This window comes from Hyaena hyaena, unplaced genomic scaffold (assembly GCF_003009895.1).
Source record: "Hyaena hyaena isolate Hyena2069 unplaced genomic scaffold, ASM300989v1 scaffold_334, whole genome shotgun sequence".
Classification (NCBI taxonomy): Eukaryota; Metazoa; Chordata; class Mammalia; order Carnivora; family Hyaenidae; genus Hyaena; species Hyaena hyaena.
This window is the reverse complement of record NW_024080967.1, coordinates 1,177,477-1,744,973: the sequence shown is the minus strand read 5'-3', so window position 1 is coordinate 1,744,973 and position 567,497 is coordinate 1,177,477. Positions and strand designations below refer to the sequence as shown.

Genomic DNA, 567,497 nt, shown 5'->3' with positions numbered 1-567,497 from the left:
TTTCCCTTTCAGACCCTACCTCTGTTTCTTGACCCTAAGTATTAGATTACTTCCCTTCTAATATTTTGCTTTTGGTATTTGACCTTGGATTGACCCTAACTCTAATTCCCCAGGCTTTGGGAGATCAAAGCTTCTTGCCATGAGAGTGCTTCCCATGTTGTGGTTCTCAAACCTGGTTGCCCATTTGGATCACCTGGAGAATTTGAAAAAATAAAATAGCGTCTCTGGGCCCCAGTCCAGACTTAACAAATCATTGTTTGGAAAGTGAGGGATAGGAAGCTGTATCTTTTTAGGTTGCTCAAGAGTGTCTGGTAGGGAGCCAGATTTGAGAATCAAAGATTTTTATGATTACTACAAGCTAGATTAACTGATATTTTTAACTGAATCAACAAGATCAACATCATGTATATGTAATTTAAGTATCTCTTAAGGAAAAAAAATCCATTTTCTTAGCTTGCCTAAAATGCAAATTTAGTGATGACCTTTTCACCTTTTAGTTACATATCTTAAGTGTAAACATGCTATACACTTGTCTAATAAAAATATCCCAACTTGTTTATAAAATCCAAGCAGAGGACAGAAATATGCTTCAGAAGATTTTCTCTCTAAAGGAATGTGGATTTTCTTTTTACTCTTTTCTTTCTTTTTTTTCCCTGTGACTTGGTAACTTAATTAAACTTTAATACTTAATTTCCTGAGTCTATAATCTTCTGAAGGTTGTTAATAAAAAGATTGATGAAAGGTGTCCCCTCCCTAACTTGAACTTTTTTTCCAGAATAGAAACACAGTGGTTTTGGATGAGTTGACTTCAAAATTAGTAGATGGGAGGCCAGGATTAGGTTTCTAACATTTTTATAGTAACTTAAAAACAGGTTTCACTTTTTAGTTTCTAATAATAAGTTTGATACTTGGGGTAATATATAACAGTGCTTATGATGATATTACTAATTTGGCTGTAGAATTCAATCAAGCTCATCCTTAGGCAAAATTGTGAGGAGAAGGAACTTGGTCTTCACCTAGCCTATCTCCTCAGGCCCCTTTGCTTTGGTTGGACATAGTGCTGAATATATCTCATTAGTTTAGTTATATTAGTTTCCTAGGACTATCATAACCAATGACCACAAACTTAATGGCATCAAAGAGGAGAAATCTATTTTCTCACAGTTCTGGAAGCTGTAACTCTGAAATCAAGGTGCCAGCAAGGTTAGTTCTGAGGGAGAATCTGTTCCGTGACTCTCTCTCCTACCCTCTTGTAGTTGTGGGCAATTCTTGGCATTCTGTGGCTTCCAGCTGTATCCCTCCATCTCTCCTTCTGTTTTCAGTTGACATTCTGATTTCAGTTGAAATCTCCAGATTTCTCTCTTCATATAAAGATGCCAACCATTGGATTAGGGCCCACCCTGATCCAGTATGGTCTCATCTTAACTTGATGACATCTGCAGAGCCCCTATTTCCAAATAAGATCAGAGTCACAGATTCTAGGTGCATACAAATCTTAGAAGAGCATTATGCAACCCCATGTTCTTCTCCTTTTAAAACCTTCTCATTTTAAAACCTGTGTATGCTCCACTCGCACTAATGAAGATATGATTGAAACGCTCCTTAAGCATGCCTTCAGAAAACATTTATGTGAATAACATACAACAATGTAGATGAATCTCAGATGCATTGTGTTCAGTGAAAAGAACCCAGATTCCAAAGGCTGTGTGACTCCATTTACATGACATTCTGGAAAAAGTGAAACTCTGGAGGCAGAGAACAGGTCAGTAGTGACCAGGCGTTAAGAATAGGGAGTCTGACTATGTAAGAACAGCATGAGGTAACCCTTAGAGACAAAGGAACTAATAGCAGTGACCCAAATCTAGGCATTTGTCAAAACTCAAAGAACTGTACAGCAAATAAGTTTTACTGTATGGACATCTTTTTAAACTTTTTGAAAAATGCAGTTATGAAAGGATCATGGGCATTGGATAGATCTGTGATCATATTCTAACTCCATTTATTATTACTTGTGAGACCTTGGACAAGTAATGCAACATTTTGAGGACAAGTGTCCTCGTCCATAAAAGGAGGACAACACCCCTCATTCAGGATTCTTTCAAACGTAAGTGATAGACACTCAATTCAAATAAACCAAAGGGGGAAAAAAGGAATTTATCGGCTCCGATAATGAGATCTGCAAGATGGACTTGAAATAGGGATTTAAATAATGTTCCCAGGGAACACTCTCTCTCCATCTGTTGATTCTGCTTCTATCTGTGCATAGTCTTCATTCTCAGGCAGGCTAATCTCCTCGTGGCAGGAATCATAGGTGCCGACAGTTTACACCCTCCAGGTGAGTGGTCCAAAAGGAACAGAGACTCTTTCTGACATTTACCAAATCTCATTAACGACTCAGATTATCCCCAGGAGTTTAGTGTATTTTCTGCAGCCATCTTGGGCCTCCTGTCTACTCCCTGGATCACTAGAAGGTGGCAAATACACTGTGATAAAAATGGGGGACCAGGACCATATGCAGTGAAGAAGGGCTATCCAGGTGCTACTAGCAGGAGAGTGTTGGACTGGCAAAGAGCATTCTGTGCTCCACTTCTTCCTGCAGTTCTATACAATTTATACAAATTTAAAAAGACGATAGAGTTATAAATCCCCAACAAATCTTAAGTCTCCTCTCCTACTATTACTTTCAACAGGTAAGTGCCATTTTGCATTTAGGGCTTCTAAAACTCCTAGTTCAGGGGGTGCCTACCTATCTGCTTATACCTAGCAGAGCTTAGCATCCACGTCAACCCAAAATTAGTTCCTCCCTGATCAGGTAGAGCTGACTTAGCTGAACTGAATGCAATATCAGAATGTAAAACAATGGATAAAAAGCCTGTTGTCACTGACACCTTCCTTTTACTACATTTTAAGTGTACACTGTTCCCAGTGACGAGGGTGAAGGGACACCATGGTCCAGCAATCGCACCTGCACTATTTTCATTATTTCTTTTTTTTAAATATTTTTATTTATTTCTAGGAGAGAGAGAGAGAGAGAGACAGTGTGAGCAGGGGAGAGTCAGAGAGAGAGGGAGATACAGACTCTGAAATAGGCTCCAGGCTCTGAGCTGGCAGTCAGCACAGGGGCTCGAACCCACGAACCGAGAGATCATGACCTAAGCGAAAGTCGGACGCTTAACTGACTAAGCCACCCAGGCGCCCCTATTTTCATTATTTCTAAGAAAGGATGTGTATATCTGGGCATAGTACAAATTTCCCGGGATTTCAGAACTTAATTGGACAAGTTTATCCACATAGGCAAACATTTCAATTAATCAGTGGAAAGGGGCATGCCATAATAAAGTAGTAAAGACACACACACCCTTTTAAGTGAACTATATTGAATATTTATTGCCATAATAATGCTACAGAAATACAACCACAGCACTTCAGTGGCAGATAACAATAAATATTAATTGCACACACATCTGGGTCACCAGTGGGTCAGGTATGTGGCTTTACTAATATGAACTGGGCTTCCTCACGTGCCTGATAGGCAGCTGTCAGCTGTTAGACACTGCCTGTCAATGGGGTCTTTAGTAGTTGTCTCTGCCCTCCCTTTGCCCTCATCCTTCAATAGTCTGGCATGAGGGAGACTAGTCAGAGAGGGAACAGTAGAAAAAATCCAGGGGAGAAAGGATGATGGCCTGAAATCCTCCTGTGGTGGAAAAAAAATAAAGTGGACAGACTTTAAGGGTATTTAATAGACCCAATAAAGAGAACTCATGATTTGAGTGGGTATGGTGAGTAGAAGAAATGAAAACAGTTAATTAAGCATCATTTGCTGGTTTCAAGTTTAGCTAATTTTCTGAGAAATTAACCAATGTTTTCAAATGGCTTCAGAAACGGTTTTGAGTGCTTTTAAATATTTGCACTGGGTTTTCATAACAATAGTATTTATATTGTGCTTATACTGTTCACACCAATGACTAGAAAGAGTAAAAAAATATCTCGAGGAGGACAACCAAATGCATAATAGTCTGAAGTAAGGTAAAAATCTGAGGTGTCCTCATAAGATAGCAATGATTTGCTTAAGGAAACAAATCAGATTGTTCAAAAGTTTCTCTTAAGGTTTTGTGGTTTACAAATGATGAGACTTCGGAACCCTTTTAAGAACATGGTCATATAGATATTTTTTGATAAGATAAATCACCTTTCCCCTCCTCACTTAATCCGCCATGTCCAAAAATATTGACCGATTTTACTGCTTACAAGTTTGCCATTGCCAGAGTCAAATACTGGGAAGGCAACTGCTGGTACCGGGTGATTTGAGAATTGCTAGAAGGACCATCTGTTGGACAGATTTTAAATTTTTATATTATTATCTCTCTTGGCCTTGTGTCCTTTAAACTCAAGGAAAGCACAGCTGAAACCTGATAAATCGACCAAAAAAATCACAAATGATCCAGGTTGACTATAATTATTATTAAAATGTTATCTAAATATTTCCAACATAAAAATAGTTCTAAATTTCTCATCCTTATAACTCATACCAAGACAAGCTTAAAAGACAAAGCTACAAATTTGAAATCTTGAAATTAATAATTGATTTCACATGGTCATGGATGCTGTTTTGCCAAAATTAATTTGCTGCTCGCAGCCCTGTAGCAAATGACTGAATTCTCTATCATTTCTCAATCCTAATTACTATGAAACCTTTTGGTAAGTGGTGCTGACATCTGGCCATCACTTAGAGCACACTCATCATTTACCATTAAGTGCACGTCTGTTTATTTCTTATTAGCCAGCGACAAGATAATAGTGCTACTTGGCACCAATACAATTATACATACAAACTCCAGGACTAAAATGATAGGAAAAATGAAGCTCTTCAGTGGTCATTCAGAAGATCAGAGTATGCTTACATTATTTTTGAAGATAGCATCCAAAGATAGTTATCAAACGATCAAAAGTTTGCAATTGTCCTTGAGAATTCTCAGAATGTGTAAGATGCAGATTCTTTGAATAGACTCAAGATTGAGAAATAGTACCTTAAGAGTTGAGAGTCAAGGGGGCACCTGTGTGGCTCTTGATCTCAGCGTCATGAGTTCAAGCCCTGCAATGGCCTCTGCACTTGGAATGAAGCCTAAAAAATTAAAAATAAAAATAAAGAGTCTTGAGAGAGTTAAACACAAATGTTATGCTATACAGTACATATTTTTACACCTTCATTCAAAATAATTTGAGAAATTTACAGCTTTGAAGAAATATAAAGACAATCCTCTTTGGCTAGAGTTAAGGGGTTAGTTAGGAAATGGTCATACCTAAAGCATTTGTAGTGATGAGAGGAAGCTTTGAAGGGTAGTTGAAGGCACTAGGTAACACTCCAAACTGCCTGTCATACAGGAGAAAGAATAAATGATTAAAAGGGGTATAATGAAAGATATAGAGCATAATTCGAGTAGTTAAATTTTGTTTGTGACATTCATAAATATTATAGACACAGTTATATTCTATTCAATTCAGCTATTCTCCTGTGGAATTAAAGTCCTCAGGACAGGAAACAGGCAGATTTCTAATATAAACAGTTTCAGTTTCCAGAGATTGTTTACACTGCTAACTGAGGCAAACCCGTTCTCAAAGAAGATTTACTGATTGGCATTTTTGGCATATGAGACACTATCGATTCTGCAAATACATGACTTTCTCTGATTTGAGTGGAAATGCCTATTTTTTCTTTAAATAATTCTATTATGGAATGTATATTTTATTTTATTTTTTTTTAATTTTTTTTTAATGTTTTTATTTATTTCTAGGAGAGAGAGAGGGAGACAGCATGAGCAGGGGAGGGTCAGAGAGAGAGGGAGTCACAGACTCTGAAACAGGCTCCAGGCTCTGAGCTGGCAGTCAGCACAGAGCCCGACGCGGGGCTCGAACCCACGAACCGCGAGATCATGACCTAAGCGAAAGTCGGACGCTTAACCGACTAAGCCACCCAGGCGCCCCGGAATGTATGTTTTAGAAATGGCTAATTTGGTGTGTAATGGAATATTCTGAGCAATTCAGTTTGGGTGAGATTTCACTATTTGAAAAATCTTGGGAAATACAGTAGCTCTTTGAAGAAAACAATTTACTAGGAGTCTTAAACCATAAATTTGAATGTCAGATCTAGTGATGTTGAGTAAGCTACCTGATTCCTATGGGTTTAAGTTCTGTTCACTGTAATAGAAACATATATCATCAAGAATATTTCCATATCACCCCAAATATGTTTTTGGTTCTAACAGTTGTGTGCTAAGTCCTAACTGACAAATAAACTTCTTCTGTACTTCAATTGCAGAATGGAAGAAAAATACACCATATTTTTATAATACTGTTTTTATATCCCAGTCTCTGAAAAGAAAAATCATTCTGGTCTTTCTTATTGCAACCCCCCCTGAAAAGAACCTATCCCCAGGACTTTACAATGAATTTATTGTTCTGTTTATTTAGCATAATCAAACACTCCTTAGCCAGGGAAATGGTCCCTCAAGGCGACTGCAGAACTATACAAAAATCTTGGTTCGTTAATGATCAAATAAAGAATGTGACCTTTCTAAGTCCCTTAAATATTTTCTTAGTAAGAACCCGTGTGGGTTTTTTGTCTTGCATTTTTTTTCTTCCTTGTGCTCTTTTACTTCATTTTTTCCTTTTTTTAAACTTCTAATTAATCTCACTATGTTTATACCAGGGATGACTCTTAAAGACAAGCAATACCTGCATGGTTAGATCTCCTTTTCTTCCCATGACATGGTCTGTTGTCTGGCATTCAGAAAAGCTCAGTGGCAATGCTAGAGAGGCATAAAATGCCATGTGGGTGGACAAACCCAGACTCAAAAAGGTGCTTCAGACTTCTATCCTCAGGATAGCAACAAGCTCTCCCATCTGCAGCCTGACCCATCTGCTGCTACATCAGATTCTCTGGGTTCCTGACCAGCTAATCCTTTTTTGCTCATTCTTTAGAATCTGCTATGGAAAATGTCATCTTGTCGATCATTCCTCTGATTGCTTTCATTTATTTACCAGAGTCTCCTGATAATACTTCTAAAGAATTTAGGGTTCTGGAAAGTTCCTTTGGGGGGGGGGTCTATAATTGCAAATTGTTATTTATGTATACAGCCACTTAAAAGAAAACTAAACTGCAGAAAATCCTGCAATTGCTATTTATACAAGAAATTTTAAAAGGTGTAAGATTCGACTATTCTGGCTTATGAGAAGTAGATCCATAAAATCAGAGTGTTACGGAACCTGGTCTGGATCGCCCGGCGTTAAGAGCCAAGCGGCACTCGGAGATCTTGGAAGGCGGGAGATTTATTTTACACCAGTGGGCTCAGAGGAGATCAGTCTCCAGAGATTTGAGCCCAGAGCCTAAGCAGAGGACACACTGTATAGTTGGTTACTTCCGCATTCCATATTAGTAGTAATTTGCCGCGCAGGTGTGTGTGCATGGCACGCCGGGTAGGAAGAAGAACCCGGAAGAGAAGTCTGCCGTCGGGGACTGGAATTTCCCTATCAGTCCTGTGGGCCATCTTATAACAGATTTTTCCCTATTAAGAGGAAGGGAAGGAGGTAAGTAATGGAAACCATATACTGTAATTTTTTTAAAAAAATATTTATTTAAATTCAAGGTAGTTAACATACAATGTAATATTGGTTTCAGGAGTAGAACCCAGTGGTTCATCACTTAGGTACAACACCTAGTGGTGGTCTCAACAATTGCCCTCCTTAATTCCGACCACCCATTTAGCCCATCCCTCCACCTGCCTCCCCTCCAGCAACACTCAGTTTGTTCTTTGTATTTGAATCTCTTGCGGTTTGCCTCCCTTTCTGTTCTCATCTTATTTTTCCTTTCCTTCCCCTATATTCATTTGTTGTGTTTCTCAAATTCCACATATGAGCAAAATCGTGTATTTGTCTTTCTCTGATTTATTTTACTTAGCATGTTACATGTTAGTTCCATCCACATTGTTGCAAACGTCAAGATTTCATTTTTGATCACTGAATAGAACTCCAGTGTGTGTGTGTTTGTGTGTGTGTGTGTGTGTGCGCCACATCTTCTGTATCCATTCATCAGTTCATCGACATTTGGCATCTTTCCATAATTTGGCTGTTGATGATAGTGCTGCTATAAACATAGGGGTGCATGTTCCACTTCAAATCAGCATTTTTGTATCCTTTGGATAGATACCTAGTAGTGCAATTGCTGGGTAGTTCTATTTCTAATTTTTTGAGGAACCTCCATACTGTTTCCCAGAATGGCTGTACCAGTTTGTCTTCCCACCAACAGTATAAAAGGGATCCCCTTTCTCCACATCCTTGCCAACATTTGTTGGGAAACTGTATATTTCTCATGAGCTGAAAGGCATCTGGTGACACACTTGAATATTGTAATTTAGGCCCTTTTAAAACCATTAAAATATATTTTTTAATTAATTATTTAGAGTCTACCAGATTTGGTTTGATTGGATTGGACTTTTAGTCATTATCTCTGAGAAGTTGATTCAAAAGCCTCAGAACAGATATGAAAAAAAATTACATCTCTTTGAACTTACATGGTAAATTTCTGTTTATCTTCTTCCACAACCAGTAGTATGCAGGAAACGAACAATTATAGACCACATATAATATTGTAGCTCATTAGATAATTTCCAGTGCATAATCTCTTAGGTTTTAAAATTGATATTGCTTTAGAAAATAATGTCATTCCCTTTGATAACTATATTAGCTTTCTGTGGATGCCATAAGAAATTTTCACATGGGGCTCCTGGGTGACTCGGTTAAGCCTCCAACTTCGGCTCAGGTCATGATCTCATGGTTCATGAGTTCGAGCCCCACATCGGGCTCTGTGCTGGTTGCCAGTTCAGAGCCTGGAGCCTGTTTCGGATTCTGTATCTCTCTCTCTCTCACCCTCCCCTGCTCATGCTCTCTCTCTCTCTCACACACTCTTTCCCTCTCTCTCTTTTTCTCTCTCTCTCAGAAATAAATAAAAACATTTAAAAAAATTTAAAAAATAAAAAAAAATTACCACAAGCCTGGGGGGTTAAAAGACTAAAAATTTATTCTCTCACAGTTCTAGAAGCCAGAAGTTCAGTATCACTGACCTGAAATCATGGTGCTGTGAGGGCTATTCACTCTCTGGCAGCTCTAAGAGAGATTTGCTTCTTTCCTTTCCAATTTTTAGTACCTGATAGTGTTCTTTGGATTTTGTCCATATCATTTCAGTCTCTGGCTCTATGGCCACATTACCTTTTCCTCTTCTGTGTGTAGTCAAATCTCCTTCCAACTCTGTCTCATACGGACATATGTGATTGTACTGAGATCCCACTCTAATAATCCAGGATAATTTCCCCAATTTAAAATCCTTAACTACATCTGTAAAGTCTTTGCCATGCAAAGTAACATTTACAAATGCAAATTTGGATTAAAAACATTAGGATTTGATATCTCTGGGGGCCATTATTCAGCCTTCTACAAAAAGCATCTGTTCTTCAATTTTCACTTCTCTTCCTGGAGTGATGATTTCAATAATAAATCCCCATAAACAATTTGAATTTAATACATTAACACTTCATGTTCATATTTGGGGAAACAAAACATTTAAAATGTTATACCATACTACAAATTATTTGGTAACTTTTTAAACTGTTTTGAAAAGATGTTTCCTAGCAATGTGGTTTTGCAAAATTGTTTATTAACATTTATTTCACTCCCAAATCAATATATTTGCCACCTGAGTTTCCCCAGGTAATCAGCCTCAAGGACTTTTTGATTCCCACTTTCTTTCTTAGTTCTCCTGAACATAAGTGAAATATAGTACAAAACTTTACCCTTTGTTAAGTGACTATTTAATGGAACAATTTCATTTATAATCTACTTAAACATTAAGTAAGTAGATTATAAATCTGAGAATATCCTAGATACCATCAGTCTGAAAATCCATTCCTATCACCTGGTACCACTGATAATTTATCTCTGGAACTGGCATGCAAGTTTGTGATCCTTCTTCTGTTGCTATGAAGTAACTGGTGGTTACTTCCCTGGTTCACAGGACTGGTTATAGGCAGAGAGGCTTGAATACGTCTATGACTGGAATGGCAACATTGTTTCTGAGCCAGAATCAGATATGCAGAAAAATCTAGCTGTCCTGAGAGATGAAGCTATCATATGAGAAAAAAATTAAGGATCTTACAGAAATGAAGGAGGAAAAAAAGCACCACGCTATCCCCATAAAAAATCTGAAAATTGGGGCACCTGGATGGCTCAGTGGGTTAAACATCTGATGTCAGTGCAGGTCATGAGCACACAGTTTCTGGACTGACAGAAAAAGGTGCTCTCAAACTAAGAACATTGTCCACAAAATAACAATGGGAGGGGCGCCTGGGTGGCTCAGTCGGTTAAGCATCCGACTTCGGCTCAGGTCAGATCTCACAGTTCGTGAGTTGGAGCCCCGCATCAGGCTCTGTGCTGACAGCTCAGAGCCTGGAGCCTGTTTCACATCCTGTGTCTCCCTCTCTCTCTGACCCTACCTTGCTCATGCTGTCTCTTTCTCTCTCTCTCAGAAATAAGTGGGGCGCCTGGGTGGCTTAGTCGGTTAAGCGTCCGACTTTCGCTTAGGTCATGATCTCGCAGTTCGTGGGTTCGAGCCCCGCGTCGGGCTCTGTGCTGACTGCCAGCTCAGAGCCTGGAGCCTGTTTCAGTCTGTGACTCCCTCTCTCTCTGACCCTCCCCTACTCACGCTGTCTCTCTCTCTCTCCTAGAAATAAATAAAACATTAAAAAAAAAAAAAGAAAAAAGTAAAACATTAAAAGACATTTAACAAAAAACAGGAATGGGAAAAAGTAAGCCACATACACACAAAACTACTTTATAGAATGGAAAAAAGACATCAAAATACTCTGCTGTTGAAAATGTACCCCATTCCCCCAAAAAACATGGAACTGGTGAAAATGGAACACTCCAAACAATTCTATATCCTCAGACAGCTATTTTTTTTTTTAAATACTGTTTATTTTTGAGAGAGAGAAAGAGGTAACACATGTGGGCAGGGAAGGGGCAAGGGGCAGAGAGAGCTGAAGGCACAGAATCCAACGCAGGCTCCAGGCTCTGAGCTGTCAGCACAGAGGCCAATGAGGGGCTCGAACCCACGGACTGTGAGATGGTGACTTGAGCTGAAGTCAGACATTTAAGCAACTGAGCCACCCAGGTGCCCCTCTCAGACAGCTATTTAAGGTATAAAAAGCACCTTCAGTTAGAAAACAAAACTAGAGAAGATGTGGGGAAAAAAAAAAAGAAATGAAATAAGAATTGATTGAACTTGTCAAGGAAACAGAAGAAAATGACAAAAGTCATATCATAAGTGAAGAATAAATTACAAGATGGGGTCAAGGTAGACTAGAGTCTAATAAAAATGATTAATAATGTAAAGGTAATTGAAGGAATGCAGAAAAATAACCAGGAACATGCAAATGTCATGAAGAAAAAAAATAAAGGGCATCAGAAAGAAAGCAGTGTCAGAGAAAAAGTTGAATATAAAAGAATATTCAACATACATACAACTGGTGTCTCTGAAGAAGAAAATTAAAACAACATAATAGGACTAATATGTAAAGCTATAACACAAAGTTTTCAGAAATAAAGAAAATCTAAATCTCCACATTGAAAACACACAAAGAGCACATGGTACTAGGAATGACCAACTCCAAGACATAATCTGGTAAAAATACTAAACTTTATAGGTGAAGGAAACAATCCTCAGCAGTTTCTATTATGATATTAACTTACAAAGAGAAGAGAATTGGACTAGCAGCAAGCTTCTCTAAACAACATACAAAGTAAGGCAACAGCTGCATTTCAACTTATATAAAAAAGAAAATACTTTCACTATTATTTAGATTAAATATTTCTAACTTGTGTTGTGATTTTTTGAACCATGAGTTTGTTCAACTTCCAATTTTTAAAGACTTTTCAAATATTTTTAAATTAATTTTATTATTGCAGTGGTTTCTGTATGATTTCAATCTTGTTAAGTTTATTGAGACATGCGGTCCATCTCGGAGAATATCCCCTGTGCTCTTGACATAGATTTGTGTTCTGCTGTTTTGGTACAAAGTGCTCTAAAAATGTCACAGAACAAGTTGATTGATAGTGTTGTTCTGGCCTTCTACCTTCCTATCAATGTTCTTTCTTGCTCTATGATTTACTGAGAAAGAAAAGTTGAAATTCTCAATTTTAATAATGAATTTATATACTTCTTTCAATTCTTACCATTTTTGTTTGTATATTTTGAAGCTCAGTTATTGGGTGCATACAGTTAGGATTGTTGTATATTTTTGATGATTCAGTCCTTTCAGTTTTATAAAATATCCCTCAATATCTCTGGGAACATTTCTTATTTAAAGTTTATGTTGTCTCATACTTAAGGTAGCCACTTCAGTTTTCTTATGATTAGTGTTTGCATAGGATACTTTCTTGAATTATTTTATTTATTTTTACTAATTTGCATCTTCATATTTAATGTGCAATTTCTATACACAAAATATAGTTGCTACAGTTCCTCTATTAGACCTTCCCACCACTGTTTTCATCTCTACTTTTGCTTACTGAAATCTTCACATGAGTCAGATAATTTTGTTCTTGCAATTCATAAAAATGAGTAACAGGATTATCTGACCTCCATCTCTTTTGAGTTTCTGGCCACAGGCTGAAAGAATGTCCTAACAAGAACATATGCTCTTTTGTTCAGTTTTCAACTATAACAGCTTAGAATAAGGTTTGTCTCTTTCTTGTACATATTCCCTGAAAAACCCAAAAGGCAGCCAACACTTAGCTTCATTCTGTGCTTTTCCTACGCGGTAACATAAAGGTTATTAGCAGGCACTTTAATGGTGCTACAGGCGACAGTTTAATGAGCTGCTTTGTTAAAGCCTAGCTAGTTGCTCAGTTTTCTCATTTAGGATTTTCCAATTCAGTTTCCCAAAATAAGATTAGCTTCAGCCACAGGCCTCATTGGTTTAAACGATATAGAATATATTCTTTCTCTCGAAAAGTCCGGAGGTTGGTGGAGGAGGGCTTGTCTGGCAATTTTTGTTCCACAGTGTTCAAGAATTTAGGCTCCATCCAGCTCATCAGTGTGCTATCCCCAAGGTGTGGCCCTTGAATCCTAGGCCCAGGAGGATTCCAGGCCATAGAATGGATACAGGAGCAAAGAGGTCCATGGCATCTTCCAGCTGTTTTTAATGAAGCTTCCTGAACTCTACCAGATGATGGAAATTCATCTTCTTCCTAGGGAATCCAGTAAATGTCTTTTTTCCTTCGAGGACCAGGTACCCTAAAATGAAGGCCAAGGCTTTGCTGTTTTATCTTTACCTTTTTTTTTTTAATGTTTTATTTATTTCTGAGAGAGAGAGAGAGAGACAGCGTGGGCAGGGGAGGGTCACAGAGAGAGGGAGACACAGAATCCAAAGCAGGCTCCAGGCTCTGAGCTGGCTGTCAGCACAGAGCCCGACGCGGGGCTCGAACCCATGAACAGTGAGATCATGACCTGAGCCGAAGTTAGACGCTTAACCGACCGAGCCACCCAGGTGCCCCTATCTTTACCTTTTATTACCTTAACCACGCCCAAAACTGGCCTGCATGTAAAGTTTGTTTGGCCTGCATTGTTTAACTTTTTAACTAATTGTCAATTAATTTCATGTAAAATATTGGATGTAAGTCTTTTCTTGAAAATGTGATAGGTCTGGAAAAAAGGGTCATATGGCTACATGGAAACAATCAGCTGGAATAGAAAACAGCCTACCTTTCTGAAGGAGATCCGTACTGTGCAGGTAGTAAGGTTGCTATCACCCCATATTCTTAACTACTAACCAGTTTTCTACCCCTGGAGGCATTTGTTGATACTACCCCTGTCTTACACACATCCCCAGGGCTTCCTTTTACTTCATATCTGTACTAAGGAAAGCTACTGTGTAAAGATCTTGACTTACTATAAGCAACTGTAAACACAAAAGCTGATTATAATTTAGTTTTAATATACCAAAAATTGTCTACCCTTTTACTAAAACAGATTATTTCCAAAATTTTATTACATATAATCTTGTATGTGCTTTTATATACATATTCTTTATTTTATATATTCTGTTATATAACACACACACACACACACACACACACACACACACACACAGTAGTTACCTCATATGGTGTGTCATTAAAATTCAATTAGATAACCCAAGTAGGGCACTTAGGACAGTGTCTGAACATATAGTAAATGCTAAATAAAGGAAAGTCTGAATGATAGGATCTCAGAGTATAGACACTATGACATCTCCAGATATCTATGGAGGAATAATTATATTTAATTATTTCTAAGCTGTACATTTTTTCATAACTTAACATCTCTAAGATGGAGTCTCACAGTCATGGTTGGACAGGGGTATTGTTAAAGTAGATGACTTTGTCTGAGCATGTGAGAACTTGGCTGTGATGTTAATATTGTCCTCACTACAGTTAAATAATGAACAAGGTTGGCACTACACATGTTTGGTTTAATCACATTTAAAATATCTTGACTATACATGAACTGGTGTTTATTTAAAATTTGTTTTGCATGCAAAAAGACATTAAAGCAGCAGTGCATAAATTTTATATTAGTGTAGTTAATATTCATTGTTGAAATCATTGTAAGCACCGAAATTTGATGAATGGGTACAAGCAGCATGGAGGAAAATATCTGAGACTGAAAAGTGCTCCATCAATTACCCTCTTTATAGCCCTGAGACTCAAGAACACTGAGAACTTGGAGTCAAAAGTGATTTACAAGAGGGTTCTGAGTCAAAGGTAGTTCATAAAATAAAGATGATTTAAGTACATCTTAGTCAATTTGTTCCACTATGTTTTTCTTTTTAAGTGCAAGAGTGAAATATGACAATAAATATATTTGTAAGTACATGTCAAGGAGCTCATATACAAAATTCTAAGTGGAAAGGAAGCATTAGCTGTGTATATAGTGCCTTTTAAAAAGTGATACATTCAGTAATGTTGTATCTTGTATAGATGGCATCTTAGACTGATGAAATCTAGAAATGGACAATTTCCTTAGTTTTTAGGTCCTGAGATTCAGAGTCCAAGAAAAGCACTGAGTAGCCTTATTTAAGTCACATGCTAGTTCTTTGCCTTTGAAGAAGGTAAGTACTTCGGTAGTTTCAATAATATTTAATCCAATAAAGATGAGGTAGATTCCCAAAGAAATATCAGAAATTTATTTATATTATTTCTATTTAATAATATGAATTATTAATATTTATAACTAAGATACTGGCAAGATGTTTAAGATACCTGGAGCAATATAAATTAACCAACAGTTCCGAGAATATTAATTTCCCAGACTTCATCAACCCTTGATGTTACCAAACTTTTCTCAATCTGATGAAATCAGAAAGATAATTCACACTTGGTTTTTTTTTAATGTTTTATTTATTTCTAGGAGAGAGAGAGAGAGACAGTGGGAGCAGGGGAAGGCCAGAGAGAGAGAGGGAGTCACAGACTGAAACAGGCTCCAGGCTCTGAGCTGGCAGTCAGCTCACAGCCCGACGCGGGGCTCGAACCCACGAACCGCGAGATCATGACTTAACCGACTAAGCCGCCCAGGCGCCCCAATTCACATTTGTTTTAATTCGCATTCCCCTGCTTCACAGTTAAGGTAAGCATCCTTTACATGTTGTTGGCGATTTGTATGTTCTCTTTGCAGATGGCCTGCTAAAATATTTGCCTATTTTTCTGTTGTGATTTTGTCATTTTGTTATAGACATGATGAAATATTCTGGCTGTTTTCTGTTGTTACATATATATTTTAGTTTATTATTTTATTTTTAACTTTGTTTGTATGATGCTTTTTCATACAGATAATTGCGATTTTGTTATTAACCAGCATATAGATCTCCTAACCTGTAAAGTAAAGGCAGTTAAGCACAGTAGCATAAGTCCTTCTGAAAGCAGCCAGTATAATTAGGCTTAGCGCAGCTACAGAAATGGAGACAGACATTCCAATATGCAGAGGAGATAATTAGCTGGCCTAAGAGTCGGAGATCCCACCTAAAACTTCAGCAGAGAAGCAGGTCCCTTCTAAGACTGTCTCCAGCTCCTTCCTCCCTTATTCCTTTTTGGAGGTAATAATTCACAGAAGACATCCTCCACCAGGTCACTCTTGTTCCTTGGGGACCCTAAAACTTTAAGAACACGTGAATCCCATCAAGCCTCCAGTATTAGGTTAAACAATCCATATGTATTTGCGGACACCCTTGTCTAACACTGACTTTGTGATTTCCATGACATCTTTGGAAAAAGAAGATCATAAATACGTGGGACACTGGCTTTTAAGAAATCTCATTGTTTTTTCTTTTGGTGCTAAATTTTTGCCTTAGCAATAAACTGATAATTATATAAATGTAATATGTATCCCAAGTAACATTTATTAAATACTCAAAAACACTAACAGAGATCAAAATGTGTACATAAAACTTTGCAATTTAGAAAATAAGATCTATAATCATTCAAATATTTTGACCCAATAATTGAAAATACTAATTTTTAATTACAGCCTAGTTTTATTTTTTATTTTTTAAATTGGTTTGTTTAATCTATAAACAACCTTAAGACACAGAAAAAAATTCTTAACTTCAGAAATATGGCTTAGAAAGCTTTATTCCTATTTATACAGCATAAAACTGTTGTCTTTATCCTTTAAGCTTCAAGATAATGATCTGTTGTCAAGCACATATTATAAAACTTGGAAAAATTATGGAACCAAATACTTGAAATGATGCAGAAGACAGGGAATCATTCAGAACCGGAATGTATAAAGCATTGCCACTTGTGATATCAATCCCATCACAAGGTCATGGGATGTTTGCAGCAAACACTTCCAAGTTCACACAATAATCCATTTTAAGCACTGTTGAATATGATTTGTGTGTGGTACTGGAAATCACAAATAACTATTATTTTTGAAAAGCAATTAATAGAAATCAGTGGTATTAAATGGGTGTCAACAGAGTAACTCATTAATGTAAATGTTTTTCCCCAGTGATGGGGAGAGGTGTTGATTATTCTTAGGAAGGGGAAATCAAATTAAGTAAACTCTAATATCTAGAGCCTTGACATTTTGCTTATAAGCAAGAGATATTTTAAACTAATCCATGAGATTGGTTGGCTCAATTCCAGTATTAGCTTAGATCCTGGGTTACTGAAGAGAAAAGTTTGTCCTAAGAAGTCATACTCCTTGGTACTACAAGTTAGTTGATGTAAGTACCATTTAAAGTCCCAGAAATGGAAAAATTAAACCAATATATCTAAGAATGAATATCCAAGATGTCCAATAAATATTTTTGGAAGTTTTGTAAACTGTCTCATAACAAATCTAAATGGTTTTGCATTATGCTGAATTGGAACTTACGTGATTCTTTGTTGTTCGACTATAAATTAAATATATGGCCAATACTTGTACATTCAAAGACTAAGATTTTGAAGATTAGTCCAGACCCTTGTTAGAAAGAGTCCAGAGCTCTATCTACAATGACATCATTATTTGGAAATTGACTTTAACTCCTACTCAAAATAAGTCATTTTTTATATTTGTTCTACATTCTTAAATTAGCTAAATCCCCAGATAATGCGTAATTCATCTTGCTTTTTTGAAATGGTGATTTTAAAAAATGACCTAAAGACATAAAGATAAATAATACAAATGTTTTGGAGAAGTATCTCAAAAAAAACTTTCTTCCTGGAATACATTAGCTTTAGACTAACTAGCACTGTCCTTTAGAATACTCTGAGGCAATGGAAATGTTCTATATCTGCACTCTACAAAAGGGTACCCATTAGTCATTGAGTCATTGAGCACTTGAAATGCAGCCAGTGCAAGGAGAAACTGAATTTTAAGTTGTTTTTAATTTTTTATAAGGGAGACAGCATGCAAGCCAAGCAGGGGAGAGGGGCAGAGGGAGGGAGAAGGAGAATCTTAAGCAGGCTCCAAGCTCAGTATGGAGCCTGACATGGGGCTCAATCACATGATCATGGGATCATGACCTGAGCCAAAATCAAGAATTGGTGCTCAACTGACTGAGCCACCCGGGCACCCCAAGTTTCATTTAATTTAAATTTAAATTTAAATAGTCTCATGTGACTAGGGGCTACTATGTTAGACATCACAGCCCTAAGCTGTAGACTCCCTATTCAAATAGCCAGAGGGCCACTAATTATTTGGTAATTATGAAAATGGGGAAACAATGAAACTAACTGAAGCAACTCCACTCCTCTGAGTCAGAATGAATTAAATTACCCAAAATGGACTAGCTCATTATTTTACGTCTTACCTCTGGATGTTTTTGGTTTCAAACATTCTAATGAATAATTCAGTCTCATTATTTAATGAGATAAACTACTGGTCTACAAAACTGATTATATTCACTTCTTACATTCCCAAACGAAAAAATATGTTATTCATCTTAGAGGTGTTTATTTATAGCATTACCACCATTGCCATGGTGACTATAGACATGGCTAGTCATGAGTCTGGTTGGGAGAGGAGTTTCCCAGAGGTACTTTCAGACATTTGCTTACTATTATGCAATTGTTTGTTAATATAAAATAAATAGAAAACACTTTCATAATTTGTACTATGTTACCCTTAAATACAGTAACTCACATATGTTTATTTGATCATAAAATTTGCATGCTTAAAAATATCAAAGCCATTCAGCATTAAAAAAAAGTTTCAGGGAACCTGGGTGGCTGAGTCAGTTAAGCATCCAACTTTGGCTCAGGTCACAATCTCACAGCTCATGAGTTCGAGCCCCACATCAGGCTTTGTGCTGATAGCTTGGAGCCTGGAACCTACCTGAGTTTCTGGGTCCCCCTCTCTCTCTGCCCCTCCCCTTCTCGTGCTCTGTTTCTCTCTCAAAAATAACTAAACATTAAAAAATGTTTCTAAAATTAAAAAAAAGAAAAACGATTCCATCACCTAGCAATAATCATTATTAAATTTCAGTGAGCTTAATTCCAGATATTTCCTTATTCATACATAAGCATGGCAGTATAGACATCTCAATTGAAATCAAATTAATAATATTAAAATGGAGCTGTACTTGCTTCTTTTATTTTCAAAATTATTACCTGCTTTTATTTTAATTTTTTTAAAGCTGAATTGGAGAAAAGGTAACTAAATGGATTGTTGAAGTTTTTGTAATTATTTCTTCATCAAAAGAGACACCATGACCTAAAATATCTTTCTAAACTATATTTTAAATGGTCATGAAAACTTAAAGGTGTTCTAACATTTTTATTTATTTAAAAATTTTTAATGCTTATTTATTTATTTTTGAAAGAGAGAGACACAGAGAGAGGGAGAGAGACAGACAGACAAACAGACAGACCAAAGCAGGCTTCAGGCTCTGAGCTGTCAGCACAGAGCCCAACACAGGACTCCAACCCACAAACCATGAGATCATGACCTGAGGCGAAGTCAGGCACTGAGACACTCAGGCGCCCCTTGGTGTTCTATCATTTTTTAAACTAAATAGCTCAGTGGCAGGCAGTAGTGAGTGCTTATTTAAAAAAATTTTTTTTAAATGTTTATTTATTTATTTTTGAGGAAGAGTGCAATTGGGGGAGGGACAGAGACACAGAATCCAAAGCAGGCTCCAGGCTCTGAGCTGTCAGCGCAGATCCCAGCAGGGGCTACAACCCAGGCACCATGAGATCATGACTTGAGCTGAAGTTGATCGCATATCCGACTGAACCACCCAGGCCTTAAGTAAGTGTTTATTTAAAGTTGAGAAAGTGGGGCACCTGGGTGGCCCAGTCAGCTAAGGGTCCACCTCTAGATTTCGGCTTAGATCATGATCTCACAGTTTATGAGTTGGAGCCCCGAACTGGGCTCTGTGCTGATGGTGTGGAGCCTGCTTGGGGATTCTCTTTCTCCCTCTCTTTCTGCCCCTTTCCTGTTCACTCTCTCTCTCTCAAAAATAAATAAATTAATTTAAAAAAAGTTTTTAAAGGTGAGGAAGTGAACATTCAGATCATTTCTCCTACCTCTGGCCCCCTGTTTTCCACAGAGATAAACATGTTATATGTTTGTGGGTTTTGTTTGTTTTTGTTTTTATTATGTTATGAAGATTTATATCACTTATACTCTATTCTGTATTCAATTCCTAATAACCTCTTCCTCCCCCCAAACTCCATACAGGCAACACCCAGCTCTCCAGAAGCTGAAAGGCTGCACTTCCCACAGTCGTGTCTGTCTTGGCTACAGGCAACTCTAGAATTACAATTGCGCAGCCCATGAAACTTGGAGGCATTCTGGGCCCTCTTTTTCTCCTTCAGCCCACATCCAGGCTATAAACAAATCCTGACGGCTCTACCACCTAAACATGTCCACACCCTGCCCACCTTCACCACCATCACTCTTGAACATGTCATCGTAAGCCTCACCTCACCTGGACCCTTGCAATAATGGCCTCCTAACCATCTCTTCGTTTTGCCCTTGTGCCCCTGAGGCACCTCTCAACCCAGCAACAGGAATGATCCTTTTATGGAAACAACACAGTTCTGTGAACTCTTTGATGGAAATTCTTAAAAATTTTAGCAGTGGCCTTCAAGGCCTTACACAATCTCACCCTCTGATTCACTTCACCTCCTCTCTTACTTCACTGTAGCTGCAATGGCCTCCTCACATCAGCCGGACACCCGACTCATGGCTCTTCTCTGATGTTTCCTCTGTCTGCGATCACTTTGCTTAAGATCTCTGCGTGGCTCACTTCCTCTCACTGTGCAGCCTTTCCTTCGATGCCACCCTCTCAAGGTGGCCTTTCCTGCTACCCTATTTAAATGTTAACTCTTGCTCCAAACATTCTCTCTACCATCTCCTGGTTATTTTCTCCACAGCACTTATCACCAGTGACATATTGCACATTTCCTTTATTTGGTTTATTGTCTTCTTTTCCCTTCCTCATCAGAATGTAAACTCCAAAGCATAGAGAAATTTGCCTGCTTTTTCACTGTTTTTACTTTTAATACAAATCTAGAACAGTACCTGTCACATAGGTCCTTGATATTTGTTTAAAAAAATAATAAGTGAATAATTGCTGTTAATTTGTGTTTTTGTCAATGGCTATTTATACCTTTTCTCTTTATACAAATTCATTGATCAACCCCAACAGTCTTGCTTCTGGTTTCTTGAGCTCTTTATTGTGAATTGTTTGATGTCTGGTTAGATTTTATATTTGTTTTCTATCACTGTGTAACCTCAAACTTAGCTGCCCAACAGAAGCAACTCATTTATTGAGTCTGGCAAGAAAGACTGGCACAGCATGACCAGGTTCTGAGCCCACGGTGTCACAGGGCTGGAATAAAGACATCGGACATGTCGAGGCCTCGTCTGGAGGTTCTGAACCTTTCTCCAAGCCATTCCGGTTGTTGGCTGGATTCACATACGTATAGTTGTAGGACGTAGGTCCCTGTTCACTCCCTGAACATCAGCTGGACACCACTAGCAGCAACTAGCGGTCACTTTCCTTCCTTGCCACATGGCCCCTCCATCTTCAAGCCAGCAATATAGCAACAAATTCTTTTCTGCTACAAATCTCTGGCTTTTTTATTCTGCAGTCCTTTTGAGAAAATGCTCTGTTTTCAGAGGTTCATGTGATTAGGTCTGGCCTACTTGGATAACTTCCCCATTTTAAGATCAACTGATTTGGAAACTTAATTATGTCTGCCAAAGCTCTTCCCAGCAGTACCCACTCTGCTGGTTAATTGAATAACTGGGAGCAGGTGTGTGCATAGCAGAGGCCGGGGACCCTGGGAGCCATCTTAGAACCCCGCCTCCCACAGGTTTCAATAATAAGTTAAGATTCTTTTCCTCTCACAAGAAGGATTTGGAAGACATGTATCCCTGAATTGCTGCAAGCTTGAGAAACTTGTCTCATAACTGGGGAAACAATGACTAATTTACAACTTTTTTTTAACCAGAAAGCTGTAGACATCTCCCTTCTGTTTCCTGTTTTTAGGTTATAACACTGCTTTTTGCTACCAGTTCCCCAATTCCCAATCATCACTTCATTTGCTAGATTTAATCTTTTAGTCACTGAGTTTTCTTTCAAGAAGGAATGGATCACGAATGCTATATTCCTTGAGGTTTTAAATTTTTTATGAGTTTATTTATTGATTTTGAGAGAGAGACAGAGACAGCATGAGTGGTGGTGGAGGGGCAGAAGGAGAGGGAGAGAGAGAATCCCAAGTCAAGCTCTGTGCTCAAAGTCATGAAACCGTGAGATCGTGACTTGAGCTGAAAACAAGAGTTGGAAGCTTAACTGACTGAGCCACCCAGGCACCCCATCCTTGAGGTTTTAAAGCCTCCTTCCTCATTGAATGGAAAAATGTCTGGACATAATATTCTTTCCTTCGAAACTAGGTAAACATTGTTATCTTCTTGTATGACTACCACTGGGGAGCAGCTCGGTCTCCTTTTTTATGGTGACTTGGCTTTTCCACTTAGAAGCCTGACAAATAATTTATCTTTGAGATTCAAATTTAGTCACACACACCGCGATATTTCCATCTTTTATATACATTTTTAAGAAATTAACTCAGCTCTTTTATCAAACAATTTTTCAACTGTATTTTACTTTAGGTATTTTCTTCTTAAAAAAAAACAATTATCATTCAGAGGCCTATTTGTCTACTTTTGTTTTCAAGACCTTAAGTTTTTCCCTAGGTTATTAATTGGATTTTTTATGTTTTCCTTTTCTCAAATGCAGGATGAAGCCCTAAAAAAACTGAGCCCGAGTGATAGTTCTATGTTTCTGCTAGTACAAGGCAATGGTAAGTCTGAATTTCTGCACCTCAGTGTTTTTCATTGGGTTTCCTCTAGGCTGCCTACTTTCCTCCTGATTCTGCTTCAAATTGTACAGTATAAGGAAAAATTCTCAGTTTTCGGAGAGACTTCTGATACCACATTTGAGGGGTGACAATGTATGTAAGTTTAGAAACTCCACTAAGTCATGGGAGAGCATTTTGTTTCCTTTTACTACATTTTTAAAAATGATGGTAAATTGTGTCCTTCTACTAGGGAGGCTTTTTTCTAATATTTATGTTTTGTTTGTTGCTCTGTTTTTTTTTTTTTTGTGGTTTTTTTTTTGCTTTTTGTTTTTTTATCTTTATTATAATGTGTAAGGCATGAAGGATAATTCAAATAGCACTTACAACTTATTAATTTATTGCCATGTGATTAATTCCCCCCAAAACAGACGATTTGCAGCCACCAGAAGTGCTCTTCCTCCTTGTTTGGATCACTACTCCCTGCTCCTCAAAAAGGATAACCAGTATCCTGACTCCTAACACAAAAGTTTATCCTGGCCTGCTTTCAAACATTGTATGAGTAAAATAATAGTGTAGGTACTTCTCTGATTTCTTTCAGACAACATAACGTTTCATAGCAACATAAAACAACATAACATTTGTGAAATTCACCTTCTCGGTGCATATAGGTATATTTGATTTGACTCCATAGAACATTCTATAGTATGTGTTTGAGTGGGCCATCGTTTAGCCGTGCTACTCTTTCTAAGCAAGGAAATGGTTTCCAGTTTTGGTCCACTACAAATAATACACTTGTAGATATTATTGGACATGGCCCTTTGTACAAGTTTTCACACATTTTTGTGTGTGAAAACTCATTTCACTTAGGAGTAGAACAAGTCACATGATATGCATATGCTCAACTTCATAAACAATGCCACATGGTTTTCCAATGTGGTTTTACCAACTTATACTCCCACCTACAATGTATGAAAACTGCTGTTTTCCCACATGCTTTGCCAATGCATAGATTTGCAAGGCTTTTTGTTTCTAGCCATCTGGTGTGTCGTGAACCTATTTGCAGATTTAATTTTTATTTTCCTGATTTGGAGGGAATGATGTTGGACGTTGTTCTAAATCATCTGCTGTCAATGAGGCATCACTACCAAGATATTATCTGCATCACAGTGAAGCCAGAGATTACATTTCCAAGAACTTTCTGTATGTTTGATTCTGGATGCAAGTCTGACATTGAGAGGCAGTTCTAAGAAGGGAAGGAAAGGACATATTTTCTAGAAGAGGTGGTAGCCATCCTGACAGATATGTATTGACACCAATCTCTTCATTGGTTCTCGAGCACTACTTGCTTTACCAATGCGGCCTAAGAGATAGGTGCTGGGAGCTTCTCTGAGCTTTACTCCCGAGATGCGTACATGTTTGTAGGAGTTTCTAATTCTCTATAAGAAAGCCCTTCATACCTAAGATACATAACGTGGCTTCTGTTTTCTTATGCAGAGCCTTGATGGTTGCCAATGACCTTTCACATGTATATTCATCTTTGAGATTCTTTTGTGAAGTGTTTGTTCAAACCCCTTACCTATTTTCCCCATGCTGGGCTCTCTCTGCTTACTATTAATTGACAGGAAAGTTTTATATATTTTTTAAGTTTATTTATTTATTTTGTGACAGAGAGAAATCACAAGCTGGGGTGGGGCAGACAGAGAGGGAGAGAGAGAGAGAGAGAGAGAGAGAGAGAGAGAATCCCAAGCAGGCTCCACACTGTCTATGCTGAGCCCAGTGCAGGGATTGAACCCATGAATCATGAGATCACGATGTGAGCCGAAGTCAGATGTTTAACCGACTCAGCACCCAGGTGCCCTATATTATTTTTAGATGATGTTATAGATGATGTAAATACCTCTCCTACTCCATAGCTTGCTTTTTCACTCTCTCACATGGTGTTTTTTGATAAAAAGTACTGAACTGAATTTTGAAATAGTTTAACAAATTTAGGATTATGCTTTTAAGTTTTATTTAAAAAATGATGTTCTATCAATAGTTATGAAGATATTTTCCTATGTTATTTTTATCTGTGTTTTTTCCTATCACATTTATGTCTAAAATCTAAAAAATCTATCTGGAAAAAATTGTTCTTAATAAGATATAATGAAGAAGTCACTTCTCTCCCCACCTCCCATATAGCCATGCAACTGACTCAAACCTCTTTATAAAGAAAGACAATTCTTGGGGCACATGTATGCCTCAATTGATTAAGCATCTGACTTATGATTTCAGCTTGGGTCATGATTTTGCAGTTAGGGGATTTGAGTCCTGCATTGGGCTCTGAACGAATAGCTCTGCTTGGGATTTTCCCTCTCCCTCTTTCTCTGCCCTCCCCTGCTCTCCCTCCCTCTCTCTCTCTCTCTCTCTCAAAAATAAATAAACAAACATTTTAAAAAAAGGCCATTCTTGGTGCACTTGGGTGACTCAGTTGGTTAAGCATCCGATTTCGGCTCAGGTCATGATGTCACCATTCATGGGTTCGAGCCCTGCAACCGGCTCTGTGCTGACAGCTAGCTCAGAACCTGGAGCCTGCTTCTGATTCTGTATCTCCCTCTCTCTCTGACCCTCCCCTGCTCTCTCTCTCTCTCAGAAATAAATAAAATATTAAAAAATATATAAATAAATAACAGAAAAGATCATTCTTTCTCTACAGTGCTAACTTTTGCATAAATCAAGTGTCTATAACTATGTGGGTCTCTTTCTGGGTTGTCTATTCTATTTTTTTATCTATTTGTCTATTCTGCAGTCATGTTTTTCCAGAAGCCTTTCCTGAGTCCCTTAAGAAGGGCTAAGGACTCCCTTCTTTGGGCTATAGATACTGTAAAAATCCTCTGTAATTACTTACTCTATAGTCTTAAAATTATTTAGGCATTATTCCCATCTCCCTAATAAGAGAAAAGAGGTCCATAATAATCATCATTAATAACAAACACTTAGGGGCGCCTGGGTGGCTTAGTCGGTTAAGCGTCTGACGGTCGCTCAGGTCATGATCTCGCAGTTCGTGGGTTCGAGCCCCGTGTCTGGCTCTGTGCTGACTGCCAGCTCAGAGCCTGGAGCCTATTTCAGAGTCTGTGTCTCCCTCTCTCTCTGACCCTCTCCTGCTCATGCTGTCTCTCTCTTTCTCCTAGAAATAAATAAAAAATACATATATATTAAAAAAAAAACACTTAGGGCAAATGCCTCTTTTATATGCTTATTTATAGAAAGAGGGAGTTGACATTTTAGTCTGGCATATTAGTTTACACTACTTTTCTCTAAGTCATTTCTGTAGACTTTTTGATATTATGAAGGACTCAAGGACACATTTTAGGGCAGCATTAAAAATAGATTGGGGATTCTATAGAGAAACAGCTCTGCCCCGATGCGCTGGTGATCTTATGTGACTTCATATATGCTCTGTGGCCAACCTTGACCATAGTCTAATCCAACTTTTGCTAGAGAGTCCTGTGGCTCCTTTTGGAGCAAGGACAGGTAAGTTTTGTAAGAAGTTGCCATGAGGCAGTTTCTTATCCCAGTGTTGTGGAAGGGTGCCACAAATCTGATTCCCATCTATCTCCCTAGTTTCAGCTGAGCATAGGACTTTCCACTCGCCTCATCCTTTGGAGTATAGCTTCAGGCTTCTATGTAAGTAGTAGTGGTCTAGAGGCTGCTCCTCAAAGACAAGGTGACCCATTACCTATGTCATCTGTCATCTGACCCTTCTGGTCTAGGTATACAATGTGGGGAGGTAGCACCATGCTGATCTTACTTTGCTTTCGCATAAGTTGTAAGCTGAATCTGTTTGAGATTGTTGACTCCTTACTGGCCAAATCCATGGAAAGGTGGCAAGAGAACCTAGTGACTGCAGTAGTCATACTTGTGGTCCTGTTACCATCGTGCTGCTGTTTTGGGATTGCTTGACCACTTGATAGATTCTTAAAATGTCAGCTGGTTAGCAAACTCCACTGCAAACAGAAATACTTAAAAATATACTGTTATTGGAGCACCTGGGTGGCTCAGTCAGTTAAGCATCCAACTTAGGCTCAGGTCCTGATCTCACAGTTCGTGGGTTCGAGCCCCACGTCGGGCTCTGTGCTGACTGCCAGCTCAGAGCCTGGAGCCTGTTTCAGTCTGTGACTCCCTCTCTCTCTGACCTTCCCCTGTTCATGCTGTCTCTCTCACTCAGAAATAAATAAAAAAACATTAAAAAAATATGCTGTTAAAGATTGAAAACTCATCAATAACATTTAAAAAAAAAACCTACAATCTGTTGAAATAGAAGCCATAAAATTAAACAATAGAAAGGATGGGCACCAACATGCATCAGGTTCACTTATAGGGAAAGTCATGCTTCATATCTCCTTCACTGCACGGTTTCTGTTCCATACACATGAGATCTGTGCCAGGTTCTTTTCTATCAGGACATTGGCAGGCTGTGTTTCCTCTTCCTGCTCAGCTCACCATCCTGCCCTCACCTGACAATCACACATATATTCATCACATGTTTAGCTCCTTTTCACCCTTCAGTCCTCAGTTTAAATGTCATTCATCCAGAGAATCATCCTCTGACCTAGTATCTATATAACACTCAGTTTTCTAAAGGTACTTAATATTTTCCCTTCACATACTTAACACAGCTTACCTTTAAAGATAGAAGCGAAAGCCAGAGAAACAGAAAACAGGATGTTGATTATTCATGTTTATCTCCCTAGACTGTGAGGTTCTTGAACACAGAGATCATAGATTTATTTATTTGTTTGTTTGGTCTTTGTTACCACTGTATTTCCACTCACTAGTTCTGTCCCTTGCAAATAGAGGAACTTAATAAATATCTGTTGAATTAAAAAAATGAAGGAGTGATAAACTAGAAAGTGACCCACAACCTTCGTTTTCTTGAGCGCTGTTATTAAGAGCTTGATTTCTCTCTTCCTTTAAACTTTCCCTTTCCTTCCTATATCTAGTCAAGGGTTTAACATCCTAAAAGGATTTGACAAAAAGCATGTGATTGGGTGGAGTGGTTGGGACCTAGTTGAAGGTTTGGTGGACAAAAGTGATGTCATTGAATGGAGACAGGTTAGAAGGAAGGATATTGCTGATGTCACATGCAACTTTGAAAACAGAATCCTCAAAAGTAAATTATGCAGGTAGAGTAGACATCAGAAAAATTTGAAATATTTGAAATGAGTGGGTTCATATCAAGGTAACAGGCTAAAGAATTACAATATGTTTCCATTGTCAGTGTCTCATATCTGAATTAGATACCGGTTTGGAGGGTTGGAGCTATACACATCAAGAAGCAATATATCTGAGATGCTGTGATCATCACCTAAGGGGTAAAAGAGTCCACATCAACCAAATGAACAGAGCAAATGACCAACTGTAGTTGTTTGCCTATATCATGTTCTTTAGAGTTCTCTATGAAGTCAAATGGAGCTAAAAAAAAAAAAAACAGACACATAATAACCTTGCAGTATTGTAGCACAAGTAAGAAGGACCGGTATCCTAAAGAGTCGGAGTAATACCAGTGCTGTTTTTTTTAAGCCTTTTTAATGTTTATTTAGTTTTGAGAGAGAAAGAGAAAGAAGGGGGGGGTGGGGAGAGAGAGAGAAAGAGAGAGAGAGAGAGAGCGCATGAGCATGGGAGGGGCAGAGACAGAGGGAGGCACAAAATCCGAAGCAGGCTCCAGGCTCTGAGCTGTCAGCACAGAGCCCAACATGGAGCTTAAACTTGTGAACCCCAAGATCATGACCTGAGGGAAGTCTAGATGCTTAACTGACTGAGCCACCCAGGTGCTCTCAGAGTAATACCAGTGTTTTTAAGCCAGGTGAAAATTTTAGGAAGTTGACATCTGAATCTGATTAAAAAAAAAGACCCTGACCAAGGAGAAGAAACCATTATAAATGGGAATAGGTGCACAGGTTACAGATAAAAGAATATAGATATGATAGATATAACTGGGGTGAATGAAAATTTATAAACAAAACAATTAACTAAAAAACCAAGTAATAATGAAAATCAGTGGCCAGAAAACAGAGGAGAAGCTCTCCAGGTGGCAGAAGAAAAAGGTGAAAGTACTAAGACACAACACAAGGGAGAGATAATGGTGAGTGAACTCAAGTATTATAGTTCTTCCTGAAGAGGCTACATGAACTATTAGAAAAGAATCTAAAATCTACCTTGTTAAATTTCTAAAGGCAATCTTCCTTCAGAAAAGGTAATATAAATCATTGAAAGGAAAAATGTTATCTTGAGATATATGGTTGGAAGGAAAACAATATGTGGCACAGAAGCTTCCCATAACAAATTTATTTTTGGGGGGCCTGGGTGGCTCACTTGGTTAAATATCTGACTCTTGACTTTGACTCAGGTCATGATCTCACAGTTCATGGGTTCAAGCTCCTTGTCAGGCTCTGTGCCGATGGCACAGAGTCTGCTTGGGATTCTCTCTCTCCCTTTCCCTCTGTCCCTGCCCCTCTCACACACATTCTCTCTCTCTCTCTCAAAATAAATAAATGAACATTTTAAAAATAAAGTGTTTTTATTAAAGCATGAAAGTAGAGAAGAATAGACTCATGTAGTGGATACCAGAGGGTCCAAAGGAAAAAAAATAAGACAGTGGACCTAACTAACTCAGGTGACAGGATCTCACACCAGGAGAATTTACTAATATGTGGGTTTCAAACATACCTTTTTAAAAAATGCATTCTACTCTTGATCATCTGCCTATAAAACTTAAATTGACCTTCTCTCCCCTTGCCTATATAAAGGCTATTTAATGAACATGCTAAAAAAAGATGTTTTAAATACTCCAGATGTAGTTTGGCAGAATTAAGGAAATGAAAGCAGTCCAGCATAAGAAAAATAAGTAAGGATAGAAAAATGGAAAATCATCTTATAAGAAATTATAGAAATATTGCAGATTGTATCTTTAAAGAAACAAAATTTTAAACTGCATTCTGAACGCTTTCAAAGGAGATTTGCTAATAATTAATTTGATAAGCCTCTCTTTAATTTAAAAAATGAATTATGGCAGTTTGTGTAAGAGTTTAAGTAAATAAATTATAGAAAACAATTAAAGGATAAAGGGATAAAGATAGCTGTTCTGTAGCTTCACCCACAAAATTGCAGTAATGTGCCCAGCTTAATCTATTTAGTAACATAGATTCACTTTATTATGTTTTAAAAGTAAGTCATGTCAGTTCATTGACTATAAATCTTGAGGTAGTTTTCCTGACAAAAAAATTGGAAATTAGAGAATGATATGATCTTACCACCCAATAGAACAACTAAAATTATTTGGTTATAATCCCATCTAAGAATTTTTCATACATTACTTCACTTGTTTGCAATTATTATGTGCATGGAATTTCATGTTTTGTCATTTTATATTGAACATCATATACTGAACTTCATGTTGTAACATCGTCTTCCTAATTCTTTTGTTACATAATATTCCATTGAATAGACATGTTATAGTTTTCTCTTCCATTTTTCTTCATTTGAACATTCAAGTTGCATCCTACATAGAACATGCACATCACTTTTATTTTGTTTATTATTTCTTAAAATGGTTTTCATATATATTATGATCATGTCAAGATATATTAAATATCAGTCTTTATCTATGTTGCCCAATTAAGCTAAAGCATGGATTTGCTCCTATGGCTGTAGAACAGTTATAAGCTTTACACTTATTACTGAATTTTTAAAATGTTTCTAATTTGAAAGATAATGTTTCATGATTTAAAAAATATGTTTGAAAATCAACAAAAATGAAAATTTGCCATATGTGTATTTATTGGTTTTATTACATTATAACATTTGCTTATATTTATTTAAAATTTGATAGCTAGGAGTTAGAACACAACCAATTACACTACCTAAATGTAGCATTGGCTTAGCAGAGGTGACAAGGACCTAGCTGTTGGAGTTTGGAAACCTGGTAACTCTTATTAAGAAATGGCAAAACATTTGATCAAAACATTGTCTACTGTACTTTGGAAGGTGGATCAAGTGCCAGCTTTAGGTAAATAAGAGGGGTAAAAAATCACAATGTGGCTGTGTGCTGGTTACTTCCTGACAGTTCCAGTAAACACTTTTGTCAAAAAAATTTCTATAGTAAACTCACATTAGTGTATACTAGTCTGCAAGCAGAGACAAAAGGTGATGCATCTCTGTTGAGAAAGATATGGCCTAGGGCATGCAAATGACTCAGAATCCAGGAATTTGAAATCATGTTGCCTAAAAAAGTCAATGACATCTATGCCCAAGTGAAGCCGTGAGGCACCAGAACCCCACCTTCCGAATTGTGAGCCTGCCAAAACAGACAGGATTCAGAGGGCGACCTATGACTTCCACTCATTATATCAGAGTTGGTGGGGTACGGCGAAGAGAAGAAGGGCTAGTAACCAAAATACCATGGTCTTTGTCTAAATAAGAAATTTAGCATGGCTACCACCATCTTAGTTCAGGCTCCTATAACAAGTACTGTAGACTGGGAGGGCTATAAACAACAGAAATCTAGTTCTCACAGTTCTGGAAGCTGGCAGTCCAAGATCAAGATGGCCCTCCCTCTTCAGGGTTGCAGACTACTGCCTTCTCATTGTATCCTCACAAGGCAAGAGCAGAGAGAGGATGTGGGGTCTTGCAAGACCCGTGCAGGGCACTAGTCCTACTCATGAGGGTTCTACCTTTCTTCTCTAATCCTAAATTTCTACTCTCGGAGGCCATGCCCTATCATGACCCCACATTGGAAGGTAAGGTTTCAACATATTAATCTTGGGGAGACACAGACATTTAGACTATAACATTCCACCCCTGGATGCCCCAAACTCATGTTCTTCTTACATGCAAATACACCCCATCCCAATAACTCCGAAAGTTTTAAGTCATTCCAGCATCAACTCTAAAGTTCAAAATTTCATTTAAATTAGACAAGGATGAAACTCAAGGCACATTCATCCTGAGGCAAAATTGCCCTCCAGCTGTGAACCCTTAACACCAAACAAGTTACATTTTTTTCCAAAATACAATGGTGAAACAGGCATAGGATAGATATTCCCATTCCAAGGAGGAGAAACAAGAAAGCAGGCAGGGGTGACAGTTCCCAGGCAAGCCCCAAACCTAGCAGGGAAGCTGTATTTGACCATAAGTCTCATCTTGGGCTCAATGTTGTGCCTTACAGGCCCGCTGGGGTGGCTGTCCAGTCCTGGCAGCTCTGAACCCCCAGACCTCTGTAAGCTGGCCCAGCGCCTGAAGCTTATTGACAGCAAAGCGATAGTCTCCCTATTTTGAAACCACAGAGGCAGCCCTGATGGTCTCTGAATTGCCTTCAGAGTCATTCTTTCATTGTCTTGAAGACTAGTGCCAGTTCTGAGGCAAATAGCTCTATGAACTTGTCCTGTGAAATCCAAGAAGTCTTTCCTACACTCCAGTCTCCTTCCTCTTGAGCTGAAATCAGCAATTTCCTGCTACAGTGACTGATTAAGTCCATTGTCCCCAAGCATACTCATCTCCTTATCAAATAGCCGCTTGGCCACACCTTTAGTGTTCTTTTCTGAACATGCTTTCTCATTTTTGGCAATATGCGTAAGCTGAGAATTACCCAGATCTTTTAGTTCTGCTTTCTTCTTGCTTAACAATCCCATATGTAAGCCATGTCTCTCTCCTTGCATCTTACTGTAAGTAGTCAGAAGCCAAACTGCACCTGCAACACTTTTAGAAATGTCTTCATCCAAATATCATCGCTCACAAGTGCTACCCTCCAGAAAACACTGGAACATGACCACAATTCAGCCATGTTATTCACCACTTTATAAAAAGGATCATCTTTCCAGTTTCCAGTTTCCAATAAACTGTTCCTCATGTCTGTCTAAGATCTCATGAGCATGGCTCTACTGTCCACATATCTGCCAATATTCTGTTCAGATTACTTGGAGATTCTCTAAGATGGAGGTGTCTCTGCAGCTCTCCTCTTCTCTTTGTGCATCTCCTCCAGAATCTACCTTATAGCTTTGTTCATGGCAATGCAAGCTTTTTCTAGCACACACCTCAGAATTCTCCCAACTTCTGCCCATCACTCAGTTCCAAAGCCACTCCCACATATTTAGGCATTTGTTACAAGAGCATCCCCACTTGTGGGTACCAATTTCTGTCTTAGTTCAGGCTGCTCTAACAAAGCGCCATAGACTGCATGGCTTATAAATAGCAAAAATGTACTTCTCACCATTCGAGAGGCTGGGAGTCCCAGACCAGGGTTCCTGTATGCCCACGTCCTGGTGAGAGCCATCTTCAGGGCTTCAAACTGCTGACTTCTCATGGTACCCTCACATGGAGAGAGCACACAGGGGCCCAAGCTCACTCATGAACCTGGAGGGCATTAATCCTACTCAGGAGCGCTACACCACCTCTTATAATCCTAATTACCTCACGAAGGCCCCCACCTCCTAATACCATCATAAGATGGACAGAACGTCAACATGAATTTTGGGGAGACACATTCTTTCCATAACACCCTCCCACACAAAACTGACCAGAATGTATTCTAAATTTCTTTAAATAGCATAGAGTATGCTACCTTGCCCAAGCCTACCTTATCCCTGGCATCAGTCCCTGCTCTTTCTCCATTCTCTACTCTTCCACAGAAGCATGAGATTCCTATTTCTCAGAGTGTGTAGCCTTTATGACAGCCCATTTAGTTTTAGAGAGAATTCATGTGACTGTCACTCCCCTTCTCCTTCTGTCTGATTGAACTTCTGCTCATCTTGGCATCCATAGGAACATCTCACACGGTGTCATAAATAAATAAAAGTGTTTTAAGATTGAATTGAATTGAGACAAATCATCAGAGATGTGTGCCCTGATGGTTCATGACCATAGAGAGGGCACTTTTGTCCAAGTGGGATTGCTTCATGATATTTTCCCTATTCAGTTAGGACTGAATACATATTTTTATTAGATAATGTATATCCAGACACAGAATGAGTAAGAACAAAGGGAAAGACCCCTCCTCTCTCTCTCTCTGTCTCTGTCTCTCTGTCTCTGTCTCTGTCTCTCTCTCTCTCTCACACACACACACAACACTTAACACCTATTATTACATAAAACAGGTTAGCTGAGTGTAAACATGCCCCAGACTCCACTACCAAAAATTATTGAAAAGTCACTTGAACTAAAACCTGGTTAATAACTGGCTTATTGTTCTGCTTGCCCCTGCATCCAATGTTTCTTATTTTTCCCATAATTTTTTTATTCCAAGGTGTTGCCAAGACAGCATGAGTGAATCTGAGAAAGGCCCCTTCCCTCAGAGTAACACCACATCTGTCAGGAAATGTTCTTGTAAGCAAATGGACAGCAGAGCATAAAATGCTCAGAATTACAAATTTATATCTTGCAGGTATATATCCATTCCCTGTCTTAAAATGACATTGTGCCTTTTACAGGACAGCAAGCCAAATGCGATCATATCCACAAAGCAACTGGCTGAAGAGCATGTGGAATGCTGAGCAAATAGTAAACAAAAATGTAAATGAAACTGGGCATTCTGCCTAGAAAACAGAATCTGTTTGCAAACAACAGAGATTCAAGCCAAATCTTAGACCCGTTCAGAGGCCATTCAACTGTGTTTCTCTCTAAGCATAGAGCCAAAGAGAAAATAGGTGAATTTTCTATTAATTCACAAAGGGAAGGTATAAGGTGTAAAGATCATAAATCTGCCTTAGGAAAGACTGTACAAAAGGAAGAAGATTCAACCAGGCTCCATCCCTCAGTTGACAGGCAGACATGTCAGCATAGGAATAACTACCAACCCCCCACGGCAATCCTGAGGAATCATTTCATAGTTGAGCACCATATTTTAGAGTTTCTTTTGGTTCATCAAAGGCTACTTTTTTTAATCAGTGTTAGACCTCAAAGGCTAGAATTGGTATTAAATTACTTGTATCTTATGTCAGATTCTGTAATTGGACAAGCCACTTTCTACTGGTCCCATTTGTATTCATTTTTACTTTTTAAATTTAATTCTAGACCTATTTTTAAAACAAAGTTAACCGTTTCACAAAGTCATAAGTATGAAATACTCTGTCAATATCAGATGTTCTTGTTATAGTTACTAAGGGAGAGAAAGTGCATTTCAGACAGCGTAATTCTCAATCAGGCTGCAGATCTCAGTGTAGCAGTAGGAAGTAGCCAGGTCAGAGATGTTGGCTGGTTCCATAAACATTACAGGTCTTTTTAATGCTTCCACTAGTCTGTAACTATTGTTTATTTCAGAATAACCATCTCTTCCTTTGATGCTTCTCAAACTTGATTATTCACCGGCAGCTAATACCTTTCTATAATTATTATCTGAAAATTAGGGCAAACAATCTTTTGCATGATTTAAGGTCCCATGGCCTCACTTTCTCTCCATTCTGATCCACCATGTCAAAATCTCTCTGTTTCCATGTAACAGCTGAACATTCTACAGAAATTCATTGTAAGAAGAATGCCAACATCTTTTATTATCTACCCCCACTCAAAGAATCTAAACTTATGTTCCATTAAGTTCTAGTCAGAGCTATCTCTTCCATTTCTGGAGAACATGCAGATCTACTTCTTCTCCAAGCTCAGTCTCTTTCTTTTCCTGAAATTTCTTTCTTCTCTTCTCCCCCTTTATCCTTTTAGCCCACTCATCAAGAGCAGGACTTCTAAAATGTCTGCCAACTTTTGTAGCCTGTTTGATCCTGTGAATTCATTTCGCCCTTTCCAATTGTAGCATGCCACTTAACTCTTGGTTACATTTTGTCATGTATATTTTATATTTAAAGATGGCCCAATTAGATTATAATTGGGCATATGGAATTTTGTTTTTCCCAGACATCATGGATGCCTCAGAATGCAACCTGACTGATGTATTAACTGATTGGAAATGAATGTGGAAAGTGATTGAGAGTCTAAAAACACAACAGAGCCACTTCTTTTTTTTTTTTTAATTTTTAAGGTTTTATTTATTTCTGAGAGAGAGAGAGAGAGAGACAGCATGAGCAGGGGAGGGTCAGAGAGAGAAAGAGATACAGAATCTGAAGCAGGCTCCAGGCTCTGAGTTAGCTGTCAGCACAGAGTCCGATACGGGGCTCAAACTCACAAACTGTGAGATCATGATCTGAGCCGAAGTTGGATGCTTAACTGACTGAGCCACCCAGGTGCCCCACAACAGAGCCACTTCGGTTGAACATTCAACTTCACAGACTTTCCAAGTATCTCTCTTGACAAAAGCCTGTGAGATCTAGGATCATACCCCCAAAACTACAATGACTATTGCTGGAGATAAAGAAACTTTACTTGAATCAAATTTTCTAGGCTTAAGCCACCACTGTAAAGGAAAGAATTGAGCTTAACAAATTGTCCTTTTTGAGTTTTATGATAGAATGTCCAATAAATTCCCTTTGAAAATTAAGATATGATTTAAATATATTAGTGATCCTTAGATTAAGTGTATTAGTGATCCATGGCTCTAAACTCAGAAGTGTGGCTTCCTGAAATTCAAACTATCCATCTGTCAGTAAACTATGTGGTATGTGCACAGTATGCATTATTTATATTTAGGATTTAGATTTTTCAGGACTGAAAACAAGTCATACCACACCTAGAAAGGGTGTGAACATAGAACACAACACCCACGGAAAGGTCTGTGTCTCAGTAATATTTTTGATCAGAAGTTGTTTCTATAGTTACAGTACTATTACCCTTATCATGTACAGTGGAATAAGCCACTTTTTGTTACTTGGTTGCTGAAATATGAAATTCCTATAAAGCCAAATGATATCTTTAAGAAGAAAGCAGCCATGTCTACTCTGCTTTTTCTGTTAATGAGAAAGACTTGTTGCCTTAAAGTTTCATGTGATCTATTCTTTGGGAAAGTGATATGGCTGGGTCTATTCTCAGAAATTATCCCTTGTAAAGAGCTTGATTTGAGGGATTCTGTTTATTATTCATATTTTATTTTGCCTATTAAGTAAAATAATAATGTGCTTCGAAAAAATGAATCCATTCTGCAATTATGCAGAGTACTACTTATGACATTATATTTACCACTTCTTTCAAAAACAAATGTAGGCCTAGTTTCTATGGGGAAATCTACAGAGGAGATGAAGAATAGGGGCAGGAGTGTCACACTGTTCCTTCTGACAGTTTCCAGCTTTACAGCCCTAATCTGATCTATTTTAAAGGGCTGTGGCATGAAGTCAGATGAAAAAGATTTAACATGCAGCTGAAATGTTGCATGCCTTATGGCTTTAAAACTGGGGAATTCCTTTCTCAGATAAAATAATCTGAGCAGCAGTCTGGAACAGTGCATCAGCACAGGCTTCAGCACAGGACACGTGAAGGTTTGCAAAATCTAGGCTTCGGGGTGCCTGGGCGTCTCAGTCAGTTAGTTAAATGTCCAATTCTTGCTTTTGGCTCAGGTCATGATCTCACAGTTTGTGAGTTTGAGCCCTGCATCAGACTCTGCACTGAAGGCATGGAGCCTTCTTGGAATACTCTCTCTCTGCCCATCCCCACTGCTCATGCATTCTCTCTCTCTCTCTCTCTCTCTCTCTCTCTCTCTCTCTCTCTCTCCCTCTCTCCCTCCCCCCCCCCAAAAAAAAATGCTAGGTTGGAGGTTGGGTGAAGGAAAAGACAAGATGGTAAAAGAGAGGGAGGAGGACACCAGAGGGTGCGGTCTCCCTGCAGCACCCCATTTCCTGGCAAGAAGCTCCACTACGGAAGCCAGAAGCTTAATCAAGACCTAAAGTAAATGGAACAGCAAACAGTCTACAGGATTAGAGCTTCCACAGTTGTTGCTTCCTACAAAGAGCTTCTCTCACCATTTGAGAAACAAAAGCACATTTATATCCATCAACTTCCATTACTCAAATCTCCCTACATTGTGTCTATTAGCTAACATGTACAGATTGAATATGATGGGTGTGAATATCCGTAAGTGGCTGCAAAGCTTAATTAACAGCAGTGATATAACATAAGGTAACACTAATTTGATCTGATCCACCTGTCCATGCCAGCAACTACAAAATAAAGGCCATTTTACAGTCCCTGCACCTGGATTCTGTATTAAACTTCAGGTGGACTTTTATATAAATTTCACTTTAATCGAATACCAGAGCCATGAAATGGAGACTCCCTGAATCCACTGTGGGGACTCAGGTGAGTTAGAAGCTTTGATATGATAGTTACAGTTATATATTATCACAAGAAGCTTAGAGCTGTTATCTTCCCATGTTTACTCTCCAGTTAGTCATTGTAAAATTTAGTGTTCACATAACTTTCCCAAAGGAATCAATTTCTCTGTGTGGCATTGTGATAGTCATGGCACCATGAAAAAAGTAGTGGTAATTGTAGCTGTGATTTATGGATCTGGGTGAGCCCTATGATATACATGTCATTAATTGAACTGGAAGAAATCCAGATTAGTCAAATTCTCATCTTTCTATCTCTACACAAACATTCTGAATCTGGACCTGCCAGGAACGTTATTTAATAGCACATTAGATACTTCATGTCCTGAAATGCTCAAAAGTCTGTCAGCACTTTCTGCTGAAACCTTTGAATGTCCCTATCAACTTTTGTTCTTTCCTTTTACGTTGTTTTTCTGTGTCTCTCCTTCTTTCTCTCTCACACACAGCACAAAGCCTGATACTTCTTGTCTCAGCTTGCAGTACCTTTGTTTTTATAAATTTGATTGCTCAGGAAAGTTTGGGACCTGTGACCGTATTTACTTTTTGTTGTTAAAAAAAAAGTTGGAAGAAAGTTCTCCTCCACACTTTATCTTCCCTACTGGGCTCAATTTCCCTTTCTCAATTTCTTTTTTTTATTATTAAAATTTTTTTTTTTACAATTTATTTATCTTTGAGAGACAGAGAAAGACAGAGCATGAGTGGGGCAGGGGCAGAGAGAGGAGATACAGAACCCGAAACAGGCTCCAGGCTCTGAGCAAGCATTCAGCACAGAGCCTGACATGAGGCTCGAACCCACAAACCTTGAGATCGTGTCCTGAGCCAAAGTCGCATGCTCAACTGACTGAGCCACTCAGTCGCCCCTCCCAATTTCTTTTAACTTGAAAGGGAGAAGAAAGTATGATTTATCCAGTCCCTACTATGGGGTGGGCACTGTCTTAGGTTCTTTTATGTACTTGTCTTGTGCAATCCACATAACTGCTCCAGAAAATGTACTCCCTTTAGTCTTTTCAAACACCCGTGTCAAGTAAGTCTTCTAGATCAAGGCCTTCTTTACATAGACCAGCCTAAATAGGAACTGCTCCTGTCATTGCAGTCCCTTTTCCTATTGTTCTTCTTGGCACTTATTATCACCAATCGCATTATATAGATTTTGTTTGATCATTTTGTCCCCCTTGCTATCACACAAACATCATGAGAATAACCATTTTCTTCCCTTTTTTTTTTTTTCTACCATGTCTTCTTGCTTAGGACGGTAACTGACACATGATAGATGCAAATAACTATCCATTAGAATGAATGATTAGATAAGTGATTGATCTAGGGGTAAAGAGTCAAGACTGTAGTCCTAATGTCTGGGCTCAGCATCCCAGAGAGATAATATAAGGTAGCTGTCAAGTATGTGGTCTGGGAGTCAGGCTGTTTGGGACCCCAGCTTTCCCATTCATTGGCTATGTGACCTTGGACAAGGTACTTAATTTGCCAGGCCTCCAGATTTCTCATCTGAAAGATGGGAATAATAACAACCAATTCATAGGATTGTGTGAGATTTGAATTAGAAAATACGATGTGCTTAGAAAAGTACCTAGCATTCCATGTTAACGATTATCATCAATCCCAATTCACAGATGAAGAAACTGAGGTTCAGAAAAGTCATACATCCTATTTGGTGGGAAAAGTGGACTTACAACAGAGCCTCCTCTAATGCCACAGACAATTTTTAGTAGATAATTATTTTCTCTCAATTGCATTTCTTCTCTTCTTCTTCCTTTTCCTTATAATTTTAATAACATGATTATTAAAAATAGTGATTGGATATGGACTATTGCTTAGATGTGAACACTATAGGTTTTAAATAAAATGCACTTCTCTCTTTGAGGAAAACATCATGGGAAAAGATAGGGTGTAGAAATATACACTTGGATGTATAAATGGAATAAAAATTTGTAATCCCATTTTCCTCTAAAATCATTGAATACTGAGTTTTCTACCTACAGAGACAGCTTTGAATTGCTTATTTAAAAAATGCTTGATCATAAAATGTTATGCTATAAGAGTACCACAAATATAGATTCTTTGATTGCTAATTTTACAAATTTCATCTTTATCCTTTTTTAGCTTTGTAGATTGTTTAAGTGTATGGTATGATCTACCTTTCAATCTAATCTGTCATTTCTCTGACTCCTATAGCAGTTTTTCACCCACTTTCCCTCCCCCCCTCTTTTGTTCAGACAATGTCCTTTCTTCAGAAATGTACTGGGAAGTTCAGTAGAGAATATCTAAATGGAGTTATTCTGGCTGAAATAGATTGAGCATTGCAGAGTCCCCTGCCTGTCTCTACCCGCTCCTTCCACCCCGCCAACAAGCCTCTGAAACACGGTGAAGACTCGGGGTAAGATTTTCAGAAATAAAATTAAAGAAATATAGTGAAGGCTAATTACTTATATAGTAACTTCTACTTAGAGGAGATTTTAAAGAGCAAACTACCATTTAAACTGATGGCTTTAGAAGCTTCAGATACGCTTCAAATCAGAATTAATTTTCTCTTTGCTTGATTTATTACCATCATTTGCCTTTTTAAAGAAATAGTGATTTCTAATTTATTCCAATTATTAAAGCCATATCTCAAAACTCATCGCTGTCTTCTCACTTACCTTTAAAATGTGATCAGCAATGAGGAAGATGTGGTAACACGGGTTGATTCTCACCGTACTGTACATCCACCTCTTTCTTCCACCTTCCAGTGTCCCCTGCTCCAGTCCAAGTTTCAAGCACAAGCATGTGACCAGGCTGTGTAAGAGGCCCTGGGGGAAGGTGCTGGAGCTGAGAGCAGATGTACTCGGAAACTATTCTGGTCTCAGGGCACCAAGGAAGTTAGGACAGGAGATCTGCCAACCTCAGCCCACCTCCCCCCACACACACACATATACCTGCACACATGCACACACACATGCACCCACAAGAGAGACAGTCCTGGAGCAACTTCCATGGACAAGAAGAGAGGAGGCCTTGGGGTGAAGTGACTTCCAGAGCCTTAGGGTACCCAAGTGATACAGTAAGGGCCCCCAGCCAGGCCAGTCCTCAGCAAGGACTGCTGAGTGACAGACAGAGTCACTCAGATGGGGGATTCTGCACCCTAGAAAAATGATTACATGTGAGAGTATATGTAGTTAAGAATTCTTTCCCCGACAGAGAGGGCATGAAAACCTTAGGTGCTGCCTCTAATGATGACTAAACAATCATCTTGTAGTTTCAATAGCATGGAAGTTTATTTAAAGCAGGTCAGAAAATTTAATTTTGTTTCTTTCTCTCTTTTCTCTCTCTTTCTTTTTCCATACCATTTGTCCTCTAAAGTGTATCTCTGCTACAAATAATTTAGAAATATTTCTGGTGAGTATAGGATAACGTATAAAGTCATAGAATCACTATGTTGTACACCTGAAACTAATGTAACATTAGGTTCCAAGTATACTTCACTAAAATAATTATTTAAATAATAATTAAATTAAATAATTATTTAAATAATTAAAAGTATTTCTTTTCATTTGGGTTTTTTTTCTGATAATCTCTAAATATACAAAAGTTATTTCATGTGTTTTGGATGTATTTTATTTTGTTGTCTGAAAATTGGATATTAACTTGATGTGTTTGTCTAATAGTATTTTCAAGTAGAACAGAGAGTCATCAAAGACTGATATTGAGGATAGTGATGGGGTCATTGGCCCTTACTACATACCATATATAAGTGAATATTTTCAATTTCCTTTGGTGAATAGAGTCTCTGAAATTTGTCTAATTTCCAACTTGATATTTGATTTATAGTATTAACTTGTTAGCAAAGACTGTTTTTTTAAGTTAAATGCTGGGGTGCTCGGATGGCTCAGTCAGTTGAACATCCCACTTTGGCTTGGGTCATGATCTCACAGTTTGTGGGTTCAAGCCCCGTGTTGGGCTCTGAGCTGTCAGTACAGAGCTTGGATACTGATTCAGATTCTGTGTCTCCTTCTCTTCTGCCCCTTCCCTGATCACACTCTGTGTCATTAAAATTAAAATATCAAAACAATGTTTTTTAAAAAATTTTTTTCAAGGAGTAAAATTCAGAGGCTTGTTAAAATCTAGTCCAGTTACAATCAAAAGCTAAATTATTATAAAAAACAAAAAAGAAGCAAAAAGTATGATAAATTATTATAAATTATATGGAAGTTCTGTTTTGTTTATATTGCTGAGATTTGAACACTCCAAAAGGCATTGTGTAGCATTGATAACAACAATTTTAATTTTATAAAACAGAAATGAGAAAAGACAAACACAATGGAATATATCCATATATTTTTGGAAACACTTCATTTTTATTAATAAATTAATTTATTAATAAAATTAAATTAAAGCATAAAATATCTTATGCTTTAATAAAGGGCACAATCCTCTCCATGTCCTCAGATATAGGCTTAATGACTGGTGTTTGTGGATGAGGGAGGTGATAATAAACAATGGGGAAAACATAATAAATAATCTGTATACTTTGGTTTAAAAGAATTAAATTCGCTGTAATCACTACCTGTATGGGCAGTTATAACTACAAATCTCATGAGGTGACCAGTAGAGACAATGCTATTCCATACAGATCTCACTTAGATTTGGATTAGAGCTGATTAATAGCTTTTTACTCTTTTTAACAAAACCAGTTTCATTTGCTGCTTGGTTTCACTTCGGGTCCTTCAGCGGCCACCTCATCCATCATAAAGCCTGGGTTGCTTGTGGGATAGCAGTTTCCCAAAGCTGTAATATGACACACCATATGAAACTTCCTTCTCTATGTTCTTAAGGAATGTGTGTGGGTCCATTCCCCTTACTTAGAGTTGCTGTATACCAACTGTACCCTATGAGCTATTCTCTTAATAAATATAGCATTATTACAATTAAAACAGTGCCTGACAGATGTTGGATACTTAATATGCCCAGCACAATGCTCATAATCTTAGTCTCCCTAACTTATTCCCAGTTTACAGATATTGAAACGGAGAGATATGGTCATTTTTCCACTGTTCTTTTTTTTTTTTTTTTTTGAATTTTTTAATGTTTATTTGAGAGAGACAGAGACAGAGCATGAGCAGCGGAGGGGTAGAGAGAGGGGGAGACAGAGTTCAAAGCAGTTCCAGGCTCTGAGCTGTAAGCACAGAGCCTGATGTGGGGCTTGAATCCACAGAGTATGAGATCATGACCTGAGCCAAAGTTGGATGCTCAATAAACTGAGCCATACAAGTGCCCCTTCCATTGTTAATATTAGCTAATCAATGTCAAAAATGGGATTCAAATCTAGATCTGGTTCTTTTTTAAACATAATTTATTTATTTGTTTTGAGAAAGAGAGTGAGTGAGAGCATGAGCAGGGGAGGGGTAGAGAAAGGGAGAGAGATAATCCCAAGCAGATTCTGTGCTGTCAGAGCAGAGTCCAACATGGGGCTCAAATCCCGGAAACATGAGTAGATCTGGTTCTAAAGTCTGTTCTTTTACATCTTGACGATATGTTGCCTCTGTATACCCAGACTGCATCATTGTATAAGTTCATTTACTCCTTTGTTTAACAAAATTATTAAGTATCTAATGTAAGATGTTGGGATATAAAGATGCATAGAACAGAGTGTCTAGCCTCTTGGGCTTTCCCATATGGTGAGAGAGAGAGGAAAAAATGTTAAATGGGTAGGGAGAAAAACACTAGATAGATAGATAGATAGATAGATAGATAGATAGACAGACAAGATGTATATATATATATACGTATACATATGTATATGTATATATGTATACATATGTACATATATATTCATACATATATGAAGGTGATATTGGAATTGACTCCTGAAGAATGAATTGGTATTGGGATATAATAAAAGTATGTTGACTTTGAGGAAGAACATCAAAGTTAGACTACAAAGGTGGCAAAGATTGAGAGGTAGACAATGTCATACCATTCTAGTATGAAAGAATTATATTCTAGATGTAGATATAAGGTAAACATAGGAGTATTTTAAGCAGAGAATTTCCAGAAGGTTGTATTTTTATAAAGATTACTATAAAGTGTGTCAGAGAATACTCATCCTTGAAGCCTAACTGAATTCTGGATCTCAATTTTGGTAATCCCCTTTGCTTCTAGAAAGAAATAGTAATTAAAAAAAAATAATTATCATTAAAAAGGCCCTCTGGCATTTGTATTTTCTTTGATCATACTTCTTCTTGTAGAGCTGGGTAGAAAGTTAAAAGAAACTGAAAAAGCAGCAAGCTTCTGAACAAAAAGGCATCAGTAGAATATTCATAAGTGAGTTCTAAGAAGTACTGGGATTGCAATGAGATAAACTGGGTTTAGATTCTGCCTCCACTCCTTAGGAGAGTTCTTTATTCTTTGTAAAGATTGAGATGTTTTTCTCTACATATCTCACAGAAATAATATGAGCTTTAAATGATAATATCCATGAAAGCACTTTGTGAATTATGAAAGTGTGTGCAGGCTCAGGTGTGGGCCTCAGCTCCCAGTGTGTGCAGAAGTTTGAGGTGAAGGCCTCCTGTTTGCCTCAAGGGGAGAGCCTTGAGGTTTTAGTGTGGTTTATGGTATGGTGATCATCTTGCTTCACCTTGACCAGAAACTAGGCAAAGTAAGAATCACTACTCTTGTGAGTGTCATGATCAGGGAAATATCTCCTTAGTGATGGTGAAACAAGTTACTCAGATAAGAAAGAACTCACAAAGTAGTCTGGCAAGGGATGTCCTACCCACCTTTTCCCCCCATTATGTATGGCTGTAAGTCGTCTTCTGACAATCGGGGCGTCCAATTGTGGGATGTCAATGTGATCCAAAAGATTTTTTAATATAAAGCTTTGCCTTTGGGGGTTCATGGGTGGCTCAGTTGGTTAAGCGGCTGACTTCAGCTCAGGTCATTATCTCATGGTTCGTGGGTTTGAGCCCCGCGTTGGGCTCTCTACTGACAACTCAGAGCCTGGAGCCTGCTTCGGATTCTGTCTCTCTCTCTCTGTCTCTCTCTCTGCCCCTCCCCTGCTCACACGCTGTCTCTCCATCTCTCTCAAAAATAAATTCACATTAAAAAATTAAAAAAGAAGAAAAGCTTTGCTTTTGAAACTTCTTTCCCTTTTGAATATGGCAGAGCAGAGCACAGTCGTATTTATAATCTATACGGCAGTTACTATACTACATCATTTCAATGTATTTGGAGCTATGAATTTCATCTTCTGTGTTAATGACTGAATTGTGTAGCCCCAATTTACATATTGAAGCCTTAAGCCCCAATGTGACTATATTTAGAAAAAAGGTCTTTAATGGAGTAATTGAGGTTAAATTGGGTCATAAAGATAGAGCCCTAATCTGGGTGAACTCTTATTCTTATAACAACAGGAAGAGGCACCAGAGATCCTTCTCTCTCTCTGTCTGCATGTGCCCAGAGAAAGGCCATGTGAGGACACAAGAAGTCAGCTGGTTTTGTACCCAGAATCTCATATCCCAATTCTCAGCCCTACCAGACGATTTTTTCCTTGGCTCTATTAATCAATCTACTTGTATATCTTTCAAAGAAATTACACTCTTCTTTGCATGTACTACCTATTTCCTAGAATACCTTTACCATCATATTTTTTAGCCAGATGCTAGCCATCCTTCAAACCTTAACACATATATCTGTGTCTTTGGGACTCTTTTCTTCATCTACCTGCCTAATCAAGTCAACTCTCCACTGTGTATCTATTATACCTAAAATATACCTCTATTGAAGCCTGATTATGTTTTGCTGTAGTTGAGCATGATTTCACTCATTTCCAGTAAGCTCTCCACACGGAGTAAAGGGTAAGCTTTCCAAGGATTCCCATCTCAGCAGTTAGCACCTACCCTTTTACTAGGTGCTCAGTAAATGTTTTTTGATCCACAGAGTGAGTTACAAGAAAGAGATATAAGGAATTAAAGTTAAAAAGCAATGAAGGGAAAGCATATGAAAAGGAAAAGAGGTAGCCTCAGTTGAGAGTAGTTTGATCCCAAAAGCACTAATTATGGAAAATTAGAAGAATGGAAATTTGAATGTGTGCATATGATAAACCCTTTGCAGTGATTAAGCAATCACACATAAAACTTTATATTAGCACAACATATACAAAAGGATATACCATTTGGCACCCAGAAAGACCTCAATATGTATTGGTTTTTTAAAAAAAGAAAGGATAAATATTTAACATGTAATTGGATCAAAAGTGACAGAATGGACAGCAGAGTACAGGGTACAGAAGATTTGAAAATATGGAGGATAAATTTAAGAGAAATAGATAAAGCAATAATGATAGAAAGTTTCTGATACTCCATATGATGAATTTTCAAATAATGACTCTCAATGATGGACTTCTTAGACATTATAAGATTAACATTCAGTCTTCTGAGTGATTGTTTATTTCACTCATCTTTAATAATAATACTAACTTAAATTTGAAGAGATTTCTATTTTGTAAAGGGCATTCATATGCATAGATCTATAATTGTACAATAATTATGTGAGACCCTTAAGGCAGTTAATACTTCCATTTTACAAATGAGGAAGCAGGGGATAGAGTAAATCATTTGCACACTAGTACTTTCCAGTCCATGTCGGAGCCAGTATAGATCCCTGGATCATGGCAGCGACCCATTTATTTTGCAGATAAAAGCAGCTTCAGCTTCAGGTAGATATACCTTGACAAGCTCTAAGTTAAAGACATCTAATCAGATTTACCCAGCTCATATCATCCAGCCAAGTACATTTCAAACTAACCCAAATCATGTGCATTTATTTTTTATATCATGTGCTTTTAAAATGTCAGAATTTTTAATTTATCTTTGTTCTGTATATTTAGATTGATAATATTGCATTTCATAACTTTGTCCCAGGGAGAGTAATTTGCACAAATCCTCCTGACAAGGTTTTTTGACAATTGCCCATTTAAGAAAGTGAGGTAATCCTGTTTTTTTTCCTGGCTCCCTAGCTGAATCAAGACAATAAGGAAGAATTTGCAAATAAAATAAAATATGTCACGTGTCATTCACAGGTTTGAGCCCTGCATTGGGCTCTGGGCTGACAGCTGGGAGCCTGGAGCCCACTTCAGATTCTGTGTCTCCCTCTTTCTCTGCCCTTCCCCTGCCTGTGTGTGCTCTTGCTCTCTCTCTCTCTCTCTCTATATATATATGTATATAAATAATAAACTTAGAAAATATGTCATGTGTCATTTCTCACTGACGTGGCTTCAGTTTCAAGGCTCTTTCCTGTCGCTGTCAGTACCTGTCTTTTTAAGGAGGAGATTCAGGCAAAGAAATCAGTATGCTCACCTGGTCACATACCACACATTTGTGCCTCCACCACTCTAATCCCATCCAGCTACTCACATAAATCTCAGAGTGGAATTTCTTCTTCTCATTAACTACCACTATTATCTCTTTAAATATTCGAAGAAACTCCTTGCTGATTATTCAAAATGCCCAAAACATGCCTACATATAACAAAGGAGATAATTCTACATCTAATATTTTATTTTATTAAAAGGTTTATTTTAGGGATATTTCATTCAAAAGTCACTACAAAAAATGGAAGCAGTGTTCTTCAAGTTTGGGAGAAAATGTAGACTTCCTTGATGATGGAGAAACAAGAAAGTAATTTGAAAACACCTCAAAGGGCTTTTGTGAAAGTTAATGAGCTAGTGTTTATAAAACATGATGGGAATCAGCCTTGAAAGGAACATTGCAAGCAAAATGTTTTAATATTATCACATATTCTCATATTACAAAGATTGAAAATTACAGGTTGAAGGGTGTGCCGTGGAAAATTTACTGCTCAGTTTAAAGAGTTCTCAATTAATCCTCCACCACTTGGAGTCCACACTCAAGGTGCCTAGCATGATTCAGACAGAATGCTGTTAGACCAATGAGAGAACAAGTTTCCCCTTCTACTTTGCTTGTTTTTGTCTTTTGGACCAAATAATCTCTAAATATTTGAGAGAAAGCAAACTATTTTAATGTTTTGCCACCGACCAGCATCATCAAAGCAGAAATATTTGTAAATATTGAGACTCCCATGAGAAGAAATTATATTTATTAAACTTGACTACTTTGGCTTCTACAACTTAATTTCTGATTTCCTGATTCAAGATGACAATGCACCACAGAAATTTATCACACTGTATAACTTTCTAACTATAATCACTGTAAAGTTTCAGCCAGGATTATACTTAGCAAAGCTTTGCCAAAGAGAGATGCAGAATTAAAATGATTTCTAATTAAAATGCAGTTTGAGGGAGGCCTTGGATGGCTTAGTCTGTTAAGTGTCCAACTTCAGCTCAGGTCTTGATCTCACAGTTTGTGGGTTTGAGCCTCACGTTAGGCTCTGTGCTGACAACTCAGAGCCTGGAGCCTGCTTCAGATTCTGTGCCTCCCTCTCTCTGCCCTCTCTTGCTCGCTCGCTCTCTCTCTCTCAAAAATAAATAAACATTAAAAAAGAAAATAAAATAAAATGTAGTTTGACTCAATTAATCAAGAGAAAATTTGCAAAGTAGAAGGAAGAAAGGAGAGGAGAGAGAAGAGTTGACATTTTCTGCCTCTTTAATGTGTATTTTGCTTTCCAATCCCTTTTCTCACAGATAAGGCAATTTATTAAGTGGTGAATGCTATGCTTTTGTCTACCCTTATCCCTTTCTTCAGGGAACTGTCTTTTCTGTCTCCCATATGTTCTTGGAGGGACTGTCAATCATGAGGGCCCACCCATTCCTAGAGATGTATGTAAGACTAGCATTCACCTGTAGTTCACTGCTCCTCAGGATATAGTGATGAGTATAAGGGCAGGCATGTGACTTAGAGTCTTTCTCAAAACTGAGAGGGAGGATCTCAACTCACTTTGAGTTATGATAGATAAGAATACAAGATAGAGGGTGCAGCATTCCTCTTTCTATTCACATAGAAAAAGCTGCCTGAAATTTAATCCCATAGAACAACCTACACAGTATTGCTTGAGTCTGTTTCTAACTCTGCTTGAACTTCCCAGTTACATGGGTCACTTGGTTTCTTTTTCTTTTTAATTGGGGTAAATTTTGTTGAGTTTCTTGTAACCCAAAAGATGTAGCTAATAAAACTTTTAGATGAATTTTTCTCAATCCTCTCAAAAACTGATTTTACAGAGGAAAGGCTCAGAGAGGTTGAGCAAATTATCCCATTTCACATCTAAGAAGTGTAACAGCCAGATTCAAATCCACATAGTCTGACGAGGGTTCCTGTAAACACAGTGTCAAATCCATTAAAAGATTGGACCATGTGGACCTGGTGTTCATAAAGATCACCTGCTTTTTCCTTTTTCCTTGATTTTTCTTTTTTAATATGTTCAATTATTTAGTTAGCATGTCTTTCTTTTTATTCTAATGTATCATTAAAGTTCAGATGGTTCAGTTTGTCCCTTGTCAGTAGCAAAAACTCACCTTCAGCAGCTATGAGAGCACTGTTGCATATATAATTTGATAATTTAGAACTATTTCCACTGAAAAGAACACATAAAATGACTTATAATTTTTAATTTATATTTCTGATAATTTTTTTGCTCAGCTATTTGGGGGAGATGTTAAAAGAGAATTACTAGGCAGGAAAAGATTCTCATGTCCCCAGTATGCCACTTTCTTCCTTCAGTAAATCTAGCTTATTCTTTCTCTCTTCAGCTCATCTAGTCTCTGTTCCAATGTCATGGTCCCCAAATCTTTTCATGCCTAAGTCAAAAAGTTTCTTTTTCTCAGCCTCTTTTATATTTCCTCTTTGGCTGTACTGTTCCATTCATTGCTACCAAACTTATGTGGAATTTAATTTTCTGCCTGCATACTTGCTCTGCCACATGTGAAGAAATTGTACCAACTAGAGACTTTCCCTCTGCCCAGCCACGGACATGCAAAAATTATGACAATATGTTTAGTTGGGAAGACAGGCATGTTAACAAAATTCTGTTGTGAAGTCACTGGTCTTATGATATAGGTATAGATAACTTACAAAGGGGGCCAAGATATAGGAGGAACTAACACAAATAAGGCCAAGTGAGAATGTTAGAAATCAGTCAACAAGGACAGAAAAAGGCTGTAGAGACATAGTTAGAGAGGAAGCAGTGGTATCAAACACAAGCAAGGCAGACAAATAAAACAACAGGCAAAAGGGCACCTGGATGGCTTAGTTGGTTGAGGGTTTAACTCTTGATTTCAGCTCAGGTCATGATCTCATAGCCTGATCATGGGCTCAAGCCCTGTGAAGGGCTCCAAGCTGAATATCGAGTCTGCTTAAGATTCTCTCTCCTTCTCTCTCTGCAATTGCCCCCTCTTATGCTCACGTGCTGTCTTTCTTAAAAACACACTCACACACACACAAACAAAAAATAAGCACAAAGACATGAGGCATGAAGATATTTCATGGTAACAAAGATAGTTTTGAAGTGTCTACTGAGTTCATAATGAACCCTTTAACAACTCCCTCCCTTGATAGTTCTACACATATAGCTGGTTACCCAGAAGCCATGTTTATGCAATATGTCTATAAGTGTACTTCTAATTATGGGTCACTAGACCAAAGTGCTTACTTGATTCAAACTGAATGAATAAGCATCCCATCCACCAACTTAGAATTTGACTTAAAAGAGAAAGAGACAGGGGCACCTGGGTGGCTCAGTCAGTTAAGCATCTGACTTTGGCTCAGGTCACGATCTCATGCTTTGTAGGTTCAAGCCCCACATTAGGCTCTGTGCTGACAGCTCAGACCCTGGAGCCTGCTTCAGATTCTGTCTCTGTCTCTCTCTGCCCCTTCCCTGCTTGAACTCTGTCTCTCTCAAATATAAATAAAACATTAAATTAAAAAAAAAAAGGAAGAGAAATAGAATAAGATTTCTAGCCTTGGAACTATACTTGGGAGTTTCTGTAGTGCACCTGCCATGAGGAAGAAAGAAGAAAAGAAAGCCATGAAAAGAACAATGGATCATACTGAACAGGAGTCCTGATCCATTCATTCAAATATCAAGCATTGTGAAGGTTCAGAGATCTCAAAGGTAAGAAATAAAACTGCAGGCTGGTTTCATGAAACCAACATCCTAATGCAAAGGATAAATAACAAAAACAAATAAGAAGACATCAAAAAGTGATGAGGCTATTAGTACAATAAATCAAAGGGATGTGGTAAAGAATGTCTTGGGGTAATATGGATTAGGGGTTCAGAGAAGGCCTCTATAAGGAAATAATAGCTATCCTCAGATCTTAGTGACAAGAAAAACTGGTGAAGCCATGGGGAGGAAACTTTCAAGCTGAACTGGAAGGAGGAAATAAATTTAGCATGTCAAAGACACAGAGAGGTCAAAGAGATTGGAGCTTAATGAGAGAAGGGAAAAATAAATAGTAAGAGGTGACCTAGAGAAGGAAGCAGAGGCCAGGTGAAGTAGGATCTTTATGTCAGGTTGTTTTATTTTAAATTCAATCATAAGCCACTAAAGTTTATTAAATTAGTCAGTGATATTCTCTGATTTAAGTATTGAAGAATCACTTTCACTTGCAATATAGATTGTAGTGAGAAAAGGGGGAAGCAAGGAAACCAGGTCACAGATAACCTGAAATAGCTCACAGTAGAGAAGACAGAAACTTTTCCTGAGAGGCTGGTAATAATGTTGATGTAAGAAATGAAACATTTGGAGACAGAGAAAAGGTGTGCTAATACATTGGGGAGAGATGAGGGAGGAAAAAGAGAAGGCAAGAATGATTTACTTTTTTTATTTTTTAATAGTTTATTGTCAAGCTGGTTTCCATATAACACCCAGTGCTCATCCCCACAAGTGCCCTCTCCATGCCCATCACCCCCCTTTCCCTTCCCCCCCACCCCATCTGCCCTCAGTTTGCTCTTGGCATTCAAGAGTCTCTCATGGTTTGCCTCCCTCCCTCTCCCCAACTATTTTTCCCCTTCTTCTCCCCCATGGTCCTCCGTTAAGTTCCTCCTAATCCTCCTATACGTGCAAACATATGGTAGCTGTCCTTCTCTGCCTGACTTATTTCGCTCAGCATAACACCCTCAAGGTCCATCCATGTTGCTACACATGGCCAGATTCCATTCTTTCTCATTGCCATGTAGTATTCCATCATATAGATAAACCCCATCTTCTTGATCCGTTCGTCCGTTGATGGACACTTAGGGTCTTTCCATGTTTTGACTATTGTTGAGAGTGCTGCTATGAACATTGGGGTCCATGTGCCCCTATGCATCAGCACTCCTGTATCCCTTGGGTAAATTCCTAGTAGTGCTATTGCTGGGTCATAGGGGAGTTCTATTGTTAATTTTTTGAGGAATCTCCACTCTGTTTTCCAGAGGGACTGCACCAGTTTGCATTCCCACCAACAGTGTAGGAGGGTGCCCATTTCTCCACATCCTCGCTAGCATCTAGAATCCTCTGATTTGCTTTTAGCCACTCTGACTGGCATGAGGTGGTATCTCAGTGTGGTTTTGATTTGTATTTCCCTGATGAGGAGGGATGCTGAGCATCGTTTCATGTGTCTGTTGGCCATCTGGATGTCCTCTTTGGAGAAGTGTCTGCTCATGTCTAAGAAAGAATGATTTCTAGATTTCAGGCTTGAGCAATTAAATAGATGAAGGGTGCATTTTTCTGAGATGGGTGTGACTTAGAAAAACAAGTGTGGGGCTCAGTGGGGGTGAATTCATAGTTCTGTTTTGACTATTCTGAACTTGAGATGCCTATTGGACATCCAGGTGTATATGTCACGTGGGGAGTTGATTATTTGCGTCTATAGTCAAGGAGAGCAATCTGGAGTGAAGATACAAATTTGATGTTAGAGGAGAGGCAAGATGGCGGAGAAATAGAGAGCTCTGTGCATTTCGCTCACCCCCATCTCTCAGAGAAGGCCTGAAGTCATAGGACACTGATCCACAGGAGTTTGGGGGAAAAAAGAGACAGAGTACACTGGGATGGCAACTTCATAAGGCTGCCTCAAGAAAGAAGCCAAAGTACACATGGTGGAGAGTCCCAAATACCACTTTGAGTAGGGAAATAAAATAACCAAACAACAAGAGAGACCAAGAGACGACATTAAAAGAACACTTCCTGAATGGACAGGCCCTAGACAGTCAATGAGTCTTCTTTAATATAGCAGTACTCTCAGGTGCAGAGTGCATAACAAGCTTTTAAACCTAACAAGAGACAGAAATCTAGCCAAAATGACAAAATGGAAGAATTCTCCTCTAAACAAATTCCAGGAAAAAATGACAGCTAAAGAGCTGCTTAACACAGATATAAGCAACATAACTGAACAAGAATTTAGAACAGTAGTCATAAAATTAATCGCTGGAATTGAAAAAAGCATGGAAGACATCAGGGAAGCTACCGCTACAAAGACTATGGAGCTTACAAATAGTTGTGATGAATTTTAAAATGCTATAAATGAGGCGCATAATAAAACAGAGGCGTCCAATGCATGGATTGAAAAGGCAGAGAGGAGAATAGGTGAATTAGAAAACACAATTATAGAAAAAAGGAACTCGAGAAAAAGAGAGACAAACTGATCCAGGAGCATGAAAGGAGAATTCGAGAGCTGAGTGATACAAACAAACGGAACAATATCTGTATGATAGGAATACCAGAAGAGGAGGAGAGAAGGAAAGATGCCAAAGGAGTCCTTGAACGACCTATAGCTGAAAACTTCCCTAATCTGGGGAAGGAAACAGACATTGAAATCCAAGAGGCACAGAGAACTCCCCTCAGGCATAACTTGAATCCATCTTCTGCACAACATATCATAGTGAAACTGGCAAAATATAAGGACAAAGAGAGAATTCTGAAAGCAGCTAGGGATAAAAGAGTCCTAACATACAAAAGGAGACCTATCAGAGTAGTTACAGACCTATCTACTGAAACTTGGCAGGCCAGACAGGAATGGCAGGAAATCTTCAATGTCATGAACAGAAAAAAATATGCAGTCAAGACTCGTCTATCCAGCAAGTCTGTCATTCAGAATAGATGGAGAGATAAAGGTCTTCCCCAATAAACAAGAATTGAAAGAATTCATCACTAAACCAGCCCTGCAAAAAATCCTAAGGGGGACTGTATGAGGGAAACGTTGCAAGGAATGCAAGATACCAGAGACACCATCACAAGCGTGAATCCTACAAAGAACACAATGACTCTAAACCCATACACTTCAATAATATTACTGAATGTAAATGGACTAAATGCTCCAATCAAAAGGCATAGCATATCAGAATGGGAAAAAAATCCATCTATTTGCTGTTTGCAAGAGACTCATTTTCGACCTGAGGACATTTTCAGATTGAAAGTAAAGGGATGGATAACTATCTGTCATGCTACTGGAAGTCTAAAGAAAGCCGGAGTAGCCATACTTACATCAGACAAACTGGACTTTAAAGGCAGTAACAAGGGATGAAGAAGGGCATTATATAATAATTACAGGGTCTGTCCATCAGGAAGAGCTAACAGTTATAAATGTCTACACACCAAATTCAGGAGCACCCCAATATATAAAACAATCACACACAGACACAATCTTATGGATAAGAATGTGCTAATAGCAGGGGACTTTAATACTCCACAGATAGCAATGGATAGATCAACTAGACAGAAAATCACTAAAGAAACAATGGACTTGAATGATACATTGGACCAGATGGATTTGACAGATATATTTAGAACTCTACATCCTGAGGCCATGGAATTCACTTTCTTCTCAAGTGCGCATGGCACATTCTCCAATATAGATCACTTACTGGGACATAAAGTAGCCCTTAATAAATATAAAAGAATTGAGATCATACCATGCACACTTTCAGACCACAATGCTATGAAACTTGAAATCAATCACAGGAAAAAGTCTGGAAAACCTCCAAAAACATGGAGGTTAAAGAACACCCTACTAAAGAATGAATGGGCCAATCAGGAAATTGGAGAAGAATTTTTAAAAAAATATTGAAACAATTGAAAACTATCCAAACTCTTTGGGATTCAGCAAGGGCAGTCCTAAGAGGAAAGTACATTGCACTCCACGCATATTTCAAGAAACTAGAAAAAGCACAAGTACAAAATCTAACGGCACAGCTAAAGGAACTAGAAGCCAAACAAGAGCACCACAACCCAACAGAAGAAGAGAAATAATAAAAATCAGGGCATAAATAAACAATATAGAATCCAAAAAAACAGTAAAGCAGATCAATGAAACCAAGAGTTGTTTTTTTGAAAAAATAAACAAAATTGACAAGCCTCTAGTCAGGCTTCTCAAAAAGAAAAGAGAGAGCGCCCAAATAGACAAAGTCTTGAATGAAAATGGATTTATTACAACCAATTCATCAGAAATACAAGCAATCATCAGGGAATACTATGAGAAATTATATGCCAACAAATTGGAGAACTTAGAAGAAATGGACCAATTCCTAAACACACACACTACCAAAATTCACATGGGATGAGATAGAATATCTCAACGGACCCATAACTAGTGAAGAAATTAAATCAGTTATTAAAAATCTCCCAACAAATAAGAGCCCTGAGCCAGATGGCTTCCTTGAGGATTTCTACCAGACATTTAAATCAGAGTTAATACCCATTCTTCTCAAGCTGTTCCAAAAAAAGAGAAATCAAAGGAAAACTTCCGGACTTATTCTAAAAAGCCAGCATCACTTTGATTCCAAGCCAGACAGAGACACAACAAAAAAGGAGAACTACAGGCCAATATCCTTGATGAATACAGATGCAAAAATCCTCAAGATACTTGCAAATCGAATTGAATATCACATAAAAAGAATTATCCACCATGATCAAGTGGGATTCATTCCTGGGTTATAGGGCTAGTTCAATATTCACAAATCAATCAGTGTGATACATCACATCAATAAAAGAAAAGATAAAACCCATATGATCCTGTTGATAGTTGCAGAAAAAGCATTTGACAAAATACAGCATCCCTTCTTAATAAAGATTCTCGAGAAAGTCGGGATAGAAGGAACTTACTTAAACATCATAAAAGCCATCTATGAGAAGCCCTCAGCTAACATCATCCTCACTGGGGCAAAACTGAGAGCTCTCCCCCTGAAATCAGGGACACAACAGGGATGTTCACTCTCACCACTGTTGTATAACATAGTGCTGGAAGTCCTAGCATCAGCAATCAGACAACAAAATGAAATATAAGGTATCAGAATTTGCAATGATGAAGTCAAACTTTCACTTTTTGCAGATGACATTATACTCTACATAGAAAACCCAACAGACTCCACCAGAAGCCTACTAGAACTGATCCATGAGTTCAGCAAAATTGCTGGGTACAAAAATCAATGTACAGAAATTGGCTGCATTTTTATACACCAATAATGAAGCAACAGAAGGAGAAATCAAGAAACTGATCCTATTCACAATTGCACACACAAAAAAAAAACCACATAAAATATCTAGGAATAAACCTAACCAAAGATATGAGATCTGTATGATGAAAACTATAGAAAACTTATGAAGGAAATTGAAGAAGACACAAAGAAATGGAAAAACATTCCATGCTCATGGGTCAGAAGAATAAATATTGTTAAAATGTCATTACTACCCAATCAAAATTGTACTGGCATTCTTCTCAAAGCTAGAACAAACTATCCTAAAATTCGTATGGAACCACAAAAGACTCCGAATAGCCAAAACAATCCTGAAGAAGAAAACTAAAATTGGAGGCATTTTAGCTTCTACTACAAAGCTGTAATCATCAAAACAGTATGTTACTGGCACAAAAACAGACACATAGACCAATGGAACAGAATAGAAAACTTGGAATTAGACCCACAAATGTATGCCCAACTAATCTTTGACAAAACAGGAAAGAGTATCCAATGGAAAAAAGACAGCCTTTTTAACAGATGGTGCTGGGAGAACTGGACAGCAACATCCAAAAGAATAAGACTAGACCACTTCCTTACACCATACACAAAAATAAACTCAAAATGGATGAAGGACGTGAATGTGAGACAGGAAACTATCAAAACACTAGAGGAGAAAGCAGGAAACAACCTCCTTGACCTCAACCACAGCAATTTCTTACTTAATATATCCTCAAAGGCAAGGGAATCAAGAGCAAAAATGAACCCTTGGGATCTCATCAAGATAAAGAGCTTCTGCACAGCAAAGGAAACAATCAATAAAACTAATAGGCTACACATGGCCAGATTTCATTGTTTCTCATTGCCATGTAGTATTCCATGGTATAGATAAACCACATCTTCTTGATCCATTCATCTGTTGATGGACACTTAGGCTCTTTCCATGTTTTAGCTATTGTGGAGAGTGCTGCTATGAACATTGGGGTACATGTGCTCCTATGCCTCAGCATTTCTGTATCCCTTGGGTAAATTCCTAGCAGTGCTATTGCTGGGTCATAAGGGAGTTCTATTGTTAGTTTCCTGAGGAACCTCCACACTGTTTTCCAGAGGGGCTGTACCAGTTTACATTCCCACCAACAGTGTAGGAGGGTGCCCGTTTCTCCACATCCTCGCCAGCATCTAGAGTTCTCTGATTTGCTCATTTTAGCCACTCTGACTGGCGTGAGGTGGTATCTCACTGTGGTTTTGATTTGTATTTCCCTGATGAGGAGGGATGCTGAGCATCGTTACAAGCGGGAGAAGAAGGGGGGAAATAGTGGTGGAAAGGGAGAGAGGCAAACCATGAGAGACTCTTGAATGCTGACAAAAACTGAGGACTGATGGATGTGGGGGGGAGGGGGGGATGGGCATGGAGGAGGGCACTTTGGGGATGAGCACTGAGTGTTATGTAGAAACTAATTTGACAATAAACTATTTGTAAAAAAAAAAATAAAAAAAAAAAACTAATAGGCAACTGAAGGAATGGGAAAAGATAGTTGCAAATGACATATCAGATAAAGGGCTAGTATCCAAAATCTATAAGGAACTCACCAAACTCCACACCCAAAAAACAAATAATCCAGTGAAGAAATGGGCAGAAGACATGAACAGACACTTCTCCAAAGAGGACATCCAGATGGCCAACAGACACATGAAACAATGCTCAGCGCCCCACATCATCAGGGAAATACAAATCGAAACCACACTGAGATACCACCTCACGCCAGTCAGAGTGGCTAAAATAAACAAATCAGGAGACTAGATGCTGGCGAGGATGTGGAGAAACGGGCACCCTCCTACACTGTTGGTGGGAATGTAAACTGGTGCAGCTCCTCTGGAACACAGTATGGAAATTCTTCAAAAAATTAACAATAGAACTCCCCTATGACCTAGCAATAGCACTACTAAGAATTTACCCGAGGAATACAGAAGTGCTAATGCATAGGAGCACATGTACCCCAATGTTCATAGCAGCACTCTCAACAATAGTCAAAACATGGAAAGACCCTAAGTGTCCATCAACAGACGAATGGATCAAGAAGATGTGGTTTATCTATATGATGGAATACTACATGGCAATGAGAAAGAATGAAATCTGGCCATGTGTAGCAACATGGATGGAACTTGAGTGTTTTATGCTGAGCAAAATAAGTCAGGCAGAGAAAGACAGAAACCATATGTTTTCACTTATAAGTGGGTCAGGAGAAACTTAACAGAGGACCATGGGGGAGGAGAAGGAGAAAAAATAGTTGGGGAGAGGGAGGGAGGCAAACCATGAGAGACTCTTGAATGTTGAGAACAAACTGAGGGCTGATGGGGGTGGGGGATAGGGGACATGGGGTGATGGTAATGGAGGAGGGCACTTGTGGGGATGAGCACTGGGTGTTATATGGAATCCAACTTGACAATCAACTATGAAAGAAAAATAAATGAAATAAAAATAAAGAAATTTGATGTTAATCATTGTATAGATGTGTACTAAGTCCTGAGCTGCAAGATATTACCTAGACAAAAGCATAGATAGAAACAGAAGTCCTGGGCATTTGGAGATTAGGACAAGGAGAAAAAAGTCAGAAAAAAAAAAACCATAAAGAAAGACAGTATGGTAGAAGAAAAACACTAGAATGTGGCATTTCAGAAGATAAGAGAAGAAAAGGTTTCAAGGAGGAGGAATAATTTAACAGTGTTGAATAGTTTGGGAAGTTGAGCCAGATAAGGACACACGTATAAACACTGGGTTTGGAAAGGAAGGAGACTTTGATATATTGGTGACAGAAACAGAAACCCTATGGGAGCAAGTTCAGACAAAAATAAGACATGATTTGGTGGAGGAATTAAATTGGTATAGATCTTTCAAGATTCTGTTGTGAAGAAGACCAGAAATAGGCTGGAAGAGCTTCAGGAGCAAATTCCTACAATGCATGCACCAAGGAGAATGAAGAAGTGAAATAGTAAAGACCGTGAAATGGATGATGCAGGAGAGAGAGGAGATAGTCATAGGAGTGAGGTTCTTGAGGCAGTGGCTAGACAGTAGTGGGGAGGGAAAGAGGGAAGGTGTGGCCCTGCACTGGGTAGGGCACCTCATCTATGGTAGCAGGATAACCTGCTGCTCTAGAAGCTAGGAGAGTGGTAAATTTGTGGGTATGAAGTTGTGGGAGTTACTGCCTAGTTCTGTTTTCTCCTTGGGGACATTAGCCAAGAATAAGGAAGGAAGGCAGAGCGTTGGAGCTCTAGGAAAGGGAGGTAGTTTGAAATCATTGTTGCAGAGAATAGGAGAGCAAACATTGCGGGTAGTATGTAGGTTTCCTGGCCAAAGTGGAGTCCTTGCTTAAGTCTTGTGGTCACAGGTATAAGGTAAGACCCGTTAGTATAGTTGTTTTTTTTTTTTTTTTCCAGAAATATTTATTTGCTCAAGTATTGATAGGGAAAGGGCTGGGATTTACCAGAATTGGAGGCTTCTTAAGCAGGAATTGAAGGAAGGAGGAAGATGCACAATAGTTAAGGCTTTTGTTTTTTTTGTTTTTGTTTTAAGAAAATGATTTTAATTACAGACTATGAATTCTAAGGTATATAACCATAGTAATGAGAATTAGAGGGATATAGTTGATACAGGAAAAAAAACAGTGAAGATTTGGAGGTCTCAGCAAGGGCAAAGAGTTGCTGGAGTAGGAGATCTAGAATAAGTAAGCTAAATGGGCGGGAGGTGGTAGTTAGAGTCTGAAGATTGATATAGAAATCCTGGCAGCATAATGAATTTTTGATGATTTTTTTTAATGTTTTATTTATTTCTAGGAGAGAGAGAGATAGTGTGAGCAGGGGAGGGTCAGAAAGAGAGGGAGTCACAGACCGAAACAGGCTCCAGGCTCTGAGCTGGCAGTCAGCACAGAGCCCGACGCGGGGCTCGAACCCTCGAACCGCGAGATCATGACCCAAGCGAAAGTCGAACGCTTAACCGACTAAGCCACCCAGGCGCCCCTATAGATGCTTTAAAAGATAGATTATCCACTCCCCACCTCTGCTCTAAGCCCACAGAATCAAGAGGGTGTTTTGTGACTGCAGGCAAACATTCCATTATCACCACGTTGGGGTCATTCCTCCCACTGAGAAACATTTGCCCCCCACCTACTATGTGACAGACTACGTTCGGCCCTAGGACACAGCCCCATAGGTCGCAGTGCCTGCCATCAAGACATTCTTGTGAAAATCCTAACCTATACGTGGTATTCAAAGCAAAATCAGGGCTGAGGACCACATTTTTATTTATTTATTTATTTATTTATTTATTTATTTATTTATTTATTTAAATGTTTTATTTATTTCTAGGAGGGAGAGAGAGAGAGAGATAGCGTGAACAGGGGAGGGTCAGAGAGAGAGGGAGTCACAGACTCTGAAACAGGCTCCAGGCTCTGAGCTGGCAGTCAGCCCAGAGCCCGACGCGGGGCTCGAACCTACAAACCGCGAGATCATGACCTAAGCGGAAGTAGGAGGCTTAACCGACTAAGCCACCCAGGAGCCCCTGAGGACCACATTTTTAAATGAAGAAATATCCAATGTGAAAGTTCTGGAAAGAGCAAGTAAATATATCAATGTTAAAATGTCTCAATTTGATAATTAGAAGATATTTAGGGTTTTGACAGATAAAGAGTAAAAATACTAGTTGTTTTTGAATCACACACTTTGCAAATAGTATGAAATTAAAAAATCCGAAAGAATATATGCACAAATATATATATATATATATATATTTTTTTTTTGAAGTTCCAAAGAGTAAAACACAGATATAAAGCAGAAGGCAATTACTTAGATAATATGGATAAAATATTCTTGGATTAGGTAAGAGACTGTCTTCAGTGTAATCATGTAATATCGACTATGAGCACTTGCAATTCTAATTTAAGATCTGTTGGATAGTTTAAATAGTTGGTATGTTTTGTGGGTGAATTGTGTGGCCTCAAAAGATATGTTGAAATCCTGACACCAGGTACCTGTAAATGTGACCTTATTTGCAAATATAGGGTTGTTACAGATGTAATCAATTAAGATGGGATCATCCTGTGTCAGGCTGAGTCCTAAATCCAATAACTGGTTACTTTGTAAGAAAAGAGAAGCTGAGGGGCACCTGGGTGGCACAGTTGGTTAAGCATCCAACTCTTGATTTCAGTTCAGGTCATGATCTCAAGGTTTTTAAGATTGAGCCCCATGTCGGGCTCTGTACTGACAGCATGGAACCTGCTTGGGATTCTCTATCTCCCTCTCTCTCTCTCTGCCCCTCCTCTGTTTGCCCACTCTCTATCATCCTCAAAAATAAATGGATGAACTTAAAACAAAAATAAAATAGAGGGGTGCATGGGTGGTACAGTAGGTTAATTGTTTGGCTCAGATCATGACCTCATGGTTAGTGAGTTCGAGCCCCATGTGGGGTTCTGTGCTGACACCTGGGAGCCTGGGGCCTGCTTCAGATTCTGTGTCTCCCTCCCTCTCTCTGTCCCTTCCCTACTTGCACTCTCTCTCCCTCAGAAAATAAGTGAACACCAAAAACATTTTCTTAAATAATTAAAATAAAGAGAAATTTAGATACTACACACCCAGAGGCCAAAGATCACGTGGCCATGGAGCAAGAAAGCTGAGTGACAGCTACAAGCCACAGTACTCCAAGGATGAACTTGCCACCAAAAGCTAGGAATAAGTGAGGCAAAATTCTTCTCTAGAGACTTCAGAGGGAGCACAGCCCTGATGACAGGACCTCCAGCCTCCAAAACTCAGAGAATAAATTTCAGTGCTTAAAGCCACACACTTTGTGGTACTTAGTTACAACAGCCATAGGAAACCCATACAGTATATAAGGTTTTCACAGATGACCGGATCTTTCTCATTCATGGATAAAGAAGGCCAAATGCAGGATGCCTGAGTGGCTCAGTCAGTTAAGCGTCTGACTTTGGCTCAAGTCATGATTTCACAGTTTATGAGTTTGAGCCCTGCATCAGGCTCTGTGCTGACGGCTCAGAGCCTGGAGTCTGCTTCAGATTCTGGGTGTGTGTCTCTCTCTCTGCCCCTCCCTGCTCACGCTTCTCTCTCTCTCGTTCTCTCTCAAAAATAAATATTAAAAAAATAAATAAAAAAGAAGGCCAAATGCATGAATTCCGTTAAAACAGACAAACAAAATACATACAATTACAAGCAAAGCATAAATGGCATCATGAGACCCTCCACAGAAACATCTAGAGGAGCTACACTAAAGGCTTCTATGAGTTCCAGGACAAAACATTGATTTTACATTTGGCAGCAATTTGATACTAGCTCTGAAATCATAAAAGAAATTTATATCTTAAAATTGTATTATTTTGATTTATGTTAAAAAGAGAGGAACTAACATTTATAGTTCCTATGATCTGCCAAGCCCAGTGAAAGTCACTTTATTTTTAGCATGTAATCGAATCCTTGCAGTGACTCTGAAACAGAAATGTAGCATGTTCATTTTCCAAATAAGGAGATGATGAAGGAGTTGCCTAAATTACAAACTGAGCTGCCTGAGATCACACAGTAGCAAGTAGCAGGACTAGAATTTGAACCTACATCTAAGGGCAGATCCAGGTTTGGTGGCGCCTATGGTGTACACAGTGTGTAGGGATGGGGAAAACAAAATTATGAAACAAAATGTCTGCTTTAGGCCAGTAAGGGGCCCTAAAATTTAGGCAATGTTTGGTCAGTGTTCCTGTCTGGGTGCCTCTGATTTCCAGGCATTTTCTTCCAGGCATTTGATAAGTAATAAAAGCTCATTATAGAAAAATTAGAAAATACAATTAATTACTTTTTAAATCACTCAAAGTTCTACCACCCAGAGTTGACTACTGTTAGCTACAAATTTTTATATATCCTCCGAGAGATCTTTCTGCACATATGCTTTTATGGTCTGATTTTCTTTCTACTTAATATATTACTGACATTTAAAATGTAAACCAGACATAAAATCACAATGCCCCCCTCCTGTTCATAACCATCTAATGGCTTCCATATTCTTTGGTATTACATCCATTTGTATCCAAATAACATAAGTTCTTCATTTAAAAAATGAAATACTGCTAGAAAAGTTATAATTAATAACAGAAGCCCCCTGTCACAGCATTATCAAATCCCACACCCTAAATAGAATGTTTTTAAATTCTTTAATCTTTCTTCTTACATTTCCTTTGAAGTTTAAATAAGATATTTATACAAACTCCCTCTCAGATAATATCTACTGGCCTTATAAGGAATAGATGAATTTCATGTTTTTACATTCTCCTTGCCCGATTTTCTCTCCTTTCCCTCTCCTAACTTTTTAGCTTAGCTTGATATTCAGGATTTAACTTCTTAAAATTATGTTCATGTTATTTACTGTGGAGCCAGGAGACACAGCTTTTCTCTCTTATGTACCAGCACCTTTTCTTCTGGAGTTCATAATTATCTTTGGTTATTTTTGTTATTCCCTTCTAATCAATTCAGAAATTCTCCAATAGAACTCTAAACCGCCTAAACACTACATTCTGCATGGTGCCACAATACATAATCTTCCAGCCTCTGTCTGTTGTCGTTTTTTTAAATAAAGATATTCCTTCTGGAGTCCCGCATACACCCCTGCTCTATAGACCTGCAGCCCAGCGGCTGCTCTGGGACCTCCGTGGTCTTCGGTCTTCTCTCCAAGGCCAATGGTTCTGGCTCCTTTATCAACATCCAAGTGGTTCTCTGTTCACTCCCTGATCTTGGTGGGACACATCCTACAGTGGCTTCCAAAGCATGTGTATATGAAAGACCAAGTATCTGAGAACCTCAACAGTCCAAAAAGTCTCCATCCTACCTCCATATTCATGTATAGAATTCCAGCTGGGAAATCATTTTCCCTCAGAGTTTTGAAAGCATTCTTCTGTGATCTTTAAGCTTCTAGTATTGTGGGGAGTCCAGTGCTATGCTAATTCACAAGCCTGTCTCGGTTACCAATTTTTATTCCCTCTCTGGAAGCTTTTAGAGTCACTGGTTTTTTTTTTCACCTCCCTTAGTTTCCTTAAGTTCCTAATTGTATGCCTGATGTCATTGTTCAGTGTTTTACGTTGTTTTTCACTCATTGAACTTTCATAGTTATCTCCTGGCTCACACTTTCCCATCCTAAGAAATTTGCTTATATTATTTCTTTCATAGGAGTTTCTCTTCTCTGTTTCCTCTTTCTGGAGCTCTTTTTATTTTATTTTATTTTTTAATGTTTTATTTATTTCTGAGAGAGAGAGAGAGAGAGAGAGAGAGAGAGAGACAGTGTGATCACAAGAGGGTCAGAGAGAGAGGGAGACACAGAATCTGAAGACAGACTCCAAGCTGTGAGCTAGCTGTCAGCACAGAGCCTGACGCGGGGCTCGAACCCACGAACTGTGAGATCATGACCTCGGGTGAGGTCGGACGCTTAACCGACTGAGCCACCCAGGTGCCCCTACCTTTTGATAAATTTTATTTTATTTTATTTTATTTTATTTTATTATTTTATTTTATTTTATTTTATTTTATTTTATTTTATTATAATTTTTTGTTTTTTCTTTTTTGAGAGAAAGACAGAGAGAATGAAAGAGAGAGAGAGAGTACATGTGCATGAGAGCAGGGAAGTGGGAGAGACAATCCCAGCCAAGATCCACACCCAGCACTGTGCTGTGGGGGAGCCCATGACTCTGAGATCATGACCTTAAACCATTGAAACCCCCAGATACACCTATTTTTTTTTTAAATTAAAGCTGTGGAACTTCCTGATTTAGTATCTCATTGCTTTCTTCTCTCCAACCATTTTTTCCCACATGTCTTTTCCATGTTTGTCCCATTTCTTGTTCTTTCTGATTTTGTCTGCTTTATTTGCCAATGCTTTATACTGACAATTTATTTCTGATATTCTGTTTTTAACAAAGTTCATGCTTGTTTCTGCATGTTCCGTTCCCTCTTCAAGCCTCTCTTTTAGGCATTATGCTCTTGTTTCAAGTACACAAAGTATTTTCTTATTTTTCTGGGAATATTATCTATAGTAAGTAGTTTTCTTCTGCCACTTAATTGTTCCTGTTTCTTCTAATATTCTCTTTTTCTGCTTGTTTTGCTTTCTGAATTTCATATGAAAAAATCTTCACAAATGTCTAAAAGTCCTTCTCTACTCAACATTTAAGTGGTGGGCACTAAAATGTTAATTGAGAGTCTTGTGTGTATGGAGATGAAACTAATCAATGGATAGATTTCTCCAGAAGTGATTGGGCTGTGACCTGGCTGTTACCACCATATGCTGGGAGAGTCAGGAGGTAAGCAGGTATAGTAGTGTGTATGTTGAACTGCACTCTTCTTAAAACTTCACCATTATTGTTCAACTTTTGCTCGGTTTGATTCAGTACAAGATGGATCTCAGATGTGCCTTGAGATAGTGATTTCCTAGGCCCTTGAAATGGCCAGATGAAGCCTGAGTAGGGCCATGGTGGAATAACCATAATTTCCAGTAGGCCCAACAGTCTTGGTTTACACCAGCTGCTCCAGTGTAATCAAGTAGTACCCCTTTTTTTATTTTAAATGTGTCCTGGTTTAGATATATGATCACCAGCCTCTCACTTATAGGAGGGGCAAAGAACCTTTCTCAGTGTCTTGCAAGGGTGGGCTGTGTTCCCTTCAATTATTAGGTAACAGGCATGATGAGCAAATCTGGTCTTAGAAGATTTATTGGGTTGCATCTCTTCCCCTTGAGGCGTCCTCCAGCAACCAGGTGCAGAATATCCCCCTGACCATCAGAGACAAGAATCCTAGGGAGCTGATAATGGAGGTTTTATTCTGGTAAAAAGTAGGGAATAAGGATGCTAAGTAGGAGTCCAGAATATAGCCTGACTTTTTATTTCCATTTATCAAATCCTTTACCTGTTGTTTATTTACTTGTATGTGTGTAAGTATGTACTATGCCTTTGCAGTCCTTTCTAGCTAGCTACGGAGAGACAGCTCTAGCACTGTATACATGTTCTAGAAATTAGAGCTTCATCATTTTCTGGAAATAATTTGCATGACAAAGCTAAATTAGAAATCAGCTTTGCTCAAAGTATTATATGTAACTCTAACATTTCATTTTAAATTTTTTAATTTTTTTTTATTTATTTATGAGAGAGAGAGACAACGTGAGCAGAGGAGGGTCAGAGAGAGAGGGAGACACAGAATCCGAAACAGGCTCAAGGCTCTGAGCTGGCTGCCAGCACAGAGTCCGACGTGGGTTTGAACTCTTGAACTGTGAGATCATGACCTGAGCCAAAGTCGGATGCTTAACCGACTGAGCCACCCAGACACCCCTAACATTTCATTTTAGAACAAGGTTAGCAAGAAGAATGAATAATATGCGACTGCCTGTAGCAATATTATAGCAAAACAAACCCATGATACCCTAAGCTCTTTTCAACATTGAAGAGCCACTCTATTCTGACAAATGAGATTAGTCTTCCCTCATACTACCTCATGGTATGAAAGACATTATCAGAATCTGCATTGTTAGCTTACATGATGCTGAATGGCCAGTTTACTGTTGTTCACATTTAGCATTCAACTTTACTTTTTAATAGGAGAGAAAATAATTCTAATTTTTTGAAGATTTTTTTCTCTGTTATGACACATCAAAATAATCACCAAAGCAGTATTTGCAAATGTCATTTTTAAGAGAATATGATTGCTGTATGAGTGCTTTCAGAATGTTCTAGATAACATGCAAACTCTCTTTTTATTTCACTATCCAAATTTTCCAAAGATTGGTGATGCTTTCCAGCCAACACATATCTTTGTTTTCTTTTCTCAAATGGTACCAATGACTTACTTCTTGCCGATCCAATGTTATCTCCTATCTCACTCAGGCTGCCCTGATACTGGCATTCACTACTACCTAGTGTCTAATATGAATAATTGTCTTGCATCTCTCAATATAGCACTTTACACATGACTCCATCTTTCGTTCTTTGTTTCTGCTTCTAAATCCAGTTCAAGTTTCCTCATGTTCATGATTTCAGCTGCCACTTGAGTGCCAATGGCTGCAAAATGCATGATTATCTATATTATGTTTCAATGGATTAAGCTTCTGCGTTCTAAACAATTGGCAGGATATACACTTGCCTTTTTATGTGCCTTTTCAGCTACGTGTATATGCAAATCAGTTTTCTTTTTTTAAAATGCTTATTTATTGTTGAAATAGAGGGGGAGAGAGAGAGAGTGCGTGTGTGTGTGTGTGTGTGTGTGTGTGTGTGTGTGTATGTGAGGGGGGAGGAGCAGAGAGAGAGGGAGACACAGAATGTGAAGCAGGCTCCAGGCTCTGAGCTGTCAACACAGAGATTGATGCAGGGCTCAACTCACCACTGTGAGATCATGACTTCAGCTGAAGTCAGATGCCCAACTGACTGAGCCACTCAGGCCTCCATTATTTTCTGATCATTCCAAATCACCTAGTTCTTATCCTCAGATTTCCTATAGCATTTCATTGTTAGCCATTGAGCTTTTGCTCTTTTGTCTTAAATCTGCTCATACTGTAAATTCATGGGTAGTGAAAATTGTATCCTCTATTATTATATCCCCTTGAGTGCCCTTTGCTGGGCATTGGGTAGGTACTCATTAAATACTCATTGAAAACTTTTTAATCATATTGGTGGGATTTTCCCCATACTTTGGATTCAATTCAAACATCATTTAATACATATCCTTTCTTAGAAAAAAAATTACAAACAAGACTTTTTAATCTGGTTACTGGCCTTTAATTATGCTAACTGCCACTATTAAGTTGCATGACTGAGCCAAGGAAAATACTGACTGTTGGTTATTTTCTGACTTGTGATTGATGAAATGTTATTAAGTAATGTTAGGTCATATTCTTTGTCAGAATGTGACTTGTTATTTGGCAGCTGCACCATCAATTAGCAATACTGCTGATAACCTCTATTTTATATAGCAAGCAATTTGTTTTTCCATACAAGCTGGGAGAAGGAGAGAAGGAAATGATAGTCACTCATTGCCACAAGTCATCTGTAGTAAGAATGCTAGATTTAAAAAAAAAATTGTCAAAGCTTTTAAAGAGAAATCTTTAAAATATCTATGTGGTTAACTACATTTTTAGGCATGCACACACGGCCATCTTGGTGGGGTTTCTGATCTATCATTAAGTATTAATTTATTTTTATTGCCAGCTTTTAATCTAGCTATTTGATGCTTCATTTCTTACCTAAAACTTTTGGATTGGAGTCACATATCCATGTCGCAATATCAGGGTTCCAGGAGCATTCATGTTGCCAAACCAGAGTTGCTAACTTAGCTTCTTTCCCTCCCTTTTCTGAAATACATTCTACTGAAGTAAATTCAGACCTCAGTGCTTTTATCTCCAGTCTTAAAAAGGGAAAGAAGTATTTATTTAATGTCTACTATGTGCCAAGTAATGTGGTGGGTACTTCTCATAAATTAATAAATGAAAAACATAGGCCCTGAACTACTTAAACCCAAACAGTATGTAACTCATTAGCTGCCAATATGCTTTTTAACCTTCAGCCTTGTTCATCCCAAGGTTTAATTTCCAATTATTGCTCTTTCACTAACACATAGTTTTCCCTCTATACATGATTGGTATCACTAGGGCATACGTTCAATAATAACTTTTATCAGCATGCATTAGTAAAAGGCCATACTCTGTAATTTTGATTAACTAATACTACATTGGCATAAAGAAACTCAAAAAATCTAAGAGAAAAGCTATTTGGATTGCTCTAAGTAACTTATAATTAACATGCAATCAATAAAAAGAATAATCAAGTTTGGAATTAGACTATCAAAATCATCTGCATTAGTGGCAAAAGTTCCGTACTGTTTTTCCTCTAAAAATGAGAAGTTTAGATATTTTCCACTTGCCCAACATCTTTTTTTATATTTTCCAAAACTGTCAGTTTGTGTGGGGACATATAAATGCAATATGGATTTCTAGAGTAGAAAGAACATATCCCAAGTTTCAAAAATAAACATATTTATAGAAGTATGCAGGAAGAGGAAAGAGCTTTTTTAATGGAAACTGTAGCATATTGGATAAATAGTAAATTCCAAAAACTTTTATCTAAAGAGTCACTGTTATTAAAATTCCTAAACTAATTGATAAGAAAATAGAACGTTAAGGCTTAAAGTCAGATTTATAACATCTAAGATGCTGCTATCATTGATTTAATACTTTCCACATGTGTTAACACATTTTAGAGATACATTATTATCATTAGCCTTTACTTCTTAACACACAAATAGCCAAATAATAAATATTAACCAACTGTTCTAAGAGTCACTTCTGTCAGTAGCCCCCTTTTGCGATGCCTATAGATGCATGTGCATTGTTATTGGTGATCCAGGCATAGATCCAGGGCACATTCATATGTGAATTTACAAAATGTAATGCCGTCCATAAGGAGTAATGAGTGTAAAGTGCAATAAAAACCAAGGCATTCCATGTAATTTGAAAACAAAGTGCATTTTTCTGAATTACTTCTATACTCAAATCCTCAAAGTTGAACTACGTTAAATGACTATTTGAGAGCTACAGTGGAAAAATAGACCCAGGCAATAACATTTAAGAATGATAGGGACATGTTTTAATGCATTCATTTTCAAATAAGTTCTTTATACCAATACACCTGTATTTTGCTTAATGGTTTTAATTTGTTCCTGAAAACTTTTCTGCTGGTGAAAAGTTATTAAATGAAAAAGCATTCTCATTATTCTAATAGGAAACACTTGCAGATATGCCATCCCACACAAGATACCCAAACAGTTTTTATAGATAATATAATGTAGCAATTGAATGAAAACAGATTTATGTAAATTATAAAAAATTCAAAGGTAAATAATACATTTTGTGCATAAAAGTTAATTGAGGTTTATTTTACTCATCAAAGAATTCTTGGTAGTGGTAGAAGGTTGGTGGAATACATGGAAGAGGGTTGCAAAGGAGTCATCGTTTGGAAGGCGAGAAAAACTCAACTGACTTCTAGGCAGGTCTTCAATATCGGTCCCATGTGCTTGATAATAACCCCAGGCTAAGCATGAAGGCCTTCTGAAATATATGGAAATAGCATAAAAACAGAATAACAAGTTGTAGAAGATAGTCTTTCTTCATCTCTTCATCTCTCTCACTGGTGTACATCCACAGAGCAAAACATTGACATACAATCCAAATTTGTTCCAAATGACAGTCTTTGTTTTGTGTTAAATGGAGAACATAATATATTATGATATATTTAGTGTAGGTTTGAGAGAAAAAGAAAAAGTATATATGGAATCATTATCTAAAAGGTGTTATAACTTTTCAAGAGCCATTTAAAAAAGATGAACTTAACAGCCTTATGTGGAATAAGTATATAATTTTGCTATAATCAGAAGAAGCATACAGCAATTCAGATGAGAGGTGATGGGGCTCAAATCACACTGGTAACTGTGGCAGTAATGAGAAATGACTGATTATGAATATATTTTATGTTATATACAACAGGATTTCTGGAGAATTTTACATGGAGAGAGAGAGAGAGAGAGATTGACCAAGACTATACAGTTTTAAGATTGCCTCAGTGGTTCCGTTGTTTAAGTGTCTGACTCTTGAGTTCAGCTCAGGTCATGATCTCATGGTTCATGACTTCAAACCCTGTATCGGGCTCCAGGCTGACAGTGCAAATTCTCTCTCTCTCTCCCTCACACACACAAATAAACAGATAATCTTAAAAAAAAAAGACTATATGGTTTTTAGCCTGAGCAACTTGAAGGATGACATTGAAGGTTGGGAGTAGAACAGATTTAGGAGAGAAAACAAGGAATTCAGTTCTGATATGAGTTTGAAATATCCATTAGATATCCAATTAGAAGTGTTAGGGGTTGAGAGAGAGACAGCCTGGAGATGTAAATGTGGTAGTCTTTGGCAGCTTCACAGACCTGGGGCACTCCACCACTGATATCAGGAAGAAGAGAAGGAACAAATGTAGGAGATTGAGAGTATGACTATCACGGAAGAAAGATTAGTGGGTTAGTGTATACTCCTGGGAGGAAAGAGAAAGAAAGAGAGAGAGAGAGAGGAGAGAGAAGAAAGGAGAGAGAGAGAGAGAGAAGGAAGGAAGAAGAAAGGAAAGAGAAAGAGAAGGAAGGGCAGGGCAGGGTAGGGAAGGGAAGGGAAGGGGAAGGGAAGGGAAAGGAAGAAAGAGAAAGAAAGAAAGAAAGAAAAGAAAGAAAGGAAGGAAGGAAGGAAGGAAGGAAGGAAGGAAGGAAGGAAAGAAAGAAAGGAAAGAAAGAAAGGAAAGAAAGAAAGAAAGAAAGAAAGAAAGAAAGAAAGAAAGAAAGAAAGAAAGAAAGAAAGAAAGAAAGAAAGAAAAAGGAAGAAAGGGGAACATGATCCAGAGTCAAATGCTGCTGATAGGCCAAAAAAAAAAAAAAAGAAAGATGAGGAATGAGACTTGATCTTTGGATTTACCAACATGGGGGTCTTTAATGACCTTTAAAAGAACAGTTTATATGGAGATTAACAAAGGCTTATTAATTTATCTTCTTGTGCGATAAGTTCAGTCTGTTCTTCTGGAGTATGATGTGTTAGCCTAATTATTTCAAATAGAATAAGAAAGATCCTCATTTAAATAATTTCAGATACCAAATTTTACTGCTTTAGCACCAATACTTTTTTAAAAGAATTTAATTTTTATTTATTTTTGAAGGAGAGAGAGACAGAGCATGAGTAGGGGAGGAACAGAGAGAGAGGTAGACACAGAATCCAAAGCACACTCTAGGCTCCAAACTGTCAGCAAAAAATCTGATGCGGGGCTTGAACTCATGAGCAATGAGATCATGACCTGAGCCAAAGCTGGACACTCAACCAACTGAGCCACCCAGGTGCCCCCTAGCACCAATACTTAAATACAAAATTTTCTCTATTTCAACTAATCATTGTGCATCTCCATATCCATTCTTACTTTTTAATATATAAAATTAAAGGAGGTACATTTATCTTACCCTCAGATGTTTTATAACACAATGAGATATTTCTTAATAATGAACAGTATAGAATCAGACAGGTTTAGTTTCAAATCCCAACCTCAGCCCTCTTCAAGAGCTCATGTTGGGGCGCCTGGGTGACTCAGTCGGTTAAGCATCAGACTTTGGCTCAGGTCATGATCTCATATTTAGTGGGTTCGAGTGAGCATCAGGCTCCGTGTTGACAGCTCAGAGTGTGGAGCCTGTTTCGGATATTGTGTCTCCCTCTCTCTCTGCCCCTCCCTTGCTCATGCCCTGTCTCTGTCTCAAAAATAAACTATATATTTTTTAAAAAGCTCATATTATATTGCCAATATGTGAGTGTAAAATACTGGTAGTTCATGTGACCTGATGATCAGTTTTCTCATCTGGAATAAGTGAGAAAAGTGTATATTAAGATATTTAGCACAATGCTAGCATCTAACAAATGAAAATGTTAATATTATAACTTCCCTAAAGCCTTTTAGCAACTAGTAATGATAACAATACATTCCATTATAAAATAGTTTTTAAAGTAATAAAACACAATTAAAAAATAAAATTCAGATTTTTCTTGTATCGACCTTAGCATACAGAAAGCTTAGCATAGTTATAGAAACATTTAATATTAGAAAATGAATTTACCAAAATGTTTTACCTAGCTCTTTCTCATGATTAATACTTTACACATTTAAAGTTATTTGTATTTGGGGTGCCTGAGTGGCTCAGTAATTTGGGTATCCAACTCTTGATTTCCACTCAGGTTATGATCTCATGGTTTGTGAGATTGAGCCTCATGTCAGGCTCCAGACTGAGCAAGGAGCCTGCTTAGGATTACCTCTCTCCCTCTCTCTCTGCCTCCCTCTCAAAATAAATAAATAAACATTAAAAAAAACAGTTATCTCTATTTAATTTCACTCCAAAGGCATTTTTAAATTATTTAGTAAATAAATGAAAGCTCCTATTTATAAGCCTCACTTTCTCATTGTTTAATTTCTTCAAGTAGACTTCTACAGTTTTCTTCACTCTGTGATTTTATATCTGATAGGCATTTGAAATTTTATTTTCTCCTATATGACATATTATGGACACTGGGTTGATTTTCTTGGTTTTAAGAAACGCTGTTGCCTCCCTTAACAAATTTTATGATTTTTTTTTATCTTGCACTGTTTATTTTACTAAGCTGTGTTGCTGACAAAAATAGTACAAGCTGATCTATAAAGCATCAGCAGGTTATACAGATTTGACAGGAGTGATGAGGTGTGTGGTAGTCCTAATATAATTATACAATGCACTAGAAGACTTTCTGTAAAGGGCCTATAGATAGTAAATAGTTTAGGCCTTTGGTCAGTCCAGACAGTCTCTGTTGTCATTGCAAAACTAGCCATAGATAAAACATAAACAAATGAGCAGAGCTTTATTCCAATAAAACTTTATTTATAATATTGGTGGCTGGTCAGAAAGGGTTTTAGGCCATGATTTGCCAACTCTTCTCTAGAGAATCAGATTTTTTTTTTTTTTTTTTTTACAAAAGACCTCATGGTCTTGGGATCGAGCCCCACATTGGGCTTTTCCCTGGCAACATGGAACCTGTTTGGGATTCTCCCTCTCTCTCCCCTCCCCCACTCTAACTTATTCTCTCTCTCTCTCTCTCTCAAAATAAATAAATAAACATTTTAAAAAATCTAGTTGTTTTTTTTTTTACAAATAGTTTATTGTCAAATTAGTTTCCACATAACACCCAGTGCTCATCCCCACAAGTGCCCTCCTCCATGCCCATTCCCCCTCCCCCCCACATCTGTCAGCCCTCAGTTTTTGTCAGCATTCAAGAGTCTCTCATGGTTTGCCTCTCCCCCTTTCCCCCACCATTTCCCCCCTTCTTCTTCCCCTTGTTCCTCAGTTAAGTTCCTCCTAATCCTCCTATATGTGCAAACATATGATATTTGTCCTTCTCTGCCTGACTTATTTCGCTCAGCATAACACCCTCAAGGTCCATCCATGTTGCTACACATGGCCAGATTTCACTGTTTCTCATTGCCATGTAGTATTCCATGGTATAGATAAACCACATCTTCTTGATCCATTCGTCCGTTGATGGACACTTAGGCTCTTTCCATGTTTTAGCTATTGTGGAGAGTGCTGCTATGAACCTTGGGGTACATGTGCTCCTATGCCTCAGCATTTCTGTATCCCTTGGGTAAATCCCTAGCAGTGCTATTGCTGGGTCATAGGGGAGTTCTATTGTTAGTTTCCTGAGGAACCTCCACACTGTTTTCTAGAGGGGCTGTACCCGTTTACATTCCCACCAACAGTGTAGGAGGGTGCCCGTTTCTCCACATCCTCGCCAGCATCTCGAGTTCTCTGATTTGCTCATTTTAGCCACTCTGACTGGCGTGAGGTGGCATCTCAGTGTGGTTTTGATTTGTATTTCCCTGATGAGGAGGGATGCTGAGCATCATTTCATGTGTCTGTTGGCCATCTGGATGTCCTCTTTGCAGAAGTGTCTGTTCATATCTTCTGCCCATTTCTTCACTGGAGAATCAGATTTTTAGCTGTGCTATGACTTTCACATTAGACCGGGCCACTTTAGTGGCACATACTCTTTAACATTAATAGGTTCAGAACTAGAAGAAGAACACAGAAGTTCATTCAATCATATCCTCAAAGTTCATGCTGTAGATGACCTCATGAGTGTGACGCTCTCTTATTAAAAGGTATTTTGAATTCTTCAGAAACTAATTTGGATATAATTTAAGAAATCTGTAGAGAGCAATATTTAGAGCTGTACTTCACTATAACAGATACGTTTTGGCTTATATCCTTATAAATTAGTATCTTTTGTTTTCAAGTTTATTTTAAACAGAAAATGCCTGTTTGTTTGTTTTATCAACTCAAGAGATATGTATGGAGTGAAAGGTGACATGCAGAATTTTTAAATTATTGAAATGTGATTTATTTAGTGATGTTTGCAAGGTGATTAAAAACAGAATTTTAAAATGGAATTTCAGAAATGGAGAAAATTAATGACTGTTTAAAGATAAATTAGTCTATTAAAACATGAGGAGCAATGACTCCATTTATTTATTTATTATTATTTATTTATTTTACTTCTAAGCAAAAAAATAATTATTTCTTTTTTAATTTTTAAATATAATTTATTGTCAAATTGGCTAACATACAGAGTGTAAAGTGTGCTCTTGGTTTTTGGCGTAGACTCCCATGGTTCATCACTTACATAAAACATCCAGTGCTCATCCCAAAATGTGCCCATCACTCATTTCTCCCCCTTTCCCACTCCCCCATCTACCCTGAGTTTCTTCTCTGTATTTGAGTCTCTCTCTCTCTTTTTAATGTTTAATGTTTATCTACTTTTGAGAGAGAGGGAGTTAGAAAGAGAGATGCATGAGCAAGATAGGGACAGAGAGAGAGGGAGACACAGAATCTAAAGCAGGTTCCTGGCTCTGAGCTGTCAGCACAGAGCCTGATGTGAGGCTTGAACTCACGGACTATGAGATCATGTCCTGAGCCAAAGTTGGACACTTAACTGACTGAGCCACCCAGGCTCTTCTTAAAAGACTCTTAAGGTTTGCCTCCCTCCCTCACTGTTTGCAACTATTTTTTTCCCCTTCCCTTCCACCATGGTCTTCTGTTAAGTTTCTCAGGATCCACATATGAGTGAAAACATATGATATCTATCCTTCTCTGACTAACTTATTTCACTCAGCATAATACCTTCCAGTTCCATCCACGTTGTTGCAATTAGTAATGACTCCTTTTAAAAAGTAAACAGAATTAGTGTGGTCAGATATAGCAGGTGGAAAAAGGTGCAAAACCTGTAGATCACAGGCAGAGAAAGGAAGGTTCATACTGGATGTGGAGAATAAAGCAAAGGAATGTATTTTCAAATAGACAGTGATATTGATATTTTGCTTTTGTCATCATCAGTTATAGAAATTTAAGTGCATTTTAATGCAAACACAGGTTATTGATTAGTGTGCACATCAGAATAATCTATTTGAGAAAAATAAGGAAGTAAGATCTCCCTTTGAAAGGTTCTTTGTTGTAAATCTACTTCAGACAGTGTTTTTAGATTAGGCTCTAAACTCAGACTGCCCACTGCCAATCATAATAAATGCAGAACAATTAAATTTGGGAAATTTTATGAGTCAATGGGCTAAAGAAAAATAAAACTATACTATTAAAACCATTCTAGTGGATTATTATGTATGTATTATTATCATACATTCTGAATGCTAAGATATGGAAACTATGTTTATCCAAAAAGGCATAAATGCATTTTTAAATTTAATTTATTTTTATTTTGAGAGAGAGACAGAGAGAGTGAGCAGGGGAGGGACAGAGAAGGAGGGAGAGAGAAAATCCCAAGCAAGCCCCATGCTGTCAGTGTGGAACCCAATGCAGGGCTTGAACCCACAAACCATGAGATCATGACTTCAACCAAAAACCAAAAGTAGAACATTTAACCAACTGAGCCACACAGAGCATGAACCCGTGAAATGTGAGATCATGACCTGAGCTGAAACCAAGAGTCAGACATTTACCAACTGAGTCCCTGAGGTACCCCCAAAATACATATTTTATGTGACTATTTAACCAATTTCTTTCTTTGATAAATTTCCATACTCTATTAAGATTTTGAAAAAACTAAGGAAACAATTTGGGGAAGTGCATATGCACAATTTATCAATTGAGTAAGACCTACGGAGACTTAGACACCAAAATTCATCAGAGACCAGGCTTTACATACAAATAGGAACAGAATTTTTCAGAAAACCAAGAGTTAATTTTCCTTTAACAATTTGCTATGTATTATTAAATAAAGTGAGATTACTCCTAGCTAGCAAGGAATGCTGATGTGAAGTTTAGTCACATATATTTGTGTGATTGTTATTTTATTACACATTATTTTCCTTTTCAAATTATATGTTTAAAATTTAGATAATGTCTTGCAACTTTCTCAAGACTGCTGCTAACAAACATTACCAGCAGCTGTTCTAGAGATATGTGCCTATCAGGGATACAACTGACTATATAAGGTAATACAGTAAGTGTGGAGTCAAGGAGGTGCCAATGGTGGCATTTATTGGATTAATGGATGACAGCTAAAAATGGAGGTGGAGAAAGACATAAGTGGAAGTTAAATAAAAGATGAAAGACTATGGAAAAGATAGGGTTCCATCCAAGACTGCTTCATTGTCTTTTACCCTTTGTTCCTATTTACCTACATCAGTGAGTATGCAGACAGGAGGATTACCCCAAATAAGTAGAGGCGTTAGAGTTGAGGGTTAAGATGAAGAACAAAAGAAGCAATAAATTTTATAAGCTATATTAGTGATCCAAATCCTACCTACACAACCCTATCATTTAAAAGTGGATGGAAAACCAATCCCTCTACTAAAATGCTGCTTATGAATTTCATTTATTCATTCAACAAATATTTGTAAAGCATCTACTATGTGTCAGATATTATTTTGGGCATCAGAGCTACAACAATGAGCAAAACTAGACAAAAATCTCCACCTTCATGCAGATTCTTACAGCATGAGTTAAATTAAGGAAATGCATATTTTGTGCAACAAAAGATTTTTTAAAGGTAAAGACCCTCATAGACCAAAACACAAATATTTTATTCAAAAAGCTATCCTTTTTATTTACTTTCTACATGAAGCTGAATTTCTATAGGAAGATTAAGAATGTCTGGCAGGAGAATCACAGGTAACTTGTTTCAGAATTAATCCTAGTGATCCAGTTTATTTCCTCACTGACATTTTCTATCCTATTTCCTACATAGTACTGACATTAGAGAGACACCTGGATATTTGTATTCAGACATGCCTGAGGAAGAGGTTTTTTTTTTTTTTCAATAATTATGGTGGAGTAAAAAAAAAAATAAGGTTTTAATCATCCAGTTGACATTTTGTAGGGTCCATGGGTATTATAAAGTTAATTGAAAATATAGCTATTTTGTGTTTAATCTCAACTTTGAAAAGATATTTAAGAAGCAAAAGGCAACAATTCTTGTGTCAACTTTTTCAAAACTTAGAAGAAGAAAAGCTAAATAATTTAAATGTAGGAAAAAGCCATAGTAATCCTCAAACTAGTTACCAAGTTTCATATTCTAGCTTGCAACTTTAGATAGTTCATTTGAAAGTCTGAGACTCAGTTTTTTCATCAGTACAGTAGTGATAAAGGTGCCTGTTCTTCCTCCACGAGTTGATGTGAGAGGAGATCAAAGACCTAAAAGATGTGAATGTGTTTTATAAACACTAAAGTCCCAGAGAAATAAGAAGAATCATTGTTCTCAGTGTATAAAATACTATTGAGTATAATGTAATGAGAGCAACTTACTCATTTCAAGTCAGGTATTAAATGTTTTTCTTTTCTAAGTTTTTTCACTTGCTCATTTCTTATTTCTAATGTGACCCCTGTGTAGACAGAAGAAGAAAAAATAATAACAAAATGAGGTCAAATTAATGTTTGTCGTTCAGGCATATTTATTGATTTTAACTTCCATTTCGAATTCACTTTTAAGAAGACATGGCGGGCCATTTTCCCTGAGTTTCAGGAAGACATCTTGTGCCGATGTCAAGCAGTAACACTTATCAGAATTCTCTTCACAGATCTTTTAGGATGCTTGGGTTGGCTTGGCTTTGGGGTGAGCCAACTGCATTTTAATGGAATGATATTTAAACTTCATTTCAAAGCCCTAATTCTGAGAATTAAAGTAAATACTCTGGAAACCCTCTGATGTACTTTCTTCTTTTTTTTTCTCCCTCACTTTTCTTTCTTTGTACTTATTGCTGTGTGTTAACACTTCATACTTCACTTTTCCCTCCTGTGAATGATATTAGATGAACAGTAAGAACCTTTTTTTTATTCTTACAGATATAATTTTTCAAAATTAATTATAATTAAATAGATTCCCTGGAAGGTATGAAATCCAATCATTTACAACAGAAAGCTACTAAACAAAAATCCTCTTGTCCTTGAATAGTTTTCTGTTCACACTTGAGGAGTCTCTGGCAATCCACAGTTTTAACAAATTGGCCATTCTCCTGAAATTTCACTTTAAGAAAATTTACTGAGTAACAATAATGGTGGCTTTAGTGTTTAACGTCTCAAACCTTTGTTTTTGTTAGCAATTTAACATCTTGGAAACAATATGAGATCGATGTTAGTTGAGGAAAATCTTTAAGCTTTCCTTCATATTCTATTTTCTGTACCTCTAAAAAAAACGGCCAGCTTTTTCTTTTTCTGAGATGTGTTGTTAACTCAACAAAATTACGAGGTAAAGTTACTCTTCAGTGCAGCCCTAACTCTCCAAAAGGAACCTCAGTCTCTCCTTGTGGTGTCTGTTCCATTTTGTTCAGAGAATCCAATTGGTTAGGCCAACTTCCTGAGTATGAATCCTGCTCTGTGCCAGCAGAGTAATCTTGTCCATCTGTAAGATGGGATTAATAATAAAACCTGCCTGTCACAATTGCCATAAAGACTAAATGATTTAATGAGTGTAAAGCACTTAGGAACAGCCTTGCACAGGGTAAGTGTCACCACCCATTATCATAAGTAAGTGTTAGTACGAGGGCCTTCAAACTGAGGCAGACAGAACTCCTTCTTCATTACTCTCCAGCTGGCCAGCCCTCCCCAGAGGCACCCACTCCATGCTTCTAAGTTCCCTGTACCATGTGTTATTTTGCCAGAGACCTGATAGGCAATGACTAATACTAAAGTGATTGCCCAAGGATAAAAATGATTGATAAAAGCCAGCTTGGAAAGAATGAGAGCCAAAGAAACCCGGGTTTAAATCCCAGGTTGCCGCTTAAGAGCTCTATGATTTGAGGTCAATTATCCTCTTTTAAATGTAATGCCTTCAACTAAAAAATGAAGATAAGAAAAGGGTTGTTATCACATACCGGGAATCCTATGGATTCCATCACAGAAGCTGAACCACCTTAAGGGACTAACACATTTATTATGGTGATTAGACCTTGTGTAATTGGTTGGACAGTCTGTTCAAGTGTGTTACTCCTGTATCTGGAGTTGTGCCTAAAGTGGGCAAGGCCAGCAGCAAAGCGAAGATGGATGTGAAGTGTAGAGAGCAAGGACAAGCTGCAGCCTATGGAGATGAGCTGGGGTCTGTGAGGCCACACTGGGCCCTGCTTCTGTCTTTCACTGGCACGTGTATCCATGTCTCACGATCTCTAAGCCTCCAGCTTTGAAGATGTTGCGTGGACGCTGCCATGGAGCACACACAAAACCAGCCCCAAACTGGAGACGCCCGTGGAATGTCCAGTTAGAGCTGCAGGAGCTGTTGACCTTGTTGTTGTGAACAAGCTGAGGCAGCAGATTCAGGAAACCATGTGATCAGCATCTGAGCCTACATGAAACTTCTCAGCGTAAATATGGCTGCCTTCCAAAGTTTGCACAAGTTGCACTCGTGATCTATCCTAATCCAAACCCATGCAGAGAAAAGAATTCTCAAAACATTAATCCAGCTTAGCTAAATTGACACCCTATAAAGCTACCACACTGGTGTGACAGTGTCAAAGTCATATATACTCTATCTTAGAGGTGCATAAGATTATAGCTCCTCCATGTTCTACAACAGACCTCTCTTGCTCCTGAGCCTGGACTCCACTGTGCTAAAAGGAGGAAGGACGTAAGCTTATCAATTAAAAGTACCTCTTTCGGTTTAGACTGTCTTTCTCTGGAGAGAGGGGTGCACAGAATCAGTGTCTTTTAGGTAAATGCTTAGCATTTAAGAGCTTCTTCATCAATCCATCCTCAACTAGAGCTTGTTCCCTTCCCTCTTTCTTCTAAGATGGCCCCTCTCTATATAGAGACCAAGTTGATAAGACCAAGTGAAAATAGAGCAGGGTGTAGGCCTCAGATTCACAGATAACCCCAGGGTATTCTGCTGGTACCTGCCGCTGAAATCTGAGTGTGTGGAACCTGTGGCCGAATTTTAGCACAGTGAAGGCCTTGTAGGGAAACCAACTCATTCTGTCTTTTTCTCCTTTTTTTTCAACGTTGTCCCAGTTTTAAAACTGAAAGCGCTCAGTCCCAGGCAAACCTGACTGATTGGTCCCCCTCAGGCATGCTGTTCCTCCCCCTTGCTCAGCTCTTTTTAGTGCTACATATAGTCATCACTGTTCCTTCTTGGTCCAACTCACCCCATATTTGGGCCGTCTGCCGTATAGTCTCTATTTCAGTTCAGGTCACCTCTCCCTCCTCCCTGACAACCATTATTATGTCTCTGCTCATCTAACTTTCTGTAACCTCCTACTTGGAGCACCTGACAGCTTCTAAATCTATTTCACACTGCATAGATGCACAGGAAAAATAGGGAGATTATGTTGCTCTTTCAAGCCCTGAGCATTTATAAGGAAGTTTGAAAATGTTCCCACTCAGTTTTTTCCTTAGATGACAAAGTTTGCCTTAGATTATAAACCATATGGTAGGGCTTAAATGATGGGAGTCATATTTAGATTGCGACAAAATTAATTAATATTTGTAAGGATCTTGCTTCTTTACAAATATGACTTTTTGCTTCTCTTTTCTGGGACATTTACTGGAGAGTTATGCTATTGCTGTAATGACAGAAAACAAAAACAAAAACAAGAAAGTGACAAATGTATAAAAGTCCTTGGATTACCTGTTTGATAAGAAACACTTTTTGATAAGGGAGGCCTCTATAATAGTTTTTTTTTAATTACAATACATGCAAAACTACACGCTTTGCTAATGTATGACCATACCTCTTTGAGACTGTTTGGCTGTGGTCAAGCCCAGAGTTGGAGGGTCATCAGAGATGATGTAAGAGGTCCACATCAACCATCATAAAAGAGAGAAAAAGTGTATTTTAGTAATAGCTTGCCCTTTTATGTCATTTTTCCCATTATAGTGTCCACATTTTTTATCACGACTAGTAATAAGAAATTTGTTACTAGTATTAGTAAACTAATATTTACAAAAAGAGAACAATTAACCAAACACTTTACATATATTCTAACTCATGTGATAACCCTCTCCTAAACCTCTGTGTTACATGTGAACTAACTAAGGCACGTGGAAGTAAAATGATATGCTCCAGGGCACACTTCAGGAGATGGCTGAACCATGATTCAAAAATAGGTGGTATAGGGATTGAATGCTGTTTGAACCTTGTTTGAAAAAAAGGGTTTTTGTAGAGGTACTGAAATTAAGGATCTTGAGATGAGGGGAGGTGGGGGGGATGGGCTAAATGAGTGATGGGTATTAAGGAGGGCTCTTGTGACAAGGACTGGGTGATATATGTAAGTGATGGATCACTGGATTATACTCCTGAAATACTCATATATTTCGAATAAATGATTTTCATAGCACCACACACAAAAAAAGAATGACCTTGAGATGAGATTATCTGGATTATCCAGGTGGGCCCTAATTCCAACGACAAGTGTCCATACATGAGGAACACAGAGGAGAGAAAGATAAGAGGAAGAGGCAACGTGACCACAGAGACAGAAGTGATGCAGGCACAGCCCAGGATTGCCTGAAGTTGCCAGATGCAGGAAGAGGCAAGGGAGAAATCTTTCCTAGAGGTTTCGGGGGGAGATGGTCCTGCCCACACTTTGATCTGAACTTCTGGGCTCCAGAATAGTGAGAGAATAAATTTCTGTTGTAAATCATCCAGTTTATGGTAGTTTCCCGGGACAGACCTAGGACACTAATGTGGTCTGGCTCTACAGTCTGTTTTCTCACTCCTTGAGCTCTATATACTGAATCTAAACACCTACCACACTTGCCCAGGACATTTGCTTCTCCCTTCTCCACAATCACTGTTGCAAACATTCTCCTGTCTCCTCAAACTGGTATATACCTGCATTCTTCCTTGTCCTTACTCTCATTGGATTATATTGCTGAATATTTTATTCAGAAAACATGCCATCAAGAGGTAACTGGGTGGCTCAGTCTGTTAAGCATCCAACTCTTGATTTTGGCTCAGGTAAGTCTCAAGGTTTAGTTGGTGAGATCAAGCCTCAAATTGGGCTTTGCGCTGATAGCATGAAGCTTATTTGGAATTCTCGCTCTCCCTCTCTCTCTCTCTCTCTCTCTGCCTCTCCTCTGCTTGCACGCAGTCTCTCTCTCCCAAAATAAATAAATATACATTAAAAAAAAGAAAATCAAATAGAAGCCCCTTTATTGTTCCATTTCTAAATTCACCAATTTGTGTTGTTCCACATTATTGAAATTTTTCCTTTGTTATTTGAAGAACTCTCTACTTCTACCCAAGCACTTGTACTCTTGATGTTTTCTTCTTTACCTTACCAAATTCTTTTTTTTTTAATTTTTAATGTTTTATTTATTTCTGAGAGAGAGACAGCATGAGCAGGGGGAAAGTCAGAGAGAGACAGGGAGATACAGAATCTGAAACAGGCTCCAGGCTCTGAGCTAGCTGTCAGCACAGAGCCTGATGTGTGCTTGAACCCACGAACCTGAAATCATGAACTGAGGCAAAGTTGCATGATTAACCAACTGAGCCACCCAGGCGCCCCAACCTTACCAAATTCTTTATTATGTATTAGTTATCTATTAGTGTGTAGCAAATTACTCCCCAACCTAATAGTTTAACAGCATACACTTATTATCTCACAGTTTCTGTGCATTGGATACCCAGGCATGTGCCAATTGGGTCTCTACTTCAGGGTCTTTCCCAAAGCTGTAACCAAGGCATTACCCAGAGTTGAGGGCTCATCTGATGACTCCAATGGGAAAGGATGTGTTTCCAAGGTCACTTTTTCCAAGATCCTGCGATAGGCAGGAATGAGTTCCTTTAGGGCTTGTCAGACTACAAGACTCAGATCCTTGCTTACTCTTGGAAGGAATCCATCTTCAGACCCCTGCCACATGGATTTCCCCACTATGGCACTTGCTCTATCAAAGTCAGAGAGAGAGAGTCTGCTAGCAAAACAGAAGTCACAATGTTTTTTAACGTAATCATGTAAATGACAATGCATCACCTTGGTCCCATTCTATTGCTTAGAAGCAATTCTCTAGGCCAGCCAACAGTCAAGGGCATGAATACACACTCCTTCATGCTTTATTTTTCCTACATTATCACATTCTCTGTCTCTAAAGGATGATACTAATTGGTATGCAAACATGCTTTAGATTATCTAATTTTGAGGGGCACCAGGGTGGCTCAGTTGGTTAAGCTCCCAACTCTTGATTTCAGCTCTGGGCATGATTTCATGAAACATGTGATCAAGCCCTGCATTGGGCTTCCTGTTGAGCACAGGAGCCTGCTTGGGATTCTGTCCCTCCCTCTCTCTCTGCCCCTCCCACATTCTCTCATGCTCTCTCTCTCTCTCTCCCTCTCTCTTTCAAAATTAATAAACATTAAAAAAGATCTAATCTAAGATCTAACTTTGAAGCAAAACCTATGAATCCATATACCCTTCCATTGACCACCCAATTTACCATCTTAAAATTTTATAGTTATCACCCTTTTTATATTGTTTAACAAAATTTAGCCTATTCCAGTATAATGAGATGTTCTTCTCTTTTTTTCCTATGATCATTATTTTATCGTTTACATATAGAACACCTATCTTTTACCTTTTGAACACTTTTATGCTTAAAACATTGTGTATTGTATGAGATAGGGATTATTATATTTTTCCATATTCCTAACAAAGTGACCCAGAATGATCTAAAAAAAAGACCACCCTTTTGCACTGTAAAGTAGTATAAACTATGTGATAAATCATGCGACCATATATGTGTAGGTTGATTAGATTCTTTTTATTGTATAGTCTACATAAAACTTTGAATAAAAAATAAACATAAAAATGATTCTTATATCCTCAAAGAAGGTAATATTTTCTCACAACAAGGAATATGAAATCCACTAATGAACACACAGACATGTGATAGAGAGACAAACCTTCACACATACAAATACACACAGGTATCTGGATATCTATACTCTCTAGATCACAAATTAACCTTTGTTAACTATTAAGTAAATATTGTTCCTTGTTGCTCCTTTATTTAGCATGTCTTTGATTTAGTGAAGTTAACCTTTTGTTTATTCCTTAATTGTTTGTTTGTCTTTCTTGTAAATGTTCTTTGCTCATTTCTTTGTTGGGATTTAAATATTTGTCCTAGACATATAATCTGCATACTTATTACCTACTTTTACTTTTATTTTATTGTTAATATCCAGAAATTTTAAGAGTAATGTAGCCAAATCTACCATAATTTTCCTCTAGTTTCTTCAGGTTGATTTCTAGAAATTTCAATATTTAATCATTTAATAATTGTGGGGCTTATCCATGCAAATGGAGACTGGTCAAAATTGAAATGGATTTTGCTCCAAATATGTAAGTGATTTTTCTAACATCATTTCCTGAATGCACACATACCTTGGAGATATTGAGGGTTTGGTTCCAGACCACTGCAATAAAGTGAATATCATGATAAAGCAAGTCAAATAAATTTTTTTTTATTTCCTAGTGCATATAAAAGTTATGTTTACAATATACTGTAGTCTATTAAGTTTGCAATAGCATCGTGTCTAAAAACTGATGTGCATACTTTAATTAAAAATACTTTATTGCAAAAAATATGAATCATCATCTGAGCTTTCAGCAAGGCATAATCACTGACCTCAGATCACCATAACAAATATAAAATAATGAAAAAGTTTGAAATATGGGAGAATTATCAAAATGTGACACAGAAACATGGAGTGAGTACATGCTGTTGGAAAAATGGCACCAATAAACTTGCTCGATGCAGGATTGCCACAAACCTGCAATTAATAGAAAACATACTATCTGTGAAGCACAGTTAAATCAGGTATGACTATAATCTATTCTTTCCCAATATCTGTGCTGGATACTAGGGCTAGATAACTTAGAAAGTCTTGGGTCAGGCTGAAGTCTTGCAGTATCTGTATGGAAGCCAATTCTCTACCTTGTCAATCCTATCTCCTTTCACTCTTCCCCCCAAATTCTCCAGGTTCTGCCCTTCAGCTTGGAAGCTTAGGATACCTCCACAGCCCAGAGTGATGTTCTGTATGTCTGTGTTCTGTCTTTCTCTCTCATCTTCTCTTAATGCTTTATGGATGCCTTTTATTCAGCTATACTACCCATAATAGGAAAATTAACAAAGAGAAATAATGTATATAATTTTTGTGCATCACCACAAGTATGCACACATGAACACACTCTACCTTTTATTATTTAGGAGCTCTCTCTGGCTATGAAAAATAGGATTGATAAATAGTTGTAGAAACAATCCTCTTATAGCAAATGTTCAGCTGACTTAAGAGAGGACAAAGTTAGGTAGAGAGCCAATTTGCTTTTCCTGGTTTTAATTTAAGTATGGATTAAATCAATCAATTTAATACCTAAATGTCTCTATAGTCATTATATGAATCTACTGTAAGTAGGTATAATTAATGCAGTCATCTTTGGGAAATACACTTTGAGATATGCAGGCATGCAAATTGAATTAGAACTACTATGAAAAGATTAAAAGAGAAGTTGTTAAATGGATATGCATGAAGTAAGGCCTCCCTGTGGTGTTTTCTTTCCGTTTTCCTCCCCTCCCATCTCTTCTCCTCCCCTCCTCTTCCCTCTCCGTATTCCCCTTCCTTTAATTTCTTCTCTCTCATACTTCACTTCTGTTTTCATTGGAATCATAGAACTGAATTAATCATAATCTTTGGTTCATGATACACCATCATCATTAATCTGTGCAATTCCCTTCTTTGGTTTTCTTTTGTCCTCCTCCTCCTTCTTGTTTTTGTTTTTCTTGTTTTTATTCCCAGTTCCCACTGCCATTTCTTTCCTTCCTTAGTCACCTGCTCTAGTGCATTTAACATTTTTTAGAAATATATAGTGTTTTTGGATATATGTGTATCCTTGAAAAATGTGTGTAGTTATTTTGTGAATGTATCTGGTTTTAATTTATAAAAAGTGGTATTCTGCTATAGATATACTTATGGTTATTTTTTTGACATTTATTTATTTTTGAGAGACAGAGCACAAGCTGAAGAGGGGCAGAGAGAGAAGAAGACAACACAGAATCTGAAGCAGGTTCCAGGCTCTGGGGTGTCAGCACAGAGAGCTCAAAATGGGACTTGAACCCAAATTGTGAGATCATGACCTGAACCCAAGTCGGAGGCTTAACCAACTGAGCCACCCAGGTGCTCCTTTTATGGTTATTTCTTTAACTCAATATGTGGCTTTGCACTCAGCTGTATGCTATAGGTATATGTAGATCATTGCTTTTGGCCAGTGCATAGTCCATAAACTACTTTTTCTTCTTTTTTTCTTAATGCTTTGTATTTATGTATTTATTTATGTATGTATTTATGTAGGTATTATTTATTTATTTATTTATTTATAACAGAAAGAAGGGGCAGAGAGAGACAGAGAGAGAGAGAGAGGGAGAGGGAGAGACAGAGAGAGAGTATCCTAAGCAGACTTTGAACTCTCAGAGCGGAGCTTGACATGGGGCTTGAACCCAGGAACCACAAGATCATGCCCTGGGCTGAAACCAAGAGTCAGAGGCTTAACTGCCTGAGCTACCCAGACAGCCCAGCCCATAAACTATTTCTACCCCACTTTTTCATTTCTCTCCTGGAGACGATCACCTAGGTTTCCCAGAACTCCCTGGTCCCCAGACAAAGCTGCACCATACCTGCAGTACCAACTTGTGAAAAGGGCTCCCAGGAGAGGTTTTCCAGGGCATAAGTGCTGCCAGATTGTTCTCCAGATTTGTTGGCTTGTATTTCTTAGTGTTTTGGCAAGATGCACATAAATTTGAAAATCTGGTAATGCGCCAACATTCAAGGGCAGGTTGAATTTTATAAGTGAGAAAAGTCAAAAAGGAATCTAATGTTTAAGGCTCTTCTAAAAACAATGCTCTTTTAGATTAACTGAAAAACAGCATTTTTGAGAAATGATGCATTCAGCATATAGTTTTATCTACATTTATTGATTTGGGTCAGATTTTAGGAACAACATTTTGCATGAATTATGTTTCATAGCATTTTAACAGGGATTATATATGGTATAATATGATTTATAGAATAACCAAAAATTTATTACTGTTACAGTTTACATTTACAAATCCTCTAACATAAATTAAGTTTCCCCAGAGAAAATTAAAAGAGCTGACATTTATTAAATACCTCCTGTGTGTCAGAGAAATAAGCACAATTTTATTATTCTTCATACAATCATTGTGTAATATTCAGTATTTTGCTTTTATTTTATTTTTTTAAATGTTTTATTTATTTCTAGGAGAGAGAGAGACAGCGTGAGCAGGAGAGGGTCAGAGAGAGAGGGAGTCACAGACTGAAACAGGCTCCAGGCTCTGAGCTGGCAGTCAGCACAGAGCCCGACGCGGGGCTCGAACCCACGAACACGAGATCATGACCTAAGCGAAAGTCGGAGGCTCAACCGACTAAGCCGCCCAGGCGCCCCTGTTCCTTTTAGAGGTACAGAAATTAATATTCTGAAAGGTTAAATCATTTCCCACAAAATTGCATAGCTGGTATATATAAAGGAGCTAAGATTCAATTCAAGGACTATTTTAATTACAAAGTCTTAATCTTCACCAGGGACTTTTAAAAAAATGGCATAGTAGATAGCATAAAGACAGTTAGTTTGGTTTAGTGGTTAAGAACAGAGTCTGTAAGGGGCACCTTGGTGGATCAATCAGTTAGGGGCTGGCTATTGATTTTGGCTCAGGTCATGATCTCCTGGATCCTTGGTTGGAGCCCTGTTTTGGGCTCTACACTGACAGTCAGGAGTCTGCTTGAGATGGTCTCGCTAACCCGCCCCCAGCCTCTCCCCTGCTCACACTTGTGCAGTCTCTCTTACCACCCCCCTTCTCAAAATAAATAAACTTAAAAAAAAAAAAAAAAGAAAGAACAGAGCCTCTAATCCTGGTGTCCAAGTATAAATCTCAGTGTTGCCATTTACAAACTCCAAAACCTAGAGCAAGTCACTCAAACTCTCTAGGTCTCAGTTTCCTTATTTGTAAAACAGAGATGATGAGAATAATGATACCTACCCTCTAGAGTTGTTTTGACTTGTAAATGACTGATATATTTAAAGCTTAGGACAGCTTCTGGAACACACTAAGCAGTCAGTTATTTATAATCTGTTCTTTTTCCAAAGAGGTTCAGATATTTATGTCAGAACCCTGTTCACCCAGGGGAAGCTGACACATCTCCTGCTCCAGGGTCCTCATCAGTCTGTGTCAATCAGTGTAATGACATGACCTTTTCTGGTGACTAGTTCTGGAATGCTCAAACGGGCAACCATAGATAATAAGACTCAAAATTTTGGGCAGGGGAGGGGAGCAGTGGGGAGGTTGGGGAGATGGATTCTGGAGAAGCTCTATGCTTGCTTTTTTGTGAAAAACTACTTCCTTGACCACTCAGCATATATAAGGAAGCACAGAACACTGAAAGTTACTGGCACTCACCCTTCAGCCATGAGGAGAACCAGTCTTAGAAGCCAGCCAGGGTCGTAAAAGGGCACAACCTGAGTCAGGGCATCCTGAAGCCACTGGATGAACCAAAGGCTAACCCAGCTCTAGACTCCAACTTACTTTTTATAAAAGTTTTAAAATTTTTATTTATTTATTTTTTGAGAGAGAGACAGAGACAAAGAGGCAGAGACAGAGATGGAGAAGGGCAGAGAGAGAGAGAGAGAGAGAGAGAAGGACAGAGAATCCCAAGCAGGTTGCACAGCTGTCAATGCAGAGCTTGACGTGGGGCTTGAACTCATGAACTGTGAGATCATGACCTATAGACTCCAATCTATTGCTTAGACCAGCATGAGTTAAATTTTTGGTGGGTTGGGCTGTTGATAATTATATTCATGTGTCTGTAAGCAGATCATGACTAAATGTTATCCCTTTTTCTAGCTCTGAGATTTTAGTGATTGGGTGAGTGAACTACTTTGTTTTTTTCTGAGTTTCTTGAGGGAGAATTTAGTTGCCACAGGAAAATCAGGTTTAGTTGGAATGACAGATGCTAAAGCGTTTTCCTAGGAAAGTTTGAATGTATGAGAAAGATTCTTGGAAACAGAAGAGGATTATACAGGAGGGCACTGTGAGAGCAGCTAAAAATAGGGTTAAAAAGATAAGCAAGGATGATCAATTTTTTTTTTTTAAAGAAATTAACTGAGTCAGAAAAGATTGAGGGAAAACAGTGAATCCAAAGGGCTTATAACATGGATGGTGATTATGGATCTGATGGGAGCAAGCAACATGGAGCTAGGAGGTGGGCAAGAAGTCCACGGGTGGAATTAATCAACCTCTCTATTACAATCAGAACCTTGGTGTGCAGTTGTGGGAAGACACTGCAAATGAATACTTTAATCATAACCTTAACTAAACTATGAACCAAAATTGCACATAATTTAAACTATCATATTTATTTAACATTAAAGAAACATTTGCTGAATACATTGTGAATACAACATTGTGTAGAGAATTGTTCACAAAAAATACACATATCACAGGTGCCTGGGTGGCTCAGTTGGTTGAGTGTCTGACTTCGACTCAGGTCATGATCTCACGGTTCATGGGTTCAAGCCCCGTGCTGTGCTCTGTGCTGACAGCTAGCTCAGAGCCTGGAGGCTGTTTCGGATTCTGTATCTTCCTCTCCCTCTGACCCTCCCCTGCTCATGCTGTCTCTCTCTCTCTCAAGTAAATAAAACATTAAAAACCATTTTAAAAAATACACATATCGAATAAAGGCAAATGATACTACAAAATTGGTGAGCAAGATTTGCAACATAGATGAGAGGTTGCTCTTGGGGATTTCTATAATCCAGATAGAAAATTCCAGAAGGAAGAAAACTTACTTAGCTCACGTTCAAAGTTGCTTTCAGTGGTACATTCTTCTCTCTAGGCATATAACAAGAAATACATATTTATTAAATAGGTATGGTAGAATATACACAAAACAAAGACCCATTTCTGCTCTTCTCACAACAAGACAGTGACAATTGATGACCTATGTTATAAAGTCCTCTTACAAAGAATAACATATGTTCTTCTTTCCTCAACTTTCAAAGATAGATGAATATAAACAGAATTTAACAATATTATACAGGCTGATAAAAAGTAGAATTCTTAATATATATAGACTCATATATTACAAAAAATCTCTAATATTATGATAAAAATGTGAAGAATAATCCTAGGAAGAAATACCTGTGGTCAATAAACATTCAATTCCACTGGTAAACAAAGAAGTGCAAATTAAAATAAGAAAATGATGAGATTTCTTTTTCTTATTTTGGAGTGAGGACATTCAGTGTGGTGGAACATGTACTCACACACTGCTTTCTATCGATAATTGATAAAATATTTCTGGAGTGCAATAATGAGGGCAAAAACATACACTACTAACTACGCTTCAAGGTTCTATATTTATTAACTCAACCTCACAACAACCCAGTGAGGTAGGACTAATCGTTACTCTCATTTTACAGATGATAAGAAAGTTAGTGAGGAAAAGTTAACTAAATTTGTCAAGACTACATAATCAGTTGGTGGTAATGCTGGGGTTTACTTTACACTGACTGATAAAGAATAAGGTACCCTGAATTTGGAAGCTTGGAATTTAAACTTGCTTCATATATTATGCTGTAGTATATGATCATATTTATTGTATTATAAATGGTTACTAAAGGATTCAAAACATACTACAGATATTTTGACCAATAATTTGTTGGCTTTCACAACCCACAAGTTGATTTAACAAACTTACCGTGTGCAAAATTTTGTTTAAATCTCTTGAATTTTTGAGAAACATCCAGAAGATAGTAAAATCATGTAAAATCTTCACTGAAGTAAACAGGAAATAAGGTTTCAACCAAAATGCATAGTGATTGGTTTATTAAGCCAGGAGTCAAGAAATTGAGGCAATTGTTCTATCATACAGAAAACTCAGCTATTTGATATCAGTTACATAGACAAAATGATCTAAAAATACAACCCTATCAGCATTTCAAGGAATAATTCATAAGGTCGATATTCTCATTTATATCAATTATTCAAAGACTTCTGATGAATATGAGGCTAGAATTTTCCTTAGAGAAAAGCAGACAACAAAATGGTAGCCTTTACACAACAGAATTGAAATAAACATAATTTATAGCTTCTATTCACATATCAACTTTGATAGTACTTTTTATCCTAAATTGATTCTGTAGTAGATAAGGGGAAAACAAGTTCTTACAGTATAGTATTTAGGAGAGCTCTTTAATGAGACAGATTTTGGTTTCATTCCAGGTTCTGCCACTTTCAATTTGTGTAAACTTGGGCAAATTGTGGGGGTAATAATAGTATCTACCCAAGACAATCATTGGAGAGTTGAGTAAGATTGTATGTGTAAAGAGTATACTGCTCTACCTATCACATAGTGAAGAGCTATTACACATCATCTATTATGGTTGTTATTGATACCTTCACTGATTGATATCAGTCAATGACTGATCCACAGAAATATAGCACAAAATCAAGCTTAATGAAATACAGGATTTAATATGACTTCCTGTACAAAGCATCTCTCACAACAGGCCTCTCAAACAGAATAATAAAGTTACCCTAAGTAATGTCTCAGGGACTTTAGAACACCAGTCCATAGGTGATTTGGAAGTTGTCGTAACTTTTAACTTACTCTCTCACCTTAACTTGGTTTTCTTCAAGGTCTTCCTTGTGCTTTGTCTGATAATTCATTCCTACAGAGACTGTATAATTACTATAAAGCACTTAGTGTATTTTGGTGTACATAAAAGTTATATTTGTATTTTTCTTAAAAATGACATTTGGTATTGTCATAATAACCTTTCTAACTCTTCATTTTGCCAGAAAATCATTGAAAAGCAAAATAATAGCAAATAACTCCTAATGGATTACATGCCAATAAACAGGGATTATTAAGGATTGACATTGCTCTGGGTTTAACTGTGTATTTTCCCAAGAGTAAAACTCATCACCAAAAGGGTCCTTCTCTGGCATAATATGTTATCAGTTTATCTTGTAAAAATCTTGGTTTAGTAAGCTTTCAAATACAGTTGACCCTTGAACAACATGGGTTTGAATTGCATGGGTCCACTTATATGTGGACTTTTTACAGGACTGTAAGTGTATTTTCCATTCTTTATGATTTTCTTAATATTTTCTTTCCTCTAGCTTACTTACTGTAAGAATACCACATATTAAATCTGTGTTAATTGAGACTCCCTCTCTCCCTGACCCTCCCCTGCTCACGCTGTCTCTCTCTCTCCTAAAAATAAATAAAAACATTTAAAAAAAATAAAATAAAATAAAAGGTTGGGGCGCCTGGGTGGCTTAGTCGGTTAAGCGTCCGACTTTCGCTTGGGTCATGATCTCGCGGTTCGTGGGTTCGAGCCCCGCGTCGGGCTCTGTGCTGACTGCCAGTTCGGAGCCTGGAGCCTGCTTCAGTCTGTGACTCCCTCTCTCCCTGACCCTCCCCTGCTCACGCTGTCTCTCTCTCTCCTAAAAATAAATAAAAACATTTAAAAAAAATAAAATAAATCTGTGTTAATTGACTGTTTATGTTGTTGGTAATGTTTCCTGTCAACAGTAGGCTATTAGTATTAAGTTATTGAGGGGTCAAAAGTTACATGTGGCCTTTCAGCTGTGTGGGGGTTGGAGCCCCTAACTCCTCTGTTGTTTAAGGGTCACCTTAGCATCTTTTACGATCTTTATCAATTTCAGAAATTTTAGGAGCAGCTGGGTGGCTCAGTCAGTTAAGCATCCATCTTCAGCTCAGATCATGATCTCAACAGTTCATAGGTTCAAGACCCGCATGGGACTGTGCTGACAGCTCAGAGCCTAAAGCCTGCTTTGGATTCTGTGTCTTCCTCTCTGCCCCTCCCCTGCTCATGCTCTGTCTTTGAAAAAGAAATAAAAACATTATTTTTTTTAATTTCAGAATTTTTAAATATTCTCAAGTTTATCTTGTTATTATTTCATGCTTTATGAACAAATTTATTTATGCTACTAGTTTCAGTTCTGATCCTACATTATGACACAAAGGATATTGTGATAAGAACAAAAATGAATGTTAACTTCAGTTAAACAGATAAATGTATTCCACTGACACTATTTTGACCTGAACTAGCTGGGCATTTTTGCCTCTTCTACCAGAGTAATCTTATAATCTAATTTATAGCTTAAATTTAGGTCACTTTGGAAAAATGCATAAGATTAAGGTTATAATACTAATTCATGAAAAATGACCCGGATTCAGGGAAAAAAATATATAAATGATGAGATTTCAAGTTCTTATAATAGAAGATTTAAAAATTATTCTCAGGTAAAAAGCCCCAATTTATGCTACATGAACATGTATGAAATAATAAATTATGCAAAAATTTCTTTGGATTTCTTCAAAATTTCCCCAACTTTCTTCCTGATTCTATGATTCTTACAAAGACAAGAGACAACATGAATAAATTACAAATGAGTTTCTATAAAGTATTATCTATGCATGGGGTGGGAAAAATTATCTCTTTCTCCTTTTTAACCTCTCCAATCATCATTTCTGAGTCTTGGAATATAGTATTTCAATGTTAGATCTGTTAGCATTTGACAGGCAGTAGCTTTCAGATTCCCTATCATCTTGGAAGTAGGCATGGCTCAGAGCTAGGTTGGAACCTTGCCTCCTCTCCCTGGAAACACCCAGAGGCATACTCTCATTTCCTTATTGCAAGGAATTGGCCCAAGCCAATAGCAAGTTAATTTCTTATCTGTTTTCATGAATATGTAACAGTGGATTGAAGCAAAAACTTGTTCCTACATTGAAAATATCAAATACTGACTACTTATTGACATTTTGAGTTCTGCGATGGTCCTTGGCTTGGAGATGAACTAAGATTATTAATTGTCTTTCCCTTCTCTCTTGGTAGGCACATATTCTCAGGTCCAGTCTGAATCAAAGGCAACAGGCCTGGCCTGGCTCCAACTTGCAGGACAGCTAGAGGCTGGTCTTGCCCAACAAGAAGGATGACAGTGTCTGGCTTCCAACTTTTCCTCATATTGCTATTCAGCCTGCAACTTTCACTAACCAGAGATTCTTAAAAGGAACTATCATCAGTGAAAACAAGGATATGCCCAAGCTAATGATGCAGGGTGCTAATTTGTCTCATCTGCCAAAAGACATGTAAATGTTACTAGATCTGTTTTTGCTGAAATATTTGGGCATATTTCAAACTTATTCCAAGTGCTTTTTTTTTTTTCTGATCTAAGCCAATTACCTAAATCCATGTACCTAGCTATCACAATTTTCCAAGATATCGCAATTTTCTAATATATAGAATACCCCCTTTATAGTCTGGGAAGTGTAATCATACTCTTTGGCTCAAGCACTATCACAAATTTATCATGCACAACATTTTCAGACGGGGAGAGTCCATGAGGTTCACTTGGGTGTGACCATTCCCTTAGTGTTTGACTCCTGTAATGGTTTTCCTTGTACTTTGCTATTTTAAAAGTGCTGAAGTTTGCAGTTCCTCGTGTAAAGGATTTTCCTAAGCTCCCTTCTGGCCTACTTCATTACTTGGCCTCACTTTGCATGTTCTAATTTTTGAACTTATTATTCTCTGTGGACAGGGTTTTTGACATCCATCTTCTCTTTAACAATCAAAATGTTATACATTCTGAAATTGCTCATACCATAATCTGTTCATGTTCCTTACTTTTGCTACAAGAGTTGCATGGGTAGACCAAGGACATCATAATACTGTTTATTTCATTCTTTTCAGGTAATTGCAAGTCTCATTTTCTTAATACCTCAATAGGACTTTTTTAGATTCCATCTTTTTACCCTTTGTAAAATGTTCTCACTGCCATTATGTTTATTGTGAAACAATAAATGTCAAGCCATAGCTATAAAGTCATAGCTATCAGTCGTAGCCTTTTCAATAACTAACAAAGGATGGAACTGATTCTTCCTGCCTAGAATTGTTTGAGTAAATTCTGTAACATTCTGCTTCACATGGTCTATACAATTTACAAGAATATGTTCATGGTGTTAATGTTAAATTGTTTCTTTTTTTATTCAGAAATTTACTGTGTGTTTATTTACTTGGCAAAAGATAGGCCAGAGGGGAGGGAGAAATTTGGAGCATTGTGGCAAATGTTATTATATCTGCATGTATAAAATGTGAAACACAGCCTCTTATTTTTAAAACACGTTTAAAAGCCTATCAAACACCTGGCAAGCCACTCCGGGATCCTCACTCATTCTTGAGCTGCTCTAATAAAATCTCACCTTTCAACCAGAAAGAAGGCTCAGAAGGTTCTCAGTAGCCTCCATGATTAGCCTTTGCTAATTCTTCAGTTAGCACCAAGGATTTAAAGCACAAAACCTGGAGTTTTTTTCATGTGTTTCAACGATACCTTTGATGGTACACAAAAGTACACAGCTTTCAGGAAACAACACTCAGCTGGCAGTGAGGAATCATCAATGATTAATTTAGGAGGCCCATCCCTAGCATGTGGAAGTAGCTTCAGGATAATGGCAATGAGTAGTCTGTATCCAGGCGATGGGTTGCTTTGCAGTCCTGATGTTCAGAAGGTGGTGAAAGAAGCTGAGGGAGGAGGGCTTGGAGGAGCCCCTTACCGCATGGTTTGGGGGGTGGGGAAAGGGCTGACAGAATACAGACTTTGATCTCTTGCTACATACATAGTGTTAATCTAAACTGTATACTCAGGGTAAATAAGATATGATTTGTTATTTCACTGCTTTCCTTCATAATGCTTTTCCTTTAATTCTCCTTTCCAGGTGCCCAAATGATCACATTCCCATTCCCGGTGGTAAAATACCTGTGAATTAGAAGATGGATGGTGTGGTGATTGAGCCCGGAGTCAGGCTGCCGAGTAACAGTATCCTGGCCTTCTCACACGGTAGGAGGCCTTGAATGGCCCTGAAAGTTCTAGGAGGGAGGTGTCTTAGGGCGAGCACCTGGCCGTTGCCCCATCTTCGCTGTCAGTCATCACCCCGCCTCGCTACACTCACCTTATTTCTGGATCCTGATTTGAGAAGCCTGGCTCCTGTAGGCACTTGAGAGTGCTTTCCTAAGGTCTCGGCTACTTAGCTGGTGATTTTGTAGTTGGCTGATATGAAAGAACGGAAGTGCATGTATTTCAAACACATTACTGAAGATCCACTGGATGCGGGGCGATGAGAATCCAGCGGAACACCGATGGACAAAAATCCGGCTCTCCGAGAGTTTACATTCTGGTGGAATTAGAAGTTGTTCCTCAGCATCTGCGCTGTGCTCATTATCAGCTCTGCCTGAGGACTGCTTGAAGTTCGCCGTTCAGGCAAAGGAAGCACAGCTTTCCCAAGGGCCATTGTAAGCGGGCCTCAGCTCTCTGCGGACAAAATGTGAAAGAATATAAATTGCAGAGCCTTGAACGCGGCGGGGTAGGGGTGGGGTGTCACTTGAGGTGGCGTCTATTAGAGTCAATACGGCGGAGTCAGGGGACCGTGGCAGAGCCTGAAAACTTCAAGCCAAACAAACTCAGGGATCACAACCCCCCGCCCCCCCCACCCCCCCTGTTCTCCTCCTCCCCTCCGGGGAGCCACGGCCACCGCCACGGGAAAGCCGTCCCAGGGGTAGGCCGGGGGAGACAGGGGGCTTGGAGAAAGTGGACTGGGACTCGCTCCCCCTGCTCCCCCTCCCGGTCATGGGCTTTGCCCTGGAGCGCTTCGCCGAAGCGGTGGACCCGGATTTCGAGTGCAAGCTGTGCGGCCAGGTGCTGGAGGAGCCCCTCTGCACACCGTGCGGACACGTCTTCTGCGCCAGCTGCCTCCTGCCCTGGGTGGTGCGGCGGCGCCGGTGCCCGCTGCAGTGCCAGCCCCTGGCGCCCGGCAAGCTGTGCCGGGTGCTGCCTCTGCGCAGCCTCGTCCAGAAGCTGCGCGTCCAGTGCGACTACCGCGCCCGCGGCTGCGCCCGCGCGGTCCCGCTGCAAGAGCTGGCTGCGCACGTGGAGCGCTGCGACTTCGGCCCTGCCCGCCGCCGCCGGCGGGGCTGCGTCTCGGGGCCCGGCGGCCGCGGCGGCGGGGACGTGCCCGCGCGGGGGGGCTGCGCCGCGGCGCCGGGGCCGGGCCGGGGCGGGGGCGCGCGCGGGGGGCCGCCGGGCGTCCGCGGCGGCGGCGGCGGCGGCGGCGGGCGGGGGCCCCGGCCGCGAGTCCTCGCCTGGAGGCGGCGCGAGAAGGCGCTGCTGGCGCAGCTCTGGGCGCTGCAGGGCGAGGTGCAGCTCACGGCCCGCAGGTACCGGGAGAAGTTCGCCCAGTACATGGCTCACGTCCGCAACTTCGCCGGAGACCTGGGCGGCGGCCACGGCCGGGTAAGCGCAGAGGGGTCGGGCACCTGGGGCACGACTGGGGTGGACGGGGGACCGCTGCTTTCCGGTACTTGGGATTCCTTTGGAAGGTGACATCCTTAACTTACCACGCGGTGGGAAGCATCCACCCGCCCTGACCGTACTCCACTGTTCGTACCTTTTGGATGTTAGTATTGCATTTGAGGATGTCTCCCTTCCACTTCTGTTAGGATTGGAACGAGTTAAACAGATTCAATTCCAACTTTTCATAGAGAAGGAGGAATTAGGAAAACTTGTTTTCCCACCCTGACCCTGTCTCCTTTATCTTTCACTCTCCTGCCCTACCTTCTCTGCCATTTTGGGGGAGACCTCTGGCCAGTTCCTAAAGCCAATCAGAAAAGGAAAGCCAGGAAGTCCTCACTTCTCAGACCCTGCCTCCGCTCTCCTGGTGCCGCAGCATCTCTGCGGCCTTGTTAGTTGCACACCTTTAGCCCTGAATGATTTCGTTTCCCTGCCAAGCTGCCTGCATCGCTTCTACTCAGTGCAGGGACTCTCGGGGATGTGAGAAACCAGGAAAACCTCGAGTTGGGAGATGGAGCGATGGGATTTCTTAGATCTACAGTGTTTTCATTACCCCGACCTTCCCTAAAGAATCCTTGCCTTCCTGAGGATTTCATCATTAGTGGAGTGTGTGTGTGCGTGTGTGTGTGTGTGTGTGTGTGGCTTGGGGGACCAAATCTGAGAGCAGCCACATCCATCTGCGGCCAGACTAGCTTTGTGAGCTGTGGGCAGCGGCTGTTTGCCTTCTTTGTCGAAGCTGCCTGCCCCGAACTGTGCTGGGGGACTGCCCGCTTTCAGACTGAATAAACAAGCCTCTTTGCAGCACCCCGTGTGAAGAGGCTTGTTTATAAAGCTGTTACTTCTCTTCTGGAGGACTTCTGCAGTGTTTGACATTGTTGGTCGCTGCCATGGTGAGCAGGGATTTAGCAGGACTTGCTCTCCATTCAAGGAGCTGTTTTCATTCTGCAGCGTCCCAGGGAGGAGCAACACGGGATCATTCCCATTTGGGACTGCTTTGCACTGCCTCCAACCCAGGCATGGAGTTGAGAAGCTTTTGCCCTCGAACCTAAAAAAGATAACTGAAGTGTTAGGGGGCAAAATGTTGCCACTCTGATAAAGCGAGGCACACTGGTTCTCAAAAGACTGGATGCTATCCCTGATTTCTTTCTGTATCCTATTAATATCCAGGTAAATTTACAAAATGGGAAGATCCAGAGAGAAGCACAGGAATGGGCTCTGTGTTATAAGGTCATGTTTCAAGGTCGTAGGGAAGCAATGGCCGATAGAGCCACAACTAGAATCATATGACAGAGAAGTCCATGCAACAAGTCGAGCTATGATTCTAAGAAGTGAGGAAAAACTGCCCATGATTTGCAGACTATCAGAAATCTGCTGTATGCGTCTCAGAAATGTTTTCCCACTGCCGGTAGGGGCTGCTGTGTGCACTGCCTCTGAAACGCTCCTGGGAAGCAGTGGTGATGGTGCTTATGGAATTTTACATTTTGGAAGTAATTGCCAAATATGTAATTTCGTAGGACAGTTAATAGTACCCATAGCCATGAATAAACCTTACCTAATCTGGGCACTTTCTCACCCTGTATTTAAACAGGTTGTAGATATAATTCCCGTTTGTTTTAGTACTATTTGGCTTCCAGAAAAAGAAATACATACTATTTTACTTAATACAAATTCTCTCTTCAAAATTCTTCAGGAATTATGCAAAACCAATTAAGAATGCTATTTAAAATCAGAATTACTGTAATTTAGACCCTGCAATACAATAAAATCCAGATAGCACTGTTAAAATAATTTTATCATATTATCATTATCATTAGTTGCTCACTAATACTTAAATCCCTCAAGACTTTCCAAACTGAAATTTTTACATAAAATTATTCTGAGATTCTTTATTACACTCTAAAAAAATGAGGATACTTGTAGGGTCACCAGAAATCTGTTTTAAATTACAGTGAAGTCAGAATTAGATGCTGCATTAGGATAAGAGATAGATTGATGTGTGAAAAGACAAAGTCCCTTAGATCTTTTTGAAAGTAGCTACTTTTCTCACAAGCACTTTTTTAAAAATAGATACTTTCAAAGTACATTTAGGAAGAAATTAACCTTCTCCCAAATTCAACCATCCTTAATTTTAAGATTTTCTTCTTCTCAAATAGTCACTTATTTACAATTTTTTAAAGGCTTGTTGTAGTATTTATTTATTTATTTATTTTTACCTAGTTATTTCATCCCGTTTCTTGTAGGATGGAGAACATAAGCCGCTCACCATTATGTTAGAAAGAGAAAATGACACATTGGGATTCAATATTATCGGAGGTCGACCAAATCAGGTAACCTACCTTGTTAATGCATAACTCCCTCTTTGCTCATAAAATAATAAAAGACAGCTTTCACTTGTGGATTTTGAATGAGGAAAACAAGTGATTTAATCTTCTAAATCGTGGTTATGATCATGTATCAGATCCCTTAATGCAAATATTCCAGTACATAACTATATTTTTTGAGAAAACAAAACAAAAAACCCAACAGGTAACACACTTGTTCCTCTTTGCTACTTTTAATAAAATCACAGTAGGGTTCTCATTTTATTTACATTGTGTAGCCCATTGGTAAACTTCTTAAACGCATTTCATAATAACGTGTATAGACAATGTATATTTGAAAATATGAGGCAACTGGAGAGACTGATTATGCCTTCTATTAAGTCAACCTGCTCAGTTTTCAGATGCTAACACAGACCAAGCAGTTTATAATGCATGTTAAACAGATGAACAGTTAAAATAAGTTGAAATAAGGGATCATTGTTTTCACAGGCATATAAGCAATATCATGTTAAAGAAAGATAGTTGATTCGAGATATTTTTGGCTCCCCAAATCGTATCCTTTATTTAACTGAATGAGTAATATTTTCTATGTTGATGCCAATGGTTTTCAAAATACGTGACTTAAAAACTTAAACCAGATATTGTAGTTGCAAAGTTCTTTTATATCCTCCAAATACTACATTAACTTAATTTTCACTGTAACTAGAAAAAGGTGGTGATGTTTAAAAAGATGCATGTTCTTTAATTTTCTTAATAAACTGCCATGAAATTTTTGCATCATGCATTACAGATGTTGTCTAAGGAAACTCCCTTAGTTGTTGGCCATATGCTATGTTTAGGTCAGGATGGCAATGACCTATTTCCTTCTTACTGTTTAGTATTTCAAAAATTAGCAACGAATGACTGCTGTGTTTCTGTTTCTAGAACAGTCCCCCGTTATTATGAAAAGATAGAAGTCTTTTCATCATATCATTTTTCTTCCCCTAAGGAATATCCTTATAAAATGCAAGTTAGGTGTGTGACATTTAAATGACATTGGCCTTTTTTAAGAGGCTCTTCAAATTCATGTTAAGGAGAAATAATTAAGGAGAAATAATTTTATTTAAACTGCCATGAAGTAAATTGACGTTTAAAATGCTTATTATAGTATGTTGGGCATTTTACCTAGAGAAGTTCTGCAATATAATTGTTTTTTCGTGACTGGCTAAAAGGTCCTGTTTGTATTATATTGGTTATATGGTTGAGATTTAACTAATCATTAGGCTCATTGCCCCTGGAAATGTGTAACGATTAGCTTTGAATGGGTTCTCTTGCAGTTAGAGTTGATCTTTTGGGATTTCACACTTGAGCAAGCTCCTAGTCTGCCCTGTGAATAGCTAAGGTATGAGCTGTATTTCCAAATCTGTCACATCACGAGGCTCAATTAAATTTTCAAAACTATGACCACATCTCAAATCAGTTACATAGTGAGACTGGATATGTTTTTTGTTTTCCTGTAGCCCTTTATAATTACTATATCTCTCTAGAAGTAAGATGTTTTATGAATAATACCTAGGAACCAGTCAATATCACCTTGTACATACCCTTTCCTCATAGCTTTTTATGTATACCCAAAAACATGAAGTAAATGGATAATCTTGTCAGAGATGCTGGACTCATTCATTAAAGCTGCCATCTTGATTAATGACTATTTGGTATTAAGTAAGTTAAAATTCAGTGCCAAATCCCCAGCTAAGAGAGAGAATTGGATGTTTAGTGAGGTTTGGCAATGTTATATTTACTAAATTGACCTTTATCCAACTTAAGATTTTGTTTATATCTTTCTTACTGATAATGGTTATATTTTTACATAGAATAATAAGGAAGAAACATCAAAGGAAGGGATTTATGTTTCAAAAATTTTGGAAAATGGACCTGCTGACAGAGCAGATGGCCTGGAGATTCATGACAAAATCATTGAGGTAAGACAATAATAAAACACGAATAAGAGCCATGGAAGAAATATTTGGCCGTCTTAAATTTCCAAACATACTGTTTTACCTTGATGTGGAACTTATTAGAGTATTTGTCTATCTAGAGTATATATCTAATCTATATCAATTGTTAGATATTGAGATAAAAGAATAAATTACCTGAAGTTTCCAAATGTGCTAATGAGTATTTTTGCTTTAATACATTGCTCTCCTGGTGAAATATGAAAAAAGTTGTATGATTATTAAGGGATTAATTTTGTATGACATTTCAAAAAATGATACATTTCTGCTAAAGAACATTTTTGATGAGGAAATATTACTGTTTTGAGCTTCTGATTATATGTTACATGGAGAGTTTAGAATTATTTATACAATACCTTTTACCATTTCTCAGTTTAATATGGTTATCTTGTTCATGTAGTTTTCCATAGGGGAAAAATCTGATTTTCTTTCTTCTATTGCAAAAACCTGGTGGGAACTCTTTATTTTTCTCAAATGTGCATTGTAGCTCTATTGTAATATTTGGGGTTGGGGTCAATTATATAAGTTAGTGAAATTTGGGCTGGGATAGTGGAGTTTTGGGTCATTTCCATTTACCACCAAAGTGATTTTGAAATATTAACTGATTGAGATAATAGTATTTGGTATTACTGTAAATGATTAGATTACTTTTATCAGTGGAATTATTTCCAATGTATTAGTAAAGGCATAAATAGAAATTTGGAAGGTTTGACTCCACTACTTTGGAAATACTCTGTTTATTCTAAGTTTTATCATCCCTAGTGCTGTCTTTCTGAATATCTATATAAACTGGATGGAGATGGTTCTTTTTCTCTATTAAGCTTTTAAAAAGCTTTTAGATATTAACTCATCATCTGTGCATTAAAAAGGTTGAATTTTCAGTACTTTGACTTTGGATAAGAGTAAGAATGAAGAAGACATGGTAATTTTTCTGTGTCAGGAAAGAACTCATAACATCTAGAAATGAGCTGACTAGGTATTTTGGGGAAGAGAACGGAAATGCTTTTGGCTGAAAAGCTGGGTTTTATCTGGAGAGGTCTTTTGTATTAAAATTCTCTTCTTCCAGCTGTGTAGCCAAGAAAGCACAAACCTGCTTTCACTGATGGCTGTCCAGTGTCTTGAAAATTTGCCTCATGGAAATATTTACATGCTGCAATTTGTAAAGTTAGAAACTTTTTATTTCTACTCAGGTTCGTGCAATATGATTTAAAGGGTAACATAACTTAGACAACAAAAAAATTGTCCTTGTTACTTTCTGCCTTATCTCTAAAGCATTTTGGTTTTTCCAGTTAAATGAAAATGAATGTGTACATTTGATACTGTCAGAAAGGCTAATAGAACTGAATACCTATATTCAATTAGCATACACACTCACATATATATTCAACAGAAATGTAATGGGGCTTTAAAAAACATTTTTTTTTTAGCTAGGTAATAATGTTAGGTATGCCTCATTAATGTTGTATTAAAAAGGAGAAGAATTTATTTTTTAAGTTATATAGTACTTCTCTTAAACATTCATTTTTTTTAACGTGAAGAGGTAATTTTATAAAAACTGTGGCTGATAAATGAAGTGCATGTAGATATCTAATACTGTTACTAATATATCTCAGAATAACCATATTTAAATCATATAAAGAGCAAAGAGATCAACCATGTAAGTCTAAATTAAAATTTATAACTAGCTGCAGTATTATTATTTCACCTTGATGAGCTTGAAATTTGCACCAATGACAGAAATTTATCAGTGCCTCTTTTATGCCAGGGTACATTGTAATAGACATATTTTTGTTATAGTTCCATAATATGTTCATGTGAACACATTCGCAGTGAAAAATTAGATGATATACGTATTTTTGGAATGTTGCCTGTTAAATAGTGTGAAATATTTTAAAAGGAACACTATTAGAAATATATCTCTAGTATTTAGTGGGTCAGTGATGCCATCAACTTTTAAAGTGAATAGATATTTGTGACTTTATATATATTTATGTACACATGTACATATGTATATGCATATCAAGTAGCATGCTTGATCTTATACATATGTGTGTAAAAGACCTTATATAATAATAATTTAGACATATTTAATTCCTGTCAATTATTTTAGTTCATCTGCCATTATGGTATCAGTAAAGTTTACACATTTTATAGTAATGGGAAACTAATATGAAATACATGATTAATTTAAAGAGTGCAGAGACAGAAAACAGATTTTAAAATCAAGTAATGTATTTTCCAATTTTTGTGCTCAGTGATTTATTTATTGAACTAGTTTGATGCAATGTTTTTTTTCCAGTTTTTGAATTTGAAATGGTTATGCTGGTTGATACCATACAACAAATAAATTTGTTACCAGTAGAAAGTACACAGTAGTTAAGATATTATGAAACTACCCATATAAGCTAACTGCCGCAATCACATGACTAAATGATTTGAATTTAGTGATGTGACTGAAATAAAAAATAGAAACTGTTAGACTTTTCTTTACTTATAGTCAAGATATACTATAAATACTTTGTCTAAATGCTTAAAGCACACATCACAGTAGGCTTATGAATTATTTTTATAAAGTAACAAAACTTTCTTTAAATCATTTATTTGGAGGAGAAAGTAGATATGTTAAAGGTCTGGTTCTGTTGATGATTAAAGAGATTTTACAAATTCTAATAAAAATATTAAATACAACAATTTTTCAAAGTTTCTCAAAAGCCAACCACTCTAAAAGTATTATTTTTTAAATAGTCTCCACTCCACTAAAGCTGATCAAATTCAAGAATCATAAAAAAAAGGATAGTCATAAAGTAAATCCATGTCATAGTTTTCAGTAGTGCAAAGAAAATTCTTTTGGAGTCAGTCTCTTGAGCAATTATGTTTAGTAATTTCTAGATGTTTACACATCCGTATTTGTTAAAAGATGTATAGTGTAGATTCAAAAAAAGAAATCTGTTGTGATGTTGGAGTTACAGTATTGGGTGTCAGAGTATCTCCGAAGACTGAAAAGACAGAAGACATTGTTAAAGGCATTTTGAAACATGGCAGAAATTCACATAAACCAAGAATTCACCAGAGGATATATCCAAATAAAAGCATCATTTGCATGCTGTTTTATACCCTTTCAAGACTCAAAAGAGCCATAGAAGACTCTTAATACTATCCAAGGGTTGGGTACAATTCTGTAAGAGGACAGTACCATTACTATGATTATCATCATGTTAGGATGCCTGCAGGGTGTGTGGGAGCTGAGAATCAAAGTTCACTGCAGCTGTCAGCAATTACTCCTCTGTTATTATTTTGGTGCACTGATGGCAGGCAGTACAACCTTAACCCCAGAGTGGGAAAGTCAATAGAAGGGTGGGGAGTCATTCATGGCTCTTTGTTCCCACTTTCTTCTCCCCGCCCCTCCCCCCAGCTCCTAGCCAATGCTGGGTGACAGGAAAGTCCACCCTTTTCTTAGCTTCTGGAGACCAGGGGGAAGGGGTGGAGATCTGTGAATTCTATGGGAAGAAGAGTGTGGAGCAGAAAGCAGAGTTTTCTGTAATGTATATATTAAAGTCTTCTATTTAGTTTGAGATTCATAATGAAATGCAGCATTTCGTATACTTTAAAAACAGTTCTCACATTGAACAGTGTCAGGTAACCCTTTCTAGAAAGTGCTGAATGTAGTATTAGCAGAAAGAACTTTACAAATGCAATGTCTCCACAAGAACTTTACTATTCCAGACTGCCAACTACACTGTCTTTATTTCTGTAATGGTATATCTTTTGCATTCTCCAGCACCGCACTGCTAGAGTAAAAATTTTTGATGATTATTGTGTCGATTTGCATTAAGTCTCTGCACAGTTCACTTACAGGTGCTAGCACAGAAAATGTAAATGCAGATCAGAGCTAAACATTTAGGAATGCTGTTGCCTCCTACAGCGTGCTACCTCTTTGTGTGCCTGACGGCACAGTGCACCTTACTGCCTAATAAAGCAGCTATGCTAATTTGCGTATGCTTAGGAAGCCTTTACAAGTTTTGTAGGTCACTTGTAAATCTGGTGGGGAATTAATTTTTTGATAAATTGCTATTTAATTTGAACACATCACTGAACTCTTTAGTAGCATATTATTATTATCATCCCCACATTTTTAAAAGTGTTTTTTAATTGTTTAACATTGACTGTCTGAAAGGAGAAAGAACTGAAAGCAATCATGTTAGTGCAGGTAAAGAATTACATTGTATGAGATTTGTAATCATGGTTAAATGCTACTTAAATTGGCTGCTGTTATACCATGATATACTTGATTATATAATTGTATATTTTAACATATGGTGAAAAATACTGTGTGGTAGTGGGAAAAGCATGAATCCTGGAGTCAAGGAGATCTCGCTAGAATTCCTGTCCTGCCTCTTTAAACCTTGAGCAAGCCAATTGTACCTCAGTTTCCATGCCATTCATGGTTACTGTGTACACAAAATGTGCTCGGCACAAGGCAGGTTCTTAGAACACACTATTATGAGGCTGATGTCTCTCGGCTTATGCAAGTAGTTTGTTCTCCAGAACACAGAGACAATAGGTGTGGAGATATTTTCCTTTCTTGGAGAATTCAGGGCACCTCCTTGCAATTTTCAGTCCTTTCCATTTTTATAGACACCACAGTTTAGATGAGTAAATGTAGGAAGCTGTAGCTCATACAACTTCATATATGAAAAACTTCATACATGAAAATCACCTATTCATATGGACACTCAGATGCAAGAAGGGCTGTGGGGGAAACTTTGTAACTATGCACTTATGATTTAATTCAATCATTCAACAAGTATTTATTAATTGCCTTCCAGGCAGCATCTCAGTATTATGGAAATAAGAGCCGTAAGAACCATTCTCTGCCTCAAGAAGCTTGTGGTAAGGAGGTCCCATTTTCTGCCTGTACAAGGCAAAGCAGGCCTTCATGGGAAGTTTCACCTTCAACATTTATGGTCTTGAATGGACATCACCATCTGATCTTAGCAGAATGACACTGCAGGTTTATCCTAGTTTCCCTGTTCTCCTAGGAGTAGTACAGTGCATTTTAAGAAGTCACAACATAGGGTTAGTAAAGTAATAGAATCTGTGAATGTAAGACAGCGATGTAGTTTCATGAAGGGGCCTGGGATTTGAATTGGGAATCTGGCCTTGAATTTATACTGGATTGCCTTGCAAAGATTTTCAACCTTTCTTATTCTCCGTTTCTTTCCTATAACTATGAGGATAAAAATAACTAGTAACTCAGATCTTCTGTCTAGATAATCATAGAGTGTTTTGCCATTCTACTAAAGTTCCATTATTAGTTAAGTATTGTTTTGGGGCGCCTGGATAGCTTACCCACTTAAGCATTCAACTCTTGATTTTGGCTCAGGTCATGATCTCACAGTTCTTGAAATCGAGCCCTGCATCAAGCTTTGTGCTGACAGTCCAGGCCTGCTGGGGATTCGCTCTCTCCCTCTCTTTGACCCTCTCCTCTCTCGTGCTCGCTCGCTTGCTCTCTCTCTCAAAATAAATAAACAGACTTTAAAAAATAAGTGTAGTTTTAACTTACAAAGAAAAGCCCGGAAATGTCTTTACACCATCAATCTTTAATGTGTTAAGCACTGTCTTATCTATTTTAAATTTATAAGGTATGAACTAGAGTTTGAAGGTATGAACTAGAGTTTGATTTTTTTTTTTTAGTGCTAAGCTTCTGAGTAAGGAAACAGACAAACCACACATGACTGTGCAGTTTGCACACTGTATATTTGCACATGGTAGAAAGAAAGTCAGAAGGTCTGACTGTGGTTTTCATTCTCCTCCTCATTCTGTACTATGAAAAAACTCATCAGAGCACCTGTAACCTTATATTTTTATGAAGGTATAATCACATACATACAATGTTATATTAGTTTCAGGTGTAAAACATGATTCAGTATTTATGTACATTACAGTATGATCCACCCAGCAAATCTAGTTGACAACATTGCCGTACATGGTTACAGAATTTTTTTTCTCTTATGATGAGAACTTTTGAGATCTATTCTCTTAGCAACTTTCAAATATATAATACAGTATTATTATCCATAGTCACCATGCAGTTCATTACATCCCCATTTCTTATTTATTTTATAATTGGAATTTTGTACTTTTGACTCCTTTCAACCATTTTGCCAACCCCTTATCCCCCACCTCTGGCAACCACCAATCTGTTCCCTGTATCTGTGAGCTTGTTTCATTTGTTTTTGAGAATTCTGCGGTATTTGTCTTGCTCTGTCTCATTCATTTCTTTTGGCATAATGCCCTCAAAGCCCATCCATATTGTCACAGATAGCAAGAATTCATTTTTTTCATCGATGAATAATATTCCATTGTTTGTGTGCCTGTGAAATATATGCAATTTTTTTTTATCCATTCATCCACTGAGGGACGCTTGTGTTGTTTCTATATCTTGGCTCTTGTAAACAATGCTGTAGTGAACTTGGAGGTGCATGTATGTTTTTGAGTTAGTTTTTTCATTTTCTTCAGATAAATAACCAGAAGTGGAATTGATGGATCATATAGTAGTTCTATTTTTATATTTTTGAGGAATGTTTGTATGGTTTTCTACAGTAGCTGCAGCAGCAAGTTACATTCTCATCATCAGTGCACAAAGGCTTCCCTTTCTCCACCTCACCAGGATGTGATATCTCTTGTCTTTCTGATAATAGCCATTCTGACAGGTGTGAAGTGAGATCTCATTGTGAATTTAATTTGCATTTTCCTGATGATGAGTGATATTGAGCATTTTAAATGTACTTTTTGGCCATTTGTATGTCTTCTTTGGAAAATCTAAAAGGCCTAATTCAGATCACCTGCCCATTTTTAATCAGAATTTTTGTTGTTATTGAGTTGTAGGAGTTCTTAATATATTTTGGATACTAACTTCTTACAGATAAAGGATTTGCAAATATTTTCTCCCATTCCGTAGGTTGCCTTTTAATTTTGCTGATGGTGTTTCTTCTGCTGTGCAGAAGCTTTTTGGTTTGCTCTCGTCCCACTTGCTTATTTTTGCTTTTGTTGCTATTACTTTTATTGTCATATCCAAAATATTACTGTCAAGACCAATGTCATCAAAATTACCACCTGTATTTTCTTCAGAGTATTATGGTTCCAGGTCTTATGTTCCAGCTTTTAACGCACTCTCTGTTAATTTTTGTGTGTGGTATAAGAAAGGGGTCCAATTTCATACTCTTGCATATGGCTGTCCAGTTTTCCAAACATGGCTTATTGTTTGTTACCATTAGTGCCATTCTTGGAACTTTTCTCTTAAATTAATTGACCATATACACATGGGTTTATTTCTAGGCTCCATTGATCTGTGTCTGTTTTTATGCCAGTACCACAAACTGTTTTGCTTACTACAGCTTTGTAATGTAGTTTGAAATCAGGGAGTGTGATGCCTGCAGCCTTGTTCCTCTTTTCAAGATTTCTTTCACTATTCAGGGTCTTCTGTGGTTCCATACACATCTTAGCATTGATTTTTGTATTTCGGTGAAAAATGCCATTGGAATTTTGATAAAGACTACATTGAATCTGTGTATTGCTTTGTGTAGTGTGGACAATTTAAAAACATTAATTCTTTTGGGGCGCCTGGGTGGCTTAGTCGGTTGAGCGTCCGACTTTCGCTTAGGTCATGATCTCGCGGTTCTTGGGTTCGAGCCCCGCGTCGGGCTCTGTGCTGACTGCCAGCTCTGAGCCTGGAGCCTGTTTCAGTCTGTGACTCCCTCTCTCTCTGACCCTCCCCTGCTCACACTGTCTCTCTCTCTCTCTCCTAGAAATAAATAAAACATTAAAAAAAAAAGATTTAAAAAAAATAAATAAAAACATTAATTCTTTCAATTCCTGAGTACAGCATATCTTTCCATTTATTTGTATCTTCAGTTTTTTTTTTTTTATTAATGTCTTATAGTTTTCATTGTATAGCTCTTCTACTTCCTTGGTTTATTCCTAGATATTTTATTCTTTCTGATGCAATTGTAAGTGGGATTGTTTGCTTAATTTCTTTTTCTGACAGTTTGCTATAAGTATATAGAAACACAACAGATTTCTCTATATTGATTTCGTATCCTGCAACCTTATTCATTCATTAATTCTAACAGTAATCTTAAGGGTTTTCTATATATAATATTGTGCCATTTGCAAATAGTGACAGTGGTATTTCTTTTTAATTTGGATGTTTTTAATTCTTTTTCTTGCCTCATTGCTCTGGCTAGGACTTCCAATGCTATATTGAATAAAAGTGGCAAAAATGGGTATTCTGCCTTGTTCCTGAGCTTAGAGGAAAAAGCTTTCAGCTTTTTCCACTGAGTGTGATATAACCTATAGATTGTCATACATGATCTTTATTTGTTGAGGTATGTTTTCTCTGTACCCACTTTGTTGAGAGTTTTCATGAGTAGATGTTGAATTTTATCACTTTCTCTACATGTATCAAGATGATCCTGATACCTATCCTCCATTTTGTTAATGCGGTATATCACATTGATTAATATGAATTGAACTGTCCTTGCACTCCTAGAATAAATCCCATTTTATCATGGGGTGTGATCCTTTTACTGTATTATTGGTTCAGGTTGCTAATCTCTTATAGAGGGTTTGGCATCTATTTTTATCAGAAATATTGGCCTATAATTTTTTTTTGGAAGAGTTTGTGAAGGATTAGTAGGTATTAATTCTTATCTGAATATTTGATAGAAGTCACCAGTGAAACTGTGTGCTTCTGGGTTTTTGTTTGTTGGCAGGTTTTTTGTTACTGATTCAATCTCCTTCCTGGTAATTAGCTTATTCAGTTTTTCTATTTATTCATGATTCTGTTTTGGAAGTATGTTTTTAGGATTTATCCCTTTTTTTAGATTATCCAATTTGTTGATGTATAATTGTTCATAACAGTTTCATAATCCTTTGTATTTCTATCATTTGTAATGATTTCTGTTTCATTTCTGATTTTGTTTTTTTAATTTTTAAAAATGTGTTTAATGTTTTTATTTATATTGTGAGAGAGTGAACAGGGGAGGGGAAGAGAGAAAGGGAGACACAGAATGCAAAGCAGGCTCCAACTCTGAGCTGTCAGCACAGAACCCAATGCAGGGCTCAAACTCACAAACCTTGAGACCATGACCTAAGCCACAGCCAGATGCTTAACCGACTAAGCCACCCAGGCACCCCTAATTTTATTTATTTGGTTCCTCCCTCTTTTTGTCATGGTGAATCTACCTAAAGCTTTCCCATATTTTAGTTTATTTATTTTGAAAAAGAGATGGGCGAGAACAGGTGTGCATGTGTGTGTGAGCAGGAGAGAGAGAGAGGAGAGACAGAGAATCCCAAAAGGATCCACCGTGCCAACACAGATCCCAGTGCAGGGCTCCAACTTAGAAACAGTGAGATTATGACCTGAGCCGTAATCAAGAGTCAGACGCTTAACCAACTGACCCACCCAGGTACTCCCAAGGTTTGTCAATTTTGTCTTTTCAAGGAATCAGCTCTTGGTTTCATTGACCTTTTCTACTGTCATTTTGAATTCTATTTCATCCATTTCTGCTCTGATCTTTAATTCCTTCCTTCTACTAACTTCGGGCTTTGTTCTTTTTCTTGTTTTTTGAGATGGAAAGTTAAGTTGTTTATATGAGATTTTTCTTGTTTCTTAAAGTAGATATCCTATGAACTTCCCTCTTAGGATTCCTTTTGCTGCATTTCATAAGTTTTGTTATGTTGTATTTACTCTTTCATTTGTCTCAATGTATTGTTCAGTTTCTCTTGATTTCTTCATTGACCCACTGGTAATTCAGTACCATGCTGCTTAATCTCTACATATTTTTAAATTTTCTAGTTTTTTCTTTTAATTGATTTCTAGTTTCATACTGCTGTGGTTGGAAAGATACTTGAGGACTTCAATCTTATTAAAAAAATTAAGACTTGTTCTGTGGCCTGACATATGTCTCATGTACATTTAAGAAGAATTTGTGTTCCGTTGCTTTTGGATGGAATGCCCCATATATATGTTAAGTTCATCTGTTCTAGTCTGTCATTTTAGGCCAATGTTTTCTTATTGATTTGCTGTCTAAATGATCTATCCTTTGCTGTTAGTGGGGTAGTAGAGTCCCCTGTTATTATTGCATGGCTGTTTACTTCTCCTTTTAGGTCTCTTAATATTTGCTTTACATATTTAATATTTACATGCTCTTTGTTAGGTAAATAAATATTTATAAATGTTACATGTTCTGGTTGGATTAACCCCTTTATCATTATGTGAAACCCTTCTTTGCCTTTATCTCAGTCTTTGTTTTTAAAGTCTATTTTGTCTAAGTATAGCTGCCCTAGCTTTCTTGTTTTGATTTGGTTTGGTTTCCATTTGCATAGAATATCTTTTCTATTACTTCACTTTGAATCTGTGTGTGTCCTTACATCTGAACAGTTTCTTGTAGGCAGCATATAGATAAGCCTTGTTTTTTGTTTTGTTTTGTTTTTTGTTTTTAATCCATTCAGCCACTCTGTATCTTTTGATTGGAGAATTTAGTTTATTTACATTTAAAGTAATTATAGATAAGTATATACTTATTGCCATTTTGTTTATTTTTTTCTGGCTGTTTTTGTAGTCCCTCTGCTTTTCTTTTCTTTCTCTCTTGGTTTTTCTTTTGTGGTTTGATGACTTACTTTAGTGGTACACTTATGACCTTTTGTGTTTCTAAAGTAGGTTTTTACTTGTGACCAGGAAGCTTATATATAACAACTTATAACAGTGTATTTCAGGTTGATAACAGCTTAAGTCTAAGTGCATTATAAAGCTCTACATTTTATCCTCCACCACGTTTAATGTTTTATATATCATATTCTGCATCTTATTATCTGTGTATGTCTTAAAAAATTACTGTAATTATACTTTTACTACATTGTCTTTTTAGCTTTATACTGGCTATATAAGTGATTCATCCACTAGCTTTACTATATATTTACCTTTACTGATGAGATTTGTATTCTTATATGTTTTCTTGTTGCTAATTGGCACCCTTTCTTTTCAGCTTAAAGAAGTCCCTTTAACATTTCATTTGTTAGGCCAGTTTAGTGGTGATAAACTCCTTTAGTTTTTGCTAGCCTGGATAATTCATCTATCCTTCAATTTTGAACAGTAATTCTGTTGGGTAGAGCATTCTTGCCTGAAGGGTTTTTTGCTTTATTTTTTTCCTCTAGCACTTTAAATATATTATTCCACTGCCCTCTGGCCTGCAATATTTCTGCTGAAAAATCTGCTCATATTCTAATGGGGGTTTCCATGTACATAACCAATTCTACTTGTACTGCTCTTAGGATTCTCTCTTTATCTTTAACTTTTGAGATTTTAATTGTAATGTGTCTTGGTAGAGATCTCTTTTGGTTTCTCTGGACTTCCTGGATCTGGAAGTCTGTCTCATTCTCCAGGTTAGGGCTGTTTCCCGCCATTCTTTCCTCAAATAACTTTGCTGCCTCTTTCTCTCTTCTCTCCCTGGGACCCATGTTGACCCCTCTTGATATTGTCCTGTAAACCTGGTTAGCTGTTCTCACTTGGTTTCCAATCTTTTTTTCTTTTTGCTGCTCTGATTGGGCGACTTCTACTGTCCTGTCTGCCCTCTTCACTGATCTTTTTTTCTCATCTAGTCTGCTGTTGAACATCTCTGATAACTTTTCAGTTCAGTATTCTTCTGCTCCGTAACTTTTGTTTGGTACTTTTTTTACATTTTTTGTCTCTTTGTTGAAGTTTCCCCTGTGTTCATCGATTTTTTTTCACATGTTTGGTCATCTTTAGAACCATTACTTTGAACTCTTTATTACGTAAATTATTTATCTCTGTTTTGTTGGTTTTTTGGGGGGAGGGGGGATTTTATTTTATCCTTTTTTGGAATATATTCCTCTGTTTCTTCATTTTCTTTGAGTATACATATTGGTTTTTATGTGTTAGATGAAACAACCACTCCTGTCTTGAAGAGGTGTCTTTGTGTTGGAGATGAAACTTGTTAGTCAACTTTGCCCTGGCTCTTGGTTGGGTCTTGAACCTTTGTGATTATCCAAATAAGCTGTTTTGTTTTTAATAGCTCTCAGTAGCTTAGTGTGTGCCAAGCCCTGTCAGTGTTCAAAGGGGAGGATCTCAGCACCTAGATTCAGGCTGATTGGAAGCCAGGCCCACAGGCAGCAGCTTTTTAAGTATGTAAGTATGTATGGTCCTATAGTACCACCAGAGTAAATGCCGCTGGCCACTGGAGCAGGTGATCTGGAGGTGTATTCTGGTGGCAGTTGCAAAAATCAGACCTCTAGATGAGTTGGAAATTCCTCTCTGGGAGATACTGGTGAGTGTAGTGAGGCAAATGGAGAGTGCAGATACGGACTCCTCCAACCTCCATTCCCTGAGAGCACCTCCATAGCCTCCAGATGTATGCCAAATTTAATCCTAAAGCCAAAGCTGGAGGACGGAAACATAGGCCTCTTTCTCAGAAAGGCTGTTGGTGTATTTTAGTAAGCTGTGTGTGCAGTGCTCTGGAGTGGCAGTCTGCCAAGAATCGCCTCTCCAATTGTTTTAGCCCCAAGGGACTCAAGCCTCCAAAGTTAGGCCATCACCCTGGGGGCGCCTCGGTGGCTCAGTCAGTTAAGTGTCTGACTCTATTTTGACTTCAAGTCATGATCTCTTGGTTCATGAGTTTGAGCCCCTCATTGGGCTCTGCACTGACAGTGCTGAGCCTAGTTGGGAATCTCTTTTTCCCTCTCTCTCTGCCCATCCCCCACTCTCAATCTCACACTCATTGTCTCTCTCTTTAAAAATAAATAAACTTTAAAAACAAGGATGGCAGCCACAAAAAACAAGTCACAAGACATAAATACCAGGGCACCAAGTGTATGTGGAATGTGGAAGCTTCCTTTTGGGAATATGGCAGAAGGAGAGTGCAAAGCTGGGATCCTCTGGGAAAAGAAAAAAAAAAAAAAAGGAAAAAGAAGATGAAAGAGAGAAAAGAAAGAAGAAAAAAGGGAAAAATTTTAAAAAAGAGAAAGAAATATGATGCCTGCCATTTTCAGCAAGGCAGAGGGCTAGTGTGGAAGTTGACACCTGTCAGTTGCAGCTTAAAAATGGCAGTGCCCATCCCCCCCCAACCTAAGGAAGAGAAAAGGGCAGTACCTGCTGACTTGAGTGAGGCAGAGGGGGCACAGGAAGTTGGGACCCACCAGCCTCTATCCCGGGGAGTATCCCAGCATGCCCCTATCCCTCAGACCAATACTTTGAAATTAGCAACTGAGTCTCACATAAAGTCTGCGCACTTTGCAGGGTGCCGGGATGATTCAGTCACTTAAGTGTCTGATTCTTGATTTTAGCTCAAGTCATGATCTCATAGTCATGGGATTGAACCCTGCAATGGACTCTGCACTGAGTGTGGAGCCTACTTAAAATTCTCCTTCTCTCCCTCTGCCCCTCTCCCCTGCTTGTGTTCTCTCTCTATTTCTCTGTGTGTGTGTCTCTCTCTCTCAAAAAAAAAAAAAAAAAAAAAAGTCTGGGCACTTTTCAAAGGGCTGCTTGTATGTGGTGCCCTGGGGTATGTGTCTGCACATTAGCCCTTCAAGATTCATTTCTCAGTTTGCCATAGATTTCTGGGCCTCATGGGCACAAGCCCCATTGGTCTTCAAAGCCAGATGTTTGAGGAATTTGTCTCTCAGTCTTAAAAGTTGGAGTGTCCAGTATAGGGTACAAATGCCTTGCTCCCCAAGAAGAAGCTTAGGGTTTTGAGTCCTCTTCTGATTCTAGGTCAGTGCACCGACGTGTGAGCTAGTGATTATGGTGAGATTGTTTTTCAACATTTCCTATCTGCTTTCATGTCATTTTCCTGTCCTTTGTCCAATGTGAAGAGGTCAAGACCAGTTTTAGTTTATTTCACAGGAAATTACTCCATATGTATCTGTAGATTCAGTGTGTCTGTGAGTTCAGGATCTTTCTACATTGCCATCCTGAACCAGAACCTCCCTGTAACATTAAAATGAGATCTACACTTGATCTGAAGTAAAATTTCAAAGTGGGCCACATCTCAGTCTTTTGCCCTTCTTTTCCCCCTCAGTCATCCTGGTCTTCTGGCATCTTCTTTCTCATAGTATTGTTTCTTTGCGGCATTTGTCTTTTAGAAGGAAAAAAAAAACTTTTTTTTTTTTTTTTTAAAGAGATAGAATAAGTGTGCTTGTGGGGAAGAGAGAAGACAGAAAAGGGTACAGGAGAGAGAGGGAGGGATGAAGGGAGGGACTTAAGCAGGCTCCACACTGAGCATAGCCTGATCCCACAACTGTGGGATCATGACCTGAGCTGAAATCAAGAGTCTGTTCTCACCCGACTCTGCAACCCAGGCACCCCTAGAAAGAATGACTTTAAATTCACTTATACCAATAAATATTTGAATGATAAAAATTTGCCCCACTCACGGTATCTGATCTCTGGCCAGATGTAATGCCTTAATGATTCTCAAGTTTTTGCCATTTTCACCTTGAGCATGGTAGCTTTTCGAGTGAACTTTCCCTCTCCCAGTCCATAGTATTTGCAGTCAGCTTGACTACTCCTGTCAGGTTGGTCATTGTTTTACTCCTTTATTTAAGGTCCTTGATTAGTATTCTGTTGGCAGTAGGATAAAATCCAAATTTATTAGTGAAGCAAAATGGACTATGAAAACCTTTACTTTTTAGCTTTTGGTTTTAGACCATCCACTACGCAGTCACATGAAACTCTTCCTCTTTCTTATTCCTTCTTTTCTTTTTATCTGGTATTTTCTCCCCTCCCCTCCATCTTCTGTAGCTGGCGAGTTCCGCCACTCCCTAAAGCCCTTCACAGCCCACTTGTGGACTTCTCTGTTACCACTGTGTTTCTATACCTCTCACTTATATAACATTTTTCATGTGCTCTGCTGTGTATTCTTTCTTGTTCTTTTCTCACAAATGCATGGATTTCTTTAAAAAGTGTTTTAGGATTTGGGAGTGCCTGGGTGGCTCGGTCAGTTGAGCATCGGACTTTGGCTCAGGTTATGATCTCATGTTCATGGGTTCAAGCCTCACATCTGGCTTTGCACTGGCAGCATGGAGCCTGCTTCAGATTCTCTGTCTCCCTCATTCTCTGCCCTCCCTCCCACTAGCTTGTGCTCTCTCTCAAAAATAACATTAAAATAATAATAAATAAAATTTAAAAAGTAAAAAGCAGTTTAGGATTTTATTGAACTTAATACCTTCAACACCTTTCCTGCTCTCAGCATTGTGCCTGGAAAACTGGGCATTCTGTTAATTTTCTTTGAATAATGGAAGAAATGAATGGATGGATCTTGAGCTCAAAACTTCAGATATTATAGTCTAGATGCAAGGGTTTTTCAGGTGCCAGGTGGGCAGTCCCTGAAGGCTATTCATGTTACATCCTATTCCTTCTCTTTGTGTCTGTATCATAAGGTTAATCGGAAGTTGACTTTCTAAGAATTAGTGTTAGCAGACTGAAACAATTGTATTTCTCTAGACTCTTCTATTCTGTAAATAAGAAAAAAAACAAGTCTCCAACAAAATGTTTCAAGTCCATTTTATATAAATGCTTGAATTGGATCTGAGGATGTATGTTTGCCTTCACTCTAACAGAGATTTTTCATTATTGAACTTGAAGAACACAGTAAAGCTGACTGTATTCACATGCTTGCCTGCAAAGCAGATTTGCAGAAAATGGTACTGGCCTGAACATGGAATGGCACAAAAACATGATTAACCACAGAGGAACTGAAAAGATGAAAGCTGTTTTCAATGTCTCCAAGCCTTGTAAATGGTTTGGTGAAAAGATAGAAGCTTCCTAGAGCACTGGAGAGTGGCTGGGGAGACCCTTTGAAGTTCTTATGGTGAGAGCTGCTTGGAATAATTAACAGTGACCCCAGCTGTGAGGCATTTGGTGGAAGCTTAAGAAACAACTCACTGAGCTTGTGCTTGGCACTTTCAGAGGCAAGTTTTAAAAAGTTGAGCTTTCATAGCATACATACCGTTAGTTCACTAGTAAATTCTTTTTTTTTTTTCTTTACAGACATGAATAGAAATTTCTCCATTCTTTTCTAAAATGTTGTTCTTCCCAATGCCTTGAGAAAACATCACAAGGGCACCTGGGTTGCTGCTTGTGTGAGCAGCTGACTCTTAATTTTAGCTCAGGTCATGATCTCACAGTTGTGGGATGGATCACTTTTTTGGGCTCTTTACTGGGTGTAGATCCTGCTTGAGATGCCCTCTCGCCCTCTCGCCCTCTCGCCCTCTCGCCCTCTCGCCCTCTCGCCCTCTCGCCCTCTCGCCCTCTCGCCCTCTCGCCCCCCCACCCCATCTCTTCCTCATTTGCACTCACTCTTTCTCTAAAAAGATAAAAGGAAAAGCATCACAAAGAAAAGAGTAACTGACATGTGTTGGATAGATTTGGTACCTGGTCCCTTTAATCCTATGAATTATTGTAGCCACATCACACTCCAAAGGCTTTATGGACAGTGTCTTTAATCATCTTCTCTTTCTTAAGCAGCCAACAGTGTTATTAAGAAGAAGCTTATCACTCCTTTTGATAGTCAGCATTTCAGAGGCAATATATTGTTATCTTCAAATAAAAAATGCCCCAAGAATATATATCATTCAGTATATGTTTAAAATAATTTTACTGTTTGTTTATTTGTGAGAGAGAGAAGGGGAGGGGCAGAGAGAGGGAGACCTAGAAGCCCAAGTGGGCTCCACACCAGCAGTACAGATCCTAATGCGGGGCTTGAACTCAAGAACCTCAAGATCGTGACCTGAACCAAAATCAAGAGTCTGAGGCTTAACCAACTGAGCCAACCAGGCACTCCTATGTTAAAAATATTGTAAAGAACTCTATGTTGCTGTAAAAGGTATAGGGAATAAAACTTTAACTCCTTAAATTAGATGAGCATCTGGCTATGCTGCTAACTTTAGGGAAATGATTTGTTTCATACTATAGACTAGGATAAAATTTAGCACTGAGTAAGCTGGAAAAATATGTAATGTTAAACTATTTTTTTTAGTATTTTTATGTAAAATTAAGTGATTTGATATTTTGCTCACATAATGTATGACAATGAAGTAAAAGAAACAATAAATTTACCTTATGAAATCATATGTAGAAAAGAAATTACTTGTTAATATAAATGTGTTCCTCGTATAAAAACGAATCAATTTTCTACTGTTTCTATATGTTAGATTTTTTTTTAAGATTACACATATGTGATACCATGCTGTATTTTTGTTGTCTGACTTATTTCACTTAGCGTAATGCCCATGAGGTTCATCCATTGTTGTTAGAAATGGCAGGATTTCTTTCTTTCTCGTGGCTGAATAAGTATTCCATATGCCGCCTCTTCTTTAGCCAGTCATCTATTGGTAGACACTTAGACTGTTTCTGTATCTTAGCTATTGTGAATAATGCTGCCAGAAGTGCAGATATCTCCTCAGTATCCTGCTTTCAGTTTTAGGAGGGTGCATATATACCCAGAAGTAACACTGTTGGATCGTATGTTCATTTTTTAGGAAACTTCCATATTTTCCATAGTGACTATGCCAATTAGCATTCCCACCAGCAGTACACAAGAGTTCCATTTTGTTCCACTTGCTGCCTTTATCTTATTAGTAAATAGCTACTCTAACAGGTATGAGGTGATATTTCACTGTGGTTTTGATTTCTCTTTTCCTGATAATTAGTGATATTGAACACCTTTTCATGTGCCTGTTGGCCATTTGGATATTTTCTTTTGAAAAAAAAAAAAAGTCTATTTAGTTCCTCTGTCCATGTTTAAATCAGGTTATTTATTTTTTGCTTTTGAGTTGTCTAAGTTTTTTGTGTATTTTGGATATTAATGTTTTCCATATATATGATTCATAAATATATTCTCCCATGCCATAGTTTGCCTTTGATTTTGTTAATGATTTTCTTTCTCTGTAGAAGCTCCTCAGTTCAATATAATTCTACTTCTTGATTTTTGCTTTTGTTTTCTTTGCTTTCAATATCAAATTTAAACAAGTCACTGCCAAGACTGATGTCAAAGAGCTTATCCCGTATGTTTTTTTCTAGGAGTTTTATGATTTCAGGTATTAAATTCAAGGCTTTGATCCATTTTAAGTTGATCTTTGTGAGTGCTTTAAGATAGAGGTCTGGTTTTATTCTCTTGCATGTGGCTGCCTAGTTTTACCAACATTATTTATTGAAAAGGCTGTCATTTTTACATTGTGCACTCCTGGCTCCTTTGTCATAAGTCAATTGATTGTATGTATATGGATTTATCTCTGGAATTTTCTTGTATTGATCTGTGTATCTGTTTATGCCAATACCATACTGTTTTATTACTACAGCTTTGTCATATAATTAGTTTGATATCAGGAAGTGTGATGCGTCGTCTTTCTCAGGATTGTTTTGGTTTTTCAGAGATCTTTTATGGCTATATACAAATTTGAGAATTGATTTTTGAAGTTCTGTGCAAAAAGGCCATTAGAATTTAGATAGGGATTGCATTGAAGTGATACATTTCTTTGAGTAGTGTGGACATTTTAATAATATTTATTCTAAGTCATAAAAGCACGAATTATCTTACCATTTATGTCTTCTTCAATTTATTTTATCAATGTCTTACAGTTTTGAGTGTATATATATTTCACCTCCTTTAAATTTATTCCCAAGAATTTTATTTTTATTATTCTTGATGCAACTGTACATAGTATTGTTTTCCTTTAATGTTTTTAAAAAAAAATTTTTAATGTTTTATTTATTTCTGAGAGAGACAGCATGAGCAGGGGAGGGTCAGAGAGAGAGGGAGACACAGAATCTGAAACAGTCTCCAGGCTCTGAGCTAACTCTCAGCACAGAGCCTGATGCGGGGCTCAAACCCACGAACTGTAAGATCATGACCTGAGCAGATGTGGGTCGCTTAACCGACTGAGCCACCCAGGCACCCCAATGTTGGTTTTTTGTTTTGTTTTGTTTTGTTTTCTTTGAGAGAGACAGAGACAGAGAGAGACAGAGAGCATGAGTGGGGGAGGGACAGAGAGAGAGGGAGACACAGAATATGAAGCACTCTCTAGGCTCTGAGCTATCAGCCCAGAGCCTGACACAGGGCTTGAACCCATGAACCACGAGATCATGACCTGAGCTTATGAACTTAAGTCAGACACTTAACCGACTGAGCCACCCAGGCACCTCAGTAGGGTTGTTTTAATTTATCTTTCTAATAGTTCACTGTGTGTAGAGATGCATATGATATATGTACATTGATTGGAGGTGCTAGAAATTGGGAGAGATTGACCAAAGGATATAAACTCAAATCTGTAAGATGGTTAAGGTATGAGGATATAATCTAAAACATGATAACTATAGTTGATAACATTGTGTTTGATAATTGAAATTTACTAAGGGAGTAGAACTAAAATGTTCTCACCAAAATAAACAAACAAATAAGTGAGGTGATGGATATGCTAATTAAGTAGATGAGAGGACTTTTTTTCACACTGTCTGTGCATGTGAAGTCACCACAGTGCATACTTGAAATATCTTAAAATTTTATTTGTCACTTACACTTGAATAAATCTGAATAAAAGATTGTCAGTTTACCACCCACACAATTTACTTAAATAAAAAAAATACACAGTCAAAGGACAATAGGTTTTTGTTGCTGGAGGTAAAAAGATCTTTTGGTGATTATAGATGCCTCAACAACTTATAGTCAATACAGGAGTAGGTGTGCATGAATCAAGACAAAACGAAACAAACCCATGATGCATAACTGGTGTCTGTGTTTCACCAAACAGACTTCCCTGTATTATGATGGCCTTCAGCCCTGAGAATGAAATGGTACTTGAAAGGGTCTTTAAAGGAAAGATGAGAGATAGATTAAAAGGGAAGAGTGGATGGAACAAGGGCTTTCCTTATTTAGGAAGAATGCCATGAGCCAAGAGGCGAGGCAGAACTGACTGTGTCTTGCGTGGCAGCCATTTGTGCTGATTATTTAATGACAAAATAATTGCCAATACATATGAATACAATCAAACACTGTTTAGATGCCTATAGGCATTAACTCATTTCATCCTCACAAACCTCTCTAGGTTTGGTATTATAGGTACTAGTAGAATCCCCATTTTACTGATAGAAAACAGAGGCACAGGGATATCTAGTAATTTGCCAATGTCACAGAATAAGAGTTCCTAGTCTGTGCTCTTGACCTCCTCCTGATACTACCTGTCATGAAGAGTTGCATAGGTGATTCAAGGTTGATAATCTATAAGTCAGCTAAAGTCAGATTTTGATCCTATTAACTGAAGGCATTGTATGTTTGGCTGAGGAGTTTAATTTTTATAGTATAAGGAGGTGAGTAGTCAGTGATCATGTGTGAGCAGGAGAATGACATGGGTAAAGCGATGATTAAAAGATTAATCAAGAAAATAGATTTCACTGGAATGTGCAAACAAATTAAAAAGTGATGGTACTTGAGACAGGAACACTAGTGGGTGATGAGCACAGTTGTTCATATATGAGGTAACGAGGGCCTGTACCAAATAAAATAGAAAACTGCCAGAAGGTAGTGACAGCCTAGTCACTTTCCCCCTTGTCTTCACTTTCCCACAATATGTTCATCTTAAATCAAGAATGGTGCTCAGTGCTTAATTTTAAATAAATTTTTATAGGAGAGTCACAAATCACAGGTGCCTAGAGTAATGAATGATCAGAGTGAAGTCATCCATGCAGCCAGCGTCCACATGGAGAAACAGATCATTACAAGCACCCCAGGGGTCTCCAGGTTTCCCCTGTTCCATCTAACTTTCTTCCAAGTTTTACCTATTTTTGAGTTTTGTATAAATATAATTAGGCAGTAGGTCTTCTTTACAATATGGCTTCTTTTATGTAACATTAAGTTGATATAACTCACTGATATTGTTGCAACGCATTGTAGTTTGTTCATTTTCATAGCTGTGCGGACTTCACTGTATGACTATCCCACAATTTCGTTGTCGCTTTTACTATCCGTGGAACTGCTAGTTCTGTGTTATTACAATAACAGTCCTCTGCACGTTACTGTATGGATCTTTTGGTGAATATATGCATGCATTTCTGATACACACACACATGCGCGCGCACATGTGCACCAGGAGTACATTTTGTACACTGCAGAATCATAGGATATGTACATGTTCAACTTTAGTAATTACTGCCAAACAGTTTTGTTAAGATGGCTGCAGCAATTTACATTCTTACCACTGTAAAAATGACTCCACACTGTTCCATGTTTCCAGTGACCCCACACACTTGCAAAGTAGTGTGTGTCATTTTAAATTTAAGGTGACAGTGAAGTGGTGTATGCATAATTCCTTGATGTCTAATGAAGTTAGACAGCTTTGTGTGTTTCTTGTCCATTTCAGTATCCTTTTCTGTTCACTCCATGGTGGATGCAAAGATGCTACCTTTCTCTGTACCATCAACACCTAGCATGCTGCCTGACAGACAGTGGACACTCAGTTGTTTGTTGAAAGAATACACACATACAAGACTATAAGGATAATGCAAATCTGGCATCCTATTAAAACCCTATGCTTCAGGGGCGCCTGGGTGGCTCAGTGAGTTAAGTGTCCGACTTCAGCTCAGGTCATGATCTTGCTGTTCGTGGGTTTGAGCCCTGCATCGGGTTCCATGCTGACAGCTGAGAGCCTGGAGCCTGTTTCAGACTTGAGTCTCCCTCTCCCTCTGCCCCTCCCCTGCTCGTGCTCTGTCTCTTTCTGTCTCAAAAATAAACTATAAAACTTTTTTCTAAAAAACCCTGTGCTTCACATAGATGAAGTGTGCAATAAGTATGTATTAGATGGATGTTAAAAAGTTTTCCTAAATTTCCTTTAAACATGTAGCTGTCACAAAGCAATTATACTCTTCCAGTCTTAACCAGTTTTCTCTAGAGCAAAAAGTAAGTAGTTTGGTATTTCTTTTGACATTAACACACTTGGTCATATTGGCATGCTCACTTTTTAACATTACTTTTTTGGTACGGCCAGTCTTAAAGTGTCACAGAGATTAATATGGCCTAGATACACTGTGTTACAGAGCCTTTCGCCTTACTGAATGTGTGGGTGTTATTTTTTCAGAGGCATAATTCTTTCCAACAGATAAGAATGATCAAAGGAAAAGTCTTCTTTTCTTCTTACCTGAACTTTCAATTAGAAGTTTCTTTTTATAAGCCAGAACTTTTTAATGTGTTATCTCCTCATTGAGAGATACAATTTTTCTTTGGATCTAAGTTAGAAGTCTAGTAATACCAGATCCTACTGATTCAGAACTGGGTCATTGAGGCATACTAAGGCAGCCCTAAGATAAAAGTAGATTCCCAGGCTACGCATAGTAAGAAAGAATCTTAGAGCCGAAGGAATTGGTTGGCTGAAAATTCTTATGCAAGTACACAATTGAAAAATGATTTTCACATACAAGTAAAATATTCTGAGTACTCTAGCAATATTTTACACGATTAAATATTTCGTAATGTGGAATCATGAGCTATCAAATAAATTATCTGTTACTAATACATATATGTCTGATACAGAAAGAACTCATAAAATATATTTTATCACATGTATAAATTAGGTACCAAATAGCTGTTTATATTCATCATAAGAATGAGGACAACAATGATTATAAAGACCAATAGTAACTCTTATATTTATAGAGTGTACTGTATGCCAAACATTCTTCTAGGAGTTATATATAATAAATATATTACTGTAATTAAAGGATGTTAGTGAATAACATCCACTATAATTTGATAAGGTGCTGTTTCATCATAATCAACTTTATCCCTGTCCAGTGAGAAAATGTAGGTCAGTTTATCTGGAGGAATAATAGCTGTGAACAAACGTACAATGGAGACCTGTGTAGTTAATGGTTCCAACAACTCTTTAAGCCAAAAGTAAAGTTCAAATTAATTATAGTATTAATCAAGTTTACTGTTTAATAAAAAGTCAAGGAAATACAGTGTTCATTATGTCTTTTCTTGCAGCATTTAGAGTTTATAATAAATTTCATTGTTAAAAGATCCTGAAATCCTTAGTGGAGGCAGGTTAGAGGTAGTTTTGTCCTGAGCTCTGAATTTCCTGTCTTTTGTCAGTTTTAAGCTTTCTGGGTCCACTTTCTCCTTTATTCTCAGGATGTAACTGGTAAATCCTAGGATTCATAATGTACCGGAAATGTCTAACCTGCTAAAGTGAGGTTTTAAGTGTAAGCTTTACGATAGACACTCAAGGGAAGATTTTAAATCCCATTCGAGGAATAACTTGAAGGAGAAAGCTTTCGGCTTTGAGAGTATGATTACTAGAATTTTAATATTCCTGATGTCTCTCCATATTCAACTTTTTCACTAAAGAAATTTCCATCCCAATTTATATAGTTTCCACCAATTGTTTTCCTAAGAAATTTGTACTATACATGCCAGTAATACTTGTGTCATTTTAGGGATTTAGCTTCTGATTTTTGTCACGTATTTAACCAGAAGCAGCTGATGCAGCCTGATCTCTTAGGAAGATCACAACTTAATGTACTCGCTTACATCCTTACCATGTTCAGATTAATTCTTGACAAGGGGTGGCTTTGTAATAAAAAAAAAAATCTAAAAGGATATATATATAAATATATATATATATATTTAATAAAGTCTGAACCTCGAACCTGTAGGAAGCATCCTCTGTAGTTCTTTTCCCTCCTTAAAAAGAATTTGTTAGTAATATGCTTATTCTTTATTCTCTGGAGAAAGGCCATATAGGAAAGAAAGTGAAGATGTTAATTTTTACAAATATTTTTTCTTGTTCTTTGTGGAGGTGGTTTTTGTTTTTGTTTTTTGTTTTTGTTTTAAGAATATTAGGGCGAGGGCACCTGGGTTATTCTGTGGCTTGAGCATCCGACTCTTGATTTTGGCTCAGGTCATGATCCTAGAGTTGTGAGATTGAGCCCCACATCAGGCTCTATGCTGAGCATGTACCCTGCTTGAGATTCTCTCTCTCTCTCTCTCTCTCTCCCCCCCCTTTCTCTCTCTCTCTCCTCCCCCGCCCTGCCGCCCTTTCTCACTGTCATTCTCTCTTGCTCTCTAATGTAAGCTTAAAAAAAATTTTTTTTCAGGCAAAAAAAAAAAAAAGATTTTTCAGAAGGTTTATATTAAAAGATAATTAATTATTTGCCTTCACTTATGCATGTTCTAGGACTTTTGGGAGTGTGCAGGTTAAGTTATATGAGATTAAGAAGCTGCATAAATGTTGTGACTTTTGTGCATGTGTATTTGTGCATGCATGTGTGTGTGTGTTTGTGTGTTTCCTCTCTTTGCCAAGTCTGCAAGTAATGTGTCAGCATCTTGATATATTATAAGGATCATTTTTTATCTTTCTTTTGGAAAGAGCTTCTGGGATACAAATGAGTGGCTAGAGTTCATGAACCATAAGGAGTGGTTTATTTTGAGTGGAAATGAACTAAAGAATAAAAACCAACATTTACTTTATTAGGTTTCTAAAGGATCATTTGGATATAGAAGAAGACATCTTAAAATTAGACATCACTTTATCAACAAGTGCAATATCACTAGCAAATTTTCTATTGGAAACATTTAGGAAACAATATGAGTATTATTCACAGTATTGTATCTTTTAGAAGGGAAGTGTTAAAATATACTTAAGATTTTACAACATTCTTAAAAATGGAATAAAAGCATCATACTTGCTATCTGGCTTATTTTCAGCAACTGGTGATGTTTCTAAAATATAAAACCATAAAAAATGTTTTAAATGGTTTTATTTGTGCACAGATGTTATCAAATGAAACTGTTGTATAATAATTGTCATTTAAAGTTCTTTTTTTTTGAGAGATTATCTTGGAAATTCTGAAAGCCAGGTATAAAGTGAACTTACACAGTGTTCGGAATATAAGCCTGGCTTACCTTGTTCTTTGTGTAATTCCTGGTATTGATTGGCACGTACGGATTTTGCTGGAGGTTTAAAGTCCCAGGATTGCTGAAATCGTTTGTAAGTCTTCTAATGCTTTTTTCAAAAGAAACTAAAGTCCAAAAATAGCTAACTTATTTTCATTCCAAAATGTTAAAACCGATTTCTATTTATTTATAGCTCCTCTTTTCTGTGTCAAGCATTGTTCAGATGTAATCTCTAAAGCATTGTTAGTTTTGTAGATTAATTATGTCTGTATATTGTATAGGAATCTGTCCAGGAATACAAATAATTCATAAATTTAAAAAGGTCAAAATCTAATAGTTTATTCCCTCAGCAAAAACATGTAATTGGAGATGATATGTCATTGTTATCAGTCCCAGTCGCCAGAGTGATCATGCAAGGGCACTTTGCAACGGTCAGGGGTCGCCTGGGTGGCTCAGTTGGCTGAACACTTCTGCTCAGGTCATGATATCACACTTTGTGAGTTCAAGCCCTGCCTCAGGCTCACTGCTATCAGCATGGAACCCTCTTTGGATCCTGTGTCCCCACCTCTCTGTCTCTGACCCTCCCCCGCTCATACGCTCTGTACTTCTCAAAAATAGACAAACATTAAAAAAAAAAAAGAAAAAGAAAAGAATTGTCAGTATCCCTTTTCTCCATGAGGTGAAAAAAAGAGTCATAGATTGTGGAGAGATTCCTGGATTCCAGATTAGGATTTTAATCTTCAGAAGCCAGCCAGGTCCTGGGATTGTTCTTAGAAGACAATTTCAGATCCTATTAGGAGAAAATCTGCTGTAGAATATAAGGGAAAGTTCTTCTCTCTTTTGTTTTGGCTTATTTCTATTTCTTTTTCTTACAAATCCTTTTGGACAGCTCTGTTTTCTCTACTCTTGCCTACATTGTTGAAGAACCTTTTCTCAAAGGTGCTAATGTAATACCATTAGCATGAGAAGTGCTAATCACTTAAACAGAAAGATATAATCTTAATCAGAAAACCATTATCCTGAAACTGCAACCCTAACAAAATTAAAAGAGATGCAGGAGGAAGGTCACCTGTAGATACCGTGTTGATTTGATAATCACCCATGTAGGCGGTGGCGCAGAAGCCTGGATGTGCAAAAATACATTTGAATTCAGTGAGCTGTCTGAAGATCAATTTGGGCAGAGTAGAAGCCACTTATTTCAGCCCAAATCAAAATAAAAACCTAGTTTCAGAGTTAGAGTTTTTAACAAGATCAGAAACCTATAACAATGACATTAGCTGTTTTTTTACTTCTAGATGTTTTTCTGTCAAGGTTTCTATTTAAAATTTTTTTTAATGTTTATTTATTGATGAGACAGAGAAAGCAGGGGAGGGACAGAGAGAGGGACAGAGGATCTGAAGTGGGCTCTGTGCTGACAGCAGAGGCCTGAAGTGGGGCTCAAACTCATGAACCATGAGATCATGACCTGAGCCGAAGTCAGACGCTTACCTTACTGCTATCAGCATGGAACCCTCTTTGGATCCTGTGTCCCCACCTCTCTGTCTCTGACCCTCCCCCGGTTTCTCTTTTTATTGGTCCTTTTATATACTTCATATATGTCCTTTCATATATGATTCCTAAATTACATGTATACGTCTAAGTTAAAGGAAACTTAATTTGTATTTTTTTTTCTATTTTCTGGCATATTACTGCACTGTAGACTAAAATAAATCTTTAACTGGGCACTGTGTCAGTCAGCCTAATGGTGAGAGAAGCCCAATCTGGTGTTAATTCAGTCTTGCTTTATACTAGTACATGTTCCACAATCTTTGTGGGCTTTCACTAGATTATACAGTTGTTACGGGAACATAAACTCCCGTTGAGATGTTTAAGCATTTGTTTTGCCAAGAATAAAATATTGTTATCATATAGACATTATGATATCAACACAGTATTTTTCTTCTACCTGTTTTTAGTGATTTTGCTTTTTTTGTTTTGTTTCCTTTTTGGTAACCTAGCAATTTCTTACTTACCTAGAAAGCTTTTGTCTAGGTGGGTAGATTTTTTTCCCTAGAATTATTATTTATTTAATGTCATTCTAAGCGTAGTATCTGTAAATATGGAAAGATTGACCATCTCATTTTATTTTTGATGTGTTTCATGTAAGAATAATTGTCTGAAATCAAAGCAATACTTTCCGCAACAGAGTATATATTCTCTAATTCTCTTTTTAAGAAATATTCATTTTCTCATTAATTCAATAGCCGTGAACCTAGCTTCTCCTATAAGCCAGAACTGTGGTAGGTACTAATTTTACTGCACCTAAGGAACTGTAATTATGGTGAAATTACAAATTAAGAAGATAAAAAATTAACAATTGGCCAATGTGTGAAAGAAAAGTTGTAGGTGTTGCTTGAAGAAATGATGGGGGTGAGGTGAAGGTGGTTTAATTTGGAAGATTAGGAAAGTCTTCTGTGAAGAATGTTATTTCTAGAATAACTTGAAACATGAATAGTCATTAGTTAGGCAGAGATCTGGGGACAGAGTTTGTTAAACAGATGGGTATTTGCAAGAGCTCTGAGATGGAAAAGGCTTGGTGTATTCTAGGTATGAAAGGAAAGCTGAGTAGAAGAATGGTTCTCTAGTTTGGAGAAAGGTTTGGAATCTTTTGAAGGGACTAAGTCACGGAGTACCTCACAAGCAGGGTGACCTACATCTGGATTGCTGTGGGCAGCCTTGTTGATCTGACAGAATGATTGATAATGCCCCAACTATCAAAAGTGCTTCAGCCTGATATTCAATTACATAGTCATTCTGCTTATGAATTAGAGTTGTTGTTGTTTTTTTCTGAGGAAAAATAGGAACCTATTAAAGTATTTAAGCAGTAAGGTGACAGGATCAAAGCATTTTAAGAAAATTATTTTGGCTGCAAAGTTGTGAGGAATCAAGGTGGAGATAGGAGGCCAGGTAGTCAGTGGTGGTCAGATGCTAGATGCCAGTGGTTTGAGTTAAGGATTTAGCAGTGGAGGCTAAATTCATCTACCCAACATATATTTCAAGGGCACACTCAGGAGGCTCATAAGCAAAAAGTCTAGCCATAACACTACCTTTCTTCATTTCAGTAGAAATTTACAAAGGCATGCAATACCTACATGAAATTACATTATAATTGACATTTTGATAACAGTTAAGGCATTCTCTTTTATCACTATCCTATCTCCTGATTAACCCCTAGCAAGCTTTTGGAAAGCATTTTTTGCCAATAGTTGATGTAGGAAAATAGTGCAGGGCATTGGTCTGGAGCCTGGCTCTGGAGTCACTTGGCCTGGGTTGGAATTTTAGCTCTGCCATCTGCTGGTAATAGGATGGGAGAGTCACTGACCATCTATGGATTCTCGTTTCTAATATGAACATAACAGTGCCTATCTAACAGAGTTGTTATCAAAATTAAATGAGCTAATATTTATAAAAAAGCTGGGAGAGTTTCCAGACACATAGTTATCCTTGCATAATTTTTTTAAAAAAAATTTAAGAATGGATTGCTGCGTGATTTATAGTGCAGTTTGATCAGACAGTTAGAGTGATAATTTTTGGTCTAAATATGTAATATGGCCTGATTATGTTACTATCTGTTAAAACTGATTAAGTCCCTTAAATAAAATAATAAATGATTATCTAGCTCTGAACTTGACTAAAATCCTGGCAGGAATAAATATGGAAAAGATTAAAGAAAGGGTTTTCTCTTTAAAAGAAAAATGTTGTAGGCTTAATTTCTTCAGGCTATTTAGAGTGGTTTTCCATCTAAGTCCAAAATTAGAGCTATATTTATAGAATGTTAGAGTGAAAAGCTATTCTAGATGACTTTTTTAAAAAACACGTTCTTTTGTGGTAGAGATGTAGAAATTATAGAAAAATAGTTACTTGGCTTTTAAAAAAATGTTAACTGTTTATATTTGAGAGAGAGAGACCGAGCAAGCAAGCGCAAGCAGGGGAGGAGAAGAGAGGGAGGCAGAGAATCCCAAGCAGGCTCCGCACTGTCAGTACAGAGGCTGATGGGGGTTTGAACTCACGAACTGTGAGATCATGACCTGAGCCAAAAGCCAACAGTCAGACACTTAGCTGACTGAACCACCGAGGCACTCCAGGTTACTTAGCTTTTTGAGAGGGGAAAAAAAAAAAAAAATGCCTGAAAGGCTTTAAATGTTAAAGGCAGAGTTTTATAGCTTGTAAAACTTAATACTCTCACTTTCTAGATGGTTCTCAGTACTTTAAAAAGCTGTGTGATGTGTTTGTGAAATTAAAGAGACTCATGGGAGATGTATGTACTCTTCCAGGATGGAAAAACGGCCTTCAGATACAGGTAACTAGAGACACAGCAGACTATCTTCTGTGATATGGAGAATGATGGCCCTGCTTCCCTGACCAAAATGTTCCCTTCTTACCTATTACATGGCTTGAATTTCTTCCATTAACGATGCATTTCAAATCTTGACGATTGCTTTCTGCTAAGTAATCTTTTCGTAAAATGAACATTACTGGGCCATCTGAATCTTAGACTATATTGTGTAAGGATTTCTAGAAAGGGTTCCCTTTTTTTTTTTTAATGTTTATTTTTGAGAGAGGGAGAGTAAGTGAGAGCGATCGAGCACATGCACAAGTGGGTAGGGGAAGAGGGTAGGAAAGAGGGAGTATCCCAAGCATGCGCTGTGCCACCACTACAGACCCCCACACAGGGCTCAAACTCGCAAATGGCAAGGCCATGGCCTGAGCAGAAATCAAGAGTCAGACACTTAAGCTACTGAGCTACCCAGGAGCCCCTCTAGGAAGGATTTCTAAAATTATAGCATAGAAATCACTCTGTTGGGTTCTTGAGGAACCCAATAAAAATGCAGATTTCAGAGCCCAGCCCCAGATCTACTGAACTAATCTCTGAGCTATAGACTTCTCCAGTCTTATATTTTTCTCTATTTAACAATCTTTAGAAGCCCTAGATCTGTGTCATAGGCTCGTTAACTTAGACTTCTGTATGCTAAAGTTTGAGAACCACTCATGCCAGTGGTTAATTCATGGAAATGAGTGATAGAAAAGCATTGAGGGAGCAAAGGATTACCCGTGCCTCCTTGATTTTGCTATTTGAATGCCATGTGAATCGCACATTTATTATCACCAGTGCTGTTTAGAAAGCTTGTAATAAACAAAAACTGTACGCTCCTATTTCTACTCTTAGAATATTAAAACAGGTTAAATCAATTCAGTTTTATTTGCACAGTTCAAAGACTGTGTGCCTGATAGTCTTTGGAGTCTCAACTGATTTGCCTGCCATGGTGATAATATAAATACATTAGGGAATTCCCTTCGCAGATACTTTACTTAATTTGAAGTATAACTTGCAGATTTTCCACCTGAGGCAAAGACTATCTCGAGTTATCATTGTGCCTCTCAGCCTAATTTCATTATTTCCCACCATTCTCCCATAATACAATGCTTGGAGTCTGCAACTTACCTTCTTCGAGCCATCCTTGATTTTGAACAAGCTTCATAAACAGCCTCTCTTTTTTTAAGTGTCTCACCAAATTTAACACCCTGCTCTCTGAAATCTCATGCTGCTATGAGGATGTAATTAGATAATTTACATGAAAGCATTCTACCAACTGTAAAATACTATATGAATATAAACTACTATTACGGGTTAAGGATCTGAAAATCCCTGTTACTCCTTCTGGTCCCACTGCAGTCATTCCTTCCATCATTTCTCTGTCAGGATTGTGGTCTCAGTTATCTTGGGGTAATGAATCAGGGTGATGCTGGCCTCATGAAATAAGTTTGGAAGTGTCGCCTCCTTTTTTCAGAAAAGTCTGAAAAAGATTGGTATTAAAACTTCTTTGAGTGTTTGGTAGAATTCACCAGTGAAACCATCCTGGTCTTTTGTTTCGTAGGCGATTTTGATTGCTTATTCAGTCTCTTTACAAGTAATAAGTCTGTTCATGTTCTATTTCTTCATAACTCAGTCTTGGAAGGTTGTTTTCTAGGAATTTGCCCATATCTTCTAGGTGGTAAAATTCATTGCCGTAACATGTTCAATTTTTTTAAATGAAATTTTATCTCTGGTACTAATCGGTAAGATCCATTTCCATAAGGGCTAAATCTAGGTTAATTAGGTACAACCAATAATTTTTAATCATCTAAAAATGCAAAGTTTTGTTCTGGACATATAGGAGAAGCAATGAGAAATTAAAATGTAGTTCTTAAAATTGTAGAGATTTTCTAAGAGGAAACAAGACGAAATACAAACAGCCATAATGTAAGTTACTATATAATCAGTGCCATGACTGAAATAGAAAGGGATACAGGAGTGCTAATGCATAGGGACACATGTACCCCAGTGTTTATATCACTGCTTTCAACAATAGCCAAATTATGGAAAGAGCCTAAATGTCCATCAACTGATTTGGATAAAAAAGATGTGATAGCAGATAAAAGTTGGGATCCTTACTACAAGGTTGGGGGGGGAGGGGAAGATGTGGTTTATATGTGCAATGGAATACTGTTTGGCAATGAGAAAGAATGAAATTATGCCTTTTGCAGCAATGGGGATGGAACTGGAAGGTATTATGCTGAGTGAAATAAGTCAGTCTGAGAAGGACAGATATCATCTGTTTTCACTCATTTATGGATCTTGGGAAACTTAACAGAAGACCATGGGGGAAGGGAAGGGGAAAAATACTTACAAACAGAAAGGAGGGAAGCAAACCATAAGAAACTCTTAAATACGAGAAGAAACTGAGGGTGGATGAGGGGGTGGGGGAGAGGGGAAAATGGGTGATGGGCATTGAGGAGGGCACTTGTTGGGATGAGCACTCGTTATTGGATGTAAGCCAATTAGACAATAAATTATATTCATAAAAGTAAAGAAAGTGTTGGGGTGGGAGTTTTTATGGGGAAAAATAAAAGACATAGTTTAAAGGACTCAAAGATGACTTTGTAAGGACCTTGAAAGATGGCTGGTAGTTCAGAAGCTTGTCTAAAAATGTTATACTTGAATACAAGGGAGAAATCGTTTAAGTTTAGCTGCAAAATTTTGGGATTTGAAACCAGAAAAAACTTTGAGTATATTTTTCATTTGTCATTTTTTATTTAGAAAAATACACATCACTAGATCTAAAAACCTACCTATTCAGAATATTATACTTATGTTCTACCTTCCATTGGATTTTTCTATAGTATTCAATAATTAATTATTCAGGACCTGTTGATCTCTTGTGCTCTATTTGTAATTCCTCTCACAGCACAGAACAAGGTATATGTCAGGTTTTTTTTTTCTTTAGGAAATACGGCATCATCAAGCATTAAATTTTTACAAACATCACTGAGTCAACATGTTAAGTTTAAATTGATGCCCTTTTCTTACAAAAATATTTTTATTTATTTATCTAAGGAGAGGGAGAGGCAAAGAGAGTGCAGGAGAGAGAGAGAGAGAATCCCAAGCAGGTTCCGCACCGTCAGCTCGACGTGTGGCTCAGTCCCATGAACTGTGAGATCATGACCTGAGCCAAAATCAGGAGTCAGACACGTAACTGACTGAGCCACCTATGTGCCCCAAGGTCTTTTATTTTTAAGGGAGTCACCTGCCTTACTAACATTCATAGTAAATGATTTGCATAGAAGAGCCCTATTTGTATAGAAATCTGTATTTGTCTCATGAGAAAATCAACTCCCAGACATTATACCCTTCTCAAGGCAAACAGGTTAGTTTCTGTTTCTTCCTTCCCTGTGCCACAAATGATTCTTTCATTTTCATTTCTCACTTACCTTGAGAAAACTTGTAGTTCTGAAGCTAGTTTAAGCAGCAGATGAGGCAGAAGTGTTCCTGTGCCTCGACTTCCAGGTTAGGCACAAGTGGCTCCGGGAGTAGAGGTCACTGACTCAAATCAGAGCAGCTGACCCAATCATATTTTGTCTTTATTTAAAGTCCACACAGAGTGGGGCCCCTGGGTGGCTCAGCTGGGTAAGTGTCTGACTTCTGCTCAGGTCATGATCTCGTGGTTCATGAGTTCAAGCCCCGCATCTGGCTCTGTGCTGACAGCTCAGAGCCTGGAGCCTGCTTCACATTCTGTGTCTCCCTCTCTCTCTGCTCCTCCCCTGCTCCTGCTCCTTCTCACTCTCTTTCTCAAAAATAAATAAACATTAAAAAAAAAAAAAGTCCACAGAGAGGTCCAGAGCCTCTCAGCTGGGGCCTGCTTCATGAACATGCATCTGTGCACACGAGTCCTGGGCATAGAGGGTCCTGTACTTCTTTCCATGCTCATCTATACCATCTTGGGATTCTTGATAATTTTGGAGCAAGGAGTCTCCTCTCGGCCCCATGTCCTGTTGTGGATCCAGCAGATTATGTCGCCAGTCCTACTCTAAGACTTCCATCCCTTATCATGATGTCATCTCAAAACAGGAGGAAAATCCCAAACAAGTGCTGTCATTTTCTTAAGTTTATTTATTTATTTTGAAAGAGGAAGAGAATCCCAAACAGGCTCTGTGCTGTCAGCATGGAACCAATGTGGGGTTTGAACTCATAAACCATGAGATCATGACCTAAGCCAAAATCAAGAGACAGACACTTAACTAGCTGAGCCACCCAGGCACCCCAGTGCTGTCATATTTTTAATGTGAGGGGGGAAAATAGCAGATTTTCAGAGATCTAATCAGTTGGAAAACCAGATTTCCCCTAGAATGTTATAATTGAAAGAAAAGTTTACATTTGAAATAGTCAAGGAAGATACAGGTAGGTTTGGTTTATAAAAATCAGTTCAGCAAGTAATTCTGGCAGCCTGAAGGAAAACTATTCTGTGTATAAAACACAGACCATTTCCTCAGCTTTACTCCAGGGTCCCTCCTCTCCTGTTTGCTTGCTTCTCTTCAATGACACACGCAGACGCTCCCAGCCTAGGCATCCTTAGCGTGTGCTGCCAGTGAGGTAGACAATGCTGTGTATTGAGACTGTTCCCAGTTTTCTGAGTTCCTCTCCATGCCCCCAGGACCCTTCTAAATCCCACCCATAACTTCAGTGAAGAAATAATGATGGGAGACCCCAAGGTTCTCATTACAACTGCCCACAGACTACTGCGTTCCCAGCCTTGATGAAAAAGGACTTGGAAAAGTCAGGTAGCAAAAGAGCTGAAACACGGTGAAGATGAATCCCTTCCCCAAATCAAAACTTTGGATAGGACCGATTTTTAGAAACTGCCATACCTTCCCACAATTCAGTTTGCCTCTGTCTGTCATAATGAACCTAATGAAAAGATTGTCTGTTTTCAAAAAAAAAAAAAAAAAAAAAAAAAAANAAAAAAAAAAAAAAAAAAAAAAAAAAAACGTTCCTGTGTCTGAATTGTAGGGATAATTAAAGTGTATTTTCTTTTTGTGTATTTTAAGACTGTGTGCTGCTCTCCTCCCTCACTGCTTCATTTGATTTGCATTGCAATGAACGCTTTTACCCTTAGCCTGGGGAGGGCAGGATAAAGCCGAAGGGGTGCTTACAGAAATATATTCTCAGACAATAACATGTCAGAGGCTGAAGAACAGGACTATTTCTGAGCAGATCTTATCGCTGATTTTGGAAATATTAAAGGTGAAAAAGTTTGTTCTGTACTGTAAGTCTGCTTTGGTTATAGGTATGACACCCACTTCTGATTCATGCCTTGCATTCCTGCACATAAGTTTCAGCATATTTTTAAAGGGCTAGAAAACCCCTTACAATATAAAAATGTGATAATCTTTTACACATTTGGTAGTAATGGTAGTTGGAAGCAGGAAGTGACCCCTTAAGGAAGACTCTCAAATAATTTGGTCGCATCTGCTGAAATAAAATAACATAAAATAAATTTACTTTGATCGTGCATCGGAGCTCATTTCCAGCAAATAGCTATCACTTATAAAGGTTGAATTAATGTTCAAATATTCTCCATCCACTACTTCTCCCACATTTTAATTTAATTTCTATTCCTCTAAGGCAAGCTCAAATATTTGGCTAAAAGCAAATAAACATTAAATTAACTGTAGAAGTATTTCTAAAACCTTAAGCAGGTGTCCAGGAATAATAATATTCTGATGGGTGGAAATCAGGAATTCAACATATATTTACAGAGGCTGCTGTGTGCAAAGACATAGCCCTTGTCTCTCAGGAGTTGAGGCTGTCAGAGTTGTAGCACTGGGCCTTAAATGCTGTGCTGGAACCCGAGACAGGATGTAAGCATGCCCTACTTCTAGCTGCATGGTGGAAAGGAACCGGAGAAGACTAAGGATGGTCCCTGGAGTATGTGACCTCCGACCTGTATTTTGATGACTGATTAGGAGTTTGGTCAAGGATGGAGATGGGGAGTGACAAGGAGAAGAAAAGTAGGCATATCAGATTTATTCCAAATATTATCTTGTATAGATATTTTACTATTAGAGTAGAGATCAAGGAGAAGGTATCTAGTGATAAGCTCTAGAAGTTGAAAGTGGACATTCTTAACACTGGGAGTAAGCACAACTTCTTTGCTAATGAACTGTAGCTTTGACAATGTCCTTGATAATCTGAATGTAAATGGTGAAAAAATTTTTAATTTTTTAACTTTTATTTATTTTTGAGAGACAGAGTATGAGCAGGGGAGGGACAGAGAGAGGGGGAGTCACAGAATTCAAAGCAGGCTTCAGGCTCTGAGCTGTCAGCACAGCGCCTGATGCAGGGCTTGAACCCACGAACAGTGAGATCATGACCTGAGCTGAAGCTGGCTGCTTAACCGACTGAACCACCCAGGTGCCCCTAAATGGTGAAAATTCTTAAAAGAAATTGGATTATATGTTGGGTGAGGTATTAAAGCTGCTAACTGACAAACCTGAACTTGCCTTGAGGAGTGACAGAGTTTACTGTTTATAAGGCTTTCAGTAGTATTTCATGAGTATACTAGTCAAGAACTGACTTTGACATCATAAGAAATTACCTGTGGATGTTAGCTGGTTTTGCAGAAAGTGGAATCTTTTTCTTTAAATGAATATTTTAGAGGAATATCATACTTTCCAAATATTGTATTAGAAATCCCATGTATTTCAGCACATTTTTAGATACTGTGGCTTGCTACTAATATAACCTACAACATTGGTTGGGAAAATTTTAGAGATTCTGTGTCCATTTGGCTTGGAGACCTTTCTGGGTTTGTTCTCACAGAGAAGATAAATCAGTGTGGGTGCTTTCTGTAAAGGCTGCAAATGCACAGTAGACTCCTAAGGGTCAGTGGCAGACTGGTAATAAAGGAGAGCCGAGAAGCCAAGCTCCAACAGTGCATGAGGGTGTTTATCTGTTTTGTTTGTTTTCCTATGTGAAATCTGTATGAGTTTGCTCAGGCTGCCATAACAAAATACCACAGACTGAGTGGTTTAAACAACAGATTTTCTCTTCTCACAGCTCTGGAGACTAGATGTCCTTATCAAGATGTGGGCAGGGTTGGTTTTTTCTGAGGGTCTTTCCTCTTGGCTTATAAATCACCATCATCTTTCCGTGTTTTCATGTGGTCTTTAATCCGGGTGTGTTTGTGTGCTGATCTCCTAGAGGGACACCAATCACATTGAATAAGAGTCCACCTAATAACCTCATTTATCTCTCTAAAGTCTCTATCTCTAAATACATTCATACTCTGAGATGCTGTGGCTCAGGACTTCAGCATATGAATTTGCTGGGAACACATAAGCAAATAAAGAATCCTCAATGCTTAGAGCAAGTATATGATGTATAGCAGCACTCGGTAAATGAATAAATGCTTGGAAGAACAAATAAATAGAATCTGATGTCAAAAGCTGACTTGGATCGTGTGTACAACTACGGCCAGGAAATAGATGGTACTTTGGCAGTCAGTTCTATGGTCCCCAGAGGTAAGAGAATGGAATGTGGAGGAGGTCATAGAAGAGATTAGGCTGTTCAGAAAGAAGCTGGGCATAAGTCAAGCAGGTCTATTCATAGTAGTGATGTCTCAGTCTTGATACTAAATGTATTTTCAATGACTAAAATTGTAATTTGGAAGGAAACCAAATACTGTAGAGAAAAGCATCTGCTTACCCAGAGGTCCCATCTTCCTACATACTCTGCCTGGAACCTAATTATAGCTGAGGTGATGTTGTGCATTTCCACATTGTTTTCTTTGTGTGCACACTAGAAGACCACATTTCTCCATTGCCCTGGCATATAGGTGGACTATATGACTCAGTTCTAGCCAAGAAAATACAAATGAAATTAATGCTACTTTGAGACCTGGCTGTAAAGCATCTATGCCATCTATGGCTGCAGAGCATCTATGTCATTGTGTGCATGCTCACTGCCTGTCTGTCTGTCTCTTCCTTTCACCTGCTTGCATGCCAGAAATCAATAATAGCAAAAACGGTGAACCCCATATTGCAAGGAGCTCAGATTCCAGAGTCACTGCTTGGAGAAGAGCAGGAGGGATTTGGGGCAGAGTACACCACTTCAGACTTCACATGATCAAGAAACGAACCAGGGTAATGTTAAGCCACTGAGATTTGAGTGTTGTTTCTTACAGCATTTACTCATCTTCATACAGAAATTTGTCCTTTGAAATGATGTTTTACTATAACATAAACATATTGCATCAACTTAGTGTTAAGGAGACATAGTAAGGAAGCTGATCACCAAAGCTGAGAGATGGTCATTCCTATTATTCAGAGGCAAGACGTTGGGTGATACATTCATTTGGAGGCAGAAAATATATCATTAGTTCTGAGGAAAGAAGTGGAAAAATAGAACTTTATTAGTCTGTGTTGGTTCTTAGGAGGTGTGTTTGGCAAAAACCTATCACAAGAAAGATGTGAACTAGGGAAAGGATTTCTGGTTTGAGGCAAAAATGAAAAGGAATGAAGAAGGTGTAGAAATTCAAGGCTCTACAGGTTTGGAACAGTCAGCTGATTCTAGATCTCAAGCAATTAGAAATCAAATTACTATAACTTGGAGAAAAATCAGATTAAGAGTTTGTGTACGGCCTTCCCACACACGTGTGATAGCCTTTTGTTGGCTTCAAGCAAGATAAATTGTGAGAACGTAGCACAGGGACGGAATGCAGAGAGAGTTGGGCTGCTAATTTTCCTTACATAACTGACTACATGGTCCCCAAAAGAGAATATGCATGTAGACCTACTTACCCTCAGGCAAAGGAAATACTGGACCAGGAGAGCCTCTCAGAAGTTGAAAGCGGGGTTGTGGAGAACAGAAGGGAAGAGAGTTTCTTCCAAAGAATGGAATCAGAGGGGTGCCTGGGTGGCTTATTGGGTTAAGTGTCTGGCTTCACCTCAGGTCATGACATCACGGCTTGTGGGTTGGAGCCCTGCATCATGCTCTGTGCTGACAGCTTGGAGCTTGGAGCTTGCTTGCTTCAGATTCTGTCTCCCTTTCTCTCTGCCCCTCCCCTGCGCTCTCTTTCTCTCTTTATTTCTCTCTCTCAAAAACAAACATTAAAAATATAAAAAAAACCACAAAGAACAGAATCAGAACCAAAAAAAACCAACCAACCAACCAACCAAAGACCTTTCTGGATGTAGAGTGTACAATTGTAGAGAAAAACATTATTTAACATAAAATCAACTATATCATTCATATCACTAAACATCAGTGGTGGTGGTGGAATGATGATTTGATAGGATTAAGACAGCACTTCTAAGAGAAATGCTGTAAAAGGAATTGGAAGCACGAGTGGCTCACAAATAATTCCTTTATTTTTATTTTTTTTTTTACAAATAGTTTATTGTCAAATTAGTTTCCACATAACACCCAGTGCTCATCCCCACAAGTGCCCTCCTCCGTGCCCATCCCCCCTCCGCCCTACATCCATCAGTTCTCAGTTTCTGTCAGCATTCAAGAGTCTCTCATGGTTTGCCTCTCTCCCTTTCCCCCACCATTTCCCCCCTTCTTCTCCCGGTTGGTCCTCTGTTAAGTTCCTCCTAATCCTCCTATACGTGCAAACATATGATATTTGTCCTTCTCTGCCTGACACAAATAATCCCTTTAAATAGTGATGGCTCTGGTGATGGGTTTGCTTCTCTGTGTGTGACTGAAGCTCAGTGAGTGCTGTGCTGCCCTTTCCCCATGGAGCATGCAGTCTACCATGTCGTCAGCCATAAGCCACATGCATCGTACATCATGCGCCACGTGGTATTTTTTTTACCAGAAATAGTCATTTCACCTGCTCATCATTGCTTACTAGTATGTTGTTGTGCTTGCGCCAATATTAGGATGCCCTTTGGGCATTTTTCCCCATCCACGTTGCTTACCTAGAATGCTTATGGCAGCCATGATGTGCGGTTTGAGAAAGAATGGGTTGGTTCTGTATTGTAGATCATACAGGGATGAGTGTTTATATTGGTTTATATTAAATTCCATCAGGTTTTGGTGATAGAATTTATCTGAAAAGTAACAGAATATTTATAACTCCTATAGAAATATTGTGAACTGGATTTTTATAGTAAGTAGCTTATTTTTTAAAGTTTATTTTTAGAGAAAGATTGAGAGAGAGAAAGAAAGTGTGCACATACAAGCTGGGGTGGGGTGGGCAGAGAGAAAGTGCGAAACTGAGGATCCAAAGCAGGTTCTGTCCTGACAGCAGAGAGTGTGATGCGAGTGACTTGAACTCACTGAACCCTGATATCATGACCTAAGTAGAAATCTGAAGCTCAACCAGCAGAGACACCCAGGCACCCCTCTTGGATTGAGTCTAAAATATCTCTACTATATGTCTTTAGGTATTTTTGCTTATTTGTTTCTTTGTTTTTGTTTTTGCTTTGGTTGTTGTTTTGTTGTTTTTTAATAGATTCCTAGCTTGGCTATAACTACTCAGCTTTAGTAGCTCATTTTTGGTAACCAAATTACAGTTTTGAGATTCCAGTTTTGCTCTATTATAAAGAATAGATAAGGCTTTCACAATATATAGATATTGCAGTGTTTATTCATATCTTCTCAGTGTTTACTAACCAATACCATGAAGAAACCTATAGTTCAGTCTTGATGGGTTCATTTGTATCCAGAGTAATGCCATCAATATTTATGCTGTAATAACAAAATTACTTATGTGATAGCTTATGTATGCGTATGTGGAAAAAAAAGTTAGCATTAAGGGTCAGGGTCTTTTTAATATTCTCAAAATCACTTCCTTCCCTTTCTCTCTCTGTTACTCTCTGTCTTTCTCTGCCTCTGTCTTACTCTGTCTCTCTGCATGTGTGTGCTAAATGCAACCAGATATACAGGAGACACTGAGATGAATAACATTAACCTCTTCTTCTCTAAAAGCTCACCCTCTAGTAATAGAATATGATACATTACCAGTACTCCATTTATTTTAAAATGTTTTTATTTTTTTACATTTATTTATTTTTGAGAGACAGAGTAAGACTATGAGTGGGGGAGAGGCAGAGAGAGAAGGAGACACAGAATCCAAAACAGGCCCCAAGCTCTGAGCAAGCATTCAGCACAGACCCCGACGTGGGGCTCGAACCCACGAACCGTGAAATCATGACCTGAGCAAAAGTCGGATGCTCAACCTACTGAGCCACTCAGGCGCCCCTCCATTTATTTTTTAAAAAGTGTAAAAGTTCCAAGTCAAAGTCCTTTTTGTTGCTAAAGTAAATGTTAAAAATAAAATAATATTGATGCTGGGGGTTGTTAAGCAATTAGATGTAGAGATGGTCAGTTAGGACAATGAGCCAAAGTAATGTTTAAGCCTTTATTCATTTACTGCAACAGTGCAAGCAAGAGGCAAAAAAGAGCTGCTTGCTCCATAGTGTCCCCTTTGTCCCCATGGAATGGCACCGGGAGTCAGATGGGTACAGCACAAATAAGGAGAATTTCTCACTGTTGAGGAGACTCCTGTGTCTTCATGGATGTGTGGGTCCAGGGCTGGGAGACGGGGAAGGCTAGGAGTGCAAAGGTACTGAGTCAAAATGGAAAAAGTACCTTAGCCACACCTCTGAATGGAAGTGCCTGGGCTAAGAATGCAGATTTCCGTATGAACTTGGCTGGCCCAGGAGGTGGTGAGAGAAAGACTGAGACCTTCAGAGCAACTCTCTCCAGAAAACTACTAGTTCTGATGTGGCTCCCCCCAGGAGACCTGACATGCAAATCTTTGCAATTGCTTGTGGTTACTTAAGTGAAAGATGTGGAAGTGACACGCAGGATTTTGGCTTAGAGCTAAGTTCTCAGGAGCTCATTATGTGCCAGACATTGTGGCATTAAATTCCCATCACAGCACATGAGTGTGGGCTGATTATTTACCCATTTTACAGGTGGGTAACGTGATTTTCAGAAAAATTATGTTACCCAGTACTGTGCTATTTTGTCACCTAGAGTGTGCCAGGTCGTACTTCACCTATTTACATATTAATAACATTAGTTTGCTTACAGTCTTCAGGGTTTCTTGTATTAAATAGCAATGTCAAGACTAATGGGTCACTTATTTGCTGGGGTGAGGTGATGGGTGAACTCTTCCCATGCATGGACACTTGATAAAATTATAGGTTCAGATGGTTTTAGGAAGTGACCAAGTGGTTGTGCTTCTAGTGGGTTAAGAAATAAAGGAAAGGAAATGTCAAGAGAATTTCTGTTCCTAGAAGCACAGAAGCATAGAATTTTATGGTCATGGAGATCATCCTAATTTTATACTGTGGGTGAAGAGAATGTAAGTCGGTTTCTGAGAGCAGTCCACCTAATTAAAAGCAGAGATGGGACAAGAGAGTAGAATTCCTGATCTGCCGTTCAGTTCACATTTTGTCAAAGAACAACTGCAATTGGGTGGCTTTTGTTGTTACTCCACTTGCACAGATGTGAGGAGTTAACTGACACGTGGAGACCAGAAACTTGATCAGAATTTGAACCTGGACACACCATCTCTAGCTCTAATTATTTCAACCACTCCACAGTAATACCTTAATACTGCTCCTATAGTGTTAGAAAATGGAGACCATGTTTTGTTAGCATAATTCAGGAGACTCGGTCTGAAAAATAACACTGTAATCCTGAAAGAAAACAGTCGCAACAAAGCTTGCTTACCTATGCGATCATTGTGACTGTTGATTGCTCCCTTTTCCAGTATGTAAAAAAGTTATTATTTTGAGGGAAAATAATATAAATTGTGTGTAGTTATTTTATTGAGAAATAGTACACTAATCTTTGAGCTTACATGGTCAGTCTGCTGAATTTTCACTGCAATAATTTACAGAGATATTTACCTTTTTAAGTTTGAAAGCTAAATAAAGATGGTTGTGATTTCAGTCTATAAATAGGAAGAATAACATCTTAATGGTGGAAGCTCTGGGTGGTTGTGCAATAAATTAAAGAGGAAGAAAGCTAATAAATAAAAAAATAATAAATAAACCCTGAAAGCAATGATGTGTAAAATATTTTGGGGTTCAGATTTGGGCCTATGTAATTCATTTTATATTGTGATTCTTTTTCTGATACCATATACATTATGTTTAAGCAAAACATTTTTAATTATGGAAAGTTATAATTAAATACTTTATATTCAGATGCTTTTGCAATAGTTTTGCAGTTCAGCTAAAAGAACCACCAATTTCTTTAAGTTTATTTATTATTTTGAGAGAGAGAGAGAGAGAGAGAGAGAATGAGAATCCCAAGCAGGCTCCATACTGTTAGCACAGAGCTTGATGTGGGGCTCGAACTCATGAACTGTGAGACCATGACCTGAACCAGAACCAAGAGTTGAACACTTAACCAGCTGGGCCACTCAGTGCCCCAAACCACAAATTTAAAAAATATCTAGTTTCCCTGGCTCTTCTTTCTCGATGAACATGAGTGATTCCTTGCTGTGAGGTATTGAGAGACAACTGAGTAGGGTGGTGAGGGACCTAGAGACTTCACCCCTTACCTCCCAGTTGGGAGTCAGCCCAAACCCTTGGCATTTCCCTCCTCCTGCCAGCTTGCTGTGTATATTAAGTATAAGAACTATTAAGGAATTCTAGGATTTGGCATCTCAGAATTTCATTTGCCTCATGCTTTCTCCTACCCTTCTGGGCGATAGCAGGGCCAGGCACTTATGGAATAGGTAACTCTTGTGAACAGCACATTCTTGCCTTCACTTTAATCTCTACTTTATTCTCTGGTCCTCAGTTTACCTGTTCTGGGTCTCTTTCTCTTAGGACAGGGTTAAATGCTACCTTAAACTGCTTGAGCTGATAGTTTGACATAATGTTTCTTAACATGAAGACTGAAATCTTTTGAAAAATGCTGTATGCTGTAACCTGTTACATATGTTATAACACAAAGACCTTTCCATGGCCCATTCACTCATCAGCCTCCTCAAGGTTCTTGGTGAGCATGTGCTGGACAACCTTTAATTATATGTGTCTGCCCCAGGCACTCCCTGCCCTCTTCACCTACTGTTTCTCTCCAAAGCTCTAGAACCTTCTACCACACTGCACAGTGTTCTTACCTGTTTCTTTTCTGTCTTCTCCCTACTAGATCAAAAGTTCCATGAGGGTATATTTTTTGTTTTATTTATTTATTTATTTATTTATTTATTTATTTATTTAATGTCCACTGCTAAGAACTCCAGAGCCTGGAATAGAGCCTGATACTTAGTAACTGTTTGATAAATTTTATTGAAGTAGCAGTGAATTATGGGGGCCCATGACTTTCATTACATTTCAAAAAGGTAACTTTGTTCAGTTAAGTGGTAGTCGGTAGTCAAAAGTAATTCTGATTTAGTCCAAGTTGTGTTCTGTTTATCTCAGGTCAGAGCCAGGATCCCAAGTGATCCTGAATAATTCCATTGCTTTTTCTTGTTTTGCCAGGGTTACTCTGTAATTTGCAAATGTGAGCTGCAGACTGGGATATCCAAGTCATCAGGAACTATAGTGTGAATATATATATATATATATATATATTATATATATTCACACACATATATATATAGAGCATCTATATATAGAGCATCTATATATATAGAGCATCTATAGAGAGAGCATCTATATATAGAGCATCTATATATATAGAGCATCTATAGAGAGAGCATCTATATATATACAGCATCTATAGAGAGAGCATCTATATATATATAGCATCTATAGAGAGAGCATCTATATATATATAGCATCTATAGAGAGAGCATCTATATATATATAGCATATAGAGAGAGAGCATCTATATATATATAGCATATATAGAGAGAGCATCTATATATACAGAGCATCTATATATACAGAGCATCTATATATAGCATCTATATATACATAGCATATATATATATATACATAGCATATATATATACCATATATGTGTGTGTATATATATATATATATATGCTATAAGATATGTGCTGGGTGGTGTTTAATGAACTATGTTCTTCTTCCCCTATGTGTAAAATATGATAATGAGAAACAAAAGGTCCAGAAGTAGAGATAGAAAGGAAAAGCAAAAATCATGCCTTAAACAAAAAAGTTATGTCTTAAACAAGCAAACAAAAATCTGTACACACATACATATACATATGACATACGACAGTTGGGTCTATATATTATACACTTAAAAGACACTTTGAGGGAAGATCTTTACTAGTACTGTTTTTTTTTTTTTTACTAGTGTTATTCTGATGGCTGATTAAACTATAAGAGAAAACATCTTTGATATTTTCCATGATATAAATTAAAAAAATATGAGGAAAGAGTCATCTAGATTGAACTAATTTGGAACTAAAAAGATTGAACTCTATATTTACTTATTATCAGAAGTTGTGGGGGTGCCTGGGTGGCTCAGTTGGTTAAGCATCCAACTTCAGTTCAGGTTATAATCTCACTTTGTGGGTTCGAGCCTAGTGTCGGGCTCTGTGCTGACAGCTAGCTCAGAGAGTGGAGCCTGTTTCGCATTCTATGTCTCCCTCTCTCTCTGACCCTCCCCTGCTCATGCTGTCTCTCTCTCAGAAATACATAAAACATAAAAAAAAAAAGTTATGAACAACCCTCTTCAGAATCTGCCAGAGACCAGTGAAGATATTTTCAAGTGTTTCTTTAATCAGATTAACAGGGGTAGCCATTCATCAGTACATCACCATTATGTCATCATAATTATCTTAAAAGCACAGAAGGGAACTGCATAAGGGTTTCTTTAGGCTAAAGGTTAATGTTAATTAAGTATTAGGGCATAAGTCAGACTTACTGACTACAGAGTAATTTTTACTACTCTGAGAATTTGTGAGTATTCAGGAAAGTTCATAAAAGCATTAGTGTTATATGAATAGTCTGTTTAACTAGGATATAATAGGTCAAAAAAAAAAAAAAAAGCCAAAGACAAAAACATGACTCTAGTCTTAGATTTTGAAAGGCTTTTTGCCAGAAAAAGAGAATGTTCAGTGGGTTAGAGTGTTAATTGGGGGGAAATCCCAGAGAATTTTATCATCTTCCTAAAAAAAAAAAGGCTACTTTTGTTCAGGATCTGTCACACTTGAGGGGTTATAACGCTCTGGATTTTATGAATCAGGTAACTGTAATATCATTGACATGTATAAGCCTGGGTTTTCTTAAGGAGAAAACAAAGTTTGTTGAGTTTTTTTTTGTTTTGTTATGAGAAGCTTAAAGAATTGATATCCTTACCACTTCATTCAGCTGTTTCTATGAAAGCCAATATATAAAATGAGACAAGGTGATTTTTTCTTAATATCTTTGTGTTTACATGTAGAGCAAATGAATATTTCCATGGAGGTAATTTCACAGAATTTAAAACTTAGAAGGAGCATTATGCTGGAATATCCACCAGAATGGGACTTAATACTACAAACTCCAAAGAACTGTGGACAATTCAGTGTGACAGTCTTCTCTTTTCCAATAATATAAATTTCTCCCCTGAATTAGAAGTAAACCTGTTGCTTCGGCCAAATCCTACATCACGCAGTGCTTTCTAAGTTCCTCCACATGATCTCATCTACTGTTTATCCCAATAAACTGAGACAGATAATGTGCGTTATTGTGCCTGTTTGGTTCACAGAAGTGGGAATCTGAAGATTATCACTATAGCAGACACACAGAAATATACTCAAGGAAAGAATGAAAAGTTCACAATCACAAATGAAACAGAGTACCAAATAGGATTCTTCAAAAGTCATATAACCAAAAATGTCAGATTCAAGATCAGGACCAGAATTCCTGATGCTTTATTATGTCTGTTATATCTGTTCTTTAATTTCAGGGCTGATATTCTTTTCAAGTAAATGTGAAGAGCCTTTTCTGATTGTACACTATGTCGAAATTACCAGAACTAGGCTGCACTTAGACCGTGACCTTCTCCTTGCCTTATTCCCTATCTACTCTATCAAAGTGCAGGAACAGACACAATTTTGGTATCCACTTTCATCTAGTTTCACATTGTTCCTTAAAAGAACCTATGTCTGGGGCACCTGGGTGGGTCAATCAGTTAAGCGTAGGACTTCAGCTCAGGTCATGATCTCACGGTTCATAAGTTCAAGCCCTGTATTGGGTTTGTGCTGACACCTCAGAGCCTGGAGCCTGCTTTGGATTCTCTCTCTCTCTCTCTCTCTCTCTCTCTCCCCCCCCCCCGCTCCCCCACTCGCTCAAATTCTCTCTCTCTCTCCCTCCCTTTCTCTCTCTCTCTCCCTTTCCCTCTCTGTCTCAAAAATAAACATTATTATTATTATTTTTTTAAGGAACCTATGTCCAAGAGCACCGCCGTTGTCATGGGATTTTCATTTGTAACCCTCTTGTACTGGGTTTCACAATCCTTAGGAACTCTCAGAGCTTGAGTCGTGACAGATTTCTCATGTTTTTTAGGTTTGTTTACTTATTTTGAAAGAGCAAGAGAGTGTGTGTGCACAGCAACAGGGGAAGGGCAGACAGGTGGGAGAGAGAGAATCCCAAGCAGGCTCTACAAATCAGTGTAGAACCTGATGTGTTATATGGTCACACGAACTGTGATATCATGACCTGAGCCAAACTCAAGAGTCAGATGCTTAATGGACTGAGCGACCCAGGTACCCCCAGACTTCTCATTTTATTAATGAATTTTCCTCAGGGTCCATGGTGAAGCCAGTGACATTTTCTGCATTTCACACAAAGAAGATAGCCTCTTTTCTCAGGCTGGAAGCTTGGGCCTAATCCAACTTCACATATTTTAAAAGTATAATAATTTTAGTTATGCATAAAACTGGTGCACTTCGTGATTTTAAACAAGTTCCCACAAGTGGTTTTTGGCAGAAACAGTTTGTGAGCTGGTTTTTATTGCTGTGTCAGGGGTCCCCTACAGCTCCATGGTAATTGATTTTCAAAATCATCCCTGTGTCTCCAGAAACCACACACCTGTTAGTATTTTTGAACAGAGTAGACACTGCTGCCAGCAAGGGCACTGTATCAGCACAGATGAAAGTGAGGACCCCTCTGCGTTAAGTTGACCACACAAAGTACACACTCTCTTGCAGTTCTGGGTAAGGGATAGCACACCCCATGTACAAGGAGGGAGCTTGATGTATGCCATGTTGTATTAGAGGACACGTGTGTTGATGATTTTATCAATTGCAAATGTTTCATCCCTACTTTCCATTTCAAAACTTCTCATCATTGGAATGTGTTCAGACAATAGAGCTATAATGAGTATTAGTTAACCTGAAGACCATATATTATGAAAGTATACCTTCTGGTAATCTAAAATTGAAATCATATAGTTTATTCCTCTGTTCCTCCCCCCCGACCCCCAATTTCTAGGTCAATGTTTTACTGGATTATTTTTACTTCTTTTTCCCTCCATTGGTATATAGCCAAAAAATTTACTATATCATTGCTGATAAGTTATAAATGTAAGCATCTATTTAAAAAAAAAAAAAAAAGGATGGGTGCCTGGGTGGCTCAGTCGGTTGGGCATCCAACTTTGGCTCAGGTCATGATCTCGCAGTCTGTGAGTTCAAGCCCCGCCCCACATCACGCTCTGTGCTGACAGCTCAGAGCCTGGAGCCTGCTTCAGATTCTGTGTCTCCCTTTGTCTCTGTTCTCCCATGTTCATACTCTGTCTCTCTCTCTCTTAAATATTAATTTTTTTTAAAAAAAAGGATGACGCATTGGTATAATAGAGTAGAACAGTGTCCTCTTCTGCCATCCTTGGAAGTGATAGATTCCAAGTAAAGTGTATTTCATCTGTACCAGTGGGCTTGAAAAGCTTCATCTTTTACAAAGTTATCTGTATTTAAATTGTTCTTATTATTTTAGACATTTTCAGAAAAGTAGATTTTTGTCTTTCATTTCCAACTTTTGTACCTGGTTTTATTCATCACAGTCAGATATGGTAGTTCTGTTATTTTCATACATAGCTAATCTTTTACCCAGGAGACAGGAAACTCTGTATTTCAGCCCCATTAAAAAATAACAATATACTCTTTGTTTTGTCTTTGAGCTGTCTAATTCCTCCCATGTAAGATTAATTTAAAGCAATTCCTGCCACCTCCCTTGTGGTTTAATGGAGTGTGTAGGTGCTTATATATCGTGTGTGTGTGTGTTTTCAAGAAGAAATATCGAGGAGACATAGAACAGAGATCCATTCATGAGCTCACACTGCTTCCATTAGTTGCACATTCATCTTAAATGAAAAAAAAACACTGATTAGGGCTGAACAGATACAGAGTTAGGAGTTGATTTGGACTTGATAAGCCCTTAAGAAACCAGACTGTTCTATTATCATTAATGGGTTTTGTAAATTTCTCAATTGCTTTTTTCAGTGTTTTTATTAGGGAAAAATATATGGATGTTGAAATTGCCTCTGTGTTGTCAGCTTTAAAAACTCGTTTGTTGGCATTTACATTGCCTAATTTCCCGGTGACACCATTTGCTGCAGTTTTGTAGCAAGGATTGGACTTGCTCTGTTCTGACCTGAATATAACAGCCCCAAAATCTGCCAGATAAGATAACTACCTTGCTGATCTATTTAATTTGACTCCCCTGATGTTTGAGTGATGGTAGCATGCAAATAAGTTTCCCTGGAGGTATAATTATTCCAGAGTGATGGTTTTTCCTGATCACGCACTGTAAGGGAGGGCGTCTGTTTTAGACTTTATGAGAATTTCCTTAGTTGCTTCTGCTATTCAAAAATTGTATTCATCTGGGTTTTTTGGTTTATTTTTTTCTGAATACTATATGACAGAAAAGCCTGAAGCTATAATTGTAGGATCCCTAAGGCCAACTGTAGCTTTGCTACATGACAATGAGCAACTCTCATGCTTTCTGAGCTGTGATTTCCATGTTTGTCAATTGTAGTTGATAGACTAGATCTTGAATTATGGTCAGTTCGAGTACCAAAAATGCATGATTCCTTGGAAAACAAACTTAGAAGTCTTTTTTTAAAAATATTTCTTAACATTTTATTTTTGAGAGAGACAGAAAATGAGTGGTGGAGGGGTGGAGACGGAGACACAGAATCTGAAGCAGGCTCCAGGCTCCGAGCTGTTGGCACAGAGCCCAATGTGGGGCTCAGACTCACAAACCATGAGATCATGACCTGAGCTGAAGCTGGATGCTTAATGGACTGAGCCACCCAGGTGCCCCAAACTAAAAAGTCTTAATGTTGCAGTTATGCTGAGAAGGGCAAAGTAATCATATAGAAATATTTTCAAAATATTATTTATAATGAAGTTAAAGAAGTTTATTAAATTTAATAATCAATGAATTGTAATTGTTTTAGTAGGAGAATGTATGTATATTATTTCTTTGTTTCTTAACACAGACATAAACATTCTGTTTCTAAAAGGCTGTTTTAAAAAAAAAAAAAACACAGAGGCATGTTATGGAATGCCATCTGTAGCAACAAACCTGCTTGGATTACAACTCTGTCAGGGAGCTGCATGTTAAGAATCATGTGTTCAAATTACATTCCTAGGTTTTGATGAAGTGCTATCTTCATATACTCTTTCTGAACATTTACTTTTCTAAGAAAGCAGATATAAATTGGCGCCCATGTAACCTTACCTGCCCCCCTGAATAGGATAATGAAGAAGGAGAGTGCATTATTATATACCCCTTGATTCTCTTTGCCCTGAATGTACAATGTGAAAAAGGCCCCCTTGTTATTTTCCTGTATACCATTTATGAATATATAAGGGGGTGTTCCTGAGCTGTGTTATCCAGGGCTAGAATTAAACAGGTCACCCTGCAGTTTACTTAGCTTCTAGATGAAAGTGCTCCTATCTTTACATGTTTGGCACATGAGGGAGATGCATACCAAAGAAATGTCTTGAAAGATCAAGCAGAGAGCCATTCTATGATTGGACTCCATTACAGAGCAGTGTTTTTTCTTGACTGACAGAAATCTCAAGAAGCCAAATATTGAGCACCCTGGGAAAGTGTTTGCTTGATAATATATGTTGACATTTTCCTTTTAAAACTCTAGTTATAGGGCTTCCTGTAACTTCATAATAAAACAAATATTGTAAAGTATTTAAAACCTTTAATTATACTAATATGTAATATGATTGTGTTATACTGATGTAATAATTATATAATTAGAGTGACTAATACCATCACCATATTTTATATAATTATTTTGGCAAGTATTGAGACTTGTGCTTTTCATTACTTTCCAAAGGTATAGAAAGGGAGTACCTTCTCTGAATATATACAGTTGATATTCTCAAGTAAATTATAAATATGAGAAGCCAGGATTAAGACAGAAATTCAAAATCTTTGGTCAGTAAAATTATCTTAGGAAAATTTAGGTATACCTTTCAGAGCTTCAAGACAGATAATTCCAGGTCCTAGGCATAAGGTATGGGTAGATACCATTTATGAAGAACTTTTGTAACCACAATGTGGAAGAACTCTTGTAGAAAATATTAAATTCCCTTTTTATTTGAAAAGTGTAGGTATCTTACAAGAACGAGAGTTAAATGGTGGTGTCCAGATTTCTGGGATGAGGAGTTTGTAGTCACATGTGATTATGTAGGAAGCCTTTAGGCTCACCTGCACGTGTATCCATGTCTTGTATGAAATGGATTAATCACAGCCGCAAAAATCTTAATGGACAGTGTTTTCTTTTGGGTTGCTCTTTAGTTGTTATATAAATGTGCCCTTTAAAAGCTGATTGGATCAGAGGTGTAGTTTCTAGCTCAGTGAATCTCCTGAAATTGGAGATGGTTGTTTAACCCTATGACAGATGGAGACAGCCTGTCTCAGCCTTCAAAGATGACATGTGAATGAGCACAAGTGAGTAAATAGGAGACCAATTGAAGTAGACCGAAAGAGAGACTGAGGAAGGATGCATTCCTGGCAGTATTCAGATCTAGCTTTGAAGCCAGCCACCAGTCTGTGTAGGTGACCCCACTAACCTCTACCAGAAGGGGTTAGAAGGTTACCTAAACACACAGCCCTTTATAGATCTATTAGAAACACCTTTAGGCATTACTATCCCTAAATATGTCTGGTCTGTCTTATCAGTTATAAAGTAAGTATTTAGGCATTTAGTAAAGTAAGGTATTAGGCTTTAACATTGATCACTGTAATTTTATTTTGTTAAGATAGAAGCTTCTAGTGTAGTACAACCAAATATTAACATTTTGACTCGACAACAGTTGTGATATTTCAGGCCCTACCACCTTCTCACCTAAAATATTAATATGCCATTTTGTTCCTTTTGCAACAATATTCACCTCCTGGAAAAATAAGTAAAAACCAAATAATGAAATGAAATTGAAAACCATGTACGTTCGAATCCCAACTTTATAAATTAGATCATTTCATAAAAATATTAAACCAATGAAGAAGAGAAACAATTGTGCTAACCAGGGCCACAAATTCAAACTTCCTAGAAGTGCCACAAAGATTCCACACAGGGATTAAGTTCATTTGCACAGTGTGCACAGTGGTGAGGGTTGTGGGAGACACATATGTTACTTTTGTTAAAAATAAAACTCAGTTATTTTACCAGCAAAAATGAGTTTATTTGGAAATACCAGAATTACAATTCAGGGCATGCAAGCTACACCAACACCATAGGCAAGTCCCACAAGGGAGAGGAACATTATTTTATGGAGAAGAAGAAGAAGAAGGGGTTGTTTTGGATCGAAGTCCATTGGAGGAAAAGCAAGGGTTCCAGGTGACGACAGTTTATCATTGGCAGAGTTGTAGGGGTAGTTGATTTCTTGTAAGAGATACAGCTTACATCTTTTCTCTGTTGCCTGTAATTGACTATTCTTTCCTGTTGGTATTCTTCTTTTGGAATCTATAATTGATAGTTCTTTCTGTAATTGATGTTGAGTGGTATGCTCCCCCATCTAGCCCACAAGCTCCACTTTAATGAGGTTTCCTTTTATTAATTTCCACTTTTAGAATTATGTGGACCCAGAAATGCTAGACTTTTTTTTTCCCCAAGAAAGATAGAAATCTAAATTTGAATGTAAGCCATATATATCTTTAAGTGTTGGTTAAACATTTTTATAAACCGTCTATGGGCCAAACCACATTGATCTATGGCTTCAAGGGCTACTTGCCCCTCGAGGCCACCAGATTGCAACTTCTGACCAAATGTGTAAATACACACAAATGTAAAGCTTTGTATATAGTAGTCACTCCAAAAAATATTTATTTAACCAAGTTGAACATAATCAGGTATCAGAGTTTCAGGATTTCATTTTCAAATGCATAACACTCATTTTTTTATTATTGAACTTTTAAAAGTCAAATTAAAGGCAGCTGGGTGGCTCAGTTGGTTAAGCGTCTGACTTCAGCTCAGGTCATGATCTCACCATTCATGGGTTCAAGCCCCATGTTGGGCCCTGTGCTGATGGCTCAGAGCCTGGAGCCTGCTTCAGATTCTGTGTCTCCCTCTCTCTTGGCTCCTCCCCCATTCACACTCTGTCTCTCTCTCAAAAATAAATAAACATTAAAATAAATTAAAGTCAAATTAAACTACATTACAGGTAAATTCAGCTATTTATGTTACTTAGCCAAATTTCAAGAATCAACATTAATCTTAATGAAAATAAACTATAAATTAATTTGAATTTTTTCAGTTAGTCAGCCAAAATTAATTGGGTCTCCAGATTAAAAAACATTGAAGAGGTGATTAAAATATAGTTCCTGACCAAAGTAGTGTGCAAGCCTGTAGATGAGAAAGACCAGCTTTAATGTAAGGCAGATAAAAGCAAATGTACAAATGTCACAAGAGAGAAAAAAAAATGATTTCCTTTGTGCCTTCATAGAACAAAGGAAGGGAAGATCGATTCTTTCAGAGATTAAAGATCAAGGAAAGCATCCTAAGGGAGTGGCATTTCAGATGTGTCTGAGAGAGTGAGACATTGCAGAATTGGGGAGGTTGGGAAGTGGTATCCAAATACCCGACTGAGCAATGGTAGATGGTCTGGCATGGCTGGAGCACAGAGGGCCCAGAGTGGAGGTGAGGTGGCAGGGCTAAGGCGAGACAGGGTTACAGAGAGCCTTGGGCATCATTTTTGCATGTTTTGGGATATGATTATGTACATAGAAGAGATCGATGTAAGGATTTTTAATAGGTATAGCCTCTGTTTTACAAACTAATGCTGATGCGTAGTGAAACATGGATTAGAGGTGAAAGAAAAGTGACTAAGAGCAAAAAGATCAGTTAGGAGGTGATTTCAGCAGTGTGGACAACAGAAAATGAGGGCTTGAGCTGTGGGAGCAGTGGGGCTTGAGAGGTGATAGATTTGGGTTCAGACTAGATGACAGTCCAGGGAGTGTTTTTTCTTTCTTGCCAACACTAAGTGGAATGATTTGACCTAGATCTTAGGATTTTTTTTTTTTTATTCTCTATCAGCTCATCATTCTCTCTGAATTCCAGCATAACCAACAGAATAAAGAAGAAATAAGAAGACAGTCGGTATTTAGATTTTCCTACAGTGTCAGTAGCAATTCCTATTTTAAGCTTCTAAGTTTATTTTCTTTTATAAATGAGTTTGGTTGAGGAAGGGGGATAGAAAGGATAGAAAATGTTCTATTTTTATGATATGCTCCATAGGCAGAAAACTGATAGAACTTCAGATGCATACACAGGTAAAAGTTACAATAAATATGAACATAGATTACAAAACCAGAGGTAAGGAGGATTAGAATTCTCAGACTAACTTTCATCACTGGAAAAAAATGAAACATGAAAATGAAAACACAATTAGGCACTGTCATCTTTTAATTGTCATAACTTCTTGGTGGCAGTGTCCCCTTGTAGGCACCTAGGAAAATAGAAATCAAAACCTTTCGGGGCACCTGGGTGGCTCCTTTGGTTAAACGTCCAGCTTCGGCTCAGGGCATGATCTCACGGTTCGTGGGTTCGAGCCCCGCATTGTGCTCTGTGCTGACAGCTAGCTCAGAGCCTGGAGCCTGTCTTCAGATTCTGTGTCTCCCTCTCTCTCTCTGACCCTCCCTTGAACATGCTGCCTCTCTCTCTCTCTCTCTCTCTCTCTCTCTCTCTCTCTCTCAAAAATAAATAAAACATTAAAAAAAATCAAAACCTTTCAACTGAACAGAATGTATAATCCAGAGACAACTGATGAAAGAATCATTCATGATGCTTTCAAAAGAAATCTACTTTCTGAATTTTCCTTACGAAATGGAAGTATAAAGCATGTGGTAAAATTAAGATTACCAAAGATAGCCTATTTAGAGCTAATATCTTTACAGATCATATTTTCATTTGTTAATTACTATGGATGTTCAAATAAATATCCCAACTAAAATGTTTCATAACTTTATTGCTAGTATGTGTTGCTTTCTAACAGGTGGCAAGATAATTTAATGCTTCAGGATATAAGCTTGTCACCTGTTTTCCTTTTTAGTTTTGAAATAGTGTAATAGAGAAAGTAGATGCTTTATCTACTGTATTCAATTCATGCATCAAAAATTAATTGGACACCTTTCTAGGTAAAAGGTGCCATATGCTATTGGGGTCAGAGAGATGACAGGAAAAACATAAAATAAGCCATTTTTTCAAGAATTCTGACTTTTTTAAGCTTTGGAAGCCCAGGTTAACTTCTCCTACAGCTTTCTCTTTTCTGCTGATTGACTGGGCAGCAGGTGTTCTAGGGGAGCTGGAGGAATGAAAACAAAAGTTGTGTAATTAGGGTTTTGAAGACTCTGAAGACATTTTTTTAAAAGACAATCTTAACAAAAACCATAAGAAGATTGAGCCTAAAAGTTTCCAGAGGAAAAGATATCCAGTAGTGTTTTAAACCCCAATACATCCCTTATTATGGGAATCATTTTTTTTCCTTTTAAGGACTTCTAATGTGTGTATTTAGGAAAAGGCACATTCTGCACACTTAGGCAAGATGAACTACATCACAGCTGGAGGTCTGCAGCATTTTGTATTGCTGAAAATGTGAACTGTATTACTCCTTTCACACTAAGTCTTTACTCATTGCTTTCAAAATTTAACTCTGTAAGTATTGCTTTTATAGTTGAGTTCAAATTAGTTGTAAACATCTGACATATTTCTAGCTTTAGTTGCCAGAAGTACTTTTGTGGGTGATCATTCCTAAATATTTGTTTCTTGTTTGCCCCATCAACAGCATATTTGAGATGCAGTTCTCAAGTCTGCATCCAAAGACCACACAGGTCCCGTCTCAGAATGTAAAGGATATAATAAATGCAGTTGGTTAGTAGTGTACCAAAATGTAAAAAGCTAAAATCTGAAGTTTGAAATGACTAGTTCACATGTTGATTATATTTTCTTGGATTCACTGGTGGGTGTAGTTATAAAAGAGAAAATATCAACAAAATGACTCAACCTGCTGCCAAGTCAACAAATTGTTTGCTGATGTCCTAACTCTGCATGGATTATGCTGTCTTAAAATGGACAAAATTCAGTGTCTAGACCATACTCTTTCTCCTCAGTGCTTCTTGCTTTCTTTTATATTACTGAGGTGATACCAAGGTTAGAGATTTGGAGCAGCCATCCTCTGCTTGGTTATCATGATCTGTTTTTCCTCATACCATGTCTGACACTAAATGTATGGGTTTTTTCTCACACCAACCAATTCTCTAAATTCTGGACACCAACTGGGTGTCCTACAATTCAGAACAGTTCTGACACTAACTACCTGGAGTTAGCCCAGACCTCACAGGTTAAAGGCTCAGTCATACAACACTGCCTCCATTTCAGATGCCAGTCGCAAGTCTAGGCCACCAGTACTTCTGACCAAATGTAAAGTCTCGGGGAATTCCCACAGTCTCTTCCTCAGATTCAGTAATTTACTAGAGTGGCTCACAGAACTGAGATGTGTTTTATTTACTATTACTAGTTTATTATACAAGACACAGCTCAGTAGCAGTCAAATGGAAGAGATGTATTGGGTTAGGTATGGGGTTGGGGGGCAGGAGCAGAGTTTCCATTTCTTTTCTGGTCATGCCACTCTCCTAGCACTTTGATGTGTTTATCAGCCTTGAAGTTGTCCATCATTATAGATGTTTTATGGTTTCATTATGTAGGTGTGGTTGATTAAATCCTTGGCCTTTGGTGATTAACTCCATCTCCTGCCACTTTCCCCTCCACAGAGATCCTGGAGGTGGGACTGAAAATTCCTTTGGCAACAAACTTCCATTCTAGACCTATCCCTCTCAAGAGTCACGTTATTAGCATAAAGTCAAGTGATTGAAAGGAGCTTGTTATGAATAAGAAAATATACTCCTCTTAGTCTCATCACTTAGGAAATCCCAGGAGTTCTAGAAACTCTGTCAGGAACCAGGAACAAAGACCACATATATAAACTTCTTATTATGTTAGTTGTTGCTTTTATTGTGCACCTAGGTTTTGGATTCATTTAAAGAGTTAAACAAGTTACTCCTAAAAAACATTAAAATCAAATCAATGCTCAATGGAAATAATGGGCTTTTATTAGGAGATTGGCTTGAATTAACACTTGATTCTACCACATACTAGTCCAGTAGTTATGGGAAAATTACTTATCTTCTCTGAGTCTCAGTTTCTTCCACAATAAAATGGGGACAATAACAACTACATTGCAATCTTGTTGTAAAGATTAAATGATATAATAATAAAGCACTTAATATAGCTCAGGACACATAATAGGGGTTCGAGAAATTTTTTTCTTCTCTTCCCTCATTAACCAATGGTGATATGTCTTTATGTTTCTTAAGACAAGTGAAAAAGGTGTGTATTAGCATTCATTCTTTTATTGTGGTCACCCTGAGCACTTAGAGGGACCATCCCCAGTTGATGGTATTCTTAGCCACTCTTAAGATTCGGCAACCCTCACTGTTTATCTAAGCTAAGCTGGAACTACTACGTCTTTCAGAACTCTTTACCTTTATAGTTCCGGGCTACAATGAGCAACAAGAGAAAGTTCTGTAAAGCTTTGAAGGCAGAGGTGAAGCAGCAGCCACATTTTACTTTTGGAATTTCGGGATATGGTCAGTTGCTGTTGCAGCTCACTCACAGTCACAGATCTGCTGGCACATCTTGGTGTGAGGCATCAGCTGGGCTCAGAGTTCCCGCAGCTCCTCTGGCTCATGTCAGGTCTTAGCTTCCCCAGCTTCTGGGTCAGGAGTATGTTTAGCTCCGTGATGAAGATGCCAAATTCTCCCATAGATCACCTGCAGCATCGAAGTTGGAAGCTTGGAGGAAAGGAGAACGTGGTGCAGATTTTATTGTCCTTATGTGTTCCAACTCATCTTTGCGGTTCCGGGCTGCCTTTCCCCTCTGCCTTTCAAGTCCATGTTGCCCTCCCTGACACTCACCCTGTTGATGTTAGGTCCGGCATCCGATACAAGGGCCATACATAAATTGTTTAACCAGTGCCCACAGTGGCCTAAGGCCCGATCTCTATACACTGCAAATTCTTTATTATCCCCATTGTTTATGCTTTTTTGCCCAAACCCTGATTGGTACACTAACCAAATATGAATTCTTCATTTCTCAATATAAATACATGTATCTGTATCCTACAAACAGCGTGCGCGCGCGCATGCGCGCGCGCACACACACACACACACACACACACACACACACACACATTACGTGTTCACTGGAAAGTAACAGATCATTATACCTTAGAGCCATCTCCAGACCTGATCTCAAGAATAGCATTTGGAGACTTGTCCAGTAAGCTATCTGGTTTTCTTCTATTTATCTCAAACTAACATAAAAGAAAACCTCAGTCCTCTTTTAGAAAGGGTTAGGGACTCTTACTCTTTTCATCTCATTCATTCATTCAGTAAATATCTGCGGATGGAACTAATGTCTCTCAGTAAGTTTGAATTTTGCCCTTGAATGTGTAGTTGCTGTTTTGCCTACTGACAGTGCCCATCCTGTTGAAAAGATCCAGATTGACTGGGGCTACAGAGACTGCCATTGGGATCACTCTCTGTCCCCACAGCCAGCACAATCTCATACTTAGTATGCATTTACTTATTTAACAAGTGTTAATTAAGGGCTGGTTGAGTTAGAGGGTATGATTTGGTCACTGCCATCATGGATTTTGAAATCTCTAAAAAGATATATCTATAGTGTCTTAAATATATTCACTCCCACAACACCACAGATAGGAATAAAAAAAAAATACAGATTCATCAGTGCAAGGTTATAGTATGTTTTAATAAGGCTCTTAAGAGTAACACTTAAATATAGGATCAAAATCATGTTATGCATTCCTTCACTTTAACTTTTATGTGGTAGTGTAAAAATCATATATATTTTTATCAAGATAAAAAATAAAAACATGCACATGCTTTGTCCAAATATAAATGATCAGCTCCTAAATTTTAGTAAGACATAAAAAATTATACATACATACACATTCTACATGTATATAATAATTAGATATATATTTGTATCTTTTTCACCCACATCAACACAGTATAAAGGAAAAAATAACTAAACCTATACACACACACACACACACACACACACACAGTGTGTGTGAATGTAGTCTTCCCTCTCCAAAAGTAGTATTTTATTCAAGAAGATCAGTTATACCTGATTCCATCTTGGAGTCAGGTAAATATGAGAGTGCATTGTTCTTCTTATAACCGGTAAGTCAGAACAGCTATCTGAAGCTCTTGCACTTGGGGAAACTGAACTTCTGGCAACTGCGAATGTTCTTCAAGGTGCAGGGATGAAAAACAATTTGTTTTGACAGCTCCAATTATGAAAAGAAATGAAACTTACACAGATTGAAAATTACTGCTTTAATAGAATGCTTGAGAATCTTATAAACTAAAGGAGTTACCCAGTTTCCCAAAGTCAGATTTTGCTAGTGTTTGCTCTGAGGTGGGAATGTTGGTGTCAGAAGGTCAGTTTGTGAGTTGTGTTCAATTTTGTAATAGAGTTGAAAACGGTGGACTTATCAGTTTACGTAAAATCTGTCTTTATTGAAATCCAAATCAATTGTGTGTGTGTATGTGTGTGTGTGTGTGTGTGTGTCTATCAGAACAGGAATAAAAGGGTCCCTGATCTTAAGCATTCTTAATAATTTTATACTACAGTTTGGAATAACAAGACGGCTTTGTGTTGGTGCTGAATAGTTTCAGAGCTGGCCTGTCAAATATTTCCATCAGGGATCATATAGATTATGTGGACAGTTTTGCAATTAATGAAGTATTCTTAACATCAAATCCAGTATTTAACATCAAAAGTTATACACATTAACTGGAGTTATTGAAATTCATTCTGTAGATGTTTAGATCATGAAACGATTAATTGCATAATTCCTCTCTTTGTTCTAGCTATTACATTTGAAATTTCTTTCCACTCCTTAAGAAGTTTCCTTTAGTTTTAGCCTGGCAGTCAACTGATTTTGGAAAAAGAACTAGAAACTAAAAATCCATATGACATTTTTTAAAAGTTTGTTTATTTTGAGAGAGAGAGACAGAGAGAGTATAAGCAGAGGAGGTACAGAGATAGAGGGGAAGAGAATTCCAAGCAGACTTTACACTATCAGCATAGAGCCCAATGATGAGGGGCTCCATCTCACAAACTGCGAGCTCCGGACAGCTGAAATCAAGAGTCTGGAGGCTTAACTAACTAAGCCATCCACGTGCCCCCATATGACGTTTTTTCAGGTGGGTCTAGGGAATCCTTAAGATCTTTATTTTTTTTAATGTTTGCTTATTTTTGAGAAAGAGAGAGAGAGTGCAAATGGAGTAGGAGCAAAGGGAGAGGTAGACACAGAATCTGAAGCTGGCTTCAGGCTCTGAGCTGTCAGCACAGAGCCCAGCATGGGGCTTGAACTCATGTACTACGAGATCATGACCTGAGCCAAAGTAGGATGCTTAACCAACTGAGCCATCCAGGTGCCCCAAGATCTTTGTTATTTTTAAAGTTTCTTTTTATATGACATCTTCCAGGAATACTTAACATTGTAATTTAAAAAAAATTATTTGCTGAATCTTTAATATTTTTTGTACTTTTCTTGCCTCATCTAGGAAGTCCTTTAGATAAAACCTGTGCTGGAAAGCACAAATTTTCACAAAATATCCTTGAGGAGAGAGCAGCTGTCACCTGTTCTCCGCATCTACTGATGGGGAGCAAATGCACTTGGCAAAGGAGTGCCTGCCTTGCTGTGTCGCACTCAGTGAAGCCCTTGTCTCCGAGTAAATAGGATTGGCAGCGCATCTCCTTAACAGATTCTGGGCTCCTCATTCTCACCTGACTGCAGTGATTGTTCTAAACGTTCTTTTGTTGGGACGGCTGGTGGCTCTGTGGGTTGGGCATCCGACTGTTAATCTCAACTCAGGTCTTGATCTTAGCTTAGTGAGTGAGGCTGGGCATGGAGACTACTTTAAAAAAATTAAATGTTCTTTTGTCATGTAAAAGATTCTTTTTGGTATTTTCCTTTGTGTTTATTCTTCCTGTTACTTCTGCCTCATATACTTTTGAGTCAAAAACTCTTTGAGTGTAGAGGGAAGAGTCTTCCCCTATATCCTTTCATATCTCTGCCCTGCCTACAGAATGTTCTTGCTACCTCCAGAAGATTGTACATGGAGTAAAAAACCACAGTGAGATACAGAGACGTTGTTGAAGTCAGATTTTTATAAGTAGATATTTTAATTAAAAAATTAATTCCAATGTTAACCATTTGAACAGGTATTACTTCTTAGATTTATTTTACTCTGGGTTGGCTGGGTTTATTGTTATGGTACTATACTGAATAATTGCAATTCTAAAAATTAATAAGTACAGTTTTTGGTAAAACATGGAAAAGATATAGACCTTATGCTGTTTTAGTTTATGACCATGTCTCATAAATTGTGACAAAATAATGACAAAGCAACTAGTTGAAAAGTAAAAAAAAAAAAATAAGAAAAAATAATTCAGTCAAATTATCTGACAATAGATGGGCAAATTAAAAATGTTTTGACCTAGGTCACTAAATAGATTTACTGAAGCAGCTTTGCATTGATAGCTGCAATCAAAATAAAATTGTCTCTCAAATTTTAATTTTGGGGGGGGCGTTTCTTACTATGTGTTGGGAAGGTAGTATTTTTAATTTTCTTTATGAAACGCTGTTCATTCCCTTGAAAGGCCTTTCCCCCAGATGTATCTTTGACTTGACCCTCACTTCATACTGGCCCCTAGTCTAATGTCCCTTAAACAAAGAAGTCTTCCTGGATCATCCTGTATAAAATTGTATCCCTAGTTTCCACCTTGGGCACTTTCTAGCCTTATGGCAGTATATTACTATATTTCATAGCATTCCCTAACACCTTACATGTTCTATATTTATCAATTTATTACATCCCCACCAAACATTAGAGGATTTCTGAGTACAGGAATTTTGCCTGTTTATTCACTGCTATCTTCAGGACCTAGAACAGTGCTGCCCCTTAGGCATTTAATAAAAATTTGTTGAATGAATGAATCAATGAATGAACACATTGCATTATTTTGTCAACAAGCACACATTGACTGCACACACAGCACTATTAAATTATTGGGCACTCAGGTATGAATAAACATAGGCTGTGCCTTCATGGGAGCGATGTACATGCAAAAAGTATTCAGAATATGATATGATGAGTGTTCACTTTGGCAGTACATTTACAAAAATTAGAATACAATGTGATGACAGCTGTGGTAGAACCTTATAAAAAGTTCTGTGCACACTGAAATATGTATGGACGATATTATAGGGTATCTGAAATTAGCTGCAAATAGTATGGGGGAAGGGTTTGATTTATATGTGGAATGATACGTTAATAATTGGTGAAGCTGGATAATGAATACATAAGCATTTATTATGCTATCCTCCCTGTATTTAATAATATTGGACATTTTCCATACAAAACATATTTTTAAAAAATATCCTAAACTTATTTATTTATTTATTTATTTACTTACTTGCTTACTTACTTACTTACTGTGAATGGTGCAGAGAGAGAATCCCAAGCAAGCTCTATGCTGTCAGCCCAAAGCCACAACATGGGGCTTGATCTCATAAACAATGAAATACTGACTTGAGACAAGATCAAGAGTCAGACCCTTAATTAACTGAGCCACCCAGGTGCCCCAACAAAACACATTTTAAAAATTCTCTAGTAATGAGTAGATGAAACAGTAACTTTTCTATGGACAGAGAGGGTCTTTATAGAGAAATTGGGATTTAGGCTGGCTCTCAAGTACATGAGGCAAAAACTCATTGACGTGGTGAACATTTTAGAAGGAGCTGGGCCCCTGTGACCATCAGCCCTGCAAAAGAATAGAATGCAAAAACTTGATATTTCTAGATGTGGCTAAAATCAAACAAGATGATAAAGTGAATAAGGAAAATAGTCAATGACCTTGAAAGATAATTGTTAGTGACCTTGTTTGCAATCTGAAGGGATATGAAGTTATTTTATAGGGAGTCAAAAGCCAACTGAACTTTTAAAACCTCACAATTTAAGTTGGTAACTGTAATAGTATGCACACTGTGCAGCGATTTGTAGCCAGAAAACTGCAGAAAAATTTCTCTCGCTAATAGAATATCTTCTTGACAGTTTGCTTTGAGTGCTATTTGTGTGTTTTATCACAATACTTGATATGAGCTCAGTCTACGGAAGATTTTTTTAAATATTTTGTCATCTTGTCCATGTCAAAGTTTTAAAAGAATTATACAATTGATAGTATATTTAAAAATTCACCCTGGATCAAAAAGCTGTGATCACATGACCAAGGTTACATTGTATGGATAAATATAGTTGGATATCGGTCTAAATCTGATGCTCCTGAGGAAGTTGTTTCTATTGTGTTGTTGGGTTCTTTCATTTTTAGAGGAAGTTTTCATCCACATGTTTGGGCAAGTTACCTTGCTACATTTTGTGTGTCATGACTCTAAGCTTTCCAGTTTACTTGTGTCTGGTTGTCTGGAGAAGCAGGTCAGGTAACAAGATGCAGGCATTTGATGTGCTCAGCATCCAAGGCTTGGAATCACAACCAGATCCACTCTAGCACTTCTTTCCATCCTCATTTTCTTTTTCTCTAAACCTTATCACTTAGTGGGAGCTGTAAAGCAGTCAGTTGGACTTCAACCTTATTATTCTTAGTGCTTTGGGCCCTTGGCATAATTGGTCCTCTTATGCCATTGAATGTGAAATATAGTGAAGATAGTGACCTCTAAGTTGCTTAAGAAACTAAAAGTATCACTCTGTATAGAGATTCCACACATTTTTTTCACTTTCACTCTGAAACATAAGTGGATAATTCTATTATTGAGTCTTCTGCTAGATGTTTTGCCTCACTTTGTTTTTAGTCTTTAAGGAATTAATAAGTCCTTCATCTATTCCTTCCTATGTGTTTTAATTCAACAAACATATTATGATCCAATATATCTAAAGTTCTGTGCAAAGTGCTATGAGGAATATAATGCTGATGGAACCCTAGTCTCAGAGAATTTACAGTTTAGTAAAAGGGTTAGCATGTACCCAAATACTTAGGGCCCGAGGTAGAATATGATAAGTAACAATGTTTTCAGAGTAGAGAGAGATGATGTATCTTGTCTGGTTGAGAGCTGTAGAAAAAAGATGCTAATCATGGCCTAACATCTCATCTATCAGCATTCTGTGAGAACTTGCTAGATGTACAGATTCCCAGGCCCCAACGAAGTGCACTGAATCAATCAGTCTTTGAAAGGTGAAGCCTTATGATCTGTTTTAACAAGCTGATTTTTACACATGCAAATATATGACACTAACCACTACAATTACTCAATAGAAGTAGATTGACTATTGATATTTTTGGGGAGCGGGATGAATTCCTTTCAGATATTTTGTATAATGTGCAAATGCCCTTCCTGTGCAGTAGAGTTCACTGAGCACTGCCTTTTGCTTCACTACTGCCTTGAACTTGGCTTTGATTATGACTAGCTTGGAAAATATGCTAAATCTCTAATCTACTGATAGTTAACATGTTTCTTGGCATCATAGGCTTGGATACAAGAAAATAAATTGATGCAATATAATTTTTTAAAGTGTCAACTCATTTATACTTTTAAAAACATTATATATTAAAAATATAAAATATTATATACATGTAAAGTATTTAAAAATATTTTTTTGATAACCTTTGTGCTCAAGGTAGCCAATTTAGAATACTGGTATTTGTAAATTGTTTTTAAAAATCTAGACTCAAACTAAGATTTTAGAAGATTCAGGTTTATATTAAAATGATGAGGACATTTGTGCAGTCATCAGGCGTTTCAGCTACAGAAAGTGCTGGCATTAGGCCATGTGCTGGGAGAGTTTATAGATGTGAAATTTACCGAACTGTTGTTTTTGGCAGTCATGGTGAAACAGGAAATGACCTGCACACAGCAGGCTGCAATGAAGTGAAATGATGCTATTCTTATAGGTTACTTCACTAACTCATTATGATACTCTTAAAGCGATATTGCCCAGAGGGTTAGCTACTGTATCGGTGTTTGATTGTTTGTTTGTTTTGCTTCAGCAAATAATGGTTTGTGAAAATTACAGATATGCCTTGGAAGCCATTTTGCCGAATACTTTTAGAGTCAACTGAGGCAAAATCCAGAGAGCTAGATAAAACTTACAAGCCAAATTATGCATTATCAAAGCTTTTTATAAGGGAATCAGAAAGTTTTGGCTAACTTAGATTTTGTCCTCAGGCAGATGTATCCTAGGTTTTATGAATTGCATGTGATATGTTGAAAATAGGCACTTAATGCAAATGACAAGAAAAGTAACATTTTAATTGTTTAGAAAGAAAACAAAATTTACTTAACATTCAATTGCTAAATCCAGTAAGGTAGTATATAATTATAATAGCTGAGATTTTATCCCCCTGCTCAGGAAATCCAGTGTGAAATTGTGAGTTTAGAATGGCAGTGATTAATCATTATGGTTAACTGTCAAAAAAGAGTTCAGGTCATTTATGTTAATGATTGCAGTATGCAGTTTTTGACATCTACTGTGAGCCAAAACATATTTCATATATAACAATTAACCAAAAATGCAAAACATCTGGAAAACAGTCTGTCTGAAGTCTTGGAAGAAGTGATATAAATTTAAATATATCTATATATACACAACATCATTGGAAGTACCTTGGAATAAATAGTTGGATTATAAAACAGTACTTTAAAAATAAACTGAAACATAGATAATTTACTTAGTGTAATAATTTTCCCCAGAGCAATGTATTTAATGTCAACAGTAACCACAACCCAGATAACATCTTTGTTTGGTGATAATCAGAACCCATTTAGATGCCATGGTTAGGATACAAATTATGTATGTGTTGCACTTAGATTTGTGGGCTTTACCAATTCTCCAAATACTTGTTTTAAATTGCTTTCAAGTAAAATCTTCCAGGTTATTATGCAATAAAAATGACTATGGAATCTAGATTATACATGCATACACACAATGAATTCCAAAAAAAGGATAATTATTTTATAAAAATCAGTGCCTGTACATGCAGGTAAGTCTGAAAAAAGGTGCTGTGAAACAGTGTTGTATCACAAAAAGTACAATCACATTGTTAGTATGGTGGATACTAGACAGGCTTCCTGAGGAAGTATATTGTTACCCAGCAAAGAAACATTACTGCGACTTGTAAAGATTGTATATAACATGTCAAAATAAGGTTTTTGGAGGAAAATAAATTTGTACAGGGGAGCTTTCAGACCCATTGAATGCCCCTGGCAGTAGGGCAGTATTGTTATGAACTTTGGGGATTTGGGCTAGGAAGGGAGCTGAATGAATAGCTTTGAGGCCAGAGAGAAGTCAGTAGTAGGGTGACAGGAAAATAAGTATGATGTTCTGAACACATCCTTGCAAATCCAGGTTGCTTTCAGCCTTAGTTATTTAGGAAGCATATCAATGGACTCACCACCATTCGAGAGCAGTTTGCAGTTAACTTGCCTAAAGTACTATGCAGCCTTCCTTGGCTTTTAATATTTCTCACTTTCTGACATGTTCTGTAGGTTTTGTACAAGATAGTAGGAGGTGAAGAGGGAGCAGAGATCATTCATAGGCACAGTGCTTGCATATGGTAACTGAAGCCTTTTCTTTCTTATAGGAAAATTGTGTGTGTGCGTGTGTGTGCGTGTGTGTGTGTTTAAATTTCCCTATCAAGTTTTAGGAGCCATTGATCAAATTTCCCTATGGTTTACCCCAGCAAGCAGAGTTGTCAGACGTAAAGTTCACTTAAAGAGAATTTTATTCAGGCTGATTTCTTATAAAATTCATCTAGATGGTAGAGATGACAGTAGAGATGCTAAGTAAAGTGACTTGTGTATTTCATTTATTTGATTTTGACTTAGGTATTGAGACAGATTAGTATATATACATTACAGAACAGCCTCTAGCCATCCCAGACCCACAAAGAATCGTTTTTCGATAATTAGCCTCTACCTCTGGTTCATCTGATGTTCCAGCGAATATGAACAGCTGGCTTTCAGTGAAACAGTTGTAGGGGGTAGGAAAGACAATTGTTACTTGTGTTGCCTTGGTCATTTGCTCACCTCCAACAAAACTTTTCAGGGAAGCTGGAAGTCTTTATTTAAAATCCTGTGTTTAGAATATATAAGAAATGTCTTGATATTTCTATCATCTCGTTTTCTTTTTATATAAATGCTCTATGATAAATCACTTGGGGCCCCTTTCCCCCTTCACCTGAACTGTTCATACCTATCTTCTGTAGTCAAACTACAATATAAATAAATCCTTAACCAAAACGATAAAATTTAGAAAACTATACATGTTGTATTTAAAATAAGCATTGCAGTTCAACTCCTTTGGAAACTTAGACAGTGTCTTTTTTTTTTAAAAAAAATTAATCTGTATTTATTTTTGAGAAGAGAGAGAGAAAGAGAGAGAGAGAGCGCGAGCGAGTAGAGGAGGAACCGCGAGAGAGGGAGACACAGAATCTGAAGCAGGCTCTAGGCTCTGAGCTATCAGCACAGAGCCCCATGTGGAGCTTGAACTCATGAACTGTGAGATCATGGCCTTACCTGAAGTAAGATGCTTAACCAACTGAGCCACCCAGGCGCCCCTGCTCTTGTCTCTCCTACTCAAGAAAGCATAGCAGAATGCAGGGGAGCAATAGTGCAGTTACAGGTTCCCTCTCCTACTGTATTAGAAGATTAAATACAGGACTGAAAGTCACATGGTTAATGAGTGGCAGGGCTAGGATTTGAATCAGACAGACGGAAAAATATAAATGCTTACTATTATACTCAAGTCTTTCTGAATCATAATTTCTTGCATAATTATGGAAATACTCATATTTAGGATTATTCAAATAAGGTGTCAAAATACATGTTGCAACCTAGAGAGTAAACCATTGCACCCATGCACATTAGTCCATAAATGTTTGTCTGTTATGTGCCAGAAATTGTGCTATGCACTGAGAATATGACTGACCACTTGTCCTTGTGAGTTTCAAAATGTGGGTAGTAAAACAAAGAAGTTGAAATGCAGTGCAAGGAGGGAATGACAGTGCTCAAGGACCACATTGCATAGGCAACCACCTCATTAGAGGAGGTGGTATCTGAGTGAGAGCTGATGGATTCATGAGTTTGTTCGCTGAGTGTGGGAAGGGGGGTGGGGTAATGCCCTAGAAGAGATTTATTGGAAAGTCTAGAGGAGAGAAAAGTTCAGTAAAGTTTAGTGGGGCTGGGGTGCAGAGTGAGGAAATGATGAGGGAGAAGGTTAAAGGGATCAGCAGGGGTCAGATGGTTCAGAGCCAGCTGGCAGAGTGTCCATAATTTGTCATCAAAATCAGAATACTTGAGAGAGTAAGGAGCACTATTAATAATCATGCCAGCAACAGATCTAAATGTGGGCTGGCCATGACCAGCTGATAACTCCACAAGCCTTGAAAGGAAGTTTGGAGTTTTTAGGGATGGTAGGCATAATTGGAGGGTTTTGAGTAGAGAAGTAAAATGACTAAATTCTACCTTTGTTTATCAGTATGCTTTCTGGAGGGGGTTGAAGGGACGCTTTAGTACATCATAACTTCCTCAAGTATATGTATGATGCTTTTTAAATCTGCATTCTCAATGGAAATCATAGTCACTCAAGGAATAGTTAAGGGGAAAAAACACTGAATATTTTTAATATATCAACAGCCAAAAGTGTAAAGATAATTTGAAAAATAAACTTATTTATGATTCAATTTATTTCCTAGTCAATTTTTGTTAACAAATATTCTAAATAAAAGTGCCTGAAAACGAAAGAGAAAATATTTGTCCAAATATTAAATGGATAAAGATTTATTTCTTAGGTAATATCTAAAGCCCTGCTATGCCAGAGCCAAATTTTGATAATGTTGTATAAAAAAAAAGAAAATACTGAAAATTTTGTTCTTGATTTAAAAGATTTTTAAGAGAGGTGGTAAAACAGAATACTCTAACACTTTTTATACTTTGTTTTCATTCATTAATAGTCAACAAATAGATATACAATTCCTAAAATGTGTAATGAGAACCTAAGGTGCCATTGATCTCCTTTTCATAAGGTGGATAAGAGCTGATTCTCACAGGGTTTTCCTGGCAATTCTAAGTTATTCTGCTTTTATCCTAGGAGCAAAGTTGAAGGGTTGTAAGGAGTGTATTATATCTACATTTGAAAAACATCACTTTGGCTGCAATTTGGAGAATGTATTGTTTGGGGTGGGGGGAAGAAATGAATATAAGTAAACTGTAAGTGAATATACAAGTCGAATGTAAGTGAATATATAAGTAGTCAAGTGAGTACCCTAGGCTGAGTTGAGGTGGTGAAGAGAAGTGAGTAGATTCCAAAAGTATTTAGGAGACAAAAACAATGAAATACAGTAATAGAATAGGATAGGGGAGGAGGATTGGTTACAGATGACTGTATGGTTTATTTAACTGGCTGAATAGTCATGACTTGACTTAGGCAGATGATAGAGTTGGTAGAAAACTTCAAAAGATTGTTATAGACTTTCAGAATGGCCTTGAGACACCTAAGGGAATAATCAAGTAGATTACTGATAGAAAAGTCTGGAGACAGTTATGGTCTAGCAATATAAATGTAAGTCAGATGTATAGAGGAGAGGAGGTACCTAAAGCTTTGGGTGTGAATGACCTATAAGGGAATAGAGCGAAGAATTCCTTGAAATAGACTTTAGAGGGAGAAGAAGAGAGTTCTCAGGAAATGAAATATTTAATGACTAAGTGAAGGAGAAAGAACTTTTGGAGACAAAGAAGAAATGTCCAGAGAAGAAGGAGTAAAACCACAGACATGTGGTAATAGGTAATTTAGCTAGTTCTATGCCAAGAGGTTGAGTTTTTCAATTGTATTACATGTATATTTATTTTTTAACTGATTTCACTATGATTGAAGTTGGAGATAGTATTTTCAAATGGAAAGCAATTGTGATTCATTAGCCCCTTTCTACTTACATTCATTTTGTCTTTCTGTGAGTGGGACCAGGCTAGTAGAAAAACTGTAAATAGCTGAGAAACTGCATAGGTTTATAAATTTAACAGTAGTTTTAGAAGCTAACATTTATTTAGCACTTATTGTGTGCCCATGCTAAGTACTTTAAACGCATTATGTTATTTAATCCTTTCAACAAACTCTGGGATAGATAATATTATTGTCCTTTTTATAAATGAACGGCGTAACAGAGAACTTGAATAACTCGGGCATAACCATACAGCAAGTGAGAGACCCTGAATTCAGGCACAGTGAGCTCCTCCCTAAGCAGTAATTGCTAATGGAGGGTTACTCCAGCATCATGTGTCCTAATGTGAAAGTGGCAGAGATTATACTGGACATTGGTATCTTCTAAAACCCATGTTATTTATATTATGTTGTAAATTATACTTGCTGTCTTCGTATTCTTCTAGTATCCGATGGGAAACATCTATTTCCTGTTTCATTTTGGCTAATAATATCTATAGGCTCAAAGTTTTTACTCTGGTAAAGAGTGAGGGAAGGAGAGGAAAAAAAAAAGTCAGGGTTGGGGGAGTAGGGAAACCATATACTAGAAATGAAATGCCTTGTTTTACACATAATTCAGAGTAGAGGTCCTGGGCAGTAGAAATCCTCTTTGTATACATAAGGAAGAAAAAAGATTCCTTCTATACAATCAGAGGACCATAACCAAAGATGGGGGGAAAAGGAATAATTTTGCAATAAATCCAATTTTTAAACCATAAGATATATGATAAAAATATAGATACTATTAAAATTAAGTAGTGTGAAAATACTTCATTCAGTCCACAAACATTTATTGAGTGCATACTGTTTGCGTGGCCATTTTTCTATTACTAGGGATGTAGCAATGAACAAACCAAATTTCCTGCACTTGTGGATCCATCGTATATTCTAGGGGAAAGATGGGCAATAAATAAATAAGCCAACAGGTATGTACTATGTCAGGTGGTGATATAAGCCAAAAAAAAAAAAAATCAGGGTAACAAGAAAAGGACACACTGGGGTTGCTGTCCAAATAATATTATCAGATGAAAGCCATGATAATGGTGTGAGAATATACACTTTGGTTCATTTTTTGGCTCTCATGTTGGTAAAGACATTAACTGGTGATATATGGAGGGAATGCTGCAGTGAAATCTCATTTAATTCAGTTTGAAGTGCCAAATTTTAAAATAATTGTATACATTTAGAAATTAACCCACATTGAAATATACAAAAGAGAGTTGAAGCAAATACCAAAATGTAACCATGGCCATCACCGGCTGATTTTTATTTTCATCTTTATATTTTAAGCATTTAAAAATAGTTCCACAATGCATAAGCCTATAATAAGAAGAAAATAACATTCAAACATTGCTATAGTTTGCCCTTTTAGAGAAGACAGAGTAGAAAGAGAAGGAAAGAGGAAACTAAAAGGAGAGTAGAGACAGACAGTCACAGTCAGAAATTGATATGATATAAATACATAGGAATAAATCATCTTCATATTAAGAAAAAGAGATGCAGAGAGAGGGAGAGACACAACTGTAAATCTGTTATAGCCTTTAACATATAGCCACTGAATATTATAAGTCTGCATTTTAATACAGGACAAACATCAAGAAATATTGGTGCTGGAAAGTATTTGTGTTGGATGAAATTAGACTGAGCATTGCATCTGATAATAGAATTAAAGCAGGAAGTTAAACCTGGACCAGATTCCTACTTTGGTTCTGTTGGTCTTTTTTGTAGACATTAATTGTATATGTAGACAAAAATTCAAGAGATGACTCTTAAAAGTATTTATATTAGAATAAAAAATTAAAATAAAACATTAAAAAGCTAAATATTTTGGCCCAACTGATTCTTTTATGCTGTTTAATTATTTCACAAATGATTTTAGTCTAGAGGACTACTGCTTTGAGCTAATCAGCTTAGTTTTAGCTCTTTTTTGATAGCTTTATCAGTAAGTAATTCACTTACTAGGATTATGCATCCTATTTATTTTCCAAGTAAATCTACAGAAATCGAAGTGTCAGTCCTATATGTCTTTTTCATCTGTATTTCTGATAAGATTCGGAGAAAACTGACCTTGAAGGAACGGCTTAACTTGTATTAGGTCACTTTCTACTTTATTTCAGAATACTGCCAGTGAACTGGTTTGTTCAGAATATCTGAAAATAATCTTTGAAATTTTTTTGTGTTTGACTAATGCACCAAATCCATATTCTATCAAAAGTACTGAAAGAAATTAAATTTGCATTTTAAGTGTGAGATCTTCCAGAAAGCCCTTTTTTTTTTTTTTTTGCCAACTCTTTGGATAATAATTTCAGAAAGATTCACTTATGATGTTCTGTTGTGACTTATATTTTAGAGGAGGAACAATAGTATTGAACATACCATATTTTTTAGTAGAACTTTGGTATAATGTCCAGCATGACACCAGAGACAAGGAGTATGTATGTGTTCATTTCTGTACAGTTAATATGAAAAATCTTGATTCCCTTTAAACAAAAGCTATAAGTATCATATTCTGGGTGGTCTCTAATTAAACAAGCTAGTGCTATTGAGTATGAGTGTCATACTTTATTTTCTTTTGAAAGTAAAATAAATTCAGGTCTTAAGGAAATTCTGAATATAGCAAATCCAAGTTATGACTCCAGTTGTACACAAGTTGATGTAAGGTCGTGTTTCTTTTTTTCTATAACAGCATTATGTGGCTAATGTTAGCTTATACAATTATTAGTAAACATATTCCTTCACACTAAAAATTACTATCCTACTACATTATCAACACATAGGAAGGAATAGTCAAATAGCATTAATTCCATCAGAATTTAATTGAGAATTTATGAAGCGAGGCAAGTTGATGCCATTATATTTTTTTAAAGTAAGCACAAATAGTCTTACATGAACCTCTGTGCAGTGGCCATAACTTGGTATTCTGTAGTCTGCATTTCCTTTGTTTTACTCCAGAAAAATGTTACTATTTCTCACACTATTCCAGTGGAAATACCTCTGAAGACAAAAAATAATGAGCTGCTAACCCCAGGATTCTGCCAATTTACTACAAAGTAACCCTCTGCAATCAAGATATATATTTTTTAATATTGTGGCTTTTTTAAAAAATTTATCTCTATGATATATCTTTTCTTTTTAATTACAAAAGTAACATGTCTTTATTAATTAAGTAAAACTAATGATCCAGAAAGATACACAGTTTATTTTTTTGCTTCATGAATTCCATGGTGTATCCCAGTTTGAAAAGACAAAGAATTCTCTCTTCTGTAGACCCATTAGAATGTACCAAATGTGTAGGGGTTCAGGAAGTGCTTAGAATTCCTCATATGCATTTATGTAGATTTTTATCACCAATTTTTATTTTGAAAAAAATGCATATGGTATACTTAATGACCATAAAAGGCAGTACTTAGTGAGGAACAGTTACAGTTTCTTTAGAAAGCACCTGTGAGCAAATGGGCAAATTTCATCCCATCTGCTTTGTTAGAAACCTAATAACTTGTGATAAATAAATTATGCCACATCAGAAGTCACAGACTTAATCAAGATTTAGGAATTAAAGGAATCAGATCCCATTTTTCTACAAAAGCAAAGTAGCGATGTTTCCTTTTTTATTATTTCGGAATCTTCTCAGTTTGACCCAACTCAGTGATTTACAGTTAAGTGTAAGAGGAGAAAAAGAAGACAAAAGCACTCTTGTATTAGCAGATCTATGGTAGAGAATGTGAGAATGGGGAGTGGTGAGCAGGGTAGTAGGGCAGAGTAGTAAGGAAGGGGCAGACTTCATTGCTGAAGGTGGACTAATGGCTCCTCATTGAAATCTGGATATTAATCCAGTGATTTCAGTTTCTTCTTCCATCTTCATCGCATTGTCTCCTCCCATGGTGCCACCTGTACTCCTTCAAGCCTTCTAGAGGTTTGATCCAGTCCCTAAATTAATGTCTTCTCCAACATCAGGACTTCTGTATTTCTTTTGCTACTTCCCAACGGCACTGATGACATAGTACTGTCAGATGTGACTATTATTACAGCTCTACCTGCAAAAGGACCATTGCCATACTCCATCCATGGACAGAGCCTTGAGATCAGCAGTCACCTATGTGTGAACAAAGCCAGCTTGGGGGTTGCTTCCCTGGCATGTGCTAGATCATTTTAGTAATTAAGGTTCATTTTAGATTGATACTAAGTGAACCTGTTAGGAGGTAAATGTAGATCACTAAAGTAAGGTGTCTGAGTTTTTAGAATTAATTTAGAGCAAATCTTAAAGATTAATAAAATCAAAATCAGAGGAGTTGCTATTTTTAATCTGATTTTTGAGGCAGGGATAAAAAAGAGCAATGTATATTTTAAAATTATTAGCCACACAGTGTATACCATTTAGGTAGAATATGTACAATATAGAAGATTAACTCATGCTACCAACAATAAATGATAAGAGACTATGGTTGGTTCTTTGTGGTAAAGAAAATGATGGAAGGGACTAATTTATTTACTTTAATTACTCAAAGTTATTACTGATTCCTATAGTGACTCCCCAAAGCAAAGGAACATGTGTGTGTTTGTGTGTGTGTGTGTGTGTTTACACACTGTGTGTAGCAGTGAGGTATATAAAGTGAATTACACAGTCATGCTTTTTTTTTTTTTTTTTACTTTTTTGGAATGTACTGATGTCTTTACTGAATTATATTTCGTACTCATTTAAAGAAAATGAGTATAGAGTATCAGCTAGGTAAAAGCAGGACACTGATGGGGAAGAAGAATTAAAAATCATATAAATTTTTGTGCTTACATTAAATTTAAACATTCTTCAAATTATGCAGCAAAAATATTTATCATATATATATATATCCAAACTTAAAATACATGAAGGAGACTCCTCCCTTCCCTCTGTACTGGTAACAGGTTGAATCAATCCATAAATATGCTGTTACATGTACGATCAGGGACTACCCCTGATGGCAGATTAAGCTGTGGCCAAAGAAACTAACACCCCCTACATCCCGTACCCTTCTCCTAGTATCCTAATCCTTTAAATTTTCAAAACTATTTAAAAATATAAGATTATAGTTAAGAATATGTACATACTTATAAATATCCCCAAGTAGAGTAAGGGGAAATCTTATTTAAGTTCTATCAGTTTTCTGCTATATAACTACTCAAGGCTGCAGGTACAATGAATACAGTAAGTTTTTTTTTTATACAGTAAGTTTTTAACATGAAAATAAGATGAAGGATTTTATTGGCAAGACTGATAATGATATCTGATGGCAAAGAAGATCAAGTGACTGTGGCCTTTACAAAAATAAACCTCAAACTGAATGTGTACAGTAAACAAGATGGCTATATTAATTGCTTTTATAAGCGTCATAAGCAGAATATCATACCAACAGGAATTAAGACCAACCTTACATTAGTGATAGATCTTGGAAATTTACTTAACACCAGTAAAATATATTCTTTTTGCCATTTTCTTATGATCTATATAGTGGTTTGTAGTGGTTCAAAAAATCCATTAGAGGGCAATATAATATTGCTCTGCAGCTCAGAAAGGATGTGCAGAACTACCCTGCCTGTTTGTGTGTGTGTGTGTGTGTGTGTGTGTGTGTGTGTGTGTGTGTGCGTGCGCATGCGTGCTTTGAAAATGGGCTTCTAAATAACAAAATAAATTATTTTCATTTTAGTCTTCCTTTGTTAGTGTTTTATTTTTCTGAAACAAAAACCTTCAGCTGAATTTTAAGCTTTTTCAAAAGAATTTAGAATTAGATCAAATTTGAAAATTAGATCTAATTTAGAATTAGAATTCCAAATTTGGATTTCTATCTGTACATGTATTTTTAATTTGATAAATACGAACAGATAGTACAGAAAATATTCTCAAGTTCTAAAAGATCTTTTTTCCTACAATATACCATTAAAAATGTCCTTAAAAATGAGTAGAATACATGTTTGTAATTTATTAATATATATATGAATATATGTGTGTGTGTGTATATATATATCCTTATAACTCTATACATATGACAGTCTGTGCCTCTTTTTAAAGAACCTTGGTTATTTATAAAGGACACATATTTTACATGTATGGTTTATAAAGAAACCTAACTCAGTCATCAACCCAAGTTATATTTGTAAGTTTGAGAATACAATCATAACTCCTGTAATATACTGTTTACATAATTTAATATATATTTTAGTTTTACTGAGTTGAAACATATTGAGAATGAATGTGGTTTTACTTTTAAAAAACTGTTGTGTGATATCAGAGCACTGAAGGGACTCTAGCTCAAATCCCATCTTAAATCTCACAGATTAAAGCATGTCACAACAAAAAGTTTGAAGAAAGCACTAACCACTAAAGAACTGCATTAAGACTTCTGTTTTCTGATGCAGCTGTAATGGTCAGCTCTGGATTGTTTCTCAGCACTGGGGTAGCTACTGACTGGACCAACATGAGCTTCTGAATGACACGGGGAGATCTTTCCCGAAAAGGCTGATGAGGGCCTGGACTTGGGTGAAAGGGAACGGTGATTAATTACTTAGACTGACTCTTTTAGGGACTTGGACTAGACCCGTGTCCCTCAGATTTTTAGCCGTATCTATATATTGCTTATACTGATGTTTACTTTATTGGGTCACTTTTTAAATTTAAATCAAGTAAGTAACCATGAATCACCATAAATTGAGATGATATGCCATAAATACCAGGAAAGAATAAAAATATATATAAGGAAAATATATCAATTAAAAAATGAAACTAAATAATAAAAATCACAGTGGATCCAATATCTATATAGAAGTGCATAGCTGAAAATAAATTATTCACTGCCAAACTTTTTTTTTATTATCAGTCTGTCATAAAGGGACTTGTTTTGGGCCCAGTGCTACTTAGTTTATGAAGTAAGATTAGATTTTTAAATCAGTAAGATAATTCTATTTTGTGTGTGGTTGTTTACTGGAAGTGAGAATCCCATTTCACACGTGCACCTAGTTAGATATTGTGAGCCAATTTGCAATTGACACTTTCAGTTATGGATAGTGAGTGGTTTTTTGAGCAGTAGAAAGAAAACAGGAAGCAGGAAGCTAGAACTTGGCCACTGTTTGACCTAAGTGAGGTGAGGTGCCCACCTCAGGGGAAGGTATTTTGAGTAGACTCTGAAATTATATGGCTTTGCTCACACTCTCCCCATTGCTAGTACTCATTCTTGCCCAAAGTGGAAAAGTCCCTGAACCAGAAAGGGCCTGTGGCTAACCTAGAACTCCTTTGTTCTCTGCATGGTCCCAAACACAAATCATAACAATCTGCATACTCCTATCACCTTGCTGTATGTGAATTCACCACAATTAAGGCCTAAACTCCAAAGAGAGAAACATCCCCTCCAGCATCCTTAGCAATCTCAGCGGAAGGACAAATACTCATGTTTGCATCTTCTAAAGTTATTTTACTGGCATACACATTCACATTTAGAAAACACAGAACCAGAGATGATGGGGAGCATTAGAAAGTCGTGAGAGAAGGGTACAAAGATCAGTACTGGTGAGAATAGAAGTATATGTGGTCCCTGGTCCCTGTGACATGTCTACTTTCTACATCCAGTCCACTCACAGCCTTAGACTGGCCAGACCTTGTCATTAGCATTACTTGGGTAAATATCCAGACGTTTGTTTATTGGCTGGAAAAGAGAAGCTTCTTGTTCAAAAATAGAAAAATCCTTTTTGGGAATGTATCCAAATCTTGTTTCATTAATAAATGATTCTATCTTTCAATAATAATACCTTGGTTAGTAGTTTAAAAGTTTTTAACATAGTGCCACAAAGCCAAGCTTTCTTTCCAATTTATTCACAACTTCTGTGTTACATTTTTCCAGAATTCTATTAGTCTGTCCATCCATACAGTGAGACAACCAGCCTGTCATTTCTGTGCATCAAAGCATTGTTTGCTCATGGAACTCTTCAGCCCAGGTGCCAGACAAGCTGTTAATTAAAAATAATTCAGTGCCGGTCTATGAACTCTCTGAGACAAGCCTATCCAGGCTTTGACTGTCATCTTATGTGGCTAATGTAAAAACTGCTTATGATTTTCAATGTATAATGAAGCAGAAATATAGCTGTAGTGGGGTTTGGATGGAGATGGCAAATACTTGGCACACCTAATTCATTTGCCCCCTCCTGTGCCTATAGCAGACATTGCTAATTGATATATCTACTGAACCTGATCAGAATCCATCTCTAGGCAGCCATTACCAACCAGTTGGAGCAGGCATGTTACTTGCAACCTCGATCCTTTCCTGTATTTGGAGGAAAGGGGGGCGGGGGAAGGCAAAAGCAAGGATATGGAATAGAAGAAACAGAAGGGAGAATCAAGGTTACCAGTAAATCAGAAGTTAGAAATGTTCTTTCTATGTTTTGGTCATAAAAATTGGATTTGAAACAAGGGGAAGGAAAAGGAATGAATAAGAACATTAATTCTGAAAATCCCTTTCACCATTGGAAAAGAATCCTCTGCAAAGTAGCCAGTTTCCACAGCTACCCTGGCTACCATGGTGACCTGGGGGAAGATGAAAACCTCTACTTTTGATCAACTCTATTAAATTAATTTCAACACATATTTGTTAAACGCTATTATCCATGCTACATATAGGTTCCTACTATTCTAGGGTCTATGATCGATTCAAAATAGAAGATTTTGAAAATCTACCTCCTATTTATGTGCAAGGCACCATGCCAAGTCATTAACATTTGTTATTTAAGTCCCAAACACACTTGGGCCCAGGCAGTGTCCTGTCAACTTCACATATAGGTGACTTGAAAGACATTAAGCCAGTTGCCAAAAGTCTAACAGTTACTAAGTGAGGTCAGATCTTGCACAAAAATTCTTTTCACATTGTGTTACCTCATATGGCCAATAATGGAACTTTTGTTTTAAAACATATCTCTGGATTCACTGAAACAGGAAAAGAGCAAAATGTCATGATCTTGCTTTGTGTTCATGCACATCATTTCCTTGCCAAACTGTGCAGATTTCCAAAGGCTAAAGGTAAAGGAAGAAAAAATCAATTACCAGTGCTTGACTATCTATTCATGTCTCATTACTTGTAGTCTTTAATTATTTCCCAGTTCAAAACTTTTAACAGTACTGAAATGTTAATATTAGTTGTTAAAAATACAATGTTAAAATGTCAATATTAATCATTAATACTACAATATTTTAACACTGTTAATATTATTTTAATGGAGCTACCCTTCATTTGAAGAGATTGAAACATTTTTAAAAATTCAAATCAAGTTGGAGGAATGAACATAAGAGTATTATAAATGAATCATTGAAGGGTAAAAACATGGGAAACTGCATGATTCAAACGTAGGCATTCCACTTTGCACCCTGCCTTATAAATTATCAACTGGATAATGTGATTCTGTATAGTCACCCTCAGTCATTAATTTTTCACTTAAAATGTATTATTGTCTGCTTCACCTACCTGCTTGCCTTGAGCTTGGGGAGTGCAAACAAGGATATTTGGGTTTAGCCTAGAGCAACATAAAAAGAAATGGAATAGATCTCTTTGTAGTTAGTGGCCTTCAGCAGAGTTGGGTTATAATGGTTCTAAAGCTAAGAACAGTATTGCTAGTGTCCATGAAAATGGAAAGCAACCATAAAAATGATTGACACATTCTATAAAGTAGACTTTCATTGTCAATCATCTCAATATGATTCATTAATCATATTCTAAGCATTTGACAGCTGACTGACAGTAACAAATTCTCCCCAGAGAAAGCTATATAGAAACTTAAGAGCAGCTTATTAATGTTGATACTACTTAAGCTGGATGTTATGCATCCTACAGGAAGCAGATAGTTTCTTGCAGCCCAACATAATTGATTCCAGCAGAACTTTTATTACCAGAGTGGGCATTACACAGCTTCTGATGCATTTCCAATCACAGAGGACTGATTGGTTTTATGAGAATCTCTTTTTACAGGGGAAGAAAACAAAAGAAGATAGAAAATACCTCTGGTCTAAATTAAATTTTTCAAAATAGCCTTTTTTTTAAAAAAAGAATGTGTTGTCTATTCAACAATTTGAAAGCCTTAATATTACAAAATAAGTAACTTCAAGCTGGTGTCCATTTCTCCATGTTGCATGACAGTATGATAGAGTTCAGGGCTTAATTTGCTCCCAAATCAGTGTCCCTCTGCATCAGACTGTTGTTTCCAGAGGATTCCAAAGAAAGATGTAAAGTCAAACTTTATTTAAGGCACAAGGTAGAAAAATTAGGGATATAATAGTAAAGATTTGTTATGAATACACCTATGGGTTGTCTTTAAGGAAGACATCAGTCAACATTAGGTTTTGAAATACAGTAACCATTCTGATACACACACACGTGCATGCTATATTGCTATAGAAATCTTAGAAGTTTAATTAAATGCCCTAAAGAGTCATGTTTTTCTCCCTCCTTCTCCCCACCATCTCAGTTGTCTCTCTGGTTTTTTAAATAACTTTGAATGGGGCATTCTTGTAGAATGGAAAGAGTTAGGGATCACACAGACCTGGATTTGAATTCAGGTTTCACCCATTTAATAGCTATAGGTGAGTCATTTATCTCTAAAGTGGGGATATTTATTGCCCTATCCCCAAGATTGTCATAAATTTAAAAAGCTCATGGATGTAAGAGTGCCTACTGCTCAGTTACCATTACTATCATCCACGTTAATTTTAGGATTGTAATTATTGTTTGTGCAAGTGTGTACATGTTTAGAATTAGGTCTTCAACTCGTATCACCTGGCCATAATTTAAGAAGTTAATAAAACTTAGACTTGATAGATTTTGTGGCTAGAAGGAGTTGTTAGAGATAATCTAATTCTCTAATTTAATTGTAAAGATAAATATGTCACAAAGGCAGGTAAATGACTTGGCTAACTAAAAGTTTCCTAATTTATTTTTTAAAGGAATTGGGTCCTAGAATTTTTTTTTATTTTCTCAAAATTGCTGTGTGTTTTTAATGATGATACAAGAGCAGAAACTTTTCATTTGATCCCATCTTGTTATCACTGTAGGTGAAGAATTCCTCATTCCAAACTAATTGATTAACCTCATAATGAATTTATTCACTCTTCTATTAACTATTTCTTGATATTTTATACTCGAATAGGATAGACAAGAGATACATCCAATTGGAAGGAATGATACAGATTCATTCCATGCAAAACTCATTAATTCTTTCATTCAGTGAGTCAGAAATCTTACAATACTATAGTGAAAGTATAAAAACTCAATATATGCCATGGGGAAGTGATATTTTGAATGAGAAAGGCTCTTGTCTAAAGTGTATCTCATATCTATCTTTAGATTTAGGGGGAGTTTATATTTAAAAGTCAGACATTATAGGAAAATCATTAATTAAAAGGTGAAAACCTTATAGGTTAAGATGATCATTTTAGAAATCTGAAATATAAAGTTTCATAGCATCATATGTTTTTTGGGATTATACATAATTCTCATTGACCTATAGAGTTTGTTTTTATGTTATTTTCCTCTTATGTTTTATATATAACTGATTTAATAAATTCACCTCCCTCCATCCCCTACCAACAAGCAGAAGGTAGAGACAAGATACATCAAATAACTTCCAGTTTATTGTTTGTTGAATAGCTGATTCTCATTATACCTAGCTTCTCTCCCTTAGGTACAAAAAATATGGGTCAGGTCCTATTTTCATGGCCTTATTAAATCACAACTACAGGTAGCATCTTTAGGTATCCATCGCATTGTTTTAAAGATAACTCACATAGGGGCACCTGGGTGGCTTAGTCGGTTGAGCGTCTGACTTTCGCTCGGGTCATGATCTCGCATTTCGTGGGTTCGAGCCCTGCGTCGGGCTCTGTGCTGACTGCCAGCTCAGAGCCTGGAGCCTGTTTCAGAGTCTGTGTCTCCCTCTCTCTCTGACCCTCCCCTGCTCACGCTGTTTCTCTCTCTCTTTCCTAGAAATAAATAAAAATATTAAAAAGAAAAAAAAGATAACTCACATAAATGTGGGTTTTATTTTAAATCACTCTTCCTTGTAGTCTTCATAATTGTTTTCTTCCCAAAGTCAGATATTTTAGCCTATTCTGTTTTAAACATTTTGCATCTTGGCGATTAAAATGGTAGCCTCTTGGCCCTAACTTCCTTTCTCTTGTTCCCAGCAAGCATCTGTTTTTCTACATTCTTCTATAGTTTAACCCAAAATGCCAGTCAGTGATGATTGATCACATTTCCAGACAACAGCCTGGACCCTGATTCTACACTTCACATGCATTTGCCATTTTGATTAATGAACATAAATCAGGGGTGACAATTCACATTTGCAAGTGGATGGAAAGAATTATTAGAAACACAGTATGCTGGTAAGCTAAAGCTTCCCTTCATTCTATGACAATTGCATTGAGAGCTAATGTGTGCCCTTCAGAGAACCTCGTGGTTATCATTAGGGAATATCTGAAATACAGAAATAAAACACATGCTGCCCAGGCCTGTTTTCATTATTTTGATCTCATAAAAGATCTTTCTATTTCATTACAGCGTAAGCACCAAATGATCTTGAAACATCATTTCAACATCTGTATAAGCCTCTGTTATACAGAAAGTCTCCGCAAGGGAGCTTCTTTCTCTACCAAATAATGAGTGCATAATTATTTTGCTATGAAAGAGTGTTAAGCAGACATTTAAACTTGTTTTCTTAATTCACATGAGCAATACAAAGTCAAGGATTTTTAAATGTTCGTGCAATGAATTATGTGCTTTTTTCCCTCTATTGAGATAAATTTTAGAAACACAAAATTCAAAATAGATACCCTTTTTAAAAGCCAAAGTCCCAGTGATATATGATGAATAAATTTGAAATTATCTGTGGAAAATGGTTTGTTTCCTTTGGCTGTGACAATTTCTGACCTAATTGGAACTTGCATATCCGGATGCTCACATAAAATAAAATACTCGTTAAGTGGCTTGCATATAAGGTATGATTCACAGACCATATGTATTGGTTCCAGGAGTGATCTGCTTGATGTGTTAATTTTAAAGCATCATAATTATAATGGTCCATTCATTGTATTAAATGAGTATTAAATCTTTGCAACTACTTAAAACTGTTTTACAGGGTCATAGATCTAATCACCTCACAAGATATATACCTACACTAAGTTATTCCCATCTTCTTGAAAGGCAAAAGTTCTGTAAGATTCAGTAAGTGTAACCTACCCTTCTGGTAAAAACTGGATCTGTTTAAAGCACATGAAGCAGCACTATCAGAAAAATTTTTACAAAGTTCATCACCACTTGGAAAGTTATAAAAATATTTTCCACACTTGGATTAGGTTTCTGTCTTAACATTTACTTAGGAAATACTTCGTTTTCATTCTCCTCTGTGACAGTCAAATTATCCCTTGAAGGCATTTAGAGTGGACACGGGCAGACTTGGTTAAATTGCAATACATATGAGAGAACAGCAAAATAAGGTGCTTTTGAGTGTCAATCAGAATTTCCAGAAGTTACATTCAAGCCCTAATCAAAACATGTAGGAGAAAATTAACTTCTGCATCCAATGAGATTTACAGTCTTGGGAGTTCCTGAGAACCTCCCTCTCTTGGCATCTTGTTTAACTTGTCTGGCCTCATCTAGGAGTCTTTTCATGTTAAATTATAATATGGGCATGGAAACTAACAAAGTGCTGAGTGTCCATTGGATTAATTAATACAATTAATGCAAAAACATATATTTTATGAGGCAATGTATTAGGTACTGCAGATAGAAATATCAAAGAGACTGAATTTCTGTTTTACAAGTATTCTTAAATCGATAGGGGAAATATTCATATCCAGTTGGTAAGAACAACAATGGAAATATGTGTAAGAGTGCTAATGTCAGAAAGGCGGATCAAGCCTGATGGCAGAGTGTCGTGAAACACATCACTAACCCCTGAAAATGCTGTCCCTGATATACAGAGAAGGAAGGGGTGTTAAAAGAAGAAGGAATACTTGAATTTAGGATGGAAAATAATGAAATAGTTTGACATGATAGAAAACTACAAGTAGCCTTAACTGCATATTAAATCTAAGACATAAAGCAGAGGTGGAGGTAGTGACACGGCATGAAGTTAATAAGGAGCTTTAGAGTTTAGATATTATTCTAAAAGTGATGCTGAAACAAATAAATGAAGAATTTCACTGAAGAAATGTGTATTTAATGAGAAGTAGTAATTTTAGGAATTTTGGGGATACCAAAAAGAGCAATTCAAAACATACTTTTGATAAAATATTTTGTCATTTCCATCAACAAAAAGTGTGGTTGATTTTAAGATGTGTCTTGTAGGAGAAAAGCACCAAACGCATGCAATTTATCATTAAATTTACCTTCACTGCAGCAGATGCGAAAGAACTAGTTCAGCAATTATGCCTTAATGTCATCCCATTATCATTTATCATTTTTCTTAATGCATCAAGACCTAAAGTGTAAGTCCATGAAGGCAAGCTTGGTCAGCAACCATAGAAATATGGGGTTCATTTGCTTTCCTTTCTTTTGTCATAAAAGGGGTCTTGCCTTTTTATACATGGGATGTGGCATTTAAGTTAAGTTCATATAACCTTTAAAGGGAGTACATTATTTCTTTTTTTCATTTTGATCTGGGATAACTACATCACTAGTAAGTGGAGGAATAAATTGTAACCACATGTCAAAAAGTAGGTCATCCTAATGAGTGTGGGTAAAGCTGGTATTTTCCTTCAGGAAATATCTGTTTTGTTTTTTCATAGAAGAGTAATATATTTTATTAATAACTGCACTGTGTATTGTGTAGTTAAAGTTATTGACTTTATAACTTCTTCAGTGACAAACATTGTTTAGAATAATCAAGCCTATAAAAAATTAATTTGACATGACATCAAAGTACAATTGAAATTGAAATATGTAGATTTGATATTTGTGAATGGAAGACTTTTAAGTGCTAAGCCTTCAACCTTGTTTCTGTGTTAGTAAGTACTTTCTAGTTGAAAATAGAAAGAAAGATTCCCCTGTGCAAGTAAAGGGTCTAGAATAGAGAATACAGCAGTTTCTCCCTTATCCGAGGGCATACATCCCAAGACCCAGCGGATGCCTGAAACTGAGGATATAGTACTGAATCCTATATATACTATGTTTTTTTTTCCTAGTCCTATATGCCTATGATAAAATTTCACTTATGATTAGGCACAGTAAGAGATTAACAGTAAGATTGCTAATAAAATAGAACAATTAGGACATACTGTAATGAAAGTTATGTGAGTGGTCTTTCTCTCTCAAAATATTTTATTGTATTGTATTCCTCTTGTGATAATGTGAGATGATACAATGCCCATATGATGAGATGAAGTGAGGTGAGTGGCATAGAAATTTTGACATATTGTTAGGCCACTGTTGACCTGATAGTATGTCAGAAGGAGCATCATCTACTTCTAGACCGTGGTTGACAGTGAGTAGCTGAAACCATGAAAAGCAAAACTATCGATAAGTGGAGACACCTGTACTTTGGAAGCAAATAGGATATCCTAGACTCTCAGGTATTAGAGGTCATATTCTAAACACCATCCCAAGTCTATGTGACATATGAATCATTTCTGTGACATATGTTTCACAGAAAACTGTTGGCTCCCTCGACCACATTGGAGTACCTGAGTCAGTGGTGGAGCACAGACCTCTCAAGGTAAATTGCTTCTTCAGATGGCACCTTCTTCAGATTAGAAAATTCTTCCTTATATGATTCTAAATATGTCTCCCTGTAACTAGGATTCTCTGCTAGAGTTCTGCCTGCTGGGGCCGTACAAGGTGAGCCCTTTAAATATCTGCAGACAGCTAAAGATAAGTTTCTTTCCTTTTTTACTAGATCACTGGAGACTGACTGGCAGCCAGGGCAATGTGGTAGACAAAAATGATTTGAATTCAGCAAATATAAGCAAAATCTCTCACTGAATTATCATAGAAAATTGTTGGCTAACAGCACAGTTAAGTAAATTCATAAGTGGAGACTAATTAATGGGTGGCCAATATCAGCCCAGAGAGCTTAAGTATCCGTATAGCTTGCATGCTGTCTAGACCTGTCTTCAGACTATGATGCTCAACATCTGAATTCATGGCTTAGCTGAGGACATTGATCGACATAGAATCAAACTGACTTTAGAGGCAGCTCTGAGGGGGGAAGTGGATGTGCTTAATGACACTTCTACCAGAGAACTTTGTGGCTTATGTTTTCATTTAAGACTTTCACTAAAAGTCCATATTTCAGATAAGCTCTAATAAATGTATACAAATTAGTATTCTCCATGATAAATGTCTACCTTGTTTATTTTCTCCATAATACTTATCATCACTTATATGTTGTATACTTATGTTTGCTGGAAATATTTTCCTCCTAGAATGTAAGTCCCAATTTTTTTTTAGTTTAAATTGCCAAAAATTCAAACATTCAGTTCTTTCCCATTAAATGGTTGAATGGCCAAGTCATTGGCACAAGCTTTACAGTAGATTGCATAGTAGAGTCTATGCTAAGTGGTTGGTATTATTTTATTTATCTCCCCTAAAATTTCATGAGGGTGTGTTGAAGACATTTAAACAAACAGAATCTGAATGATTGTTGTATTTTATATAAGATAATATATAGTAGGTGAAGGGGATAGGATTCAAACTCAGATATGGCTGGCTACAAGACTAGAAGAGAGATTTTTAATATCTGACTATAATGGTCACAGTGAATTGTATAAAGGGAATTTGTTGAAAATAATAATTGAGCACAAATGAGCCTAAGAAAATCATTTAGGGAAAAGGTAAGGCTTGATATGAAGAAGGAAGGTGATTTAAGAATGTGAGAATAGTGAAGATGCAAGAAAGCTTGTGAGTCTCAGAGTTGGGTAAAGGTCATAGGCACAGGGAAAGCTTCAGATTTATATATTTCTATTTTGGTGGATGTAGCTGACTAGCAGCAACTTCATGTTATTAAGAGGAAGGATGAATGGTTTTATAAACCAAGAGTATTCTCAGTGGGAATGAGGATAATTATTAGCCCCCAAGGGGAAAAGTTGGTTCTTGGAAGGCAATAACCTCCCCCCCCCGATATTACAATGGTTCATGGCCCTCCAAAGGACCACAGTATATAAACAGATGTGCATTACATCTATGGTGTTAAAATTTCATAGGGAATTCCAAAGGGGAGGGGGATTTTAATGAAAACAAACAAACAGACGTTATTCAAGAGAGTAAGAGAGCAGAAATCGAAGGAGAAAATAATTCATACAAAGGAAAAGCCAACTGCCTGTTCTACAGTGTTTTAAGAACTCTCCTGAGTATATTATAGCAGCTTACAGGAGTAGACTCTGTCCTTAAATAGATCTGGAGATTATTTTATGCTTACTGTATGCCATAGACACTTCTAAATGCTTCCTATTCATTCATCGATTAAAGCCTTGCAGTATATTTATGAGAGGTTCTTTGAATAAAATTTGCCCAAGGTCAAATGTTACAGTGTTGGGGCGAGCATCACTATAAGCTTTATTTTCCTAATTGGGAGAATGGGGATAATGAGTTAGTAATACCTATTTAGTAGGCTGCTGTGAGAATTAGGTGGGATAACATATGTAAAGCAGTTAGCACAGTGCCAGACGAGAATGTTAGCTACTTGGATTACTCAAGGAATCAATTACTCCTGATTGTGAACCGTACCATACATTTGCTTGGATAACCAGAGGCAGCAGGATTTGTTATTTTCAAAGATCCATTTCTACTTAGTTCATAACAGTGCATCAGTATTGTTAGTGTGACAAATGTACCACACTCATGTAAGATGTAAATGATGGGAAAAACTGGATGTGGACATATGGGAACTCTCTGTACTATGTCCACAACTTTTTTCTATTTCTATTCTAAAACAAAACTTAAAAAAAAAAAAGCTTCATATCTAACAATGAATTGAGTAAATTCTTTTTAAGACCCAATTAAAAAAAAATTCAACTTAATAAATCCTGCTGAACAATGAAAATGTCAAAAAAAAAAAAAAAAAAAACCCGAAAAACCAAAAACCAGGAACAAGGGTGCACAGGAATTTTAAACATTCCATACATGAGCCAGCAGATGGCAGAGTACCCAAGCATCTGAATTTGGACCTAAAACCCTGCCTTCTGTCAAATGAAGCCTTTTCGTTTTTTCATGGAGTTTTATCTAATTCATAATGCTAAAAATATAAAATCCTGTTGCCTCTAAATACAGGACTAGGGCTGAAAATTAAGTGGGCATGAGTGTGAGGTGGGCACTTTAGCTTGGAGTCACTGCTCTGGTGAATCCCTGTTGAGGGTAAAGATGGCTCTGATTCTGAGTGTTGTGAACTCAGGTGCTTATTCACAGTCCAGGTATGATATCCACAAACAGATGGTGAGCCTTCTTGTTCTAGTCTCTTCTGTGCTTTATGCTCACTATGGCGATTTCTCACCTGGTGCAGGTGGGTGGATAATCGACTCAGTAGACTAGAAAAGCTGGGCTAATCAGTGATGTCCAGCTGTGCCAACGCTAATCTAGAGTTACTGTTGGAACCAAAGTGTAACCTCCAACTGAAATCAGGTGGGGGAATGGCTCTAGTTGCAATGACTGAGGAGACGGCTCTTGGGTATGTAGGAAAAGCAATGTTTGTTAGAAGAAATCAATTTCTCTCTGGTAGATTAGCAGCCTCGGATAGAATTCACACAGAGGTTTCATATGGATAAAGATGATTTTTTTCCTGTATGTCTGGGAGAAAGGAAGATAATTTATGTGAGCAAACAAAAGGTAATGTAGAATAAAAGGGATAGACATTTTAGTCCTCGGCAAAGAATTTAAGGCTAATGGCCTCCATCTGATCCAAAAGCCAATTATGCTAATGGCTCTCTTAGATGTAAAAGCTGTGGCCATAAGTCAGCACAGACCTTTGGCACTTAGTATGTTTGCATGGACACTTGGATGATTCTTTTCCTCTCATTCCCTGGCTGTACTCAAAGTTAAAATCGTTTTTACCCTTTGATATATGCATGACCTGTCAGGTAACAGGACTGAATGGAATGGAGGCTTTTTATAAGGTCATGATTGGATACGTTCTCCAAGCTGAGTCTTACGATACATTCAAAAGCTATAGAATAAAGAAAAAAAAAAGACACAAGATGCAATGAAAAGATAAGTTGTTATCCAGGATGATGTTTTTCACCAAATGCAAGAGGACTTTTTAATTTCTTTTGTGCAGAAGGATGGGTTGAGATGGGTTAACGTATAGGCATTAGTTAATCTTCGCAGTCTGTTAAATGAACAGGTTTATTGACTTTACAAAAGGTTACTTTGTATAATAATTATATTGAAAGAGCAGAACTCAATAGAGGGCAATATAAAGCCATATTTTTCCTCGTGCTGTTCCTAAAACCCTGGGCTGGGCTAGTTACATTCATGCCTCTGATGAAATGTCAAAGCCATCCGTATCTTTAGTCACTTCTGGTTACAAAACAGTCTTTCAATAATCAAAATTCCTCCCTTCACTCAGAGTTAACCTTTCTCCAGTAGTTCCCTTCAGCTTCCCTTACTCAGCTGGAAGTGAGGCGATGGTAGGAAGACAGTGAACATTCAACAACTCCCACCAAAGAGATTCTGTTCCCAACCATCCCATTCCCTGACTCCTCTGATTTCTGAAGATCTTCAAAGTACAGATTGAATTAAGGGTCTCAGTATTTGTTTCTGGAGGTCATTTTGCAAGTCTGCCTGGTGATCTAGCGATCACTCAGGTTGTGGGAATAATGGCTCTTATCTCAGCCTTCAGGCCTTTAGCCAGTTATGGAGAAAGAGAAAACAAGTCCTATTTAAACATCCTTTCATACTGGTAACCCTGGAGGATTTCTAAGACATTAAAAATAAGACCATGTAATGTCAAAATGGCAACATGCTAGGATTCTCATTTAGTGAATCTCAAAGGGCAATGGGAAGTTGGTCACAGGCACAGCTTGGGTACACACTGTTTCTCAAGTGTTTGTGCTGATTATGTCCGAGAACCACTTCTCTTGTCACACACTTGAAGCAAGTCAGACATGTTGACATGTATCATCTTATTTATAAAATAAGAATGATGAGCTAAGTGGGACTTTTAGGGTTCCCTGCAGCTCCAAATCATTTAAGAATGACAAATCAAACAATAAAAAACATAAAATTGGCAAAACAGTATGTCTGGTTATCTTAGCGTTGATTGTATTCATACAAAGTAGGCAGTTATTAAAACCTGAAAAGCTAAAATACCTTTGTACAACTGATGAACCTAAATGAGAAGCAGCAGATCTTCTTTGTATAAAAAAAATGATGGCTGTAGTGGGTAAAGATAAAGGCTAATTCCCAGTAAAAAGGTAGGAGCAACTATTATTGAATTAATTAATTTCTATTTGGGTTTCTCTAGAGAAAGCTTATATATAATTTTTTACTTAAATCTCTAGGTCCTCAGGTGAGCATATTAACTGAACCTGGGTCCAATCTGTGTGAGGTGGATTTTTAAAACAGAAAATGTGGAAATCAACCATATTACCATTTACATGTGAACACTAATGCTTTTAATGGAGGAAAATGAGACTTGTTGAGACAAAGAAATAGAGTTGAAGATAATTATAATAGCATTCAGGATAGAATACGAAGAGAGTATAGTGATTAATATTATAATGATTAATGAAAGGGCACCTGCTAAGCACATACAAAGTTTTTTTTTAAAGACTTTCTTCCTCTGTCACTCTGCAGAGCTATTTTATTTGGTAGAAAACAGCAGCGTAAAGTCTGACTTAGGTTGTAAGGTAGATATTAAATAAGGGTGTTGAGAGCTCAGAAGCTTCCCTTGCTCCTTTACAGGTGATGTTTTGCTTGGTGGGAGCTCCCTGCAAACTTCACCAGTCATGAAAGAGTTGGCCCCTCCCCAACCTTGACCCCTACAGAGATATTCTCTCTCTCTCTCTCTCTCTCTCATCCTCTCTCTCACCGCCCCCCCCCCCCAGCCCAAAACTTGCCCAGCCTATCCCTGACCAGGTGTGCGTGATAAACGGGGCACAAATCAAAGGTCTGTGAAGTAGTGAATGTATAGTGTCTGTTCGACAACCCCATTCCATTAAATGAAAGCAGTCTCTGTTTAAATCAAGTTTCTGGTTCTCTCACAGCTCTGGGAGGCACAAGTGGCTGGATGCGCACATGGATGTGTCCACCCCAGAAAGAGTAAATACTCGGGTGTTCACTGGAAGTCTTTGTTCTGGGTGTCGCTGTTAGCAGAGGACCCACAGGGCAATGAGGGGCCACTGTGGGAGCAGGGTGGTCTTAGCCCCAGTTAAAGAGTTCACGTGGTGTATAAGCCTGAGGACATGCGAGGAGACCGCCTGTACACACAAAATGATGACCATTTACGCCTTAAACATATTGTTCCATATTAATCATTTAGTGTCTTGTACCTGCTTTTTGTAGTCTTTATGTTATTTAGGTTTGGAAGTGATGTTTGTTTGTTTTTTTTCAATCAGTAAATTTTCCTTACTTACACATAAAAACACACTCCAGGTAGTTTCTGTAGCCCTCCCATTGTAGCTAGCGTCTGCAGCATCTGCTGATGTTGTGACAGGCAGAAGTAGATCATTCTGGTCAAACATTATTTAAATAATTTTATACATATAAAATAGTAATTTAAACTCCAGAAAGGCCCCTTGGAATAATAGTAAAACTAAATTGGACAAACCTGCATTCTAACCATGGCTCTGCTAGAGACATAACCCAGAGCAGTCACTTGACTTACGAGCTAGGATTTCTGATTTGCAAAATGAAGTAGTTAAAACTGGTGAGCTCTAAGAGCTTTTTCAGCTCAAAATTGTCTCAATTGAATTCTTGAAGTCTAAAAGAAACTTGCTGTTACTAAAAGTATGGGTTACTCCAAATTACCTTTTATTTATTATATTCAAACTATTCCTGCATACATGGAATAAAAAAGGAAGTTACTAAATTTATTTGCAAAGATCCAAAGGTCATTTGGCTATGCAGCCTGACTAATGGTGAAAATAACTTGAAAAATTGAAAACGGCCAAGAAAATCTGAGTTAATGGAAAATCTTTAGTCTTCTTCAAAGACCTTCTTCTCAGAATGTTTTAGAATTTAGCACTTCACGATCTAAGGCAAGAAAATAAAGAGAAGAAAATGAAATAAATAATAAACTCTAGCAGCAACTCTCCTTCATAAATTAAACTCCCTGTTCTTTACTTGAGGACTTATATTTCCTATAGAAGTTTTACTATTTAATATAGAACCACCCCCACCCCCCCACCCCACTACACCTGGGGAGTGAATCTGGGTAAGAAAATTACAGATATCATTTGAGGTTTCCACCAAAGTTTCTTCCTTTTGTAGCACTGACATTTCTGCAAATCCCTTCTAAATATTATGAAAGAAGTGGCTTTTTATTTGGAATGCTAGTTGTGACTTAGGATTATTGGTGAAGCCCCTTTGTTTGGGTTTTATTGAAGCATGTCAACAGCTGTCAGCAATAATACTTGCTCCGCCTGCTGCAGTGTGATATACTGATATGTATACAACAATATGTTATAAATTGAAATAAAATATGCATTTTTTCATAATTTATCAGCATTATGATGGCACAAAAAAGGCAGTCTTATGAATAATACAGAGCTCTTCAGCGGGCATTATGTACTGTAGGTAATAAACGAAGCCTCTCCCCTGGACTGCCAGGAGAGTTGTAAAGCAGAATGCATTAGTTCAGCCCTGCGATAATAAATCATTTTAGTATGTCAGTAGGCTCTGGCTAACTTTTACTCCTGAGGTCTGAAAGAATAGTGTGCCATACGGCTCTGGATGGTTTCTGAAGTGTTTAGACTGGCTCTGATTCTCCTGGGTAATGTTTTGAGTGAGCGATATGGTTAGATAACAAGTGGCAGTATTTCTCAGGTATCGATATCGTGATGCCTCCTGTTGTTTTATTGCCTGGAGTGGCTGATTTCGTCCTAATTGGAACTGTAGTTCTTCTTTGTGTCTCTATTTGCAATATGGTGCTGTGTGTCTTTAAAAAATAAAAGTTGTTCTGCAAAACTATGCAGCTGCTCTAAGTGATACCACCCTGACTCTCAGTTACCTTTGCACGGATAAGAAATCAATAGTTCTTTCTGTTCTGACTTATCTTCTTAAAAAATACAGCTAGCCTTATAGGAACTGTTTTTCTTAGAGCTACAATGGCCATTAGTTCATCATCAGTCGTGTTTTGCAAGATGACAACACAGCCTGGTTGGTAGCTAGCAAACCTCAACCGATTGATTTAAAGAATCACCTTTATGTAAACTTTGTTAGCACCTCAAGCCCTCTGTATATTTTAATTTTTCTAGAGTAACAATGGGGGTAATGGTGGTTGTATACGTGGAAAAGGTATAATTTAAATTCTTTCTTTTTTGGCTTAGAATACATACCTTTTTTTAAAGCATGTTACAGATTTCTTATATGGTAACAAAATCTGAAATAATTTATAAGAACCACTTATAAGATGGAAATGAGTAGTTGTATTGAAGGAGGTGAAATGTATGTTGCATTTCATCATTATTTTCTTATAACTATGTAAACGAATTCTGAAAAGTATATTAGCTCTTTTGGATGTATAAGATTGTTTACCAAGCCTCTGCTGCCTTGGTTTAAGCTTCCATACATTAAGTCCATGCTGCTCTGTGAACAGTTAAGAAAACAGTGATTTGCAGCACTTACTGCAGTGTAATAGCATGGTTTATAACTTAAGCCCATTTTGAGCATTCAAACTAATTAGAGTTGTGAAACTCTAATACTAGTGTGTTTTAATCCTCTGGCATATTAGCCACTGTGAGAGAGGCCATGCTTTTCATGCAAAAGATCCTGAACTAGTCCTAAAGAATATTGGGATTGAAACAGGTATGAAATAACAGTTCGGCCCTACTGCTCCTTCAAGTCCCTGAAATATAAATGCAGAGACTTGTAGCATCAGCACACCAGCTGAGCTGCATAAAGGTGGCCAATTTCTAAGGAAATCAGAATTTATGTAATACAGAGTCTTTTAGAACACATCAACTCAACTTCATTTGAAAGCAAATATGTAACTGGTACAGCTCACAAAGCACGGCATGGCTCTTTCGCATTTCAGATGGCTTGTGTGGCCTCTGTTCTGCACCAGTGGGTCCCCAAAGCTGGCTCCCACAGAAGATTGCTGCAGTCCAATATAGGGATTAGGAAAGCATGGGACACTGTGGTGACAGCAATTTTGAAGACAGATGTCTTCTATCTGTAACCAGATTGGAGATAGTGAAGAAAATGGCTGTGCGAGTTGTTTCCATCAACTTACCCCTTCCTTTTGCTTTGTGAGTATACCTTAGAGAAGAGGAAGTCTGGCTGCCTTGTGGAAGCTGGGTTTCCAATGATTGTTATTAAATAGTTGGAAATTTTGACACCAAATAGGGCTATGCCTTCAAATATTAAACCTAGAGTATCTACTTACTTGGGAAAAGCCACTGTGGTGCATAGTAAATGCTGATGATGGGCCTTCCCTTTGGATCATGTATAGCTGTAGATTTATTTGATGTTTGAGACCCATTGTGCTCTGGAATAGAATCCTCTTAGCATCCCTACCGTAAGCTCAGATGAAAAATGATTTAAGTGCTGTGGTTGGCTAACATGTATTGCTTCTACTTAGGATGGACTTTTATTAAATAACAGATTTTCAAAGAAAATCTCAAATATGCTTTAATAGAGTATTTAATACATCACCGAATGGAGGCTTTTCTTAAAATGCTTTTATTCAAAGACATCTTTTGTTTGGAAAATAGAAATTCAGAAGCTGGTTGCTCTGTTTCATGATACTTTAGAATAAAAGTTAAAAGATCACTGATTTATCATATTTTCTATGAAATATACTTTTTGCCATTTTATTTAGGAAAAATGTAAAAGAAGCAGAAAATCCCTTCACATACCTATGAAAAAACACCACCCTTAGGAAAAAGCATATACTTCATACATACATGTTCTGGAGCATACACACATTTTGGCTTATATATGCAAGCACTTTAACTTTGGGAAAGATCTAGAAAAATACAAAATCCAGTGTTGGGATTACTTAGTGAACTTTCATGAAATCATAATTCTGAAATAGATCAGGACTAAGTCTACATGGGATAATTTCATATATTTACCCTAACCCCAGGAAAATAGGCATTCAAAATCTGCCAAATACAGAATAACCAGTTATTCTTCTTAGTCTTACCAGCAATTCTTTACTTTTCCTGGGTCTAGCAAGCATACCTCTGCTTATGCTTTCATATTTTCTCCTTCATTTCTAAAAAATTATAATTTTCTAATTCTAAATAATTTGACTCACTTCTTTATTTTTTGAATTGTATATTTCATTCTAAGTCAGATAAAGCATAAATTTAAATGAGAGAAGAAGAATACTTATTTGTTTAGAAATGGGGTATGATGCTTCTTTACAAAGTTGCTTTTTTAAAAACTTTAAGTAATGGAAATTCTGAGGTAGAATTTACAGAATATTTCTAAGATACCCAAGGAGAGTTAAGATGGAAGAATAGTAGTAGTAGCATGCTTGTCTTATCTTCCGATCACAGCTAGAAAAATACCAAATCATTCTTAATAGCCAAGAAATCAATCTGAGGACTGACAAAACAAAGTGTACACCTTTAGGGAGAGAAGAGGCCACATTGTGGAAAGGAGGAGGTGCAGAGATGTAATTTGGGGGGAAAAAAGAATAGTGGCTGCTGCAGAGGGGAGAGAACCCTAATCACAGAGAGGAGGGAGAGGGAGAGAGAGAGAGCAGTGCACAGGGAGTGCAGAAGAAAACAACCCTCAAAATCATGGACTGAGGAAATAGGAGGGGCTGATTATGATGAGCTTTTACAACCAGTGGAACTCAAAGACTGAAGTTTCAGAAGTCCTTGCTGTGGCCAGTATGAAGCCTGGCAGGCACAGCAGTGCTCCTATGGAGGAGGGCAGAGACCCAGGAGGAGACAACATGATCTGAGGATTCTCTGGGATGCAGTGGGGAAGACATTTTCTCCTCCTTGGAGTGCATCTAGGAGAGATGGCATTCCCTCTTAGGGGACAAAAGAGCTGAATGGCACCATGAGCCGCCCCATTCCTTAGCATAGGGGTAGAGATACCTGCTAAAGGCAGACAGCCGGATGCCTGCTTTTTGCTGCAACTTAAACTCCTAGTTCCTACACATTGATGCGACTGCTCTTCTGGGCCAAACTGGCAACAGCCCCAGTGCAGTGAGACCCTTCCCCAGAGGACCAATGGGAATCCACACTGTGCCAGGTCAATAAACTTTGGAGTTTTGAAACTCAGCCAGGGTACCTGAGATAAAATACAGGGACACTGCACGGCTGGGCAGGCACATGGCCTGGATACAGGGTGAAGACAGGGATTTTAGGGATGCCCGGGACACAGGAGACTGTTCACTCTTCTGTGAAGGCTTTCTGAACAGTGGCAGGCACGAGCTCTCATCTCCCAGAGGAGAAAGAGGGCTGGCATCATTTTTCTGTTTCATCAGCTCCAACTGACTTCAGTGAGCAGAACAGCACCCATAATGGAGGCATGAGCCACTTACACCAAGCCCTGCCTTCCTTCACTCTGTGGGTGCTTCTTAACTAGGGCAGGTGTGCCTCAGAACTAGAGCAGCAGGTCCCCCCAGAACACCAGCACAGACCCCTGCACACATCAAGTCTGCTGACTACAGAGTGTGGCAAAGCTTCAGCTCTAGGTTCAGGCCTCTTTTAACAAGCAGAACAGATCACACCTAGTTAAAACTTTCCACACTATGGACAAGATCCAAACATTCCCCTTGCAGGCAAGGAGAGAAACTGTGAAGAGGACTGATCTGAGGGAACATGTAGCCACAACACAGCAGCGGAGTGCACAGAGCACCCACCAGAAACACTTCCTGAAGCACCAGGCCCAGGAAAGTATACTACCTCTTCTTAATAAAGCCATTACTCTCAGGAGGAGGAAACATAACAGGTTTTCCTAACACACAGAAGAAGACAGAGACCTATACAAAATGCCAAGATAGAGGAATTCATCCCAAAAGAAAGAACAAGAAATGGTCATGGTCAGGGATTTAATTGAAACAGATATAAGTAATATACCAGAACAAGAATTTAAAACAACAATCATAAAGGTATTAGCTGGGCTTGAGAAAAGAATAGGAGACACCAGGGAGTCCCTTACTGCAGAGATAAAATACCTAAAAAAATAGGCCAAAATAAAAAGTGCTATAACTGAGATGCAAAACCAACAGGATGTAATGACCACAAGGGCAAAAGAAGCAGAAGAATGAATAGGTGATATAGAAGATAATTTTGGAATATAATGAAGCCACTGAGAAGAGGGGAAAATACTAGATCATGAATGTAGGCATAGGAAACTCAGTAACTCTATAAACCACAATAATATTTGTATCATAAGTCCTAGAGGAAAAGAGGGGAAAAGGGGAAGAAGGTTAATTTCAGCAAATTATAGCTGAAAACTTCTATAATCTGAAGAAGGAAACAGACATCCAAATCCAGGGGGCACAAAGAACTCATCAAAATCAAGAAAATCAGGCCAGCACCAACACATGTTATAGTAAAATGTGCAAAATACAGAGATAAAGGAAAAATCCTGAAAGCAGCAAGAGAAAAGAAATCCCTCACTTACAAATGAAGATAAATAAGGGTAGCAGCAGACCTATCCACAAAAACCTGGCATGCCAGAAGGGAGTGGCATGATATGTTCAGCATGCTGAATGGGAAAAAAACACAGCCAAGAATACTTTGTCTAGCATGATAGTGATTCAAAAGAGGAGAGAGAAAGAGTTTCCCAAACCAAAAAGACCTTAAGGAGTTTGTGACCACTAACCCAGCTCTGCAAGAAGTATTAAAGGGGACACTTTGAATGGGTAAGAAGGACCAAAAGTAACAAAGACTAGAAAGGAACAGAGAAAATCTCCAGAAACCATGACTTTACAGATAATACAGTGGTGCTAAATTCATATCTATCAATAAACCCCCTCAATGTAAATGGACTAAGCACTCTAATCAAAAGACATAGGGTATCAGAATGTATAAAGAAAACAAGACCCATCTATATGCTATCTACAAGAGACTCATTTTAGACCTAAAGGCACCTGTAGATTCAAAGTGAGGGGATGGAGAACCATCTATCATACTAATGGACATCAAAAGAAAGCCAGAGTAGCCATACTTATATCATACAAACTAGAGTTTTAACCAAAGACTATAGCAAGAGATGGAGAAGGGCACTATATCATAATAAAAGGGTCTATCCAACAAGAAGGTTAAACAATTGTAAATATTTATGCCCCCAACTTGAAAGTACCCAAGTATATAAAACAATTCATAACAAATATAAAGCAACTCATTGTTAAGAATACAAGAATAGTAGGGGACTTTAACACTCCACGTACACCCATGAATGATGATCTAAACAGAAGACCCAACAAGGAAATGATGGATTTGAATGACACACTGGACCAGATAGACTTAACAGATATATTCAGAACATTGCATCCTAAAGCAGCAAGGTACACATTCTTTTTGAGTGCACGTGTATATTTTCCAGAATAGATCACATACTGGGTCACAAATAAGACTAGAACAAGTACAAAAACATTGAGATCATACTATATATTTTTTCCAGCCACGACACTATGAAACTTGATGTCAACTCTAAGAAAAAATTTGGAAAGGTCAAAAAATACATGGAGGTTAAAGAACGCCCTACTAAAGAATGAATGGGTTAACCAGGAAATTAAAGAAGAACTAAAAATTATACATGGAAGCAAATGAAAATGAAAACATGACAGTCCAGAACCTCTGGGCGGCAGCAAAAGTGAGCAGAAGAGGGAAGTATATAGCAAGACATGCTTACCTCAGATGGCCAACAGAAATTTGAAAAGATGTTCAATATCACTCATCATCAGGCAAATACCAATCCAAACCATGATGAGATAACTCACATGTTATCAGACCTGTCAGAATGACTAAAATTAACAGCAAAGGAAACAGCAGATGTTGGTGAGGATGTATATATAGGAAGGGGAACCGTTTTTGCACTGTTGGTGGGAATGCAAACTGGTGTAGCCACTATGGAAAGCACAAAAAGTTAGAACTACCCTGGGGCACCTGGCTGGCTCAGTTGGTTAAATGTCCGACTCTCAGTTTTGGCTCAGGTCATGATCGTACTGTTTCATGGGTTTGAGCCCCAGATCCAGCTCTGTGCTGACAGTGCAGGGCCTGCTTGGGATTCTCTGTCTTTCTCTCTCTCTCTCTCTACCCCAACCCCACTCACACTGTCTCTGTTTCTCTCAGATAAATAAATTTTTAAAAAAATGTTTTAAAAGCAGAAAAAATTTAGAACTACCCTAAGACTCAGCAATTGCATTACTAGCTATTTATCCAAGGGATACAAATATACTGATTCATAGGAACACATGCATCCCAATGTTTATAGCAGCATTATCAAAAAAATTATGGAAAAAGCCCAAATGTCCAATGGATAAAGGACACACACACACACACACACACACACACACAATGGAATATTACTCAACCATCAAAAAGAATGAAATATTGCCATTTGCAACAATGTAGATGGAGCTATAGTGTACTATGCTAAGCGAAATAAGTCAGAGAAAGACAAATACCATATAATTTCACTGATATATGGAACTTAAGAAACAAAACATATGAACATAGGGGAAAGAAAAAAGAGAGGGAGGCAAAACAGAAGAGAGACTCTTAACTATAGAGAACAGGGGTGCCTGGGTGGCTCAGTTGATTAAGTGTCTGACTTTGGCTCAGGTCATGATCTCATGGTCCATGGGTTCAAGCCCCGCATCAGGCTCTGTGCTGACAGCTCAGAGCCTGGTGCCTGCATCAGATTCTGTGTCTCTCTCTCTCTCTGATCTTCCCATGCTCACATTCGTTCTCTCTCTCTCAGAAATAAATAAAACATTAAAATTTTTTTTTAAAAAGAGAATAAACAGGGTTCCTGGGGTGAGGGGGAGTGGGCAGAGGGATGGACAAAATGGATGATGGGGTTCGAGGCAAGTACTTGTGATGAGCACTGAGTGTTATATGTAAGTGATGAATCACTGAATTCTACTCCTGAAACTAATATTAAACTGTATGTAAACCAAAATTTAAATAAAAGCTTGAAACATAAAAACATGTATTTTCTAAGATATTCAAATAGTGATATTTATGGATTATGAATATTTTTCTACAGATCTAGTACAAAGACATTAAAATTACATTTTACTTGGTTGCTAGGGACATTAGGGCTGTTAGAAGTGTTGAATAATGTCTGAGATATTGGTGATTAGCACCATCATAGTTCTAATACAAAATACTTCTTTTTAAACTTAGATATTTCTATATTTTATTTACTTTTGAGAGAGAGCATGTGCGAAAGTGGAGAGGGGCAAAGAGAGGGAGGGAGAGAATCCCAAGCAGGCTCCATGCTGTAGATCAGAGCCCAATGTGGTGCTTGATCCCACACACTGTGGGATCATGACCTGAGCCAAAATCTAGAGTCAGGCACTTAACCCACAGAGCCACCTCACGTCTCTAATAGAAAATTCTTCTCAGTGTAAGTTTTAAGTAGAAGAAACCAAAAAAAGTCCTAGCCTTGCCTTATCTTTGCATACGTGAAGGATTTTGTGAATATTACATCATTTCTCAGATATAGATACAACCAAGTTTAATCCTCATTTTTCTTTCATTTAGTAGGTATGTAAACTTGGATATACTATTTAAACACTCTGAATCTCTGCTTCATCATTTGGCAAATTGGGAAAAATGATTCTCAATGTTCCTGTAAGATTTGAAAGTGCTCAATAAATATTATTTTTAAAATGTTTATAAAACGAAGTATACCTCAATATGATCATTCCAAAGCCAAGAGTAAGCCCTTACATACAATATGTATTCAATATACAGTAGTCAGATGATGTTCATAGTTCCTGAGTGAGTCCAGAAGTATATGAATCTTGGTATGCATGAACAGGGGCTGTGCAGTGGATGTGGAGATAGACAATTTTGTGTACACCTCGAGGGAGCTCTGTTGAGGAAGAGGCAAATACTGCAATTCCTCCTCTCCATGGAGACCTCCAATTATTGCAAACCTGGTCCATTAGATGCAACGTCTCCAAGAATCCCATCATGGGAATGCTGAGTGTCAAACATGAGAGAAAGGTGGGACTGGGTCAGTCATGAGTCTGCTGGCAGAACAAAAGGGCCTAAATGTACCTAGCTGGCATTTGGCACTCTTCAGCACGTGTGAAGCAATTAATCAGCCGGCAGGCAAGCAGAAATCAAAAGATGATTGTTGAGGGTGAGAGAAGAAAGTAGGTCAGGTGTAATGTTTCCTAAACAAGAAAGAGGTACTATCCATGTTTTCGACTATTAATTTATGAATCACCGTGAATAGAGGAACAGAAAAAAATGGGCAAAATGATAGATTTATGGAACCAGCTCTAAAGGGTTGTTGATTCCTGTGTATCACTCGAAAATCCTTACCAAAGGGGCAAAAAATAAACAAAAAAACTGTTCCAGAGCTGGGGCTTCCTAGGAATTATATGCACAAAAAGCTAGTTCCATGTTGCAGGAGAGCATGTGTGGGCAGTGAGTACAAACCATGAGAATAGCAAATGCACAAGGATCCCGGAAGGAAGCAGTAAGTAGCCTAGTAAGAGATGTTCACTTACCACTTTTCACTGTATTTCTGAGAGTATCATCTGGAATTTTTTCCCCTGGTTTGATTGTTACATCTCAGTGTGCCCTCTGACTGAATTTGTGCTTCCTTGCGCTGCTATTTCAGAGAGAATTAGTGCTTCAAACCCTAAATGGCCCAGAAACTCTCTTTTGAAATCTATATGATAGTATCTTGGGCATCACTGGAAGCACAAGCTTCATTTTCAATTGTTGAGATGACTTTCTAAGTATGCTGAAGTATGATGCCAACTTGTTACCTTTATACTGAAGGACTTTGGAGAAGAACGTGGCACATTCATTGTGCATATTAATAGGGTTCAGCAACCATGGAAAATACATCCCAGAGAGTTGTACATTAGACTAGTATGAGAAATGTTTTTGGCTCTGTATTTGACAAAAACAGCTAAGGGTTGAAAGAAACAACCTCCATTTCTCTGTGACTTCACCCAGCAAGTGCATATTTCTTGTTCATGAAAGGTCCCATGGGAATGCTCCTGGTCAGGCGGCTCTCAGGGGTGGGTCTTTTCTGAGAGAAGGACCAGAGCTCTGGGGTCCCTGCATTCTGTGGCCCCACTGCCATCTGGGAGTTCTTGTTTCCGGCTGCCCAGTCTGGGCGGGTGGAGGTGAGTGGGACATGAGAAAGGCAGTTGAGAATGGAAGTTTACTTCATTTTATGGCCAGGCCTGACAACAAGCATCCATGGCTTTCGTCCACATCTCACCAGCCAGAAGTTGGTTATGAGGTCCCACCTGGATGCAGGCTACCCTGGGAGCTATATTCTTCTTGGTGCTGTCAAAGAAAATAAATGGGTCGTGGCACCCGTGTTGCTGTATCTGCCACAGTCTCTGGAAAGTTTAACCACCTTCTCTCAAGTGCCTGGGTTATTGTTCTTTCCCCATTCCCGTCTGCAATGTCTCCCCCTCCATCTGCGCTTCTGCTTTAAGGAAGTCAGGAGCTATCACCCTAGATGTCTATAAAGCCAGAGGCTGTTCCCTTCACTCTCAGCTGCTGTTAGAATAAAATCATGGCGAGGAGCCACCATTTGGGGGAATTTCCTTAGAATCTTAACTGTTCCCCTCCTGTTTGAAAAAGTAAACTCACCATTAATGCATATCCCTTGCACGCCGTACTCCAAATAGTGGCAGAAATAACTCATTCTGGCAAAAGGAAATCACCCTGGAAATTACCAGAGGATGTGACATGGATTATTTAGTGTAATGGCTGAAGGTGTTTTCAGTAAAATGCAGTGTATGCTGTGTTCCCTGATCCCATTTGTCCTCTTAAAATTAATTTCTGTAGTGTTTCACAGTTACCTGTTTAATTATTCATTCTGCATGTCATGGAGAATGATACAGTACTGCAAAATAAAGCCAATAAAACAAGTTTCTAATGCTAAATATCGAAGCTGGAAAATATGACCATTACAAATAAGCAAGGATCTGTCTTCCGTTTTCATAAGTATTCTACAAAGACGTGCCATGCAATAAACAATGGCATTGCTTGGATTAATTTGAAGATGTTTGCATAAATATGCTGAGTTTTATGGCACTCTTTCTGACTACAGTTTGTTTGTCTTACAAGAATGTGTGTTTCCCAGGCAAAATATTCACCTTAATCTTTCATGCCATCGAAACTCCTACTTCTCTTTGCAGTGCAATGTTATGATTGAGGCATGAGCTTTCAGAATCCGACAAACCTGAGTGCGAGTCCTGACCTTGTCACACTGGATGTGTGGATTACTTGCCATCTCTCAGGCTGCTTCCCGTTTGTAAAACGTACCTCACAGAGTCGTTGTGTATATTAAACAAAGGATGTCACACAAAACCTTAATTTAGCCTGCGGGCTTGCTGCTGTCTTAAATAATGATTAATTTCTACTAATAATTTTATATAAATTATGAATAACAAGATTGAGTTCAAAGGATAAAAATATAAATAAGAACTGAAAAATGTTATTACATTATGAAGATTACTAATTGACATGAAGGAATTCCTGTTAAATATTGAACACTTAAAAGTATTTTATTTAAGGGGCGCCTGGGTGGCTTAGTCGGTTAAGCGTCCGACTTTCGCTTAGGTCATGATCTCGCGGTTCGTGAGTTCGAGCCCCGCGTCGGGCTCTGTGCTGACAGCCAGCTCAGAGCCTGGAGCCTGTTTCAGTCTGTGACTCCCTCTCTCTCTGACCCTCCCCTGCTCACGCTGTCTCTCTCTCTCTCCTAGAAATAAATAAAATCTTAAAAAAAAAAAAAGTATTTTATTTAAAATATTATGATATTAAATAGGGTGATTCTACAGCTAAATTTCTTCATTAAAATCAAGGTGCTCCAAACTTGATTAACTTAAATATTCTCTCCTTTTAAAGCTGATCTCAAGGAATCACACTTCAGGAGGAGAAAAACTCACAGGTGCTTATGTGGCTCAGTCAGTTAAGTCTCTAACTCTTGATTTCAGCTCAGATCATGATCTCATGGTTTGTGGGTTTGAACCCCACATCAGGCTCAGCATTGACAGTGTGGAGCCTGCTTTGGATTCTCTCTTTCTCCCTCTCTGTCTCCCCCACCCACCAAATAAATATGTGAACCTAAAAAAAGTAGAGGAAAATTCAAAGTGAGACAGAGTCCTTGTGTATTAAAAACAGGATAATAAAATCTTTTTTAAAAGTCTCCTGTAAGATATATCCTATTTTTTCAAATCTATTATCAAATTATCAAAGAAGAGATGTAAGAGAATTCCCCACCACAGAATAGAGACATGAATCTGCTTCAGAGACTCCGAAGTTTTTCAGAAAGGAAAAAGTGGCCATCAGACAGGTGCAGGAATCACAGTAGCATCCGATTTCTCAGTAGTAGTGCTGCAGAGACAATGGAGCAGTCCTTTTCATTTTGAAAAATAATGACTTTCAAAGTAGAATTTCATATCCAAACCTTCAGTAAACTATGAGGTAAAAATAAAGATAATTGCAGAAATATAAGCAGTTGAAAGCTTATCTTCTTCTCACCCTTCCTGAAGAAGGCACTTCAAGGTGTGCTCCAGCCAGTCAGGAAAACCAAGAAGGAGTGAAATCTGAAATATAAGAAACATTGGAAACGGGGCGCCTGGGTGGCTTAGTCGGTTAAGCATCCGACTTTTGCTTAGGTCATGATCTTGCGGTTCGTGGGTTCGAGCCCTGCGTCGGGCTCTGTGCTGACTGCCAGCTCAGAGCCTGGAGCCTGTTTCAGTCTGTGACTCCCTCTCTCTGTCCCTCTCCCCTGCTCACGCTCACGCTGTCTCTCTCTCTCTCTCTCTCTCTCTCTCCCCCCTAGAAATAAATAAAACATTTAAAAAAATTAAAAAAAAAAAAAAAGAAACATTGGAACCTTGGAACCAATCTCTTGAGTTCAATGACAGAACATTCCCTTACTTTTCATTCCCATAAATCAAAACTGGCCCTCAAGCCAAACAGAAAGCATAGAGCAGAGGAGGGCAGAGTAGAAATTGATTCACTTCAAAGATAAAATGACTAACAAGTCAGAAGCTATTAACTGTGAAGACATACGTTTGTTTTTTTCCCCTCAACAAAAGAGAGGTATTTAAGAAAGCCAGAAAAAACCAAATGAATAAATAGAGATGTGCTACCCCTATAACCCTCAAAATCAAAACCTAAAACTCTATAAAAAAAGCATGGCTCAAAATATATTAACAACAAAAACAACAACAACAAAATAGAACACTCTTTTGAACAGTCAATGGACTATAAGAGAACCAAATTTTATGTTAGAATATTTCCGTTTTAAATAGCCCAGAGGTAATAACATTCAACTACAAGAAAAAAATCAGAATGGAAGAATAAAATCCTTAACTCAGGAGATCACATATCCCAGTGACCCTGTTCTGACTGTGCCCTTCAGTCTGCTTCACTGTTGTGAGGTCCATAATAATGGTTTGGTTGTTCTAACTTTTTCCCAGGTAATGTACAAACCAATTAATGCCTGTTCTCTGAAGCTTACTTTCATTTTTTAAATTTAAATTCAAGTTAGTTAACATACAATGTAGTCTTGGCTTCAGGATTAGAACCCACTGATTCATATCTTACATATGGTACCCCATGCTTCTGCCAACAAGTGACTTCTATAATACCTGTCACCCATTTAGCCCATCACCCCCCCTCCACCTCCCCTCCAGCAATCCTCAGTTTGTTCTCTGTATTTAAGAGTCTCTTATGGTTTGCCTCATTTTCAGCTAGCTCTCTCACCATTAAAATTTGGGGCAGACAGTAAACTAGTGCTGGACAGCCTAAAAGTGGTGCAACATTGAAAAAATGGTTTGTTGAAATGTAGTGTTTACCTAGCACCACTGTGTGGACACACAAAATATTCCTCTTCGGGAAGGGGGGAGAGAATTCTTCCTTCCCCCTCTCTGTCAAGCCAACCTTAGTGAAAAACTGTGTCCCTATAACTTGTGCCCTATGCTGTGTTCATATGATACCCAAATACTCAGTCATTCTATGGGAACAAAATAACATAAAAGTTTTGACCAAAGACTAAAAAGAAAAAATTGATATTTTGATGGGTTAAAAAGGAAAATGTGATTGACAGATTAAAAAGGAAAATGTGATATTTAATTATAGTCAACGTTGAAGAGATAAGAATGCAGATGGGGAAGAAAATCCATGAAGTGACTCCTAAGCAGCCTGGAGAATTGTCCACTTTAGATTTAGTGCCATAATGAGACAGTGACATCTTTGCAATCCCCTAAAGTAGATTTGTCACCGTTTTTCACTGTCCCTTTCAGACCCATTCCTAGTGTGCCCTGTAGATTAGAGAAGTCAATACCTATTTTCTGGTTCAAATATATTTTTTAAACTTTAATGATAACTTTTAAATTATAGAACTAATAGGGGAAATTAAAATTACCAATAATCCCACCCTCGAGACAAAATATTATTAACAGATATGAGTGTTCAAATATGATTTTAAGAGTTGAATTGTAGGATTATTCCCAGGGACAATTTAAAGCTTGAAGACTTTTCTTGTGTGTTCACAAACTTTACTATCTACATGTTATATATTCTTTTCTTGTTTTCCTGGCTAAGAATGTGTTACTCTGGTTGAATATCTTGAGTTAATAATTTCAAGATTTAACAGTGTCGAAGCTGCATTGCTATTTAAGTTTACTTCATGTTTTAATTTGGTATTTGCAGGGATTTCATATCCTGTGATACTATGGCATACATTTTTAATCTAAATTGCCTTATGAGTTATATTAATGATGATAAGCTTTTTGTTGTACGTTTCTTTCTAAATTACCTGATAAAACTTGGATGAGAAATGGTATCTAATTGGAGCTGGAATATAAGTTAGAATGAGGTTTAAAAACATTGAAATGAGCCAAGCAGGTGAAATAGACTAGCATGGTATCTTTCAGAAAGGACATACATGTGTCAGATTACAATTCACATTTGAATTTCTATTATTTATCAATTAAAAGATAAGATTGGGGGGGAAATATTTCTTTTTCTTTGAGAAGGCAATCGATACTCCTCTGTCCTTTGAACTGGTTAGTGGAACTCTGTTCTCATATTACCCCTTCCTCATTCCTATTGGAGGGCTACCAGTCTGTTGTGTGACCCTGCAGCAGCATCCCCTTCAGCCTTGTTTTCTAATTCCTAGTGTTTGGCAGCAGTTTTTGTGTTTGTTTGTTTGTTTGCTTTTGTGTTTTGTTTTGCTGACAACATCCAAGTAGACTCTCAGAGGCTAGCACCAGATGCTTCCTGCATCCCTCAGTAAGAGCAGTAAGCAGAGAGTGACCCTGGGTTCTTGGAAGAGTTCCTCATTTTATGTAGCATTCTAGGGTAAATGACTATTAAAAATAGATAAACAGAGCTAGCCATTTTTAGGTATTTTAACTTTTAAATATAACTAAAACTTCCTCTGTAATATTCTTACACTTGCTTTCACAGTAGAAAGTAAAAAAAAAAAAAGGCGGGGAGGAACATCAAAATTTTCTGCAGTTAAAAAGCTTTGATGTAGACTCCCATTTCTCAAGTTTTTGCTTAGGAGTTGGATTTTTCTCCTCTCTTGTAATCTATTAAATCATTAAGATTTGTTGAATCTCAGAATACTCCAATTGGATATATATTTAATTTGTGAAGCTATTTTAGTTACTGGTTCTGACTTCAGATCCAAATTGATTCTAGATATTTTCTTTATCAGAATTAATTTATTTTATAATCCTCAGGTTTCTAAGCTTAGATGGTAGCCTTATAATCTTTCTTAATAGAAAATTATGCTTTATTATTCAGTAACAGAACTGCTGAACTCTTTTACATGTTGGTTCTTAAAGAGTAGAACTTTCAGAGTATACCTCCAAGTAATAAAATTATTTAATTTATCTTACGGGAAACAACTATAAATAATCCTACTATGCTTTTGCATGTTTTAATTGAGTTTATTTTCAAAGCATGTTTCACTGTATATTTGTGTTTCATGATAACAGACTCAGTAAATTAAGCTACTGAAACCCTGAAACCCATTTAAGTATACTTCTATATTGAGATCTTGCACAGTTTATATTTTCAAGTCTATAAAGCAAGAATTATATTTTATAGATGATACTATTTTATGATGCTCTCATATAGAAAAAAAGGATCTTTCAAAAATAGATGCATGTTGCCATACCCTAGTAAAAATGGACTTAATGCATACATTTTTATTTAATTGTTTTATCTATTTTGACCTCTCAGTAACCTCTGCCAGTATTATTCCAAGAGAAAGCATTTATTGTCTACTAATTTATATGTTCACTTACTTGTATCATGTTATATATTATATATTATTTAGGTATACATTACTAATAAATATATTCTAAAAAGGCAAATACTGTATAATAATAAAAGCAGTGCTACATGGGTTTTGAATGGTTCTTTTAACTACTGTTTTGATATATATTTTCTTTTATCTTCTTAAAACCTTCTGAAATAAGTAGATTCATAATCATAAATATTTGTTTTACAAAACTGAAATAGTATAGCTATAAATAAGAAATAATAACTAAAGTCACAAAGACTGATAAATTCAGTGCTAGAATTAACATATAATTTTCCTGAATCACAATTCAATAATGTTTCAAGTGCAGATAGTCAAAGGTAAGGATTAAAATAACTTTAATAATTCCATTTGAAGGTACGTGTGTGTATGTGCGTGCATGCGTGTGTGTATGTGTATGATATTTTTATGGGACATGGTTTGGTAAACTGCCTGGCACACCCAGAAATGCCCCCAATTAAAATCAGACATATATTAGAAATATTTCATAATATGTAGGTTTTATTTTTTCCCTTGTGATCATTATCTCTTCTTTGAGAAATGGTCTCTAATATAGATATTCATTTGGCCCCAGGATATGTGTACATTAAGGAAATAAAAACCTCAAGAGTTCTCCCTTCCCTATTATATCTGTAAGATATTTGTCAAATACCCCTAGGGCCTTTCACATACTGGTCAGCTGTGCACAGAGATCATTACGAAAACTTCATGTAGTTTTGCACTATAACTTTGTGATCCTTCAGAGCTATTATATCTTCTAAGACTTCCTTGTGCTTTATTGAAAGCTTCAGGGAAAATAAATATGTCTTTCTAGACCCAGAACTTGAAATGACAGTGGACTCAAGAGATCAAGGTTATCAAAACACGAGTTGTGTGTTATGGCTTCTGTTTATCTGCAGGAAAGCGGCCAAGGTGAAAGGGGTTGTTATTTTTAAAGTATTGAATTATCTGGAAGAGGAATTTCTTATCAGTATAGATTATTTTTGTTTCCAATTCTAAACATTGACCTTATTTCTTATATCATCTCTGTCCTTTGACAGTTATTAGCTTATAGATGATTGTGGGAAAATAACTCCCAAACTTGTACATCAGGAGGTTATTGGGGATGTTTGGCTATGTGTTTGCTTTCTAAGAGGGGAAAAAAGGGACACGGAAATGATGAGAAAGATACTAGTAAAATAATACTTTCATACTCCCCACATTTGAAAGTAAAATTGCTTGCTCTAAAGATACTCAATATTTATTTTGTGGTTTCTTGTGCCTTTTGTTCACCAATGTATATCGCAGGGAAGGGGTATATACCTGAATTTTCAAAGTACAACATTAATGGTATTTTGAGAATGATTTATGTGCAGTTTTAAAAAGAAGATGTAAGAATTAAAGGTGTAAGGATGCTATTGAGAACTATGTATTCTCTACATATCTCTAATAGACACATAAATTATCCTGTAGGTAGTTTTTCTTGGGTAAGATTCATAATTCCAAAAGAAAGTTAAACCTATTTTACTCCTGCTGACTTTTGCACAATGAGTTTTGGAAAAAGTTCCTCTATGAAGTTAGAGGTGTTTATGAATTCAGTGAGATAATGCAGCCTTGCAGAAATATTTTCTGTCTACAGTTTTTTATGACTCTTAGTTTATCAGTTGTCCATTTTACCCTCCTACCTCTATCCATAATGGATGAGATCAGGTGCAGCTGATCCAAGGGAACTTTCATGTATATCCTAAAGGATAAGTCACATGTTTAGAATATCTTATAAATTTTCCTCTCAAGATAGGAAATTTTAGTTCTGGGATGACTTAATTATGGGCCTTGGCTTATTTATGTGGAGTAGTATAATATGTAGATAATTTTGTTGAAAATTTGAAAGCTACAAGCATTTAATCCATGACATTGGCCTTTGCACTGAAAGTCAGCAAGCCATGATACATACGATCTGAGGAATTACCCACTAGAAGCACATGAACTCATGATAGGATAAAGACAGTCTTCAGGGAGACCGGCATGGCAGGTACAATTATTGCTCCAAGACTTCTATTTTCATAATGTTGTCAAAGTTGGCCAGTAAATCAGTAAAACCACCAGTCACACCATACCCTTAGCAAAATATGATGCAGCATAATTACAAAGGAGATTTTTAGAGGAAACTCCCCAGAGTCCTTTGCTCTGAGTTCCTATGGGTTTTTTTGTTTTGTTTTGTTTTTTTCTTTTGCTAGCCTTTGATTTGATCACAGCCGTACACGCATCTCACCCCTCTGGGCTTCCTTTATCTATGGACTGTTATTTTGAAATTCTCACATCTTCACATAAGGCAATGGCTACATACATCCAATTATAAAAATGCTGCTTATAAATAAAAATAGTGAAGAACCCACCTGTTTCCTCTGGAGATCTCACATTCAGTTAGGTTTCAGTAAGATTTGATCTGGCTGGTCACTTAATATATTATTATATATTTAAATGTTAGAGAAGCCATGTCTAATTTGTCATCATCCTGCTTACTTGAAAATAATGCTAATACTCATAGTACTTAAGCATTCAGTTTAAAAGATTATTTCAGAACTGTGACATGCATCTAGGGTCTTGCACACACACCAGGGGCAGATTGTGTTGGAGGATGTGCTTTTGCTTTTTCAGATTAGCATTTAGAAAGTTTGGAGTTCTGGATATGTTAGGTGGCAGATTCTGTATTGTCACTCTGTACAGAAGTGACAGAGGACTTGGGTGGCTTTATTACCACAGGCATGCAAGTGCCTGGCTTTACATTCTCTCATCAACTTTTAGAAACCATTTCGTTCTTGTTTTGGTACCTGTTATGAATATGATTCAGACTCAGGACTCAGAATTCTTATGCTGCAGGTAAGGACCACCACAGACGTGTAAAGACATTAGAGTAGAGATATTTACAGAGGAGCAGTTTTCCTTTAAAAGATCAGAACATGCTTCACCAAAAGGGAAAAGTTCTGTTTTAAGGATTTGCTGAGTCAAGAAGATGTGGAAAGGAATTCTGATGGCTCAGTCCTGAAGCATGAGAGAGAGTATGCTATTTACATGATTTCTGAGTTTACAAAATGCTTTGCAATACATGATGTGTTTTACTATTTTACCAGCCTTGCATGACAAGTATTACATCATAAGCGTCAGAACTAGAATTTGAATTAATTCATTCCTTCTTTTGCTCAAAAACATTTCTACCAGGAATGCATGCTTTAGAGATACTCTGCTAAATGCTCAAGATAGAAAAAACAAATAGGATATGGTCCTTTCTCTGAGTCATCTCAATAACTAATGGGTAAGCGATATAAACAAACAATCTCAGTAGAGAGTAAGGAGTATAACAACAGAAGAAGGCACAAGACACAGTGACAGCACAAAAGAGACTGTCGTCAGCTTTGTCAGGGAGCATCTACAAGAGGCTTCATGAACCCCCATCATGGTGAAGGCTAGCAGTATGAGAATGTGACTGCGGGTGGAAATATGGAGGATGTCGCAGACCACCAAGAGCCACACGTTGAAAGACAAAAGGGCAGTGAAACCACATGGCCAGTTATGGGATCTGCATAAGACCTACGAGTGGAGGGCTTGAGGTGTGCTAGGACTGTTTTATAACCTGGGAGCCTGAACTTCATTGTGGAAGCAGTGGAGGGGTGACATCCGTTTTGTGCCTTAAAAAGATGACTTGGGTGTTTCACTTCCTTTTCAAGGTGGCTGAGGAAAGCCAGCAAGTTCTCTCTTCTCCCTCCTACCAAAATCCTTTTGAAATTACATGCACAGCCTAAACCTTACCACATCATTGGATGTGGAAAGATACCATTAGTAAACCACAAATGGTGAGAAAATTTTGGAGGATTTGGGAAGATACATGAATTAAAGCACTAGAACAGTTCCTGACATACAAGAACTATTGTTTGCTATTAATAAGAGCAGCTAAGAGGCTATACTTAAAGCAAAACATGATGAGCTTCTTACCTGAGGCAGGAACTTGGATGGCCCAAAGTTGGGAGGCCGATAAAAAAACAACTATATTGTATATTGTATTACTCAGTCTGGGAACTCACCCATATTGTCTTTTCTGTCCCATTTCTTCCACAATAGCCTTTCCATAATATCTTTACAGATCCACTCCTGATTAAATATCACAATACCTTTGATCAATTTGTAGTCATACTAATAAAATAAAAATATTCATGACCTAATTCCCTCTAAAAGGCCTCACTTGTAATTCTATCACCTTGGGAGTTAGGATTTCAACATATGAACATTTAGGAGACACAGACACTCAGACTACAGTAATTCTTATGACATTTCTTAAAAAGAATTTTCTACTTAAAAATTGACAGGGCACCTGGGTGCCCCAGTTAAGTGTCTGACTCCTGATTTTCACCCAGGTCATGATCTCACAGTCTGTGAGTTCAAGCCCCCTCTTGGGCTCTGTGCCACAATGGGAACAGAGTCTCCTTGGGATTCTCTCTCCCTCCATTTGTCTCTCTCTCTCTCTCTCTCTCTCTCTCTCTTTATTTCTAGGAGAGACAGAGAGAGAGACAGCATGAGCAGTGGAGGGTCAGAGAGAGAGGGAGTCACAGACTGAAACAGGCTCCAGGCTCTGAGCTGGCAGTCAGCACAGAGCCCGACGCGGGGCTCAAACCCACGAACCGCGTCTCTCTCTCTCTTTTAAGTTTATTTATTTATTTTGAGAGAGAGACAGCACGGGGCACAGAGAGGGAGACAGAGAATCCTAAGCAGGCTCCATGCTGACATCATGGAGCTGAAAGTGGGGCTTGAACCCATGAACGGACATCATGACCTGAGCTGAACCAAAAGTAGAATGCTTAATGGACTGAACCACCCAAGTGCCCCTTTCCCCCTCTGTCCCTCTCCTGCCTGTGCTGTCTCGCTCTCTCTCTCTCAAAATAAATAAATAAACTTAAAAATGTTTTTAAAAATTGATAATATTCCTAAATTCTTTTTAGTATTAGGATCATGAATATTAAGTTCACCCCTCTTTAAGCTAGAATTAAACAATATTCCTGGCCCATGTGTAATGTATGTGCTTTCAGAGAACAGAAATACCAAGGCATTAGTATTTATTGTCTGACTGCTATGTACCAAACCCTGTGCTGGGTCCCTTCCTGTAAACTTTTATTTCAGTCTCTCTTTGACATGTGAGATAGCATTAAGATATCAAATATCAGATGAAGAACCTGAGATTTGAAGATTTGTAATTCTCATTTCTTGTGTATCATACTATTTATGTGTGTAAGAGAAAAATGCTACCTTTACCACTAACAGTTCAAAGCAATGAATCATTTGTGAATTAGATTATAATGTCAGAAACAAGAAATCTCAGGAAGCAATATCAAAGATGAAATCCTGAGGCAACCTTAAATTCCAACTCAAGAACAAAAAATGAATCCCATATTGTCAATTTGTCTTTATAAATGGGGGGAAGCAGAGGCTTAGACAATGTCAAATTGCAAATAATCCAAGAATATGTTCATATGTGATTTTAAAAGCTTTAGGGTGGTTGTTTGTGTTCTAAGAAGAGCATGTGCTTGTATTTGAATATTTAAGTCATAAATATTCTAGAAATTATTTTCAAAGAGAATTTACCTAGTGAAATTAGACCCATACACTCTTCCTTTTTATACTTTACACAATATGCTGGGAATAAAGAACACTATTCATTATTTTCTTCCTAAAAATGCTGTCATGCAGAATGTGACTTATCACACCCATGGGTATGGTTATAATGAAGTATTTCAAGGTATTTTATGTTCACATTTCAATTTGAAAAAAAAAGAACTTTTTATTTAAAACTGTACATAAACATAAATTCCAGATGGATTAAACATCTAAATTTAAATTTGACACTCTTCTTAATAGCAGCACTACCATGTCCTAGAAGAAACTATGGGATATGATGTTTTATTTCTTTGACTGGAGAGGGCGTCCTTAAGCACCATAAGAAACCCAATTTAAAACTTATAAATGAAAAAAGTAACTGTAAGCAAAATTAAAGTTAAAAATATAATTGAAAGGAAATATTTGCATCATGAGTAACGTATAAAATTAATATCCCTAATCTGCAAAATGTTGATACAAATAAATAATGAAAAGTTAAACAGTCCCATTAAAAATGAGCCAAAGCTAGACCTGGTAATAGGGAATGATGGTAAGCAAATTTTTTTTTAAATCATCTCATACTAATGATCAAGTAAATGCAAGTTATAAGTTATCGAGCTGACAAAAATGAAAGAGAATGACATTCAACATTGTTGAAGATGAAAAGACAAAATAAGCTTTCTCTCCTCTATTTGAGAGATTATGAGTTTTCCTATAAATGTGTATGTGTATATACTTGATGTGTTATTAATATTTGAATATCATAAATGTCTACCTATGGATTAAAAATAATAAAGTGATGGGCTCTATATGTTAACAGTTTATAGAATTTTTTAAAGATCATGTCATGCTCTTAACCTCATCTTCCTTTTCCTCACCTTGTGACTTACTGTATTAAAGAGCTCTATTCAGTGGCTCTTAACCCTTCCCGACTTGCAAAGAGGATTTAGCCTGGATCATAGTTACATTTGCAACTACCATCCTCAGGACCTAAGTACATTATAACTGCATTGATGGTTCCATTATCACAGCTTGACCATTCCAGGCTTTATACGGTTGCTAAGTAATCAGTGTCAATTGTTGCTCTTGAGGATGAAGGACAAAATATTTCTTAAGATAAAAAGGAAAGCATTACAAAAAAAGCAGAGGCTACCTTTTTTCCACAGCATCCTATTCCTAAAACACGATCATGTTTTAATATTTTATTCATGAGACAAATTCTTACAAATATTCTGTCATTTTATCTAGTAACTTTACCTTGGAAGCCATTTTCATTTAGGGCAAAGTGATTCTAACAAACATAAAAGGGTTTTTTCTGCCTTTTCATAAAGTTCATATAAGAATAGGGGAAACATACAGATCTAATGTTGAGCCTCACGAGCGTATGACTGTTCTGCTACCAAATTCCTCTGATCTGGAATGTAGATTAGGCCTCCTGCTAATATATTTACATCGGCACACATAACAACTATTAAAAAATCTTTTTCATAAGCCTGCAAAATTTTTTATTGCACTGAATCGTCAAAAATAGATAAAACCATTGAACAATTTGAATATCTTTGTCAACAGTTTAGGATGCTATATGATTGTACTCGGAAACTAACACTCCAGTATCCCATCGTTGTATACCTTAATTGGTTTCAGTGAATCTTTTAAAAAATCCCATCAATCAACACCTGTGTATACTGTGTGATATAATATACTATAGACAAGGAGGGATTTAAAAAAGAACAGAAAAAGGCAACACCCTTGTTATTTGGGGAAATTATATCTTTGCCTGTGAAAGGTAAATTAGCAGTACCCAGGACATTATGCCTCTTCAGAATGGGAGACAGGGCAGTATTGTATGCTGGAATTTTCAGGCTATAAGGAAACCTGTCTGGCTTCAAGGTCAGGTAGGCCTGTAATTTTAAAGGTCCACAGGTGATTCTGATGTGTACCTTGGAATGAGAACTACTTCCTTCAAGTATATTAAGACTGAAATATCAGGTATCACTATTAAGTAATTAGAATGATACATTAAGCCTTTAGTACTTCAGGGACTGACTTCCCAATTTACTGCCTAGGTAAATTTGTGTGGCTATGAAGCTGTATTTCATAAAGGTCTTGCTAGTTGATTATTATTTTATTTACTTTTTTTTTAACTGCATAGTCTTATAGAAAACAAGATATTCTCATAAAATGTCAGAATTCAGTGTTCCTCAGAAATTGTGTACAACCACAGTTAGAATGTGGATGAATCATTCCCTGATTTGTTTTACTTATTATATGAGTAGAATATTGATGTCCTATAGAAACAAATATATTTGAACTAAGTATACAAGTGTGTTCATTTGACAAGGCTCAAAAGGTACAGAGTGAAATTTAAAAGAAAATCTATTAGAAAATAATTATGCTTACTACAAAGAAATATTGAGCCTTATAAAAAGTTACTGCAATTCCTTTTAAACATAGTACATACAGAAAATTTGATTTGAAATGAAAAGCAGTTTTTATTTTAAAGAAAACATTCACTGCCACTGGTTTGGCACCCTGCCCTATATGGCCACCAGTCAGCTAAGTGAGAAGAAAAATGTGGGCTGCTTCTGATGCTGAAATCATATTTCCCTCAGTCAGTGTTAGGGTTTTTTTTTTCCTTCTACCATGTCAGATACTAATAATGTAAATAGTGTTACCTTAAATACATTTGTATAATACATTCCATTTGTTCAAAGTATCTTCATGAATATATTTCATTTGCTTTTTTAAGTTTTTTCTGAGTATTTTCATATCATTTTTAAAAAATATTTTTTTGAATGAGAGAGGGTGCAAGTGGGGGAGGGGCAGAGAGAGAGGAAGACAGAATCCAAAGCAGGCTCTGCACTGTCAGAGCCTGACATGGAGCTTGATTTCACAAACCATAAGATCACGACCTAAGCCCAAATCAAGAATGGGACACTCAACCCACTGAGCCACCCACGCACTCCAAGTATTTCCATGTCTATAGGCAGTCTTCCCCTTATGTCCAGTGCTTTTATGGGAAAAAAAATACACATTTTACATTTCTCTGTAGCAAATACAGAACTTCCAAATCATTCCACTAACCTGGTAAAGGTTGGGTTTATTCTTTCAACAAATCCAGGTCTTGTAGCATCTTCATCTGCCCACCTGTAAATATGTGGCCCACCTATGCATACTCTACCCCTCAGGCCAGGCATGTGGCTTCCTTCTTTCCTTCTTCCTCTATATTCTATTCTTGGCCAATCTTACTGCTACAGTCTCTAGGGACTGGTGACTCCAGTGTCCATTATTGCCAAACCACACTGCTTTACTTAGTGTTAGACACAGAAATCCTCACTGTCCATCCAGCATCTCCAAGTGGATGTCACATAGGCAAAATAAATTCAGCGTATTAAAAAGTGAAATTTACATTCCAGACTTTGTCTTCCTCCTGTGTTCTCCATTTCTGTGGACCATTCACACTCACCTCCAAATCTGAAACATGAAAATCATCCTATTGGTTAGACCAATCTTTAAATTCCTATTGAATCTCCCATTGCATATTCAATACTGACTCCTTTCTTCATCATTCCCACCATGCTGCTGTATTAAGTCACCCCGTCAGTAGCCTTTGTCTGTAACAGAAGATTCAAAATTCTCCTCAACTGCACTGTTCCACCCCTATGGCCCTGCAGAATGATCATAAAATACAGACGTGCTTTGGTGATAGCCTTGCTTTATTGAAAGAGTCCTTCTGCCTTAGGCAATGTTCCAACTCATGAATCGGTCTTGCTCATAAGTCCTTCTTATCCCCAGGGGAGTTTCACTATTGGCAAGACCTATAAGGGTTTTTGATTCTGTCTATTCCTTTGCTCATTCTGTTCCTTGTGCTGAAAAAGCTTCTTCTCTTTTACTCTCAATTTGTCCTTCTTTATTAGAAAAAGAATACTTTGAGTCCACTTGTTACTTCTTGTTCTAGAAACCGCCTTCTGTTTTCCATAATTTAGAGATCTCAGAATTAGGAAAATTAGAATACAGACCACTGTGTAGCATAAACAGTACAATTTAAGGATGTAGACAATGCTGTGGTAATATAGTCAAGGAAGTGATTATTTCTTGAGCGGTGAGGGGCTTTCTTTCACCAAAAAAGCAACATTGTAACTAAGTCTTGAATGTTGAATGGGAATATTCCAAGAACAAAGAAGGAAGAGGGTGTTCCATATGTGGACAAAGATTTAGACTTCCAAAAGAAGGTGGAACATTTGAGGAAGATTGGAAAGTCTGTGTGGCTGTGAAGCTGTGTTTCCTAAAAGTCTTGTTAGTTGATCCTTTTTTTAGTTACCTTTTTTCCTGAGTAAGATTATTTTTGTTTACATTTTCTCCATTCAGACTGTTCCAAAATTGAGGCATCCAGACTCTTTAGTGTGTGTGTGTGTGTGTGTGTGTGTGTGTGTGTGTGTGTGTGTGTTTTCTTTCACATTTATCTAATTTTCCCATGGTACTGGCCCAGCCTAAGTCATCTGGAAAGGAAGAAGGTACTTCTTGGAAGATTTAGAGTTTAGATACTACATGAAAAAATAATCAAAAACTAACTTTAAGTCATTTAGAATGATACCTCATGCAGGCCGAGGTCATGTGGTAGAAATCATGGCTCTCCGTGATCTCACCGGTTTGGTGTACAGTGGTGTACACCAAACCAAGGCTGTATTCCTGAGCATTCAGGAGAATTCATTGGCACACAGTGTCTCACTCCTTTCTGAATGCCACTCTGTTATATTATCCATATTTTCAATCTGAAAGCATATGAAGCCAGACCTGCAGGAAACGAGTGAGCATATATTTCATTGTGAACTTGACATTTTATGAACTCTACGTGTCCTTGTTCTCATGCATGCCTACTTCATACAATGAAAACCTCTTCTGCTGACCAGTATATAAAATTCAGTTTAGTTTTTGCTTTCTACTACCACTGTCATGTTAGTGAAAAAGCCAAATGGCATTTGATTTTTTCCCACTCTTGTTTATTCTATTTGATCCACACCACTGGCATCTGACCTTTGAATTAAATGAAGACGTATATTATAACCCCTTTGTTTGAAGTAAAATATGAACAATGGCATAAACATAAAGAGTCCAATGTTATTTTTTATTATATTTGATTTTTAATCTTAGTAAGGAACTATAGTACTTATGCTAGTCTTCATTTAATAAATTTTAAATGAGGTTTTGATGTGAATAAGTTTATAATGCTGGGAAAATCAGGGATCATCTGATGATAGGATTATTATGGTTCCATGTGAGAGTTGTAAAACACTGTGGTTATTCTGGAACCATATAAAGTACTATTTAGGTAGCCTACCCTCATATTAAGGCATTCTACTCCTTTATATTGCATTACAAGTTGTTTTTCTTTTGTTGTTCTTGCTTTTTGGATTGGAAAAGTAAAAAAGTCCTGGTCAGAACTCACATTTGCAACCCAACATAAATCAAAGCTCCATTCTCCAGTCTGAAAGCTCCTGCCCGCACCTTCACTCCCAATGACCCTGTGAATGTAATCTTTTCACAGTGAACCTTGAATCTGGTCTAGACAGCATGTGACTTATGAAGTGAGGTAAGGTGAGGTGTCCAGGGAAAGAGGCAAATCCTTCAGAAATGAGTCTCAAAATAATGTATTTTCTTCCTTGGAGCCCTAAAATAGGTAGAGCTATAACCTATTTCCTTCCTATAACCTATTTCCTTCTGATAAGCTGTTTCTTTGGTTTTGGATGTTTTCTCTTTCCTCCAATATGCATGCCTAGTGTTTGTAACCCATTATTAGATTGTTTCTGTTTTTCCTCTGGTTTCTGGTTTTGTTTCTGTTGTCCTCTGGTTTAGAGGACAAGTCATTATAAATAAATAGTCTGAGGTAAGACTAAAACGTGCATTAAAATTAAGAGAAGGTAGAAACAAGGAAGAGAGCCTGCCTGTTCCTTCTTAATAGTGTGAATGGTGCTTATATTGTATACACAGTATTACCATGAGGAAATAATCTAGGAAACATTTCTTTTTTTTTTTTTTTAAATGTTTTATTTATTTCTAGGAGAGAGAGAGAGAGAGACAGCGTGAGCAGGGGAGGGTCAGAGAGAGAGGGAGTCACAGACTGAAACAGGCTCCAGGCTCTGAGCTGGCAGTCAGCACAGAGCCCGACGTGGGGCTCGAACCCACGAACCGCGAGATCATGACCCAAGCGAAAGTCGGACGCTTAACCGACTAAGCCACCCAGGCGCCCCTCTAGGAAACATTTCTAATGAGAAGTTCTGGAGGCTGGTATGATTACTTGAGGAAAAAGGTAAAAAACAGAAACTGTAGTTCAGGATAGTAACTACCCTAGAAGGAGAGACTATACCTAAATAATATTTATTTTAATTTATGAAAGTAATTCAAATGTCAGTTTCAAGAGTGTCCCAACTATAGATCATCAATGAAAGGGATTCAGTCATATTTGTGTGGCTTATAAGATCTCTAATACTCTTCCTTTATTTAAGTTGTTAGTACTTTTTTTAGGATTTATTTTTATTTGAGAAAGAGACAGAGAGTGAGCAGGGGAGAGGCAGAGAGAGAGGGAGACAGAATCCCAAGCACACTGTGTTTGACAGAGCAGAGCCCAATATGGGACTTAAACTCACAAACCGTGAAATCTTGACCTGAGCTGAAACCAGGAGTCAGACACTTAACCGAGACGCCCAAGTGACTCATAGGTTGTTAGTACCTTTAAACAATTTAATCTGGTGGATTCTTATAAAAGAGACTGAAATCTTGTTCCTCATGGTATTTAGTGATCCAAGTTTGGTAGTGTCATTTTAAGTTCTGGTACCTTCAGTCATTTGCCAGAAATACTGGGCTCCCTCTTGCTAGCTCCTTAGAGTCTTTCTCAACTGTGTGCTCTCCTCCTCCACCATATAAGAGCTGAAACAGAAGCATTGACCATCTTACTATGATGGAAAGTTTTAATTATCCATTACCTGGTATCATTTCTTCTTTCTTTACTTAGGGGCTGGAGAGTAGGGGTATGGGGAGTGGAGATATTTCTTTGAGAAGCAAGAGCAAAGCAAAGCAGAACAAATAAACAAAAAACCTGTGAGGTTTACCCATATTGTCCCTAATTGGCCAGTAAAATATTTCTCTAGTGTTTTCAGTATGAAACTTTTCAACAGCTGTATATAGTGTCTGGGCTAGTGCTTCAACACTGTTTTTCAGTTCCACATAGAAAATCAGACACATTAACATTAGGAACTGTGGCTCTGCTATCAGATTTTCAACCATGTTTACCACTTTCAACCACTGATTTGTCTGAATCTGGGAAAAGATAGTAGCAGGTGGGTGTAAGATGTTCATATAGGTCTGTGGCCTAAAAAACTCTAGGTAATTTTGATGTTCCCTGTGGAGGCAGGTATAAACCTTTCACCCTTCCCTTTGCCTTATACCTTAAAACAGTAAGTGGTGTATTCACTTATGTATTTTTCATGAAATCGCTTATGTAAAAAAATATTTATTGGATAAAACATTTAAAAAAACAATGAAAAAAGTAAATATAGATGTAGGAAAACTGTTGTTTAGGTGGCTTACTATTACCTAGATTTGGATACTGGGGGTAGTTTCAAAGGACAATCAAAATGAGCTGGAGTTCAGTGTATTTTTTTTTTTTTTTTTTTTTTTAAATGTTTTATTTATTTCTAGGAGAGGAGAGAGACAGCTTGAGCAGGGGAGGGTCAGAGAGAGAGGGAGTCACAGACTGAAACAGGCTCCAGGCCCTGAGCTGGCAGTCAGCACAGAGCCCGACGCGGGGCTCGAACCCACGAACCGCGAGATCATGACCTAAGCGAAAGTCGGAAGCTTAACCGACTAAGCCACCCAGGCACCCCAGGAGTTCAGTGTATTTTTCATCATTGTTTTTCCTATAGACTTGTTTATGTAATAACCTATAAGTACTTCTATTTAGTATGTTTTCACCATGATTACTCAATCAAAAATCACTTCCAATATTATAATAAACATTAAATTTACAAATTGAATCAACATTTAATAGCTTTTTAAAAATCTTTTGTTTGTTTATTTTTGAGAGAGACAGAGAGTAAGAGAGAGCATACGGAGGAGGGGCAGAGAGGAGGACGGACAAAGGATCACAGGCGGGCTCTGCACTGATAGCAGTGAGCCCGACGCGGGGCTGGAACTCACCAACCGTGAGACCGTGACCTGGGCCGAAGTCAGGTGCTTAACTGACTGAGCCACCCAGATGCCCCCTTAATAGCTATTTTCATGAATAGGAAGGATAAAGCTCATTATGGAGAAATGGGAAAATGGCAAGGAAAGTGAAAATTGGCCATGATCCCAGCACCCGAAGAAAAATCAGTATTAACATTTTCATAACCTCATTGAGCTGCTTTAGGTGCCAGGTCCCACAGCAAGTCTGTGGTGTGAGGAGGGGATTCAGTGCCCACACAGCCCCGCAGGGTTCTCAATCTCTCATACCAGCCAAGAGCATTGGTATCAAGCTTTACTTTCGATGCTTTGTGTAACAGAAACAGCAGAGGTATTGGTTATGCTTTCTCAACTATGCACACCCAGATTCTGATAATATCTTCCATTGACTTCCTCTCCTGCTTCCATTTGAGGATTACAGGTGCTGGGGAGGGCGGAGAAACATATCAGAAAAACCGGGAAACCTCTGATTGGGAAGTCTCCTATTGTTCTGACTCCATCTGACTCCATCACTTAAAACTTTGTGATGCTGGGTACATTATTACCTCCCTGAAGTATATGTCCACATCCATTACTTAATAATCTCTAAAGTAGGTTGTGAGGATTGACATGAAAAACGCATGCAAAATTCCTTGCAGAGCACTGCTTGGAAAATGTTAAGTAAATTCTCCATGCCAGGACCTGGTTTGGGCCCTGTCATTTTTGTTACGTGAATAATTTCTGAGAACAACGATGACTGAGAATAAGCATATGGATTTTTCCATGTGACTTGAGTGCCCCAGGCTTCACCATTCTGTGGGTGCCTATGAGATCACAGTCACCTGAAGGCCTTCTTCCAGCAGCCTCCATTCACAGAGGACCTCATCTGGCCTTCTAAATTGTCCCAGTTCTTCTAAAAGTCTGCATAGAGACGTTGGAAGTTTTATTCATGTCCTGCTGCTCCAGATGTCTTTGATGCCTTCTGTGGACAGCTGTGTACCCCTCCGTGGAGGCTGGAATAATGAACACCCAGGGTGCTGTTCTGCTGGGCAGAGGGGTGTTTGCAGAGTGGAAGGAGGGAAGGAGGGCCTGTGATCTGCTCTCACTCTGCAATGAGCTGAGTCTCCTGGGCCTGAGTTTTCTGTGTCTATGACCATAGTCTTACAGTCCCACATAAATACGGTCACTCCCCCTCAGCCTGCACAGACGGCTTGCTCCAGAGCCACTCACAGCCAGCCACCAACCCTCCTCAGTGCCCATATCTGCTGTCTTTCCCCAAGGCTGCAGCATGAATCTACTTCCTCCTCCTTCCGCCTCCTTGCTTGAGGCAAAAGCCACAAGCATGCAGACCTTCCCATGAAAGACCAGCCCATCAGATCCAGGCAGCTAGAGGATACATTGCTCTTCTTTTTACTCAGGACACGTTCAGGAACAGAAACCGAGGCTGACCTTAATCATCAAATATGTGTAACGGTGGAAACAACCCTTTCGTCTCACCTGCACCCCTGCAGTTCATTTGCAGAAATGGATAGTCTGGACCCTGCTTTTTAATCTGATGGTTGCCCTGCCCTTCTGGGCAAAAGGAGCCTCTCCACCTCTACTGCCTGTCTTGGGTTGGCCCCTCTTGTTGCTCCCGGCAGCCGGCAGCTGTGCAGCATGGCTTTCGACGCTGCTCCTGCCCGTCTGTAGGCATTTGCTCTGCCCCCTGGGCTCGCAGCCGGCTGCTCTCGCCTGTCATACAGCTGCCATGTGGGTTCCTGCCGTTCGCCATCTTCAGCAGTGGCCACCTGGGGGCTGAGGTAGGGAGAACATAATTTTAGCACTAGAGCCTTGGCTGAGTTCCATGTACTCACTGGTGGTCTTGTACCACGCACACTTCCCGTGGCTCCACGGAAATTCAGAGGCTGCAAGACCCCAGACCTGTGGCATGCTACCAGTTTCCTTAAGCGTGTCAACGCCGTATAATCAGATTCAGTGCCGACACTGCCCTGTCCTTTCGTCTCCCATAACGTGTGCTGACTAAATAGATTCCGTTTTCTCTTTCCATCTGTCTATAAATATTTGGATTTCTTGTTGCTGAGAACACAGGTATGGTTATCAGTTTTATATCTTAGATATTAAGGAAAATCTCTGTTGTCCAGGATGTTGTGGGAATGGAGGGTACCAGCTGGGCAAAAATGCCATTTGCGTCACCTTAAGGTGTCCCCTTATCACTCGTTGCTTTCTCCTTATGGTGGCCGATAACTGGGAACATGGTCAGAAGGGAGCAATGCTTATTTCCAGCAGACCTCAGGGTGTGCTACAATCAGAGACAAGCAGATGTCAACAGTGAGATAGTTGACTCAGAATAGTTTTTAAACATTGAACATGTGAAAATTTCATTAACTCGGAAGTGAAAACACAAAGGCGAAATCTCATCTCTCCCTTTGAATGACAATCTGTGAATAAAAATTCATTAGACTATATGAGTAGAGTTCATTAAATAATCGTATAACCACAGAAGTGTCCAGAAGATCTCATATAAAAAATAGTAATGGTTATCTCTAGTTGATGCAATTATATGTAATTCTTTATTTCCTTGTTTGTGTTTTCTAGCATTTCTACAATAAATACATATCACCTCTATAATAAAAATAAATATATATTAAAACTTTTGCAAGTTTAAATAATCATACCCCCATAACATTTAAGTCTAAAATAATTTGTTTTTCATTTTTCAGTATTTCTAATATTTTTCTTACATACTAGAAAATCCGATTTGAACTAAATAAAACAAATGGAAAACCTGAATATGCACTTTCAAAAAAGGAGTGTTTGCTGTTTATGTCACAAGTGCTGGACTATGCAGATAAACAATAAATTGCCCTCCAGTGTTTGAGTTTTCCATCTGCTTTCTTACTAAATTAGGTCAGTCATCAGAAAGCCATGTGCCTGGACTGTCTCACCTCAGTAGCACAGAAACACTGTCACGGAGTTATGATTTAGTGGTGTATTTTCTGCTTCTAATGATAGAATCATAGAATCATTAAAACAGTACAGTTAATACTATAATTTAAAATATTGCCCAGACTCATTGTTCTTTCCATACAGACTTACCTAGGAAATCTCATATGTGACATTATTTCTCCAGGAAATGGTTTGTTTCTACAGAGAGATTTTGTGTATGTTCTTATGGCAAAATGAGAATTACTAATCCAAACCTGTGCTTTAACTCCTGGAGATTCAAGTCACATTCACTGCTCATTTAGTGATCTGTATGTTCACCTAATAGCATCTACTCCTTTACTTTGTTTGCCCATTTGCTGGTTTTGGTTTTGGTTCTTTAGATGGAACCTGAATTTTAATTTATTTTTTAATGTTTGATCACTGTATTTTATTTTTTTAATGTTTATTTTTGAGAGAGAAAGAGAGAGAGAGAAGGAGAGAACATGCATGTGATCAGGGGAGGGGCAAAGAGAGAGGGAGAGAGAATCCCGGACAGAGCCTGATTCAGGGCTTGAACTCACAAAACATGAGACTGACGTGGGCCAAGATCAAGAGTCAGACACTTAACCGACAGAGCCACCAAGGCATCCCTTGATCACAGTATTTTAAATAAATAGACTGTCACATTTTATTAGAAGACAAATATGTAACTAGATAGTTACCACATGTATAAATGTGACATTAATCTTCAATTTAACAGAGATGATCTTATCACCAAGGATATTTTAGCATTATTATAATTTCCTAATTTGAATAATTATATTGGGATTTCTGGTTAGAAAGCTTGCAGTTTTATCTTCATGTGGGTGGATATGGTTGTAAACCAATGGAACCTCCTCTTTGTCCTGCAAGAGTATCTGAATTTATAGATTTAAAATTAGTTCTTCATAGCACACCTCAGAGGCTAGCTCACCACTGCTGCCAATTACCAAAACTTTTTGTACCTAGACATTGAGGATTGCCTATTGGACAGTTTTAGGACATAGTAAAATATACTCCAAAATGTATAGCTGAAACTTATTCTGTACAATAAAGGCATTTGTGAAATGTTGCATAAAAATTAATTTTGGAAATTTCGACTCTATTAAAATTATTAGAAGCATCTTTATTTAAAGGAATCCCAAGTCTTGACACTTTCTTTTTTTGTGAATCTTCAAAATAGTTTTCTATTGCATTGCTGCCACAATGAAAACCATGGCACAGGGCAAATAAGGCCAATCTGGTAAAGAAATGTGTTTTCCCCCCTCTGCTCCATCTGACTCGTGATGAAGGTGTCTAGATTAGTGGCTGCATTACTTTTGTTTCAGACTTTCTGGATCTTATCAAAATATTGCATTTCTTTTAAGCCCATAAGGATAAAGAACTCTACCCCCAGGTTTACATCTCCATTGCAGCTTTAAATTGACAGCAGCTCTATGTTAAAACAATCTTCTATGGATAGAGTATGCCTTAAAAGAACATCTAAATAAAATAATTCCTCATTGTTATGGGAATGAAAGATCAAAGTCAATTTTAAAAATAAAAATATTTTAGCTTCTTAGTATCGTATGAAAATATTGAGCCCATTCTTGAAATTTACATAAGACCTTTAGCTGAGTTTGATAGGCATTTTAAAATGCATGTGATAAAGGAACAATAAAATAGAATAAAGTCTAAGAGTAATGAAGCTATTGAAACTGAATGCTCCTAAGGTAAACAGAAGATGAAAAAGTAATATTTTTTGCCAGATGAAGAGATAGGCTTTCTTATTGTATTGTTCAGGCAAATAAAAGCAGGAAATAATCATAACCAAGCTATAGAGTAACAAAAGTAAGATAAATTTTCATACAAATTGAAATTATAATATATTTTAAATCAGTTGTAAAATGTATTATCTACAAAGTATGTCACTAATAAAACAACAAATCCTGTAGTTTAAACGTTAACATTTCTGTTTTCTAGTAAGGAGTTATAATGTATCTAAACATTATCTTCACATTTGTGTAGTGATACAGATTAGTTTCATTTTATTAATGAATCTGGCTACAAAAATGTCTCCTAAAGATATAATTTATATTTCCTAAAATTTTAAAGATATGCATGAAGAGACAAGTTCACCTGAGTTAGTATATTCTAACACTAATCCCAAGCAGAAAGCATGTTATAAAGACATTGTCCAAAAATTTAGCTATATAACTCTTAAAAAAAAAACCAACAACTAAGATTTATTTCTTTTGAATTCTATGTAGTTAGCTATTTTAGACATTCATATCCTTGTAACTGAACCTTCATAAGCATTTATTCATAAGACTGCACTTCCAGTAATATATGAAAAAAGAACTTTTTTGGTCACAGCCAATGTTTTTAATATGATGTCATAATATACCATAACACAGAAAGATTGAATGAAAGTTGTGTCTAAATAAAAATGATCATAGTTTTCCTCCTGTCTTTCCTCTGTGTGGTACTTGGTAGTATCAGCAAGTTCTTAAATATTTAATTATTATACTATTTATATCTCACTTTATAGATATATTTTATTTAAAAATATGTGCAAATTTATATGCAAGACAATTTTTCAAAAATTAGGACATATTTTAAATTTAGAAATGAGGTTGCTGTTTTAATCAGTGGTTGTTCAGCTTATTGAGATATTGAAGTAACTGTATAGTCTCATGTTTTTTTTCTGAAACATTATGAAAGAGCAGAAATTTTACAAATTATATGAAGAACACATTTTAATTGGAAAACATTTCATCTATTAACTACATTTTTAATCTTATGGCTCTGGAAAGATACTGTTATTTTTCCATCATAGACACAGGTTACTATAACATAGTCACCTATTTTCATAGATGCGTCTCTCAACTGGTTTAAAGGAACTTTATGGTAAATATTCCTATAAATACAAATAGTTACCTTCCTGATCTGTGCTTTCCAGTAGTCGTCACTAGCTACATATACCTATTTGACTGATTAAAATAGTACAAATCTGAATTGAGATTTGCTAGATCTCAAAGACAGTATAAAAATACCTTCTTAATTTTTATATTCATTACATGTTGATGTGAGAATATTTGGGTTAAATGTATTATTAGCATTAGCTCCACACGTTTCTCTCTTTTTTTTTTTAATGTGGAAACTAGAGTATTTCACATTTGAAATTAAATATGTGGCTCTCATCTATGATCATATTATTTCTGTGGAACAGCACTGGTCTAGATACTCACTTTCAGTGTATCTATTTTATAAGTTAATGTTATAGAGCAAATCTTCCTTTAAAGTGAGGACCAGTTATGGAGATATTTAAATGTACTTTATTAATATTTGCAAAATATGTCAGACATTATACCATGATCATTACTTTTGATTCTCTGCTGTGTAGTAATTTTATTTTTTTAAGTTTTTTTTAACGTTTATTCATTTTTGAGAGAGAGACAGAAATAGCATGAGCAAGGGAAGGGGAGAGGGAGAGGGAGACACAGAATCTGAAGCTGGCTCTAGGCTCTGAACTATCAGCACAGAGCCCAGTGCAGGGCCCAAACTCACGAATTGCAGGATTATGACCTGAGCTGAAGTCGACCACTCAACCAACTGAGCCACCCAGGTGCCCCTGCTATGTAGTGACTTTAAAAATAAATATTGTTTGAAATTAACATTTCTGTAAGAGTTGTTTGTACCAATGTGTTTAGTGTGGCATAGTTTGAAGATTTTTTGAAAATAGAATGAACCAAAGTTAGTTTGTATGCATCAATGATTACAATTACAAAATCTCCATGCATATTATTTTCTTTAGTGGAATTCTTAGAGACAGTATAATAATTGATTTTTATGAGAAGGACTGTAGGGAGGAGAGGACCAGGACTTGGTAACTTAGCCTGACAAACTCCTGTCAACAGGAAGAAGGTTGACCTGCCATGGTGAGCCAGAGGGGATAGTGGCCCCTTCTGGAGAAATCAGCTAAACTTAGCTCTAGGGCAATATTCAAGACCCAGAAGTTGGAGTTTCTCCCAATGATCATTTGCAAGAAAGTCTAATCATTGATCTGTCTCAGTTATTTTTATTTAGATACTATGAATACCAAAAGTCAAAATGATCCAAAAAACAAAACAAAACAATACTCTGGTTTCTCTTCAGATCGAATAAATCTTTCGCCTTTTACAAAACAAAACAAAACATGCCAATGTTATCATTCCTAACATGGAACATAGCCTGTGATATGAACCAAGCAGGTTTAAAGTGTATATGTCTCAGAGAAATTGAGTATAATAAATACATTATCAAATATATTTAAAAATATTTCTAAGATAAGTCCATTTTGTATGTTTTTGACTTTTTAGTTACATGGATAAATGTTCTATGGTGGTGACTTTCAAAGATTTTTGACCATGACCAGCAGTAATACATTTACATCACAGCATATATACAAGGTTTACCTAACCATATTTACCATTACTACAGCTGATGGACTTTGGTATTTTGTATCTAGTCTATTCAATTTCATGTTCTGGTTATGATCCACTAAATTTCCCTTACAACCACAACTCACAACCATTAATTTAAAACATCCCTCAATATGAAAAAAAAAAATACTGTGCTCTATAGATTATTACCTTCATTTTAGGGGGAAAAAAAAACAGACCAAGGGACTCCTGCCCCACCGTCTCCCAACTTATGATCAGTAATTCACATGTGGCTCATTCATCCAGTGATTTCAGTAGATACCAGGTAAATTTGAGTAATGTTAAGAAAAATGACCAAAGAGTATGGAATTTAGATTTTAGCAGATTTATGAGCAGGTGTTATTCTTATATATGTGCTCACAGAGCACATACTTGCTCATGCCTCACAATTCCCAGCTCTCAGTTGATGAGTTGATTGAGGGTCACAATGTGGGGAAAAGGTAGACAACTTTTTGTTGTCATCAAAAGGCTGTACTTTTGATGAAATGTCATTCTGTGTGTAATTCTGGACTGTTATACTAGGTCTTCCTCACCTGGACATGTACTGTGCTGCATTGCCAGTCTTTTAGTTTGGTGTTTGAATGCCTATGTCTACATAGATTTTTTTTCCCGTTTGGTCCATTGAATCTTGATTTAAATTCCTATCATAGGAATACAGTGCAAGTGTCTGAGAGGAGTAATTTTGAATGGTAATGGGGATGAAATCTCCCTTCAGCCAGCCTTTCTGAAATACAACAGGGGCACCTGGGTGGCTCAGTGGTTAAGTGACCAACTTAGGCTCAGGTCATGATCTCATGGTTCATGGGTTTGAGCCCTGCATCAGGTTCCGTGCTGACACCTCAGAGCCAGGAGCCTGTTTGGGATTCTGTGTCTCCCTCTCTCTCTACCCCTTCCCCACGCATGCTCTGTCTCTCTCTGTTTCAAAAATAAATAAAACAAAAAAAATTTTTTAAATAAAACACAACAAAACAAAATCCCTCAACTTGAAAAAAAATACTCTTCTATGTAGATGCCAGGCAATAAGCATCCCCAGGTGAAGCCTGAAGATTTAAACAACAAAGGATTGGGGTGCCTGGGTGGCTCAGTCGGCTAAGCAATCCACTTGACTTTGGCTCAGGTCATGATCTCACCATTCATGAGTTTGAGCCCCATGTCGGGTTCTGTGGTGACAGCTCAGAGCCTGAAGCCTGCTTTGGATTTTCAGTCTTTGTCTGTCTGTCTGTCTGTCTCTCTCTCTGCCCCTCCCCAACTCATGCTCTGTCTCTGTCTCTCTCTTAAAAACAAATAAACATCAGGGAGCTTGGGTGGCTCAGTTAGTTAAGTGTTGGTTAAGCGTCTGACTTTGACTCAAGTCATGATCTCATGCTTCCTGAGCTCAAGCCCCACATTGGGCTTTGTGCTGACAGCTAGCTCAGAGCCTGGAACCTGTCTTCAGATTCTGTGTCTCCCTCTCTCTCTTTCCCTTCCCTTCTCACATGCTCTCTTTCTTTCTCTCTCTCTTTCAAAAATAAATAAAATATAAACAAATAAACATTTAAAAACATTAAACAACAAAGGATAGAAAGCAAATAAAAGGTTTGGGATCAACACACCCTATCCACAGCAAGGGCCAGGGGATCAGAAGGCTAGCTGAGCACCAAATACCTGAATTAGGGCCAAGTGTAATTGTGATGTAGTTACCTTCTACCCAGTACATTTTCCTCCATGAAATCAAAACAGCCCTGACTAGATGCACCAGATTGGGCAGTGTATTTCCCTGTTTAGAGTTGTAAAATGACAAAGCAAAAAATTCCTCACAAAAGCAGACTCTATTTGAAATTTTTAAAGAATGATAATAAAATAATTTGCTGAAATGAATGGCATTATATAGTATACAACTTAGGATATTCAGGTGCTGATATAGTACATGGACAAAGAGCTTCAATTAAATTCTGAGTATAAGCAGGAAAATGAAAGCAATCAAGACCGAATGATGTATTATTTGGTCCTGAGTTCTGAACTGAATTATTTCTTTCCCCGTCTTTGCACATCAGTTCCTCTCCAAGAGAATATAGTTCGTTAAAATGTCTATTTCTCTTGAAGATACAATCCCACTTTATTTGTATTTTCCCTGCTTTTCTTTCCAATTTTAATACATATTCTACTTTGCTAAATGTAGGTGCAAGATTGCTGTTGTATGGTTCAGGCCGTTTTTAAACTTCTACCCCTAGCATTTCTTTTCCTTCAGCTGGTAGTGATTGACAGAAAGCTTGCGCATTACCTCCTGCAAGCTTTTTCCTGAAGGGACTTGCCTTTCACAGCTAATCCATGATGCTAAAGCACAGACCCCTCTCTGCACTTGATGTAACTTCTTTGCTAAATCTTCTCCCTCTGTACCTGAGACACCTGAAGTGTAGCACATTTGTTGAAATGTAAAGGGCAACTCTTATCACTATTCAAGTGTGCTACTTCATTTCTTCTGCTTTAATTTGGGGGAAGTACGTGTAGCTGTGGACATCAATCAAACGGAGAGGCCTTTTCAATTTGAATAAAACCTTTGTGCAGTTTGTGAAGGAGAAGGGTAAACAATGAAAAGCTTGTGAGTTCTCAGCACATCCCTGAACCAGTGGATAAGGCCAGGGGCTTAAAGTTGAAATGGCTACTATCTCTTTTAGCTCCCTGTGGGAACAGAGCTCTGAATCACTTCAGCAACCACTACCTCTCAGTGGTGTCATCTTTGAAAATGAAAATCATATGGTATGTACAAGGGTATAAAAGAATGTTAAACTGTTCTCTCTGTGTCTCTTTATGTATGTGTGCATATATAGTATAAACATACATATATGCCTGTGTATATAAGAGATGCCTTACATTTCCACTTCTCTCCATACATGGTTTTAAATTCAGGTATATTTAAGTTTACTGAAATCATATGTGTTCTATTTTCTGTCTCTGCTAGGGCTTGGTTGATATTAACAAAACTATACTAAGCCAGTCAAATGTGAAAAGAATCTGATAAAAATGATTATGAATCCAAACTGCATTTAATCTGATTCAGAGGACAGGAAGAAGGGTTATCCAACTGTATTAAGTATGCATTTAAAAAGAACAGTGGAAAATAAATCTAAAAGCAAAATCTAATTTCCAATGATAAATACAGTTGTTTTAAATATTTCATCAGAACCATTAGTGTTGTGTACCATGCAGAGATTGTTTTGTGTTCCTTGAAATTTGATGCCTGTGTACTCGCTGAAGTGTGTACAGAAAAAAAAAATATATTTTAAATATAGAACTGTAGATTTGGGGAGTTTATCATAAAGCATCGCAACTTTGTTTAAAAAGTGAGTTGTCAGATCTCTGCTTATACGTGCCTGGATCTTCTCTATAAAGAGGTGCCCAAGTTGTTTGTGAGAGTTTCTCAGCATAGAGAATGGTGCTGCTTTTATTGACTTACTATTTCCATAGAAGAGTATTCTCTCCAGGGTAGGGTAAAATGTATCTGGGGACTCAAAACAAATCTGATGAGTCTTAGGAGACCCAGCAAGACAGGAAACCATCTGGGGAGCATTTAGGCTGCGCCACGTGAATTATATTTTGGGACTGGAAGTAAAGCTTTCCTGATGTGTTACTTTATTTTGCCAGAAGGTAAAGACAGAATATCAACAGTTCTCTAGGGAACCCCTTTCACAGAGAATCCTCTGACAGGTTTTGTAACTTGAATAAATTTGGACTCAGTAAAACAAAACAGAACAAACAAACAAAATGGAACCAACTTGATGAAGTTGAGATGATTGTTTTCCATTTTGATATCAGACTCACTTCTTAATTTCATCTTTGAAGCTCTGCATCTCTAGGTAAATTTATGTAATCATATTGCATACTTTTGACAGCATTCCCTGCCATTCATTGGGTAGTTTGGGTTGATGTTCATACATTTGGGAGACATCAGAGATGGAACCTCCCTTGAAACAATCCTAGTTGCCTCTATTTTGCCTACATACTCATTCTCTCAAAGTAATTGGGACTATATTGGATAGAGGAATGTGTTTTCAGGATGCTATTCCATTGCTGAAGCCAACTTTAATACCTATACATACATTCTGTGCTAATACTTTATGTGTGCTAATACACCAAGAAGTTTTTCCACCTTATGCTTTTAAACAAGAAACTTCATGGGTCACCTGGTGCCTCAGTTGGTTAAGTGTCTGACTTCGACTCAGGTAATGATCTTGGAGTTTGTGAGTTCCAGCCCCGCGTCAGGCTCTGTACTGAGAGCTCAGAGCCAGGATCCTACTTCTGATTCTGTGTCCCACTCTCTCTGCCCTGCCCTGGCTTGTGCTCTCGTTCTCTCTCTTTCTCTCTCTCAAAAATAAATAAACCTTTAAAAAAATTTAAAAAAAGAAACGTCATCAAAGAGTATATATTTGTCAGAGCATGTGTTTACAAATCCCATGGTATATAGTGAATTTTTCTTCTGCTTAGTTAATTCAGCCATCATAGTCACTTTTAATTATTCCCCTAATTGTGTTTTTAAAAGTCAGTTCAGCATGCTGTTCACAGCAATAAATATGTCTATTGTCATTTTTGGTGTGAGTGTGTATAGTAATATAGTCTTAATGTCCTTTTTTTTTCTTTAAGATAATTGTAGAATAATGCTAAAATAATGACTATTAAGAACAGGCAAAATGAGATTCTTAATTGTTGATTAAATTCCTTTTTTACTTTAAGTAAATGCTGTTTCATCTGGCATTGCTTATACAAATCCAACCCCATTAAACTTATGAGAAAATAAAACATATAAAACCATCATGCAAAGAAAATACTTTAGTAGATTAAATTATCACTCAAGTCAGTGTTTTTACTCAAGTTGTTCAGACCTGACTCCTAAAGATGAACCCTAAATCCTTCCCATAATCTTTTAAACATACCTGATTTTCTCCTGATAGCAGTGGGCCAGTCTTTCTTTGCCTAGAGGCCAGAACTTTGATTAATCTTAGAATGATGGTATACAGAGATACAATGTGATTTTTCAGGTTTTCCCAAGAGATAAACTAGACCATTTAAAAATCCTTTGTTATGTGATTTTCAGTAACAATGAATAATTTAGGATTATTATGTATTGTTTAAAGAACCATTTTCCCTTCATGCTTCTAAGTTAGCATAATGAGTGTTAGGATGACAAAGTACAGAGAATTATCTGATAAAATCTGAATGAATTGAACCATTGATAACCCAATGTTGCAGAACTCAAGGGTTATCATTGATCAAACTTTCCCATTATAAGAAAAAAAGTTTTCTTGACACTTTAAGTGTTGCTAAAATACCATTCTGGGTTTTTAGTTTTTCAGTTCTTGAGCCGTACAGAACTGGGTTATGACCTTGCGAAATCAACTTCGCCTTCCTGGACCTTAGTACCTTCATCTCTAAAATGGGGATACTAAAATTAGGTTAAATCATATAAAACTAGGTTAATTCATGGAAAACCATATTTGTCTATAGGTCAAATGTGATTTTTTTAATAAAAGACAATTTCTTATTGTTTGCCCTAATACCTATTTTATGAGTTCAATGAGAATTATTATATTATCATCAAATTATAATTTGATGGAAAGGGCTAATGCATATGAACTCTTAGTACAATGCTAAATATGCTGGAGTGAGCTTTCATAAATTTTAGTCATTATTCTTATTATTTAAAATAGGAAAACCCAAGAAGTATTTGGTCAATCTGAGAATGAAAGAATACATTCAAGGTGGTACCATCCAGCAGTACAGAGTAGCTTATAATGAATTCTTTTCTTGCATTTCTCAAACTCAGAATAATTAAAGTCCTTATTTGCATTTCTGAAAAGGATGTGCTTTGTTTTCTTATGTATCCCCATGACTTGGTATGCATATTGCAAAAATGTTTTTAAGAAATCCGCCCCCAGAATATTTTTGATACTGCATTTTGCTTATATCATCAAAAGGTTTTCAGGATTCAGCTTTAAATTATAATGTATTGTGCTGTTTTAATATAGCTATTTTCTCCCATTCCAACAGAGACAAAACAAAAACAAAAACAAAAAACTGAGGGAATTACTAAGGTGAATTTAGCTCAACACATCTGAAAAATGAATAGGATTTGGGAAAGACCAATTAACATCATAAATCGCAAATTACCACAACTGATATGAGAAATATAATCAGTGCAGTGAGCCAGTCACTGAATATAGGGGATACTTAGATTCTGACAACTTGAATTTAATGATTGTGAAAAGCAGAGAAGCAGCAGTTATGTTTGGGGCCCTATTTATTTTATTTTGCTTTATGAAGTCCTGTCTCATGGTTTTAGAAATGTTAAATGTTCTTAATCATTTCCTGCACTTCAGTAGCACACACCTATATACAAATATGTCCAGGACCACTTAAACCCAGAAACAGTTACACACACTCCCAGATACTTCTGGACTTGAAGGGCTAAAACTATTGGATCTAAATTAGAAATGGGAGTAAAGAACTTGAAACACAAGCTGAAATGGAATTTAAGCACTTGTGAAGTTACTGATATTTACATTTCTTAAATATAAAAGGAGGGCAAAAGAGAAGATCAATGGTTATATAAGTTATAAGTTTACAAATCAGGCTATAAGGAACTTCACATCTGGTAATGTTTATTTTCACAGATGTGTAAAATGTAAGATAGGACCATTAGCTACAAGTGAGTCCAAGAACTTGGGTAGGTATGAGGAGAGGATAGTATATGAAATAGTCATCTCAGCTATTGGGAACTGAGTTTAATTGAGAAATATGGAAGAATTGCTGAGTTGTGTTAAGAGCCAACTTGTGGCATAAGGTCATTAATTTGAAGTAAAATCAGTAGGCCTGGTTGTGTAATTTTCTCCAGCCGCATTCAGCTACTTAGGAATGCACAGTAAGAAAACAAATGATTGTGTTCATCTGGAATTTGAGGGTTTTGTTGTTGTTGTTTTTTTTTAATGTTTTTATTTATTTCTGAGAGAGACAGAGCCAGCATGAACAGGGAAGGGTTAGAGAGAGGGAGATACAGAATCCGAAACAGGCTCCAGGCTCTGAGCTAGCTGTAGGCACAGAGCTTGACGCAGAGCTCAAACCCACAAACTGTGAGATCATGACCTGAGCTGAAGTCGGACGCTTAACCGACTGAGCCACCCAGGCGCCCCTGGAATTTGAGTTTTGCAAAAAGAATACAATGGAGGAGAAGAGAAACAATGTAGTTAGGGCTATGATTATAATAATGGACTTTTTCTTAGAAGTTGTGGAAGAAGTGAAGACAGGAGGAAGATGAGGGAAGATGAAAATTCAGGTCCAATGCCTTGAGGACCTAATGTTCTTTTATTTCAAGTTTATTTATTTATTTTGAGAGAGAGAGAGAGAGAGCGTGCCCACACACATGCAGGGAAGGGGCAAAGAGAAAGGAAAAGAATCTCAAGCAGGCTCCAAGTTCTCAGCACAGAGCCCAAGGTGGGGCTCAATCTCACAAACTGAGATCATGACCTGAGCCGAAATCAAGGATTCGACAATCAACCGACTGAGCCACTCAGGTGCCCCTGAGGACCTAATGTTCTAAGAAGAGTACTATTTGAATAAGTAGGAGAGATGGATTGGAAACTGAGACTCTAGGTTGGAACATTTGCATTTCAGATTTGGAGATGGTGCAGATTCTGATGATGAAGAAGTCTTGGCTGTGATTAAGAGAAAAGGTACTTGAGATGTTGAGAAGGACAGGATTGTCTGAGATAAGAAGGTCGAGAGCCCGAAGGTCTGTTAAATTGGAAGGATTATCCCAATTGTTGATGAAGTTGTCAAGACTGGCTAGAGTTTATATGACAAGAAAGATGGGGTCTAGAGCTACAATCATTTGTGAATCCAGGGAAATGACCAAGAAATAAGGAACAGTAGCTCTGAGGAAGTAGTGAAGGCAGAACAGCAAGTTTTGCAAGGGACAGATAAAGAAGTAATCTGAAAGTAGAAATTGGGGTGGGGGAACCACGAATGACAATTTCTCTAACTCCTTGATCTGAAGTACAGGGAATAACAACCACCACCATCACTACCACAATAGTGACATATAGCTACTGAGAACTTACTATGAGCTAAGTTACTATTTCAAATGCTTTACACTGTTTCACTCATTTAATCATTACAATAACCCTTTGAGATGTAAGTACTACTAACAATATCCCCATTTTAGCAAACTGAGGCAACAATAATGTAAGTAACTTTGCCAAAGTCACATAGCTAGAAAGTGGTGTTGCTAGAGTTCATAGCCTGACAAATGGGCTTCAAAGACTGTGCCTCTAAACCACTAAATGGTTTAGACCTCAACCCTAAATTGAGAGGATCAATACTTCGTAGGAGGATGTGTTCATTGGATTACAGACTATTCCGGAACCATTTAGTATCAGTGGGTAAATCCCTGAGATAGGAAAGCATGTGTCTCAGGGACTCATGCTATAGGTGTGAAGAGTAAACCCTTCTTTCTGGACAGCACATGTGCAAGCATAGGAGCTTCTTGCTCCCCCTCACTACCTGGCCCCCAACCTTGAACCTGGGTAGGACCCCATCTGGATATCTGCTGTGCCAGATGATGGAGCACATGCTGTCTTGTGACTAGAGAGAGCTCTGCTCTCTATAGTTCTCATTAATAATTGAGCTTTCATTGTTTCGAAGTCTCAGTAGATAGTACATATTTATGAAGAGATATGAGAAGGAAAGCATGTTATAATTTGTGTAGTTTATCATATTTTGCTTTGCTTTTATCTAACTGTCAAGGTTCCCAAAGAATCTTGGTTGGCTGCGCCAAGATACACCTTTCATACCTAGTTATCTTTGCGTAAGTCACAAAGAGACTGAGAATCTGGATGAGTAAACATTCCACAATTCTGTTGGAGGTGAAATACCCCTATCATTCTAGTTCCACTGGGCTTTCAGGTTGCTCATAGAGACCCCTATTACCAGCTGCATACCTACCACTCTATTGATAGTTTTTTGTTACAGTTTTCACTTATGCACATTTCACTTATGCAAAGGCCATCCTTTTCTCTGGAAGACTGTATCCAACCTTTGCCTCCTAATTCGCATTTGAATCTCAGTGAGCTACAACACAGCCTTTGCCAGCATCTCACCAATTGGAGTCAGTCAGAACTGAATCTTTCACAGACTCCTTGCTGCTGCCTTTTCATTATTCTCAGATCTTTTTGGTGTTTTTGTTTTGTGTGGCTTTGTTTGCTCTTGAATGCCCAGAGTCTGTCTTTGGTGGCACACTAAATGTATTGAAACATTGGAAGCATTTGGTGAAAAGTTTTAAAAAGGAAAGAAAGGGAGGAAGAAAGAAAGAAGCCAAATTAATGACTTGTTCTAAATGCAGATGGCACTGATTAGTTTGCCAAGATCATTCTGTGAAATAAGCTCAGCACCATCACCTTCTTATCTCGGAATCAGCCTTCCTGCCAGAAGTGATGGCTGGGACAATGCAGACGGCTCTCAAGTAGGAGCTTCTCTCAGAATCCAGTCCTTATCACAGCTTTGACTGGCAAAGGCTGTCAGTCATGCTGTCAGTCACAGTGGGTACACAATGGATCATGTCTGCCTTGCACATCATAGATAACTAGACTAACTGGGGCTGGATTTAATTCTTTGGTTAAAGAAGAGGAGGAAAGATAAATCATTGATTATAGAATATCTGATTTTCCTTTAATTCAGCTGTCACTGAAACTGTAACCTTGTGTTCTAGATCAGTTAAATTTGTCAGCAACCCTAAGAGAAACTACCATTTTAATAAGATTTTTTTTCAAACTACATATATTCATAAGTCCGTATGCGTGACTCTTTCAATCCTGTGTCTGACAATCTTTTCTTTGAAAAACAGCAATGTGGTTTTGATGGGCTTTGGAATTTTTATCCTAATGTTTTAAAGTAAAATGAGCAAAAAAAGCCCTACTTAGGTGAAAATGAAAACATGAAGGTATTAAATATAAAACTATTTTGTGTGAAAGTCTACTGTTTATACAGTACTCTGAATGGTGACAGCAGAAGGTTCATTTACACATCTAAAGCAGCTTTGTATATTGACAAAGAAGATGTTAGAGACAGAACTGTCATCATACTAATAACTGTACCTATTCACCACCATTTTATGTTATTGATTGTCACAAAGGTACTCCATATAATATATTAACAATCTGATAAAAGGAGCAATAATTCTTAGCAAGGTTAATTATTGAGTTTTTGAAAGGCTAATTAATGATGTCTGACCTGATTTGTTTTGCTGCTGAAGGAAGGTATTGAAGATTTTAAGATATGTAAACACTCCTTGGTATACAATAAAACATATTTATAATGTTTGCTGAGGATATTAGTTTTTTCACGGGGTTACAACACTGAAAATAAAGAGGACAATATTACTTTGAGCATCTCTCTTTGCTCAGTGGTGGGAAAGTAGTCACAGTGTTCAGAAAAACACACGGAATTAATGTGTCCTATATGTAGACTTGTGAATTTTACTGGAGCAGTAAATTATGAACATGTCTCTTGATATCCTAACCAAACCAATGTGGTAGTTTTACCTAGGTTTTGAATTTCTGGTTATATTTTTATATTTTTACTCTTATAATCATTTTGTAGAGGATTGTAGCTAAAATAGGACAGTGCATGGTTTATTAAGATGTTAATTGAAATAAGAGAGTTCCTTTCAGAAATAGATTTTGGAGGGGTGCCTGGGTGGCTCAGTTGGTTAAATGTCCAACTTCAGCTTAGGTCATGATCTCACAGTTCTTGGGTTCGAGCCCCACGTCAGGCTCTGTGCTGACTGCCAGCCCAGAGCCTGGAGCCTGCTTCAGATTGTGTCTCCCTCTCTCTCTGACCCTCCCCTGCCCATGCTGTCTCTCTCTCTCTCAGAAATAAATAAAACATTTAAAAAAATTAAAAAGGAAAGAAATAGCATTTTGGTCGATACAACAGCTTCTCTTAGAATAAGGCATATAGAATGTATTCTTTTAGAAAGAATCGTAGCTATTTCTAAGGTTCATATATCATGCAAATTAAGGAGTAAGGAGGTATTCCTTCTAACAATTCTCATTCAGAAGTATGTATAGCATGCCTATGCAAAGATACAATCCAACATCTTTAAATTCAACAAATATGGGCAATAATATGCCAAATTCTATAAATTACCCCTCAAATAATATATGTGTCAACTTTGGCTTGGTTTGTGTTGACATATGAGATAAAGAAAGGAGGATGAAAGAAAAGTTGATAGATTGAAGTTTTGGGAAAGGAAACTAGTGCACTGCTCTTGTAGTGACCATTATAGGTCACTGTCCAGCTCAGGGATTGGTTACCCTTGAATCAGATACTTCCCTGTTCCCCCAGTCCAGTCCAATCCATGGCTAACTTGGTGCAAAGACCAGCCTGGGACTTTCTCAGAAAAGAGGCAATGTACAGAGAAGTGTCAGCCAAAGGAGAATTGAACATGATAGTCATGTGACCAATATGTCCAGAACACCATCTCTCCTTACATATGCAAATCTGACTGTGGGAGTATTTGAGAATGTATAAGTTTGTGCTCATTCTTTTCAGTTTCTTAAACACTACCTATATAGAGGCTGTCCAGGTCAAATCTGTGTCCCTGTCTCAGCTCTCAACAGTGACTTATGGATTTAGGGATAGTTTATAACATTCAGAACTCCAAGGATGAATAAGCTGGCAATGGAGACTTGCCTCTGGGTTTTAACTTTATAAGTATGTGGGTTCTACAGAGGAAGCTCAGAGCAGTGTCATAGCCTGTCCAGTTGTCATTCTGCAATTACCAGCTCATCTCAGTTTTTACAGCCTCTGTGCTTTATCTGAGCCATGCTTTTGTTCTCATGAAGACTTACCAGATGACTGTGATCCCAGGCTTCAGTTTCCTTAGTTAACTGCCAGGATGAGAATGAACTTGTTCCTTGGAATCCAAGAATTAAATAGATCTTTTTTCCACTCCTCCACTTCCTGCTAATGTGACATAGATTACTGTGTATAATTAGAAAATAAATGGAGAGAAGACTTTTTATAATCTTGTTTTCTTGCAGAATATATCACATCTAGATATGTGGCGTGTGTGTGTGTGTGTGTGTGTGTGTGTGTGTGTGTGTGTGTGAGAGGGGGGGGGGGGGGGAGGGAGGGAGAGATTTGGTTATTTAGAAAGGATTAATTGATATCTGTTCTGATCTTTTGTTTTAATATTTCACATCAATAGTAGAATATAACCTGGTAGTTCAATAAATTCTTTCATTGTTCGTTTATCTAGTATTCATCCAGTGCCAACTATTCTAATTCTTATAAATCTTGAAATTAGAGAAATCTCCAAGCAATGTATGAATATTAGCATTATGAACTTAAGCAGAATGTAAATGTTAATGTAAAACTCTTATGGCCTTGATTTTCCATTTTGCATAGTAGTCAAATGATTATAAAGTATATGCAGTCACATGCATGGGGCGCAATAGATCAGTCATTTTTGTTTGGTTTGGTTTTGATTATATAGAATATGTAGGCATAGTCTTGCATTGGGAAAAAGGAAAATTCATCCATACTCATGGTTAGATAATGACTATATTAGCCAGATTGGCCCAGTCTCAGTCTCCAAGACAAATAACATGTCTATTGATGATGGAAATGTGGCACTGTCCTTAGTACTATACCAAGTCTTCTTGGTTACACAATGCTAGCAGGAACTATGTTAGCTACCAATCATTGCATATCTTAGCAACTAAAACAGCAAACACATTATCTCACGTAATTTCCTATGGTGAGGAATCTGGAGGCAGCTAGATGGGTAATTCATGTCTGTTATGAGGTTGTATTCAAGATGTAGTCAAGGTTGCAGCCATCTGAAAGCTTAACTAGGGCTAGAGAATCTGCTTTCTACCTCATTCACCTGGCTTTTGGCAGGAAGGTTTAGTTTGTTGCTGATTGTTAGCTGGAGGCTTCAGTTTCTTGCCACATGGGCTTTTCTCCATAAGGCTGCTCTCACCACATAGAAGCTGACTTCTCCCAGAGTAAATGGTCTGAGAGAGAAAGCAAGTGAACTAAGACAAAGCTACAATGTCTTCATAAACTCATCTCAGAAATAATAAACCATCACTTCTGCCATATTCTTATTATTAACACAAACAACCCTGGTCCAGTGTGGGAAGGGATTACACAGGGACACAAATGTCAAGAGGCAGGGATCACTGGGTGCCATATTGGAGGCAGAGGTCAAAAGGTTCTGATTCAATTTCTAGCTGTTTTTTGGAGAAGTCTGACCAAATAACCCTCTTGAAAGCAGCGCTTTTTAAAAGAGGATGAAGAGGTATAGAGTTGGAGCAGCATGTTCAACATTATAGTGAATTTTGTATTTTGAAAAAAACCCACTATTTTTTGAACATGGGCTATAGAAAACTAAATTTAAACATTGTTTCTTTGCTTGTGGGGATATAAGTGCATGCATATTAGTGATTCTTAAGACTCAATTTTGGTGTGTGTGTTGGGGGGTATTTTTTTGTGAGGAGTATGATATTTTTTAATTCTGAAACTGCTTTAGATACAAAATTAGAAATCTGTCATGAAAATATAAACCAATTATTAGACCCATTAGCAATTAGTCCTGTTCCTCCCAAGGAGATCAGCCGATGTGTTTCATAGTTCTTTGATTGGCAAAGGTTTGTTTCAGGTTTAAGAAAAAGAAACAGCCAAAATATTTCTATCAATTCATGTAAACTTATTAAAGATTTCTGGCAGCCTTAAGGTATATAGATCTAAAACTGAGTAATAAATTATATTAGTGTAGAATTTAATTATTTCAGTCCTGAAACCATACAACAAATGTTATAAACTAAGGTACTTCTAGTCATTATTAACACAGGCATTTTAAACTTAATTTCTTCATGCAAAAGCAACTTCCTTGAGCTGGAATCTATACCAGATATCAAGGAAGCTGATCATATCATTCTGTTGTCGTTGAACAGCAGACAGAGTTCAATGAGACTTTTTATCTTAAATTATATTTCCAACTTGAACTCATTAAATTCTTTTCCTTCTGTTTGTCATTGTTAGGCTTACTATACTTCATATTTCCTCTCAGCCTCTTTACCATTTTAAAATTGTCCTTTAGAAATACCTCTGGCATGGAGAGTTCATTATTTCTAACAGTGACAACACATTGAATGCCCGAATACACTGATTTCATTGTGCCTCATGACCTACATTTAGAAAAATTCAGGTGGATTTCCTAGTTGCTGATTATTTTTTAGAAAATCATTAAATGTCAAAAGCTATTTTCCTGTTTATTTTCAAATTTGTTTTTGAACTGTCTTTAGGAGAGGAGTTTCTATAGTCTAACGAACGAAAACATCGCCACTTTTTTGCCTAGATTTTGTTTTTGAGCAGAAAAATAAATAGTAAATGGGGACATTTTTTTCTTTAACACATGACCCAAATTTCTCTTGCAATGAGTCTGATCTGTTTTTAAATATAACACCTGCTGTTGTAAATTTTCATGGTAATTTATTTTTCAGTCATTGTGTATGCAACGTGGATATAAATACAGACTTTAAATAGTTCACATAAGTATCAATGTGGGTATAATTTTGCTTTGAAAATAAAGTAAGTTATTGTGAATAAAGTGAAGCTGTCCAAACATGCTTTAAAAAGGTGTACAGGGGGAAAAAAACGGGGGGTTGGGGGACCTGACTGAAATATAATCAGATGAGCCATCGTTTATTAGACACAACCACTGGAAAAACCAAAGCAACTCATAATGAATTAAAAGAAAAGGGCCATTAAACTGGAGAATCCCAACAATCAAGTGGAGATGTTTCAGGCTCTTTAGGCATTACTGCTGGAAAAAATATGTTATCACACTAAGCTTTTATGAAAGGCTGTTACATTTTTACCAACTTTAATCTGTTTCATTTTTGTGTTTAAAGGATGGGAGTTACATTAAAATAAAAATTCCATTTGGGTTATTATCTCCCCAGCTGTCTGTACAGACCATAGAGCTGGCCAGAGACTATTCTCATTATGTGTGTCGAGCAGTTACTCAGTGATTGATGCTGCATTAATGCACGACACAGAAGTGTTCCTTTTGTTACCGAATATTAGACAAATTAGTTCTTACGAATTCATGACCCACCCTCCTCAAGTCTGTGTGTCTTTCTCCTTCTCTCTCAGCTCCCTACCTGCCCCCGTGCCTTCTGCTGGGCACCTGACTTGACTACCATGGATAGTTAATATTGTTAATAACCTTCAGTAGAAATGAGCCGAAGCATCAGGAGGAGGGGTTTGACAAAGGAAGGGGCCAAAAACAGGCAGTGGTCCTTCTAGTCAAACTATATATAATGAGGTTCTGGTCATTTTCCAGGATACCCCAATGTAATAATGACAAATGAATGTTGCCTTGTCACAATCCTAAATTAGTTTTCCCTCCCCTGCTGTACGTGAGGAACCATTTATCTTCTCAATTCCTTTAAACTTATTTTGTCCGGATGGGGAGATATGAGTCATAAAATATTTTTTTTTATTTAGACAGTTTCTTTACCACAGCAAGGAAATATTGGGGTAGATATACCTCTCTTCCTTTTGCCTAAAATGTTTGTATTGGAATTCTTCTTGGAATTTAGAAAAAGGCAGTACTGATATTAAAATGGAAAAGTGGGTTCTGAGTTGAATTATGTATCATAGATTTTTGTTTCATTGTGAAAGATACGCCAGTGGTTACCAAATGTTTAGAGTTACCAAAACGTATCATTACACGTATATTTCTGGAAGAAAATATTCTGTGCTAACTAACCCTTACTCTTTTCACATTGAACCCTGAAAATGATACACTTCTCATTGTACAAATGAGGAAACTGAAGCACAGGAAGGTTCAGTAATTTGCCCAGTGTTACATACTTAAAGTAGATCTTGAACCCATCTCCCGACACTGTATTTATGGTTCATACGTGGTTTATAAATGAAAATGAATTAAATTTTACTTCTTTTTTAGTTCTCCATTATTAGCTATTCCTTAAAATTCCTTTATATATTTTTAATGTTCTAAATTTTAGTTTCTAATATAGTAAATATATAGTTATAGTTTATAGTAATTTGATAATTATTGTATAGTCCATCTAACCAAAAGCTTGGTAAGTACTGAATGATATTTTTAAATATACAATTTAGTGGTTGTTTTGGAGTTGTTTTTTTTTTTCTTTTGGTCTTTTCACAGGATTGCGAAGCAATCACTGTAAGGTAATTATGGGGCATTTTTGTTTCTCTAAAAGCAACCCCACACCATTTGCAAGCACAGCCCATTTCCCTCCAGTATCCTCCTACTAACCTACTTTCTATCTCTATAGATTGGCTTATTCTGAACATTTCATATAAATGGAATCATACAACTCATGTTGTATATGGTTTTTCGCACGTGGTTTCCTTCACTTAGCATAATGCTTTCAAGGTTCATTCATTTTCTTGCAACTTAGTGCTTCATTTTTTAAATTGCCAAATAGTATTCCATTGTACAGATATATGATATATTGTTTATCCATTTATTAGTTGATAAACATTTGGATTGTTCCTACTTTTGGATATTATAAATTGTGCTACAGGGAATATCTGTGCACAGATTTTTCTGTTGAGTGTAGACCTAAGAATGGAATTTCTGGGTTGTATGGTAACTTATATTTAACCTTTTGAGCAACCACTAACCTGTTTTCTATAGCAACTGCACCATTCTACATTCTCACCAGCAGTGTATGAGGGTTTCAATTTCTCCATATCTTTGCCAACTTGTGTGTGTGTGTGTGTGTATGTGTGTGTGTGTGTGTATTATAGGGATCCTAGTGGTATGAAATAATATCTCATTGTAGCCTTGAATTTCATTTTCCTAATGACATTGAATATCTTTTTCATGTGCTTCTTTGCCATTTGTATATCTTCTCTGGAGAAATGTCTATTCAAATCCTTAACTTGTTTTTAAATTGGGTTATTTGTCTTTTTCTCGTTGAGTTGTAAATGTTCTTTACCTATTTTAGACATATAAGTACCTTATCAGATATATGTTATGCAAACATTTCTTCTATTCTGTGGATTCATTTTCCTGATGGTATGGTCTACAGCCCAAATATTTATAATTTGGATATATATTAGCTTTTGCTGCTTGTGCTTTAAGTTTTATCTAGGTAACTGTGACCTAACTCATGGTCACAAAGGCATATGTTTTCTTCCAAGTGGTTTTAGCTTTTATGTACATTGTTAAATTGTAATTGAAACCCTAAAAAGGACCAATGGTGGTATAGACCTAATTTGTTTGGGTTTTGCCAATTATATGAGTCAATTCAAGAACATTCACAATAGTTATTTATGAGTGACTTTTTGATTCAAGATTTGTAGTGAAGGTATTTTCCTAGAATCTGGTAAGTCTGCACTGAAGGAAATTGGCCTAAAAGAAGTAACAGAGTAACAGGAGTAACTACCCCGTCAGGGAAAACAGGACAAGGACCACATGAAAGGAATGGAATACATATCTTGGGAATTCAGAAAAAAAAAAAAGTTTATCTGTAGTTGTGGGAAGTGATCTTCTTGATCTCTAAATAAAAATCAAGGGAAAGTTTTGGCAGACTTTCCCTGCTTTATTAAAGATCATGGCCATCACTGATCAGTACCACTTGCACTGTGATTTCTGGAGTGGCCAGTATGGCTGGCTTTCAGGATTCTGTATCAGAGAGCAGCAGTTCTAAACATGCCATTGGCAGAGCACTGAAAGTCCCTGAGACCATCACAGGTGGTCTGCTAGGTCAAGATAATTGTCCTAATAATATTCAGACATTATTTGTCTTTTTCATTGTATTGACACTGTGCTGGTTATGCAGAAGTGATGGTGGGTAAAACCGATATGTGTTAGCATGAATCAAGACAGCGGCACCAAACTGTGCCGCGTCAGTATACCTGTAATTGCTCTGATTTTGGTGCCTAGATAAGATAGCACAGAATATAAGAATGGCTTGTAATTTATCTTGATGAAGGCTTATAGGCAAACTAGGTAAAAACTCTATAATATGCTCAAAATAGATTTAAAAGGATATTCTCAAGGGCTTAATATAAACTTACTACTTATAAAGTTGTACAAACTTGATAAACTTAAGTTGAAAAAAATGCTACACACTAACAAAAATAATAAGACTCTGGAACAAATACAAACACATGTTAGTTTAAATTCAGTGTAAGTGTCTGGTTTCTGCCTTAATAACTATCCCTCAAAAGGAAATTCAGATAAAATATAATTTCCTGCAAAACATGAAGGGAATAGTAGTAACTTTTTAAAATATACTTATACCAGTTTGGAACTCTATATGCAATTTTGGACTGTATCCCCCAAGTCATGCTAGATATATTATTATATTATATCTCCTTTATGAATGCTATTATATGTACTTTATTTACAAATGTAGGAACTGAAGAATTAAAACCAGCCCAAAACTAGATCTGAATCGGTCCAGCCCAGAACAGGCTTCGTGCCAGGGTGGAAACGATGGTGTCACTTCACTGCTCTCCTCTACAACACCCCTGGGGGGGGGGGGGTGCACCACAACTGTTACCTGATTGGGGAGTGTCAGAACTCTTTTTGGATTCTAGGCAGGATTCAGTATTTGATGAAAATCTGACCTGAAGGAAGTGAAGTAGGTACATTCATTCCAGAGTTTTGGGTCACGAATAAGAATCTGGTTATCAGAAGCACATTAAGTATTTTTTTAATTTATTTATTATTAGAAAGGGAGAAAGAGAATCCCAAGTAGTCTATGCTGCCAGCATAGAGCCCGATGCAGGGCTGCATCTCACAAATCATGAGATCATGACATGAGCCAAAATCAGATGCTTAGCCAACTGAGCCACCCAAGCACCCCTAGTTTTTAACAAAACAAAAAAACACATCCGTTGAATATATGACCTGGGCTTTAGAGAGAAATCTGGAATGGAAATATAGATTTGAGTCATTACCTTACAGGTGATAGTCACACTAAGACATGACATTATATCAGAAATTCTGGAGGAGGTTGTTACCAGTTTGATCATAACAAAACAAGTAAGGAGTATTCTGTGTTAGGTAGCAGTAGACCTTGTAGATGAAGCAGCTTCTGTAAAGAAGCCAAAAGTGAGTGGGGGATTTGAATATATAAACAGATGGAAAAGTAAAAGGAAAATAGGGCAAAGGTCAGTCATTTGGAGAACATCCAATTATTTTATTTTTTCCAGCTTTATTGATATATAATTGACATGTAACATTGTGTAAGTTTAAGGGGTACAACATATTGATTTGATACACTTACAAGGTTATCAGTTTCCAATGTACAGTACAGAGAATATCCGATATTAAACAGGTAGAGTAAAATAGAGGAAGCCTTTTCAGATCTTTTCAAAAGAACAGAGATGAAGAGAGCTGGAAGAGAAATGATATGAAAGCTAAGGAGGAGGCTTATTTTCTAAAAGTGGGTATGGCCATTGTATCTAATTATACCTAGTGGTTCCATTAAGAAAAGTTCTGAAAGGTCCTCTGGATTTAGCAAATGAAAGCTACCTGATGGACTCCGTACCTAGTTGGAGTGGTGCTGGTTTGTATGTAGGCTTGAGGATACAAAGACAATGAGCATGGGCTCCACTTTTAAGAATCATGGCTGTGAAAGGAAGAGTGTCATCCTGCAAAAGGACAGAGTGTCAAGAAAGTGCTTTTGTTGATTTAGATGGGGCAGACTTAAGCATGTCAGAAGCTAGCAGTAAGAGCCAGTGGCGAGGGAGTGGCGGGTGATTTATTTGGGTGACTGGCATCTCCTATTCTACTCAGGATAAGAGACCTTGAGTTCTTTTTATTTATCATGGCATTTCTGGCCCTGATAAACTTATTGTTAATTCTTTCACTTTCTGTCTTATAGTACTTCCATACATGGCTTAAACTAAAACAAAAAATATTTGAGGCTGAAATTAATTCTTCTAGAAGCTTATTATATATAATGCCTCAATTAACAAGAAATCAGCTAACTTACTAACCCCAATTTTTTTTCTGCACTTTCCCTTTTATATGAATGAAGAAGTATGTGGACATGAGTGATTAAGAATTTAATTTAAAGCCTACTTCAGGGGCAGAACAGACAATCAGTAACCATTTATTATGTGCTTACTCTCCCATAAATAGGATGGTATTACTAGAGTTGATACAAAGAATTATAGCACATGGTCTTTATTGTCATGAAGGTTGCAATATCAGGATATAAAACTACATAAAAAGGTAGCTAAGAGTGGGAAATTATAAATAATAAACAGCAAAATAAATGGTATAGATTAAATGCAAAGAAGTTTAGAAAAGATGGCTAACACTGAGTTGGAGCATTCAGAGATAATTCCTTGGTCAAAGTGGCATTCAACAAATCCTCAGGTTGGATGTGAATCCTTAGATTGGAGATAGAGAAAAGCATTTGAACTACTATTTGTTGGTGATATGCTAGGTGTTTTAATATGTATAATCATAATTAATTTAATGATTTGTGATGGTGAGGAGAAATAGGATTCATCTCAGGTAATTGAATGTACCATAGATTAATGAGTTAATGGTTTGGTTAGGACATCAGTGAGCCAAAATTCTCTCTCTCTCTCTCTCTCTCTCTCTCTCTCTCTCTCTCTCACACACACACACAGTATGAATATTGGCAGGGGGCAGACCTTAACTTCTCTCTATGCAACTTGCAAAGTCCAGATACTTATTTCCCCTTACAACAAGAGAGAAGACTTGACTGAGACTTGGAATCAGGAGCTAATTGTCTTTGTAATGAAGCATCCATTCTGATGGTGGAGGCAGCCACACCATTCTCCGTGGTGGCAATGTCGGTGCACCCAATCTTGACATCTAACAGTGTTGGTGATGGGGGTAGCATGATGTCACATGCAGCGGTCAGTGGTGGAAGCAGCAGTGTCCTCTGCAGATAGTTGAGCAGCATGATTTGGGTATGGTTTGGACCATCTGGCCCCTCTTCTTTCGCCCATCCTCTGAGCCAGGTTGTTTTGCCTCTCCAGTAATTCTATGACAACCCAATAATTTCTTTCCAACAAATGGCCTGTCTCCTTTCACTGGTTAGAATTGTCTTCTGTTGCTTGAAGTTAAGAATGATGATAAGTGAAAGAATTTAGGATGAAGTGATGAGAGCTTTTAATGTCATCATAAGGTGTTTCAGGTCTAATCTATGGTAAGTTCTCAATACTAAAGGGTAGGATGACATTCCCCAAGTGATGCTTTATGAAAACCAATGTCAGTATTATGTAGGATGAATAATTTGAGGACTATCACTGAAAAGATAACAGTGGAGAGACAGGTTATATTAACAAGAGAGCTTGTTCATAGGAGAAGAGGTTATACAGGTTGAGTAGATGCAACCTAATATATAATTAGGCAATAGCAGTATGAGACTAGGAATAGATTGGAGAAGAGAGAGACAACACTTCAATAATAATAAGGTATCTGTGTTGGGGGGTGAGTGGCATACTGTTGTAGGCAAAGAGATTTTTGCTCTGATGAAGAATTAAAGAGCATTGGGCCTCTATATAATCTGCCCTTACATGCCTTAGGGCTGACACATGGACCTCACACAGGCCTGATGGTTCCTTTCCATGATGATTCTATCTTTTCAGCCTTAACAATCTGTACTTGCATCTGGGGCAAGGAAGCAAATGTCCACTGAGAAGGATCCAAACATTATTGAATAAGCTCCCCCCTCTCCAGTGCCCTATCTCACTCTAAATGCATTTAGCCAAGAGTCTCTTGCTTAAAAAGAAAAAAAAAAAAAAAGCAAAACAAGATGGACAGAAGCTAACATTGGTTACACTTATATTAGGGGTTAGAGAAAGAAAATTAATTCATGAAAGAAGAACAAGATTCATACATGAGGTTATCAGGATTGCCAGAACTCTTGGCAGCTGAATTCCACCTTTCTATTTTAATATCTATCGGCCTACTCAGTAAGTGAGGCCAGGTTCCATAAATAGCATGAGTTACTAGGCTTAAATAAAATGATTCCTGTATTTTACATCTAAAATTGTTGTACTACTGAATCAGAGCTTTACCCACATTCAATTAGGATATGAAAGACTGACATTGCTCCTAAAGGACATCTTCCATAACACTCTTGGGGAAAAAGAAAAAAAGCTTTAAAAAGCAACTCTCTATATCTTCTAGAACAAAGGGTGAGTTGTACCATACTGTTAAAAAGATAACCGAAGATTTCAGGATGTCTTCTCCCGTTTTGGTAAGGAGTAAATTGAAAGCAAGATAAATTTTGTGTCGGTAGATGCAACGCACAGAGAATTGTGGGGAAAAGCACCATATCGTTTAGTCAAGAGTCTTGTTTTGCCACTAATTGCTTCCCTTGAAGATTTCTTGCCCTGTCTCTGCCTCAGTTTCCTTATCCCATATGTGAAGAGATCATTGAGGGCCCTTGGGGAAAGGATTGAGAACTCAAAGCTATGGTTTAGGAAACTAAAATTGGCTACTGGAGGGAATGAACAGATGATGCCGCAAGAGGAAATTGCAGCCTTCACAGCAGAAGTTGAGAACAGTTGCTACTTTCCCTAAAGGTCATTGCTCATATTCCAATAGGAGTGGGGTGGCGATGGCACATTGCGAACCTGTTGTCTTTGTCTAGGGTGGGCCCTACCCATTTCTAGCAGTTATCTGTTTACCTTTTAATATAATTAGGCAGACCAGATTGGTATTTAGTCTTGTTCTGACAACAGCAAATTAGGCTTAACTCTTTAATTACAATGAGAAGGAAATCACCTTTCTGATATCCTTCAATTAGCTCAAGCAGCTGTTAAGTTATAATTAAAATTTCACATGGATCATTTGAGTTCCTGGAATGTTTCCATTTAATAACAAAACATTTGCATATATGCATTCAGTTTTCAGCAACCTTTTCAAATCTGTCAATGGTAAACCAAGAACACTGATACTGTATTAAACAGAATCTTTGTAGTCTTGGAGGCAGACAGCTGGATCCCACAAAATGAAAAATGGAAATGGAAGACGGTGATCAAAAAGTATTAGTGCCTCCAAGTTTTCTGGAGCTTGTTCAGAGAATTAAACTTTTGCTTCTTTCATCCTTATCCAAGAGGGAAGAAAAAACTAACGAGGGGAGAGTGGTTACTCAGTGTTTGACAAATGAATGCCTGCATTACACGCATCTCATTATTCAATACAGCAACAGCCACCCTGCTGTGTCCTTATAAATGGATTCTTGACTCCATAGACTCTCAGAAATATAAATGCGAGAGGAAAAATTACATGTGAAAATTCAAATATTCCCTTTTGTTGTGTTTTTATTTGATTCTGAGAATTGAATCGACTAAAAACAATACTCTCTGAAGTTTCTCTAGCCAATATCTTTCTGAAACATTTATGGCTTCAACTATACATGCAAGACCAACATAGAAGAATAAACATATATTAAGCACACTTACAATTTAGATATTAAAGTTCTTTGAAATATTAAATGCTGGCTAACTTAAACTGAATCCAATTGAAGAATCATAGGAATATATTTTAGATTATGCTTAGAAATAAGAACTTACGACAATTGAATTAAACAACAAAACTGATTAAAACAGGAAGATTTCAAACTATTTTTCTCCACTTTAAAGATAGAATTTATATTTCTATTCTTTAACATTGGTAGGAGGAAATGAGGAAAAAAGTTTGTAGGTTAATAATCATGTTGGGAGGTGATGGGCTTCAGAATCTATACCCAAGGCCCTAAGCTATTTTTAACAAGCCTATTCATACTCACTCATTGATAGCCTATATTGACAAGTAGAATTCTATATTGGCTAGGAACCTAATGTCCTCCTGACCATCAGTCTGTAATGTATATTATTGAATTTCAACCACCAAGATAATTGTATCCATGGAAATTAAAGAATGCATGCAGAGAAGGAAGAGAGATGAAAGAGCGAGGTCTGATATCACAGTTATACCAATGTACACACTTTGGGGGGCCACCACCTGTTATCAGCACATTTTCCATCTGCCTTTACTAACTTTATTATGACCTTTTGAAACTGATTTCATCTGGTAGAGAGTTGGCTCTGACACCTTCACTGAGTCAGTTTTATCTTTGAACAACCAAAGGGAACGATGAGTAACAAGTGCCGTTCTATTCAGAAGAAAAGTCTTTTGTGGGGAAACCTGATTGTTGAGTAATTTTGAGATTCATTTCAAGTACTTAGTTTTACCAGTGTGCAAAGTAATAAGATACCTTAGGAAATCGTGGTTATATCTAAACTCTCAAGGAGTTTTCCATTCAGAATTTTGGAAAATGTTTGCTTAAGGGGTTTTTATATTTTATACAGCTGAAAATCAGAACCTTCAAGAAAGGTATTTTTCTTTATTCTGCTCAGATTTAGAAAGATAACATTGATTTTCTTTCTTCCCACCTGCATTCTCTTTCCCCACTTCCCCCTCAAGGCCCCCACGCAACATAGACTATACTCTAAAATGATATCAAGATCTTTAGAGCACTTGCTATGTGCTTATACTTACTGTGAATAAACGACTTATTCATCCATAAACCCAATAATCCAGTTTTTATTCCTGTATACATTGTACATAAGAGAAAACTGAAGCCATAAAAGGTTGAATAAATAGTGCTTATAGGTAGCAGGACCAGAACTTAAACCTATGTGTGTCTTATCCTAAAGCCCATTCTCGCAACATGGCATCTACTTGGTCTCAGACTTTTCTAGGAGCTAGGAATACAAAGATGAACAAAATGGACAGAGTCCTTCTCCTCACAGAGTTGACAATATGTGAATAGTTTTCTCCTTATAGATTGATCATATGTCAATGAGTAAGCTTCATTCATAGGCTTAGCCCTAAGCATACGCTGCATGTCGTTTCAGTGCTGCTCCTGAGGCCTGCAACAATGCTGGGAACCTTCTGAAATCTGTGAGGCAGTGTGACTCATTTCTAGTGGCCGTGTTAGCCTTAGCTGGCTGTTTGGGAAGTAGCAACAGCTATGCAACCATAGATTGTTTCAGAACCCAGCCATTAGACACAGGGTCAGTTTCTGAGTTGTTTTCGGGATTTCCCTATTTTCTAAGAATCTGTATCCCACCTAGCCACCCATTATGGGAGGAATGCAAGCTACATGAAACCTAAGAGGAAAGTTTTCGTGTCTTTCATTCCCATCAAGACAAAGGGTAACACTCTACCGTGGCTCATGTCTTGGGGGAAAATCAGGAGTGAGCAGGGAAGATGTTAAACACAGAGACAGACAACTGGCAGATCCGAAAAAGTTCTGTTGTGAACAATGTGAACGTGCCCATTTGTCATAATGCCTCAGGAGAGCTTGTTCCCATAATAGGATTTGATATTGGAAATAAGAATGTGGGAAATAGAACAAAATAGGCAAAAAGCACAGCCTCAAAATCACAGCCGTTTGTATACCAGGCACTTGCATACCAGCACCACCCCCGTCTAGTTAGACACACTGAATAGAAGGATTATATTCAGGATTGGCAGAACTCATACAATTCCCTGGCATAGAAAGAGAGTACTATGATTAAACTTTATATTCCAGTATTTATCCAAAAATTTTCCCAAGTCCTTCTCTTATTTAATATCACCATTATTATTATTTTGTCTCTTATTGAGATTTTGCAATGTGCCAGATAATGTCCTGTGTAATTCCCATATACTTCGCCTTCACACTTAATTTTTTCCATTGTACAGATGAGGAAACTGCAGCTGAAAAGGGTTGATTAACTTGTCGGTGTTACCCAGTGGGTTAGTGGCAGAGACTGGCAGAATTTAGATCCATCTGATTTCATAGCTGCTTCCCCTGAATGAATCTGAGTCACAGGAAGGCTGTTCTGTTCTAGCTGCTATAGATCCACTCATATGTGGAACGTGCATGGATTTAAGGAACTTCCATGGGTCTTAAGGCTTTTTTTTTTTAATTCTAAAGAATGGATCCACAGATTAGCCTATTGTATGTAGATATTTTCATCTGGATTGAAGGATTCACATGCTAATTTACAGATTTTGAGCCCATGTCAAAGCTAAGTTACACTTTTGTCTGTTAGGAATAGTTACTTGGCAGAGAATTTTTTTTTTCCTTTGAGTTTCATTACTTGCCATTTCTGAAATAACTAAACCTTTAATTATTTAAATTATTTAACTTAATTATTGAGGCTCTGCAATAGATCAGTCTAAAAAAGGTTACATTAGGTGTGTGTCAGTCAGTTGGGCATCCAACTCTTGATTTCAGCTCAGGCTGTAATCCCAGGGTTGTGGGATTGAGCCCCATGTCAGGCTCTGCACCCAGTGCAGAGCCTTCTTGAGATTCTCTCTCCCCAACCCAACCCCACCCCTGTCCCTTTCCCCTGCTCGCCCACACACACACTCTCTCTCTGTCTCAAATAAAAAAGTATTTTACAGGTTAGCTTAATGACCTAAATGGTGGTGACCTGATGTACTATTTAAGACCTCTTCTATCCCTGTAATTCTTATATATATTTATTGCTTGCTGGGTGACTTAATATAAGTCCTTCCATCTCTCTGTGCTTTACATTTTTCATACCAAATAATTGTGCTGCTTTCTTCAAAAGCATTTTCAATCACCAAATCTCTAAAATATTTTTTAAAAATTCTTTGAAGAAAGAGACTGGTTAATTGTATTATGGTTGAGTTTGGGGATGAAGTGGAAAGACTAGAAATCTAGTAAATAGCTACTTTAGGTTAGAAATAGGACACTTCTCTTTTTTTAAGTTTATATATTTATTTTTGAGAGAGACAGAGATGGCATGAATGGGGAAGTGGCAGAGAGGGAGGAGAGAGAATCCCAAGCAGGCTCCACACTGTCAGCTTGATGTGGTGTTCGAACACACAAATAGTGAGATCATGACATGAGCCAAAACCAAGAGTCGGACACTTAACCGACTAAGCCACCCAGGTGCCCAGAAATAGGACACTTCTATATTCAGATTTCTACATTAATATATTTGTTGATCTGCTCACCTTATACCTTTTTAATTCTCTCTTGTAAAGGCCATCTGAAATAGGCAATTCTTATTTGGGGTTAATAAACCAAACGCTTGTCGGACTGGGACCTACTGTAAGTTAAGACAAATAGTTAACAGTGGACAAGGTACGTTGCTGTGTGCAATGTGTTTCTCCTACAAGTTTTGAATGACAGTTGCTTTCCTTTTTAATAATTTTGAAGAAGTAGTAGTGGATTCTGCTATTCAAAGGAATACTTGATGAAACTTTGCATAGGGGATAATCAACATATGCCCTCACACTGGTACTTTATAATTCTGCTACCTTTTGCTAATTATTGTAAGCATGATTCAACATGGCAATTCTAATAACAATATTTGGTTAATACTTATTTGTGTGTGTGTGTGTGTGTGTGTGTGTGTGTGTGTGTGTGGTGTGTTTCTACTGAAGTGATTAACTCCATGAACTTAGAATATATAATATATATTTTACATTATTCTGCATAATACCTAGCATAGAGCTGAACATCTGTACCATTATAGTAAATATTTACAGGATTGCATTAACTTATGGCAGAAATTTTTTTAATTTTGCTTAGAGCAAGAAATATCTGTAAATAATAGTCATTATAATAGTGCTGTATATTTCATTAAGTGCTAAATCATACATTTAAAATACTTGTTAGGAAATGCTTAGATACAGACCTTGTCCTTCCTAACACATTAACTACTATCTGGGGAACTTTTACAAAACCTGGCATAGAAGTCTGGGCCTCACCCTCACAGATTCAGTTCTGGCATATTTGGGATAAGTTATGGGCATCTTTACCTTTAAAAACACCACAGGTGTGGGGCGCCTGGGTGGCTCAGACTGTTGAGCAGCCAACTCTTGGTTTAGGCCCAGGTCCCGATCTCACAGTTCAAGGGTTCAAGCCCTCGGTCAAGCTGTGTGCTGACAGCATGGAGCCTGCTTAGGATTCTCACTCTCTCCGTTTCTCTGCCCCTCCTCTGCTCACTCTCTAAATTAAATAAACAAACAAACAAACTTAAAAACACACACACACAAGTGATATTATGGTGCAAAGTTGAAAACCATTAGTTTAGGATGACCACAAACAATTCCAAAGAAATTGTCATAGGACATTGCATAGGCTAGTATGGTCTGTTTGGTAAAAAAAAAAAAAAAAGGTAATGAGTAACACTAGTTTTTCATGCTTTTTTCATAAATGGACAAGAGACATAGATTTCACATTAGTAGACTACTTGAAAAAGGCTTGATTAAAAATTACCCTTGTGCATATAATAGACCATGAGGCATAGGGAGAGCATGTGAAAGTTGGTATCTGAAACATCTAATGTCCATTGACAATTATTTGCCTTATGTTGCACAAGGTCTTCTATCTGCAAAGTTAGAAAATTAAAACAGCAAAACAGTAAAAAAAAAGTATATATATATATATAGTTCCAGTTATTTTTTATATATGGATATATATCATTTATATCTATACATATAAATATATAATACATACCAACATACATATGTATATATTAAGTACTTTTAAAATATCTGATACGGGTTTTGCTTTAAAAAAAGAATGTGTGGATACCTTCCTCTTCCAGCTGCATGAGAGATTTGCAAGCTGGTTTACAGATCTGCATGCCAGGGTACAGTGTATAATCATTAAAGAATAATAACTCAGTAGGGAAAAATGTATGTAACAAAAGTTTGTAAATCATGAAGTTAATATAAACTTAACTTTCAGTAACATCTTTTTGAGATTTAGATGCCATTCCATTTGATTTTAATGGAAAGTCATTGGAAATGCTAATGAAGTACATTCGTGAGGTTTCCTTAGACTATAACATGTCAAAAGAGCAAAATCCTTGTGCAAACTCCACTTTTGATTTCACTCAAAACATGCAGAAGAGGAGGCTTGTCTCTGCATTTGGTATTGAGCTTGCTTGTTATGAGTTATGGATGTTTTAGCAATAAAATTTGGCTTTCTGGAACAAATGGATGTTCCAACCTGATTTTATTAGTGTGGTTGAACATTGTGGAACTAAAACAAGAGAAATTCTGCATATTGCCACAATTTGAGGCCATACGGATCATAAACTTTTCTATTTATATTTCACTGGTGGACATAAATGGCATTATCTCATCAGGAAAAATGGGGGAAGCAAGGCATACACAACTTAAGTTTAGAAACGCTACATCTTGTTACTGAATGTCAGATAAAGGTGAGGCTTTTAAATAGGAGGCCTCTTGATTTAGTGCCTTTAATGTGCAGAGGAAGGGATATGCAGGGTGCATCATTAGTGTGACAGGGTGATAGGGGCAGCACATTTCTTCTGTTAGTCTGGGAAAAGGATGAATCTGATACAGCTCTGATGTCAGAACCTCCATCACCTTTCTCGCAGATGATGTAGATTTTAATTGTACTCGGGGCTGACTCGCATCTCACCAGCTCCTACGTGACATTGAGACAGATGAAGCCATTTGTTGGCATTATCAGAGCCAGCTGTGTGCTTGGCCGCAGCTACAGTAGGCATTTTATCTCCTGCATAATCCTCTCATTGAGAGGAGATCACAAGCATCTGAACCATATGGCAAATAATTTTATTATGATCAAAAAAGGACTCTTGAAGCTAGTTAAACAGAAGAGTCCTTGAAATTCAATCAAAAGAAGTTTTATTTTCATGTGCACCATCATCCTAAATTAATTGTCAGTACTGCCACAGTCAGAGAGAACCCGGACTCCCCCACCCCCACAAAGTAGAAATAAGCTTAAAATTATTTTGCTTGCCACTCTTTTTTAGTCTTCTCAATTTTGGCGAATTTATTTGGATTTGTATTAGAGTAGACAATCTGGATTTTTAAGACTGAAGCCTGCTTCCAGTTTTACTGCTGCTACTACTACTAATATCAACAACAATACTTCTGCAAATACAAGAACCCCATACCAAATGAGCAAGCTTGAATTTATGTCCTCAGGGCTCTTCTTTTAAAAGCTACATTGATGGAGGCGATTTTTTTTTTAAGGGGAAGTAAAGTTTTAAAAGGAAGAAAGAAAATCTGTTCCTTCACAGGGTAGCCTAATGATCCCCTAAGTTTAGCACACATCTTCAAAGGGAAGATGCAAACTTGTCTTTTCCACATGGTGGCATTTCCTGCACATTGTCAAAGAGATGCATGGGTCTCCTTGGGAAAGGCATGTAATCCGCCGCCCTTCTGTCCAGGGAAGTGATGGGAAGCAGCTGTTACAGGACACGCTGGGCTCTGGCTCAGAGGAATTGAGTGAGGCTGTGGCAAGAGACGTAGTCGCTGCATCTACCCAGCATTGCTTCCGGCTCTCATATTCCTACGTTAATTGTGACTTTTATTAATCACAAAGGGTGTTTCAGAACTCCAGTTTAAATGTTACAAGGCCATAAAACAGCAACTTGCCTAATCTTACCTTGTGTATGATGTGTGTGGTCTGTTCTTTTACTATGATTTTTCTTTCCAGAAGAAAGTATATAGATTTGGGCCTTAGGGCACCTGTTAGTGATGTAAAGGCATTATCAGCAACTTCCACACCACAGTTTGAGAACATAAAGTATCTCAGGGTCCAAAATGGCAACAGCTGCCTTATCTGGAGACTAGTCTTTTATTTGGTATTTTATTGACAAATAATAAAGCTAGTAATTGGACTGGGAGAGGAATATAGCCACCTAATTTACAGGAACCTTAATTTTCTGCTACTAAATGCCTGAAGCAGCTTTTTGTTCTTATCACCCCCTCATGACTGAACTAGAGTATCTGGCTGAACTGCTGAAGTGTTTTAAAATGTGTATTTTTCTCTCCATTATTTAAAAGTATGTTTGGGGGGGAAATGCTTACAATGAAATATGATACCGACTCCTTAAAAAAACAAAAAAACAAAACATAGAGCACCATTGTGATGTGTAAAGCTGGGATGCGTTTGTTTAGGAACCTCTCCTCAGTCTCTGTCCCCAAGCTAAGGGCTGTGGAGCAGCACTGTGGCACCATAGGAAGGCGGGCAGAAAACCCAAACCAGCTTCCAGGAACTGCCAGCGGCAGGCTTCCCACATCAGCCCAGTGGCAAACGTGTACATCTCCTCATCCTTCCAACTTCATCAACTTAGCAATTTAAGAAAAGAAAGACAAGAAGAAAAAAATGACTAGACCATTAGTGTTTGCCAATTATTGAAGTAGATGTTGTTTTAAGTTTGGGATTGCATTTCTTTATGGTCTTTCCAATCCCTGTCATGGTACAAGGAAGACCATGGAGATTTGATTGCTCTCTGACAAGGAAAAGGCATTTCGGGCCTTAGAGCTTCATGCAAGGGAACTTTGTTAGTGTGGCACCTGCAGTAGATTGCCCAGCTAGGTGAAGTGTAGGGTTTGTCTGGGATAATCCTGGTGCTTTTATAAATGTTTTGGGTTTTTTCCCCCGGAAACAATTTACAGAGCCCTGAATGATTATTATCAACTATATGCTCTCTGAAAGTTTTTGCTAAGTGGTAGAACCTCAGTCTTTGATGTCAAACTACATACTTCATAGGGATTTCACTGGCAATGAAGGTTGTACATAAATAATGGATGAAGAGGGGTGACAGGGCTTGAGCACTCCAGGCCTGACAGATTATCTTGTGATGTATTACAATTAGGTACGTGTTGGTGTCACTTCATTTATTCGACTAGTAAGAGTGCATAACTCTTTGAAGGTAGATTTATTGAGAGCTTTACTCCTGTCTTTTCAAAATTTAGAATTGAATTTTGAGCATCTCAAACAGCTTTCTAAATCACCTACCTCTATGTTGGCTTTTTTTGTTGTTGTTGTTGTTGTTTTTTTTTTTGGTTGGAATTTGGGGGAAATCTTTACTAAACAGGTTAAATATTTGGTTGTGTATTTTATTTGTGCTCAAAGCAGTTGCTGGATGACAGATTGCCTTGTCACCAGCTGGTCACCAGACTGAATGAGTGTTTGGGAAGTGAGAGCCTAGGACTGTAGTACAGGAACCATAAGTGCTGGTCAATGGCAAATAATAGACGTCGTAATAAAGAGCAGTTGTTTCCATTAGAACTCTTGTGTATATGCATTCCAAGTAGGCATCGGCTTATTCGTTTTACAAAAGCATTGCCTGTGGGGAAAAAAATACAAATCCTGGATGTTAGGAAGCATTTTAAAATAGGACCCTATTTCTAAATTATACAAATAAAGTTTTTCCAGACCACTAGGAAAAAGTACATCAGTTAGCGATGACCCGTGTATGCAGGCCCTAGAATTTTGAGGGCAATTAAACCTGACTAGAACTTTACAATGTCTCTGTTTCACCTAATTTTTACTTGAAAACTTAGATTTGTGTCAGAGGTTTCTGTTCTCTTTAGAGTTCAGTGACAGGAGGAATAAGAGAAGATATTGGGGAATGGCTAACAAGAGAAATGTGAGTGAATCTGATGCTGATTTACTGTTATGGACCCAACGTTTCTAGCAAACTGTTTCCCAGCTTATCCTAGATCATGTTAAATCAGGTCACTGAGAACTTATTGTTCACATAAGCACATACCTCATTTCTAGTATTACAATGCATTTTTTCATTTAATGCAGGTTTACAGAAATAGATATTTCTAAAATAATCTTCATGGTTGCAAAAGACTCCAAATCTCTCTAGCCAGAGTTAAACTCAGCTTCTAGAGGAATCAGTTCTTAATGTGGTAAGACCCTCTTCAGGAACTCATCATAATGAAATAAATTATTTTGATGCCCTCTGAATGTGTACTTTTTGGCAAAGGGAAGCATATTGTGTGACAGACAGCAAGTGGCTACAAAAACGGAAGGAACTCAGAAATTCTGGAGATTAAAATTTTCCCTTCCCCCTTTGGAGCCCGAAGCCCTCTCTCCAGGGGTCTGAATAAACAAACATGCTTGTCACTGTAGGACAACTTTTACATTCTTCAGATAAGGACCCAGCTCAGTTTGGGGTCGAATTATACTAGGAGCAAAGCTGATCAGAGCAAACAAGGTTTTGAGGATTCACTCACTCTTGTAAAAGCTGATTATAATTGATGAACGACCAGCTTGCTAGACCCTGACAGGCTGGTTGCCTGGCCTTTGCTCTCTGCCAGTTCAAGCCTTACAAGTGTGAAATAGCCAATTACTGGAATACCTATTGAAAGTAATAGGCCAATGAGCAAATTGCTACTGTGGGACACCGTGGCGGTGTAGATGGAAGGAGGCCAAGATAAAGTTCTGCTTTGAGCAGCTGCTCCCACCACAGATTGCTAATACTATTGGATGACCAAGAGATGAGAGCAAGGTATTTTCCCATTCAAACGGCAAGTGTCCTGCCTTGTATTGACTTAAAGTTTATGATGCATGATACCATCTTGTTACCCAGGTCCTAATTTGCAGAAATAAATCCTCCTTTTAAAAGGTAGTTAAATAGGTAATAAGGATAGTCACGGCCATAGATTTTGTGCAAAAGCATTAAATACAATTTTTGCAGGGAATGAAAAGTCATATAGTGTGCAGAGTGTTAATACTTGCCAGCCATTTGCTATTGACAGAACAATTTATCTTGATAAAGGACAGTGAAAAATTCCAATCTATTCACTGACATCACATTATCAGCAGTAATATATGACTGCATCTAAATATAAGGTTGAGATTTGATACAGCTGAGAAGTTCCTGGTAATTTTCCTGTAAATATATTGTGTACTGGACAATGAACAAATGACACATTTACCATGTAATTGGATAACCTATTTTTATGTGAAATTTTAAGTTTTGCTGTGTTTAATGGAATATACCATAATGTTTCCTTTTGGAGGTAACTTGTTTCCTTAGTAAGACTTTTAGCAGTAAAATGGGTATTACTGGGTTCGACAGAAAAGAAAAGATAGACAAAGAAAGGTAAATGCTAAAAATCTGCACAAGACAAAAAGTCCTCTTAGTATTTACTACCATAAGAAATGTACCTTACCTTTTACTATAAAATTTTAATTATATTGCAGTTATTAGAATCATATGTCTTTTTGTGCTAACTGGAAAATTGTGAAATGCTTTAGAAATGGATGTTCTTTGCGAATCGCTCTAGCACAAGTCTGGATTATCTGAAATATGCCTGAGTGGGTCAGAATGCTGTAAGTTCGAGGTAGGGTGATGTGGAGCTTGAATGGTGTAAGAAAGGTGATTTAGAACTATGGGGAGCTGTTTGAGCACCATCTCTCCCCAGATTAGAGGGCATGAAAGTTCAGCTCGGTGAGATTATGGGAGACAGAGTGTAGACACATACAAATCATCTCAATGTTTTCATGTAGACTTTTGCCCTATATCCCCGTACTCATGTACTTATGTACTTATATGAGTCTCAAATAAGGAAGAATCAAGTCCATCATTGCTTAAGATCTGAATCTTGGAGATAGATAGATATATGTACTATATATATAATGTTTATTGGCAAACCTGCACAAATGCCCAGAGTGTCTTGTCAGTGCATTTTCCTTCTTACTATTTGTCTTCCATGAACAATTTCACAAAAGAAATGAGAACTTGCTCTTGGCATAAAATAGTTTGGGAGTAATATATGTGTTCTATTTTAGATTGTAGCCGTGGACAAATAGAAACAGTTTACTATTTTCAGTATATGTCCTGCTTATTTTCAAGACCGTTTGGGTAACCTACAGTTTACATTAAATCATAATATTAAGTCTCTTATTCAGTCATTAAAAACAAATGAAAACAAGAAAAAAGATTTCAGAACCATGTCCAGGAGGCAGAAGGAGTGATTACTACCAGGTTTTTGAGACAAATGTTTTATCATAATTGACATTGAGCTTGACAACCTGGTGTTTTGCTTACGAAGATGACAGAAGAAACTGATATGCACTATAGTGTAAGGAAAAAGTAAGTTTTCCTATATTTCTAATATTATATTCTCATATTCACTGTAAGCACCTAAGTGACCTCTAGACTTAATAAACTAGATTCTCAATTTCCCTCTTTTTCTCTCTCCTCTTGAAAAAAAAAAAAAAAAACAGTCAAGAGGCACCTGGGTAGCTCCGTCAGTTGAGTGTCCGACTTCGACTCAGGTCATGATCTCACAGCTCATGAGTTCGAGCCCTGCATCAGGCTCTGTGCTGACAATTCAGTGCCTGGAGTCTGCTCCAAATTCTGTGTCTCCCTCTCTCTCTGACCGTCCCCAACTCATGCTTTGTCCCTTTCCCTCTCAAAAATAAGCATTAAAAAAAGAAAAAAAAAAGTCAAAAAACCCAGTCCTACTTTGAAAAATCCAGGTGAAGAGAAAAATCCGATCCATCCTACCCATGTGGCTGCTTTTACTTCCCCTGCCACAAGGTGTCGTTGTTGAAAACACGATCTGCATAGTTTGTTGCCTCCCAGTCCACAGCTAGGATTAAATTCTTCCTGGTCCAGATTCCTATGCAGGACAGTGTTTCTTTTTCTCCTGGATAAAACAGTCCCACTCTATTCTGCTGTTCCAGTACTTTCTACTCAGATTTATGCTTCTGTCTCAACCTTTCACCCTTAAAGGACACCAGCAGTGCTGGTAGGGACTTCAGACTCATGCTATATGAGAGAATCAGATTATTGGACCTTCATCATTGACTTATGTGAAGATGAGTATTTGGTGAGGTTTAATAAATTATATACACACACTTTGAACAGAGCGGTTAGGAGCCCTGTCTTCTCTCTTTCCTTACCTGTAAGGTTCCCTTTGGCAACTTGTCAACAATTTCAGTTGGTATTCTCTCAATCCATTCAAAAAATTCTAATGCTATTAGTCTTTACAAGGAAGTTGAGATCCTTATCTTTTCCATCTGTACTTTGTCATCTTCTTCCTAGTGACTCACAGAATAGGTGGGAATTGGGGGCTACTCTTGTCACAAATGTAAAGTTCCAACTACTGTTGTTTCATGTGTCTTACTGAAACATGAAAGCCTACAGGTTTTATATTTATATAAGTGAGAGAGATTACTCAGGATTCAATTGCAGAACCAATCTTTAAGGTAACTTCCCATTTTCACTTTAAAGAAAACCAACCAACCCCTTTAAATGCCAGACTTTCTTTTTTTATATGTCTATCTATCTATTTACTTATTTTGCTCTAGTTTTCATTTAAATTACATTTAGTCAACATACAGTGTAATACTAGTTTTTGGTCTAGAATTCAGGATTTCAAAACTTGCATACAACATCAGGTGCTCATTACATAAGTGCACTCTTTAATCCCCATCATCCATTTAACCTATCCCTCTGCCCACCTCACCTCTAGTAGCCATCAGTTTGTTCCCTTTAGTTAAGAGCCTGTTTCTTGGTTTTTCTCTCTTTAAGTGTCCACTTCTCTTGTTAAATGTATTGTCCACATTCTACTCACTTCCTATAATGAGAAGACTTTCTGGAAAGATAATTTTATTTTCTTATAGTTAAACTTTATAACTAATTAATGGGCTACCTAGGTGGCTCAGTTGGTTGAATGTCTCACTCTTGCTTTTGGTTCAGGTCATGTCACAGTTCGTGAGCTCAAGCCCCCCGTCAGGCTCTGCACTGACAGTGTGGATCCTCTTTGGCATTCTCTCTCCCTCTCTCTCTGTCCCTCCGCCCCTCAAAATAAATAAACATTTAAAAAAACTTAAAAATCTTTATAACTAATTTGTAATATAAAAAGAATATTGATTAATCTAATGATTCTCTTATGGCCTGAAATGAACTTTGTAGGGAAGGAAAATAATGTTTCTAGATACTATAAATAGTACCTGGTTTTATCTTCAGGACCCACAAGGGAAGTAGTAGTATCCTGCCTGGTGTTTTAGATTAGGAGTCCATATTCAAAGAGCTTATGTTACATGATTAGTGTCATGTGGCTTGCACATACAGAAACGACCTCAAACACAGATCATTGAATAATTTTAAAAACTGGAGTTCTTATGCAGTGAATTTGATGAAATCTTTGAATAATGTATAAATTTGTAGATTCTCCTGGATTTTTCACTTACACTTATTATACCATCACAAATAAGATTTTTGCTTCTCCCTTTCCAATTCTTTTAGCTTTTTAAAAATATATTTTGTATATTTTGTTATGTATATAAAATATGTGGCTATATACACATATCACATATATATGTGCATTACACATATGACATTGATCAGGGCTTCTGGTACAGTGTTAAATACATTGCAATTACAAAAAGTAAAGAATAAGACAAAAATTCCTGTCTTCTTAACTTTAAGGGAAAGGGTTTCACCTTTCAACATTTGATTCTAAAACTGGTATGTGCTACATATTTTCACAGAGGAGGAACTTACATTTTCTTTCTCATTTTAAAAATCTTTTAATATACATGAATGTAGATTTAAATTATTTTTACTATTCATTGAAATCATCATATCAATATACCCTTGCTAAAAGGGTATATTATGTTCAAATATTGTCTAATGCTGAAATAACTTTGCATTCCTAGAATAAATACTACCTGTTCATAATATATAATTTTTATACATTTCCACTCTTGCTTTTGGCATCAGGTTATACTAGACTATTTTTTTCTATTTTCTACACTAACTTGTTAAAGATAAGAATTATCAAATTTGGTAAAAAAATAATGTTCCTGTAAAATGGTGGCTAGTGATTTTTTTCAATATTTTTTAAATGTGTATTTATTTTTAAAGAGAGCACAAGCAAGGAAGGGGCAGATGGAGGGGGGGAGAGAGAATCCTAAGCAGGCTCTGTGCTGTCAGTGCAGAGCTTAGGGCAGGACTTAATCCCACAAACTGTGAGATCATGACCTGAGCTGAACTCAAGAGTCAAACACTTAACCAACTGAGCCACCCAATGTGCCCCTGCTGGCTAATGATGTTTTAGTGTTTTTCCTCCCTTCATGATTCAATTTTGTTTATATTTATAGTGTTAGTTTAAGACTTCTACTTGCTATTAAGTCAATCTAAGTGATTGATAATTTCATTTCATTCAGAATGTTATCTAGTATTTACAAAATCTATACTGGTCTGATATTCGTAAAATAAGTACTTTATCAATTGCATATAGATATGTACCATGTTCCTTTCTACCCTTCTGTATTTTTTCCTTTTTTATCTAGTGTTATATTGGCAACAGTTGGTCTACTCTACTAATTTTTTCACATTGCTTTTATTTAATACTTATTTGTTTTCTATTTCAAGGTCTACTCTTACCTTTATTTTTCGCGAATTCTGCTTCTTTTGGGTTTACTATGTTGGTGTTTGTTTTAATGTGTAAGTCACTTTGCACATTAACTGTGCTTTGTTTTTATTCCTGCTCTCCACACATGCCTCTAAGACTATACATTTCTTTTCATATACTGATTTAGCTGCATCCCCATAAGTTTTAGTAGAGAGAATGTCAGTGCTATGAAACATAAATACTTATGTTTTTTAATACCCATTCCTTCATCATAAATTTTTTGGAAGTTTGTTTTTCTGTCTCAAACTTATGGATTGTGCCCTCACCCATTCAAATTTATTATACTGACAAAAATATAGTCGGTGTTGTATTGATTTTTCTATATTTATTGATAGTTTCTTAGTAATGTAGTATAATCATTTTTAGTTTTTTAGTGTGTTTAAAAAATAGTTCTATAATTTGGGGGTACACGTTTCTTCTTTTGTCTCATTTGTGTACATGTGAGCATAAATATGTATGTACTGTGCATGTATTCATATATCTGCACATATATATATACACACACTCATATACACACTGACATACACACCCATATGGTAGATCAAGCTTGTTAGTTGTGTAATTCTACTTTGTAACATCCACAGTACTTTTTGTATATTATCAGCTTCTTAATTTATAATTCTCTTATAATTCCTTATAATTCTCTTAAATTTTTCCTTTATGCCTTGTGAGAGGATGTGGTGAAGTACATATATAGTCAAGACAGTTGGCTGCCTTTTCAACTCTTGTACTGTTGATTTCATTTATAAGTAAAATTGCTATTTTTTGTTCATAACTTTTACTTTAAAGTCTATTTTGTTTGCTATCACTAGTATTATATCAGTTCTTATTTCAGTTTTAATTAGACTGATATCCCTTTATCATTTCCTTTTCAGATTTTTTATGTCATTAAGTTTTTAAGTGTGTATCTTTTAAACAACATATAGCTGGATTCTTATTCATTTTATGTCTAATGCCAGAATCTCTCTTTAATTAATTTTTAAAATTTTTTTTATTGTTTTATTTATTTCTGAGAGAGTTAGACAGCGTGAACAGGGGAGAGTCAAAGAGAGAGAGAGACAGAATCCTAAACTGGCTCCAGGCTCTGAGCTAGCTGTCTGCACAGAGCCCGTCGTGGGACTTGAACCCACAAACCATGAGATCATGACCTGAGCCGAAGTCGGACACTTAACCAACTGAGCCACCCATGTGTGCCAATTATTTATACCATTTTAAAGAAAAGTATAAATGTAAACCATATGTTCAAAGCACTTTTCTCAAGGCCTTGCATGTACTAATTCATTAAATATAACAACCCTATGAATTAGCTAGTATTGTCCATCTTTTACACTTGAGGTATTGGGACACCTGAGTCGCTCCATTGGTTCAGCATCTGACTCTTGATTGTGGCTCAGGTCATGCATGATCTCCTGATTCATGAGTCTGAGCACTCCATTGGGCTCTGCTCTGCCAATGTGGAGCCTGCTTGGGATTCCCTCTCTCCCTCTCTCTCTGCCTCTCCCCAGCTCTCTCTCTCAAAATAAATGAATAAAAACTTATATATATATTTTTAATGAGGTGTTAAAACTCTGATCATGATCACATAGCTAGTTAGTAGCAGAGGCTCCTGAACCCACACTTTTATCTACCATGCATCAAACTAAGGAATGGCTTAAGCAAAGGAACAACCAGGGTAGTGAATTGCAAATTCAGGGAATAAAACCACATTGAGTTTTGCTGCAATAGAAAGTTCTTTCATTCATGCCTTTAGTCATTCATTTGTAAAATATTTATTAAAGGCCAGTCCGTATTCTCACCACAATCTTGATTCTTCTTAGAGGCCTACCTTGCAAAGTAGGCTTGGCCTTTATACAGAAGAGGATAGAAGGATGCTAAATTACTTGGCAAAGTTCGCAAAGGTAGTATCAGTAGTCTCTGCTTCTCAAAGGTATACGTTTTCCATTATAGTCTTTGGTATCTTTGTAGAAAGCTAGGTCAAAAGATGCACGAGTTTAGTGCAAGCACACTGTTCTTTTTTTATATATACACATGATATTTTTCTATAATTATTCTTTCCATTTATATCTCTACCTATAACTTTATGCATAAAAGCATGTTCAGAAAAGGTCCACAGTACCTTAAGAAATTACTCACTTCCTTTGCTAACAAACACAATTATGCTGACACAGAATGAAGCCCATCTTGTTTTGTCAGTTGCCATTTTGTAAACAAAACGAATGATTTATAGCCTTTTCCTTATACTTCCCACTGGGGTTTCCTCCCAGAAAGAAAGTGAATGAACACAACATATTCATTTAAGGGCAGCCTAAATAAATTCCATTTTGGTGTTGTCATTTTGTAATGCATCTCGTGTAATATGTTGAATCCCAACTATGACTATTTGAGCACCCGATTATGCCTTTAGGTGGTCAAATATGTGAGGCCAGTGAAAGAGGACCTTCTGTGCGTTTCTACCCTTCAGAGACCGAATGCAGACTTCTTGCACCTAATTTGGAAATTCACAGCACATTGTTTCTTCAGTTTTTGCCTTGTGGATGCTCCAGAAATTTGCCTCCTTTCTGCCAAGGAAATGACTCCAGCAAAGCTGTTCTGTAGAAACACTCTGAAGGAAAAGGACAGAAAAATGGACTCTAAAAAGCATTGTGATATGCTGAGCATTTTAAAGTGGTTAGTTGGTAGAAATAAACACTTTTATATATTTATGCTTAGAGCACCAAGTTAAATAAAATATTTATGGCTATGTAGATTACATTCATAAGCACCAACTCATTAGCACAGGTACATATTCCAGAGAACTTTGGAGCCCAAAAGAATCTGGATAAACTCTTCCTTCAAGATAAGCTCAAATAACCCCTGCTTTGTAAAGCTTTCTCTCTTCACATGGATGGATTACTCTTATACCAGTGTCACTGCAAAGTACATAATACATGTTTATATTATAACATTTCTTGCATTGTATCATAGATAAATATCTCCTCATAGATGTTTACTTTGCCTGGAATATATTGAGATCCTTTGAGATGATTTATCTTAACCAACTCAGAAAACTGATGTATACACCAAGATGTTACTTTATTTTCTGAAGGGTATTGGAGATGTGTGGAAAAGCTTTTTCATGGAAGGGAATACTCAATTTCTGGTCATCGAAGGAGCTCCTGGAAGAGTCTTTAATGAACAGTGTTTCATAGTGATAAAGGAACCAGAATCTTAAGTGGTTAATACCAGCTTCAAAGTGGGAAATGTTTTAAGGAATATCTCTTCCTGGCTATGGAAAGACAAGTTGAGCATTTTTTGTGCTGCTCACACCAGAATAAACAACATTATTAACCTCTTGACATGTTTTTCTTCCATTGACAAGGCTAGATTTAACACTGCCAAAAAACTTTCTTTTGGAGACTTCCTGTTTTTTGACTCAATATAAATGGAATTAATACTGTCTTCAGAAAAATTCAGTAGTACTAGATGATTTTAAGTTGTTAAAATCGATTACCTTTTTTAAGTCTACCATATTTTTTAAAAGTCTACCATATTTTCCATTTTATTATTAATTAATTTGATTTATTTAATTAAAACGTTTGTTTTTGAGAGAGAGGAAAACCAAGTGCAAGCAGGGGAGGGGCAGAGGGAGAGAGGGAGACACAGAATCCGAAGCAGACTCCAGCCTCTGAGCTGTCAGGACAGAGCTCAACACGGGGCTTGAACTCATGAACTGTGAGATCATGACCTTAGCCAAAGTAAGATGCTTAACTGACTGAGCCACCCAGGTGCCCCAAAACAATTACTTTTCTAACTATATAAAATTGGTCTTGCAGGGGTCCATATGTCCTATGCTCATGGAGTGGACACCCTACCTACTGGTGGTTTTATTAGAACTGTTGTCTCTTATGTCTTGGCTTGAGGGCTTCTTGCTTAGTACTTAAAGGATCGTATAGTATAAGGCAAAGAGGACAGGGACTATTAAAGTTGTCAAATCATGTATCTCCTTTTTAATCATCTGTGCACTATGAGTGAAACTTCAGTTTTCTCATCTGGAAAAGCAAAATGGCAATACTAGAAGAAATAACAACACTAAACTTCAGTGGGTTTTAAGAAAATTAAAGGTGAAATATTTTAAGCACCTAAAATCCTATGTGGCACCTGGCAGGATCTAAGGCGATAGAGGCCTTTCTATTATGAAACATATACCTTATTACATTAGAGAACATTATTATGCATCCTGAATTTATTGATTCACTCACTCGTTCAATAAATCGCCTGTGTGATGCCAGACAAGATTTATAACACTGATCCCATGGTGTTTAAAAAATGAAAAGTACATTCTACCAGGGGTAGAGAGACCATGAACAAAATAATATTCTATAGTAGAAACTGAGAAATGTTGTGAAGAAAAACAAAACAAGCATAAAAAGATAGGGACTTTTGGAGAGGTGTTATGCATTTTAAAAGGGAGATCAGGTAAACGAGAGATGACATTTAAGTGAATGAAGGAGGCAAGGCACCATCCATGCAGATGTCTGGGGAAGGGATATTCCATGCAGAGGGAACAGCCAATGCAAAATGAAGTAAGTATAGACTTGGTATATCTGGAGGCTAATGTTTTAGAATGCAGTGAACAGGAGAAATGAAATAGAAAATGAGGTCAGAGAAATCCCAGGGACCAAAGTATGAGGAACTTTTTTTTTTTTTAAGTTTGTTTATTTTGAGAGAGAACACACTCAGGAAAGGGGCTGAGAGAAAGAGAGCAAGAGAATCCCAAGCAGTCACCACACTGTCAGTGAGGAAGTTGACACAGAGCTCCAACTCACAAACTGTGAGATCATGACTGAGTCTAAATCAAGAGTCAGACACTTAACTGACTAAGCCACCCAGGCAACCCTGTGAGGAACTTTGTAGGCCATTGTCAAGAGTTTGGCTTTTACTTTAATTCCTATAGAAGGTATTGGAGGTTTGTACAGTCCTACCTTTTATCTCTCTTATTGCTCTTTTGAGAAATGGATTCTAGGGAAACAAAGGTGAAAGCAGGAGAACATTTAGGAAAATATCGCAATAATCTAGGTGAGAAATTACCAAGTGGCCATGAATGGAGGTAGTGGGAAATGTTGAGATGCTGTATATATTTGTGAGAGCTAACAGGATTCAGACAGATTGCATGTTTGTATGTGAGATAGGAAAAGTCAAGGATATCTATAGAGGTTTTGACCTAAGCAGCTGAACAGATGGGTTTTCTGTGTAAAGTGCAAAAATAGAGTACTATTTCTTCTTTGTGTGTACTAGGTAATCAGCAAATATTGATGACTGATTGACTGATTTTGTGTGGCCTATTGGTAATGCTGATTCACCTCATCATAAGTTGGATGTGATGGCTGAGATAATTCCATATATCATAGCTCTAGTTATGGTTGGATTGTTAAATATCTCTGCAGATACTTAAAAAGTATATGAAAAAATAGAGTAGCAATAAATACTTTTCTTCTATCAAATTTTTGTTTAAACTCTAGTTAAGGATGTCTGAGTGGCTTGCTCAGTTAAGCATCTAACTCTTGATTTCAGCTCAGGTCATGATCTCATGGTTCATGAGATCGAGCCCCACCTCAGGTTCTGCACTGACAACATGCCTGCTTGTGATTCTCTTGCTCTCTCTCTCTCTTCCCCTCCCCAGGTCATGCTATCTCTTTCTCCCTCTCAAAATAAATAAATTAAAAATTAAATACATAAATTCTAGTTAACATAAAGTATACTACAGTATTGGTTTCAGGAGTAGAATTTAGTGATTCATCACTTGCATATAACACCCAGTGGTCAACACAAGTGCCTTCCTTAGTACCCATCACCCAATGAGCTCATCCCCTGCCCACCTCCCCTCCATCAGCCCCCAGTCTGTTCTTTGTAGTTAAGAGTCTCTAAGGATTTGCAGAATTCCTTCTATCTTTTTTGCCCCTCCCTTTTGTTTCATAAAATTCCACATATTATGAGTGAAATCATATGATATTTGTCTTTCTCTGACTGACTTATTTTGCTTAACATAATACAGTCTAGCTCCATCCATGTCATTGTAAATGGCAAGATTTCATTATTTTTGATGACTGAGTAATAGTCCAGTGTGTGTGTGTGTGTATGTGTGTGTGTGTATCCACTCATCAGTCAGTGGACACTTGGGCTCTTTCCATAATTTGGCTATTGGTGATAATGCTGCTGCAAACATTGTAGTGCATGTGCTCCTATGAATCAGTATTTTTGTATCCTTTGGGTAAATACCTAGTAGTGCAATTGCTGGGCCATAGGGTAGTTCTATTTTTAACTTTTTGAGGAACCTTCTTACTGTTCTCCAGAGTGGCTGTAGCAGTTTACATTCCCATCAACAGTGCAGGAGAGTTCCCCTTACTCTCCATCCTCACCAACATCTGTTGTTTCCAGTATTGTTAATTTTAGCAATTCTGATAGGTTTGAGGTGGTATTTTATTGTGGATTTGATTTGTATTTGCATCTTTTCATGTGTCCCTTGGCCATCTGGATCTCTTCTTTGCAAAATGTCCATTTATGTCTTCTGCCATTTTTTTAACTGGATTATCTGTTTTTTGGGTATTGAGTTTGGTAAGTTCTTTATAGATTTTGGGTACCTTTATCCAATAGGTCATTTGCAAATATCTTATTGCCTTGGTTGCCTTTTAGTTTTATTGATTGTTTCCTTCACTGTGCAGAAGCTTTTTATCTTGTTGAAGTCCCAGTAGTTCACTTTTGCTTTTGTTTCCCTTGCCTTGGGAGACATGTCTAGTAAGAAGTTGCTACAGCTAAGGTCAAACACAGGTTGCTGCCTGTGTTCTTCTCTAGGATTTTGATAGTTTCCTGTCTTATATTTAGACCTTTCATGAAATTTGAATTTATTTCTGTGTATGGTGTAAGAAAGTGGTCCAGTTTCATTCTTTTGCATATAGCTGTCTAGTTTTGCCAACTCTATTGATTGAAGACACTGTCTCTTTTTCCATTGGGTGTTCTTTCCTGTTTTGTCAAAGATGAGTTGACCAAATAGTTGTGGACCCATTTCTGGATTTTTCTGTTCTGTTCCATTGATCTATGTGTCTGTTTTTGTGTCAGTACCATACTGTTTTGATGACCACAGCTTTGTAATATAGCTTGAGGTCCAGAATTGTAATGCCTCCAGGTTTGCTTTTCTTTTTCAAGATTGCTTTGGCTATTTGGAAAAATGTTCATATTTCTGTAATAAGACAAGATGTGTTTTTCATCTTTTAAATGTTCATTTAGATCCACTAGTTGTAATTGGATGTTGCTTCACTTAGGATGATATTAATTTTCTCATGTATTATGTTATTTCAATCAAATCACAGACCCTTCAAGTATACTACCTTTTAGACTGCCTTTAAAATTCTAAGGTCTAAATGTAATATAGCTGAAAGGTCTGTGACTTGATAGAAATAATACAATACAGGAGAAAGTTAATACCCTCTTAAGTGAAGCAACATCCAATTACAGCCAGTGAATCTAATAAACGTTTAAAAGATGAAAAACACATCTTGTTTTATTACAGAAATCTTTTAAAAACTTTCTCTAGGCTCTTAAACCAAGTGAAGCCCTAAATTATAACAAAAAGTAGTGTTTAAATGTAAATAGTTATGCCTATACCTCTCTGACAATCCAGAATTTATCAATGAAAGGACTTTGAGAATGTATCTAGTTTCATTTCTTAATTTGCCATATGAGATACTAAGATAAAGAATCAAACTGAATTGGCTAAGCTCCCATGACTAATTAATGGCTAAGGAAGATTTAAACCCACATCTACTTGTTCCTGACCCAGTGGTCTACTATACCTTGTTTTTGCTTTTATTTTAATTAGTCTTTCATAATTTTCAGGGAAATCAGAAATTATAAAATACAGTTCTCTCAGTCTCCCAACAGTGTAGACATGGTTTTAGAGATAAAGTGATTTGACTGCCAAGTATGATACTTAACTATCTTTGCTATGTCACATGGTTACAAGTTTTAATATACTATTCTCTAGTGATGAACTATGACCTGTAAATTCTTAACTATCCAGTCCTCCTTTGATATTGCCTTTTGTGCTGGCGGCACAGAGATCAAATAAAAGCTGACATCCACTTGGAGGTGTGATTAGACATTTTCGTTTCTGGATTCTTCTGGGTTTTGTCAATTTTACAAATCTCTGGATGTAATCACGCATTTGCCATTACACTCAGAGTACCAATAATCCAGTCCTGAGCATGTGGCTTTCTGTAACATCCTATTTTAGGCAATGTTGAAAATGACAGATTATTCTTCAAAAAAGATAAATAAATGGCTAGGAGCCAATAATTCAACAATTGCATGTCAACTGTAAAGAAAGGATGGTAAATCTTGTTTAGATGTCTAAGATTAAAACCCTTTCTATAGTTGAGGAGAGTGATATTTTTAATAACACTAATTTACAATGGACAAATTGTAGATTTTTAACACTGATAATCTCACCATTTATTAGACTTTAAAAGTAGGGATAATTAAGTATTCCTGCCCAGAAGAGTTGCTGTAGTGTTATTTATAGCCACCATGAGTATAAAAAACTTAACTTTTTGTGTTCAAATGAATATTAATTCTTGCTTCATTAGACACAGACTAGAACATTTGCATTGATACTTTCCCCATACCGTTTCATTTTCCAAGTTGTTTAGGCTGCTCATTTGTCATTATTATTTTATTTTGCTTTGTTCCCCACCTTTAAACAACCCATATATCCTCCCAAGTGGTGAGAAGGAGCCAGAGAGTATTTTCTGAAAGAACTGTGCACTATACTTTCTAAGCAGAAAATAATTTTTGCCTGGTATCCTGGTGATAGGAAGAACTTCTAAGCAAAAAAAAGGAAAAGCCTGTTTGGTATTTCCAAACTGATTGTTCTCAGGGCTCAGAGCATACATGTCCTTCTAATTGGGCTGAGTAACATCATTATCATGTCGATATTTGACATAGTCTTATATCCCAGTAAGTTATTTGATAAGAATAATGTTAACAGTGGTCTGCAGGAGGTTAAATTTTACAAGCCCCTGTGGTGCAAGCAATTTCAGAAGTGAGTAAAACCAAGTAACTAATGCAGACAGCTTAGCGATAGTATTTATTGTCATTTATTTTAAAACAAAAAAGCAAGATGCCATCAACAGTCCTATTTTTTCTAACAGTCCTATTTTTTCTAATTCTAAGTGTAAGTTGCAGATGCAGTGAGGAAATATGATTCCATCATGAACAATAAAACAAGCATTGCAAACTCCACAGGCTGGCTACAGTTACGGTCTCTCTCCACTATTAGCCCATAAGTGGATGTGCATTTTCAAATGTCTTGAGACGATTCCAACTTCTATCCCTTCAAAAAGTACAAAGACTCGGTTTCTTATTAAAATTCCATGCCTTTATGCTTGGAATTATATGCTCCACCTTATGCTCCACCTGTTATGTCACCCTCACTCCTGATAGAAACTTATTTGGATAATGTCTGGAAGCAAAGTGTCCCCCGCTCCAAAAAGGTTAGGGATGGAGGCACTCTGTCAGTACCTGACAGGTGTAAATTTTTTAATGTATGACCAGTATATGAAAATACAAATCACCTTGGAGAGCCAGCCTAAAGCAGACTGAAAAGCTGTCATAAGCAATTTTCAAAAAGCATGAGTTATTTGGTTCCCTTCCAAGGGGAACAACTCCACAGGCATAAATTTGTGAATGGTACTTGACAATCTTAACAAGTCCTGCTCTCTCCAAGCTTACCGTATGGCCAACATTTGATGTGGACTTTTTGTTCGCCTGTATTCCGAGACCAACAGAATATCAACATGATAACTGGGAAGAACTTGAACCTCCTTCCTGACTCAGGCACATTTAAAGGAACAGATTAAATAGGCTCACAATCTGGGGCGATTTGAAGCAATTTATTTGCTAACAGATTATTTATGGACTCTTCTAATACACACCAACTCATTGAGTGTCATAATATGAGGGAAAATGGTAAAGTACAACGGACCCTCCCCCAATCACTAGTTTATGTGCTGTAACATTGTAAGTTTTTTTTGTTTTGTTTTGTTTTGTTTTTTTGCTTTTTCGCCCTGGGTTCATTGAAAAATCTTTACTAACTGAATATCCTTCCCTCCGGTGTGAGAAGGCTGACTTTAGCAAAGGAGTGCATGATTGGCAAGTCGGTTCTAATTGAATAAGTGTCAAGGTCAAAAACCAACAAGTGATGACGATGAGGAAGCCCTGGAGTGATGTTTGTTTCAAATTATATTATATATATTTTTTTAGTAGCACAGGGCTTTAGGGAGATATGTAACATTGAAAAAGCAAGAAAATTACAGTATAGCTTTATGTTATATACACTGAAATAAAGAAACCTATATTTTGTAGTTCCTAAGAAAATTAGACCACACAAAATATACTGATATCAGAATTCTGGAGAATTCATCATTTGGGGATGAATTAAATCAGGAATGTCTCTCGAAGGATTTGCTTTGATGGAAGAATAAAATAAAGGCTTTGGTTCCTGTAATTCGGGATCCCCCTGTGACTTCTGCTGATGTTCCTCTAGGACAGTCGTTCTCAACCTACTTTGATCATGACCCAGAGAAAGAAAAATTATTTACTGGGACTCAGTATACACAAAGATACATGCAGCCACAACTTAAATATTACTCAAAGGAGACCTACTTCTGTCTTCTGTGATACACTCTGATACTCCTATTCTATCTCAATATTTCATTTAAGAGGCTAATTATACTGCATAAATTTGGTGACACCGCTTAACAGCGATTCACAAAACTGTTTGAAATGCATTGCACTGAAAGCATTTGTATTCCCAGAATATGCTGTGTGTTCCTTCCATTTCACCTATGTTCATGCCAGCATTCCTTCCAGAATGCCTTCCCTTTACCTAAATCTTAATCACCTTAGAAGTGTCCAAGAAGGTGGGCCACCTGGGTGACTCAGTCTGTTGAGTGCCTGGCTTTGGCTCAGGTCATGATCTCACGGTTCGTTCAAGCCCCGCATCAGGCTCTGTGCTGACAGCTCAGAGCCTGGAGCCTGCTTCGGATTCTGTGTCTCCCTCCCTCTCTACCCTCCCCCACTCTCACTCTGTCTCTCTCTAAACAAATAAGCTTAAAAAAAATAAAAAGAAGTGTCCAAGAAGAAGAACTCTCACATACGGAATCCTGGATACTTATCCTTCACCAGCTATTTCTTTCAGCAAGGTTCCTAATGGAGCTACATGTACGGTAGAGCTGCACAGGAACATTTTATTATTAGCTGTGGCTTTAATACCAAGCCACAAGGTGTGGTAGTCCAGATTGTGGAGAAAATTTGCTTTATCTAAATTTAGAGTTAGCCTAGAAACAAAAATCAAAGCAATGCTCTTAGTCACTGCATTCTACTACCATATGCTATACTCATTCATTGAAAATTCATTCACTCATTCATCCAGAAACATTGATTGTGTGCCTGCATTGTCCCACACATTGTGTGTTTACTGTGATAACACTATGATGGTAGCCTATCACCAGTACCTATGGAATGAAAAAAAAAAAAAAAACCCTCTCTATTTAACTAAATCCTTCAGCTCCACTCTTTGGATCCTTAATTGAATGTTTATCCCTATTTATAGTATTTACAATGTAGTGAGTATTTAGAGTTAGTAATTTCCCTGCTTTTAAAATCATGTTAGATTCTTGTATATAAAACCTAACGCAAGAAATTTTTCTGTAACAATGATTTTTCTTTCTCAACACAATATACTTGGTGTGAGTTGGGTAAATGCATGAACATACTGGATTTATTTAAAAGGATTGTTTTATTAACCTGGCTATTTGTAACTACTGTGTAACTTAGTTACTTGTGGCAAATACATATTTGGAAAACTGAATGGTAGGATGCCTACTCCTAATTAAAAAAGAAAAAAAAAAGTAGGCTCTTAAGGGTCTTATGAATTCAGGAAAGAGTCTGAAACTCTTTAAATAAGTATGAAGGTGGTAACTTTTCTGGTTTTGTATTGCTGTAACAGAATGTTTATCCTAGAATGTAAATGGTAATTATTCTGGTTATCTGTCATTGTATAGCAAGTTCTCTAAATTTAGTGACTTGACACAATGACCATTTAATCATATCTCATGATTTTTGTGGGGCAAGAATTCAGGCAATGCCTGAAGAGTAAATATTCTTTCTGTATTTGGCTAGAAGAGAAGCTGATCTGAAGGACCCGAGACCGTCTCACTACCATGTCTGGTGTATTGGCAGGGATGGTTGTGGGACTGGACTCAACCAGGACTGATAACCAGCCACCTATAAGTGCCATCTTCACAGTGACAGTTTTAGGGTAGTCAGATTTCTTATATAGCATATCAGGACATTCCCAAGGACAGTGTTCCACAAGTGAGTCTAAGAGGGTTAAATGGAAGCTGTTAAGACTTGAGTGATCTTGACTCAGAAGTCCCAGAGTACACTGTATCCACTTTCTAAGAACAGTGTATTAGCTTCCTATTATTGCATGATAAATTGCTCCCAAAGATAGCAGCTTAAAACTGCCCACGTTATTTTCTCACTCTTTCTGTAAGTCAGGAATTCGGCAGCATTTTAGCTGGCCGCTGCTGCCTCAGAGTCTCCCCTGAGACTCCCAGTCAAGCTATTGGCCAAGACTGCAGTCTCACCTGAGGACTAGGTTGAGGAGATTTGCTTCCAACTTACATGGTTTTTCACAGGCCGTAGTTTCTCAGTGACTCATGTCCAAGGATTTTCACTCCTCGGTTCCCTGAGTAACTTTATGACACGGAAGCTGGCTTCTTCCAGAGCAAATGATGAGAGAGAGAGAAAGAGAAAGAGAGAGGGGGAGGAGAAGGGAGTATGATTGTTTAGTTCAAAGATTGGGAGCACTTCTGATCTCCTTAGAGGCCTTTTGCTTCACTGAAAAGTACGCTGAGACACTACCTTGGATTGAAAGATTCACATCTCACAGGTATACCCTTTGCTTCATCTTTGGACTAGGTGTTCTTGTGCCTACCCCAGATTTCACCTTTTTTCATAAGGCATTTCCTCATTTTAGTGTCACGCACCATATGGAAATGATAAGAATTTTCAAAACTATCATTTCTCATCTCCCTTTTACCATTTCTTCCTGTACTTCATCTTTATTCTCTCTTGTATTTCACTATAAGCAGCAAGAAGAAACCAGAAAGCAGCTTTAACACTTGGATTGGAAACACCCTTAAATGAGTCACCCAGTTTATAAAGGCAATTCACTTATTTCCAGGTTATCTCGGATAACAAGATTGCTAAATTTTACTGCCACTGCATAAGAAGGACCTCCTTCCCTCCAGTTTTCAGTAGCATTTACCACACTTGACTGCACACTTTCTGCCACTATCCTATCAAAGATCACGAGACAGGTTCTTCAGGGTGCTTTAGGCTCTTAACATCGCTATCCTAAAAGCTCACTGCCTGGTTTCATGCTGTTCCCATATTTGAGAGTTTTTTTTGTTCTGTTTTGAGTTTTGTTTTTTGTTTTTTGTTTTGTCGCTCTGCTTCTACTTCTAGGTACCCAAAGTATTAGTTTTCTATTGTTGTATAAGAAATTACCCCAAATCTTAGCAGTTGAAAACAACACACCTTTATTATCTCACAAGCTTTGTGGATTAGGAATTAAGAAGACGCCCAGCTAGCTGTCTTCTCTCCCAGGGTCTGTTTCAAGGTTATGCTGATGGAGGAGGGAGGACTATAGTCTCATCGGAAAGCTGTCCTGGGAAAGATCCATTTCCTATCTCACATCTGTAAGTAAACTACATAGCTCTTCATGTCGATGGCATTTTCCATGGTATATTTAGATGTTTTTAGCTAGATCTATAACATATTTTAAGAAAATTATAAAACATATGAGTGCACAGGGAGAAAGTCAGGTATTTGACAGCAAATTTTAGGGCGAATCTTACAAACTATTGTTTCATGATGAAGCATACTAATTAGAAATCATTAGAGTGTAATATAAATAAAAACTTTCCAAGTACAATTTTTTATAACAATTAGTTTTTATTCTTTTGCACATGTGATGCAGTTTTAAAGTGGCAGGTGTGATTTGATGGGCGTATATTTTCTCCTAAACAATGAATACTTGTTTTAAAGTATCTCTTTTTGCAAGTTCTACCTTTATTTTTTTAATGTTTGTTTTTTAGTATAATTTATTGTCAAATTGGCTTACAATGTTTACTTATTTTTGAAAGAAAGACAGAGCATGAATTGGGGAGGGCAGAGAGAGATGGAGACAGAATCTGAAGCAGGCTGTCCGCACAGAGCCCGACACAGGGCTTGAACCCACAAACCATGAGATCATGACCTGAGCCAAAGTCGGACGCTTAACTGACTGAGCCACCCAGGCGCCCCTGCAAGTTCTACTTTTAGATCACTCCCATATTTGATTTTTTGTTAATTAAAGACTTTGTGTTAAAACAAAACACTAATGAAATACTGGAATTAACTTTATTAACTTCCTTTTTCCTTCACTTTCGATAGAGTTGTGACTTCTAAGGGTATGTTTCGTTCTATGCTCTACTACACCTCCATTCTATTTTCAGTCCCAAAATAAGCTCAACAAAGGATTCTTTCTTTGTCCTACACTTGTAAATGCTGGCAAAATGAGTATATCTTTTGAAAGCAATTTTTACTGTTATAACAAGCTGGAATCAAACTGGCCAATCTGTAATAAGCCAACCCTTATTAACTTGCACTAAATTATTTTCATTTGGCAGATAAAATAACCACTTTTCCACTCTTAATTAGAGTTTGGTCTAATAGGATTGACAAGTCAAATTGGAGAAAAAATGTTGTATTTAATTGCTTTCAGAATTCAGTATTTTTTAAAAATAGACTTGATTTTGAGAAAGCTACAGAGAAACTTGGAGAACCCACATTTTGTTTCTCAGATTACTCCTACTCCTAAAAATCAGAACAATTCTAACCAATGAATACTTGTAAATTGTGCTGTTACATATTAGTGTCTAGCCCTTATAGAATTTAGACTGTTATTAGAAGGTGGTAGTTTATTTTATAAGCCACTTATTTCTCTTTTTGCTCACTTCATGAAAATAATTTTTTTGCTATATTTCACTGCCTTTAATCATGAGGATCAAACACAGTCAAAGAGCATAACTGCTTTGTACCTTTAACATGTGAGGTTGGTTGGTGCGAATTCTATAGGCTAGGGAATTATTCATAGGAATTTGGATTACTTTAGTATATCAACAAACTTTATGTTATTTTGAAATAATAAACATATTAATATTTCACACTTCTATTCAATGTTTCATCAGAGACCTTTCCAATACTTTACTTTTCTGTTTTTGTTTTTTTCCTTAAATAGTTTATTGTCAAACTGGTTTCCATATAACACCCAGTGCTCATCCCAACAAGTGCCCTCCTCCATGCCCATCACCCCCTTCCCCTTATCCCTCACCCCTATCAGCCCTCAGTTTGTTCTCAACATTCAAGAGTCTCTCATGGTTTGCCTCCCTCCCCCTCCGCAACTATTTTTCCCCTTCTTCTCCCACATGGTCCTCCGTTAAGTTCCTCCTAATCCTCTTATACGTGCAAACATATGGTATCTGTCCTTCTCTGCCTGACTTATTTCACTCAGCATAACACCCTCAAGGTCCATCCAGGTTGCTACACATGACCAGATTTCATTCTTTCTCATTGCCATATAGTAGTCCAGTGTATAGATGAACCACATCTTCTTGATCCATTCATTAGTTGATGGACACTTAGGCTCTCCATGTTTTGGCTATTGTTGAGAGTGCCGCTATGAACATTGGGGTTCCTGTGCCCCTATGCATCAGCACTTGGGTAAATTCCTAGCAGTGCTATTGCTGGGTCCTAGGGGAGTTCTATTTTTAACTTTTTGAGGAACCTCCATACTGTTTTCCAGAGGGGCTGCACCAGCTTACATTCCCACCAACAGAGTAGGAGGGTGCCCATTTCTCCACATCCTCACCAGCATCTAGAGTCTCCAGATTTGTTCATTTTAGCCACTCTGACCGGCATGAAGTGGTATCTCAGTGTGGTTTTGATTTGTATTTCCCTGATGAGGAGGGATGCTGAGCATTGTTTCATATGTCTGTTGGGCATCTGGATGTCCTCTTTGGCGAAGTGTCTGTTCATGTCTTCTGCCCATTTCTTCACTGGATTATTTGTTTTTTGGATGTGGAGTTTGGTGAGTTCCTTATAGATTTTGGATACTAGCCCTTTATCTGGTATGTCATTTGCAACTATCTTTTCCGATTTCATCGGTTGCCTATTAGTTTTATTGATTGTTTCCTTTGCTGATTGTTTCCTTTGCTGTGAAGACGCTTTTAATCTTGATGAGGCCCCAATAATTCATTTTTGCTCTTGATTCCCTTGCCTTTGGGGATGTGTTAAGTATGAAATTGCTGTGGTTGAGGTCAAGGAGGTTGTTTCCTGCTTTCTCCTCTAGGATTTTGATGGTTTCCTGTCTCACATCCACGTCCTTTATCCATTTTGAATTTATTTTTGTGCATGGTGTGAGAAAATGATCTAGTTTCATTCTTCTGCATGTTGCTGTCCAGTTCTCCCAACACCATCTGTTCAAGAGGCTGTCTTTTTTCCATTGGATATTCTTTCCCACTTTGTCAAATATTAGTTGGCCATACATTTGTGGGTCCAATTCTGAGGTCTCTAGTCTATTCCATTGGTCTATGTGTCTGTTTTTGTGCCACTGAAAGTAATTTATATTGCCCTTTGGAACTATATGTTCTGGTAGAACGTACACAAGGTTGCCACTCATAGAAAAGAGAGGTAATATAGTTTAAACAAGAACAATAATAACAACAGCTTCTCGTAAAGCACCTGGTACATAAGATATGTTCTGTAAATCTTGGTTCCTATTACCATGGCTACTCTGCTCTCAACATCACACTACATTTTAAATATACCCACGTTGACAGACCTCATCTCTTCCCAGTCCAGGTCCCCAGGTGGCACTGAGAGTGAATATGTTAAACAGTCATGAAACTGGAGTTGTAAGTTAGCTTAGATAGAATCTTTAATACAAAGGTGACTGGGAAACTATAGGGTTTGTGGAGGATGTCATTGAAGGATGCGACACTGGGACAAAAGTTATATGAAGTCAGTGATCACAGAAAAATAACTTGTTCCAATTTGGGAAAGAAGTAAAGGGAGAGAAATAGGAAAGGAAGGGACCTTGATGTGTTATCCCTTTACTTAGAAAATCGAAGGCCATCCCTTGAAGAAATGAACAGATCCAATCAAAACAAAGGATATATAATGATGATATCTTTAGCTGTTCTAACTTGACTCAAGAATTGTAATGACCTACAAATGTCCAAGCTTATAACTACTGTGTAACTTCTACTTAGTAAACTTTTTGGAATTTTGTCAAATACTGAATGTTATGCAATTTTAATTTATATTGAAATTGAAGCCTAGTCAATTTCCCAGGGAGTATAAATTAAAGATACAGATTTTTCTCCCCATTTCTTTCAAATTTAGTATAAATAAATTAAATTATGAAAGTATTCAAGAAATTACAGCAGTGACTGTCATAGTAGGTGCTCAGTATTTTTTGGTTGCATTAAAATTGACTTAATTAATTTGGGAATCTTCCCCTAGTGTACTAATTCTAAGGTGATTTTATTAGATTTAACTCAGAGAAACTATTTTCATCTCATCTGTACTAATTTATCCATAAAACATTCTAGGCTGTAAAACACACCCTTACAAAGACAACACCTTTCAATACTTTCATTTATTTGTATCATTTTCAAGGATTTTAATCATTGGGTCCTAGCAAAGAATTGAAAACTAGGAAGGCCTAAAACTAGGGTGTTTATTTTATGTACCAGAATATGCAGTTTGGGAATACTGATATTTTATTTGATCCACTAAAATTTGATAACTCTTTTATTACACAAATAAGAAATGTCAAAAAGAAAATTGACCAAAGTGTATTTAAAAAAGTAAGGAAAAAAATATAGTCATTCAAAAAAATCACCATTAACAGATACTGTACACAGAAATAACCATGCAGGCTCAAATAAAAAATAAACATGCAAGAATATAAAATTTCAAATGTCAATTTGTGTCCCGTTAGTATGTTTCTTATTTCTTTTGCCTATTTTGCCAACTTGCAACAGTTTAATTCCTGGGGTTTTCTTTCTCTCCTACACACTTTTTGTAGAACTATGAGCTTTAAAATTATTTCAACTCGTAGTGAAATAGGACATTGGAGTCAACAGAAGAGAAAGAAAAAGCAATCATTTACTCTTGTGTCTTTTTCTTAATTGTTTCATGGATCTTCCATTTTAGGGTAAAATCCTCTTACTCCCAATTGGGGAGCTGCTTCTGCTCCCTCCACTTAATAATAAAGACTCTATACATCCTACAATGGGCACTAGAGGAAAGAAGAGGCTAGGGAGAGGAAGAGAATGTGCTGTCCCTCTGTGCCAGCTTTGTATGTAAAATGGTGTTCCCTTTGAAATGTGGGCGATTGTACAACTTTTCTAAAGGGATATTGGAGCAGTCTTCATCAGATAACTCAGATTCTGGTTGTGAGACTATGAGAGCAATACACAAATACATTCCCTTTGTTTCTATATCACTGAATCTGCAGTTTTCAAGCAGCTTTTCTCTCCCTGATGTGCATTTAACTTAAATCTGACATAAACCACAGATGAATTTTGTAATAGTCACTACTGGTGCGTAAGTCCCGGAAAGGCATTTTGGATAGGCTAATATCAGCAAAATTTTACTGGGTAGTCAGGGAATGATACAGAAAGCATGCAAATTGGCCTCCATGTGAGATAGTCAACTAATACTCTATTGAGGGGCTTCAGATTCATCTAAATTTGAATAATCTATGTTAAGTGATTTGCAACACATTTGAGGCACCATCCAGGGTGTATTTTGGGCAGAAGGCATAGTTGAGAAATTAGGACCTCATGGACCTCATGGGTTTGTTTTTTTTTTTTGGTTGTTTTATTTATTTTTTTTTTTGGTTGTTTTATTTTCTGTTTGAGAATATACTGTGTATGTTCTGTTCAGTTCTGGGATTGCCACACAGCCCTAAAATTGTTTATAGCTTTCAGCCAGGAGGAGAAAAAGGGGGTGAGTGAAGGGGTATACCCAGGGGAAGAGAACCCCCATAAAACTGCCCCCATGCCTCATTTTACTCTTCCCTGCAGTAGGATCTCCCCTAGCTCTCACTGAAAATAATTTCATTAAGACCTACCCTATAAAGTGCCTTTGTAAGTAGTATAAAACCATCTTTTCGTGAACATGTCCAAAAAGCTAAAATAGTTCTGAAGAAGGGTAGCCTCCTTAGGCAATTAGTCCTCTCTTTACCAGCATCTGTATCATTTGTATTTTTGAGGTACATATGAACCTAATTGTAGGTAGGCTTTTTTTTTTAATTGTATGTTTATGATTCTGGATTGTTTAATAGAGTTGTCTTTCACATGTATTTAGGATTTTAGTATTTAAAAATTATCCCTAATGATTAAAATATATTCATTTGAAATAGGTAGCTAACCATAATATGCTTTGGTTGTAGCAAAAACCAAACAGCAACAACAACAAAAAAAAACATACTTACTTGCAATTCAAATGTTCTGTATAAATAGTAAAATTTTGTCTTTATAATTCCTTTGATCCACTTGCTAGATAAGTTTAAAATATTTGCGAAGCCACAAATTGTCACCAACTTAACACTTTGCATGACTATAGCCAAACAAATAAATATGCCATTTCCCTCACTTGGGAAGCATTTCATGAGTGTGTACTGAGAACTAAGAGAAGCTACTTGAAATCGAAAGTTTCTCTCCCATAGCTCACGGTACTAACATCAGTTTCTCTAACATCTATAATAAGCATGTTTCAGTTGTTTTAACTTGTTCTTATATTGTGCTGTGTGCTAGATTTAATGGTTTTATTATAAATGTATGATTTATAAAATGCTCTTTTCATATAGATTCACCATCCATTTGCTATGTAGTCAGAAATCCCAGAATCTCCCTGTTTCTCTCTCTTTGGCCTCAGCCTTCTCAACAGCTTCTTGAATCCATCCTCTTTGTCATTTCCACTTCCTACTGTGTGCCCAGTATGTGTGCCCCTCCCTTATTACAGCGCTGACTTCTTCCCACCCTTCCCACCCATGGCGTTTGGAAATTGTTGAGCAATAATACTTTCTCAAAAATCAGAATTAACAATGATTTTTGGTCACCAATGTTTGATACAGATTAAGAGATCATTTTCTATTTTGTAAGAGGCAAACATCAAAAGAAATTACTAAGTAAGCCCATTGAAGGCAGGATCTGTGTCCTGTGTATGATTTTTGGCCTACACAATGCCTTGTGTAGTGTTTTCTGTATAATATGAACTTCACTGAAAAGAGAGGTTACTATTATGTCATCAGAGGGACTTGATGTCTTCCATGTCCACTTGGGTCTTGTTGTTGAATGACACTTATTATGTAATAATTCAAGTCATAATTATTCCTGTATCAAAAAGTATAAAAAGGAAAGCCACCAGAAGTTTAAACATTTTTTAATTGGTGGCAGGTTCCTCATTTTGCTCATTCGTTTGGACTAAACCCAGCTTGGTGGTGACAGGCAGCATTTGGCCATCTAGCTGTGTGATGGGAACTTGTGATCCCAGCACATTTTATGCTGGGAAGCAGCAGCTAGTAAGCCTCAGGATAAATGTTTGGAAGAATATCTGATTTTTTTTTTTGGTTGGCTTTTCAATACTCTTATTTTTATTTTATTTCTATCATCTCATTGTATCATGATTTCATATTTAAATATTTGTTGTGGACTGGGAATGCCATTTTTAGCAGCAGAATTAAATCAGTGGATTTTGAATGATATTCTGTTCCCTTAAGTACTTGTCAGATATAAGATAGTTCCATCAGGAACATGAGGAAGAGGAGAGGGAATATTTTGGTTGTTTTAAAAAAAAGTAAATAAATCATAAATTAAAAAATCACACATGCCCCTAGTTTCAAGATTTAAAACCTTTGAAAAAAGATATTATCCCATTTTATGAAAAAAATATTTCAGATTCTAAGAGTTCCTCTTGATATGATAAGTAGATAAATGTACTAGAAATATAAAGTTGTTTATGGTAGGGAGTGTAGTAACAGAGTGGAGAATAACTCAATATATTGACAAATATCACTGAGAATGTGCACTTAATCAGAACAGTCATGAGGTTGTTTATCTGATAATAACTGAGAGAGAGAAAGAGTCTTTACTAAAGTGTCCTGAAATCTTAGGTAAATTTTACTTTAATACGGGCATATAATTCATAACTCAAGCATTTTTGTTAACTACTTTTTATGTGTCAGGCACAGTGACAGTCACCAAAAATGCAACACTGAGTAAAATATGGCCCCTAGAAATGGACAAATAGAAAGATAATCTGCAATAAGCCAAGAATGATAAAAGGGAGTAAGAATCATGGGTGCAGATATGCAGGTAGCATGGCCTTTTGTGAGGGCATGAGATAAATTCTAAAGCCCTGTTTTGATATACAGAGCATTAAATTGCATAAGTGGACTAGTCTAATAATTTTCAACTCTGACTGTCAGTCCATACCACTTGAGGAGCTTTAAAACAAGTCGGGTGCCTGGACCCCACCCTTGAAACTCTGGTTCCAGAAGTCTTTGATATTACTGACTCTGTTTCCATTTAGTTTTTTTAAGTTTCCCAAACTATAAGTTAATGACTGCTATACTTAAGTGCTAAGTATAGGATGATCATTGTGCTTGTCTTTATTTTTATGCATGCTTGATGTGTTCCAAAATAAATAAGATTTAGAAAAGAAGAAGAAGAAGAAAAATAAAAACTCTCCCAGTCACTTGAATGCACTGTCAGTTTTGGGACTCACTGAAAAAGGCAGAGAACAGGTTTACAAAGAAGACAATCTAGATAAGCTGACAGGTACAAATATCAGTACACAAACTCATGGATTAAGATAATTTTTTCTTGCCTTAAAGGCTAATTAATTTCTATTTAGCCTCCTCTTTTATTGTGTGCTGGAAATTTAATCTCAGTTTCCTGATCTACTTTCTCAAGATTTTGGTCTATGTTGGAGATCCTACAAATACAAGGTATCAGAAATGGGTATCTGAAGGAAGTGAAAGAGCTTATACTGAAAACTGTATAACTTCGATGAAAAAAAAATTATGAAAACAGACAAAAAACGGAAAAAATATTCCATGTTATGGATTGGAAAAAGGAATAATGCTGAAATGTCCAGTGTTCACAAAACTGTACAGATTTAGTACAATCTCTATCAAAATTTCAATGGTTTTTCTCACAGAATTAGAAAAAAAATTCTAAAATTTATATAAAACCATAAAAGACCCTGGATAGCCAAAACAATCTTGAGAATGAAAAACAAAGTTGGAGGCTTCCTGATTGAAAACTATATTGCAAGGCTATAATAATCAAAACAGTATGATATTGGCATAAAAACAGACATATCAATCAATGGGACAGATTCAAGAACCGAAAAATAAACCTATGCATATATGATCACTTGACAACAGAGCCCAGAATATACAATGTGGAAACAGTACTCTTCAATAAATGGTATATTAGGAAAACTGAATTTCCACATGCCAAAAAATGAAATAATCTTTATTTTCTTTCATATATAAGAATAAACTATAAATGGATTAAAGACTTGAATGTAAGACCTAAAACCATAAAACTTCTAGAAGAAAGCAGGATGTAATCTTCTTGACATTACTCTTGGCAATGATTTTTTGGATTTGACATAAAAAGCAAAGGCAACAAAAGCAAAAATAAATAAGTGACACTATTCAAACTGAAAACCTTCTGTACAGCAAAGGAAACCATCAACAAAATGAAAAGGCGACCTATTGGTTGGGAAAAATATTTGAAAGCCATGTATCTGATAAGGGGCTAATATCTAAAATATACTAGGAATCTTACAATTCAAGAGCAGAAAAAAAAAAACAAATAACCTACTTAAAAAATGGACAGGTGGCCTAAATAGACATTTTTTCAAGACATACAAATGGGACAACAGGTACATGGGAAGGTGACAACATGACTAGACGTCAGGAAATGCAGATCAAGACCACAATGAAGTGTCACCTCACACTTGTTAGAATGGCTATTATCAAAATGTACATGCCAACGCATGCTGGTGAGAATATGGAAAAAAGGAAACTCTTGTACATTGTCACTGAGGATGTAAACTTGCATAGCCACCATGGAAAATAGTATGGAGTTTCCTCAAAAAATTAGAGCTTGAACTACCATATGATCCAGCAATCCCCTTGTAAGTACATCCAAGGGAAATAAAACCATTATCTCAAAGAGTTCTCTGCACTCCCATGTTCATCACAGTATTATTCTCATTAGCTAAGGTATGGAAACAACCTAAGTATCCATCACTGGATGAATGAAGATACACAGTGGAATATTATTCACCCTTAAAAATGAGGGAAATCCTCTCATTTGTTACAATATAAATGAACCGGGAGGGCATCATGCTAATTGAAATAAGCCAGACAGAGAAAGAGACATACTGCATGGTATCACTTATATGTGGAGTCTAAAAATGAAAGTTCAACTCAGAAACAGAGAGTAGAAAAGTGGTTTCCAGGAGAGAGGTAGGTAAAATGGTACCATATAGGGTATAAGATGAATAAGGTCTGAGCATCCAGTGTATAACATGGTGACTATACTAACTTATACTGACTATTGATAACACTGTATCAGACAATTGAAATTTGTTTGAATGAGTAGAAATTAAATATTCCTATCCCCCCAAAAAATTTAAGTTTATTTATTTTGTGAAGGAGAGAGAGAGAGAGAGAGAGAGAGAGAGCAAGTACAGGAAGGGCAGAGAGAGAGGGAGGAGAATCCCAAGCAGGCTTCAAACTCACAAAACATGAGATCATGACTTGAGCCAAAATCAAGAGTTGGATACTTACCCAAGTGAGCCACCCAGGTGCCCCGGTAAGAAAAAAAAACAAAAAACAAAACTTGTAAAGTTGAATATGTGAGGCGATGGATGTGTTAATTAACTTGATTGGCAGAGGCAGGGGGAGTCCTTTCGCAATGTACACACACGTACCAAATCATCATGCTGTACAACTTAAGTATCTTACAATTGTATTTGTCAATTATACTTTAGTAAAGCTGAAAAAAGAAAAGACATGGGTGTCTTACCTACCATGTCTACTCCTATCTACCCTGTCACCTACTGAAAATACTTAGTCTGACCTGGTTTTCAGGTGACAATTCAGGTAAGTCATTGTTGAGAATATCCTCATTCAACATGATAGGCCATTTCAAATGTAGCTCTGTTTCATTTACTTCCTTGATGCTCTTCATTGAATTCTCTTAAAATATATTGTCAAGTTTCTGAGTTTCCTGCCCTCTTTTCACTGTCCGCCACAGTCTCAGGATGAAACTTTTGAAATTCAAATGCCAAAAATTTACTCTTTAAAATATTTTTCAACTTCCTCATCTACTGTTGCGTTCCTTCTTTTTTTTTTTTTTTAAATGTTTATTTTTGAGAGAGAGAGCATGAGCAGGGGAGGGGCAGAGAGAGAGAGGGAGACACAGAATCCGAAGCAGGCCCCAGGCTCTGAGCTGTCAACACAGAGCCCATTGCAAGACTTGAACCCACGAGCTGTGAGATCACGACCTGAGTTGAAGTCAGATACCCAATTGACTGAGCTTCCCAGGCACCCTTGCTGCATTCCCTCTTAAGAGTGGAAGAGGGAGGATTTCTACATTAATTAAAAGGTGGGGGAAACAAAGAGGTACAAGGGGTTGAGGTATATGGAGACTCAACGTTCATATTTTAAAATATCCTGTGATATAAGAAAACAGTGTATGAAAAGATCTAGAAATAAAAGAATTCATGTATTGATCAAGAATCCAAAAAATAATTCAATCTGGCTAGAAATTAGAGAAAATTAAATGACCAACAATAAGACTATGAACAGTGAAGTTTGGATTATACACATGCTATATAAGATAATTAAACTGTATCTTGAAGGCAATGAAGAGGTATTAGAAGATTTAAATCAGGAAAGTGGCCTGCCCAGATTTATGTTTATACAGATTAATTTGGTTGCCTTATATGTCTGGATATGATCGTGAGACTGAATGAAAGAAGACTAAGTCTTCTACTATAATCTAGGAAAGATCATGATGGCCTTGGACTAGGATGGAAAAATGGAGCAATATAAAAGATTTTAATTACATAAGATTAATAGCACTTTGTGTTTGAATATAGAGAGTGAAGCAAGGTAAGGTAATACAGATGACACTCCAGTTTCTAGCATGAGCAAGTGGGCAAATGGTGTTACTATTTTTTTTAATATAGGAGATAGTATATTTGGCTTGGGGAAATGGTAGGTACACAGAGAAGAAATTCAATGAATTAAATGAATTTAAGATTGAGTAGGTTACATTTGAAGTGTCGTTTGGTCATCCCAATAGAAACACCCAGTAGACCTTTGGCTATATAGGTCTGGAGCTCTTGATGGAAATCTGCAGATGTATAGATTTGTCTGTTAGAGGCAGGTATGAGGGTAACGTTGAATTTCCCATGATTCAGGTTAATTGAAATTTGGGATAGCAAATACTTTGCCAAAGTTACGGTTTACTTAAACTTCCATTTTATTTTAGATTGTTACCCTTGAGTGGTCCTAATAATTAAATTTGGTTAAAACTAATTAGTCCAAAATGATTGGAACTATGACATACTATTATTTGCCTGAGTTTACTTGATACATCTCCCTTCTCTACATAGAAGAAATGTTGAATGCCATATGGTCTTTTAGCTTAAGATGAATTAAAATCCGTTTTGGATCCTCCCCCTTAAGAAAATAGGACCAGAGCTTGCATTTCTGGTCTGTTCTACTCACTGGAGAATTTGGACAGGAACTTGAAGATGAGTTGCTACTACAAATGAAGAATTTGATCTTTCGTATCTATTCCTATGGGATTTATTCTATATAGCATTGAAAGGATGCAAAATTGAATCCACATTTCTTTGGGTGATCATACATTCTGCAGAAAGACTAAAATATAAGTATTAGATAAGTGTAACAAAGTATTCTTAGTAAGAATATGAAATACTAAATACTTAGTAAGAATATGAAGTTTTCTTTAATAGAAATACTAAAGCCCTTGATTTCCAGAATGTTTTTTAAGAGCAAAGTTTTATTTAGCAAGAAGAAATGAAAATAAGAAAATGGAACATTTGAAAACTGAAACAAAGGAAAAAAATCAGAGCCTACTTGTGGTCAACAAGATGGCTCCCTTCATTTTGACCGGGTTGTTTTGATGTCTTTAATTCATTTTGGTATGATACTATTGTTCTACACCTGTCCAGGACAACTCATCTTAAACATACTAGTTTATAAACCTCTGCTGAGTGTGAAACCAAAGTTAGGAAGAGACCCGTCCACGAGAAAAATTACCTTTAAAAATATTTTATTTAGAAAGATAATTTTAATTTGAAAACATCTTACATGTACACACACACACACACACACAGCAACAGAAACAAAAAAAAAAAAGAAAACTGCAGCCCCAACTCTGTCCTCATGGTGAGAATATTGCACTGACAAATGCTACAACCTTTAGTCGTTCAAGAAATGCCTGATTTGTGAGCATCGTTCCTCCTAATGAGTTGTGTGTTGTGAGGCAGAACTTATATTCCCCATGGACCCTGCACTCTCAGAACTATTAATTTATCTTTTATGAATTAACAATGCCTGGGTTAATAGTACAGAGTCCAGCCCTTGGCAAAGTCTGCCTCCACTTGGGGAAAACACTGACCTAATACATCTCAATGTCATTTTAGGTGAGTACTTTGAGAACCAGAATGGACTCACTCTGAATACCCTTTTCTTTATAAGAAAGCTTCTAACTTCTGTGGTTTAACATGAGCCAGTAGTAAGCAGAGAGCAATTTGATGTTGAATTCTGAGCAAAGGGTTCTTTGTGGGAAGGTCTGTCAAACAGCATAGTTACCATGGCAACCCTGGCTAGATAACCCATTTGGGAAAATACTTGTAGAACCTAACACTCTATCATCTGTCATTCAATAATTTCGTGTTCATAATAACTAGGAAATCAATGGCTATCCTCTGAGACAGTTTGTGGAAAGGGCAGGCATGCTATTGGCAGCGCACAGCTTACATTTGCGTCTCTGTGTTGTGATTCTCGTGCCAGGTTAGGAGTGTGAGAAAGAACTTGTTTGGACTGGCACAAAGATTAAAGGCAGGTTCAGTTTTGCAATCTAATTACAACTGTAGTGTTTACATGTACAAAGGAGAAAGAACCAAATGGCATATTAATAAAGCATTTGCTAGACTGTTAGAAAGGAAGGTTCACCTAATATTAACATTTTAAAATTCTGCAAGAAGAAACCCGTCTATGTTATCACGTGACTGGCATGTACAAATTTGGTAACGTAAAAGGCATTTTTCTTATCTTAGCTTTCTAATTAAACTGCTTATCATTGTAGAAGCTGTGTTACCTGGATGTTATGTATAGAATATAAAGTGATCATAGAAAAGTAATTAAAATTCTTAAACATGCAGCCCATTGACTTTACATACAATTAGTTTTTAGAGTCTGGGGTTTAATAATAAGGCAAGTTAGCTGAATAGAGAAATATACACTTAATAATCACCTTGACAGTATTTATCAACTGGAAAAAATGCCAGGAATAATTTCCATCAGTGGATATTACAAATAAGAAGGCATGATGAACTGACACCATGAAATAAGTAGAAGAGAAAAAATTAAGCATTTCATATCCTATAAAAAAAGGGATATTTCACCTTAATGGAATCATTTAAAAGATACTAATTCATACATTATGAAAAGCTTGTTTTCAATTTAGCAGTGTTTTGAAAAGTAAAGACATTTGTAAATTGCTTTTCTTTCAAAACAACAGGTTTTTATTTTAAGCTGTTCCCAGTGATGTACTATCATATAGGGGAGTTGTATTTCTATACGTTTACAAAGTTCAAGTTTTATCAAAGTGGAAATGTGAGAGCTGGTTAAAATATCACCTCTTTCAGTGTAAGAGATGAAGTCTTCTAAAATGAAAATGGTATTTTATCCAAAAGAGGAATAGTTCTCTAAAGAGCTATGCTGAATGTGAGCATATTAGATGAGACGATTCAATGGCCCCTCTTAGTCTAAATCTTGATATTAACTGGAGACTTTTAAAGTCAGAATTATACGCATTTTGTTTTTAGGAAACACTATGACATTCTTGTTGAATCTTTAAAGATCTGGTTGAGCAAAGTTACTGTTCATTTCTCTTTTTCTTCTTTCTCTTGTCTGAACTTTCTTCTTCCTCTGCTTTCATCTCCTTTCTCATTACTTTTGGGACTAAAGGATATTCATTTCTATTATTAACGTTCACTTGAATGAAAAATGGAGACTTCTGGTCGCTTTTAGTTTTAAAATTTTCCACAAGTGTTCTAAACTAATTGGGTACCTAGTGGAATCCAAGTGGTATCAAAGGCAAACTATTTCTATTATGGAATGAATTTTGGCTACATATAGTTTGACTTTTAAAAGAGAATATTGGTAACATTTTTAACAACATATTTAAAAATTGAAAAATATGAAGTGATTTAAAAAACTTTTAAATCATCTATAGTCCTGAAATAAAGGGATTTACCATGCTTTTGTTTTAGGAAACAAATTTTAAGTACCTCTTTTTATAAAATACTTCTTATTTTTTTTTAAAAGGTTAAAAATCTTGGGTGCCTGGGTGGTTCAGTTGGTTAAGTGTCCAGCTTTAGGTCATGACTTCACAATTTTTTAGTTCAAACTCCATGTTGGGCTCTGTGCTGACAGTTCAGAGCCTGGAGCCTACTTTGGATTCTGTGTACATCTCTCTGCCCCTCCCCTGCTCACACTCTGTCTCTCTCTCCCTCAAAAATTAACATTAAAAAATTTTTAATAAGTAAATAAATTGTTAAAAAATCTATTCTATTTTGTTACACCTTTATGCATTTACTGTGTGTGTGTGTGTGTGTGTGTGTGTGTGTGTGTATTGAGTCTTTATCAGGGCCCCAGGTTGTCTGCTGAGTGTAGAAGTTAAAAAAAAAAAACACAAGACTTCTGTCGTCAAGTACCTATCAGGCTATTGGGGAAAAAGACACATAGACAGAGGCATTCACCGTGTGCTATGGCAGCATCAAGGAGAAGTATTTCATCTGTCATTCTTAGATGCATTTATTCCCCTTACAATAGAATTTATTGATATGTGGTCGTTTCTAACAATATTTTTTTTGGCTTTTCAGTTATTTACCACCTTATAAATATGGATTCAGAAATACCAATATGTGGAAAGTTTCTCTGTATTCTCAATAAACTTCAGATATTTAAAAAAGATATTTTTCAGTATTCTCCATGAAAGAGACAAACAGGTATTACTTTTGTAGGCTGTCTTAACAAAATGCCACAAATTAGGGAGTTTAAAACAACAAGAATCTGTCACCTCACAGGTTGCAAGGCTAGAAGTCCAAAATCAGGGTGTCAGCCCAGCTGTGTTCTCATGAGAGCCTCTGGGGAAGGAACTTCCTTGCCTCTTATAGCTCCTGGGAGCCGCAGGTGTTCTGTGCTTGTGGCTATATCACCCCAGGCTCTACCTCTGGTTCTTATAAGGACACGAGGATTCCTAGCAACTCTTTTTTTCACGTTTTGTTGAACATGGTCATGTATAGCTTTCATTAGTATTTTTGTTTTAAAACCACTGACATGAAGACTTCCTAAAAACCGTCCATATTCTCATGTGCTGGAGATACACACACACACACACACACACACACACACACACACACTTACACACACCCACAAAGATAAAAATGGCTATTCTAAAATGTTCACATGATAATTCAGCCTTTAAATCCAAGCCACTGCTCAGGATTCTTTATCATGGGCAATTCTAGAGTTAACCTATCTCCTGTTACACCATTTTATCCTTGAGCCTTCAGATTTGGTCTTGGCCTAGCTGAAATATTGTCAGATTTGTAATTTAAATGATATGGTCTTTCCTTTAGCAATTAGCTCGTACGGAAGTATATTCTGTTTGTTGTGCTATGCAGGGGGGAAATGCTGCCATGAGATGGAAAGGAAGACAGTTAATTTGGAAGACTGCTCTGGCTTCATGGTTCTGACTGTTGAGTCTGTGTTGGCCTTAATTTCCTCATCTTTAGAAATGAAAGGGCTGTTGTCAGGATTTATTAATATAGCATGAGAGTGGGTCTCTCTCACTGCTGCTGGCACATAGGAGCTTCCTAGGAGAAGGTTGGTCATAACCAGTTGGGAATTTGCAGCGAGTGGAGCTTGGCTCCACCACTGTCTTAGAATGTGAGCGTAAGCAAAACCAGTGTTACCTGCAGCTATAAGTACAGCTATACTGTTTGCAATGTCCTCCCTTCTAGTACCACTTCCTTCATCTTCTCACTTAAGTTAGGAAACACAAACAGGAAGTGGAAGTGGAAGTCCCCACGTGCTGCATTAGAGATCTAAGACCTTCCCTGGTGTTCCTCTATACTTAGTCGTGGGTCAGGGCAGTGAAACTTGTACCTGTGAGTGAGAAATAACATTGATCAGACTGACTTTGCTCACTGGGTAAAAGACAAAAGATAATTGATACAGGTTTCCTTGTTTATTGGGCACTCATCAATAAAAGCACAGACATGGCATCTTGGATTTGACTTTTTAGCATGTTTAAGAGCTTGGAGAATAAGCAGATTCTGGCATATTGTGTCCTACTGGGTTATTGCTGCACTGGGTACTACTTAATTGAAGCAAGAATGCTATTTCAAGTAAAACATATCAATAGACATTTCATTTAAACCTAGTTAGTTTTTTTTACAAGGCCCTTTAGGTAAACAAAAAGGAATAGCTATGTCCTTCTCTTTTCACTTTATTCTCCTATTAATTTCAGTTCTTAATGTGATCAGCAGCTTTTTCTCCCAAGTTATAATAGCTAAGAAGAGTTTTGCTTGTTAACAAGAGACCAGGAAGTTGAAAAGAAAGGTTAGAAGAGAAGGCAAAGAGCCTAAGATCTCAGGATGCTTGACTCTCTCCTATTCATTTCTATATGATCTTAGGTAAGACAAGTTATCTCTCTGGGGCCATTTTCTTAGCTGTAAAATAAAGAGATTGAACTATACCAATTTTAATTAATATCTTTAGGGTCAGGCCCCTGTGCTGAAAATCTGATACTTCCTATAGATTTTTCCTACCATATCTGGATATACAAAATACAACCTGATGGGTAATGTAGCAATCACAGACCCCCTTAGAGCATATATATGGGTACACCCGGCCTTCATTCCCAAGGTCACTTCACTGTTCAGATGACTGCTTCACCTCCAGTCATGATGTCCACTTTATTTCTGCTGGGGAGATAGGAGAAAAGAGAAAGTGATGGTAAAGAAAATGAGCAAATCAGCAATAATTTAAAGAAGATTCCTGGAAATAACCATATGGCATTTTGCTTATATCCTGTTGATCAGAAACACAACTACATTTGAGAAATGGATTTTGGATAATCATGTACCCAGTTAAAAATTGGGAATTGTTTTACTTTGGAAGGTAGAATATATGATATTAGATGACAACCTGCAATCTCTGTTCTAGAGATACATAGATACATAAGACAAGTAGGTATTTATGAAGCAATTAAAAGTATTCTTTATTCAAAAGGACAGTCGTAGCCAAACGTCCTGAGGTAGTCAAGAACATGGCATAGTACTTTTGTAGAACTACCTGGAGGCCAGTGATGGAAGAGATTGCACCAAGAACTGAGACTGGGAAAGAACAAATCTAATCACTGCTAGGTCTCGCGAACAGTATTGTAGATTTAGATATTTAGCTTTTAGATACCAGGAATTCACTGAAGCCTTAAAGTAAGGATGCAATATGATTCAGTGTGTATTTAAAAATATACATCTAGTCTAGATAAACTATAGAAAATGGTTGGGAGTCCTGTTGGCAGGACATATGCACTAGACCAGTTTTGTAGAGTTCACATAAGACATGATGATAGGGGCACCTAGATGTCTCAGTCAGTTAAGCATCTGACTCTTGATTTCAGCTCAGGTCATGTTCTTATGAACCCTGAGATTGAGCCCCGTATCAGGCTCTGTGCTGACAGTGCAGAGCCTGCTTGGGATTCTCTCTCCCTCTCTCTCAATAAATAAATAAATAAAAATTTTAAAGAAAGAGATGATGATAATTACACCTTGATTGGTTACAATAAAAAATATAGACATGTGAATAGAACTGAGAATTATATAGAAGGAAAAGTTCATGGGACTTTCCATATATATATCCGTACATATATATATGAAAGTATATATATATATATGTACATATATACGAAAGTATATATATATGAAAGTGTATATATGAAAGTATGTATATATATATAAACTTTCATATGTTATATATATATATAAGAATACAGAAAATATATGAATATATATTCAGTAAAATTCAGTTGCTGGTTTAAAACTGCTTTTTCTTCATAGGGTCTAGCCATATATGTTTCCCATATTTAAGTAAAAGTTGAATGAATAAAAATCTCAGCATATAAATAGGAAACTATTGATACCATCATATTTATAAGGCTAATAGCCTTTGTTGTAAGGCATCCAACATTTTGGGAGAAATGTTCAACTTTGAGAAAGTATTGTACTTAAATACAGAAACATTTTTCTTCTGTATTTAAAGGAAGAAATTGGTTACCTTATGGTAGATAAAACATAATTATTTGGAAACAAGGAATTGTGTCCAGAAGGCATGCTTTACCATAGCAACCTTAACATTGAGTTACAGTATGTCTTTCAGTTTTACAAAGGGTAATTTATCATGGGAAGAATGTGCTGAATATGTCACATTTTACTATCTGCTTATTTAGTTAGATAATCAAGATCTTGACTCTCAAAATAGAATTATTCTCAGTTTTGTCTATTTTCATGCTGGTAAGTATAATATGTGTATACTTGATATTCATTCTAAATTTTAAACAGATTGAAAACAACTAAGTGTAGCTAGCACACATAGGACCTAGAAGCAAAGCCATAATTTAGTTTTCTTCCATGACTTTACAACTGTGTGACTGATGAAGACCCAAACATTTCCTCTGAGATTGATACATATTTTTCCCCTAAATTGAGCTGTTAAAATTTGAGAATTTAAACATAGTGTAAATTGGAAAAGAGGATTTGAATTAAAATTTGGGCAAATATATGAAATTTATTTTCATAATTGTTCCTATTTTCCCCAGGTACTTATATATCTACTATAGTTTAAAGTTTGGTAACTAAATTTTTATTTTAGACATATCATTTTTCATCCGTTGTACATAAAATTTTTTTTCTTCTTTCTGAATAACACAAATGGCAGAAGAGGGACTTTTATTCTGACTAGAAACATTTGGGCTTTTACTTTTCTCAACGTGTATTTTTATATACAGCTAGAAATTGGAACAGATTTAGCCACGGAAGATGGCTTACAAGGCCTGGAATGAATTGTTTGCTTATTTTTTTCTCCCCTGGGTAGATGTTCTAGTTTTGTGTAAGTTGATCTGAAAGTGTATGTCAGTTTAGCCCTTTTCTTTTATATTGCAACAGGGTGCTCTAGCAGAGTCCAAATATATGTAAACTTTCCCCCAAACATTATCATAATACCCTTACTTAAAAGCATCATGTGCCTTGATGTGTAAACTCAGTGAGGAAAGCACCTTAGTCTGTTCTTGCTGCCATAACGAGATAGCATAGACTCAGTGGCCTGCACACAGCAGGAATTTAGTCCTCACGGTTCTAGAGATGGGGAAGTTCAAGATTAGGGCCCTGGCAGATGCAGTGTCTCGAGAGGGCCACTTCCTGGTTCATAGATAGCTGTCTTCTTGCTGTTTCCTCACTTGGCAGAAGGATGAGGGAGCTCTTTGGGATCTCTGTTATAAAAGTACTAATCCCTTTCATGAGCATTCTACTCATGACTTAATCATCTCCCAAAGGCCCCATTACCACATACCAGCATGCTGGGCTTGGTTTCAACATGGATTCAAGGGGAGGACACAGCATTCAGTCTATAAAAACAACTAAAGAATGTGTTTTTATTTTTATTTTTTTACTTTTTTATTTATTTCTAGGAGAGAGAGAGAGAGAGACAGCGTGAGCAGGGGAGGGTCAGAGAGAGAGGGAGACACAGACTCTGAAATAGGTTCCAGGCTCCGAGCTGACAGCACAGAGCCCGACGCGGGGCTCGAACCCACGAACTGCGAGATCATGACCTAAGCGAAAGTCGGACTCTTAACCGACTAAGCCACCCAGGCGCCCCTAAAGAATGTGTTTTTAAATCAGAATTTTACTTTCTATGTGATAGCCTTATTTTGGTGTTTAATGAAACAAATAAGGATACAGCTTATGTTTATCATTTTCAGAGAAGGAATATTGCAATTGAATGCTGTAATCTAACCAAGAATGTTTTCCAGATATTCTTACTTGAAAAGGAAATTGCCATCATTTCATCAATTTTAAAGAAACACTTTTTTAAAAAAAATGTTTAACATTTTTGGTAAAGTAAAAAAAACAACTTTATACCTCATATATGCCTTTAATATTGTAGTATTTTCTTTTCTCCTCCCCCAACAAAAGCTGATATTAAATTTATAGTTATTTTATCGGCAATGTATTTTTGGCCAGAGTGAATCTGGTATGTGCCATTGTCAACACAAGCCAAATAACATTAGCTAGTTTCAGGGGGGAAGAATTGGCATGGCCATTGGCAAGGCTAATGGCTTAGAAGATTTATGTTCAGTATTCTTCTTTAATTTGGCCACTATTTTAATTTCATACATCTCACTGAATCATCCATTAGTACTTATTGAGTATCTGTTGTGTGCTAAGCAGTATTCAAGATACCAGAAACACAGAGAAGGCACTGCCCTCCACAGTGTGACAGCAGGCAATGAGGATGTGATGTCAGAATTCCTAGAATAGCAATGACCACGACGGGGTGTGAAGGCACAGGAGAGGAGGCACTGGATTTTCTTCAGAAAGAAGAGGAAAGCTCACAGAAGGAGTCAAATTTGAATTCTGAGATGGATAATGATATTCAATGTAGAGGAAATAACATCATCAAAAGTATACAGGATTAAAAAAGCACAAGGACATGAGAATGTTGTAGAAAGCCAAGACTGTCCAGTGTTTGTTGGGAGAGTAGAGGATGTTGAAGTTTGAAGCTGGAAAGCACATTGTGTGGGTCTTAATAGCCATACCTTCATATTATATGTAGATAATGCATGTATAATACATACAGATAACATATGTATATATGTATACATACATGTATATGCCTATATATTGACATTTATATATTATAATGACATAGGTACACACTCACATATAAAAGATGACAATCTTAGTCCATCATGTTAACTCCTTTGATAGACACGCAACAAAAATCCCAATCCATTAATATCCTAATGGAAATGTCCTTGCTTCAGATAATAAGCAGTCTTTATACATATGCAGCATATAACTTGTATCATTACAGGTTTGTATATTTTTATTTTAAAAAACTGAACATTAAATGGCAAAGTAAAATTTATGCAGTTCTAATAGGGTTACTTTTTTTTCCTGCTTCTGTGAGCATTCTTCTGCAGCAGGTTATCGTTTATTTAAATTTATAAGTGACATTGACAAACAAAACTATATTGATGCTCGTGTGTATTCACATTTTTTTTTCTTAAATAGGAACATGCTTTGAAATCTAAATTGAAAACTTAGAAACATTGCTTTCATTCTATGGAACATTAATTGAAAGTAAAATGTCATCCTAAATGAATCATTGGTATCATTTCTGCTGGTACATTATCTGGAAAGAGTAACTGGAAGAAAAGATACTGTGATACACATTTTCAAAAACTGACAAAAGCATTCTAGCTTACATCAAAACAAGGAACACATCGTACTTGCTACAGAGACACCAACTCTTAAAACTGCCCTTAAGGAATTTTATTCCTGGTAAAAAATCCCTGACTTGTTAAAAATTGTGAGATCATGTTTCATGCAAATCCAATAGCAAGCTGCCTCTCTATAAATAGTCATGACTTTGTCCTATTTTAAATGGTTAAACCAGAGATTCTGGGAGATTCGCTGCATTTTGCCTATGGCTACTTTTCTACCATGAAATTTCTGACTTGGCTGTTATGTAAAACAAAGCAATTTCACTGTAGTCCTCCTCGGAGGACAGCTCTGATGTATGAAGAAAACATTGCTGTATTGCTGCTTCCCTGAGTGGACACAGCAGCAACCAAGGGAGAAGGGCTTGGCCGGAGAATAGTTGGGTGACCAGTGTAGGGTGTTGGTGTCAGTGGTGGGGTGACCGCTGTCTCAGATCAGCATCCAGCTGACGACCCACAGTCTGAGAACCAGTCAGATGTGACAAATCTCCCCTTGCAATTTGACGGGATGCCCTGCTTGACTTGTAGCCAGAAGAAAAGCAGATTTCAGATTAAGGCCATGTAACTCCATTCAGCAATAAAGCAGGATTTTCTATGCTAATTTGTATTATTTTCCATAGGAAATGAGACTAAAGGAGAAATCCTTTGTTAAATGGGATTTAGCAATAACCCTGTATTAGAAGCCTTCCCTTTCTCCTTGTCTTCTTGTCTTGAATGTGGGTTTTATATCTGTTGTTTTGGTTTTATGCTTTAAAAAAAAAAAAAAAAAAGCATGGCTTCTGTGAGAATCGCCATAAAGCTGTGGCTGGACTACAAAGTACTGGCTGCCAAGCTAGTGGTTCCATGTGCTGTAATCCTGTTAAGTACCTGTACAATAGTAGAACAGCTGGTGGAGGCTGCAGTCGGTGTGTTAGTGTGCTATGTTGGGACCTGGGATCCACACAGACAATGAACTGGGTCAGCTTAGAACAGACCTAAGACCCTTCAGACAGCTGGCCCAGTAACTATACACTAGCCAATCTTGGGAGAGAGACCCGTGGAATAACACTAATTTTCTCCTCTAGCAGACGGTAAGGTAACCGAAGCCAGGTTGATTGTGCTGCCTTGGGATTTTTACCTAATGATCTTCTGGAAAGCAGGTGCATTGGCAGGGATTTTAAGCTTATGAAAACCCAACTAGTATTACAGAGTAAACCTTTGCTGCTGTGGGGTTTTATAGGAGTGGGGTGCATTAGCGTTAGATCATTACAAAGCATTTTGCTGACTTCTGCAGAATTAATGGCACTTTTATGGCTCGCGGTTAATGACTGTCAAGAAATAAGAGTTTATATCTGTTCAAATTGTAATTTTAAATCAAACTAGCCAGCTGTCAGATGCATCCAGCACAAGAGGACTCCTTCTTAGTAATATTTGGTGTTTCTCTTACATCTATCATGTTATTAGATCATTGCTTGGAACCGCAATTGTTTTGCATGTGCTTGATGTAAGTTTTATCGTGACAAAAGCAAAGCAAGTTGTCACTTCTAAGAGGCAATTTCCATGTCCCTGTGGAAACTTAGTTTTCTTCAGCATTGAAATGCTTGAAATTATAGCATTTTTTGAGTACCTGACTTTTTAAAAATTTAACCTCGAGAAAACCATAACTTTACTTCCTATATGCAAGGATGTCTGATGTGAGCTCCATCAACACTTCTTCCTTCCCCCACTTCTAAGTTGCCCATATCTTTACTCATCTTTGTCTTCTGAGAGAAAAAAAAAATCTTCCTGTTGCCTTTATGTGCAACACATCCCATTCACTCTTAGCTCCTCTACGTTTGTGTCCCTCTCTCTTCAATCTCCTTTCCTGGATTCACTCCTATTTTATTTTTTTAAATTTTAATGTTTATTTATTAGAGAGAGAAAGAGACAGAGTAAGTGGGTGAGGGACAGAGGGAGGTACAGAATCTGAGGCAGGCTCCAGGCTCTGAGCTGTCAGCATAGAGCCTGATGTGGGGGTTAAACTCACAAACTGTGAGATTGTGACCTCAGCCAGAGTTGGAGGCTCAACCTGAGCCACCCAGGCACCCCCTCTCCTATTTTAAAACAAGCAAGTTCTTGCATCATCCTGCTATCTTCCTACAGTGTCATTTTAGCCCCCCTCTTCTTTTCCTTGGAGCTTCTGGAAAGAATGGTCTTTCTATGCTATCAGCGCTTCATCACTTGCCTCATCCTTGCCCCCCCCCCCCCACCCTGTACAGGCTGCTCTGCCTCACTCTAAGCAGCTCTCTCAAAATGACTGATGGATTCCAGTCAATAAATTCAGCACTCTCTACACCGCACCCCTGCCTGGAATTCTCAGTCACACATGAACCCGATGAGCCCATTTTTGAAACTGTATTTCTGTGGCTTCGCAGCTCTCTTGACTCCTCGCTCTTCTCTGGTCCTTCCTCTTCCAATTACTTTATGAAGGACATGCAGGGGTCAGGGGTTTTGTTGTTGCCATTGTTTCTCCATATCTCCTTTGAATGCCCAGCTCACTGCTTCTGTTTCAAATACATATTGATGGGGCGCCTGGGTGGCTTAGTCGGTTGAGCGTCCGACTTTCGCTTAGGTCATGATCTCGCGGTTCGTGGGTTCGAGCCCCGCGTCGGGCTCTGTGCTGACTGCCAGCTCAGAGCCTGGAGCCTGTTTCAGTCTGTGACTCCCTCTCTCTCTGACCCTCCTCTGCTCACGCTGTCTCTCTCTCTCTCCTAGAAATAAATAAAAAATTCAAATACATATCGGTGACTCTCACATCCATATCAGTATCTTTGTTCTCTCTAATAAGTATTTCAACTCTATGAAGTACCTTCATTCTTAAAGAACCTCAGTGCTGCCATACCCGACTCTGATCTGCTTACATGGGTATCTCTTTCTCCTGACTTCCTTGTTTCTATTAATGACACAGCCTTTAGCCCAGACATCCAGACGTACTGATTTCTTCCTACCCCTTTCCAAGCACTTAGCAGGACAGCTTGTTCATGTTCCCATCTCTGTAGCATTTCTCCCATTTCCCCCATCTTTCCATGTCTCTTTTCCAAAACCACACTACTCGCACACTATTGTAAAGGTTATTATCGTTATTATTAACGCTGTTGTTAGATTCCTATCTGTTTCTTCCAGTTCAAAACTCCTGAGAAACTAAAATAATGACCTAGATACTGACACTCCCTTACATGGAAGTCTTCAGTAGCTCTTCATTACCCACTGCAGAAAAAGTACATACAGACCTTCAAGACTCTTCACCTAATAAAGTCAAGTTCATTTTTCCTGAGAGGGTTCTACCATTTCACCCTGCAGACTGAATAGTATGCCTTAATGTTTCCTTGATGTTCTCATGCTTTCTTAAGTACTCATCTTTCCTTCACTGTTCCTTCCACTGACAATTTTTCTTCAACTTCTCCATCTCTGCCTGCTAAATATGCCCTACCTCATGATATTTTTCTGAGAAATAGTCAAAAATTACCAACAGTAAAATACATATACATTTATCACATTCTTATAAGTAAATGATATGTAAAATAGATCTCTCAAATAGCTAATATCCCACAGTGATAGTATAGTATATCCCTACTGAGGATTCTGTTTGAATGATTTATTTATTTAATTATTTAAGGTTAGCAGAGTACCCATGTGTATCAATAAATACTTGTTGAATGAATAGATGAATTTAACTGATTGTTTTTAATTAGAATCTCTTGGCTCATTACCTTGGTATTTCTTGGGCCTGACAGAGTTATCAATTTTGTTTTTATTTGTAATTTTATTCTCACTAATTTGTATGCCATTTTATATGTTATACCTATGAAAATAGTGAAGCAGGTTTATCATTAAAGCAAAAACTGAAATGTCAACACAGACATAACTCATGTTCATATTACTTATTGTTATTAGAAGAGAGCATTGTGTATCTACCATTACATGACAGAAATTATAAGATATATTCTCAGTCAAGGGAGCTGTATGTCAGAGGTACCTGGAAGATTATCTGGCACTTTAATGAACTTTTGTTGATTATCATTATTATAATAAATTTCCAGTAATAAACTCCATCAGAAATCATTACTAGTGTCCAAAATTTTACAAATATATGCATATATAAATATATACATGCATACAAAATATACATATATATCTTACTGTGTGAGCCTTCACACACGTGCGCGCGCATGCACGCACACACACACACTTCAGAAGTTCTTTTGTCAATATGACATTTATCTAAGACATTTATAGTATGAGTAGTCAAGATTCTATCTTCCAGTATCTTACTCCTTTTCATGGATGTATATCCTGGTTTTCCTAAACTCTTATGTATCCCACATTCATTTGCTCAATAACTCCTCTTTGCTGGTTAAAAATTGGCAACATAGGTTCAACTCTGTCTTTTTATGGTTTTTGTGGGGGTTTTGTTGTTGTTGTTGTTGTTCTTTTGCACTTACTGGCAGTAATCTAAGTTAGATAAATTTTTTTAAAAAATTTTTAATGTTTATTTTTGAGAGAGAAAGAGAAATTACAGGTAGGGGGCAGAGGGAGAGGGAGACAGAGGATCCAAAGCAGGCTCTATACTGACAGCAGAGAGCCTAATGTACTGGAACCCAGAATCATGAGATTCTGATGTGAGCCAAAGTCAGATGCTTAACCAACTGAGACACCCAACTGCCCCGAGTTAGATAAATCTCTAAGCTTCATTCTACTAGGATGAGATTCCCCCAAATTTTGCTGAATCTATGTAATACTGTTCCTCTGAATTTCTGCAAATAATATTGTATACTTAACAGCATACTGCCATGCAGATTTGCCCAATTTCTAGTATTAATTCTATATTCACAAGTCCCCAGATCAGTTTTCACTTTACCTTGCTATTGGGGTCCCACCCCTGCTATTGATATTAACATACTTAGCTGTTAAGATTTTGAAAGTTAGTAATTATAAACTGGTCAAATCATTCAGAAAGTGGTAAGACTCCTTGGGAACTGGGATATGAAAAGGTGGTCTTCTGTGAGGAACAACTTTCTCACATAATCCTAACAACAGTGCCATGAGGCAGAAGCTATTAACTTCGTTTCATAAATGAGAAGCAAAGCCTAAGAAAGTTAAGCATGGTTTTAGAACTCAAATTGTAGAGCTGGGACTTTACCCCATGACTTTTTGATTTTGAAGCCCATCTTATTCCAGTACTCTTTCTGTGTTGAGAAATTCATCATGTTCTGGAAATTTCTATTCTCTAAACCACACAAAAACTCTTCCATCTTGTGTCTGGTTTCCTTCAGGCTCTATTTTCCTTTATTTAAAAATAATTTATCACTTGATTAGGAATCAGCTTAATCTACCTATACTATTTTTGTTTACTACAGAGTTAATGTCTTAACCCAATTAAGATGTGAAACCCCTCTGAGCATCAGAGTTTCTGAAATGGACAAGGTTTTTGCTCCAGGGTATCATTAGCTCTCTATATGGTCATATCATGCATACATACTTAGATTGCTTGTATAAAATCTCCTTATGTTGGATTTATTCTCCCTTCACTCAAAAACAAATATTGCTTATCTTATGGTTAAACGACCTGATGAAAATCTGAATGGCTTCTAGGAAAACTTGACAATTTTATACTGATATTTCAGAATATTCATTTAATTGCTCTAGGTAATGTGTCCTTCTTTGCACAGAATTGCTTAAGAGGAAGATGGAAGCCATCATTACCTGGTATTAAGTCATGACAAGTTGAGCTCTTTCATGCTAACTCTGTTTGTTTAAATACACGAACTTACAAGTATTGTCTTTTTTTTTTTTTTTCAAGTGTTGTCTTTGAATCTTAGTCATGCTGAGCTATGCTAACTAAGGTAGCAAACAGTTTTCAAATACTTAGTGTTTCACAAAGTAAAGGTGCATTTCTCCTTCAAACAGAGTTGAGTGTAGGTTTGAAAACTTATCCGGATGACTTTCTCCAAGTGGCGAGTCAGGGATTTAGGCTATTTTTACCATGTGACTCTACTCTATTGGTGTCTTTTGCTTATAGGCATGTAGTGGATACATGTGATCCTTTCCCACTGGATTTAATCACTAAATTTATGGGTCCACCTCAGCCTAAGAAGGAGGTTTACACATAGCTGGGCTAAAAACAACAATTTTAAAAATTCCAACCTGAAACCATAATTTCTTAGGTTCACCCTTTAATACCACTCCTTTGATACCATAAGCTTTAAGAACTTCAATTCCCTTAAGTGCTTGATCATCACTACTTTCTGCGTCTTGTGAAACAGATTTTAAATGGCAAGGCAACTAGACTCTAGACAGGTTGAACTTGGTTTCTAGAGATACTGAAGATCAAAGAAGAATCATATCTTTTAGAAGAGTAGATGGAGGGTTCCTAGGTGGCTCAGTCAGTTGAACATCTGGCTTCAGCTTAGGTCATGATCTCACAGTTTGTGGGTTCAAGTGATGACAGCTCAGAGCCTGCTTCAGATTCTGTCTCCCTGTTTCTCTGCCTCTCATCCACTTGTGCTCATTCATATTCTCTCTCTCTCTTTCTCTCTCTCTCTCTCAAAAATAAGTAAACATTAAACATTTTTAATTAAAAAAGTAAGAGTAGATGAATTTATACTTTTATTCAGATCAGTTATGATGCATTGTACAAAATCATTTCATTAACATAGAATCCAAAAAGCAGTCTCTTAACTCTCTTTGCCTGGCACCAATACCTTGAACTTGGGCCACTCACTGTCCCAACTAGGGACAGTGGATTTTTCATACTTAGTCATATACCTGATCCCAGAAGCTAAAACCCAGCCTTCCTATAGGTCTAGTAAAAGTTTACTCATCGGTGCAACCTCTAGGCAGGACGTATCTGGTGAATTGCAAAAGGAGGCGATGACTCTGATCCAAGCCTGACCCTACCACAGATTTCATTCATAGTACACAGGACTAAAGACAATATACTATGTGAAGTGGGTCCTGCTGCCTTACTTCCAAAAAGAAGTATATCTTCTCAAAAAAGGAATAATCTTAGAGTTAAGCACACTTTGATTTAAATCTCAACTTTGCCACTTAGCTATCTGACTTTGATCAAATTATACCGTATTCTGAACCTGAGTTTTTATGCATGTGAAAAATACCCACATAGATCTTCTAGAGTTTTGTAGACTTACAGCACTTTTGATATAGTAGGTGCTTTGCAAATGTTACTTTCCTTTTAAAATTTGTAACAAAGACCCAGTGATCTTCATAATCATAGAAGTAGCTGTATCAGAAATTTTAGTGATGGGAGGCATTCAAGAGTGCCTGGTGTAACATATTACATCTAGATTTTGAAGAGGGAAAAGGATTCACACATCTGAATTTTCTGTGTGTTATTTGAAAGTATATAGTCTCAGGCTTCATCCCCAGGTTGCTGACTCAGAAGCCCTGGGCGTAGGACCTGTGCAGGTGTAACTTGAAAACAAGCTTCATGAATGATTCAGATGCACACCTCTAGTAAAGTACCACTATTGAGGCTGGCACAAGGCCTGGTAAATAGGAGATGGCCAACAAACATTTGTGGAACTCCAGAGGTCCATATCTTAGCCCAGTTCCAACCTCTATAACTGTAAAGCTTCTTTCTGCTCCTCCTGCCTTCCAGTCACTATATCAACCATTGTATCTCTTAGAGGAATCAGACCCTTCTCAGAGAAGAAGTGATGTTTCAAAGTATCCATCCAGCCATTTGCAAAAATGTAGACAAAACAGTAATATAGCTGCCTGCTTTTTAAATATCTTCACTACAATGGATTCAGACACTTCACCAACACTACATTGTAAGCTGTAATAATAAGCAAACATTTGTTGAGCATCTACATGGAGCAGGCTCTAGGTAAAGCACATGTTCTCAGAATCCCTCTGTGATAGATACTGTGAATATCCCAATTTCACAGTGAGGAATTTGAGGCTCAAAGAGGATGTGTCATTTGTTCAAGCTCACATGGAAAAATTTTTACAGTGATGTTCAAAGACATTACTAGGCGATTTTAAAGTCAAAAAGAACTCAGGTACTCATTCTGATGATTATGGTGTCCTGGGCCAGAATTTGTATATAGTCCAGCATTCTATATTATTAGTTCACAGAAACTCATGTGATATTGACATACTGATCTGCAGTGCCAATGTTTCAGGTAACCCTATAAACACCATTTTCATGTTACTAAAAGGTGGCAATGGAATGGGGTAGGTCTAAGACACCAGGGCCACAATAATCAAGTGATTTTCTAGGATCTGATGGTGGCAAAACTTCAAACCTTGAACAATATACTAAAATAGCTCATCCCTTTGCTTACTATCTACTCTCCTGCCTTCTTTATCTGTATATTTACTTGACTATATGCACACATAAATAAGCATGCAAGGAAAGAATAGATAATCCAGGCTTTCGAATATCCAAGAAAGATGAGCCAGTTACTACTTCCTATCACACCACCCTGTGTTAATTCCCTACATAACCCCTATTATTGCCTGGAAAGTTTATGCAATAATTATATTTATTTTATTGCTTTTTCTCATCTATTTTTTCTCCGTGAGATCTAGGACTTTGTATGTCTTGAATATCATGATAAACTGAGTAGGTGAGCACAGTCCAAGCATAAGGTAGGGATGGTCATGTATCACAATATCAGATAAGAAAGTGAAGACTGGAGACTGTTAAGGTCAAAAAAGAGAGAAATAGGGTGCATGGCTGGCATGTGACTCTTGATCTTAGAGTTTGAGTTTAAGCCCCATGTTGGATATAGAGATTAATTAAAAATAAAATCTTAAAAAAGAGAGAGAGAGAGAAATACACCAAAAGACATAAAGTGGTGCTAGAAGTATTGAGATCTTTGCACCTAAAGCAGGAGTATTCTGTTTCATAGTCTCTTTTGCTTATGTATCTGTCCATGTGTCGGGGGGGGGGGGGGGGTAATAGGTTACGGGACAGAAAATGAGGTTAGAATGACTTACAAATGTGTGCAGACAGAGAATAAGCAAGAACCCAACAGGTGGCTCCTTATACTATTATAAATTCCAAATGCTCATGAATGAATGAAGGACCATGCTGAGAAAAAACAGTAAGAGAGTGGTCTGAGAAGGAAGAATGAGAGATTAAACAGTTCAGAACTGTGGTGTGTGGCCATTGGCAGACTTGAATACCTGTGAAAACTCAGCCCATTCTTTGATGTGGAGCATATATAGTGCAATCTTCATGGAAGAGCATTATGACTTCTGTTTTGGTAAATTGAATTTAATGTGCTATGGCCAACCCAAATGTTAATGTAGTCATCAAGGAATAAGTATGTCTGAAGCTTAGGAGAGAAATTAAAACAAGAGATTTTAAATTTGGGAGTCATCAGCAAATCTATACCTTCACTTTTCTGAAAATCACCACATTTACCTGCCTTATGTAACTGTCAATGATTATTCCTTAGTATGGAGATATGACTGCCATACTATCAATGCATATATTCCCTACTATAATAAATATTAAGGAAAAATACTCTACAGTTATCGGTACATATTCAATGCAGCAATACCCCATCACCAGTGGAGTGGAGTAAGGTTATGAAATTGCTTAGATTTATTCAATCTATTTTAGGCAGCCATGCTTGAGGACGCAACTTGGAACCTGGGAGTTAATTTTAGACTCCACTCCTGGTCCTCAGGGAAAATCTTACATCTCCATATGCTACAGGCATCACCAGAATGCCTTCTTTTAGTCATCGAGGAATTTGTCATAATGATGACTATATCTGAGTGACAGACAATAAAAAATGCTATTTAAACGGTGGATCCGGACTGCTTGGTTTGAGTCCTGGTTCCTCAATTTACTACTCATATAACCCATATACAACCCGTGTTAAGGAGGAGATATTAATAGGACCTGCCTCAGATGGTTGATATGAAGACTAAATGAAATTAATAACGTATGGTACTAGACAATGCTTGGCATAAAAAAATATTAAGTAAGTGTTCATATTTTCAAAAATATTTAGGAATTATCACTGTACTCATGGTACTGTTTAATAAATGCTGGCTAAATGAAAGTATTTACTGAACATTTACTAGACTTCTTTTGTAAAACTAAAAATGGTGATGGTAGTGTTCTGGAGAAACCCTAAACACTATCTATGATGTTGCTAAATAGTGTGACATTACAAAACATGATACTTTGGTAAAAGCACATATGGCCAGTTGGCCTATAGGTGACCAATCAAGAAAGCCAGTATTATCCTGAGTTAGATTAATACTCTTTAAAAGTCCTCAGAGAAATAATAATAGATTACCTAGTTCATAATTGTATAAATCTTGCTCTCCCTGGGTTCTGGCACACTTATATCCACATTATTTACATATTATCCATTAAAGTAAATAAATAGAACATCAAGGTTATTACTCTGAATATATTACATTACATTATTTACACAGAAAAGAAATGGGTATGTGTGTATCACATTTACAATATGGGTACTTCCTGTGCCAGCTTCTTTTATATGAAGAGTGGGGAAACAAACAACCTTTGGGGAAGTTGTTGAATGACCAACATAAGTGTACACAAGCAAATGATGTGGACAGAATATGATTATAAATTTTCAATGAAGTGAATTTCAAATAATGTATAGAGATTCATTTTACTGAAAAACTATAAAGAGATAATCTAAGAATCTAAAATAGAGATCATTATTATCATTATCATAGTACTTATATGATCACTGTGGCCAGTATGTTATTGGGCACATACAGTGTGCCAGGTGTACTTGACGCATATGATTGTCACAAAAACTGCATCTCTTGTGATAACTGTTTGGTAGGTGCTATTATTATCCTTGTTTTAGAGATGAGAAACCAAGAAGCCAGCAAGGTAAGATACCCAACATCACATAGAAATTAAGGGAGCTGGAATCTGTAAGGCAGACTGATCCTAGATCCCATGCTGAACCACCACACCAATACAGACGAAATACCTCACAGCTTATGAATCCCTTCCTGTGTATTTTATCACATTCCATCTTCACAATCAGCCTGTGAGGTATTATGCCACAGTGAGTAGGTTGTACAAAGCCATCCAGTTAGTAGTGACAAGTCTCAAATGGGAACCCTAGTCCTTTTTCTTACCATCCATACTTTACTTTCCATTGGAGTCCATCTCATACCTGGACAATTCCCAGGAGTTCATGAGTTGGTAAAGCACTCTTAGTTTTGCAAGCCAAAATTGTAGATGCAAAATGAACATGATCAACTAGCAAATACAATGTGAAACAGATGCTGGGTTATACACTGATGTGTTGAGCTATAACCAAGCAAGTGGATAGATACTATCAGCAGGAGCATTTTTGTAAATTCACTATAGTAGTTGATATTGCACAGTGTTGTGAATAAACACTGGGTTAAATCAAAGGGCTCTAGGACTCCTGGGATTGAAAGTTCAACATCAAATGATCTCCTCATTAATAAATAAGGGATAATATTTGACATATTTACCTCAGAACATTGTGAAGATCAAATGAAGGGATGTATAATTCCAGACAGCTGGCATGCATATACCATCAGCATAAGATCAGTGCCCAATAAATAGTGTGTGTATTCAGTAAATGAATACATGACTCATATGTGGAGCAGAATACAACTTTAAATGTATATATAATATATACATATAAATACACAAATAATTGATAAAACACATGTAATTATACCTCATTTATTTGTACACCTGTAACAGACATTTTTTTTCATAAACTCCCAATTTTATGTGTATAAAATTGAACCAAATTAAATATAGTTTATGCTTATGGTTCTTCAACCCTTTGACTTAATATTCTTGAAGTAGCCCTAATGAGGAAAAAATGTTACCTACCAATTAGCTATAGACACAAATACACAATTGCATCACTTTGCCAGAATCATGTCTGTTTTAATCTACTGGTCACATTAATTCATTCAATATGCCTTTATTGAAAACCTGCAATGTGAGAGACATCATGCTGGGAGTTGCAGGAGGTCAAAGGTCAAGTGGTCACTTCATCTCAGTTTGCCAGGGGGCTTATGTTACTGCTCCCCCCACATGTCTTATAGTCTAACCTGAGGTGTAAAGTATGCATATAAAAATTATGTAAAGTAGAAATGATGTGTATCTCAGGATGGGTATGGCTAACATACACTGAGCATTCATTAAATTTTTTTTAATGTTTTATTTATTTCTGAGAGAGAGAGAAGCAGCGTGAGCAAGGAAGGGTCAGAGAGAGAGGGGGACACAGAATCTGAAACAGGCTCCAGGCTCTGAGCTGGCTGTCAGCACAGAGCCCGACGCGGGGCTCAAACCCATAACCCATGAGATCGTGACCCGAGCCAAAGTTGGATGCTTAACCAGCTGAGCCACCCAGGCGCCCCTACACTGAGCATTCAGAAGTTGGAGAGATCACTACTTCAACTTCATGAGGCCAGAGAGGAGAGAACATTTAAACTGGACCAGAAAGTGTCACCAGATTGATCTATGGAGTCTCTGAAGAATACACAACATGAGGTACAGTCTGTAGCAAATGTAAAAAGACAGGGACCTGCACAAGCACTTCAGCTTTCCTGGAGCTTAAAAATTGGTCACACTCAGGTGACCAATTTGCCCAGGAGCGAAGGGTTCTGGGATATGGAATTTTGAGTGGTAAAGACAGAAAAATCCTGGGCAAATTGGGATGAGTTGATCATTTGTATTGTGCACTCAAGTATAGTGCCCAATGATTGATTATCAAGGAGTATTAGTAAGGGAACGCATTTAGCTGTGCCCTATTAAAAAAAAGTCAGGACTTTGGGGCGCCTGGGTGGCTTAGTCGGTTAAGCGTCCGACTTTCGCTTAGGTCATGATCTCGCGGTTCGTGGGTTCGAGCCCCGCGTCGGGCTCTGTGCTGACTGCCAGCTCAGAGCCTGGAGCCTGTTTCGGAGTCTGTGCCTCCCTCTCTCTCTGACCCTCCCCTGCTCATGCTGTCTCTCTCTCTCTCCTAGAAATAAATAAAAATATTTAAAAAAAAAATAAAAAAAAATAATAAAAAAATAAAAATAAAAAAAAGTCAGGACTTTGATAAAGTTTTAATTTAGTTTAGTTATTTATATAAATCATAATAAAGTGATTTTTCCACCAGAAATAATCACTTGCCTTATTTTTGGCTAGAGCTATTTTTTTAGAAGTCTCTCTCCTCATTACTTTGAAATGCTGCTCTCAATGTCCTCAGCCATCAGGGTCATGTAAAGGCATATTGATGTAGTTTTAGCTTCCTCTGAAAGAGAGATAGCTCAGCAGATTAGCTATTGAATTCAACCACAGGATTTGTCATCAGAGAACTGAGTTCAGATCTCCTTACTCAGTTTGACCTTGGGTAAGTTCCTGTCTCTCTGAGCCTCAATTTTTTCATCTTTGTGATTGCATCTGAGATACTAGAAAACATTAGGCAGCTAAGTATCTAGTTTTAGTACCTAAGCATTCCCTAAAATGAATGCAGGGTTTTTGTCACCCATAATGATGTGCATACCTAAAAATAGAGTTTATTAATGACTTTTTAAAACTGTCATTAAAGTCTCTTTTAATCTGTAGACTCTGTCTCCATCCTATCCCCCCTCTCTGTCTCTCCCTCTCAAAAACTGGAATATGTATCTGTCAAGTTGCTCACAGTTTGTTTTTGGCTGATTGCATCTCCATGGTATAGTTTAATATACTTCTCTATTCTCTGCATTCCCTATAATTTACTGACTTTTGGAAAGGCTCTTTCAAGAGTGGTGTCTTTTTCTTCTATCAGGTGTGTGTGTGTGTGTATGCGCACACATTCGCGCATCCATTAATTCTCCATATGTAGAGCCATTAATTAAGGATTTCTGCCATGGGTATGTTCTATCATTCCTTCTTCATTTATTCACTGGAATAATTCTATAAGAGAAACTCTCTCATTTACTCTAATTACTCTGTGTTACCATCTCTGCAGGAAAAGCAAGATAAATGCTAAATTCCTTCCTTACATTTGCCTCTGGGTTAGCCCTCTTACATGCCAGTCTAGATCATGAGGAACATGTGTCCAATTTTGTATGCCACTGCACTTTGGGAATAAACTAACACAAAATAAAGGCAAAAGTAAGAAATAACTATATTTTGAAATAGATACCCAACAATGTTGTTGATGAACTTTTTTGCACAGATACTTGAAAAGGTAATCATCTGTTCTCGGCTTATTTTAATATATAATATTAAATTTATAAAATACATATATAGTACTTTAAAACTATATAATGTCCCATATTATTACCATCCAAGACAGATAGAATCTAATTCATTTTTTTAAACATTGTTCAGATTAACTCATTTGCCCCTATCTACTTCTGACTTTATATTCTAACACAAATTTCACAGTGTAGTCATTGGAAAACCTAATGCCTCATATTCTAATGAAACTCAGAGAACTTTGGAATTACGCATTCCCTTTTTCTTCAATTCTATGAAAAGAGCCCATTAGTAGCAGAAGGTGGAATCCTTCCAGAGTCTATGGGCCATGGGCAGCATGTGATAAATGATCAGAGAAGCTGTCTTTGCTTCCTGAAATAGAAACAATAGAACAGGGCCACCAGTAATGAATAAAGCAAATGGCCAGGAGAAATTGCTGAATGAATAACTTCAGTTAGAAATTGCTGACTTCACTGGAATGCTCATTTTTTACTTTCTGATGACTGAGAAAATATTTTTAAATTTATAACTGTTTCTCTTTTCTTTAAAAGTGAACTACAAAGTTGAGAATAAAGCTCCAACAAGCAACAATAGCTTTAATAATTAGGTTTCCAATTTAGCTTTCAAAAGCTGTCTCATAAAGAACTTTTATAAGTAGAAAAAGCAAACACATTCACTGATGGATGAGTGAACCATCCTTGCCTTACTGCATTCTAATTCCTTTTAAAGCACAGAATTTAAACATCTGCAAATCATTAACTCTTTCACAGTTCAGCAATACAGAATCCTTCAAAAAAATATCCAGTGCTCACTTTAAGAATGTGGACTCTAGCATAAGAACACTTCCTTGGAAGTAGTGCTAGAGACTCAGAGAAAATCAACATTTTTTAAAAGCATCAAATATGTGTATTTTACCACTGCACCTAAGGAAGATGGCTTCTGCTTGTCACCCCCAGTGAGTCCCATAAAGTTCCTTTCAGATACCTCCTTGAAAACATTCTTTCCGTAGCGGGATCAACATAATTAATATCTACTACAAGTGGTTTCTAATTTGCAGGAAGTCCTGGTGAACTTTGTTCACACGCAGTGTTCCCAATTATGATACCACTTTCATGTAGGCCTCTCAGCTTGGCTTTCATCCAGGCTGTTAGGTGAAATTAGGCCCAGAAAATCGGATTATTACATCCCAAGGGAAAGGACTGATAAGCAGCAGATGATTGCTCATCTCCTTGCTACTTGCTGGCGTTGAGGTGTTACTAGTTGCAAAGCCAATTTGTTAACAATTAGTACTCATTAGAATCATTTCCTGTTATTGATTGTAAACATTTGACAAAGTGCTTTTAGGAAATTGTACCCCAAAAAGTAGCTACACGTAAGTGATGAGCAATTACAGATCTTCACGATCCAATGTAATTCCAAACCAGAGTCATCAGTTTCCGAGTAATTATTTTTGCTTTGGAACCCACCTGCTATCCTGTCCAGTTTAAAGATGTGCAGGAACAAGGACATACTTCTTAATTAGCAGAGGTTGTGGGTAAGTCAGAATAGGAACAAAAGGAATTTTCTTTTATTATCCACTTTAGCTGCTTGTAGTATATCTTTAAGGGACAAAAATTGCCAGCTTGCAATACAATATATATATTTGTGTGAGTGTGAAATTAAATGCATTACTTCTATTATCTAAATATCCAAGCTTAGTTTTTAAGTCTGTGTTCACCTTTGTACATTATGAACTCTAAATATAGAATCATAAATGGAGTCATTGTGCATTACATTACAATTTAAATATTGCCAATGTCAGCTTTCTGAAATATTATATATGACTTTAATAAAATTAGCATAAATACTATATGCATTTGAATTTTTTCTCAGAAAAGGCATTGTATTTATCTGATTTTTAAATATAAACCCACATGATTTACAGTGCTACAAAGTCATATTCAATAGATATGCCCTTATTATCTAATTAAAATATTTATTATCTGCACAAGTATTATCTCTTCATACTTGCTTAAATATTCTTTATTTAGACTAAGAAAATCTGCCTTATTTCCTCTGTGGTAGGTAATGGTCTTTACACTTTTTTTGGTAGGATCAGAATTAAAACTGAATGATAGCCCCCATCTTCTGTTCCTTTCCCACATCACTCCCTAAATTTTCCTTTGCTTCTGTGTTTATTTTGTAAATTTAAGTAATTGCTCCTATTCATCTTCCCCTAGACTTACTAAATGCTGAAAATATTTCTCCTAATTGTTGCAAAACATAGAGATGTGAACTAAGTATATTTCTGTTTCTGAATTTCTTCTTCTCATATTAAAACCTTACATCAACAGAGAAATTAAGTGTATGTTCTTTTTTGAAATGCCCTATGCTCAACCCCTTTATCCTTAATAAACAGAGATGGTATTGACACAAGTGAATTTTGTTTAACCACACTACATTTGCTTCTTAATTAGTGAATATTCATCTGTCATCAGCAGCAGCTATGACACCCCTCCCTGCTAACATGTTCTGTCATAAATAATCAATGAGGCACTATTAATATTCATGAGCTGGAATCTGTGTAGTCATGTGCACTGATGCAGAGACAGGGGGAGTGTTGCCATGAACTGACTGGAAACTCTGTGTGTGTATCCGTGAGTGCAAGATACTTAGGGAAAGCGAAGAAGAGCATGCTGCTACGCACCACCCTGGCTTGTGCTTCCTGCTAACAGCGGTTTGTCTGTGTTTCTGGGCTGAAGTGACTGATGAAAAACAGTAGTCAAGTCTGGAGGGTGATTCCCTTTCAGTTCACTTGCCTTTCAGTTCTGGGGAAATTAGAAGATTTGCTCTCTCTCTCTGCTTCTTAGAATGGGCTGCAATTTGTGCACTTTTCAGAAAAGAGAGGAACACTACAAACTGCTGTATGAAGTTTCCCAGGTGAGTGCAGGGTCTGATACCAGCAACTAAACAAGCCAGGCTTTGTGTTTGTCTGAAAGATGGTAAATGAATTGTGGCTAGCTTTATTTTTTCTTTCAGTAGATTTCAGGATTGAGGGAGACTTGCTGCTTGGGGGCTTTTTATTTTGGTTTTGGGTAGCAGTTTTCAGCTTCCTTGCCACTCCCCCTTCAGATGACTTCCTGTGGGATTCTTTTTAACATTTTTTTTGTATCTACTGCCAAGATGTCAGTCAAGTAAAAGGAGTAACACTGAGATCCAAGATGTCAGTCAAGTAAAAGGAGTAACACTGTAATATTTTGAGACACCTCTTTCATTTTGAAATAGTGTTAACATTTGAAAATTAAATGTATCATTGGTACATTAATATTGGGATTTAATAGGTCTGTGATCTCCGTTATTTTGAATAGACAGAAAAAGTTTCTTGCCAAATCGTGTTAGCCAGAGGAATTATTTGGTAATTGGGAATTTTTGCTTTGGTTTAAGAGGAAGACCTGGTATATTTGTGTTACGTGAGAAAAAAAAAAATATATATATATATATATGCATGCTCCTTGGCTTAAAAAAAGAGATAAAGGAATTTTCTTATCACTTGTTCTTAGATCATTTTTGTATTTTTTTGGTCTGTTCTGTACAAGAAATTAATTTTAGGAGCTTATTACAGTACCTGTTTGTGGTCTTAAGAGTGTGTAAATTCATTTGTCCTTTAATGTATATCTGAGGGCTTTTCAGAATAAAAATAAGAAAACCTATATCCCTAGCCTTCATAGTTTTCACAAAATTTTATTCATTCACCATTTTATCTAAGCAGGTTTTGCTGGGGTGTCTGCTCAAGTCCAGATCTGTTGTTTGGCAAAATAAAGTTTATTCCTTCCTTCTCGCAGTTGGTCCCAGATGTGACACGCTGCTACTTTTGTTTTGAGACAATATTGCTGATGAAAGACAACGTTTGGGATGTTGGTGGTCTGTGGGCACAGCAGTAGCCCAGTGCCTACTGCCTACGGGTTCCCTCAGATTTCCTCCTGACGTGATTCATTTCACAGTGGGCTAATTACAAAGTGGATTTGCTACACATGAAACAGCCTGCTCAGTTGCAATGTTAATGCACATTTTCATGGTAATGTGATCAGAGGCTCATTAGCCAGTTTCCAAAATGATCCTCTGCATTAATTAAATATAAAAATGACTCCTTTATCACCATAGAGAGGAAAAAGAAGATTAACATTGTTAATTACGCTAGGGGCAATACCTTTGCTTATTTATTTTTTTGCTACAAACTTGCAAGGATGGGCTCAAATAATGTTCATTTCCTAGATAAGCTCTCATCCACTTTGCCTCATGAAAACAGTCTCTAGGTGGAACACTTTCCTTTAGTTTGGTTTGTTGGAGTTTGAGTTCTAGTGTTGATTTTCTTCGGGTGGTGAAAGAGCAGGGGAGTGGATTAATCAATCTATTTTTTTCTCTGAATTACTAAATTGATGTAAAAGTGTAATATGGAGGAAGTGATAGGTGGCATCCTCCCCGATTATAGCTAGGTTAAGCTGTTTGCATTCTACTTAGATATCAAGCAGGATTGCTGCATCCAGGAAGGGAGCACTGTGTTTGTTAAGGAGCAAGAGTCTTTGTTGTGGATTTTTAAAATGCTTGTCTGTGAGTTTTGCCTTTAAGTGCTTCCTAAATCTTGAGAAAAATAGATAAGCCATACTCTTTATTGCCTCCACCTATACTTCCCTATATATTTATTTATTTTCTCTACTCCTGAGTTGCAGTACTTATGATCTTTAATAAAGGGGGTGAAAAAGGAAGTATTAGCTTCCCTTTAACTGGCTTTTATTAGATAAGTTAAAACCCCAGCTTAAAGGTCTTGCGTGTGTTTTCCAAGGGGAGCCCTCCTATAGTTTGTCCCCAGCTTTGCGTTCTATTTTATTGAGTTAATGGAATAGATAAGATTTGAAAGCAAACCAATGATAGGCTCATATAATACATTGGAGCCCCGTGTGGTGCTGCAAACTAGTTTCTATTTTTATTTGGAGGAGAGGCAGCTCAGAGCACACATCAAAGTGAGCGTATTCTTAACCAGGTGTTCAGGAGGGCACATAGCTGCCCACATAAGAGAGGGTACTATTTACAAAAGTGACTTGAGATTGGAAGGCTGAGTATTTCTCGCTGGTGTATTAAAATGAATGAGCTCACACAAGCATTAACACCTGATTCCCCAAATCATATGTATTTATAGACTTTGTAGCTCTCAGATCGCTTATCTTTTTGTTTCTTTTTTTTTTAATCTCTTAAAAGCTAAGACAAATACAGGTTTACCGCGAGATGTGAAAATTTAAGATTAGCTGTAAATCCTAAACACATGGCCATGAGCAAAATATTTGTCTCTATAATGGAATCATTGTGATGTTGAACTTTTTCACATTTTCTTTCTATATTTAGTGATCTGATAATATGGGCCATGTAGAATACAGTTTCAGGTGTATAACTGCAGTAAACAAAAGCAAATATGCTCGCTGAAGAGTCTAGGGAAACAATCAGAATGATGTGCTTAAGTGTGAAATGAGGTCAAGTTTAGATTTTGTTGCTATTGTGTGCTCCTATAGAGAAGCTCAGACTTTCAATTGGCAGAAGAGAGGGACTGTCGTTTCAAGAAAATTATTTTCAGCTGGGGTTGGGCCAATCAGGCTCCAGTATGAACACAAATGGGAAGAATCTAGGGCTTGGGTAGATCCAGTAATCACATCAAGCAGTTTCCATGCATCTTTATGCATCTATTAAGTTTTATATGTGCCTGGAACATTGCTTTTATCTGCAGTGACTTATTTTTTTCCAAAAATAGGTTATTTATTAACCTCTTAAGAATTAATAAATGAGTAATTTGAACAGTGCCCTTCCAGGGACATGAACCAAATTGCCTATTTCATATTAATCTGATTAAATAGCCCTCCTGGACCAAGAGAGCTTCAATAGCTTGTCAGTCATTTCTGAGCAAATGACAGATTTATTTCTGTGTGAGACTGTAGGATAATACCTAAATCTATTGACTTCCTAGTTTGACTTTTCATACATAAATCAAATGTAACTTTTTGAGGGATTAATAGAAATTATCAATGGGGTGTTAATTGGCATTGAATAACGTGTTCAGAATGTGGGAAAATATTTAAAAGCTCATACTGTTAACCTGGAACTGTTTATAGAATTTCATTAAGATCTTCTGGTGTGATATGCAAGATTCTTCTCTTGCTCACTTGCCAAATTAGAAACAAGAAATTGCCTTCAATCTCAGGAAAACCTCAAGTAGAATAGTGCTAGCTATCCAGGCTATGCCCTCTTCCTGAGTGGATACTGTTGCATGACACAGAGTTGATTTATTCATTTGCCTGTTTTGGCACAGCTCAGAGGTCTCCCCACAGCCTGCATCCATGAATTAGCAACATGCGCGGAAACAGAACCTGCACTGAAAATAACAACAAGAAAAATATTGACAGCAGGTGATAGTGAGCAGTTAATACTAAGCACCTTGCTAAGCACTTTTTTACTAAGCATTGGCTTCAGTGCTTGATCCTCACAAAAACCCAATAAGGAGTTTTAGGATTGCTTCCCATAATTTTTAAATATGTTAAAGTATCCTTTACCCTATATCGAGGTTCTTAAATCTCCGTTAATCTCTCTAATTACTGCCCTGTATCCCTCAGAAATGTATTTTGTCATGTTATGTAAACACAACTCATAATGTCTTCACCTCTTTGCCCAGACTTTATCCTATCTCCACATTCCTTACCACTGGGAAAGGACTCACTGCCATTGCTATCAGTTAAACACAAAAACACTGCATTAGAATGGCACTTCTGTTTTCTTCATGCACACAGCGACTTTCTGGTTATTTTACTTCTGCACATTCCACAACATCAATTCCAGCCTTCCCATCATGACACTTCCTTTTATTAATTCTCTCTAATATCATGGTAAGAACTTTCCCACTTATAATTTGTCAGTATACTTGGTCCACCCTGATTGCTGTTACTGGAATATTTCTAGAAAGTACCCAATAGCTCACAGTTACCATAAAATAAAGTAAAACTTCTCTTATTCTAATATATTCAAGGACCTCTTGAGCCTATCCTAGGTTCTTTCCATCTTTCTCTCCTTTCCCTAATGCAATTTATAATCCCTCCAGAGCAGTCTGTTTGGTTTCCTCTTTAAGTCATCTTTCCAGTTTAGATCCTTAGAACTTAGTTCTTTTTCTTCAGCTTCTATGAATCTCCCCCTATATCCACTACTTCCTTCCACCACTAGCTGTACATACCCTGCCCCTTTGGCTCAAATGTCTCCTCAGGCCAAGAGTTTTTTGCAGTTCATTCATTTTTTTAAGAAATGTATCCTTTCACCTTGGAACTCTTGTAACATTTTACTTCTTTAGGGTTCCTTTTGCATGTTCATCCATCTAGTGTTACAGTCAGTTCTTTGTGACTGGATTGTGAGTTCCTTGAAGGCAGGTCAGGTGCTTGTCTGTCCTTTGCCTTCCACTTGCCAGCAGATGCTCACTGAGAGCCATCTCCACATCTTGCCTATCCACAGCCTCTTTAGAGTAAACCACCCCATCCACTGCCTCTGGTGAAGGACCGTATCACTCTGCCTTGCTCTCTACCCCATGCCTCACAGCTAAGTACACCAGGGCCAGTCACCTGGAATGTGAAGTTGAAAGTTCCATTTGGTTGTTTCTGTCTCAAGAATACGTACTGGGAAACAAGCATTAATAATGGGATTAGGATGCAAAGGGTTGCAGAGAGAGGAGGTTGTAAGCAGGTTGGGGAACTTGGGGATATGTGAGGCTCGGAGCTACCAGAGAATTGGAAAGGTGTGAAAAATAAAGCATGAGGGTCATGAGAAAGAGAAGCATAAAGAATAATTAGGTCCTCAGAGTGGCCTCATTTTCCTAGTTCTAATACAATCCTATAATAAATCCACATTTAATATATTTGAATGAGGTGTCGGTTCCTTACAATCAGAACAAATGAGGACACATCACCATAATGCCTTGCTTTTGTCATCGACCCAGCAAGTGCCTTAAACTCTAGACATGCAGCTCAGTTCAATAAACTTCCAGAAAACTCTGATTGCCTGATATGGGCCAAGTTCTGATCTTTGTGTGCAATGCAGAGACAAATGTGACAGTCCTTGCTTTGAGAAATGTACACTCTGTAGCAGAGGAAAGACACAAGAGCAGAGAACTTTCATATGATGCGATATTAAGTGAGGCGCTGAATCAACAGAGATGTTGCCAGACTGGTGTAGCAGTGTAAGGTGCTGAACACGCTGGGGCTTGAGGAGTTGGGGAGGAAAAAGGAAAGGAACCCAAAGAGATGCAAGGGCAAATAAGTGGCAAACAGATGGTAGGTGCAGATGGACTTGGGGTAGGAGAACTATGTTCTGTGTTACTAACATCTAAAGCCAGAATCGGGCTCCCAGGAGAAGACCAAACCCTAGAGAGTATCCCATGTCCCGATATTCTGTGCTTGTCTTTGTTTTTATTTTTTAATTTTTTAATGTTTTTATTTATTTCTAGGAGAGAGAGAGAGACAGCGTGAGCAGGGGAGGGTCAGAGAGAAAGGGAGTCACAGACTCTGAAACAGGCTCCAGGCTCTGAGCTGGCAGTCAGCACAGAGCCCGACGCGGGGCTCGAACCCACGAACCGCGAGATCATGACCTGAGCGAAAGTCGGACGCTTAACCGACTAAGCCACCCAGACGCACCTGTCTTTGTTTTTATTTTTGTATTATTATTATTTTTTTACTTTTTACTTTTTTAATATTTTTTAATTCATTTCTAGGAGAGAGAGAGACAGCGTGAGCAGGGGAGGGTCAGAGAGAGAGGGAGTCACAGACTGAAACAGGCTCCAGGCTCTGAGCTGGCAGTCAGCACAGAGCCCGACGCGGGGCTCAAACCCACGAACCGCGAGATCATGACCTGAGCGAAAGTCGGACGCCTAACCGACTAAGCCACCCAGACGCACCCCTCCCACCCCCCCGTCTTTGTTTTTAAAGGAGCGATCCCTCTGATGATAGGTTAGCATGTGGACCTGGTTGTGTTGTGTGTCTGGGGGCAGCGGAGCTTGAATTGAGGATGGTGTTCTCCAGCAAGACTGCAAGGGATGCCAAGGTGGAGGCTGTTGCAGAGGTGGGTTAGTGGTAGAAAGAATGTAAAAGGGAGGAAGGAACTGTGACCTCTGAGGAGGTAAGTTCAGTAGGTTTCTGGCTTGTGCGACTGGGTAGGTGTAGCAAAATTTACCAAGAGAAAACAGAAGAGAAGAGAGTCATGGCGAAGGGAGAGAAGGCAAGGCTGTTATGTTCATTTATGGGCTCTCTGACAGTGTCTGGCAGGCAGTGAATGTGCAGTATGAACACTTGCCACATGTATGTGTGTTGGATGAGATCACCCAGAAAGATGTAAACAAGCGAGGAGAAAAACTAAAATGTGAGGAGAGTTGTGAGCCAAGGACACAATATCGAGACACAGGAAAGAGAAGAAAAGAGGAACAAGTGAAATTGTAATAGAGGGAGAAGGAGGCAGAGCAGAAGGCTGTGGGAGAAGCCAAGAGGGGAGAGTTTTAGAACGGAGTGGTCACCGTGCTCAAACACACTAGGGTGTGTAAGAACCTCAGCATCTTTGAATTTGAAAATTCGTCATAAGCTACCCAGGTCCCTCTTGAGGAAGGACTTGTCACGCCAGCTGCTGAGAGTGCTGTCAGTGAAGCTCGTCAGCTGTCAGCCCCTCCGGGGACTGTTTTCACTGTGGAGTTCCTCACTGAAAGTTACTGCCCTCCCAGGCGGTCCCATCCCCTGACAGACTGGTGCCAGTGTGCAGTGTGCGGCCATCTCAGCCTAGAGGGTGCGCCCAGAGGAGTTCCCTGCAGCTGTCGCCGAGTCTGCATCCTGGTTCGGTTCTCCTTCTGCCCACTTCCATTGCCTGCTTTCCCCTTCCACAGAGGGAGCACTCCTTCTTAGCAAACATCTGGCACACTAACTCGATCTCAGAATTGGCTTCCAGGAGACGCTAACCTGATCAGACGTCAGCAGTGATGATTACAGAGCATTATAGGACAGAAATGTGGACAAAACCCAGTAAACAGTGGATTCAAACCAGAGTTCTACTGTACCTTCCAGAAGTTTCTCTGAGATGAGGCAGATGATCGAAAATGGGGTTACTGCTAACATTAGAGTACAGATTTCCTTAGCCTTTTTATTTTTATTTTTTTTTAAATGTTTTATTTATTTCTAGGAGAGAGAGAGACAGCGTGAGCAGGGGAGGGTCAGAGAGAGAGGGAGTCACAGACTGAAACCGGCTCCAGGCTCCGAGCTGGCAGTCAGCACAGAGCCCGACACGGGGCTCGAACCCACGAACCTCGAGATCATGACCTAAGCGAAAGTCGGACGCTTAACCGACTAAGCCACCCAGGCGCCCCTCCTTAGCCTTTTTAAAATATATAAAATTACTTAGAATTGTGAATGTTAAAAATGAAAGTTATATTTAGTTTTCCTTTTAAAAGTAAGGTCAATTGATGTCACATATTGGGCCATGTTATTCAGATAGTGGTGATACTATAGTGATTAAGAAATAAAACACTTACAGTTAGCAAGAATCCCCCTTATCCAAGACTTTTGAAGAAAACCTTAGGTTGTTTTTGATATGCAAAAGGTCCATTGTAAAAGTAAATATTTTTAATGATTACAGTTAATTTAGGTAGTTTTGATAAGGAAGTGACTTTCCCTACTGGACGGATCAGAATACTACGTGTTGTATTGAAATATCAACATTTATCCTTTATATTCTCACTACTTATTGAATTGATCTATACCTAGGGAAAGGTCAGCCATCTCTAATTGTATCTTTCTATTTAGAAGAAATGCTGTAGGAAAACATTTTCACTGATTCTGTATTACATGCAAGGGCACGTGTTGCTGAAAACTTAGCTAATAGATATGCTGAAATACTTAACTCTTCAACTCAATTTGCTGGTTAAGTAGGATAATCTGATTAGCAAATTCTTTAATATCAATTTTTGTTGAAAATATTTCTAAAATACATGATCTTATTTACATAATTACTTAACATATGCACATTTGTTATTTGTCTCCAATCATGTTAAACAGTAACAAACAAGCCACATATCTTTAGCAGGCCATGGTTCCTGAGCTTTATAGGAGAAACTGTTTCTAAAGACTGATAGTGAAAAATCCTTCCCCAGCAGCCAATCGCTGTCCAGTACATTCATTTTATAGAAGTGGATTTTTATATATTAAATTTTCACAAGTCCTTTAGTAGGTATTCAGTTAATCTTATTGAATTATTAAGAAAGGCACAAAAATTAAACGTAGGCACTCGAGAAGAGGCTCTGAATTGTGGTTCTGTGAAGGATCCCTATCTTGGAAACATTTATGATTCATGGAGAAAAAGGGACCAGGACACCCAGACAGGATCTGGCTCAAACACCTAGTGTTTTGTAGACACTGTTTCCTCCCATCATCCATCCTGGGGCTTGCACTATAAGACTTTTAGGTGTTCCTCTTAATAAATGTCTTGCTGTGGTTCATGAGGATTTAGGTACCACTGGCTGGTAATTTTATCTTCAGATTTAGAATTCTAGATAATTCAAGTGCAGCTGTGATTTTCATATTTAAATGCAACATTTCCGGAGTCATCAATATAACCTGTCCCATCTCCATCTCCCTTCCAGCTGTATTCATATCTTCTTTCTCACTTCGATCAATCTCAATGTAGAATAACAGCTTTAAAAGGTTTATTATGAAAAGTTCGTTGTTTCCTTCAACAAAACGCTTAAAAGGTAGCAGCCCCATATTCTCCTGTGTTTCAGCATATAACATCTAATTGCTAATTTGTGCCGTTCTGTAACAAGCTGTAAATCTTGCTTTATGGTTGTTTGGGTTCTAGTGAAGCATTCCCCCCCAACACGCTCTTTTGCTTTATGTAGCTTTTTAGAAATACCATAGGGTTTTTTTTTTTTTTTTTTAGAAACTTTCTCTCATCTCAGTGGAAATTAGATTTTTCTGAACTAACCTCTCACTTCCAGCCCTCTTAAGCATCTGTTTCAGGCAACTTTATTAAACAAAACAACTCTTTCAAGCGTATTGAACAAAGAGAATTTCTAAAATATTTAGTGTGGTTTTAAAAATAATAAATCTACAGATGAAAGACCACTGTTATAATCAGGGACCATAATTTTTCCTGTAATTGAATCATGGTAGGATTCAGATACTAATATTTTTTAAAGTAGAGGAATGTTTGGGAAAGAATATTTCTCATTGAATAGCCACAAATAATTACTCTGTACCTGCTTTGTGCCCAAAGCACAAATATTAGAAAACAAGTGTGGAAATGCATGACCTCAACACTGTGTACATTGCAGAGGAAGGACAGTTCTATGTAGTTAAGGATAATCTAGGGGTCTTCATGAAACATTTTTAACAGAGGTTCTTAGTTCAAATGACCTAGGTTAGTGAAGTTCATTTTTCAATTCAGCATAATTATCATATATTGATTCAGTCAAAGTTAATCTGTTCAGGATGTATTGTAAATGCAAAGTCATAGCATATGGCTAATAGAACATATTGGGGAGGGGGGAGGAGAATGGGAAGAGTAGCCTGACTAAAGCAGGATATGGGATGAGGCTAATTGAGTGTCTTGATCTTGAAGCAAAACTGAGTGAACTTGGCACTGTCACCACTTCTGGGCATTACACACCCTGATGATATAATCCGATAGAGTCTCTGAATCCACTTAAATAATAGAATATGTGTAAATACTCTTTGCTTGGCACTTTATTTAAAAGAACACAGCCACTATTTCACTTATAGTATGGAATTTAAAAACAAAACAAACAAATGAAAAGCAGAAACAGACCCATAAATACAGAGAACAAACTGATGGTTACCAGAGGGGAGGGATGAGCGATGGGCAGAATGGGTGAAAGGGAAAGGGAGATATAGGCTTCCAGTTATGGAATGAATAAGTCACGATGATAAAAGGTACGGTTTGGGAAGTATAGTCAATGGCGTTATAATAGTGTTGCATGGCAGCTACATTTGCGGTGAGCAGAGCATGAAGTGGAGACTTGTGAAATCGCTATGCTGTATACTTGAAATTAATGTAACATTGCATGTGCCAACCATACCTCAATTAAAAAAATCTACGTATTATATAACATTACAGTTGTTTGCAGATATCTAGAAATATTGTTTACACTCAATGTGACTTAGAAATTTGAGTAATTCTTAAGATTTGTTTTTAATATGCTAATTTAAAAAACATACATGCAATTTTTAAATATTTTATAAACATATCTCACTGTAAACAGAAAAAGCACAGCCATGTTGAGGTGATGCACAGTGGATAGATTTTGCCATTCATTCCCTAAGTAGGTTTCCTTAGTGATTCATATTTAGAATGCTTGACGTTGGTTTTGCCTATGCAATTGAATTTTAGTGTTAAGACAACATGAAAAATAGTGAAAATGTTTTACTCCGTTGGCACATGGAGTGTTACTGTGTGATGAGTGTATGCTAAATTCCAAGCACAATGTGGTAAATAGGAGAGGCACTATGCATAGACAAAAGAACATAGGCTTTGGAATCAAGCAGTAACACCACTTATTTCCTCTCTGGCTGAGTTACATAACCTCCTTGAGCCTTTATTTAATTAATTAGTATCAACCTCAAAGTGTGCTATTGACGATTAAATGAGATCATGTATTCAAAGGGCATAAGCCAGTACATGGATGCATAAGTGGTAACTTTTGAGATTATGATCTCATTTCAGTCCAACAATAACCTTGTGAAATGAGTAATATTGTTCCCATTTTACAAATGAGGAAACTGAATCACAAAGTAATAAAGTGACATTTTATACTGTCAGCAAGTGGAATATGTGGAATTCAAATCAGGGTCTGCCTAATGCCAAAGTCCATGTTCATTTTATTAAAAAGATCAAAAATCTCTCTCTTTGAGCTTTCCACATGAATCCACTAAACTGATCCATAACTACCGAGCGCCTTGCACAGAGTAGTCCCTCAATAAATATCTGATAAAGGCAGAAGGAAGAAGTGGAAGAGAGGGAAGAAAGGAAGAAAGAAAGAAAGGGAAATAATAGATACCATTTATATTTCACTTTGTCAGGATCTACAGAGATACCCTTTTTATTATAAGGAGGAGAAACAGGTCCTCTCTACTACTTCTTTACTACTTAAACCAAGTTATCTCACATCTGAGAGGCCATCAGTACGGGAAAGTGGCTTTTCACTCCACTTTTGAGAGCTTGAAAGTCTTGGCCCATTTTGCCATAAATCCATGCCTGGCGTAAAAAATCTTTCTCAATCTGCTCTCTCTCCTAATACTCTCCTAACCGTCCAAGTTTTAGCCAAATGAATCTATAATTTCAAATATAAGAACAATGTGGGTTTTTTCCCCCATCTCTTTGCCTTGCAACACAATGTCCTTTTTGCCTGGCGCACTTTGGACGTCCCCATACACGTGTAAAAACCTTAATCCCTGTGACTCACGTTAAGATTTGTGATCTGGGATGTCCTCTCTGAACCCAAGACAAGAGAAGTAACTCTTCACAATGCTCTTATTCAATGGTGCTTCACAATTTGAAATATAGTCAAATGCTTCTGGGTTTATATTTAGTTTTCATGTATCTCCAAATTCTACCATATCCTACAGTGCCTGGTTCAAAGCAGGTATTTAAGGCAAATTGAGACAAGGAGGAAGAGAATAAGGTGGGAGTGAGGGGACGTGGGAAGGGGTGTGTAGCTACAACTGCATTCAGAAAAGAAATATCAATTTATTGTTGTCTCTAGTATTCACTGAGTTCTCTTTGAAAACGAGATCATTCAAGAGACTACATGTTCTATGTTTTGACTTTGAAGATGTCATCTATTTTAAGGTATTGTTAATTGCAAGGCTCATCATCAAATTTATGAACAGCTGGGGGCAAGGCAGGGTTGACAGGCTACCACCTTTACTATGCATGTTGATGGCAAGCTGCATCCCAAATTCAGAAACAAGAAAATGTTGGAGAGAACCTTTTACCTGGTTATTGCTTTTCTCAAAACAAACACTGTTGGCCCTTCCTGCACCCCTGCTGCACTCCCGTTCCGTGACCCCTCCTCCAAGACTGATGATTTTATTACCCAAGTACACCCAGTATATGAGTTTCTTCTCTCAAAGTCTCTAGTCATTCTCTAGAAAATGATAGAATTTTCATTTCTCAGCTGTCAAACCAGCCAATCAACCTAACTGTTGTTGCTTACTAGAACTTCCCCAAAGTTCTTTAGCTCACTAAGTTGTAGCCCTCCTCAGAGCTATCTGGGAAGTCTTTTCCCATCTTCCTAGGGTCCCTGAACTTGAGTGGACCCTCTCTTTTGTCTTCCCAAGGTACCGAGTGCTTACCTCTGTCATAACATGTACTGAATAGTATTATTTCTTAGTTTACTTGCTGATGATTTTCACTGGTCTCTGGATCTCTCTGATGGGCAAAAACCCCATCTTCAGTCTAACCCAGTGCCATATGGATGTTTTTTGAATAAACCTTGAATAAATAAATGCTAAATAAATTCCATGTCCAGGGCAATATTCTGAAGGCTACATAAGATGGGCTCTCTGCCCTCAGGATGTTTACTGTCCAACAGGCTTCAGTAATACACTTATCCCCAAATAGCTATAGTGTGAGGAACAGTATTCGTTGAGAGAGAGGCACAAAGTATCATGAGATGTCATAGTGATAATGATGTGCTGTAATAGATGAAAATTAAAGTATTTAAGATAGTATTTTTATATAAAACAAAGGAGTGTTCTGTGTGTGATTAAATGAATTGATTATTGCTTTAGTAACTGTCATGTTTTCTTAATATGCTGCCTTCTATGCTGTAAAACTGACTTAGCTATTTTATGTAAAAATGACTGAATACATAGTTTTTATTTTACATGGTTTTTATCTATCATTGAAATAGTAAAGTATGGCAAAATTGTTAAACTATCATTTTTTATATGTTCCTCCTTAATGTAAAAAGAATTCAAGGTGATGATTATAAGTTATACTAGAAAATGCCTGAATTTCCCCTGCTGATGATGTTTTGGGGTTTCATAACTTCTCTAGCACTCAAACGAACATTTTTCCAAGTGTGGATATCCCAATTAAGATCATATAAAGCAAAGAATAGCCTAAGAAAAACATAAAAATCAAAAATCAAAAAAATCATTTTAAAGCTTTCATCTCTAAATAAAACCTACTCCAATTCAACAACATGCTAAAAATATTTTTCCAATAATTCAAAAAACATATTTATTTTACTCATTATTCATTATTACTTATAAAAACTATGATATTCTTTGAGCCATGAGGAATATAATGAGAATAAAGATACCCCCCTTGTACCCAGTATTAGGGAAGCTTTTCAAGGAACTATATAACTCAGTGACCCACAGATAATTTGAGATAGAAAACTCAGAGAGGGTAGAATTTAAGTCTTTGAATTTGAAAAAGTTATTTCTAAACCAGAGCTAATTTCTTATTTCCATAAAAATTAGCTCTTACCCATGACAAAAATGCTCAGGCATATTCCATGTCAGACTAGACTGTAATCCAGGTTCTACGTTAATCTGAACAGGGAGACAGGAAGGGAGGATATTTCTACTGTCTTGCTTATAATTGCCATTTAAGACTTATATATAAGAGTGTCAAATATTCAACCTTCAAGAATTTGTAAAAATTAAGTAAAAAATTTGAAAGCTTTTCAGAATCATATCTTATTGTACTGAATGCAGTTAGAACTGAGAGAAAGGGAGAGAATGACAGTGTTCTATTGAATATAGTCCTGTTTCACAGGATGTGAAATTTAGACTAAAACATCTTTGAAAGATCTCCTGAATACTGGTGTAGACTAGATGGCGTAAATTAGTCTTTTTCCATTTCCACCAGTAACCTTGGTAAATGTATAAAAATTACATATTCATTTGTATAATGTTCAGGGGCACAGTAGAATATTCACGGTTATATTTAAGTGGAGTCTCTGACTATCAATTCATTTTCAGGTTTGTATCCATTTGGATATGAACCCTTCTAAAAAGTTGTTAAAACTACATTAAATATTAATATAAAGAAGTGGCCTTACACATATTTTATATTGTCATTGCAGGCTCTTGAAAGCAAAGTAATGAGGTCCTAGACTTCAGGAAAATGAAATTGTGGTTTTGCAACTGATTAAAAACAATAGTGATAAAAGCATTTAAAGCAAACGCTATAGATAAATAGCCTCACCAGCAGTTTCCATGTAAGATCACATTCATGAAATGATCTTCTTGATAGATTATCATTTTCTGACTGAGTAATTGACACCCTGTCTGTGATGGATGGACAGGGCCTGATGGTGTCATTGAGTGCAGCCAGCAACAATATTATCAATGTGCTAATGATGGCCCCCCAGGGCTCTCCTCTTCTTCCCCCACCCCCGGCCCGTAAATACCTGCTTCTCAACTTGCACAACAACCAGAAAATCATTTTAAAACTGGCCCCCCACTTTGAAGTTTGCTTTGCTGGCTTTGAAGCATTATTCACAGCTTTCCAGCCAGTATTATCTGTGTTTCATAGATCACAGAAAATCCTGAGAAAGGAAAAAACACTTATTAATTTGAGATGTCGAATCTTCTGTTGCTATTTTTCAAATAGGTTTAGTTTCCTTTCTTAACATCCTGTTATAAAGTATTGCTTTTAGAAGGTGCCTAAGAAACATATGGCTAACAGGACCTTAGGGAAATACCTACTTACATTTTATTAATAATATCATAGTATTCGTAAGTGAGGACCTATGGGTGGTCAGATGATGCCAAAGGTTGCCTTGAATTCCACGAAAAGGAAACTGGCAAGACAAACAAATGGTATCTCAGCCTCTGAATATGTTAACACAGTTTGACTAGTTGCTGGATTACATGAAGATATAGAGGTCCACTGAAAGCAAACTACATTTAAATTATTAAATGTAATTTGTTTTAAATCTTAGGTAATATAAAAAACATCTTTTTTATACCAGTCCTACCAAAGTAATAGTATGCTACTTACCATTTGTGAACCTGAATCCGTAGTCCTTTCATTCAGCCCAGTGTTTAAATTATCTTAATTCTCTGCAAAGGAAAACGGCCCTTTGATCATATATATTGTCTCAGGTTGTGTGGCCTGGAAAAGAGGCTCTGAGAGAGAGGTCTGCATGTGAGATGCTGGGAGAGTTAGTTGCCTTGGGATCAACCCTGTGTGGAAGTGAAGGCAGAGGAAAAGTAGGCTGTGATTGTCTCAACAGAGATACCAGCTGATCACAGGGAGTGCCTGGAAGCCGGGATGGCCCTTCAGAGTTGTACTTAGTGAGGCAAAGCAGTCATGCCTTCTTTGTACTCCTTCAATGGTTCTTGTCTTTGGACGTGATGGCCCCTGGGGAGCAGGTGTAGCTTTGCACAAGATGATTTCCTTTGGCTGAGGGCAGTTCCCAGAGCAGGACAAAGCTGCGAGCACAGCTGCAGCACCCAGTGTAGCCAAGGGGCTGGGAGAGTGAGTGTCCAGGCCCTGAAGGGGGGTGCAGCAAGCCTCCACTGTATACACCAATCCATCTTCTGATATGTGGACATAATTTCTAGGCTATAATATAACTCGCTCTTCAAAAGAATTTTAATCACTTTTAAGACAAGGTCAGGATCCTTAAGCTTAGATTGTTCTCTGTAACCACTTTGTTGCTACATTAAATCATTTTCTGGAATTAAGAGTGTCATTGAAGTATGTTTTGAGAATGTGACTTTGAAAGTCTGACCTATAGATATGTGATAAATTGTGTCCAGAGATTGATTTTGCTGAGTGCTGATATCAAATCATGTAGCAACATAGTTTCACTTACTAAATATTGCCCAGGCCATATTGTTGAACTGGGCACTGCCACGGTCACCTCATCAGGATGTTTTCTGTCCTGTGACTAGTAGCTTCAAATGTACTCATCCATCTTCTTGTCCCATTACATTTCGTGTGACTGATGTTCTGTACCCATTAAAATTGATGGAAAAGAACAAAGAGAAGAAAAATGTGCCCTTCAATTGATTACTTCTCTGAAAGAGCAAATGAGAATTCTCTAGTACCAACAAGAGATTTAGAGAAGTGGGTTTCCCCCATTTATTAAGTGCTTTAATTAGCTAGGTTTACTAAACAGAGTCTCCTATTTATAAGAGCCCATTATTCTCATGCTTTAAAATTCAACTTCCTTCCAAAATATTTGATCTTTATAAGATGAATTTAATAGCCAAAATGTTGTTTATAGTCAGGAGTTATTTTCGTGAATTCAGAGTACTAGAATCAATTAGGTCATATGCCTCCCATGTCAGATTTTTTTTCCCTTCTAAAGCTATCATAATGGCCCATTTTATGTTCTGTGATAGCCAATAATTAAATTGATTATTTTTGTAAACTGAAGCCAAAACCATAGTGATTTTGGAAGGCCCAGTCTTTTTAGGTTTTTCTTGGATCTATTGAGTGTTATCTTGGTGTTCAACAAATTGCAGAACAGCAAAATATTTCTGCAGTGCTCACAAAATATTTGTTTAATTACAATATTTAATGTGCTGAGAGGGGAAAACCTACCCACTAGCAGTTACCAGACTTTGGCCTCTACACCTCATTCCCCATCACGTTCCTATGTTTGAGTTGGAGGAAACAGTGTAGATTTACTTCTTAAGAGGGAGGAGACTTTCACATTTTTTAAATAAAATTAAAAATAAAATAAACTTGTTGACCAAATAATATGAAATAATTTATGCTAGAAGTCCCTTGAGAGACTCTTACTGCCCACAGATCTAGGGAGTAATTGGGTGCTATGGTCCCATTAGATAGTAAAGTGAAAAAACATTCTTCCATGTTGACCTTGGTCACAAGACTATCAGGAGCAATTCTGAGACTTTGACTGTATGATGCATCTGTGAACAGCTGTCAGAGTGAATGTGGCCTAGCTGACCTACATCTTTAGCAATATTAATAATGATGTGCTAGGCAAATAGTTGGACCAACTGTGGAGCAAATGGAGCTAATCAGAACTGCAATCACATCCTTCCATCTATATAAACAATGGTCTTGACTAACACTATTCAATAGAAATTTCTGTGTTAATGGAAATGTTCTATATCTGTGTTGTTGAGTACAGTACCACTAGCCACATGTGGGTATTAAGTGGCTAAAATGAGGCTAGTGTAACTGAGGAAATGAATTTCTGATTTTATTAATTTTACCTAATTTAAGTTTCAACTAGTGGCTACTGTGTTAGATAGCACAGGTCAAAAAATTCTTAAGGAATTATACCTGTTTTTATTGTATGCTAGCATTTGTTACATTCCTCTGTGGATTTCTCTTGAGGAAATATTTTGTTAAAATATGAAATGCTTCTTTAAGAACTGAAATAAAATATAAGTTCAGAAAACAAGCATTAAAAATATGAATTGCAAAGAACTGCCTACAAAGAAGAGTCTTAGAAACTAGAACACACAAGGAGCCCCCTTACATGCCCCTATAACTTACAGATCTTGAAAGCCTGAAATCTGGGTCAATATACTGTAGCAGTGAGAATAAAGAATGAATTCATTTTCATCCAAATACAAAAGAGTTGCATTTCTAGACCTCAAAAAATTGTAATCAATTGAGGCATTCTGAGAGAAACAGTTCCCTTTCAACTGTAACAGCAAAAATAAATAAAATAATAAAATTATATTAATAACAGTATAATTGGGGAAGCACTTTGTACTGAACTTCCTTTTACATTCTTTCCCCAATCTTAGGATTCTGCCCAAAAATCACAAACACCAATCTGAGAAATACTTATGAAGTGCTATTTCTTCAAAGCCCTTATTACTCCATTTTGGTTCAAACAATATTTTATTAATTTTTAACTTACAAAAAAGTACACATTTTTTTGAAAGAGAGAGACAGGGTGAGTGGAGGAGAGGCAGGGAGAGAGGGAGAGAGAATCTGAAGCAGTCTCCAGGCTCTCAGCTGTCAGCACAGAGCTCAACATGGGGCTCAGACTAAGGAACTACGAGATCATGACCTGAGCCGAAATTGGACGCTTAACTGACTGAGCCACCCAGGCGCCCCTCTAATAATATTTTCTGTTATGTGATTATTATTTTGTATATATTCAGTATTTATCCCAATATATGTGCAACTCAGACTCACAAGTCAATAGTAAACCCATCTTCTTTGGATATAAATTGTGCTCTTTCTCACTGGTAAAGAGATCATGAGCCATTCATTCCTTTCAAATCCTAACTTGTTGAGTCATCATCTTTTCATCTGTGCCTTTCATCCTGTTCTCACAGCCACTACCTCCAAGCTTTCAGGTTCTGGATTTTTCCTCTGCACTTTTTCTTTTACTTCCACCCCTTCTTTCCTTTGCTACCAATCTTCTGGATTCATTGAACCCACATTTCCTCTCCACTCCTAGCCTATCCCCGTGCTTCTGGTCTCTCTACCTCAAGCCATCTTCCACCCTGCTGCCAGTAAGTTGTCCTTGGGGCTCCTTTGCTCCAAATTCTCTAGTCACGGATCCCACTGTCTGCAGGACAAGGCCCACCACCTAATTTCGAGAACCTTGAATCCTCAAAGCTACCCACATTGGCCTCAGTTGGAGCAAGTTTCTCTCTTCCCTATGTTAGCTGACTGTATTCTTTCCAGGATTTTAGAGATTGCAAAACATTTTCGAAGTCCCAACCTCCATGTCTTTAACTTTCCAAGAAACTCTGTGATCTAAATATGACAGGTAAAGTTGGGTCCCCATTTTGTAAAGAAGGAAACCAGCTGAGATTAGAGTGGTGAGAAAGAATAACTCGAGATTACATAGCCAGTAAGTGACCCAATTTCTGGATTTATTCCATATTAATAAAAGTTTCAGTAAATATAATAATATCCCTAGTGCCTAGAAGAGTGCCTGTCGTAGAATAAGTAAGTATAAAAAGCAAATGTTGACTGAGTCAGGAATGAAGATACCTGGCTAAGGGTCTTTTGAATATGATGACTGGTGTTTGAACTGTATTAACTAGGCAGTGAACAGTCGCTGGATCGGGTGAGCAGGAAAGTGCAGACAAATTTGAGAGGACAATTAGGAAGGCATACAGAAGTGAGAAGACACATGCTTCAGATCGTAGGACAGTAGGACAGTGGGACCCAAGGTAAAAAGAAGATAATGAGAGAATTTTTAAAGGAAGAGTTAAGAATTATTACTTCTTGACACTAATTGAATGTGAGGACCAAAGTAGAGGGCGGATTCGAACCTCCAGCCATGACGTGTGGCCGAGGCTGGTGTCCATTTCAGAAACCGATAAGCCTGTAGGACGAGTTGTTTCCCTTGAGTACAGATGAGCCTTTATCTGTGCTAAGCCCTTTGGCATTTGATTATATGATATATTGTCTCATTCTCTTTATTGGATCCCTGTCTAATTACTCACATGCAAAAATGTTGTTTTCCTTTATCTTTTAATTCTCTATTGTTCCCATGGCACCTCGTCCACTGCCAGGCAAAAGTAGACCCTCCAAGTAGTGTAGAAATTGATTAATTTGAATATGATATAAACAGTATGTAATTAAATTATACTGCATCCTTTATGAAAATGTAACTTAGGCACAAGTTGTACAACTGCAGTTGCCATTTTTTCAGGAAAACAGCTCATCTCAAAAGTACTGGCTGCGTTTTTCCCAAATGCATTTTGCTTCAGATGCTTTTAAAAGTAGAATAGGGGGCACCTGGGTGTCTCAGTTGGTTAAGCGTCTGACTCTTGGTTTCAGCTCAGGTCATGAACTCAGTTTTCGTGAGATTGAGCCCCATGTCGGGCTCTGCACTGACAGCACAGAGGCTGCTGGGGTTTCTCTGTCTCTTCCTCTCTCTTTGCCCCTCCCCGACTCTTGGTGTCTCTGTCTGTCTCAAAATTAAATAAATAAACTTTAAAAAAAAAAAAAAGCAGAAGTTCAGTAAGCACCACACACTAACTTCAGCACAGAGGAAAAGTTGCTTGAATTTTAAAGCCTTTTTCCCCAAAATTTTCTAGGGAATATTAAGTTAAATTTTTAAACTTTCTCTAGCTTTATAACAAAAAAACTTTCAAGTCATGGAACAACGAATAGCCCCTTTCTCCCCGTGTTTTAACTTACAATAAAATAAAATGGCTGGATTATTGTGTACATTTGAATCATGTGATTATCATCCCTAGGGAACTAAGACCTTATCCATCACTGCTTATTTTCATTGTACCAATATCAAAAGCACGGCCTATGTTCAAGTGTAACTCTTATAGATAATTGGATGCATTAGTGACTTTATGGTAACGAGTAGGAAATTAACCTGGTGGTTGATAGTGACCATTCAGTTAAATTCAACCCAGATTTTGAGTGCATTTTAGGTGAGTGACTATTATTATAGTGGGTTCCAGAGGTAAATAAGACAGGACCTGGACCCCCTGGGGGCTTCATAGTCTTAAGTCATTATAGTGAGACAAAATGCAACCGATGACCAGGAAAAGGAGGGAAATGGTAACTGTGGGTTCCACACCAAAACACAAACACAAAAACAAAACCTTACGTAGAACATGCCATTCAAGCAGAACATGAAGCAATCAGGTGGGGGTGTGGCATTCTGGCCATAAAGACAGTGAGCGCAAAGGGGAATTTGGGGAATCTAAAGTGTGTGAGTCTGGTGTGGGTGGAACATTGGGGACTTTGGGGAGAGCAAGAGGGGTGAGTGACCAAAAAGTAAGACAGAAGCAGATTTTGAGAGATTGTGGTAGCAGCCTGAAGAGAGTGAGTTTTCTTTAATGTGTGGTTAGAAATGTTCACGGGACGCCTGGGGGGCTCAGTAGGTTAAGTCTCTGACTTTGGTTCAGATCATGATCTCACTGCTCATGAATTCAAGCCCTGCACTGGGCTCTGTGCTGACAGCTCAGAACCAGGAGCCTGCTTCGGATTCTGGGTCTCCGTCTCTCTGCCCCTCCCCCCACATGTGCGCGCTCTCGCGCCTCGCGCTCTCTCTCTCTCTCCCTCTTTCTTGCTTTCTCTCTTTCAAATAAACATTAAAAACAAGTAATAATTGAAAAAAAGAACCGTTTACATGATTTTGTTTTTTTGAGAAAGGGGTACCAAGATCAAATCGATGGCTGGCTGAAATGAGTGAAAGTTATGATTAGCAAGGTAGGTGTGACTTTGCACTGTTTTTTAGGAACAGAACCGTTTTTCCCCCAAATGAGATAAGAAGCTTTAACACATAAGACAGAGTTGCCTGGCGGAGGCTCCTACTTGGAGGTACTTTGCTGAGAGTGGACTGGGTATGCCCGCAGGCGGCCCCTGAGGCTCCTATGAATGGGAATGGTAAGGCGCCAGAAGGTAACAGAAAAAGCAAGAGAACTGAGAATGGGGGCGAGGACTGCCAGGGACTATGGCTTCAGAGAGAGCGTCATGATTTGGGAGAGAAAGGAGGCAGAGAGATTTCTGATGGAAGCGACTGTGGAGAGGGCAAGGGCGCTAAGATTGGAAACACAGGAGACAGAAGAGCAAGTGGTCAGGAATCAGGAAGCACTGAGCACAGTAACTGAGGTCTAAGGGGTTGCAGAGTATTGAGTATCAAAATCCAGACAAATATTGACATCTTAGCTCAGTGATCTGAAGGTGCTAAATATCTGATTGCCCAAAATCATGTCAGCCCAGTGCAGAATTAAGTAAGGTGATTTGTTTGTATTTATTACCTTTTTTTTTTTTTTTGTAGTATATCCTGAAGCTTTGTTACCCTGCTTTTTGATACTAACATTTCAAAACAACTTGAGAAGGTATACAGGAGAGGCTTGACACCTGGCATATGATCCAGGTTGATGTAACAAATGTTAAAATGTGTTTTCATCGGCAAGTTAAAAATGTGCAGCTTAGAGAGTAGTTGGAACTCCATATGCCTCTTTTGGCCGACACCATAATGCAGCTTGCAGAAATATAAATGAACATTCAGAAATTGGAAGCATGCCTTTGTCTAAAATCTGGGCCATATTTAAGCCTTCCTACATACCACAACCTTTCAATTAGCCATTACCAGACGTAAGTCCAGAGGCATTTAGCTGGTGGTAGATTATTTATCCTGTCTATAGCTGAATCAGTTTCCATAGCCAGAGATATGCAGTGTTTCTAATAGCCTTTATAAACAGACTTATGCACCCCAAGATTCTGTTATTTCAGAAGCTCTTATGAACAATAAGGCTCTAAATTGTGAATGCTTATTAGACACTATAAATCATTTTTCATTGCAATAAACATCAATTAAGTGTACTTCACATGCCATAATGCGGGGGCCCGATTGATTCTGTAGACAGCACAGCTCAGCATTACCTACATTCAGAGGTGTAGAAAAAGAATAGCCATTAAAGTAACATTAGCTTAAGAAAAATGAAAACTTCTGGGACAATTACAGTTTCACTGTTTTGACTGCAGGGGGAAAAATGGCCTTTGTTCTAAGAGATGTGACTTGAACAATGCTATTTTGCATGAAATTGAGAAATTGCATACATTCCCAACCTGTACGTGAGATCTTAGTTCTGCTTCATTAGGCTCTTGTGAATGAGTGGTGGATTTTCCCTATTTATACATTTTTTGTCAGGATATCGTAAACATAGCCTACCTAGCTCATGTTTTTACTATTGCCTTTTAATTTATATATTGGTTGTAGCTTTGAAGAGTTTATTCTTCAATTGAGTAAGTATGCTTCTTTTTAAATATTTAGGTAGGTATTAGGACTAGATAAAACTAGACACTCACTAGTTTTTATAATGTTACATGTTAAATATATAGTCTTTACAAGTTCTGAGGCACCTGGGTGGCTCAGTCGGTTAAGCATCTGACTTCAACTCAGGTCATGATCTCTCAGTTCATGAGTTTGAGCCCCATGTCGGGCTCTGTGCTGACACCTCAGAACCGAGAGACTGCTTCAGATTCTGTATCTCCCTCTTCTCTCTAGCCCTCCCCTGCTCATCTTCTGTATCTCTCTTTCTCTCAAAAATAAATAAAAACCTTTAAAAAATTAAAAATAAATGAATAAATAAAGTAAGTTTTTAGTGAATGAAAATAAACATCTTTAACTGCTTTCAAATTTTCTAATGCATAAATTTTAATATGCTGAAAATGAAGCTTAACAGAGAGGCATTTCCTAACAAAACTTTTTTCTTATTCGATTTGAACAAAGCAATCTGGAGAAAGCGAATTATTCACAGATGAATTCACCTGCATTTTATTTAGAGAAAAAGAATTGAAACAAGTTGTCTGTACTAGTCTTCTTAAAGCCTACTTGAATACATTTTTTAAATATCCATGGGGCGCCTGCGTGGCTCAGTCGGTTAAGCCTCCGACTTTGGCTCAGGTCTAGATCTCACAATTTGTGGGTTCGAGCCCTGTGTCAGGCTCTCACAGCTAGCTCAGAGCCTGGAGCCTGATTCAGATTCTGTGTCTCCCTCTCTCTCTCTGACCCTCCCCTGCTCACGCTGTCTCTCTCTCTCTCAGAAATAAATTTTAAAAAAAACATTAAAAAACTAAAAATAAGTAAATAAATATCCAAATGTGCCTTAGAATATGTGTAGTATTTTGAAGTAACTTGTTACTAATACTTGTATAAATGTGTTTTGGGGTGGGGGTGGGGAAAGAGAAAGGAGGGGAGGGAACTTGTAACTGCACTATTGCTCCCCTGCATTCTGCTGTGCTTTCTTGAGTAGGAGAGACCAGAGCAAGGGCGCCTGGGTGGCTTAGTCGGTTAAGCATCCTACTTCGGCTCAGGTCATGATCTCACAGTTCATGAGTTCGAGCCCCACATCGGGTCCTGTGCTCACAGGCCTGAGCCTGCTTCAGATTCTGTGTCTCCCTCTCTCTCTCTACCCCTCCCCTGCTCATACTTGTGCTCTTTCTCTCTCTCTCTCTCAAAAATAAATAAATGTTAAAAAAAAAAATTAAAAACAAGGAAAGACAAGAGTAAAGTTATGCCGTGCTGTAAAATCCACATATAACCTAGATGCGTGGGTTCATGGAGATCTGTGTGCCTGTCTGTTATTAGTAGACACCTCATTGTGGCTGGACTGAGGAACAACAAAGTGGATCTGGTGGGTTCATTGGCGCTTCAGATGGCTCAGCCCGATTCCTTCCTCCCCCCGGGGCCTACTGCTTCCGTGACTGTCCTCAGGCATAGCTGTGTAACATCTCCTCTACACTGGACAGTGTGCCGCACTTCCCCGAGCCTTGGCCTTTGGACAGACTCCAGTCATTTGACTGAGGCTGCATGGAGATGTTTTCTGTCAGCCAGACAAATGACAGGTACAGAAGCAACCACTGAACTATCTGGACACATCTTCCCCCAAGGAGATAAGAGAGGAGGCTCCTGACAGCCTCACTTCTACACGTTATTGCCAAGTAATAGCTTATCCCGCCCAACATTTCATATAGATGTATATTAGCCAGACTTTACCCATATAAAAACAACAAATGAGATTGAAATGGTCCTTCCCTTATTTTTTTACTTTTAAAATCCTTGTCTCTCCTTCAAGACCCAATTTAAATGCCACCTGCTTCATGATGTCTTCTCAGAGCCCTAAATAGAATATAATGGATTCTCCTTCAAAAATCCATAATATTGTCTTGGTCTCTGTTATTGGACTTTTAACAGGTACTTCGTGTATTAACTGAGTACATGTCATCTTTGTCCTCTAGAGCAGGACCTGTCCCTTTGATATTTGCTTCACTTCCTCACCCCACCCCAAATCCCATAGAAGAGTACTTTGGATGTTGTAGATGTTCAGTAAAGTATCATTCACATTCACATTCAACATGAACTTCATATTGAGTTTCTAAGAGTTACCCTTTGATAATAGCATTGATTGCATTCGGTCATATATGTTTATGCCATGTACTTCTTTTCTGCTAACCAACAGTTGAGGTAGCCTCCTAAACTTGATTTTCAAATCAATTCAGGATTAAATACAAGTAAATTAACTTCTATTCTAAAAGGTCCTTGAGGGAAATATCCACTTCATATATCATTTTCTATCCCACAGAGTTGCTTAATACAGGGCTTTTAACAAAACAGATATTCAGTGTTTGTGAAACTAAATTGTTAAGTCAGGAATACCTATAAAACTCACATGGAGCCTCTCAACTGCTGAGCATGCATTTCTTATGTATATTCCTCATAGAAAGTTAATGGACCAGGAAGACTTCATTAAGTTTTCATTATGCTTTAACTCTAAAAAGGTACTGACATGGCTTAGAAGTCATTGATCATTAGTCACAAGATGTTGCTAATCTCCCTACCTGAGTAAAACAAATGAAACTATCCAGGTAAAAAATTGGTCATCACTTAGTCATTCCTTTAGATTAATTCCTAGTCTATTTAAGGATATGCGTACAATGACCTCTATCTAGATTCCAATTTTTCCTAGCCAATCTGTAAAAAAAAAAAAAAAAAAAAATCAAAACAAAAAACAGAAATATTGTCAAACTTTGCCAAATCAAGTAAAAAACTCAATGAAAATTTTTGCAATAGATAGAATATGCCACAAAAAATTGATGAACACAATTGTGTGCTGGTAATTCTGTCATTTTTTCAAAGAAAATAGTCTTTTAAGAAAACACAAGAATTAAAGTAATTCAACAGTGATATTAGCAAGAGCCATTAGCTGAGTATAAAAGGACTTGGGGTCAGTCTACTGCCAGATCTTGGGCCCATCCCAATTTCCTTGGGATGTATCTTGGGATCACTTCTAGTTAATAGGCAGAGTCCATGATACCTTGTCACCCTACTGCCACATGATATTCCTAAAGAATAGCTAACTATGATTCCATGCTCAGAAACCTTTACTAGATACCAATTGTGTGTGAAATTACAAAAACAGTTATGATTAAGTGTTTTAAGATTCAGTGCTTTGATCAAATGCAACTTTCCCTTAAGCCATATTCCCCACTTCCCTCAAATATACAAATGCCAGACTGGGCAACTGACTCTTGACTTTACTTTGCATGTTGCCCATGACCTGGTCTCTGCCAAAAAAATTATTTCCACCTCAGGTATGCCTCCTCAGCTCTGAAGCCTTTTCTGAGTTCATCAACTAAACCTTCTGAGAGTCCACACTACTCCTAGTTAATGAAATTCTTCACGCTCTGACTTATATTAGAGTTATTCAGACTGGGGATGGGGGTGGGGGGAAGCTCATCTTTATCTTATAATCTCTTGAATTTTTGTCTTTACACAATGTCTAGTACAATGTCTTATTTATTGTAGTTATAAACCACATAATCTTTAGATAAACAAGAACCCACAGCACCTTGGAGGGCACCATATACATAACAGATGTTTAGAACCATAGAATGAGAATATTACATGGTGCATCACATTTATATCCAACATGTGGCTCCCTTGATTATTCACATAGTAGCGTGCACTGTTACATATTTAATTTTAAACAGAAATTGTAGGTTACTTATTTGGCATTAAAACAAGTTTTTGTTTCCTGTTGAATTGATCATTAGATAGCACCTAGACTGAGACACAGTCTCTCTGATAAGATGGAGGACAGCGGTGCCTGGGTTTCTCAGATGGTTAAGCATCCAACTTAAGCTCAGGTCATGATCTCATGGTTCATGGGTTCAAGCCCCATGTCGGGCTCTGTGGTGACAGCTAGCTCAGAGCCTGGAGCCTGTCTTCGGATTCTGTGTTTCCCTCTCTCTCTGACCCTCCCCTGCTCATGATGTTTCTATCTCTCTCTCAAAAATAAATAAAACATTACAAAAATTTTAAATAAAAAAAGATGAAGGACAATATTCTTTTTTTCCCAGTACTTAAAGATCTTGCATTAGTAAGTTATAGGTTAGCCATTTCTACCTGACAGGAGGCTCCAATCTGCCCAAAAGGGAGATTCTGGGACTTCCACTACCCCCAGAGAAAGCACCATGGCTGTTGGCCACAGAGGACAGCCAGGACTCCCATGACTTCCACGGTGAACTTACTGTGAAGGTTGGATTTGCATCTCCAAGGACACCATGGAGATAGAATTCAATTACTTCCAGAAGTGGCTTCTTTGTCCTCCACACTCCGTAGCACCAGCCATGTTCAACTAGAATAGTCAAGTACTCATGTGCCAGCATAGTCTTGAATGAACAGAGGAGCAAAACATGCTCAAGAGATGATACAGCTGGCTCTCTTCAGAAACCCAGCTGAATGCCAAGAGAAGTAGCCCAGTTCTGGGCTTTCACTGCACTGACTTTCAGAAAAAAATTGAATATGGCTCTCCTATGTTGGTCAGTCTATAAAGTAGAAGAATTCAGATGCAAGTGAACAGAATGGCCACCTGTGCCTACTCATCATTCCCACCATGATGCTGTTCAGTGAAGTCATTCATTTAACAGTGGCTGGGGAAGTACCACTAGACTTGGGATGAGAGCACTTAGAAAATTATAAGCACAATTAACATGCATTCTGATATAGTAGTTGTCCTGGGTTTTTTTCCTTAAACATTTTTTTGCGGGGGACATATTGTTACTTTTTCTCCTCTAAATTAAAGACATATTTTGCTGTACAATTTACTTAGAAGAATTTGTAGGGGTGCCTGGCTGGCTTAGGCAGTTAAGCGTCTGACTCTTGATTTTGGCTCAGGCCATGATCTCACAGTTTGTGAGTTTGAGCCCTACATCAGGCTGTGCACTGACAGCACAGAGCCTGCTTGGGATTTTCTCTCTCTTCGTCTGCCCCTTTCCTACTCATGTGTGCTGCTCTCTCTCAAAATAAATAAATATTTTTTTTTAATTTGTGAAAACAATCCAGTACTACTTACATATTTTCTCTTAACGTCACTCATCTGATGAATTCACTCATCACTGTTAGAAAGAGTAAAGACAACATGTAATAAAGAAGATATTATTTGATAGCTAGAGCCTGTGGAGTGTCATTTGGGTTGAATACCATTGTTAAATGAGTGAATGAATGTTATGGTATCTCTTTTACTTTTTGTCTGCTAAGATAGTAAGAATGGACAACTGTCTTATCCTCAAATTATACCTCTTTAAAGGCATGAGAGTGACCTGTAAGTATCTGCTTACATCATTTGCTCTCTGTGTTGTAGGGGGAGGAAGGACCATAGATTGAATCAGTGCAGATGATATGAAGAGATGATATGTTTAAATGATGACATCCAAATACATCAGTAAACATCACAGAGGTTTCACTTCTAACTCACTACATATCTAATAACTGAAGTTACTTTTCTTTCTTCTTTAATCTGTGTTTACTAAACTAGGAAACTTACAAAACTGTGCATATTTCTGAAAACTTTGGTAACCGAAGAAAAGCTCTGAAGAGATATTATGAGAACAAAATTAGGAATGGAAAGCTGTGTTGAAAAAGCGCAAATATGCTCATTTGGTTATGGTTAGATCAGTGTAATAATAACAACATTATCTTTTTGTGTTTGAGCAGTTCTTAACACAACACCAGTTACCCCCTATCTTTATCCCACTTCATTAGTCTTGCCTTATGTGTGGACATTTATAGTGCTAACTAGTCTCTCTCCTTGCCTCCAGTTCACTGTGGAATGGGCGATGAAGGAGAGAAGGATGTGTGAAATATTTATTTAAGATGATTTCAGTTTCCTGCCAACTGTTAATTTATAGAATCTGGCCCAGTGAGTGGTACTTAAATATAGCTTAAGTTACAGTGCCACAATGTTTTCACTAAGGACATGCATGACTGTTTTTAGTGTTCCTTTAAAAATAGCTTTGGTTTCAATGCCATTATCAGTTCATTATCAGTGTATTGTTTGTTTCATTGTCCAGCACGACTGTCTGATAAAATCCTTAATTATTAAGTATCTGATAATACTATCCAAACTGCTTTAATTACAGCACATTTTGTGCCTTGTTTTATTACATTTCATGCCAGAATGAACCTGGCCAGGATCTTTAATAAGGCCATATTAAATCCAGGCTAGAGGTTAAAACTCATGAGGCAGCCTTGATTCTCTGCCTATTGTGTAGAGAATCTCATCAGAAAAACCCCAAACTTCATTAAAGACTGCTGGATGTGGGCCCTCCTATATTACCATTTACTTTAAGGGCTATCACTCAGGGGCAATTATTGGTGTGCTCCTCATGATCCCTGTTATATTAAGGCAATTTCTACACCTAGGTTAGGCATTAATACCGCCATTATCTCCAACACAAATCCCCTGACAGTTAGAAAAGCAGGAGAAATTACAGACGGATTAATCTCTAGTGCCCGTCCAAAAAGAAAACCTTCCCCTAGAGGATAGAGAAGGCTATGTTGAACTCAGTTAAGCTGTGTTAGATGTAATGAAAAAGAGCCCCCTGTGCCTGCCTCTGTCGGAGACGTTAGATGACCCTTTCTCAACTTGTCAATATCCCTTTTGGGCTTTCCTTCTCTCCATTCCTACTAGGCTACTCTGAGTCTCATGGCATCTTTAAATAATTATGTTTGTGCTTTAAAAAGAGAGAGAGAAAACAACTAAGCTTATCCATGTGGGAAGGCTGGACAAGGAATCCATTTCATACAAAAAGAAGAAGAAAAAGAGAGCCCACTGTTTTCACAAATCCTTTCTATTTCCAGTGTGTTTTTCCAGATGTGTTTGTGGGTCTCACACCATGAGCCATGCTTAGAAAAGCAGATCATAGAATAAGGACAAAGAATCCCAGCATGCACAAAGGAGTAGGAAGACAGGAGGATGGAGCAACTTGGCAGGTCATTCCCAGGGCACCCTGCTTCTCCTGATAAGGGTACCTTTGACAGTGGCTGATGCTGCTGTTGACGCACCTCTGTGGCCGCTGCAGAATCGCTGCGGTTTGGGAAGGGAATGATAAGGAACACAATGAATAACTAACAAAGCTCATTTGATGAATGCAGTCATTTGCATTACAGCGAAAAATAGCTTTGCTCCTGATGGGAGAGTGGCATACCTAGCCACAAATATAATTTGTATCCTTCAATGACATATGAGGGCAATAGTAGACAGGGTGAGAGTTTGGTGGGTGGGAAGTTTTAATTTATCACATTGTAATAGTATGGTAAACACTGACCAAGAAAAAAAAAATTTTTTTAGTGCTGTTGGACTCCGAAACAGGTGAGGTTTTCTGGGTTTGAGAAAAATATTTGTAATCATAATACCTTCTTTCAGAAACCATTATAGTTGAAATTAATACCCCATGCATCCTTGATACGGAGGTGTTAAGGGATGACTCACAGTTGAGCTATTTGCTTCCATGATGCAGAAATGCTATTTCACCTCTCTTTATTTCTATCTTACCCAATAGGACCTCTTGAAAGGACATTTTATATGAGGGTGAATGTGAGGGACTTTTGGGATTCTAAACTCTTTCAGAGGAAGCAGTTGGATTTAGTTACCACTCCGATGTGGCTTAGCCATTTGCCCAGAACACAGTAGTGCTCTGCAAGTTGACTTATCCGCCCTTATCTTATCACAAACCAGGAAATATAACACTGTGACCCTCACCCAACCACGAGCTGCAATTTCAACCCCGAGTTTTGATCTACTGACTGCTAACTGGTCTAATGCAGAAAGTCCTGGGCGGCCCAGCACTTTCAGGCCAAGTATAAGCAAATATAAAGTGAGAAATCATTTTATATGATCACACATCATTCCTAACTCATCAAGTGCTCTCTTTTTTGTTGGTGAATTAGTTGCTACTCTGACTGTGAGGTTCATTTCCCTTTTCAAGTACTTAAGCAGTGTATACCTTCTATAACTTTTTAATCATCTAACATTCAATCAACAGTTACATGTGAACACCTGCCAAGTACAAGGTATTGTATTTCACTGATCTAAAAATCGAGGTAACATTCCTCCTCTATTAGAGGAGATATAAAGAGTTATAAAGAGTTACAACTCCTTGGAGTTTACAACTCTTCACAAGTCATGCTGTGATTGAAGTATGGGGAAAGTACCGTGAGAGCACAGAGAAGGAAGGGACAGTATCAGAGACTATCCCCAGAGCAGCTGATTCCCAGAAATGTGGAATCTAAAAATGAGTCAGTGCATATTTAGAAAGACCTCCCAACTTAAGTACCTTTCTCTTGGATAGAGTGATTGGATCAGAAAATATTTGGGAAAATCTTTCATGGACTTACATAGGCATTAGAAGGAAAGTCTTTTTCACCCATAGAAATAAGAGTGTTTTCCCTTTAAAAGAGTCCAGAGTACTGTCACCCTCTTATACCAGGCCAAAAACATTGAGTTGACAATGAACTAAACATCAAAGACAGATATTCTTGACTGAACAACAGAAAGACTCAAAAGTCCATTTCCCTTGTTGAAAGAATACTTTCTTTGCTTGCTCCCACTTAACCCCTATAAATATATATTCACCAATAATAGCCACACTTCCCTAAATAAATTATTATCAAATTTCTTCCTTTTGAGGTTTAGGAACTGTGATTAACATTTTTAAACTTTCTGGGTCTTTTCTCCCCACAAATGTAAAATATACTAATTATAATGTAACCTTTGCATAAATGCATAACATACAGGGGCACCTGGGGGTGGCTTAGTGGGTTAAGTATCTGACTCTTGTTTTCAGCTCAGATCATGATCTCAGGGTTCATGAGTTCACTCACCATGTCAAACTCCATGCTGACAGTGCAGAGCCCGCTTGGGATCCTCACTCTCCCTATCTCTCTACCCCTCCCCCCTCTCAAAATAAATAAATAAACTTGAAAAATGCATAACAGACAAACTAAATGTATTCCATAATCCCTTTACCTAATCTACAGTGACTGATTAAAAATAATCAGGATCAATTCTATCACAATCTCATAAAACACTTTTTGCTCCCTCTTGTGTTTTACCTTTGATTTTTGTTACTCATCATCTGAACAGGGGCTGAGTCATAGCTGTCCTTTGTTTAATAACACTGTAGTACTAGTTTTCCTGAATGTTATAACTGTGGGAGACTAGGGGAAGAAATACTTCTCTTCAGAACTGGAGTCAGTGTTAGTAAACTGACTTTTCTCCAAAGTAGTATAGTAACATCATTTTGCTTAAATAACCAGCTAAAGAGTAAGGTCTTGGGGAAAAAAAAAAAAAAAGAGTATGCTGAGAACAGTTGAGGAATTACAAAAGAACTACCTACTTAGTGAAAGAGCTAGATGAATTGATATTAACCAAAAGCGTAAAACCAAAGAATATCAGCATCTCTTGTTGCTAGTGGCTTACTCTATGTGCATCTCATTCCGTATGTGCATAAATTATTTTCTAAATTCTAATTTGCCTGTAACTGAAAAATACATAGTAAAACTCAGTGATTTGTACTATAGTGTTCCCTCTACTAACTAGACTCTGTCATAATTTTTGAAAAGTTTCTGCCTAAATTTGGATTTTTTTTTTCTTTTTGTTTGACATTAACCAGTCCAGATCCATTTCTTGCTGCTATTGGTGTGTCTGCTAATTCTTGTGTGCCACAGACTGAAAAATCAGATGAAATATTGATGAAACCTTGTTGAAAACTCTTGTCTGTAAAATAAGAGTAAACGGCTCGGAGTTAGATCTTGTAGATTCCTCCTTGCATCAGGCCTTATCATTTGGCAGGAGGAGTTTTTAACATTTATTTTCAAGGTCTTTACAAAATTATTTCCGGGTCTCTACTGAGCTTTTGATGAATTTGCCAGAAATATTCTAAATTCCTCTTATATTTGTGGCCACAACTGAGGTCTCTACCTACAATCTTTCACCAAGTGACATAATTAAATAAACTGCTCTCATTCTTAACAAAGTGGTGAGATATAAGGTAAAAATTATTTTTATAAAGATGCTCTGCAGGAGAGGAAAACATTAGTGTGGGATTGGATACTCCCTTTTACTCACAGGACACCTTTTTCTCTGTGACTCAGGGACCAGGCTCCTTCCATCTTGTATCTCTATCATCTCCTGCCACTTCAGTATTCCTTGCTTCCTGCCCACAAACAGGGAAAAGTAGGAGAAAAGAAAAAAACGTACCTATTTCTTAAAGGTCCTGACCAGAAATGGTAGAGATGGCTTCTGCTCTTACTCAGTCTGTTGGCAATAACGAGCTGCATGACCACTCTTAGACACAGTGGAGGAGTCAGGAAATAAAGCCTCTGGCTTAACAGCATCCCAGCCACAACACCACACAGGGATAGGGTGACTCTATGGTGGATAGCTAGACATCTTAGCTGTAGGTAATAAACCAGGTAGGAGTTGGGGAAATGCACAAATAGGTAAGAGTGTGTACACAGAATAAAGTCACCTAGCTCTACCAGCATGCAAATTACCTACTTCGCAACCCTCCTGATAGAATTAATCATGCACTCTGAGTATTGTTTTCAGGAATGGTGGTGGTTTGCAGTGACCCCTCTCCAAATAAAAAAGCTCCATGTGCAGAGCTGTGGTGACACAAACTTTCTTACTGACAGAATGCACCATGTGGCAGACTGCTATAAACAACTCAGATATTAAAATATGCAAATAGCCAAAAAAGAAGAGTATTTTTTCTTCTCACTCTTGCTAAGGTCATTTAAATATATAAATATAAATATATATATAGGTTTATTATATAAATTTTATATATATATATATATAGGTTTATTTGGTTTAGCTATTTGTTTGTCACATCTAACAGGTGATTCGTGTGAAACTCAGTTTCTACAATGAATTATTTCTGTTGCCGCATCTGAAAATATACTAGGGTAGCTGAATTCAGTTTTGAAAAAAGATTTTTTCTTCACTTTGGCAGAGAGGGGGATTTATGTATTGGTTTGTGTTTTTTTGAATCATTGCCTTATAGATAGTGGGTATTTAATAGGTATTTGATGAATTTAAATAGGCCTTTTGATGATGTTGGTGATGATGTTGATGATTTTTATACAGAAACTCAGAGATAGTTCTATAGATTAATGAATACAGGTAGAAATTGTTTTAGCTCTTATGATGGACTATATCATCATCATAATAATCATTATTGTGAGTATTACAGTGATGATTATAAACATAAATCATGGATAAAAATATGTCAAGAATATACTTCATTTAAAATAGAATGCACTGCTTATATAAAAATTTCTTTATAGAAGTCAATTTGCTTTTTTAAGAATACATTTTAATACTTAGGATCCCCTTGAGCATAATTAATAACATATATTTCTAATAAACCTGAGCACAATTGATAGGTGACAAATAATGTCATCAATAAGTCAGTTCAGGGAATAAAAAGTATATCCATTTAATAACTACTATTCTGTAATACTTATTTAAAAGATCCAATTCTGTTTGAAATATTTTATATCACACAGTGCTATTTTGTTGACCAACTGAGACAAAAGATGATAGACTTTCATGGATATATATTATTTTGCTAGAGCACAATTAACCGCCTCAACAATATACTTTTTTTTTTAAGTTTATTTATTTATTTTGAGAGGGAGAGAGTACAAACGGTGGAGGAACAGAAAGAGAGAATCCCAAGCAGGCTCCATGCTGTCAGTGCACCAATGTGGGCCTCAAACTCGCAAATCATGAGATCAATACCTGAGCCAAAATCAAGAATCTGATACTCAACCAACTGAGCCATGGAGGTGCCCCATCTCCCCAGCACCATTAAAAAGTAATTCACGGGGCGCCTGGGTGGCTTAGTCGGTTGAGCGTCCGACTTTCGCTTAGGTCATGATCTCTCTGTTTGTTGGTTTGTGCCCTGTGTCGGGCTCTGTGCTGACTGCCAGCTCAGAGCCTGGAGCCTGTTTCAGTCTGTGACTCCCTCTCTCTCTGACCCTCCCCTGCTCACACTGTCTCTCTCTATCTCTCTCTCTCCTGGAAATAAATAAAATATTAAAAAAAAGTAATTTACTTCTTTTGAAGTTATACTAAAAATAAGTATTCTAGGATCTTTGCCTCTCTCTTTTTTTTACCATAATTTATGCTAATATAACATTAGCTAATATTTATTGAGTTTTTACAAAGTATGAGGTATCACTCTAAGAGCTTATTTTATTTTATTTTATTTTATTTTACTTTAATTTTATTTTCGAGAGAGAGAGAGCACATGCAGAGAAGGGGCAGAGAGAGGGGCGGGCAGAGGATACAAAGCAGGCTCCGCACTGACAACAGCAAGCCCAATGTGGGGCTCGAACTCATGAACCATGAGATCATGACCTGAGCCCAAGTTGCCTGCTCAACAGACTGAGCCACACAAGCACTCCTAAGAGTTATGAACATAGTAACTGATTTGATCCTCCCAACAGATACATCCAAATATTAGATGGTAGTAATATCACCTCCATTTTAACAGTGAGGAAATGGAGGAATAGAGCAGTTAAATAGCTTGCCCATAGTCATCATGTGGAGTAGGACTCGAACCCAGGAAGTTAAATACCAGAGACTTTGCTGCCTCTCTATTCAGAACAACCAATATATTGATTTTAAGCTATTTTTTACATAATAATTTTTACAGTGTAGCTAAGGAAGCATAGCATCACCGAAAAATCAATATTCCCATGGGATGTGTATTTATTTCATTACTACATGTAAAAGACCGAAATGATAGTACTCATTATTTCTCTGGATTTAAAAAATGTTTTTTGATTTTTTTTTTATTTTGAGAGAGAGTGAGAGCAAGCAAGGGAGGGGCAGAGAGAGAGAGGGAATCCCAAGCAGGATTTGCACTGTCAGTGCAGAGCCCAGTGAGGGGCTCCAACTCACAAACCATGAGATCATAACCTGAGCTGAAATCATGAGTCAGACTCAACTTACAGGGCCACCCTGGTGCCTCTAAAATGTTTTTTGATTTTAGAAGCTTCTTACTTGAGAGAAAGGGGGGAAAGTTGTGTTATTTTAATCATCTCCTATGTTAACTAAAATACAGGTAATTTTTTTTTTAAATTAATGCATCCCAGATACTAAAATACATTCAACTGAACCATTTTTTTGTGGGTCAAAAATGGTCACATATTGACAATTCCACATGATTCAACTATTGCCAACTGAATACCCTAAGTATGTAGTAAGCAGTGGGTCAGAAACATTGATGAAGACATGCATAGATTAGGAAGGAGTAATACGTGTTCCTGGTCATGAGGCTTCCCATGTAAGTGTGAACACAAAATATACTTGCCTGTAAATGTAAATGATATCACTCAGAAGTCCTTACAGAGTAAAGTCACATCCCGGTGCCCACCTAGAAAGCTTTCTCTATAAAACCAGTAGAGACACAAGGGCACAAAGACAATTTCATTGCCCCTCCCAAGAGCACTTGGGCTCCTGCAGTATTTCAATAACCTCTGCCTGTGAGCGCCATGGAAGCTGCACACATTCTGACTCTCTCATCCTGATTCAGGCTTGCACTGCTGCTAACCACTGCAGTTATGACTTCACCCTCCAGGTCAAGCACTGGTGACGTGCCCCATCCCCAACCTCTGTATCTCTTCCCATCTGATCTTTGTCTTCATCTCCTGTAGTCAGTGGAGCTCCCCCAGGATGCATGCAGATTCCTTCAAAGGATTCACGCTACTACATGGTCAGGTTATAAATGTTATATAATAAAATTTTTAAAAGTAACAGAAACACTCAGTGCTGTAATTTGAAGGAGAGAGGGTCTTTGAGAAATCAGAGTATTTGGAGAAAACTTCACTGACATGGATAAACTTTGAAAGAAGTTTTGAGCAACTGGTAGGCAGAATTAGGATGAATGGAAAAGTGAAAGGATATTTGGGCTGTGGAAACAGTGGAGCGAAAGAACAGAACTGAGGGAGGGATCCATGATCTGCAGAGAGGATAAGCAATCATCCAGCTGGAACAAAGATTTCACATAGTCAGAAGTAGAAGAGAAAGATTAAAACAGTTTGTGTCAAGTCTTCAATATTGGGCTGAGGTGAGTCACAACCACTAATAAGCACCTCATTCTGAGCACCTGCTATGTGCCAGGTAATTGACATATGACTTCTCCAATTTTGACATATTAGAGAGATGAATTATCAATTATATAGATACGAAGCTGAGATCAAAAGAGGGTAAGGAACTTATCAAAGGCTAAATTTTAAAATTATTTTCAGTTAATCATTTTTAAAGCATTTCCTACATAACAGGTTTAGCTGTAAGTGCTGAATAAAATTTCACTCATTTAAACTACACAACAACCCAATGAGCCAAGTACTTATATATTGTTTTTATCTTCTCTTGGCACTAAATGAAGTACCTACTAAATGAAGTTACCAAACTTGCTCAGTCTCACAGATTATAAATAGTGAAGCCAGGATTCAGATTCAGGAAGGCTTGCTTCAGGGTCTGTATTCTTACATGCTCTGCTGACAGTTGTAAAACTAAGGGATAGAGGGACGCCAAAGTTTGTGAACAGGATAATTACATAACCAAAGTGGTGTACGTATTATTAAATACTTAAAAGGGAAGTCAGATGGAAGATTACATCTATAATTTTAATCTGAGTTGATTGAGGGCTAGGTTAGGACAGTATTGCTGAGAACAAAAAGAGAAAATGTGAAAAATATTATGAAGGAAGGATAAAGCCCACGTGAGAACTAATTGGATATGAAAGGTAAGTGTCAAGAAGTGAAATAGGATTCTTAGAAGTGCCCTCGCTAGCTAGAATTATGATACAACTATCTGAAATAGGAAAAAAAAATACAAGAAACATTTTGTATCAGATTTTATGCCCAGGCTGGAAAATACAAGTAGAAATATCCAGTAAACCACTGGAGACAGATACTTTGAATGCCCATTATATTTAAGGTATGTCTGTTGTATTCAATGATGTGTTTGTGGATTTGTTTCTCCTCCGTAATGCCTGGCACTGGGCCTGGTAGCATTGTAGAAGGTCAATGAATATGATCGAATGAATAAAAATCATACAGATAATAAAGGTAGCTGTGACCTTGAGTCTGTAAAGAAAATAGCAGAGAAATGAGGACCAAATGCCCAATTTCTTTCTTCTGGAGATTATGGTCTCAGCTTCACCTTTTCCTAATAGAATCTAAAACTTGCAACCTATGACGTTGTAGAGTAAAATAAATCACTCGATGTTTAACAAAATATTACCTTAGAATTCTCTTAATGGTTTAGTAGTTGAAATCAATACGTGCCTATTACTTTCTTGTCTTTAATTATGTTTATCTAGAGTCTTTGATTGCAAGGCTGTAAGTGGTATGGAGAAGCAAATTCTTTGCAGCTCCAAATGGTATTGTAGGAAACTCTCATAAGAACATTTCTATACTGAAAGTGATTATAAATAGCAATACATTTTGACCCTGTGGTCTCCTGAATCTAAACCACCCTGAGAGGCAGATTGATGGAATAGTATTACTGGTTCAAATTTTACTAAGTTTTTTAATTTCATATATAACGTCCTGAGAAGTATGGTTCCTCTTCTATGCTTATACTGCTTGAGATATGTTAGAAGCCTGGAATTTTTGAGTCTTCAACAGAATACTTACAGAGCCTTTTCTACTTAATTCCCTTTGCTCTCTTCTGCCTCTGTTTTCATCTTTTGGCCTCCAGGGGTATATGTTGTCTGTGTCATTCATTTGATGTGTACCACTTGGTATTTTAGGTGCTCCTTTCATGCATAGAGAATTTCAGCTCCTTAAGGAAACCGTGTCTCAAGCCTCTAAAGATTCTCGTCAGTGCCTACAACACCTCTGCATGCACACAGGACATGTGTGAATGTCATTAATGGTTGACAGCCTTTGGAGACCCCAAAGTGCCTTGAAAACAGTCTTTTAGTATCCCCTATTAGTTGATCATTATGATTGTAATGATTTGTATGTAAAGAAACAAGACATTGAAAATGACCTGTAGAAATGTGGTTGGAAAACAAAGTCAGGCCTTCAAGGGTTGCTGCAACACAATGTCTATACTTATTTGTTCCTTTATTAGGTTGGCTTTAAATTCGTAATAGGTGCTGTTCTTTGCAAAATTAACCAAAACAGTTCATTTCTGTAATACATATATGCATTGCAAAAGAGCCAGCTTAGCAAACCAAGGGTGGAATCATAATTAGAAATTAAAATCAGGAGTTTTGTATCTCATTCTAAGTCATTGGACGAGACCTAAAATGAAATGGCGTTTAAGCATCATCCCTTATAAAAACTGAATTAGGGGGCCACTCAGAGGACCTTGTTACTTTGCAGTGCTTCACACATTCGGTCCTCTTCCAGTGTTTGTTTTTGCTAGGCGGGATGGGCTACACTGCCTCCCCCACAGACCCTTTCTCTCCCAAGAACAATCGAAACCTCTGGTCTATTCTGAGAGCTTTGTTTGTTTTATTTATAAAAGGCTCCTCTTATCCAGGTGTTTCACTCTTGCAGGAAGGTGGCACCTTGTCGACAGCGCCAATAGTGAAGGAAAATTGACAAGTCTGAACACCTAATGTCCTCAAACTACCTGTTAATGATTGTGGTGCCCATGCCTGCCTGGCGGCCTCAGTCTCCAATTAAGCATCTGTGGAAGCTGGAAAGCAGGCCTCTTAATTGGGAAGCTGAAGATGCAAGGCAGGTTGCAGTTTCTGCCAAGACGTGTATCAGTCTGGCCAAGCTTCCTTCCCTGGCCCTTACACTTGCCTTTCTGTTTTGTTATCCTGCAGTCCCCCAATTCTGCAAGCAGGGGAGGTTATTTGGCGAGGGTCCGGATATGCAGAAATTATTTTTTCACGAGGAACTTTCAGCTCATAAATAACCTCCTACTGAACCGGGAGCCGTGACGAATTTAGTCCTAATTGCACCTTATTCTTACCCTTCCCCCACAGCTCCCATAAAGATATATTGTCTAGGTCGCATGCAGAAGATCTTTTTGCAGCTATCTTTTACATAGAACTGATTGTTTAATTGCAGATTAAAGATTAATGCAAGTATAATGATTCCATGAGGACACTTCAGACAAAAGCATCCTGCATCAGGCTGCCTGCCTCCATTTTTCAATTTGACCATAAATTTGGCTGGGAATTAAATAGTAAGTAACCGTGATTGCAACTCTGGTCTCTGAAGGCACTCACGGGAATGAAAATAAATGAACAGGCTCTCACACAAAGCATGTTTCATTATGGTCATTAGTGGGCAGATTCTCAGCAGTATTGAAGGTGAAATTGTCTAGAAGAGATGTTGGCACATGTCTGTTAAGAAGAGCTGAAAAGTATGGTGGAAAGTATGGAAGCAGTCTTGGTTAGGGAAGGATTGCAGCATACTTTTTGGAGCTTAATTCTTTTTGTTTATTAGCACTGTTTAAAAGGTTTTGGGCATTAGCAGTGGGTTACTTGTGCTATAGAACCTCATAAATGTAAGGTTATTTTGTATAGGTTCAGAATTGTATGGCGTAGAATACACACATAAATAAAAATAATGGTTATTTGGCAAATACACCAACTCTGCATTAAACAGCCAAATAAAAATATTAGAAGTAAGTGTGACATTGTATGAAAAGCCCACGGGGGCTTTTACCATATGAGTGGTAGTGATTTTAACCGGGAGATGCTTATCTTTAAAATTCTCTTAGGTTTCTCAACTAAGGGACCATTTTTCCTTCAACCTTTGTCTTTGTGATGTGTTGTTCATCCACTGTGAGAGAATGAGAGTAAATTTTTTTCATCACTTTATTCTCTTATCAGTGAGCAAATTAACCTACATGACTATAAAAGGACAGATCTGGCTGCTCTAGTCTTTTTCTTGACCCTTGGTTTTATGCCTCAAAAAACATATTTCATCCCATAAGTACTTTGAATGATATTACACTATTAAATACATTAATTAAAGAGCCCTGCACATAGGCTAGTTTGAATTACGCTGTTATCTGGGAAGCTGGTTTTTACAAAAATTCCTTATAAAAGAATTCACATTTAATAGAAAAGTTACTTTCTGTTCCTATTATATGTGAATATGTTTTAAACCATTCTTATCTATTGATAATTTACATGGAGCCAAGACAAAAACTGAAGTCTGACAAGACACCAACTTTCCTTCATGTTCTTCAGTCTTAAAGTCCTTTTACATGAAGGAACAAATACAACAGTGATATAAAGAAGTACCAAATGATGATTGAGTCAAAAAAGCTAAAATGTTGTGTAATCCCAGCAAGTTTGGTCCCTGAAACACACGCACACATGCACACACTCGCACACGTACATAGCCGTACACACACACACCTGCTATTCATCATATCCAGGGAGCTCACCTGAGAAAACTGATGGAGCTATGCTAAATCTTGATAAACTTGGTTACCATATTGCCTCAGAAACACACATCCAATGCCAAGGCTTAACAGTATGTAGAGATGTTCCAAGTTAGAATTCTAAGGGGAAAGGGCAGTGCTTTTAGTTTCTAATGAGTCAAGAAGATATGGACCAAAGGCAATCCCAATCTTGTTTCCCAAAATAAAAGCAAGCGATTCTGTAAAACCAAAATATTTTTTGTTTCTGTTTTGAAACTCATTCAAATATTCAACATCACAGTTGACATGAAGATTTCAGAAGAAGTAATGACTTTTACCAATGGCATGTTAATGAGGTACAGGTGGCGACGATGGCAGATAAAAAGAATATGATCATATCCTGACTTGGACTTAGGTATGTTTCAATTGATGCACAGAAGGAAAGGCTGACTTCTTCTTGAGATTGGGGCAGTATTGGTTTGTCAGGAAACTAAAGTGTACGGCATGGTACTTTTTCATTTATTTTACAGCCTAATAGATCAGTGAATATAGTTATGTTAGTTCTTATGATAATATAGATCTATCCATTTTTATTTGGTTCCATTATTACTTCAAAATTCTACTATGGCTGAGAGAATGATTGAGTAACTTCTCATGTGCATGGTATTATTTTATGAAAGAGGTTAACCAGCTGCTCACCATTTTCACTGAAGAGTGAGCAAGAAGAAATAGTTTAAATTGAAGTCACCAGTCTCTAAGTTGTGTGGAAATCATAATCATTGACATCATCATCTGTCGAAAACCTCCCTACATATGAGTTCCTGCTGTCCACAGAGAAAAGCCCCTCCTCTCTGGAAAGGTGGTTAAATGCCACAAAGGCTAGACACAAGAAACTCCAAAACGCACATTTGTATAGATCTCTTCATAGGAACATAAATATAGACCTGTCCCTTTGTTGAAGAATTCAATAACAATTTTACATTAAAGGATGTGAGAGTCTAGAAAATGTAAGAAATGTGGGAATTAACATTGCACATATTAAAACGCATTTTCCAGCCTTGAAACCAGTCATTTGATCCACCTGACTGTTTTATCCACTGAGTAACTTTCTTATTACATGTGAATGAACATCACTGATCCATAACTTTCTAAAACTAAATCAGATGTCATAGTGTAATTTCCATGAACCAAGGTAGTTCATGTTTTGTGACCATCTAATTCTTTGCATATTTTAAGTCTGTATGTTTCATGCTTGTGATACATTAGCTCAGAAATTTTCTTCTCTAAATTACCTTTTATGAATAGAAGTTCAAGGGCATGATTTTGGATGTGTCAGCAATTCCTCTCTCAGTCACAATAGCCATCTCTTACCAGCCACCTGTGCAGACAGCAGCTGACCTATTTATGGCCTTAGTGGCCTTGGTGTCCTGAAAGGAGGCCAGTTTATCAATGCTATTTAGTTTTGATCCTGTTCACAAGACATGAATCTGACATTAGCTTACTGCTAAGTCACCCAATGGTTGGGATATTGTAGATGGTCAAGCTAAATTGGAATTGAGATTTGGAATTCTTGGATAAAATTTACTCCTTCCCCTTTGTTGTATATCTACCTATTATACTAAGAACTTAGAGTTTCAGTGGAGTAACAGATCTTACTGAGATGTTGGTCTTTTTGAGCATAATCTAGCTGAATATCAAAACATAACATGTTACAGAGGTATAAAGTTGTTAGTAAGTAGGTTTTATTTCATAGCCCAGATGCTCCTTGGGAGGTTTCCATGTTTGCACCCCTGCCCAATGTAGCTTTAGTGAAAATAATAAAACAAACTAACAAAAACAACATTTGCTATTTAGTTGTTTCCCAATGTCAGGCCCAGTTGCCAAAAAGAAAACTTCTGTGTAAATATTATATAATTTCTTAACTTCTCCCCTGGAAGGTATTCCTCCTAGATAGTCAACACAAAGCAAAATAGAGGAGGAAAAGTAGAAAGAGACACTTTGTTTGACTCAAATGGGAGCTTTAGTTTGGTAACACTGATATTCTGTAGAATAGGGAACAGATATAATTTCAGGCAGGAATAGAATGGAGAAGATAAAAGGTTTCTAAACATGACTCAATAATTATTTTGTAGGATAGACAGAATTCTCATGATGTCAGGCAAAGAAAATGTAAAAGCCAAAATAGAATCTTAAATTACAGATAAATGTTTTTTTTCCAACTAGGTCCTGTTTCAAAGTTATTTCATCTGTTCCCCTCTGTATAAAGGAAGGTGAGCTACACATGAAGACAGAGGTAGTGGTGAGAGGAAGCACGTGTACCCCCAAAAGATATCTATTCTACAACTTCCACCAGTGCCTCATATTTCCACCATGGCAGTTGCTCCTCTTTGGGCCAAATCCGAATCTTTGTTTCACCCATCAAAGCAGGAACATCTCCTAGACCTCTCTTCTTTACTCTTTCACTCCAACTACCCATATTTAGGCACTCAGCTCAGCAGCTTATTTCTCTAACCTTCAGATGCTCTTTTTTCCAACATTGCCCGTAGAGTATGACCAAATTAACTTTAAGCGTGAAGCAACTCATGCTTCTCTGTCAAAATCATATTGGCAGTGCGACCCACTCCAACTCATTAACCTGATATTTAAATCCTCACAACTTACTCCTTACTACCTGTCCCTGTTCCCTCTATGTTGAAACTCAAGTCTAGCAAATGATCTTGTCACCTCAAGTCTTCCTTCCTGTATGTCATTGATCCAGTCGTCTTTCCCAGACTCTTACTATATTTAGTATTTAAAAACATTCTCTTTAATCCTCCTTAAAAACAAACTCAAACCCAAGGCTTCCATAAAGTTTTCCTTGATTATCAGTAACCTTGAGAGTTCTTGAAATTCCTATACCACTGATTGTTTGCTCTACTAACTTTGCAATTAGAATATGCTACATTATATTATTGTTTATCTTTTTCATGTATATGCCATATCTCTCCAAGTAAATTAAAAGATTCTCAGGACAAAACTCATATTTTATACCTATTTGCCTCCCTAGTATAAATTACATTGCCCTCCTTATATTGGACATTTTCTATATGTTTGTGGATGATAAGGACAAATTTACCAGGTTAAGAAGAAAGAGCTGATTATTAGGGGTGCCTGGATGGCTCAGCTGGTTAAGCGTCTGACTTGGGCCCAGGTCATGATCTTGTAGTTCATGGTCTCGAGCCCTGCATTGGGCTCTGTGCTTACAGCTTGGAACCTGGAGACTGCTTCAAAATCTGTGTCTCCCTCTCTTTCTGTCCCTCTCCTGCTTGCACTCTGTCTCTGTCTTTGTCTGTCTGTCTCTCTCTCTCTCTCTCTCTCTCTCTCTCTCCCTCCCTCCCTCCCTCTCTCAAAGATAAATAAACATTAGTTTTTTTTAAAAAAGAAAGAGTTGATTATAATACCTTTTATCTATAGAGGGTGTCTGAGTTGTATCAGTTTTAATGCTTTTTGACCACAGGTAACAAAATACCCCACCAAAGGTAGGTTAAATAAAGGAGCTCAAGTTCATTTTGATCACATCAAAACATGCCAAGAATAGTTTTTGTCACCCTGGATCAGTGAATCAGTGATGTCTAGGCTTTGAGTTAGCTTCCCTGTCTTTATCTCAACCATCTCTTCACTGTCACAAATGGCTGCCAGAGCACCAAGCGTCACATCCTCACGTATCCAAACTTAAGATGGAAAGACAAAGAAGACATTTTTCTTTGTCTTCTCTCTCCTTTATCAAGATGAAAAACCTAGAAGTACCTCCATAGTTTCCCCCCCCAGGAATTGTTTCGTCCATTTTGACTACAGTGTAGTATTAATAAACTCTTGTCATATACTGTATTTAATGTAACCAGCAACAAGACAGCAGAGGAAAGGGTCTATATCTGCAGGCAGCCTGACCTAGAATGAAGCAAAGCATTCCTAAGCTTACTGTTGGATGGGAAAGCAAAGGACAGTCCGTAGATGCTTTGAAGTGACAAAAAATACACTAGTGCCAGTTGTGGGCACCTTCCAACGTTCTGAAAAATCACTGATTTCTGCCAAATACCACGGCCAGAGACAGAGCATCTGAGCATGGGAGACAATCACCCACAATCCTTCAGTGAATGAGAGAGAGGGAGAGAGAGAGAGAAGAACCCTTGGCTCAGCTGTGGTCATGTGACATTCAGTTTCACATACTACTTGTATTACAACATTGCTTGTTTATCAATTTATTTGAAATTTATACCAATTTATATCAAGTTTATTAAAAATGTTTGTCTTGTGGAACTTGCAGAACAAGTTACTTGCAATTTAAGGTTTTACTGTATGTGGAGTTATTTATTTCTATTAACAATCCCGTGAGATTGGTAGTATTCTCCATTAACAGATAAAGAAGCTGAGGCTCAGAGAGGTTAGTTATCAAAATCAGGTAAGAGAGATGAAATTTAAGTCCCATCTTATACAGCCAAGGCCAGGATGTTTCCTACCACACCTCAGCTGAGTCTCAAAGCGGAAAATTTTAATGATAGGTAGAGAAGAAAATCCCTAACCAGAATAGGATGGGAAGTAAACTGGTATCTAGTAGGAAGGGAACAAGAGACGGAATGAGTGAATTGGCTTCCTGACGGGGAGGTTGCTTAGCAGGGAGTGTGAAGTGGTGGCATCCATCAGAGTTTAGGCAAGGGTCAACTCTATAGAATACTGAAGAGTTGTTAAAACTTTTCAAAATTATATAATTATTTCTACTTACATGAACATAAAAACAACTTCTTGAGAAACTTTATTCTGACATTAAATATACATATAATATTTGAGAAGCAGCCATGAAATAGAATTTCTCAGGAGATATAATTTATGTAGAGTCTGAAGAATAGCCTGTATTTTGGCTGAGCTTTTAACTATTCTAAACATTTTCTATTTTGTCCTCTTTGTCAAACTATAGATGGTAGATGTCCTCTATAATCAAGGTTTATGATTTTCTCTTTATTTTAAAACGTTGTCTTTTAAGGTCATCCAAAAAGTAGCAATTTATTTTCGTTCTCTCAATAAGCTTACATGAGACTTCAAAGAGAGGTATCTCAAAAAGAATGGAAAATAGTATGTGTCTCTTTTGAGATTTCTTTGGATTCTTATGGTGCCTTAGGACTTCTGTAGAAGAGCAGCATCCTAAACATCTTTTTTTTTTTCTTTTTCTTTTTCTTTTTTTTTTTTTGAAGCAGTTGGGGAGGAGAAAGGAGAGGGTGGCTGAGGTTCCTCCCACCCCCCATCTAGAGAGCTTCAGAGCAGTGCATAGAATTGATGTATGACATGCTGTTCCTTTGTAAAAGCATCAAGAATATTAAAATACTACTATTATCTGTGCTTAGCCTCAAGCTTTCTTTAATGATCCTCCCAGATCTTGCAGGAACTCAGACGAAATTGAATGTATGAGTTCAAATGGTAGCAACACTGTGACAATTAATGGTTCTTGTCAGGATCCCTCCATTATGGCATATAACTGCTAGTCTTTTTTTTCTCTCTCTCTTAAAGGTTCTGGGGCAGCTTATTAAAAAATCTAATCTTTGCTCTGATATGCCCTTTCAAAATAAAAACATAAACAACTAATCAAGTAGAAATTCTTTGTGGCTTCATTCTGAGTTCAGTAGACACACATTGCATTTAGCTGAAGAAAGCCCTCTTTATCTGACGTTTGAACTTACATCCTTCTCATTTAAATTTTTTTGTGCTCATTTTTTATCTTTGTTAAATTTTATTCTCTCTCCCACTCTGAAAAAAATACATTTAAAAGATATACATTTTAAAAATATCTAAATAGATGAAAATAGCTCAAGAGTTTTGTGTGTAAGATCCTGCTCTTTCTTTTAGACCCATCAAAAAACAACAATGTATTTTTAAAATACAATAATGATCTATATTGTATAGAGAACTTATGAGTGTCCTATAGCAAAATTGAAGGAGTGTTAGTCTTCATAACTAGGTTTTCTTGCCCTACTATAATGTGAAAATAAGAAGAGACTTTTGGAAATACTCAAATAATCCTATGAGATCAAAGCAAATCCATATGAATTTTTGAACTTGAATTTACCTTAATCAAAATGGCAAGATGGAAGAGATCATTTATTTTTACTGGCTTCTACTACAGTCAACTATGTAACTTGATACTGTCAACCTCAGTGCCTTTTCTCATTTTAGTATAGTAATTAGGGGTTTTGGTTCAAATCCTGACTGTGAACTATCTATATGATTTGAGATAAATCACTTTAAATTGTTGCATCTGTTTCTCACCCACCCAAAAAGTGTATAAGAGGAATCATCCCACCACAAGGAGCTTTCTTGCCAATTACATGGTGACTATGTACAAGAAAAAAATAACACTTGATGACTAGTAAGTGCCTAATTAGTGTGAACTGTTAGAATTATTATTTTCTATATTTTCATAACCTTGACCAAATCAAGGAATCCAAAGAGCAGATAAATTTCTATTACCCAAATTTGCTACAAGCTTTACTGTGTGACTTTGGACCACCCCTGTGATTCTGTTTCCTTAACTCTAAGGTGAAGTTTTTGGTCCAAATATTCTTTGGAAGCACACTCGCATTTTACTCTAAAATCATTATAAGAGTAAACACCAGAGAAAAGAATGTGGTAGATCAGGAGTGCCTACACACCAGTCTACCAGTGACTTTTTGTGTTCTTTCAGATTGTAATCTCCCTCTGGCCACCCAAGACTGGTCCCTGCCATGATCCTCAAGTTTGACTCTCTAAACATGTATCTCTTGCCTCAAAACTGACCCCTTCTTTCCAAACCCAACCTCCTCCTGGAAAAAAATGTACTTATCCAGGATCCACGTTTCTTAACATCTTAGTATTGGTACTACTTGACCTGATTAACTCATCCACAGTAAAGTACAGTGAATGTTATTATGTTTCTATTCCCAGACAAGATATATGTTTTTTGTTTTTTTGCTTTTAATGAAGGGTGGGGTAAGAGGAGGAGAAGGGAGTTTTGGGTAATAATAGCTTCCATGGCAGAGGAAGCTACTAAGGGAACAGGAAGAAGCCTATCTCTGGACAGGCAAAAGTGCATTATCCTGTATTTAGTGTAAACCAAATCTGACAGCCTATACCCCTTACTTGTCCCAAGATGACTAGATGGTAGAGACTGACTGACCCTGTGGGGTAATTCTGGTACGGAAATGACAGGCCAGGAAATTCCTGGCAAGCCAGGACTCACTAGATGTGTTACTATTCTTACTGCCACCTGTTTCCTAAGTTACTATGTATGTTTGTTCTGAAATAGTTATTAAAGTCAAGGCAGTTTAACAATTCCTGTATCTGCCTTTGCTACAACTTAATCTCAAAAATAAAACTTAACCAGAAATATATGTAAAGCTTTGGTATTAAAATATTTTTAAATTTTTAAATATTTTTACTCTTGATGAGATAAATTAATGTAAAATGTGATTTAGAAGAGAGAAGAGAAAACCAAAAGGTGACTAAAACTTTTAATATAATGTGGCAAATCACAGCCAGTAGTTTCCAGTTTTGTGTATAATGGGATATCACCGACCTATGTTTTAACATAGAGCTATTTAAAAAAAAAAAAAAAACATCATTTCAACTCTGTTGTTGAAAGTGTCCATGTATAGCCAAGATGACCCCTTGGCAGAGAGGCTGTAAATGTTACACCGAATGACTTCCAAGGTCCATTCTTACACTGGCAAATAACTTCGATAAGACTCCTGTTCTGTTAAATCCATTGTTTGAAATGCTTCTGGAATTGAGTTAGGGATACAAAAACCAGGAAAAATATAACTTGTTGCATATAAGTCTTAGATTTGGAGTCAATCCAACTGTGGTTCAAATCCCATTGCTTACAAATCTTCATTGTGCAACATAAACAGAAGTATATAACCTTTGTCTCATTCCTCACTAAATCTATAGTCATTAATGTCCTATCTAAGAGAGTTATTGCAAAAATTGAATTAAACAAGATTGTACCTGATGCATCATGCTCAGCACAGAGTAAGAGCTCAATGAATGAGGCTTTATTATTTGGGTGGACAGTCTATCTAGAGGTTGCAAGAGAAATAGCAATAGCATGGAAAGGCAATAGCTGGGTGAATATGGGGGATGGCAGAGAAAGAAGGAGGCAGATTAACCAAGACGGGAAAGTGGAGAATAAAAATGGGGAAGAGAAACCAAAGTAAAAGAGGTGGAGAAATCTTCCGAGTAAAGACAACTCCAGATCAAAGCCTGGCCCATACAGTGGCCTAGTACATGTCCAGTTACTGTGAGTTTGTCCATCACTCTTCTTCCCCTGCTCACTGCTCCCGTCCTTCGTCCTTCTCCCCCCTGCTGTCCATAGGTGCACAGAACACTTCACCTGTGAGCCTTTGCAATGACTATTTCTCACCTTGGTTTCCTCCAGAAAGATATATTAGCATTCCTTTATCTTTTAATTAAATCTTTGCATAAATGTCTGGTACCTTCTCAGTGAGACCTACATAGACCACAAAAGGAAAAATGACATCTCCTCTCCCCAACTCTCAGTCCTCCCGTGCTGCTCTGTTCGCTCTATAACACTCAGCAAATAATTTTCTTTCTAGAGCACTTAACCATCTACTGGTTAGTAGATGGAGTATTTATTATATTTATTGTCTGTTGGCCTCGCTAAAATGTAAACTCCATGAGGTCAGGGATTTTGTCTGACTTGTTGATCTATGTCACCTCAATGCCTAAAACTGTCTGACACCTGATTGGTGCTCAGTGATTTCTCTCTTGCTCTTGCCCTCACCCTCGCTCTCTCTCTCTCTCTCTTTGTCTCTCTCTCTCTCTCTTTAATTCATAAACAAAAATGGAGGTGGAAAAAGGAAAAGGAAGCTAATCTCAGACTCAAGAAAATTATTTTCTAATTGTTTTTGTTTTAATTAATATTCCCAGTGCTTTGACAGGAGCATAACATTACACACTAGAAAGAACTCAACATCTAATTATATTTTAAATTATAATTGTTAGCTTTGAGTTTTAATAACATCATTTGCCTGCTATTCTACTGTAACCAACTCTAACTAGACCTAAACTTGAAATAGTATAAGCAGGAAACCTCAATTCTATGTGGGGCACCTGGGTGGCTCAGTTGGTTAAGCCTCTGACTCTTTTGATTTTGGCTCAGGTCTTGATCTCACAGTTTATAGAATCAGGCCCCATATCAAACTCTGCACTGACAGCAAGGAGCCCGCCTGGGATCCTGTCTCTGTCTCTGTCTCTCTCTCTCTGTCTCTCTCTCTCTCTCTCTCTCTGACCCTCCCATGTTCATATGCCCCTGCTCTCTCTCTCAAAATAAATAAACTTTTAAAAAATATTAAAAAATAAAATATTTAATGTTGTGAACTCTAAAATGTGCTGGTTTCCAAAAATATGCTAATTATACAAAATACCTATTTACATATTTGGTTATACACCAATAATATAATGTAATTCAAAGGTTTGTCTCTTGACATCCAGTGGAAATATCTGAAGTCCTGGTGTTGAGCAAATAAAATGGTGATGGAAACAACTGGTGTAGACAAAGCACAGGTTTTGTAACATTTTATCACCCTTTTCTGTATCATATTCAGCCACCCTAATGAAGTAGGACGGGGAATGTCTGCTAGCTAAGAGGTGAGCCTTTTCTCAAATAGGGTTTCTAAAGTTGAGAAAGTAGTTCCTTGTTGGATGAACATAGTAATTGACTTAGCCTTTTAGAAAATATATATGTGTGTATCTTTCTTAAATAAAGAAATGCATTATATATGAGTGAGTGAGTGAATGAATGAATGAATAAGAGATGAGTTTCCTGGTTTCTTTTTATCAGCATCCAAAATAACTGTATGCAGTCATGTCAAAAGCTCCAAGTGGTTAAGTACTATTTCCAGAACAAATGTTACAAGATATTATTGTTAGTCTGGTGACGTTTCACAGCCTCTTAATCCTGCAGAAGTATATTCTGTCATCCCTTCTCCATTCCTTTATCTAGCATTCTCATTCCTGCCCCAAGTCAGCAATGCAGTGAAGTGTTCAAATAATCTACATGGAGCAGAGCATTTTGAGAAAAATAATATGGAATTTCAAATAGTTTTTAAACTTGTATCAACAGTGTTTTGGCTGTTCTTTATTAGGTGCCTATTACAGCCATATATAGGCCTCACTACTTGAGGGGAGTATGAAATTTTAAGTAAATTTAGAGGAAATTATAACTTGAATAAGAAATACAAAATAAGATCTGTACAGAAAAATTAGTCAAACACAATGTTTATTAGAATAACCAAGCAACAGGTCTCTAGGATCCTCCAGGATTCCGAGGATCTTTGTCTTCTCCATCCTTGCCATTCAGCCATTACCAACAATGTGTTATTTTACCTCTTTAATGACAGCTAAAAAAATCCAACATAGAGTAGCTGTTGGGCAAGTGACAGCTTTCTGGGTCTCCACATCAGGATGATGCCATAGTGAAGAGCCCCAACAATCACACTTAACCTTCTTGACTGGCAGAAAAAAAAAAAAAAAAAAACGTAATTAGAGCCCTGTTAAAGAATATTGCTTGCTATTTTATTCAGATCTATTCCAGGTCCATTTTTTTCTCTTAAAATATGCCTGTATATATAATTACAAAGTAAAAAAATATTCCATGAAACAGGTTAATCTCTGTCCTTCAACTTCTCTGTTATGCAGCATTTCGGCTCTATTATAGTAAACCCAGGTCCATGTTACACCCAGCATTCTTCAACCTTAATGAAGAAAAAATGCCACTAAAATTAAGACTAAAACAAACATTCTAAACTGAGCATAACTTCACCCTTTTTACATTTGGCAATGTCTGAAGACACTGTGACATTGTCACTGGTGGTGGTGGTGTGAGGGGGGGTGTTCCTAGCATCTAGGGGGTAGAATCTAGGGAAGCTGTTAGCATCGCCAACACTCAAGACAGTCCACCACAACCAAGACATGCCCCGCCCAAATGCTGGTAGTGCCACTGTTGAGAAAGCCCAGCCTAAAGGATGCTGTGCTCTTCGGCAGTACAGTCAAATGGGAGATCATTTCTGGCAGCTGCTCCTCTCTGAGCACTTGTACTAGAGTAATCACAGGGGTAATGGATCAGCAGATGTGAATAGAACTTACCTCCATGTCTGGAATCTCACCACTTTGCACACAGTGTCTAACTCAAACAGTGAGAGGAAGTCAACTGATCATTGTCTAAATGTATCATTTTATTTTACTGTGAAAGACAGAGACTTCTTTTGGATACTTTACTGAAGTTCTTCCTCTTCAACAAAGAAGTCTTACTTTGTGAAGCTGTCATTTGATAAATCTAGGACATTAGTGAATGTTTCATAGTGACAGCAATTACCCATTATCTCAGCTTTTTAAAAATTACTAAATTGAATATTTCACAAAGGCCAAGTTCAGCCAATAGCTGACTCTGATTTCTAGTTAACAATATTTATCAGAACTTGAGAATCAATTCTAGATTGTCCTGTTATCATTGCCTTCCTTGATAAGTAGCTTTCCCGAGAACATAATATTTGGATTTAAATTAAGAACCATTTTCTATGTCCTATATAGTGATTGATTAATTCCAGACAACAAGTTGAAAACAAAGGAGTGATGTCTCATGGTGGCATAGCAAGAGTGCTGAGAAATAGTCAAGGCTTTTGTTGTTGTTGTTTTTGAGAGAGCAAACAGAGGAGGGGCAGAGAGAAAGGGGAGCAGAAGATCTGAAGTGGCCTCTGTGCTGACAGCAGACAGTCTGATGCAAGGCTTGAACTCATAAACTGAAAGATCATGAACTGAGCCAAAGGCAGACACTTAACCGAGCCACTCAGGCGCCCCTCCGGTCAAGGCTTTTAATCCCAGGTTTAACACTTGTTGTTTGACCTTTGCAAAAATCTATTAAAAAATATTTACCTATTATTTAAGATGCGAGTAATATTTTAATCTCCTGTGAGCAGTGAGATAAATGTTGGTGAGGCAACTGATTTATAAACTGCTAAATAGATCATGAATATCAAGCACTAACTCCCCTCATCTGAAATGGCTTGACATGTGTTTGAAACTTATTATCAACTAAAGTCTGTTTCCAGAGCTTAAGTGACTTTCCAAGTCTACATTAGTAACAAATAGTGTAGAATGGGGGTTTAAGTTCTCTGACTACTAATTCAGTGCGCTTATTGTGTATAGATTTTACTTTTTCAAATTTGTTTCATCCCCAAATCTTGAAAGCATGCTATCTCAACATGTTTAAATATGCCATAATTATCAGTCACTGATAAACATTGGATAGAGAACCCTTTCGAATGCCATGTAGGTATTATATATGATTTCCATATTTTTGTTGAATTCCTCGTCTATCTCAGTGTTGATTATTTTTTGTGTATTGTCCTATCACTTTGTCATAACAACTTTTAGAATTGTTGTAGAGCATCATTGTCACCAATGTATAGATGAAGAAATCAAAGTTCAGAAAAGGCAAGTGGTTAGTCTGAAGTCACACAGCTGCTAAGGGGCAGAGCTTAGAATCAAGCCCAGGGCTAAACCTTCCTACTTTTCCCATTATGCTTTACTCTGCCTTTGTGTATTATAATGGTATGTCAATCACTATCTTTTCATCTGCTGTTTACTCAACCTAGACTCTCGAAATAGTACTTTCTCCATTTCCGCAGGTGTAGACCACATATTCTTGCCCCACAGCCACATCATCTCACAAGCTCACCTTGAGTCATGAGGCTCTCCTCCAACAATGCCCCATGTCTAAGATTCTCTACTTAACCCTGCTGTGCAAATCTCCCCCGCACATTTCAAGAAATTCCTACCATCTAGCTATTGGTGGGATCACACCTCTTAGAATCCATCTTCTCAGGTCTAACAGTCATACCCTGAGGTCTGAGTTATTAGAAGAGCCCTCTAAGGGTCCCCACAGGACAGAGCAGAGTCGACTTCTGTACAGTTGAGTGGCACGGAATGTTTCAGGGCAAGCATGGGCACAGCCAGGGTTTTTGAGATTTTCCTACAGAGGGACTAGCACATCTGCCACTTTACTCTTCTGAGAAACCAGTGCGTGGCTGTTAAATCAGACACGCACCACCCTCTGCATGCCCATGTTGTCCCTGTACCATATGAATCCTCAGAGAGAGTTGTCTAAACTGTTAGTTTGAGTCAAGCAGTAAGTGACAAATTCTGTGAAAATTGGGGCAACCAAAGGAGCTGTGGAGATGTTCCTTTTCATTGTCTGGGTACATTTTTCTTGCCTGTGCCTTCATAGGTCATTTTAGTAGGACATAGAGAGAGCCTGTGTCAGGAGTTACTAACGAGTCCCAATTCTAAGCAGAAAAAAACTATCTTGTCATTTTTTTAATTGTCTTTAACACTTTTGTTCTTACTGGAAGTTGCATGTTATATTACAAACTGATTACACCCTGGAAATATCATTATATATTTAATAAGAACTACTTTTGAGCATATAATATCAATGGTGACAAATTTTTATCTGTGTGTTATTCTCTTTATCTAGCTCCCAGAACTTTATTAATGCCCAGTAGTGTCTGAGTAAAAATACTTTCACTTGATATAATTTTAATAACCTAATTCATATGTTTCTTTCATACATATTCATATGAAGACCACATAACCCCCAGAAAAGTAAAGCGTATGCTATGAATTGATTAGTGATTCAAGCGATTGTTTCAGATGCATACAAAAATGTGTGTTCTCCATGATCTTAAAAAATGGTTTTTGTGTTAAGGAGATATATTCAGCAACCTGTAACTCCTCCATGCTACTCTAAAAATCTTCAAACTATAAAACAGCAGTGGCAAACTGAGAGTTAATTTTCATATATTCAAACATCTTTAAAAGATAGGCAAAGCCTATCTAAGTTAATTTAGTGTGTTATCTGTCCACTTATTGTGATATCTCCTTTATATGCAAAACTCTTGGAATCTAAATCTTTATTATAAAAAGAAAGAAATCTTAGATCATATGAAGAGCAGATGACTACCTCTTATTACAGAGTTTCTCTCAAAAATTAATGAAAGGGTCATAAGAACAAAAATAAACTATGGAATCTTGAAGTCTTGAAGAGCAGAGAGGGGTGTGTGTGTGTGTGTGTGTGTGTGTGTGTGTGTGTGTGTGTGTTGGTACTCCTAAAGCACTATCATAAGGAAGAGGGTGTTTCAACTTGGTTCTGGTTGCAAGTGGTGGAAATCTGAGTCTGCCATTTAAAAGGAAATACAGGAAGGGACTGTTTAAAGCCTAGATTTACAATCCTAGCATTCATATTAAGATAGAGCTACCTCGCATCCTCTGAAGCATGAGATCTTTGTGGTGTAAGAAAAATCAAATTTCATTTAGCATTCTACTAGTCATTCTTCTTGAATTATTCTTTACCCCTTTGAAATGTCCAAGTCACTCTGGATAGCTATTTGTAAGCTGCCACTGTGAGATGACATTTAAAACAAATGAAAGAGATATAGACAACATCCTCTCTAAATAAACAAAATCAACCTCAGCTTGAAAGCTAGTGTGGAAATGCTCGCTTTCTGTCCTACTCTTCTGTGCATATGGCATTCTGGAAATTATAAATTCTGTTTTACAGAACTACAATATTTATTACCAGAGGAAAATAGATTATTAATTACAGCCAAAGGCTGCTTTGATTAAATATACAATTAATTAGCTATGCTAAGCTCATCCATCCCAGAGCTCCTAATATTTTCAGCCGGATGATTCTTCTAGTACTTTTAATTAAAATTGTTTTAAAAAGCCACAAGTTAGCCGCATGTGCACTTAAACTGAAGTTATCTCTTCAGTGTTTCACTGATTTCCGTATGCCATGTAATTAATCTTTAGTGATTAAATGTACATAAAATCTTCAGAGATGCAAGGTAATTTGTGCAGACATGGAACAATGGAGAGCTTTTACTGGGATTTTGCAGAATTGTTTTATCTGCTGAAAATTATTTCAAAGGCCTACAGATGTTAATTGTTTGAAGGAATTAAATTTATAAAAACTCTCCCCTCCCCCACTCTCCTAAACAAAGTGAAATAAAGTCAACGGTATTAATGGAGGAAAGTGTTTGAGGCAATTTAAATTTAAAAATATGATGACTCTATCTGCAGACTTACATCCACTCTATTACTCCATCTTATTTTCTTCTAGAAGGAGGCATAGAGCCATGTGGAACAGCTTTCAAAAGGTGTCCCCTAATACTGTTGTCAATTTTTCACACATGCACTCAGATAGCCCAAAAGCCTGGAGTTGGTTACTGCTCTTCGTACATCCCAGATGTTATTTTGCAGGAGTTCTTAGTTCAAATCACTTGAGATTGTGTCCACTAAGGTAAAAACATGGGAGAACCCAGGTGGTCTTTTTCCCTGGAGGCCTCATCCATCTCGTCTCAGTGGGTTGCTGAACTGTTGTGAGGCATTAACAATATTGTGTTACACATGGGCAAAGCTGGGCCTTGAAGTGTAGATCTTAAGGTAAAGGTTCAGTGATAGATTCACGGGCTCTTGAGTTACCTCTTTGAGCTTTACCTGATTCACATACAGAAAAAAAAAAAAGCAGATGGGGGATTCTCTTTACTAAAGTAATGACAGAAGTTATCCAAGGAGTAGTACTTATTCATTCTTATGCATGCTGTTTACAGATTTTTTAGAGCTGAGGAGGTCGTTGGATAGCATCTTTTCTAGCCTATTCATTTTGCTGAGATGTATTTTCATTCCTCATCTGGAATTTTCTTGTCCAGCAGACATAAGTTAAGACAATTATCCATACTCATGAATGCCTGCAGTTCATTCACTACTTAATTTGAATGTTATGAACTGTTTGCTGAAAGAAAATTGAAGAATAAACTTCCCACCAATCCTCTTGTCCAATTTTAAGAGCTTCTATGCTAAAGCTCCTAGTGATGTTTAAAAATAATTAATAGGAATTTGTAGAAAAATCTTGGTGTTTCTTTTTAACTTAGTAGCTAGCATGATCTTGAACAAGTTGCATAACCTGTTAAGGTTTAGCTTCTTTATCTGTAGGATGAGTGGGATAATACTTCTCTACCCTTAATAGCAGATAGTACTGAGGAAAGTATGTGGTAAATAGGAAGCACTCAACAATTTTTTATTGCTGTTATTGTCTTTATTATTCATTACAAGGTGCACTTGAAACAACCATGTCAATAATATTACTGGTGCAAATTCCATTTCTTTGATATGAAATAGTATCAGTTTCTGTTTTAAATGCATGTACTTTATCTTTTGCCTTATGCAGCAGTCTTTTTTTGTTGTTAACATGGAACAAAATACTTCTTTTCAAAATCTATGAATTTGGGAAGCTGGAAGCATGGTGTTAGGAAGGTTATGGGCACAAGTTCAGGTGGTTTTATTTGTGGATGTAGAAGCTTGCAAATTTCCCTGGGGACTTGGCCTTTTTTCTGTAGTTTCATGTCATTGACTGAGCTCAACAAGTGTCAGAATGAATTCAAATGGCAGAATTGATTGTTGAGAATGATTTAAACCTCCTGCTTCTCCTAGGTTGCTGGCTTTGTTCAGATTTTGTCCTGTGCTCTCAAACTGGCATAAAATAGCTTTCATCTTCCCGGCATTAAGCTAGAGTTTCTGATATTGAAAGAAACAGTTATATATTTTGCAAGTTCTACTTTCTTGTCTTAATCTCTATGTTCTAAAATTTCTATGTATTCACTTGGATAAAATATCTTTCTAAATTTATATTCCTTACAAAGCTATAAATGATTCAGGTAAAAGACCCTAGAGAATATAAATGTGTTTGTGTATGACTTTGTGTATGTGTATGTGGGAATGAGACAGACAGACAGGGAAAGAGAGAAAGAGAGAGAGAGAAGTTGTGTGCATGTGTGTATGTGTATGTGTGTTTATGGTAAGACAGTTAACCTCCTTGGCTAGGTGGGTACTAACCAGAAAGACTTTCCAAACATTGGTAGAGGTAGGTTTTGATCCCTAAGATAATCATAGAAAATATAGAAAAAATATAGGTTTATAGAGAATGGGCAATAGCCACCTAGAATGCCTTATGCCTTTCTACTTAAAATTCATCTTCTACAGCTTTCATTTCCTTACAATGTGGATTTAATTAATTGGAGTAGAAACTTAGGCTAGGCTATTGTAGATGATCTGCTAATCTGATAGGGCTCATTAGAATAGATATGAATGAAAGGATCAGAATATTGCTTTACAACCCTATCCATCTTCTTCTGGTTGGACCATCCATGTTGTCTCTGTCTTGATTCAGGCACAGATCATTTTTCCTAGTACCTTCCTAAGTAGTTGCCCTACTTCCATTCAGTTACTTCTCATCGCAGCCTTTAGAGTTATCTTCCCAAAACCTAAATGAGATTGTACTACTTTTCTGATGAAAGGTGTTGCTTAAAACAAGTATTCTGGAGGTGCCTGGGAGCTCAGTCGGTTAAGCGTCCAACTCTTGACTTCAGCTCAGGTCATGATCTCAGTTTGTGAGTTTGAGCCCTGTATCAGGCTCTGCACTGACAGTGCTTGGGATTCCTTTATCTTCCTCTCTCTCTCTATTCCTCTCTCAGTTGTGCGCTCTCTCTCTCTCTCTCTCTCTCGCAAAATAAATAATGAAACTTTTAAAAAGTTAAGAAAATATATTTTAAAAATACTTTACTGTGGCCTATTGAGGACATAGGGATCTGTGTTAGACCCTTCTTTTCCACCTCTTCGCCAATCATTTACCCAAATCCCCCGTACTCAGTCACACCAGATCTGTCTTTGGTTTCCAGAAGACTGGCTTTTTCATGCCTTTACGCTAAGCTTCCTTTCTTTTCTCCCATCTTTGCAACTTATGAAACTCTTCATCTTTTGAGACCCGACTCAAATGTCAAATCCCTATACTCCTGGGCATGGTTAGCTCTTTGTGCTCCCACAGAACGCAGCCCATACCTTCAGCTCTTGACAAGTCTGCTTATAATAATAGATGTACATGTTGTTTTTCCCTACAGGTTTTGAAGGGCAGGTGCCTTGCTTGCTCATCCTCTCATACCTTCTGACCTCAGCTTCCACAGCTTTCAAATGGGGATAAAATACTTACCGTACATGATTGTTTCTGGGTATGATAAAGAACATATAAGCCAGGTGCTTCGCTCAGCTCCTGGCACGTTGTGAATGCTGACTCAGTGCTAACTGATATTATGGTTGTTGTCATTTCCAGGACTATAAGTATAGGTATTGGCTTGTATCCCCAGAGAACTTCCTAGTCTCTGTCACTCAAGAGTTACTCAGGAAGGAAGGACAGAAGGAAGGAAGCATCACTCAGCAGCACAGCACTCTGTTAGCTGCCTTAGCTCTATTATTTATTTGATACTGTCCACAACTCTGTGAGGGGTATTAGCATCTCCTGCTGCAGATGAAGGAACTGAGGCTCAGTGAGTTTAAACAACGTACTCAGTGTGACACAGCTAATACTGAAAACTCTTTAGATCCCAGTTCCAAATGCTTCCTGCATCTACAACTTTGACGGATGGGTGGGGCTCCTGAGAAGAGCTTCTGGGTGGGGCTTGCCCTTGTGTGCCATTCAAATAATTTACAATATATTTCAGTAAATGGAATAATCTGGCTAACTGGGCTACATAAGGGAGATGGGCAGTGAAAGGAAAGCAGTTTGCATGTAAACACAGACAACATTAATGACAAATCCAGTCACCTTTGTTTTAACGTGGATTTTGCTAGAGGAATATATGAAAATTTAGCACATGTTTATTGAGTATCAAGTATGTACCAAGCATGGCTTTGGGCCTTTAAAGTATAGCACTGAATAGAACTGTCAGTTTCTTGTCATCGAATTTTTTTTTTTTTTTTTGCACGTAAGCATTTAAATAGGGTTCGCTTTCAGAGATAGGGTACAGCAGAATTCTGGTGAAGATGTTATTGGCATCTTTGATGTTCTTATGACAGATACCACGTTACTAATAATTCACTATCTCCTAGTTCCTTATTAGTAGCCATGTGTGGTGCTTTTATTCCTTTCATTTAACAGGTAGTTAGTTTTGGCACTTCTTTGGCACTGTGCTACTGTGGCTGGTGGCTGAGACCCAAGGTTACGTTCTTGATATCCATATATGCTCTAAGAACAAAAAATGAGACCAAGAGATCTTGTCCAGGGGCTAAGATCACATTTCCTCTTTTTCAGTGGATATGAAAGACAAATTGCTCTAAATCCTCAGTTATTGATGCTGTTTATAGTAATTTTTAAAAAGAAACTCTGGGTCATTTAATTACGGTGAAGATTTTTCCCAATGAAATAATGTGAGTTCATTTTAAAAGCATTTGCCCTATATATGCCTTATGTCTTTACACCCTTAGGCCCATTGCAGAAAATTTTATGTCTGCATGAGAATTTCTCATTAAGTTTAACATACTTGGATCTGATATGTCAAAACTCAATGGATAGGTTTATTAATAATCAGCTACATCAGCTTAGTATTATCTTAGGAAGTAAAAGGTCGGTAAGTAGTTGTTATCCTACCATTTTATCAGTGGACTCTTCTCCAAAGACTTCGAGTCATTATTCACTGCTTATAGAGTCACTTGAGATATAAAAAGTCTTTTTATAGTAATGAAAGAGCTCCCACAATTAGCCAGAAGGCAGCCATCTATCTTTTTAAATAGCTCAGCTTGGAGGAGAACAGGATTTCAGGTGATATTCAGCAGATGAATTGTTATGACATGATAAAGTTGGTGATACCAATCTGTTTTTTGCTGTAGGGATGTGTGTGTGGTGTGTGGGTGGGTGTGCATGTATGTGCACACACACGTCTGCAAGAAAAAAAGACATTCAGTGCAGAGTAGGAATTTGTTTCTTTAAAGATTTGCAAATACAGAAGCAAACTCTGAAGCAGCTCTGTGTCCAGCAGTTCCTTACAATTAGTATTACCTCTAAGTGATTACAACATGAATCTGGTTTTAGCGAATAACAAATACAATAGGACTTTGAAATCTTTTATTTCAATATAATTTCAGGCTTACCAAAAAGCTGTAAGAGTAGTACAAGGAATTCTCAAATACCATTCATCTAGATTCCCTAGATTTTAACAGTACATTGCATTTGCTTTAGATTCATCCTCTCCCTTACCCCACCTCTCACCCTCTCTCTTTCATGAAGTTTTCATGCTTAACATCACCAGCAACAGACAAATCCATATGACTTGCCTCCTGATAGGATAGACTGATAAAGACACAATGCCTCTTCTAGGCATTCTTGCCAGAAATACAAAACCTCTACCTAATCAAGGAAACACCATTAGACAAAGACACACTGAGGGGTATTCTATGAAAAAACTGTGCATACCAAATATGTGAACACTTTAAATTTGCGATGTGATCTGAGTAAAAGTTGTACTTTCTTTCTCCCTTAAAAATGCAACTTTTGCCAAATCTCAGAAACTAGAAATTGTATTTTTGATGCAACTAATTTTGCTAGTGAACTTAAGTTGTGAAGATGGTAACTTTCAACTTTTACCATATGTTTTTGTTATTGTTTGAATCAGAGAAGTTTATGTCTTCTATCAGGTAGGGCCCCAGAAGGAAACAGAGGTCAGAAAGGATTTAACTGAAGTGAATTTAATTATGGAGCAACCTACAGGGGGCGTGAGCAGAGTTGAGAAAAAGAATATAGAAACTCAGGATATAAGGAAGTCCTTACTGCCCATACACCTGAAGAGGGACGTTGAATGAGGGATGTGAACAGAACCTAGCAAGATCTGGAAAAGCCACATGGAGAGGGAGCTGGATAAACACATACAGCACTCACTCTCTTACCATTAACTGAACCAACAACACATAACGCAAGGAGCCTAGTGACACAATATGCAGTGATCAGTGTCCCAGAGCACTGAGCTGGGTAGACTAGACTGTAAAACTGATGGACAAACTAAGAAACACTAGCTCATGTGTCAAAAAGCAGATACCTACATTTCTTTCAGTATCATGAGGGAAAATAAATTGATTCATAAATAAAGCTATGATGTATATATTTTAATTTATTTCCCTTAGTAAGAATCAAAACATACAATGGCCTGTTCTTCAATAACAGGAATAATTTATATAAATAAATACTTCCAAATAAGAAAGCTTAGAAAAGAAGAATGTGGCAGTGGGAGTCAGGGAGGAAACAGAAAATATAGGGGTGCCTGAGTGGCACAGTTGGTTAAGTGTCTGACTTTGGCTCAAGTCATGAGCTCATGGTTCGTGAGTTTGAGCCTAGTATTGGGCTCTGTGCTGACAGCTCAGAGCCTGGAGCCTGCTTCAAATTCTGTTTCTCCCTCTCTCTCTGCCCTCTGCCCACCCCCACCCCCCATCCCGCTCCCACTCTGTCTCTCTCTGTCTCAAAAATGAATAAACTTTAAAAAAATAATAATAAAAAGAAAATACAGAGGAAGGGATACAAAAAATCAAACAAAAGATAAGGGAAAAGCGATTAGGAAAGATGCATCCCCAAGAGTTCCTATAACTAAAACTATCAATTTGTTCAAGAATAGTTCTGACAAACTCACAAAGAATCGATCTATAATATCTTGATAAGAAAGGTTGGAGATGACTCTTGGTTGCATTTGGGAACACCTCACCAACAAAGTGTGCTGTGAAAGGGATCCAGAAGTAGCATACTGTCCTACAATGGTGCCCTCAGTGTCACAATCAATTAGTTAAATGTAACAGTAGGCTTACTAAATATCTCCTTGGGTTACAAGGGGTCTGCAATTCATTACTACTTTATGTATAAGCATTTTTAACATATTCATTTTTTTAGGTTGTAAATGTATGTCATGTCACAGAAAGCTTACTAAGAACAAATCCCACAACATCACCAATTATGTAGGCTAGGCAACAGACTTTACAGGTAAAACATACAGGTCAGGAGTCAGCAGGACGGGAGTCACGTGGGGGCCACATACTGTTGGGCACGCATTGTTTCTGTATTCCAGTGCAGAATCCCCACCCGCTGTTGCTCTCTCTTCTTCTGGAAACATTATCAGTAAGGAAACAGACTCCAGGAGTTTCAGAATGTCTCGGTTAGAGGTTAGTTACTTCCATTTGGCTGGGAAAGCCAGTTAGTTGCCTTGCTCTGGGGGACTTTGGAGCTCAAGGGAAGCTGAGCTTCGCACACACCAGGAAAATGAAGCCACCAGTCTCATAGTCCAAACTAGCCAGAAGGAACCCCAGGATCACTTTTGAATAAGTCTGCTTATTATATCAATGTGATCATTACATATTCTCTTCCAAATATCCAGTAATAGTGCTTTCAAAGCAGAGCACTGTTCTACATAGACTTTTGGCTTCATGCAGTTTAACATTTCTTGTATTCTTACCTTCTAAAATTACATAATTATCCCAAACCCACCAGTGATTATTTTGTTCATTGATAACATTAAAGCAGGGCAAAATTAATTTTAGTCAACCTTTCACTAGGTTTTCTTCATATAGTTTTGCACAATTCTTATTCTGTGTGTTCTTTTTACTATAAGTATTTTTTCTCCTGTGCTGTGCTTAATTGATATGACAGATGTCCACATAGAAGCAAACATACCAAAGTTTAGAAAAAAAAATTATATGCTTCAATTCCTTAAAATGGATTTAAAGGTTATATATGACAAGTGTTTTAATGACAGTAGGGTTTGGATTATTTTAAATTTCTTCCGTACCAAACATTTTAGCAGCAATTTAAATATTATTTCCTTCTTTTGTGAAATGTTACCGGACCGTGTTTTTACAACACTTCCCTGTCACAGAAGTTGATCAGCATTCACACAGGCACTTTGATCAAAATTAATTTCATATTTATTTATGAAAGGAGAGATCTTATAGACTGGTATGCGCAGCTAGAATTATACTGCTTGGCTCTAAGGATCTATATGTAAACCACAGTAGTTGATAACACTGTATTATATAATTGAAATTTGCTAAGACAGTAGAACTTCAATGTTCTCACCCAGAAAATTACTTAATCGATATGTGAAATGATGGATGTGTTAAGTAACTAGATGGTTGGAATCCTTTAATGATATATACGTATACCAAATCATCACAGCGTAGACATTAAATGTCTTACAATTTTCCTTGTCATCTATACCACAGTAATGCTCAAAATGAGTGAGTGAATGAATAAGTGAATAAAAATTTTGTAAACATAGAAACCAACAATATTCAAGTTGAAGATTGGTCTATGTCAACTGCACATAATCTACAGTATTCTATACCTCTATTGAGTATTCTTATATGCATCCTCCTATGAAAGGCACAGAGTTATAAAAGGCCTTATTTTTCATAAGAGGAAGCAGAGGTTTGGAAACCCTCATCATTCCCAAACAGCTGACTCTGGAAATGGCAACTCACCAGGGTGACTTAGTTATTCACGCACTTGTTTGCACTTCAAAAGGGAAAAAAGAAAAGCCTGTTTGTTTTCTGATACTCAAGGAAATTTTGCATGTGGCTGGATTTGGAGGAATAATCAAAGTAGCACAGCTCATATCCAAGCTGAGGCCACTAGTCACTCTGGGGAGGTTGCTGACAAGTGGCCCAGATTTTGCAGTTTATCCAAAAGGGTAGATTGTTCGTTAAACAGAAGCCTCATCAAACATTGCCGTGATATGGTTTACATATGAAAAGCTATATTCTTTACTTAACATTCACAAGTTGCTTATGGATTAATTAGCCCATCTGCCGCAACAAATGTATTCACACTTCTTTTGCATTGGTTGCTGAAAAGTGACTGCTGTTCCCCTATCCACTTATCCCTATCAATATAATGGGAAATAACTTTCTAGAAACAATACCAAATTTTAACTATCTGTATATTTTTCAACTTTTAAGTGCAGGGGTAAAAGAAGACCCTTCCCAGATGATCGTTTCCCACGATCAGTTTTTCTTTTAATCACTGAGTGTCTGTTTATTTGTTGTTTCATATGAATGTCTTACAACTGCTCCAACTTTGACATGATTAAAACTACTCCTGGGGTACCTCGGTGGTTAAGCGTTGGACTTCGGCTCAGGTCATGATCTCACGGTTCGTGGGTTCGAGCCCTGTGTCCAGCTATGTGCTGACAGCTCAGAGCCTGGAGCCTTCTTCATATTCTGTGTCTCCCTCTCTCTCTCTCTGCCCCTCCCTCACACATGCTTGCTCTCTCTCTCTCTCTCTCTCTCAAAAATAAATAACATTTAAAAAAATATTTAAAAAAAAAGTCTACTCCTTCCACTTGCTTCCAGTCCCAAATTTACAAGGACAGCCACATGTCTCTATTGTAGAACTTCTGCAATTGGCATCTTCTCCTTTCCTTTGCTATGGCCTATTCTGATAACCTCTCTAGATGCACAGTGTGCTGGTTTTTCCTCTATCTCAAGTCAGGTTGGCTTAATCACGGTTTGAGAGTCCAGTTGTCTCACTCTGGGACCTCTAGCCTCTTGTCAAACAGCAATAACAAGAGTCTTTTCAGTTATACTCCAATTGCTATACTCTCGTTGCTCAGCAGTGGTAGAACCAAATCTGTTTTGGTCACAGCTATCAAAAGGCCAGATGTGATAGTAATAGGAGAAATTATATCATAGACTTCTCACATTTAGTATGACTCTCTAACCTGTCAGCCATGCCATTCAACAACCACTTCACAAAAAAGTCTCTTTCTCTATGCCATGTTTCAGTCAAATCACCAGTTTTTTTTGAAATCTCCTGCGTGTAAATTTCAAACTCAAACCCCATAATAGGTGAGTTTTTCTCTCCTAATTTTCAAATTCCCTTTCTTCTCTGCTCATCAGTTTTGCTCCCAACCTTTTTTCTCTAGTTTTATCTCCTGAAAATCAACTTCTCTCTTAGACTTCTGGGACTTTTGCTTCCCTCCATTTATTTGGCACCTAGAACTTGTTGGCTACTTATATTAAATGAGACACTGTTAACAGAGGGCTTCTCCATCTCCTGTCCCATTTTCACAAAATAAATAAAAATTATATGTTGTTCATACCAAAGCAAAATTGAGACAAGAAAGAAAGAAGGGGGGGGGGGTGGTAGGAAGCAAGGGAAAGAGGGAGGTAGAGAAAATAATGGAAACAATAGAATGAGAAGGATGTGACACCATGAAATATCAGATACCTTGTTGTTGGTTTAGGATCTAGCCACCTAGATCCTATTTTTCCACTGGGAAAAATAAAGTGTGGCTACTGATTTATTTGGTAATTTACTACAAAATTTTTTGTATAGGATTAAAAGCTCAGATATCCTTCCATGTTCTTCTTCCCGGGTGTAACTGATGATAACTGAGCAAAGCAACTGCCAGAAAATCCCAATTAAACTATTCTTTTCTCTTGTTGTGAAAGGCATAATTTATAAAATGGTGACCTTTGGGTGGGCTAACAGTATGTTGATGAACTTCAAGTGAAGTGAAAAAAAAAAGTGTTTTGTATCATCAGTGCTTACATTTTCTAAGAGATCATGTGAGACAGAGCCTTTAAAGGTCATAGACTTCTTTACTTTGAGGGATATTAAATAGCTTATGAAAATAGAGGTCAGCTGCATGATAACTGGAAGAAAAGAGCATTCCCAATGGGGAAGTAAGATATTTGATATTATATTGACTGTCCTTTTTTAAGATTGTATTTGATTGTCCTTAAAGCAAAAAAAAAAAAAAAAAGAAAGAAATTTGCATATAAATGCTATAATTGTAAATGAATGAATGTGCAGGTCTTAAAATCAATAGTTATTGATTTTGCTGTAAGAACACTAATATTGTCTGCATATACTGCACATTATAATAAGAAATAATTATTTCATGGCCTAAAATACTCTTTTGCAATTTTTGTTTCTGCTGAAATTGTTATACTTTTCTGGATTTTGAAAAAATAATCAATAATCAGTAAGGAGCCCACTTTTTAAAATTATTCTTGCTTAGAAAATCAATGAAACAAAGGAATACCAGGACTAGATTATAGGCTAGGTGCTGAGACACCTCGAGGAAGAAATAGAATAATGGCATTAGTCTGTCCACTACTTAATGACATACAGTTTATGTGTTAGAAGGATTTAATGTCTGACTGGAAGACACCCTGGCCACAAATCATTTTTCCCTTTATCCTCAGATATTGTTTGAAGTCCTTCAAAAAGGGCACTGTCTTCTTTCATTCTACCACTGTTGGAGGTCACTTTAAATGAAAGCTTTAACATATTGATATATTCTGGTAGGTTTTAAGTAGGCGATAATAGATTATGACTGAGAATTGTTTTCATAGTAGGAAGGCTGTAAGACTTTGCAGCAATGGATATTTACTAAACTGAAGGGACACCATAAAGTGGGAAGCCTGGAGACAAAGGGCAGTTCTCCCTACCACATAGATTCTGGGAGAACAATCTTATCTACCACTTGTTCATCTTCTGTAACCCTGGAATTTATAAATACTGACCACAATATGAAACATACCGGCCAACCTGAGAGACTAGATTTTATGTTGTGTTTCTTCATTCTTGGGCTTCACTTTCACCTGCTGATGACACATCCTCAGGAGAGACAGACGTGGCCCTAGCCCAAAGTGCCATTGTCCAACAGTTCAAGGAATAAATGACTATGTCCATACGTGCCCCTTGTTCATGTACTCCCATACGCCCCAAATCATCCAAACATCCCAAGGTCATACCAATAAAAATTCAGCAATCATGTCTAAGTTTAGTCCTTGGAGAAAAAAATCAGAGTGACAATTTACAGAATACAGAGTATGGACACACTGGTAGGTAACCATTCACATCTTCTACTCAAGTTTCTTACTAGTGATCCAAGAACTGTACTGGGACGTATTTTGCTGGTGAGGAAACTTAATTGCTCAATTTTTGAAGGCACATTAACTTTTTCAGGGTCCATTGAGTAAATTAGCTCCTCCAGGTCATTAAACCTGTCTCTACATGTCATGACAATTTCTACCTGGCATTGTATCATTTACCCCCAAACACCCCACACTTGCTCTGAGCACACACATATTCTTTATCTACTCAGGGAGAGAGAATGTGCTCGTTTAGATGTCAGCAATTGCTCTATGACTGCAACTCAGCGACTCCCTTTGCTTCTTTTTAAGGCACCCAGGGATCTCTAAACATTTGCTGGTGCATAGCAGTTATCAGAGCCCCCCACCAAGCTGGTGGCTTAGTTGTCTAGAAATGGTAAAATTTCAGGGGGTTTTAAGCCCAGTGTTGTGCCCCCAAGTGTCTCTTCCTATTTGCAAAAGCCAACATTATTGATTCATTTAGGGTGGGAATTGTGGAACTATTTCTTGATGCTGTAGTCCTTTATTAAAACACAACTTCCACTAAGGGACTCTGTTATCAGGACCCATTTTAGGGAAATAAATTAACAGCTATTTGAGAGCAATGTGTACTGCCGCTCGAGAGGAGGTTTAGAAAAGTGTGCGGCTGTTTGGAGTGCCACAAAGGCTGGAGACTGACAATAGCTCTTGATGATTAGGCATGGGAGAGTCTCGCAAAAACAATGATTTTTCTCTCCCAAATGCCAGTGGTTGGCCCTGCTGAGAAACAGTGATGGAGGGCAAAGGCAAATGTTCCCTCTTTCCCTGTTCTGTCCAGGGCTACCCTGGAGAGTCATAAATGGGTATACATAAACACAGGTGAGGATCTGAAGGCACATAGCATACTCAGAGACGTTTTAGTGCAGTGTTCCCTTCAAGTGCATCTGAATCAGCTGAGATCTGGTTAATATGCCAATTCTGATTCACTGGGTCTGGAATAGGGCCAGGGATGCTGCATTTCCAATAATCTCTTATGCGATGCTTAGCTGCCGGTCTACAGACCGCACTGAATATCGAGGATTTAAGATAAAATGCACATGACAATGATATGGTCTTGGATTCAGAAATGAAGAATATGAAAGAAATTTGGCAACACCCAAAAAGTTGGATTTCAGGCCAGTAAGACTTTGATTAAATATTGAAAATCCCACCAAGAGACTGATAGATCATTTTTTTAAAAAAGATATACTTAAGATTTCTACCTATCTGAAGATTTGGGTGAACATTTTCTGAGACTGATGTTAAGTCTAGGGACGCCTGAGTGGCTCATTCAGTTAAGTGTCTGACTTTGTCTCAGGTCATGATCTCACCATTCCCGAGTTCGAGCCTCCCATGAGGCTCTGTGCTGACAGCTCAAAGCCTGGAGTCTGCTTCAAATTCTGTGTCTCCATCTCTCTCTGCCCCTTCCCTGCTCATGCTCTGTCTCTCTCTGTCTCTCAAAAATAAATAAATGTTAAAAAAACTATATTAAAAAAATTTAAGTCTTTACTGAGGATCCTGACAGTGTACTTCCTAACGAAACAAGAAGCAGTTGTTTTCCTAATCTTCATCTCTGCATATTGGTGAAGGGTTCAATCAACATCAGTGTCTGATTAAATATTGCATTACAAAATTTGTATCAGAGCTGGCTTAAACTCACCCTCCCCACCTTTTGTTAATCTACAGTGTCAACCTCTCTGTTCTTTTCTCTGAGATGAGCAATGTCCTCTTATCTTCACAGGTCAATGGGAAGGATCTCTCAAAGGCCACCCATGAAGAGGCAGTGGAAGCTTTCCGAAATGCCAAGGAGCCCATTGTGGTCCAGGTGCTAAGACGGACACCTCTCAGTAAGCCAGCTTATGCATCGGTCCCGGAAGTGCAGCTCATGGACGCCAGCACTCAGACAGACATCACCTTTGAACACATCATGGCCCTGGCCAAACTTAGGCCACCTACTCCTCCAGTGCCAGACATCTGTCCATTTCTGCTCTCAGACAGGTATCTTTTCTGTCATTTTTCCTACAGCCCTGTTTGTTGTCATTTAGCCATTTCAAGTAGGTGTTGGAGAGAATCAGTCACACTAGCAAGTTGACAGTTACAGAGACAGGCTCTCAGTTCTCTTTGGAAAATATCTCTGCCGTGGATGTATCCAGTTAGTTCTCAGCTGTTAGCTACTTTCCCTGACCCACACAGTTGCTTCACTTTGGGAATCCTGCTTGCTGAGGAGCAATGGAAAATTCTGGCTCTGATTAGCTCATCTTCCTATTTCCAGCCATCAAAAGCGTCATGCCACTCATGAGCACTGGTCAGGGAAATAGCTTCTCTCACCAAAGCTGCCAAAAACCTTATTAAGACTGACACAGAAGTGGCATGTTGGCACTATAATCTCCTCTGTGAGTCGCCTCTCTTTCACTCTTTTGCTTTTCTCTTCTTTAAAGGAAAAGCTAGGAAATTAATTTAATTAAAATGCAATTCTCCAAAGAAAGCAGTTACCCAGTATATTGAGATGTAAACAAAAGATCCTGGCTGTCAGTAAGTACAGAACGCCGTGGAATAAGGGTCTATTAAACGAATAGTGCCTCCCAATTTTTACCAAATCTCAAGGCAGTTAGAGATATTTTATTCAAATAAGCTTACTTGTACAGTTTTGTTTTATGAGAAAGTATGTTTTGCCCCATACATTTTGTTCTGTGAGCTTTTAAGCAAATATTCAAACATTAGGGAGAGTTTGATTTATGAGAACAATAGTCTCCTTGGACTGCATTTTCATTGCCTACCACAATCCATTCTGCACATTGTAAAAACAGGGATATGATCATGCCACTTCCCTGCCCTGTAGTGGCTTTTGTTAGGTTCAGTACCACTGGCTCACAGGTGTACATTAGAATCACCTGGGGATTTTGAAAGACAGTATCAGTCCAATGGCTGAATCCCACCTCAGGCCAATTAAAAAGGAATTTTTAGCGTGAGGCCCAAGTGCCTCTAGAGCTTGCGTTCTAGAGGGTATGAAGAACACGCAAGCAAACAAATATATATTTATTAATACAGCCTGATACAGAATAGCCTTCCAATAAATACCTCAATGAACAAATAATAGCTCACTTATATTAGCTAATTTGACACGTGTTAGGTACTATTAGTTTCCATTCATTGATTAATTTAGTCCTCACAATGATCTTTTGATTTTGTATTATTTGATCTTTTGTATTATTGTCATCATGGATGAGGGTAGTTGTTAAGTAATTTGGCCAAAGTCACATAGCAAGGAAGTGATAGTGCCAGGCTCCTAGGCCTAAGAGGTCTGACCCCAGCAGCTACCCTGTTAACCAGTATCCTATGTCGCTCTTCATAAGTCATAGATCTTAGCTTAGAGGCAGCGTCTTCTAGAAAACATCCTAGGGCTACAGAAGGACATCCTCGCATCTGCTCTCACAGCCTCCATATCTCCTCTTAGGTATCACCTCATATGAGCAGTCCCGCTTACTGCTCTCCCCAGTTCATAGGGCCAGAACTGGATTTTGTACACCACCAGATTCTCAGCCCTTGGCGTTGGGCCTAGCATCTGACTGGCAACAAATGCTTATTGAATAATAAGGTGTCCCTCGTGGTAGGGCTCCCTTCTTACCAACTGAAAGACCAAGGAAATGCAGCAGATGCCCAAAGCAGCAAGCTTAACAGTTTACCAGCCCAAAAGGGTTTTCAGAGCCAGTCCAAATTTAAGAAGGAGGGTTTACCTATTGGAACTAGTAAGCAAGATGCTGCTTATACTGAGTTTGCTATTTGAGGTTCACCTTGATTAACCTTCAATGGGGGCGACAGCCATGGGTAACAGTGAGAAAGGGCTGGTGGGATATTTATGTTGCCTGTGTGAGGACGCCAGGGTACATCTCTCTCACCTTTCAGCTGGAGATAAGGAAACTAGTTTATACCACTAAGTCCAGTTTTTCAGTAATGTCTACACCGGCAGGACTTAGAAGTCTCACCTGCCACCAGCATGGTTAATCGCACTGGGGCTTGTTCACTGGCTTTTTAAAAATAGAGATGCCCTCATTCATGCCCTTTGCTCTTAAACTGTGCTTAGCCTTCGTATGGTCTAATATATAGGATCCATATCATGCCATATAGTAATTTTAAAGCACTTCTATAATTATTTAAATGTTTTTTTCCCAAAATCAGATATATAAAAGTCATATACAATGCCCTGGGTCCCCATCATTTCCTTTAATATTCTCTCCATCCCCATGAATTTTTTTTTAAAGGATTATGAAATCCTATGACTTCTAGGAATTTCCAGTGAGGTATTACCATGAATGCTGATTAATATTTGTGCACGGGCCCTCTGTCAGAGAGGGGGAAATGTGGCTTATGAGGCTCTTAAGGAACGAGGGTAATGTGAGTGTGTTTCACAATCTGAAAAATAGGTGCTTTTGAAAACAGATTCAGAAACAAGTTTGGGGCTGTGTATTATGAAATTGGTAGTACTTTATTACAAAATCCACCTCTTTGGGTAGACTGCAATCTCAAAGGCCACGCACCCATATATGGAGCAAGTCCTGTTTGGTGGAATGAAGGCAGGCCAGATAGTATCATAGGCCCTTACTCTTGGTATTCTCTGAGAAAATCACACTGATGGACCTATTGTAGGGGAGGAAGAAAACAATTGCTCTCTCTGAGTTTTTAGTTCACTTCTAGACTGAATCACTACAGGTCTTACTCCAAAGCAAAGAAGACTCAAGTAAAAATTTAAAATTAGTTTTAATCTTTAAACCAACCTTTTTGATTGCTACATTCCCCATAGCTGCCACTCTCTTCATCCGATGGAGCATGAATTTTATGAGGACAATGAGTATCTTTCCAGCTTGCCTGCGGATGCAGACAGAGCAGAGGATTTTGAATACGAGGTAAGATCATTTTCACACCACTTCACACTTCTTCATGAAGTTATGGTGGAGGGGTTTGCCTAACAAAGACAAAATTAATTTATTACTACAAGAGATATTTTCTCTATTACATATGTAGGGTGAGTTCTTTAAAGTATTATTTGTTTTAGCTGTTTGGTTCTAGTATTTTAAATATATTGGAAAACATGTTTATCATATAAGCTTGAAAATAATTTGCTCGCATTTCTGTTGCTTTTTATGAATATTGTTATCAGCTACATTTTTCCTTCTTTCTATAATGTAAGTTAATTTCCAAGTAGACTTTGAAAAGAAATTATATTTACAACCAAGGTTGTGCTTATTGTTTTATTCATTGTATAGTATTTTGATTTTAACTGATAAATTAGATTGTATTATATTAGCTATATTTTCCTTCACTTATTCAATATTCTCTTTATTTGTGACTCAAGTGTATGCTCTAAAATGTAGTTTCACTGACTTTCTAGAAAGAGAGATGGCCTAATGCCCTTTGTGGTTTAGCCTTCATACAGTATATGTTAGAGTATCTGTACTATGATATATAACAGTTGCAAAAGCCCACTGATTAATTATTTAAAAGCTTTCACAAAAGTTAAAGGATTTATCCTAATATTTCCTCTGCTGCTGTAGGCTATAAATCTTTGAAAGGTTTCAAACCACTCTGACATTTGGAAATAAAGTAGATTGAGGAGGTAAAGAAGCTTTGGTAAACAGGCAGAGAACCCATGATTATCTGCCCTTTTAATGCTTTAGATGATGTCATACAAGTTCAGCAAAGTGTTCTTTTCCATTTTACAACCAGGAAATCCTGAAATCTCTTCCCTTAGGAGGATCTGAAATCAAATAAGGCCGATTCAGTGAAGCTCACCTAAAGCAAATAGACATTTATTTGAAATCTCCCTCCCCCACCCAAAGTCATTGCTAAGGATTACAGAAACCATTATTTCTTTTCAGCCAGAATCTGGAAGGATGCGCAATGATATCTAGCACCTGAGTAATAGATTGTGGCGTTGTTCCTGCTAATTTTTTATCCCCTCTCCATTAAGTTGATTGAAAAGTTTTACTTTATAAATCCACTCAAGGACAGGTATGCCCTGAAACATCTTTTAAGTTTTGTCTTCTCATGAGAAATAAATTACAAAATTGAGTCTCTTATCCAAATAATTCCAGATTAAATGATGTTTTTCATTCTGTTAATGAACACTTTGGGCTTGGGGACTGGAATTACCTAGATCGCATCAGCTTTTATTTTGTTTGTGCCTTCAAGCTTTAGCAAAATAAATCTGTGTTCAGAGGGAGAGCATGGAAGGGAGACTTGCTTAGGCTAAGCAGGTTAACAGTAAAAATTACTTTAATTGATTACCATATCATTGAATATTACAATACAGACAAATTTTCTTACCTTTGTAAAGGGCTTACTGTAGCCAAACCACATCCTCTTTTTTGAACAATTTAAGTGTCAAATAGATGCCAGCATGAGTGCGATGACAGTAGTAAATGCTCAGACAGGTCCTCTATAGCCTGTAATCTCAACTAATCACAGCATCATAGTCATTAATTTGCAGTCAGCTGTGATTCTCTTGCCTAAGGCATCTTTCTGAATGATTGGAAATAAAGAATGTTCCTGTGAAATTTAAATAAGGAAGAAGTTACTGTGACAGGCTTCACTCATGAGAAAGGAAGCATCGGAAAGCATTCTACATGGTTAAAGATAGAGGTGGAGGCATAGGGGAATATCCCACGAATAATCTACCAGATTTAGGAGAGAATAATGGTTCTACCTAGTACTGTTCAGTCTGTTACAGTTTTGTGGCAGAGTGGCACACCCCAACCCTCATGACCATGTCAGATTAGACTGTAAAATCTAGTCCACTGCTATCACCAAAACTGATTGTGGATGCCACATTAAGTGGGGAATCTCGATTTAGAAATGACAGTCCCATCTTATGTACTATTGTACTTAGCGGCAGACTGGTCAACTGCTTCTGTGAGCAGTGAAGATGACCCCAGTTCCTCCAGGAGCTCTGTCATAGCCCAGGAGCTCTGAGGATGCGGTGGATGAGCACCTTCATCCAGCACTTTTGTCCCACCTAGAGATTACCGGAAACAAGTCTAATAGCCAAAGAACGGACTTCATCTCAGAAAAAGATACTTATTTCTCCTCAACCTAAACGTGAACACACATCCGCAGGCATAGGAAGATTCCTTGTCCTTCTGCTTTCATTCATTTCTATCATCAATATTTAATGAACACTTAAAATATGGCAGACTCTTACCTAAGTATGGGATTGATGAAGGCCCTGCCCTAGGGTAGCTTAACCTCCAGGGGAGAAAGGTGGACAAATAAGTAAAGACATTATATGTTAGATGGTGATAAGTGCTCATGGAGAACAACAGCGTGGATAATGGAGAAAGGAAATACTTGGTGTTGGGGAAGGGTGTTGCCGTCTTACACAGGGGGGTCAGGGAGAGCCTCTCTCATAGGAAAATAAAGAAAGTAAGAGAACTAACCATGTAGCTAGATGACAGGGGAGCACTCCACATGAGGAGAAGGCCAAGTACAAGGGACCTGGAGCAGAAGCATGCCTGCATGTTTAAGGAACAGCAGAAGCCAGTGTGTGCTCACAGCATGGACAAGACCCAGAGTGTCAGGAGGTGAAGTCAGAATGAGGCGAGGCTTACCTCGAGGAACTTTCTCTTTGATTATGAGGATGGGGAGCTGCCGGCGAAGAGCTGAAGCACAGCCAGATCCCCCTGGCTGCTGGAATAAGTTGGACAGCGGGAAAGCACAGGCTGGCGAGCCAAGAGGTGGATGCATCTGGATGGTGATCCAGAAAGGGCCGAGGCATGGTCCGGAAGGCCAGCATCCACGCCTGCATGCAGGGCTTTGCCCACATGCCTGCATTTCCATCATTCGCCTCCGAGCTGTGATCTAGTTTGTGCTATGGCGGTTTTTCTTCTGACTTTTTAAAATCAAACTATCATGGGCCCGAGTGAAACACAGCTTTTGGCATCTGCTGAAACTAGCATAATAAATCCACTCTCTAAAAGTCAGGAAGTGTACAGAACTGCATTTCTGAATTCGCTAAAATGCCAGCTATGCAAGTTATATAGGCCCTTTTTTAAAGGCCTGCTTGCTATTGACTCAGTGAACCAAAGCCGATCTGTCTATCTTGTGCACACATATTTAGGGGCTTTTAGTGCATGGATTATTGACCCAATAGACCAAAACAGATCTGACTATCTTGTAAATACATATTTAGGGACTTTTTAACATGCAGATTATTGCATTGATAGACTGAAATAGCTCCCTTCAGAGCCATGATAGGCAGCAAATGCTTCTTTGGAAATATTATAATCAGTGTGTCAATGTTGTGGTGACTCTGGTGTGTTAGGGACCTCTATGAAATTTTAACGACACCCATTTCTCACCATGGCCTGTCACCACTTTGCCTAAGAAACTTATTTGACTGGCTTTAAAATTTCCTCACGGAGTTTCAGAAAAGTCTCAGAGGACCAGCCTGCATTAAAAAACCCACAGCCTTAAATTTGTTCTTTCAAAAATGATGGCACTTCTTCTCTAATTAAAAATGATAAAGGATTTTAATTTTATTTTTGAGAGAAAGAATAAAAAACATCAGAAATTAAATAACGCACCCATCCTAAGAGTCAAGGTGCTCCATGCCACTGAAATACCACTGAGATTTAAGTGTCTTCCCTTCTTTATTTTCAACTTTGTGCATTTCTTTTTCCCAGAGCCAGCTAAAGGTTGAAATAAATCATAAATAGCCCTTAGCAAGTCAGAGGCAGATCTCAAATCCAACCTCTACCAGAAATAATTTAAAGGGAAAGGCTTCAAGAAATATAAAGCCCTTTCATGCAACCCCTAATAAAGATATGTTTCCCACTGCCAGAGTGCAAGGGAAATGCTGAATTTTCTACAGCATCCGGCATTAACTCTCAAAAGTCAGTGCTGAAAGAGAAGAGTTAGAGAAGTGACACTGGACTAACACGAACGCACAACATTTTGGTAGTATAAAGCGTTAGGTGAGCCAAGACAAGCAAACTATTTAAGCGACACTAAGTCTAGTGGTTTCCATCACCTAGAAATGCTACTCAAAATCATTTCTACTCCTCCCTCTAAGATGAGGCTGAACACTCAACAGCCTGAACTAAGTGCACATCGAGTTTCCCTTATGGATACGTGGTCATCAAAATGAGAAGGAATTTAGAAGTTGGCTTGAAGAGCTATTAAGGAGGACAGGAGAAAAGGACAAGTATATGTCCGAGTTCTCTGTACATGTCACCTGAAAACCCACTTTGGGCCAGTATCTATAAATAGGAAAGAGTATTTAGAATATCAATTAGCGTCCTCTTGGCAATTCTTCCGCAAAGCATAAGTAAACCCTTGTGCTCTGTTCAGAAGTATCATTTTGCAAAAGTTATTTGGCAGAGGTGGATCCCTGTGAATATTTGCAGAATACTCTTGACAATTTAAGTAGATAATCTCTCTCTTACATAGTTAAAGAAAAAGAATTATGAATCAAGATGTTCATTCAAACAAAAATAACAAGAAGATGGGCATTCACGAGATTTCAGTCATATCTTTTTGAGCAGCTTCATGACTTGTGCAACAAACTTAGAGAAAAATCTAGTGTGAGTGTGCAGAGTTTGTGGCTCCTTTCCAGGCTGTGAGGACCGAGGCCTTAGCTGTCTGTTTATCACTACATCACATTACTCTATTCATAACAGGTGCTCCTATTTATGAAGGAAGGGAAGATGCCCACTGTTGTCCGCATGGACCACATTCTGAGCAGTGCAGTCTCTTTGTACCCTTTTTAAAAGTTTAAAAAAAAATTTTAGTGTTTGTTTATTTTTGAGGGAGACAGAGACAGAGCATGAGTGGGGGAGGGTCTGAGAGAGAGGGGGGCAGAATCCCAAACAGGCTCCAGGCTTTGAACTGTCAGCACAGAACCCAACACAGCTCAGCTCGACCTCACGAACTAAACCACGAGATTATGACCTGAGCCGAAGTCAGACACTACCTACTGAGACACCCAGGCGCCCCTCTGTGCCGTTTTGAACAAGGGAATTGGAAAGGAACCTGGGACTACTGTGCAGACAACAGATATCTTCTCCTTGTTTCATTGTTTTATTTATTTATTTTGAGAGAGAGAGAGAACACAAGTGAGGGAGGGACAGAGGGAGAGGGAAAGAGACAATCCCAAGCAGGCTTCATCCTGACAGATGTGGGGCTCGATATCACAAACTGCAAGATCATGACCTGAACTGAAATCAAAAGTCAGATGCTTAACCGACTGAGCCACCCAGGCGCCCCAGTATTTGTTCCTTTTTAATAAGATTTGTACCCTTCTGCTACGTCTCCCTATTTGCTGCAACCCCCAGTCCCTGGTAACCATTTTTGACTCTGCCTATAAATTTGACTTGTTTTTTAGTTTTTTTAGATTCCACATCTAATGATACAATGCGAATTTCTTTCTCTGACTTGTTTCTCTTAGCATAATGCTCTCAAGGTCCATCTATGTTGTAGGAAATGGCAGGGTTTCCTTCTTTCTCATGGCTGAATAATATTCCACTACACATACACACACATACTCACAGACATAAACGAAATCTGCTTCATCTCTTCATCCACTGCAGACACTTAAGTTGTTTCCATTTCTTGTCTTTTGTGAATAGAGGTATTTGTTCTTTACATCAGGGGTTCTTTTTTAAAAAATACATTTTAAGGTTTATTTATTTATTGACAGAGAGAGAGAGTGCAAGTGGGGAGGAAAGGCAGGGAGAGAATATCCCACACAGGCTCCACATTGTCAGTGAAGAGTCTGATGTGGGGGCTCAGACTCACATTCCGTGAGATCGTGACGAGAGCCGAAATCAAGAGTCGGATGCCTAACCGACAGAGTCACCCAGGTGCCTCTCTTTATGTCAGCAGTTCTAATCCCAGTGTCATTTTCATTTCAGTTAAACACTTGTAAGAAAAGAGCCATAATGTGAGAAAAGAGGAGAGATGAAATAGAATTTTAATGGTCTCTGAAAATTCATCCCTGCTGATGATCATCTTATAAGAATCACATACTTGATATGAATTTGATATATCCTCTAATTCACCCCTGTACTTTCTTTATAACATCCTTACCAAAGGATCATCCAGCAAATTTGTGAAACAACAATGGACAGAGAACTGAGAGCCTCCACAAGTAGCCAATTCTGCCTCTGAGAGTTTCTGGGAAATATGTCAAGGAATTTGAAAAGCAGTGATGGAAGGAATATGCTTGAGTATGAAACATAACTTATAAAGAGATGCTTTATTATCTATATGTATGCTGGATATCAGGGAAAAGAGAAAATAGCATAGAGTGTGAAAGTGTAGAATTTACAGAATTATTTTGATTCACTGGATGCTTTCTATTTCAGCAGTCCCTTTTATTCCACTTGTTAGTCACATTTTAAAATTATTAATGAAATATCTAAAATAATTTCTTACCACTTACCACCGGGGCAATAAAATCATCCATTTAAAAAAATCACCTTAATAAGTTTCATTCTTGTGGGAAATGTATTGAATTGAAAACTGATCTAGATGAAGTGTGAAAATATTTTTATTACTTCAACATTTAAGATAAGATGGTATTCTGTCAGAAATGGTTCATTGAAGTATCTATTCATGACACCACCATTTTCTCAATTAGATTAAAATCTTTATCATGGAGGCCAACCCTCAAGTTGTTATGTGGTGGGGCTTGTATTTTCAGACTCTCTGGAAGGGGACATGTTTCTCCTTCATATTACCAGTGCTTGCTCCCTTGTGTAGGGCATTACTGTATCTCTAGGCTCTTTCTTGGTCTGCTGGGGCCAGTCCCTCCCCTCTATAGTCCATCTATAGACCAGCCCTTCTCAAATGTCATTCCCACTGGATCAGTTCCCCATTCATCATCTTGAATGACTGTTGTTCAAATTAACTCTAAAGTTCTCTGCCTGGCATTGAAGGTCCTTTGTGTTCTGTCACAACCCTACTTCTTCAGCATCTTGAGATCAAACTCTGTGGCATAGCAGTACTCACTGTGTGCCTTCCTTTTTCTGCAACTTTACTTGGGAGAATTTCTGCCCCTAAAATGCCTTCCTCACACTTCCCCACCACTGAACTCCCATATCACATCCTATAAATATTTTTTGCATTATGCCTTGGGTTACAGTTGTCTATGTACTTATCTTTTTCCTTCTAAATATTTTTTTAAAGAAGTGACCACTTCTTAGCTATCTTTTTATCACCAGGAGAGCCTACATAGCACGTGCCTAGCACACAGTGGGCATTCAGCAGCATTTGCCTGAGGAGTGAATAAATAATTGACCATTGCTACTACTGTTCTTATTTTTTAAGTGTCCTGAACACACAAAGGGTTAAATGAGGGAGTGGGGGAGAAGAGAGCTGATAGAGAATATAAATTTGAAATAAAGTGTGAGTCTTTTTTATTCCTCATAATAATTCAATCAACAGTCTAGTAATTAAAGAAATTTAAGCATATGCTTGTGCCTGATTGTAAAAGAAGAAAATTTGGATTTTTTTGGTCATTACCGTTTTTGCCATTCTAATAAGATGTGCCTGTTTTAACTTAACTTAGAAGCTGGAGAGGCCTAGTAAACATATCTAATCCACATAGGTAAAGAATGACTGCAATTCAGCCCCTGTTAGGATAACCATGTGTCCTGGTGTGCCCTAAATTGTCCCCCTGTATGGCTAAGGTACCACTTTAATTATGAATAGCACTTTCTTTCACTTTCAAAAATGTCCTAGCAGCATACTACATTATATAGTTGACCTAGCTTCTATACTTGAACCTTAGTCAAGGCTGAGACTTTGTAATCATATTTTACACAATCTTAATATTCCAAGCAGAGGTAAATCAGAATTTCTTAATTTGAAAACTCATGTTTATGAAATTGAATGATTTTCCTAAGTTGTGACCCTCTGTTTAAAAAAGAAACTCCTTCCTTAAGGAGTGACTAGGAAGAAATGCCATAAAGTTGGAAAGAACCATCAAAGTTATTATGATTCTTTCAGATTTCTTACTGCAAGAAATGAGATGAGTATTACGGTTAATTTGATCATGTAATTTCATAAAATAAATAGGAGACCCATCTGATTATGACAACAGTAACTTTATTTCCTAAGAAAACAATGAAGAACAGATTTAACCTTCAAAGTTGGTTATTTAACAGTGTAACCAAAGGCACGTTTATTTTACTAGGAATCCAGATACAAATGAAGACTCCTTACACTACATATGTGAATTTTATCAAAATCCTGACATCCAATTTTCATTCAAAGATACTCATGACACACATTCAAGATGATTGCCTTGCATCACTGAAAGGTGTTAGAGGTTGTGTTTAAGGTGAATACTTGCATACCAAATCGCATTCCTCAATGTCTCCTATTCTGCCTTCAGAGAAGGGTTTTCAGGGAGGCAAAGAAAGGAAGAGCTGTCTTTTCCCTCTAAAGCAAACTCCATATAAGGATCCCAGTCTTCCTTCCAGGGGAAGTATAATCTAGTTGAAGAAGTCCAATAAGGAGTCTAATCCCATTTCTAGCTCTGTCTCTTAGAGGGACCACTTACCTCCTGAATCAGAGCATCCTTACACGTGAGCTCTATGGGGATTCCAGTGTTGGAATGATTTGTCGTATCTGGGTTTCCCATGTAACTCACTTGAGCAAAACGAGAGAAATGCCTCATCAAATCCTTAAAATTTTACAAGTATTTTAACAATTCAAACATATCAACTCCATTTTACAGGATTTTATGAAAAGAATACATACTCATACGACTACACATTTGCCATGCCTAGTACTGTACTTTTTTAAAAGTTTATTTATTTTAATAGAGAGAGAGGGAGAAGGAGAACATGAGTAGAGGAAGAGCAGAGAGAGAGAGAGAGAGGAAAAGAGAAAATTGCAAGCAGGCTCCATATTGTCAGCACAGAGCCTGATGCAGGGCTCAAACTCACAAACCATGAGATCACAACCTGAGCTGAAACCAAGAGCTGGACACTGAATCTACTAAGTCACCAGGCACCCCAAAAAATTTTTAAAAATTTTTTGTTATTTTTTTTTAAGTTTATTTTTAAGAGGGGAAGAAGAGAGGAGCAGAGGGAGTAGGGGGGGCAGAGGATCCAAGCAGAGAGCCTGATGCAGGACTCAATTGAGATTGTGACCTGAGTCCAAGTCAGACACTTAACCAACTGAGCCACCCAGATGCCCCTCTAGCACCATACTTTACAAATGGGTATAAAGTAGCACACTTCTCCATATTAGATCACTTTGCTTTAGTGTTTCGAACAAGTTCGCCCATAAATATTTGTCCAAGAGAAATGGCAGATGCAGTCTATAGGCACTATAAGGTATTTTATTTAAATACAGTGTTTTTTTTTAATTTGAAAAATATAGAAAATAATCCCAGTTTGGATTTTTTTTTCCACCAAATTATTGTCTTTGAAAATAGTCCTACAAACTTGAAAGATTATGTGTTTTACATTGACATCACAGTTCTCCCTTTTCTCCTTTTGACTGAAGCTACTGGCAGTACTCTAGTTCTGGTTCATGATTCTATAGTGAGTCTGCTGGTATTCACTATGAATTAAATAATCAAATTTAATATAAATAAGGGAATGTTGCACGATCAATATGGATGGTTTGTGGTGATACAGAGATTGTAGTAAATCCAATATATATATATTTGAAGTCCAAAATGAAAATTTTAAGTACCATTATCTGCAATTGTACCAGTTGCGATAACCACAGTTAAGATTTTGTGCGTTTCTCTTCTCAATGTACATAGTTTTTCCTATAAGTAAAATTTGATCTTTTGTGGCATATTTACATTTTTTCAGGGTCTCTTAGCTAGAAGAAGCTACAGTGAACTGCCTTATGCATGAACCTTCATCTGCATTTTATATTTTCCAGATTTATTGAGATATAGTTGATGTACAACAGCGTGTAAGTTTAAGATATATGACGTGATGATTTAATACATGTATATATTGTGAAATTATTAGCACAGTAAGATTAGTTAACACCTCTACCTCTCATATAATTACTCTTTCTGTGCGTATGGTGAGAACATTTAAGATCTATTCCCTTAGCAACTTTCAAGCATATCATACAGTGTTGTTAACTAAAGTCATCATGCTCTATATGAAATTCTCAGAACTTATTCAATTTCTAGCTGGAAATTTTTACTTTTTGACCAACACCCACCCATTTTTCCTACTCTAGTCCCTGGCAATCATGCTTGGTTCTACTCTGTTTTTGAGTTCAACTTTTTCAGATTGCACCTATGAATGAGAACACAGCATTTGTCTTTCTTCATCTGGTTTATTTCACTTAGCATAATGTTCTCACGGTCCACCCATGTTGCTGCAAATGGAAAGATTTCCTTCGTGCTTATGGCGGAATAATATTCCATTGTGTGTATATACCACTTTTTCTTTATTCATTCATCCATCACTGCATGCTTAGGTTGTTTCTGTGTCATGGCTATTGTGAATAATACTGCTGTGAATACAGGGGTGCTGATCTCTCTTGAAAATCTTGTATTCATTTCCTTTGGATATATATACTCAGAGTAGGAATATATAGTTCTTTCTTTAAATTTTTTGAGGAAACTCCATACTGTTTTTCATACTGGCTATACCAGTTTATATTCCCATCAACAGTGTACTAAGGCTTCCTTTCCTCCACTGCCCCACTAATATACTTGTTACCTTTTGCCTTCTTGATACCAGTCATCCTAATAGGTTTGAGGTAATATCTCATTGTGGTTCTAATTTCTGTTTCCCTGATGGTTAGTGAGGTTGAGCATCTCTTTGTATACCTGTTCATCATTTGTATCTCTCCTTTGGAAAAATGCCTGTTCAGGTCTTCTGCCCATTTTTTAAATTGGACTATTTGGGGTTTTTTTCAGTTGTATAAGTTCTTTATGTATTTTAAAAACTAACCCCTTATATAATACACCGTTTACAAATATTTCCTCCCATTATGTAGGTTGCGTCTTCATTCTGTTGATTTTTTTTTTTTTTTTGCTGTACAGAAGCTTTATAAGTTTGATGTATTCCCACGTAATTATTTTTGCTTTTGTTGCTTGTGCTTGTGTTATGATATCCAAAAAATCATTCCCAAGACCAATGTCAAGGAATTTTTTCCCCATGTTTTCTTCCAGGAGTTTTATAGTTTCAGGTCTGACATTTAAGTCTTTTTTTCAAGTTAATTTTTGTGAGAGGTGTAAAAAAGGTATCAGTTTCCTTCTTTTGCATGTGACTATCCAATTTTTAGAGCACCACTTTTTAAAAGTTTATTTATTTATTTAGAGAGAGAGAAGGCACTAGTTGGGGAAGGACAGAGAGAGAGGAAGAGAGAGAATTCCAAGCAGACTCTGTACTGTCAGTGCAGAGCCAGACATGAGGCTCAAACTCATGAGCCATGAGATCATGACCTAAGCTGAAACTAAGAGTTGGACACTTAGCTAACTGAGCCACCCAAGCATCCCTTTCCAGCACCAATTATTAAAGAGACTTTTCCTTTTCCTATTTATTATTCTTGGGTGTCTTGTCAAATAACACTTGATGATACATGCTTGGGTTTATTTTTAAGCTTTCTGTTCCATTGGTTTGTGTCCTTTTTGTAATATATGTGTCTATGTATGTACGTGTGTGTGTGTGTGTGTGTATTGGACAGTATGGACATTGTAACAATATTCTTCTGATCCATGAACACCAGTATCTTTCCATTTCTTTGTGTCTTTTTTAGTTCATTTCATCATCTTTATATTTTTCAATGCTCTTTATAATTTTCAGCTCACCTACTTGGTTAAATTTATTAGTAACTATTTTTAATGCTATTGTGGATGGAATTGTTTTATTTCATTTTTAAGCTATTTTGTTGTTAGTATGTAGAAATGCAACAGCTTACTATATGTTGATTGTATCCTACACTTTTACCAAATTTGTTTATCAAGTCTAACATTTTTTTGTGGGGTCTTTAGAATTTCTATATAAAAGATCATGTCCTCTGCAAACAGACAAGTTTAGTTCTTCTTTTCTGACTGGGATGCCTTTTGTTTCTTACTTTGGGCGAGGATTTCCTAGTACTGTTGAGTGGAGTGTTGAGAGAGAGCATCTTGTCCTGATCTGCATCTTAGAGGAAAAGCTTTCAGTCTTCCACCATTGAGGATGTTAGCTGTGGGTCGATCTTATTTGGCCTGTATGATGTTAAGGTGCATCCCTTCTATACTCAATTTATTGAGCATTTTTAATCATGAAAGGATATTAAACTTTGTCTAATGCTTTTTCTGCATCCATTGATATAATTTTTTGTTTCTCTTCTATTAAAGTGGTCTCTCATATGTATTTATTTGTGTATGTTGAACTATACTTGCATCACAGGGAAAAATCTCCCTTGGTTATGATATGTGATCCTTTTACTATGCTGTGAATTCAGTCCTAGTACTTTATTGAGAATTTTTATACCTATATTAATCAAAGATATTGGCCTGCAGTTTTCTTATTTTGTAGCATCTTTATATAGCTTTGGTATCAGGGTAATGCTGACCTTATAAAATGAGTTTAGAAGTGTTCTTTTCAGGTTTTTTTGAAGAATTTGAGAAGAATTGGTGTTACTTCCTTAAATGTTTGATAGGTTGTACTGAATGGGAGAAAATTTTGCAAAAGATATATCTAATAAAGGATTAATATCCAAAATACATAAAGAACTTATACAACTCAACATCAAAAATAATCTGATTAAAAACTGGTCAAAAGACCTAGATAGACATTTTTCCAAAGACCTACACATGGCCAACAGACACATCAAAAGATGCTCAACATCACTAATCATCAGGGAAATGAAAATCCCCGAGATTTCACCAGGCGAGATATCACCTCACACCTGTTAGAGCATGAGGATTGGCTAAAATCAAGAAGCCAAGAAACAATAAGCATTGGCGAGGATGTGGAGAATAAGGAACCCTTGTGCACTGTTGATGGTAATGTAAATTGGTACAGCCACTGTTGAAAACAGTGTTGATGTTCCTCAAAAAGTCAAAAATAGAACTACCCTGTGGTCCACTAATTACTCTATTGGGTGTTTACCCAGGGAAATCAAAAACACTAACTCAAAAAGATATATGCACCCCTATGTTTATTGCAGCATTATTTACAACATTCAAGATACGGAAGCAACCTAAGTTTCCATCAGTAGAGGAATAGATAAGGAAGATGTGCTCTGTGTGGGTGTGTGTGTGTGTGTGTATGTGTGTGTATACATACACACATATATACACATATTTATACAGTGAAATATTATAGAAAATAAAAGATGAGATCATGCCATTTGAGACAACGTGGATGGACCTCAGGAGTATTATGCTAAATGAAATAAGTCAAACTGAGAAAGAAAATACCCTATAATTCTACTCATAAATTGAATCTAAAAACAATGCACAAACAAACAGAAAGCAGAATCAGAACTATAAGTACAGAAAACAAACTAATGACTGCCAAAGGGGCAGGGAATGGGGGTGGGAAAAATGGAAGAAGGTAAGAGGGCTCCCGGTATGGAATGAGTAAGTTGTGAGACTTAAAAGCAGAGCATAAGAAATATAGTCAGTAATATCATAATAGCAATGTGATGGTATAAATGGTACTTAGAGTGACCATAGCATAATATATAAAATTGTCAAATCATTAAATTGTACACCTGAAACCAATGTAATATTGTGCCTCAAATATACTCAAATCAGAAATATAAATGAATAAAAATAAATAAACCTTTGTTAGGATTCACCAGTAGAATCATCTGGTCATGGGCATTTCCTTGTTGGGAGGTTTTTGATAATTGATTCACTCTCCTACTCATTAAGGTCTGTTCACATTTTTACATATTCATGATTCAATCATGACAGGTTGTATGTTTCTAGAAAATTATTCATGTGTATTCTGTTATCCAGTTTGCTGGTGTGCAATTGTTCATAGCAGTCTCTTTTGATCCTTTGTATATCTGTGCTCTCAATTATAATGTTTCCTGTTTCATTTCTGATTTTATTTATTGGAGTCTTTTCTCTTTTACTTAGTCTAGTTAAAGGTTTACCAGTTTTCTCTATCTTAAAGAATCAGCTCTTACTTTCATCTATTATTTCAGTTGTTTTTATGATCTCTATTTATTTCTGCTCTAATCTTTGTTATTTTCTTGTTAACTTTGGGCTTAGGTTTTTTTTTATTCTTTTTTTAGTTCCTTGAGGTGTAAAATTGGATTGTTTATTTAAGTTCCTCTTATTGTAGGTATTTATCACCCTGACTTCCTTCTTAGGACTGCTTTTGCTACATCCCATTAAGTTTTGGCATGTTGTATTTTCATTTTCTTTTTTTTATATATATAATAATTTATTGTCAAGTTAGCTAACATACAGTGTAGTCTTGGCCTCAGGAGTAGATTTCTGTGACTCATCACTTACCTACAATACTCAGTGCTCATTCCAACAAGTGCCTCCTTAATGCCCATCACCCATTCTCCTCGTACCCCCCCAAACCTCCATCCCCACCAACCCTCAGTTTTCTCTGCATTTAAGAGTTTCTTATGGTTTGGCCCCCTTTTAATTTGTAACTTATTTTTCCCTCCCTTCCCCTGGGGTCTTCTGCTAAGTTGCTTAAATTCCACATATGAGTGAAAACATATGATATTTGTCTTTCTCTGACTAACTCACTTAGCGTAATATCCTCCGGTTCCATCCATACTGTTGAAAATGGCAAGGTTTCATTCTTTTTGACCACTAAATAATATTCCATCATATATACCACATCTTCTTTATCCATTCATCAGCTGATGGACATTTGGACTCTTTCCATAATTTAGCTATTGTTGAGAGTGCTGCTATAAACATTGGGGTACATGTGCCCCTGTGAATCAACACTCCTGTATCCTTTGGATAAATTCCTAGTAGTGCTATCGCTGGGTCATAGGGTAATTCTATTTTTAATTTTTTGAGGAACCTCCACACTGTTTTCCAGAGTGGCTGCACCAGTTTTTCTTTCTTTCTTTTTTTTTATGTTTATTTACTTATTTTTGAGAGAGAAAGTGGGGAAAGGGCAGAAAGAGGGAGAGAGAAAATCCCAAGCAGGCTCCATGCAGGCTCCATGCTGATAGGAGGGCTCAGTCTCATGAACAGTGATGTGAGGCCACCTCCTGAACTGGGAAATCACAGCCTGAGCCAAAATCAAGAGTCTAGTGCTTAACAGACTGAGCACCCAGTCACCTCCACTTTCTTTCTTTTTTTTTTCTTCAGTAAATGTTTTATTTTCCTTTTGATTTCATCTTTGACCACTGGTTATTCAGCAGTACGTTGTTTAAATTTCTACATATGTGTGAATTTCCAGCTTTCTTCCTGTTGTTAATTTCTAGTTTCATACAGTTGTGGTCAAAAAAGATACTTGATATGATGTCAGTCTTCTAAATTTGGTAAAGTTATTTTTTAAGCTAACATATGATCTATCCTGGAGAATGTTCTGTGTGTGCTTGAGAAGAAAGTGTATTCTGTTGCTATTGGATCCAGTGTTCTGTGTATGTGTGTTATGTCCATTTGGCCTTAAGTATATTTCAAGTCCAAAGTTTCTTTACGGGTTTGGCTGTCAATATTTCAATATTTCTTTACTGATTTTCAGTATTCCCTTATTGGTTTCTTATTAATGATCTGTACATTATTGGATGTGGGGTATTGAAGTCCTCTATTATTATTGTATTGTCTGTTTCGACCTTTAGATGTGTAAGTATTTGCTTAGTATTTGCTTAGGTGCTCTGATGCTAAGTAGATATTAAACTTATAGTAGTTATATCCTGGTGATGAATTGACCAGTATATCATTATATAATGACCTTGTTTGTATATTGTTACAGATTTTGACTTAATGACTTTATGAGATATAAGTATAGATACCCCTGATCTTTTTGTTTTGTTTTGTTTTTATATTTTTTAAATGTTTTATTTATTTCTGAGAGAGAGAGACAGCGCAAACAGGGGAGGGTCAGAGAGAGAGGGAGACACAGAATCTGAAACAGCCTCCAGGCTCTGAGCTAGCTGTCAGCACAGAGCCTGACGCGGGACTTGAACCCACGAACCGTGAGATCATGACCTGAGCCTTAGTTGGACACATAACCGACTGAGCCACCCAGGTGCCCCAATCTCTTTCTGTTTCTACTTGCATAGAATATCTTTTTCTGTCCTTTATTTTGTGCTTATGTGTGTCCTTAAAGTTGAAGTGAGTCTCCTGTAGGCAGCATATAATTGGACCTTTTGTTTTTTAACCTAGCCAGCCAATCTGTGCCTTTTTATTGGAGAATTTAATCCAGTTACATTTAGAGTAATTATGGATAGGTAAGAATTTTATTAATTGTACTGCCATTTTATTAGTTGAATTCTGTTTTGTATTTCTCTTGTTCCTTCTTCCTCTCCTGCAATATTCCTTTGTGAACTGATGAATTAAATGTGTTGGAAGTAGAAATAAGAAGAAAGAGACAAAAATGTTTCTTGGTTAAATATTTGACAAGCATAAGATATTACAGTTATTCACTTAAATAAGCACTCGGTCTCAGTTTCTAGCCTCTGCAGCCTTCTCCACTTGCCTTTTGTATGATTACTGCTTGTTCCCACTTTGTGCTCCCTCATAAATCCCTGAGGTCTTCAGTATGGAGGACCTTGTCTTTTGCATCTTTTTCTTCCAAGTACCAAGTACATATTAGAATTGTTGAAACAATAACTAAATCTTAAATATACTTCCAGGCTAGCAAATCTAAGATTTACATCCCTAAGGAAGTTTAGAGCTACAGCTCTTTAGATGTTCTTCTCATTTCGTGATATAGTTGTTTCATTTCTCAAATGAAATATTGAGGACAATATATTTTTTCTAGTTAGAATTGGAATTATTATTTACTGTTCTAATAAGCATGCCTAAACATATCACACACACACACACACACACACACACACACACAGCCTCTGACTCTGCCTCTTCTTTGGCTATTAGTATGTTTAGAATGTGGCTCATTTTAAACCCAGAGAAAATGTCCACTGTAATAATGATGTTTTAAATACAACAAAAAATATCTACACCCATAGTTACCATACACAAGATGGATTGAGAGAATGCAAAAATGAATGCACAAAGTTGGTAATCATGTTGATTTAACTGAGATATGACACTTAACTATATCATCATATTTTATATGACCGGATTTCATCTCTTAGAACAGGACATTTAAAGCGGTATTTGTTTGTACTTGGTTGATGCATCTTGTAGAATCCCTTGTTTCAGAACCCCAGCCAAACTGTGAGTTGGAAATTATTCACTAGCCAAAGCTAAACATTGACCAGACCCACAAATACTCTTAACCTGTGCTCTTATTTCATTGTTCGTGCCCTCTTGTAGGTATTCTCTTTTCATATTTGTATTTGTTTCTCAGTAGCAAAACCTTGAAAGTTAAATCTGTAACATTTTCTTTGTTCTGTAAAACACTTTGAAATCATTTGCTCTTTCACTTTCCTGAGACCAGTTTTAAAGTCACAGATTCAGTTTCCACCCAGAATGAAGTGAAGGATTCTATAAAGAGTAAAAAAAAATTTTTTAATGTTTAGAAAAGGATTGCTATAAATAGTTTATGTTTTAAAAGCGTGTACTTTGAAAAGGAAAATTATAAGAGCTTTCCTTTCAAATGTAAAAGGATATTAGTATTCAGGTTATAAAAGATATTAGGAGCAAAACAAATGGTATTAGGGCAGAAGAGAATTAAAATTAAGAGAACTTTGACACAGTGAAGTTTGAACCACAAGAAGGCCATAGAAGCACATCTGATTACTTGACAAAGGAGACTGAACCCATGAAGGGTAAAGACTGACCTACTAGAGCTAGTTAATAGCAGATACTGGCCAAGAATTTCTTATTTTTTTGTAAAAGAAAAACAAAAGCTTTTATGATTATAAAATCAATAGATGTTCATTGTTTTATCTCCTTATGCAAATTCCCCTTTGACATGTAATAAAGTATGTGTTCTTTTCTAGAGTGTATAATTATCGAGTATATAATATTTCACCTTCTTTTGTAAACAAACTAAAGCTAACACATCCTACAAAGTGTGATTAGCTGTGATTTTTCTTATGAGAGAAGCCTAAAACTCTTAAATAACCATTGGAAGGATGATGTGTTTTCCAGAGGATGTTTATGAGTAACTAAAGGATCCATGGACAGCTGTTGGGCCTTTCTGCAGCCAGGAAGTTCATAATCCTTGAAGAATTTTTCTTTCCTTTGACTTATACATGAATACCTGCCAAATAAAGACAGTTGGGAATCCTTTTAAACAAAATTTTTAAATACACTTTAATAACATGTGAGCAATTTAGTTGGGAAATTTAAAAGAAAACTGTAATTCCCTGACTGGAGATACCACTAACTGTTTCTAGTTAGGAAAGATTTAATGGCTTCCGGTCTGATGTGCACAGAAATTAATAAAATCTCTTTCTCCAAATTGAAAGTAAAAGGGACTCCAAACTTTGGTTTCTCTCCATCAGATAACCCAAATGACCATCAGAGTTCCTATTACTTACTTTCATATGTGTTAACTTGAAAGCCTAAATTTTCCAAACGCTGTGCTTTAGAATTGTTCCACCTTAAGTATTTTTAGTAATGAAATCGCATGCAATAAAACCTGATGTTGGATATGTTAGCAAGTTCAAGGACCTAGAGTAATTCATATAGGTGGCAGCACATGTGAATTTTCAATTAGTTTTACTCTCTGACTCTCATAGGAGGAAATGCATTAATATCCCTATTTCAAAACCAGACTGGCCATTCCGGATTCCGGTTCTATTCTTTGTGTGTGTCAAAAACAGAGAAAGCCATATGTTCTTTCAAGGACTTCTCTCTGGTACAGAGACATTACTTTTAGGGTCATTTCCTGCCATTTTTCTTAATGATCTTGAACACATGCATAACTGTATAGCAGCCATATAACAAAGTGTAGACTTCTCTAATATTATAGTGCACAGTGACCCATACCTGATGGATATCAGATTAATCGCCTGAAAAAGATTCTAGAACATTTCCTGACGCCCAAATTATTTTGCCTATATTCCAACTACATAAAATAAATTACCTTCATTAAGTTCTCATTTATTGTCCCCTATAAATAACCTACCATTAATTTTCAAGAAAAACCCTCAAAAACTTTATTCCCAACAAATTAAAGGTCTGGTTGTCTCACTCTGATTGGAGCAAAATTATATTTAGGTATATTTGGAATCAGCCTGAAGTGGGTTCAAGTCAAATTCCACTGAATAGTACCTGTATAACATGTCTGAGCCTCAGGGTCCTCTTCGAGGCAAAGAAGGTATCATTTATAATAAGTATTTTTATTTATTTTTAAGTAGGCTCTATGCCCAACGTAAGGCTTGAACTCAAGACCTCAAGATCAAGAGTCTCATGCTCTACCAAGTGAACCAGCCAAGTACTCCAGTAATAAATATTTCCTAATATTTAGTGAGATAATATTTGAGAACATGTAGTACAATGGTTCGGATGGAGATTAGCTACAGATGTACATATAAATAGATATTCCACCATTTAACCATTGCAAGCCTTAATTTCCTCAGTGTGAGTGGAGAATATTTAAGGCGAAAGGAGAAAATGGACCTTCAGAAGAGAAATTACATGTCTTATGAATGATAGAGCCTAAGTACAAGCACTCAAAAGATGAATCCTGAGCTACATACAAAGAATAATACTCTGAGTGCCACAGCAGGCCCAAAGATACTCAAGTATCCTTTATTTAAAAAAAAAAAAAAAAAAAAAGCCCTCGAATGATGCCTGTTATGATCTCTGACTTATATTTTCCTGAACATCTTTAAAAAAAAGTNGACGCGGGGCTCGAACCCACGAACCGCGAGATCATGACCTAAGCGAAAGTGGGACGCTTAACCGACTAAGCCACCCAGGCGCCCCTAAAAACATTTTTTTAACATGTATTCATCTTTGAGAGGCAGAGACAGAGCGCAAGCAGGCATGGGGCAAAGAGAGAGGGAGACACAGAATCTGAAGCAGGCTCCAGGCTCTGAGCTAGCTGTCAGCACAGAGCCCGACGCGGGGCTTGAACCCACAAACTGTGAGATCATGACCTGAGCCGAAGTCGGATGCTCAACCAACTGAGCCACCCAGGCGCTCCAGGACTTCATTCATTTCTAAACCATTAAAGTATAATTTGAGGATGACAAGTACCAGTGAAATAACCACATCTAGCTATACCTTCTACTTCCTTAACTTTCAGCAGCATTTGATGCTGTTGGCCATCTGCACCTTCTTGAAATGTTCTTCTTCCTTTGCCTCCATCATAATACCACCCTGCCTTACCTTCTACTCCCATGAAAGCTGTCCCCAGACTGAATTCAGTTTCTCATCTGTAAGTTTGGGGCTACTGCATCCTTCTCTCTCAGGGGCCTGGGGAGGGTTAAGCAAGCTGTTGGTGTTCTGAGCTGGCAGGGAGAATGGGGTTGGGGGAATCCTCAGTGTGTATCATACCAACACCCCCTTGTGTGTCCAGAGGCTCCAATCTTGGAGCTTTGCCGGTTCAGTGTCACTTTAGAATCAACCCTTTGGTTCTCATTCTCTCTTGTTTGAGCTGCAGGCTTTAATGTAATCTCTTCTGCTGTTCATCTTCAGAGATTTCTCACACTTTCCAATCCACTAAGAGTTCCTTTTCTTACTTTAAAGCATTGTTGTGATTTTTTAATGTATACTTTTCTTATACATTCCTGGGTTTTGGAGCAGGAGAGGATAGATGGTCTATGTTAGCATCAATGTATATTAGTTTCTCTCGTTCTGCTTTTGGCTCCTTTTTGTCAACTTTGCATGTCTCTCATATTAGTTATGTGTTCAGTGTTTGTTGAATGATTTTTCTTGTTTTTTAAAAGTAAGATGAATTAACTATTAGTTTTCTTTCTGGACTCAAGTAAGGGCAACACTGGTAGTAGCAGTAGCAGTGGAAAATGAAAGAGATGGATCTGAAGCATAGATTTCAGAAGCATATTTGAAGAGTCAGTAATTGTTGGAGTGTGGAGAATTAAGGAAAGGCCTGCCTTTAGATGTTCTTATTAAACTGGATCTTCTTACTAAATATAAATTACTGCAAATTAAAGAAACTTTTTGCCAGTATTTACTAATTACTTAAGTGTTTCATTATTTAAGTTTCATATATACTTTACATCAGAAACTCATCTCAGACCTTAATTTTATAACTTCATGCCCAGTGTAGTCAATGATTTAAAATTGCACCCTAATAACTGTGGGTGAGAGTGTAAATTGGTGCAGTCACTATGGAAAACAATATGGAGGTTTCTCAAGAAGTTAAAATCATTACATGAAATCACTATCTCAGAGAGATTATCTTGGAAACATTCTAAACATCCATCATTGGATGAATGGGTAAAGTAAACGTGGTATATACATATGCTGGACTATTTATCAGTCATAAAAAAGAAGGAAATACCTTGAAAGCATTATGCTAAGTGAGATAAGTCAAACAAAGACCAATACTGTGTGTGCTCACTTATGTGTGGAATCTAAAAATGGCCAAAGTCAAATAATAGAGAGTAGAATGGTTGCTGCCAAGGACTGAGGGTTTGGGGAGATAAGATGTTGGTCAAAGGCTACAAACTTCCAAATAGAAGATGAATAAATTCTGGAGATCTAAGAGTGATAATAATTGATAGTACTTGAAAATTGATGAAAGAGTAGATCTAAAGTGTTCTCCCCACACACAAAAAAGTAATTATATGAGTGAATGGAGGTGTTAAGTAACCTGATTGTGGTAATCATTTCACAATATACACATATTGTCATACTATACACCTTAAACTTACATATGTTCTATGTCAATAATATCTCAATAAAGCTACAAAAAAGAAAAGAAAAAACATAGAATTGCACTCTAAGTTCTCAATCTCAATCAAAGCTACAAAAAAGATAATAAAAAGCATAAAATTGAACTCTAAGTTCTCAATCCTTCTGCATGCACAGATCGTGATATTCCATAATATATGATTAAACATGCAGTATTTTCACGTCTCATTTTACATATTCTGTTAAATTTTGCTTTTAGACCCAAAGATTTTGAAATGACTTCCACTTCTACTGTGAAATTAAGATGTTTCCCTTTCATCTCTCTGATAGCCATAGTGACCCAGTTAAGTTCAGAATTACTTTTGAGCAATCCACTGTTTTAGATTCTATGCAAGCATTGGTGAGCTGAAAATAAATAAGATACTTCCATCAAGGAGCTCTGTTTCCAGACGTGGAAACAGAAAGTCATATATAATTACACCACTGTGAGATATGCGCACTGATTTGTGGAAGTGGTACAGAGAAGCCAGTGACTAATTCTTTGAGGAATGGTCAGAGAGGAAATGGCACCTGCAAAGAATTTATACAAGCAGACATTTAAGGCAAGAGCAAATACAAACTTAGGAAGGCATCAACAAGCACTGCAGTTCACAGAACCACAAAAAATCAGTCTAACTGGAGAGTACGTTTTGAGAAGTAAAGAAAGATACAGGATAAGGCTAAACAAGTGTGCAAGGGCCAGATAAGGAAATGCCTTTTACATCATAATAAATAACTTAGACTTTATACCACAGGCAATGGAACACAATTCCTGTTAGAAGTATGATTGAATCAGATTGGTGTTCCCAATAGACCCAGTTTTGTAGGAATGTGTAGGACAAATTTGGAGAAACAAAAGCCCTTTGAGACACAAATTAGGGGTCCATTTTTATGGACCAGGTATGACATTAGAAAGACTGGAACTACAATGGTAAAGTATAGAAGATAATAAATAAATACTTTGCTTTTTTAAATAAGCAAAATTCATTTAGGTGGACCATTATCTTTCCCCTGCATGACAAGTGGTTATGAGCCCTATTTTCTTTATAGTCAGCTACTAACCAAAGGCATTCTGGCAAACTTGACATCCTGCATGATCTGTCCTCTTTGATAAATGTTCCAGGGAGTCAAGACAGTCACCTGTCAAAATTGATAAGTGAGGCACCAGCAGGGACTGCAGTCTTATTTGTAAGGGCGCAGCTGCCAGCACTGGCAGCCTGTTTACCTCTAGTTGGGTCTGTCTCGCTCCAAGACTTTTCTATTTCCCCCCCAAATAGCCCCAAAATGCATTGAGGCTATGCCTACCTATGCGAGATATTCATTCTGGAGCAGTCTGCAAATGCCGGAGGAGGATAAAGAGGCTACTTTCATTTGGCTGTTTCACAACTGAAGAGTTTCAATATCTTTAAAAGGGAAAGCATGAACCTGACCAATTCTCTGTAGGCATTTAGCAAAATAGGTAGTAAATTCTGGGAAATAGAAAAGCCCAAGGGATTATGGTGCAGTGTACTTCTAAAATCCTAAAATGCTCATTACCTCATGCATGGAAGGTATCTGAGGAATAAGGAGCCATTATTATTATTATTATTAAAAGGACTTAGTTCTGAACAATAGAGTGGCTGGTGTTTTTAAGTTAAATACACAGGAAGGCACTTAAACTTCATCTTCTGCTTTTCGGAAGGAAAGAAATGAGAGTCTCAGAGGACCACCCCAGCCCTGATGAGAAGTTCACAGCACAGTTCTGTACAATAAATTTTTTTTCTCTTTCTTTTCTCTTTACTAATGGGATTGTGGTTATCTATGTATCTGAACACATTGCTTGCAAAATCAAAGACAAAAAGAGCCAAAATCTAAATAGAGCAACAGCAGGATTTTGGTGTACCCATGGTGTGGTCATTAACAAAACTTCCATTCACAGTGGAAACTCAAAACTTCATCACATGAACATTTTCTTTAAATGAGATGCTTGCAGCACTTAGGGAAACTCTAATTATGGCAGGCATCCAGTACTTCTCGCTGCCAGACCATTCTGCCTCACACTGTTTACTTTAGGGCACCATTTTGAAGATTAAACTCATATTTTTTTTTTTCTCCAGAAAGCAAGTAATAATTCTTTGAAACTACAGTGATCTTTACCTTCTAGCATATGGCAGTGAATGGCCAGGCTTTCTCTGCCACACGTGTTCAACAATTGTTATAACCCTGGCAATGTTCTAAAGGCTTTGCCTTTCCTCTACTGCAGATATTTGCCCAGTTGATGTTTGAAGTTCAATTTTTCATTGAGATTTGTTTAAGTCTTTCCTATGATACAGCCTTCACATTTTCCTGCTGAGATTTTTCTAAGACCTAATAGACCCTATCATTAGAAAACATTTTATAGTACTCAAATTGGCTTTCCTTATGTTGAATTACATCCAGTGTTTCCTCTCCATTGCCCATTATAGAAGTAATTTAGAGAATTTCTGCATTTTAGCCAGGAACATTCAGAGGGAGTGACTGCCTGGGGTGCTGGATTGCCAAGCTGGAAAGGACAGAGCCCAAGGGCTGGTATATGTTCCGGAGGATGGTGTGTGCATTTCTGAATTTCCATGTGTACCTAAATTACTGTCTCTATAATTACACATGTTTTTGTCCCCCTTATAAATTCATCGATACACATGCTTGCACAGGCCATTTCCCATACACTTACTTCTCCTAGATTAGATATTGAGTTAAATTTGGATACTCCTAGTAATATTAAAAGACTAACAGAATGGCACTGTAGTGCTATAGTAAGCCACGTGCCCGTGTGCCCTCTTTGTTTGTAAAAATGGTATCATTAATATCAAGGGGATCAGATACACTTAAAGGTGTTTTATAGGAGTTGTATTGGGTTTTTGCATTCATTCATGGAATTTTTATTTTTTACATCACGTGCAATTGTATAAAAGAATTATACAGTCTCTGCCCTCAGTAAATTAACATCTAGTATCCATTTTAAGTGCACAGATAACAGTTACCAATTTCCTTAAAAAATGCCTATGTTCTGGTGAAGCACAGACAGTAAGAAAACAGGATTTTTCTGGCTGTACTCTCTACCCCAATCATTTGGGTTCTTCAAGTCCCCTCTCAAAATCCTTCCAGAAGCTTCTGAGAATCCTCAAAATAGGTAACATATGTGTTCTCAAACTGCCTTGTTGCTACCCAATAAAATCTGACAATTTCTTTCTTTCTGGCTTCACCTGTGATGATCATATCCTCTGCTGGACCTAATATTCTTGATGCCCACTTTCTTTCCCTCTCTTCATTTTGGACTGGCCCAGGTGGCTTGCTCAGATCACTGTGTACACTCCATGCTGTGTTCCAAGGGTTACCTCAAGAAGAAGTGACAGTTGCCTATCTTTATGCTTTGGGTGTTATAAAGATCTAAAATATGTCTTCCATATTCACTTGTTTTTTTATTGTACTTCTAGGACAAAGGCCTAAATCTGTAATGGCAGGTCTAAAAATAGTCTCAATAATGCTATGTTACATTGTCAACTTCCCTCCAAACAAAGATGCAATAAATACCTGCCTAGTCAACACCTAACTGTAGAAAAGAAAGATCACCATGACATTGCAGCCCTATAAATGCTTCTCCCTAATTCTGTCTCCTTACCTTCCCCCTTAGGAATAACCACGATCCTGAATTTTATGCCTATAATTATCTTGCTTACCTGTATAATTTTGCAACATAGGTTTATAGTTCTAAGCAATATGTTCTTTAATTGTACATCTTTAAAATCGTTTGCAACCATACTGAATGTATTCTTCTTAAACCTGTATTTTTTATTCAGAATTATGAGCCTTGTTCCTAGTTTATCTAAGCTGTTATGTGTAGCTGCAGTTCACTAATGTTCGCTACCAGGTAGAATTAACATTTGTGAAAATGGCACAGTTTATGTGCTTGGTGGGCATTTGAGTTGTTTCCAGCTTCAAAATATTAAAATACTGCGATGAATTGTCTTTCATATATAAACTAGTGAATATTAGCACTTTCTAGGGGGAACTCCTGGGTATAGGATATGCACATTTACTAAGGAGTGAGTGCCTGAGCCGATTCTCACTCCTACCAACAGCGTGGAGGTGCTCCTAGGTGCCACATTCGCAAAAACACTTTTGACTTAAGATTTTCTCTAAAGATAACTTTCTCCAGTTATCATATCAGTTTTCTCCAGGTATCATGTTGTGGTTTCAAATCTCCTTTCTCCTACAAAAAGTTAAAATAAAATTTCCTTTCTCCTGATTATTAATAAGGCTAAAATCTTCTCATATGTTTATTGGCCTGTTCAGTTTCTGTCTTCTGTATAATACCATTTCAGTATTTGCTCATTTGTATACTAATTTTCTTACTGATCAATTTTTTTTTTACAAATTCTTTGTACACTGAAGTGTGAAATCAATCCTTTATTTAATACAAATATTTGTATGTAATACAAATATTTGTATGTAATACAAATATTTGTATGTAATACAAATATTTGTATGTAATACAAATATTTGTATGTAATACAAATATTATTTCCCAGTTTGTGACTTGCCTTTTCACTTTTTTAAAACTTTTAAAAAATTTTTTTAATAGTTTATTTATTTTGGGGACAGAGAGAGACAGAGCATGAGTGGGGGAGGGGCAGAGAGAGAGGGAGACACAGAATCTGAAGCAGGCTCCAGGCTCTGAGCTGTCAGCACAGAGCCTGACGCACGGCTTGAACCCATGAACTGCGAGATCATGACCTGAGTCGAAGTTGGAAGCTTAAGTGGCTGAGCCACCCAGGAACCCCAGCCTTTTCACTTTTTTATTATATCTTATGATAAGTAAAAGTTCCTAAATTTAATATCATAAAATATGTTAATATGCTATTTCCTGGTTTATACTTCTTCTACTTTTTAAACTAGATGTTTAAATTTTAAAACTAGATAGTTTAAAAAAATCCTTCCTGGGGCACCTGGCTGGCTCAGTTGGTTAAGTGTCCCAGTCTTGATTTCAGCTTAGGCCATGATCTCACGGTTTGTGAGATCCAGCCCCCACGTTGTGCTCTGTGCTGACACTGCGGAGCCTGCCTGGGATTCTCTCGCCCCTTCTCTCTCTGCCCCTTTCCTGCTCATGCTCAAACACAGTCTCTCTCTCTTCAAAATAAATAAATAAACATTTTTTTTAAATCCTTCCTTCTCAAATGAGTAGTTTTTATTTTGTATTCTAAATTTTTAAAAATGATTTTGCTTTCACTTTAATTTTTGATTCACAGGAATAATTTTTTCACATTTTCATTATTTTTATTGTAGAATGAATGAAAGAATAAATGAAACTCAAAAAGATGAATGAATGGGGAGAAATATGGAGAGAAGGGAAGTTAATTATTTGGGTTTTTTTAAGTTTTTATTTTAATTCCAATGAGTTAATATACAGTGTTATATTAGTTTCAGTTGTATAATACAGTGATCCATCACTTCCAGACATCACCTGCGCTCATGAGAGTGAGCTCCTTGATTCCCATTCCCCCAAACCACCCCTTACACAGGTTATTTTTTATTATGTTTGGAGTTTGAGCCCCAAATCTATTTTTTTTCAGTATGCATTACATGTTCTCTTAGTACTACTAATTAAAAGTTCCCATTTTGGGAGTGCCTTGGCAGCTCAGTCGGTTGAGCATCCTACTTCTGCTTAGGTCATAATCTCACATTTTGTGGGCTCAAGCCCTGTATTGAGCTCTGTGCTGACAGCTCAGACCCTGGTTTAGATTCTGTGTCTCCCTCTCTCTCTGCCTCTCCCCCACTCATGCTCTATCTCTCAAAAAATAAAATGTTAAAACAAATAAAAATAAAAAGTTCACATTTTGGGGGTGCGTGGGTGGCTCAGTGAGTTAAGCATTCAACTCTTGATTTTGGCTTAGGTCATGGTCTCACCATTTGTGATTTGAGCCCACATAGGTCTCCGCACTGACAGCACAGAGCCTGCTTGGGATTTTCTCTCTCCCTCTCTCTGCCCTTCCACTGCTTGTGCTCTCTCATACTCTCACTCTCGTTGTCTCTCTCCTCTCTCCCTCTCCCTCTAACGCTCTCACTCTCTCTCTCTCTCTCAAAAGTAAGTAAGTCCACATCTTTCTTGATATGTAATTACAAGTCTATCGTAAATCAAGTTTCTGTGTAGGTGTGAGCCTGTTTCTGTTTCTCCTGTCTGCTCCATTGGTCAGTTTCTCAAACTGTATGCCATACTATAGTGTCTTGAGTTGTATTGTAACTTTATTAGAAGTCCTGGTAGCTGACTGGATAATACTGTTACCCTGTTCTTCACAAGTGTCTTCAGTATGCTTTGGCCTTTGCAGTTCATATAAATTTCTTAATTAGCTGTGCAAGCCCATAACAATGTTATAGGGAATTTGAATTTCTTCATCAGTTTGCAAAGAATGAACTCTTTGTGGTATTGATTCTTCCAGTTCATGAACATGAGCTCTCTTTTTCTCTCATCTTTAATATCTTCCAGTAGGTTTTATAATTTTCTCCATAAGGTGCTCACACATCTTTTTATTAGCTTTATTCTTAACAGTTGCTATTTTTTCTGCAATATTACATAGTAAATATGAGCACAGACTCTCTAATCCAGTTCTTCCCTTTTCCAGTTGCGCTGCCTTGAGAAAATCACTTAACCTCTTTGCGTCTCAATTTTCTCATATGTAAAATGGGGATATTTATAGACCAAACCTTTAGAATCATGAGAATTAAATGCACTGTAAAGTGCTTAAAACATGGCCTACCACAAATTAAATTTAATGTGTTTGGTATTATTGTTAAGGAGAATCTTTTCAGAATTGATTAATTCATGCTTGAAAATAATATATATATTCTGCATTTATTGAGAATAATATTCTGTAATTATACATTAGATCAAGCTTGTTAATTATATTGTTCAAACATTCTATATCCTTAAACCTATATTGCCTGATCTACCTGTGAATAACCATTATACTGATAGATTTGCCAAACTCTATCTCTAATTGTGTCGTATTTATTTTTTTTGCAACTTGAAGTCATAACTTGAGGTGCATCTGAGTACAGAATGTTTATTTCTTCCTGATCAATTTAACTTTTCTTTAAAAAATATGCAGTGACTATTTCTTTGATGACCTTTGTTCTACAGTATATATTATCATATTGCTAACATAGCTACCCAGCTTTCTCGGTATTTCACGACATACCTTGGCCACTTTTACTTTCAGCTTTTCTGAACTCTTATGTTTCCCCATGTGTTTCTTAGCACCTCTTGCTACAAGTGTTCTTCTACAAGTTTTGTGTAGCTGCATTGTTGTTGCCTTAGCGCTGGTGGTGGTTTGTTTGCATTTCTGTTTTGTCATTTTATGTCTTATAACTACGTCATTTGGTCTGTTTATATTTGTTGTAGTTATTTGTAAATTTGGACTTGATTTCATTATCTTACACTGTACTTTTCTTCATTTGTTTTCTCTCTCCTGTTTCTTTATCTCTCCTTGTTAAACTTTTATGTGAATTGATGATCTGTTTTTCTCATTCCGTATTTTCCCTTACACCAGATGAGAATATATATTTCTATTCTTTTAGTTCTTACCTTAGACATCTTAATTTACCAATTTTTATAATTAAGTAATATTTTAACCCTCCCCTTAAACAAGAATACAGGGAATCAAGGACACTTAAACTCTAACCACATGCCTCCTGATTTATGTGTTAACTTTATAAACATTTTAACGTTTTCTGGCCTTATTTTAACCCTGTAATCCATTACACACAATATAACTTGTTATATGCACTCCATATTTGTTTAGGTTATCTTTTCATTTATTTTTTCATCTCACATGTTACTCCAGAATTTGCCTTCTGAACTTGAAATATTCTTCCTGTAGGAAGAGTGTGCTATTGGCAAAATATTTGGGGGTTTTGTTTATATAAAAATATCTTTAAGTTTGTTCTAAAAAAGATGTTTCCCCTGGATATAGAACTCTAGATTAGCAGATGTTTGCCTCAGCACAACAGTAATACAATCCCATCATATATTTACTCATACACGATACAGGTACAATTCACAATAAAGATACTGGTTCCTGGATTAGAGGATTAATTGTTTTCATCAGTTCTGGAATATTCTCAGCCTTAATCTCTATTTCTTAACTTCTATTTCCTATTTTTCATTTCTTTGCCTCTGTGTGCATTGTAGATAATTTTGTCAAGTCTATCTGCTAGCTCACTAATTTCTAATTGAGTAATTCTCTCCTCAGAGAGATTTCTATGGAGCACCTGGGTGGCTTAGTCGGTTAAGCATCCAACTTCGGCTCAGGTCATGATCTCGCAGTTAGTGGGCTCCAGCCCTGCATTGGGCTCTGTGCTGACAGCTTAGAGCCTAGAGCCTGTTTCAGATTCTGTGTCTCCCTCTCTCTCTCTGCCCCTCCCTTGCTCATCTTGTCTCTCTCTGACCCTCAAAAATAAATTAAAAAAATTTTTAAATTTTTTTAAAAATTAAAAAAGGGATTTCTATAACTTATTTTTTATATTAGTTAGCTTTATGCTCACCCTTGTCTCATATTTGGAATTTTTTCTATTTTTTCATTAAATCTCCTTCTATATATTTGTAATATCTTTGCAAACGTGATACTTGTTGAATTTTTTTCTCCTGTGAAATTTCACTCTTAGTGCAGTTTCTTGTGTATTTTATGAAATTTGGCTGCAAGCTTATTTTTATTCTCACTTTATCTCTGGGCCCTTTGAGCCTGGGTTTCTCCACCCAGAAAGTTCAAGTTTGTTTCTGCCAGTATTTATCATGACCATTTTCCATGTTACAAAAGTTCTTTGGAGTCAGTAATTCCATTGTTTAGATATTCTCTTATTTAAGAATTCCCATATTGTGGACACTGAGGACATTTATGATATTTTGCTATTATGAATTATACAATAGTGAATGGATGCTGATATACTTCAGGTTAATTTTGATGATGTTTTTGTATGTGGCTACCAAACCACATACAAAATACATAATGCCATGATTGAAGTTAATTTTCAGGTGGCCAAAATGATCACACTAATCACATTAACAACAAATGGAGAAACATGCTTATCTTCAAAGGCCCAAGGAAAAACCAGTTCATAAAGCAGTTGGGCAAAGAACCATGAAATAATTTTAATAAATATGGTAAATATAAATAAAACATTTAAAATTAACCTGAGTATTTCTTCTATCCAGTGTCATAAAATACTATTCAGTTTCTTTTAAAATGACATAAATTGGCATCATGATGATGCAAACATACAATTATATACCTATGCATCCATCACTGGGGAAATTAAACCATCAGGAATAAAAACCAATATGTATGTGTGAGAATGTATACATCTTTATGAAAATTTACCAGCTCACGAAAGTCTAAAACAGCATGCATTTGCCATTTTTAAAAGGAGATGGTAAGATACTTACCATAATAATAGTGTTATCACAATCCACTGTTTAATTATGAGTCCAGTGGAGACAGAGGAGTTGTGAGTAAATTTAGAAAATATGTGTGTATGAAATTATGCCATTAAATAATGTTATATGTGTTTTGTGGGAACTCCTCCTATATTTAAGAATGTGCATACTTCTCTCCCCAAAATGAATTTTCTCCCTTCTAAGAATGAGTTAAAAATTCATACCTTGCTTCTTGACTTAAAAAAATTATCAAATATCTTGAATTTTTTGGAGAAAAGGTAAAATGTCAAGTAAAGCAAAAGCTTCAACATTCTATGACCTGTTGTTGTATTTTGGAATAGGTCTATTTTTAAGGTTTAAGTTCCTTGGTTAGATGAGCAATATCAGTGGAGATACGAGGACACATTCAATTATATAAAAGTGCTACTTTACTAAACAAGAACAAGAACACACAAAAAACTGGAGAACAATCATGGTGACATTTATGGGATCTTGACAGGTTTTAAAAGTCTTGCACCTTTTCCTGTTATGATGACCACAGGCAAAGCTCTCTAGCCCTTACTATAAAATAGCTTAGAAAAGACTTGCAATAATAGCCCAGTGCCTCATTAGAAAAGCCTGCATTTCCTGCTTCAGTAACCAGCTGATGGAAATAAAGTTCATCTTGTCAACAGGTTTATTTATTTCCCCTTCTTCTTCTGCTTTGCTAATCTTCCTTTTATGTTTCCTTAATAACACGTACTGGAAAAGTTCCTGAATGCTTTTCAAATAAAAAGAAGTTCTGAGGAGGATTGACAAATTTCTGTTGTGTCAACATAAGCACGGGCGTCTCCCAGTCTGGAATTCAATGTATAATATCTGAAAAAGATAAATGTAGACCCTCCTTTTCTCATTCATCAGATCAGGAGATATTCAGGTCTACTAATTGGTTTTAATGCATGTTATTAGGATTTGATTGCCAGTACAATAAAGACACAGTGCATTTCATGTATCTTGATAGACTGGCATTAAAAAATAACGAGGAGGGCTAGCTCCAAAAAGAAGAAAGGGAAGAGGAAAAATCTAGAATTGGTGCTATCAAATGAGTTCTTTGGACACTTTGGGATTATGACCAGTAGCTAAATGTAGGACCTATGAAGTATGAAATAATGCATGGATTTGGGACCAGCTGTCACCTGCAATTAGTATATATTTACCAAAACAAAACAAAACAAAACTATTATTAGTATACACACGGTACTAATCTGGAGATGTGGAACTTCAAGCATCTTTTAATAATTAATCTTGTGGGTCAAATTTCTTACTGATCATCAAATGCTAGAATAAAGTACATATTTTTGTGTGGTTATAGTAAGGTAGACAATATTTTGGATTTTCATAATAAGACAAAAATTGAATTCATTCTTCGATCGTATTTCAACTGATGTCCTAAACATTGGGTATAACGATATAGTAATATGAAAAGACAACTTACGTTCATCCACTTACAGGAACAAATTTACTCCATAATATGTTTAATAATGTAAAATCTTTGTAGTTTCTGTGCATTTTTTTTTAGAATTAATCTGCCCCATCTCTGAAGAAAACAGTGGTTTGCATTATTTTTCACCAGAAAATGTCATTGCATATCAACATATTGACCCAACATGAAAACATAAATGGAATGTTAGCTGATACATTTAGATTAATATCTCCATGCAAGTTCAGAAAGTAGTTTTTGTTAACATGTCCCAGACGCTTTCCTTACATTGATCTTTAGCCCAGGTTTACAGTAAATCTACCATCTCTGCTAAACTCTGTGCCCTTGGGAGCTGTCTTTCAGTCTCACCAAAACCAAAATATACTCATTCTTGGGTTTATCTTAGATTACCACTCTGTACCTCTACGTTCTGCCTTGTTCACCAGTTTGAACGTACCCATATATGTTGTCCCCTGAGGGGCAGGCAATGTCTCACTCTCTGTGCCAAATACTTCACAGGGCTTCCAGTGTTCCAAAATGCTGACTGCTGATGACATTGTTTCCCATTAAGATAAAGCAGTGATAACCACCATAACATGTCAGCTAAAGTTCATATTTATAACCTATTTCAGCCCTACCTAGTTTACTAATTTCCCTGGAAGATGTTCCTGAAGATCATTTTGTGAATGTTTGGATTTAGCCTGTATTCCTTTCCAGTGCTTACTCCACCACCTCACTTAGCTATAGATTATCCCTTCTATTTATGTAAAACATATTTTGCCTTTCTCAAGTAAATGTCTGCTCCTTCAAAACACTTTTTTTTTTTTTTTTTTTTTACTTTAAAACAGCATCCTAAACAATGGGTGGTATCACTTTGGCTGATCTCCTTTACTGAAAACACGGCCAGCTCAAAAGCATGACAGAAAGCACGGTCATTGAATCAGGGACCTACCAAGGCACAAAGGTTTACCCTGTCCTTTTCAACTATTTACATTGCAGTAAGCGCATTGCTAACAACATCAAAGAAATGTTGTTAATGCTTTCTTTTGAAAAGGTGGTTTTTCAGTAATTCAAAGAAAAGATAGCTTACAAATGCCAGGAGCAGTGACACAATAGGGACAGCTGGATGATAAACGTAGTATTATCTCAATGGTAACAGGTGTTTGAACCTCTCAGAGAATGCACAGCACTTTTGTATGCAAGTTAGTGCACTGTTCCATCTTTCTAAATTTACTGTACATGTGCAGGGTTGAGAGAATACTAAAAAAAAAAAAAAATTCAACTCAAGCCCTTCCCTTCTAGAGTCCTCTATTCATCACCCTGGTTCAGTGTATGGTGCAGCTCACATCAGCTGCTCAACCTGGTTCCTGCCTCTACACATCCCACCTGTGTCACAGGCTTCCATCAGCTTCTCTCATCCCCCGGGATGGTTTTGCACTCACAACACACTCTTCTCCCTACATGTCCCCTACCCTCAATATCAGGAGAGAATGACTTAAAGAATAATAGAAGAACCGGAGAGATACGAGTAGAAAAAAGCAATTATATGAAAGTCGAGAGGCCTGGTTTCCACCCCCACCTCTGCCACTGAATTACCCAGTGAGCGTGAGAAAGTCATTTATGTCGATACGAGGTGGAGGGCAAGTTAAACTATGTCTACAATCCCTCCCAAATAACTACAAAATAAATTATGTTTATATTACTTTCCTTAAAAATTAATCAATATTGGGGCTCCTGGGTGGCTTAGTCGGTTAAGTGTCTGACTTTCGCTTTGGTCATGATCTCGTGGTTCGTGGGTTCTAGCCCCGCGTCGGGCTCTGTGCTGACTGCCAGCTCAGAGCCTGGAGCCTATTTCAGAGTCTGTGTCTCCCTCTCTCTCTGACCCTCCCCTGCTCACGCTGTCTCTCTCTCTCTCCTAGAAATAAATTAAAAAAATAAAAAAAATTAATATTAAAAATAAAATAGGGCGAATTTATGCTTCTGTTTTAGTTGAATATCAGGAAAACGTGTCCTTGCTTTCTCTCAGTTGTCCTAATTTCTGTTCATGGTTTATGTATGAGAGAAGGCTCATACACTTTCATACTGACCTCCCTTCCCTGTGTCTGGCCAGGACTTCCATTACGAGACATTGCAGAACTTGTTCTACCTCACTACCTCTCTAGCATTATCTCAGTAATCACCTGAGTACCCTTTGCTGTAGCCACCCTGAATTCATCCTCCATAGAAAGGGTACCTTCTCTCTAGAACCTTTCCTCTCTTGGCTCACCTCTTGATTCTTGGCTCATCTCGTTTATGGCAGGGGGTGGAGGGAGAGGATGTGTGTTTTCCCACTGTGGTTAAGGACCATGAGTCTGGAGACAAACTGCCTGGGTATGAACATTGGCTCTGCCACTTGTGTGGTGTAAGGTCCTCGAATAAGTCACTTAATCTCACTAGTCTGTTTCCTTACTTATAAAGTGGAGATAGTAATAGCTACTGCTTAAACTTGTAACAGGCAACATGGGGTAATCAATATACAGTGATTGGCAACTTATCCAACACAGCAAATGTTTGCCATTCTTGTTATAACTTTCAGAGTTAAAAAATAAAGGAAGTATGGTTTCAGATAAGATATGCAATTTAAGAAAAAAGTAGTTACCACACATCTGATGAATGCCAAGACATATCAGTGAAGCCAGATCAGTCACTCCTCTGGACAAACACTTCCAAAGGCTTTCCACATCATGTGGAGTAAAACCAAAGTCCTTATAAGGCCTTCCTGGACCTGTATCTTTTGGAGCCCCTTCACCTCTGTGATCTGACCTCCTACCCACCCTCAACTGCCCGCTCTAGAGAGGTTGCCATCTGGCTTCTTCCTCCAACCTGTCAGGCATGCTCTTGGCATTTCCTCTGAATGTACCTACTGCCTGGGTTGCTTCCTCCACATGACCACATGGCTAAATTCCTCATCTCCTTCCTGATTCTGTCGCAACACCTTCTCCTTGATGAAGCTTACCCTGACATCCTATTTAAAGGTACAACCCTTCTGCTTACCACATACCACACTGCACCATCATGAGTTCTTCTATGCTGTGCCTCAGTCTAGACAATGAGCTCTTAACTGACCATTGGACTAGAAAAGTGTATTAATTTAAAAAAAAAAAAAGTTTTCAAGTAGAACAAAACAAAACAAAAACCTGTGTTCAATTTCTGATTTAGAAAAATAGTTACCAAGTGACCTTAGGTAAATTACTTAATGCTGGCCCTTATCTATAAAATGAAATTATAATATCTACTAAAATTAATTGGAGCTCTCATCCAAGAGACAGAAGACACAAAACAAATGCTTAAAGAAAGAAAGGAGATACAGTGGCATACCAAACTGAAAATTCAAAGAGTTTGTTCTTTCAGGCATAACTTGATTTGAAGGCTCAACTGATGCCACTAAATTTTAATCTTTCTCCATCTTTTGCCTTTTATCTTTTCTTTATTGAATCCATCCTCTGGCTCTGTATATTGTGTAAGGTAAAGCTTTGAGATGCTCTTGATATACATTCTTGCAAGTTTAAGTACAACAGGAAAGACCAGTGTTCTTTTCCCAATAGTTTCAACAAGTCTTGGGCCTGATTTTGATAGGCTAGAAGTGGATCAAATACCCATCCTTAAAACAATTGCTAAAGCTAAGGAAATAAAATACACTAATCTGCTAATATCTAGGTCACATGCCTGCCCCTGCAGCTGGAATCAGTCCCAAAAACATATAGAATGAGAAAGATGTAATTCTGCACAAGAAATTTAGGCTCATGTTTCCAAAGAGAGAAAAAAGGACTGCCAGATACAATGCATCATATTTACCTGTATACATATATACAGTGGATCAGCCTGTCATATTTTTATAAAAATAAATGAAATATAATTTGTAAATACTCATGAATAATGTTGATGCATAAATCCAGTGGTCGATACATAAAAGTTTCTAATGCTGCATATAGTTCTTGGCCACATAGCAGGTGCTAAGAAGATGTCAAGTGAATGAAGTGAATAAGTAAAAGCTGATCTGCTAGAGGAAATCTTAGGTTGAGTAATTCACAGATTATTTTCATTTATTTTCAGTTAACTTGCAAGGTTAGTTTTCTTGTTGGCAGAGATTATAAGAGATGAAGTCACATCTATTGTTATTACAGCTTTCTGAATGTATCCTATTGAATCTAACACTATTATACTGAGGTACAAATATAGAAAAAGCTATTTCAGCCTGCGTCTCAACCTCCTACAGCAGTTAACTCATCCAACAAATGCATACGGGACTTCACTCTTGTTTCCAGACCATGCTGGTACTGAGAATGTAAACAAGACAGCCTGACACCATCATCAAGAGCTGAAATTCTTTGTTTCATATCTAAGGATTGTAGGATATAACAATAAACATCGCAAAGAACTGCTTATAGAACAGAAAAAGAAACAGGCAATTTAAAAAAGTAAGCAACTCAGTTAAATACAAATTTGCTAATAAAAAGGGAAAATATAAGTGATAATACTTTTAAAGAAGTTAGGAAGCATCAGTAAAATTCTGATAGAGAATTTTAGGGGCTTTACTTAAGAAAGAGAAATGGGGAGGGAAACCATCCAGAAACTATCATTTAAGCTGAGAACCCGAAAATGAGAAAGAACTTTATATGGAACTAGAGGAAGGAGCTGTTGAGAATTCAGGCTTGGCTTTTGAGCTAAACTTGAATCCCAGCTCTGCCTCTGACTTCCTGTGTGACTTTGAGCAAGTTACTTGCTTCTCTCTTTGCCTCATTTTTTTCATCAATAAAATGAAAATAATAGTAATTGTGTTAAAAACTGATAAGACACTGCTCTCCTCAAAGCCCTTATCCTCTCTTGCATAAACTGGTAACATCCCCACTAGGCTTCCTGTCTCTTAAACCCTGAACTCACCTGTTAATGCTTCTGCTGAAGCCATTTTTCCACACTGCAAATCAGACTGTTACTTCTTTTACAGTGACTCCTCTTTACCTTGTGAAAAATCCAAATTATTTAGTATGATGTGGCCATCCTTCCATGATATAGCCCTTGTCGATGTCTCCCGTTTTATTTTTCACCATGGCCCCTCACCCACCCCAGTCTTAAACCCTTAGATTCACACACGTTAACTACCTAAAGCTCTTGTAACTTGGCATGCTGGCTGCTTCCTATTTCTGTAGTCTTTCTGTAGTCAGTGTTCTCTGCTTGGAAATTTGGACTTGGTGAACACCAGAGTCAATTCTATTATCTCTTCCGACACATTTTTATTAGATTCTTCCAGCAGGCCCCAAACTAGAGCTGACCAGCATCCCAGATATATTGGATTTCCTCTTGCCTCATCCCATGTGAATGATAGTAATGCTTTGTAAAGTGTGTGCATGTCAATGATAATGATCTAATGAGGAAAGAGAAACTGTCAATACAAGAGAAAGGGAAAAACTGAAAGAGAAATACTCGTGAAACAAATTTTTTAAAGGAGTGGTTTGTAGAGCATAGGTAGAGACATTGGTCTTTGAGAGAGTTGTTTTCATTATAATAAAGGGACAGCCCACAGCACAGATAGAGGTGAATTTAGATTGATGCATTGAGTGGAAGGAAGAAACAGCAGTTTCTATTTCATAGTTTCTTTTTTCTCCGTGAAGCATGGGACAGGATATTGACTGAAAGTGAATAGACAGAAGACACTGTAACAGATTTGCAAAGAAAAGGGGTATAAAATACCAGTCTAGGAGAGTGGAAGGTTGAGGTAATAATAATCTAGGGTCCAATGGGCTGTGAATCAAAGAGGTCATCAACTGAAAGTGAGTAGGTCCTGTTGGAAATTTGAGAAAAGAGGAGTAACTTGACAAGGGAGGTATAATGTGATTGTCGGGCAGCACTGATGGTCCATTTGAGATTTCTGGTAATGAATTTACAGTGAAAGAGTCAGTGTGGTCAGCATAGCTGTGCGGTTTCCTCCAGGACCATGCAGCTGCCCAGGTAGGAACACGGGGAAGTAATATCTGAGTTTACCCATGATTGACTTTTTGCTGGATGATATGGTGAAAGCAGAGAATGACAACGGAGTTGTAGATTTTTAGGAAAGATTGTCATGGGTAAGTGTGGTTCCAAGGTGTGCAAGTAACAATAGGAGGGCATGAAGGAATTATTGAATGTGAAAAGTGGAAGAGTCAGTAGATTCAAGGTCTAGTGAAAGAGTAAACATGCTGAAGTGGCGATTCAAGAGCATATGTGCTAATCAGATAGTGGAGTGCTGAAAATGGATATTTTAAAAGAAAAGCAATTATGGCAATGACTTTTTATGAAGAGTTTTTTCTACACATTGTTTATGGCATGTTGAACAATTTTGATGAAGACCTCCTCTCCCAAAAACTAACATATAAATCAGAAAACCCAGCCACAAATTCCTGTAGGTATTTAGCAGTGACATTAGTAAGCTAATAAATGATCATTTCCATTTTGTCTAAAACTCAAGAGTCAGCTGTGAATAATCCTGGACTTCAGGATGTTTATAAAGGTAAGCCACATGACCCTAACACCTAAAAGCAACTGCAGTTTTCTCAAAAGATACAACAAAAAAATTACTGACATAAACAGAGATTTTCCCTAGTTTCCTCATGTGCCGTCATTCTTTGCTTTAGATGGAGCAGGACTGGGTGAGAGGGTATTAAAAAACAGTTCTAGAATACTGAGGACAAACTGAGGACTGATGGGGAAGGGGAAATGGGAAGGAGGGTGATGGGCATGGAGGAGGGCACTTGTTGAGATGGGCACTGGGTGTTATATGCAAACCAACTTGACAATAAACTATAAAAGAATGAATAAATAAATAAACTTTTTTTAAAAAAAGAAAACAGTTGTTCATACAGTTAGAATGATTTTCTAGTTGACGCAGCAGAGGTAACAATACATAATTGGGATATCACTTCTCGCATACCTTCAGTTTAAGTTTCCTATTTCTATTCCTGGTCCAGAATTTATGATATTGACTACTGATTACTGGGATCATGAACCTACCCTCACTTGATTAACAATATAAACAAAATTAATTTTTTGTTAAGCTATAAAGTTCATTTAAAATGGGAAAATTATGACTTCCTGAGGTGATCCAAAACACAATGAGAAGCAGATAACCTGGGCCTAGAAGAATGTGATTTCTTTTATTTCCCAAAGAATCCAGAAAGTTCCTAAGAGGAGAAAACTAGAGTATTAAAAGCTGCCACATTTCACAACAATATAATTGAGAAAGAAAAAGTAGTTGAGGGCACCTGGGTGGCTCAGTCGGTTAGGCGCCCTACTTTGGCTCAGGTCACGATCTCACAGTTTGTGGGTTCGAGCCTCCCCTCGAGCTCTGTGCTGACAGCTAGCACAGAGCCTGGAGCCTGCTTCCAATTCTGTGTCTCTGTCTCTCTCTCTGACCCTCCCCTGCTCACGCTGTGTCTGTCTGTCTGTCTCTCTCTCTCTCTCTCTCCTCTCTCTCTCTGTCTCTCTCAGAAATAAATAAAACATTAAAAAAATTTTTTTAAAGAAAAAGTAGTTGACTAAAGACCTGAGGTTAAGGATGTTAGTGGAAAGATGTGACCATATGACCTCGCTTTTACCCTATTGTTTCTATAGAAACATGATTTATTTACCAGTTGCAGCAGCTTATTTTAGGTGTTTGGAGATGGGTGTGTGAGCCTGTTGTTGCCATAGTGATGTGGGGATTCTGGGATTTTATTATTTATTTCTTGCTAAGTATTATACCTGGTTTCCACTACTGAGATAATGATATTGAAGCCGTATTTTCACAGAAGACTATCTAGCTTCCCTTAGATGTGGGAATTAAAGTTTTTATAATTCCCATTATTTCTTTTTTTAAATAAATGTTTCATTGGAACAACTCAGCATGGTATTCCACTAGTTACTAATCAACACTACAAAATGTAAGACAAGGATATATGATTAATACTAAGCTTGTATAGTAGGGCATCTCTTGTCTGATAAATATAAACCAGGAACATAAAGTAAAGTAAAATAAAATAAAAAGGAAGATATGAGCACAATAGACCCCTGTATCCCCTGTTTCTTGTGATTATCAGTTGACATAAATGACCATCCTGACTGACCCTGGTTCATCTTCAGACTTACATCGTACTGACTGCCTCTGTCTTCACGGCATGGGCCTCAGAACTCTTTTGAGTTTGGAAACAATTTGCCTAAAAAGCCATCATAGGTACTTGGAAGCCCCATTCTTCCTCCAACAACATAGTTGTATCTAGAAAGCAAAAGTATGGATTTTTTTTTTCTTTTTAAGTTCCTGGCTTCTCTTTAGACCCAATAATAAAATATGCAAAAATTTTACAGTAGTGTAGGGCAACCTATTTATATAAATCCCATTCTTTCTATGATTGGAAGGACATTTCACAGCAAGCTTTACTAATTGACTTTAACCTTCTACTCCACCCTCAGTCTCCATGCAATCAGTTTCTCACAGGATTAGACACTGTGATTTTATTTTTTAAAGGGACTTGAGGGGCGCCTGGGTGGATCAGTTGGTTGAGTGTCCAGCTTCAGCTCAAGTAATGATCTTGCAGTTTGTGGGTTCGAGCCCCACGTCAGGCTCTGTGCTGATAGCTAGCTCAGAGCCTGGAGCCTGCTTCACATTCTGTATCTCCCTCTCTCTCTGACCCTACCCTGCTCATGGTCTGTCTCTCTCTGTCTCAAAAATAAAGAAAAAAAAAAAAAGATAAAAAGAAAGGGACCTGATACATATTCCTAGAACATAGCATCTTAAAGCACATTTAAGCCAAATGAATGTAGTTTTACCAGGTATATGAAGTGATTTTTCTACTCCAGTCACAAATGACTTCAGGATGGTTAGCAGCGCCATCGTGCATGCCTGGCTTTGATTCGTATACACCTGTGAATTGTCTCTGTGGAGAAAATGTACAGAGGTAGCATTTCACTTTTATGTTTTTCATCAAACAGCTTCCTAGTAACAGAGGGAAAGGTATGAAAGTTGTTAGGGAAAACATTCTCTATTACCAGGAGGTTGTTTCTTCAGAAGTCAGAGGCTTGTGTGCTTTGTGAAAGGAATACTAAATTAAACCTGTACTAGAGAATTTCTTTCAGGTAATCAGGCTTTACAAAGCCACCTTTGCCTCATACAAAAAAATGCTCTACAGGTAGCTGCTTAGAAGTTATCTCATCATAGAATTAAAGGAACTTTGATTCTAAAATGTATGCTTCTGTTGTGCTAAAATGAAATATGCAATGTCTGAAACATTCTCAACCAGAGAACTAATGGCAAGTCCACATTTGGCACTGGTGTTGGATGGTTTGTGGAATGCAGGAAATCTCACTTGAGCCTCCTTTAGAGCCTGGAATCCTCCCACCGCAAGTTCAGTCCTTTGAATTAAGGCTTTGTATTTCCAGTCTTTATTAGTATGAACCAAACCTGAAGTGGGCAACATTTAAAATAATTATTAATACAAGAATCAGACTCTTAACTATAGAGAACAAATACATGGTTGCCTTAGGGGAGGTGGGTGGGGGAATGGGTGAAATAGATGATGGGGATTAAGGTTGTTCTTATTACAATGACCACAGAGTAATGTATAGAATTGTTGGATCACTAAATTGTACACCTGAAACTAATATAACACCATATGTTGACCATACTGGAATCAAAAATAAAAATCTAATAAAAAATAATTATTAACGATAATCTCTCTAAGAAATAATTTATCAATTTTCTTTATATCCTCAGAGCTACTTGTGAGAGAATAGAAGATAACATTATATGCCCAATTTTGCTAGGGGATAGATAAGATGTCAAACCTGAAATTCCAGTGGCTGCCTAGATAGGCAGGTCTCTAGGAACTTCGGGCAGTTAGAAAGAAATAGGAGGGTATGGAGTGTCTTTAAAATGGGATATTAAAATGGAAGATGTTACAGGTAACTTTGAGACCTATTCTACAGTTTTGCTTAGGTCCAGTATGATGTCGATATTGAAAACTTATGTTGGCCCAAGATCTTAGTCTTCTTTTCCTTGTGACTCTTGAGTAGGTGCTCTGATGTGTGGTGCTGAAGTCATATGGGTGGATTCTGCCCTTCTTATCTTAATACATTGGTTTGTTTTTATTGCAGAGCATTTCATCATTCATCTTCTAAACAAACACCAACACCATGGCATAGCATTGAGAATGTAGGGAAAACACTCACAAAACCAAAGCTCCTTCTAGAAGTGTCTTCCCACAGTACAGGGAGTTTCTCCCCTGCTAGTGGAAGGACACTGAAAGTCAATGCATTTCAGCTTTGACTACAGCTCCTCATTTGCTGTAATTTAAAGGTCCCAATCTCAGTTCTTTATGGAGTGTTTAGGCTTCCTTGTAGGTCTCTTAGGAATCATAAGCTTCTTTACTCCTTAACTGTATACTGCACTGCTGTAATTGAAGCTCTTTTGTTGCTGTAATTTCTTCCTAATGTTACAGTTTCACTCAAGTGTTCTTTCCCTCTGGAAGCATTAATTATGGCCAGTTTTGAAAATACCTTTGCTTGGTGTATAATGATTTACTTCCGGTGTCAAATCATCCCACTGGTTCCTACTCTTCCCCAAGGTGAAAGGATTTCCCACCTTTTTTCTTTACTGTTTAGCATGCAACATGCCCTTTTTCACCAGTTAGAAACTCATTCTTCACGGTTTCATGGAATTTACCAATTTGCAGTACATATCTCCAGACAGAGGATCTAAATTTGGTTTTGTTTGCTATCAGCTATGAAATTATTGGTCACTAGAGCTCATGATGGTCTCCCCTTGCTAAGGATTTACCTATGGTTTATAGCATGTCATTAAAATCCAATGGTTATTTTCCAATGACAAAGCCTTCACTGAGATACCAAATTGAAAGGGAAGAGCCTTCTTCAAGTGTAGCAGAGCATATTGGAAAATATCCTCTTGTGTGAAGTTAAGTGACTTTTCCTTTATTTAGTCCTGGCAACTGTTTCAGATAAAACACAGTTAAATAGATTCTTACTATAATCAAACTTCATAACCTTCTTTTCATTCACATATACACATGCATGTACACACACACACACACATATACACATACACACAATCCATGTCCCATTTCCATAATTAAACTACTTAATTATTTTTTTTTTTACAAAAAGTTACAAACAGCAGGAAGGATATGATATAAAACCCGGCACCCTTCAGCCAGGACTTACTGAGTGCCTGCCGTGTGCCTATCCCTGTTCTAGGACCAAGAGAAAGAACTCTGAGCATGACAGACAAATTTGCAACTCCCACAAGTTCCAGAAACTTAATCCACATTCCTCTTCCATTGTAAATTTATTTCATTCTATCTCATCATTTACTAAAGAATTTGATATTCTTCATCCAATAGGAACAAGTTCTCCATGATGAGAACATCAATTTGTCTTTTAGTGCTTGGAATTAAGAGATTATCCTAAAGTCGCCTGTTTCTGAGAGTAGTACAAGTCTATTTCATCATAGAAAAATGAAGTACACTGAAATTTATTATAATTTTACTGAACATAAATCAGGAAATAGATTCAATACACATTACCTAAGGACTGACATTTCAAGCCCCTTAGCCATGTGTTTCAGTAAATGTGTTCCCATGTTCATTTACGGCTGCATTTTGAATCATTGCCTCTGCCCATATGACTGCTGGTGTCTCTCCCTTCAGCCTGGATGAACCCATTTCATTCCAAGGGTGAGAGCTTCCACAAAATAAGAGAAAGCCTTGGCCTGAGCTATACAAAATACTTGCTTATGATTGTACTGTACAGAGCTCAAAAAAATTGATAGTTTTATTTAAACTTGGTTTTAATAAAATATAAGTAAAATCAAAGTAACTCCCAATATTTTTATGAACATTTCTCTACCTACTTTGACAGTCTCTGATATTTTATTGATTCCATCTTATTGATTTGTGCATATTTTATACTTTATAATTTTAAGGGGTTTTTAGTTTATGATTTTATACAAAAGAATCGCACTTCTCTCTCCAATTGTACAATGAAAACTGGAAACATTGGCTTGAATATACAGACTGGAGTAAATTTGGGTGATCTTGGTAATGTAAGTTAATTTCAAATGCTTGGCAATAATTATGAAAAGCTCCCAGCATGATCCAGGGAATATCAGTGAGTTTTCTGTTCTGCTGTGGGATTTCTCTCAGAGATAAATGTCGTTCTGTGTGTGTTTTTCTCTCAGGAGGTCGAGCTGTGTCGTGTTAGCAGTCAAGAGAAGCTGGGCCTGACAGTCTGTTACCGAACAGATGATGAAGAAGACACGGGCATTTATGTCAGCGAGGTAAGAAATGCTGAGGAGGATAAGGAGGGGGAGGGAGACTGTGAGGAATGGAGTCAAATGACTTGCAATGAGAAAATCCTTGGGAGGCTTGAATGTGAAGAATTGGCCATGTTCCAGTACTTGTCACTTTCAATTAGGAAAGTAAATTATGTTGCCCAAGTAATGTAATTATTATCAGCTTGTTTAATGTGGACAGTTTCACCACAGAATCCCAGTAAGGAAAAGTGCAAAAATGGGACCATTGCCTAAATTTGAATAAATTTTCCTAAGTATGCAGAAATTTAAGCAAAGTTTTTGATGAGCAAACATTTGTCTTTCCATCCCTTTTATCAGTGCTGTTAACAAGAGCACTGACTAATTGTGTTAAATCTCATATCACAGATATCACATATTTTACTCTGCTGGCAGGACTGATAAACTTGAATATCCAAGAGGGTGTCTATGAGTTTGTTTTGTTCAACTGCATAATCACTGTCAGAAAGTGAGTTACTTAAATGTGAAACACTCTTCAATTCATTGCTTTGGAAAAACCATGAAGCAAAATTTATTATTATAGGTGACTTTTTAAGACTCCCAAAAGAATCATATTGTGAGAAGCAGTAAGGTGTAATTTATTTTAATTACATGTATGTATGACTAAAATTATATATATACATATAGATGCATGTGTATTGTCTAACTTCTCCATATATATGTATATGCACACGCATATATATGGGTGAAGCCATGTATGTATATATATATGTGTGTGAAAAAGAAGTTAGACCAAATAGATACGAATTGATGTCCCATGCTGTTTCAAGTGTTCTTGGCCATTATCTTAAAGTCGTTACCTAACTTACTGAGCTTCAGCTTCCTCAACTAGAAACTTGGTACAACAATGCCTATCTCACTGCTTTTATAGAGGTGTTTAGAATATGGAAAGGATGATGTATTTAATGCACTTTGAAAACTGCACAGCTCTATAAATGTAAATGTTACTCTTTATCACTTTACCAAAGACTTTACTGACTGGCTTCTGCAATGGAAAAATCTCCAGAGAATAATTGACTTATATACTTCTTTTAAATGGACAGCGATGATAATTCTTCTAATATGGTGAGGAAGCAGAAGGAAATACCTGCAGAGTTGTCCTTTGTGATATGCACAGAGGTACAAGTGTTGAAGTTTAGCATTAGGTTGATTACAGGCCTATGACTTCTCAGTAGGATATAGTTGATTAATTGTGCCTCACTTCCCTCCAGTAAGTCTCTTATTTACTATTTAAATATGTCAACTTTGGAACTTAATTTTCCAGGGATAAAAATGAAGCCACAGGAACTGAACATATGTACTTGGAGGGAATATTTTCCTTCTACTTCTTACATGAATTATAGTGTCTTTGTTCTTAATTGATTACTTAAAATTCACTTATTAGGTGGAGAAGAAAGTAATATCTAACATCTGCACAGGATGGATCAACCTCATGCTACACTTGAAATACTTTGCTTGAAATAAAACCTTTGATGCAATAAGTTCAAATAAATGGCTTAGAGCCATCCTGTAAAATGTGATAGATGGAATTACCCCAGTGAACTGTAAGTCATGACTCAAGTTTGGCCCATTAAAATGTTGGTAAACTCTTAATAGAGTCTCAAATATCTATTTATTCTAAAATAATTTGTAGTTAATACACTTTATCCTATAATGTAAAGTAGAGCCTAGTAATAATCTACATGGATAGGATTTGTTTTTCATCTTTTGAGCAACATCAAATATAAATCTCTATAAGTTAATGTGCTTATGAGACAGAAATTTCTTTAATAAGTATGGACTTACAGTGTAGCTGTCAGCTTTTCTAAGACATATAAACCAGGATTTAAAGATCACTCTAGTAGAAAGCAAATTTCCTGGGTCCAGAGAATTCTAGTTCTAACATCTGCTAAAGATTGTGTCAGCTGAGGAGCATACCTGACAGTCTGGATACAGAAATGAGTGAATGGATGTTTTAAAAAAAAAAAAAAAAGAAGAAGAAGAAGAAGAAGAAGAAAAAGGAGAAAGGAAAGGAAAAAAAAAGGGAAAGGAAGGAAAGGAAAAGGAAGGGAAGGGGAAGGAAGGAAGGAAGGAAGGAAGGGGGAAGGAGGGAGGGAGGGAGGAAAGAAAAGAACAGTAAAGAAAGAGAGAAGGACAGAGGGAAGATGGAAGAAAGGAGAGAGAGAAAGAATAGAGGGAGGAGGGAGGGAAGGAAGGAGCAGAGAGGAAAGAGAAAAAGGGAGGGGGGAGAGAGAAAAACAGTCTTCAGATTAAGTTTTGCTCTAGTTCTTTTTAATTCTATTATTATTAATTCTAAATTAGTACATTTTTATTTTTAGAATCAGTGATTTTTGACAGAAAAATTTGGCATGCCTTATGTAAATCAGTAGAGAATTTTGAACCAGGTCACTAAAAATATTTTGAAGTCTCTGGGGGAATATTGCTTATCCAGTTGAAGATGTGTGTTTTTGCCATTACAGGTAGATCCAAATAGCATTGCTGCCAAAGATGGCCGAATTCGAGAAGGGGATCGTATTTTGCAAGTATGTGACATAGTCATTTCCTTTAGTTTCCTACTGTTTGTTCAATAGTTTCACTTTTATTTTTTTTAATAAAAAAAAAAAACACTAAGAAAAGAATTTGTCTTTCCTAGATATTAACATTCACAAAACAAAACGCTATCATGTAAAAATGTTTTTAAAGTGAGGATGGTATCATTCATTCAGCATTATTAGCTAATAATTAGTGATTAAGACATAATCTCTGGACATGAATAACTCCTCTTCACCTTCCAGCTCCACCATTTACCCGGGCACGTAACTTAACCTCTCATCATAAGCCTGTTTCCTCATCTTAAAAGATGATAATAATAAAACATATTGTTGCAAAGGTTAAATGTGATTATGCATGTGGTATACTTAGCACACGGCATGGTAAGTAATAAACATTAACTTATATTACTACTAGCAGCAGCAGCACCAGTTATTGCTGCCTTTTCCAGAATAAATTAGGTAAACATGGATTCCTGTGTTCCATTACTATATGAAAGTCTAGAAGTCTGAAGAATTTTATTTGTTGCTGGGGACAGGTGGAGGGCAATGCTTTCTTGTCCACATGGAAAAGTGAAAACATCGAGACTGATTAAATTTCAGTTCAAAGAGCAAGATGACGAGCAGACCATAAGGGGGAGGTGGAGCTGGTAAGAATTCCAGGCCTCGGGGCGCCTGGGTGGCTTAGTCGGTTAAGCGGTTAAGCGTCCGACTTTTGCTTAGATCATGATCTCGCGGTTAGTGGGTTTGAGCCCCGCGTCGGGCTCTGTGCTGACTGCCAGCTCAGAGCCTGGAGCCTGTTTCAGAGTCTGTGTCTCCCTCTCTCTCTGACCCTCCCCTTATCATGCTGCCTCTCTCTCTCTCCTAGAAATAAATAAAAATATTAAAAAAAAAAAAAAAGAATTCCAGGCCAAATTAGGAATAACCCTGAATGGCAGTTTTTGCCCTAAACCCACCCTGACCCGCTCTGCCTCCTCTTAGCCCTTTCTCGTACAGAATGCCTACAGAAAGACACATAGCTCCCCAGCCTTTTTGTCCAGATTAACCCAAACTAAGAAGAGAGGCTCTTCAGGGTTGAGTTTCACTACAGATCACAACTACAAAGTGGAAGATAACTTAAAAGCTGAACTGAGAAAGCTATAAACTGTTAAAACATTCCACATAGCTTTTAGTCTTTGTGACAGACCTAAAGTTCCCATTTCTCCTTACTAGATGCAAACCCCTGAAGGATGTTTCTTTGCATTTGACGTGAATGGATTCAACACTGCCTAGAACGAAAGCTCCAAAAATAGACAAGATCCCATCCCAGCATTTGGGGCTCCCGGGGAAGACAGCTGCATGCACAGATGATTACGATACAGTGTGGCATTGTCATGATAGAGGTGTGCCCACACTGCCCTGGGCACATACCAGAAGGTTATCCTGCCCAGCCTTCTGTTATTCTTCCCTTTCTTCAGGGTACAACTCGCTGATTCACAGCACTTCATGTCCTTTCTCTTCCCTAGCTAAATACTGCAGAACTCCTTTTTCATCAAGAAAACTCTACTAAGGCTCCAGTTAGGAAAGAATAAAAGTATGAATTAATGGTCATTCATAGTCCTCCTAACTTTTCAAAAACTTCAAGACTATGTAACTTCTATTTCTCTTGCTCCCTAAGTGGTGACCTGTAATTTAACAAAACGGAATGTGTCATAGGCTATATCAGGGGAAGGGAAAGTAAGTCAGGAAACAAAGGCACAGTCTTGTTTGCTACCATATTTTCAATGTCTTTCTCAATCACACATGAATAAATGAATGAATGAAGCATCGGCATTTAGTGGAAAAGGCAATAGGATAGATGGATCAAATCTGCAGTAAAGCTTTACTGATACAGCCTCACTAAAAAAAATTAGGGTACTTTTTTGTGAGTCATCCAGATAATAAAACCTCCAAACAAATTTTATTGTTATCATTTTGATTTAGGAATAATTATAAATGTGTTGTTCACCTTACTGACATCTACAGTTGAATATACTCACTTGAGAAGAATGTAACCTTTTTTTAACATTTGTTTAATTTTGAGAAAGAGCACAAGTGGGGGAGGGGCAGAGAGACAGGGGGACAGAGGATCCAAAGTGGGCTCTGTGCTGACGACAGAGAGCCCAGTGCAGAGCTCGAAGTCAGGAACCAAACCGTGAGATCATGACCTGAGCGAAAGTCAGAGGCCCAACCGACTGAGCCACCCAGCTGTCCCGAAAAGAATGTAACCTTCTTTTGATGCTCAAGGGTATGTTGTGCCCAGCAATCATTGCGCAATACGGTAATACAACAAAGCGCTCCATGGCCAAAAGGTCTAGAAGATTTTCTGATGTGTTGGATCTGTTTTTTGTCATTTTTCTCTTGCTTTTTCCAGCCATCACTCCTCTCTCTCACCATCTACTCTCCACATTTGACACCTTGTACTGCACCCTCACTGGCTTCCTTCCTAATCCAGCTGACCACTGCCCCATAAACTAGGTATACAAATGCAGTTATTAAAATTCCATCTGTTAGTTCTAGGAGTAGAGGTAGATTGAAATAAAGTATATGTATTTTCATATATGCATACTATGTATTTTGACACTTCCTTATCTGTGACTTTATTAGAGGCAGATAAAGTTTCCAGATACAATATTTGCAGGATACCAGGGCGTTCCTTAATGGAGTGGGTTCATTGAAGAAACAACAGCAGGATTGACAAAATGCCGCTGTCTGCCTGATTACTTTATACTCAGTGACAAATATGTCACACTTAATGAACAAATACATGTCACATTAAAAAGCCTAGAATTCAAGTCTATTTGTACACACAGAAAACAAAGAGTCTTAAGGGTAATGGTGAAATCATATTAAATAAAACTGTGACAAAATTGTACCCATAGACAAATAGCTCCCATATGGTTGATGAGGAGATTATGGGATACCCGGTAATGAACAATTAATGACTCCTGTCTCAGGGAGATGAGAGGGGGAGAAAGAGAGGATTTACTTCTTATCCTTGGAGTTTCCTGGCTGGCTTTTATTTAAATGAATCTCTTTAGAGCAACTCTGGTTTTAATTTCCTGTTCATGATGACCTAAGTAGAATACTTCTATGGTCTGATCCTCACTGTGGAGCTAAAATTTTCTAAATGTCCTGTATCATGGGACCTTGCCCAGTGGCACAACCCACACAGATACTCACACGGGGTTGGCCCAACGTAGGGATTATACAGAAGAAAAACCATGGACCAGTTTCACAAGAGCATGTTCTAAATCTCATGTGTCTTTTCCCCTGCAAGCCCTCAGGGGGTCTGTCTTCTGTGCCATCGCCACACACTTGTGGAATCAGATGTGTCCTCAGGAATTAATATGGGGAAGTCCTCTCACAAAACTGCAGTGTTGAGTGAAGACAAGCCTTTCTGAGCCCCAGAGAGAAAGGATTAAAGACCACATACATGATCAGAGTGCTCTATTCTCATTTCCTCCTGGGGGTAAGGAGCATAGCAATATTCCACACCATGGCCTGATCTCATGTTGGCCACAAACGTGTGTCATGTTCCTAAAAATTACTCCGTTCAAATCCTGCAGCTCAAGCAGTGCAACAACAGCAAGACTTCAAATGAGCTCGCTCTCTCTTTCTCTGCCCTACACCAAAACTTATTTCTGACATTTATTCCTACATTTTTATTTTCTTCCCCTTTGATAACTGTTTTTTCCCCATTTCTGTTCTTTCCACCTCTATATCCCTGTACATTATTCACCTTCTTTCCACATTAAAATATAAGCTCACTTGAAATAGATCATTTCTCTTTTGCCTTCGATCCTGGGTTTTCAGCTAAATTCTATAGGTGGTTAGAGGTGGGTGGGCAACTAAAAGTCTTGGTTAGATGCCAAGACTCCTAGTTGCCCACCCACCTCTGGTGTACTAATATAGGTAACCTAAAAATCAGCACATTCAAGCAAAAAAGCTGTATTAAACCATTTCTAGGCTCTTAGGGCTATACACACATGTGCACACAAACACATATACAAATACACTCATGCACATACTGCAGATTGGGCGTAATGTGAGATTTTGGCTGATTTATCTTTGTAATACCACAAAACTCTTCTAAGCCAAGGCAATATCTGCTTTGAAACCGATGTTTACATATGCCCAGACACGGATAATGAGACAAGACATATTTTCTAGCACAGTTTTTCCTCATTGTAACAAAAGTTACATATTGCCTTTCTCCTGGTTCCCTTTCCCTCTCTTTTCTTAAAATGAAAGTCTTTCATTAATCTGTGGCATCACACTGATTCATTTATCTCCTCTCCTCCCTATGATTCTGGGTCCTTCACCTTTATGCCTGCCTGGTGTTTTCAGGCACAGCAAACTGCCTTCCCACAAGCAGCCTGTAGCCACAAACCATCCTTCAAGAACAAAAACATATGAAAGCTGAAAGCTCTATCTGATTCCATTCCTCAAATATTTTCATTCTTTACTAAAACCCAGGACTGCATTTCTTGCCCGAATATCAGCTGGGGTATCAAACTCATGTCCTGAGTTCAACAGGATCTGCCAACCAGTTGGCTAAAGAAACAATTTTGAAAAAAAAGAAACAATTTTGAAAAGAAACAAGAAATTACATTCTAACACCAGATTTCTTTGGTGAATTCATTTCATTCTACCTCTGATTCTGAGTGTAAATGTATCTACAACGTGGGATCTGTCCTTCCAAGACAAGTGCATAGTGCGGGCTCTGGAGACTGTGGCCCTGCTCATGCTGAGTTCACAGAGGAGGCAGATGAATACCAGTTGTAATGGGCCTGGAAATCAAACACAACCACATTGTTTCTTGATGGCTCTCTAAGAGTTAAAAGTACGTGTGAGGTAGATGTGTAGAGTAGTAAACCACCTTTACTACTATGGACTTATTTATTGTGCATGAATTTTAATGTACTTGCTTTATTTAGAAGAAAATAACCTTTCCTTTATGGAGGATTAAAATATAAACATCAATAATATTATAGTAGTAATAATAATAAATAATAGCAAGAACAGTAACATCAATCGCACTACGTGCCAGCCTAGAACACTTCCTGTTTACCAGGCACTTGTTTCAACCCTAGACATATATTAACTCTTTTAGTCCTTATAAGAACACTCTGAGGAAGGCACTAGTATCTGCACTTTAATATAGAGACCGTAATAGTAACATTAAATAACCATGAATGAAGAGTATCTAGGTTAGTGGTGAGGGAACCTTAGATGCAGAATTTGGATGTACATACTTGGAGTGAAAAAAAAAGTGATGAGAATTGGATTTCACACATAAAAGGTGAAGAGAAGTGGGAGAGTGCATCTACCTCAGTCTCCCTAGGAGCAACCATGCCAATAGTGGAAGGAAGATGAACAATTAGGTCCGTAATTGATAGACAAATAGATGCATTGCAGATACACCATTAAGAATTACTATGAAGTGGACATAAACTCTCAAAGCTCAAAGAAGGTAAACATTTTCAAGTCCTTATTTTCAAACTATGCTTAATTGGGGATGGGGGAGGTGTAGTGGAATCCATCACTGCCAATTTCTCTTCATTTGAGAAAAAGCCTTGGATTCAGTACAAAAATAGCTTTTCAGATGTATATTTATGAAAAACCACAAAATACCCTTTCCAGTCATTAGTTTCCATTTTGGAATCATAGCTTCTGTTTCCTAATTTGATGAGTTTTATTGTGAGTTGCCAAAAAAAAAAAGAAATGTGTTTGAAACTTGTAAAAGCTGAATTTCCTGTCCACTTATACAAGTGAAAAACAAAGGTGATATGCATTTGATGAGTAAGAAAATACAACATATGGTTGTATGATCCTGCCCCAACTCTTATTTATTGTCTGTTTTCTTTGTGTTCAACATGTATGATAAGAGTCCAGAAGTAAGAATAATTTATTGTGGTCCAAAGTTGAAATTCCTGGACTTTGATCATTATATCTATCTTTGTGTATCAGCCAGAATCCCAGAGATCCACTAGAGAAAATTCTCACTAGTCTCCTTCATGCTTTTCTGCAGAAATCTTTAGTGAAAATATTAATTACTGAAACATTGGTCAGTACAGCCACATTTTCCATTTATTTATTTTTTTTTTAATTTTTTTAATGTTTTTATTTATTTCTAGTAGAGAGAAAGAGAGACAGCGTGAGTAGGGGAGGGTCAGAGAGAGAGGGAGTCACAGACTGAAACAGGTTCCAGGCTCTGAGCTGGCAGTCAGCACAGAGCCCGACACGGGGCTCGAACCCACGAACCGCAAGATCATGACCTAAGCGAAAGTCGGACGCTTAACCGACTAAGCCACCCAGGTGGCCTCACATTTTCCATTTATTGAAATAATACTTATTTTAGATAGAATCACTTGACCTCTTCAACTGAAATTTCTTTCTGCATATTTTGATTATGTGCTATGGATCAAAAATCTCATTGTCTCCATGGATTTGATCAATCAATAAAATAAAATAAATATAAAATATCCAAAGAAAGTTCAGTTAACTCAGCACTAAATACATTTGATGTGAAAATGTAGCTTAAAATACAAACTTCAGGAACCTTATTTACTCTGTCTGTAGAACTTAGAAAAAAGAAGTAAAATATATATGTGTTGAATATTTATATATTGAATTCCACTGGAGTCCTTTAAATCCAAAGTTGAAATTTCTAAGTAGAACTTAGAAAAATGAAAGAAAATATATATATTGAATTCCACTGGAGTCTTTTTAATCCAAAGTTTACTCAAGCTTGGTTTCTTTCCAAAAGCCATTTTTACTCTGTATTAGTTTTTAAAAAGTTAAGTATACTTAAGAGATGAGCCTTAAGAGATTTCATGAGTTTTCTTGTTTCAGGAAATGGATGAACCTTAGAAAGAACTGGAGTGTTGATGAGGATGTTACTGATGCACTGTTCCTTCTTTTGATTATTTAAGCAATTGAAAGAGATCCTGGGAGTGATTTGGGGCAACTGAGTCAGACCCACACAAATATGAGATGATTAAATGAAAATGCAATCAGCAGTGGCCTGGGAGCACTGCCTGGTGAGAGATAATACTGTAGCTCTCTAATTGGCTCGTAGCAGGCGTGCAGGATGACGGATTTCAGTTGTGGTATTGCCAGTCTTGCTTCCCCCAGCACTATTATCTCAGAGTGACACTTCCATTACTCTGAGCGGAGAAAGATGAACGTCACCTGTCAGTGGCTGGTTAATTGTGTTGCTAGATGTATGTTGCCAGGGCGCAGGTTGGACATTTATGAACATAACTGCTTCCTCTGATGTCCGCCATCCTTCAGGGATCGATATGGCTCTTACAGTAAGCGCGTAATTGAGTGAAGGCACTTACCACTGAGGGGCTGAAGATGAGCCCATTGTGTGAGCTTCATTGTCCATACATTCACCATAAATGAGCTGATATTTGCCATTTATTGTGTGCAGCATTGTGGAAATGGAAACTAATGTGCCACTTTCATTTGTTTTCTAGATAAATGGGGAAGACGTCCAGAATCGAGAAGAAGCAGTGGCGTTGCTGTCGAGTGAGGAGTGCAAGAGAATCGTGCTGCTCGTCGCAAGGCCAGAGGCTCAGGTCAGAACAGAGATCCGAAATCTGGAGACTGAACTTCACATCCATTGTTTGCTCTTCTATATCAGATCAGTACTGTATATATTTGTAAAGTCAAGTACACAAGACACAATTAAGAGTCCTCTTTCCTAACTTACCAACCTTATCAACCTTATCTTTTTGAAAAAAGAAGGAAAAAAAACACACAAAATGGAATCATTATTCTGTCCTTCCACTTGCCAGTTATTTGACTGAATTCATAAATGAAAAATGGTTGTGTGATTTTTAATTCTGTATGGATCCTTGCTTTAAGGTCCTATCTAAAAATACTTAATTGGCATATTAAGGTATCTTGAAAGAATCTCTAATGAGAGAAACATTAGCATATCTAGCTATCAACTTAAATCTTTTTCAAACAACTTTATCAAATAAAGTGGCTTACAAAACATGGTGTAGTTCCATGTATAGTGAATGAATTTTTTCCAAGTTTAGGGTGACAAAAACATCTGTCCAGCCAAAAACAAGCTGATAGCTTCTAGGGAAATTGCTTTTTATATCTTTACAGAGGCCGATGTCAAGACAGTCAAGTAGAGGTAATACGGTGAAAGAAAAGTGCTATTGGTCTCTCTTTTATATCCTTTTTATACCCCGCCACAATGCAGAAAAAGATAGCACATTGTCAACCTTCTGTCCGTCTGTCAGTAGTTTGAGTGAAGTTGGTTATATCACCATTTGTCTCCCAGGTTATTGATCTGATATTTTTCAAACTCAGTAACTACATACTATCTATAAATTACATTGAGTAAGCGTATTTCGGTGTCAGACCAAATCCTGACTTGAATATAGTGGTTATAAAAGATCACCCTTTCGGCATATATTTCCTTTATGCCCTTGACCATTCTAAATGGTTCCCATAAAGCCTGCTATTGCCCAAGGCAGAGTAAAGTTACTCACTTGAGGTCTCAGGAGTGGGGAAGGGAGCCCACATGACTGGCTGGACTGCCTGTTTAGGAGTAAATTAGAAACTATGTGTGAAATGTCACTAATTACCTCGAAATTTGGCAAACTGATCAGTTAGTCTCACTGATCCTGTTTTCTTGAAAAAGAACAGAATAAAGGGGTTAAACACATGTTAGTGAAATTCATGGTAAGTTGAAGAGAACGGAGTAGTTATCCCTGTTGTAGAAAAGGTATTTCAATGTTATGATGTAGGTGCTCTGCCCTTTCCATGTAACTGCTAGTAATTCTATTAATTTGGAATTGACGCATTTCCTTATACCATGCCACAGAATGGCTGTAATGGACTGTGGAAAGAGTAGAAATTAATGACATAAGATGGGCTCTATAGCTAAAAGAACACGTATGCTTGCTAGAACCAGTGGCATTTTCAAGTATCTGGCTACACTCCCGATCCAATAGAATCAATGTCGGAGGATGAATTTTCAAATGAGACTTCCTTTCCACTGTTGAGGGGAAGATACCATCCTGTCAAAATCGGGATCTGCTTTAGCCCCTCGAGCCTCAGGAAGCCTCATGCCATTGAAAGAAAGCTAATTGCCTTTAGAAAATCAGATTTCTGGAAAAATAAGGAAAGAAAATACATTTTAACACCATATTTTTGAAATTCTAATTTAAGCAGCACATGCTGTAAAATGGCAAGAAAAAAGAAAACCAAAAAAAAAAAAAAAAACCCCATAAACTTGCCTTTCTATCACCTGTATTTTTAAATCAATTTCAGTGTATCTTATTATTGCATTTTTGGCATGTGAATTTTATCCCATGAGAATGTGGAAGTTTTTTGTGTGCTTTATCTAAGCTTTTTCTTTTTTTAATGTTTCAAGTACTCTCTGCATTCTTAGAAATGATCTACAGAGTTGCTGGGGGCAATATGGTACATCTGTGCAATATTTTAAAATAACTCATTTCTTTCATTCCCTGTCAACTTTCTTTCATTTCCTGCCCATTTTCTTCCTCAGACCATTAAAGATATTGCTATTTGGCCCTATTCCCCTGGGGACATTGGGGCAGAGAGGGCTCGCACAGGAACTTGTAAACACTACTTTTAGAGACAGTGCAGGTTGTTCCTTTCCCTGAAATGCCACGTGTGTCCACTACTGTGTAGACAGATCCCCTTGTTTCATAATGAGAGCCCTACTTTCTTGCAGCTCAGCTCAAGGAAGTGTAGCCTGAAACTCAGACTGTCGTGAATGCACATCTAGGTAGAAGGGTAAATACAATAGGGAAAGGAGTGAGCAAGAAGAATCTCTCCTTACTTACTATGCTGTGTATACCTCTAGCCTAGAGGAAAGACTTATCAGAGCAGACGTACACTGACTACGGATGGCAACTCAAGGATCTGTGGGATTTGTTAATAAGAAAAGAGTTATAGGGAATCATTAATTTCTACTGTTTGTTCTTCTTATCTTTCCCACCCATTCATTTAAATTTCAGAAGACTCTGTTCCATCATTCACTACTTCAGAGTAAGCAAATATTTTGTTTTGACATGATTAAAGAAAAAGCCCTTGGTGTGCTTATAAAAAGGAAACATTTCTAGCTTTATGTCATTTCTTTTGGAGTCTAGAGTATGCAGCTTCATGAAACTTAAAAGGGATTAGAGAATGTAAAGCTTGGACAATTATAAATTGAATTGGAATTTTTAGTCAGCTTAATTTTCACAGTTCATCTGCATATCAAAGCCAGTGGGGTAGAACTTGTTCAAGTTTTTCAGGCTACATGAAGATAAACGAGGATGAATAAATGTGTCTACACTTTTCATCCCAGTCAAATGTGAGGTAATTTAAGTTCTAGGTAGCCTTTAATAAATACCAAGAAACCTACAACCACCTTCATATTAATGAATATGACACATATATGCTAACGCCTCTTCTGGCGCAACTGGATGTCCTTCTTTCAGAATTTGTTTTGTCTCGAAGTTTTACCATCTCAGTTATCTTGAAGAGCTTACTTTGTCATTGTTGAGGGCTGAAAACACCTCAAACTAGACCTGACCCCTGAGTAATGCCGGGAACAGGAGAGCTGACACCCCCACCCAGTTGAAAATCTGCGTGTAGCTTCTGACTCCCCATAACTAATATACTGATAGCCTACTGTTGGTTGGAAGCCTTACTAACAACATAAACAGTCCATTAACACATATTTTATATGCTACATGTGTTATATACTCCTTACAGTCAAGTAAGCTAGAGAAAAAATGTTATGAAGAAAAGCATAAGGAAGAAAAAATAGAATAGCGTAGTGTATTTATCAAAAAATAAATGCACATATAAGTGGACCCACGCAGTTCAAACTCCTGTTGTTCAAGGGTCAACCGTATTGTCAATTTTGGCTCATTAGAAAGCTGCTGTTTCTTTTAACACAGAGTAAAACAGAGCATTGACAATAATTCAGGTAATCTAATCAGCATAGACAGCTAATTTATGTAATCCAGCTCCAGAAATCCACTTTGAGGCAAATTATCTGTATTGACTGTCAACACTCATCATATTAGCAAGGTTTTTCACTTCACTTGTTATTGAGAAGCCAACAGGATTTATTCAGTTTCATTTGTATAAGACTCCCACCAGAATACGTACATTCTGGACCCACAAACAAAACCCTGCATGCTCCACACTGCCTCAGTCCCCTTAAATGCACAGTTTCAGATATATATACACATATACCTATATATGTATATATATATGTATGTGTGTGTGTATGTATGTGTGTGTGTGTATATATATATATATATATATATATATTGCAATTAGGTGTGAAAACTGAATTAAAATAGATATGGCATAGCATCACCTTTTTTTTAATGAGAAGAATAACTTAAATTTTTTTCTTTTCTTCCCCCCAGATAAAATAAATGTCTGTATTTGTGGCAAGCAGCCATCTTGTTAAGTTGGAAGCCATCTGCTTAAAAACAAAAAGGCAGGACGAGGGTAGGAGCAGCAGTGTGTTCAGGGGGTGGGGAACACTGTGTGTGCAGTCTCATTGGAGGTTGTTGTTAAGGAAAAAAGCCCAATTGTTTCATGGCCCTATTAGTACCATTGCAGTTCTTTAACACGGGGACTGTTGGAGGTAATAAGCGTGACAGCTGTGGATTATGCAATATGCTTTTCATACATTTTGAAAGATGGTAATGTCCTATGCCGTGAGATCTACTTGGCTATGAGAGAAAACCCGTAGCTGTGTTTCAGGGAAGGATAAAAGGCATACAAGTCCAATTTTTTTTAAATCACTTTTTCCTCCTTCTGAGAGGTGAACTATCAGAGGCTGGTATTCTGAAGAGAATCATTATGATAAAAGGAACTGGTCAGGCATCGCCGTTTAAGTTTACTCTGTTTTAGCATGAGTTCCCACTAACCTAATATAATGTACTAATGTATTCTTTTGCAGCTGGATGAAGGCTGGCTGGAAGATGAAAGGAATGAATTCTTAGAGGAGTTAAACTTGGAGATGCTGGAAGAGCAGCATAATGAAGCAATGCAGCGCACGGCCAATGAGGTGGAGCAGGTAGGGCCAACAATTTGAACGACATTCGAAATGTGGCTAAGTGGGGGTTTTTTTAATGTATAACCATAAATGGAGTATAAAACCAAATCAAAGAGTTTGATCAAACATCTCTGTAATGGTAATTTTTTAGAGCAGATGGGCATCTCAAATGAAGCAGAGGGAATAAATACATTTTTTTTCCTATTGATATCTTTCTAGCTTGGAAAGCTTTGGGACCATTGTTGACAGAGTCTGGTAGTATTGAAATGTTGACTCGGGGACTGTTCAACCCAATGATGAAATTTAATAGCAAAAATATGTCTTGCTTTTCAATATGCCAACTGGAGACCAACTTTATCTCACGTGATAACCTCTCCCCCCAAAGCCCCAAAGTGAATTTTACAATTTAAAATATAAATGTGTCTGCTTGAGTATTTGGGCAACTACAGTATGATGGTGACATGCCGTAGGCCATCAGTCTTGTTTGTGGTTTTGGTATCACAGTTCCACCTGTATACTCCTGAAGAAGAGTTGCCTTATTTGAGATTGTTGATATCATCTTGCCTTAGGCTCACATAATCATTCAACCAAAAATGCTGTGCTCCTAATATGTTCCACATACCACACTTGATCCTGAGAACACAAAGAAAATGAACAAAGTTCCTGCTCTTAATTCATTGCTGGTGAAAGATTACAGAGTGGCTTGTGGAAAACTGAGTTTTGGGATTCTTTTCTGATTGTTGTTGTTCCTGTTGGATAAAAACAAGATCAGTATATACTAGATCTTTGAAAATATTTTCTAGATTTTTTGTGTGTTGAATTCATGTTATTCAACTGCCTGATACAAACTCATTAACACTTCTGCCGTCAGTTTATTGATTTTGTTTACTTATCATCTTATTCTCAACATTAATTCTTAACACATTCTAAGAGATAATTTTTTTTTTAAATGCTGCACAGTTAGGCGTAGGGACATGAAACACAAGCATCCTATCATTTTACGAAGTGAAGGATGGAATTTACTGACATGCTAGCATTCTAAAACAGAGGTGTGTGTGTGTGTGTGCGCGCGCGTGTGTGTGCACCTATGCCCATATATTAAATAAATCCTTATATTGCAAACTACAGTGTCAACATAACCACTTGCTCTACTCCGTGCTGAGCATGGATGCTCATTGGCCACTTCACAAACAGTAGCCCATGCTCAAAACTAATGCTGCTATTGTGGTGATTGCTTTTCAATATAGGTAGGACAGACTGAAATTTTTATGTGTGACTTCAACGCTGGCCACAGATAAAGATATTTTTTGGTGGCAGCTGCTAGTTACAAGCCAGAAAGTCCTTGCTCGAGGCTTTTTCTCTCTTAGATACAAAATGTGACCTGATACAGAATTGACAGGAGGATGTTGGAATAAAGAAAGAAGGGAGAAATCCTGTTCAGGTGAAGTGATAGGGTGTCAAATGCTGCCTACTCATCAGATGTAATACAAATGCGAGGTCTTTTGAGGTAACACTAGATGTCCCTGAGGTTAGATTCTCATCGTGTGGAAATTTTTCTTCACCATGAGACTGAAAAATGATAAGAAGTACAGAAACCTTTAAAAGTCCTTTGCCCTTATAAACAATAATAGTACATTAGAAATGTCTTGGTAGAAGCCTGTCACCATAATAATTCCATAGGAAATGATAAATGATAGAATAGTGTTACGTTAGAAACTAGGAATTCTAGGTTTGAGAATGGAAAACCTTTTTATTTTCACATTTGCTCATAAACCAGTGACTACAGAGAGGCAAATTCAATTAAAAAAATAAAAATAAGATGTATATCCATACTACAAAACTTAAATACACGTATGTAGACATTACAAATTTCACTTTACACACTATCCTTGGCCTTACGGCTGCTCTCGACACACTGTGGAACATCGCTTATGGTATAATTTGTCTGTATCCTTTGCACTCCATATAAAAATAAGATAAAGAGGGGCACCTGGGTGGCAGTTAAGCGTCCAGCTCTTGAAGTCATGATCTCATGGTTCTTGATATTGGGCCCCGCATCTGGCTCTGCACTGACAGTGCGGAGCCTGCTTGGGATTCTCTGTCTTTGTCTCTCTCTGGTCCTCCTTTGCGCTAGCTCCTCCAAAATAAATAAATAAACAAAAAAATAAGATAAAGAAATACTAACCTTCTTGTATTTTTTAAGCTCATTAAAGATATGAAAAAACAAATGTCAGTACTGTGGTATGTAACCTAAAATGTCCAACTTAATAACATCCTCTGGCGGTGTCATGTCACAGCATGTTGATGTCACCATATTGGATACTATTGTCAGCTTGTAGCAAGGAACATACGGATATACCAAGCCCTCAGTTACTTATTTATAATGTTATTTTTTTTTTACCAATAAGGCATGTAAAAATCTCAGTATGTTTTCAACAAATGAGGAGAAATATTTTAGGGAAAGACTGAGAATTCAAGAATGACACATGGTCATGTTCTCTCCTCTGCAGCTGAGGTTATGTTTTGTTCTACCATGACTTCTGTGGAAGAAAACTAAAACAATTTTTTGAGAGACTCTTTCAAACCTGGGTTAGAATACCTTTGTTCATGCATTCTTTAATTATTCTTCTTTAACACTAACAGGCTTTATCATCAGGTAGGATAATCCTTACCTGTTCCTCCTTCGGGAGGGCAGATCAGAACATGATGATTGGAGACTGCATGATGCGTGATTAGCGTCTCTGTGTGATCAGGGCTTGCAACACTAACAGGCTTAATTTTATTGAATTGTATAATTATACCTACTAGAGGAAAATATGTATAAAATAGTGGATTTACACATAAAGAAAATACAATGTAGAAACTGCCATGTAGACTCGTATATGATGAGTGGTGGAGAAAACAATAACTTTACCCTGTTCACAGAGAAAGAACTACATACGCATCCTCTTCGGGCAGTAAGTTAATTGTTCTGCATGAAAACCAAAAACTACCGAGGAATAGTTTACCTATGAGTATGCATTCACACATATGTGAAAAATATACTTTTTCACATTATGCCCACATCTGGCAATCAGTGCTCCTTCGATTTTCATGAGGACTGTCACTCTCAGCAGAATAAAATTCACCTTTAAACGATATTACTGAGAGTAGAAAAATATTTTTTATGTCACTCAAATAAGCCTTAAGATGACATAGTTGCTTTTCAGCAGTGTGATTTGGAGACGGACTAAGGTCAGTCAGGACACATGTACCCAGAAATATGACATCCTGGACATAAAAGAAATCCTGACTGTGGGGAATGGCACTAGCCTTTTCCATCTCTCTGTGTGTCACTAATAAGCTGAATACATCTGGGATTAAAGTTCCTCCTCGATAGAGAGAAGGTCCGAGACTATAGTACTAACCTATTCTTGAAACACTGTGCTGTTTGGCTTACCATTACTATATCAGTGAAGTTTCTTCTGAACTTAAAGTTCAGGGAAAAAAATCATCATAGTAAGGTGATGCGGCTTCAGAACTCCAGGCCTCCGTTCTGCAGAAGACCATTTAGACCACCTGTCTCCCTCATCCTTTTGTGTGTTACCATCTCAGAGACTCCTAAAGGCACCTCATTTACACCCCTGCATGCCAGTTTCCCAAGTAAGAGAGATCCTTAAGGTAAGGATCATGTATTTAAATGTGCCCTAATGTTTTATTTATTCCCAAGTCAAGTATGACAGCCATATCCAAGCAGCTTTGGTTTATTTTAATTAAGAAAAAGCTGACTTGAGCTAATTGCCTTTATCTCTAAAAGTGTCATGGATACTAAAATTAGAACAGCTCTCTAGGAACTGCACATTTGCCAAGAAGCATCACTCTTTTGAGTTTTTCGCCAATCAGTGTTTCTCAAGATTATTAATTTTCTTTGTTCTCTCAACTTGGTTTTCTTAGCCAAAAAAACAAGAAGAAGAAGAGGGCACAACAGATACGGCAACGTCCTCCTCCAACAACCACGAGAAGGACAGTGGGGTGGGGCGCACCGATGAAAGCTTGCGGAACGACGAGAGCTCAGAGCAGGAGAACGCAGCCGAGGGTCCCAACAGCGCATCTCTGAAGAGCAAGAGAGAGCTGGGGCAGAGCCAAGACACGCTAGGAAGCGTGGAGCTCCAGTGTAATGAGAGCTTCGTGTCTGGTGAATACATCGACTCAGACTGCATTGGCAACCCAGATGAGGAGTGTGAAAGATTCCGACAGCTCTTGGAGCTCAAATGCAAGATTCGGAACCATGGGGAATATGACCTGTATTACTCGAGCAGCACAATAGAATGCCATCAAGGGGAACAAGAGGGAGTGGAGCACGAGCTACAGTTGCTTAACGAAGAACTGAGAAACATTGAGCTGGAGTGCCAGAACATCATGCAGGCTCACCGCCTCCAGAAAGTGACAGACCAGTATGGCGACCTCTGGGCGCTGCATGATGGAGGATTCCGGAATTATAACACCAGCCTAGATATGCAAAGGGGAAAGCTAGATGACATCATCGAGCACCCAGAAAAGTCCGACAAGGACAGTTCTAGCGCTTACAACACAGCTGAAAGCTGCCGAAGCACTCCACTCACCGTGGACCGTTCCCCTGACAGTTCCCTGCCGAGAATGATCAACCTCACCAATAAGAAAAACCTGAGAAGCACAATGGCTGCCAATCAGTCTTCTTCCGGGCTGAGCAGTAAAGAGTTGACCTCCACCAAAGCCAGAACCACTGAAGCAGGTGGCAGCATTGAAGGCAAGGAGGTTTCAGAGAGCAACAGGCTTTCTGATCAGGAGAAATCGAGCAGGGAACACATCCCTTACCTCTCTCCTTACCACAGCTCTTCCTATAGATATGCAAACATCCCAGCCCATGCCCGCCATTATCAAAGCTACATGCAGTTGATTCAACAGAAATCTGCAGTTGAGTATGCTCAGAGTCAGCTGAGTTTAGTGAGCATGTGCAAGGAGTCTCAGAAGTGTTCAGAGCCCAAGATGGAATGGAAGGTGAAAATTCGGAGCGACGGGACACGGTACATAACAAAGAGACCAGTACGAGACCGGATTCTGAGGGAACGTGCCTTAAAGATCAAGGAGGAGCGCAGTGGGATGACGACAGATGATGACACCATGAGCGAGATGAAAATGGGCCGCTACTGGAGCAAAGAGGAAAGAAAGCAACACCTGGTTCGGGCCAAGGAGCAGCGGCGGCGCCGGGAGTTCATGATGCGGAGCCGGTTGGAGTGTCTCAAGGAGAGCCCCCAGAGTGGCAGCGAGGGCAGAAAGGAGATCAGCATCCTTGAACTGAGTCACAAAAAGATGATGAAAAAAAGAAACAAGAAAATTTTGGACAACTGGATGACAATCCAAGAACTGATGACCCATGGGGCCAAATCTCCTGATGGCACAAGAGTTCATAATGCCTTTTTGTCAGTCACCACCGTATGACCGAATGAACAGCGATGCAGCCGATGTTAGGAGGGCGCTACCAGTTTGGGTAGAGTATGATTGCCTCGTTCAATGTGGCATTTTTATATATATTTTGTGACTCTTTATAGTTTAAATTTTTTGTAAGCAAAAATACCTGGTAATTTTTCATTTGTTGTTCATATACTGTTAACTTCTTTTTGGCTGAGATCTTTCTTTAACTTGTGATATATTCATATTACTCATTTATATATAAAAAACAAACAAAAGGAAAGAAAACAAAAAACTTGAACAAAAATACTGAGGAGCCAATTAATTTCCTACTTTAATGTATCTATTGTAAGTTAAGATCTGGATTTATTTCTCTAGTTTGCTTATTTTCTACTTTAATAACAACTCAATGCCAAAACATTTCTATGCTTGCTTCTTGGCATAATATGTATTAAATCAAATCTGTTAATAAATAAATCATGTGCCACGTCTTGTCTTACACATAAAAACCATCTCCTTTTAACATCCCGTTGTACATTAACACATCAATGGCCGTTGTCTTTGTCTCAGTAAAGTGTAAGTGGACAATCTTCCGTGGTATGTAGTGACATTGGTCATGTAGCTAGATAACTGTGGTAATTGTGACAATAAAAAATAAATTATTGATTATCCTTAAGAAAAGTTATCAAGGAGTGTTTTATTTTCATTGTCCACTGTGGTTACCAGATTAAATTACTTATATATGTACACTATTTAGAAGATTCCTAATTGTGGATTATCAAATGTGTACATTTTCTTTCACTTTTTTCCCAATAAAATTATCTCAAAAATACTTCCTATAGATCATTGTGTCACATATTCTTATGAGGATTAAATTAGATAATATATGTAGACCATCTAACAGGTGCTAACTAAACATCCAGTAAATATGAGGTTATCTCCTTTTATCTGCCACCTGTGTAAGGTAAAGCCAGGAAAAATTCAGGGAGGGACCAGGAGAGAGGATCAGTGAAGTGTCGGAAAATGTTTATAATGACACTAAGTGTATTGGTCAGCTTGAGATAAGAAATATGAACTAATAATAATAAATAAAAATAGCCAGCTTTGGCCATAACAAAATGCCATAGACTGTGTAGCCTACACAACAGGAAAGTATTTCTCACAGCTCTGGAGGATGTGAAGTTCAAGATCAAAGTGCTAGCAGGTTCAGCAACTAGGTGAGGGCCCTGTTCCATCTTGCAGATGGCCACCCTCTCCCTCTGTCTTCAGATGGTGGAAAGAGAGGAAGGAAAGTGGTCTGCTGCCTCTTCTGATAAGGGTACTGGATCCCTCATAAGAACTTCACCCTCATTACTCCATCTAAACCTAATTATTGCCCAAAGGTCCCATCTCCAAGTACCATCGCACTGGAGGTTAGAACTTCAAAATATGAATTTTGGGGCAACAGAATTCACTCCATAGCACTATATGCATTTATTCATTCAATCATTTGGGAATAAATTGGGGCGAATCATCTTTATAATAATTGTGATCATAGTCAACTATAAATGCCTTTATATGCCAATTTATGAAAAAATGAGATTGCCTGATTATCAGATAGTTTCTTGAAATCTAGCTTTTTATCATAAAAACCATGTATGTGTCACTCATACCTCCAGGGTAAAGGCCAGATTGACCATGCATATGCAGACTGAGTTTGATCACCTCTTCGTTCAACCCAAGACATTGTTGGAGACACAGTAGACCCACAACATCTAAATAATTCTGAAGTTACTTTCCTGTTTAAAAGCTGACAGTGGCTTCTTATTAGCTCATGAATCAGACTCTGATGCCTTGGCCTTATATTCCCTGCGCTCATTCACTTGCCCACTTTGCCTAATGCTCCTCCTTCTTAGATCTTCTCTGAGTTTATTCCTGGCTTCCCACTTCCACTCCAGTTATCTTATACTATTCTCCTGTCTGTGGTTCCTGTGCCAAACTGTATACCTCCTTGAGAGGGTAATGCCATATACGCATTCTATTTGGAGCCGGTTTTGATGATACCAGATTCTCTCAGCATTTTGGCATACACTATGAGGCACCTGCAGTATTGTTTTACCTTCCTTTTGTCTTCTTCTGTTATTTGAATCACACACATAGAATTTATTGTCTCCCTGCATAGATTTTACGTTCATGGAGTTTGGCCCTTGCATCCTCCTCTCTCTTTGCAAACCTTTGTAGACTGTCGTTTGAATAATAATGAATGCTAGTTGAATTAAATTATTGTATTCATTTATCTCTCTCCTCCACATATTGGTCCTTTTGTTAGTTTTCCTCACTCTTCTACCTTTCCAAGTTCTTATCTCCTGAAAAGCTTTCACATAGATGGGGAAAAAATGAATCTTAATTACATGTAATGAAAAGCTGGATTCAAAAATTTTAAGATAGTGATAGTAATAGCAATCTAAGGCAACTGAAAATTTCATCACTTCCAACTTTAGCCATTATTAATACAATCAATAAGATTATTCCGAATGCACCTAGAGCTTTTAAAATAAGAATGTTGATCTTAAGAGCTCAGCTTTTTCCTGACCTAATGCCTGTGGTTATTGTTTATCCTCTTGACATAACTGGGCTTTAATATTCACTGAATTCAAATTACTCCTATAGATAAATGTGACTTAGAGCCAACATGTAGATTTTTCCTGAAGAAACATGGTCGCATCTCATAACGCAGTGTTTCCAAAGTTACCAGTTTAATTTTATTTTTATTAAGGCCAACTGTTCTTGCCAATTTTTAAAAATGTGATATCGGTATCATTCATGTCTGTGTTTATACATTCTACAAGTTGAGAAATGTCTTTTTCAAAAATCAGTGAAAATCTGAGTGTTATGTTTTTATCTTTCTACATATCTGTGCTAAACATGTTTTTTTAGTCAATGAATAATAAATCTGTTGCTCAGCAAAGAAAAATAATTCATTATATGTGAGATATTTTATTTCAGTTCTGAAGAAATGTGTGAATATAAAGAAAGAAAATATTTTACTTGGGCTTACATTTGAAATTCCATAGATTTATTGCCTTTTATATTCAAGATGTGACAGCAATTGGTGCTAGGATCCACATATGAATGACCTAGGAGGTGGAAAACAATGCATATTCCATGGGTGTTTCTTCACCGGCATGCCATGAAGACAGCTATTGTCACCATCTTATTTTGTGCAGACTCTTCTATGAAGACATAATGCAGGCTGAGGGAGGACTCCTCTAAGGTATCCTTCCCATAGCTACATGCTGACTTAATCCTTGTCTTATGGGTGTGTCTAAATTTCCACCTGAACACATTCTTTTTATCCCTCCAATGAGCTTCTGCTTTCTGCTTCAAATTCTTTGTTTTGTGATGGGTGCCATTGTTCACCTTCTCTCTCATGCTTATCACCTACGCTTCTTGAATTTTGCTTTTACCTGGTCAGTCACAAAGCAGTGTTATTTTTTCTTTAAAATGTGTCAATGTATCTTTGGTACCCTAAATCACCTTTTGGCTAGGCTGTCACTATTTCGTGCCTAATTACTTCAGCAGGTCTTTTCCGGAGTCTTTTCCTGAGCATGGGATAAAATCTGAGTGTCTTGAGACTATTATCTAAGGACTTCCATAATTTAACCTCAACCTGCTTCACACCTAATCTCACACCTCTTTCCAAGAGAGACCTCAGGAAATTTGTGCCTTGGGCAGATGAATAATTTGATGTACCTTCAAACTAATATTCTTTCAATTTTAATTAATTTATTTTCTATGAATTTATACTCTTATCATTAGTTAATATCCATTATTTTCTTATTTCTATTAATAATCATTAATATAAGGGGTGCCTGGGTGGCTCAGTCAGTTGAACGTCTGACTTTGGCCCAGGTCAAGATCTCGTGATTCATGAGGTCAAGCCCTACATCAAGCTCTATGCTGACAGCTCAGAGCCTGCAACCTGCTTCAGATTCTGTGTCTCCCTCTCTATCTGCCCCTCCCCAGCTCATGCTCTCTCTCTCTCTATCTCTCTCAAAAAAATAAAAATAAAAACATTAACATTTTTTAAAAATTAATATAACAGCATCATAATTATTATATAATTTTATTAATTTTCAGTTAATAAAGTTGAACACTGCAATAGGTTCACCAACTAATTTATTAAAAAACAGTAAAAAATATATTTCCCCAAGCAAATTATTTCTTACTTATTTGAAGTTTTGTTCTTCCTACACTTTTCTGTCACTATTTTTCAAAATGTATGTCTTTGGAAGTACATTAAAGGACTTAAACTTTAGACAGAACAAACCATTTCCTCCTATAAAAATGCATGATATCACTTCAGAGCTGCAGTGAATACTGACGACTGGAAGGCAATGACAAAAATAATTAACCACAATAGTCACCTATTGAGAAGCGCTCTGAGACTTTTTTGTTCTTCTGTTTTTTGCTGTTTCCTCTCAAGTGTACTGCCCTTTTTAGCCAAAGCAGGGCCAGTGTACACGGCAGCCCCACTTCATGCCATTCCCATTTCCAACGCCACTCTTGGCTTGTGGTACTTTGCATGTTAGACAAAACTTTCTCTTTTCTCCTTGTTCATCCCTCTGGTGATGTGAACAGGTGTTTATTTTGTATCTTTCCCATCTCTTGGGAGATTCTCTCTAGCCGTTGCTAGCAGCCGCTTTTATTTCTAAACATTCTTAGGTGGTATTGTCTTAACACTCACTTGGCTTTCTACCCAATACTGTCTAATATTTTTTTCCTATAATGTGTCTGTCATGAGTATAGTGTGTTGCACAGTGAGTAACCATTGTCACATATGTACTTCTGGCATTTCTTCCATTTTACCAAACAACAGCTGCTCAGAATTTTGGGTGCCATGCATTTTTTACCCTTTCTACTCACTACTGCTATATTGCAAAAAAGCATTTCTTCTGGGCTCATGGGCCATCAATAAGCTAGAGCCCTGCCTATTATTCAGTATCCCACTACATGCTTTTAACTTATTAATATCCACTACTTATTTACTGCCTCGCAGCTCTGCCATTTACTAGGTTTATATTCCTAACAAATCTTTGTATACTTAAGCTTGCTGCTGCTTGGTACAGGGGAGATAATTATAGCTTTTTTCTTTTTTTAAAAACTTTTTTTAATGTCTTTATTTTGAGAGACAGAGACAGAGAGCGAGCAAGGGAGGGGCAGAGAGAGAGGGAGACACAGAATGTGAAGCAGGTTCCAGGCTCTGAGCTGTCAGCACAGAGCCCGATGCAGGGCTCAAACCCACAGACTGTGAGATCATGACCTGAGCTAAAGTCGGACACTTACTGACTGAGCCACCCAGGTGTCCCAATTATAGCTTTTTTCATCTGTTGAGAATTAAGTGGCTTGATACATCTAAAGAAGCTAGACCAGTGCTGGCACAGAGTGGGGACTCAATAGATATTAGCTGTTGTTTTTACTTATAGGTGAGCAAACTGTGGCTAGTATGCCATGAATTCCATAGCTACGAAGCAATAGATTCCGGATGCAAACTAGTGATAGTCTTCCCCCACAGTTTCTCTTTCTTCCACTATTGCCAGCCTCCACGTTAATTAAAAATGGGTATTAGAGTTAATGGCAACTTGCTCACTAAAATCCGTAAGTTCTGCCTCAAACAGGAGTCCAGACACCTGCCACCGTTTTCTTTGTGTCATCAAATGTGCTAGCTTTCTCATTTGGTTCTACTTTACTGATCAGCCTATTTTTTTAATTGCATGCTGTCTGTGGTGGAGAATGATGATGGTAGATTTTGCTTTTGTCTCAGCTGACCGGTACATAACTACATTCTGCTTCAAATGTATTATCACCCCTTTCTACTGTGCTGCTTGACACATCCAGGACCAGCATGTGCCACTGTTGTAAAAAAAAACCTCTTGGATATCCATTTGTGGGACTGTCACTAGTTTTTACAGCCTGGTGTTTTAATAGGAAGCATAGTCAATGCTAGCTATTCAAACCCAAAATGTGTTTGAACAAGAAATTTAATAAACCAAGACCTTTGTTTAACTTCACCTCTTTGGTGGTGATAAGAACAGATCCAATGGGATGAAACTGGCCGGCATATCCTGGAAGGTTTGTGAGGTACATGAATATAGCATAGCTTTCTGTTTGCATCTATTTAATTTAGCCTGACTTCTTTTCTCAAAACAGAGCACTAATCAGGAAACCAATCAGATGGAGGACACACACACACACACACACACACACACACACAAAACAGAAATGGTATAAAACACTTCAAAGGAGGAAATATGTTAGAGAGACTACAGTGTTCAGTGTGTTCCCTGCTTTACATGAGTCATTAATAAACTTCTTGTCTTAGGGTGATGAAGTATGAACACATGAAATCTGACTGTATCAAGAAATCAGCACAGAGTGGGGCGCCTGGGTGGCTCAGATGGTTAAGCATTGACTTCAGCTCAGGTCATGATCTCATGGTTCATGGGTTCAAGCCCCACATCAGGCTCTGTGCTGACAGCTCAGAGCCTGGAGCCTGTCTTCAGATTCTGTGTCTCCCTCTCTCTCTGATCTTCCCCTGCTCACACTGTCTCTATCTCCCTCTCATAAATTAAAAAAACAAAACAAAAAAAAACAACAACCATTAAGAAATCAGCACAGAGTGATGGAGCCAGTGAGGAACACAGGAGGGCTAAGAAGGGTGAGAGCTTCCTATGAGCTGCCACCACCTTAGGGAAGCCCTCTCTGCCCTCATAACCCTGAATGAAGACTCACCATGGGACAGTTCTCATCATTTCTGTGATCTTGAGCAAGTTATGTCCCTTCTTTGAGTCCTCATGTTCTCATCTGTAAAATGATAATATTGGAATAAATGATCTCTGAGGCCCATTTTATTCCTAACATTCTAACAATTGTCAATAAATAATAAAACGTCCTATTCCAAATTTCCTTTCGTTGCACCCATATCACAGTTGTTATGGAGCTATCTTAGGTAAATCTCATCATCTGCCTGTGAACCAAATAAGGACATTTTCAACAGGGAAAATAAGAACGCAGTTTATTGGTATAAAATAATGCCCACCCACTCTCCATTATTCACCAAAAAAAGAAGCCATTTTTCATGATGGTTATCACCCGCTGAAAGACTGCATATGCATTATACACTCTAGAACATTACACAGTTGTGATTTAGAAGAATGGCTTAGATCTGCAGAATCTTGTATATTTATAGAGAAGATAGGAAGGCGACAGGCTTCTCTTTTCAAGAGAAATATTTTGTGATTATTTATATAGAGAGAATAGAAAGATAATTCAATCTTTGCTTTATCATAGTTAATGAAAATTTGATTTCTGATAGTTTAAAACATTTCATCTTCTCTATATTGGTAATGTCAAATAAATTGTTAAGATTATTATGAAATTTGGGAAAGATTTTTTTCAAGCTCCTTCCATATATGAGCTGAAAAACTTTGAAACATTTACCCTAGCTTTGCTTCTAATTCTGTATATTTTAAAGCTTGTTTCTCCTCCACTCTTCATATGCTTTCCCTGCTAAGAAGCATAGGACAAATTCACAACGCAATAAGTAAAAATTAAGTAATTATATAGTAATATATATATCAATATATATTTTCATATATTAAGTAATATCTATTATATAATAAATAATATACATATTACATATGTATATATTATATAATTAATATATAATTAATAGTGTATATATTATATAATTATACATCATATAATTATATAATTATATGTTATAATAATTAATATTAATTATATAATTAATAATAATATGAATAATATGTAGATATTATATAATTAATAATATAAATAATAGTAATTCACCTGTTTATTCTGAGCCCCAAATGTCAATTTAGTTTGAGCTCCAAAATGTCTGTGGCCATCCTATCATCATGTCAGGACATGAGGGGAAATGTGAAAGAAAATTGAATGAATAAAATCCAGTAGTCTGAACTGATGACGGTTACAATATTTTAATTTTACAAATTTTACAAAAACATGTGGCCATGTGAACCCACCCACTGAGCCCCTCCCATGGTTTTGGAGAACAAATGGGAGGCACTGAAGCTCAACCCTCATTAGCCTCTGGCTCCTTCCTCTCTGCCTCAGAAGCTACATGTCCTCATGGCTACAGCTCCCCGCAGACAAGCCAGCCAAGGCTCCAGATTCTAAGGACACCAGCCACTGAACAGCTGGAACACTTGCCCAGGAGTGTTTGTGGCTTCCCATTATATCTAATTCTAGGTATTCTCATTCTTGACTTTTACATCTCCCTTGACCGTTTCCCTGTATTAAATTGTCTTATTTAAAGCAATTTCTATTCTGCTTTGACTCTAACTGATACTGTTTTTGGTACTAGACATGGTCTCAGATAAGATTCTAGAATAAAGTTACTTTCCTGTTTATGTATGAACATATCCATGCCCTCCTTAAAGAATGGAAAATGAGACCTTAGTAATGTGGGCATACAGTATATCACCTGGATTTGCTTAGGATTAAGTACATATCAAAATCGTTATTTTTAAAAAAAATTTTTAATGTTTTATTTATTTCTAGGAGAGAGAGAGAGAGCGTGAGCAGGGGAGGGTCAGAGAGAGAGAGGGAGTCACAGACTGAAACAGGCTCCAGGCTCTGAGCTGGCAGTCAGCACAGAGCCCGACGCGGGGCTCGAACCCACGAACTGCGAGATCATGACCTAAGCGAAAGTCGGACGCTTAACCGACTAAGCCACCCAGGTGCCCCAAAATCATTATTTTTAAAAACCAGTTGTTCCACTTGTCTGCTAAGGCAGCATTGATGATTACAAAGAATGTGGGGTGAGATAACCACTTTTGAAGCATCAGAGAGCCTATAAGGGGGAAAACATTTGGAGTAAAAGACTGCTTTTAATAGAAACTCATCTATGACCATCAAAAGTGACCACTGGCAGTCTTATAGTGCACCTATACAGGACAAGCTAAGCTTCAGAATGTCTATGGCATCCATATTTCCCTTCCAAGTAGTTTTTAAAATTATTTCCTACGGAGTTCTATTTAAAATTTTTGTGCCAAAGTAAAACACACATAGAAATCTCATAGAAAAAAATATTTCAAAATGAACCCACCTATGTAACCCTGTCAGCTGGAACACGGCCAGCACTCCAGAATCCGCTTCCCAAATAGCACTCTTCCCTTCTTTCCAACTGTTAGCATTATCTAGGCTTCTCACGCTACAGATTAATTTCACCTATAATTGAAGTTTATATAATGGGAGTGTATTTTCTTTGGGTCTGGCTCCTTTTATTCAACATTTTGTTGGTGAGGTTGATCCATGGTGTTACGTGTATTTTCAGTTCATTTTCATCACTGTGTAGTATTCTGTTGTGAGATTACCACAATTTATATATCTACTTTATAGTTGATAAACACTTGGGTTATTTCCAATTCCTGAAGATTACAGGTAATATTATGAACATTCTTATATACATGATACAAACATTTCTATGGGCGTATACCTAGAAGTTGAATTACTGGGTCTTAGATTATATACGTGTTCAATGTACAGATATGAAATGAGCAATTATAAAAAATTTATATTCCCACTAGCACTGTATAATGATTCTAATGTTCCACATAATTACCAGAGCTTGATATTTTTTAAAAAATGGCAGAAGTTATTTCATGACACTACTAATTGTTCATGCCAGTTCAGAGCATCCTAAGATTATAAGAAATTACTATTTTTAGTAAATATACAACTCAATTTGGTGCCCAACAATTTAGAAAAATGTCCCTTATTGTTATTTTCTTATTTAAATTGTTACAGCTTCATTGAGATATGCCAGTTGGCATATAACACTGTATGAGTTTAAGGTATACATTATGATAATTTGATACATGCCTATATTGCCAAATGATTACCACAACAAGGTTAATTAACACATCCAACACCTCACATAATTACCATTTTTGTGGTAAGAACATTGCAATCTAGTCTTTTAGCAACTTTCAGGTATATAGTACAGTACTGTTAATTATAGTCATCATGCCGCACATTAGATCCAAAGAACTTACTCATCTTATAGCTGTGCGTTTGGACCCATTGACCAACATCTTCCCATTTTTCCCCACCCGTGAGCCTCTGGCAACCCCCATTCCCCTCTGTTTCTAGGAGTTTGGCTTTCTAAAATTCCACATATAAGTGAAATCAAATAGTATTTGTCCTTCTCTGGCTGGCTTATTTCATTTGGCATAGTGTTCTCAAGCTCTATCAGTGTTGTAACAAGTGGCAGGATTTCCTTCATTTTGTGGCTGAAAGAATATTTCATCATATACATACACCACATTTTCTTTATCCAGTCATCCATCAATGGATACGTACATTGTTCCCATATCTTGGCGATTGTGAATTATACTGCAGTGAACATAAGGGTGAAAATATCTTTTGAATATATTGATTTCATTTTCTTTGCATATATGCTTGGCCCTTGAACAATGTCAGGGTTAGAGGCACCAACTCCCACATAATCAAAATTCTGCATATAACTTTTGACTCCTCAAAACTTAACTACTAATAGCCTACTCTTGACCAGAAGACTTACCAATAATATGAGCAGTCAATTAACATATATTTTGTATGTTATATGTATTATATACAGTAGTCTTAGAATAAAGTAAGCTAGAAAAAGGAAACTGGCATTAAGAAAATCATAAGAAAAAGAAAATATTTACAGTTCTCTACTGTACTTATCAGAAAACAATCCAAATAGGGGCGCCTGGGTGGCTCAGTCAGTTGAGTGTCTGACTTTGGCTTAGGTCATGATCTCATGGTTTGTGAGTTCAAGCCCCGCTTCAGGCTCTGTGCTGACAACTCAGAGCCTGGAGCCTGCTTCTGATCCTGTGTCTCCCCCTCTTTCTGCTACTCCCCCACTCATCCTCTGTCTCTCTTTCTCTCAAAAATAAATAAAACATTTAAAAAAATAAAACAATACACATATAAGTGAACCTGTGCTGTTCAAATCCATTTTGTTCAAGGGTCAACTGTATACCCAAAAGTAAGATTGATGAATTGTGTGGCACTTCTATTTTTAATGTTGCAGAGACCTCCATACTGTTTTCCATGGCAGTCTCCAAATTTACATTCCCGCCAATAATGCACAAGTGTTTCCTTTTCTCCACGTCCTTACCAACACTTATCTCTTGTCATTTTGGTGATAGCCATTCTAACAGGTGTGAGGTGGCATCTCATTATGATTTTGATTTGCATTTCCCTGATGTTGAGTGATGTTGAGCACATTTGCATGTACATATAGACCAACTGTATATCTCTTTTTGGGAAAATGCCTATTCAAGTCCTTTGCCTATTTTTAACTGAAGTATTTGATTTTTGCTATTGAATTGTAGTCGTTTTTTCTCCTCATAGGTCACCTCATGGTACCATGAAAACCGACACCCTTAACCATAGCTAATTGGATCAGAGGGTAGACATCTAACCCAACAGTATGCAAACTTGAGACTGGCCATATGCCTAAGAAGTGATCTGGCACATAAGCATTGTCCAAACAAGAATAGTGAACAAGCAGATCAATCAAATTTGGCTAAAAATTTGAACTGGAACTTTGAAGAGATCATCCATTACTAGCTGATGTTTAGGCCAATAGAAATGCAGAGAGACAGAGAATGGTAAAGAACTAGAGTAGGGATTTATGCATTCTCAAAATAGGAAAATCTTGTGACTATCTAGTTTTTGTCTCCATAAAGGTTGACTATTGCAGTTCAATATGCTTTTTTTATGGGACTGGTAATAAAATTTCTTCAGTTTAACATGAGGACTGGCTATATGATTAAATTTCTTATATCCCTTCATAATATGTTCATGATGAATCACAATTACTATACTAACCTAAGAAAGTTTCCATTTACTGCAACTAGAAGAATCCACCTAAAACAATGTCTTTCTAAATCTCTTTCTACACATAATGTATGACTTTTTAAACTACAATCAGATCTTATGATATAAACTGTTTATGTCGTGTTTTAATAATATACTTTATACCAATAAATGTGTATATGTAGCACTTTTAGTGTTTAAAGTATCTATTACATGGATAAAACATAACTTATTTAACAATTGCTTTTTTCCCCTTTCTCTTATTGTTTGCTGCTGGTATAATAAAAAGTGATGCAGTAAACATACTTGTTCATATACCTATGTATACTAATTCGAATATTTCCTTTAGATAAGTAACCAGGAGTAAGCCTGCTAAAGAATGATGTCACTTATAAGACTTTTGAATTATTTTCTTAAAATGCCCTCCAGAAAGTTACTAACAGTTGCATTCTCAACAACAAATGAGAGTGTACAATTGTATGAAAAATAAATAAGGATTTGCCTTAGGATCTTTCTCTGAGAAGACTCCCCAGTTGCAGTGACTACATATGCCAAGGTAGGCCTATTTTTGAGGGAGCAATTGGAAGGTGAATGGGTCAATTAAACATGAACATGCTAGGTGGCTGGCCAAATTGCCAAAAATTTGATGGATAAAAACTTGCTAGAGACTTGTGCTTTCTACACACTTTTTAGCAAAAATAGTATACACTTCCAGAAGGGTCATCAGAATTTCTTTCATTTGTAGGTTTTGCATACATGTATAGTCTGAAAGTTCTAACAAATGTTTACTTTCCTTCCAAAATATATGTCTAAGTAATGGAAGATAAAATGAGACATTGTTACTATAAGGATATTTCAGTTGTGTGAGTATATCCATGGATATTTCAGTTGTGTGAGTGTGTAGGTGTTTGTGTGTGTATACACAATTGTGTGTGTATATACAAATACATGTACAGAGGGAGAGAGAGAGAAATATATATTTATATGAATGGTATATGTGTGTGAAAGAAAGAGTGTATATTTGATTGATCTAAGATACAGTGTGAAATGATGGAAAATATGCTGAATTAAGAATCAAAATACTAGACTTAGTTCTCTACAAACTTTGTGAACTTGAGCAAATTACTTGACCTTAAAGAGTTAATAAAAGAATGAAAGAATGAAGCAATCGAGTCTTAAGAAATGAATCAGGCATATTAAAAGAAAATTAGATGTGTGAATTTCTTGAGAGGACTTAAAAAGTTTTAATGACTTAAACTGCAACTGTGAAACTTATGACTTAAGTTGTCTTCTAGGTTCCCTGACTAAAGCCATATGTGATGGCTGACAATCAGCAAGGAGACAGAGGTTCAGCTCTGTGGTCCCATCATTGCAATGACATTACCCAGGCATTGCTGAGAACGGATGACTTCTCAGTGAGAATCCTGTCAAGAAGGCTGAGTGAATCTTCACGACTACCATTTGAATTTTGACCTGAAAATGTTAAAAAGCATGTAAATAGAAGATCCATTCATCTTCTCCTTCTTAATGAGGAGTCATACGCTGGGAATTAAATTTTTATGCTGGAAGACAAAAAGGTTGACACCATGTATCTGATGGCTGGACCTTCTTTGGCAGGAACTGTAGAAAAAAATATTTAAGTAGGAAGTTGAGCAGTCAACAAGCTCATGAAATTCTCTAGAGATCAAAACAGTCCCTTTTGGCACTTTAAAGGCTTTCCCTTTATTTTCTGAGGTTATTTAACCTTGCTGCCAGTCTCAGCTGTGCATAAATATTTTTGTGGCTTTGAAATCACCATCTTAATGGCATATAGATGCTATACAGTGAGCAATATGAAGTGTATAAATATTCATATCAGTCAAGATGCTGTCACACCTTAGACAAGATGGAATCTCCAAAATTAAAATATAAAAAGTGTAATTCCATTTTCCCTCCCCTTTTGTCTTTGGCTTCATAGTTAAATGAATAGTGAGGATAAAGAACTGGACCCTGAAATTCATACCAAGTTTCAGGTGTAAGAAATTAAAACTAAGGACCAGTTCAACCCCGACAGTTTAATTTACTTCTCTTAAGATCTTTAATACCAAACTTATCAGTTCTCTCTGTTAGGCATTAACTTGTTAAATGAGTCTTAATTATACATAAGCAGATGGAGATTTGAATTAAAATTACCTTACACTCGAGTGGCTTTAGTTCATTATAACATATCTTCCTCTTAATCATTTAGGCAGTCTCATCATCTTTCATATAGAAAGTTATTAAAATATTCCAATTTCCATATTTCTTCAGATACAGCCACCATTAAATGGCAAGTAATGCACATTAGTAGGTGACTTATACCATCCAAGAATTAGTGAATTATTCATGTCAGGGACAATTTTTGTGCTTTTCTGTCATCTGTAGCATTCTCTTTTAAATACTTTATATTTACTTGATACGTGGAACCTCACCTCATTTAATTTTAAGTACCAATTTTAATTCCATTCCATTTTCAAAGGGATGATGAAAAGGGACACTATCAGCTTTATTCCGTACTTTGGTTCATCAGAGTCCAGAAAGTGTCGGTACAAGAGCGAGCTCCTTGACAACTCTCATAAAAGGATCAAGACTAAGTAGTTAATCACAGCAGACCACTACATTCTGATACAATATACTCAGGGGAAAAAACCACACACAATGCTTAAAATTAGCTCCCATATTGCTAAATATTAAGGGACATAACTCAGTAGTAATTTCACTCCTGGAAATTCATATTTCTAGACTTTACAACTAAACTTGAGATTTATAACTTCTTCGAAGTTGCTCAAAATGTTGAGGCAAAGCTCCACTCAGATATTGTTCGAAGGCCAATGACTCCAGTGTACAATAAGACTAACTTAGGCCAAGTAGTAGCATTTTAGTATTCCTGAAAGTGAGAAATTTACAGCTATTCCCTTAGGAACCCTCGAGAAAATTTCAAAGTCAGACACTGCCATGCCTTTCTTCAGAAGTCAAATTCCCCTTAGGCTGTTATTTTACCCAAGTAGTCAATCAGTATCCAATAATGTTCTCTTCCAGAGGCGTCCCTGGATTTACAGGCAGCAGTGACAGTGGCAGCAGAATGAAACCAGACAGCTGACAAGAGTGGAAGATCCTGAGTCTTGGCTGAGTCATCAAGACAAAAGTTCAGCCAGTCTTGTCAAGCACTGTCATATTTTATTTATAAAATGAAGCAGAATAGCATCCTTTATGTTTGACAAAACTCAATATTCAACACAATTCCTGCTGCACCTGTGAAGACTGTGTGAGTCAAGACATATGAGGAGTCTCAAACCCACATGTAATTTGAAAAGTAGAGGAAACTGGGCCCGAGTTGCATGGTGAGTTGTAGTCGCCTCCAACAGGACCTCAGTAATATGGTACAAAACAACAGAGATCCTAAGAGATTACTTCTAATGAGATGAAACCTTCTCCAACCAGCAGGTAAGAGTTATGCTAATTTTAATTGCAGCATCTTAGCAGCTTGAAATCACAGCTTGCTGATGCATGTTTCTGCGGGAATGCAAAGTAAAAAATATAATCATTTATACCTTGAAAGCAAATATTGAGCTTGTAAGGTGTGATAGAGACATTAGTTCCATTCTGCTCTGTTGTCTTCTTGAACAGAGGCCTCCGCTCATAGATACACACACACACACACACACACACACACACACACGCACACACACACACATGCACACTCCAGTCCTCATGGAGAAAGAGTTGTTTTCTAAACAAACCTGTTTTCTTTTTCTTTTTCTTTTGTTTATTTTACCTATTCTCATATACCACTGATTTACTTGAAAAACAAATATGTAAGTGTAATATGTTCTCAAAGTCAACTTAAATGGATCAATAATTTTGAGGCTTTGAAAAGTACCCAGCCAGGACCGCTCCCTGCCAATGGGTAGGGATTTAAACATGGTCACTTCTCCACCGAGAGCCCATATACTGTTTGGGAAACCTCCAGCCAGCTCATGCGCTAGACTCCAACTAATTAAGTTTTCTGCTGCTGCTGCTATTGAAAGCTTCAGTCAGGTATAATTAAAACTGAGCCAATGACAGCAGTGGCATTTGTCAGAATCATCCAGTGGTTCAAATACCAGTTCTGACAGAAATGTCAAACTGATAGCACTCCCATCTTCCAAGTGCATGCAAGGGAAAAGCAGGGAGGACTTCTATTATAAATGCTTGGCTGATAACCTTTTTGAATCCCAGACCACCAAATGCCTCACATGAAATTTCATCATCCTGGATGGGAATTCAGCTCATAGATGCTCCCTTCCCATGGAGTAAAACTCAGTCTAACACAGTGGTCTTTGCTTCTGTTAAGTCTTTTAGGGAATTCTGAAATACACAAACAACCTAACAACAGATAGTCACATGGAAAGGAATATTTTGGTCATAGAGTCATCAGTCTCCTAAGTGATAATTTTCTCAGTTAAAGCTATTATCAACCAAGTTTCTAGATATATTGTTCTATTTGGGCTTTGTCATTTCTTTCAGTGATAAAAGATCACCCAAAATTAGTGAAGCCACCATCCTGAAAGGGAAGAAGCCACAGACCCCCAAAATAAACCATCATTGACTAATTTCATGCTCTGTTACCTAGCATAGTTCCTGGTAGGACTCAGAGTCTGTTTGGTGAGTTAAAGCATGAATGAATAAATTCATGAATGAATATCACACACATTCTGAAGAATTCAATTTCTAAGTCACAAAATGAAAGTGGTTATAGGAAGATAACTTTGTGATTATTTATTTATAGGGGTGAGAAAGACAAAATAGAAAGAAATGATTTGTCTTCCATCTCTTTCTATGTGAGTACATGGTATTGAAAATCACATAAAGTAACAAATATAAAACACTTTCATCAGTCTTATGGTTAAGAAAACAATCGCTATGTTCACATGCCAAACAATAGCAAATATAAAATGGTGAAGTTGAAACACTTGAGCTATTACACCTTAAAGGAGGATTTAATGTTGTACACTGGGAATGTCATGACTGCACATGTTTCTCCACCTTGTGATTGTGATAAGTTTCTTAGTTATATCCCAAGAAAAGGTGCTGTGTTCAGTGAAAAATATTTTTAAATGACAACCTTTGCATGTGGATATAAAACTATTAGAGATATGAAGGAGAGATGAGAGAAAGTTGTAATTGTATAGAGCTACAACCCAGATAAACAGCCAAATTGATACCAATATGCCTGGCACATGGGAAATCCTCAACTAGTATTTGTTGACTAGCAGAAACAAAAAATAAAAACAGAAGAGAGGAATTTGTTTAGAATGGACCTCAGTAAGCCCTTGAAGAAAACAACGTGAGATCCTAGGTCATACATGAAAAGTGACTGGTGATAACTAAGCCACTCTCCATAGGATAAAAGCAGGAACTGTGAAATGGAGAAAGAGAAGCTCTGAAAAGAAGGAAAGGAGGGAGAAAATATATGCAAGAAAATAGGAACCTTTGACAAGAGGTGTCCAGTGAGAAAAATTTCAGCGATCAAGGGGCTGAAGGACTTTGGAATACAAGGATCTCAACAAGTTTTAAGATGTTTGCTTTTCCACTTCTGCACAGCCAAGGAAACAACCCAGAAAACTAATAGGCAACCAATGGAATGGGAAAAGATAGTTGCAAATGACATATCAGATAAAGGGTTAATATCCAGAATCTATAAGGAACTCACCAAACTACACACCCAAAAAACAAACAAGCCGGTGAAGAAATGGGCAGAAAATATGAACAGACACTTCTCCAAAGAGGACATCCAGATGGCCAACAGACACATGAAACGATGCTCAGCATCCCTCCTCATCAGGGAAATACAAATCAAAACCACACTGAGATACCACCTCACGCCAGTCAGAGTGGCTAAAATGAGCAAATCAGAGAACTCTAGATGCTGGCGAGGATGTGGAGAAACGGGCACCCTCCTACACTGTTGGTGGGAATGTAAACGGGTGCAGCCCCTCTGGAAAACAGTGTGGAGGTTCCTTAAAAATTTAACAATAGAACTCCCTTGTGACCCAGCAATAGCACTGCTAGGAATTTACCCAAGGGATACAGAAATGCTGAGGCATAGGAGCACATGTACCCCAATGTTCATAGCAGAACTCTCCACAATAGCTAAAACATGGAAAGAGCCTAAGTGTCCATCAACAGATGAATGGATCAAGAAGATGTGGTTTATCTATACCATGGAATACTACATTGGCAATGAGAAACCATGAAATCTGGCCGCGTGTAGCAACATGGATGGACCTTGAGGGTGTTATGCTGAGCGAAATAAGTCAGGCAGAGAAGGACAAATATCATATGTTTGCACGTATAGGAGGATTCGGAGGAACTTGACGGAGGAACAAGGGGGAGAAGAAGGGCGGAAATGGTGGGGGAAAGGGAGAGAGGCAAACCATGAGAGACTCTTGAATGCTGACAAAAACTGAGGACTGATGGATGTGGGGGGGTGGGGGGATGGGCATGGAGGAGGACACTTGTGGGGATGAGCACTGGGTGTTATGTGGAAACTAATTTGACAATAAACTGTTTGTAAAAAAAAAAGAAAAGAAAAGAAAATTGATAATGGGAAAAAAAAAAAAGATGTTTGCTTTTCCATTCCTTAAAATCTTGTTAAACAACATCAGTAAGGGCTATCACATGCATTGACTAGGAGAAATTAAAGCAGGGGAACGCATTCAGTTTTACATGCTCCAGAGAGAAGAGAACACTCTTGGCAGATGAATGTTAATAAGATCAAGAGTTCAGTGGAAGCAGAAACTCGGACCCAGAAATGAACAATGAGAATGAAAACTTCTGTGAACTAATATGGAAATATTAGGGCAGGGATTGGATTTCTTAAAAATTTAGGAGAGAATTGAGACTATTGTGTATAAACAAAAGCAGAGTGATTTTAGCTAATGCCTGGGTTTTGTACTCAGTAGTTTTAATTAATTGAGTCATCTCTCAATTCTTACATATTTTTATATAATCATTCAATTAATGGCTCCATACCCAAAATTGTTATACATCAATGTTTCCCAAAATATTTTGCAAGGAAGAAAAGTCCTCTAGAATATGAGATATCTTTAAAAACAAAAACAAACAAAAACCAAAAACAGTTGGGGGAAGAGGACTTCAATTCCTTTGTTAAACTACTTTGTGGATGCTAAAATGACCAAAATAACACATAATTCTTCACATCAGTGTTTCTAGGAAAGTCTTAAGGAAGCTTATCTTCAAAAGACTGGTTATATTTAGCAGTGTTACCTAAATATATGTGAAATAAGCTTTTTCCATAGAACATCTTAAAAGACCCATTAGTGCTCTTTGAGAAAGACCAGCCAGTATTCATTGAATCAACCCATGAAAAGAGATGAGCCATTTGGGACCATGGATGCCTTTAAGAACACCTTGAAGGCTTTTGACAGTCCCTCCAAAAGCACCCCATTCATACACAAAGAAATATACATAGGACTTTGAAACAAGAATAGGAAGCAAGAGACCTGAAAGTCAGAGGATTTTTAGGTATTCAGAGGATAAGCCACAATTTATTTTTCCATTCTACTTGGAAGAACATTTAGATTCTTTACGACTTTTGTTGCTATGAACACACGTGGACACATCTTTAGATGCACACATATATATACTTCTGTTACAAAAATGAGGTATAGAATGACCGGATTACAGAGTGTACATATATGTTCAACCTTAGTAGATACTGCCAAATAGTTTTTCAAAGTTTTTAAACCAATTTGTACTTCCACTGTAAGTGATAAGCATTTCATATAATTTTCTCGTCAATATCTCTGGCAAAACTCCATATCACACTTGATACTGTCAGTTATTTTTATATTTGCCATTCTGATGGCTACATAAAAATCTATCAGTATGGATTTAATTTTTATTTCATAAATATTGAAATTGAGCACTATGCATATGTTTATCAGCCAGTTGGATATCCTCTTTAGTGAAGGGCCTGTTCATTAGTTTTGCCTATGTTTTCTTGGATTCTCTATAGTTCTTTTATTAATTTGTAGAAGTTTTCTTATATTGTATAATATATAAACCTTTTGTTGATATATGTATTGCAAATATCTTCCAGTTATGGCTTCTCTTTTTTGCTCTTTAATAGTGTCTTTGAAAAGTGCAAATCTGATCAGTGGTCACCTCAAGTGTTCTAGGCTTACACCGCTTCCGTGGCTCCCAATTCACTTTCAAAGACCCCCTTGGCTGCAGTATAGAGAAGAGGTCACAGGAGCTATAGTGAGTTGGGGAAGCACATATGGAGTCCATTGGATGATGCCAACCTGACAGTCACATGGACAAGGCACAACAGCGGAACTGAAAACCACTGTGGTCCTTGCTGGAAGATCATCTTGAATAGAGAAGAATCAGTTTTCATCTGCAGTGCTCAGGTGAGCCACTGAGCAAGCAAAATCATTTGGAAAGGTCTAATCCATCTGCACCATGTCAAGTAGGGAAAGAAATGTAGGACTCTAGTTTGTTGAAGACATTCCTAGTTTCAGCATTCTAAGTCCCAAACCTGGGAAACTCCTTAGCCAGGGTGAACAGGGGTCATTAGTCACTCTAATTTCAGGACCAGGTCTATTGTGTTAATCAGGGTATATAAAACCTTGCTGTTTTACATTTCATTAGAATGTACCAGGTCTACTGTGTTAATCATATATATACCTATATATATACCAAGGTGTGTGTATATATATATATACCTTGCTCTATTTTACATTTCATTAGAATGCACCAGGCAACAACAAAAAAACATAGGGTATTTTGATAAATATAAGATATAGTTGTATGTAACGTAATTAATCCTTTTCTTTGTGATTAGTGCTCTATTAGTACTATTGAAATCAAGTTATCTATGTTATCTTTCAGAATCTTATATTTTTTTTAACTTTTACTCTCAGATCGGCAGTATACCTGGTGTTATTTGTCTACACAGTGTGAGGTAAGGATCAAGTTTCCTTGTTATTTTTCCATAAAGTTATCTAACTGATTGATCATTATTTATTGAGAATAATATACTTTTCTTACTCTGAAATAACACATTTTATATGTGGGTCAGTTTCTAGACTCCATTCTTTTGTTTCTTTTTTTGACTCTTATATTGTTTTCTTGTCTATTCTTATACCAAGATTACACCATCTTGATAATATAGTTTTGTACATTTTTATACCTAGTAAATCTAGTGTTCTAACTTGGCTTTCATTCTTCATGGTATTCTTGGCTTAATTTTTCCACTTGCATTTTCACCAAAAAAAATGTTACCATTCGCTTGTTTTCTGCCAAAAGAAAAAAAAGTCATGATTTATTTGGGATTGTATTGAATCTATCGCTTTGTAATGATTTGACCTCTTTACAATATCTGACTTTCCATTTCATGGACTTTCCAATTTATAGTTCTTTTTCAAAAGCTTTAATTGGAGTTATCCTAGGTATTTCATATTTTCAGTGCCTTTGTGTATCATTCTTTCATTTTTTTCAATGGTATTTTGCTTGTAATGACAAAACTAATTTATATTTGGATATTGATCCCATATCCAAATTTATTAATTAAAATGGTTTAATTATAGATTTTCTATGTATATAATTATCATGATTACAAATAATGCCAATTTTATATCTTTCTGTCTCATATACCACTTATTCTTTTCTTACTTTTTGCACCAAATAAAATCTCTAGTACAATACTGAACAGAAATAATTATAGTCATCCCTTCTTTGTTCCCAACCTTTAGGGAAAGCTATTTATATCTCATTATTAAGTAACGTGTTTGCTATAGATTTGGGAGATTTGGGGGGTAATGTTTATCAGACAGGGAAGTTTATTCTTATTCCTACTCTACTATTAGTTCTAAGTTATAAATAGATGTTTAGTTTTATCAAATGTTTTTACTGCAAATATTAAAATAATTATGATTTTTCTCATTCTATTAATATGTTATATCAAGTGACTTCCCAATGCCAAAGGAAACTTATGTTCCAGAAATAATCTCCATGTAGTCTAGAGAATTGTCCTCTCTGGACTTGGTTTTATAATATTTTATGAGAAGTTTTACATCTACATACGTCAAAAATATTAGTCTTTAATCATCCCTTCTTATAATGTTACTTACAGGATTTGGTATGAAAGTTATGCTGCCTTCATAAAATAGGTTAAGAAGTGCTAACACTTTTTCTGTTCTCTGGAATATTTTTGTTAAAACTGACATTTTTCATTCTTAAATGTTTACTAGAATTCAACAGTGAATACATTTGTACTTGAAGTTCTCATTGTGATAAAGCCTTTATTTATACATTCCATTTCTTTTTTTTTCTTTTATAGTTTATTGTCAAGTTGGTTTCCATAAAACACCCAGTGCTTATCCCAACAAGTGCCTTCCTCCATGCCCATCACTCCCCTTCCCAACTCCCCCATCAGCCCTCAGTTTGTTCTCCATATTCAAGAGTCTCTCATGATTTGCCTCCCTTCCTGTCCCCAACTATTTTCCCCCTTCTCCTCCTCCATGGTCCTCTGTTAAGTTTCTCCTGACCTACTTATAAGGGAAAACATATCTATCTGTCTTTCTCTGCCTGACTTATTTCGCTCAGCATAACACCCTTGAGTTACATCCACATTGCTACAAATGGCCAGATTTCATTGTTCTCATTGCCATGCAGTATTCCATTGTATAGATAAACCACATCTTCTTGATCCATTCGTCCGTTGATGGACACTTAGGCTCTTTCCATGATTTGACTATTGTTGAGAGTGCTGCTATGAACATTGGGGTACATGTGCTCCTGTGCCTCAGCATTTCTGTATCCCTTGGGTAAATTCCTAGCAGTGCTATTGCTGGGTCACAAGGGAGTTCTATTGTTAGTTTCCTGAGGAACCTCCACACTGTTTTCCAGAGGGGCTGTACCAGTTTACATTCCCACCAACAGTGTAGGAGGGTGCCCGTTTCTCCACATCCTCGCCAGCATATAGAGTCTCCTGATTTGTTCATTTTAGCCACTCTGACTGGCGTGAGGTAGTATCTCAGTGTGGTTTTGATTTGTATTTCCCTGATGAGGAGGGATGCTGAGCATCGTTTCATGTGTCTGTTGGCCATCTGGATGTCCTCTTTGGAGAAGTGTCTGTTCCTATCTTCTGCCCATTTCTTCACTGGGTTGTTTGTTTTTCGGGTGTGGAGTTTGGTGAGTTCCTTATACATTTATGATATTAATCCTTTATCTGATATGTCATTTGCAACTACTTTTTCCCATTCCATCAGTTGCCTATTAGTTTTATGGATTGTTTCCTTTGCCATGCAGAAGCTTTTAATCTTGATGAGGTCCCAATCATTTATTTTTGCTTTTGATTACCTTCCTTTTGGGGATTTGTCAAGTAAGAAGTTGCTGCGGTGGAGGTCAAGGAGGTTGTTTCCTGCTTTGTCCTCTAGGGTTTTGATGGTTTCCTGTCTCACATTCAGGTCCTTTATCCATTTTGAGTTTATTTTTGTGCATGGTGTAAGAAAATGATCTAGTTTCATTCTTCTGCATGTTGCTGTCCAGTTCTCCCAGCACCATCTTTTAAAGAGGCTGTCTTTTTTCATTTGGCTACTCTTTCCCGCTTTGTCAAAGATTAGTTGGCTGCACATTTTTGTGTCCAATACTGAGTTCTCTATTTTATTCCATTGGTCTATGTGTCTGTTTTTGTGCCAATACCATACTGTCTTGATTACAGCTTTGTAGTAGAGGCTAAAGTGTGGGATGGTGATGCCACCCATTTTGGTTTTCTTCTTCAGAATTACTTTGGCTATTCAGGATCTTTTGTGGTTCCATAGAAATTTTAAGATAGTTTGTTCTAGCTTTGAGAAGAATGCTGGTGCAATTTTGATTGGGATTGCATTGAATGTGTACATTGCTTTGGGTAGTAGTGACATTTTAACTATATTTATTTTTCCAATCCATGAGCATGGAATGTTTTTCCATTTCTTTGTGTCTTCTTCAATTTCCTTCATAAGTTTTCTATAGTTTTCATCATACAGATCTCTCATATCTTTGGTTAGGTTTATTCCTAGGTATTTTATGGTTTTTTGTGCAATTGTGAATGGAATCAGTTTCTTGATTTCTCTTTCTGTTGCTTCATTGTTGGTGTATAAAAATGCAACTGATTTCTGTACGTTGATTTTGTACCCTGCAACTTTGCTGAATTCATTGATCAATTCTAGTAGGCTTCCGGTGGAGGCTTTGGGTTTTCCATGTAGAATATCATGTTATCTGTGAAAAGTGAAAGTTTGATTTCTTCTTTGCCCATTCTGATGCCTTTTATTTCCTTTTGTTGTCTGCTGATGCTAGCACTTCCAGCATTGTGTTAAACAACAGTGGTGACAATGGACATCCCTGTCGTGTTCCTGATCTCATGGGGAAAACTCTCAGTTTTTCCCCATTGAGGATGATGTTAGCTGTGCGCTTCTCATAGATGGCTTTTATGATGTTTAAGTAAGCTCCTATCCTGACTCTCTCGAGGGTCTTTATTATTTATTATATTTCTATTATTATAATTATATTATTTTAATTATTATTATACTATATTTTGTCAAATGCTTTTTTTTACATCTTTCAACAGGATATGGTTTTTATCTTTTTTAATTTTTTTTATTTTTTAAAAATTTTTTTTAATGTTTTTTATTTATTTCTAGGAGAGAGAGAGAGAGAGACAGCGTGAGCAGGGGAGGGTCAGAGAGAGAGGGAGTCACAGATTCTGAAACAGGCTACAGGCTCTGGGCTGGCAGCCAGCACAGACCCTGATGTGGGGCTCGAACCCACGAACCGCGAGATCATGACCTAAGCGAAAGTCGGACGCTTAACCGACTAAGCCACCCAGGTGCCCCTATCTTTTCTTTTTTTAATGTGGTGTATCACATTGATTGATTTGCAAATATTGAACCAGACCTGTAACCCAGGAATGAATCCCACTTGATCATGGTGGATAATTCTATTTATGTGCTGCTGAATTTGATTTGCAAGTATCTTGTTGAGGATTTTTGCATCCGTATTCATCAAGGATATTGGCCTGTAGTTCTCTTTTTTTGCTGGGTCTCTGTCTGGTTTGGGAATCAAAGTGATGCTGGCTTCATAGAATGAGTCCAGAACTTATCCTTCCATTTCTATTTTTTGGAATAGCTTGAGAAGAATGGGCATTAACTCTGATTTAAATGTCTGGTAGAATTCCCCAGGGAAGCCATCTGGCCCAGGGCTCTTATATTTTGGGATATTTTTGATAATTAATTCAATTTCTTCACTCGTTATGGGTCTGTTCAGATTTTCTATCTCTTCCAGTGTGAATTTTGGTAGTGTGTGTGTTTAAGAATTTGTCCATTTCTTCTAGGTTGTCCAGTTTGTTGGCATACAATTATTCATAGTATTTCCTGATAATTGCTTGTTTTTCTGAGGGATTGGTTGTAATAGATACATTTTCATTTATGATTTTGTCTATTTGGGTGTTCTCTCTTTTCATTTTGAGAAGCCTGGTTAAAGGTTTAACTATTTTGTTTAGTTTTTTCAAAAAAACAACTCTTGGTTTCATTGGTCTGTTCAGCTGTTTTTTTGGACTCTATATTGTTTATTTCTGCCCTGATTTTTATTATTTCTCTTTTCTCCTCGGTTTGGGGTGCTCTTGTTCAGCTTCTAGTTCCTTTAGTGCGCTGTTAGATTTTGTACTTGTGCCTTCTCCAATTTCTTGAAATAGGCCTGGAGTGCAATGTACTTTCCTCTTAGGACTGCCTTTGCCACATTCCATACAGTTTGAGTCGTTGTATTTTCATTTTCATTTGTTCCCATATGTATTTTAATTTCTTCTCTAATTGCCTGATTGGCCCATTCATTCTTTAGTAGGGTGTTCTTTAACCTCCATATTTTTGGAGCTTTTCCAGATTTTTTTTCCTATGGTTGATTTCAAGTTTCATAGCATTGTGATCTGAAAGTGTGCATGGTATGATCTCAATTCTTTTATATTTATTGAGGGCTGCTTTATGACCCAATATGTGATTTATCTTGGAGAATATGCCATGTGCACTTGAGAAGAAAGTGAATTCCATGGCTTCAGAATGTAGAGTTCTAAATATATCTGTCAAATCCATATGATCCTATGTGTCATTCATATCCATTGTTTCTTTAGTGATTTTCTGTCTAGTTGATCTATCCATTGCTGTAAGTGGAGTATTAAAGTCCCCTGCTATTAGCACATACTTATCAATAAGATTGTCTCTGTGTGTGATTGTTTTATATATTGGGGTGCTCCCAAATTTGGTGTGTAGACATTTTTAATTGTTAGCTCTTCCTGATGGATAGACCCTATAATTATATAATCCCCTTCTTCATCCCTTGTTTTACTGCCTGTAAAGTCCTGTTTGTCTGATGTAAGTATGGCTACTCTGGCTTTCTTTTGACTTCCAATTGCATGATAGGTAGATCTCCATCCCCTTACTTTCAATCTGAAGGTGTCCTCAAATCTAAAATGAGTCTCTTGTAGACAGCAAATAGATGTATTTTGGTTTTTATTATCCATTCTGCTACCCTACATCTTTTGACTGGAGCATTTAGTTTATTTACATTAAGTGTCAGTATTCAAAAATATGGGTTTAGAGTCATTGTGTTCTTTGTGGGATTCATGCTTTTGGTGGTGCCTCTGGTATCTTGCCTTCCTTGCAACATTTCCCTCATAGAAAGCCCCTTAGAATTTCTTGTAGGGCTGGTTTAGTGGTGAGGAATTCTTTCAATTTTTGTTTATTTGGAAAGATCTTTATCTCTCCTTCTATTCTGAATGACAGGCTTGCTGGATAGAGGATTCTTGGCTGCATATTTTTCCTGTTCATCACACTGAAGATTTCCTGCCATTCCTTTCTTGCCTACCAAGTTTCAGTAGAGAGGTCTGTAATCACTCTGATACGTCTCCCTTTGAATGTTCTGGCCCTTTTATCCCTAGCTGCTTTCAGAATTCTCTCTTTGTCCTTATATTTTTCCAGTTTCACTATGATATGTTTTGCAGTTGATCTATTCATGTTACTTTTGAGGGGATTTCTTTGTGCCTCTTGGATTTCAATTTCTGTTTCCTTCCCCAGATTGGGGAAGTTCTCAGCTATAATTTGTTCAAGTACCCCTTCAGTTCTTTTCTCTCTTTCTTCCTCTTCTGGGATTCCTATGATACAGATATTGTTCCCTTTGATTGTATCACTCAGCTCTCGAATTCTGCTTTCGTGCTCCTAGATCAGTTTAGCTCTTTTTCTATAATTGTGTCTTCTAATTCACCTATTCTCCTCTCTGCCCCTTCAATCTGTGCATTGGATGCTTCCATTTTATTATGCACCTCATTTATAGCATTTTTTTCTTAACTCATCACACCTATTTTTAAGCTCCAGAGTCTTTGTAGCAATAGTTTCTCTGATGTCTTCATGCCTTTTTCAAGCCCAGAGATTATGACTATTGTTCTAAATTCTTGTTCAGTTATTTTGCTTGTATCTGTTTTGAGCAGTTCTTTACCTGTCACTTCTTCCTTGAATTTCTTTGGAGGAGAGTTCTGTTTCATCATTTTGGCTAGCTTTCTGTCTCTTGTCAGTTTTCAAAGCTTGTTATGTGCTCTGCACCTGGGAGTACTGCTATATTAAGGAGGGCTCATTTAGTCTCAAGGGCCTGTCCATTCAGGAAGTGTTCTTTGAATGGTCTCTCTTGAGACTTTGGTTATTTTATTTCCCTATTCATAGTGATATTTGGGACTCTCCACCATGTGTACTTTGGCTTGTTTCTTGAGATAGCCCTATGAGGCTCTTCTTAGTGGACTCTGTCTCTTCCTCCCAGACTCCTGGGGTTCAGTGTCCTTTGGCTTCAGGCCTTCTCAGAGAGATGTAGGTGAGCGAAATGTACGTAGCTCCCTACTTCTCAATCAGCTGGCCCCCTTCTTGCACAGGCCCTCCCCATGGGTCTCAGAGGCCAAGAGTCCATCTTTTTTTTTTTTTTTTAGCATTTTTTTAAAAAATATTTTTATTCATTTCTAGGAGAGAGAGAGAGAGAGACAGTGTGAACAGGGGAGGGTCAGAGAGAGGGAGATACAGACACCGAAATAGGCTCCAGGCTCTGAGCTGGCAGTCAGCACAGAGCCCGATGCGGGGCTCGAACCCACGAACCGTGAGATCATGACCTAAGCGAAAGTCGGACGCTTAACCGACTAAGCCACCCAGGCACCGCCCCCCCAAGAGTCCATCTTTAATAAATGTAGCATTATTTCTTCTTCAGTGTGTGTAAAATGGTTTTCTAGGAATTTGTCTACCTCATTTAAATTTTTGAGTATATTTGTTTAAAGAGCATCAGAGCATCTTTTTAGTGTCTGTAAGATCTATACCAATATTACATGTTTTTCATATTGATAATTTGGGCTTTAATTTTTTTCTTCATTAGTCTTTTCGGGAATTTAGCAATTTTATTATTCTTTTCAAGAAACCAAGTTTGTCATTGTTGATCATCTCTATTACACATTATATCAATCCTTTTCCTTGTGCAGCATACAAAAGCCATTTTATTATTATGATCACTGATTATATGGGTCAAGAACTCACACAGGGCACAGTGGGGTGATTTCTCTGTTGCCCAGAGTCTGAAGCATCACTGGGAAGACTCAAAGGCTGAACAATTTGAAGGGAATGCAACCATAAGTCTGAAAATTGATGCATTCTGTCCCTTAGGACTTCAAATACAGCTGTTAGTTGTCACACCTACATGTGGCTTTCCATGTGGCTAATCTGGGCTTTTTTGCAAAATGACAGTTGGGTTTCAAGAGCAAGTGTCTTAAGAGAACCATATGGAAACTCTGTTGTCTTTTTAAAAAGACAACAATTTTATTGAGATAAAATTCACAATTAATTTAAGGCATACAATTTAATTATGGTTAAATACTAAAAATCACTGATCATTAAATCAATTTTAGCACATTTTCATCTCTGCAGAAAATTATTCCCTATCCCCCCCCCCCAATCTTTCCATCCTTAGGCAACTAATTTACTTGCTGTCTCTATAGATTTACAGATTTTGAACATTTCATATAAATTGAATCATACAATATGCAGTTGTGGGATCTGGCTGCTTTCACTTAATTTTCTTTAAGATTCATCCATGCTGTAACATATATTAGAAATTCATCCCTTTTTATGGTCAAATAAAAACACAATGTATCAATCAGCCACATTTTATATAATCATTCATCAGATGACAGACATTCGAGCTTCCGGTTTGGGCCACTGTGAATAATGCTGCTATCAATAATCACATAGTCCATTGTGTTGTTTTTGTGTCTCTTGGTTATCTACCTAAATATGAATTGCTGAGACACATGGTAATTTACATATAAGCTTCTGAGGAACTACAGATTACTTTTAAACTGTTCTCATAATTTTACATCCCTTTCAGCAGTGCATAAAAGCTACATTTTGTCCACATTCTTGCTACTACTTGTTTTCATTAATCATTTTGCTGCTTATTCGATCAATTACTGAGAGAAGGAAAGTGTGTTAGAATGTCCGTCTCTGACTTTGGCTCAGGTCATGATCTCACGGTTTGTGGGCTCTGGCCCCGCAGCGGGTTCTTTGCTGACGACCAGCTCGGGGCCTGGGGCCTGCTTCTGATTCTGTGTCTCCCTCTCTCTCTGTCAAAAATAAACAAAACATTTTAAAAAATTTAAAAAAAGAAAAAAATGTCCCTCTCTGTTTCTGCAACGGTTTCTACTTTTAGCTCTACTAATTTTTGTTTCATATATTTTGGAGCTATAATATTAGATCCATACAAATTTAGAATTATACTTTTGGGTAGAATGATCCTGTTTTATGATCCTGTTCATCTCTAGCATTTCTGTACTTTGATATTATTATCATAACACCAGTCTTCTCTGCTTAGTGTATGCAAAGTCATCTTTTTTTCATTCCTTTACCTTCAAACTTCACATAATCTACACTGAACAGCATATAGCTAGATTTTGTTGGTTCATCCAGTCTATATCAAATGTTATCTTTGATTTTTAATTTAAGTATTTAGCTCTGTTACTTCAGATGTAATTACTGATAAATCTGGTATTAAATCTGTCCCACTTGTAGTAGGTCCTATTTTCTCTCTTTTCTTGCCTTCACTGGAATATTTTATTATTGTTGTTCTTGTTGTTATTTTCTCCTATGTCATATTATTCTAGTACTCCTTTATTTCATATTGTCCTTGAAGTTACAACATATATCATTGACTCATTAGCATCTAATATAACTTACTAATTCCCAAAACAATAGAACATTTTAACTCTACTTACTCACCTTCCATCTTTATGCTATAGTTTAATATGTACTATTACACATATTTTAATTATCTTAATCATTATTCATTCAAACTTATCCATATGTTTACCCTTTTCTATTGTTCTTCCTTCTTTTTTACACCTCTGTTCTGTGTTGGAAATTAAAAAATATATGGAAATAAATGAAAATGAAAACACAACAATTCAAAATCTATGGGATGCGGCAAAGGCAGTCCTAAGAGGAAGTGCACTGCCCTCCAGGCCTATTTCAAGAGATGAGAAAAAGCGCAAGTCCAAAATCTAACAGCTCACCTAAAGGAACTAGAGGCAGAGCAACAAGAATGCCCTAAACCCAGTAGAAGAAGAGAAATAGTAAAAATTAGAGCAGAAATAAACAACATAGAGACCAAAGAAACAATTGAACAGATCAATGAAACCAAGAGTTGGTTTTTTGAAAAAGTAAACAAAATTGACAAACCTCTAGCCAGGCTTATCAAAAAGAAAAGAGAGAGCACCCAAATAGACAAAATTATGAATGAAAATGGACTTATTACAACCAACCCCTCAGAAATACAAGCAATTATCAGGGAATACTATGAAAAATTATATGCCAACAAATTGGACAACTTAGAAGAAATGGACAAATTCCTAAACACACACTCACTACCAAAATTCACACGGGAAGAAATAGAAAACCTGAACAGACCCATAACGAGTGAAGAAATCGAATCAGTGATCAAAAATCTCCCAACAAATAAGAGCCCTGGACCTGATGGTTTCCCTGGGGAATTCTACCAGACATTTAAAACAGAATTAATCCCAATTCTTCTCAAGCTATTCCAAAAAATAGAAGTCGAAGGAAAACTCCCGGACTCATTTTATGAAGCCAGCATCACTCTGATTCCCAAGCCAGACAGAGATCCAGCAAAAAAAGAGAACTATAGGCCAATATCCTTGATGAATACGGATGCAAAAATTCTCAACAAGATCCTTGCAAATCGAATCCAGCAGCATATCAAAAGAATCATCCACCAAGATCAAGTGGGATTCATTCCTGGGTTACAGGGCTGGTTCAACATTCGCAAATCAATCAATGTGATCCATCATATCAATAAAAGAAAAGATAAAAACCATATGATCCTGTCAATAGATGCAGAAAAAGCATTTGACAAAATACAGCATCCCTTCTTAATAAAGACTCTCGAGAAAGTTGGGATAGAAGGAACCTACTTAAACATCATCAAAGCCATCTATGAGAAGCCTTCAGCTAACATCATCCTCAACGGGGAAAAACTGAGAGCTTTCCCCCTGAGATCAGGAACACGACAGGGATGTCCACTCTCACCACTGTTGTTTAACATAGTGCTGGAAGTCCTAGCATCAGCCATCAGACAACAAAAGGAAATCAAAGGCATCAGAATTGGCAAAGAGGAAGTCAAACTTTCACTCTTCGCAGATGACATGATACTCTACATAGAAAACCCGACAGACTCCACCAGAAGCCTACTAGAACTGATCCAAGAATTCAGCCAAGTTGCAGGGTACAAAATCAACGTACAGAAATCGGTTGCATTTTTATACACCAATAATGAAGCAACAGAAAGAGAAATCAAGAAACTGATCCCATTCACAATTGCACAAAAAACCATAAAATACCTCGGAATAAACCTAACCAAGGATACAAGAGATCTGTATGATGAAAACTATAGAAAACTTATGAAGGAAATTGAAGAAGACACAAAGAAATGGAAAAACATTCCATGCTCATGGATAGGAAGAATAAATATAGTTAAGATGTCATTACTACCTAAAGCACTCTACACATTCAATGCAATTCCAATCAAAATTGCACCAGCATACTTCTCAAAACTAGAACAAACTATCCAAAAATTTGTATGGAACCACAAAAGACCCCGAATAGCCAAAGTAATACTGAAAAATAAAACCAAAACGGGAGGTATCACCATCCCAGACTTCAGCCTCTACTACAAAGCTGTCATCCTCAAGACAGTATGGTATTGGCACAAAAACAGACACATAGACCAATGGAACAGAATTGAGAACTCAGAAGTGGACCCAAAAGTATACAGCCAACTGATCTTTGACAAAGCAGGAAAGAATATCCAATGGAAAAAAGACAGCCTTTTTAACAGATGGTGTTGGGAGAACTGGACAGCAACATGCAGAAGAATGAAACTAGATCATTTTCTCACACCATGCACAAAAATCAACTCAAAATGGATAAAGGACCTGAACGTGAGACAGGAAACTATCAACACCCTAGAGGAGAAAGCAGGAAACAACCTCCTTGACCTCCACCGCAGCAACTTCTTACTTGACACATCCCCAAAAGCAAGGGAATCAAGAGCAAAAATAAACTGTTGGGACCTCATCAAGATTAAAAGCTTCTGCACAGCCAAGGAAACAACCCAGAAAATTAATAGGCAACCAACGGAATGGGAAAAGATAGTTGCAAATGACATATCAGATAAAGGGTTAATATCCAGAATCTATAAGGAACTCACCAAACTACACGCCCGAAAAACAAACAACCCAGTGAAGAAATGGGCAGAAGACATGAACAGACACTTCTCCAAAGAGGACATCCAGATGGCCAACAGACACATGAAACGATGCTCAGCATCCCTCCTCATCAGGGAAATACAAATCAAAACCACACTGAGATACCACCTCACGCCAGTCAGAGTGGCTAAAATGAGCAAATCAGAGAACTCTAGATGCTGGCGAGGATGTGGAGAAACGGGCACCCTCCTACACTGTTGGTGGGAATGTAAACTGGTGCAGCCCCTCTGGAAAACAGTGTGGAGGTTCCTCAGGAAACTAACAGTAGAACTCCCCTATGACCCAGCAATAGCACTGCTAGGCATTTACCCAAGGGATACAGAAATGCTGATGCATAGGAGCACATGTACCCCGATGTTCATAGCAGCACTCTCCACAATAGCTAAAACATGGAAAGAGCCTAAGTGTCCATCAACAGATGAATGGATCAAGAAGATGTGGTTTATCTATACCATGGAATACTACATTGGCAATGAGAAACCATGAAATCTGGCCACGTGTAGCAACATGGATGGACCTTGAGGGTGTTATGCTGAGCGAAATAAGTCAGGCAGAGGACAAATATCATATGTTTGCACGTATAGGAGGATTAGGAGGAACTTGACGGAGGAACAAGGGGGAGAAGAAGGGTGAAATGGTGGGGGAAAGGGAGAGAGGCAAACCATGAGAGACTCTTGAATGCTGACAAAAACTGAGGACTGATGGATGTGGGGGAGGGGGAGATGGGTATGGAGGAGGTCACTTGTGGGGATGAGCACTGAGTGTTATGTGGAAACTAATTTGACAATAAACTATTTGTAAAAAAAAATAATAAAAAAAAAATCAACAGAGTGAACATATCCTTTAAGGATCCCAAAAATTCCTTATTCTCTTTTGCATTCTATCCCTCCTGCCTCTAACTCCCTTCCATCTGATTCAAGTCTGAGTCCTTTGATTCTTATTCCTATTCTATGCACTAGCAAAGTAAAAACAGTCCTTTTATTAATACCATAGATTCTTAAAATTTCAGAGGGTTCAGAATCTAGGTAGCTAAAAAGAATGGCAAATGCCCACCCCGTATAGTGTCTAAAACGTGTAAAGTCTAGAAAAGTATGCATTCTGTCAAATGTTGAATACATGTCTAGTTAAATGTATAAAAACAAATTTTCTCTGTTCAGAAATCACTTACCAAGGATTATCTTGGTGACCTCACACATTCATCAAATGTGTGAATCTAGTTTTTATGCTAAAGGAATGATAGATCTCCATGTCACTTTTATTTTCCTGTGAACCCCAAGTGATACAGTTGAAACAGAGAAAATACACATTTTTCCCCTGAAGTACAAGCAGTTAAAAATTATAAATAGGATCTAGATCAGTAAATAGTATTATCTCGGTAGGAGATATAGACTCCATTTTGGAGCTAATGAATGCTATGGACTCCCCCTCCAAAAAGAGAGGTAAACAACCCACATTTACATTCAACATTATGAGTACCATTTCAAAGAGTTTAGAGCCCAGATGAAGCTCCTGGGTGAATTCAGTATTAAGAATTCCTCCTCAAAAAACAAAAAACAGAAAAAAAAAAGAATTCCTAATTCAGAGGGGAGTTGGAGGGAGGAGTGGGCAAAATAGATGGAGGGTAATAAGAAGCACAAACTTTCACTTATAAAATAAATAAGTCACAGAGATAAAAATAAAGCATAGGGAATATAATCAATAATGTTATAGTAACATTATATGGTGACCACACTAACCAGGTTACCATGATTGAGCATTGAGTAATGTATAGAATTGTCTAATCATTGTCATGCCTGAAACTAATTAACATTGTATGTCAATCATACTTCAATCACAAAGGGATAATTCCTAATCTAGAACAAAGAACATTTATTCTTTATCTTTAAGAATCAACAAAATGATGTAGCTTTGGAGTTTCATTAAATGCTTTCTTAATCAACACTTTTCAATTTTGTGTGTTGTGGAACCCATATTCCATATTTGCCTTTTTAAAATTATTTTTATTTGAGAGAGAGAGAAAGAGTGAGTCGGGGAGAGAAATGGAGAGAGAGAGAGAGAGAGAGAAAATCTCAAGCAGGCTCCACACTCAGCAGGGAGCCAAACCCAGGACTTGGTCACACAACCCTGAGATCATGACCTGAGCCAAAATCAAAAGTCAGACATTCAACTGACTGAGGCATCAGGCAACCCCTTATTTGCCTTTTATTTTACCAAAGAATTGACAACTGAGAGTCACTGATCAAAGAGAGGGGAAAAGACTCATTTAAACTTTAGGTTTAAAAATATAATGATATATAATGATAACAGACACCAATCGTGCAAACACATGCACTGAAGAAGGAACACCTTCTAGCAAATAGATTTCAAAGAAGAAATGGAGGGTTAGGGATTTTGCCTGTGACCCAGAGGAGCAGACTATGAGCATAAGGCTGTATCTTGCTCCCAGACAGTTCTCGTTAGATGCACACTGTAATTGCAAACATTTGATTTTGTTGTGCACACAGGAATTGGAAAATTTCACATAAAAATATTTTTTCTGTCTCCTCTTAAAAAGTCAGAAGATACAGACACAGTTGGCCCATACTTTTATGGAGCAATCGTCAACAGGGGCTGCGAGGCCACTACTTGTTTTCCCAGTTCACTGCAATCCTCAGACGCACCTGTTTCCCTGTTTCATCATTTCTAATACATGGCTGGGCTTAGTAGGCATTGGAGCATGTGACTCAGGATGGTCAGCCCTTGAATAAATGAATGTTGACCTAGTGTCACAGAACACTCTCTGTTGGGCAAGCCTGTCTTGCCCATTTCCTTCCTACCTCTAAAATTACACCTAGCTCCCTGACGGAAGTTTCTAAGCTCATCCTGCTCTGTCCGAATTCATCTCCACTCAATTTTTTCCAGATAACTTCCAGCTGACCTCCCACCGTGCTCTTCCAAGGAACAAAGCTTCCTACAAGAATGCAGGATGAAGGATGGTGCCTGGACTGCTAACCTCATAGCTGACAACCTCTGTGGTGTTCCCATTTCTCGAAACCACTTTTTCTTTCCTTGTTTTAGGTTTTGTTTTTTAATTTTGACCTTCATTAGAGAGGTTAGTACACTTCATCGGGATACTTCGTGCTGAAAGCTATGTCCAAAGGACTATATTTCTTAGCGAAAATGTCTTAGCGATCACGGTTAGTATTTGTAGCAGAGCTGGGTCAAAATTAACATATTACAACAGCTTGTGTCAGCCTGGGTTGCAAACTTTCCACAAGAAAGGGTAGGCCGAAAGGTCATGCTCATCAGCTCATACCGCAGAGAATTGCAGAATCCTAAAAGATGATTTCTTCTCTTTGCACATAAAAGTCACTGACTCCTCTCACTCCGTCTACCATCCCCCTCCTGCCCATGCACAGGACTTCCATACACACGGTCCCCAGCTAGTTTCTATCTCCTCTATTTCTGTGAATCTGATTTCCTTGGGTCACTTTCTAGCTTGATTAAATATGTGTTACATTGTTCTACCTTTTTAAAAAAATTTCTGAGAGGGAGGAGAGCGAGAGAGCGAGAGAGCGTGAGCAGGGGAGGGTCAGAGAGAGAGAGGGAGATACAGAATCTGAAACAGGCTCTAGGCTCTGAGATAGCCATCAGCACAGAGCCTGACGCGGGGCTCAAACCCACAAATGGGGAGATCATGACCTGAGCCAAAGTCGGATACTTAACCAACTGAGCCACCCAGGTGCCCCTTACCTTTTTTTGTATGATGGAAATGCATGTTTAAACCACTAGTGAGCCGCTAACCCAGACTTCAGCAATGACAGCGGTTTATAACAGAGTTCTCACTCACAGTCATGTAGGATCTGTGTCTACGGCATGATTTGCTAGTTTCTTTAACACCTCCCTCCTTTATGCAAATGCCACAGAAAAAGCACTTCCCTATTTCAGCCACTGAACTGTAGGGTGCTGTCACAGGCGGCACATCCCGGCCCCCAGCGCATGGGTGGGACTGCCAGAGCATAATGGGACAGGTTTCTGCACAGGTAGATGCTCAGTGGATTCTGCACTCAACTAGAAGGCTGAGCCTGACTTGGCTGCCCAGTCAGCATGATGTCCAAATGACAGATTATTTTCTGTTACTTGTCTGCCGGGGTTGGCTTTATCAACCCAGAGGCTGGTAAATGAAAGATGCCATCACTTTACGACTAATGCACCTGGACTAATCCCTCCAGGTCAGAGTCCAGAGCCTCTGAGAGCCAAGCTGTGTCCTCAGAGAACAAAAGAAAAGGAGAACTTGAAGCCCCTGGCCCCAGGCCTGGGCTTTTCCCTTTCTCTACTGGCTCCGGAGAGCAAAGCACGTCAGTGTCTTCAGTTCTACAAGACAGCTGTCCAAAGGGTGCAGCAACTAGGAAACATTTCAGTCTTCAGGGATCTCAGGGCTCTCAGAGTTTCATGTCACCAGACTTAGCGTTTGCTTAGCCTACTCACCCGAGTTTACAAGAGGCTATCTTTCAGTGGGATGTCATCCTTTCTATATCCTTTGTCCTGAACCACTACCAATTCATTGTACATTCTGAATCTCTAAATCAATCCATCTCTCTGTCTCTCTGTGTCTGTCTCCTTCTCTCTCCTTCTCTTTTTCTCTCCCTCTTTATAAAGCATGCTCTCTTTCAATTAACATAGTGATGACCTATTGTCACCCGTTACCATGCTAATCCGGACCTGGTGTGAAATTACTTTATAATAAACACTATGGAGTTCTGACTTCCAATTAATTTTTCACATGCTGCGCTAAATCAGATTAACGCTCTCCCTGTACCATCACTTTTGACCACAGACGTTATTCTTTCCTTATAATGAAATGGAGGATTAATTTATATGAAGCATATCTGTACATATTTGCAAATAAATGTAAAGATAGATTTTATGCCATATTTGCGTTGTGCCCAGTGCTGCGTTAGTGCAGATTCTCTGAGATTACTTACTTCCTTGTGTTCACTGGGTGGGCAGACATCTTTCCAGTTGTTCCTCTGTTGAATTCTAACTAAATGCCTCCATGAAGAATAAGCAAAGAAATGCTCACATATGCTCCGGTGCTGAGGCGGTGGTGACTTCTCCTGCAAATCATATGATATCGCATTAGGAGAAGCTGAATGAAAATGTAAACACTCCGAAATGGAAACAATAATCATTAACCACTAAATTCATTGGTGCTCTCCCTGGATGTGCACGTTCACATTCATCTTGAGTGAATGGAGGGAGGGTAGCTTTTTAAATGACCGTTAAATTGAAGGAATTTGATGAAGATTTCAAGCAAATAATAGCTCATGCCTTTTTAAAACTACTATAGCCCCTGCACTAAATTATATTTTTGGTGAAACAATTATTTTCCATTTCATTATTAGAATGGAGTAATGGAAGATGAATGTAGGCACACACTAAATGAACAAACCTGTGTTAAAAAAAATTAATCCTATTACCCAGATGCTGGACTGTATTTTTTCTTCTGTCAGTCTCCTGTATATTTCATTCAGCTTCTTTTATTACTACAAAATATTGATAGAAAAATTTCCCCAACACATTATTTTCTTTTTGACACCAAATGAGAAAAACTGCCAGAAGAACTAAAGGTATGGCCCATATAAAAGATAAATGTGTGCTTATCAAATTCTCTTAAACCAATCTTTTATTAACAGAAGAAGAAATAAAATCTTGTTTAGTGTTGCAATGATGAAAATACTTACCGCTGAGTTATTCTAAGACAGACCTAGCAAATTATGCTTGGCAAACATGGAAATGTATTCATTCATTCAACAGGTGTTGATTTGATCCCTGCTATGTGATAACTGCTACTTGAAGTACAACTGATAAAACAATGACCAAAGACAAATTCCCTGCCCTCATGGAGATTCCCTTCTAAGGGGATGCAAACTTGAAATTATAAAAACAGTCCATTGCCATCTTCGTGATCATTTATTGAGCTCTTACTATATGCTCTCCACTGTGCCAGATGCTTTCCTATTTATATTTCAATTATCATGAGTAATACTTTCCCTCTAGGTTATTATTGTTGAACACATTTTATAGATGAATAACTAAAGTTTACAAATTAAGTAATTCATCCTAACTCTACAGATATATGGTGGTAAAACTAGAATTCCAAACTAAGGTTTTGGACTAAAATCCCTGTGCTATACTGCCTCTGACATCCACTGTCTCAAAAACGTGTGTCATTATCTTTATTTGTTGAAATTTTATTTTTTGTTCTATGGTGGATAGAAATAGGGGCAAAAGGCATAATCCCCGACCTAAGAAGATTTCCAGTCTACGGGGAGAAAATTATACATTTATGAAACAACTATTCTTAAGATTTCTTTGAGGTAGGTAAGTTTATAGTCCATACACATGAAGTGTGCCTCTTGATGGGGGAAAGGTGCATGATTATTTGCTGACATTTATCCCAATTTGAATAGCATATTCAACTTCTATGATTTTACTCACTGTACAATGCATTATTAATTTAACCAATGATTTTTAAGAAAAATCGAAATACACATTAAATGTGGCCATTACATGCCACACAATGTGTCCTAGCTTTTTTTTTTTTTTTTTAAGACTGAACCTATTTTATGGGTGACATGCTAGCTGGGCAGGGTTTGGGGGCAGAACAGAAAGTTGGGATTAACTTTCCAAGGGACTGAGGGCTCAGGGTCCTGACTGGTGCCAGGCCTCCCACAATGTCATCTCTACTGGAACTGAAAGGCAACAGGGAGAGAAGATAGGAAAGAAGGGTGAGAGGAAAGGGAGGTGGTGGGAAAGGAAATGGAAGGAAGGGGTGAGGAGAAAGGGAAGGGAAATAGGGTCTGGCTGGAGCCAAAGCCAAAGTCAAAGGTGGTCAGGTCAGCATCAGGAGACACTCAAAAGGGAGCCTCCTGGGAAGTTCAGGCAGCCATGAGGGCCCTTTTGAGCTGCTCATAGGTGACAAACATCACCTCATTCCAGAAACCTGGAGAAAGGAGGGCATGAACCCTTAACAAGAGGCATGGGGACCCTCCTTAGGGATCACGGAAAGGGCACAGTGGCCAGCACTGCTCTACTGGCCCAGGACAGGGTTCACAGGTCTCATCTTGACCACATCGACAGGGCAGACAATGGCAGAAGTACAGAAGCTTGCCTTAAAGATGGAAGTAAAGTGGCAGGGGAGGTCATCTGTCATGAGGTTGGCCTTCAGGAGGGCATCCTTGATGAGGTCACAGGTCACCAGCTCAGACCGTTGATGATGGCATTATGAACAACACTCTGAAAGGTCCCTTTCCCCAGTCTCTGGAACCCTTCCTCTCTGGCAGTGGTCTCGTAAGTACCAACAAACTGAACCAACAAAGATGGTGGTGAGCCCTGTGGTGGGAGAGATATGGGCAACAGATGTGGCAAAAGGAGTGGTGAAAGCTGCAGCTCAGCCACAGGGGGTTTAGGGGAGAGCTGCACGGGTTTAGTAGGGGGTGACCCTGAGCTGGGTCTTGGCCTAGGCCAAGGTCCCCCACTGTCTCACCAGAGGACAGGTAGCCTGTGTTTTCCATGGTGTCCACAAGGCCCCAGGCCTCTAGTACCTCCTGGGTGAGACCCAAGAGCCACCTGTTGATGTCCAGCCCAGATAGGGATCAAAGCTACCATTTACCCCATGGGCCCAAAGCAAGAAGAGCCAAAACCCACCCCCTGGGCCAGACCCCATGTTAAGACCTCTGTCTACCTGGTCAGGTCCCCCTGAGGAAAAGCTCCAGAAACTGGAGCTGGGACAGTGACAGACCTCAGGTCCTCCACCTAGAGGACCCCTTCTAGAAGATCATGGAGTTCTGCTGCCTGACTCACCCCCACTGACTGTGGCTCTGCCTCTCACTTCCAGAACCAAACTAGCTCATTCCAAGTCTGTGAGCAGTGGGGACTTAGGCCCTTGTGAGGATTGCCTTGGGAGGGTGCATGGCTGCACTGAGCCACTTGGGGCTCCAGCCTGAGCCTCCCACTTTGAGACTTATATCTCTACCACCTTGGGGGCTTTCCTGGTTCCCCCACCTTGCTCAGCATATGGATGGAGCCTGTAACTTCCCATGGCTCCTTCCACGTCCTATCTGCCCAGCCCTCTGAGTCTTTTTACTCTGATGACAAAACGGCTCATCACACCCTGATTCTGGGCTCTGGTCATGTGGGCCTCTGAAATCTGGGGAACACATGCCTCCTGATCGCAGTGCTACTGTATTTGAGCAGCACTTAGGCCTCTTCGAAACTTCTGTCTGTGAAGGGACTTCCAGCAAAAGGTGCCTGGAGGGAGCGGAGCCCGAGAGCTCTCTGAAGCCTTAGTAGACGTGATTAGTGCCCTGTGAATCCTACTCCATTCAGAGCAGTCTTCTTGAAATATGTTCCTTCCTTCTCTGGAGACAGCCAGCAGGAGGCCCAAGAATTCCTGAAGCTCCTTCTGGAGTGGCTCTACCTGGAAATCAAAGAGAATGCTGGGCAATCCTGGCCAACAGTATAGCTTGCTCTGAACCCCACCATGGAGGAGCTCTGCTAGAAGAACCTGATGTAAGTGGTGATGACCGGGCCACCTTAATGTGGAAGTATTATGTGGGTCACGAGGACCACAATATTGTGGACCTGACTATGGGCCAGGTGAAAAGTTGTCTCAAATGCCAGGCCTGTGGGTATCTTTCCAAAACCTTTGAGGATTCTTGTGACCTGCCCATCCCAGAAAGGATTTGTGGGTAGCAAGGTGTTTCTGCAGGGTTGTTTCAGCCTTTCCACCAAGGAGGAAGAGCTGGAGTCGGAGAGTGCTCCAGTGTGTGACAGATGTTGGTAGAAAACACGAAGTACCAAAAAGTTGATGATACAAAGATGCCCCTGAATCCTCATGCTGCATCTTAATCAAAATCCCCCTCCCAAGTCTCCATCAGAAAAGTTCAGCAGGTGTGGACTTCCTGCTGCAACAGGACAAAGCCGGAGGCCTGGTATACCAGCTGTAGGCCCCTAGCATCTACTCGAGCAGTGTTCACTATGGGCGCTATGCAGCCCTCCACTGGTGCCAGACTGGCTGGCATGTCTGCAATGACTCTCATGTATCATCTGTCAGTGAAAACCAGGTGGCATCCAGTGAGGGCTACGTACTGTTCTATCAACTGATGCAGGAGCCACCCCTCTGCCTATAGCACGCCCTGTGCAACTCTTTCAACACTCTTAAGCCCCAGGGTCCTCATTTACCTCAGAGACATCTATTTTTTGTGTCTTTTTAATCGAGGAGGTGGTGGTTGCCAATACAATACAATAATATCTTTTTGTATTAAAAAGTACCCTTCCACCTGGGTTCCTTTGTCTACCAGACAGACCTCCCCAGGCCCCTGCCAGTATACAGCCTGCAGACCCTCAATTCTTAGAGTGGAGGATGTACAGCAGCAGAAGAACGATCTGTTCCTTGAGGTTTAAAAAACTTTACGGCAACATTTTTCACGGAACTAGAGAAAACAATCCTAAAATTTGTATGGAACCTGGGACCTCAAGTAACCAAAGCGATCCTGAAAAAAACAATTCCAGATTTCAAGTTATATTACAAAGTGGTAGTGATTAAAACAGAAATGTACTCGCATAAAAATAGACACATGGATTAAAGACCTAAATGTGAGACCTGAAACTATAAAAATCCTTGAAGGGAGTACAAGCAGTAATGTCTCCGACATTGGCCATAGCAACATTTTTCTAGAGATGTCTCCAAAGGCAAGAGAAATAAAAGCAAAAATAAACTACCAGGACTATATCAAAATAAAAAGCTTCTGCACAGACAAGTAAACAACAAAACTAAAAAGCAATCCACCGAATGGGAGAAGATATTTGCTGATGACATGTCTGATAAAGGGTTAGTTAATATCCAAAACATATAAAGAACTGATACAATCAATACCCAAAAAACAAATAATCCAATTAAAAAATGGGCAGAAAACATGAAAAGACATTTCCCCCAAAGACATCCAGATGGCCAACAGACACATGAAAAGATGCCCAACATCTCTTATCATTAGGGAAATGCCAATCAAAACTACAATGAGATAGGTATCACCTCACAGCTGTCAGAATGCCTAAACCAAAAACACAAGAAACAAGTGTTGGTGATGATGTGGAGAAACAGGAACCCTTTTTTACTGTTGGTGGGAATGCAAATTGGAGAAGCCACTATGGGAACCAGTATGAAAATCCCTATGTAAATTGCCCTACTGGATATTTACCCCCAAAATACAAAAACACTAATTCAAAAGGATATATGCACCCCATGTTTATTGCAGCATTATTTACAATAATTAAACTATGGAAGCAGCCCAAGTATCCGTCAGTAGACGGATGAATAAAGAAGAGGTAGTGTGTGTATGTACACACACACACACACACACACACACACACACACACACACACACACCGGAAGATTATTCAGCCATAAAAAGAATGAAATCTTGTCATTTGCAACAATGTAGAGAGCTAGAGAGTATAATGCTAAATGAAATAAGTCAGAGAAAGACAAACACCATTCATATGTGAAATTTACGAAACAAAACAAATGAGCAAAGGGAAAAAAGAGAGAGAGAAAGACAAACCAAGAAACAGGTTCTTAATTAGAGAACAAACTGATGGTTACCAGAGGGGTGGTGGGTTGGGGGAACGGGTCATATAGGGAATGGCGATTAAAGAGTACTGTTTTCATGATGAAAAAAAGTAAGTAAAATGTAAAAGGAAAAATAATATAGAAATACAAGATAGGGAGACAAAAGGAAATAAAATGTGATTTGAAACAGCTCAATATGTAAGCCAATAACATGACTGTTAAAAAAAAAAAAACAACAAACCTTCACTTTGAAACTGTATATATGAATTAGCACATTTTTTTAAATTTTTAATGTTTTATTTATTTCTGAGAGAGAGACAGACAGCATGATCAGGGGAAGGTCAGCGAGAGAGAGGGAGAGACAGAATCTGAAACAGGCTCCAGGCTATGAGCTGGCTGTTAGCACAGAGCCAAAGTGGGGCTCGAACCCCTGAACCAGGAGATAGTGACCTGAGCCAAAGTCGGACGCTTAACCAGCTAAGCCACCCAGGCACCCCAGGGACTGGCACATTTTAAAAGACCTTCTGGATCACTCTGATAACCTCTTTCATGGTATTATTAAATCTTGTTATTTATATTTTCTTAGATATCTCATCTTTGTTTGCAAATATAATACCATAAATAAAATCAAAACATATCTTTATAATTTATTCAATCCTGACATCTGCAGTTATTTCTAATTTCTAATGCTTATTTTTCTTTTTTCATTTGACTGATTTCACTAGTATCTCATCTTATTCTTTTTTATCTTTTTTACAGTTCTTCCAAGAATGATTTTATTCAAACAGCTAACTCTTACATTTGCTTTTCATTGCTTGTGTTCGTTATTTATTAATTCATTCATTTCTGCTTTTATGTTCATTAATTATTCTACTTGCTCTACATAGATATTTGTTCTTCTTTTAGTAATTTGAGTTGAATAGTAATTTGTAATTTTTCTTCTTTAAATACTGTGCATTTTCCTCCTTGGTTGTGTCTCAATTATTTTCCTAGATATTCTGTATTTTAAGCAGTTTTGAGTTCCTCCTTTAAGAATTTATTAGGACAACGTTTTCTCATGTTTTTCTGTTTTTTTATGCTTCCAGTACTTATTGTCAATACACTTCAGCATGAATATTTGGCCAAGAAGATACTTGAAGTAAAATACATTTGCTGTTTGTAAAGTATAAAGTTTGAGGAGTATCAATTTAAACAGGTTTGGCTATTATTCAGATGATCTCTCCCTAGTTATTTTCTGAGCATTTTATGTGAAAATAACTCAAATATTGTGTGAGATCTTCTAATGCTATCATATTTCTGCATTCTTTTTCTTATAATTACAGTAGCTTTTGCTTTTAAATTTCAATACTGTATTATTCAGAATGTAAATATTCAGGGTAATTGTGTCTTCAGCTGTAAAACTGACCCTTGGGGCAAATATTTTGGTGTATTTTAAACAGTTTGTCTCTAATATTTATTTTTTAACGATTGATTTGAGTGATTACAACATGGCAGAGAAAGATGAACACTGAAATATTCAGAATATAAAATATGGTCTTTTTCATCAAGGAACAATGATAGAACAATGAATTGATTAAATAACAAAATATTTTAAAGTCTCTTTCTTACAGTGTCTAGGATATTTCTTGTTTGTAACCTATAGTTTTTTTTTCAGCTTTCTTTTCAATTTTATTGAGGCATAATTGACAAAGTTGTAATGTATCAAAAGTGTATAACATGATGATTTGATGTATATATACATTATGAGAGGATTCCAAAATCGAATAACTAACACCTATATCGTCACTGCACATACATACTTTTTTTCCCCTCAGTGAGAACACTTAAGTTCTACTCTTGTGCCAGATTTCAATCATACAATACAGTATTATCAACTATAGTCACCATGTTACACATTAGATACTCAGCCTTTATTCATCTTACACCTGAAAGTTTATGCCCTTTTGCCAACCTCTCGCCCCTCAACCAGCCCCTAGCAACCACCATTCTACTCTTTGTTTCTGTGAATTCAACTCATCATATACATACTATAACTTGCGGGCAAAAATACCATACCACTTAACTGAAAACTAATAGATAAGAAATAATAAAGAATAATAAAAGAAATCACACACTATCTAAGAGTTAGTGTTATATATCACATTATGTAACATTAAATATGGCCACTGTCAATAAATATTGACTGAGGTTCTTTTAAAGTTAATGAACTATATTTCAGAAGTATGAGATATGATCCCTCTCCTCAAAGAAATTAGAAATCAGACATTACTACTGAGAAAAGAAATAACAGCCTTTTTAGCATTTTCTATGTGCCAGATGAATGATACATATCCTAACAGGTATAAAAGCTAGGAAGAAAGAGCATTTGCTTAGTGTAGAGGGAAAGGGAAGGGCTGGGTGCAGAAAAGTGGAGTAAGATTACACATGCACAGAGATTAGTGTGGGGTGTTACAGCCTGAAGGGACAGTGCGAACTACAGGCCTCATGTGGGAGAGTATGTGTGTGTGTGTGTGTGTGTGTGTGTCTGTCTGCACATGCACATGTGTGTGCACACATATATGTGTGCATCCATGCTGTTAAATGTATGCATGCAAGTATATTGATCTGTACGCTATTTATGTGTTCACTTAATTCACCCATCTGTCCACTGGGCTGAGCTCCCTAATACCTGAAACCCCATACTTGTCAGCAACTGCCATGATAACTGGTATACTAGGTGCTCAATAAATAGTTGTTGAATGAAGGAATGACTGAATGAATGAACTCTGTAGAACAGGCATGAAAAACCTGAAGCTCAAGGTGGGGCTTTCCCAAATGAGGGAATTAGTACAATTCTGACAGTGTTTTCTCCTCTATTTACTTTTTACTCAAAGTCATCCATGGACCAAAAACGGCAGCACCTAGGAGCTATTTCAAGGTTCACAATCTCCGGCCCCACCTCCACACCTACCGATTCCAAATCTGCACGGTCATCAGATCTTCAGGTGATTTGTACACACATTAAACTGGAGAAGCCCAGCACTGTTTTTGCACTGTACCCTATAGAGTAAGGAGATGAATCAAAGAATTCTGAAGGTTCATGAAAGAGAGAAATGAGGAATAAACAGAGACATGGTGGGAAGCACTTTGAGGAAGGCCATAAATTCAAAGCTAAAGAATTTATCGCCTAAGCCAAGGTTTCCAAAATAGAGTGTCTTGACCTCAAGGGATACACTGAGCAATCAATCCACCAAGATGCAGAAAGAAAGCCTTAGAACTCATTTATATTTAATTTTTATCTAGAAATAAAGGGATTTTACTAATATTTAATATTCGAATAGACAGCTGCTCTCTCACCTAGTCCACAGTCAAGTTACAACTCTGATATGTAGCAGGGAAAACCACAATGCAAGTGACCATGTTCATACACTGGGTATTGAAATATAGGATGGCCTTGCTTAAGAAAACACCTGCATCAATTATGTTATTTTAATTAAAATAAACTTCCCAAAGTGGATGAGTGGTTTTAAGTGATTCCTGAGCAAGAACGTATGCTGGTACACAGAGCGCATACGCGTGTACACACCACACACGTGTACACAGATACAGGCACACATGCACACCAGAGAGAGGATTTAAGATGCAGCTCAAGTGGACAAGAAGATGGCAGAGCTAATCCTTCTCTTAGCATCTGATAAGAACTCATAGCCACATTACAAGGGGCAAACAACAACAATCTCACTGAATCTGTCAAGAAGGCAGCCAACAAATGAAAAATATAGCTGCTTTTTCAAAAGAGAGTTGTGTTATGAAGTGGGCACATTGAAAATGGATGTCTGGAAATATCCCCATAGATGGAGTTTTTATCGACAATAATAATGTATGTCTTCTCTAAAAACTTGCGTATCTGCATATTTAAAACTCTTGGAAACAAATGTCTCACACATGCACACACAAAAAAAACCTTTTAAATAGAGTTACATTGATTTAAAAGCAATGTAAAAATTCAACATCTTCTGTTTAGTTTGCAAAAACAACTGATTGACATAAGGGAAGATGAAAATTTCTAAGTTGTCTTTTAGCAAAAATGTCAGCCTCACTGTTGTCTTGGATTGAATAATGAGGACTGCAGTTTACAAAGTGCCGGGTGGGGGCACCTGGGGGTTCAGTCAGATGAGCATCCCACTTTGGCTGAGGTCATGATCTCCGTTTGTGGGTTCAAGCCCCACATCGGGCTCTGTGCTGACAGTTCAGAGCCTGGAGCCTGTTTTGGATTCTATGTCTTCTCGCGCGTGCGCACGTGCGCTTGCACTCTCGGTCTCTCAAAAATAAATGTTAAAAAGAAGAAAGAAAGTGCAGCATATCTTGAACTTCTTCAGTTTAGAAGGACAGATCCAGGGGGGCGCCTGGGTGGCTTAGTCGGTTAAGCGTCCGACTTTCGCTTAGGTCGTGATCTCGCGGTTCGTGGGTTCGAGCCCCGCGTCGGGCTCTGTGCTGACTGCCAGCTCAGAGCCTGGAGCCTGTTTCAGTCTGTGACNCTCTCTCCTAGAAATAAATAAAACATTTAAAAAAATTTAAAAAAAAAAAAAAAAAAAAAAAGAAGGACAGATCCAGGGACACCTGGATGATTCAGTCAGTTAAGCATCCGACTTCGGCTCAAGTCATGATCTCACGGTCCGTAAGTTCCAGCGCTGTGTTCTGTCTGCGAGTTTGAGCCCCATGTTGGTCTCTGTGCTGACAGCTCAGAACCTGGAGCCTGCTTCAGATTCTGTGTCTCCCTCTCTCTCTGCCCTCCCCCCTCATGCTCTGTCTCCCCCTCTCTCAAAAAATAAACATTGGGGCACCTGGGTGGCTCAGTCAGTTAAGCATATGACTTCAGCTCAGGTCATGATCTCATAGTTCATGGGTTCAAGCCCCACTTCGGGCTCTATGCTGCCAGCTTGGAGCCTGAAGCCTGCTTTGCATTCTGTGTCTCCTTTCTCTGCTCTTCTCCTGCTTGTGCCCTGTCTCTTTCAAAAATAAACAAACATTAAAAATCTTTTAATAAACATTTTTTAAAAATTTAGGAAAAAAGTACAGATCCTTGTGAGAGGTCTTTCTCGAATATGACATAATACCAAGTATTTAAATAAACTGAGCTTAAATTTTAAATGATCATAAGCTATAAATCAAAAAATTTTCAAACAATTAAACACAACCATCTTGTTCTCTCCAAATATATTAGGAGAGCTAAGATGTTTTTGCCACTAGTACATTTTAAGTTAGCATAGTTAAATATTTACTTTCTCTACATCAAAATTTGTCTTCACCTTTGTGACTATTTTACAATGTTTGGTATTATAAGTTACAGTGTGTCACCCTATTTCATCAAATGTAAGCTGTCCTCAATTAAAATAAGTTACATAATTATATATTCAACTAAGAGGGATAAGAACACTAGAATTACAATTGTAAGATGCCAAACTTTAGAGACGTCAAAACCTGGGAGCTGGGTAGGGGGAGTGCATGCAGAGTAATTATGATTAAGTTTGGTAGCTAATAATGACAAAACAAAAGCAGTAGTGATCTTAATTAAAAAAAAAAGAGTCTTCCTCTCCTAGAAACTCTGGAGCTACAGTGTCTGCCCCTTCTTGAAGGCACCAATCTCTCTATTGCTTTGGGACCTTCATCCACACAGCGCTATTCCTTTTGTTCATGGAATCCTCCTCCTTCCTGGTCTGGACCGATTTCTTCTCAACCATCGGTACAGATATTCTTCAACGATACCTCCCCTGACTCATAATCCATCAAAGTCTTCCTTCTGTGACACCCTGTGTTTTTTTTCCTTCCTGGCAACCATCACAAGTTGTCACTATGATGATGCATGTGTGTCTGTTTAATGTCTATGCCCCTCGCTATCCCTGAAAGGCAAGGACTGTGCATGTGTCCCTTCCTGTGAGTACTCCCTGCCCATCATGATGTCTGGAAGGTACACAATGAACAGTTGTTGAAGGGTCACCATAGCTCAGTTACTGAGCCCTTCCTTTGTGCCAGACACTCTTCTAAGTTTTACATCCTCACTTAATGCTCCTCCTCTACTAGGTAGTTGCTACTATTAGCCTTATTTTACAGATGAGGAAAGAGAGAAAAAGTGAGGTTGCAACCCAAGTTCAGTTCATTCATCAAATAGTCTTTCCATGTTTGAGTCCCTACTGTTTCAGACACTTAGACTGTATCAGTGAACAAAACAGACGAAAATCCTACGCTCAGGAATCCTACCATTTTGTGGGCGGTAAATGAAGAAGGACTTGGATGCAGGAGAGACTCCGGAGTCTGAGGGCTTTATCCCTACTCTGGTCTCCTCCCCTCATACCTTCTGAATAAGGGTTACAGACTGACCACAGTGGACATAGCACTTTGAGAACCACATTAACCTAACTTTAGGTTATTCATTCATTCCACTTTCGATCTGTTTATTGTTAAGTTTTTCCTGACTTCCCAAAGAAAAATGAACTATAAAGCTCATTGTAATCTTCCATTGAACCTGATTTCTCTTTATATCCCCAGTAACTTGCATCTGCTAAGTGCACAGCACCACCAAAATACACATTTATTGAATAAATAAATGAATTAGTGAATGAATGGATGAGGAACAATAAACTGTTTTTTTTCCTGTGCACATTACCACCCGATTATTAATGTGAAAAGCATCTCTTGTTTTTCAGTTTGATTTTTTTAGGCAATAGACTCCATACACAGCTCACTAAAACCATGACTTATCAAATGCATGAATATTTAGAGTGATAATCGGTGCAGTTTTCACCCCCGCAGGGAAGACAAGAGCATTGTGGAAAGTCTCAAGAGAGGACAGAGGCATTAATTTGCAGCTGTATTTGACAACAAGAACCAGTCGCTAGGGAGTGGGAGGAAGGGGAAGCCAGAAAGGAGGGGTAAGAAAGGAGGGGTATGGAAAATAAAGGCACCAGTGAGAGTCAATACAGGTAACACTATATCATAATCATTTAAGAAAAAATAACGGTTACAGAATATATTCCGGTCTCTCCTTTCCTTGATTTTTTAAGTTTATTTATTTTGAGAGAGAGAGAACAAGCCAGGGAGGGGCAGAGAGAGAGGGAGAGAAAAGTCCCAAGCAGGCCCCTCACTGTTAGCTTAGAGCCCATCACAGGGCTCGAACCCACCAATCATGAGATCATGACTTGAGCCAAAATGAAGAGTTGGACTCTTAACTGACTGAGCCACCCAAGCACCTGTTCTTGATTTTTTTTCATTAATAGATGTGATTATTTATATTTAATATCTTGTAAGTTCAATGTTTAATTTTTATGCCTAATGAAGTATTACCACTTGAATAAATATTTAATATTTATAATAAGGTTTCAAAAAACAAATCATTCACTTGCTTGATAAACTAATTTTTCTGTAATATGAAGAAGAAAAAGCATTACCTAAATGAAGCTTCACACCTTGACCCTATTCCCTTCATACTTCATAAACTGATCATCACTGTATTCTAAAAAATATCCTGGCAAATTCTTCAGATGGCTGAAAGGTAGGGAAAGGGGTAGGTGAGGAAAAGCCATCTTGCATCCCTGGAATTCCTTCAAACCACAACATTTTATTACTCTCTGACCCAGAACTTGACCTGTGTCTACAGAGTTGCAGAATAGATAACAAAGTGATACTGAATCAGCTGTTAAACACTTATTTTCGCTCCTGACATTTTCTCATTGGTGTTAACTGTGAAATGGGATACTCTGCTCTCAAATTCTAGGAAAAAATGGACTAGCTTAATGCACAGATAAAACGAAATTCCTTTTATTATAGATTTTAATCCCTAATTTAAAACCCCTAATTGATATAGAGCATGCACATCATAATAATATATGACGTGACCTGGTTTAAAAAGCAAGGTTCTGGAATACTGTTTATACTTGCATCATTCCAAGGCAGACTTTTAGAATACTAGTTCCAGTCACTGGTGTAGACTAGTTTCCACCCCTGGTTACATGTTCAGTCATACCCGCTTCTGAAAAGCACTGTAGCACCAAATTCCAATCTGGACTATAAATCTTGAAAACAAAAAAGGGAAATTCACTCTTTAATACTGCACACCATTCCTCACTCTTAAGGGAACAGTGAGAAATCAGGGAGAAACCTGAAGACAGGAATCTTGCTCTCTGAGAATATCAACGACTTAGTAGCCATCAGAACCCGCAAGGGTCATTCTTCTCCAGACCCTTTCTGGAATACGGAAAATTTGCCAAACAAAAACAGCCAGGCTAATCCTAGCTTTTCCAGGTTCCTGTGCTTTCTAGGATGCCACAGCAGAAGGTATGTAGCTTTGATAAAATGGCAAGTCAATGCATGCAACAATCTTCTTTAAAGAGAGGTCAAGTTCTTTTTCCTGAACAAGCAGCCTTCAAAGAATAGGAAGAAAGCTGCAGCCTTAAATAGTTTAGAATAAAGCCTGTAACCTTCACAGAGACTTTTATTCCAGCTGTGTTCACATTCATTATAATGACTCTGGAGTACAGCACTGGCTCATTTTAGATGATGACTACATAACTATTCATTTATACTTAATGAGTTTATTCCACCAGGTATATGATGAACTCTAAACAAATAGTGTCATTGAATCACACATGTCAATAAATTTGAGTACTAAACTGATTCCACCTAGCAAAGGTAATGATAAGGTAGGAGGAAAGAGAGCGGTGTCTAATTAATGAAAATGCCCTTTGTATTTTCTAATGGTGGAAACATTAACTTGAAAATGGCTTTCCCTGCAATAATTTACAGACAAGCACTCTTTAATGGGAAAACAATTCAAATTTATGTGCAATTGAACTACAATTATTTGATTAACTTTATTAAATTCTTGTTGATTCTACATTCTGGATGAAGTGTATCATTTTTTATAAGTTTCATATATTGGAGTTTTCGGGTTTTTTAACCTCAGGATTCAATCGATCCTGAAAATGTCCTTAGGAACCTGCTTTTGTGTCTAGTGGACAGAACTGAGGTGTCTGGGATTCAATTCTCTTGTCTCTTTCCAAAGTGATAATCTTGCGTTCATGTTCAAGGAGCACTTGAATTACTTTTCCAGCGGAATTCACATGATTCTTTGCTGCTTTTGTGTAATTGAAACTATGGGAAACACTTGACTGAAGGAAGCTCCATTCAGAGTCAATGAAATCCATATTTATATGCTTAGGTTTAACTGGGTAGTACTGACAACTCAAGTATTTTCCACTGTATTTTCATGTAGCGTAAAAGGCTACTATTGAAAAAGAGAGGAAGTTCCCACATCAAAACCTAAATTTACACATTAGCAACCTAAAAGAAAAGCAAATTAAACCCAAAACCAGCAAGAAGAAGGAAATAATAAATTTCAGAGTGGGAAGAAAACGAAAACTAAAAACAGGAATATCGAGAAATAAGGGAAACCAAAAATGTGGTCCTTTGGAAAGAGCAATAAAATTTATAAATCTCGGGGCGCCTGGGTGGCTTAGTCGGTTAAGCGTCCGACTTTCGCTTAGGTCATGATCTTGCGGTTCATGGGTTCGAGCCCCGCGTCGGGCTCTGTGCTGACTGCCAGCTCAGAGCCTGGAGCCTGTTTCAGAGTCTGTCACTCCCTCTCTCTCTGACCCTCCCCTGCTCACTCTGTGTCTCTCTCTCTCTCTCCTAGAAATAAATAAAAAACATTAAAAAAATTTTTTTAAAAATTTATAAATCTCTACTTGGAGTGGCCAAAAAGAGAGTCAATACATAAATTACAATATCAAAAATTAAAGAAGATCGATCTTCACAAATATTATAATATGAAAGGATAATAAGAGAAGATTATTGGTAACTCTGCCCATCAATTCAACAACTTAGATAAAATAAATGAATCCCTTGAATGACACAAACTATCAAAACTCAACCAAGAAGAAATAGGTAACTTGAATGGTCCTAAATTGATTAAAACAATTGATTTTGTAGTTAAAAGCCTTCTAATAAAGAAAACTCCATGCCCAGATGATTTTACTAGAAAATGTTATTGAACATTTAAAGGAGAATTAATATGAATTCTACACAATTTTTCCAGAGAATAGGAGGGAATGCTTACCAACGCACCCTGTGAGGACAGCATTATCTTGATGCCAAAGCCAGACAAAAATATTCCAAGAAAATAATACTACTGATCAATATTACTCATGAATATAGACAAAAATCTTGAACAAAATGTTACCAAAGTTGAATCCACCAATTTGTAAAAAAGATAATACTTTACAACAGAGTGGGCTTTATGCTGAGAATGCAAGCCAGTTCAACATTCAAAAAAATCAATGTAATTCAGGATATTAACAGTTTAAAGAAGAAAAACCATGTGATTATCTAAATATAGTCATTAAAAACATTTGATAAAAAGCAACATTCATTCATGACAAAAGAAAAAAATACTCTCAGGAAACTCAGAATAATAGGAAACTTCCTTATCCTGATCAAGAGTATCTACATAAATCTACATCTAACATTATATCTAATGGTGAAAACTTACATGCTTTCCCTCTGAGATTGTGACAAGGCAAAGATGTCCCAAAGATATCACTCCTACTCAATATGTATTGAAAGTGCTATTTAGTGCAAAAAGGAATTAAAAAGAAATAAAAAGCACACACATGAAAAGAAAAAAATAAAACCATATCATTTGATGATGGCATAATTATCTGTGTAGGAAATTCCAAAGAATCTACAAAAAGTCCTCTAGAATTAACAAATATAGTATGATTACATAATATAAAAAGATTATATTTCTATATGCTAGTATATAGTATGAATTGGAAATCAAAATTATAAAATATTGTTCTTTAAAATAGCACCAAGGGGTTCCTGGGTGGCTCAGTCAGTTGAGCATCCGACTTCAGCTCAGGTCATGATCTCACAGTCTGTGGGTTCGAGCCATTCATCAGGCTTTGTGCTGACAGCTCAGAGCCTGGAGCCGGCTTCTGATTCTGTGTCTCCCTCTCTCCACCCCTCTCTTGCTTGTGCTCTGTCTCTCTCTGCTTCTCAAAAATAAATAAACATTAAAAAATTTAAAAATTACAATTAAAAAAATAAAATAGCACTAAAAGAGGTGCACCTGGGGCTGACTCAGTCAATAGAGCATGCAACTATTGATTTCAGGGTCATGCGTTCGAGCCCCAAGTTGGGCATGGAGCCTACCTAAAAATAAATAAATAAATAAATGCACACTATATAGATAAACACTATATATATATATATATATATAAACACTATTGAAAGTGTTTGAATCACTATTCAATTGAAACACTTTTAATATTGTTAAGATGTCAGTTCTCCAAAAGCTATACAATGCACTCCCATTCAAACGCCCACCAGAATATTTAATTTTTACAGATAAACAAGTCTAAATTTTTATCAAAATGCAAAGAAGCTTAAAATAGGCAGGCCTATTTTGAAAGTTGATATCAGGTTTATACCACCTGATATCAATTATTTTAAAACTATTCAAGGAAGCATGGTATTGATGAAAGGATACACACAGAGATCAATGGAACAGAATCGAGTCTAGAAATAGATCCATATGAGTATGGCCAATTGATTTTGACAAATGTGCAAAGGCAACTAAAGTGGATAAGATGATAGTCTCTTATACAAGTGATGTTAGACCAATGAGAGTTCTTAAGTATGACTCTAAAATCATGACCCAAAAAGAAAAGCACTGATAGACTTGTGGTCACCATCAAAATTTAAAACTTTGGTTCTGTGAAAGACATTGCTGTAGAAATGAAAAGGCAAGCCATGCACTGGAAGAACACATTTACAATTCACATTTGACAAAGGGGTTATTAGAAGAGTATGTAAAGAATTGTCAAAACCCTGCAGTAAGAACATCCCACTAAAAAAGTGGAAATGATGTGAACAATTTATCAAAGAAGATATAAGGATGATAATTAAGAACACAAAAGATGTTCAACATAACTCATCATTAGAGACATGCAAATTAAAACCACAATTAAGTAGATACTACCACACATGTATTTGAACAACTAACAGAAATAAAACTGACAATTCCAAACGCTGAGGAAGGTGCAGAGCAATGGGAATACTCCCACATAGCCAGCAGAAATGCAAAATGGCAGAGCCACTTGGCAATCTGACTTGATGGTTTCATATAAAGTTACATATTTGATTACTATATGACCCAGAAATTCCACTTCTAGATATTTATCCAAGAAAAGCTAAAATGATGGCTACACAAAAACCTGTATGCAGATGTTTTATAACAACCTTAGAGTACCTTAAAACTGGAAACTAACCCAAAACCCTTCACCAGGTGCACGGATAAACTATTTAGCAATAGTAAGGAACGGACTGATGATACAACACGGACAGATCTCACATGCCTCACACACGATGAAAAAGACACTAAAAAGGCTACCTTCTGCATGTTTCCATCTTGAAAAGGCTCAACTGTATGAAAAGAAAACAATCCGTTGTTGCCAGAGGTTAGGTTAGGCACAGGTGATGACTGCTAAACGACAGGATGAGGGGATTTGGGGAGGGGAGACTGTAGTGGTGGTTACAACACTGATTTTTTCAAAAGATATAGAAGTTTAGAGCAGAAAGAATGAACCGCATTGTATGCAGCTGAAAAATAAACTAAATCCATAAAGATCTAGTTGAAAAGAATTTCACCTTATCTTATATTTCATCTTTTATTTCCATTTACTTTATTTTGCCCCTAAATAAAAACTCTCTAGTTAATACATCACCATCAGTGGAACCACCTTGCTTCTGATTCTTAATGATCACATCTCTTTATCTTTGACTTCCCTTTTTCTTACATTCTCCATCATCAACATCTCATTTGCAATCAATTACTGAGTCTTGCCAATTCCCCCCCCAATAAGATCTTCCACATCCACCTTCCCCTTCTCACTCCTTTAACCATGCTTTGTCCTTTTCACCACTCTATCCTACTAGCTAGTTTCCTTGCTAAAGTAAGCCTTTGTCTTTTTGTAATATCGTCTGTAAATATCATTTTCTTTCCTCTGATCAGAAATCATCAATGGTTTCCCATTTTCCTATATCTGTTCCCTACACCTCAAAATTATTGATCCTGCTACCTACCCTTTTCCATCCTCATGCTTTAAAAAATCTCCTTTCATTCCAAACTAAAACTAATAAAAATAATACCTATTTATTGTTTATTATATTTTAGGCACTGTGCTAACCTACCTATCATTTCTACTTAATCATAACAGCAATCCTGTGACATAGATCTATTCCCACTTTACAGATGAGAAAACTGAGGCCAAAGAAGCAAATAAGTTTCGTATGATCAGACATCAAGTAAATGGCTAAGATGCAATTCAAACCCAGTCTCCCTGACTCCAGGTTGTTCTTATAACTTCTAAATTCTTTGAAGACCTTTAAATTTTATTCAATTTGATCCTTTATCACATATCTCCTCAAATCACTTCTTCTCCTTAAGGATTCTCTTCTTCCCAGATGACCTTTGCCAAATTCTTCAAGGAGAGTTCCTGACTACCCCACACCACCACCTAACTGTCCTCAGCAGATATTTTAAAGATATATTTTCTGGCCACAAATCATGTTGTTTCATAATTACTAAGATGTTTCACATGTATAAGTTTTTTTTCCTCCCACACCACCATCTTATTCATTCACTCACAAGAGAAAACAACACAGATTTAATGAGCACCTACTACATGCCTACCAAGGAGCAGGATCAGTCTCTGCTTCGAGCCCACAGCAGATTCCCCAAGAGCAGGGATTATATTTTTTCCCTCTTATTTTCCCCCTTCCCCCAGCCTCCCCAAGAACCTATTATGCTGCTTTCCATATGCTTTCTGGATGGGTAAGTGAATGCACTGGTTTGCCTTGGTCACAAATACACAATATCTGAGAGCCAGCAAGGGCTATCACAGCCCTGTGAAATTTTATGTTGAAAAACTGCTAATGATGCCATCAGGCCCAGTGTCCTTCAGGGGAGAAAATGAGCTCTTGAGGCAAACAGGTAGAAGCTGCAAACCATTTGTAATCAGAAAGTGAAGTATGCAACAAGGGATGCTTGCCAAGCTCAAGGACTCAGTGGCTTTAATGAAGGGATGGTATTACCAGTGGAAATCAAACTTGCCTACCAGCTGGACTATCTCATCTTCACAATGAGCTTTACTGGCTGATAACCACAGGGTCCTGAGAAATTAAGCAGACCCACAAATTACCTGCATAACATTCTGGCTAGATGTTAGAAAGTTGAATTAATTGCCTGAAAATAAACGAATGGGGTAGGGCCAAGAATTGCCTCATTAGTATTCAGCGACACCGCTGTTTTAGAAGAAAAGGAGAGCGGGAGGAAGGCGAAACAATGGGAAGTAGGGAGGGAGGGCAACGGGAAGAGTAATGAAGGAAATCGTTATTTTACAAGTGCATTATGGGCACCCGGGTTTTTCAGATTAGTTACAGAATTTCCTAGCCTAGCCCGGCTCACAATGTGAAGGTAGACTCCACCTGTGATTTCTAATGGAGCAGACACACTCCGGAGAGCTAAGCAATTAATACATGTGCAAAATACAAATTGATTAAGCACATGGACACTTTCCCTTCATTTCCCAAATGACAGCAGTATTCAGGTGGGTTTTTTTTGTGTGGGGTTTTTTGGCGAGAAAGAGGAAAATGGAGAGAAACAGTGCCCAACAGGTGCACCGCGCAAACATTTTCATCAATGGCTTCATTCCAACAAACGCTACAGCACAAGCCTAAATCCTCTAGGCATGATTACCCTTTTCTTATAGTATCTTTAATATCTTCAGTTAATAATTCTGTTCAGTCTTAAAAACTACAGTTGCAAAGCCATGTCTTATGATGCTCATATGCACAGCCAGTTTCTGCAAGACTTACTGTTAAAGCATTGTTAAAGGATGCTGTTCCTCGGCAGCCCCTTGGAAAAAAAAGTCACGCAAAGATCAGGACATGAAGGGGATGTTGAGGCTACCTTGGTGACCAGACATGGAGATTGGCAAGCAGCTCTTTGGAAGAGGAACTTTTGCCAATAACTCACTAACTAGTTCTCCCTGAAAACCTGTGTAAACTTCTGTTTGAATTACAATCACTTCTGAAAGTCAGGTTTCTTTTTGTTTGGTGTTTTTTTTTTTTTTTTTTTTTTTTAGGATCACTGACTTTTCAAAGCCCTTCTGTGCTGATTTTATCTAAAGCCTTCAAGATATACCCAGAAGCCTGCTTTCTTTTGTTGTCAGGAGTGATGTCTCTTTTTATGATGTGGTGCCTTGAGTAACCTCCAGCTAAAATGCTTTCTTCATTTGAGTACTGAGAATATGCTTGTCTGGGAGACTTACATCTACATTTCTCTTTACATTTTAAGGAGATTTATCTAATTCACCACAGCTTTTAGACCATGAGGCACCTTAAGATTATGTTAAAAAAAAAATCCCAGTATTTTTAAGTTCCCTCTAGGTTTCTTGGTCTCGCAAACATCAAATTAGTTTGTATTTTGCTTACACTTTTCTTTTACACCCCTAAAATACAGCAATATGCTGGCAGTGATCTTAAAAGCAAAAATATTCCCTCTGACCAACGATTTATCTTGGGTGAGGATGTCTGCTTTACTTTCTTTGCATCCAGTAACATAAAAGTGAGTATCTCTTTTTGTCATATATAGCAAAAATATTTTTAACCTCACTTCAAAAAACAAAGGAGATTTTGAAGCAAGAAATCAATCATCACCAAGTCTACATTGAGAGTCTATTTTGGGCACCAGCCTCTCCACTCTGGGGTTTGTGATTATATGGAAGAACTGGTATTGCCACTTGTGTTATGGATGTCATCTTTTGTTTATTTCAAAGTTGGACCCCAATGATTAAGCTAGGGATTCACATGTTGCCACTTATTTTCCCCCCCAACCAACAGCCTCTCTGACTCTGTGCATATTTTTCAGACTGTCTCAGGTTCAACCTGGAAATTCTCATTTTAGGAAGCGTGTGTCAGTCTCTGGATACAAGCTTGTGCTTTCATGTTTGCCCTTGATTTTTTTCATGTTATTTTGGATTTGCTGAATTCCTTTGTCAGTTAGAGTGCTTTGGGTTGTGAACAGAAGAAATCCGTTCCAAACCAGCTTAAACAATAAAGAGCATTTATTGACTAAAGTAACTGAAAAAGTCCTGAGTTAAGAGTTGTAATCAGGTTTGGTTTGAGTACAGCTTCTCTGTTTTCTTAGCCCAGTCTTCCTCTGGATGTCAGTTTCAATGTTGGAATAGAAGAAAAGACATCTTCTCACACTCTAGGTTAGGGGGGTGGCAAACTAACCCACAGGCCAAATCCAACCTGTCATGTGTTTTTATAAAGAAGTTGTGTTGGCTCCCGCTCTCATTCATTTACACGTTGTCCATGACTGCTCTCACACTGCAGGAGTGGAGTCAGGTGATTATACATGGTACACAAAGCCTAAATGTTTTCTGCCTGGCCCTTTACAGAAAAAGTTTGCCTTTCAGCTCTTCTTGTGGCTTTCTTGAGAGCTAGGAAACTTCTTTCCCACAAATGTCAGCAAATCTCCATCCAAGTCATTAGGTGACATGGTCCTAAGCCAATCCATGGCCAAAGTAATGCCAAACTCTGCTGGGCTTCAGAACATGGAATTGCCTATAGAGTAATCAGATTAATGGTCTGCATGGGAGATCTGTATGTGAAGATAAAGGCAAAGGTTGGAATGATGCTTCTAAAAGCCAAGGAACACCAAAGATGGTCAGCAAATTCCCAAAAGCATGGGGAGAGACAAGGAACAGATTTGGTCTCCTGGCCCTCAGAAGAAACCACCTCTGTTGATACCTAGACCAAATACTTCTAGCCTAGGAGATAAGAGACTATTGTTTAAGTAATTTAGTTTGTAGTACTGTGCTGTAACAGCCCTACCACATGAATATGCCTGGGAAGATACCGATGTCCACTACCATGCTATAGACTTCCCTATCTGGAAAGTGATCTGAAAGACAAGAAACAAAACCTCTTGAATCTATATGCAAATGACTTCCATGGTTACCACAGCCTACTGGTACCATGACAGCAATGGTATGTGTCAGGAGAAAAAGGATGTAGCTTGGGACAGACCAGCACATACACAAAGAACACATCTTTCAGATAAAATTAAATGATCTGAGAAGATTCTCTGCCCAATAGATTCCCTCCAACTGCTTTCTCCTTAACCTTTGGGCATTGTCTGATTTTTTTTAAACTATCCTTTATTACACTGTCTTAATCCACCACTCAGAGATTTGTGTGGATTTCAAAGCATTCGGTTTTTAAAAATAAATATCCTGAAAGGGCTTTTATCCATTATTATTCACACTGAAGACACTAACAAGAGATTTGAGGTTTAGGAGTAGGAAGTTAAACAAGAGTGAGAAGTTCAACAGGAAAACCAGATACTATTTCTGTATTGTAAACTTGAGTAAGAGGAGTTAAAAAAACCAAGCCACTGATGCTGTAGTTCTAAGATGTATTCATTCAATCACTCATTCAACAAGTATTCATGGTATTCCTGTATCCGTATTAAATGTTATAAATACAAGAACAAAATAAACCTGGTGTCTGTCCTGACAGAGCTTAGAGTATGGGAGAAAAGTACAGCATATAACAGAGTACTATAGCATAGTATGGTAAGTATAGGGGAAGTTTAGGCTTCTATGAGTACATATGTGAGACACCTAATGTGATTGAGAGGGGGGGGTTCCTAGAATAATCACTGTATAAGCGAAGATATGACCAGTAGTTTTGAAATATTCAAGCCAAAAAGGATATGGAGGAGGATAGGGGAGGTCATGAGTAATGTCATCTTAAAAGTTATGGCTTTATCCAGAAGAAATGAGGAGCCATAAGAAGCAATGTAATCAGACATACAATTTAGAAAGGTGACTAGTGACTCAGAGAAGTCAAGAAGTCATGCTAGGTTTGGCTATGCTCTAACAAGGAGTTATTTCTGAATCAAGTAAAAGATACATGCTCCTACGCATAGAGATTTATCCCTCAGTCAAATCAAATTAAGACTATCAATTAAAAATTATCCAAAGCTTTATCCATCCAAAATAGTCAAGTTACCAGACAGTTTAATCAGGCAAAAGCAATCATACTAATGTGGGAAAGTATTGAAAAGGAACTCTCTTCATGAAAGGAAGCACCATGACATGACCTCTGGCATAATAATTTAACTTTGTGACTGTTGATCATTTTTTAAAAAATACAGCTTTTCAAAACATGGTTTTAGAAATAGCACTACACGTAGAAAGTGTAGGCATTAAACTAGCAGAATGTGTTCTAAATTTACTGAAGTAATTCATCATACTGCCCCTCCCCACCTCCAACAAACCACACACATGCTCCATGTTCACCCCCTTGGATAGCCTCCTCCCCTTCAATTTGAAAGGAAACTGTGGTTTGCTTTAACCAAGAGAAGTGGGCAAATGTGTTGTTGTGCGAGTTCTGGACCTGACAGCTTTTGTGTCTGCGGTTCTGAAAGCAGTGAGTCACCTCACAAGATGTCTGACTACTCTACTTACAAGACCACAATGGACCATGTGGAGAGGCCACCTGGAGAGGAGGTCCTGCGAGGACAAGAACAGAGAGTCTCAACCATTCCAGCATCCTCGCTAAGTCTAACTCTAGCGGGCCCACAACCAAATGCAGCCACATGAATGACCACCAGAAGAACCACACACCCAAGATGAGTTGCAGAATGGTTGCAAATAAAATAGTTGTTGTTTGAGGCCACAAGTTTTTGTTGTACAGCAACATATAACTGAAGCACTTACCATCAGCATTTTAGAAGAAGTAATAATTATTACTATGTAGTCCAATAATTATTTTTATTATGTAGTCTAATTATTTTTGTGTCAGGGCAGAAAACTGAGAAACAGAGGAAGTGACTTATTGTGAGTTCTCACCATCTTCCCCTTCAACATGGAGCCTCTCACAAAGCCCTTTTCTCAATTTTGGAATAAATAAAGGAGATAAGAGGAAAGGAATAGAAGAGGTAAACGGAAAACACCTGGAACAAGAGAAATCGTAAACCTAAAAACTGACAACACTGCACACATAGTCTCTCATCTGGCCTTGGGGTAAATAATTATATAATAAATCTTCTATATTATATATATAGTGTGTGTGTGTGTGTGTGTGTGTGTGTGTGTGTGTGAGGGTGTATACTCAGAGGACCAAAAAATCCGGGAAATCTATAGTAGAGGACTGTTAATGACCGAAAGTCATTTCTACTAACTGCATGTTATTCTCATTACCTTATCTCACACTGTGTGTTTCTGAGAAAATATTTCTTATGTTATTTAGGAGTGGATTAGCTTACAGAGTCAATTGACATCAACAGGCACCCAATTGACTCTGAACCTGGCTGCACAAAATGATAGTCCTTCAAGATTCTCAAGTGGATTAGTTTTCCCAGGTGAGGCTTTACTAGAGGCACCTAATACTCAGGCCTGTCAGGTTCTTTCACACTGGCCCAGGGCCCAGGGCTCATGCCATCTGAGGCATTTTATAAATAAGTAAGTTACCCTATTCTCAAAAGACTCTAGATGGAAACACTTTAATAAAGCAGACCTAATTTTTCAATCACACCTTTTGTAACTGGGTAAGAAAGAGCTATTCTTCATGTTCTTGTAGCTTGACAGGAACAAGAAAGTGTACCAAATCATTAATTCTCTAATTTGCCCACATAACATAAAACCAGCTGGCTTTTAATATTTAATTAAATTAGTGTGCTCCCCGACTGAGTTCTAATATTCCAATTTCAATTTTCAGCACAAAGCTAATATAGAACCAAAAAAGCACTGAGTGATGTGGAAAGGGAAAATTTGACCTTGACAGGATAATGTGAAGGCATCTACAGATGCAAAGAAGCCTTTTTGTTTTCTTAAGCAATATAAAATGTCCAAAGTTAGCATCCTGACTAAAAGTATTTCATTCTCTTTTAAGAAGTAGCATTATGTGGTAAAAATGCGTGCATATTTGGGGACAGTTTCTTTTTTCCTTAACTAATTCCTTTGTCCACATCACCTTTTCTGAAAAACGAGTCCCAGGTATTGTCCGGGGAATCCAAGTGTGAGGATGACACGCATTGTCTCTACCCGGGAAGGAGCTCACAGTCTCTACTGCTTGCTAGGGCCCTTGTAGCTAGGTGTGCATGAGATCTTGGACAAGCCTAAGCTTTGAGCCTCGGGCCAGTGTCTCTAGAATGACTACATTAAAGAGATTTAGTTCACACAGTCCCTGTGAGGATTAAAGGAGATCATGTCTTGCGAGAAAGCTTAATATATTGTAAAGCAGCAATGACATGAAGAGCTGAAGGCATGAGGTATTTTGTGTAGACTTTTTGTTGCTGTTTTTGTGCAATTGTATTTGTGGGAGGCTATAGGGCAAGGATCCTCTTTGGCCTATTTTCTAATGGGTCACTTCTCACCCACACACAGTAAGACGTGCTTACATTTGGCCTCAAGAAATTCAATCTGGGTGGCTCAGTCGGTTAAGTGTCCTGCTCTTGGTTTCGACTCAGGTCATACTCTTACAGCTTCACGGCTTCAAGCCCCTCATCAGGCTCTGTGCAGACAATGTTGAGCCTATTTAAGATTCTGTCTCTCACCCTCTCTCTCCCCTCCTCCACTTGGGCTGTCTCTGTCTTTCTCAAAATAAATAAACTTTAAAGAGTCATTTTGGGGTGCTTTTTCTGTAGTTCTCCTTATGAAATTGTTTTCTGCCTTGAATAGCAAATTCAACATTCAGGGCCAGTTTGTTTCTTGTTTGTTTTAATTGGATTGGATTATGCTAAGTTTACACTAAAGGTTTTTCTTGGCTTTTTGTGGTGATTTCATCCTTGTATGTGTTGATTATAGCTGCTGATTTTCTGTTTGTTTCTTCGATTTCTCTGGGTTTTGTCTCTATTACATTGAATTGGGCTGATCTCTTGCTCATTAGGAGCATTTTAGGGTACGTGAAACAAAGCTATTAGATGCAGGTGATTGGTGATGACGCCTGAAAATCATTTAGTGAAAAAAATAGAAAAACAGATCGCAGATGTCACTGCATGGTGTGTGTGGCCCCATGGGGCAGTTGTGGAGTGGGCCTGGACCAGCATTCAGAGTCAGGGCCAATATGTATGTATTGAAGATAAGCCATGGGACTCAACACTTGAGAGCCATAGGCACATAATTTCCCATGGGCAAACTTCTACTTCTTCCCTGCCTTTTCTGTTTGGCTTATGATACGGCTATTCACTCAGTTGTCCAGACAAGATTTCAGAAGCATCCTTGATTCCTCCATTTTGTCACATCTCTCACTCTATGAACAAACTTCTAGTGTTGCCTTGGAAACCCCTTGGCTTCTGTTCCCTCCTTTTCTTTCCACACTCAGTACCTCAGGCCTGGCCTTCATTACATCACAAGTGCACTATTTCAACATCATTCTACACACCTGTCTACCTGCAGTATGAGGTCTATTGGATAACACATAGCCCCTTACGATGAGATTCAGCTCCTCTTATTGCATCTCCAGGCTCTCCGGCCCTTTCACCAACCACAAGCCCCCACTGCAGGTACTACACTGTACAGCTGCACCAGGTACCTCCCTATTGTCCAAACACACCTGGTGCCTTTGCTCATGTGGTGGGTTCTGCCTGGAATGTCTAGGTCACTCCCCTTCCCTAGAATCTCGTTCATTCCATCAACCAAACCCCTTCTTATTTTTGGAGGGTAATTCAAATGCTGCTACTTCTTTATAGCTTTGCATGGCCCTCCGAGACAGGATCAGTTGTTCCTGACTGTCTCTGTGCCCACATACATGTATTTTTTTTTTTCACTTATGCAACTAAATAGTGAGGTGTGACAGATGAGAATATTCTCTTGAAAATCCATCCCCCAATTCTAGAAAAGTGCCTAATGCATGTCCATGTTGAACTTAAACTGTTGAATTATTTTGAAATCAGCAGGTAGCCACAATGATGACTTGAATCTGCCTTTCCTGAACTATATTGTATAATGATTCATTTCTTAAAAAGACACTTGTTATTTTTCTGGTTATAAAGGCATATGAAGTCACTGTAAAGGTTTAGAAAAATACAGAAAAGCATAAAAAAAATAAAAATCACATAATAAACCCCCAGAGACAGTTAACATTAATAAGTTGATTCATTCCCTTTCAGTATACTCATGATACATACCAATTTCATGCTAATTTTGTAACACTTTTATCATTTAGAATAGCAAATTTACTCTCCTTGAAATGACAACCCATGTGTCACTGTCAACTGTCAGTTTATTTCTGCTCCACAGGTCTTAGAATTTTTGTGAATCCTCAGTTTCTGTATATTGACATAGAATCAGATGCAAACTGAAGGTAAACTTGTTTCTGTACACCTTTTATATATTTGGAGTTATACTATATAAATGAATTTTAACTTTTTTTTCCCACTTCATGTTATACCATCAGTCTTTCCTCCCTACTATTAAGCACTCTTCCCATCATGAACCTTGATGTTGTGCATCATGGGCTAGATTGTGTGTCCTTATCCTCCTCAAAATCATATGTTAAACTTGTGGGGAAGAGCACTGGGTGCTATATAGAAACCAACTTGACAAAAACTATTAAAAAAAAAAATCAGATGTTAAGGTCCTAACCCCCAACATCTAAAAATGTCACTGTGTTTGGAGATAAGGCCTTTAAGGCCTTTAAGGAAGTCAGTTAAAATGAGAATAAAGTGGATTCTAAGCCAGTCTGATGGGTGTCTTCACAAGAAGTGGACATTTGAACACACAAAGAGACAGGGGAGCACATGCACAGAAAGATGACCATATGAACAGCCAGCAAGAGGGGTACCATTGACAAGGAGAGAGGCCCAAAAGAAGCCAAACTGTTGACACTTTGATCTTAGCCTACCATCCTCCAAAAGTATGAGCAATTTCTGTTGTTTAAGCCACCCAGTTAGTGGTATTTAGCTATGGCAGCTCTATGAAACTAACACACTGTACATTGTAAAATTTCATTATACGGCTTCATATAATGTATTTAACTCACCTACAATCAGATGCCAATTTCTCTTCAATAGAAAGCATTGTTGTGATGTACATCTTCATAAAAAAGTCCTTATCAGATTCACTCTTTCCTTAGAAATGCTCTAAAACAAAGTTTTAACAAAACCATGTAAATTTATTTAGAAAATACAGCAAAAAGAAAAGGAACATAATGCTAGTACTCAATTATAAACATGGTGATATGCATTATATTTCCTTCCAGTTCTTCCCCCCTCCTCATTTGAGTGCTTTAAAATATGGTTATCATATTTATGATGTAGGATTTTTTTTAATTTAGCATAAGCATTATTTCATATTGTTTCATACTCTTAGTAAGTATTTTAATGGCTCCAAAATAGGTGAGCTCATTAAGGAAAAAAAACCTGAGCCTTCCCCAATGACTCTTTTCCTTGTATCTGGTATTTGGACTTAGCAATAGTTAAACTATAGCCTGGGAGGGAGGGAGGGAGGGAGGAAGGAAGGAAGGGGACCTGGGTGGCTCAGTCAGTTAAGCATCTGACTTCAACTCAGGTCATGATCTCACGGTCCATGAGTTTGAGCGCCGCATCAGGCTCTGTGCGGACAGCTCAGAGCCTGGAGCCTGCTTCAGATGCTGTGTCTCCCTCTCTCTCTGCCCTTCCCCCACTTGTGTGCATGCATGCGTGCTCTCTCTTTCTCTCTCTCAAAAATAAAATAAAAACATAAAAAAGTTAATAAAAATAAAGGAAGAAAGAAAGGGAGAGAAGGGGGAAGAGAGGGAGGAGGAGAGAGAGAAGGGGAAGGAGGGAGAAAAATAAAAAGAAAGACAAGACAAGGCAATACAGTGGCTCTATCACACAACAGTCCATAAGCCGACAGGGACCCAAGACTGCTAGTATGGTTCTGTCTTCTTTGGCTTCTGCTCATGTGCCCCAAGTTGTTACTCTAGCCCTCATTATCTCCTAGCCAGCAAGAAGCAGGGAAAGGAATCAGGGGGTTCCCTCACACCCTTTTAATGCCAGGACCCAAGAGTGGTGCGCTGGTCTTCTACCATGTACTATTGGTTTTAACTTAGCCTCGAGGCCACATGAGCAACAATAGAGTCTGGACACTGTACTTCCTTTAAATATAAAAAAAAAATACTGAATACTGACATTTAAGCAATGCACATTGTGCGCTTGGGACTTTCAGCCGTTACTTCATTTAATATCCTTTTACTAGATATATCATCAGCATGGTACCTGGGGGTCATGGAGACTCCAGATAGATTAAATAATCTGACCAAGGTCCCAGGCCCTCTGTCATCCAGCAGAATCTAAATCCAAGTCTGTGTGATTCCAAAACTACTGCTCTTCGGGCTGATTATTACACTTGTTTATTAACCGGAAAATTAAAATTTAAAAACAGTACATAGTTTCCTTCTAAGGCCTCTGAATTTTTAAAAAGTAATTCTTGTTGGAATTCATACTTGTGCTATGCCTCCAAATACAGATGTAGTAGAAAATATTGTTAGGTCCTTTTAGAAGAAGTTCAGCCTTTAGATTTGAGAGGCTACTTAAAGTAAATAACCACCATTTATAATCCTTCGATTTGTTCCCATGTAAATCATGACAGTGACAGTTGTTTTTCAAATGTTTCCAGATCTCAGAAAATAGACCTTCTTGTAACAAAATAAACTGGGTGAAGAAAAAAAAAAAAACCAACTCAATATACTATTAGCACAATAATGGTGGTATTATTGTTTTGCTAGGGGCAAGGTCAAAGTCATAATCACAGGAATTCTGCCCTTTCTTCATATAATGAGAAAATAAATAGAAACATGGCAAAATGTACTTGCTTTTTAGGAAAACTAATGAGGCAATCAGTGGCACTGCTTTCCGGTGGGGAGACTGCACTAGAATAGCAGCACCTGCCCTTAGACCACTGACACCTTCACATCTGAAAGTCAGTTTTGCAAGACACGAGATGGGGCCAAGGGGCGAACATCTTCCTGCCTGCCACTGGGAAGTTTCCCCCCAAAGGGACTGGGTGACCCAGCTAGGAGACATGAAAGAGGCCACACAAGAAGGCACATGGAATATTCTCTTTTGAGAAGACCTAAGCCACACACAAACACAAGTATGACTAAGTCAAAATAGGCTAGAACCTCTGTTCTCCCCATAATTGCTCTTAAGGTGCAACACCTTAAGGAAACAGCTCATACTGTATGCCTCCTTTATAGGAAGTTCAGACTGGGGAAGGCGGTCAGAGAGCAAGCACTCAAGAAAGGCAGCTGCTCCCCAACCATCTCTCCAGGACCACAGTGGCTGAGGAGACAGGAGATCAGTTCTCTGGTTGCAACCCCACTCGACTCCCCTCTCTCCAACCTCTCCAGCACCACCAGAGCTGGGAAGCTGAGAACCTCCATCACGCTGGGAAAGAAGGAATCTTTTCACACCAGACTGCATTTGTGTGTGGTCAACTCAACTAAAAGTAACGGACACATGTGCAAAATGTTGAGGGTTTGCAATTCCTGTTGCCTCTCTCAGTAAGAGTGGCAACAGTTAATTGAATAGAATACACAATCATTAAATAATATGAGTCATTTTTTCTGGCAATATTTGACATTAGCTCTTAAAAGGCTTCTACTGATTATGTTTTATTACCTGGTTTGTTAAGCATCTATTGTAAAGTGTTGTTGAATTATCATGAATTAGCTTTCATTCCACAGAAGTGTCACCTGAACGTACTTAGCTGCCTCATCAGTGCCACAAATGGGTAATTATTTATTTTATTAAGCAGCAGTGTTGTTGCCTTTTACACGACAAAGTGCTTTTTCATTAGTCTTACTTGAAAAAAAAGTTATACTTTTGTACAGTCTGGCGTTCTTGGCTAAAGTATTTTACTCACAAAATTCGTTAACAGTTTCCTGGCCCTCTGATACTACTTAGAATTTTATCTTTGATATACAGATCAAAGACCATAGTGAGTGTCTTATTAAAGCTATGAAACTTCTTTCAAAATGAACATAAACAGAGAATGCTACATAAAATGCCAGGACTTTAATGGATCCCCAGAAAGCTATTCTGTGGATACCCAGGTTAAGAAATTCTGAGGTAAAGGATTTTGAAAATTCTTGTTAAATTACGTCAAGCAATTAATTTTCTGATAGTGTACGCTTGACTTTTTCAGATATTGATGCAGTAAAGAAGGAGAAGACAAACACCTATCACTGTAATGGCAGGGAAGACAAAGGTTATTTCAGTTTGGATGTTCTTGGTTAAAAATTAATGCTCCGATCCCTAATCTTCCCATGTTAACCAAGGATATTTCCCAGCACCTTTTCCCAGTTGGATTTTCTATGGAAAGAAAATTAATTTGATCACTTCAGCTATCCAAGCCTTAAAGAATTGAGAAAGCAAGTCCTGGTGTAAGGTTACTGAGTACTTACTCTGTGGTAGACATTGTCCCAAGCGCCTGCCATGCATTACTGCGCTTACTTCTTAAAGCGAGCGTATGAGAAAGCTATTGTGTCTGTCGCCATCTTACTTATATGGAAATTGAGAGACGCTGAGTAACCTGGCTGAGGCCACACTGTTGGTAAATGATGGGACTGGGGCTCAATTTTTCTTTTCCAATTTGGCCGCCAGGCAACACCCATCAGAAACAGGTGTCTTTTATCTGAAGTTCTGTGAAGGAGGAGCAGTTTTATTTGATTTCAAAGAAACAAGTGATCTAAATCAATTTGCACCTGCCCTTGATTTTGTGCAAATTTATTTATAATGAATTGTGAAGGAAGGGGAGATAGTCCTAAATTCAGAAAAATTTAAGTAGTCTTAAATCAAGCATGTAACATGCAATCCCATTTGTCCAGAAAAAAAAGGCAAAAGGCAGAACAGTAAATCTTTTCCATAGCAAAATTATCACAAGGCTACACGGAGTCTTCCAAGCTCAACTTTTCCCCTTTGAATGGAAACTGCAAATCATTGGGTTATCATGTGCTATAAGTAGTGAGTCCATTAATCTCTTTCACTCTTCATTTGCCTTGGATCTGATTTGACTTTGTGATAATGCCTCACTCTGATCACCCTGTGCCCTCCTTGATATGAAGTCTCCAGAGAAAGCTACAAACAAAGAAGGCTAGTGGCCTGATCCTAATGGGTCTCAGACGAGGAATGACAATGTTTGGAAGCATTTTCAACATAATTGTGGTACCCAAAGGAACTTTTAAGATACAAGCCAGCAGTAAAATACTTGTAGAACTGAATAGAAAAGCAGAAACTGAAAATGAATTATCATAAACTCTCCAATTTGGTGTAAAGTTTTGCCTCTGAAGGCATAATACTCAGATCCCTACTGAGCATATAAATATGCATCTAACTATACACCATAGTGGTTAATCAAGTTAAAATTCAAAATTGGTTGTTGTTTGTTGTTTTTTACATAAGAATTTTTTTTTTTTTACATACACGAAGTCTCTCTAAGAATTGCTGGTGATAGGGCCCAGTCCAATGTCTACTATACTTTATTCCTGCTCAATCTAGACTAGGGGTAGGCAAACATTTTCCTAGAAGGTCAGATGGTAAATATTTTAGGTTTTGCAAACCATATCATGTCTGTAACAACTACTCCACTATGCCACTGTAGCTTGGAACCAGCCAGACAATAATAATGATTCGGTGCGTGTTCCAATAAGACTTTATTTACAAAACAGACGGCTGGCTGGATTTGGCTGGCAGATGGTAATTTACCAACCCCTGCTCTAACTACAAATTGCATCATGGCCATTTCTTAATTACAGGCTTTGATTTAGTTGTTTAGTCTCTCTCAACCTCAGTTTCTTTGCTCAGTGAAACACACTATTTTTCCCATAGTGAAAACAACTCTTCTCAGATAAATTGACCAAAAGTGGTTTAAATAGAATGGGGTTTGGGGAATCCCATGTTTTAGACTTATAAAAACATATATAAATATGCATGCACGCATATGTGTGTAATTTCTTGAATACTTATGTGCTAAACACTATAGTAAATACTTTATGTATATTCTCAAAATTTAATCCCCATAACTGTCTTTCAGTGTAGATCCTAGGTGATGATTCAGAGACTATAAGGAGCTTGTCAAAATTGTACAGCTCCTGAGGTGTAGAACCGCAGTTGGCTGCTTGTAGAAGCTTCACTCATGCCTCTACAACATGCTGTCTTTCCATGGTCTCTCTGTTTTATTATTTTATTTTAGCTTAGTTTAGTTTAGCTCATTTCATTTACTGTGGAAAGAATACATAACATAAGATCTACCAAAAATCTTAACAAATTTTTAAGTGTACAGTACACTACTGTTGACTATACCTACGATGTTATACAGCAGATCTCTAGGGTTTATTTATCTTGTTTAACTGAAACTTTATGCCTTTTGATTAGCAACTTCCCATTTCTCTCTTCTCCCAGCCCTTGGAAACCACCATTCTACTCTTTGCTTCTGTGAATTTAAGTATTTTAGATACGTCTGATAAGTGGGATCTTGCAACATTTGTTTTTGTGTGACTGGCTTATCTCATTGAGCTTAATAATATCTCTTGATAAGGACATATTGGGGATTTCCTTCTAGAGTCATGAGGGGAAGGGAGGGTCATATACATAGAATACAAGTCATTTTTTTAACGGGGACAACCTCCTGCCCAGATCCAAATATTCACTGGGCTATGTTTTACTAATGGGTGAAGTGACGGTACTGAAGTTTAGGATGAGGTTGCTTTCTCATTCTATGTCTGCCTCCTCTTTTCACTTGTAGCTCCAATGACTGGTTAGGGGACACTAGTCTTTTTTTCCCTTTAAGAGAAATATATGGGTTATCTCTTCTCTAATATCTCAAAAGCAGCCTAGCACAGGCTATTTACCAAACACAGCCTAGCAGCCTAGGACCTCTCAATTCCAGATACTGGGGCAAATTTATACTCCCTTGCTAACTTATTCCTTTTACTCTTGATATAGTGGGTAAATTTCACATTCACTTTTTCTAGCACTTTTTCAACGGTGAGATCTCATCCTCAAGTTTGAGATGTACAATAGGCACAGATATAAGGAACAATACATAGAAAGCTTAAATATGGCATTAGACCTAAACTGTATTCTATAATATAGTTTTTATCAAAACTCAGCATTAAAGGCAGAGAGGCTTTCTGAGATTGATAAAAACAATACATTTCTTACCATTTTACCACAATCTTTGTACATGAGATACCTTGTCAAGGAATGCCAGGAAGAAACGTGGAAGAGGACCAGTGGACTGAAGACTCCTGCAGGCTTTTTACATTTAAGACAAATAAACAGATAAATTACATAAAATAAAATAAATAATCCAAATGAAAAACAACCCTAAATTAAGCAATTTGAATGGGGTCTAGTTCCTCCATCTCATTTTCATATTCCTCATCAGTCGCTGGCTTCCACCCTTGTATCCCACTGAAACTTCTACCATTAAATTTACCAATGGTCTCTATTCAAGTCCAATGGTCACTTTTCAGGGTTTAACCCCCTTGATCTTTCTAGATGATCTTTTTTGTTTCTTTTTAAAAAAAATTTTTTAGTAACCCTCTCCTCTTTTTAACTTTCTCGTTCTCTCATGAGTCAAAACTCAAATGCCCATAGGGGCCAAGTACATAACATACATTAGTGGAGTGGTCTCTTTTCTCATATTCCTTCACAACACATACATTTTGCAGCTATATCAAACATGTAAGAACAGTCTTGTATTTCACAACTAACATGGTCTTGCCCATTGTCCTTGAAACGTGTGGCCCACATGTCCTCTTTTCTGTTTTCCCATTTTTGATGGAAACACAGATATAACAAATGTTTCACTTTCCTCTTACCTATGCTGTAAGAAAAGGAGCTGCTACCCATTAAATAGCACCAGATGTTTGGTCCAAGAAAAATGGGTTATGTGGAGACTGTGACAAACTATAGCCCACATACCTTATCTAAAGAGGAAGTTTCCACCCAGCTCTGAGTTATGGTTCCCAAGTCTTGTTATTTGCAACAGATGCTGGAACTCCAAATTCTTTGTAACTCTCTGGATTTTTAAATGTTGGCAACACTGTGTAGGTCAACCTTACTTACCTCTGAGTGTGAGATTTGGGTCACTAGTTTGCCACATTTGCAGTCAGAACCAGATTGTTTCTTCACTGATTCTTTTTCTACCAGTCTATCTCCTGGCTCCTTCCTGAGTCTTTTTCTCACTCCAAATGCTTCTCTTGAGAAAGTCCATTTCTTCTGTCACATCTTCACCCCATTACACTTTGTTGTAAATTTATTCTCCAACATCATATTATTCCTTGTATAATAGTTGCTTACAGAGTTGTCTTATCTGACTCATATGCTGGCAACTATATTATGGATAGTGACTGATTCTTATTCATATGTGCATTCCACACAGCACCTAGATCCATTGCTTTGCACATGAAGATTTTGTCATAAATATATCTTGATTCATTAATATTTAGATTCTGAATTTCTGTAAAGAAAATACTTTTAAAAGATGGCTGCTCTGTCAAATGGTCCCAGAATTATGCAGGAATCCCACTCTGTGGATCTCCATTTGTATAAGGCGATAGTTCTTTCCTCAAATTCCTGCCAAACCCATGTAGTGCCCAAAGCAGCTTTATTCCCTAGGATGGTAGCTTTGCTAAAAGCTAAAACTATTTTGTGAAGAATAAAAGTGGTCCCCATGGAAGCAAGTTGGAGAAATTCTGGGTTAAACAATGTTTAGTAGAATTCTTTACTGAAGCACTTCTCAGAGTTTTCACTGTGCTAAAGTGAACTGCGAGTCTATTTTCATTGTTGTTTTCTACCAAACCCTCCACCCATTACAGAACACATGTTAGTCTTTGTTTTCAAGCTTGTGCCCTCCCACTTCAGCGCATTTTCTCTCAAATATTTCTCTGAAATATTCTCTGAAATATCATTCAACCTTTACTAAAACCTAGTTACGAATCACCTATCCTTTGAAGCCCAGTCAAATACTGACTTGCTGAAGAACTCATCAAAAACCACTCCTGCCCTTGTTAACCTGCCTTTCCTCTAAGCAGCAGCTACATTAGTTGTCTTCATCAGGCTTTGATACATAAGATAGACAATGCTTTGTTTTTTTTATATTTGTTAGCACGTATCTCCTCCTTCCCCATAGATTATTATCTACTTAAGAGCTCTTTTAACTCAGTGTCTTCTTCATAAAGAAAGATCAAGTCAATGATTTTCATGATAAAATAAAGTAAGTTGGAAACCTAAATGTGTGACCAAAGATTCTGAGAAGTGAAAGGTCAGAAGTGATCAGTGGTATATGTGAGATTTTAGTATAACTCAATTTTCCCAGCAACCAGGTGTACAAGAGACTTTTTGACGCTCTGGAATTAAGACTTGCAAAATAAGAAAGTTAGAGGAAAGAACTTTGGAGAAGAGGAAAGTAAACCCTACCTAGAGGCTAGGAAGCACCCTCTCAGGAAGAAAATGTATGCCAAGACATCTTATTCACACCTTAGGAAATTTTTATGTCAAAGACTATAATACAGGGTAGAGTCACATAATCAATGCTTGCTGCAGACCAGTCTGCTTCTCTTGGGGATTTAGTATACGTTGTCTTAATTTTTTAACTATGTATTTATTCTTGAGAGAGAGAGAGAGACAGAGACAGAGACAGAGTGTGAGCAGGGGAGGAGCAGAAAGAGAGGGTGACACAGAATCTGAAGCAGGCGCCAGGCTCCAAGCTGTCAGCACAGAGCCCAGCACGGGGCTAGAACCCATGAACCATGAGATCATGACCTGAGCTTAAGTTGGATGCTTAACCAACTGAGCCACCAGGCGCCCCTAGTGTATGTTGTTTTAAATAATCAAAAGTTGAAAAAGTACCTTCTGGAATCTTGAAAAGACCAGACAGTCAAAGAATGAAAGAGCTCTCACAAAATCAGAAAGAAAAAAGAAATCTCCTTCTACCTGCAAGATTTCAGGGATCTATGCAAAATAAAACACCTGGGCGCTACGAGTGAGGAATAAGAATGGATTGTCAAAGTGTGCATCTTCAAGACTCATGTAAGGGAACAGCCAGGAAGGGAATGGGGGGGGGGAGGGAGGGCTCCAGGACAGCTGGTACCCAGGGAACAACCTGAAGACTGTCAGCAGCCAAGTGTTGTAAGTGAAGCCCTTATTGTTTTTCTCAGAGCTGGTACAACCTGGGGAAAGCAGGTTACACCAGAAAGCAGTACTTTATTTCCCAATGAAGTAAATGTGGCAGAGGGAAGAAATTTATTTTGCTTACAGTTTGATTTCCTGGACTGCTAATTTCTCAGAAAGTAGAAAAGGAATTTGAAAGTGAGAAATATTTACTTATGTGGGAATAAATATGCATGAAAACGCTAAACAAAAAGTGCAAAACCAGTATTTATGCCCATTTGCATGAATTTTAAAGCAATATGAATCAAGAACGTTCTAACATCATCATTCTGACTCTGTAATGGGACAGAGAGTAAAGTAATATATACATTTAAAATTTATTCTATGTATGAATAGATGCACATTATGTGGATGAATTTCTTTATGAAATAATTGACTATTTTTTTCTTGTAAACCTAATAAAAACAGTTTGAGATCATCAAAATTAAGAGATCGAGCTAGTGCATAACAAAGTGAAACATTCTAATCTGTATATGTAAATGAGGTAACTGCAACACATTTAGCATCTGTTAAAACTCACAGTATATAATATTCATTCCATGAGATTTGAAATACAGGCAGGAGTGTCATGAAGGGGAATACCTGCCTGAAAGAACCCTAGGTGACATTTTTCATCTCATATTTACACTCAGCTATATGTGTAAATAAGCAGGTATTTTAATATCTGTACCAAAGAGAAAAATATATTGCACTAGTTTGAGTTTTGATGCACATGGTTTATATACGCAGTTTAATTTTGAGGAAGAAAATGATGGAGAGCCTGGAGATTATCAGTTATACCTACAGAAATGAGAAATTATCACCTTAGCCACCTTCCCCATTGAGTAGAAGCCCATCTGAAAATGCATCCACTTTTATATCAACAGAAAGGATTCCATTGCCTGGTAAATAGTTACATATCATAAAATGTAGATTTGCTCTAATTAACAAAAAGAAAGACATTGCTTTTCAAAGTCTGGGAAAGTTTTCTTGTGATTTTGTCATAAATGATCTTTATTTAATTGTTCCATTTTAAAGATTATTTGTCTTGCTTTTACCTCTTTGATCGCTTCCTTCCAGCGCCATGTAAATTGTAACGACTATAGCAACATCACAAATTTCCCCTAAAGATCATCTGAGCTTCCAAGCCGAAACATTGCATTCCATTTTATTTTTCATAAAATTGAAATAGTTTTAGATGGCTAATTTTATCACCTTTAATTCAAGCCTCAAAGGTAGCCATTTTGTTTTACAAATAAATAATTGCCTGGACTGAAAATCTTAACTGCAATATTTCAAAGGGAAGATAATATTGAAATGGTGTTGGTTATAATAATTAAACCCTTTGTTCAATCAAAAATAGACTCTTTAGCTAAAGGGCAGTAAACTTCATGAGGTATATAACAAATCATGTTTCAATTTATTGAACACAGATTTTTTTTTCCTTCCCGGTGTTTAGTATTTGTCATTTAGATACATAAATAGGGAACTAGATTCTGAATAAATTAAGCATAGCGATAATTTGTAACAGGTCTGATAAATCATACATATATGCACTGTGATTACATGAAATGAGAGGGACCATCACATATAAGGCTGATAAATTGCTCTCAGTCCACAAAGGGTTTGATCTGCAGACCAGCTCTCTTTTCTTTCTCACTCAGGCTACAACATTAATTGTTGAACTAGAAAAGCTTTACCTAATATTTCAAATGACCTTCACAGTATTTCCAGAGCTAGGTGATATTCAATTACTAGCATTAAACCACAGCAAGATAACAAATATTATTCAAAAGACAGAACTGAAAACTGAAGGTGTATGACACATTTCACCGAGAGGGAGGAGACTTGCCTGGCTGAAGTAGACAGGAAATGATAGGTATAATGGCTGATAAAATCAGAATAGAAAGCTGTGGCCATGGTGTGAGGGGTGAGGATGAAGTATCTAATCCGTAAATGGCAGGGGTCTGCCTTCGTCAGTTTGGACTGTTCTAACAAAGCACCATAGATGGATGACTTATAAATAACAGAAATTTACTTCTCAGTCCTAGAGGGTGGAGGTCTGAGATCAGGATGCCAGAGTGATTAGATTCTGATGAGAACCTTCTTCTGGACTGCAGACTGCCAACTTATTATATCCTCCTATGGCACAGAACAGAGAGAGGAAGCAAGCACTCTCCTGACTTTTTTTTTTTTTTAAGTTTATTTATTGTGAGAGAGACAGAGACTGTGTGAGTGGGGGAAGGGCAGAGAGAAGGAGAGAGAGAGAATCTCAAGGAGGCTCCATGCTGCCAACACAGAGCCCCATGAGGGGCTCGAACTCACAAAACCCATGATCATGACCTGATCTGAAATCGGGCGCTTAACCAACTGAGCCACCCAGGCACCCCAGCTCTCCCTGACTCTTGTAAGGGTACTAATGCCATTCATGAGGGTCTCACCCTCACATTCTTGTCTAATTCTGATTGCCTTCCAAAGACTCCACCTCCTAAAACCATCCCATTTGAGGGGCAGGGGAGTAGGGTTTCAACATATGAATTGGGGTGGGGATGGGGGGGGGGGAGACACACACATTCAGGCCGTAGTGCACAACAGTGGATTTTGCATAGGGCAGCATTTACTGAAGAGTGACCTAGCACCTGTTGGCAGGAGAAACTGTACAGAGAAGGGTCTGAGTATGGAGGCACACTTCAAGAATAAATGTAGTGGCTCAAGAGTAAAATGAGAAGTTGCTGAACATAGCTGTTGGCAGTGGCCATGGCTAGGAAAGGATATTTTGAGAAATATTGTGAAGGAAACACGAGGTGGAGGGACTTTCTATTTAATATATATGAATGCTTGAGATGATTCTAGAATTAACCAGGGAGGTGGACTTGAAAACAAGAAAGGCTATTTCTGCGTGTCAGTTGAGATCCTCTAAATTGTGTTCCAGTAACAAAGTCCCCAGATCTCCTACGCTCAAAATACCAAAGTTGTTTCTGTTACTGCTGTCTTTGTCATTACTGTTGTTTGTATTTCCTACTCACACTACATGCCCATCATGATGAGCTGGGTCTCTGCTCCTCATTGTCAGCCTCCCTCAGGGGCATGCAGCACTGCTGATAACTGACTGCTGCAAGAAGAAAAGAGAAGGGGGAAGCACACTTTGTCTCCTAGGACACGTTGTCTCTTAAAGCTTCCACATGGAAAGGGCATGTGGGACTTCCCGTCACATTTCATTAGTCAAACTAAGTCACATGGCTCTGCCCAAGTTCAAGGGGATGGATATTGGAGATTAGTAGTACAATCTACCACTTTCTCTTTTTGTAACAAACTGGGCACTTGATGTGTAAGAATTTTTTTTTTCAGACTACATTCTACAAAACATGAAATGCAAAGCTATTTTCTCCTCTTTGATGACAAATAAATAATTTCACGTGGACCAGTGTGGAAGGAAATAGAAGTGTAATTAGATACCAAAAAATGTCCCTAACTATGTACAGTTGGTTTTATAAATACCCAGTCTCCAAAATATGTGGCTTGCCATGTAATAGGGCTTTCTATAAATTAGTTTCTTATGGGTGCTACAACAAATTTCCGCAAACCTGGTGGCTTAAAATAACAACCTCTCTTCTCTTACAGTTCTGGATGTCGAAAGTTCAAGATCAGTTTCACTGGCCAAATTCAAGGGGTCAACAGAGCCATACTCCCTTGGGAGGCTCTAGGGGAGAACAGGTTACCTGCCTCTACCAGCCTCCAGGGGCGGGCAGCATCCCTTGGATCTTGGTTGCATCACTCCAGGCCCTACTTGTGTGGTCACATTACGTTTCCTTCCTGTACATTCTCCCTCTGCCTCCCTCTTACAAGAATTCTTCTGATTACACTGGGCCCACCCAGATGATCTAAGTCCCCACCTCAAGATCCTTAACCTAATACCTCTGCAAAGTCTCTTTTACTACGTCAGGTAGTATTCACAGGTTCCAGGGATTAGGACTTCCATATCTTTGGTGGCCATTATACAGCCTTCCATACTCATCACGGCACAGCGCATTTCCTCTTGTGGTTCCCGTTGTGTTTAGATGAGCACATGAAAGAAAATCGACCGAGGCACCATTATCATAAAATCTGTATTCAAAAATGTCAGGCATGAAAAGTCTCTAAAGGAATATCCTAGCTTGGGGACAGAGGGTGTAACTTTGTATAGTACTTACAAGGAGGAAACGAACGGTCAACTGAAGTTCACTTGGCTTTGGGGACTGTTGCTTAAAATGGTTCCTCAAAGAAAGAGGATTGCTCCTACAGATTAGCAGCCATTGTTTGCACAGTACAGCCTTTACCTGGGTGGATGGAAACACAGTTGGAAACTAAGATTATGTGCAAGATCAACTAGCAGATGAAAGAAACCTGCCAAGCGTGAGGGCCACAATGAAAAATTCTCAGGTTTTCTATGTCTTTTACAAACAGAGCATAATAAAAAATTAATCTGTATATGTTCATAGACTTTCCAATTGCAGAAGGGCCATTGTCTAGGGAATGTAGGGCCTTCCTCTACTATCCAGGAAGTTTCTGTGTAAGCTTGACTCTTTGCTTTCTGAGTCTCTTGTCATATTGATCTGAGGAGAAAGAAAGAAACCTGGAAAAGCCGGATATCCATGTGTTAGAAAAGTCAAGGACCTTTCTATGTAAGAAAATAATAAAGCACAAAGTAAAAGGAAGAGTCAGGGCAGGTTAAAGAGTAAGTAGGAGAAATGACACTGATAAATCTAAATAATCGTTCTTCCTGTTAGGGATGTAATTTTTATTTATTCCTCTTCTAAAGACTTCAGAAAATATATAAATTGCCAAGACTAGATGCAAACACTCTGCAGAGAAACTTCCCTCTAATTATCTGTGCTTATACATGAAAATCTGTGGAATAATATATGTTCCAAACTCCAGCAACTCTTCTCTTAAATAAATTTATGTGACATATTGGAGGTTATATTCTTCCTCCTTGGGCAAGTGTTTTCCAATTATAATCTTACCTTTTCATCACGTGTAGAAAGCTGATGTTTGTGTACGAAACCATTTGAGACATTTAGACATATCTGAATGACCTTGTCAGAATAATCAAGCAAGGGTCTTAATGATTACTCAGCAAGTAGCCATAATTAGAGCCAACAAGAAATGAAGCAAAAAATCAAATCACAAGTTTGTTCGTTTAAGTAGATAAAATGTTAGATTTCATTTATTCTTGAACATCATATCTGTTCTGAATTCAAAGGATGCTAAAGAATACGACATTCTAATTACATTCTTAAGTAAATTTTCACTCCCCCTAATTTGTCAAATAATACATTGTGTGTGGAGTAAAGGTGATGAGGCTCTGCCTAGATTTGGAGGGAAAGTTTACTATGGAAAATAACTGGATCACTGAGATCCTCAGCAATATATGATGCCATATATTATATTTTTGGATTTTTCTAGAAATTTGTTTACAGCCCTTGATATTTCTTATCTTATCTGGAGCTCACTAAATCCCCGGGAGTTAGTCTGAATAGCCATTTCACCCTGTCTGGTAAAGGAACAGTGTCAGAAAAGTGATGTCATTTTTGCCAGAGCAAGTGCAAGAACCTGGGTGTCCTTGGACTACTCCAACACTGCCTCATAACTAATTCTCCAAAAAGTAAGCATTGTCTTTTTTGACTGGCAAATAGCTCATACTTACAAAGTCCCAAGGGCATACCTCAATTTCATACAACCCCAAAAATTCAGCTGAAAATTAGTCTCGGACTACAAAGGCAGTGCTGGACAGAAGTAAATTCTAGGCTGGTAGGCCACAGAAATACAAGCTCATTTCCTATGCGTAAGACCCTTATGCTGTCTGATTTTCTACACAACTCAAGTGCATATTCTTGCCACTCAGATTCTGCATCCAAACAAAACCCAAGAAAAATGCTCAATTAGTCTCTCCCAATGGCTAGGTATGGCAGTCTGTTCATAGGTCACAGAAACCCTTTAACAGATAGTACTAAATTTATCAAGCATTTGGGGCATGTCATATTCTCAAAAGCTTCCTTTTTTTTTTTTTTTTTTACTTGGTCACTTTTTTACATTAAAGTCTTGAACTTTGCTGGTTGAACTGTGGATATAAAAATAGCTGTATGTGTAAATAGCAAACAGCTGCAACTGGGTGACAACTTTAACATGAGGTGGACATTCATAATCACTTATTGACCTCCCGCTTACATACGCACACACGCCACACACATAATCTCCGCCTCATTCACTACTCTATTTATTGTGCAATATATTTTCTGCATCGATTATTATATACTAATGGGCTGTGTAATATCCTTTCCAGATTTCATTGTAGGTATTTTATAAAAATGAATAGATTCAATTATAGAAAAAAATCAAGTCCTTGCCTACTGCTGTTTATTTTAATTGTAAGTAGTTAAAAATTTACAACTTGCTCTCTTTGGTTTGGATATAAGCTACATATGGGCTCTGGTTCCCACTGGCAACTCTTTGTCCATTACTTTTATTTTTTAGGGAGGCTAAGATGTGAATTTCTGAAGTTATGTTGCACACATTCCATTCATAGCCCATTAATAGGCATCTATCATCTTTAGATGTTGCAGTTGGAGAAAGGAAGTTTCATTCATTCATTCATCCATTTGACAAGCATTTATTGTTTGCCTGCTACATGCTAGGCATTGTTTTAGGCACCGATGATAGATCGGTGGGGGACATCAACAGCAAGAAAAGTAATGAATCATCCATTCTAATTGGGGAAGACAGACAACAAATAAGCAAGTAAAATATATAATATGTCAGATGGTGATATATACTAAAGAGGAAGCAAAGGTACACAAAAAGCTGGGGAGTTCCAAGGGTGGATAAGCTGTTAAAACTGGTGGTAAGTTGGTGGTATCATTTCTGAATAGACGCAAGGAAGATAAAGGAGCAGCCATACAAATACCTTGGGAACACTGAAGGCAGAGGAAATGATAAGAACAAAGGTCCTGAAGCCAAAATGTACATGGCATACTAAGGCTAGCCAGAGGCAGTATTCCAGTAGAGTGAGCATAAAGAAAAATAATCAGAGTTAAGGATAGAGAGGAAACAGTGAAAATAATATAGGGTCTTACAGGCTACTCTAAAAACATTGGGTTTTACTCCAAGAAAAACACAAGCACATGATTTGACTTACCCTCATTCAAAATTTGATGGAAGTCCAGTGATGCTTCAGGCAGATGTCTTCTGCATGGTGATTCAGTGATCCAGGCTGCCTCTACTTGTCGTTTTATTATCACAACACTCAGCTGACATCTTCACTGACAAGGGGGATGTCAACTGGAAAGTCCATGGAGGACTTTTGCTTCGACTCACATTCCATTCTCAAGAGCTAGTCAGAAGTCCCAGGAAATAAAGTCCTCCCAGGAGGGAAAGGAACCTAATTTCAGTGAGCAGTCATAATAATGTTTACTACTGGGGGCAAATGCAAAAATAGCAAAGCAGGTAAGAGAACATTGCAATTATCCAGAAAAAGAAATGACAGCTGCTACTACTACAGCAGAAGTGGGATTCTGAGTGTATTTTGAAGGTAGGATTAATAAGATACATTGATGGGTTGAATGGTGATTTTAGAGAGGAGGTATATTGGAAGAACGGAGTTGTCACTTACTAATTAGAAACTTCAGAAGTAATATATTCAAGGCACAATAACAAGAGTTTGGTTTTGAAACACTAAATTTTTCATCCAAGTTGAGATGTTAAGTAGATTGTTCAGTATGTGTGTCTGGAGTTAAAAGAGATAAATTTAGGAATCATCAACATCGTGATAGAATTACAGCTACCTGACACAATAAGATAGATACCTAACAGGTTGGTGTTGTTGGAGAAGAGAAAAAGCCCAAGGGCTGAGCTGGGGGGGTTCCAAGAGGTGCTGGAGCTCTGGGGCACTCCAATCTTTGTAAGTTTGGTAAATGAGTAGGACAAAGGAGCTTGGGAAGTAGCAGCTATGAATTAGGAGAAAATATCAGCAGTGTGTAGTGTTCCAGAAACTATGTGGAAAAGGTGTTGCAAGGAAAGAGTTATCAGCACTGTCAAATTCTGCTATTTGACCGAATACATAGACTAAATAAGGGCTAATAACTGGCCTTTTGTTTAGCAACATGGAGGCCATTACTAACCATGAAAGGAGCCATTTTGTGGAATGGTGAAAACAAAAGGCAATTGGAGTTCTTTAGGAGCAGAAAAATGGGATGGGAGGTGGGAGAAACTCAGCACAGCTTTCTGCTGATGAGAATGATCTACCAGAGTGAGAACAGAGGAACACCCTGCAGGGGGAAGAGGCAACTCTGGGGTATTGTCTCTATTAGTGTAGAAGGAATAGGATCTGATATGTTGGGGAGGGTGTTTGTCTCTGAGAGGAGTATAGTGGCTTCATCTATTGAAGTAGAAAAATGTCAAAGTGTGTGTGTACAAACACAGGCAGGTGGTTAGCTATGCTGGTGCGGAACATGTGGGGCATTCTTCTGATTGCCTCTACTTTCTCAGTGAAATAGGAATCAAAATCAACAACTAGAAGTAGAATGAAGGAGGTTTGAAGAGAGAAAAGGTGCTGACTTATCATCTAGACTTGCAGATGAGTGAATATGATTTCCAGGCTGCTCTGAGGGACCCCTTAACATTGGAGCAGTCAGTGAACTTGCACACTTCTCCCATGCCATGATGAGCTGAGCAGGTACAGGGGCAAGTGTGAAATAGGAAGAATTTGGGTTTTGAGGAGTCTCATTTTCATTGATCATGATCTTGTCATTAACATTCTTGATTATCCTAATTGTCTCCTTTCTCACAGATGCTCTTGAGATTGGTCAATCACTAAAATTTGCCTTCCACATTCTAGTCTAAATTCACCTCTTCTTACTCCTTTGGTTCCAAACCTATGATCAACACCTGGTTCACCCTTAACACCCACCTCCTTTGCCAAGGCTTTGCTGTATTCCAGCTTGACCTATGAAGGGCATGTTTTTCTCAAGTGCAAGCTCAGCGGCCTCTGCCCGCTGCTCTGCCTCTCCCGCTCTCCTCATGTTAAACCCCATCTGTAAGCCCCCCGGTCTGGATCGTACTCCGTTTCAGTGAGCTCAGAATATGGATTTGAGCAAAGAGGCCTACCACAGAGAACTGTCCTCTGAAATAAGAACGAACTGAAGCCCACTGAAGGAAGAAGCAGGGGTTTCCAGGACCCCATCTTCCCACTCCACTTTCTGAGCTTTTGCTGTCTTTCTGCCTCATCCAAAAGCCAGATCAGAGGCAGTGTGGACTGTGAGTGCCATGGGAGGCCAGACGGCATCACAGAGACTGTGCTTCTTACCTCAAATTGGACCAATTCTTTCACAGTCCAGATGGTTAACGCTGCTGTGAAGGCCTAGTCAACATGTTGACTTTACTGTTCAGTAATTTGCTCCTGGGGAAATTGGAGAAATTGTTATCCAAACAAATAGGAGGTCAGCTTATTTAGTTTAAAAAAGAAGAGAAAGAGACTCTCTACAGAAACATTTGGGCAGGTTTCAATTTAAGCAGAAAGCATTTCATTCATTTCATGTTAACGGTTTCTGTTGAATAAGCATGAAAAATGGTTTTCATTAGTCCTTCCTCCACATTAGACCTGACAAGCAGGGGGAAAACATGAATTTTTCCTGTACTTAACAAATATTCTAGAGTAATATGGAGCAGCAGGAGAGATGCAAAAGGAATAGTAATTTTGCAAAATGAAAAGGCTTGGGCCAAAACAGATCATTTATTCCCAGGAAGGAGCAAGAATATGCTAGCACATGATAAAAATAAACTGATGAGATTTCTAATACTGGAGATTATGATTAAAGACAATTTATAATCGGTCTGGAAATGAAGTGGGGAGGAGTGCTTCATGTTCATTATTTGCTTCAACTTTATTTATTTTCTCACGCTCCATCCCTTCAGCAGGGGGCTCCTACAGTCTCCCCATAGGTAGAACTTTTTGCTTCAAGCCCTGGCTAATGCTTGCTACCACATAAATAGCTTATTTTCACAAGCTACGTTTCTTGCTGGGCCTAGGATTTTAACACTAATGTGATTTTCCTTTCTTTTTAATGCTCTGAGATTAATTGTACTTATGGAATATCTAGTTTTGAAATGTAAATGCCTTTGACATTTTACTTAAATTCCAATTTGGATGGTAATTTAAGGGTTTAATTAACAATAAAGAGGAATCAACCTATAAAATGAATACATAAACAGGAAGCAGCAATTGACAAAAATGAAAGAAAATTTTTCTAATGCATTCTCCATAGATTCTTACTGGTGTGGGCAAGAGTAGTATGTGCTTCTGCGTCTCATCACACAACTAAGAATAGAAAAGACCCCGTGTGGAATGTTGCCTATTCAGAAAACAGTTTAGGCCAGTTAGTGGTTGTGAATATCAGTAGTAATAAATAGGAAGAAAAGGGCTATTTTGAAGACAGAGTGAGGAAAGCAAATAAGCAGACAAAGTCTAAAAGGGAATCTGGTCAGGTGTGCATAAACAAAAACAAGTAACTCTGTAAACTATAATAGAATTTGTACTGTAACTATCAGCCGAGGCATGTGCTAAATACTTGTATTGCTCAGTAATCCTCATTCAATTCAATGAAAGAGATCCTATTATTATTCCCAGTTTACAGATGAAGAGACAGAAATTCAGAGAGATTAAGTAACTTGCACAAGATCACACAGCTAATAAGTGGCCTAGACAGGATTTAAACTCAAGGTTGGTCTGACTCCAGACTTATTTTATACCAATAGATCATTTCTTAAAATCAATATTTTTCTTGATTAAAAAAAATCCTCTTAAAATGTATAGAATAGTATTAAGTCTAGTAATGAAACTGCATGCCCATTCAATGTCACTATATATATATATATACATATTGGCACAATTTGTGCACAATTTGAAAAAATATTTCCCTGAGGTCACACTATCCCTTCTAAGCTTACTTGTAGCACTTAACTTATGCCTCTTAGAAGCTCACAGGAAAGCATCAGCGGTGGTTACTAGCCTGCTTCGAAGGCTGCAATTTTCTCCCCAGAAAGTTGGAGTATTCACTCTGGGACTGAATCTCATCATGTGCACCAAGGAAACTGGCCTCATCAATTCACTGTGGGAACGTGCACTCTCCAACTCCCTGGAAATGATCTGGCACAGTGTAGCCCACAGAGTTGTTTTGGTGAAGGAGAATTATTTTTTTTTAATGTTTTATTTATTTCTTTTTTTTTTTTTTACAAATAGTTTATTGTCAAATTAGTTTCCACATAACACCCAGTGCTCATCCCCACAAGTGTCCTCCTCCATGCCCATCCCCCCTCCCCCCCTCATCCATCAGTCCTCAGTTTTTGTCAGCATTCAAGAGTCTCTTATGGTTTGCCTCTCTCCCTTTCCCCCACCATTTCCGCCCTTCTTCTCCCCCTTGTTCCTCCGTCAAGTTCCTCCTAATCCTCCTATACGTGCAAACATATGATATTTGTCGGTGAAGGAGAATTAGAGTAATAGTTCCAGCTAATAGAGGCAAAATTGCATTTTTCTTTGCATCAACTGACATATTGAGAAAAGATTCAAGTCTTTGCCTTGGGAAAGCAGGAGACAGAGAGGAGATTTTTTTAAAGACACGTAGAACAGAAATAGGGAAAACCAAGTAGATAGTAAGTTATAAAGTATTCATAAGTTCTTACATTACTATAGCACTTGAGAGTGTATACAGTGCTTTCAGATAAAATTCATGCATTTCGCTAATGATCGCTTGAGTTGGACCAGGGCAGATGTTATCAGGCTCATTAACGGAAGAGACAGAAGCTCTAGAAGGTGAAGCTGTTTGTCCAAGATTATGTGGATTTTAAGTGATAATATTGGGCTCCAACTCAGGTCTTATGACTCTGTTAAGACTTAATATTGATAAGATGTTTATTATCTGAAGGCTTTCATGGACAATTATTTCATTAAACAGAAAGTTCTCTTGGGGTTTTCCTGAAGATGAATGCTACTCATGTACAACATTCACAGGATGAAATCCTAACGATAGGACGTCATCATCACCCTCATCTCCACCTCACAACAAATACTGATCAGTGCGAATGATGGGTTCCTCTCTGTCAGACACTTTCAAATACTAACTTTTTCAGTCATCACAAAACGTCTGAGGTAGGTATCATTATCCCATTTCCTACAGGAGAGGCTGGGAGAAGGAATTATCTTAACAATACTATTAGTTAATATCAGTCAAGCAATCTGTGGTTAAAAGCATAAATAAATAAATAAATAAATAAATAAATAAATAAGTAAAAACAATAAGCCCTCTGTGGTTTTAAACTACATGGGTGCATTTATTACTTGCTGGCTCTGACTCCTACCCTACTTATTCCAGGATCCAGCCTGCTGCTCTCATGGCAGAGATGGTAATGGACCACAGAGTTCTGCGCAGAAACTCGTATCTGTTCCTCTCATAGCCCAGAACAAGCCACCTGCGCAAGTCTGACATCAGTAGAATGGGGAAGTATTCTAGATGTTTTCTAGTAGAATGTAGGTCCCATGTAGAAGGACCCATAGAGAGGTAGCACGTAATTTGGACACTATTACATTTCCTCAAAGTCTTTAAATGGGGTTACAGATATTAGCTTCTTTCTTTACTGGAATCAACCCCAAAGTTGTATCTTAATGTAAGACCAGACTGAAAGACTAGGATTTTGTGATAGCGTCTATATCGGGTCTGGGTATCCTGTGGTGTTGAAACCCACGAGCAATTAACCAATAACGAATAAAAATAAGTCAGTTTGCCTCAGGCACATACCAATGGTGTGTGAGAGCTGGCATGGGTCTCCTTAGGAGAGTTCTTGTTACATTTTCAGGAGTTTTGCAAATGTCACATTAGTAGCTTAAAGTTGGCTATGGTTGAAATTATCTACACTCAGAAATGGGAAAATGCCATAAATTGGGGCTTTTTTCCCAGAGAGAGAGATCTGGCATATTTTGGTGGCACAGGAGCAGGTAAATAGCAACAAATTCTCCTGTTTGGAAAGAAGACAAAGGAAATCACACAGCAGTCATTGACTGTAAGAGCTCTGGAATGACACTGGGTGGTTGTTGCAAAGAGCCTCCTACACCAAAGGGAGGGGACAATCCTTTGTTAACTGCTTTTGTTCCCTAGGAGTAATTCCCCAGGTTATTGTTTTCAGTGACCTTGCCTCTGCCCTCCAGATGACCCTTTGTTTTCCTTTTCCCCCTTGGCTACATCTAAAATATACATTGGACACTGCCTTCCTTAGAAGCCCTGTGACAACTGCAACCCACTTCTTGCCTACAAAAGACTAGCTCTGTATCTATTTAAACAAATTCCAGTCAGTCCCATATGCCAGTAGCCACAGCTCCAGTTCTTTTCCAGATATGCCCCTCTTTAATTGCTAATAATTCTAGCCTATCAGGCTTTTGAGGGAGAGCCTGGAAGTCTCTTGCCCTGAGCCATGTTTTCCATTTGAAAAGATTTTCTGGACACCAGTTGAATTGATTCAGACTTCAACAAAGAACATGGCAGCCACACATTTGCATTGGTTTTTGCCAAAAACCTGGGTTTAATCAGTCTTTGTAGCTCAAAGATTTTCTCAGTTTTATCATTTAAAAAAAATTAACGCTAACATTAACTGGACTCTCTCCATTCATTTTTACTTCTTGCAAATCAATCCATCCTTTCCTAAGGGCATCTCAGTAGCTTGTCAAATACAACTTACAGTGAACAATTTATACTATAAACATTCTATTTTCCAATTCCTTCACCCAAAGCCACAAGTTAATTAAATACATTACCTGCTTTCCAAGCTACTGTGGGCAACAGTATTGCTAAATGTTTCACTACTGCATACGATGGCTTCCTGCCTGCAACAACAGCTTCTTTGCCACTTTCTGGCCAGCCCCCAAACAGTTCACTTACTTCAGGCTTTTTTTTTTTTTTCTTAATGGCAGGGAACTCTACTTTCAGCACAATTTCTATAATACTCTGAATAGGCTAGTTTGACGGTGAGTATATCCCAAAATCTCAGTGGATTAGACTAACAAAATTTATTTATTATTGATTGATTGATTTCATTTATGTTAATATTGGCTACAGGAGGGTTTGGCCCTGCTCCACATATCATTCACTCAGGGATTTGAGGTGAGGAGTGGCCTTTATCTGTGATATTGTTGGTCTCCCAACAGAGGAAAAAGAGCATGTGCGGCTAACCATAAAATGGATCTTAAAGCTCTGTCACTTTCACTCACCTTTCATTGATGAAGACAGTAAGGTGGGTGATGGGCTTTAGGGATGGCCCATAGGGAAAAATCTGCAGGGAGCAGATATTTTGGATTATATTCAGTGTTTTGTGGTAATAGAGTCTATCAGACTACGAAGCCTGTGTTCTTAACCACTGTATTAGACCACTGCCTCTCCAAAATATGGCTTAGGTTCATTTTGTTGTTAGACTAACGACAAAGGTTCCACGGATGCTTTTTGACACAGAGCAAATGAAGAGCCAAAAATTAAGTCCTCCACTAAGAGAAACCTCTGGCTGCCAGTAGCCCCAGTCCCAGTCCCAGGAAAAGCCTCAGATTGTTCAAGGCTAAAGCCATCCTCAGACCGCCCTCAGTTCAGCTAATCAAAAAGAAAAAAGAAACACTCCTATGGTCTGAGTCAAGTCTGGGAACTGCAGATACAAACTAGCCAATTTCTCACCGCTTGCCTGAACCCCACGTGGGCCTTTGAACTCACCTCATAATTGGTCATTTTCAAAGGATTCTCAAAAGTCATGATTCGGTCCCACCAAAAGTAATGAACACCTCACAGATACTGAATGGTCAAAGCTGTAATTGTAATTGGTGCTTATGTGATGATGCTACATGTATAACACCCCCATCCCTTACTCCTTCAAAACCCTGTTCGCTATTGTCCTTTGCTTCACCTTGCTGCCATGACACTGGTAGGCGGGTAAGCCCCTGCTCGAGCTTGTAATAAAGACCCTTTTGTACTTGCAACAGTGCCGGCTCCTTGGAGGTCTCTGGGACTCGCGATTCGGGCACAACACAAATACTGCTGGGCTTTAACTGCTACAGTTCTCCACGTGACCCAACGGCAGTAACAGTGTAGGCTACTAGTCATGGCCGCATTTGTCTCAAACTAGCCTGAGACAAAATTCATTTTGACCAGAGAGATTTAAGGAAAGGCAATTTTCCCACAGTGATATAAGATGTCTTTTTGTACCTTTAGAGTAATGAAAAATTTAAGTCATAAAAATTATGTTCTTAAATGATGTTTTTCATCTTGAGAGATTACTTGTAATTACTTATCATTAGCTATGATTTAAAGCAGTTAGAGAAATAAATACTGTATCCCTTCTATTTTATAAGTTGGAAAAGGTAAACCAGGTCTGTCATTTATATTGGTACAATAAAATAGGAGTTTAAAACAATTTTACAGACATGTTTCTTTGTATGTGTGTATAGATATGGATATGGGTTAGATAGATTATAGATAGATATAGATATAGATGATATGGCTATAGATGATATGGCTATAGATGATATGGATATAAATATAGATACAGATATAGATATAGATATTGATAGATATTTTTTCCTCCTCTTCATTTAGCTGGGACAAATCCAGCCCCAAGATCCTGACTCTCAAAAGTATCGTTTAAAAGAAAGAAGCTTAGACTGCATGTTGGAGAATTGGTTTTACTGAAGCCTTGGTTTGGGAGCCAGTGCACCTCAAATTCTCTCCTTAATTTCAATACACCTTGGGTTTATAGAGTAATGCGTGACTCAACAGGAGAAACAGGCAACTGGGAGTCTGCAAGGTGTGACTGAAGTCCTCAACTCTTGGATTCCCCAAGACAGATTTTGCATTGAGTGAATGGAAGTCTGAACTCTTGGATTCCCCAAGAAAGACAGGAGGATCTGCATGTGAATAAAGACAGCCTGAAGGAAAGCAGTAAGCACAAAGCAATGTTTTAAATGTTTTCTTTACTTTTGAGAGAGAAGGCAAGTGGAGAAGGACCAAAGAGAAAGGACAGAGGATTTGAAGTGGCCTCTGTGCTGACAGCAGCATGAGCCAGATGTTGGTCTTGAACTCATGTACCACAAGATCATGACCTGAGCCGCGTTTGTTAAGGACAGTACACAATCAAGGTGGAGAGTGGGCAGGCCCAGAGGTGGCAAGTGCACCGGGTCAGTGAGACTTTCTCTGTCTGCGTAGGTTATGGGTCACAGCTGGAGCAGGCTCCCACTGAGGTTGTTTCCAATCACCTAAGGAACTCCTCCTGTCAATTGGGAGTGGGGGTCAAAAGCAGATAAATACATTATCATGGAGCTACAGGTTACCATTAGAGCTCATAACGTGGGCAACAGGTTTAGTTCATAATTTTTATCATTATCAGAGTGCAGTTTTACACTTTTCTATGGCTACCGGAAGTTTATACAGGAAGTAAAGTCATATTTGGGCATTGGAAGCTTAGTGTCTCTCAAAAGGGTCTTCAACCATTTTTTAAGCCTGGGAAATAAAATCTGGGAAGGAAGTTGGTTTTGGCTTAGTGGTAGTACTGATGACCTAGAAACAAAATCAGCCTATCAACTAAAATCGCTGGTTTGTTGGTTTTACTGTGCTCTCCTGAGTCCCAGAGTAGAGATTTTATTGACTTCCCACATTTCCTGCCACCTTCCTGGTGCTGATAGCCCTGCAAAAACAGCTTTGTCCCCAAAGCAATTATGTAGATGGTTTATTTACTGATCTTTAATAATGGCTTCATTCTTATCCAAAACAGTTTCTAAACCATAATTAACTAACTATAAATATATTTTCTACACATTGAAAATAGATATTTGGGACTTGATATTATCGGTAGGCTATTTAAACCCCATACCAAGTGCATTTACATCATAGATTGTACCAGTTTATTAGACACAAACAAGAGATATGTGAGAATAACTGAAAGATTACTATTCAGAAAATACCTCCTCCTTCTTAAAAGTTCTCCCTTAATATCATTCTAAATGGTCGAGCCTGGAGCTATCTGGTCTGTTAGATGAATTCAGGCACCATGTTTTATAATCTTCCTAGGTTAGTAATTCACAATGAATTAACACTTGTCTTTTAATTTTTGTCTCTTTTGTTTGTTGATTTGGTTTTTGGCTTCTATATAGGCGCATCATAAAGTAGAGATCTGAGATAATTATCTAGAAATTTAAAACCCTCAGATATATTTTGATGAAAATATTCTCTGGTATTGAAACCTTTAGCATAAAATGTAACTGAATTTTTTTAATCAACAATAAGTTCATTATGTAGAAGCATCAAACACACTAGCCTCACAAATCATTGGTCTTGTGATTTCCAAATTTGTTCCAAATAAATTTCCAAGTATTTTTTAAATTTTATTTATTTGTTTTGAGAGAGAGAGAATGAGAAAGCAGGGGAGGGGTAGAACGAGGAGGGAGAGAGAATCACAAGCAGGATCCATGCTGTCAGCACAGAGACTGATGTGGGGCTCTAACCTACAAACCATGAGATCATGACCTGAGCCGAAACCAAGAATCAGAGGCTTAACCAACTGAGCCACCAAGGCGCCCTGCTAAAGTTTTGTGTTTTTTTGGGTTTTTTTTTTTTTTTTTTTTTACATAATCTCTACACCCAACATGGGGCTTGAACCCACATCCCCAAGATCAAGAGTCTCATGCTCCTCTGACTGAACCAGCCAGGTTCCCTGGCTATTGGTACTTTAAAGGCCACTGAGAACCTGAAAATATCCATCATGGCCATTTACAGCCTTGAGTAATGGCAGTCATCAGACCACTCCTCTCTTACTATTTGCTGCTTAGCATTACAGAAAAAGGTCACACAATCATGCCAGCTACCATTATAACTAAGCCATGTTATCCAACATCCACTGACCTATCATGATTGCTGGGCAATTATTTATCTTGAGTTGACTGTAACTACATGCAATTTTTGCTATAGTACTTTCCTGGTCTTTCTATTCTCATAAAGTTCCCAAATCCACATACATGTCCTTCACCCTTGACAAACGGGAGTCTTACCTCCTCCTAGACGAAATAAAGACCATATGAATATGAATGGTCTCCTCAATTCAAACACCATGTCAATCACCCCTCCTTCTCTCTTACTTTTCTCTTGCCCCAGAGCTTTCCTCTCTCCCTCCCTGGTGGTCTCATTCATTCCTAAAGACACAAGTCTTACTGCTACATTTTCCTCCTATGCTGTCATTTAACCACTGGGTGTCCTCAACTAGATTATTTGTTTAAGCTTTAAACTCAGCAACTTGAAATGCTTTAAATTTCCTTCCAGTTCTATAAAATGTTGTGGGTCCATCAAATTATCTGAATGGTTGTCTTTATTCTCCAATTCATTTATTCTGGTCAAGATAGATAAAAAGGTTTTTTTTTTTTTTTTTCCATGTCTGGCACAAAAATTCCATAATCCTTTTATTGTGTAGAGCCTGATAACCTATGAAATTCTTCCTGCAGGATTTAGTCCCAGAATGCATTCACTCTGGGCATCTCAATTATGAGCTTATTCCTACTCTAAAGTGAACTTGAATTTTTCTGCTTCTCCAAATGACAAGCTAAAATGCAAAATCCTTGCCAATAGATTTCTTAAATGATAACCTCAAGTTGCCAAAATACTCTCCTGAGAGAGTCTCCCTTCACTCAGACGGGATCGAAGTCCAATAGGCAGGAGCTCCCCGAAGGCCACACCTGCCAGCTGTCACCAACTGCTTCCAGGTGGGCAGCTCAGCTAATCGACAGTGCTGTTGCCCGGATTGGAATCCAATTACAGTGACTCACAGCAAAGGCAATTTACCTTTCTTTCAGGAATGGAAGGACAGAGTGCCAAATGCAGCAGGTTGCATATTTTTGCTCATAAAATACATAATTTGTCAAAATCATTTTTCTCTAAACACTTTAATGGAAATCCTTGGCAGGCCTATGTGCTAATGATTTCCATATTAAATCGGTACTCTGTCCCTCCATTTTATCCTGAACCCTTTGCTTCTCTAAGGAAGTGCTATTATTCTTTTATTATCAATCACGTAAATAGCCCATTTTCCAAGGAAGTGGATATCTTTGTTACATTTAAAAGTGCTGTGTGACTCTCCTTGGATGGCCTGTGCTGAAATTAGTAATAATAGACCAGACTGACCATGGAACAATTTTTAATGACTTCTTGCATGTTGAATTATGTAGAGGCAGAATAATCGAAGAGAAATGTCACAAAGCAAAGGGAGTGGGGAAAGAGAGTTTTCAAAGTTATGAAATCTCTTTTGTCAAATTTACTTTATTACAAGTGATTTCCAGACTTTAAAAATATTGGAATATCATTCATTTTACAGATTTCCTCTAGATATATTTTTTTTAATTTTAATTAAACTTTTTATCTCACCGTATAATGGCAGGGGTAATTTTGTTGCCAAACTGATAAAATAATAGAGAGGAAGAGGAGATGTGCTTGAAGAGAAAAAAAACCAGTCATCTCCTATTATAATAATAGACAAGGGGAACAGGTTTGCGGGCTCTAAAGTCTATGTGAGCCACATTAGCAGTCATATTAAAATTCATATCACATCTCGGGTTTGTTTCTACTGAAAACTGCTCGGCTTGAACTAATATGTTATCAGTCAGATTTTAAGTAGCTCTCCTCTTATTTTAAGAATGTGATAATGAGTCCTACTGAGCCATCAAACTAATTTTGTGTTTTTGTAAACCCTTCAAAATGCTCTTGCCAGAAGTGTAGAAATTCCAGGTGAACAGTGCTGGCCGCTCCCTCCTGAGGTATGCAAAATCTTCTAAATTTTCCTTGTCAAATGTATGCTATTCAAAGTTCCCAGCCACAACAGTTTTTCTGCTCCTTTTCTCTCTTTGCCCTCAAGATAGTCTCAGAGGGGTTTTACTCAATGCCATAGGATGCTGAAGTTATACAGGAGCGATATGGTAATTGCATGCGAACTACAGTTAAGGCCTAATGAACATTATGTTTATGAAGAATGTAGCTCTGATTTCTAAAAGCACTTTGGTAAATTATACAAATTAAATATTCATTACTTTGTACTTCATTAGTTCACATTTGGAACACTTTTTCTTCATTATAATAGCCTGGAGTAAAAGCTTTTTGTGTTTTTTTAATACATTTTATTCTGTTATTTTTCAGAAACTCCTTACTTACAATATTAGGGCAAAGCCGTATTTTTTTACCGTGGGGACCATGATATTCAATTAAAAAAAAAAGCTATGTGTTTATTTCACGCAAAGAAAGTGAAGATGTTTGTTTGCAGTTTTTATTTCAATCGGCAGCATGAAAATATGTAAACTTTTAACTCTGATTTTCAATCAAAGTTTACTAACTGCTCTTATTCCTATAAAAATTGCTGTTTCATTAAGAGAAAACCTTGGTGTTGAGTTAAAAGTGTTGCAGAGTTATAAAGAATGTTTATTTTCCATGTTGGAATAACTTTACAGTGATTTATTAGTCATCAGTTTCTGAGAAGCTAAACATCCTTTAAGCAGTAAGGTTGTTTGTCTGAGATAGGTGATAAATAGACAAGTTTCCTCAGCACGTGGAAATTAAAATAGAAAAAAGAATTATGATTGGAGCTACTCTTTTCCACTCCTAAATACCTAGTCAGCTAAAATGTATACTTCCCTCAATGCATTCAGCAAATGAGTGTGTGTGGGAAATATTGAAACTAAGTAACTCCCAAGATTCTATCCATTGATTGTCTGTGGTAGGCAGTCAGTTAAGCAACTAGAAGCAGGTGACTTGAAAATGTGCTTTTAATCAAATTGAGTGTCTCTAGGTTTAGAGGTCTGCAGATATTTTTTTCATTTAAGGTTTCCATAAATGGCAATTAATGAGGGGTTTTTATTAAAAGATGTTGGGGAGAGAAATTCTAAAACACATTTCAAAAGATTGATTATAGTGAAAATGGTCTGCATGAACTGGAGTGAAATGATATTTAAATTTTAAGAGGCACTGGGCTAGAAGACAGAAGACATGAATTTGAGTTCTGGATGCATCAAATAGTTTTGCAGTCTTCATAAAATCCCTTAATCTTTTTAAACATCAGTGATTTAACCTGGTAAATGGGAATAATAACATTTGTTTCACCCACTCCTTTGGTTCATGGTGAATATACCATGAAATTATGAAGCATTAAAAAAGAAAAATCAGAGGCGCCTGGGTGGCTCAGTCGGTGGAAGGTTCAGGTCATGATCTTGCGTTTGTGTGTTCAGTTCCACATGGGGCTCTGTGCTGACAGCTCAGAGCCTGGATCCTGCTTCGGATTCTATGTCTTTCTCTCTCTCTCTCTCTCTCTCTAGTAAATAAACATTAAAAAACTAAAAAATTTAAAAAATAAATTTTAAAAATGTTAAAAAAATAAAATATTCTATAGGTTTATGACATTAAAGATCCAAATCACAAACTCCATAATTTCTATACACTAAGATATCAACAATAAAATCTCAACTCCATTTTTTTCATGTTTATTTAATTTTCACACACACACACACACACACACACACACACACAAAACACGAGAGGGGGAGGGGCAGAGTAACAGGGAGACACACAATCCTAAACAGGTTCCAGGCTTTGTGAACCCAACAGGGATCAAACCCATGAACCTTGAGATCATGACCTGAGCCGAAGTCCAGTGCTTAACCAACGGAGCCACCCTGGTGCCCTATCTCAACTCCATTTTAAAGCAAACAGAGTAAAGAGAAAACGGTGGTCCTGGAAATTATTGAGATGATATCTTCTCTTGAGCACTAACCATATCATGTGCTCTCAGCAAGCTTCAGCAGGATGGTCGCTACATCTGTCATGTGAGAGCTCATTCATTATTCTATTTGCTTCTATTATTTATTTTTACTGACTTTTCTTCCTTAGGGAATTTAAAGAAAATATAAGAATCATAAGAATTAGAGTTCAGTAAGAATCTGAAAGAAAAGACAACAAACAGGTGGCTTTGTAGGTATTCAATCCATAGGTACTACACAGTGAAAGAATCCAGAGAATGTCATGGATTGAGGAAAGGAAGAGTGTGATGACCCAAGAAGTGTAGAGAACAAAACAGAAAATAGAACCCAGATTAGGAAAAAAAGTATCAACAATTATTTTTTTGTTTTTTCATGGGGAGTTAGAAAAGAAGCTCTTGAAAGCAACTGAGAAGGAAAAAAGGTAAAAGTAAAGACTCTACTTCAAAAAACTGGGTAAAGTTTTGATTGGGATTGCCGTATTTAGCATATATCAGAGAAGATTACTGTCTTAGAAGCCGGAAAAGCAATCTACAAATCGATTCTGACATGTTATAAAGAAGCAACATCTGAATTTGTCAGCTGGATTCATTTGAGGAGAGAATGGTAATTGTAAGGAGTCAGAGATAATGGGGAAATTGCCCGTTAAGGTAACGGGATGGAGAGGGAGTTTCCAACATGATAAGAGCGACAGGCGAGGATAAATATTAGGACTAGCGCAGAGTTCGACAATAATGCCTATTCCTGTTATTGATCTATGTTCGTTCCTGACTTTAAAACTTATTTAAAATCCACATTATTCATTGAACCACTTCAGAAAAACCACAGAACTATGATAGCAAGATATTTTAAGTAGTTCATCCAGCCAGTCACTCCTCAAATTCTTTCAATAGCTTTCCAGCCAATGGGAATTACATGTAAACACCTCCTGGGATGAGATAGTCACTATTTCCTGAAGCAACATAGGCCACATTTGGTGAACTCTGTATACTGGAGAAATCTTCCTTATATTAAGCTAACAGCGTCTTCTCCCTGGGCCCTATTCTTCTCTTCTAGGGCAACACAGTCCAACCACTATCCTTTCTGCCCAGTTCTGTATTTCTTTCTTTCTTAGACTAATATATTGAACAAATATTTACACAAATATTATATACTGTGCTATTATTTTTAAAATTTTTAAATATTTATTTATTTTTGAAAGAGAGAGATAAAGAGGAGAGAGAGAGAGAGCACGAGTGAGGAACGGCAGAAAGAGAGGGAGACACAGAATCTGAAGCAAGCTCCAGGCTCTGAGGTGTCAACATAGAGCACAACACGGGGCTCAGACTCAAAAGCCATGAGATCATGACTTGAGCTGAAGTCAGATGCTTAACTGACTGAGCCACCCAGTGGACGCCCTATACTGCGTTATTATTAATTCATCTCCCTTCTTATCCTTAGAGTGGGACCAGAACTCCCCTTATCCACCTCCCCAAGATCCATGTTTTAACATCACCACAAATCCAAGGTTCTGTGACAAATCCACATCTCAATTTCCCAAGAGGAAGGCAACTTACGAGTGATAAACCCTGTGATGTGCCAGGGATATGACATAGATCACGTCACTCAGTCTTCTCATCAACCCTACAAAACAGGTACTGTTATTCGCCTTTTTAAACAGATACAGTAGTCAGTTTTATCCTTTTACACTTAGAGATTAACTATACAATAGTTCTCTCTCTTCCATGGTTTCAATTCCTGCAGTTTCATTTACGTGTGGTCAGTCATATTCCAGAAAGAAATCATTCTTCTAACAAATTCTCAGACGGTCAACAGTGGCCTAACACTACATTGCAATGCCTACATCAGTCATCTCACTTCATCTCATCATGGCGGATTTTAATCACCTCATATCATCACCAGAAGAAGGATCAGTGCAGAACAGTTAAGATATTTTGAGAGGCCACACTCCCATAAGTTTTATTATAGTGTATTGTTATAATTGCTCTATTTTATTGCTCATAATTGTTAACCTTTAACATGTCTAGTTTATAAGTTAAACCTTATCAGAGGTATGTATGTATAGGAGAAACATTATATATAGGGGTCCATATCTGTGCTCTCAGGCATCCACTGGGGGTCTTAGGATGTATCCCCTGTCGATAATGGGGAGTCTACGGTATTACTACTTTCTTAGGAACTGATTTCTCTACGTGTGCTCTTGAATTCTCTAATATATATTTTCTTTTAGTGTTTATATTTTTTATTATTTTTAATATTTGCTCTTCTAGAAATGTTTTTCAATTCTTTCTCGAATGAGGCGAGATATAAATAAAATAGATGGTATTTTAAATTGACACTTCACAGATGGGGTGCTGAAACTCAAAGAGGTTGAATAACTTGACCAAGAGGTGATCAGACTCTGGAAAATGGATTCTCAGTAACCGAACTCTTGAGAATCTGATTTATAAACCCAAAATCTCGTTTACTACTTTTAATGGAAGGTCTCTGTGGAAGGATAACTGATGCCCATCGCTGCACAAAGCACTCAAAGACCAAGTCACAAATCAAATCACATATCAGAAGACTGCTTAGTTAAAGCCACTGAAAAAAGAGTCTATGATATCAAAATGATATTTACATAAATATAAAAGAGCTCAACTGTTAATCTTCTTTGTCTAGAGATATTTCAAACTAAAGGTTTTAATAAAATGCTCTTTAAAATTATAGGACCAGGTCTCTTAGACCTTTGTGAAGTGAGGCTACCTAGGTTTTATTTTTCATTTTTTTCCCCTCAAGGTTATCAACTAGTTACCTTTATTTTCAGGCACAAGACTTCTTAATGATGTCATTCCAAAATGTATGTTAAATAAAAAAAAAAAAAACCTTACATTAAATTGAATATATTTTAATATATGTTTTTACTTAGGGAGGAAATGCTGTTAGTATTTAAAAATACCACAGGATTGCATGGGTAGCTTAATCGATTAAGTGTCTGACTCTTGATTTCGGCTCAGGTCATGATCTCACAGTTCGTGAGTTTGAGCCCCACATCTGGCTCTGTGCTGACAGTGCAGAGCCTGCTTGAGATTCTCTCGCTCTATCTCTCTCTCTCCCCTACTTGCTCGCTCTCTCTCTCTCTCTCAAAAATAAGTAAACAAACTTAAAAAATCGTTAATATACTACAAAGGCAGCACATCTATTTAGGGAGAATCTTTTTGGATTCCATTTCATGGAGCAACATTTTATGCCTTTATCCCTCAACAGTAGCGATATGCTCTTTGTGAGACTGGAGGCCTGGTCAGATCCTGTGAAAGGACCCAGACAGCTGCCTTTGAAGAAAATGGATGTCACTATATGATGGAAACAGATCTGGAAACAGGGGTCACGGAACTGGGGAGTCCAGGATTGGAGGACATGTTCAAAGAGGCTAGATGCCATGGAGCTGGCAGGCCACGCTCATACATCCACATACCCCGAGTCTGTGGCAACTCTTACAATTAGAAGGGCCAGGGTAGATGAACTCAGGGAGTGCTGATTTCTTTCACAGAATTCTGAATTTTCATATTCTATTGCATGACCATACTATGGAATCCTCAAGTCTTCAGGGAAATTTTCTTAAAATGTCACTTCTTAAGTGTTGTGTTTGGTGGATTTGTGGGAGATACAAAGTTGGGGTTCCTTAGGAAGAAAGAAGGCAATAATAAAAATGTATAAGCAACTAACAGTATTTGTCTCAGAGGCTGAACCACAAGAACTCCTGGGGGTGGAGGATGGCAGGGAAAGCAGTGTTTGTCCTGATGGTATCTATAAATATTGTTTTGCATCTCAAGATTTGACAGTCTCCAGTGAATTTTTCAAATTATGATCATAATAAGACAAGCTCCCAAATGGATGTGTTATCAGCTATGTAAAATCGGGAACACATAGTTCCAGAAAAAGAGATAAGTACTGCAATTTGTTACACTTACATTGATAAAACAATACAACTAATAGAAAGTATACTCCTGTTCTTGCTTTATAATTGTGAAAATGAATAATAAGAGAGCATAAAAGGGAACTTATAGCCATTTAAAATTCATTATAAAATGAGTTGTTGCGTATCTAGAGATTTCTATTAAACTAAGGCATCTTTTATATTTGCAAATCAGGTTTTTAGTCTCTCAAAAATCAATAAAAAATTCAAATTTCCAAAATGTGCAAGTTATGAAACTGATTTGGAATTTTTACATACTCTTCTGCGATTAGAATGCAGAAACACGTAATAACATATGAGCTTATGTTATCCTTTCACCTGTAGGAATTAGGAAATTAAAATTTTAAGTAGACTCAGTTCAATAGCATTTCAAAAGCTAATCAGTGCCTTTAACTCTTTTATCTTTCTTAGTCCTGTCATATAAATATATGTTATCAAGAATATTAAGGTCTCAGAGTTAAAACTCTGAGATGAATATAGATTCCTCAGGCTATGGTCTCAAATGTGTAAATCATGTCAATTTAATTTTCTACAATTGTGCTTACTTTTTATCTTGAACCTCCATTCTGTCTGGTGATAGCAACTTAATTTTGGTCAATTCAGTGTAAAAAATGATAATTCAGAGTTTTCTTAATTTATCCTTTTCCTCAGTCAACTTTGATTTGCCTTGCAGCTCCTGCGGTGGTGTACAAGTTTTGAGAAGAGTTCACACGGTTGAGTCTTACTTACTCATGTCAGCTCCTCCAGCTTCCATGGAACCTGGATGGTCTCCAGATTTTGGAATCTGGAGGAAATCTAATTTCTCATCCACTCTCCAATCACAGACTGCAGGCATACTTGTTGCTGCATTATTCACCTTAAAAAAAAAAAAAGCAATGCTACTCAATCTACAAGATCTTTCTCAATTGCTGCTATATCCCTCTCTGAAGCATGGGAAATATTCAGATGCTCTCCAAAAGCCCTCTGGGTCCAAGTGAAGCACACTGAGCTATCTCCATCCTTCTTTAACCAGATACATGAAGGGTTTGCCCTTTGACTTAGGTTAGGGCTCTTAGTGTGACTCCATAGGATGTCTGGGTGACTTTGATCTTCTTCCACCAAGACTGGTTCAGGAATGTGCTCACAGAAGCCTGCATTAGTGTGAGGAGGTTATGGGATGGCTGAGAAGTATCAGCCCCCAGGACACTGTGTACCATTCTTTAATAACCATAAGTTCATTGCATACTCAAGACTCCCATAACACAAGTCCAGGCAGATGGTTGATTTTCTTGTACCTAGGAAAACACTGAGTTCTTCCTAGGTGTTCACTAGCATCTAAGCTTCCTCTTGCTCAAGATTTGCCCTCCCCCCCGCCCCCCGTAGTTTCTCTCTGTGGAATTTCCATCATCTTGAGGGCAGGGGACATTGCACGACATCATGCACTTCTTTTAAAACAATGTTTATGGAAAAAATCCTTAGCCTTAAGTGCTCCAGGGCCATGGATTTTGAGATCAAGAAGGAAGACACGGGTATCATTTCATAATGTATATGTATGTCAAATCATCTCATTGTACACTTTAAATATACACAATTATATTTGTCAATTATTCCTCAGTAAAATTGGGAGACGGGAAAGATGAAAGGCATTGAGACCCAAAAATGTCTTCTGTCAAACTTTTGTCTCTGCTAGAATATTGAAAATCATTAGCTGATTCAAGGATTTATAATTATATAAATTATAATTTATATAATTGAGCATATAAATTCAACCAATTTTGTTATCCCATACTCTTGTCTTAGTAACCAGCAATTGTATAGATAATTTCCTTTGAATTAGAAATAATTTCAACTTACATATGAATTCTGCTTACTTGATGGAGAAAGAAAAAAATTTTGTTTTCAAAAATCTGCTTTCAAACTCTCTCAGCATAACCTGTTTTCCAGTATTTAGAAGAAATGTCCTTGTTTTTCAGTGTAGAGACTTTTAATTTTTTAATTAAAGAAATCAGTTTTATAACACAGCTTGGAAAATCTCTCTGGAATCTAATTTTTAGACAATTTTCTTGCAATCTTCAGTTTCTCACACTTAAATTTGCACTCTTATGGTAGTGTACTATTTCTAGTATTTTTGTATCACCCATGCTTATATTTCTTCAAAGGTCTGGCATTATTTTATGTCTGCCAAGTAACCTACATAGGGAAGGACTGAGCCCAGCTTTTCCTACTTAGTAAGCCCAAGGGTTAAGATTTCTGTCCCATAATATAAAAATTACTTTCTCAGCTACCTTCTAGAATGTTGATCGTAGGTCGTTCCTTACTAAATCAGCAGTAACTGCGGATTTACATTTCTCAAAGTGCTCTTTGCACAAATACTCCCCTCCCTGCAGAAAACAAAAACATGCAATTCTGATGTATGTCAAAAAAGAAATTAAATGACTATGGACTATCAATACTTTCTAGGTGAAAATCACTGCTGATGGGAATATCAAGTAGGATGATCACTGAAATAAATAATTCAGCAGCATCTAGGAAAGTGAAAGTGAGTTTACCTAAAGACCCAGCAAACCCATGTGTAGGAAAATACTTTGAAGGGACTCAGATATCCATGGGAGGAAACGTACAGGATGGTATCACAGCATTATCCCAATGGTAACACCAGCTATCTTCTGAATGACTTTCAATAGAGGGATAAATAAATAAAATATATCAATATTTTAAGGCAGATAAAAATGAACTTGATCTCTATAGACCTCAAAGACATAATTCCCAGTGGAAAAAGCAAGTTGTAACTTCAGATTAATATACAGTGTGATACAAATTGCATGCATTTAAAAATACACAGAAATAGGGGGGCACCTGGGGGCTCAGTCAGTTAAATGTCAGACTCTTGATTTCGGCTCAGGTCATGATTTCAGTTTGTGGATTCGAGCCCCACATTGGGCTCCATGCCAACAGCACAGAGCCTACTTGGGATTCTCTCTCCTTCATTCTCTGCCCCTCCCCTATTCACACACGGGCTCGCGCTCTCTCTCTCTCTCTCTGTCTCTCTCTCTCTCTCCCCTCTCTCAAAATAAATAAATAAACCTTAAAAACACACAGAAAGAGAAATTGCATATTATATGTGTGCACAGATACTTATATAGTTATATA

General features: G+C 37.6%; 1 protein-coding gene, 1 long non-coding RNA gene, 1 other non-coding gene and 1 pseudogene across 4 annotated transcripts; 3 read left to right on the top strand and 1 right to left on the bottom strand.

Moving 5' to 3' along the window:
• Positions 1 to 91,326: 91,326 nt before the first annotated feature.
• LOC120243266 lies at positions 91,327 to 98,510 on the bottom strand. Its single transcript, XR_005531264.1, has 3 exons — positions 98,421 to 98,510; positions 97,653 to 98,011; positions 91,327 to 91,504 (listed from the first exon to the last, which is right to left on the bottom strand). It is a non-coding gene; the product is annotated as an uncharacterized LOC120243266 (long non-coding RNA).
• On the top strand, positions 98,327 to 463,171 carry PDZRN4 (PDZ domain containing ring finger 4). Of its 2 annotated transcripts, XM_039249358.1 has the most exons (10): positions 98,327 to 98,989; positions 101,287 to 101,373; positions 103,221 to 103,328; positions 394,438 to 394,694; positions 397,495 to 397,597; positions 442,741 to 442,839; positions 445,332 to 445,394; positions 452,906 to 453,007; positions 457,387 to 457,503; positions 461,416 to 463,171. In XM_039249358.1, exons 1-10 carry the CDS (start codon positions 98,327 to 98,329, stop codon positions 462,937 to 462,939), a joined length of 3,123 nt encoding a protein of 1,040 aa, XP_039105289.1. In that variant the 3' UTR covers positions 462,940 to 463,171. The 2 variants fall into 2 exon arrangements, with proteins under 2 accessions (XP_039105289.1, XP_039105290.1); XM_039249359.1 differs by lacking the exons at positions 98,327 to 98,989; positions 101,287 to 101,373; positions 103,221 to 103,328 and adding an exon at positions 324,499 to 324,567.
• On the top strand, positions 460,132 to 460,269 carry LOC120243267. Its single transcript, XR_005531265.1, has one exon. It is a non-coding gene; the product is annotated as a U8 small nucleolar RNA (small nucleolar RNA).
• A 40,101-nt stretch (positions 463,172 to 503,272) lies between the features above and the next one.
• LOC120243252 lies at positions 503,273 to 504,891 on the top strand (annotated as a pseudogene).
• The last annotated feature ends 62,606 nt before the right edge of the window (positions 504,892 to 567,497 follow it).

Coding starts and splice junctions, on each gene's coding strand:
- PDZRN4 (XM_039249358.1), top strand. CDS start 98,327: ATGGGCTTTGCCCTGGAGCGCTTCGCCGAAGCGGTGGACCCGGATTTC. Junction 98,990..101,286: donor TGGGCGGCGGCCACGGCCGG/GTAAGCGCAGAG, acceptor CGTTTCTTGTAG/GATGGAGAACATAAGCCGCT. Junction 453,008..457,386: donor TCGCAAGGCCAGAGGCTCAG/GTCAGAACAGAG, acceptor ATTCTTTTGCAG/CTGGATGAAGGCTGGCTGGA.